Source organism: Corythoichthys intestinalis, chromosome 3 (genome assembly GCF_030265065.1).
Source record: "Corythoichthys intestinalis isolate RoL2023-P3 chromosome 3, ASM3026506v1, whole genome shotgun sequence".
Classification (NCBI taxonomy): Eukaryota; Metazoa; Chordata; class Actinopteri; order Syngnathiformes; family Syngnathidae; genus Corythoichthys; species Corythoichthys intestinalis.
Window position 1 is genome coordinate 8,620,764 of NC_080397.1, and position 576,716 is coordinate 9,197,479.

The 576,716-nt window shown below is 39.6% G+C and overlaps 10 protein-coding genes and 2 long non-coding RNA genes across 44 annotated transcripts in view; 5 read left to right on the plus strand and 7 right to left on the minus strand.

Annotated features, from left to right (window-relative positions):
* Positions 1–11,083, plus strand: part of si:ch73-29c22.1 (kelch-like protein 20) — a 12,191-nt gene extending 1,108 nt beyond the window's left edge. Inside the window, exons 3-8 of the mRNA XM_057832756.1 lie at positions 1–183; positions 4,929–5,072; positions 5,312–5,445; positions 6,854–7,065; positions 7,169–7,275; positions 9,804–11,083. The exon at positions 1–183 is cut by the window's left edge and continues 1 nt beyond it. Coding sequence (XP_057688739.1) covers positions 1–183; positions 4,929–5,072; positions 5,312–5,445; positions 6,854–7,065; positions 7,169–7,275; positions 9,804–9,861 — 838 coding nt within the window. The 3' untranslated portion in view covers positions 9,862–11,083. The remainder of the gene's footprint in view (positions 184–4,928; positions 5,073–5,311; positions 5,446–6,853; positions 7,066–7,168; positions 7,276–9,803) is intronic.
* A 2,154-nt stretch (positions 11,084–13,237) lies between these two features.
* Positions 13,238–209,379, plus strand: LOC130912782 (potassium channel subfamily T member 1-like). 18 transcript variants are annotated; one of them, XM_057830805.1, is made up of 36 exons: positions 13,239–13,447; positions 29,921–29,969; positions 41,812–41,985; positions 102,741–102,779; positions 119,841–119,920; positions 124,080–124,185; positions 124,398–124,457; positions 128,187–128,235; positions 128,491–128,550; positions 128,629–128,703; positions 128,877–128,960; positions 134,463–134,557; positions 136,539–136,719; positions 136,782–136,946; positions 137,039–137,175; positions 140,547–140,610; positions 140,776–140,884; positions 141,056–141,164; positions 144,660–144,809; positions 146,484–146,719; positions 146,877–146,897; positions 149,656–149,869; positions 164,799–164,904; positions 164,980–165,152; positions 165,240–165,311; positions 168,222–168,356; positions 171,101–171,212; positions 171,289–171,390; positions 171,456–171,539; positions 171,611–171,739; positions 171,876–171,896; positions 179,505–179,805; positions 186,007–186,069; positions 186,232–186,282; positions 202,700–202,784; positions 202,852–209,379. In XM_057830805.1, the coding sequence occupies exons 1-36, from the start codon at positions 13,381–13,383 to the stop codon at positions 202,970–202,972; spliced, it is 3,879 nt and encodes a 1,292-aa protein (XP_057686788.1). In that variant the 5' UTR covers positions 13,239–13,380; the 3' UTR covers positions 202,973–209,379. The 18 variants fall into 18 exon arrangements, with proteins under 18 accessions (XP_057686806.1, XP_057686788.1, XP_057686790.1 ...); XM_057830807.1 differs by having other exon boundaries at positions 41,815–41,985; XM_057830810.1 differs by lacking the exon at positions 13,239–13,447 and adding an exon at positions 21,533–22,105.
* Positions 209,380–216,790: 7,411 nt separating this feature from the next.
* On the plus strand, positions 216,791–221,260 carry LOC130913064 (triple functional domain protein-like). The gene is made up of 9 exons (XM_057831353.1): positions 216,791–217,562; positions 217,839–218,004; positions 218,079–218,145; positions 218,220–218,329; positions 218,573–218,642; positions 218,735–218,824; positions 218,888–218,962; positions 220,843–220,954; positions 221,043–221,260. The coding sequence occupies exons 1-9, from the start codon at positions 217,523–217,525 to the stop codon at positions 221,258–221,260; spliced, it is 948 nt and encodes a 315-aa protein (XP_057687336.1). The 5' UTR covers positions 216,791–217,522.
* A 10,519-nt stretch (positions 221,261–231,779) lies between these two features.
* On the minus strand, positions 231,780–271,541 carry LOC130913585 (calmodulin-regulated spectrin-associated protein 1-B-like). Of its 3 annotated transcripts, none has more exons than XM_057832292.1 (19): positions 271,083–271,541; positions 264,428–264,591; positions 252,286–252,548; positions 251,345–251,506; positions 248,669–248,749; positions 248,446–248,478; positions 244,558–244,699; positions 244,261–244,400; positions 244,097–244,193; positions 243,846–243,969; positions 243,625–243,704; positions 243,481–243,565; positions 241,112–243,374; positions 240,647–240,783; positions 240,366–240,583; positions 240,143–240,245; positions 238,655–238,767; positions 238,459–238,577; positions 231,780–232,995 (listed from the first exon to the last, which is right to left on the minus strand). In XM_057832292.1, exons 2-19 carry the CDS (start codon positions 264,588–264,590, stop codon positions 232,699–232,701), a joined length of 4,620 nt encoding a protein of 1,539 aa, XP_057688275.1. In that variant the 5' UTR covers position 264,591; positions 271,083–271,541; the 3' UTR covers positions 231,780–232,698. The 3 variants fall into 3 exon arrangements, with proteins under 3 accessions (XP_057688275.1, XP_057688274.1, XP_057688276.1); XM_057832291.1 differs by having other exon boundaries at positions 231,782–232,995; positions 243,625–243,707; XM_057832293.1 differs by lacking the exon at positions 248,446–248,478 and having other exon boundaries at positions 231,786–232,995; positions 243,625–243,707; positions 271,083–271,540.
* An 8,970-nt stretch (positions 271,542–280,511) lies between these two features.
* LOC130912789 (uncharacterized) lies at positions 280,512–281,383 on the minus strand. Its single transcript, XR_009062641.1, has 4 exons — positions 281,300–281,383; positions 281,075–281,159; positions 280,859–280,964; positions 280,512–280,739 (listed from the first exon to the last, which is right to left on the minus strand). It is a non-coding gene; the product is annotated as an uncharacterized LOC130912789 (long non-coding RNA).
* A 13,994-nt stretch (positions 281,384–295,377) lies between these two features.
* LOC130912855 (beta-microseminoprotein-like) lies at positions 295,378–296,254 on the minus strand. The gene is made up of 4 exons (XM_057830940.1): positions 296,204–296,254; positions 296,029–296,113; positions 295,817–295,922; positions 295,378–295,721 (listed from the first exon to the last, which is right to left on the minus strand). Exons 1-4 carry the CDS (start codon positions 296,222–296,224, stop codon positions 295,595–295,597), a joined length of 339 nt encoding a protein of 112 aa, XP_057686923.1. The 5' UTR covers positions 296,225–296,254; the 3' UTR covers positions 295,378–295,594.
* A 19,469-nt stretch (positions 296,255–315,723) lies between these two features.
* LOC130913886 (uncharacterized) lies at positions 315,724–317,105 on the minus strand. The gene is made up of 5 exons (XR_009062825.1): positions 317,005–317,105; positions 316,339–316,389; positions 316,179–316,263; positions 316,003–316,108; positions 315,724–315,922 (listed from the first exon to the last, which is right to left on the minus strand). It is a non-coding gene; the product is annotated as an uncharacterized LOC130913886 (long non-coding RNA).
* Positions 317,106–325,131: 8,026 nt separating this feature from the next.
* On the plus strand, positions 325,132–350,349 carry kansl3 (KAT8 regulatory NSL complex subunit 3). 7 transcript variants are annotated; one of them, XM_057833034.1, is made up of 23 exons: positions 325,132–325,352; positions 325,850–325,880; positions 326,588–326,862; positions 327,027–327,197; positions 327,259–327,349; positions 327,540–327,725; positions 327,806–327,934; positions 329,882–329,998; positions 330,081–330,179; positions 330,455–330,526; positions 330,609–330,683; positions 330,812–330,969; positions 331,095–331,158; positions 331,225–331,413; positions 336,521–336,674; positions 336,965–337,042; positions 338,280–338,453; positions 342,204–342,291; positions 342,520–342,647; positions 342,975–343,081; positions 347,639–347,849; positions 348,428–348,541; positions 349,552–350,349. In XM_057833034.1, exons 2-22 carry the CDS (start codon positions 325,875–325,877, stop codon positions 348,538–348,540), a joined length of 2,685 nt encoding a protein of 894 aa, XP_057689017.1. In that variant the 5' UTR covers positions 325,132–325,352; positions 325,850–325,874; the 3' UTR covers position 348,541; positions 349,552–350,349. The 7 variants fall into 7 exon arrangements, with proteins under 7 accessions (XP_057689017.1, XP_057689018.1, XP_057689021.1 ...); XM_057833035.1 differs by lacking the exon at positions 325,850–325,880; XM_057833038.1 differs by lacking the exon at positions 348,428–348,541 and having other exon boundaries at positions 325,132–325,880.
* Positions 350,350–360,698: 10,349 nt separating this feature from the next.
* On the plus strand, positions 360,699–447,398 carry bmp1a (bone morphogenetic protein 1a). Of its 3 annotated transcripts, XM_057833030.1 has the most exons (20): positions 360,700–361,425; positions 391,351–391,464; positions 392,554–392,679; positions 394,501–394,618; positions 401,516–401,694; positions 401,830–401,935; positions 415,390–415,514; positions 418,403–418,518; positions 418,653–418,755; positions 424,737–424,853; positions 425,206–425,351; positions 425,426–425,621; positions 430,568–430,693; positions 434,661–434,821; positions 434,969–435,149; positions 435,224–435,349; positions 439,010–439,137; positions 439,211–439,424; positions 443,158–443,408; positions 446,391–447,398. In XM_057833030.1, exons 1-20 carry the CDS (start codon positions 361,281–361,283, stop codon positions 446,523–446,525), a joined length of 2,913 nt encoding a protein of 970 aa, XP_057689013.1. In that variant the 5' UTR covers positions 360,700–361,280; the 3' UTR covers positions 446,526–447,398. The 3 variants fall into 3 exon arrangements, with proteins under 3 accessions (XP_057689015.1, XP_057689016.1, XP_057689013.1); XM_057833032.1 differs by lacking the exon at positions 430,568–430,693 and having other exon boundaries at positions 360,699–361,425; XM_057833033.1 differs by lacking the exon at positions 392,554–392,679 and having other exon boundaries at positions 360,699–361,425.
* Positions 447,399–474,401: 27,003 nt separating this feature from the next.
* Positions 474,402–525,736, minus strand: disp3 (dispatched RND transporter family member 3). 2 transcript variants are annotated; one of them, XM_057831552.1, is made up of 22 exons: positions 525,529–525,736; positions 513,442–513,551; positions 512,787–513,308; positions 506,489–506,708; positions 506,284–506,420; positions 504,476–504,610; positions 504,241–504,401; positions 504,061–504,188; positions 502,415–502,506; positions 502,202–502,351; positions 501,969–502,130; positions 501,689–501,799; positions 501,485–501,621; positions 493,869–494,038; positions 493,655–493,785; positions 488,625–488,806; positions 488,429–488,555; positions 482,923–483,068; positions 482,698–482,857; positions 482,520–482,633; positions 479,387–479,559; positions 474,402–479,309 (listed from the first exon to the last, which is right to left on the minus strand). In XM_057831552.1, the coding sequence occupies exons 3-22, from the start codon at positions 513,154–513,156 to the stop codon at positions 478,950–478,952; spliced, it is 3,366 nt and encodes a 1,121-aa protein (XP_057687535.1). In that variant the 5' UTR covers positions 513,157–513,308; positions 513,442–513,551; positions 525,529–525,736; the 3' UTR covers positions 474,402–478,949. The 2 variants fall into 2 exon arrangements, with proteins under 2 accessions (XP_057687535.1, XP_057687534.1); XM_057831551.1 differs by having other exon boundaries at positions 512,787–513,555.
* An 11,763-nt stretch (positions 525,737–537,499) lies between these two features.
* On the minus strand, positions 537,500–567,508 carry si:dkey-32e23.4 (dynamin-1-like protein). Of its 5 annotated transcripts, none has more exons than XM_057831555.1 (18): positions 567,352–567,508; positions 566,827–566,952; positions 566,557–566,698; positions 566,354–566,392; positions 565,469–565,515; positions 565,324–565,395; positions 565,147–565,233; positions 564,908–565,070; positions 560,871–560,991; positions 560,459–560,797; positions 558,921–559,041; positions 558,696–558,851; positions 547,394–547,483; positions 547,196–547,294; positions 547,017–547,133; positions 545,911–546,020; positions 540,646–540,805; positions 537,500–540,566 (listed from the first exon to the last, which is right to left on the minus strand). In XM_057831555.1, the coding sequence occupies exons 2-18, from the start codon at positions 566,926–566,928 to the stop codon at positions 540,510–540,512; spliced, it is 2,022 nt and encodes a 673-aa protein (XP_057687538.1). In that variant the 5' UTR covers positions 566,929–566,952; positions 567,352–567,508; the 3' UTR covers positions 537,500–540,509. The 5 variants fall into 5 exon arrangements, with proteins under 5 accessions (XP_057687538.1, XP_057687536.1, XP_057687537.1 ...); XM_057831553.1 differs by having other exon boundaries at positions 566,827–566,957; XM_057831554.1 differs by having other exon boundaries at positions 566,827–566,969.
* A 157-nt stretch (positions 567,509–567,665) lies between these two features.
* ubl4a (ubiquitin like 4A) lies at positions 567,666–572,101 on the minus strand. Its single transcript, XM_057831558.1, has 4 exons — positions 571,920–572,101; positions 571,093–571,198; positions 570,804–571,012; positions 567,666–568,151 (listed from the first exon to the last, which is right to left on the minus strand). The coding sequence occupies exons 1-4, from the start codon at positions 571,965–571,967 to the stop codon at positions 568,044–568,046; spliced, it is 471 nt and encodes a 156-aa protein (XP_057687541.1). The 5' UTR covers positions 571,968–572,101; the 3' UTR covers positions 567,666–568,043.
* Positions 572,102–576,716: the final 4,615 nt, after the last annotated feature.

Consider the following 576,716-nt stretch of genomic DNA (forward strand, 5'->3'; position numbering starts at 1 on the left):
GGGTGGATGGACCAAAGACGACCACTCTTGTCTGGTGGAGCAGTTCTGTCCAGAGTTTAATGAGTGGAAGTCAGCAGCACGCATGGTCAAGCAGCGTGGCGACGTCGCTGTGGGCACCCTAGACAATAAGCTGTACACAGTGGGTGGGGAAGACAACATTCGATGTAGCAGTAATGTTGAGAGGTGAGCTGATACGGATGGGACACTAATCAATGTTGAATTCCACACAGTTGTTAGAATTTATTTATTGTTTAATCATGCTAATCGTAAGAGCGGATTTGGTTTTAGGTAGTTTTTATGCTGTACCATGCATACCCGGAGATAAAGGGGGGGCCGTGGGGACATATCCCTCCTCTGATGTCCGAAAATGTCATTGCATGTAATCTGCCTTCCAATATATGCATTTAAAATTAAGCCTCTGTCGGTAAAATGTTGTCTATAAAAGTTGTAAAGCAATAAAACAAACAACAAAAATAAATGAAATGACCCCCAAAACAAATTTTTATAATGAGTCAAAACAGATCATGTGACTCGCACCTTAGAGACTGTCATTTGTTTTGCTTAGCCCAAAAAAAAAAAAAAAAACACCTGAGACAAAAAAAACGCTCTAAACTTTTTATTATAATAAATGTTCCTGGCTGGAATATTCAGTCAAAAAGGATGCGGCGTGTAATTCTCCACCAGATAACACAGAAAAATGCGCGCGCTCACACACACACCAAACGGCAACCCCCCACCCCCACCCCCACGCACACAGCTGGGATGCCTGTATGTACGAGCATGGGCTAAGCTACTATATGAGTATATATCTTGTAAGTTAATTTTATTGCTGCCACTGCGTTTCAGAGTCATCAACATTTTTACCTCCCCTGCCACAAAAGTCAAACTCTCTTATGGTACCATGTTGCACAAGTATGACAAAAGTTTGCAATTAAAATAAAACTTCAATGGCATTTAACGGAATGCTGTAACCTTCATATAGTTGAATTTTATATTATGATTCATATATTATTTTTCTTGCCAAATTAATTTGAGTAATAAAATTCTTTTTGAGGCATGCACTCATGAGTAGCTTGTGTGTAATCCTGATGATTAATTTTAAAAACGCACATTTTGATAAAAATATGACTTTTTTTATACGTAGATTATTGTCTCTATTTTGATCAAGATGTACTGTATATAACTGTGGCTTTAGAGGTTGTCTATAATTTGAAAATTAGCATCTCAAGCAATGAAGTTAACTCCTTTACTATAATGTATTAACAATTGTTTGCACCTTAATGCGAATCTTGTCAAATATTTAGTGTACATGTGTAAATATTTTACTTGCATGTTTTTTTTTTTTGTATTTCTATTTTAAGGCAAGAAAATGTTTTGTTAATTTATTTCTATTTACCGGTAATCAGAATGTGCATCCACCTTTACCACCTTCGACCTGCCTTGTACTATTACAACCCGTAGCAAAAAGTATGGAATCACCATTCTCGCACGAGCACTCACGCAGACATTTTATTATGTAGAAGAAACTCAGATTAGATCTTTAAAAAAATCATGAATTATTTCAAAAGTGCAACTCCTTGGCATTCAGCAACACTAAAAGAAATGAATAAAACACATTGTGGTGGTCAGTAAATCTTACTTTTATATAGCAAGTGCAGGGAAATAAATATAGAATCACTCCATTTTGAAGAAAAAAATATGGAATCACTCCATTTTGAGTAGAAATACAGACACACCCAGTCAATTTCCTTTCCTAAATTGGGCCCCTGCCTCAGATTAGATCTGCTCGTTAGTCAGCAGTTAAAAACAGTGCAGTTATCACTCCTTAGAGTGCTTTTGGACCAAGTGGATTCACAAGAATCATGGCTCGAACAAAAGAGATGTCTCTTGAGACCAAGGAGAAGATTATCAAACTTTTTCAAGACGGTAACGATACACGTATGGTTGCCAAAGATGTGGGCTGTTCACAGTCAGCTGTATCAAAAATATGGACCAAGTACAAACAGCATGGCAAGGTTGTTAAATTTAAGGGTACTGATAGACTGAGGAAGACATCCAAACGTCATGACAAACAACTAAAGGCCATATGTCTTGAAAACAGAAGATGTACAACAAGAATGATGAAGAAGAAATGGGAGGAAGCTGTAGTCAAGGTATGTGACAGAGCTGTGCAAAATCTTTCAAAGGAAAGTGTTTTTTTATACAGAAAAGCTAAAAGGAAATGATCATTGACACTTAAACAGAAAAGAACAAGACTGCAATGGGCTAGGGAGAGGCAACCATGGACTGTGAATGACTGGTTGAAGGTTATTTTCAGTGATGAGTCAAGAATCTGCATTGGACAAGGTAATGATGCTGGAACTTTTGTTCGGTGCTGTTCCAGTGAGATTTACAAAGATGACTGCCTGAAGAAAACATCAAAATTTCCTCAGTCCTTGATGATATGGGGCTGCATGTCAGGCAAAGGCACTGGGGAGATGGCTGTGGTTAAATCGTCAATAAATGCACAACTTTACATTGACATTTTAGACAGTTTTCATATCCCTTCAATTGAAAATATGTTTGGGGAAATCGTTTTCCAAGATGAAAATGCATCATGCCACAGAGCTAAAACTGTTAAAGCATTCCTTGGAGAAAGACTCATCCAGTCAATGCCATGTCCTGCAAATAGCCCAGATCTTAACCCTATTGAAAACCTGTGGTGGAAATGGAAAGAAATGGTCCACAGCAAGGCTCCAACCTACAAGGATAATCTGCCAACTCCAATTAAAGAGAGTTGGCACCAAATTGATGAAGAATACTGTTTGTCACTCATCAAGTCCATGCCTCAGAGACTGCAAGCTGTCATAAAAGCCAGAAGTGGTGCAACTAAATACTAGAGATGTGTTTTGATTGTTATTCCTTTGTTTGTTTCTCATGATTCCATACAGTATATTTTCCTCAGAATGGAGTGATTCTATATTTATTTCCCTGCACTTGCTCTATAAAAGTAACATTTACTGACCACCACAATTTTATTCATTTCTTTTAGTGTTTCTGAATCCTAAAGAGTTGCACTTTTGAACAAATTTATTGTTTTTTCAAGCTTTTTATCTGAGTACTATGTTCTGTTCTATGTTATAAAATGTCTGAGTGAGTGTCCGAGACTGGTGATTCCATACTTTTTGCTAGCGGTTGTAATAAACTGACCCAAGCTCGTATGAAAAAAATAATTGTGGACCTTCAAGATTTGTATTTGAGGACCCCTGCTGTAAACTGTCTCAGAACAAACGTGGCTGCATGTTTGATAAATGCGTCTCAACACTTGCCCTTCCATTCCAGACACATGTTGCTAGACATGTAAGTGAACAGCAGAGGTCAGCAATAAGTCAGAATATATTTGTGGCCTTGCAGACAATATGAGTCATTTGGGACAACTGCACAAGGACACGCACACATGTACACTATAGGCTTGGCTCCCACACTATCAGATAGCTTGAAGCGGTCGGCTACTCTCCAGATCCCAGAGAGAGGCACTTCCTGACAAAATGAGCCTTAATGATGAGCGTGAGTTGGGAAACATCAACTTTAGTCTGCCATCATCACAGCTACCTGAGTGCATGTAAGCAATCCCCAAGGCTAGTTAGAGTGCTGTTGTGGGATTTTAAAAGGCTTGCAGGTGTCCCTGGCAATCCAGTAACAATTGAGTCAAAGTAATGAAGAAAAAGATCAAATGACAAACTGCTTTCCAGTCACAGGATGAAAGTAAATGAGGCGTTTTCCCACTACATTGTTTGGTACTCCTTACTGAAACTTTTCCATTGACAAAATTAGTTAGGAACTACGCGGCACTATTTTTGGTTCCAGGGGTCACATGGTAACATGTGATAACATTAGTTTGAGGACCTTCTCATATGGTCAACTTTCTGTAGCTAACAGAAAAGTAAACACTACAGACCCTCTTTGCCCTCCATTGTTGTCGTTTTTTTGGGGTTTTTTTTGGTTTTTTTTTTTTTTTTTTTGGCCTATCTTATTCAGACTTATGAATACAACCCGGGCTGGTTTTTGCAGTTTCCCACGAGCATCACATTCAAGGCAGCTGAGCCAAGTCTGAGAGTAGAAATACAGCAAAGGGTCAACTATGTAATCACTACTAAATGTCCTGTTGGAAATCCATGAGGAAGTGTGGAGCCCTTCTGGTGCCAGGATAGAAAAAAATATTTTTCATATATAATCTGTACTCACAATTCTGTAATATGTACAGACAGTTTATTAATCTTTGGGTACAGATTTGTCATCTGTGGGTACAGATGATTGAATTTTGGGGGCAGTTTACTCGTATGTACCCACAGTTTAGTATTCCTCACCCACAGTAAACTGTATCCGCAGTTCCCTCGTTTGTACCAACCGATTACTAATTTGTACACACAAACTACAAAATTGTGGGTACCTGGAGAAGCAATTTAAATAATCATGATTACCTAAGAGAAAATACATTTTTCCTTTACTGGCAGCTCGGTGGCCGACTCACCCAAATTCAGATGGGATAGGCTCCAGCATACAGAGTGACGATAAGCAGTATACAAAATGGATGGTTTTTTACATTGCCAAGTTTATTTATATGATTAAATGTATTTCAATATGCTTTTTGTGGAATAACGTCCATAATGTCTATTTAACTTGCCCATCGGAGCACCATCATCCATTTGTTTTCTATTCAAACAACTAAGTGAACGTGACAAGCATGAATAACCAATTTTTTCATCATACATGATTGATTGTAAACCTAGAATTCCTGCCTAACAACAAGTGTCTGCAAAGATATGACATATGACCAGAAAAAAATGATAACTAATTACGCCCATTCCCGGTTGTGATGTCTCATAAAGTGTTTTTTGTCTGCCTTCACACAACCTATGAAACCCCAACCCGGCTCCCCACAACGACAGGTATGACCCAGACACAGACAGCTGGAGTGCGGATGTAGCACCCTTGAGCAGCCCCCGCAGTGGAGTGTGCGTGGTGACCATGGACGGATACTTGTACGCTATTGGTGGACATGATGGTATTGCAGCCATAAATACTGTAGAGAGGTACTGCGGAATTGTTTCAATATAAAAGCACAATATACTGTATTATTAAACACAGTGGTGAATGCTACTGAATAACAATCCTTTACCCTTTGTGGGTGCACTTGTTAGAATGTTCTTTCTGACGGTCCTTAAAAGCATCTTATGTAACATAGTTAAAGACGTGGAGAAAAAAAGACATTCTGATGACTAACAAAGTAGGTGTTAGATAGGTGTTGTTATTGTTTGTTTGGATGCTGCAGGTACGATCAAAAGATGAACGCGTGGAGCAAGCAAACGCCCATGCTGACAAGACGCAGCAGAGCTGTGGCTGCTGTGCTGGGAGACCACTTGTATGTGATCGGAGGCAATGATGGAGTCCGGACGTTGAATTCAGGTACTGTACAACATCTGATGCACAAGTTAAGTTATCCCCCCATTATGCATAAGCAGGTATCAAAGAAGCTTTTTTCCCCCTCAATTTAAAAAAAAAAAAATGACGTCACTCATTTGTTTTTACAATTGAACGACTGTCAAGCAATTTATATGATACTGTCCCTGGGAATTTTTTTTTCTCAATATACAGAAACAAAACGTCCACAATATACATTGATTTTGGGTTTTTTTTTTTTTTTTTTTTTTTTCTTTACAAAACATACATTAATATTTGCAAAACATACATAAATACATGATATTTACAAAACAGAAACAATGATATTGACAAAAATAGAAAAAACAACTTTCATGACTGCTACAAGTTTTCGAAAGAATCTTCAAATATTTTGAAGTGTCTCAAATGTGGCACATTTGACATGGATTTCTAATAAGAAAATCTTACTTTATCTGGAACACTACTTTGATTGGGGATACTGCACCTGCCTGCTAGCCTAGCATCAACACAGCCCATCTGGGGCCGGACTCAGCCTTGTTTATTTTCTAGGATGGCACTGCAAGGGATCTCGAAGTACATTGCACTTTTCTAAGCACTAGTCAAATGTCGCGAACACCCGATAGCCTCTGGTCCAGGTTCTGGAAAATCGCTCTGGGTTTGCTGCACAAATCTCACCCAGACTCATCGAAGTGCATCCTCTTTTGGAAATTCAAATGTGGAGAACATTAAATTTTAATTTGCAACACTCTTATATCCACTAACAATGTAATAGTTTTGTCATTTTGTGGTGGAAAGCTCAACCTGTGATGCACAACGTTGACCATCTTTCTACATCTGGTCCCGCTTGTGACGTAATCTCCGAAAACTGCCGAGAATACTTGATCGCGACATTTGAATTTTCATTTGTTACTGATGACTTGTGGTACTGATCAAAAATGCCTTTAAAAACACTGTGCCACTGTATTATTTCAAAACAGGTTTGGATTATGGAAGAGTTCATTGTATATTTTTAAAATCTTGGCATTCATTTTGTGTGAAATTTAATACTATGGGTCTGCATATTTTTATGTCGATCAGACATCACTACTAATGCATGCTCACATAGCCTCTCCTAACCACAAACACGGACAAATGCAGTCTGACCTTATCAAAAGATAAACATCAGTTATGTCGTGCTGCCACCCGTTTTGACTATTTCTGTCTATGAGAAGTTCATGCTTGTGAAATTCCCACAAACTATTTTGGTCAACTTCAAGTGCAGTCTTTTTCCTTTTTCATTTTACAGTAACTACTAAAATAATTAGGCTTGTGGGACATTTTAGTTAGCTCCATTATTGTTTGTTTTTTTTGTTGAAGCTTTTATGTGCAACCATTGTACTAGACAGTAAATAAACATATTCTAAACATTTCACAGTGGAGAAATACAACCCTGAAGACGGCACCTGGTCAGTATGTGCCCACATGTCCACTCCTAGGGAGAATGCGGGCTGCGCCGTGTACCTGGGACACATCTATGTGGCCGGGGGGAGAGACGACCTCGGCTTGAGCCTGTGCTCGGCGGAGCGCCTTGACCCGGACACCACCAGGTGGACTCCTGTCAAACGCATGAGAAGCAAGCGGGATAATGTGAGTAGACACGTGTGGGAGTAGAGGCCGGGCCCTGGGAAATGTTACCATCAACTTCTTTAAAACAGGTGACATCGTGAATGAAATGATGTTTCTGTTTCAGGTGTCTCTTGTGGTGTTCAACGCTGCTTTACTGGCCGCGGGGGGCACTGATGGAGTGTCAGATTTGAAAACAATAGAAGTTTATAATAGTGAGAGCAACTCATGGAGGTAGGATGAGAATCTGCGCATCCCTCCCAGTTTTGTTTGACCTGTAGTAAAATTGTCTTTTCATTGGTAATGTTCCACATTCATTTCCAACAATGTGACTGGAAGAAATCTGGAGTCATAAAAGATTAAGTTAGCATACTCAATTACCGTAATCAATCAAATGTTAATGTACTCTTGTGTATGGTATGCAATCTAAAATTAACCCTCAAAATACTTCATATCTGTGAGCCAATTCACTAGTATTTATGATAAAGAAATAAATAAGAATTAAATACAATTTTATGTTTATGATATTATGCAATTTTCACTTATATTTTTCAAATAAGTAATATATGCATTCATTTATCTTCCATACCATTTATTTGAGTGTCACCGGGGTGCTGGAGCCTATTTCAGCTAACTAAAGTGGTATGAAAAAGTATCTGAACCTTTTGGAATTTCTCGCATTTCTGCATAAAACATCCACCAAATGTGATCTGATCTTTGTCAAAATCACACAGATGAAAGTACAGTGTCTGCTTTAACTATAACCACCAAAACATTTATAGGTATTCATAATTTAATGAGGATAGCATGCAAACAGCGACAGAAGGGGTAAAAATAAGTAAGTGAACCCTCTACCTAAGGAGACTTAAAGAACAATTAAAATCAATTTTTAGTTTTAAGTCAGGTCTGTGCCCAATCACTGATGAGTGGTTTAAAGCTACCCAGCCCACTATAAAACACACACCTGGTAAGAAATGTCTTGATGAAAAGCATTGTCTGATGTGCATCATGGCTCGGTCACAAGAGCTGTCTGAAGACCTGCGATCAAGGATTGTTGGATTTGTATAAAACTGGGAAAGGATACAAAACATCTAACATCAAATATACATCTCTAAAAGTCTTTATGTTCATCAATCGACAGTCAGAGAAGTTGTCTACAAATGGAGAGAGTTTGGCACTGTTGCTTCTCTCCCAATGAGTGGCCGTCCACCAATGATGACGCCAAGAGTTCAGCGCAGAATATTAAGCGAGGAGAAAAGAACCCTAGAGTTTCTGCCAAAGACTTACAGAAATCACCGGCACAGTCCAGTATCTCTGTGCACACATCTACTATAATGTAAAACTATGGCCAAAAATGGTGTTCATGGGAGGACTTCACGGAGGAAGCCACTGCTGTCTAAAAAAACATTGTTGGTCGTTTAATGTTCGCAAAAAGGGACTTGGACAGTCCACAGAAATTTTGGCTAAATATTTTGTGGACTGATGAAACCAAAGTTGAATTGTTTGGCAGTAACAGACAGTCATGTGTGGAGGAAAAATGGAACAGCTCACCAGCATCAATACCTCATTCCCACTGTGAAGCATGGTGGAGGGAGCATCATAATTTGGGGCTGTTTTGCTGCCTCAGGGCCTGGACAACTTGCAATCATTAATGGAAGAATAAATTCAAAACTTTATCAGGATGGTTTGCAGGAAAATATGAGGCCGTCTGTCAAACAGTTGAAGCTAAAAAGAGGATGGATGCGGCAACAAGACAATGATCCAAAACAGAGAATTAAATCAACTTCAGAATGTTTTCAGAAGAACAAAATACATGTTCTGGAGTGGCCAAGTCAAAGTCCAGACTTCAACCCCATTCAGATGCTGTGGCATAAGGGTTTAAATAAATCAGCGATTCATGCCAGACATCCCAGGAGTCGGACGGAACTACAGCAGTTTTGTAGAGAACAATGGGCCAAGATTAGTCCTGATCGATGTGCCAGACTGATTTGCAGCTACAAGAAGCTTCTGGTTGCAGTTATTGCTGCCAAAGGGGGTGCCACAATATTAGATGTGATGGTTCACTTACTTATTTTTCCCCCTTCTGTCATTATTTGCATACTATCCTCGTTAAAAATCGAAAACCTGTTAATGTTTTGGTGGTTTTAGTTAAAGCAGACACTGTTTTTTCATCTGTGTAATTTTGACAAAGATCAAATCACATTTCATGGTGATTTTATGCAGAAATGTGAGAAATTCCAAGAGGGTCAGATACTTTTTCATATCATTGTATGTGCAGAAGACAGGGCACACCCTGAGCTGGTTGATGGCCAGCAATTAAAAAAAAAAAAAAAAATCAGAAAATTGAGTCCTTCACTTTTCAAGCCCATGAGCAGTGTTGCAGATGTGCCACTCTCCCACCAATTTATGCCGATATTTTTTCTTTAGCTGCTCGTTATATTCGAGAAATTTAAAAAAATTTCATTGTGATAGGCAGCGGCAGTTATAGCGTGAGCATTATTAGTGGCATAAATACAGTTGGTGACAACAATGTTAGCAATCGTCTCAGATACATACGTTTATTGAACACATGCACTGTGATGCAAACTTTGTTGTTACTTTCAGAGACACTTAGCTAAAAATGTACAGAGCAAGACTTGCGTCAAAACAGAGTGACTTTGTGATTCATATGCGAGGCTCATACTGTATGTAAGCCCTGAAGCTGCATCACGCATCTGAGGGCCTTTCTGTCTGACCGGTTCCCATCTCTTGTCTGTTTTTAGACACTTTGGAAGTATGAAGAGCAAGCATCCAGGAGGCAGAGTGGCTGTGCTTTACTGAGACCTAACAATGAAGCGTTATTACATGAGCGGGACAGAACTGATAAAGAAACGATAGGCTAATGGATGCCTTTGTCATGCTCCAGGACATGCTGTGATAAGCTTCAAGCTCAGGCAGCATAATGACTGAATAATTGAACAGTTCGCTCAAAAATGAGTTGCATTAGTAAACCACCAGTACAAAACAACTCCACACATTCAATTGAAGCGCATTAGGGGCTAAAAAGGTTACCTAACTGCTATTTTTATGTCAGCTGCTTTCATAGAAAAATGCATCTCTTAGAGATGGTCCATACATGCATTCGTGATTAGTGTTGTTTTGTGGATAACGTAAAATACAAGAGAACCTCTCGGGTATTTTGAAGTGTTGTTTCCCAAAGGAAATAACGGAAGGAGAGTTTAACAAGAGCTTTACAAAGAAGTTAATTCATTTATTATTTTCAGATGTGTATATAAAAAAAGAGCCAGTATAGATATCAGTTTTTTCTAAACTAATAAACTCATTTCACAAAATACAACAACAATCTCGTCAAAAGATTTAAAATGAATTTACAACAGCAGCTCTCTTTGGGTTTAAAAAAAAAAAAAAAACAACAACATTGAAGAGAATTTTTACATCTACTACTGTATTCAGGGGAAAAAGGTTAGTTAAATAGTTGTTTTCATTCTTTTTGTTTTGGCATGGTTTACTCAGTCTAACAAAAGTATGCCACCATGTTTACATTGGAATAACCCCCAGATAAATGTGAGTAAGTAGCTTGAGTCGCTGTAGGAGTAAAGCGTCAGCGGTTTGATTGCTGGCTTTGGCTGCCTACTGTTGACTGTTGATTGTGTACTTCGGCAAGGTACTGAATCCTAATTTTCCCCAAGTGGGTCGGTACCACCTTGCATGGCAGCAGGACCATTGGTTGTATGAATATGTGCTTGAATGTGAACTAATGTAAAGTGCTTTGGGCATGATAAAAAGATGGAAATGAATGTGCTATAGGCCTATACAGTCATGGATGAAATTAATGGCACCCCTGGAATTTTTTCAGAAAATACAGCATTTCTCACAGAAATTAATGCAATTGCAAATATTTTCAGTATGAATGTGTTTATTTCTTGGATGTGCATTGGAAAAACACAAAACAGATGAGGAAAAAAAGTATAAATTGACAAAATTTTAGACAAAACTCAAAAAGTAGGCTGGACAAAATTGTTGGCACCCTAACAACAATATTTGGTTGCACATCATTTGGAAGAAATAACAGAAAGCAATCGCTTCCTATAACCAACAACAAGTTTCGTGTACCTATCAGATGGAATTTTTGACCACTCTTCTTTTGCGAACTGTTCCAGGGCTCTCAGATTGGAAGGGTGCCTTCTTGCAACAGCAATTTTGAGATCTCTCCTCAGTGTTCAATATGATTTATAGTAGATCTGGACTCACCGATGGCCACCTCGGAATTCTCCAGCGCTTTGTCTCCATTTCTTGGTGCTATTTGAGGTATGTTTTGGCTCACTGTCCTGTTGGAACACTCATGACCTCTGACACAGACCCATTTTTGTTGAGACTACACCCTACATTCTGGCCCAAAACATTTTGATAGTCTCCATATTTTATGACTCCTTGCACACTGTCAAGACACCCAGTGCCAGAGGTAGCAAAACAACCCCAAAGCATCAGTGGACCTCCTCCATGTTTGACTATAGGCACCATGTTGTTTTTTCTGGCCCTGGTCTCCAATCATTTCTTGGTGCTATTTGAGGTATGTTTTGGGTCATTGTCCTGTTGGAATACCCATGACCTCTGACTCAGACCCAGTTTTCTGAGACTACACCCTACATTCTGGCCCAAAACATTTTGATTGTCTCCATATTTCATGACTCCTTGCACACTGTCAAGGCACCCAGTGCCGGGGAAAAAATGAGGCCTACAAAGAAAAGAACACAGTGCCTATAGTTAAACATGGTGAACTTAAGGTCTAATGATGTTTTGGGGTAGTTTTGCTTCCTCAGGCACTAAGTGCCTTGTCATTGTGCGGGGAGTCATGAATTCTGAAGACCATCAAAATGTTTTGGGCCACAATGTAGGATGTAGTGTCAGAAAACTGTGTCTGCGTCAGAGGTAGCACCAAGAAATGGTTGGAGACAAAGTGCTGGAGAATTCTGAGGTGGCCATCGATGTGTCCGGATCTAAATCCCATTGAACACTGATGGAGAGATCTCAAAATTGCTGTTGCAAGAAGGCACCCTTCAAATCTTAGAGACCTGGAGTTCACAAAAGAAGAGTGGTCTAAAATTCCATCTGAGAGGTGCACGAAACTTGTTGATGGTTATAGGAAGTGATTGCTTTCTGTTATTTCTTCTAAAGGATGCACAACCAAATATTGAGTTGATGGTGCCAACAATTTTGTCCAGCCCATTTTTTGCATTGTGTAACATTGTGTACATTTTGGCTTTTCTCTTCAGCTTTTTTATGTTTTTCCAATGCAAATCCAAAAAATAAACACACTCATACTGAAAACATTTGAAATTGCGTTTATGTCTGGAAGAAACAGTTAATTTCCTGGAAAAATTCCAGGGGTGCCAATAATTTCGTCCATTACTGTAAGTACCTCCATTTACCATTATCACCAAATTAAACAAACTATTCTGATCCACAATAATAATTGTAATCATCATAATAAAATGATTTAGTGGGACTTATCTTGTTTTACGTGAGGAAGCCTGTGCACCATTAAACTTTGAGAATCACTGGCTTCATCTTTTATGACTCCCTTAGTGGAGATTTTATCAAAATAAGTAAAGGGTTAGTACAGTAAAAACATCCAAATAAAACATTGTGTTAGATCAACACACCTCATGCTTTTGATGGTCATTTCAGGAAGCATCTTATGAATACTTATGACTACCACGCTTAGTATGCCTCTCAATCATCATTAAAATTAGATGAGTGATTATGATTAACGGGGATTTAATGTATTTCTATTACAGTGGTTAAGGCATTTGCATTAAGGCACCTGTATAATATCGTATAATGGTAACAGTTTGACCCTGGAAAGATTATTCCTATAATGAAAAAGAAAATAATGAGAATGAGGGTCTGAGGAGCTGTACAATGTGAATATAGAACAGAGACTGTTATAAAAGTGGTTTATACTATGTACATAAAATAGTATTCCTCGCAATCATACTGCATTATACAGTACGTGTTGCATTGGTGCTTCTCTGGGTTTTTACTACACAATTTGTATCGTGCAATGTCTCACAATGATCAAGTATCAGTCAAATCCAGAGGAAATCAAGCTCCCAGAGTGAGACGAAAGAGTGAGTGAGATGCGGCGGCTGCACGGCACACCATAAGTGGCTGTGTGGGCTTTAAAAACGATGACGCTCCGAGCGCTCTTTCCCCTCGAGGATAATGGGCTGAAGCGCGGTGAGGCTGGCTGAGCACAAGGAATACACACACGGAGCCGCAAACAGCTTTCCTGGAGACGTTGGGCATCCAGCCCCGCTCCCCATCAGCGTGTGCAGAATGAATGTTTTCTTTAACTTGAGGGGGTCCATTGTGAGACAGATGGTTGAAGACAGACAAGCTCCAGGTATGTAGGAAATGGGGAATTTTACCCTGGATGTATTCTATCTTCATAAATTCTCCAGATTGAGTCTGCATGTCCATCATTTTAGAAAGGGTAGGTGATATGTTGGAGCTTTTCAGGGTAGGATTTTAGTGAGAGGCAGGTCAATTATTGAATTTAGAGTCCTCATTGAATCCAGTATGCATGTTTTTTGGGTTGGGAAATTCCCGGAAAAAAACGGTTATAGCATTGGTAGATCAACCAAACTGCAGATAGGAAAGCAGTGATTTGAACTTCAAAACTTAGGCAGACCATTTACATCATGTGTATATTTGCAATGGCAAGTTATTGTTTTATGCACTGAGGAAGGAAAGAATTATGGCTGTCAAGTATTACCCTGAAAGTTTAATTTCAACTTCAGATTCATTGTATTAAGTAGATTTAAGTTTTAAGAAATGCACTGTTTTAAATAAGAAGACAACAGTAAAATGTGAGCTTCCTGATAGAGTGGATATTTTTGACTAATGTTGCATTTAATAAGCACATGCTAAACTGTCACTTACTGTCGCAACATGATTCTGTTAGAAGCTAACTGTAAAATATTACAAATATGATTTTTTTTTTTTAATTCATGTTCGGTGTTCGTATTGATATTTTATTAAAACATAATGAGCACAAAGCGCTGAAAATTACCGAACAAATGAGCAAACTTAATTCCTATTGCTAAAGTGACTTGAAATGTTGTGTTACTATGACATAAAATGTTATTGGGGTTGAAGTTTTTATTTTTGGAACGAAAAAAATAATTTAAAATTCACCAGTAGAGCATAACTGCTGCTAAACTCACATTACTTCAGAATCTTTTTAGCTGCCTGAGGTTGCTTTTGTTTGAAAAAAAAAAAAAAAATCAAACAAACTGGTAAAGATGTGATATTGTATCATTTCCCCTTCAAACAATAACCACCATATTCTTTAACACATTCAGCGCCAATGACAGTGGTAGACATCCAACCAGACCTGGCTGCAGAAAGAAATTACAGGGCGGCATTACATTTTTGTTGGGGGGAGGGGCACATTTCTTCAACGTAAATTTAGCCTGAACAGTGGCATTATTACGTGTACATTACTACATCAGTGCATTGAAATATTTTCTGTCACTGGAGTCACAAGGGGTAGTTAATCATAAAATCTATAAGACAAACTAAAAACAATGGTGCAGTTCTGTGTGCATTTATTCAACTAAAGTGCTTCAGCGTAAACATAACATATGCACTGATAAACATGAGCACTGATGTCAAGATGAGCAGTGAAATCAACACTCATGCTTGAAGAGGTGACTACAGCAGCTAAAGAGCACAAAAAAAAACAGATGTCCATTCCAATGTGATTTAGAAACGGAGGAGCCGCTCAGTTGCCATTTCTGTAACTGAAGCAATCCCTATCCAATCGCAGTACCCAATGGCCAGCAACTCCGCCCGCCCCCCTTATCTGTGATCGCATACCTGTCAACCCGAGGCCGTTGGTAATCTTACAAATAGTGACGTATGCCCTTACAAATTGGTGACTAATCTTACAACATTGTAAATAGCGTGCAATATGAAACAAAAATAAAACTCAATTTTTAAAATAATATTAATTTATTGGTAATACTGTAACATATAACCTGGAGCAATCAAAGAACAATCAATAATTAGAGCTGAAACGAATACTCAAGCAACTCGAGTAACTCGAGTTTACAAACTGATACGAGTAATTTTATTCACCTTGAGGAATCGTTTAATTTTGCCAGCTCTAAGCATCACGTTTTGCCTGGATTACTTTTAATGCGGGACAATGCGCTGATGTCACGTGCGTAGAGGAAGAAGCAATAAAAAAAAAAAACTTTCTGCAGCCGACAGCCGCTACAAACTACGCCGTCGTTGCTAAAAGCTAGCCCGCATGATGCGGTGGTAGCAGGTAGTATCTGATGCGTCTCATAGATATCACATGTATGTTGAACTACATGCGAAATGACAGAGTCAGCGGTGTTAGTAAACAGCCACCATCTTAAAGCAGTCACTTTTTAGTGCTAATAAATAAGGTTAACGTTACTGTCACTCGCTCATGTACATAACGGTAGCCCTGCGAAGGGCTAGGTTTCTATTAAGACCACTGTCGATGCGTGGCTAACGTGTCTTACATACAGGCTTTATTTAATCTGTGCAACATAGCGCTGTAGAGGGATGAGGGTTTAAAATGGAAATATGATGAAGCTAACTGTCAATTTTAGCTCAGTAGTCATTGCTGGATAAAACACCAAGTAGCACTGGCCCCTAATGTGCTCCAATACAGCAGGTATCATACTGTAACGTTGACAAAGAGTCACCCGCTTCGTTAGGTTGCAATTATTTCTTTTTTGGGAACTTGTGGAACGACAACAACAACAGGAAGGCACGTCTCTCGCTCTCTCGCACCACCCTCACCCCCGCACGTCACGCGGTGCATTCAGGAACGCATGCAAATATCCTCACCACATTATAACCTGGTATTTTACAATACATTTACTTTGAACACTGCAAAAACTCAAAATCCTATCAGGACTTACAGTTTAGAATATCTTAAAACTTAACTAGAACTTAAAAATGGCTTGACACAAATGAAAATTCAATTGAAACACGTGGGAATAACACCTAACTTTTAAAGTGCATGTGACACGAAAAAGCATGTTTGTTTCATAATACACGCGGTATTTTATGCCCCTGAATGATATGGGCCGCTTGGATGTGTGTGGAAGCGATCGCTATTTTTATTTAGTTTTTTGAATCCCGCGCCATGAAAATGAGTGACTTCCGGCTTCGGTCTTGCATTGAGGAGGGCGCTGTGACGTGTACGGTAGAAGACGTCCTCTTCACGCTACAGTGTACTGTTGTGTATGAGGACGAAGGATTCGGCTGAATTTGCGGATTAATACGTTTATTTTTCGCATCACGCCAGCCAAACGGCTGCAGAAAAATCATTCTGTATGAGGGAGAGGCGTATGCGCCTTTTTGGAGTTTCAAAAGGTTCCCATTCACCGTGGATATTTACTGTGGGACCATTGGACTTACGAGGAAGTGAGTAAACATCTTGTTTTGTATTATGTCAAATACGAATACAGCGATTACAAAGTAAACACTACAAACTTCCTTTAAATGAAGGACTACTTTAGGGCTGTCCCAAACGACTAATTTCCTCCCGATTAGTCAGCCAACTATTTTTACGATTAGTCGACTAATCTAATAATTTTTTATTTTTTTTTTACTAATTTAATAATGAACTTTTTGTTAAATCTTATTAATTCACAAAAAAAAAAAAAAAACATTTTGGAACACCTAAATTCTTTATTAATGTATAAATAAATAACATAAATATCAATAATAAATCACAAACAATGAGGTCAAATGCTGCTGGGATTGACTGGTTGCAACAAAAATGTAAAGGGAAACTCTGTAGACTTCACCTTTTTAACAGGAGTCAAAACAATTCTTACTCTTTTTGCGGTATGTCATTGTCTATATTGTTCTAAATGTTAAAATGAATTGCAATGTCCCGGACAATCATTTTCAGAATACTTTGTGTGAGTTCAGATGCTCTTTCTGGTGTGCATTCCGCATTTTTGGGGGAAGGAAAAAACTTCAACTTTTGCTTGTTTTAACCTGAAGATAATGCAGAGGGCACACTGAAATATTACCAAAATTATTTTGAATGAAATGCACACATACCCACAGTAACAAAAATTAAGTATATAGTATTAATTTTATAGTATACTACTATTTGTAAATATATAATATATAATGTATATATTATTATATATATAATATATATATAATATTAAATAACTAGTGTAATTAGTGCAGTCATGGATTACAGTAAACAGGCCAGTGGTGTTTACATATATTTTTTTATATTATGTACAGTGGGGAGAACAACTATTTGATACACTGCCAACGGGAAAACCCATTGGCAGTGTATCAAATACTTGTTCTCTCCACTGTATATATAGGATATAAGTATATATTTTCCCTAAGTGGGAGCTTCCATGATCCTAATAAATTTAATGATAATTTTAAAAAAGATATAATTATATTAATTATTTTATTAAATAAAAATGCGCGGTGATACGACGCACATAAAGGCAACTTCCATTTAAAAAATCGTTAGAGAGTTGTATGGACTTACAATCCGCTAGCTTGTTGTTTCTTGTTGTCTTCAAAAACTATACTTGGGTGACGGCGCTTCAAGTGTTCGTTTATAGCCGACGTGCTACCGTGGTATGCCAGCTCATCTTAGCAAAGAATACACACAGTGGCACCCTCCATATTTTCCTTGAAATAATTCCAGGCTCTGGTTATTCTGCTCCGCTTTTTTGGCTTTATGCCGCTTTCACGTGTAACCATCTCTGCCCTTTTTGGAAATTGGCGGTGTTTTCAACTCCTCACCGGTGATTCACTTGGCTCATTGTCGTCGGTTCGTCTGGGTTCGTTCGATTTCCTCCTTGGGAAGGCGGCGGCGTGCATAAAAACACCGAGAGGCGTCGGACGGCTCTTTAAGGATACTTTTATTGACCAAAACAAAAACGTGGGGGATGAAGCCACTCAACTCGGCGCTGGCCGCGCACTTTTCCAACTCGCCGATCTCGCTCCGTCTCTCTCGCTCGCTCACCCACTTTCTTCCTCTTTGCTGCCCACTTTCTTCCTCTTTGTTCAATCTGACAACGCCGATCACATTGAAATAACAGCGGCCCCCTTGGGGGTGCCAGTAACAACCGCTTGTATCGCGAGCGCCTGCCATTCTAAACTTTATCCGCATGTAATTTTTTTTAACCCGTCATTACCCGTCGACGGTATGTTTTGCCCGTCAACGCATTTACGTCATCGATGACGTCAACAACGTCAACTAGTCGGGACAGCTCTAGACTACTTACGTTTGATCATTGATAGGCATGTCAAAAGCTCTCCTAATGCTCATTAGCAGCAGCACGTTAGCTGCACAACAACTCCAGCCACCCTCCTCCGTGGAATGAACTGTAAATTGCTCTCCGCCGGGCGGTTTGCCGATCCGCGAAGACAATCGACAACCGGGTCATCATGTCAAATAATCCAGGCTAGTTATGTGTGATTTTCCGCTTCGAAGACTTTGAAACATCACTCGGTTCGGGTTAGCATGTCGGCTAGCTGTCACGACTTCTGGTTTGTTTACATTCTCCGAAGCCGGGGAAGGGAAATGACATATGTCCGATTTAGGTGTCATAAAATATCGTTCGGGAGGTGCGACAGTAAAGGTGAAGTCGACAGTTTTGACCATTATGGAGTAATTTTAAATGCTTTTTTATTATTTAATATTCCATTCAGCACAAGACTGTTATTTGTCATGACCATGCCATTTATTTAGCAATTGGGGAAAATACTTGGATAAAAAGAATATCATGTAAAAATATTGAAGTAAAGAGACAGAAACAATGACATTTTGCCGCTCTCTTCGTCGCGTTTTCCTCGTTGTGAATAGTTCCCCCTCGACGGGCTGACTGGTCCTCCCTCTCAAGCCATTTATATAGCTATTGGGGAAAATACTTGGATAAAAAGAATATCCTGTAAAAATATTGGAGTAGAGAGACTGAAACAATGACATTTTCCGGCTCTCTTCGTCACGTTTTCCTCGTTCTGAATAATTCCCCCTCAATGGGCTGAATAGTAAAACCGATGAGCCCAGTCTACCGCTGACGTCATCCACCTGTTGGGGACGCTAAAGCCCTATAATAGTAGGCGTGGCTAACTGGCAGATTAAAAGACTAATTTCTCGTCATCTGTGTTTTGCTAAATTGTTGAATATAGTCGAATCGTCTCAAAATATGATTCTAATTCACATAATAATGCCATTTAAGACTTTTTTTCTCGTGTCGTATGCTCTTTAAGTGATGTGTGTTATCAAGCGTAATGGCATTTTTAGGTAAGAAATATAAATATTTTTTATAAGATCTAAAAGTTTTTGGAGTGAAAGCAGGTCTTGGTCTTTTTTTTTATTCTAGTCACATCTGAGAGGCAATTGTTGGCTGTTTTCAACAATGTACATCGAAAATATAGACATTGATTGACTGAAAATGGTTCAATAATGTCTTTTTTTCATGTATATTTATAATTGCTCTTTACCTAAAAAATATGTTTAATCCGATTACTCGATTAATCGATAGGATTTTCAGTCGATTACTCGATTACTAAAATATTCGATAGCTGCAGCCCTAAAATATCTACAGCTACATCATGATTACTAAAATTGAAAGTGACTTTTTTTTTTATAAATGTACCACTTTTGGCAATTTCTATCATGTCTTGATGGCTGCACTTCATGGCACTGCAGCTCGCATTTCAGTTTGACATGAAGGTAGTTCGTTAGTGTGTCCAAATATAAATTAAAAACGTCAATTGATAAAATTAACTCACCGATGCAATCTTTGAGTCAGGGAACATTTCTTTTGCTAATTCTGAGAAGTGATCAGCAATAGTTGCAGGCAAATTGTGTTTGGCAACAAATTCGCAGAATAAAATCTCCGCTTTCGTCACTTTTCATTCTGCAGACTTCATCTTAATGACCAGTGTTGTTAATCTTACTTTTAAAAAGTAATTAATTAGTTACAAATTACTTCTTCCAAAAAGTTATTTAGTTAGTAACTCAGTTACCTGTATGGAAGAGTAATTAGTTACTTGGCAAAGTAACTGGTGTTACCGCTCATGTTTTTTTTTTTTTTTTTTTTAATCCAAAAAATAAAAAATAAAACATAGTAACCTTTGCTATGTTTGGAAGTCATGTATTTACAGTGGGGAAAACAAGTATTTAATACACTGCCAATGGGAAAACCCATTGGCAGTGTATCAAATACCATTGGCAGTGTATCAAATAGTTGTTCTCCCCAGTGTATTATTTCATTTCGACGTGAAAGTTTTAAAACTGTTTCATCATTTAAAGATAGATTCAAGTCAAGATTTTGCCGATTTAGGAGTATTTTAGATAAAAAGTTACGTAGGTTCGCTAGGAATGTTCACAACAACAGAGCCTTTCTGAGAAGTGTACTGCTCTAAAATGGCGGCTGTTTACTATCGCCATCGAGTCCGTCATTTCGCATGTAGTTCTATGTGCATGAGATATCTAGGCGTAGATTCTAGGCTGTCGGCTCGAGTCAAGAAATATTGGCGCCACCTAGCCTAGCAACGCGTTTGCAACAGCGTCAGAACAAACACTTCGCTCTCAGTGTCTCTGACTTTTCTCGCGTCATTCAACCAACGTAGTAACACATAGTAACGCACATTGTCTCGTTGGCGAAACGGTGACAAAACCCGAACGGAGGGAAAAAAATGTAATGCACGAAAAACGTACAGATTTCGAACGTACGGCGTACACATTTAAAAATCAGTGCTCACTTGTACAAATTACGGCGAAACCGTACAACTTGACAGGCATTCGCTGCTCAGATTGGTTGAATTGAATGACGACAGATCAAAATAGGATGAATAGAGGGTTCGTCCTCTCCGTGTGTGTGTGGTTTTTTTTTTTTGTGGAGGATTAAAAAAATAATAATAATACACAGTACAGTCTAATTTAGCAAGGGCGGGCAGAGCAGTCTCTCAGGGTGGGCCCGGCCCCCTAATGCCCGCCCATGTCGCCGGGTCTGCATCCAACCCATTTTAACTAGGATGGCTGGTATTGAATTACCATGTTTCAGTGCCATTGATGGCGATAGACATCCAATCCATTTGGACTGGGCGGGCTAACATCTATCTTCCGATCCAGTCCAAATAGATTGGACGTCTGTCGCCATCAACGGCAGCCAATAAGACTGCATTCCATTTTTTTTGTTTTGTTTTTTTTTGTTTTTTGTTTGTTTGTTGTAGGAATGGCGATACAGTGAGCGATCAAGTGTATTACAGAACTTGGCCGAAATGCCTATTTAATAACTTTTTTATTAAAAAAATCAGCTCCCTGCTCAGTCGGCAGGTGGCGTGGCGCCTATGGGTGCCTCCAGGTTGAGGCAGAGCTTCTCCCCCTCACCCTCCTCCTTTCCCTTATCTGGTGTCCTCCAGAGGAAAAGATGCTGATGCTGACAGCAGTTTATTTTCGCCAGCCTGAGCTTTCCGTGTATGTTTAGCAAGTCGACAACAGGAGGCGCCGCTTATTTGAGAGACAAACGGAGAGGAATTCTTGTGAAATACGGTGGCGAAGCAGGGTTATGTAGTTTGTCAAGTAGCTTACAAAGTTGTTGCTAAGGGACACGCGAGTCACTCCGCATTGGCGCGAAACTGGGTTGGGCTGGCGGATTGATATTCAAATTAACCGTCAGGTGTGCTGTAAATCTTTCTGGAATAGCGTCTCAACCAATCAGAGCTAAAGAAGACGGACTACTTTTTACGGAGGATATCATTGCCTACCTTAGACGCTATATCAACCGAATGATGGCTACAAGCGGGTGCTAGCTTGCCAAGGCGTGCTGCATTCACGTAACGCAAACACCGTCGGAGCTTAGTGACTTCTCGAGTGTCCATGTGTTGTTGTTTTAAAATGATGACACAGCTTTGTCAAGGACGCGGTAGTGGGGCAGACCGGCTGTCTCTCAAGCAACGCCAGAGAGTAAATGTACGCTGATGGGACCGCGGGTGAGGACGGAGACGCAGGCAGGTAAGGAGCAATCTAGGCCACCTCCGTGTTACTGTTTAGCAAATTCTTGTCAAATAATGTCACTATCCGGATGCTAAAAAGTTGAACTGGCCATTCGGTCTATAGTTCTACGTTGTCATTAATTTGTTTTATTTTGAATCCCATAATAAATTATGATTAAACTTGAAGAGGATTAAATCATTGTAGTTGTTGTTCATATTCATTATTTTCCAAACTATGGCTCTGGGTCCTAAAAGGGGTCCCAGCTCATTTTGGTGCATCATAAGAGTTACGCACGTGGCAATAGTTTTCATAATTTTCAAAGTATAATCTATGTCAGGGGTCCCCAACCTTTTTTGCACCACGGACCGGTATTATTTGGGGGTTTTTTTCACGGACCGGTGTTCCGACAAATTTTGCAACCCATCAAAAATTGCATTGATGCGGTTCTGCGCATGCGCGTAATGTTAAACATAGCCGCAAAAGGCGCTTTTGCAGTGATTCCAAAGTAAACACTACAAACTTTCTTGAAAGAAAGGAATATTATCTTACGTTTGATCATGGAAGGACTTGTAGAAAAGTTCTCCTCAGATACATCTTGCCATGTAAGCTGCACACAACAACTGCACACCGCTCACACCATTCACGACTTCGCCTTGTCGTTAAACATTAATTAAGAAGCCCGCTTCACAAAGATACGATGTTGGAAATTGTAGCAAGGTTTTCAATGCTCTTGTAGCGATGTCAGGATATTCCAGAATGACTTGAATCCAGAACCTCGGTAGAGTTGTTGTCTCAAATGTACGTTTAATAAGGTTGCCGTCATTTGCAATCTCTACAAGTTGATCTTCCTGTTTCACAGACATGCTCGAATCACTCGGTTTATTCACAAACGGGTCACGAATCCACTCCTTCGCAGTTCGTGGGTCTTCGAGGTTATAGGCTCGTCAGGTGCCCTTTTCACCGTAAAAATATCTCCAAAGACATCGGTTTTCCAGTCATCTTCGCTCGTGTGGGGGCTAATTATTTCCGGAACAAATGTGCTGCGGCCGCGGCCTAGCAATACGTTATTATCGAGGACAAGTGCACATAGATATATTATATACACAAACAAGATGTACTGCTAGCAGTCCAATCAATGGATTCCTATGACAACATTGTAATCTATCCCGTAGTATTATATCTAGAGTAGACAGGGATATTGGTGTGTTAAGCAGGAGCACAGGGTTTATTCAGCCGCGGCCCGGCAGATGGGGATCCCTGATCTAAGTAATTCCATTAGTTAGAGATGAAATTTGTAGTCATCTTGGGAAAAATGTGATTAATCCGCTTCTGGGTTCTTAAAATTTTAGTCCACCATTAAAAAAAACAAACAAAAAAAAAAACCTTATAGAATATTTACTCAATAAAGTTGAGGTAACAATTTACACTCAGTTTGGTAGTGTAAAGTTTGGCCAATTTTACATAGTAAATATTACCTAAATGCATCAACAATAACATAGTCAAATAATTTAGGTAAGGTTTACTTAACCCTTCAAAACGGATTATATCACTTTATACCTATTAAAATTGAGTATTATTTACTCATGATTGTAGTGTATATGTATTGTAAATTTTACTGAATGTTTTTTTAATACATACTAATTAAAATATCAACTTAATTACTGTTGTAGATAAGGTTTGTTTTACTCTAAAGTCATTGCACACAAGATAAATATTTGATTGTCAACCCTTTTTTTAAATTGACAATTTGCTCATTAAATTAAACCTTTAACAAATTGTCTGCCCAATATGAATTGCATGCAAAGATTTTTTTCCTCATTGTATGAGTTCAAGTACAGCCTTATCTGATGAGTGAAGAACATGAGGGCATCCGTCCAACATAAGTAAAATGCAAACAACATGAGTTTAAGAACAGTGTTAACTGAACAATGAGCAGCACCAGTGCATCAAGCATCTTTCAGTTTGAGATACAAATAAGGCAAAAATGCTGTACCATAGATGTTTGAACCCTACTGGAGTGCTATGTTGTAGCATGTTAAACTATAGTGCAAAATAGTTTCATGAAATTAGTGTGCAAATTGAAATGCATTGTTAGTAGGGGTGTAACAAAACAAAAATCTCGGTTCGGTTGAGGTCGCGGTTCTGTTCATTTTCGGTACAGTAAGAAAACAAAATGCAAAATATAAATCTGCTAGTTGTTTATTACACACCTTTGTGCTTTCAACAATAAGAACATTAGCCTATACAAAGCTAGAATTCTACTCAAAAAGTAGCGGGTATTTAAAGATAATCCAACAACAATTTGCCTTTCAGACCCCGCGTATCGGTCAGCTTTCTTTCTGAAAGTAAGAAGAAAAAAGAAGTCCTGTGCTAAAGAGAAAAGCAATCCCAATGACAAAGATTTTAACATGTATTTTACAAATGAAATGCCTCAATGAATCTTTTTTTTTTCTTATGGTTTTCAAAAGCTTTATTGGTGGATTTTCTCAAGTTAAAGCGCCACACAGAAATTAATAAATTTAATTGTGTAAGCAGGATCTGTATTATTCTTATTATTTAATTACAGGTGTTTGAGGTCATTTCAATTTATTTTATTTAAATGGGCTATTATTTATTTTATTATGTGTTTATATTTTACAAATGTGATGTAGTATTCATTTATATTGTATATTTTATGTTGTATAACTTTAGTTCCTACGTGAATATTAGTTCCTACTTGTATTGTTGTGGTAGGAGGGTTTTGTATTGAACACGGGGCCGTGTTGGTTATTATTATAGCCGAGAAGACAGTGAGCCGCTTCTGGGACGCGTCTAAAGGCCGAGTTATACTTCCGCGTCAGACCTACGCCGTCAAGGAAGAATCGAGTTACGACCCTACGCCGTAGCCTGACGCGCACCTCTCGATTTTTCTAACCTTCGCGTCGCGTAGACGCGTTGACGTAGCGAAAACGGACTGTGATTGGTCCGCTCAGACTGTTGTTTCCTGGCGAAAACACCGCCATTGTAGAATAGAATCAAATATTATTTTCTACACGCAAAAATGCACCAAGCCGACGGGAGTATCATCGAAGAGCAAGTCTCGTCAAGAAATTATTATTGTGACTGCCAAATACCAAGGTCGGCGATCGAAAAAATAAATAAATGGAAGAACCACCGAGACGTGGGTGGTCGGAATCGAGTGGCCACACGAAGCGGTGACACAGTCGGCCAAAAACTGCCAACTTTTTATCACTTTATGTCGTATTTTTGGTTGGTGCACTTCATCATTTACTGTGTACATATGTTTCAAGTATATGAAGAATAAAGCACAGATTTGGTGTCAAAAGAGTTGTTTTGATCTTTAATTTTCAATAACAGACAGTTCACACACACAATACATCATCACTGATTGAGAGTGCCTCGGTGCTTTTTATGATAACCTTAAAATCAAGCCTCCCAACGCAGTTTGGGAAGTTCCCTAGACGCCAGAAATCTGCTATGGATTCCCACTGGCTGGTTGTAGGACACGGCAAACAAATCAGGCTGGAGGGCTTTGCAGACCTTGAACGCAGTGCTCGACGCCAGTTTGAAGCTAGCCGCCACAGCTAGCTCTCTCCACCCGAGTCTAAAACTCTCTGTGCGGCATCAAAAGTCGGCCAGACCGCCTCGAAACCGTCTTCTGCGTCGCCTGCCCGTCAACATTTGTATGTTCAATATTTATTCAGTGTTGATGAGCAGAATATTTACTTTTCAAGAGTTCCGTCTTGCATTGTTTATTTTTTCTCCGACTAGCGGAAGTAGTCAACAATCATGCCCCAAAACCGTACAAACATAATGCCACATCCCTCTAGTGCAGGGGTCCCCAACCTATTCCACTAAGGCACACTGTGGGTGCAGGATTTCATTCTTACCAAACAAGATGACAACACTTTTTCCCCAATCTGGTGTTTTACAAGTGCAATCAGTTGATTGCAGTCAGGTGTGGCTTGTTTTAGCAGAAGCCTCATTGGTTCAACTGTCTCTGCTGGATCGGCTGGAACAAAAACCAGGACCCACAGTGTGCCTTGAGGACTGGGTTGAAAACCCCTGCTCTAGTGGCTTGGCGGTGAATTACAGAGCAACGCGTTCCCTCACCGCAGAACTGTCGAATGACGCCGTAGTCGCTACGCCGTCACCGCAACGCGGGAGTATAACTCAGGCTTAACACGCGGCTGCACTGCGACTGGTGTGCATTGGCTGATTGACTTTAACGCCTACGTTTCACTGCGTTCTTGCGGCGGCCACGTTGTCGCGCCGTTGACGTTTCTGGGTTATACTGTCCTACCGTGTTGGTCCTCATTATAGTAGAGAAGACGGAGTAAATATAATCTACACAAAGAAACTGTAACCCGATCGACTCACAGCCTCGAAAAGTAAGGGTTACATTATGTCAGAAACTCATTCGGTACGCCTCCGTTCCGAACCGAGCACCACGTACCGAAAAGGTTCAATACAAATACATGTACCGTTACACCCTTAATTATTAGCAGAAACGACTTTCTAGAGCAGGGGTCAAGAACTCCAATCCTTAAGGGTACTTATCCAGTTTGTTTTTCACATCTCCCTCCTTCAACACACTTAAATCAAATAATTAGGTTCATAATTAGGCTATTGGATAGCTTGTTGATGAGTTCCTTAATACATATTGACTAATCAGAGTTGTGGTGGCCTCTAGTGGTTGCCGCCATTACTGGGTGTTTGCATGCCTCAGTCGCAGCCCAGCTTCGTTCAGTATAAACAGTAAAGTTAGCTGCTGCTGGCTGTGTGCTGCGGGCGGCACATCTCCGGAAAGGCAGACTGGGTGCTTCCAGTTGGTGACTGGGGGGGAGGGGGGCTGCTACTGAATTATACTGAAAGGCGAAACATTTAACAATACTGTACACCGTAACCTAAAGGTCAATTAGAAAATAAGGTTAATGGTTCAAATTGAGCCACATTATTACCAGCAACTCGTGTTGCTGTGCTCTGAAGAACATTGTTAGCTAGTTATCAAGAATGGCTGTCGCAAGCCAGGAATAAGATATAAAAATATTTTTACTATAGGGGCTTCTTAAATTGACACGCAGGATGCCAGGCTTGTTAATGTTTTTGCTTTGTCAATTTTAAAAGAAACAGTAAGTTCAAACTTACCTTTTACTGTACAATGCTATCCAAGTTGGAGTGTCCTGCGAAATGAAATGGTCCTCCTTTCAGTTTTAAGTAGACGCGTTGGCTCATGTGCAACTTTGAGCACATACCTAATACTGTATTTTTGGGGAGAAATTATGTTGTTTGTTCGAGTGGAAGTTTTTACTGAATAAAATTGGGCAAAGACTTGCTTACCTTGATACTTTTAGTATAATATATACAATTTATATGGATCATAATAACTACTACTTGACTGCTAGATTTTAATAGCTAAGTTAGATGTGTTATAATGTGAGCAAAAGCTTGATTGACCCTCTGCAAAATTATAGAATAGGTCAATGAGTAAAACTACAATAAAATGCAACGCAATGAAGCAAATGTAATTCTAAAGCGCTCAGCAGGTGACAGACCACCCTAATATGTCATCCGTGCACCGATCATCTTGAAGCTTGGTAGTTTGTAGCATCGGACAGTAGCGATAGATTCTCAAAGCCCGATTTGTAAAATATTTTGGTCAGAGCCGATTAAGTAATTGTGGGCTTATTGGTGCCTGTGTTGCCACTAAGTTATGAGTTAACCAATGGAGTGCATACGCGCACAGCCTGTAGTGTGCTGGGGTAAACTTGTGCTTGTTTTTATTCAGTAACTCTTTTAATATTCACAGTGAATGTACATTGTACACGTTAAATGGATGGACGCGATGTTTTTAACATTTGTACCATTGCGTATATTTCCATTTCTTGGCTGGGCATAATCATGATAATGAGCAGCAAGTAAACAGACCTATGTATGTTAGGCATACGACTAGTTAAATAAAAATATTTTCTAGCATCCTACCACCTTTCAATGTATACAAAACCCTCTGTCATAGAATTTGAAAGGTTCAAAAACAGACCAAAGTTTTATAGTGAACTAATTCAGAGGAATGATAATCGGAAAGAAAACAGCTTGGATTTTAATTCACGGCGTACTCGAAATTTCTAGCATCCACCCCTTACGAAACGATGAAAAGGCGGTTTTCCAGACAGAATTTCACCAACTGTGCCTCTTGCAAACAAGTGCACCCGAGAAAATACCAATATCTCAGCCTAGCTAAATTACAGTGTATCACAAAAGTGAGTACACGCCTCGCATTTCTGCAGATATAAGTGTATCTTTTCATGGGACAGCACTGACAGTATGAAACTTTAACACAATAAAAAGTAGTCTGTGTGCAACTTATTTTCCCCTCAAAATAACTAAAAATATAGCCATTAATATCTAAACTCCTGGCAACAAAAGAGTACACCGCATGGGAACTACGTACATCCCTAAATGTCCAAATTGAGTACTGCTTGTCATTTTTCCTCCAAAATGTCATGTGACTCATTACAGGACTGCTGTGAGCATTGCTGCAGAGATTGAAAAGGTGGGGGGTCAGCCTGTTAGTGCTCAGACCATACGCCGCACTCTACATCAAATTGGTGTGCATGGCTGTCACTCCAGGAGGAAGCCTTTTGTGAAGACGGTACACAAGAAAGCCAGCAAACAGTTTGCTAAAGACATGTCAACAAAGCACATGGATTACTGGAACCATGTCCCATGGTCTGATGAAACGGGCGGGCTTTCTTGTGTACAGTCTTCAGAAGAGGCTTCCTCCTGGAGTGACAGCCATGCACACCAATTTAATGTAGAGTGCAGCGTATGGTCTGAGCACTAACAGGCTGACCGCCCACCTCTTCAATCTCTGCAGCAATACTGACAGCACTCCTGTGACTCCACATGACAATTTGGACGGAAAATGACAAGCAGTACCCAATTTGGACATTTAGGGATGTACGTAGTTTTTATGGGGTGAACTCACTTTTGTTGCCAGGGGATTAGATATTAATGGCTATATTTTGAGGTGAAAATAAATTTACTCGATTTTATATAAGCTGCACACAGACTACTTTTCTTTGTGTCAGTGTCATTTTGTCAGTGTTGTCCCATGAGAAGATATACTTAAATATCTGCAGAAATGCAAGGGATGTACTTTTGTGATTCACCGTAGCAACGTTTTTTCTCTCTCTCAGTAATGCCAGAATTTGGGACTCTTTCTAAGGGCGTTTGATTGAAAAATAGCTGTTCAGTAGTGAATAGCATTCATTTTTGTGATGAAGAAAGATATCTAAATATTTAATTTGTTTGTTTGAAATCTGAACTTTTTGCTCCTTCCATTAGCGGTTATTACCACTTGGGCTTCAGCCATTATTATCTTTGAAACTACACAAGGGTCACTGCTGAGTTCACTGGCATGCTTGCAGGGCTCAATCTTGTATTTGTATTCTCCCAAAGGAATAATGCAATTGCCCCATTCCATTCCAGATGTCCACCCATCCCCCGTTCACCTGTCCCCGTGTGCTATTAGGCCCACTCAAAGCTGCCTACACGGTGCTATAGCGACCACTCAGAACACAAGGTTGTAATGCACAGCCCAAACTATTGTTCTGATTTTAGGAGCCTCAGTGAGGAATCCAAACAGGGTGCCCAGATGCATCTGTCACATGGCTGGGCATGTGAAGCCATTTGTAAAATCAAAAAAGCAGGGATTCACTCAAGTAGACAATGAATGAATGAGTCTCATTATATCATCTGTGATTTATTCCTCAATGCAACTCTTGTGTCTCTTTCTTACTCCTGATTCGTCATTCCCAAATGATCCACAAGAGGCAGCCATGAGCCCTCCACGCCGATCTTCAAGTTCCCATGGCGACAGGTAATTTCCCTGCAGCGCTTAATCGCCATTCACCTGATGACAAAAAATACACACTTGATAATCCAAAGCAGTATGTACGTGTCTATTAGTTTAATGACAACAACAACGAAGTGTTGTATTTTATACATATTACATATTTTGTAAAATTAACATTGTGAAAAATTATCAGTGTTGATGCAAATCTATGGTCTATTACTGATGCTTCATGGTTAATTATAGAATATTAATACATCAACAACAAGGGTATTTGAACTATTTCACACAGGGCCGCAGTGGGTGCTGGATTTCATTCTAACAACACAAGACACTTTTTCACCAGTCTGGTATCTTACAAGTGTAATCAGTTTATTGCTCTCAGTTGCTGCTTGTTTTAGCAGAAACTTCATTTTGTAAACAATCTGTGTTCGATTGGTAGGAACAAAACCAGGACCCACAACAGCCCTTCAGGACGAGTGTTCTTGCAAAATATCTACACCAGCGAAACGTCCTACCAAAGTGCGCTTTTATCTTGTTTTTTTTAAACACATATAGGAAGAATGTACTAAAATTGCCTTAAGAAAATACCAAAATGTAACAATATCAAACAAGGGTAGTTTAAATACACTATGTGACTAATGTGGCCAACAGATGAACTCTCTGCTTTAAAGATACGACAAGAAAACACAATGCCCACAAGCTTTCAGAGGAAAACACACACCAAAATTATTTTGAGGTATTGAAAGATGAAAAAGACTTCGCAAAAATGAAAATAATAAGTACTCGCTACGGCGGCATCTATCGATTATTTTTAATAATTGATTAATCAGAAGATTAATTAAACGATTAATTGATTAATCGAATAGATGTCACTTTTTTCAGTTATTCACAATTTAACTTGTAGTTGTTTTAGCCATGTTGTAAGTAACAATGAAGACAAAATGGATGACTATTTCCTTCAAAAATATTTTACTGCAGGTTCCAATCTTAACTGTACTGTAGTCTACAACGGTAATGTTTTAAGTACATAAAACTTAAACTTTTTAATCAAGATTTTGGTTGTAAGACTTAAAAATAATTTTTCAGTACACAAATCGGACAAAAGTCCTGTTCATTCAAATACAAAGAAGTGCTGCTGATTTTTTTTTTTTTTTTCTTGTGGGCAAAGCAATAATATAAATTGTGTCAATGACTCGTTTATTTTCTTTAAACAAACTAAATGGCAAAATCAAATAATGAGGAGGCAGACTGTAATGAATCTGTTTCCTTTATCAAACAGTTGTTCATAAATTCAATCCAAATCCAATTTCCAGGCATGAAAATCTCTCACCTTTTAGCGAAATTCGCTAAGTAAAAAAGGGTGACCTATGTGAATTGTGTAGATCCGAGGAGAACATTTTTAAAGGGGGGATTGGGGTTCAGGAGATTTTTTTTTTTTTTTTTATGTTGAACGGTTGGTATGCAAGTGGGGAAAGAGGCACAAAGCCAAAAGAGCGCACCAGAGTGGCCAAAACATTGACTTATTTCAACGAAACAAAGTGGGGTACACTGTTGTGTCCTGTCTCTTCAATGCAAAATTTGGCTGCAGGTCGGCCATGAATAAACACCAGAAGCGCCGTCACCCAGTTGTAATTTTGGAATACGACAGGAGACAATTACAAGCTGGCAGATGTCCATCTAGCTAAGTAACGATACGTTTTATTCAAGTTGCTAAGCCTGTCGGGATATGCAATGAGTCCATTTATTGCACGGTAAATAAAAATGAGGACGGTAATTTTCACGGCTGCGTTTTATCGTGTGTGCATACATTTGTACGTGTGTGTACACGTGTGCGTTGATGGCATATGAGACTCCAGTGGCCTATACTACGAACAGAGTTCAACCTCCCCAGAAGTAATCCAGTTTACCATCGGGTAACCGGAGTTGACAAAACCTGGTTGTCTAGTTTGTGGTCAATCGGTACTACGACGCTGATTATGAGGTTGATTAGTCGAACCTGTGTCAACCCAGTCAGAGTTACTGCGCGTTCACATAAAAGGGGGCGGTGACCAGAGTCAAACACTACTTGTGACGATGGCACGGGCACCTTACTTCACGGAGGAGGAATGCGCGATGATCATGCGGAATTATGAGGAATTAAAATCCACCCTCACCGCGAAATCCAACACCGCTTCGGCGAGTAGAGCGCAACGGGTCTGTTGACAGCGAATTTACAGATCGTGTGATTTGTGAATGCGTCAATATGCCAGTTTACTTATGTCCATGAAAAGAAATAAAGCCTGCTGTCAGGACAATAAAATAAGATTTGGTACATTAACAGTAAGAAATAATTGTCACGCATCACCACACGAAACAGGATGATTGTATGTTTAGTCCCCTTGACTGTATACGTATGTTCTTTTTTTTAGTTTGGGGTCCGATCAATAAACTTGATTTGCAGGCCCGAGCCCGACAACCCCCCAAAAAAAAAAAAGTTATATTTGTGAGGACTCAGGAGAAGAAGGAAATGCGGGGATGCCATGCGTTGTTGCGTAAATAAAAGCCCGTCTTTTGTAACGATTTTTCACAGTTAAACAAGACTGTAAGATGCATATTCAATAAACATTTATATCTTTTATATTTGTGCGTCTGTCCTATCAGTGGATTTGACATTTAATCTCCTCCAGTTGGCAGAAAAAAACGCAAGTTTTCTCAATGTTTAAATAGTCTACATATTTCTATGATTATTATAAATGCATCAATTTGAAGCGTTTCCATACCCCACTCCGAATCACACGGCATACAGTGTTCTTACGCAGATATTCAGCATCACCGATGGAATACATATATTGTCCCTGGCGAAAGAGCGCACGGACAGGCACACACAATCTGCGCGGTTGTGAGGGCCTGACTCGGCGGGTTACATTAGTGACGTCTGCCTAGATAAGTTGGCACAGGTAAAGAATTCCCTCAGCTGAAAATCTATATCTTTCATGGAGAACATCTTCCGGGTACGCCAGCGGATTCTGGCGGTCCCGAAATATCCGTGCCCTCCGGAGAGAGCCCCTCACAATCCGCGCGCCAATGTCGTATGGGTCGTCCAAGTACGCTGTCATTGTCAGGAGGACACGTCCGCGGAGGAGTGCTGTTTAAATAGAGCGTGGTTAATTGGAATCCTGATGTTAAGCAAGATCTAACTCTGACACGACCAGGTTTGGCGTGTGGCGTGTGTTGCCATGGCAACACTTCTCGGTTCCAACATATCCACCTTTCGTAGTCTCGCATAGCCGCGAATTTACGTCGCACGTGATAAAGTTACTCTCGAAGTTACCCTGCTAAGCCAGAAAACCGGCTTCGTAGTATAGGCCACAGTTCTTTTCACAGATGTTTATTGGTCATCAGCACGCCGTAGAATTAAAGTTCAGACATACAAAATACGGAACCGTATCTATACTAAACACTGTAAACGTTAGCATTGCTACATTGAGGCTGAATCTGTTTAAATTCCATTCTTTTGCACTAGTTAATGCTATAAGCATTTGACCTAATTGTTTGTTTGCGATTTATTGTTGTTATTTACGTGTTTATTTGTAATTTAATAAAGAATTTAAGTGTTCCAAAATGTTTTTGTGAATTAATAAGCGTCATCAAAAATGTCATTGCTAAAGTAGTAAAAAACAAAAAAGGGGGAAAGAATTATTAGATTATCGACTAATCGTAAAAATAGTCTGCTGACTAATCGGGGGGAAATTAGTCGTTTGGGACAGCCCTCGTTGTACAGTGTATCGTAACATACTTGTGGAACAGTGGAGCTCGTACACGGACTGATTTGGCTCATTCGTGGAAGCTAGTGATATAGCAGAAGAGAAAGCAGTGCCCACGTTTTTTGAGCGTTATTGGGCCAAAGACTTTCAATTTACTGAGAAATTTCTTTTAACCTGATAAAACCGGCAGTAAAACGTACAGGGAGATCGTGGAAACTCTAAATGCACATTTTTCACCCAAACCCCTTGTAATCGCAGAGAGATTACGATTTCACAGGAGAAATCGGAGGGAGGAGGGGGGGAATCTCACTACGTTTGTACCGGGGTTGCGGAAGCTTGCTGAACATTGTGAGTTTGGTGATGTCTTGGAAGACACATTAAGAGACAGATTGGTTTGTGGACTTAGAAATGAAGCAACACAAAAGTTACTATCAGAAAGCTGACTGACATTAAAGAAAGCCTTTAAAGGGGGCTATGGAAATTGCTTCAAAGGAGGCTCAACAACTGAGCATGACAAGCAGAATACACCAAGTGGCAAGTACCCAAAGCAATTTTGCGGTTTCCTGTTTTAGGTGAAGTAAAGCGGTGCATCTTGCCTCCACCTGTTGGTGCAAAGAAACAAACAGTCGTAATTGTGGAAAGAAGGGTCATGTTGAGTGTGCCTGTCGGAATAAAAAAAAACACAAAGAAAAGATAATGGATGACAATAAGAAAAGAAAACATGTAAAAGCAGTAGAGTGCCTCTACTTCCAAAGATGACAGTGACGTGCACACCGTGCATGTAATGGGCGTGGACAGAAACTTGAGTGTTACTAGGTCACACCAAAGTTAGAGGGTCGCCCAGTCAAAATGCAAATAGACACTGGGTGAAAGGCATCGCCTTTGTCTTATCAAGTCTATAAACAGCGTTTGAGACACCTTCCATTAAGGCCATCAGAGACAGTGTTCAAAGTGTACACTGGACATAAAGTCCACGTGAAAGGAATGACTGACATTACTGTGCAATCCAAAGAGCAAACTGCCAAACTTCTAGTGTATGTCACAAAAGGGAATTTTGCTTCCATCATGGGACGACTGTCGATTAATACACTTCGTTTAAATTGGCTAGAAGTTTGGCGACTGTCAGATGGTTATTCACAACTTCTAGGACAAGGATGAAGAGGTTTTCCGTGAGGAATTGAGCAGCATGAAGGACATTACAGTGAAATTGCACATAAAACCAGGAAGCAAACCTGTGTTTATGAAGGCTTGAACAGTGCCTTATGAAATTAGGGACAAAGTTGAGGCCGCCCTAGATTCGTTGGTCAAAAGTATTTTGGAACCAGTCACCACCAGCGCATGGGCGACACCAATTGTGCCGGTTCTGAAAAAGAATAGCAGAATTCGCACATGTGGAGATTTTAAGTGACTTTGTGTCCGGTGCTTTGCGCGGAGCAGTATCCGCTTCCATTGATCGATGATTTGTTTGCAGGTTTGAGTGGGGGTCAAAAATTCTGCAAAATTGACTTCAACTAAGCTTATCTGCAGATGCACGTGGACAAAAACTCACAGGAGTGTTAACACACACAAGGGACTTTTCAGATATTGCAGATTACCTTTTGGCATCACGTCTGCTCCTGCTCTGTTTCAACGCGTTATGGAACACATTTTGAGTGGATTGCCAGGAGTACAATGTTACTTGGATGACATTCTCTGCACCGGTGCCAACCAATTCAACCAAACAATTTTTGCTTCGCAAGTGAGACGTGCAACTCTGAACGACCCCAAACTGTGAATCGTCACGGACTTCGTAATTAAAGGACAAACTAAGTGTGATAACACCGCTCTCAAACCTTTTTTAGATAAGAGGTGGGAACTTCAATCAGGTTGTTTGCTGTGGGATAGGAGAGTGATTGTGCCACAGTCTCTGAGTGCTAAAATGCTTGTGCAACTGCATACCGGTCACAGTGGTATTTTTAAAATGAAAGAAATGGCGAGAAGTTATTTTTGGTGGTCAGGATTAGATGAACAGAAGAGACGGGGAAAAAATTGTTCGTCTTGCCAGAAGATTTGCAAAAAATCCACCTGCAGCCCCACTTCATCCTTGGGATTTTCGTCAGGAACCTCGGTACTGCATTCATATTGACTTTACGGGCCCTTTCAAAAAATGGAATGTTGCTGGTTGCTCTAGATGCCCATGGTAAGTGGCCAGCGGTAGCTATCATGAAAACAACGGCATCGGAAAAGACAATTGAGAAGTTAGGAGAGATGTTTAGCTGTTTCGGAGCCCCCGCACAACTTGGGTCACATAATGGACCCCAATTTGTGTCAAATGGTTAAATTCCTGCAAGCCAATGGTGTACTACCTACCAAGGTATTGCCAGCGGTCCTAATGTTTTCTCGAGAGTTACGTACTGTCATGAACCTGCTGAAACCACCAACTTTGAGAGACATTGTTCAAATAGATCAACGGAAGCAAGTCAAGTACAGAGACCTGCATTCCAAGAACAGAGTTTTTGCACCTGGTGACTCTGTTATGGCCCGGAGTTATCAGAGTTGGGAAAAGTGGGCCCCTGCCACCATCATTGCTCAAAATGGGCCTGTTTCCTGCACAGTTCAGACAGCTGATGGTTTTTGGTGTCGCCATGTGGACCAATTGTTGGAAACACCAGGCACTACTCCAGGACTGTCTAGTGCAGGGGTGGCCATCCCTGGTCCTTGAGAGCCGCAATCCAGCTTGTTTTCCATGTCTCCCTGCTTTAACAAACCTGAATCAAATGATCAGCTTATCTGCAAGCTCTGCAGTTGCCTGATAAAAATCCTGATAATTTGATTCAGGTGTGTTAAAGGAGGGAGACATGGAAAACAAGTTGGATTGCGGCTCTCAAGGACCAGGGTTGGCCACCCCTGGTCTAGTGATTGGGATATTTATAACAGTGTAATTGTACCAGAAATGTCTAGCTTACTGGATGTGTCAAAACCAAACAATCCTGCTATAATTGTGTCTAATTCAAATAATGCGCAAATAGAACCTGCAACGGTACGGAACCTGCTTCCACAAGTGAAAATTCTGCAGTGACTGTTGAATGTCGTTAACCTGCATGTGACAGGCGACTGCCTGCTAGATTGGATTTATAAGTAATAAATAAGATGGGGAAAGCAGGTTCTTTTGTGCTTATTTCTGGGAAATGTTTTGTAAGGGGGAATGAGATGTAACATATTTATGTCACACTGCTGTTACCATAGTTGTGCACTCCCTGTGGGTGTGGTATGCACTACCTGTGGGTGTGGTATTACGTAGAAAGACTTCAAAGACAAAGTGATGAATCGTGTGTACATACAGACTCAAGTCTCGTCCTTAAACGTACTTAGATTAGGGAAGTACGTAACAATAAAGTCTTAAACGGATTGTTTCTTAAATCTTGTCAAATAATTTTCTCATTCTTGTTTTGAGTGTTAAAGACTAGTTAACAGATTAATGCGTCAGATTATTCCATTTAAAGTAAATATGACTATTTCTTCTTATTAAGCCCATACATCTAAAAGTTTTTCCACCTAAATCAAGAAAAAAATTGCTGTCAAATAATGTTTAGAACAATATCTCTTCCTGAATTACTTTTCTACAAGTTTTTTTTTTTTTTTTTTTTTAGATATACTAATTTACTGCTTAAAATAAGTATGTTAAATTTATTTTCAGCTAGCTATTTTTCTTATTTCCACAAATCTGTGTAAAATTTACCTGAAGCACTGGCAGATAAGTTCACTTATTTCAAGTTGATTTACACTGAAAACAAGGGGAATTTGACTAGTTTTAAGGGGGGGTGTTTTTGCAGTGCACGCAGGCGTCCCCAAGTCGATCTGTCCCAAACCTTCAAGATCATACAGTTTATGTTTGTTGTTATAGCAAGCGGCAGGCTAGAGCCAGCCTCTTTATGTAAAACAGTGGAAAAACACTAGAGTGAAGAAAATGTGCACACCAGGCAAAGGAAGAACTCACTGTACATTAGTATCAGTAACCTTGGCCATGTAAGCAAAATGGTACTTGTCCACAGTGTTCTCAAAGTAGACAAAACACAGAGCTATGGGGACATTAAATGATTATTTGGGACAATGTGAAATGAACAGATCTCTCCAAGCCTTAGTACTCGCTGCTTTAAACCGATGTGCACAAGTGCACTGGGCATTGGTAGCACGTTTCGCCTTGTAGGATATTTTGGCAGAACACCAGTTTGGACACCCAATCTACAATGTTCACGTGCCCACCTGATATCATAAAAAATGACAAAGTATTAGTATATAATTGCATTATTGTGAATGTGGATTTTTTTTTTTTTTTTCCAAAGTTGTTCTTATTTTCACCGTGGTGTTCTCAGAAGAGGTTCAATCAAGCTGAAGTTTAATTTAGTTGAAAGGGGAAATGCATTTTCAACATGATTACGCAAGGTTAAAAAAGCCATAGCCAGAAGGCTTTATTTTACCTGTATTCCTCTCGCTGTGATGTAAAAAAAAGCAGTAAAATACTTCTACAAGAACATTGTCAGAGACTTAAGAGGCATTAGTTTAACTAATACGTAAACGATTATGAGACTCGTCAAACACTTGCATTACATTAAGACAAAATAAGACTTTATATGGCATACAGTATAATTTGAATCTACATCACAGCAGCTTTTTTTTTTTTTTTTTTATTGACTGGCCATCGTACAAAGCAATTTTGGGGAGGACAATTTTGTTGCTGAAACATTTCAGGTGTTTGATAGAAAACTTAGCAAAACAAAATACTAAAAGATCAATGTTTTGTTTCTATTGATTCATTTGAGCTATACACCTACAAAGTGGACAATGTTACATTTTTTAAATAAAACATCTATAATTGTTAAATATTTACAATTATATTAGCATATTTATCACAATATACTGGAGGAGTGTGACAAAATATTAAAATGGTGATATATCATGATACTTTGCATCCCAATAGGTTATCGATACGCTCATGCCAAGAATCGAGACCGTAACGGGAACCAACAAGTTGCTACCAAAATCTTCCACCATAATAGTGTCTCAGTTAACTCTATGGCTGCCATTGACGGTGCTCGACGTCTAATCCATTAAGATTGGGAAGGAAACCAGAGCATTCACAGTCACTCCGATTTTTGGGGCATTTACAGGTCACTTTATGTACATTTGAGGGCATTTAAAGTCACTTCCTGTTGAGCTTAAATCACTGCCTATTCATTTGGGAGATTTCCCGGTTCACTACATGTTCTGTAACCCAAAATCAACAGGAAGTGACTGAAAATCAACAGGTAATGAATAAAGGCGTGTCAAATTACCGATTCTTAGATTATTCGCGATTAGGCCGCTGAAGATTCGAGAACGATTCACAAAAATCCATATTCTGATCATTTAAATATGCTAAGTAAAAGGAACTAAAACACAGTCAGTGCGGTCTTCGGGACGCATTAAGGAACGAACAGAGAGTAAATCCATCCACCACAACTCATGCCGCTAGATAAAAACCACCGACAGCCACGACAAACAACGGCTAGTTGCTACAAACTACGCCCACGTAATGCTGCAGTATGTATCACATGTACAGTGCCTTGCAAAAGTATTCGGCCCCCTTGAATCTTGCAACCTTTCGCCACATTTCAGGCTTCAAACATAAAGTCAAGAATCAACAACAAGTGGGACATAATCGTGAAGTGGAACAACATTTATTGGATAATTTAAACTTTTTTAACAAATAAAAAACTGAAAAGTGGGGCGTGCATTATTATTCGGCCCCTTTACTTTCAGTGCAGCAAACTCACTCCAGAAGTTCAGTGAGGATCTCTGAATGATCCAATGTTGTCCTAAATGACCGATGATGATAAATAGAATCCACCTGTGTGTAATCAAGTCTCCGTATAAATGCACCTGCTCTGTGATAGTCTCAGGGTTCTGTTTAAAGTGCAGAGAGCATTATGAAAACCAAGGAACACACCAGGCAGGTCCGAGATACTGTTGTGGAGAAGTTTAAAGCCGAATTTGGATACAAAAAGATTTCCCAAGCTTTAAACATCTCAAGGAGCACTGTGCAAGCCATCATATTGAAATGGAAGGAGCATCAGACCACTGCAAATCTACCAAGACCCGGCCGTCCTTCCATACTTTCTTCTCAAACAAGGAGAAAACTGATCAGAGATGCAGCCAAGAGGCCCATGATCACTCTGGATGAACTGCAGAGATCTACAGCAGAGGTGGGAGAGTCTGTCCATAGGTCAACAATCAGTCGTACACTGCACAAATCTGGCCTTTATGGAAGAGTGGCAAGAAGAAAGCCATTTCTCAAAGATATCCATAAAAAGTCTCGTTTAAAGTTTGCCACAAGCCACCTGGGAGACACACCAAACATGTGGAAGAAGGTGCTCTGGTCAGATGAAACCAAAATTGAACTTTTTGGCCACAATGCAAAACGATATGTTTGGCGTAAAAGCAACACAGCTCATCACCCTGAACACACCATCCCCACTGTCAAACATGGTGGTGGCAGCATCATGGTTTGGGCCTGCTTTTCTTCAACAGGGACAGGGAAGATGGTTAAAATTGACGGGAAGATGGATGCAGCCAAATACAGGAACATTCTGGAAGAAAACCTGTTGGTATCTGCACAAGACCTGAGACTGGGACGGAGATTTATCAGGACAATGATCCAAAACATAAAGCCAAATCTACAATGGAATGGTTCAAAAATAAACGTATCCAGGTGTTAGAATGGCCAAGTCAAAGTCCAGACCTGAATCCAATCGAGAATCTGTGGAAAGAGCTGAAGACTGCTGTTCACAAACACTCTCCATCCAACCTCACTGAGCTCGAGCTGTTTTGCAAGGAAGAATGGGCAAGAATGACAGTCTCTCGATGTGCAAAACTGATAGAAACATACCCCAAGCGACTTGCAGCTGTAATTGGAGCAAAAGGTGGCGCTACAAAGTATTAACGCAAGGAGGCCGAATAATATTGCACGCCCCACTTTTCAGTTTTTTGTTAAAAAAGTTTAAATTATCCAATAAATTTTGTTCCACTTCACGATTGTGTCCCACTTGTTGTTGATTCTTGACAAAAAATTAAAATTTTATATCTTTATGTTTGAAGCCTGAAATGTGGCGAAAGGTTGCAAGGTTCAAGGGGGCCGAATACTTTTGCAAGGCACTGTATATAGAACTACATGCGAAATGACAGACTGGGCCGCGTTAGCACATGTGTAGAGAACTAGATGCGAAATGACAGGCTCCCCGGTGTTAGTAAACAGCCACCATCTTTAAGCAGTGGACTTCTCAAGAAGATTCTGTTGTAGCGAACCTAATTAAGTTTTTATCTAAAATACTCCTATATCGGCAAAATCTTGACTTGGATCTATCTTTAAATGATGAAACCATTTTAAAACTTTCACATGTTGAACGTAGAGAGAAGGGAAATTATGGAATAACGGGCGCATCAGTAATCGATAGTAGTCTCTGAAGCGTAATTCCAATTGTGAGGTGCCCCAAGATTCCCACCTCTAATATTGAATAACATGAAATGGCCCAAAATTACCTCGTTGCCCGGCAATGGCTGCCACTGACGGCCTTAGAAGTGGGAGGGTCCCATTTGAAGTGGGAGGGGTTCATTCGCTGCCACCCTCCTAGTTCAAATGGATTGGACGTCTACTAGTGATAAACTTCTGTTCATTAGTTTTGTAAAATGATTTAATGACCAATGTATCTATAAACGTTGTATCACTATATCATAAGATTATCGTTACCGTGAACTTTTATCGTATTGTGAAGTGCCAAGAGGTTCCCACCCCTAATATACTGTAGTTCAGCAAATATTTGCCTCGAGCTCCTTCCAGTCAAAATTAATTGGATATTCATCGCCGTCAATGACATTCGAATGAGTAAAGCGAGTTATGCATGGTGGTGAATGGTTGTTTTGCAAAATTAATTACGTTCGTAACCACTATGCATCCATTCAGTAACCATGTAATAGCCTCCAGATTACCCATAATGTAACATTATTCTACTAGTATTTGTTTGCCGTTAAGCATTCCCTGCCACGTCATAATGTTGAGACATATTTTTCCGCAGCACACGAGCATACTGATGAGTCTCTCCTTTCGTCAGCAGCAGGCCATCTACTGAGACCATGCAGAGGAACAACAGCAGTAATTCTGGCGTTATCTTGGACATCTCTGCTCTCAAAATGGCTGAAGTGGAGACTGAGGTGCCTCCTCTTCCACCTCGCTACCGCTTCAGGGACCTCTTGTTGGGGGACCAGACTTTTCAGAATGATGACAGGTAGCGTAAATGCTCTTATAATAGACGCTGGTTGGAGAAGGAACTTTATATATGTGTCTATGCGTTTTCATGAATACATTTACCATCCCTTGCTGAGGCCCTTGCCCGTGCTTTCAGTGGCCTGAGCTTTTGGGAGTCTCCTAACAGTTGAATTATTGCTATGGTTTGAGAGGACTTCTAGCAGATGCTGTAAGAGGCCCGGGAGGGCAAAGAACTAGCCGAGCGTCTTAGGCGCTCTCCGTGGTGCTGAATTAAAGCTTCCAGGATCATTTCAGTGCTGCCGCAGAGCAAATGGACCGTGAGCTTTCTACTGCTTTTGCCAGGGGCATTACAAAACAAAGCCACCATGAGGCTAATTATCACAACTTTTAAACTTTTTGAACAACATACGCACTCTTTTTAATCAGATGTATTTCATTTATGTTCATTATATTTTGTCTTCAGCCTGTTGCCTAAGTGTTGATTCATAACATTTTTTTAACCAGTGTGCCGAGGCAGAATTTTGTGCCATGAAATATTGTCAGGTGTGCCGCAATACATTTTTCACATAATTGTTGATTTATTCAAATAATATTTTCATCTGTCTTTGCCAGTAGTTTATAGAAGAAATGGTTCCATTTAAACTCTGAGGGCTAACAGTGGATGATCATCTTTCCGTGCCATTTGGATGTAGAGCTGGGCAATTTTAAGACTTAAAAAATTTAAGGTCAATCTGGATGTTCAGCTGTAACAGATTTCATATGCATTGCAGGCGGGACTGACTAGTTATGTTTTGAAAACTTCAAAATAAATCAAATATTGATGGGTTTTAAACTGTTTATTACTCCAGATGAAGTCAACTGTGAAGCTAAACACACATACTAAAGAAAATTACACATATTGAGCTCTAAAATACATTATGTACTTTGGTTTTTCGCCCGCTAGCTTTATGCTAATATACAATGGAAGCCACCATTCAAGCGCTGACGGAAATTAGCATCGCTTTGCAATTAATAACATACAAATGCTTGAGTCACATTCATAGACAAGAAATGCAGTAACACTCAGACATATGCTGTTTTTACTCTCCCAAAAAAAGGTGTAGAATATTGTCTAAGACTTTTTTTTTTTTTTTTTTTTTTTTTTTTTTTTTTTAGTGCTGCAAACAACAGCCATAACAAAACTTAACAAAACAACATTCTAAAAGATCAATGTTTTGTTTCTATTGATTCAATTTGAGCTATAAACCTACAAAGTGGACAATGTTACTTTTTTTTACATTAAACTTCTATAATTGTTAAATATTTATCATGGCCGGCGTCTTCTACCTAAAGTTGTTTTGTCGTCCCTGGTATTCATTTAAAAACAAGAGAACGAAACAATACAGCTAAATAATACAATACAAATAAATACAAATAAAATGATAGAAAGACAATAAAATACAAAATATTTTATCCCTGATTTGATTTTTAGTTTTTTTAAGTGCCATAGTTAGTTTTTTTATATTCCCTGAATATAATATTTTTTTGATATTTATTGTTATGGACCTTGTATGCTTTTAATTTTGGGTCTACTGTTTCAAATATTGACTGTGAAATGTAATCTATCATTCAGTGCTGCTAATTTTGTTAATATTCTTACTTCATATGCGATATTTATCCAGTAGTTCTTTGTTTTGATTGATTTTTTTTTTGTTCGTGCAGTTATAAGAGAAATACAACAAAAGAAGTAAAACAAAAATAGTAGTAATGATAACAAATTATTAATACAGGTAGTCCCCGGTTTACGAACAAATTCCATTCCAGCGCTTGCGATGTAACCCGAATTTCCACGTAAGTCTGAAGTAACCCTTTAAGTACCTAAAAACACTCTTTAAAAAGAAAAACTATCCAAAAACATGTATTATACGTCATTGTACTGTCCAGATGTTGGAGCTAAGTCTTAGCTAGCTGGTGAGCTCAGCTCCGAAATGACGATGCCAGACTTCCGTGTGGTTTGCTGACTTTATTCAGCTGCTCATGACATCAACATTTGCAGAATGAAACTAAAATCAGGCATGAAAATCACTCACCTTTCGGCGAAATTCGCCGTTTTGAAGTCAAAAAGGGTGACCCACGTGAATTTTGTAGATCTGAGGATAAAACTTTTAGGGGTGGGGGTTCGCAAGTCCATCTAACTAACGACATGTTTTATTGAAGCAGCTAAGCCTGTCGCGATATGCAATGAGTCCATTTATCGCAAGGTAAATGAAAATGAGGGTGGTAATTTTCACGGCTGCGTTTTATCACTGTGTGCGTGCATACATTTGTGCATGCGTGTAGAGGACATGAGACTCCAGTTGCTGTGTCCAGATGTTTATTGGTCAACAACACGCCGTAGAATTACAGTTCACACCAGAGGTTGCGCTAGACTTTTTCGTTGTCTGTCATTTTGACTGACAGGGTCATAAAAATCCGGTCATACTCTGTTTTTACCCGTCACTTAAATTTTTAAAATGATGATAATGACATTGTGGTGACCCTTTGTTTGGCATAATTCACCTTCCGTACTTGTGTGTCCATTTGGCCGAGCGCGTTACCGGTGTAGGTTCAAGCGCCTACACCGGCTACGACAGTCACGTGACAGAGACACTTAAGAGCCACTCGCTCTCGCTATATGATTGGCCGAAGAGTCGAAATGCTCTTCCGTGAAATGCCTGTTTAAGAATGTTCCCGTTGTTACTTCTTGCGTTCGCTTATAAGTGCCCATTTAAAAAGGAAAAGCGATGGATGATACTACACACAGAGCGTATTATTAACAAATGTTAAAGTTGTATAATCATATAGCGGGAATAAGAATCGTCACTGACAAGCGCAGGCCCCCGCAAGTGGATAGTGAGGGGAATAGGATAGTGCCCCTACAGCTAACAAGACTCTTAACATTGCATACCGCTTCAACATATTCAACAGTATTTAGTTTTCATTCATTTTAAATTAATATTCTGTCCGAACAAGCTTAACAGAGAATCCACACCGTGCCATCACACATCAAGCAGATGAATATGTAACTTTTTCTCCGCAGTGACAAAAACAGCTGACAGTGGTCCCCATTAGGTAGGTAGCCTACCATATGTAGCATATGGAACAATGAAATAAACAGTTCACCTGCTGTGGCCTGAACGTAGTCTCACACTTTCCTCCTGGTGCGCATGGACTTGAATTGCGTGCCCGCTTGTGCAGTCCCTGTTTTTTCACCTCTTTTATCAACACCATCGTCGTTTTGGGGCTTTTTGAAGAAACTTCGGACACTCAGTTGCCTTGACATTTTTTCAGAGTAAGGCCAACGACGTCATGCATCAAGAGAGACAATAGCTAATTAATAAGCTCACTCGCCACCCTGTGGTCTGGGGTGTGAATTGCAACCGGTCAAAATGACGGACGGACTTCAGTTTTTTCCGTCACCGTTTTAAAAAATCTGTCAACGACGGAAAATATTCGGTTAACGCGACCCCTGGTTCACACATACAATATAAGGAAACACATCTATATTAAACACTGTAAATGTTAGCATTGCTACACTGAGACTAATGGGAAAAAAAGACAACTTACTTTAGCCTGCTATAAAACATTGGCAGTCTTTTCCAAAACGCAAACTTCCAGTTAAAAGGTGACACTTCAAACATGAAAATCGCTGGTTAACACCATTTGCAAACAAAAAAAAAAAAAAATATATATATATATATATATATATATATATAATATTAGTGACACCACTAGCAAAGACAAAAAGTGATTTTTGCGGAGTGTAAAGTTGTTAGCGGTTTAGCGAACGTACTCCCGGTGAACATTTCAAAATAAAAGCACGTTACGTTTGTTATATAAATAACAATTTCTTGAGTTAATCCCACATACTTCAGACTTAATACGATAATTTGTGAATACTAAAATACTACAGAATTCAGATTTTACACTGAGATTAACTTTAAAATGACACCCTTTTTAACAAATATGATTGGCAATTAATATTATAATTATTATAATACTATTATATATAGCAGTATAATACAATAATAATACTAGACGTTTTTTTTTTTTTTTTTTTAATAAGAATTGTTCTGAATAATGTCGGAAAGGCGAAGTCAGTGTTCTGAATCTGTTTACATTCCATTCATTTGCACTAGTAAATGCTATCAGGTAAGCCTGCACAATATATCGTTTGAACATCGCCATCGCAATGTGCGCATGCACAATAGTCACATCGCAGGACGTGCAACTTTTGTTTTACTTCATGAACGCAGCAAGTGTGCAGATCCTGGATTAAACTGAGTTATAAAAATTAGGGCCGATGGCGCCATTTTTCAGAGCATCGGAATTTAAAAACAACATACATTCATGTTTTTCTGCTTCATGCTCATACAGCACCACAGTGTCTTACTCTCCCTGCTGCTAGGCAGCACGACCAAACTGTTTTTCTTCGCCAACAGTGCAGCTATCACGAACGGAGCTATTAAAGTTATATGGTGAAAATTTTCTCGTTTTAATATTGCAATATATTTTTTCCAAAATCGTTCAGGCCTACTATCAGCATTTGACCTCAGTGTTCATGTGTGATTAATTATCATTATTTACGTGTTTATTTACACTTTAATAAAGAATTTAAGTGTTCCAAAATGTTTTTGTGAATTAATTAGTGTCAACAAAAATTTCATTGCTAAATTAGTAAAAAAAAAAAAAAAAAATTATTAGGCGACTAATTGTAAAAATAGTCGGCTAACTAATCGGGAGAAATTTTGTCGTTTGGGACCCTACCCTACCGGAACATATTTCCTCCACACCCTCCTCACCTTTTCTACCCCTGACCCATTTTCATGCCTGTAAAATAAAATGAAATTAAATCTCATTTTTAACAACAGCAATTCAAATCTGCGTTTACAAGTAGCTGCTTATACAGCAGTAACAAACGATTAGCATGTATCAAGTGGCGTCCGCACATCATCAAAAACAAAATCACATAAATGTGCACCAAGTATTCGACCACAATTGAAAACTCTCAATAAACAGTACAAAAGGGGTTATACACAGCCATCGCCTCTGGATGCTTCACAAGCAACAAATGTACGCCATGCTGCCATCTCTGTCACTCGGCTCAGTTGGCTGCTCTGTTTGTGCATGTATAGACCCTACTCACGTGACGTCACAGCCACGCCCCCGCGCCATGTTGTCCGTCTACTCGTCATGTTAATGCATTAGCGCTTCGTAAATTCCTCCTATTATGGCGTGTTTTTCTGCTCGTTAACATTAATAATCAAAATGGTGAAGTCGTGTGTGGCGGTCGGTTGCAATAACAGAGAAGATAGACGGAGAGACTTGAAGTTTTACCGTATTCCGAGAGACCCGGAGAGGAGAGCGAGATGGACTGCTGCAGTTCGACGAGAAAACTGGGCTCCAAACGACTACCACAGATTATGTAGTAGTCATTTTATATCTGGTAAGATGCATTTAATATATATTTAGAGGGTTTTGGGCTGACAACCACAATTAAGATCATTGCTAGGCTAATCGCTGACAACATACACTCAGACGTTGTGAATGAACTACCTGAAAATATATAATTATAAGGGGATAATAAGACAGTTGTCATTCAATTAATTTACAATTTCACTATTGAGGTCAAAAGCCGAAAAATAAATTCAACTAGGGACAATCTGGAGTAGTGCTATCGCACTTCATATTTATTACATATTATATATGGATGTAGTGACAGTGCTATCGCTAAACCATATAAACATTAAAAGCCCTAGCTCCATTGACAAATGACATGAAATACATTAGACTTGACAGTGGATGTTAGCAAGAACAAAAGATTTTGAATTGAAAATTTCGTAACTCACCTTGCCGAGCACAAGATAGATTCCTGCCGAATTTTCGTGGACGAGGACCTGTTTCACCCAACCAGCAACGAAGTATTTATAAGCCTCCAAGCTCTTAAAGTTTTTCAAACTTTCGTGAGAATAGGCTGATTTTGTGTGGACAAGATAGTTGTAAATATCAGGGTAGCAGATGTCAGGCAAAGACGGCGAAGACAGCGGGTCGAAAAACATTGATTTAGGCATCAAATATGGATCTGGCGAATGGATAAACGGAAGCTTTTCCACATAACGCCTTTTATGCAACGCATCTAGTGAGTTTACGGCATCCGAAAGCACCGGGTCTTCCATGAAATGCATTATAAATTGCTCGATCAATTGAGACCATTGATAATACAGACACAAAATGACGGACAAGGGGGTGGAACAATACAGCGATCACGTGATTTTGTGACGTCGGTGGGTAGGGTCTATATATGTTTGCGTTACCAATACGTTCTGTTAGGAAATAGGTTGTGCTATGGACCCTCTTGGACCGGTGAGTCATGTTAGTTCATTGTCGTCAGATGGCTTGGTTCGTCAGATTACCTCCTGAGGAAGACGGCGGCGTACATTTAAACACAGAGAGTCGATAGATGGCGTTTTGTGAATACTTTTGTTAACAAAATAAAAACATGTGGGGAAACAGCACTCTGGCCTGCGCTAACTGCGCACTTTCTCTACTCTCTCGCTCCCTCTCTCGCTCGACCACTTTCTTCCTCACTGCTCAGTCTGAAAATGCTGGTCACATTGAAAATAACAGCGGCCCCCTTGGCGGGTGCCGGTAACACCTGCGTCCACTCCACTTGCTTGTGTCTGCCCTGAGCTCTCAATATACTTCAAACGGCGCCATTGTAGTTTGTTCGCGGCAATGCTTGAGAGGGTCGTTCCGCGCATGTGTTAATTGCGTTTAATATTTTAACGTGATTAATTTGAAAAATTAATTACCGCCCGTTAACGCGTTAATTTTGACAGCCCTAATTTATTTATATAGGTACATATTGATGTATTGAAGACATTACTCTTTTGGTTCCATATCAAAGGTGGCATGGCTGTTAGATACAAAGCTGGAATGGTCTGACGGATGCCGGATAATGGCAAGACAGTCACAGGGTTTGAGTTGGAGTCTGCAATTTCTGATGATGAGGACCCAGACTTTAGTCCAGGTGGCAAAGGGAGTTGTCCACCTGGAAATCCAACTGAACAGGATCAATCTGACTCTGAAGAAGAAAGTTTCTAAATCATGGCCAATCGATGAGTTGGTAGGGCTCTTACTGGAGCAAGTTACCTACTACCCAGGGCTGAACACAGAGCCACAATATCTTCAGAAGTCTGTCAGGGCCTACACAAAGGCTTAGCACCAATCTCTCACAAAAAAATACATGCTTGCAGAGATCACTAATGATCTAATACAAGAGGAGATGACGTCTATTGCTGTTCTTTTAATTTTCTTTTTCAAAAATGTTAAAAAGTGAAGAAGATAATTTAAACATGAACTAATTATTTTGTGGTCCTCAATATAATACTAAATATTATACAAAACATGGATTTGAGTATGGGTCATTTTTTACCCATTTATGCAATAGTGTAGGGTTTAGTCACTTGTGCATCTAAGGGTTAATGGCATTGAAAGGTAATGCCACACATAAGAGCATCAGTGTTGAATCACTGCACCTTTCAATAGAAACCTAGTCGATTTATAATTGAATCACTATACCCAACGGGCAGTGCATTACCTATGTTATCTTCCCCACCTCAGGCCTCTGGTTGCTAGTAGTTGAAGAAATATATCAGTCATAAATCAATACCATTGTGTGAACGGTTTTTGTGCTTTGCAATTAGTTTATTGATCCAGTGCAAGTGTGAGCGTGAAGATTATTGTGACTGTAAATAAGATCCTCTGTTTCACCGCAGAATGGGGAAAAAATATCTATAAATCCATTTGTGCATATCTATTTTCTACTTTAATTGCAGCGGTCTGGATAAAAAAAAAAGTCTCATGAATAAAAGAAAGCTTTGCAGTCAAATACATCTTTGGGCTCCCAGGGAAAATGCAGCAAATAGGGTGGTTTGGGAGCAAAATACTGGAGTACATCTTCAAAAGCTATTTGTAAATTAAAGAATCTCCCTTGATTTTAATCTCAGTGGCAAGTAGGCCTGAACGATTTTGGGAAAAACTATTGCTGCGATTTTTTTTTGGGAGGGTTTGCGATATATTGCGATATTATATTGCGATATTAAAAAAAATTTATATATATTTTTTTCAAGATATTTTCACAAGATGACTTAAATAGCTGTTTGGAAAGACTTTAGATCACCACAGTGTACAGTCATCCCTTGTTTTTCGCGGTTAATTGGGACCAGAACCCGCCGCGATAAGTGAAAAACCGCAAAGTAGCCCACCCCCCCATTAAAAAAAATTTTTTTGTGTGTGTGTTTTTTGTGCCCAATGTATTTATTCAGATTTAGCATTGGAAAGAGATACATACAGGTTGACCCAAAAAAAAGTTTACACTCAGTTGACTGCTTGTTTAAAAGCCATTGAAACATATCTAAATAGCTTGTCATGCTTAAGTGATTCATTAAGGTCACTCAATGCAGCTGGTAATCTCTCGTCTCTACAATTCCTGTGCTTCTGCTGAAAATGAAGAAAACTTTAGCTGTACCTGAATTGCTGCGTGCCGGTCTGACACCTTCTGAGATTGCAGCAAATCTGAGAATATCCAAATGTGCAGTCTACAAAGTTAAAAAGAACCTGAAAGATACTGGAACAGCCTCACGAAAACCTGGGTCTGGAAGTGCCGATCTGTGCGGACCAAAAAGTTGATTGACAAGGTGATATGTGGCCACCCCAGAGTCCAGATCTCAATCCCCTGGATTATAGCATATGGGCAACTGTGGAGGACAGTGCCTGTAAGAAGCCACAAACTTCTGTGGCAGCCTTGGAGAGGTCCATTGTTAGATCTTGGGAAAAGATGACAGCATCCTACATAAAGAAGCGTTCCGCAGGCGCCTGGAGGCTGTTGTGACACTTAAGGGAGGACACATTGAAAAATAGCGTGTACTGTACATGTTCTTTAGAATAATGTATAATTTGTGATTCAATTCTAATTCTAAGCTGAATAAACATGGCATTTAAGTTGTATTATGGCAGTGTAAACTTTTTTTTGGGTCACCGTGTATAAGACATGTTTCCCCCCCCCCCCAACTCCCCCCCCAAAGTGATTTAAAAAATGTATATAAATAAATGGTTTTTAAGCACTTCAAATTTCATAATTATGATAAGTTTTAAACATAACTGTCCAACCAAATCATTTTTGAACAAGAATAAAGTACTGTAGCAGATAAATGCTTGGCTTTATTAAATGCTTCTGTTTATCTGCTTTAGCTGTGACCGTTGAAGTGACATGTAGAAATTTCAAACTCCTCATGATCACTTCTGGCATTTAAATGTCTCCAACGTCCCCACAGTACACACATTCATTCCAGCGCGGCTTCCTTGCAACTGTTTAACAAGTTAAACGATGATTGACAGATGCCTGTGTGAAGTCTGCTTCTTTGGCTAGATCAAAGCCATTGTTGTGCCGCAGTGACTGAGAGGATCAAAAGGCTGGGAGAGGGAGGGTAGGAGGCTGTGCGCAGACCAGGAAGTGAGGCGTATGTGGATCAAAAAAAAGAAAAACTATCGCACATGCTTGCGATGGGACTATTGCGCACACGCACATCGCGATGGCGATGTTTAAACGATATATCGTTCAGGCTCAGTGGCAAGTGATCAGTAGGAAGCTTCCAAAACAGGTCGCTAATATAGACAAGTTTCCTGACAAAAATATGGGCGGCGCCAGCTTGGAAAATGTCTGCTCCGAACTTCCGGTTTAGAGAGAACAACATGAATTGCGGTTAAAGTAAGCAGTGTGTTGACAATTTAAAACTGCAAAATCAAGCCAGAGGAACCTACGGAATCTCCAAAAATAGATTCAGCACGACGTAGATGAGATTGTATGATTGTTGTTATCACTTCGTTGATCATTCGTGGATAAAATTATAACAACCTGTCAGCCTGTGTTGACGTGAGGTATAGATTGATACGCCAGCCACTTGAGTGACCAAAATGAGGTGAAGTTACAAATTATATTACATTTGCTGAATGCAAATGAAGGACTGACACAGCTTTTGTTGTTACAAGGAAATGCTACAAGGTATGTACACATAAACAAAAATTGTATGTCTTTTTTTTTTTTTTTTTTTTTTTTTTTGGCAGATATTTTGGAGGGGGGGCAAATATTGATCACAATAAAACATTTGGACAACATGACATTGACTGGATGACCTTGGACAAGGGGTCAAGAGTCAAGAATCTGCATTGGAGAAGGTGATGGTGCTGGAACCTTTGTTTGGTGCTGTTCCAGTGAGATTTACAAAGATGACTGCCTGAAGAAAACATCGAAATTCCCTCAGTCCTTGATGATATGGGCTGCATGTCAGGCAAAGGCACTGGGGAGATGGCTGTGGTTAAATCATCAATAAATGCACAAGTTTACATTGAATTTTAGACCTCTTTCTTCCCTTCAATTGAAAATGTTTGTCATTTTCCAGGATGACAATTCATCATGCCACAGAGCTAAAACTGTTAAAGCATTCCTTGGAGAACGACTCATCCAGTCAATGTCAGGGCCTGCAAATAGCCCAGATCTCAACTCTTTTGAAAACCTGTGGTGGAAATTGAAAAAAAGGGTCCACAGCAATGCTCAGACCTGCAAAGATGATCTGGCAACTGCAATCAGAGAGTTGGTACCAAATTGATGAAGAATACTCATCAAGTCCATGCCTCAGAGACTGCAAGCTGTCATAAAAGCCAGAGGTGGTGCTACTAAATACTAGAGATGTGTTTTGATTGTTATGTCTTTGTTTCTCATGATTCCATATTTATTTTCCTCAGAATGGAGTGATTCCATATTTATTTCTCTGCACTTGCTCTATAAAAGTAACATTTACTAAACACCCCAATGTTTTTTTATTCATTTCTTTTAGTGTTTCTGAATGCTAAAGAGTTGCACTTTTGAACCAATTCATTATTTTTTCAAGCTTTTTATCTGAGTTTGTACTACATGATAAAATGTCTGAGAATGCTAGTCTGAGACTGGTGATTCCATACTTTTTGCTAGGGGTTGTATTTTCAATCATCATCGTAATAACTATATCAAAGGCAACAAGTCGTTTAATGCGCAAGATTTTAGCTTTAGTATTTTTGAGCACCGGAGGCATGAAAATGCAGGGATAGGAAGAACATACCTTCCATAACAGAGCGTAAACATGGCTACAAAAACACATCGTCTTTGTGGTAGCGCGAGCTTGGGTCCACATCTGCCATGATGAACATGTTGTCCTCCCCTGTCAAGATGATGGCAGATGGATGCGGTATTTCCAAATGGCCTTGTTTAAGGGATTTTGATGAGTAATGTTACTTCAGCTCCACTTCTGTTTTGGATGGAGAAATTCTAAAACGGAAGTTGCTTGCAAATTAAGGAAGTTAAGCGGAAATACCTTGAAAATTTGTCTATAAATTGAAAAAATAGAGGTGAGTCAAAATGAAACATCGAATGACTGTGGTATGCGAAAATGGACGTTGTACACATTGCATGTTTGTTTGATTCTCTGTAATAATTGTTCCAGAAGTCTAGCCAATTTTTTTCCCCCATTCATTCACAAAGTCTAACTAGGAATGTCTCTAACATTTGCTTGTGTTTACAGTTCAGTAGGTTTGTACAATAATCTGTATCCATACACATGGCAGCTGTTGAGTGTGCAAGACAAATAACAGCTTTAATGCACAAACATTCTCTCCCTTTGCACCTGATGAAAGTAAAGATGCTGAAGTAGTGGAATACACAGCTATTGATGGTGCTTTCTGGCACTGTCCTGTAATTGCTAGTTTTGCAAGCTACAGAGTCAAAGCAAATGATGTCACTGGGCTTCAGGGACCCGCCATTAGTGTATCTGCCGCATCCTCATGCTTTGTGATGTTGATTATTTCCAATGCAGAAGGCTCATCGAGTGAAAAGCCTGAAAACAAATTAGCCCCCAGAGGGGGATGTAAAACCTCCCCCTCGCTGTCTTGATGGCCTTTGGCGTCGGCTTTCTTACATTTGTCATACAGCGGGCTGTAACAATCAACCACCGTGGACTGAAGTATTGAAGCAGTAAAGATAATTTATTGACTAAGAGGCCATTTTCGTTATGCAACACAGTTTGTTACATGTTCAGCAGAAGGTTATGTCATGAAAATGTCGAGGACGGCTCTTTGTAAGAAATGCATGTTTCCTGGTGGTTTGCATGTCTGCCTCAAAGTGAGATCCATGGTTTTGAATATTTCTATGTGGTGTTTACTCATTCTCTCAACAACCAGCTTATCTTTCCTTTTAATTAAGGAAATATATGTAGTTGTTTTTTTTTTTTTTTTCAAAATTTTTGTTAATGTGAGCAAAATTTAAAAACAAATGCTTGAAAATAGTATATTTAATCAAATATATACTCTTCAGTTTTTTAAAAAAATGCGCTTTCAACTATACTCTCATTTACCTACTGATTACACCGCATCAGGAGCAATGTGAGGTTAAGTATCTTGCTCAAGGATACTTGTGACTTCTTCAGACTGGCAGCCAAAATCCGATTTTTAGCCCAATCAGATTGAAACTGGATGACTCGTTTATAGTCTGAACAGTCACAAAGCAGAGAAAAATGATTTTTGCGAGACTGACTGAAACCACATACGGGAGGTAGTTTCATATCAGATATGGCCAACATGCTTCCCATTCTGAACATCTTCGCATTGACCGTCCGTGACATCACTCTATGCTGGATGACACCTTCGTTGCCACAGCAACCTGTCAGGTGTGTCAATAATGTAGCCCAGTCTGAACAGGCAGGCCCAGATCTGATTTGGACACTGGCTAAAATTAGTTTGAACAGTCGACATTAAAAATCTGATTTGAGGAGGTATCCGATTGGAATCAGATATGTCTGCAGTCTGAATGGCTTAGACAAGGTCACCAGGGGATGGAATCGAACCCGCAACCTCTGGGTTGGGTTGACAACTACTTTACTTTACTGAGCCACGCCACCCCATAATGGTATATGAATAGCCCTATTAATAGTCGCTTTATCGCTGCTGTCTTATTGGTAACAAAAAAATTCTTGCCATATCTCAACATTTTGAAATGTGAAAAAAATTGTAATTTAGTATTTTAGCAAGAAACATGAAGTTAATTCGCATATTTTTCAGGCCACATAAAACAATGTGATGGATCAGATTTGGCCCTCTGAGAGCGAGTTTCAGTTTATTCGCACATCAAAATACAGTACATGATCATATATATGCTAGCAGTTCACATGTTAAGATGGGCGAATAGGGCACTCCAAAGAAGCTATTCAAAGCTTTTAGCAGGGGCCCAGTTGGACAACACATACACACATTTGCACACACACATACAATTTTCAAAATTCTGGTTACATTGGATTTGATATGAGACATCAGTTGTGTTATTCAAAGAATCAGCATATTACTAGTATATATACATTGCTAGGAGATGTTTTGAGTTTTTTCCTTAAAGATGGAGATGGAGTGTGACATTTTAAGTGTTTCGTCCAATTCATTCCAAATCTGTGGTCCTTTGCACACAATGCTAAAGCTTGTACACTTTAGCCTTCATTTTTTTCCCTGTGATTTGATATTTTCTTCTGGTAGAATATGTGTGCTGTGGAGTGCAGATTGGGATGAGGTCACCTAATTTATGGTTTAGTCTACGGATAATCTGATACATTACACACATTACCATACAAGCGTTTTGGTAAATAGTTGTGGTCTTTAAGCCTCAGAAGGTGGTGGCGATGAAAAACTATTTTAGTTGGAGCATTAAACTCAGACCTTGTTAGGGCATGTATAACTTTTTTCTGTAGTATTTCAAGCTTTTTTTTTTTTTTTTTAAAGTTGGATTTATGTTGCACCATATGATATTACAATATTGTAAGTGTGGGTCAAATAAAGATTTATACAAAATGAGAAGTGCAGAGAGTGGGAGGTAATGTTTTAGTTTAAAAAAAACAAACAAACAAACAAACAAAAAAACAAGAACAGCATATTTTGACAGTTTATTTGTAAAATCATAAATATGTTTCTAAAATTAAGGCACTCATCAATATGGACCCCCAGGAATTTTGTAGAGCCGACTCAATGTTTTCTCAGGTTATGTTTAGGCAGATTTGTTTAGTGGCTTGTTTTTTATGGGAGCGAAACACAATGTAATTATTTGTGATATTTAGAGATAGTTTATTACGTTTTAACCATGTGTCTATTTTCTCTAATTCACTATTTATCATTTGCTCAAGTGCAGTTGGATTTTTATGGGGAAAAAACAAATTTGTACCACTAGCAAGTGTTACTTTATGTAAAACAGACGAGGAATTAACAAAATAATTAATGTACAGGTTGAAGAGGAGTGGCCCTAAGATGGAGCCCTGGGGGAATCCATGTTTGAGTTTGTATGATGATTTAGAATTATTTATGTTGACATACTGATGTTGTCCAGACAGACAACTACGGAACCAGTCTAGTGCTAGGCCACTAATCCCATAATGCTGCAGTTTATTGATGAGTATTTCAATGTCAAATGCTTTGGATAGATCTAAAACAAATGCCAACTCCAAAGTCACCTTTGTCGATTGCTCCATAGACTTTTTCCATCAAGTCAAGTATTGCCATATATGTAATATTTTCTTTTCTGAACCCATATTGTGATGAGACAATGATGTTTAGTTTGTCTAGATAGTTTTTGAGTTGGAGAGGGTAGGCAGAATTGATATTGGTCGGTAATTGCTCAGATCATGTTTATTCCCAGACATAAGGATTGGTGTGATTCGTGCAATTTTTGCGATTTGGGGCACCACTCCAGAAAGTAGAGACTGATTGATGCAGTGGGTTAGAGGTGCAGTAATAATGTTGGAGATGCTTTTCAGAATTTTATTGGATATTCCATCTGTTCCAGCTGAATTTGAATTCTTCATATTTATGATTATTTTATGTACTTCACCACAGTTAGTTTGACACTTATGGTTTCAAGGGACAGACAGACCAACCTTGAGAAATATAGATAGAAGCATAATTGAATAAACTTGCAATCTGACTATGATTAGCCTTACAAATCATCACGGTTTCATTTGCCAACGCCACACCAGCTATCGAAAAGGATCGAAAGAGGGAGGACAGGAAAGACTTGGGCCATGGTGAGCATGGCAGGAGTGATGGGGAGAATGAAAACCCTTATGAAGACCAAGCACCTGTGAGCATTAGTAATCTACAGACAATTGCACAGGTCACTATGATCTGAGTCACAAGCAAATCCCGAGTCTTACCTGTTGTCGGCGAGTCAAGTCGAGACACGAGGTTAGTCAAGGCCTTCACCCTTTTTTCCCAGCCCATGCACAAAGCACCCAGGTTTATCTTTGATGGAAACCCTACTGTCGATGTTAAATTAAAAAAAAAAAAAAAAAAAAAAAAAAGGGCAGTATAGACCAGTTTCCGAGGTACTTTCCACTTTCCACATTCTCTCACCAAAACAACAATGGAGCTGGAGTGGCATCACTCATCAAAATCCCTCAAAAAAGACAATTTGGAAATAGCGCATTCATCTGCCATCATCACGACATGGGAGGATAACACGTTCATGAAGGCAGATGTGGACCCAAGCCCGTGCCACCACAAAGACCGGGTGTTTATGTAGCCATGTTCCCGCTCTGTTATGGAAGGTATGTTCTTCCTATCCCTGCATTTTCATGTGTCCAGTGCTCCAAAAATACTTAAGCTTGCATGAAACGACTTCTTTGATATTGTTATTATGATGATGATTGTAATTATGATATTTAATATTTACTACAACTACTGTACTGCTGTGGCTTCAACATATGCGATCTGCTGCTAGCCTGTTGTTAACCAGTACGTATAGGATGGCACGATTATGGTCAATTTAACTAAAATTCTGTGTTTTGCTTCACAGTTGAGACATTATTAGCTTTGCTAAATCTAGTTATACAAAGATAAAAAAATGGGAAAAACACTCATCTACTACAAGTCTTACATGGGCTTCTTACTCTAAATGCATAAATGCATGTGTTTCAAGTTTTTGTTCATTTGTTTACAGGTGGAAAACACTTAGGCAAAGGAAGACCACTTGATGTGCCTCACCACAACACTTACTGTACGTTGATGGACAAATCAAGACTACGTGCATTCTACTTTGATGATGGAAGGCTCGACTTATGCTCCTTCATAAATATTTTTCTAATTTATAGATTTTGTTTTGCACATGCACCAATCATTTAAAAAAAAAAACAACAACAACAAATTGAATCATGGAATCATGCCCAAAAATTTTATTGTGATCAGTATCTGTAATAAAAAAGAATGACATACTATTTTTGTTGATATGTACATGTGTGAGGAGCTCATAATACCATAACTACTAGTATAATCCAACCAGATGAAAAATGCGTTGTAGATTTTCTTTGTAACAACAAAATCTGTGTCAGCCCTTTTGCATTCGGCAAAAAGCTCGTAGTTGGATCTCCGGAGCGAGCTCACGGTCCGTCGCGAGGCGAGCCACTGTCTGTCCCAGCCCCTGCCTCTCGGTCGCCGCCCCTGGGGGTTGAGCCTTTCATCATCAAAGTAGAACGCATGTAGTCTCGATATATGTCCATCAACATACAAGTCAAGTTGTCTTCCCTTACCTAACAGCGTTTTCCAGCTGTAAACAAACGAACAAAAAACTTGTAACACTTGCATTTAGCGTTGACATAATTGTGCCATCTACTGCACACGTACTGATTAGCAGGCTAGCAGCAGATACAGTAGTTGTAGTAAATAATATTAACGATCATCATAATTACAATCATCATCGTAATAACAATATCAAAGGCAACAAGTAGTTTCATGCGCAAGATTTTAGCTTTAGTATTTTTTGAGCACAGGACATGAAAATGCAGGGATAGGAAGAACATACCTTCCATGACACCAGTGGCAACATAGCTACAAAGATGCCCAGTCTTTGTGGTGGCACGAGCTTGGTTCCACATCTGCCTTCATGAACATGCTGTCCTCCCCTGTTGCGATGATGGCGAATGGATGCGGTATTTCCAAATTGTCTTTTTAGAGATTTTGATTAGTAATGTTACTCCAGCTCCACTGTTGTTTTGAATGGAGAAATTCTAAAACGGAAGTTGCTGGGAGACGTAAGGAAGTAAAGCGGAAGTACCTCAGAAACTTGTCTATATTATTTGTAATTTTGGCTCATTTTGGTCACTCAAGTGGCCGGCGTATCAATCTACACTTCATGTTAACACAGGCTGCGAACGAAGTGATAAGTAAAACGCACAACACAAAAAGTCATGGAACGTCATCCACGTCGTGCTGAATCCATTTTTGGAGATTCCGTGGGTTCCTCTGGTTTGATTTTGCATTTTTAACTTCGTCTAAACACTGCTTACTTCAACTGCACTTCTTTTTGCTCTGTGTGAACCAGATGTCCGTAGCAGAAAATGACAAAGATGGCGCCGCCCGTGCTTCGCTCAGGAAACTTGTCTATCGTCTGCAGGGAATTCCTACCAGTTCACTGGCAGTTGGGCCCCAATCTACGATTTTCAAAGTTTTTCTAGTAGGGCTGGGCGAAATGGCCTTAAGTACGTATCACGGTAAATTGAGCAGATTTACCTTGATAACGATAAATGACGATAAATTTGCCCAAGCGGACTGTTATATAATTTAAAAATCTGAATCAATGCCTGAAATACAAATTAGCTGTTTCTCGTTGATTTATTTACCAGATTTCAATTTAACATATGTAAACAATTGTACATGCAGTCTAGACATTAAGTATATAAACATTTCTTGTAAACCATAAGAATTCAAGTATGAACATTTATAACAGCTTGTATGACTTGAGCAATGTACATTATTAAAATCAATACGACTACTGTGCAAACATGTCATTGTAACACAAGTGATTTACAGTTTGAACAAAACACTTCAAACAGACAACTTATTGTTAATTGCTGCTGTGACATAATTACTTCCCCAGAGCATTTTTAAATATATGCATGCACACATATACCCCCCCCCCCCCCCCCACAAACACACACATTAAAGCTATATTGCTCTTTTGCCAACGAAACATTTAAGATTTTATCATGGCAGTAATGACACAGAATGAAGTAAGCACATACAGAAAAATAAAAATAGCTGTTGCCGTTAATGGTCATATTATAGGCTTCTGTTGCATTATAATTTATGCTAAATGCTTTACCAAAGAAATCACACACACACACACAGATACAAAATAATGCAACATACTAATTGCTAGATGCAGTCCGTGCCCAATCCACTAATTAAGTTCAGCCGTTTTGACAAGGTTAGAGCCGCTATCAGAGTCCATCACGTTCATTTTGTAGCCTTAGCCTGTGGCCTGGCCACCAGTAGAAAGCACCCTCTCCACCAGGGAGGAAAGCGGGTGAAAGCCCGTTTGGAGGCTGCCAAGAGTCTACTTAATGTCGGGTGAAAGTTTGGCGAAGCTCCCTTAAGCCTGACTCCATCACGTTTGCTTGTAGTGATAGCCGCTAGCATTAGCCGCTAGCGGCTATGAACATAGCCGAACAACACAGAGTCAAAGCTGGATGAAAAGGCTATATTTTCTTGTTTTGTTAAATTACCAAATTTACCGACATAGTCAAAATTACATTGGTCATCGTGAAAAATTTCGGTAACGGTAAATTTTTGGTATACCGCCTGGTTCTATTTTCTAGTCTGCCAGTCAGTCTCGAGTTATTGCCTCATGAGTCGAGTCCAATTGTCTGGCAATTTGACATCCTAACTTACACTGTGTCATCATTAGAAATAAAACCAATTTTTGATGTGTTGTGAATGCTAAGCAAGCAAAGGATTCCTCGGAATTGAATTACTGTGAACTAGTTCTCAAAATGAAGCAGTTTTTTTCTTCCATGCTTAGTGATGAGGCTCTGATTTGTTCCAGCTTTCAAATCATGTGCACTTTCGTGAAAGGTTAATGGTTGTTACTTCAATTATAAGCTTTAAAAGTCAATGGAGAAAGGTGTCTTTTTTTGTGTGCTTACATATCCTTACAAAGAAACTCAATTCATCAAATATTCATTTGAAATATCAGCAAGATGTAATTATAAGGTTGACGTATGGAAAAAGAAAAGTGTCAGACCGCTCTTTTTAAAAGTAAAAGTCTGCTTGTCACTGATGTCTTTACAGTTGTCGGCTTCATGCCAAGCACACCCACGAAACACAACCTTTCAGCATTTGCTTAATCACAGGGAGGAGGGGGGGGGTTCTCCTGTGATGAGTGTGGGGGTTTAATGAAGTAGGTGCTAAAATAGCAACCAGGAGATGAACTGTAAGGCCAGAGAATGACGGATTTTGTAAATATGAATCAAGTGGAGTTCCAGAATCCAAGTGTAGTGATGTAATTGAGCATAATTGTGTGTGTTTCAAGTTGGGAAACCCTTGTTTCAACCACTCTTACGAAGTGGAAGGAAGCGTTAATGTGTGTTATGTAGTGGGCGCAGAGGTTGATAAGGGGAGTCTCCGTCCACTGATGTCATTATCTAGAGAGTCTAGTGTTTGAGGGCTGTAATAACTGCGAGCAGCAAACAAGTGATTTTTGTGCGTTTTTCCTGGTTGGTGAATGTGCACCTGGTGTGGTTCTGATTATACCTTGCAAAGTGTGTGGGTTTACTTCTCAGTATGTCAGCCAGCAAAAGGGGGCTTGTCTCAGCCATCGTCAGAAATAGAAGCGAGTCTCTTATACATCCACAGAGGCAAAAAAAAAAAAAAAAAAAGAACCGCAGGCGGAAAATTGGTTCCATCAATCTTTTCCTCTCTGTGTATAATCTTGCCGGATTGCTTTTTTCTCAATATGATTGAGAAGGAATACAGAAGGGAGGGATGAGTGGTGTTAATTGGCCACTAAGTCACCTCTTAACACCTTCCTGTGAGTCAAAAAGGCATGTGCAGATTGTAATGTGAAATTTATCTGAGAACTTCAAAAGTCAAAGCTAATTATTGCAGGGCTTTAATGGCGCGCTCTCATATACGTAGGTAGCACTTACTCTATGCTAGGGTTCACCAACTTTTAAACCAAGAGCTACTTCATGGTTACAGAGTCATGTGAAGGGCTATCTGCTTGACACACTCCTCTAAAAAAATTCTAATCTAATAATATACAGTGGGGCAAATAAGTATTTAGTCAACCATTAATTGTGCAAGTTCTCCCACTTGAAAATATTAGAGGCCTGTAATTGTCAACATGGGTAACCCTCAACCATGAGAGACAGAATGTGGGAAAAAAAACAAAAAAACAGAAAATCACATCGTTTGATTTTTAAACAATTTATTTGCAAATCATGGTGGAAAATAAGTATTTGGTCCATACCAAAAGTTCATCTCAATACTTTGTTATTTACCCTTTGTTGCCAATAACGGAGGCCAAACGTTTTCTGTAACTCTTCACAAGCTTTTCACACACTGTTGCTGGTATTTTGGCCCATTCCTCCATGCAGATCTCCTCTAGAGCAGTGATGTTTTGGGGCTGTCGTTGGGCACCACGGACTTTCAACTCCCTCCACAGATTTTTCATGGGGTTGAGATCTGGAGACTGGCTAGGCCACTCCAGGACCTTGAAATGCTTCTTACAAAGCCACTACTTTGTTGCCCTGGCTGTGTGTTTGGGATCATTGTCATGCTGAAAGACCCATCCACGTCTCATCTTCAATGCCCTTGCTGATGGAAGGAGATTTTCACTCAAAATCTCTCGATACATGGCCCCATTCATTCTTTCCTTTACACAGATCAGTCGTCCTGGTCTCTGCAGAAAAACAGCCCCAAAGCATGATGTTTTCACCCCAGGCTTCACAGTGCGTATGGTGTTCTTCGGATGCAATTCAGTATTCTTTCTCCTCCAAACACGAGAACCTGTGTTTCTACCAAAAAGTTCTATTTTGATTTCATCTGACCATAACACATTCTCCAGTCCTCTTCTGGATCATCCAAATGCTCTCTAGCAAATCGCAGACGGGCCTGGACGTGTAATGGCTTCAGCAGGGGGACACGTCTGGCAGTGCAGGATTTGAGTCCCTGGCAGCGCATTGTGTTACTGATAGTAGCCTTTGTTACTGTGGTCCCAGCTCTCTGTAGGTCATTCACTAGGTCCACCCGTGTGGTCCTAGGATTTTTGCTCACCGTTCTTGTTATCATTTTGATGCCACGAGGTGAGATCTTGCATGGAGCCCCAGATCTAGGGAGATTATCAGTGGTCTTGTATGTCTTCCATTTTCTAATAATTGATCCCACAGTTGATTTCTTTTACACCTAGCGTTTTACCTATTGCAGATTCAGTCTTCCCAGCCTGGTGCAGGTCTACAATTTTGTCTCTGGTGTCCTTCGACAGCTCTTTGGTCTTGGCCATAGTGGAGTTTGGATCGTGACTGACTGAGGTTGTGGACAGGTGTTTTTTATACCGATAATGAGTTAAAACAGGTGCCATTAATACAGGTAAAAAGTGGAGCCTCGTTAGACCTCGGTAGACCTCGTTAGAAGTTAGACCTCTTTGACAGCCAGAAATCTTGCTTATTTTTAGGTGACCAAATGCTTATTTTCCACTCCAATTTGGAAATAGTCTTTAAAAATCAAACAATGTGATTTTCAGGTTGTTTTTTTTTTCCACATTCTGTCTCTTGTGGTTGAGGTTTACCCATGTTGACAATTACAGGCCTCTCTAATCTTTTCAAGTAGGATAACTTGCACAATTGGTGGTTGACTAAATACTACAGTGGGGCAAATAAGTATTTGAACACTGTGATTTTGCAAGGTCTCCCTCTTAGAAATAATGGGTAGGTTTGAAATTTTCATGGTAGGTGATTGTCCAGAGTAAGAGACACTAAAGAAGAAAAATCTAGAAAACACAGTGTATGATTTTTTAACTATTTATAATATACTGCTGCAAGTAAGTAACACCTGTCTATTAGCTAGAAATGTGAGCCTTCAAGACCTGTTAGTCGCTTTTAAAAAGTCCAACGAATAGGTGGAGTGGACCTAGACTTTTTGAGTCTGACTTTTTGACCTGTTTGAGGCGGTTAGCTGCATATAAACACCGGTCCAACCCGTACAATCAGGAAGACTCCAATTACATGGTCAAGACATAAGAGCTATCCAGAGACACAATTACCTGTTACTCTCTTCAAACAAACTAAACAAAATCAAATAAGGAGGAGGCAGACTGTAATGAATCAGTTTGCTTTATTAAACAGTTGTTCATAAATGCAGTCCAATTTCAAAGTACTCTCTCTTGGATGACAATTTACAGATTGAATGGGAGTTTGTTTTAAAAGGAGACTCGAGTTGTGCTATTTTTACAACAGGATTTTGGCCGACTCGTGGTCCTTGGGGGTGTCTTGGTGCCTGTATGCCCAGTGTTGGTGACCCCTGATCTACACCATTATAGTGCCAGATTAGATTAGATTTTCTGGATTTAATCTCACAAACATCAGATTCTACACTTAGGAAAGCTTTGAAATGATAGCCATAATGAAAAATCTGATTGGCAATGAATAATTTGGCTTCAAATTTGCTAACATGCGCACATTGCAGGACAAGATGACAGTCATTTTGGATCAAATAACCACTTTTAATGGGCTCTAATTGGCAGAGAACAAAAATGGCATTGGGTTTCTCATCTATTTCATATTCTACACTTGGCTTGCTTTCAAATGACTTTTGCATTGTGTATATTATTTTTAATATAGATTGTTGGGTTTCCGCTGCATGTAAAAGATTGTGGTGCACCGCAACACCAAATTAAAGGCTGACATGCCTTGCAAAAGGATGTTTTTTTATGATTAAACGACATTCTAATTTATCATTTGTATAATTCAACAATATATCGAGATGAATATATATGTAGCTTATTATTTACGCACTATTTGCCAGAAGTCGTCTGAAATACACGTCAAATACAAATTGTTCCTTTTCCTGCTTTATTTTGAAAATCACATCATGGGGTCTGGCCGGGCACAGCCCGAAAAGTCAACATGAGTTCCCCTTCCCATGGGCTCACCACCTGTAGGAGGGGCCAAAGGGGTCTGGTGCTCAGAGAGTTGGGCGGCAGCCAAAGGCGGGGGCCTTGGCGGTCCAACCCCCAGCTGCAGAAGCTAACTCTTGGGACATGGAATGTCACCTCTCTGGCAGGGAAGGAGCCTGAGCTGGTGGGTGAGGCAGAGAAATTCCGACGAGATATAGTCGGACTCTCCTCCACACACAGCTTGGGTTCTGGTACCAATCCTCTCGAGAGGGGTTGGACTCTGTTCCACTCTGGAGTTGCCCATGGTGAGAGGCGCCGAGCAGGTGTGGGCATACTTATTGCCCCCCGGCTTGGTGCCTGTACGTTGGGGTTTACCCCGGTGGACGAGAGGGTAGCCTCCCTCCGCCTTCGGGTAGGGGGACGGGTTCTAACTGTGGGACTTCAACGCTCACGTGGGCATTGACAGTGAGACCTGGAAGGGCGCGATTGGGAGGAACACCACCCCCCCCCCCCCCCCGATCAGAACCCGAGTGGTGTTCTGTTATTGGACTTCTGTGCTTGTCACGGTTTGTCCATAACGAACACCATGTTCAAACATAGGGGCGTCCATATGTGCACTTGGCACCAGGACACCCTAGGCCGCAGTTCAATGATCGACTTTGTAATCGTGTCATCGGACTTGCGGCCACGTGTTTTGGACACTCGGGTGAAGAGAGGGGCTGAGCTGTCAACTGATCACCACCTGGTGGTGTGTTGGCTCCGATGGCGGGGAAGTTGCTGGCCAGACCTGGCAGGCCCAAACGTATTGTGAGGGTCTGCTGGGAACGTCTGGCGGAATCCCCTGTCAGAAAGAGTTTCAACACCCACCTCCGGCAGAACTTCTCCCTTGTCCCGGGGGAGGTGGGGGACATTGAGTCCGAGTGGGCCATGTTCCGCACCTCCATTGTTGAGGCAGCCGATCGGAGCTGTGGCCGTAAGGTGGTTGGTGCCTGTCGTGGCAGCAATCCCCGAACCCGCTGGTGGACACCAGCGGTAAGGGATGCCGTCAAGCTGAAGAAGGAGGCCTATCGGGCCTTTTTGGCCTGTGGGACTGCGGAGGCAGCTGACAAGTACCGGCTGGCCAAGCGGACTGCGGCTTCGGCGGTCGCCGAGGCAAAAACTCTGACATGGGAGGAGTTCGGCGAGGCCATGGAAAACGACTTCCGGACGGCTTCGAGGAAATTCTGGTCCACCATCCGGCGTCTGAGGAGAGGAAAGCAGTGCACCATTAACACTGTGTATAGTGAAGATAGTGTACTGCTGACCTCGACTCGGGACGTCGTGAGTCGGTGGGGAGAATACTTCGAAGCCCTCCTCAATTCCACCGACACGCCTTCCGTTGAGGAAGCAGAGTCTGGGGACTCTGAGGTGGGCTCTTCGATCTCTGGGGTTGCAGTCACTGAGGCGGTTGGTAAACTCCTCGGTGCCAAGGCCCCGGGGGTAGATGAGATCCGCCCGGAGTTCCTAAAGGCTCTGGATGTTGTAGGGCTGTCATGGCTGACACACATCTACAACATCGCGTGGACATCGGGGACAGTGCCTCTGGATTGGCAGACCGGGGTGGTGGTCCCCCTTTTTAAAAAGGGGGACCGGAGGGTGTGTTCCAATTATAGAGTGATCACACTCCTCAGCCTCCCCGGTGAAGTCTATTCAGAGGTGCTGGAGAGGAGGATCCGTTGGGAAGTCGAATCTCTGATTCAGGAGGAGCAGTGTGGTTTTCGTCCCGGCCGTGGAACAGTGGACCAGCTCTACATCCTCGGCAGGGTCCTCGAGGGTGCATGGGAGTTCGCTCAACCAGTCCACATGTGTTTTGTGGATTTGGAGAAGGCGTTAGACCGTGTGCCTAGGGGAGTCCTGCGGAAGGTACTCCGGGAGTAAGGGCTACCGAGCCCCTTGGTAAGGGCTGTTCGGTCCCTGTACGACCGGTGACAGAGATCGGAGATCAGAGACTGGTCCGCATTGCCGTCAGTAAGTCGAATTCGTTCGCAGTGAGGATTGGACTCCGCCAAGGCTGCCCTTTGTCACCGATTCTGTTCATAATTTTTATGGACAGAATTTCTAGGCGCAGCCCCAAGTGGAGGAGTTCAAGTATCTTGGGGTCTTGTTTACGAGTGAGGGTAGGAGGGAGCGGGAGATTGACAGGCGGATCGGTGCAGCGTCTGCAGTGATGCGGACTCTGCACCGGTCCGTTGTGGTGAAGAAGGAGCTGAGCCAAAAGGCAAAGCTCTCGATTTACCGGTCGATCTACATTCCTACCCTCACCTAGGGTCACGAGCTGTGGGTCGTGACCGAAAGAACAAGATCCCGGATACAAGCGGCCGAAATGAGTTTCCTCCGCAGGGTGTCCGGGCTCTCCCTTAGAGATAGGGTGAACGCTCGGTCATCCGGGAGGGGCTTGTGGTCGAGCCGCTACTCCTCCGCGTTGAGAGAAGCCAGTTGAGGTGGCTCGGGCATCTGGTTTGGATGCCTCCTGGACGCCTCCCTGGAGAGGTGTTCTGGGCATGTCCCACCGGCGGGTGGCCCCGGGGTCGACCCAGGACACGCTGGAGAGACTATGCCGCTCGGCTGGCCTGGGAACGCCTTGGAATCCTGCCGGAGGAGATGGCTGAAGTGGCTGGGGAGAGGGAAGTCTGGGCTTCCCTGCTAAAGCTGCTGCCCCCGCGACCCGACCCCGGACTAAGCAGAAGATAATGGATGGATGGATGGATGGAATCACATCAGTCCTCCTTTTGCAAGCTTGTGCCTGACTACGTTGGCGTGGAGTTGGAAATCAGGAGAAAAATCAACAGAATGGTATTTCAAGTTAATTAACTTAATTATGGTTTAAGTCTGTGAATACGACCTTAATACTGACATTGACATTACGTTTAAGTTCTTTATGGTGGGTGTTAGATCCGAATCGATGCATCCTAGCATAGCATTTGTTAGTTTTTGATGTCACTGGTGGAAATTTTAGATGTTTTTAGAAAAGATTTAAGTTGTTAACGGATGAGGGTCTTTTAACACAAGAACTATTGTTGTTGTGTTAATGTAGTACGTATTAGGGCCAAATAAAGAAAAGAACAAAAAAAGGACTACGAGATGTAAGTCCTACTATTGCTACGGTAAAAAGTCCTATTATTATGTAGGGGTACTGTAGTTGTAATCAGCTACGCATTTTACGTACATGTACCACAGCTGAGAGCTACGACATTAGCCTGGCCAATGAAATACTTCAAATGGATCTTTGTTATGGTTCTTCCATAAATAGAAAATAAATGTGGGGAAAAAATTCTCATTCGTCATGATATGAAGCAATTTCGCCGTGGCATGACATGGTGGGACTGTCAAACTCCGATGGAGCCCACCACCACCGCAGCTTCAAAAAATCCTAGGGGAAACTCTGGATTGTTTTATTTAAGAATAACAATTTATTGCATTTTAATGGATGATATATTAGTACAGATTGTCACTACATTATTGGTTGAATTGTAAAAAAAAAAAAATTGACAATATTGCATATCGGCAATATTTTATGAGACAATATATTCCCTACTAAAATTTATCTTGACAGGCCTAGGCTTATACTCTGAAAATTACTATGTATTTATATATATATATATATATATATATATATATATATATATATATATATATATATATATATATATATATATATATATATATATACTGTATATATTCACTTGCTTCATCAGGTTTGTGGGCTTCTGAGTAAACTAAACATGAAATAAGGTGCGTGAACTTAACCCAATGCTTTTGAAAGAGCATCTTGGCAACTGGGTAGTCAGCCTGAGTTTTAGGGTTAGTCCAGTTTACTTTGAATGTTGAGTTTACAACTTTATTTTAACTCATCAAAACTTGAAAATTCAATTGAAATTAGTTGATTTAAAATTTGGCCAACCTTTTTTTCTTTTGACTGAATATTCCCAGACTGGATACTTTTGTGGGTAAAGTTATGCAAAAATTGTTGTTATTTAACATAATAATAAGAATTACACTGCAGTAAGATAGTGGGTTCTTCTGTTTTTTGCCGGCTCATTGCAACAGAGATATTATGGGGTTTTGTCATCAAGACTGCTGCACCTGAGTGAGTTCGTGAAACTGAAAATATGGCCTAATAAACAGAAACAAGCAAGTACAAGGATAAAGCCAACAGAATCATCATCATTTCTTCAGAATGAACATTTACTTGGATGACACATTTGCTCATCTCATGTTGATACAGTTTCTTAAAATCTTGGTCTGACGTGTTTGACAGACCGAGTGTTGTTATCGGGGACACGCACAGTTCCGCTTAACCGAGTTTGCACTTTGCACCGCTGATGGCATTAGTCACCAGCATCAGCACCAAGTGGGTGGGCGACACTTGGGGGCCACTCAACTTGAGAGAGGCTGTTTGTCTGTGATGTGCTCGCAGCTTGATGATTATTGTTATTGCCATGGCGAAGTGCCGGCGCCAAACACTTTCACTGTGTTTTCGCATTCCATGGGGCTACATGTAATCACAAAATGTCGGAATATACTGAAAGGAGAACAGAATATTACAACGGGGATCAATCCGCTGCTTAAATCAGTTGCTCGCAACCCAACAGCTTTTGTGCAGCACTTTTATTGCTAGAAATTATCAAGAACATTATTGTGACTCAGCAAGCAGGACTCAAACAAGGCAGACAATTAAAAACAAGCTACAGAGAGGTCGATTAGATGGATGCTCTGAGGAAAATCATTTTCTTTTGCACTATTACATCTTTGCTCGGAGAACCCCTCCTGCGTTTATTCTTAAGCCTCCGCACTTTGTCTCGTCTGCCTAATTAGCATCGGGGGTGTTGGCTTCTTAAATTTTGATAAGCAGGCTGTAATGGTGCAGTCATTTCAATGAGACCATGGGGCTTGTGTGTGTGTGTGGGGGGGGGGGGTTTGAGGTATGTAGCGTCACTTGGAGGATTATGGGGGAGTAACAATATGCAGGGATGAACTCCCTGACATAAAGGTTGCCTCGCAGCGTCAATTTAATTATATTTAATATGTTCTTATCATTTTTTATATATTTTTTTTTTTTCAAACCTCCTAAAACCATTGAAATGCAAAGAAAACTGCTTTTGGCATTGTTATACCTATTACACAAACACACACAAAAACTGATTTTACACATGCATTAGGCTACTGCATTACACATACTGTCACAAGGCACACATGAGAAACTGATTTTCATTCAAAATTACGTACGCCGACCTCCATCTTCCCGTATTTTTACTTTCTCTAATTTCCTCGTATCTGAATGCAAAACATAGATTTTAAGTCCCCAAGAACATTCAGTGGTATGAAAAAGTATCTGAACCTTTTGGAATTTCACACATTTCTGCATAAAATCACTCTAAAATGTGAGCTGGTCTTTGTCAAAATCACTCAGATGAAAAAAGAGTATGCTTTAACTAAAACCACCCAAACATTTATAGGTTTTCATATTTTAATGAGGATAGTATGTAAACAATGACATAAAGGGGAAAAATAAGTAAGTGAACCATCACATTTAATATTTTGTGGCCCCCGCTTTGGCAGCAATAACTTCAACCAGACGCTTCCTGTGGCTGCAGATCAGTCTGGCACATCGAGCAGGGCTAATCTTGGCCTATTCTTCTCTACAAAGCTGCTGTAGTTCAGTCAGATTCCTGGGATTTTTGGCTTGAATCGCTGTCTTTAGATCATGCCACAGCATCTCTCTCTCTTTCAATTTTTTTTTTTTTTTCATGTATATAGACAAACAGGAATTTACAAACAAGATAATAACACAAGACAAACCCACCCCACCCACAACCCCAAATGTCCTGAATAACTATAGTATTTAGGCAAACAAATACTTACCAATGATGAGTTATAAGCAGTGCATCACACATAGTAAAAGCTGTTGCATTTACAGTGTATCACAAAAGTGAGTACACCCCTCGTATTTTGGGTAGATATTTAATTATATCTTTTCATGGGACAACACTGACAAAATGACACGTTGACACAATGAAAAGTAGTCTGTGTGCAGCTTATATAATTGAGTTAATTTATTTTCCCTCAAAATAACTCAAAGTATAGCCGTTAATATCTAAACCCCTGGCAACAAAAGTGAGTAAAGAGCATGGGAACTACATATATCCCTAAATGTCCAAATTGAGTACTGCTTGTCATTTTCCCTCCAAAATGTCATGTGAGTCGTTACAGAGTGCTGTCGGCATTGCTCCTTTCCCAGCTTTGTACAAATCAACAATCCTTGATCGCAGGTCTTTAGACAGCTCTTTTGACTAAACCATGATGCACATCAGACAATGCTTTTCATCAAGACAATTCTTACCAGGTTTGTGTTCACTTACTCATTTCCCCCCTTCTGTCATCGTTTGCATGCTATCCTCATTAAAATATGAAAACCTATAAATGTTTGAGTGGTTTTAGTTCAAGCAGACAGTTTTTCATCTGTGTGATTTTGACAAGGATCAGATCACATTTGGTGGTTTTTATGCAGAAATGTGAGAAATTCCAAAAGACTGATACTTATTCATACGACTGTAGGATGTAGATGTACATTAAAATTGAAGATAATGTAAACATTTACAGATTTTTTTTAAAAATCATAAAGATACAAGTAAGATACTGTACATTAACAAACATGTGTACAAATGTATGGACTCACAGGAGTGCCAAAATTAAAAATAAATAAATAAATATAAAGAAATAAAGAAATAAATATATAAAGAAATAAATGAATAGGTAAATAAATGAACGAATAAATAAATATAAAGAGAAATAAATATATGTATAAAAAAAATATAACGGTATACTTTGTCATTGACATTTACTTTTAGTCATTAACAACCACAAACGGAAAAAACAATGACAATATTTTTCATTGACTTTTACTTTGTCATTGAACACCACAAACGGAAAAAACAGTGACAATTATATTTTTTGCCTTTGTAAATAAATGAATGAATAAATAAATATAAAGAGAAATAAATATAGAAATATATAAATATGTAGGTAAATAAATGAACGAATATATAAATATAAAGAGAAATAAATATATAAATAAATAAAAATAAAACGGTATACTTTGTCATTGACATTTACTTTTGGTCATTCACAACCACAAACGGAAAAAACAATGACAATATTTTTCATTGACTTTTACTTTCTGTCATTGAACACCACAAACGAAAAAAACAATGACAATTATATTTTTTGCCTTTGCCTTTTCTGTTTGGCTTTCACATTGTCATTGTCACTTGTCGATCGCCTTTCCTCTTTGGGAATGTAAATGGCAAATGCGCAGAGAAACGGTCTGTCAATCAAATGACGTTGGGAGGGGCTTTCCAACCAGGAATAGTAGTCGATAACTGATTATTCCTGGTTTAACTTTCCGCACATGCGCCGGACGGCTACTCAAGCGTGACCGCGGCTGTTTTGTGTGACTGCACTACGCCACTTCCTCCAATGTCGTCATGATTATAAACGCGAAGATTCGGACATAGAAAATAATTATTCTTTGAATGGTCTGGCATGTGTGTCGAATAATATATTTTATAATATATTTTTTTACCGGTCTAGAAAAATGTATTTCTATCGTTGAATCTATCACGTAAAAAGTCTATCCATATCCATATCTATCCAGTCTATCCTATCCATAAAAACCGCACGTGCAACTCGATAACCGACGTCACTTTCCTTCAGGTAAACTAGGAATAACCAGTTATCGACTACTATTCCTGGTTGGAAAGCCCCCCCCCAACGTCATTTGATTGACTGACCGTTTCCTCCGCGCATTCGCCATTTACATTCCCGAAGAGGAAAGGCGATCGACAAATGACAATGACAATGTAAAAGCCAAACAGAAAAGGCAAAGGCAAAAAATACAATTGTCATTGTTTTTTCCGTTTGTGGTGTTCAATGACAGAATGTAAAAGTCAATGAAAAATATTGTCATTGTTTTTTACGTTCGTGGTTGTTAATGACCAAAAGTAAATGTCAATGACAAAGTATACCGTTTTATTTTTATTTATTTATATATTTATTTCTCTTTATATTTATATATTCGTTCATTTATTTACCTACATATTTATATATTTCTATATTTATTTCTCTTTATATTTATTTATTTATTCATTTATTTATTTTTAATTTTGGCACTCATTTGACTCCATACAAATGACTTACATTATGTACAGTGAAATGGATTCTATTTTATAGATCGCGCAAACATTGACTTTTTTTTAATCATAAGGAAAGCCTAACATAAATGAACAAAAATAAGTCCAAAGTGCACATTCACTTGGAAGATGTTCTGAACTTCCCCATCAGAACAAATACATTAAAATAAACCTCCATCCTTTCTCTTAAAGATCTGATCAATGTTCTGTTGTCCTTTTTTATTGCATTAATTCAACAAGCTTGTTCTTTTTTTCTTTTTTGCTGCTCCAGAAAGCATGCATTTGAACCAAAGAGCGCTAGCTATCCATGCTGATCACATGTCAGTCTGTCAGCCAATTGAATAAACAACTGAGTTCAGAGTGGTTTGCTGTGCGCATATGCACGTAGACTCGACTCGTCAGACTCTGATAAACTGCTGTAGCTTGGAGAGCTAGGTGGAATAAATAAATGATAAATATCGGTGGAAACGAATTACACTAAACAGGCACTTTATTATGCTTATTGGTAATATTTGTGGATGTAAATCTGACTTTGGTAGATTGTTTTCTTCTTGGAGATTAGGTATGTGTGGCAGCCTGGCTGTTTCATTTTAACATGGGCTCATGACGATTGCCGTCATATTTTCGGGATCAAAGCACCGTTCCGCCTTGTTCCGGCCCCGAATCCCCGACCCCCCTGGTGGCTGTAAAGTGTCATTGCATGTAATTGACTTTCCTATATATATAAAAGTTGCATAGCAATAAAACTGCAACAAAAATGAATGAAATGAACAAAAAAAACTATATTTATTAGGGTTGTCAAACGATTAAAATTTTTAATCGAGTTAATTACAGCTTAAAAATTAATTAATCGTAATGAATTGCAATTAATCGCAATTCAAACCATCTCTAAAATATGCCATATTTTTCTGTAAATTATTGTTGGAATGGAAAGATAAGACACAAGACGGATATATACATACAACATACTGCACATAAGTGCTGTATTTGTTCATTATAACAATAAATTCACAAATGGCAATATTAACATTCTTTCTGTTTAAGTGATCCACGGATAGTCAGACTTGTATTTCATAAAAGATAAATGTTATAGTAATTTTATATTAAAACCCCTCTTCATATTTTCGTTTTAATAAAATTTGTACAATTTTCAATCAAAAGTAGAGTTAATATAATAATAAGAAGAATAAAAATAACAATAATAAGAATTGAGTGACCAAACTCTGAGTAATGCCAGTTCACTTTGCATTGTTGTTTAGCTGTGTGAGAATAGGGTCTCATTACTACAGACTGAAGTGCTTTTCTTTCTGTGAACATTATTTTTTTTTTGAGCGATAGCAATATTATTTTTGTTGTGCTTTCACTAAATGATACTTCTGTTTGTTGTGAACGAGTTGCAGAAGCTTATGCCAATAAACGGCGCAGCCCAAAGAACGCTTGTGTCCACTCAACTTTATACCAGATATATCTCTGTGCATATCTTACCCAAAATACAACAAGAGACACATAATTGCCACTAAAAGAAAGCAAACTTACCGAAATATGTGTGGGGCACAAAGCAACAGCATAAACGTCTCGCAACTAGGCATGTGCCGGTATGAGATTTTGACGGTACGATAACCGTGAGCAAAAATACCGCGGTTTCACGGTATTGCAATTATAGCTACAAAATGTGTTATTTTGAGATGTATGGGTTAAAAAAAATAACTTTTTTCCATTGAACAGGATTTTTTTTTGTTTTTCAGAACATAGTTGCAAATTGGAACATGAATATATTGTTAAAAGAAATACATTATCAATAAAAAAACAACAACATTTTAAATAAAATTAAAATATAACTAATAGACTATACCCACAGCCACAGCTCAAGTTGCTTAAGATTAGAGCAAGAACAAAATAATTTCTGTAAAAAAGTAAAAACACTTCTGAATAAATTTTTAAAAAATGTATACTGCATGACTTTTTTTTTTTTTTTTTTTTTTGAGGGTGGAAAAGCTCAAGTGAAGTTTTGCCATTTTCAGCCACTGTGTCAAATCTGGTCATGCCTTTGTGTTAAAAAGAACATAAAGAATTCATAAGTTAATAAGTTAGTTAAAAATGTACAAGTTAGTATAAGTTAGTTAAAAATGTAAAAGTTAGTTAAAATGTAAATATTGTTGTGGAAAGGTTTCATCTAAAAAAAAAAAAAACATTGGGAGTGAGACCTCTTCTTGAGCTAACAAACGTGGATTTGTGCTTAGGGCAAGATCATCTTTCGTCAATTAACGATCTTTGATGCTATGCCTTTTTCCCCCCTTCATTCAAGCAAATCAAGCTTGTTTTCTCACTCTGCGGCTGTAACACTCGACGAAGTTGCTCTTCCAGCTAAGCCTAGGCTAACATTCATCTTTGTAAGCTTTTAGTTAGTGCGTATATCGAATTTGAAAGGAAAATGTGTGTTTTGTTTTTAGCGAACTTTTCCATGGTGCTAATCTGTTGAAGCTACTCACGTCTCACACATGGCAAAATACAATTGTACAACGTTTTAAATGTATTTATTTTTGTATATTACACTTACCACGATTTGAGAGCTCAATAAATTGAAGAAAAGAACGACTTATGATTGGAGTATTTGTTTTTGGGTTTGCTTGCTGTTTAGCGTCACTTTCACACAGAAACAAACGGGATGGGGTGAGCGCTGCCGCGCCACGCCACTTCTGGCAGCATTTTTGACACATGAAACATGTCGAATACCGTACTACGGTCTGACGGAAAATTTTAGTGGTTTTGAAACCGCAACGTTTTCACACCGGGGTAAACCGTGAAACCGGTAACCGGCACATGCCTACTCACAACTACTAATTCTCCCACTATTAGAAGGAATAACATTAGTATGGAACGGCGCTGCGCTGCCCCCAAGCGGCCGGTGGCATTCTCTTCACTCTTAATGTCCATAAACAGCGTCATTGAAATCTGTTTGAGGCAATGCGAGAACGGCTCATTCAGTGCATGCGTTAATTGCGTCAAATATTTTAACGTGATTAATTTAAAAAATTAATTAACGCCCGTTAACGCGATAATTTTGACAACCCTAATATTTATATATATTATATTTTTATAATGGGTCAAAATTATTTTTCGAGCACCTTAGACCGTCATTTGCTTTTCATATAATTAAAAATATATATATTTAAAAATATACATATATTTTTTTTTATTGAAAATATATTTTTTTTGATTCAAGCAACTTTTTTGCGGATGAAAGATTTAGACACAAATATCCAAATCATAATATGGCACAAACACAAAAAGGATTGCTTCAATCAAAGAAAACTTTTTCAATTTTATAAACCCTAAATATTTTTTCGCATTCAAAAAATGATTTTTCTTTTCTTGATTGAAGTGATTTTTCTTAAAAATCTATACTTTTTTAAAGCAACTTATTTTTGATTCAATAATAAACACAAAAATGTCTTAGCAAAAATGGGGCCCAAACACAACTCAACATTGCTTCAATTGAAAAAAAAAAAACTTCCCAATCCCATAATCCCCCCCCAAAAAATCAAAGACTTTCATATGCATTTTTTTTAGTTTTTCGAGCTTCAAATTTATTTTTGCATTCAAACACATTTTTTTTCATTGAAGCGACTTTTTTTTGGGGTTGAAAATACATATTTTGATTGAAGCAACTTTTTTTTGGATTGAATAATAAAGAAACAAATCTACCTCCATATGGCTCCGCCCAGGGGGATACAATTTTGACTGGGGTAACTACATTGGCACGACACCAATGTTAATTTTATTGCTGACACTGCATTTCGGGGTCATCAACATGTTGTGCCCCCCCTGCCCCAAAAATCAAACTCCGTCTATGGACTAAAGATGAAGACTAGCTGTATTGTGGCAGTGTGTGTAAAATCTGCCGTAACCTTCTTCCATACACTGTGAGATGATTTATCTGTTTGGCTTTTACCAAGAAGAAGCAATCATGAAAATGGTCCAGAATTAATAAATCCTCATTTGTTCATTACACATGAATGCATTTTTATTTAGAAAAGGGCGAGAGAGAGAAACATGGTGCAACAGTGAGCCTCTCCTCTGGGGACATATTTTATCTTGAGCATTATGTAATTTTAACAACAATTTAGAAAGCCATAGCCGATAATTATTTTACATATAACTCATTCGCTGCCGTCGATGACGATGGACATCCAATTAATTTTGACTTGAAGGACTGTCTGCCCCTGCCAGTTATACATCTATCACCCTCAATGGCAGCCAATTACTGGTTCAATAACTAATGAAAACATGTTACAAAGCTTGCAATAATGCTGATTTAAACAAAACAAAACATAACACATTTTTCAGACTATAAAGCATACCGGATGCCGAAAGCCGAGCAGCGAGTGCACACCAGTTGCAGATCGGGCATTTCGGACGCGTCTCAGAAGCGGTTAAACGCATTGCATTCGAGTGAGTTTCAGATTTGTCGTTTCAGTCAATCAAGGTAGGATTGGGCAGACAGAAGTAACTCGTGTAAAAATACGGTGGCTCCAGTTGATTTTCAAACTAATATGCAATTAATTTTATTAATTTCTGTGTGGCACTTTATTGATGATTTTTTTTTTATCAAGTTAAAGCTTTTTAAAACCTTTCTGCTGTTGGGGTTACTACTTGTGTAACTTCGATGACTCCCTCTGAAGGGTTGAAAAAAGCCGAGGCCTGCAAAAACAATCAATAGAAATGAAATAGCACATAGAACTTCATAAATTCAATCAAACACCTCCAAATCGATTATACTACAACAAGCCAAGAGTTTCCTTCTAGCGGCTGGTCGTGGCGTGGGTAAAGTTTATTCCGTGGTCGGCAGTGTTAAATAAAATTTTTGGGCAAAGTAAAATTCATTTTTAACATCAAACAGGCTGATCAAAAAACTTTGAAGGGGAAGACAGTGTGAGTACCTATAGTCTGGACAACATAGTACCGTAATTTTTTGACTATAAGGCGCACCCACAGAATTTGAAACGAAAACAGTATTTGTTCCTTGATAAGCAGCACTGGAATATAAGCCGCAGCTGTCCTCACTGTATTATAGGATATTTACACCAAAATATATTAACTGGTAACACTTTATTTGACAGCAGCATCATAAGACTGTCATTAGACCAAATGAACCACTATGCTTGGACCAAATGGCTGCAAAGCTTCTTCATTGCTTAATTTGGCCGTCACTGCTCCCTTGGGGGAGACAGTCAACCTCTGCCGCCACCTGCTGTCTACATTGTTGTCGTCCAACATGCCTCTTAGCATGCATTGTGGCGCTACAGATGTAAAAACAATCAAAATTCATTTTCTGTGCTAATTATTTCTTCAGTTACTGTTCCAGTTGGTTCATTAATTGCTAGCTCTGGTATTCTTTAACACTTTATTTGACAGTGGTGCCATACAACTGTCATAGGACAGTCATAAATATGACATGCCACTGCCATGAGCATTAATGAATGCTTATGACAGATGTTATTTTGGGTCATCCGGCAAATTATCTCACTTTTGAATAGATGTAAAAGATCCGAGGTGGACATAAATGGAGTTAGTGATATAATTTGCCAGATGATAATGAATAACATCCGTCATAAGGCTTCAATAATGCCCATAATAGTGTTATGTCACAATTATGACGGTCTCACAGCAGTGTTAGGATGCCGCTGTCCAATAAAGTGTTACTTATTAACCCAAATAAGTCAATAAATAAGCTGCACAGGACTATACCGCAGGTTTCAAAATGAGGGGGGAAAAGTAGAGGTTTATAATCCGCAAATTTATGGAACCGTTGTAAAGGTTTTTCTATTCACATCTACCTAAATCGCTCCACTTGTCAGTTCAACTCCCTTAAAGTCAGATAATCATTCCCACTCACATTCACATCTATGGAGAAAAAAATACACCTGTAGTGAACATTCCTTCTAGCATTTTTCATTTCAGAAGAACATAAGGTTACAACCAATAAATGGCTACTAGGACCATTTTCTGAGAAGAAAGGCTAATGGTAAAACCGCAGTGGAGTCTCATGTGTGCTGTGTTTGTGTGTCTGTATCGTGTACAAGCTGTAGCCAGTGGCACTGGCGCGACTTCTGCTGCTCGCCCACAGCAGCGCCAGCTTGTTGCCTTAATATGTTTTGACAGTGGAGGCATCATCGCAGCTCTCATTACCCATCTGCTGCATGGCGCATGTAGCTTCTGCATGAATATGGAGCTTTGTGGGGTGTACTGATTGTGATTAGATTATTTGCCCCGTCACAAGTTTATCAAGGGAGATGTGGTGCTTCCAAACAAAACTGCAGACGTCATTGCACTTCCAGGTCTTGACATGAAGAAGAGGACGTTTTTTTCAGGGACCTACCTACCCACACATGCGAAGGGTGGCCATATACAAACGTGTTTGTTTTCCTACCTTCAAACTAGGCTTCAGACCTTAATTTTGAGATGGGTTCAGAATGGGTTGCACGCAATCTAAAAAGCATTTTTATTTGGCACTTCATTAACTAAATCCATTTTCTCTAGTGGTCTATGTGAGGCAAAACAGAGGCTCTACTGCCACCTGTGTCATTAGCTGTAGAATGCATTTAGCCTTTAGTGTGTTGAACATTGTCTTTTTAATCAGATGCTCCTAAATGCTTCTCAATCTGCAGTTCTCCCTCACGCCACTAAATGTCTCTCTGCTCCAATCAGTGCATCTGTCTATTGTTTTTGCTCTACCCACTTGTAATAGTAAATTGCATGCAGGTCACATTCTTTAAAATGCAGCATTGTTCTTTGTATCTTTGTTTCTAATAGTAAATTGCATGCAGGTCACATTCTTTAAAATGCAGCATTGTTCTTTGTATCTTTGTTTCTGTCTGTCTCTGTTTCTTTCTTATTTATGCTTCATTTTGCTCACGCTTCCTTTTTCTTCCCACATTGGCAATTAGTGCAACTACTGGAAACCATTTCTAACATGTTCATGTTTATCCAATTAACTCAACTTCTCTATCCTGGTGTCTTGTGGTACAAAACCTCTAAAATTATATGAAAGCTGGACACAGAGACACAGATGTCGGGGAAATTCTGCCTTTCAAATGATCCGCTCACTTTTGATTGACAGTGCAAAGCTCGCTGGATCTGGCTCCAGCTCACTGCTGACCCTAATTAGGTTATACAGAATTAAAAGTAAATAGGTGGCTTTATTACTGTAATTTTTAGTGGGGAAGAACTTCAGTTTTGCATGTTCTCTCCGTGACTGTGTGTCTTCTCCAGATACTCTGCTTTCCTTACACGTTTCAAATGCATGCATTGCAGGTTTATTTGGAGACTCTAAATTGCGGGTTGGTGTGCGTGTGATTTGTTGTTCATGCATCTTCTGAACCATTCATCATCACTAGGGCCGCAGGGGTGCTGGAGCCTATCCCAGCTAACAACAGGCAGGAGGCAGTGTACGCCTTGAACTAGTTGCCAGCCAGTCGCAGGGCACATACAACCAACCATTCATGCAGACGCTTACACCTACAGACAATTTGGTGTGTCCAATCAACCTACCATGCATGTTTTTGGGATGTGGGAGGAAGCCGGAATATCTGGGAGAAAACCCAGGCAAGCATGGTGGGGAAATGCAATCTCCACACTAGGAGTGGGAACCTCTTGGTACCTCACGATATGATACAATTTGCGATACAAAGCTCACGATAACGATGACCTGACGATATGGCGATACGACGATTATCAATACATTGGTCTAGGATTTTCTACAAACAACTAATAAACAGAAAAACAAGTGTCTGCTGTGAATTGGAATGAGTTTATCACTAGTAGACATCCAATCCATTTGAACTCCCTCTTCAAACGGATTGAACGTTTTGCCGTCAGTGGCAGCCAATGCGGGAATGAGGTAATTTTGGGCTATTTAAGGTCATTCACCTGTTGATTTTCAGTTACTTCCTGTTGATTTGGGGGTATTTTATGGGTCACTTCCTTTTTATTTTGAGTTACAGAACAGGAAGCGACCTGGGAATCACCCAAATGACTAGGCAGTGACTCAAACTCAACAGGAAATGACCTGTAAATGCCCTAAAATGAACAGCAAGTGACCTGTAAATGCCCCGAAAGTCGGACCGAATGACTGTGAATGAACGAACGTTCTCAGTCTAAGTGGATTGGGCGTCGAGCACCGTCAATGGCAGCATTAGCTAACACTGATAATAACTGATAATAACTGAGACACGATTATAGTGGAAAATTTTGGTAGCAACTTGATGGTTCCTTTTTTTTTTCTTAACATTGACACCTTTTTAAAACGATATTTCGATTCTTGACAGGAGCATACCGATAACCTTTTGGGATACAAAGTATCACGATATATCGCCATTTCGTTATTTTGTCACACCCCTACTCCACATGGGGAGGCCAGGATTGCATGGTTGAATGGATGTTTGTCTCTTTATTTAGTACCTACAATCGGCCCCTGAGATAGGTATTCAGTTACTGAGTAACTTGTGATTTACAGTATTGTAATTTTTCAGAAATCGCATCAATGAAAAATAAACAAAATACAGCGGTACCTCAACATACTGTACGATCGCTTTGACACAGGATCTTTTCGACATCCGAAGTAAAATATGACTCGCCATTTGTTTCTACATCACGACATGCTCGAAATACGATTATTTATGAAAGTGCTGCAGTTTCTGTGTTTTCCTGCAAGACGGACACACTGCAGATTTTCATGTGAGAGAAATCAACATGGATTCCATGAAGGTTTGTGCAGGTAAAAAAGGAAAAAGGCGATGCTTACCATTGAAACGAAGATGGAAAATACGAGCATGGTGTGCACGTTCGTGAAATGGCTCGACAATACGGCTGTAGAATGTCTAGCATCTCGACGGTCCTCCTCCGTTCGCCAGTCTTTATAAGTTAAGGTGTCAATTATTATTGTGGTATTTATTAAGGATTTGGTGTAAGTTTTCAGACTGTGGAATGAATTATTTGGAATTATAATGTATTCTTATGGGAAAATCCTGCTCAACATAAGACCATTTCGACTTCCAAACAAGGTCCTGGAATGAATTAACACTAGAAGTCCCAGAGAATTGCTGTACTCCTAATAGTCCCAAGCAATGGCCGATTTGGCCTCTACCCCGGAAAAACCCAGAGCTGGCCAAAATGACCCAAGTGCTTGTGAATTGGCAAGTCGTTGTCTGACAGACAAGAGCCGTTCATATGGAAGTGCAACCACTCGACATATATTGTGTTGGTACGCAGCCCAAACGGATGAACTATTCATGTGAGTTTGTGTCAGTTCAAGTCAAGCTACATTAATGGGGTTTTGCACATTTTTATTATTATGTGTTGTTTTACAATTTTACTGTTGGAAAAAATATTTCTGACAGTATCTATGCAGCGTGTATATGCCAGCATATTTGTTATAACGGTATGTTTGTGATGCCTGTAGAAAATACAACACCGAATCAGGATCAAATGTAAAACTGAAGTAAGCGTCTGACAGAGTTTATGTTTGTCTTTTCTTCCTGGTAGTTATTGATGCACAGGATTCAAACAAGAGTTATCACAGCAAATTAAAACTATCAAATCAAAGCTATGAGTGCTATACAAAACACACACAAATGTACCTCTAATACACCCTCTGTCCTCTATATTGCACTCGTTGGAAGGATATCAAGTCTTTTTTTTTAATTTTTTTTAGTTTTCCTGGGACTATGCGATATACATATGAATGATTGACCAGAGCCTTTTTGCCATCACATTCCAAGATGACGACTGACGGCAATCAACCTCCTTTGTTGAATAAACTGCTCGACCTGAGGGATTAGCTGACGACGGCAGGCTATAATGTGCCTAGCTCCTTTGTTTAAATTTCTCTTATTGTCCACACAACCACAGGAAAAAATGGCTCAAATTTGTACATTGTTTTGAAAAAAAAAGTGTTTTAGAACTGCAATTTGAGTGTAGGGCAGGAATTGTGTCTGTTGTTTAGATGTACTGAATCAGGGGCATGCAGCATGAATTGTGGCCACTGTGTCTGAACTACCAGAAAATGTGTGCAAATTTTTGAGAAAAACAGTAACCGACCGAATTTGTATCCTGAGGAGGGGGAAGGGAACTAACTGTTCGGTGTCCTGAGGAGGGGGAAGGGATCTGTCATGGAGGTGAAGCTCACCAGGTTGGTGTCATACTACCTTCAACTACATTTTAGAAATAGAAACAAATTTCTAAAAAATGCAAGGCAAGTCCAGAAATTGTGTGAAAACTTTTGAGAAAAACAGTAACAGACTGAATTTGCGTTATGACAAAATAAACACTTGGTCACTTTACCACCTTAGGAAAGGATCACCATATTTTTCTTACTTTCTTATAGGCATGTGCCGGTATGAGATTTTGACGGTACGATAACCGTGAGCAAAAATACCGCGGTTTCACGGTATCACGGTATTGCAATTATAGCTACAAAATGTGTTATTTTGAGATGTATGGGTTAAAAAAAAAAACTTTTTTCCATTGAACAGGATTTTTTTTTGTTTTTCAGAACATAGTTGCAAATTGGAACATGAATATATTGTTAAAAGAAATACATTATCAATAAAAAAACAACAACATTTTAAATAAAATTAAAATATAACTAATAGACTATACCCACAGCCACAGTTCAAGTTGCTTAAGATTAGAGCAAGAACAAAATAATTTCTGTAAAAAAGTAAAAACACTTCTGAATAAATTTTTAAAAAATGTATACTGCATGACTTTTTTTTTTTTAATTTTTATTTTTTTTAATTGAGGGTGGAAAAGCTCAAGTGAAGTTTTGCCATTTTCAGCCACTGTGTCAAATCTGGTCATGCCTTTGTGTTAAAAAGAACATAAAGAATTCATAAGTTAATAAGTTAGTTAAAAATGTACAAGTTAGTATAAGTTAGTTAAAAATGTAAAAGTTAGTTAAAATGTAAATATTGTTGTGGAAAGGTTTCATCTAAAAAAAAAAAAAAAAAACATTGGGAGTGAGACCTCTTCTTGAGCTAACAAACGTGGATTTGTGCTTAGGGCAAGATCATCTTTCGGCAATTAACGATCTTTGATGCTATACCCCCCCCCCCCCCCCCCCCTTCATTCAAGCAAATCAAGCTTGTTTTCTCACTCTGCGGCTGTAACACTCGACGAAGTTGCTCTTCCAGCTAAGCCTAGGCTAACATTCATCTTTGTAAGCTTTTAGTTAGTGCGTATATCGAATTTAAAAGGAAAATGTGTGTTTTGTTTTTAGCGAACTTTTCCATGGTGCTAATCTGTTGAAGCTACTCATGTCTCACACATGGCAAAATACAATTGTACAACGTTTTAAATGTATTTATTTTGTATATTACACTTACCACGATTTGAGAGCTCAATAAATTGAAGAAAAGAACGACTTATGATTGGAGTATTTGTTTTTGGGTTTGCTTGCTGTTTAGCGTCACTTTCACACAGAAACAAACGGGAGGGGGTGAGCGCTGCCGCGCCACGCCACTTCTGGCAGCATTTTTGACACATGAAAAATGGCGAATACCGTACTACGGTCTGACAGAAAATTTTAGTGGTTTTGAAACCGCAACGTTTTCACACCGCGGTAAACCGTGAAACCGGTAACCGGCACATGCCTACTTTCTTAGTGAGACTTACTGTTTTGCCAGTCCAGGAATCGAAATATATATTTGAGGAAGAGGAAGGGACCAGCCCTGAGCAGTTGCTTTGAACACACTGAAACAATGACTGAATGTTGAATTATCAGTCCTACTAATTATGAAGATGGTATGTCCAGGAAGTGACCTAATATTAACAAGACAGGTCCCAAAAATGTCCCCAAATCAACAGGAAGTGACCGGATATCAACAGGAAGTGTCCAAAAAATGTCCCCAAATCAACAGGTCACTGATAGATCTGTATCTGGCACAGCAAAGCCCCATAGTAATTTCTCCAGAAACGTCAGTTTCTATTGATCAAAATTGCCCTAAAATTTTCTTGAATGATGTATCCATGAACCTTGTATGTTATTTTTTTAATCAAAACAACTAGCGCAAAGACAGGAGAGGTAGGAGATTCAAAGCCTCACCTGCATATTGAAAAATATATCTATATAAATTAGGGGTGTGACAACACATAGTTCATGGTTCAGTGCGGTTTCAGTACAACCTGAAAAACAAAAAGTTTTTTTTTCTCACAGCTTTTGAAAGTTAAAGTTGTATACCGTTAACCCTTAAGTAGGTGAATTTTAAAAAAATGTAAAACATCTGAACTAGGTTTTTGTTGAGGGAGGGGTGAAAAAAATCAGTTCCATCAGTTAACATTAACATTGTTGATGTGAAAGATGTTCCAGAAGATATAATGTAAAAATGTATATTACATGAAAAGTAACATCAGTTCCTTTACTGAACAACTAAATACTCTTACAATGAGATAACCGAGTTACTTCTCCCAAAAACTAATTGAGTTTGTAACTAACTACTTTTTGAAGTAAGATTAACAACACTGTACAGCACATACCACCTTCATAATAATTACGACTATTAGGACATTCAGTCATTGTTTCAGTGCATTCAAAGCAACTTTAGGGGCCGGTCCTTTCCCCCTTTTCACATCATAAATTCAGTCTGTGACTTTTTTTCTCAAAAGTTTTCACACATTTTCTTGTAGGAACTTGCATTTAAAAAAAAAAAGTGTATCTATTTTAACAATCCATTGTGCACATAATTATTATACTAAAATAAGGCTAATGTATGTTAGTGACGATAAATGTATTTACGCATCCCAGTTTTAGGGGACAGTTGGATGGATGGATATTTTTTATTTTATTTTATTTTTTTGAAAACTCATGCTGATTGTTCTTTTATTTATTTATTTTTAACTATTTTCAATTCCAATTGGTGTTTTTCGGGGGGGATTAATGCACTGTGAAAACACAACTTCCTTTTAGTCATGCTAAGTGGCAATGAGCAATCAGCAGGGTGTTTATAAATTATTTACCGTAATTTTCAGACTATAAAACGCTCCTGACTATAAGCCGCCACACATCAAATTTGACATGAAAACAACATTTGTTCATAGACAAGCTGCATAAGCCGCAGCTGTCCTCACTGTATCATGGGATATTTGAACCAAAAGATATCAACTGGTAACCATTTATTTGACAGCAGCATCACAAGACTGTCATAAGACCAAATGAACCACCATGATAACCATCATTGCTTCAAGGAGCTTCATTTGACCATCACTGCTCTCTTGGGGGAGACAGTCAACCTCTGATCTCACCTGTTGTTAACACTGTTGTCGCCCAACATGCCTCCTAGCATTCATTGCGGCGCTACAGTTGTAAATAACAATCAAAATTCATGTTCTGTGCTAATTATTTCTTCAGTTACTGTTCCAGTTGTTTCATTAATTGCTAGTTATCTTATTTGGTAACACTTTATTTGACAGTGGCGCCATAAAACTGTCATAAGACCATCATAACCATGACATGACAATGTCATGAGCATTAATGAATGTTCATAACAGATGTCATTTAGCGTCATCCGGCAAATGATCTCACTTTTGAATATGTGTAAAACATCTGAGCTGGCCATAAATGGAGTGTTAGTGATAAGGGTGTCAACAATAATCGATGCGGCGATGCATCCCGATGCGGGGCAGGGACGATTTGATTCGATGCGGGCAACACGCTGAATCGATTCAGCGCATTTTAAAATATATAAGTACGTTCAAAAATCTTCCCTGCGCAATTCCGGTGATGCAATGGATTTGGTTTCCCCATTTGTATTGTTATTCTCATGTTTACCTGTAGAGAGAGCTACTTTACATTCAAAGCAAGCCCGTAGAGGTTAGATCGGGCCTAAAAAATTCCAGCCCAACCCGACACGGCCCGTTGGTATTGAAGCCCGACTGGCCAGATCAATTAACTATAGATTTGCATGCCTGAGCCGAGTGATGCGGAAAAAAAAAAACGCAGCAGCAGCAGCAATTTATTTTCATTTCTTCAGGTTTTCTCACTGTTTAAATAGTCTACATATTTTTATAAGAGTTATAAAAGCCTTTACACAACGAAATAACGCTGGGAAAGTTTAATATAAAAAAAAACACGGTTTTGCAGACACACAGAGGAGAAGATTCGAAAGGATCACATTTGCCTTTGTGTGCATAAATAAAAGTGTCTTTCCTAACAAATACTCAGTTGGCAGACAAAAAACGCAAGTTTACTCAATATTTAAATAGTCTACATATTTTTATGAAATTTATAGAAGCATATACACAACGAAATAACGCTGGGAAAGTTTGATTTTAAAAAAAAAACAAAAAAAAAACACGGTTTTACAGACACACAGAAGAGAAGATTCAAAAGGATCACATTTGCATTTGTGTGCGTAAATAAAAGTGTCTTTCGTAACGAATTCTCAGTTGGCAGGAAAAAAACGCAAGTTTACTCAATATTTAAATAGTCTACATATTTTTATGAAATTTATAGAAGCATTTACACAACGAAATAACGCTGGGAAAGTTTGATTTAAAAAAACGGTTTTACAGACACACAGAGGAGAAGATTCAAAAGGATCACATTTGCCTTTGTGTGCGTAAATAAAAGTGTCTTTCGTAACGAATTCTCAGTTGGCAGGAAAAAAACGCAAGTTTACTCAATATTTAAATAGTCTACATATATTTATGAGAATTATAAAAGCATTCACACAACGAAATAACGGGAGGAGAAGAAGAAAAAGAGGGCTGCGCCACAGCCCTCTGCGCATTTATTTATTTATTTTTTTTAAATACTGTATTAGTCCGGCGCGGCGGCCCGACCCGACCCACCGAAACGTGAATGCTTAACATTTCAGGTCGGGTCGGGTTCGGGCACAAGATCTAACCTCTACGCAGGGGGGACGAGGAACCCAAATCCGCTTCCTTACCGGAGTAACGTCACAGACAAGCGCAGTTCTAATTGAGAGAGCAGAGAGATAGGACATAACATAACAATGGCTGAAACGGAGAAAGAGGGAGCGAGAAATATTATAGATATAAGATTGGCTAGGCCTACATTTTACTTTTGTTCTACATTGCAATTTAGTTGATGTTTTGTTTGCAACTGAACTGATCCCTGGATTGATATTGCGATAAAGATGCTGCTGCACTACAATATTTTCTTTGTCGTTTTCTTTAATATTTACTTGAATATTTTTATTGATGGGTCGTTGTGACTAAAATACAGTGACTGTTATTACTGATTTTGCACAGGAGTTCAGATGTTGCACTGTGTGAAAGGCTGCTACTGTGTGTAAAAATTATAAGCACTAATTAAATGCTGTGATCTGATTTTTTTTTTTTTTTAAAGATATATATGAAAGTATACTATTTTCATTTGACTTCAACCAGGAGTGACACAAGAGCCAATAAAAAGTTGTTTAATGTCTGTCCGCTTGTGTTGGCTCATGATTCACAAAAAATATGCTTTGCTTTAGAATTTTAATGCATCCCAGGCTTTAATGCATCGCAATGCATTGCCGAATCGAACCGAATCGAATTGTGACCCTCTGAATCGAATCGAATCGAATCGAATCGTGGCCTTCCGAATCGTAATCGAATCGAATCGTGAGGGCGGTGTCGATGCACACCTCTAGTTAGTGACATAATTTGCCGGATGACACTTAATGACTGTCTGTCATAAGCATTCAGTAATGCCCATGATAGTGTCATGTCATTGTTATGGCGGTCTTACGACAGTCTTATGACACCACTGTCAAATAAAGTGTTACCTATTAACCAAAATAAATCAACAAATAAGCTGCACTGGACAATAAGCTGCAGGATTCAAAATGAGGGGGGAAAATTAGTGGGGTATAGTCCCAATATTACGGTAATTTTAAAAAAAATTTTAGATGAATGCATTAACTTATGTTTTTTTTTTTTTTTTTTAGTTTTCCATCATAACCTGATTATTCACGTAAACTTGCCATTATACCTATTCAACTAGAGTGTAGGTTTGCATAGGGACAGTAGGGGCATAACACTAGCAACTTTTCAGGATGGTGAAATTGTCCCCACCATCTTTTAAGCAACCTTATTTGAATTATATAATGATTATAATTGATGATAATTATTAATAATAATATTTTTTGTCTTCCCATATGTTGTAAGAATAGAATTGACCCTTCCATTATTACAGTAAGTGAATTAGTGTATTTTCAATATGTTCTGACTTATATTTACCCTTTTTCACTTGCTGAATGTGCCGGTATATTTTTTTCCCCCGCAATGCACGTTTGATTGGCTGATGACTAGAACAAACACATGCACACTCACACAACCCCTACAGAAATATACAGTGCCCTCCATAATTATTGGCACCCCTGGTTAAGATGTGTTTTTTTAGCTTCTAAAAAAAATTTTTTTTTAATTCAAATAATATGTGACCTTAATGGAAAAAAAGAGAAAAATCCAACCTTCAATACAAGTGCAATTATTCAGTGAGGAAAAAAATCCCACATAAAGAAATAATTATTTGACATCAAATAATGTGTGTCACAATTATTAGCACCCCTGGTGTTGTGTTAATACTTTCTACAACCCCATTTTGCCAACAAAACAGCAACTAATCTCCTATAATGTTTCACAAGCTTGATTTTGTGTGTGGTGAACCATTTCTGTGTAGATTTGGCCATATGTTTATGTCCTGGTATTTCAAAGCATTCATGATGCCATGCACGCTAACAAGGTTCCCAGGGCCTTTGGAAGCGAACAGCCCCACAGCATCACTGACCCACCCCCATACTTCACAGTGGGTATGAGGTGCTTTTCAGCATGCTCATCTTTCGTGGCACGCCAGACCCACTTAGAGTGTTTGTTGCCAAAAAGCTCAATCTTGGTCTCATCTTCAACACGGTCCCAGTTGAAGCCTGGGACCGTGTGCTTTGGTCATATGAGACCAAGATTAAGCTTTTTGGCAACAAACACTCTAAGTGGGTCTGGCGTGCCACGAAAGATGCACATGCTGAAAAGCACCTCAGCACGAAAGCTGAAGATGGGTTGTCACTGGGTCTTTCAGCAAGACAATGACCCTAAACATATGGCGAAATCTACACAGAAATGGTTCACCAGACACAAAATCAAGCTTGTGAAACATTATAGGAGAAGATTAGGTGCTGTTTTGTTGGCAAAAGGGGGTTGTACAAAGTATTAACACCAGGGGTGCTAATAATTGAGACACACATTATTTGATGTCAAATAATTATTTCTTTATGTGGGATTTTTTTCCCCACTGAATAAATGGACTTGTATTGAAGGTTGGATTTTTCTCTTTTTTTCCATTAAGGTCCCATATTATTTGAATTTAAAAAAAGATGATTAGAAGCTAAAAAACACATCTTAACCAGGGGTGCCAATAATTATGGAGGGCACTGTATATGTCAAGATGACGCCTCCTCAAACCCCTTTAAAGACGAGGGATATTAGATTTTTTTTTTTTTTTTTTTTTGGCCAGCAGCAGCCATTGTAGACGTCAATGTTGTGGAGGTGGGGAACACGCCAGTAATTATGCTACTGAAAGTCCGACCTGCATCACAGCTAGCATAACATTAATCGTGTGAATTTGCCAACCTGCAGCTTACATTCCTCCTCTACTGTATGTGGTTTCTACCATTAACATTAATTCAACTGTGCATTTATTCATTAATTAAAATATATTTTCTCCATTATTCATTTAATTTTTTTTTTTTTTTTTTTTGCAGCCTACGCAGACATTTCTTTAACCCCCAGAAGAAAAAAAAACACAAAAACACAACCACTGTAAATTTCCTTTATATAAAGAAAGGGGGATTTCCTCCATTTTCTCCCTTGAAAATAAGTTTGAACGTTTTTTCATTTTTACTCACATCAGCAAATTTGTGAGAAATGTATATAGCCCTGACCCCAGACACGTCGCAGGGGTCCCCGGGCGCCCCAGGCAACAAGCAACATGGGGCCCTTCTGAGTCACGTGACACACATACATACTTGCGCAATATAATGAACACAAAGGTGAGGGGGTGCGAGTACGCGCTGCGTGCACGTGTGGTCATCTTGGCCATGAAAGTGGGGAAAACTAAGCACTTTACTCTGACTCATATGGATTTACTTATTTGTTCATGGACGCACACATTTTAACAGGTGGCCGTCCTCTGCTTAAAATGCGCGCCTTACGCCTATTCTCGCTCCCAGAATACGCAGCACTTGTGACGTAGGACAATAACAGGACTGGTTGCTATGGGAACGTACGCATACCCAAGGAACCTTGCTAAAAGGAGTATTAAAATTGCTAATAAAATCGTTTATGATCATTTTAGATGCTTATATGTTATATTTTTCATATAGCGTATTTGACGAGGAATACGATAGACCCATTAATAGACTTTTTTGAAAAATCACCATTTCTTTAAGTAGTCACATGAATAATGAACTTGCCTGTGAAAATCAACATAAAACAACTTGGCAAGGACTTTTCAGAGAGTACTTGGTGAGTCACTCTTTAAACAATCATGTGGAATTAATAGCTGATTGGACTTTCTTAATCATGTATAATCTATGTGACATGGTTAGTGATGATTGGGATTGATAACAAATTCGTGAGATGATCTACCAAATAATTCCATGGTATTGAAACACTCCCTACACTTGTCGCACTGACAGTCCTGTAACGCTGCGTGTGCTAAATCTGTTGGCCCTCTGGTGGCCCCTGCTGGTTGGGGGCCCTAGGCAATTGCCTGGTTTGCCTAATGCAGTGCTTCTCAATTATTTTCTGTCACGCCCCCCCAAGGAAGACGTAAATGTTTCGCGCCCCCCCAAACTCTCTGCCGCCACTGTAAATAGTATCATTTGTCTATAAAATTACTATTATAAATACGCATCTGCCGAACATTGTGTCCTTTTTTTCTAATAAAGAAAAAAAGTAACATAGATCAACTTATAATAAAGTATAACTTTATTATAAACATTGTTTTGTTTGTAACAGAGAAGACTTGATGTGCATCAATTTGCCTGAATTAAAAAAAAAAATTCACATCCAAACTAAAAAATACACTCAAGGTACATTTTTGACCATTTGATACAGAAAAATAAAATGTAATAAAATCAGTAAATAATACCAAATTAAAATTGATTAGAAACATTCACTCATGAGGACAATGTGCCAAAAAATTTGACCGAAAAAACAAATCTGAATAAAAGGGGGGGGGGGGGGGGGTAGTGTCCTTGGACAGGACAGTTTTTATTTTTGCTGCTGACAGTATTTACCTCTTTTGCAATGATGTGGAGTTATTTTTCAATTAACATGCTAACAATGCTCACTGGCTTACTGATATAACACTGACAAAGCAGGACGATTGTTGGCAATATTCGGCACGTTTTCACTGAAAAAATCAAGCGGCTTAACAATGAGATTGGGGTCTAATGTCTTTAAGTGGCGTCTTAATTGATTTGGCTTCTTGCTGTCTGCTATAATTATTTTTAGACACAGTAAACAGTGGTCTTTCATCATCACCCACTGTATTAAAAGTCAAAGCTAAAAGGCAAACGGCACGAAAAAAGCGCATTCACGGCGGCCGAGGTAGAACCATAGGTGAGGGCAGTCGTCGTGACGATCCCAAGCCGAAAATGGCACTTCTCGGGCGGCGACGTTAGAACCGGACAAGACAGTGGGTCGCTGTGTGAGTGAGTCCGGTCGGAAAACGGCTTTCGAAAACGGCGGTGGCACACTGCTCTTCATATCTGTTGTCTGTGTGTGCTGAGTGCTCTTCCTTAGTTCAAAAATACTGCGCGCATTCTGAAAATGAGAGCGCCACTGCCACCTACTGAGTGGATGTGCAAGTACACTTTATTCCAGTACGGCAAAAAAAAACAAAAAAAACACATAAAACATGTTCCCCGAGGTCACATGCGCCCCCCCTGGCATTGCTTTGCGCCCCCCCCCAGGGGGGCGCGCCCCACTATTTGAGAAGTACTGGCCTAATGGGACGCGACGCCTCTGCCCGACCCCCGTTCACCCAATCTGTTTGGTCTAATTAATGTCCCGCCCCCAGCAAAAAGTGTATATGCTGTTATAGCGTCCCTACCAATTTTGAGACCAAACCTACGCCCTTGCTATTCAACAAGGGTCTATTTTGTGATGATGATGATTAACGTTATTTTTATTTTTTCATTTTATTTAATTTTTTTTTTTTTTTTTTTTTGTAGATATGGATTTTTGGGAGGAAAATGTTTTAACATTTGAGCAGAGTTGCAATCCTGGGTCGTGCATTAGTGAACCAACCTGCTTTCATAGGTTGCCATGTAAACATGTGGCCATGCACCTGCTCATTTTCCTATGGTTTGCGTTTCAAGCCGTCTGTCACGACAAAAGTTCTTTGCGTGTCTAAATAATCAAGATTGATGTGGATGCTGCGCGTGTGGACCTAAACTTCTCACTGTGCTGTTTGCTACGCTTCGATCACAATGAATACGAAGACGTGAAAAGGATTCCAAGTTACGTAAGCTGGAGAGACTGGTTGGCTACGTTACGTTGTGACGACGCAGGGAGACTGCGCTCCTCTCCACTGAACCAGGGATGGAGAAGCTCTCGACGAGCAGGAGGCGAGCTGGAGCTCCTCGCAGTCTCTCCCCGAAGAACATCCGCCTTTGCGACAAGGAAGTGAGACGAAGATGCGCTGACTGAATCGAGGAAGCCAATGTTGTGCATGTGAGGAGGGGGGCGTTTAGAACGAGAACCATGGCGGGCGCCAAGCTGACACCGTCGCCCTCGGAGATCGACCCAGACGTGAAGACCGAAGTGCGCAAAACCCCCGAGCCCACCTGGGTCCACTCATCCAACCCTCTGAGGAGCGTGGACTCGTTTGGGAGCGATGTCGGCCAAAGGTATAGAGCTGCAGCAGTTTATGAGGCACATAGGTAGAAACGCACGGTTTACCTCGCAAATATAATAGCGTAACTTGAACAGCCGATCGATATTCAGTTAATAATACGTTCCCCGTAAGCGTGACGGTTGCGCACGGACGCTCCTCAAAACGTCCCAACGTCTCTGTGAGGCAATTTCATGGCAGCTTGCAGAGGAACCTGCTGTCATTCCTTTTTTTCGCCCTCTTTTTACACCTCCCAACATCATATAAAGCATGTCTTCAGTGATTACATAATTTCATAGGTGATGCATTCCCATTATTAATGAATCTCCACGTGAAAGGCTTTTTCTTATCTTTAGAGTGTCAAATGCAAACCATGGGTGATTATGCTGTTGAAAAGCTGATAGCATAAGATTGAAAGCGGAGGCAACCCAAGTTGGTGCAATCATTTTTGCACTTGCAAAATAAATAAATAAAATGTAGTGCTTTATTTTGGGGTTGGCTGTGTTTCAGAGAGCACTGCACAACTCTAGTGCTGCAGCATCACGGAGCATTTATTGTTTAACAGCCTTCAATTCAAGGCTGTTTTCTCATTGCATATGCAGGCATATGTCCTGCAGAGATTCACTGCATTAAGTGTGATATTATTAATACATTAGTTCATCCAACGAGTTATCTATTTTCTGTAGTGCTTGTTTTCAATAGAATCATGGATTGGCTGAAGTCACCAACTAACCAGTGAATGGTAATGTTTCAATGCCATTGACGGTGATGGGTTGATTTTCACAAAATCTTAAAATGAATTGGACAGTTGTTGTAAAAAAAATGGTTACGTACATTTAGGGCAGAATACTGGCAACCGGGGATTATCTGTATTCTGGCAATTGTTATTGCCAGAATACAGGTAATCCCCGGGTTACGAAAGAGTTCCGTTCCTACGATGGCGACGTGACCCGAATTTCCGCCTAAGTCGAAAGGAGCCCTTTAAGTACCCTTGAATTTAGGGCTGTCCCAAACGACTAATTTTCTCCCGATTAGTCAGCGGACTATTTTTACGATTAGTCGACTAATCTTATAATTTTTTAAAAATTAAAAAAAAATTTTTTTTTTTACTAATTTAGCAATGAAATTTTTGTTGACGCTTATCAATTCACAAAAACATTTTGGAACACTTAAATTCTTTATTGAAGTACAAATAATCAGATAAATAACAATAGTAAATCACAAATAAACAATGACTTCAAATGCTGATAGAATTAACTTGTGCAAAAGAATGGAATGTAAACAGATTCAGAACACTGACTTCTTCTTTCCAACATGATTCAAAACAATTCTTAAAAAAATACCTATAGCATTAATATTATAGTATACTGTAGTACTATATATAATAGTATTATAATAATTATTCATTGCCAATCAGACTTTTCATAAAGTGTGTCATTTTAAAGGTATTCTTAGTGTAGAATCTAAAGTATGTGGGATTAACTCCGGAAATCGTTATTTATATGACGAGAATGACATGCTTTTATTTTGAAATGCTCACCAGAAGTACGTTCGCTAAACCGCTAATTTAAGCTTTACACTTCGCAAAAAAGCACATTTTGTGATTGCATGTGGTGTCAGCAATAGATTTTTTTCCTTTTGCAAATGCTGTTAAGCAGCAATTTTTCATGTTTGAAGTGTCACCTTTTAACTGCAAGTTTTGGAGAAGGCTGCCTGTTTTGTAGCCGGCTAAAGTAGGTCGTCTTTTTTCCCCATTCACCTCAATGTAGCAATGCTAACATATATAGTGTTTAATGTAGATGTGTTTTCTTATTTTGTATGTCTGAACTTTAATTCTACAGCGTGTTGATGAGAGAAAAGAACTGGAGTCTCATATGCCACCAGCACGCACGCACAAATGGACACACGCACGCGCAGCGATGAAACGCAGCCGTGAAAATGACCACCCTCATTTTTATTTATCATGCGATAAATGGACTCATTGCATATCGCCACAGGCTTCGCAACTTTAATAATACATGTCATTAGTTAGTTAGATGGACTTACAATCTCCTGTCGTTATCATTCACGGCCGACGTGCAGCCAACCTTGGCATTGAGGAGACAGAACACAACAGTGTACCCTCCTTTGTTTCTTTAAAAATAAGTAAATGTTTTGGACTCTCTGGTGCGCTTTTTTTTGGCTTTGTGCCGCTTTCCCCGCTTGCATACCAAGCGTCCGACATTCTGAACTTTCCACGCATATATATATATATATTTTTTAACCCTTCATTAACCGTCGACGGGATGTTGTGCTCGTCGACGGATTTACGTCATCGATGACGTCGACTATGTCGACTAGTCAGGACAGCTCTACTTGAATTCCCCCCAAATCTCAAAATAACTATGCAAAAACATGTATTATACGTTGTTGTACTGTCCTTGCCAAGATGTAGATAAGTCCTAGCTAGACAGCAAGCTAAGCTCCGAAATGACGATGTTAGACGTCCGTGTGGTTTGCTGACTTAATTCAGCTACTCATGACATCAATACTTACAGAATGAAATTAAAAATGAAATTTAATCAGTTTAATCTTCAATAACAGCAATTCAAATTTGCGTTTATAACTAGCTGCTGATACAGCAATAAGAATCCACACAAAAGATTAGCATGTATCAGTTAGCGTCCGCTCATCATCAAAAATAATCACATAAACTCGGTCCAAGTTTTTGACCGCAATTGAAAACGCACAATAAACAGTAAAAAAGGTATATACAGTTGTGCTGTCAAATGTATCGCGTTAACGGGCGGTAATTTAATTTTTTATATTAATCATGTTAAAATATTTGACGCATTTAACGCATACGCGGAATGACCCGCTCAAGCATTGCTTCCAAAAGATTACAATGATGCCGTTTTTTGAACATTGAGAGCTAAGAGGCACAGAAAGGCGAGTGGACACAGGCATTCATTGGACCTCGCCGTTTATCGGCATAAGCTTCGCCAACTCTTTCACAACAAACATAAGTATCATTTAGTGAAAGCACAGCAAAAATAATATTCCTATCTCTCAAAAAAATAATGTTCACAAAAAGAAAAGCGCTTCTATCTGTATTAATGAGGCTCAGACTTTGGACAAACCATTCAAACATTTCGTTTAGCTGTCGTTTCGCTCGACAAATACACTGGATGGCAATATTTAGTCACAATATACAAACTGTCAGTGGTCTCCTACGTTGTGAAGCCAGCACTCAAATGGACCAATAAACAGGGAACTACGGCGTCAGTCGAGGGACAAAACACACTCATTGGCTTGATTTCTAACTAATTTAAAACTCTTCATTGACACCTTGTAGTGTATTTTAATCACTACCTTACGTAGTTAGACACTGTGGAAAAACGGCAGGGAGCCCATGTGACGTCACCGCTCGGCGACGTCAACAATGGCGAGCTACTAGTTTATTTTTGATTAAAAATTTTAGAAATTTTATTAAAAACGAAAACATTGAGAGGGGTTTTAATATAGAATTTCTATAACTTGTACTAACATTTATCTTTTAAGAACTACAAGTCTTTCTATCCGTAGATCCTTTTAACAGAAAGAATGTTAATAATGTTAATGCCATAATGTGGATTCATTGTTATAATAAACAAATACAGTACTTATGTACAGTATGTTGAATGTATATATGTCTTTCCATTCCAACAATAATTTACGGAAAAATATGGCATATTTTAGAGATGGTTTGAATCGCAATTAATTATGATTAATTAATTTTTAAGCTGTGATTAACTCGATTTAAAAATTTAAATCGTTTGTCAGCCCTAATATACAGGTGTTGCATCTATGGATGTTTTACAAGCAACAAATGTGCACGCGGGCTTGCAGCTGTAATCTATTCCCTCTTTCTCACTGGGCTGCGCGACTTCTTCGTAGGAGCAAATGCGCTCTTCCTCATTTGTGCCTCCCTGTGCGCAAATAGGGTCCCCTTCGAGTGTGCATGCGGTTTTCCTCGCGTGTGGAAGTACTACTTGATCTCTGCTTCCTGTGCCAAAATAAAAGCATGCATCACAAAACAAAAGTCAACATCATTAAATAAACAAAAAAAAAAACGACTGGAGACAAAATGGCAGACCAGACTTCAGTGTTGTAAAGTCGAAATCACCCAAGTCAGATATGCCGTAACCCAGGTACTACCTGTATTATTGTAAAAACACTATAGTGCTTCAGTAAGTGTACATTTTGTACCAAGATAAAAAAATAATTATTTCATAATTATCCTGTATCGTGATCCATATGCAAGGGTCTTTGTGATGGTGACGTCACTGTGTTCCTTCTTTTTCTGCATTTCTTAATTTCTACTGTTTTATTAAATTGTATCGATTTGTGGGGAAAATATGAAATTTGATGCAAATTAGTTTTGTGATATGACTGCCATGTATGTGAGATAATTCAAGGAATTTTAGCGTCATTCCATCACAAGATATGATGTGCCTATAATAAAAAAAAGAGTAAATTGAGATTCTTACATCTTGTATAGTGAATATAGTTGAGATTTGTAATCTCCCTTCCTATTCAGTAATTGAAAACTAACAAATGTTATTTGTGTAGTGTGAATCACTGCTCTTAAATGTGCTAAAATTGTGTTTCAGACAAATTTCTTTGCCCTAATAAAAATCCGATGGGTCACCTATGACCTGACGAAATTTACAGAAAATAACTGGGTGGCTGATAGATGAAGCCAGTTTCATTTATACAATTGTCATTAAATAATATTTCCCCTCCATACACTTTAATGCAACATTTTCCGAATATGAAACAAAGCTCCAGAATTATGGCAAATCAAGTTTCTCTCAGTGAAGGTCTTTTCATTTGAAAGTCCAATTGACATGATTCAGGGAAGGAAGATCAATACACTGATCTTAAGATGAAGCAATATTGAATGGAATTCTTTTTTTTCCTTGCAAATTATTCACCCTGTTTGTGTAAGGCAGATAGTATAATTTTTGCCAAACGAATTCAGTATTTTTAATGCTATCTGAATCTTGGAGGATCTTAAAATCAGCATGTGATTTATCTTGCTTATCGCCTCACAGCAGTCTTTAGCTAGTAAAAGATTTGAATTTGAATGATCAGTCTGCATATTCCGCAGACTGATTGGAACGCTTTGCTGAACAGTCAGCCAGCAGCACAAAAGCAATCTGATAAAGAGCAAAGCTGATGATTGACAGAAAAGCCTCCCTCTCATCAGCTGATCTTTCCGCAGAGCAGCACTGGCTGCCACTTTGAAATACTTTTGCTATTTATCAACTTAGATTTCTTGGTGCTTTATTTGTTTTCAATTCTCTGGCTACACGATAATGATAAACTGTTATCATTCTGCCATTAGTGATGGATTGATTCAGTCATGTATCATGCGAGAAGGAGAAATTAAGAAAACTCAGTTATTGCCTCTTTGGAAATGTGTTTTCGCACTGTGAAGTCACAGATCATATTTCATCTGTGTTAATGGTCATTTGTGCCACCACAAAAAAAATACTTTCATTTTGGTTTTGTCCCACAGGTACTAATTATCTGTTGTTGTCTTCTGTTTGGGGTCCCGTAGATTTTTACCGTTAATGAAGCCAGCATGAAATAATCCTCTGTTTACCGTGCCTTAAAATCAAGAAGAAAAAAAAGTAATGAGAAAATGAATCTCCAAATACACATGTGACAATGAGCTTTGCAAGTCTCAAATCTTTGTGTCTAACCTGTTATTGCTTGGCAACTATAAACCTCGCTTGCACTCTTGAGATCAATATTTTACATGGATTTATTAAGACTGGAAGAAAGGGAGGATTATTTCAGTGAATTTTTTTAATTTCATTTTAGCTTTGACTCATGCAGAATTCAAGGAAGAAGAAAATTTAATTAGAAACGATAAAGGATGTGCTTTTGAGTGGGCAGTCTTGCATGAAGTTTAGTTAGTCATCTACTGCCAAATTTGAGTGACTTACCAGTCAACAAAAATGAACTAAAAGTTCATTTTCTACCATTAACAGAATGAATCACAATTCCATGTTTCCTACACTTTAAACAAATTAATTACGTTACAGTAATAATTTCAAACGTAAAACAATTTCCTTGCTATTGACATCTGTCTGTAATTCATTTTCCAATCATCCGTGTTTGTTACAAGTATGATAGAAGATAGATGATGAAAACTCACTGTCCCCTCGTAACTCATTGCCTTCCAGTGACGATGGTCTGATTTACAGTGGTATGAAAAAGTCTGAGATCCTTTTGGAATCTCTCACATTCCTGCATAAAATCACAATGAAATGTGAGCTGATCTTTGTCAAAATCACACAGATGAAAGAACTGTCTGCTTGAACTAAAACCACTCCAACTTTTACAGGTGTTTATATTTTAATGACGATAGTATGCAAACAATGACAGAAGGGGGAAAAATAAGTACGTGAACCATCACATTTAATATTTTGTGCATGGTGGTGGGAACATCATGATTTGGGGCTGTTTTGCTTCCTCAGGGCCTGGACAATTTGCAATCATTAATGGAATAATGAATTCAGAAGTATATCAGGATTTTTTGCAGGAAAACCTGAGGCCGTCTGTCAGACAGTTGAAGCTAAAAAGAGGATGGATGCTGCAACAAGACAATGATCCAAAACACAGAAGTAAATAAACCTCAGAATGGTTTCAGAAGAACCAAATACACTTTCTGGAGTGGCCAAGTCAAAGTCCAGACTTGAACCCCATTGAGATGCTGCGGCATGACCTGAAGACAGCGATTCATACCAGACATCCCAGGAATCTGACTGAACTACAGTAGTTTTGTAGAGAAGAATGGGTCAAGATAAGTCCTGATCAGCGTGCCAGACTGATCTGCAGTTACAGGAAGCGTCTGTTTGAAATTATTGCTGCCAAAGGGAGGGAGGGAGCAGGGGGGCACTAAATATTAAATGTATATATTAAATATTATGTTTCACCCTTCTGTCATTGTTTGCATAGTATCCTCATTAAAATATGAAAAGCTATAAATATTTGGGTGGTTTTAGTTAAAGCAGACAGTTTTTTATCTGTGTGATTTTGACAAAAAATAGATCATATTTGATGGTGATTTTATGCAGAAATTCTAAAAGGTTGAGATACTTTTTCATATCACTGTATTTAAATAGGGAGGGCTGGCTATGAATGCTCATCTTTCAGTGGCATTGTATTTGACAGTGCTAGACGTCTAATCGCTGCCAGCCTCTCCCAGTGGCAACCAAGGGTTCAAGTGTTAACCTTTAACTTTTTTTTTTTTTTTAATTGACACAAAACATGACGGCCTCCATATATGGTCCAAATTTAGCATGAAATCCCCAGATCCCAAAAGTCGGCGTGACACGCAACTTTAAAAGGCAATAACGCAAAAACCGTTTAAGCTAGGGGGCTCAAGCGTCAGATTCTGTCTTTTGACATCATAAGGCACTATAGCATAAAAACTGAAAAGCTGTCACTAGGGACGGTCTGTTAGATTTGACGAGGAGTGACCCAGTACTATATTAATGCAACTTCCTACCTATTTCTTGAATACGCATTATTCTGTCTTGACAGCTCAAATATTCTTGCACCAGTGGCATACTTACTTCCCTTACAAATCCCATTTGCCCTTGAAATTGCTGCAGAGATAATGTGCAAGGCCCTCCCTTTTCAGACCCGTCAGTCCTTTGCTGGGAATGTAGTCGAAAGCATGCTGCTAAAGTGCTGCTTTCCACTTGTTGTCTTACTAGCTCAGCTCAAGCTTGGGATTTTACATCTTGTGCATAGAGGTACGCTTGACTAAATGATATCTGAAAAAGATGCCGATTGCATGAATCTGGATTTTGTTTAAAGTGTATGCGAGTTTTCAGCCTTTATTGAGTTACAGCTTTTGGATAACAGCATCTTTATTGCTATCAGTAAGCTTACGGATCTTGTTGTTTCTGTGTACTGTATCCCTGACAGCCTGAAAATGAATGATGTTATTGTATCTGCAGTCAGTTATTGGTTTTTTGTTAAACATGTCTCTAAAGAGACTCATTTCAGGTCATACTGAAAGGAAGAATTGAAGCTGCTTATTTTAATCTCAAACAAACGCTGTTAAACGCAGCTGTTGGTAACTAGTTGCCAGAATTGTGTATTTTATTGAATCATTAGGATTGAGTAAATGAGTCAGGCGTATTGTTGATATGACGAGATATTTCACTTTAACGGGATGTGCAGGTCCTCTCTTGTGACCTAGCTCCTTCCTGGGTTTAATGGACGGTCCATTAGCCTATTTAGCAAGGCGTAAATGTGATGACTCCTTGTCAGAAACGTTGAAACCATGAAGGCTTTATTGCTAAACGATTTGCCTTTCACCATAGTGGCCTCCATGTAAATCGATATCTGATTTCACTTCTGATTTGTCAATGTGTCCTAAGAGCTTCTGCTGTATGGTCTCCCATGGTTTGCATTCAGTGCTTTTTTCCTTCCTCAAGTACACAATATTTTTTGCTACATTACGAAAGCCAAACAACGTGATCTGCGGTGGAATCCTTTTCTTTCTATTCCCTCACGCCCTTCCCTTGGCCTCGCTTTCCTAACCGGTGCATATCTGTGTCCACGTGTGCTGCATCCAGGTATCAGGAGGAGTACAGTATGGACTCAACCAATGCCCAGTAAGTCTCTGGCAGCATTATGCTTGCATGGCATGGATTGTTTTACGGCACAAAGGACTGAATAGGGTACCGGACAGCGGCACACCTCACAATGTTTACTTTAGTGCACCGTTTGTTCAAACATCACATATTGACCATGTACGGTGGTTCTGAGATAAGTGCCTGATATTAGTGTACAATGCTGACAACAACCCTGTCAATTATGGCTACCTTTTCAACAGCTGTTGTGGCGACAAAACCTACAAGAAAATGAATGAAACAACATTGATTTGCTTTTTATTTTTCAATCATACCACAATTATGGTGAAAAGGCAGCTTACATGTCAAAAAATGTAACTCCTTTTGAGTTGTCTGTCCAATGGATCTTAACATCACTTGTCAAAATGACATAGCATTGATAAGTATGATAGTTGTGTGCACTTTGCATGTTTTGAAAGAAAAGCTGTTGTCAGTATTTAGTTGCGTTTGGGAACGATTGTCTTTGTGCCGATCCATGTTTTCCATTTATTGTGTTTAGTGTTGTACTGATACCATTTCTTTAGCTCCCGATACTGATTCGAGACTGTACCGATACGATATTTTTTGGCGAAAAAATATACAACATTATTTTGTTCTAATACTAATTTCTGCATATTCACTTGAATCATGTAAAGCTAATCTATCATGGCTTGGTCAGACACTGCATAACTCATTGGCTGTCATTACCATGAACTTTCGTTCATTCGCTGTCAGCTCTCCCACTTCAAATGGTTTGGACATCTATTAGTGATGAACTCATTTAAATTCACATTGGAGGGATGATTGTACGCCACACGATTGGACATCTATCATCATCTTGTTAAGGGCGGCAAGCACTCCTTTTTCTACAGTGGCATGCCTAGCTGTCGGCCATCTTGGCTATTGCAACCGGCGGTTGAAAATCGGAGTTCAAAGAGCATAAATTGCGCAACACCAGCACATTTTGTCTTAGTACAACCCCTAGCAAAAAGTATGGAATGACCAGTCTCTGATGAGCACTCACTCAGACAATTCATTATGTAGAACAAACTCGGATAAAAACCTTTAAAAAATAATGAATTTGTTCAAAAGTGCTTTACTCTTTGCATTCAGAAACACTAAAAGAAATGAATACAAAACATTGTGGTGGTCAGGAAATGTTACTTTTTTGAGCAAGTGATGGGAAATAAATATAGAATCACTCCATTCTGAGGAAAAATATATGGAATCATGAGAAACAAACAAAGAAATAACAATCAAAACACATCTCTAGTATTTAATTGCACCGCCTCTGGCTTTTATGACAGCTTGCAGTCTCTGAGGCATGGACTTGATGAGTAACAAACAGTATTCTTCATCAATTTGGTGCCAACTATCTTTGATTGCAGTTGCCAGATTATCCTTGCAAGTCAAAACCTTGCTGTGGACCTTTTTTTACCCCCCCAATTTCCACCGCAGGTTTTCAATAGGGTTGATATCTGAGCTATTTGCAGGCCATGACATTGACTTGATAAGACTTTCTTTAAGGAATGCTTTAATGGTATTAGATCTGTGGCATGATGCATTGTCATCATGGAAAATGATTTAATTATCCCCAAACATATTTTCAATTGAAGGGATAAGAAAGCTGTCTATAAGTTCAATGTAAACTTGTGCATTTATTGAAGATTTAACCACAGACATCTCCCCAGCGCCTTTGCTTGACATGCACCTTGATATCATCAAGGACTGAGGGAATTTTGATGTTTTCTTCAGGCAATCATCTTTGTAAATCTCAATGGAACGGCACCAAACAAAAGTTCCAGCATCATCACCTTGTCCAATGCCGATTCTTGACTCATTACTGAAAATAACTTTCATCCAGTCATTCACAGTCCATGATTGCCTCTCCTTAGCCCATTGCAGTTTGTTCTTTTCTGTTTAAGTGTCAATGATGGTTTCCTTTTAGCTTTGCTGTATGAAAATCCCATTTCCTTTAGGCGATTTTGCACAGTTCTGTCACATACCTTGACTCCAGCTTCCTCCCATTTCATCTTCATTTGTCTTTTTGTACATCTTGTTGTACATTTTGTACGTTTGGGTGTCTTCCTCGGTCTACCAGTATGCTTAACTTTAACAACCTTGCCAAGCTGTTTGTACTTGGTCTAGGTTTTTGATCCAGCTGGCTGTGAGCAGCCCACATCTTTGGAAACCATACGTGTAGTGTTACCTTCTTCAAGAAATTTGATAATCCTTTCCTTGGTCTCAAGAGACATCTCTCTTGTTGGAGCAATGATTCTTGTGAATCCACTTGGTCCAGCAGCCCTCCAAGGTGTGATAACTGCACTGTTTTTAACTGCTGACTAACGAGCAGATCTAATCTGAGGCAGGGGCCTAATTAACGAAAGGAAATTGACTTGGTGTGTCTGTATTTTCTATTCAAAATGGAGTGATTCCATATTTTTTTCTTCAGAATGGAGTGATTCTATATTGATTTCCATGAACTTGCTCTATAAAAGTAACATTTACTGACCACCACAATGTTTATTCATTTCTTTTAGTGTTTCTGAATGCCAAGGAGTTGCACTTTTCAACTAATTCATTATTTGTTCTATTTTTGCAAATTTTATTTAATTTTTTTTTAAATTTTTTTTTTTTTGAACCTGTCCTGTTCAGCTGTTTGACACGGAGAATGGAAGTCTAAGTGCCAGGATAGTCTGAACAGTTTTAATGTTTCACATTGAGAGTCTGACATTCTCCCATTATGATCATTCAACATACCTCGTTTATTATAACAAAGCAGCAAACAGGACGGGGTTATGGGGGAACAGAAGAAAAGAAACATAAGAAACACAAACAACAACAAGAAATACATTGAACGCCTAACTAAACTACTAATATGTTGGTGCTATCGTCAGCTAAATGTATTTCCGGTTGACACCATGTGGGGGGCCTGTTGACCAGGGAAAGAGGGAGAAGGAGGTGGGGGAGTCTATAAGCTAAGTGATAGAAAGGGGTAGAATGTACACAAATCATCTCTGTAATCTAGAACCTAGTAATCGTGTGAATCCCTTGTGAGTGTAAGCCCGTTGGCGACCGACCCGACGCTGCCCCATCGCCAATCCTGGCACCGGGACCCCCCCGCCCGAGCGCACCCAATCAAATCCAACCGCACACGAGCCCCACCGGGCATGCAAAAGCCAGGCAGACGAGCAGAGACGCCACGTGGGCGCCGACACAGGGCCACGGCCCCCACCCAGCCAGCCCGGGGAGGGAGGGAGGGAGGGGGCGGGGGGGGGGGCAGCGCAGCCCATCCTTCCTCCCGCTGCCCCCGGGCCACCCGCACGCCCATCTACCGCCCTTCAGGGATGGCAAGAGGGGATGCCCCCCAGCCGGCACGGCACGCCACGGGGCCCCCAGTGGCCCACCAAGCCCAGGGCAGGGCAGGGTCCCCCGCCGTAGCAGGCAACATCCAGTCGATACACCACCGCCCAGCCAGCGATCCGTGGTGGAGCACAGGGCAGATACCCAGTTAGAGAAGAGAGGGGTTTGCGGAGGCAGGAGAACGCCGAGGAGCCCCGACCTCCCCCCACTCCCGCGACCGGCAGCTCAGGCAGAGAGGAGGCCACGCCTCGGGAGCCATGCCATAGGAAAAAAAAGTGTGGGACCCACCTACCACCCAATTACTGTGGCTGCCAGGTTCCCGGCTGGCAGCCATAACCCAGCAACGTGATGGGATTGTGAGGGGAGCGTAGTGCAATGTATGCATTAAAATAGGAGAGCTTGGCTTGGGGCAGTGGGACCGCAGCATGGAAATTCAGCCCAGCTGCCCGTCCCACCGCCCTTTGCCAGAGCTCTCCTCTTTATTATTTTTTCAAGCTTTTTATCTGACTTTCTTCTACATAATAAAATGTCTGGGTGAGTGCTCGTCTGAGACTGGTGATTCCATACTTTTTGCAAGGGGTTGTAATCCCCAATTTCGATGACGTCATTTTAGTGCCGTATATCGGTGCTACAGTAATTGCGTTCACTATCCAGCACTACTGTAGGAAAATTGATTTTGATCAAGTGGGACATACTAAGTGGTGAACCGTAAGCATGTTGACATGCACACTTTACCCTGATATCTGGCCTCTAGGCGCCAGTCCAGTCTAATGGCTGAAAAACATTGACTGAAAGGAAAAATATGAATAAACCTCATGAATAGTTAAACATTGCTGCAGTCAGTATTTTCTTGTTACAAGAGCACCGTCAAACACCTAATAGCACTACCTGTCAATTGGGATCGCCAATATATCATCGCAATAAATTGTTGCATTGTCAGCTGCTAGCTATTCAGTTGGTATGAATATGCTTGTGCAGCATTTTATACTCCACTACTACACGCTAATAGTTTACAGTGAAGCCTTTCAAGTTGATGTCCGAGGACTTACAAGCTGAAATTGAATAAAAGTTTTCAGGAAGGAAACAAGACGTGACTCAATATGTCATCGTACACAAAAATAATATACAGTCATATTAAAAAAATAGGATACCCCATGAAATATCTCTGGAAAATGAAGTGATTTAATTTCAGTTAAGCAACAAAAAATAGCATTTTATTCATTAAACCAATACATTTCAACAAAAATGCATATTCTAACTGAGAAAAAGGACACCCTACCACCTAATAATGTTACCCCCTTTGGCTGAAATAATTTCAGTGAGACGTTTTTTTTGGTCGTCGGTCTGAAGAAAGTTTGCCTCACTCCTCAACGCAGAATACTTTCAGCTGTGAGGGGTTTCTTGCATGTAAAGCCCGTTTCAAGTCATCCCAAAGCATCTCAATGGGATTAAGATCTGGGCTTTGACTCGGCCATTCCAAGACTCTCTTCTTTTTCCAGCCAGTCCTTGGTGGATTTGTTATGTTTTGGGTCATTGTCATGTTGCAAGGTCCAGTTTTGCTTCAGCTTGAATTTTTCCACAGATAATCTCACATGTTCCTCAAGCACCCTCTGATACACGATAGAATTCATGGTGGATTCTATGATGGTGAGCTGGCCAGGTCCTGCTTTAGCAACGCATCCGCAAACCATCACACTTCCACCTCCATGCTTCACAGTTGGTATGAGGTTATTTTCCTGGAATGCTGTCCTCTGTTCCGGTGTCCAAATAATTCAATTATAGATGCATCTGTCCAAAGACCATTATTCCAGAGGTCCTGGTCTTTGTCTTCACTCTTCTTGGAGAGCAAAGGTTTTCTTCCTTGCACACCTCCCATGAAAGTTAAACTTGTGAAGCCTCTTTCTGATTGTAGAGGCATGCACATCAACAGTAGCAAGCCTTCTGTAGGTCCAGTGATGACATTTTATGGTTTTTTGAGACTTGCTGTCTGCTCTTGGGGTGAACTTCCTTGGACGGCCAGACCTGGGCATGTTGGCAGTTGTTTTGAATGTCCTCCACTTGGAGACTATTTTCCGGACAGTGGAAAGCTGATTTTATATTATTTTGAGATCTTTTGAAATCCCTTACCGGACTCATAAGCGTCTACAATCTTCTTTCTGAAGGCCTCAGACAGCTCTTTTGATCTCACAATGGTCTTCGTTCTAATTTCAACAATCAGTCACTGTTGAAAGTATTCTGCGTTGAGGAGTGGGGCAAACTTTCTTCAGACTGATGTGCAAGACTGGTAGATGGATACAAAAAGCATCTCACTGAAGTTATTTCAGCCAAAGGGAGTAATACTAGCTATTAGTTGGTAAGACATCCTAACTCTTTCCTCAGAATATGCATTTTTGTTAATATATTTAGTTTAATGAGTAAAACAATGTTAATTTTTGTTTACCTGCAATTAAATCGCTTTCTTTTCCAGAGATAAAGAAAAACAAGATCAGACAATAATATATGAACATTTCCTAATAAAGAACTGAATATTTCTTGGGGTGTCCTAATTTTTTTCACATGACTATATACAGTGAAGTATGGTCGTGGTAGCATTATGCTTTGGGTTGGGTTTTAGCTGGAACGTTAGCCCTAGTAAAAGTTGAGTGTATTATCAGCGGGTTCAAATAGTAAGCAGCCTTGGCACCAAATCTTCAGGCTTATGCTACAAAGCACAAAAATTAAAAAGTCGGGGGAGGAAGCATTGAAATTACAACCAGAACATTTAAACCAATTTGGCTTTAATTTAAAAAAAAAATTACCCTTGTTAGGGCAAATGATTATTTTTGATAATTAAAACAAATTTAACCCCATAAAGACCTGACATCCACATATGTAGACGTCCCATTTTGGGTCATGTTGGCCACAATATTAACAATTGGTACAAGTGTTGCCTACATGACTCAAAATATGATGTCTACATCATATGTGGACAAGTCTTAATTATCATTGCACTATTATTATTATTATTATTATTATATATTTCATTATTAGTCATTATTGCATTTTTTTTACATTATTTATGTATACATTTTCTTTGAATAAATACAAATATAACTCAATAAAATTTTATTAAAAACAAAAAAAATAAAAACATAAAATGAATAAAACAGAAATTCACTGTGATTATGGTCCCTAATGGCACAAAGTTGATTTTTAATTGTTATTTATTTTTAAATTATTAGTATTTAAATGGCTGGTATGGTGTGTGCTGAATCCCAGTGAATAGGTGATTGAATGTGATTAATTCTGAACACACCGATATGAAAAGAGGGTGTGCACATTTGTGCAAACACATTTAATCAATCGTTTATAATTTTCTTCTTGAAAAGATTTTTGAAAATTAAGTTTGTACGTACAGATTGTGTGTATGTAGAAAAGGCTTAGGTTGTCGGGGATTACATCACAAAACCATGGAATTGTAACAGATGTCTGGACTTGTAATATCTATTGTAGTGTTAAACACCTTTGTTATTTTTCTTTAAGTTAGGACATTAATAACTATTATTCTTACACTTTTACATCTGGATAAATAAGAAATTAATCAGCATACTGCAAATGCATGTCTTTAGCCCAAGAAGTTCCACTGGTAGTTTTCACTTTTCTGATACAGACGTTGTATTAAAATTGGCTTCTCAAAATCCTGACATTTTTAAGCAGGGTTTCGCTATGTCAGCAAATTTGATTCCGGACCACATGACAGATCTTAGCAGACTCTTTGAAATGCACAGTCCCACTGAAAAGACTTTTACATGAAATTTCTGCTGCTCTGTCCAAGTGTTGTATGAAATTTCAGGTTCGCGGTGAATCAGTAACGGCCACACTTTTGCTCAATAGACAATGTTTATGACAATTGCAGAATATATGTGATTTATTGATTACAATCCCACAAGAGCAAGCAAACAGGTATCAAAAACAAGCAAACAAATGGTAACGTGACGCTAGATTTGAGTTTGTCAATCTCGAATACCCGCGTTACGTTACAGCACAACTAGTTGTCCCTTAGAAATGAAAATCGCTTACCCTGACAAACGAGTGGGAAGCCAACAACACTCCAGTAAAGCGGCAAAGGGACAAAAGCCAGGCGATCCGTACGTGACCCGCTGGTAGACCTCTTTGGTCGCCCGGAAATGTTCGGCTTTTGTACGGACGCACCCTCCCGGAGGCGGAGAGGCCAACTTCCGCCCCCGAGCGGCGCGGCCCCGTCCAATCACAAACATTTAAGCTACTTTTGGTTCAGCCCCCTTGAAAAAGGGCTTTTCACATGGGACAAATGAGCTGTGTTGCAACAGATGCCAACAAGTGGTAAATATTATGGGTGCAAAACAAGTTATCTCTATGGGACCCAGGCAGGTAACTATGGTACCCAGGCGTGTCCAAACAAGTTATCTCGTGAGATTCTCAAGCGCGTCTCCTAACTATGGGAACAAGGGAAAAAAAACAATAGAAGTTGTTACAGTCTATGTCACAGAAGCAATCATACATCACAAAAGCATAATGTAATATTTTCCCCTATCACCAAGTGTTTGTTCATATTAGTCCTTGTAACATCTCCACTGCTCCCTTGTGTTTGTATATTGTATCTTGTAGCAGGTAATGATGACTCAGGGGACCAAAAGTGACTGATGTGTGCACTTTCCTCTCGTTCTTTTAAGGCGGCTGGCCAACAAGGTTCTATTTTGGTGATTCTACCAAACTTATGTATACTCCCATTTAAATATTCTAGACTTTAAGCCAGTTCCATAATATCTTCTCCTAAGACAAAGAACGAGGATATGAGACAAGACAAAAAAGCCTTTTGAATATTTAGGACAGTGAGGCATATTTTTAGCGCGGCTGCAGAATGGTGGTTGGGGAACAAATTATTAATAAAACACTTTTCAAGCTATGAAGGAAAAAGATTGATTCTGTGCGGCTTCCAAACTGCTGACAAGACAAATTGAATAAGAGTGAATGTCACTACACCACTGGAAACTGTCGTGAGTTGCGACACCAGGCTGTGGGATTATGGTTGCTAACAGTAGAAGAGCTGTTCTTATCGTCTCTTTAATGGGAATTAATGCACTGCTGATTTTTTGTCAGTTATTGTTTATGCGGCGCCACTTGTGCAACATAAAGGTAATGAAGATGTTTTGTTCACACACTCAGCAATAACAATTTGTTCCAGTAGCTTTACGGGCTGATGGAATAGAAGCATACTTAGGAGTATCTTCATTAACTCAACCAAGGACCGAGTTTAGTACGGGTTTGTAAAACAAAGTGTTAAAATCGATGAATTCATTGTCATCTGATTAATTTTGGAAGCAAAGGCTGCCATTGACATTGATAGACTGATTTAAGGTGAGGTACTAACGTACAGATTTCTAACATCTCAAACAATGTTTATATGTATGGAGCCCCTAATGGGAAGTGGAAGAAGAAAAAAAAAGGGGGGGGGGGCGCCCTCGAAAAAAAATGACACGGAAGTAAAAAAAAAAAAAAAAAAAAAAAGTTGAGGTCCAAGCAAAAAAAAAAGTTTTTTTTTTTATATTGAAGCAAAAAAAAAAAAAAAAAAGTTCAGGTTACAGCAAAATTTTTTTAAAAAACCCATAATTCCACTATTTTAAATGTGCGTTGTGCAGCTCAATTTCCAGGTAAACAGTGGCAACAATGGAGCGTGTTCACCCGTGGGGAAGGTTAATTGAGTTTTACTTCGAAATACGCCTAAAATATGATGACATAATATCAATTCTTCATATTATGCATGGTTTCCAAATAAGCAGAAGACATTTTAAGTGGGTCTTAAACTCAACCGGACATTTTCGTCGGAAAACGTTCTGTGATTTGGCCGTCCTTGTTGACTTCATTAACAAACAATTGTTGTACTCTGGACAGCTACATGGTTACAGATGAATGTCCAGCAAATGCAGAGAACATGGGCTCTGTGTAAGAAAAGAGGACGTTTGTTTGGTTATTATCGTCCAAGTTTTGTTTTTTTTCTTCGAAGCAAAAAAAAAAAAAAAAAAAAAAAAAAAAGCATAATCTGAAGAAAAATATTTTGTCTCGTGAAAAATTTTTTTGGCTTCGACCTCTTTTTTTTCCCTTCCGTTTTTTGTTGTTGTTGTTTGCAATGAGTTGTCCATTATTTTTCTAATCATTGCACACCAAATACAAAATATCTCAATCGTACATTTCAATTCTGACCAGGGGTCGCGTTAACCGAATATTTTCCGTCGTTGACCGGTTTTTTAAAACGATGACGGAAAAAACTGAAGTCCATCCGTCATTTTGACAGGTTGCAATTCACACCCACAGGGTGGCAAGTGAGCATATTAATTAGCTATTGTCTCTCTTGATGCATGACGTCGTTTGCCTTACTCGGAAAAATGTTAAGGCAACTGAGTGTTTGCCTTGCACGGCCAGACTGTTCTCCCTGTATTTTTCAAACACTGAGAGAAAAGTCTGGGACACAGCCTCTCGAGAAGGTACAAAATCAATCGACAAATCAGATTTGTTTATTTGCGTGACGTGTTCTTCACGAGCAACGTCACTCTTGCACGCCGAAAGTCGTCTCTAGAACAACACGGATGGCGAACGGGAGGGCCGAGAATATGTTCCAATCCGCGGTAAATTCAGTTTTAAATAAGCTAAAACACAACGAGTCATTGACAAGTCTGTCTCTCGCTAGCCATGTTGAATAAACTCCGTTCTCCTCCTATGTTTACTTCCGCGCGCAAGTCCCTCGTCCTGCCCTTGTCGCTTTGCTAGCGGCACGTCTGCCCGTCGCTGATTGGTGAACTCCGCTGTCTGTTTGCCTCTTGTTAAGTGTAGCAAAGGCTACAAAGTTATGTGATTGTTTGCTTAAGATGTTCACAGTTGCTCCTTCAATGCCTTCAGCATCATTTGATTCCCACATTTGGCTGACGTAAATAGGTGAAAAGTTGGATTGGGCATGCACCGTACCAGAATGCGGATGTCAATAGTAAGAAAGTCACGGCTGGATGCACGACATGAGCGTGCGTCTAATTGTGTGTTTGTTCATTGCTGTGCGTAAATGCAAAGTGAGTATCACAAGCAGCATTCATATTTACGTAGACAATTTGTTATGATTACCTTTTGCTGTTGTTATGATAGTTCGTCCGATTGTTTTGCGTGGTAGTCCGTTAGCGTGTTGCTATGCTGCGATTCTAAAACAGCGACAAGTTGCGGCATAGCGCACCGGAAGTAGAGTGAATCCGCCTTCACAATAAGTACCCGAAACCGAAAGTGCTTAGCTGGAGCGTAGAAAATAGTTCAAGCTTAACTTCGAATATTCCATCTACATGTTTAAATGTAATTAAGTTGAATTTAAGCAATGTATGTTTATTTATTGTTTCTTTTCATGTCTTTTGTACAGATAAACCACACACACAGATACACACATATATACCCACAAACACCTACTCAAGAATATAACCATTTCCACATCTACATGGACAGTTGGGATGAATGGACTGTATAAAGTTGATTTAAGAGGATTTGCATTAAAGAAAAAGGAGAAATCCAGCCACCTGTCCAAGTGCCGTGATTGCCTCTACTTTGAGTGGGCCTTAAGTGGTGTTTGGCCAACACACTGACGTGAACACAGCTAAAATCAACCTGAATCAGCGAGAATCCAGTTTTCTCCACTACATTAAGCTTATTCGGACAGAATATTAATTAAAAATGAATGCAAACTAAATACTATAGAATATGTCATTATCATTTTAAAAATGTAAGTGACTGGTAAAAATAGATTATGACCGGATTTTTATGACACTGTCAGTCAAAATGACAGACAACGAAAAAGTCTAGCGCAACCTCTGATTCTGACAGACACGTGAGAGACAGCATGTGACATCCAAACTGCAAAATGCAAAGAATAGTAAGAGAAATAGAAGAGGCTAGGCTAGCACTGCAGTTGCAAACCCCTCCTCGCATTTAGTTTGCACACAATCATGAATCCATGCTATATAAATGACCGTATCCTACAAGAATTTATATTTGAGACTCTTGTGATTGTTATATAGTATAAGAAAAAGAAATAGCAGAAGTAAGGCTAACCATTAGGTTATCAAGTACTTGCGATTCAGTTGCAAAACCTCTCCTTGGATTTGCGTACAATAATGGACCCATGTTACATGAATGACTATTCAAAAAGAGCTTATACCTGAGATTATGATTGTTATGCGATTGTTATTGTGCTAGTTAAAAGAATACAGAGTGCATGCACTGTTTACAGTAGTATGAAAACGTATCTGATCCTTTTGGAATTTCTCACATTTCTGCATAAAATCTCCATCAAATGTGATCTGATTTTTGTCAAAATCACACAGATGAAAAATGTGTCTAACTAAAACCACCCAAATATTCATAGGTTTTCACATTTTAATGAGGATAGTATGCAAACAATGACATAAGGAAAAATAAGTAAGTGAACCATCACATTTAATATTTTGTGCCTCTCCTTTGGCAGCAATAACTTCAACCAGACGCTTCCTGTAGATGCAGATCAGTCTGGCACATCGATCAGGACTAATCTTGGCCCATGACTGACAGACGGCCTCAGGTTTTCCTGCAAAAAATCCTGTTAAACGTCTGAAATAATTATTCCATTAATGATTGCAAGTTGTCCAGGCCCTGAGGAAGCAAAACAGCCCCAAATCATGATGCTCCCTCCACCATCCTTCACGGTGGGGATGAGGTGTTGATGTTGGTGAGCTGTTGTGTGTTACTCCCAAACAATTCAACTTGGTTTTATCAGTACACAAAATATTTTGCCAAAACTTTTGTGGAGTGTCCTAGTGCCTTTTTGCGAACATTAAATGAGCAACAACGTTTTTTTTAGACAACAGTGACTTCCTCCATGGAGTCCTCCCATGAACACCATTCTTGGTCATAGTTTTACATATAGTTGAAGTGTGCACAGAGATACTGGACTGGGCCAGTGATTTCTGTAAGTCTTTCTAGGGTTCTTTTTTTACCTCTGAGTATTCTGCGCTTCACTCTTGTTGTCATCTTTGGTGGACGGCCACTCCTTGGGAGAGAAGCAACAGTGCCAAACTCTCTCCATTTGTAGACAACTTGTCTGACTGTAGATTGATGAACATCCAGACTTTTAGAGATGGTTTGCATTCTTTTCCATCTTTACATAAATCAACAATCCTTGATCACAGGTGTTTAGACAGCTCTTTTGACCGAGCCATGATGCACATCAGACAATGCTTCTCATCAAGACACTTCTTACAAGGTTTTTTTTTTTTTATAATGGGCAGAGCAGCTTTAAACCACTCATAAGTGATTGGGCACACACCTGACTTAAATTGTTTGTTAAAAATTGGTTTCAATTGCTCCATAAGTGTACTACTTATTTTCCCCCTCTTTCATTGTTTGCATGCTATCATCAAAACATGAAAACCTATAGATGTTTGGGTCGTTTTAGTTAAAGCAGACACTGTTTTTACATCCGTTAGATTTTGAACATCAGATCACATTTGATGGGGATTTTATGCAGAAATGTGACAAATTCCAAAAGGTTCAGATACTTCTTCATACCACTGTAAATCATTCATCCACTGGTTTGTTTGCTATTATCCTCAATGCAAGGCAGTTCCCTAGCCAAAACAACATTGAAAAATGGATGGATCCATCCCTGTATGTCCTTCCTTTTTGAAACATAACACAGTAAGCACTTTTTTTTCCTAGCCACGGCATTATGCTACTACTCTCGTCTCACCCACCCACGCAGCGATGCAGACAAACACAAGGCACGATGTTCAAGCCAGTTCAAACAAAAGAGAGACATCACAGCAATTATTATTAGATGCCAGTTTATTTTGGAGTCAGATTTCAAGCATGGGTGAGTTTTTGTGTGTAACTGCAATGATCTTCACACTGCAAAACAAGGTAAACATTCAGCCTTTGTCGCTTCGCTGCGGCATATAGCTGACCTAACAGCTGTTTTCATTAGAGACCTCACAAATTATTGATTATCTAATTCGCTGCCAAATCATGACATGACACATAATCATGCTATCAAGTCCATCCAGGTGATTTTTAGCCACCAATATGTCTGTTGGGTAGGATGATGTCTGGGAGACAGGAGCGGCTGTAGGTGTCATGTCAGTTTGCGGTTAATTCTTCACTCTGAGAGCACATGGACACGTGAGTCTTTCCTGCCCTGGAAGCTGTATCCATGGCGACAAAGCCAATTGGTTGCGATGGGGGAATTAGCGTGTGGAACGCTGTATTTCTTAGTATCATCCTCCTACTCCTTACTCTTTTGTGCCCTTTTTTCATTTTGTCAGCTCCATGTTCCTTTAATAACTCCCTCTGTGTTCATTAGCAACAATGAGCCCGGCTGCGTTAGAGAACCTGCATTTATCGGAACGATCCTCAACATCATCATCAAAGCTTAAGTGGTCATTTGCCCCGCCAGGCCTTTTAAATTATGTTGTATCACTTATGGCATATGGCATATGGTGTTATACTCATATACTTCCCTTCAGTCTATTGTTAATGACTGAAAACAGTGAAATAAGATGCAGATTTTCCTTGAAAATATGGAAACGATGAAAAATTGTCCAGGGTTGTACATCATGATACATGTATTGATTGTTAAATTGGTGTCAATTTTTATTTTTGTGTGTTGATTAATCATGTCTTGAAGCATTTGAGTGCACTTCCCGGCTGCATTCAGTAAAGTGGTTGTTGGTTCACTCCCAGTTATAAGTTTGGGATTTAAAAAGAGAATATGACATCATCTTTGGTAATTTGAGCTCGCACTTAATGATGCAACTCCTACAAGAAGCTATATTGTGCTCAATACAACACTTGCATTAAAAGCAAAGTTCAGAATATTTTTGTCCCATTGGAAAATGAGAATTGTTGCATTAATTTTGCTTGTTGTGGATCAAAATGTCAAATGCCCAAAAATGTATTCAGACAAGGTATACCCAACAAATATGAGTAACTATGTGACACAGGGAAATGAAATTGTCTGGGCTTCAATTTAAAAAAGAAGATATGTATTTGTCACAAATCTGGCCCATTTCTCTGCCAAACTGAGGCATTTGTGGTCTCACAGGAAACCACCTGTTTTAGTGTCGGGCTGTTTTAAAGGGGGCAGGATGCAATCATGCTTGTAGTGTCTTTTCAAACAGCAAAGTTGAGTTCCAAGCAAACCAAACTATAATGGGCTCTTTGCATGACAACCAGTGTGCCTCCAAAAAGTCATTCGGTCTTCTCCGGTCTAAACGGACACGGCGTTATTCCTCACGTCGTGTTTCCAGCACTTGCCCATACTAAGCACCCAAGACGTGCAATGGTCTTTGTACAGCTAACAACAAATTAGAGATGGTTTTTAAGATCTTTATTGTCCTCATACATACTTGAATATTAAAATATAGTGCATAAGCAATATTTGCACAGTTACAGCATTTTTGCACTGTTATATCAATATATATGCACATTTTTTTCCCATTAATGTTGTGTGCTCTCTTCATCACTCTAATGCAATGGGCATGTACTCAGCCAAAACAAACTGGCTCAGGGATCGTTTCTTGCAAGAGATGTCACTATTCAACTGAAGTTTGCGCTGAACTGTCACTGCACTGCTAATGCCATAACATGGTCACATGCATCTTACCAGGTTATATGTTCTTAGACATCCGTCTCAATATGGGTACTGCGTATGCAAGATTTGCAGAGCTACATTATAGCATTTTTGCACTGTTACATCAATATCTATGCACGACCTGTCATTGTCATATCCATAACTATAATATTCAGTCAGCCATCTGCTTCCGAGTCTGAGTACTGTAAAATGTCATATATGGGGATGGGAATCGAAATCCGATTCCAATTCTGAACCGGTTCCTAGTGTTTCGAGGCCTCCACATCACAATGAAAAAGCCTTAACGATCCCTTTCACGATTCCTAAAGATGCGTATTGCGTCGTCTCGTGACGTGACGTGTCTTGTTGTCCAGACGCATCAAGCTAGCATGAAGAACCACTCGCTCAACCAGGAAAGTGGGTGAAAATGAAAGGTTACGATGGTTCAGCACGAGCATTGTAGCAGTAAACATAACAATGACTGCACGTAGGTTCAAACGCTCGAAAGTGTGTCTTCACGAGGAAAAATTACAACAAAGCGACTTGCAGTCATTGCAAGGTGGAGATAACTGCATCAGGAGGGAATACGACTGTACTGTCCTCACCGAGACGCAAAGGCTCAGTCCTGGCTATAAAGCGAGCTTAATACCCAAATTAATTTTATTCAGCCTACGTTATGGCACCATCATCACTTGAAGAACGAGATTAAAAATAGAAATAGTCAGCCACTACACAACTGGATTTAAGTGTCCAATCGCGAGTGGAAACACACAACAACAACACAAAAGATAATACATACAGGCGTTGTCTCTGTAGATATTTTACAAACATGATTATCCGCCAAGCCGTTTTTGGGCGCCGATATTTGGAAATTTGACACATATCGGTATCGGACTTTTTTTTTTTTTTTTAAATGCGCCAGGCCGATATGTAAAAATCAATTTAAAACTGGGTTATTTCTGCTCAGATGCAGCCACGCCGCTCTCTTCTGCCTGCTGTCACCTGCACTAGTATTTACCTCGTCCTCCAATTGGTTCACTGGTAAATGGAGTTATAATGCGCCTTTCCACCTTTTTAAGGCCCTCAAAGCGCTTCACTCTATATCCTCATCTACTTACTGGTAATGCAGCACCAGGAGCAACGTGGGATTTAGTATCTTGCTCAAGAATACTTAAACGAGGTCAGCAGGCCGGAGAATCAAACCCACAACCTTTGGGTTGGGGAACGACTACTCTACCACAGAACCACACCACCCACTATTATTAGCTTTTATATTTTTATTTGTGTTATTCAATAAACAGGCTTCAGGGATTTCAGTGAATTTCAGTGTTTTGATGATTCAATTATTTTACACCATTTTTTACACTTTTACTGCAAATTAGTATCGGCTCCAAAAATTAGGTATCGGCCTTTCTTACTACTGGCTATCTGTATCGGTCCTGAAAAACCCATATCAGTCGATTTCTAGTTTGGAAACCCCTGGTCTACACTGCAACTTTTTTTTTTTTTTTTTTTAATATTATTAGTATCCTAATTGTACTTTTGTTCTATGTGGTGCACTTTATTGCAAATCTTTAAAACTCATTTTACTCCGTACAATGAAATGGTAAATGGCGTTATACTTATATAGCGCTTTTCCACCTTTCAAGGCGCTCAAAATAGAGGCTTTCTATTCTATTGTAGCTGGTTTCGATGTAGGTTGTAAATATGCTCAACATCAATACATCAATCCAGCTTAGTGGTCGAATATGCATACGTTTTTTTTTTTTTTTTTTTGTACTGTTACTAAGAACAAGAGACCAGGTTATCATCATCATAAGGTCTTATTGAAAAAAAGCTTGACAAAACATCACCGTGAATTAAATGCATGGCGTTTTTACATGATCATAGTAATTCCCAATTTTTACAAACTTAGTGCACAGCTAAATCATTAGCAAATGTGACATGCAAAGAGCCCATTGTTTTTTGTAGAATTGTGCATTTGACTTTGCACTTGGATAATAATCTTGTTAAAGTGAACATGTAAAAAAGGATGTGAATGTTCTCCCACACAGGGTGCAGGTTGAGTTCTACGTCAATGAAAACACCTTCAAGGAGAGGCTGAAGCTTTTCTTCATCAAAAACCAAAGGTCAAGTAAGTAATATCCCACTAATAATGTTGTGTATTGTGGATGAAAGCAGACTCACTGATGATGCATCCAATCTCAATCTCACTTGGGGTTTGGATAATTACATCAGACCACTTATCAGGCCTCATATTGAAGTCTGTGACTCTTTTATTGCGAGGATGGACAGCTGATTGTTCTAATGAGGAAACAAACAAGGACAATGAAAACATCACCAAAAGAAACACTGCTGTCTGTTTTTTCAGGCTATAAGTCATGACAGAAATAAAAAGTACGTCGGATTATAACTCTCATTTTTGGAGGGGAAATATATTTGTTCCACAAGTAATTATACGCAGTCACTTGTAGTACTTTGAAATAATTGAATAGTTCCATTACCTGACTCCAAAACCCTCTGTACGTCGAGCAGCGCACTAATGCTAACATAAGGTCATATAGACTTGCAAGCTACAGCGTTGTAAACCACAACAGCCACTTTGTCAGCGGTCTTTCAACTTTTGTATTATATACACAGCCGTTTACTCAGTTTTGAGTAATAGTCCACTCACCAAGTGTCTAGGGTGACCGCTTCCATAAGGTCAAAATGGGGAACATATTTAAAATAATAGTAATAAATAATACATTAGACTTGCGGTGTATTTTCATCAACAATAAAGTTTTGCACGGTTGATAGATCGTATTTTTCAAATTGCAACGTTCCCAAGAACAAATCTTATTTTGAAACTATTCTGCCAAAATATCCGACACAGCGAAATGTCCTACCAATGCCTATTGCGCTTGTGCAAGCATGCGCACATCAGTTAAAAGCAGTGAGTACTCATTATTTTTGTTTTTGAGTCTTTTTTTCTTTCCATTGCCTCAAAATACTTTTGGCGTCTGTTTTCCTCTAATAGCCTTTAAGCATTGTTTTATTATAGTATCTTTAAAGCAGTGTTTATCTGTTGACCACATGAGTCACATAGGGTATTTAAACCACCCTTATTCAATATTATTACATTTAATTATTTTCCTAAAGCATTTTTTGGTACGTTTTTCCTGTATGCATCTAAACAAAACAAGCTGAAAGCGCACAGTAGTATAGTGCAATGAAAAATATCTGAACCTTTTGGAATTTCTCACATTTCTGCATAAAATCACCATCAAATGTGATCTGATCTTTGTTAAAATCACACGGAGGAAAAAAACAGTGTCTGCTTTAACTAAAACCACCTAAACATTTATAGTTTTTCATATTTTAATGAGGATAGTATGCAAGCAATGACTAAAGTGGGAAAAATAAGTGAAGCATCACATTTAATATTTTGTGCCCCCCATACCCCTTTGGCAGCAATAACTTCAACCAGACACTTCCTGTAGCTGCAGATCAGTCTAGCACATCGATCAGGATTAATCTTGGCCCATTCCTCTCTACAAAACTGCTGTAGTTCAGTCAGATTCCTGGGATGTCTGGCATGATATTGGACTGTGCCAGTGATTTCTGTAAGTCTATAGCAGACACTCCAGGGTTCTTTTTTACCTATCTGAGTATTCTGCGCTGAACTCTTGGCGTCATCTTTGGTCGACGACCACTTCTTGGGAGAGAAGCAACAGTGCCAAACTCTATTTGTAGACAACTTCTCTTACTGTCGATTGATGACCATCCAGACTTTTATAGATGGTTTTGTATCCTTTCCCAGCTTTATACAAATTAAAGATCCTTGATCGCAGGTCTTCAGAGAGCTCTTTTGAACGAGCCATGATGCACATCAGACAATGCTTCTCATCAAAACATATCTTACCAGGTGTGTGTTTTATAGTGGGCAGGGCAGCTTTAACAACTCATCAGTGATTGGGCACACATCTGACTTAAAGAGCAATTGAAACGAATTAATACCAAACATTTTAAGTCTCCTTAGGCAGAGGGTTCACTTATTTTTCCCCATCTGTCATTGTTTGCATGCTATCCTCATTAAAATATGAAAACCTACAAATGTTTGGGTGGTTTTAGTTAAAGCAGACTCAGTATTTTCATCTGTGTGATTTTGACAAAGATCAGCTAACATTTGATGGGGATGTTATGCAGAAATGTGAGAAATTCCAAAAGGTTCAGTTACTTTTTCATATCACTGTACTTAGGGTGTCATATTCGCCATTGGTAGACATTTCGCTGGTGTAGGATATTTTTGCAGAACAAAAATATTAACAAGGAACTTTTGTAACATACAAAATTCTTAAGAACAATAATTTTTTGTGTAAAAACAATGTGACCATTGAACTGCTCAAAAAAGGTGAACCCTTTATAAGAGGAATAACTTTACAAACTTAAGCTGCAGTTCACATCCTACTATCAGTAACACAATGCGCCGCCAGGGACTCAAATCCTTCACTGCCAGACGTGTCCCTCTGCTGTAGCCAGTACACGTCGAGGCCCGTCTGCAGTCCGCTAGAGAGCATTTGGATGATCCAGAAGAGGACTATGAGGACTAAGAGGAGAATGTGTTATGGTCAGATGAAACCAAAATAGAACTTTTTGGTAGAAACACAGGTTCTCGTGTTTGAAGGAGAAAGAATACTGAATTGCATCCGAAGAACACCATACCCACTGTGAAGCATGGGTGTGGAAACATCATGCTTTGGGGCTGTTTTTCTGTGAAGGGACCAGGACGACTGATCTGTGTAAAGGAAAGAATGAATGGGGCCATGTATCGAGAGATTTTGAGTGAAAATCTCCTTCCATCAGCAAGGGCATTGAAGATGAGACGTGGCTGGGTCTTTCAGCATGACAGTGATCCCAAACACATTGCCAGGGCAACAAAAGAGTGGAATTGTAAGAAGCATTTCAAGGTCCCGGAGTGGCCCAGCCAGTCTCCAGATCTCAACCCCATAGAAAATCTGTGGAGGGAGTTGAAAGTCCGTGTTGCCCAACGGCAGCCCCAAAATATCACTGCTCTAGAGGAGCTCTGCATGGAAGAATGGGCCAAAATACCAGCTACAGTGTGTGAAAAGCTTGTGAAGAGTTACAGAAAACATTTGGCCTCTGTTATTGCCAACAAAGGGTACATAACAAAGTATTGAGACAAACTTTTGGTATTGACCAAATACTTATTTTCCACCATGATTTGCAAATAAATTCTTTGAAAATCAAACAATATGATTTTCTGGGGGGGGGTCTCCACATTCTGTCTCTCATGATTGAGGTTTACCCATGTTGACAATTACAGGCCTCTCTAATATTTTCAAGTGGGAGAACTTGCACAATTAGTGGTTGACTAAATATTTATTTGCCCCACTGTACATGTGTATCTTTAAAAACAAATAATGACAAATACTCTGATGGGTTGGGGGGGGGGAGCCAAGGCTTTCAGACATGATGAATGGAAATGAAAATGCACTCAGAACTTAATAAATAGAATGAAAAAAAATCTCCAAATAGATTATCCTTTCTTATCGTTATTACACTAGTTTGATCAATATCTTAAATATATGATATATATAATATGTTCCAAGCTCACTCTTTCTTGGTGCTTCATAATCAAAAGTCAAGACATGTGTCAAAGTCATGGGTAATATTTACATTTAAGTCACAGGCCCAGCCAAATCCAGAAAGTATGGTGCAAATTTTTATTTTTTGGGGTGGTTAATTCTTTCCCAATTTAGTAGCAGTGACACTGTTCGTTCACTACTTCTTAACATCTTAATTTTCATTTACTCTCATTTTTAAACCCACAAGTGTTAGGAGGTGAACGCTTGGAATCTACTGTCCTTAAACCCATCAGCATTGCACCATCAATACAGCCGATCTACAAAAGGCAGTCGAATTTAATGAAAAGTTCAGCATTGGCTGCAGGGACACATAGCAACAGATCGATGCACAGCTGGAACCAAATCATTTTAACATTGAAGAGGCACAGTTAGCACCTCCATCTGGTCAGCCACAGCCACTGCATCATCAATCACTGGAAGTGCCTAACCGTGGCAACTCGGGAGTTATTTTGTGTTTTCTTTTCGGGATTTTGAGAACTACTCTTCTGGGGGAAATTAGTAGTGACAGCGAAAGCAGCACGGAGCTCCATTATTCATGCATCGTGATAAAATAACAAAGTGCGCTCTGAGCCTGAAAGCCCGGAAATCCATCTGACACATTGCGACAAACATTGAGCACAGTCAAGCGTTTTTGTTGTTTTACAGGCTTAAGGATTCGCCTGTTCAACTTCTCCTTGAAGATCCTCACCTGCGTCCTTTACATAGTAAGAGTCAGCCTTCATGACCCCATGCAGACCAATGTTAACCCATGGTGAGAGTCACTTAATCAAACTTTCCATTAATCAAAAAGGGATATTTACATTAAAAAGCATCTTAACTCCTACAGTGCCTTTGAGAGTGATAATTTTGACTGACTGAATCTGGCAACCAATGATCACTGCCAGATCCTGCCAGTCAAAATGTATTGCATATCTATAGCTGTAAATGCCACACAATGTATTTTCTCTTTTATTATTATTACAGTGCAATCATCCGGAATTCCAGCTGGCCAAATTCAGCAGCAGAATCACCAGAAATCAACTGGTATGTTGAGAAGTCATATCTCCAACAACCAATACAGTACTTGCTTGACTTTTGCTTGGTTTTTCGGACTATAAAGTGCACTGGATTATCAGGCACACCACCGATGAACAAGTTCTCTTCATACAGAAGGTGGATAATTGCATCAATGTATTGCATTTGTCATTTGTTCTTTATCTTTTGATATTGTATTTTTTTAATTTATTAATTTATTATGTGCAGCGATGGTAATAATACTTAGTTCATTTTTCTATGTAACATGTTGCTATATTTTCAAACCAGTAGTTAGATTCAATTATGTATAACCCACCAAGTGCATTGCTTTATTTCTCATTCAGCCCGAGGACCACTAACAAGTAATACATGTAAACCATAGACTATAAAAAAGAACTTACCTAAACAGACCTGAAGCAGCTTTGACAAAAACATAGACATAGAGCAACGACAACAATGAATGGAGGAGTTGATATCCGTAATTTCAACATAGAAATAAAGCCACTATTTTCACTCTGAGTCATTCAAAGATAACAATACTATAGCGTCTGAAAGAACAATGCCATACTTCCGTGGTGGTTTTATTGAGCGATAGTAGTAACACACTCCAGAACACAAAAAAACAAATGAGTTAACACACTATGTCATGTGCTGCGCCACGTGTTTAGGGGCAACGCAGAAAATTCAGCGTTCAACAAATGCGCCCAGGAAACCGTAAAATGCATGCAACCAGATTAGTTGCAGTGTAAGGCTTCACTGCACACAAAAAGAAAGAAACATTTAGAATCCGAGCATGCTAACAGCTAAAAAGCTAACAAAATAAGTCCAACGATGTATTGTTAAGTGTAATTAAATGGGCGTTGGAAAATGGTTCTCATTTATATGTTGATCCTACTGATGTGTATGTAATTTACAAAGTAATTTGTAATCTTATTTAGTTACTTTTAATCTGTGACCAATGTTCAGATTACCAATTAAAAGTAACTGTGGCAACAATGATTATTTGTTTTATTTATGGGTATGATGAATGTGTATCTTGAGTACTTTACTGGAGCTCGATAATATTTAGCAGTTATGCTCTGACAAAATAGTTTCGAGGTCATTAAGCACAATCAGAATTCATTAATGAGGCACACTGGATTATAAGGCGTTCTGTCAATTTGGGGGGAAGAAAAAAAATGAAGGATTTTAAGTTTACTGCATAGTTTCATCCTGTACTGCATGACACAATATCATTTATTTCATGAGCATAACCTATTTTAATATGCTTTGGACTTAGGATGACCACTTCCTTAAGGTCAAAATGAAGGACATATTTATATATAAAAAAAAAAAATTATATCAGACCTGCGGTGTATTTTAATCAACAGTAAAGTTTTGCACGTTTTATAGGCAGGGGTGAAAGTGGGCCACAACGGTCAGGAACACAGTTCCGGTATAAGATTCAGGGCCGGAACGCAGTTACGGTATAAGATTCAGGGCCAGAATGCTGTTCTTGTACACGGTGCTTTGATTCCAAAAATACGACGGCAACTGTCAAAATGCAATGTAAAAAAAAAAAAAAAAAAAAAAAAAAGATAAGCTGCGACACATGCATTTTATTTCCAAGAAGAAAACAATCTACCAACATCAGATTTACATATACAAGTGTTAACAACAAGCATAATGAAGTGCTTGTGTCATGTAATCTGTTTCCACCAATATTTATTATTTACTTTATTCCACGGACGGCATGGACGTTTCCCCAGCTGCAGCAATTATCTGAGTCTGACGATGATGAGTCACGTCAATGTGCGAATGCACGCAGCAAAACAAAACGCCTGGACTTATTTATCCGTTTAACTGGCTGGCATACTGACATGTGATCAGCAGAGATGGTTAGCGCTGATTGGTTCAAATGTGCATGTTCTCTGGAACAGCAAAAAAAAAAAAAAAAAAAGGTTGTTGAATTGATGCGACAAAAAAGGGCAATGCAACATAAAATGGATCAAATCTTTAAGAGCAAGGAAAGAGTTGAGGACGCTTACTTTTCATATTTAGTTTTATTTGCTCTGATGGGGAGGTTCAGGACATCTTAGCTGTCAATGTGCACTTTGGACTTATATTTGTTCATTTATGTTAGGCTACTTATACATTTCCTTATGATTTAAAAAAGTAAACGTTTACACGATCTTCAAAATATATTCCATTTCACTCTGCATAATATAAGTCATTTGGACTTATTTTTCTGAATGTATGGTACAAATTTGTTTATTATTTAAACAAAAGAAAGCAAAAGTAAATGTTTACATTAACTTCAATTTTAATATACATCCTATGTTCTTAAGTTAAAATTAAGATTTGGCATTTAGTATGTGAGGAAATGAGGGAAAATAAATATTAGGAGATGGAGGTTGGGGTTATTGCTGTTTTTGTTAACTTTTATTTTGCAAAACATTGAAAAAATACCATTTTGAATGAAAATCAGTTTTTGTATGTGTTATAGAAATAACTGTGCCAAAACAGTTTTCTTTGCATTTCAGTTGTTTTAGGAGGTCTGACCCACAAAATGAAAATAAATAAATAAACAAAATTTCTGGCTCCGTGGCGACCTTCACGTCGGGGAGTTCCGGCAAAAAATTCTAGCCACTTTCACCCCTGTTTATAAGTCATATTTGTTTGACTAAATAGTAAAAAATATCAATTAAACTTCAAACTTTTTTTGACAATTCATTTAGGGCCCTAAGAACAAATCTTAATTTTAAATGGTGTTCTGCCAAAATATCCTACATTGCGAAATGTCCCTACCACTGCCCATTGTGCTTGCGTATGCGTGCGCACATCAGTTGAAAGCAACGAGTAATTTTTTACCTTTCCATTGCCTCAAATTCTTTTGGCGTGTGTTTTCCTCTGATAGCTTTTAAACATTGTGTTAGCTTATTGTTTATCTGTTGACCACCTAAGCCATATAGTGTATTTAAACCACCCTTTTTGATATCATAACATTTAAGTATTTTCTTAAGGCATTTTTTAGTACGTTCTTCCCATCTGCATCTAAACAAAACAAGCTGAAAGCGCACGGTAGTACTTAGGGTGTCATATTCACCATTGGTAGACGTTTCGCCGGTGTAGGATATTTTGGCTGAACAATAGTATTAACAAGGAACATTTGTAACGAACAAAATTCTTAAGAAAACGACTTTTTTGTGTAAAAACAATGTGAGCATTGAACTGCTCAAAAGAAATGAACTCTTGATAAGAGGAACAACTTTACAAAGTTCAGCTGCAGTTATTTTGTTATCCAGAGGGAATGATGGTTCTCGAAAAAATGTTTTCAGAGACCGTGGAACGTGTCTCAACTGCTTTAGGGGAGGAAATAGTGCTCATTCGTACATTCATCGCTAAAAGCGTTTTGGCACGTTTGCTAGCACTTTTGTAAAATCACGGCGAGGAAATGATGTCGTCAGATAGCCAAACGTTAAGCTTTGTTTACATTTTATTGAACTGATGCATAGGACGTTTTTAACTGAAGCCACTCTTGGCCAATCACAGACGATTTGTGACAACCGTGGGGTTGAGTTCCGTCAAATAAACTGAGCCCATTTTCTTCAAAGGCTGGATAAATTGCGTCCGCCGAATGGGTTGTGCCTGACGCCGGACACATCACTGATAAGACTGAGTGTCCGTCCTAAAAGCAGACAGGTGGTCACCCTACTTGTACTGATTCTAATCATCTTGTTTTTGTTGTTTTTTTTAAAGGAAGTTAATTTTCTGGGTTACCAGACCAGATCCTTTATGGGGTATACAGGTGAGTGTTTTGATAGAATTTGGCAAATACGAATTTTAAATCACATTGAATGTTTAAATTCTGTTTTATTGTGTTGCATGGCCTACACACAAAGTCATATCTTAATCCACAAGTGGATTCCACACCAATCTCACCTTCGGCAAATAAACAATAAAGCAAGTTGTGTTGCATAACCTCGGGCAAACGAACATTGCTGCTCAGTCAAGGATGAACGAGACAAGCTTTTTTCATTAAACTCTTATTTTTCTACTTTAGGTTACTGTGGCTTTAATCAGTTTTTGGGAAACCATGTTAATCACATATCTCAGCTACAAGGTGAAAACTCTTTTGAATTTCAGTTGTTTAGTGACCGCCAGCATTTGTATGTTCAAATTTCATCAATTTGCTCTGCAGGGGAACATATGGGAGCAGATATTCCAGATATCCTTCATATTGGAGATGATAAATACGGTGCCATTTATTATCACAGTAAGTAATTAGCATGGGCCGCTTCCTTTCTCCTCTAAAACAATTTAGTATCTAATTTTTCTGTGCAATCAGCAGATGAATACCCCCCATGATTTACTGATTTACCTCATACATATTCCTGTTGATTCCGATCAATGCTTGTGACCATTACGACCTTTCTGCTCTTCCTGTAGATTTTCTGGGCTCCTTTACGAAACATATTTGTTCCCGTTTTTCTTAATTGCTGGCTAGCCAAAGGAGCCCTGGAAAACATGATTGTAAGTATCAGTTTGAGACATTAAGACACATCTGTTATCTGATGCTGCCAGTAAATGAGTCTGTTTCTTGCAGCCATTTCCATTTGTTTGGGTTAGCCATGTTAAGCCTCATTTGGAATCGGGATTTGAAGGCCCGGCGACAGAGACAGGATGTGTGTTTACGTCCGTCTTGCACGTTAAAAGACTGTCTCTGACATTTACAAAAAAACTTTGTGTTCGTACTGGTGCAGGTTTTTTCGTTGTCTTTAACCGAGGTTTAGTCGCTCATCCCGTTTCATATTGTTTGAGTCATATTTGGCCTGTTTTTACATTGTCGTAAAATTCTCACAAAAACCGAGATATTGTACTGGTCTTTGAAAGGTCAAAAGAAAAATCGTAAAACTGTGAAACAAAAAAACAGCATGAGAATGATTCCAAACAATAAAGAACTGAAGTCAGCGGATGGTGATTGCCTTGACGCTGGCAAAAGCTACACCTACAAATACACTGTCATGCAATGTAACAAATAACACGCTTTACCTTTCTCTGAAGCGTTGGCCATGTTTAAATGCATTCAATAACCCTTTTATAGCAGTGTTACCACCAGTTACCACTTATGCAAGGCCATGGTAACAAATTCAAAATATGCTCATAACCCAGTGACTTCATCAAGGTCACTGGTGGACAGTGGTGGATGAAGTATTCACTTTTTTTACCTAAGTAAAAAAGGTGAGGTGCAAAAAAATTAAGTAAAACTGCAATTATCTAAGAAAACATTTACTCAAGTAAAAATCCAAAAGTGCTTGCTTTAAAATGTACTTAACAGGTAAAAGTATTTTCTCCTGATGCAATAATGTAATAGACGTATATAATATATGTATATGGCGGAAAACACAGACAAGACTGAAAAAGCAGTTTCTGCTCTTGCAACCCCTCTATAAAATAAACTGCTGTATCTTAAGCCACAATAACTGTTGTGTTCGATAGAACAATATGTCTATATGCTGCCATAGCAGATTCATGGCCCATTAAGCCCCCGAACTATTTTTAATTTGTTCCTTTTACCCTGGAAACCCCCTTTTGCAGACGTCGCGCAACCGCTTTTGTTTTAACCCAGCCATAAAAAGAAGGCAATTATATTTATTATTCAAAATATCCGTCATTTTTAGCCTAGAATCATTATTCAATGTCCAATATTTCGTTTAAAAAAAAAAAACACTTTAAAAAACTATTCACTCGCATATTTTAAACTTTTAAACAAATTACGTCAGAATGAAAAAATTGGTGTCTGTAAAAAAGTCTCAGATATCTGCCTCATAACTATCGCTCAGTTGTATTGTTTTAGTTACTTTCACATTTTCCCCGATATGTTAGATGATAAATAATGGATCCAAACAAAGAAAAAATGGAGGAAAAAAAAACGTTTAAAAGGGTAAATATATGAAAAAGAACATCTCAACCACTCCTTGATGTCTGCGATTTCTGCGTCGCAACCCATGTTATATTACCATGTTTCACCCATAAAATTCCCAAACAATCCAGCTGTGGCCATTCACAGCTGTGTCTTGACACTCAGTGATACATGCTAAATGGAGTTTTTGGATACGCGATAATAATTCGTTAAAGTCATGGCGTCTGTAATTGTGCTCTCGTGTGCTCTCACCTGGTTTTGCTGTTTAAAAAACTCCCCCCCCCCCCAAAAAAAAATTTTTCTTCCCCCAGAAAATTGAGATTTTAAGCTTTCCAATGATGTATCACACATGCATATAGGACAAAACACAGACAAAACTGAAAAAGCAGTTTCTGCTCTTGCCCTCCTCTTTAAAAGAAACGGCTGTATTTTAAGCTAAAACAACTGTTTCATGGTGCATGAAGCCCCCAAACTATTTTTAATTTGTCTGTTTTACCCTGAAAACACCCGTTTACAGACGTCGCGCAACGGCTTTTGTTTCAACCCAGCCATAAAAACGAAGGTAATTAATTATATTTATTATTCCAAATGTCTATCGTTTTTAGCTTAAGATCATTAATTGATGTCTTCTATTTCGTTATAAAAAAAAAAAAGACTATAAAAAATTATTCACTCGCCGATTTTAAACTTTTAAACAAATTACGTCACAATGAAAAAAAATGGCATCTGTAAAAAAGTCGCGGATATCTACCTCATAACTATCGCTTAATTGTATTTTTTTTTGTTTTTTTTTTTGTTACCGTCGCATTTTCTCCGATATGTTAGATGATAAATAATCGATCCAAACAAAAAAAGTTGAAAAAAACGTTTAAAAGGGTAAATATATGAAAAAGAACATCTCGACCACTCCTTGATGTCTGCGATTTCTGCATCGCAACCCTTATTATATTACCATGTTTCACCCATAAAATCCCCAAATAATCCAGCTGTGACCATTCACAGCTGTGTCTTGACACTCAGTGATACATGCTACATGGAGTTTTTGGATCGAAACAAAGTAAGTACGCGATAATATCTCGTTAAAATCATGGCGTCTTTAATTCTGTTCTTGCTTGCTCTCACCTCCAGATAGGGTTTTGCTGTTTAAAATACATTTCTTTTTTAAATGCCCTCCTGTTCAAATGTTTTCTTCCCCCAGAAAATTGAGATTTTAAACTTTCCAATAATGTATCACACATGCATATTGGACAATTTTGAAAGTTGGCTAAATTGGGGGTCTCACAGCGGAACTTCAAGTCACCTGAGTGTTTTCCGCCATATACATATATATATATAATATATATATATATAATATATATATATATATATATATATATATATATATATATATATATATATATATATATATATATATATATGGCGAATAATAAATACGATTATTTACCTTCTTTTTATGGCTAGGTTTAAACAAAAGCGGTTGCGTGAGGTCTGTAAACGGGGGTTTCCAGGGTAAAAGGGACAAATTAAAAATAGTTTGGGGGCTTAATGTGCCATGAATCTGCTATGGCAGCATATAGACATATTGTTCTATCAAACACAACTGTTCTTTAGGCTTAAAATACAGTTTATTTTAAAGAGGGGTGCAAGAGCAGTAACTGCTTTTTCAGCCTATTCTGAGTGTTCTGCCATGATGGATGGATGGATGGATACATATATATGTATATGCAATAATGTATTAGAAGTATATAATATATAATAGACGTACCTGCCTAATCTTGCTTGTACTCGTGATGCTGCCTCTAGTGCTCAGTTACGGAGTAGTTGCACGGGTTTATCGATTGCGCCGGAGCTATGAAAACAAAACTATCGATTCACAATGAGAGAAAAAGAAAACAAACGCAGGCGAGAATTTGAAAAGTAGTGGAGTAAAAAGTACAGATACTGTACCTGGTGTAAAATATAGTTAAGTAAATAGTACCACTTCATATTTGTACTCAAAGTACAGATACACAATATGTACTTAAGTACCATAACAAAGTACTTTTACTTACATTCCACCACTGCTGGTGTCAAACTAAAGGCCCCATACGCGGCCCACCACATCATTTTGTGTTGCCCGCAAAACCAAATATTTTGCATCAAACTCATGTTTCTTGCAAAAATACCAAAATTGTCGTCACTTTTAAGAACTGAAGTATCGCAAACATTTGTTATTGATCCTCAATTTCAAATGAATTCTATGCTTTTTTTTTTTTTTTTTTTTGCTTTTTTTTTTTTTTTAAACATTTTTTACCTACTTCTGTTTTCATGAACAGGTATTTAATATGTTGTCTATAATAATTCATTTAAGGTGCCAGAGATATTTTAACACTTAAAACACTAGATTACAGCTCTGCTCATCATTTTATCTTCAGGCATGAAAATTTCACCTTTCGGCGAAATTCGCCGTTTTGAAGTCAAAAAGGGTGACCGTCGTGAGTTGTGTAGATCCGAGGAGAAATTTTTTTTAGGGCATGGGGGGATTTTTTTTTTTTTTTTTTTTTTTTTGTCGGACGGCTGCGTTTCATCGTCGCGTGTGTGCATACATTTGTGGATGTGTGTGTTTTGATGGGATATGAGACTCAAGTTCCTTTCATAGAAGTTTATTGGTCATCAAAACGCCGCAGAATTAAAGTTCAAACATAAAAAATAGGAAACACATGTATATTAAACACTGAGAACGTTAGCATTGCTGCATTGAGGCTAATGGGGAAAAAAGACAGCCTACTTTAGCCTGCTATAAAACATTGGCAGTCTTCTCCAAAACGGAAACTTGCGTTTAAAAGGTGACACTTCAACCATGAAAAATCGCTGGTTAACAGCATTTGCAAACGAAAAAAATTGATTACTGACACCACATGCAATGACGAAAAGAGGTTGTTTTTTTTTTTTTTTTGCGGAGTGTAAAGCTAACTGTTCGTGGTTTAGCGAACAGACTTCCGGTAAACATTTCAAAATAAAAGCACGTCATGTTCGTCATATAAATGACTATTTCTGGAGTTAATCCCACATACTTCAGAATTCAGATTTTACACTAATAGCTTCAAAATGACACCCTATATAAAAAATCTTGATTGGCAATCATTATAATACTGTTATATACAGTATAGTAGTTTATAATATTAATGCTAGATATTTTTGTTAAGAATTGTTTTGAATCATGTTGGAAAGGCGAAGTCAGTGTTCTGAATCTGTTTGCATTCCATTTTTTTGCACTAGTTAATGCTATCAGCATTTGACCTCGTTGTTTATTTGTGATTTATTGTTGTTATTTACGTGTTTATTGGTACTTTAATAAAGAATTTAAGTGTTCCAAAATGTTTGTGTGAATTAACAAGTGTCATCAAAATTTTAATTGCTAAATTAGTTTTTAAAAAAAAAGTGGGGGGGGGGTTATTCGATTAGTCAACTAATCGTAAAAATAGTCGGCTGACTAATCGGGAGAAAATTAGTTGTTTGGGACAGCTCTAGTTGTAAAGTGTACCCACACATATTTTCTCCACACCCTTCTCACCTTTTTTTACCCCTGACCTATTTTCATGCCTGACGTTTCTGTTAGACCCGCTTCTCGCCCAATCACACCCACTTTACACCCAGGGTCCGGGGTGCGGTCAAACCCCCCGCCCCCCCAAGATCCGCATCTGCTCTTGTAGCATATATCAAAATTGAATTTTAGACAGCAAACCAGTTGACACTGAATCAACTGCAACCAAGTATTGCACTTCAGTTATCCTCAGTTGCTTCAAGGCATGATTGATAAAACTCAACACTTTCAATAGAATTTTTAACACTGAGTTAATTGATTATCATGCCCTCACCAAATATATTTATTTGTTAACAATGCAACATCAACCTTGAAAAAATGTGTTTTTGGGCATATTAGCAGAGTTAGAAAGTGGTGCTTCAAATAGGCGGCCAGATGGTGCCATCTGCTGCCAAGCAAACCGGCAGTCGGACCAGGACAGGTGGTAACATGCGGAGCGTGCTTACACGGAACAACTGTTCACAATCATTCATGGTAACGGGAGAATAAAAAAGCACATGTACACTAACTACTTCTGTCATGTTCTCAGAATGACTTTCACCGTGCCATTCAGAGAACGCACTCGGCCATGTTCAACCAGGTGGTCATCCTCATCTGCACTTTACTGTGTCTGGTTTTCACTGGGTAAGAGCACATTGTGTGCAATTTTAATTCACATGTCATCTATCGCTGTCAATAGCAGCCATTGAGTTTTACCCAGTCACAGACTTTATAATGTATTGACTGGACACGGAGTGCGGGGACGATTAATAGGGGGCCTATCTCCGTGAAAGCTGACCGAGTGGAAACGGACAAAGAGCTTTTTACGTTGAAAATTTTTGTTAAAAAATGCTCAAATCACTGAATTCTTTATACTGTATATATGGACGTAAAACAGTCTCGATTCTTGGTTAAAAGCAAATAAAATGGGCAGTTAGCATTTAATTTGCATAAATATGTCGAATGTGCTGCTAGTCTTTAAGCCACTGTGGCGCCACCTTATCACAACAAAGAGCTTTTTACGTTGAAATTTTTGTGAATAAATGCTTAAATCCCTGAATTCTTTATAGATATGGACGTAAAACAGTCTCAATTCTTGGTAAAAGCAAAAATAAAAACGGGCAATTAGCATTTATTTTACGTAAATATGTCGAATGTGCTGCTAGTGTTCAAGCCACTTGGCGCCGCCTTATCACACAAAGAGCTTTTTACGTTGAAATTTGTGGGAATAAATGCTTAAATCCCTGAATTCTTTATAGATATTGATGTAAAACAGTCTCGATTCTTGGTTAAAAGCAAAAAAAAATTTATGAAAAAAAAAATGGGCAGTGAGCTTTCATTTTACGTAAATATTGCAAATTATGACGCCAACACCGTAGCGGTTAATGTCTTCCGTTGTTTTTTTTTTTTTTTAACAACGTTTCAAAATGCATGCATGGTACGAAAAATATATTATTTACATTGAAGCCTCGAACAAATCACTCCTGATACAATCCTTCCGAATGTTTGTATGCAGTACAGCTTTCGTACTTTTTCAACCCAAATCCAGTGTTGGAGAATAACTGTGACCGACTGTAGCGAAGTGAAGGACAGCCCTTTATTTGAAGGCGTGGCGCAGTGCCTGATGAATGTGACTCAATATGATGTCAATATCATTTATGAAGTCTATGACCCAGTGTTATTTTTGGCAGTCCTTTTAAAATTTGTCTTAATCTTTTGGACGAAAATAATTATTAGTTTTAGTCATATTTTAGCCATTTGAAAATGTGTTCGTCTTCGTCTAGTTTTAGTCGACGAAATCTCATACAAATTTTGTCTAGTTTTACTCGACAGTTACTCAAAATGTTTTCGTCTGTAAAATTCAAAAGTTTTAGTTAAAAAATAAATGAAGGTTTCCAAATATTTCAAATGAACATAGACGGACGAGCACATATTGTAGCATTTACAAGGACATCGCCAGCTTTGTGATAATAGTAAACACTCATTATTTTCAATTAAACCCACCTAGAAGCCACAAACTGTATGTAAAAATACCCTCGCGTTTAAGAGGATGCGCACCATGCTAAAGTTGATGCTAATGTGAATGCTATACTAATGCAACTAGTTAGATTTAGTATGTGATGATCACTCAGCACAGACCTTAAAAGGCTATGGCAATATTGCATATTCTCTCTTGCCAAGATAAGAAAACAAATCTCACCATGTGTTCCAAACAAGCAAGATGGAGTGCAGCCTAGCTTGAAACACATCCTAAACTCTGGTGAGCAGAGTGAGGGAGCGGCGCAGCACATCTTACATGAGTGACACGACCCAAACACTGCTACTTTGCAAGCTGATGCACCCCACGTAAATTATGAAAATGTCACACTGACTCACACATTGTGAACACATGACAGAAATGATGTTGCATTTTCGTCTCATCAGACAAAAACTGGCATTCGTCTCGTTATATTGTAGCCTCCCAAGCCACGTTTTTAGCTCATCATCCTCACGTCATCATCATGAAAAAATTGATCGTCGAGGAAATGTTTTCGTTTTTGTCATTGTTCATGAAAACACCACTGGTTTTACCTTTACTGTCTTTGGTGCATTTTTATTGACTGAAGCAGTTCATTTTTTCCTGCAGAGCTTGTGGCATCCAGCATCTAGAGAGAGCTGGAAAGAACCTCAGCCTCTTTGACTCTTTTTACTTCTGCATTGTGACCTTCTCAACCGTGGGCTACGGAGACGTGACGCCCCAGATCTGGCCCTCACAGCTACTGGTGGTCATCCTCATCTGTGTCGCTCTGGTGGTGCTCCCGCTGCAGGTAGTTGAAAGTGAATGGACAGTTTCTGTTCTCTGTGCGCTTCAATTGCTTTTCAATCGCAGTTCGAAGAGCTTGCATATCTGTGGATGGAGAGACAGAAACTCGGCGGAAACTACAGTCGCCACCGAGCACAGACTGAGAAGCATGTAGTGTTGTGTGTCAGTTCACTGAAGATAGATCTTCTGATGGATTTTCTGAATGAGTTCTATGCGCACCCCAGGTTACAGGTAGGGTATAGTCGAGAGATACAGTAAGTCCAAAATGCTCAATTATGGTTAGGCAAAACAAACAGTTGAATTGTCACTTTCCTCCCTTGAAGGATTATTACGTGGTGATCCTGTGCCCAACGGATATAGATATTCAGGTTCGCCGCATCCTCCAGATACCCTTATGGTCCCAGAGGGTCATCTACCTTCAGGGGTCCGCACTCAAAGACCAGGACCTGATGAGGGCCAAGTGAGTGACAGCCTTCTTACAAGGGTGCCATTTTTTGCAACTTTAGTTCATTTTAGGTGAAATCACACATATGCATCATATGTTGTTGTAATGTAACAGTCTGTAATCGTAAAGCATTTTTGTCATCGGAAGAAAATTGAAAATATTTTTACATTTCAAATACATGAATTGGATTTTCTTTGAATGATTTATTTTTGTTTTTTGTTTTGTTTTGTTTTTTTGTTTACATTTTCAGCCTGCCACAATGAATCAATTTATTGACAACTAATCCGAATTAGATAAGTGTTCACGACTATTTTCATGGTCGTAAATGTAGTAAAAATATATAGTAAGTATTCTCTTAAAAGACTGATCATCTTTGTAATAAAAATATGATATAAAACAGCATGTATACAGTGATCCCTCATTTTTCGCGGTTAATGGGGACCAGAACCTGCCGCAAAAAGTAAAAAAACGCAACGTTTTTTTTTTTTTTTTTTTTTTATGTATTTATTCAGATTTATTATTGGAAAGAAATACATATGTCATGAATTTTCCCCAAAGTATAATTAAAAACAACTTGGTTTTTAAACACTTTAAATGTAATAATTATGATGTTTTAAACATGTTACTGTCCCACAGAATTCTTTTTAAACAAGGAAAAAAGTAGACCGCAATCCATTTAAAAAAAAAATAAAAGGAAACAAAAAAAGGCTTGTCTTTATTAAATGCTTCATTGAGTGAGCCACTCAAATCTGTTCCACCAGGTCACTTACACACAATGAGTTGCCACAGCAACTGTTTAACAAGTTAAACGGTGATTGACGCATGCAGCGCTTTGAAGTTCGAGTTTCTGGCAAGATCAAAGCTTAACCGTCTGTCAATCATCGTTTACTATAATAAGCAACTCTCGTTCATTCCCTGACAAAAAAGCAGGGGGAGGGAGGGAGAGTGAGACTTAGCGATGGGCTCAGGACAGTTCATCTGTATTTATTTATTTATTTTTTTAATTGGGAAAAAAATCCGCGATGGAGTGAGGGTGCGAAGTTTGAAGCGCGAAGTAGCAAGGGATCAATTTAATACAATGTTATATACACAGTTAACACAAATAATTTTACTTGAAACAAAAAAAAACAATTTTTATTTTTTTTACTTTTATAGCTGATACATTTCAGACATTTGAATGAAAACCTTTACATCTTAAAATGTTAAACCCCTGATTACAGTCATTTTTGCACTATAGGGCGTGCCTGACTATAAGCCGCCACCCACCAAATTTGACAAGAAAACAGCATTAGTTCATAGATAAGCCGCACTGGACTATAAGCCGCAGCTGTCCTCACTGTATGGGATATTTACACCAAAATATATATTGGTAACACTTTATTTGACAGCAGCATCATACGACTGTCATAAGACCAAATAAACCACCATGAAGCTTTGAACCAATTGGCTGCAAAGCTTCAATAAGCTTCATTTGGCTATCACGGCTCCCTTGGGGGAGACAGTCAACCTCTGCTGCCACCTGCTGTCAATGATGTTGTTGTCCAACATGCCTCCTAGCATGCATTGCAGCACTACAGATGTAAAAAACAATCAAAATTCATGTTTTGTGCTAATTATTTCTTCAGTTACTATTGCAGTTGTTTCATTAATTGCTAGTTATGGTATTTGGTAACACTTTATTTGACAGTGGTGTCAAAAGACTGCCATTAGACAATCATAATAATGACATGAGGCTGTCATGAGCATTAATGAATGCTTGTAACAGATGTCATTTTGTGTTATCCGGCAAATTATCTCACTTTTGAATGGATGTTAAAAATCCGAGCTGGCCATAAATGGAGTTAGTGAAATAATTTGCCGGATGACACTTAATGACATCTGACATAAGCATTCAGTAATGCCCATGATAGTGTCATGTCATAATTATGACGGTCTTTTGACAGTCTTATGACGCCGCTGTAAAATAAAGTGTTACCTATTAAGCCAAAAAAAAAAAAAAAAAAAAAATCAACAAATAAGCGGCAGGATTTAAAATAAAGAAAAAATAGCGGCTTATACAACCCCTAGCAAAAAGTATGGAATTGCCAGTCTCGGACGAGCACCCACTTAGACATTTTATCATGTAGAACAAACTCTGATAAAAAGCTGGAAAAAATAATGAATTAGTTCAAAGGTGCAACTCCTTAGCATTCAGACACACTAAAAGAAATGAATACAAAACATTGTGGTGGTCAGTAAATGTTACTTTTATAGAGTAAGTGCAGGGAAATATATATGAAATCACGCCATTCTGAGGAAAAAAAATATGGAATCATGAGAAACAAACAAAGAAATGACAATCAAAACACCTCTATAATATTTAGTAGCACCACCTCTGGCTTTAATGACAGCTTGCAGTCTCTGAGGCATGGACTTTATGAGTATTCTTTATAAATTTGCTGCCAGTTCTCTTTGATTGCAGTTGCCAGATCATCCTTGCAGGTCGGAGCTTTGCTGTGGACCATTTTTTTCAATTTTCACCACAGGTTTTAATAGGGTTGAGATCTGGGCTATTTGCAGGCCATGACATTGACTGGATGAGTCTTTCTCTAAAGAATGCTTTAACAGTTTTAGCTCTGTGGCATGATGCATTGTCATCTTGGAAAATGACAAATATATTTTCAAATGAAGGGATAAGAAACCTGTCTAAAATTTCAATGTTAACTTTTGCATTTATTGAAGATTTAACCACAGCCATCTCCCCAGTGCCTTTGCCTGATATGCAGCCCCATATTATCAAGGATTGAGGGAATTTTTATTTTTTTCAGGCAGTCATCTTTGTAAATCTCACTAGAACAGCACCAAACAAAAGTTCCAGCATCACCAACTTGTCCATTGCGACTCTTGACAAGGTGATGATGCTGGAACCTTGGTTATATTATATTTCCCTGCACTTGCGCTATTAAAAAGTAACATTTACTGACCATTACAATGTTTTTTATTCATTTCTTTTAGTGTGTCTGAATGCTAGAGTTGCACCTTTGAACTAATTCATTATTTTTTCAAGCTTTTTATCCGAGTTTGTTCTAGATGATAAAATGTCTGAGTCAGTGCTCGTCCGAGACTGGTGATTCCATACTTTTAGCTAGGGTTTGTCCGAAACTTACGGTGTATGACTGTAACAAAAAAAGGAACAGTGATTAGTCAGCTTTCAAAATAATAATTATCCCAGCATTTGCCACCTGCATCATCATTGTTTAAACTGTAGTTTCAAAGATGCTAAAATGCAGAACATTTATATTATAATATCTATATCTATATTCATAATAGGTCTCATAATACTGAGGTTTGAGTGATTTTAATCAACCAACCATTTCATACTACCGACTTGTCTTCATCTGTTTCAGAATGGACGATGCCGAGGCATGTTTTATCCTCAGCAGTAGGAATGAGGGCGACAGAACTGCTGCAGTAAGTCACACCGCCATTTGTCAGACTCAACTGAGCGCTTTTTACATCACGCTACATTTAATCCAATGTTGTGACTGTATAAAAGGAAGCAGTTGTCGGGGTGCAGTTACAGCGTTGTTTATCGCAGTTTAGATCTCTAATGTGTCTAAAATACTCCTTTGACAGGATCATCAGACTATTTTGAGGGCTTGGGCCGCAAAGGACTTTGCTCCTAACTGTCCACTTTATGTACAGATTCTTAAACCGGAGAACAAATTTCATGTTAAATTTGCTGGTAAGTATCTGCAGAAGTACTATACTTTTTAACTCATTGGCTGCCATTGAGCAATTCATGTTAAATGGGAGAGGCTGGCAGCGAATAATCGCTGCTAGCCCTCCCATTCAAATAAATTGGACGTCTATCGCAGTCAATGATAGTGAATGAGTTCATACTTTTTTTTCTCAGATCACGTCGTATGTGAAGAGGAGTTCAAGTACGCCATGCTCGCATTGAACTGTGTGTGTCCAGCCATGTCTACCTTAGTTACTCTCCTTGTTCACACTTCTAGAGGACAGTAAGTGAGCATTCTCTAACAGCATCCATCCGTTTTGTAGTCCTTGTCCTCATTTGGGCTGCGGGTGACTAACTCATCTTTGCTGTGGGTCATATTGAAGTAGTTGTGGTTTCCTTCAGAGGACCATTATGACATTAATAATTGACTAATAGACAGATAATCCATTGGCAAATGAAAGGATAAATGATTTCACTGAAGAATCGTTTAGAAATTTTGGACTTAAAATGTTTTATATTAAAATGTTAAGTATATATACATATACTGTATATATATATATTTATTTATTTATTTATTAGGGCTGCAGCTGTCGAATATTTTAATAATCGACTGAAAATTCTATCGATTAATCGAGAAATTGGACAAAACATTTTTTTTAGGTAAAGAGCAATTATACATATAGATGAGAAAACAAGACATTTCATGTAATATTGAACCATTTTCACTCAATCAATGTCTTTATTTTCGATGTACATTGTCGAAATTCACTGCTTTCACTCCAAAAACGTATAGATCTTATAAAATATATACATATATATATATATATATATATATATATATATATATATATATATATATATAAATAAATGTCATTACACTTGATAACACACATGACTAAAAAGTTAAGTGTTTTTCCTATGTGTTTCAATTGAATTTCCATTTGTGTCAAGCTATAAGGTCTAGTTAAGTTTTAAATTAGTCTAAACTGTAAGTCCTGATAGGATTTTGAGTTTTTGCAGTGTTCAAAGTAAATGCTGTGCTGTATTGGAGCACATTAGGCACCAGTGCTACTTGGTGTTTTATCCAGCAATGACTACCGAGCTAAAATTGACAGTTAGCATTATTATGTTTTTATTTTACACCCCAATCACTCTACAGCACTGTTTTCACAGATTAAATAAAGCCTGTATGCCTGTACGCATCGACAGTGGTTATAATGAATAGAAACCTAGCCCTCCGCAGGGATAAAGTTACGTGAGCGAGTGAAAGTAACGTTAATCCTATTTCTCTTGGAGCGTATTTATGAGCGCTGAGAAGTGTACTGCTTTAATATGGCGGCTGTTTTGTTAACGCCGCCGAGTCGGTCATTTTGCATCTAGTTCTACATACATGTGATATCTATGACACGCATCAGACGCTACCTGCTAGGCTGCTACCACCGTAGCAACATGGGGGCGTAGTTTTTAGCAACGTCGGCGCAGTTTGTAATGGCTGTCGGCTGCAGTAAGGTAATTTTTTATTGCTTCTTCCTCTACACACGTGACGTCGGCGCGTTGTCCCGCATGAAAAGTAGTCCGGGCAAAACGTGATGCTTAGCGCTGGCAAAATTAAACGATTCCTGAGGTGAATAAAATTACTCGGATCAGTTTTTAAACTCAAGTTACTCGAGTTGCTCGAGTATTCGTTTCAGCTCTAATATATATATTATTTATATAATTAACCACAAGGAGCTTTTTACATTGAAAATTAATAATGAGCGATTAATTTCTCCAATGATGTTTTTCACAACGTTTCAAAATGCATGCAATAATAATTACCTTGAATCCTCGAACAAATCACTCCTGAGACAATCCTTCCTGTTTGTATGCGGTACAGCTTTCATACTTTTTCTACCTAAACCCGCCGTTGGATCGCTGCATGTGTTTGAGAATAACTGCGACCGACTGAAAAGGTGTGGTCTTGTTTTGTTGAAGTAAAATACTGCACCCACTGCGTCCTTATGTGGAATAGTATGGAAACCACTGCTGCAGTTCCTTCATAGTTACTATTATGAAATTAAGAGGATCATATCTCCGGTTTTCCGTGGTCAATCGGTGCCAAATAAAACTGGGAGAGCGGTTTAAATACGCGCAAGGGCAGCATTCTATGTCAAATACTTTAAAGATGCATGATTGAACAGGCTTGTGTGATCATAAAACGCAAACTTGCGTCTGATTGGTGTAATGGAGTCATGTGATTATTGTTGCGACGTCTCATTGGTGAAATTAGTAGCGCTGCTCTTGGCAATAGCTCGCTACCAAAATAAATACATAAATATGTAGAATAAAGAGGAAAAATGTAACGACTCTTGTGTAGCCCAAAATAGCGGTGTAAGAGTAGCGTTTTTTTCTTCACAAATCTACTCAGATAAAAGTAAAAAAGAAATACACTTTTCCCAAAAAGTTACTCAAGTAAATGTACCGGAGTACATGTAACACGTTACTGCTCACCTCTCGCCACACTATATGTCTAAGTTCATACTACAGGTCTTAATGCACGAATCCGATTTTTTCGTGTTTTTCCGACTCGAGTCAGGCATTAACTTGACGGTCTGAACGGGACAAGTCGCATAGAAGTGGACCATTTCAAATCCGATCTGAGTCACATTCGTATGTGGTTCAAATCCGATCTGGGGCACATCTTTTCAGAACGTGACTGGCGGTCTGAACTGTCAACACTCCCAAATCAGAATTCATGCAGCAATTGCGTCCGCAAAGAGCAAGAGGCAAGGAGGACGGCAGCCATGTAGGCATTAGCACCTAGCTTGAACTCTGCTTTTAAGGACGAAGTGGGCTTGACCACAGTCATAAAAAAATAAAATGAAGAAAACAATAAGCCTTACAATTTTCGATTTTCATTCTGTGCACCGAATGAGCAATATTTCATTATTGCACACATGGCCGAGTCAGGGATAACTGACGCACCCACGTCATTTCACGCACACACGTCAAGGCTCGTGTGTGCGTGTATGCGTTCTATCAGTCCATTTAAACTTTGAATATAAGACTAAACAGGGATTATTAATGTCTTTTATTTGTGTCCTCTTTTTGGAAATCAAAATATGATCAGCCTGGAATGACAGGTAAGCATGTGTAATCTGTTTTGATGCTTCTGCGCATGCGGGTCTCTTTGCGGAGCGCATCTCGGACTGCGAATTAGTGCACATGCTTGATACTTGAACTGTCTCAATGGACAAAGGCAGTCTGAACGGGCACGCCAAAAAAACAAATATGGCAAAAAATCGGATTTGTGCATTAAGACCTGTAGTATGAACCTAGCCTATGTGTTGACGGGCCATATCTGGCCCCCAGGCCTTGAATTTGACACCTGTGGTGTAGTGTATTCAAATGTGTACTGTTATAGCTGAGTCAAGTTCCCAGTGTTTGATTGCTTGTTTCACTACACACATTCGTTACAACGCAGTGACACTCATTGGAGATCAATGAATGCTATTCTTTACTGCATTAGAATACTTGTGCATGATTCAAGTTATTGTCTTCACTTAGTCGATTTCTTATTAGCATCTTATCACTGCAAATCTTGCAATGTTCAAGCAGGGTTGCTGCTAGAGTTGGGCTATTTATCAAATCTGTCATCCATCTACAAAAAAGAGATCAATTTAACTCGCCCTAGCTTGGCGATGACACTTCATTTCACATTTTTGCACCTTCAACGCAGTTCACTAATCACTCGTCTGTTAATATGACACTGGATTCATTCTTCTGTTAATACTTACAGGGAGGGACAGTTGTCACCCGAGCAGTGGCAAAGGATGTACGGACGTTGCTCCGGTAATGAAGTCTACCACATTCGATTGTGTGACAGCAAGTTTTTCGGGGAGTATGATGGAAAGAGCTTCACTTACGCCTCCTTTCATGCTCATAAGAAGTAAGCACAACCTTATAAGAATGTTTTTAATTATTTACACAAGTAAGTTTATCTCCTTGGTCAGCAGTAGAGGCTAGCTAAAAGCTAGATTCCATTTCCGGGAACAAGCTAACTAGTACAGTTTTGCAACACTGTTATGTGTATAATCAGAATAACACAATTTCTTTTTTAAATGTTCTTTATTTTCACAAAGGTTTATCTTCTTTGTCAGCAGTAAAAGCAAACTAAAGAGTGAGCCTCTACTCCTGAGAAAACTAACATTAGTTTGCAAACCTAATTCTGTGATTATATACTAGTATATGATATTTATGATACAAAATGTTACTATTGCCTATTATTTATGAATATGTGGAAAAGAAAATCAGTAAAAAGAAGACATATTTTTTAAGAATGTTGAAACCAAATTGTGCTCCAAGCTAGAAAACATCCTTTTCGTTATTTTATACCTTTTCAATTGTGATTACGATTGCCGTGCAGGGGCGGAATTTAGGGGGGTGCTGGGGGTGCGAGAGATTTTAAGATAAAAATTTTACAGCACTGCACTGTTAACAAATATCATTTGGTGGGAGCATGATAATCAGTTACTCAGTGTTAAAAATTCTATTGAATTTGTCAAATTGCGTTTTTATCAATCATGCCTTGAAGCAATTGAGGCCAAATGAAGTGCAATACTTCGTTGCAGTTACCATCTAAAAATTTTGATATATGCTACAAGAGCGGGGGCGAAACTTATGGGGGGTGCGACTCCACCTGAGCCTCATAAAGTTGGCGAGGTTGGGCGAGGGGAGGGTCAAACAGAAAGTTAAGATGATGTGCGAAGCTATAATACAGTGAGCCCTCATTTTTTGCGGTTAATGGGGACCAGAACACGCTGCGTGAAAAACTGCGAAGTAGCGCCGCTCCCCCGCCCCCCAATTTTTTTTTTGTCCTTTTTGTGTGTTGCAATTATTTATTCAGATTTAGACGTAAGACATGTTTTGAAAAAAAATCCCAAAGTATAATTTAAAAAAATGTATGCATACAGTATATACATTCTAATAAATGGTTTTCAAGCACTTCAAATGTAATAATTAGGACGTTTTAAACATGTTACTATCCCACCGAATTAATTGTAAAAAAGAAAAGAAAAAAATGCCTGGTTTTATTAAATGCTTCATTGAGTGAGTCCAATCAAATCTGCTCAAGCTGCGCACTTACAACGAGTTGCCACAGCAACTGTTTAACAAGTTAAACGATGATTGACACATGCAGCACTTTGATCTTGCCAGAGAAGTGAACTTCAAACATTAAATGTCTGTCAATCCTCGTTTACATGAATAAGCACTCACTGCCTGACCAACAAAGAAGGAGGAAGAGAAAGAGGGAGAGTGAGTCTACGTGATCGGCTCGCGACAGCTCATCCTCGTCATCTTTTTTTTTTTTTTTTTTTTTTTTTAATTAAAAAAATGCGCAATGTACTGAGGGCGCCAAGTTTGAGGCGCGAAGTAGTGAGGGATCACTGTATAGTGTTTTAAGTATTAAAATATCTGTACCATTTCCCACTACTCCCATATTGGCCAGTCGTCTAGAGGGGCTGGCAAAAAAAATTCTAAAAGCACTACACACACACACATACACACATATCGGACGATGGTACGTTTGCCTGGTTCATATTTTTTCCGCAACTCTTGCCAGGTATGGCGTGTGCCTGATTGGCGTCAAGCGGGAAGACAACAAAAGCATCCTATTGAACCCCGGGCCGCGTCACATCATGGCTGCCACTGACACTTGCTACTACATCAACATTACCAAGGAGGAGAACTCAGCCTTCATCTTCAAACAGGAAGAGAAGCATAACAAGACTCTGTCCGTTTCTGGTCTTTACGACGCCCCCTCCAGGCTGCCCGTGCATAGCATCATTGCCAGCATGGGTGAGTGAGATTGCATGATCCGTTGAAGCTTGAATGAATGGCGGCTGCAAGTGGTGATGCTTTTATACAGTTGTGCATGATTTTTTTCGTTACTGCTTTTTTACTTTCCTGGCTGACTTCACTGTGTTGTGCTTTTTTTTTCTGTGACCTGTAAAAGTTGATCAGGCCACTTCGTATGGTAAGTTTGTGCATGACCTTCTAGCTGTCACGCCATTCGCTGTCCATACGTGTGTTCGTTTTATTTTTTAATTACATGGTAGTTACTGTCAATTTTATTTACAAAGCCCTGAACTTATTGACTACCCCTGACGGTGATGGACGTCCAAACTGTTTAGACTTGGAGAGATGGCAGCGAATGTTCTCCAAGTTCAAAATTGATTGGACATTTATCGCCCTCAGTGGCAGCCAAGGTTGAAATAGTTTTAGTTTGCGATATAGTTTAGTTTGATTATTATTTGTTGTATAATTAGTAGTATTATAGTCCTCTCAGTTTTAGTTTAGATTTAATTAGTTTTAGTATTTTAGTTTTTCATACTTTGAGTTATTTCTCTGAAGAAGGATTAAAGATTTTTTTTTAATTGTCATTTTGAATTTTGTTATTTTTATTTTTAAGTTTTTCTTTGATGTATTTTCTTCAGTTAACAACTATTCGAGTTTTCATCATTTTGTTTTCGTTTTAACAATAATAACCTTGATAGTAGGAAGTCATCAAAAAGATCCTGTTGAAATATTAAATAATAATCATATTAATTGAATTAATAACCGTAAAAGAGTAATACAGGTACTCCCCAGGTTACAAACGAGTTCCGTTCCTCCGCTGGCAATTTCTGCGGAAGGTGAAATTAGCCCTTTAAGTGCCCATAAATACCCTCTAAATCTCAAAATAACTATCTAAAAACATGCATTATACATTATATTAATAAAATATAGTAACAAAAAAAAAGATACTGTGGGGTTGTGTTAAATGCCGTTAGATTAAATGACTATTCGGGCTTTACTCAGACTGAGTCGCCTTGCCGAGAGAAAAAAGGCGCTGTAGGAAGACTAGAGAGGCGAGAGAGAGGGGATATCATGATCGCTCGGATCGCCACCGATGCCTCTCTCAACGCAAGCCCGCCGTCCGAACTCAAAAAGCTGGATCAGGACTCGTAAGAGGAGTCGGCGCTATAAGAATAAGGAAGCGGCAGATCTCCCGGCTGAAAGAAACTGCAGGACGTAACCCGTGGGACTCCCTGTAATTGTAAAATCTTAAAATAAACGCAGAATTAGGATTATAATTGCAAATGCACTACTATTACAAAAATGCTTAACAAGAAAAATATTTTCACCGAATGCTTTTTTACTTGTACTTAAGTAATTTTTTTGGACGAGTACTTTTACTTGAGTAATACAGTGGTTCCTCGTTTTTCGCGGTTAATGGGGAACAGAACCCGCCGCGATAAGTGAAAAACCGCAAATTTTTTTGTGTGTTAAATGTATTTATCCAGATTGACCGACATTGGAAAGAGATACATACAAGACATGTTTTTTCACTTTTTTTTCCCCAAAGTAGAATTAAAAAAAAAAAAAAAAAAAAATGTATATATACTGTATTTATATTTTAAAACATGGTTTTTAAGCACTTCAAATGTAATAATTATGATAAAATTTAAACATGTTACTGTGCCAACAAATTATTGTTAAACAAGAATAAAGTACTGTACTGTAGTACAAAAATGCTTGGCTTTATTAAATGCTTCTGTTACCTCCTACCTTTACCTACCATTTATTGCCACGAACAAAACACACCCGGTTCCCTCGAAGGCTGCCACACACGCATGCATGTTCATTCCATCGCGCGCTTCCTTACCCATCACCCCCCCACCCGTGCAATGCGCACACAGAGCCTGTCTGTTCCAAGGAAGCACTTCATTGAAATCCTCTCACTTACACACAATGAGTTGCCATAGCAACTGTTTAATAAGTTAAACGATGATTGATACATGCGGTGCTTCAAAAGCCCTTGACTCTGGCAAGATCAAACACAAACATCTTTATCAACATCGTTAACTTTAATAAGCAACTCCAGTGCACGTGCACTGCTTGCCTGGGGAACAAAGAAGAAAAATCCGCCATGGACTGAGGGCGTAAAGTCTGAAGCGCGAAGTAGCGATGGATCACTGTATTATGTTTTAAGTAACGCTACACTTATTTGAGTACAATTTTTGGCTACCCCACCCACAACTGTATGTGATGTAAGGGTTTGATATTAGGGATGTCCCGATTGCATTTTTTCGTCCGAGTCACCTGATTTTGAGAAGCTGCCAATACAGAGTCCCGATCCGATACTGAAAAAAAAGTGTTGTTCCAAAAAAAAAAAATAATAATAATAATATAGGCTTGTCTTTATTAAATGCTTCATTGAGTGAGTCCACTCAAATCCACTCATGCTGTTGAGAACAGCCTCTCATTTATACAATGAGTGTTTAACAAGCTAAACGATGATTTACACATTTGGGCCTTTGGTGGTAGAGCTACCAAGCTTCTCTGGCAAGATCAAAGCTACAAACATCTCAATCATCGTTAACTTTAAATCGCTAACCCCAGGGCACTGCTGACCAAGAAAAGCAGCAGGAGGGGGATATTGAGACATTGTACAAGCATGACTCAGAAAAACATATTTTTCAGATTAAAAACACGATCCTTTTCTCCTGATGCTCTGAAAAATGGCGCGATCGGCCCGATTTCTGATCACATGATCGGATCGGGACATCCCTATTGGATTTATATCGTTCGTTATTCTATATTATGGCTTTGCTATGCTGTAAAGAGTACTACAAGTATAGAAGTGACTTATGTGTTGACAAAAGCTAGTCTGTGACGATTTGACAGTCAGTCATTTTGTCAATAAATGTTTTATGTGACTAAGTCATTTCCACTATGTGTGTTGCATCCAGGCACAGTGGCCTTCGACCTCCAGAACCCGGATCCTCCCGAAGAAACCAGCAAGCTCACCTTACCGACAGAAAACGGCGCAGGAAGCCGCAGGCCGAGCATCGCGCCGGTCCTGGAGATCGCCGACTCTTCTGCCATTCTGCCGTGCGATCTCCTCAGCGACCAGTCGGAGGATGAGACCAACCAATCGGACGAAGAAGGCTCCGTCGGATCAGAGTAAGTGAAGCGCTCAGTAATAAATTTTGCTGCTGTAATTCAAAGCCACTACATCCGCCCGTTAGGTCCCAACGGCCCTCACCCTAACATAATAGACACTCTAAAGGATGAATGTCTCCCACCTCTCCGACTGTCAGGGGGGCTGGAAGGTGAGATAGATGATCTTTGCGTGTAATCAGTGTGTCATGATGATGAAGGGTGCCAACTTGAAAATGATGAACACGCGTGCCATGGAGGGGGAAGTCAGCACTTTCTGCCATGTTTGTGGCCCGTTCAAAGGCTGACCAAACACCGTACACTTTCCTTCTCGGTGGTCGTTTATCAGCCGAGCAAACACTTATTTAGATGCCAACAGAGTTCAGTAGGTTACAAAGACCACTACTCTCCATGCTAATCATTGCTTGGATCAGTAGGTTGCCTTGTTTTAAAGGGACCCTCCAGCCAATATGCTTCCTTTTTCAGAGATTGAAGTAGGAATTATTAGAGCTGTGCTCTAGCAGTGCAACAGTTTGCGGTTCAAAGCCGAACCCTACGGTTCGCCCTGTACGGTTCAGTACGCCTTTATGAACCGCACCTTTTCGGTTTTGCAATTAATTTATTGCGAACGCTTGTGGAATGAATTGGTCGAGCTCTGTGTGACTGTGCGTGACGTGAAGCACAGCTGTGGAGAAATTCCCGCCCCGCAAGTAAATGTCCGATCGCTGTCAAGCAGCTGTGTAATAGAAGCCAAGTAACACCCTCTCTCGCTTACGAGCGAAGTGAAAGTGAAACAAGAAAGAAAACAAAAAGCTATGGCAAGCGGAGGAGTGGAGAGACCGAATTTTGAGGAAGCATCGGCTTCTTTCAAATCTACGGTGTGGCAACATTTCGGTTTCCCCATGGACTACAATGCGGAGGGAGAGAAAATATTGAAAAAAAAAATTAAAACAATGTGCAAGCATTGCTCAGCGCTTGTTCCCTATGCTAATGGCAACACTTATAACATGACTCCGGCCCCCCTAAGCCGGCATCACCCACAGATATCACTTTCTCAGAGCAGGACAACCCCGAAGATGACACCAGTGAAAACACACGGTGGGCTTCGTTAATTTATTTGTAACGCTTGACCCGCATCACATTGTTCCCTCGCGGGCATATTTCTCCAACAACGTAATCCCCGACATTTATTAAATGGCACGCAAAGCCATCGAAGATGATTTCGCTAAAGCACATAGTTTCGCCCTGACCACTGATAGTTGGACGTCACGTGCTACAGAGTGCTACTACCTAACTGCGACGTTCCACTATAACGTTTCGACAACGAGACAATGTGCGTTAGAGAAAAGTCAGAGACACGGAGAGGGAAGAGTGTTTGTTGTGACGCTGTAGCAAACGCGATGCTAGGCTAGGTGGCTCCAATATTTCCTGACTGTAGCCGACGGCCTACAATCTACGCCTAGATATCTCATGCATATAGAACTACATGCGAAATGACACTCAGTAGCGTTAGTAAACAGCCGCCATTTTAGAGCAGTAAACTTCTCAGAAAGGCTCTTTTGTAGTGAACCTTCCTAGCAAACCGAAGTAACTTTTTATCTAAAATACTCCTAAATCGGCAAAATCTTGACTTGAGTCTATCTTTGAAGCAGTGCTTCTCAATTATTTTCTGTTACGCCCCCCCAAGGAAGATGTAAATGTTTCGCGCCCCCAAACTCTGCCGCCACTGTAAATAGTATCATTTGTCTATAATATTACTATTATAAGTACGCCTCTGCCTCACATTGTGTCCTTCTATTAGAGAAAATAAGAGATCAACTTAAAAAGTATAACTTTAATACCATTGTTTTGTTTGTAACAGAAAAGACTTATCGCGCATCAATTTGCCTGAATTTAAAAAAAAAAAGTCACATCCAAACTGTAAAAATAAACTCAAGGTACATTTTTGACCATTTGATACTGAAAAATAAAATCAGTAAATAATAACAAATTCAAATTGATTAGAAACATTAACTCATGAGGACAATATGACAAAAAATTTGACCGAAAAACAAAACTGAATAGAGGGGGGGGGGGGGGGGTGTCTTTGGACAGAAGGACAGTTTTTATTTTCGCTGCTCGCTGCTCACAGTATCACCTCCAGTTTGCAGTGGTGTGGGGTTATTTTGCACGGAGCATACCAACAGTGCTCACTGGTTTACTGATATAACACTGACAAAGCGGGACGATTGTTGGCAATATTCGGCACGTTTTCGCTGAAAAACAACCAGGCGGCTTATCAATGAGATTGGGGTCTAATGTCTTTAAGAGGCGTCTTAATTGATTTGGCTTCTGGCTGTCCGCTATAATCATTTTTAGACACTGTAAACGGTGGTATTTCCTCATCTACCAAAAAGCTCGGCGGCCGAGGGAGATCCATAGGTGAGGGCGGTCGTCGTGACGATCCCAAGCCAAAAATGGCACTTCTCGGGCGGACGCGTGAGAACCGGAGAAGACAGTGGGTCGCTGCGTGAGTCTGGTGTAGGCGCACTATCCTATTCCCCTCACTATCCACTCGCGGGGGCCTGCGCTTGACACAGCTCTTCATATCTCTCTTCTGTGTGCATCGCTCTGCACCGCCCTCGGGGGGGGGCATGCCCCACTATTTGAAAAGTACTGTTGTAACTTCATGCTGTCCGGCTACGCTGTCCGGAAAAAATAGACTTCTGCGTCAAGCCTACGATTACCTGTGGCACGTCGTAGACGATTCCGCAGGCGGTGGAAATTGTCATATTGATTAGTATGCTTGCGAATACCTTGGACGTCGTGAACGCAGCCAATCTTGTCACAGCCGCAGGCAGTGTGAATTACCCTTTACACTTTTAATATATAGACATGCACACACACACACACACACACAGATGTATATCATACACACACAGTATATAGTTAGATAATTTTAAGGTAGTCGTATGCAGTAGCTCACAAGGCAAAACAAAAGTGTGACCACCCCTAGGCTAAACGATGAAGAACATGGATGAATAACAATGTCAGACTGTTAACATTTTAAAAGATTTGCAATTCATAATTTGAGGCAGACAATCTTTATGATAAACCTCTTGGCCTGGTTCAAAATTGACCTATGATATATGTGCACATGGAAAATAAAGAGCATCTACCGGGAAGTAAGGGTTGATGTAATATAACTAATAGGGTCATTGAATCTAAACCTATTCATTTAGTTGGCCATACATCCCAATAAATGTTCCACGGAGAATATAAAAGTCCCAATGCCTCATTACATAGATTATTCTAAGTATAATAAAATGATTTCCTTTGTTGTTTATTTGCTTGGTGCTGAGGTAGTTATTCACAGTTATGAGTTCTTGGCGTAGGCACTTGCCAGAAAGTACCACAGTGCCATCGTGTGTTGATAAGGGATTGATGCATTATGTATTAACGCTTCACTACTACTACTAGTATTATACTACAGTTGTACCTCTACATACGAATTTAATTAGCTCCAGGGCCTGGTTTGTAAGTCGACATGGTCGTATGTTGAGCAGAATTTTACCATAAGAATACATTATAATTAGATTAATTCGTTTCACAGCCCAAAAACCTACACTAAATCCTTAATAAATACTGCAGGTACAGTTACTAATAGCAATTACACATAGCAAAACAAATGAATTATGAATACAAATTGGAATAATAATAATGATGATAATAATAATAATAATAATGGTATTTGAAAAAATAAAAAAGTTTTTATTGTCAACTTACAGAGACTGGCGAACAGAGGTGGGATGAGACGGCGGGTGAATGTGGATATGGTGAGCCGTGTTCTGTCTAATTTAGCAAATGCATTCAATAAGACATGAGTAAAACAACTAAATTAGGAAAAAATAAGGCGTCAATAAAAACGCTTATGTTATTCCTTAACTTACTTGCGAATGGAGGGAGGAGACAGCAGGTGTGTAGGTACAGTCATGTGAAAAAATTAGGACACCCCATGAAATATTCAGTTCTTTATTAAGAAATTTTCATATATCAATGTTGTTGTTCTTTATCTCTGGAAAAGAAAGTGATTTAATTGCAGACAAACAACAAAAAAATAACATTGTTTTACTCATTAAACCAAATATATCAACAACAAAAAGATAGGACACTGTACCACCTAATAGCTAGTGTTACCCCCTTTGGCTGAAATAACTTCAGTGAGACACTTTTTTAGCCATCTACCAGTCTTTGACATCGGTCTGAAGAAAGTTTGCCCCACTACTCAACGCAGAATACTGATGTATGAGGGGTTTCTTGCATGCACAGCCCGTTTCAAGTCACCCCACAGTATCTCAATGGGATTAAGATCTGGGCTTTGACTTATACCATTCCAGGACTCCATTTCTTCCTTTTCAGCCAGTGCTTTGTGGATTTACTGGTATGTTTGGGGTCATTGTCATGTTGCAGGGTTCAGTTTCGCTTCAGCTTTATTTTTTTCACAGATGATCTCACTTGCTCCTCAAGCACCCTCTGATACACGATAGAATTCATGGTGTATTCCATAATTGTGAGCTTGCCAGTACCTGTTGTAGCAAAGCATCCCCAAACCATGACACTTCCACCTCCATGCTTCACAGTTGGTATGTGGTTCTTTTCCTGGAATGCTGTATTGGATTTAAACCAAACATGTCCTTTGTTCTGGTGTTCAAATAATTCAATTTTAGATTATTATGTCCAAAGAACATTATTCCAGAAGTCCTGGTCTTTGTCTACATTCACTCTGGCAAACTTCCGTCTGGCCTTCATGTTCTTCTTGGAAAGCAAAGGTTTCCTCCTTGCACACCTCCCATGAAGGTTAAACTTGGGAAGTCTCTTTCTGATTGTAGAGGCATGCACTTTCACATCAACAGTAGCAAGCCTTCTGTAGGTCATGTGATGACACTTTAGGGTTTTTGGAGACTTCTTTTAGCGTCTTGCGGTCTGCTCTCGGGGTGAACTTACTTGGACGGCCAGACCTGGGCATGTTGGCAGTTGTTTTGAATGTCCTCCCCTTGTAGACTATTTTCCAGAGAGTGAAATGGCTGATTTTATATTCTTTTGAGATCTTTTGAAATCCCTTACCAGACTCATAAGCGTCTACAATCTTCTTTCTGAAGGCCTCAGACAGCTCCTTTGATCTCATCATGGTGTTTTCTCTCACTTCAAAAGTCGTCGGCACACCAAACTATATGTGATATTTAAATAAGGCAAGACTCTTTCAAAACACTGGGTAATGATGTTCTAATCACGTGCACCTGTTGTGACACCAGCCCAATGTATGTTATTGTAGCCATTTTAAGTGGGATTGAATGTGAGGCTGTCCTAATTAATTCAACAGAAAATGCATTTATTTAAAATTACATTTTAGAGTTATTAGGGCCCGAGCACTAAGCGTGCGAAGGCCCTATTGTTTTGCAAAGGATTATTTTTTTTTTTTTTTTTTTTTTTTTTTTTTCAGGGCAAATGAAAACGGCCAATTTGGAGGCCTGAACATGCACGAAAAGTCACCAAAATTTGCACATACGTCCGGAAAATTGTAAATTTCGATAATTTTGCAACGTTGCAAAAAAATATAACAAAATGGCTCAGTGGCGCCCCCTTGAAATTTTAAAATTGGCCTATAACATTAGGGTCTGTCAACGTAGAGCAATGAAATTTGGGGGGTCTATACCTTGTCCAAAACCGCTCCAAAAAAGCATTTACACGCATATTCCAAACCCAACAGGAAATCGGTTATTTTGGATCAAATATGAAATTTTTATCGATTTACAGGGTGCACATTTGAGACCTTTTCGCCGAGGGAGTTAGTTGGATCATCTTCAAAATTGGTGAGACTGTTCAGGAGACATATGAAATCTTAAGTTTTGAAAATGGTGCGTTTTCATTCACGGGTCTGACCTGGGCGTGGTGCCAAAGTTGACCATTTTTTCGGCAAAATGACAAATTCAGTAAATGACTTATAGTTCCTTGACACAACGTTCAATCTTTTTCATATTTGGCATGTATGTGTGGTATCCCACCCTTAACACGAGTGCATTGAAATATTACCCATTAGGTCTAGCGCCCCCTAGTGAGAACAGGAAATGCCTTTTTTTACGAGAGAGGTTCCTCCTCCAAGGGAAAAAAATCTGTTGACCTCAAACCTGCATCAGGGGAGCCTTAAGACCTGTGTTCAGGTGCCTTATGAAAAATATTGAGGTTTCGTTGAGGCGGAGGGGTCCAAACAGGAAAGTGAAAATGAACGTCAACAATTTGTCACGCAAAAAACTTTGAACAGTCATAACTCGGCAGATATACAACATATCTGCGCCAAACTTCCCGTGTTTGTTGAGAGTCATACCCTGAAGGTTCTTGTAGGGGTCATTTGCATCAACTCTACAGTGCCAACTAGTGGCGACAGAAAGAAGTTTTAAAAAAGGCCTTTCCTATTGGGTTTTTTCAACATAGAGCGAGGAAATTTGGGGAGTAGATACCTTATGCAAAACTGCTCCAAAAAGTCTCTTGCACCCATATTCCAAATCCAACAGGAAATCGGGTATTTTGGATCGAATGTGAAATTTTCATGGGTTCACAGTAGGAGTTTACATTTGGAGGCTTGAATATGCACAAAAACTCGTAAAAATTTGCACATACATGCGGCTTTAGATAACGTTCGATAATCTTGCAATGTTACGAAAAAATGTAGCAAAATGCCTCAGTGGCGCCCCCTTGAATTTTTCAAAAATGCGTTTCCTATTAGGTTTTTTTAACAGAGAGTGATGACATTTGGGGAGTCGATACCTTGTGCAAAACTGCTCCAAAAAGTTTCTTGCACCCGTATTCCAAATCCAACAGGAAATCGGGTATTTTGGATCGAATGTGAAATTTTTATCGGTTCACAGTAGGAGTTTACATTTGGAGGCTTGAACATGCACGAAAACTCACAAAAATTTGGACATACATGTGGCTTTGCATAACGTTCAATAATCTTGCAACGTTACGAAAACATGTAACAAAATGGCTCAGTGGCGCCCCCTTGAAATTTTCAAAAAGGCCTCTCCATTTAGGTTTTTTCAACGTAGAGGGATGAAATTCGGAGAGTCGATACCTTGTACAAAACTACTCCAAAAAGTCTCTTGCATGCATATTCCAAACCCAACAGGAAATCGGGTATTTTGGATTGAATGTGAATTTTTTATCGATTTACAGTGTGCACATTTTACACCTTGGCACCTAGGGAATTAGTTTGATCATTCTCAAAATTGGCGAGACTGTTCATGAGGCATATGAAATCTTAAGTTATCAAAATGGTGTGTTTTCATTCACGGGCCTGACCTGGGCGGGGTGCCAAAGTCGGCCATTTTTTCGGCAAAATGACAAATTCAGTAAATGACTAATAGTTCCTTCACACAACGTTCAATCTTTTTCATATCTGGCATGTATGTGCGACATCCCACCCTTAACACGAGTGCATTGAAATATTACCCATTAGGCCTAGCGCCCCCTAGTGAGAACAGGAAATGCCTTTTTTTACGAGACAGGTTCCTCCTCCAAGGAAAAAAAATCTGTTGACCTCAAACCTGCATAAGGGAAGGCTTAAGACCTGTCTTCAGGTGTCTGATGAAAAATATTGAAGTTTCGTTGAAGCGGAGGGGTCCAAACAGGAAAGTGAAAATGACTGTCAACAATTTTTCTCTCCAAAAACTTTGAACAGTCATAACACGGCAGATATACAACATATCTGCGCCAAACTTCCCGTGCTTGTTGAGAGTCATACCCTGAAGGGCCTTGTAGAGATCATTTGCATCAACCCTACAGCGCCAACTAGTGGCAATAGAAAGTCACTCGTTTTTCCAATACATGTCCAGTTCTTTTCAGGTTGGTCATTGTAATTTGAAGACCTATTGTAATACTTATTTACGGCCCATGTCCACGTGTCTCTGTCTGTTGCCATGACGACCCTTTATTCGCCATTTAAAGGAAATATTTTTTTTCAAAGACTCAGGCAGCTTATATAGCCACAATATTTGGCACACTTCGTCGAATTGGCCCAGTTAGAAGATTAATTTTGGTTTTGAATAAGGGCTTGACTGCACAGCTCAGTAGTGGCTCCTTTTTTGTAGTACTCTCTCCAATAGGGGTTTTTATCTCTTGGGTGTGGGAATGTAAATAGGCGACTTTCGAGCATGTTATGTTCTAATGAGATGATTAGAGAGGAGCATCTGCCACCACCCTGACCTGCACACAGTCCGAGTTGCGTGACGTCCGAGTTGCGCTAGATTGCGAGGGCCCGTTCAGTCCTGCTTGCAGGCCTAGTTTCTTTTTTTTTTTTTTCAGTTTTCATTGTTTAGTTCAATTACTTAAATCTCTCAAGATTGTTAAAATTGATATCAAATATCCATATGACCAAAAATGTTAGAAAACACACAGGCTTCCGTAGGGTGTCTAATTTTTGGCGTACCGCAAGCAACACGTCACTTCCGTTCATTAATATTCATGACATTAGCTACTGTTGCTAAGTAAGGACAAGCCACCGTTTGTCCCTAATAGGAAATGAATGGAAATCGTGTACGAAGATGTTTACAGAGCTAAACCTACCAATTCTCTCCTAAAATGATGTGCCTGGTGCCAAATTCACTGGCAAAGATGTGGAAGAACATAAAAATGTTCAGTTAAAGAGATGGCTTGAGTGTCGAAGCCTGAAAAAGACGAGAAAAAAAACGAACCGACCTAAGCATAGCCTTAGCTTTTTTATCGACGCGACTGACAATGACATTCTCCTGTTTCAACAAGCTATCCTTTACCATCAGCCCTGTCTTTCTTATATATCCTCTGGTTGTCCTACGTCTCTGACCGTTCTTGGGGGTAATTTAGTTAGCTTTGTGTAGCGATCGCAAATGCTACTCAGTGACAGCCAACGAACACTTTTAATTTTTTTCATTGATAACAAATCTTAATTCTATAATTTATTTACACTTCCCCCTTACTAAAGTTGTTTTATATATACAGTATTTATATACAGAAACGTTAACAGTGCCAGTCAGATACCATTGTAATTCTTTTCAGGTCATTCATTGTCAGACAGAAGCAGTACGGCACAACGTTACGCTAAAAAAATAAGTTAAAAATATAAAAATGGCTTACCTCTTTGTCCTCTGAAAGACCATGCCAACCCAACAAAACGTTTACTGCATATGAAATGTGAATGGATTCACCGAGCTGGTGTTAAAGTCCGCGCAAGTTGATTCGGTCCTCACATTTTTTCCTCCCGAGTTTTTGGTTTCCGGAAATGTATGAAGAAAACATCCTTCATGTGTCGTAATGTCTTGAGTCGTTTCTACAAGTTCCAAAAAAGCAATGTGTCATAGGCATGTTCGTTGTTGAAAGATTACCGGCGATAAGTAGCACAAATTACGTTGTTTCTATGCGAGGGCGGGTCTATAATGTCCCACTTCGGCTTTACTTCCGCTTTACAATGTAACGTCACGGTCTAAAAATAGCATGCGTGCGGTACGCCATTGATATGCCAAATGCTCAATGCAAAAAAAAAATCTAGATTGATTAATACTAACTTTCACGTGTATTGGTTTAGGTGACACACCGTTCGATTCAAACCTTTGTTTTCAAAAGCTACTAATGAAATATTTTGAAAACTTCCATTTTATTAGCAAATTTATATTACAATATTTGAACATAACTTAAATTACATTAACATACACAATAAATACAAACTTGTAAATAATCTCTTAACTATCCAGGAATGCAAAGTATAAACATTTGCCCTAAGACCATTCAACATTGTCTGTCTAAATAAAGAAATTAAAAATATCTGAAAAAACTCCTTAGTCAGGGTATAACAATAAAATAAATAAAAATGGAAAACGTTTTACCTCGATTATGATTCATGTAGGATTATCTGAAAAAGGAAATGTCTGCATAGTCTGCAAATAAAAATCTTTTTAAATAAATATAGTAGAAAATCAATAAATTTTAAATAAATCCAAGTCATCAGACAATCCTGTTTGAGGGGGAAAATGGACCGGCCCATTCAGCAAGTGAAAAGGGGTAAGGGAAAATGTAAGTCTGAGCATAATGAAATCAAGTCATTTAATAATGGTAGGTACAATTATATCCTTACAACTTATAGGAAGACAATCTAATTCAAATCAATTCAATTTTATTTGTATTGCCCTATATCATAACAAGGTTATCTCAAAGGGCTTTGCAGAGGCAATATGATAGACAGTCAAAAACAGTAGATGAATTAAATAAAGTTCTAGTCCAAGTCCTGGGCATCCCTCATCCTTAGACCCTCCATGTCGGCAAGGAAAAACTGCAAAAACTCTTTTGGGGGGGGGAGAAACCTTGGTGAGAACCACAATCAGGAGAGATCCACTCCCAGGACGGATAGACAAGATGCATTACCTATATAACAATTGCCTATATAACAGAACTCATTATATAATGCAAATACGGTTGCTTAAAAGAGGGTGGGGACAATTTGAGAATCCTGAAAAGTTGGTAGTGATATGCCCCTACCGTCCCTATGCAAACCTACGCCCTTGACATAATGGTAACGTTCATGAGACAAAAATATGATGCTTTCAGTTCATGTTCGCCCAAAATATGAACGTGTTCATGAAAGATCGTTCATTGATCATGTTCGCGCAGAGGCGTAGCGTCCCATTAGGCATACGCAGCCAATTGCCTAGGGCCCCCAGCCAGCAGGGGCCCCCAGAGGGCTAACAGATTTGGCACACAAAGATTTGGCGCACTCAGCTTCACCCCACTTTCGTAGCTACAAGCATTAGGAAAGATTCAAAACTATGGAATCATTTAGCAGAAATTCTAACTATTCTGGTATCAACTTTGATTGACAGACATGTTTAAACAAATCCAAATAGTCCTATCACTGCAAGCACGTGCGAAGAGTGATTCTATACCTTGGAATCATTTGTCAGAATAACTACATTTTTACTGTCAATTCCTGTTAGCATACAAGATTTAGCAGATTCTGATAAAGTTGTCACTGCATGTATGCGCATAGAGCAGTGCTTCTCAATTATTTTCTGTTACGCCCCCCCAAGGAAGACGTAAATGTTTCGCGCCCCCTCAAACTCTGCTGCCACTGTAAATAGTATCATTTGTCTATAAAATTACTATTATAAACACACCATCTGCCTAACATTGTATCCTTTTTTTCTAATAAAGAAAAAAAAAGTAACATAGATCAACTTATAATAAAGTTATACTTTATTAACATTGTTTTGTTTGTAACAGAAGACTTGACGCGCATCAACTTGCCTGAATTTAAAAATAAGTCACATCCAAAATGTAAAAACACACTCAACATACATTTTTGACCATTTGATACAGAAAAATAAAATGTAGTAAAATCAGTAAATAATAACAAATTCAAATTCATGAGAAAACGTTCACTCATGAGGACAATATGCCCAAAAAATTGACCGAAAAAACAAAACTAAATAAAAGGGGAAAAAAGTGTCCTTGGACAGAAGGACAGTTTTTATTTTTGCTGCTCACACCTCCTTTGCAATGAGCATGCTAAAAATGCTAACTGGTTTACTGATATAACACTAACAAAGCAGGACGATTGTTGGCAATATTCGGCACGTTTTCGCTGAAAAACAATCAAGCGGCTTATCAATGAGATTGGGGTCTAATGTCTTTAAGTGGCGTCTTAATTGATTTGGCTTCTGGCTGTCCACCATAAATATTTTTAGACACAGTAAACAGTGGTCTTTCCTCATCACGCACTGTATTAAAAGTCAAAGCTAAAAGGCAAACGGCACGAAAAAAGCGCATTCTCGGCGGTTAAAAGGCAAACGGCACGAAAAAAGCGCATTCTCGGCGGTAGGTGAGGGCGGTCGTCGTGACGATCCCAAGCCGAAAATGGCACTTCTCGGACGGCGACGTGAGAACCGGCCAAGACACTGCGTCGTCACAAGTCGCTGCGTGAGTGAGTCCAGTCGGAAAACGGCTTTCGAAAAACAGCGGCGGCGCACTGCTCTTCATATCTGTTTACTGTGTGCCGAGTGCTCTTCCTTAGTCCAAAAATACTTTGCGCATTCTGAAAATGAGAGTGCCACTGCCACCCACTGAGTGGATGTGTAAGTACACTTTATTCCAGTACGGCAAAAAAAAAAAAAAAAAAAAAAAAAGCATGTTCCCTGAGGTCACATGCGCCCCCCCTGGCATCGCTCTGCGCCCCCCCAGGGGGGCGCGCCCCACTATTTGAGAAGTACTGGCATAGAGTGATTTACCTATTTTTTTGTACAAATCCTTGCCGCCGTACCGTATGCTGATTTTCACAGGCCACCTCACTATTCATGTGACCATTTAAAGAAATGGTGATTTTTTTTTTCCAAGAAAGTCTATTAATGGGTCTATCGTATTCCTCGTTGAATACTCTATAAGAAAAATATAACATATATGCATCTAAAATAATCCTAAACGATTTGATTAGCAATTTTAATACTCCTTTTAGCATGGTTACTTGGGTATGTGGTATGCCGCTGCGTACGTTCCCATAGCAACCAGTCCTGTTATTGTTCTACGTCAAAAGCGCTGCATATTCTGAGAACGAGAATAGGCGTAAGCGTAAGGTGCGCATTTTGAGCAGAGGACGGCCACCCCACCTGTTAGGATTAATCTGTGCGTCCATGAACGAATGTAAGTATTTCCTCTTCATGCCATAAAGTTCTTATGATAAGTTAGAGCCGTTATCAGCGCGACCGTTTCGTGTTTTTCCTGTTACGTCGGCTGGTTGATCCCACTCGTTCTCGCTGCGTCGAGGAGAGCGTTCTTTACTTTATATTCGCATTGCACATTTGCTTTAAGATGGAAGGTGTTAGTTTAGCATCTTAAAATGATGTTGTACATCCATATGAGTGTAAAGTGCTTAGTTTTCGCCACTTTTATGGCCAAGATGACCTGACGCAGCGCACACTCGAACCCCCCGCCCCCACCTTCGTGTTCATTTTACTGCACGAATATGTATGTGTGTCACGTGACTCAGAGTGAGTGGGCGGCGATCGGGCCCTTTTTTAATTGGCAAAATGAAAAGTTATCCGTCTGGAAATATAAAAAGAAAGAAAAAAAAAAAGCAGAAGAGGAGAAAAGGAAGCAAGACAGCTGTGAGTGTACTATGTTACTGTAGTTTTATGTCCTAATGTAGTTGAAGCACTGCAGACTAGTAGTAGTAGTAGTAGTATTTTTATGTCCTGAACCAATTAACTGCCTTAACTTGTTGTAACTACCTTGTTAGCGTTTGCTAACAGCATTGCAGCATGCTAGCGTTTCTTCATACATAAAGATGTTACCTAGAACATTAAATCAGTGTTTAGAATCACCATACACACTGATCAGCCAGACTGATAAGATGTTACATGATTCACTTCTGTGCCAGAATTTTATCCTTATTAAGTAAAAGCAATATAACTTACCAGCTAGTCAGTAGAATACGGTATGTGTAAAGGTATGTGTACTAAGCACAATAATAATAATAATAATCTGAAGTACATTTTGTTTATTAAGGCAAATGTGTGTAAATAATTAAGGATAGTGTGAAGTGAATGAATAATGCAATTTGTGGGGGGGCACTTTGAGTGTCCAAAAAAGTGCTCTATGAGAGCGAGGCGTTATTAGACTTTTATTAAATATGCTATTGCTACAAGTCCAACTGTCCCCCTTACTTGCACATGCTCAAAGGGCCCCATGTTGCCTGTTGCCTGGGGGCCCTGGGGATGCTTGCTACGCCTCTGTGTTCATGCACAACACTGCATGGGACCCATGTTGATTTCTCACAAGAAAATCCGCTGTGCATCCGCCTTGCAGGACAACAATGAACTTGCGATGCTGTCATAAATCGTATTTCGAGCATGTCCTCATACGTGGGGACAAATGACGAGTCCAATTTTACGTCGTATGTCGATGCGATCGTATGTCGAGATACCACTGTATTTTCTTAACCCTATGAACTAGGAGTGGGAACCCCTTGGTACCTCACGATACGATACGATTTGCGATACAAAGCTCACGATAACGATGATATAACCATACAACGATTAGCGATACATTGGTCAGGAAATCATTCTATGATATTCTACAAACAACTAAAAAACACAAAAACAAGCTTCTGCTGTGAATTGGAATGAGTTTATCACTAGTAGACATCCAATCCATTTGAACTGGAAGGGTGTCAACGAATGAACATTCGCTGCAATCCCTCCCACTTCAAACGTATTGAACGTCTATGGCCGTCAGTGGCAGCCAATGCCTTGCAATGAGCAATTTCGGGCCATTGAAGGTCATTTACCTGTTGATTTTGGGGTATTTTATGGGTCACTTCCTGTTTATTTTGAGTTACATAACAGGAAGTGACCTGGGAGTCACCCAAATAAATAGGCAGTGACTCAAACGCAACAGGAAATGACCTGTAAATGCCCTAAAATGAACAGCAAGTGACCTGTAAATGCCCTGAAAATCGGACAGAATGACTGTGAATGCTCTGGTTTTGAATGAACGAACGTTTCTCATCTAAATGGATTGGGCGTCGAGCACCGTCAATGTAGCCTTAGAGTTAACCGAGACACTATTATGGTGGAAAATTTTGGTAGCAACATGTTGGTTCCTTTCTATTCATTTATTTTTTTCGACATTGACACCTTTTTAAAACGATATCTTGATTCTTGGCAGAAGCATATCGATAACCTTTGGGGATACAAAGTATCACGATAGATCATCATTTCGATATTTTGTCACACCCCTACTATGAACTATAAAATCTTTTAACACATTGTCTACCATTGATGGTGATAGATGTACAATCCATTTGAACTGGGAGAGTTGCCAGCCTTCCTGGTTCAAATGGATTGGACATCTATCGCCATCAATAGCAGATGAGGTAATCATCTATTTGTCTCCATGGCAGCTTTGTGAAGGGCTACCCTCCCAACTCTCCCTACATTGGCAGCTCTCCGACACTGTGCCATCTCCTTCCACAGAAAGCTCCATTTTGTTGCCTGCGCCTTGACAAGGTGAGTGACATCTCACACAAACACACAAGATGGAGTGCGTAAAACATGCCCTTCCTTCATAATGATCCCTCACAGGGCTGCACACACAACAGCTTCGAAGACGCCAAAGCCTACGGTTTCAAGAATAAGCTGATTATAGTGTCTGCTGAGACGGCAGGAAACGGTTTGTACAATTTCATCGTCCCCCTGCGAGCGTACTATAGACCGAGGAAGGAGCTCAATCCTATTGTGCTTCTTCTGGACTATCCGTAAGTTGTGTGATCCACAAGTACAATATTACAGTAAGTTACTTCCATTATCTCTCACTGGGTTAGTCCATTTATTTATCCCCACAGGCCAGATAACCACTTCTTAGAGGCCATATGCTGCTTCCCGATGGTGTACTTCATGGCCGGCACCATTGATAAGTATGTAAGGGGGTCACACTCATCCATCCTTTTATAAATTCACAAAGAGCTGGGCAATTTTAATATGGACAAAAATTTTGAGTTATTACACATACTGAGCATTAAAATTCAAAGTATGGTCAATTTTGTTTTCCGAACATGCTCGCTAGGACGTCTATTACCGTCAATGGCAGCCAATAAATTAACAAGGAAGTGACCCAAAAATGCCCCAAAACAAACAGGAAGTGACACCAAATCTACAAGAAGCAGCCATAAAATCAACAGGAAATGATGGAAAATGTATAGGAAGTGACTGGTGATATTAAAATGACATGAAGTGACACAAAATTAACTCATCGCCTGCCATTGACAACAATAGACGTCCAATTCACTTTTACTGGAAGGACTTGCTGTAAATGCTCATCTTCCAGTGCCATTGTCGTCCAATCCATTTTGACTGGAAGGGGCAAATGAACGCCAGTAAGTTAATTTATTTGGCTGAAAATTAGAGATGTCCCGATCCGATATTTGGATCGGATCGGACGCCAATATGGGTAAAAAAATGTGCATCGCTATCGGATCGGAACACGGAAAAATTCCGATCCAGACTTCCGAGCCAGTTTTTTTTCTAAACCCGGTCCGGGTTTTCCAGCACACCAATTGACCTAATCCATTCCAGTTTTTGCTTCGGTTTACATTACCGTCTCCCAATTTACCGAGAGACTTTATCGGTAAAAATGTGAGCTGTGTGGGATCATTTCACCTTAAAGGACGACAAAGACGAAGAGGCAGAGTGCAACATATGCCACAATAAAGTCAAGCGTAGTGGTAAAGCTGTAAGAAGTTTTAATCCAACCAACCTAATCAAGCATTTAGCGAAATGCCACCACAAACAATATAAGGAGTATGTTAAGAAAACCGAAGACAAAAAGAAAGGTCCTACGCAACTAACACTGGCAGAAACTTTTGCTATGCGTGACAAACTGGCACTCGACAGTCCCAAAGCCCAGGGAATAACAAGAGTCATTGCCGAAGAATTGATTCTGGATGACGAGCCATTATCTCTCGTGAGTAAAGACGCACCATCCAACACTTATGCTGCATTCCAGAGAAGTGGGAAGTCGGATTTATCCCACTCAGATGGTACCAGTTCCGACCTCAAAGTGTTCCAATCAAATGTAAACAACAACGATGGCTGATCGCGACGAGGTGTTTTTTATTTTGGCCATCCAAAGACATTTTGACCTCCAGCGAACCTGCCTTCCTATAAGCGATCAAATAGTAGAGGAAAAACGACGGCTGCGTTATAGCCCACACTGTAAACTGCCTGTTTTTAGTTACATCCTTTGCTGATCGTCAATATAAAAACATAGCACAACAAAGATAACTCACTGTATGAGGAAAAAAATACATGGCCTCTCAAATAAACTTGATTTACTTCATTATTGTGTTATCATTCAATACATTTTCATTAGCGCCATTTTGTCCAGTGACGTCAGATTGAAACAACTTGGAAGTCGGGGTAGTTATTTTTTTTCTCCGACTTCGCGACTTGGACCTCCCAGTTCGAGTGGCGTTCCAATGATATTTTCCTAGTCGGAGGTCGGAAAAGTCCGACATCCCACTTTTCTGGAACGCAGCAATAGACCTGGGTAATGCCAATATTCAACTCACGGCTTTAGCTCAACTCATGCCGCTGGATAAAAAACACAAGAATACCTGACTACTGCTGACAGCCGCTACAAACTACGTCAACGTCGTTTTACTGGAGATAATAGATATAATATGTATATAGAACTAGACAGACTCGAGTGCGTTAGCAACATTGAAGTATTGAAAACCAGATGCGTTAGTAAACAGCCGCCATCTTAAAGCAGAAGACTTCCCTAGAGGGCTGTTGTGAACCTTCCAACCGAACCTAATTAACTTTTTATCTAAACTACCCCTAAATCGGCAAAATCTTGACTTGAATCTATCTTCAAAACAGTTTTAAAACTTTCACATGTTGAAAGTAGACAGAAGGGAAATTATGGAATAACCGGAGCAATTTTAACAACTTTTAACAGTTGATTCGCAAAATTAAATCATTTGAATGTAGCTTAAAGCTGCTGATACAGAATGGGGACTTGAGTGTTTTATTTACTGTTTTAAAATGTTAACTTGATACTGAAATAGTCGTTTATTTAAACCTGAGAGGCTTTTTATTCAATTTTTGTAACTAACGCACGAAACATTGAAAGCATTTAATAGCTTGGGGGATTTGGGGGATTTTCCACTGAGGTTGTTGGTGTGTTTTGCTTTTTTAAGACAGTTTACAATATTATTTGCATGTTTTACTGACTGACTATGCCATTTCTGTTTGTTATTTATAATGTTTTGTGTTTGTCACTGAATAAACAGGTCAGTTTCTTGTTACCAACTGTTGTGTGTTATTCAAACTCACCTAATTCAGCTGGCTAGATGTTATCAAGAGTACTAAAACCTTTTTCAACATGAGTCTGACAACTAAGTAAGGAGGCTAAATAACTTTTTAAGCTTTAACACATGCTCAGATAGGTCGGTATTGGTACCGGCCAGTATCGGTATCGGATCGGAAGTGCAAAACAATATCGGGATCGGATCGGAAGAGCAAAAACCTGTATCGGGACATCCCTACTGAAAATAATACATTCCCATAAATCTCAAAAACTCATTTTGGTCCACGAGCCAAAATGAGTTTGACACCCTTGGTATAGACAAGTTTCCGAGGTACTTCCGCTTGACTTTCCTATGTCTGCAAGCAACATCCGTTTTAGAATTTCTCCATCCAAAACAACAGTAGAGCTGGAGTAAGATTACTCATCAAAATCCCTACATCAAAACCATCAAAAAATATGTATTTGACTTTGTTTGAAGTAAAATTCTATGTTTCTCTGTTCCTAAATGGCTCAGCTTGGACAACCTGCTACAGTGTGGAATCATCTATGCCGACAATTTAGTAGTTGTGGACAAGGAGAGCACCATGAGTGCAGAAGAAGACTACATGGCCGACGCCAAAACCATCGTCAACGTCCAGACTATGTTCAGGTAGTGGGAGAAAAGAGGTTTAAAAGAGAAAAGAGACTTAAATGTAACTGGTCACAGGAGTGGATACCCGTTAGGCAGTTTAAGTTCAGTGTCTGAAATACACAAATAAATAGACAGTGGAAGCGTGTTGCCTTTGCAAGAACCATCCAATAATCATGTCTTTATTAACATCCCAAAACTGTATTTTTTTTTTTAATCTCCATTGTATTTACTATGTTCATCTTTTTGTCTTTTCAGCGATTAAAACATTAAAAAATATTTTGTCATCGAAACAAAGTCACATTCCATAACACATTTCAAACATAACCAATATTATCTTTACATCTCTGTACTACTCATACTATTATAGTATACATCATGTTGCAGTAACTGCCTTATTGTAGTGGCACAGCCGATGTGTTAACTATGGCTAGCAAACAGACATTAACATAGGCATTACAACATATAATAATTATAATAACAACATTTAACTAAATAATATTAACCACGATATTTACACTACACAATGTACTTCATCATTGAGTCCACTCACGATTTGACGCTTACGCTGCAGAAAACAGCCTCTCACATACACAGTGAGTTGCCACAGTTTTGCAAGTAACGATGATTGAACAGATTTGTGCCTTTGAACGTAGAGCTACAAAGCTGCTATGGCAAGATCAAAGCTACAAACCTGTCAATCATCGTTAACTTTTAGTACCAAACTCAAACTGGACAGTTTGGCTGCACTGCTTAGGTGAGAGGAAGTGGCGCTGTACGAGCATGAAGCAGAAAATCATAAATATATTTTTTAAAATTAAAAACCCAATTCCTTTTCAGCCGATTCCGATCCTCTGAGAAATGGCGCGATGTCCTATCACGTGATCGGATCAGGACACCCCTAGAATACACAATTGAAGCGTGTTGCCGTTGCAAGAACCATCCAATAATGGCGTCTTACCGGATGTCACCGCTTCATCAGATCAAATGTGTTTTACACAGAAGGCGACACGCTAATATTTCCCCCTACTGTCCTGACTGGCCATTGCACCCAACATTCATATCACAGTATAATGTCCATCTGAAATATACAGTGGGGCAAATAAGGATTTAGTCAACCACCAATTGTGCAAGTTCTCCTACTTGAAAAGATTAGAGAGGCCTGTAATTGTCAACATGGGTGAACCTCGACCATGAGAAACAGAATGCGGAAAAAAAACAGAAAATCACGTTCTTTGATTTGAAAGAATTTATTTCCAAATTAGAGTGAAAAATAGGTATTTGGTCACCTACAAACAAGCGAGATTTCTGGCTGTCAAAGAGGTCTAACTTCTTCTAACGAGGTCTAACGAGGCTCCACTCGTTACCTGTATTAATGGCACCTGTTTTAACTCATTATCGGTATAAAAGACACCTGTCCACAAGCTCAGTCAGTCACACTCCAAATTCCACTATGGCCAAGACCAAAGAGCTGTTGAAGGACACCAGAGACAAAATTGTAGACCTGCACCAGGCTGGGAAGACTGAATCTGCAATGTTGGTGTAAAGAAATCAACTGTGGGAGCAATTATTAGAAAATGGAAGACATACAAGATCACTGATAATCTCCCTCGATCTGGGGCTCCATGCAAGATCTCACCCCGTGGCGTCAAAATGATAACAAGAACGGTGAGCAAAAATCCCAGAACCACACGGGGGGACCTATTGAATGACCTACATGAGTTGGGACCACAGTAACAAAGGCAACTATCAGTAACACAATGCTCTGTTAGGGACTCAAATCCTGCACTGCCAGACGTGTCTCCCTGCTGAAGCCAGTACACATCCAGGCCCGTCTGCGGTTCGCTAGAGAGCATTTGGATGATCCAGAAGAGGATTGGGAGAATGTGTTACGGTCAGATGAAACCAAAATAGAACTTTTTGGTAGATACACAGGTTCTCGTGTTTGGAGGAGAAAGAATACTGAATTGCATCCGAAGAACACCATACCCACTGTGAAGCATGGGGGTGGAAACATCATGCTTTGGGGCTGTTTTTCTGCAAAGGGACCAGGACGACTGATCTGTAAAGGAAAGAATGAATGGGGCCATGTATCGAGGGATTTTGTGTAAAACTCTCCTTCCATCAGCAAGGGCATTGAAGATGAGACATGGCTGGGTCTTTCAGCATGACAATGATCCCAAACACACGGCCAGGGCAACAAAGGAGTGGCTTCGCAAGAAGCATTTCAAGGTCTTTGAGTGGCCTAGCCAGTTTCCAGATCTCAACCCCATAGAAAATCTGTGGAGGGAGTTAAAAGTCCATGTTGCCCAATGACAGCCCCAAAATATCACTGCTCTAGAGGAGCTCTGCATGGAGGAATGGGCCAAAATACCAGCAACAGTGTGTATAAAGCTTGTGAAGAGTTACAGAAAACGTTCGGCCTCCGTTATTGCCAACAAAGGGTACATAACAAAGTATTGAGATGAACTTTTGGTATTGACCAAATTCTTATTTTCCACCATGATTTGCAAATAATTTTTTTAAAAATCAAAAAATGTGATTTTCTGTTTTTTTCCACATTCTGTCTCTCATGGTTGAGGTTTACCCATGTTGACAATTACAGGCCTAATTTTTCAAGTGGGAGAACTTGCACAATGAATGGTTGACTAAATACTTATTTGCCCCACTGTAAATATATATCAAACACCTGAACTAACACACATATACTAAATTATATTTTTGTGGGTGTCCCATTTTCATTCATCTCTGTGATTGGTTATCAGACTGTTCCCGAGCCTTAGCATCATCACTGAGCTCACGCATCCATCCAACATGAGGTTCATGCAGTTCAGAGCCAAGGACTGCTACTCGCTCGCTCTTTCCAAACTGGAAAAGGTGAACTAGCTGAACGTTAACAGAACCACTCAAGATCCAGACACACCTTAATGTAACATGATCTTGTTTATTCCAGATAGAACGAGATAAGGGTTCCAATCTGGCGTTTATGTTTCGGTTGCCATTTGCAGCTGGCCGGGTGTTCAGTATCAGCATGCTGGATACACTGCTCTACCAGGTGATACAACAATACACTCCCAAAGACCAGCAGATATTCTATTTCCTTTCTTTTTACTTTGATAGTCTTTCGTAAAGGACTACATGATAGCCATAGCAAGGCTTCTTCTCGGTCTGGACACGACACCGGGATCCGGCTATTTGTGCGTTGTGAGTACAACAATCAAAAGAAGATGCTTTCCAGGTTCCTTGCTTTGACGAGTCTCTGCAAATTCCCTCAGATGAAGATAACAGAGGAGGACCTTTGGATCAGAACATACGGCAGACTGTTCCAAAAACTATGTTCCTCCAGTGCCGAGATCCCCATTGGGATCTACCGCACAGAGTCGCATATGTTCTCCACGTCCGAGGCAAGTTTGGCTAAAGTTTGACAGCTCGCGTTCGCTTTGGCTGTCTTTTTATTTTGATTTTAATGATTTTGCTTGGCTTTGTATGCACCCATTCTTTCTTTTGTTTGGATGTGTGTTTGTCCTTCTCTTGTTCCAGTGCAAGGACAGTTATGTTCAGGTAAGACTGGCCTGTTTCAGCTCTCCTACCCCTCTCACAGTGTATGGAAGAACAGGGTTCTTTATCATTTTTGTCATTTCATGACTTATTTCCCATCAAAACATTTTAGAATAGTCATACATTTTTGACAGTCAAGCTTAATATCTTGGGTTTGACATCTTATTCACATTTCATCCTATGGGTTATTTTTATTATATTTAGACGATGTACACAACTAAGCTGCTACTGGAAAACAATTTCATTTTTGCTGAATTCATGCAAAATCCAAATAAGACCTTAAGTTTTTTTCTCTGCAGACTACCGTAATTTTCGGACTACAATATACAGTATGGCGCACCTGACTATAAGCCGCCACCCACCAAATTTGACACAAAAAGTTTGTTCATAGATAAGCCGCACCGGACTATAAGCCGCAGCTGTCCAAACTGTATTATGGGATATTTACACCACAAGATATTAACCGGTACCACTTTCTTTGACATACGTCATAATACTGTCATAATTATGACATTGTCATGAGCATCAATGAATGCTTACGACAGATGTCATACCTGTATAATGTCATCCGGCTAATGATCTCACTTTTGAATAGATCTAAAAGATCCAAGCTGGACATGAATGTAGTTGGTGACTAAATTTGCTGGATGAAACGTAATGATATCTGTCATAAGCATTCATTATAGCCCATGACTGTCATGTCATAATTATTACTGTCTTATGACACCGCTGTCAAATAGAGTGGTAACTATTAACCCTAATAAATCAACAAATAAGAATGACTATACACCGCAGAATTCAAAATGAGGGGGAAAAAAGTAGCGGCTTATAGTCTAGTCTGAAAATTAGTTTTTTTGCAAATAAAGCTTTTTTTTTTTTTTTTTGCCCAGTATACAGTATAATTATTGCACTGTAATATTTTTAACAAAAGTCACTTTATAGCTGGCATATATAAAAAGTACTGCAAAAGTAACAATATACAGCAAAATGGTCAGGTCTTCAGACCAAAATTTTTTACTAGGAACATAGTGGCCCCTAACTTAAAATTTTAGGGACGCAAGCAGAAAATTCGGGCGCACACTGTAAATCAACACTATTAATACAGTATATACTACTATTACTTCGACATTCATTCTCGTAGTAATAGTTCGACTTTTTTTCTCATATTATTACAAGAATAAAATGTATATTATTACGTGGGGCTAATATAGCTGAATAAGCAGCTTGTGTTTTGAATCTTTTTCAAATAAGGAAATCCTTATTATTTTGCCTTATCTACATCAAATTATTATCCATAGAATGATTTATACTAATGCTTCGTCGTAGCTCCCAGCTAAGGTACATGTACGCAAAGTGTGTAGCGGCTTACCCCTAAGTAATAATACGACTTTTTTCTCATGGTCATAGTAGGACTTTAAAGAGCATACGACACCAGAAAAAAAGTCTTAAATGGCATTATTATGTGAATTAGAATCATATTTTGAGACGATTCGACCATATACAACAATTTAGCAAAGCGCAGATGACGAGAAATTAGTCTTTTAATCTGCCGGTTAGCCACGCCTACAATTATAGGGCTTTAGCGTCCCCAACAGGTGGATGACGTCAGCGGTAGACTAGGCTCATCGGTTTTACTATTCAGCCCATTGAGGGGGAATTGTTCAGAACGAGGAAAACGAGACGAAGAGAGCTGCAAAATGTCATTGTTTCAGTCTCTCTACTCCCAATATTTTTACAGGATATTCTTTTTATCCAAGTATTTTCCCCAATAGCTATATAAATGGCTTGAGAAGGACCAGTCAGCCCGTCGAGGGGGAACTATTCACAATGAGGAAAACGCGACGAAGAGAGCGGCAAAATGTCATTGTTTCTGTCTCTTTACTTCAATATTTTTACAGGATATTCTTTTTATCCAAGTATTTTTCCCCAATAGCTATATAAATGGCTTGAGAAGGACCAGTCAGCCCGTCGAGGGGGAACTATTCACAATGAGGAAAACGCGACGAAGAGAGCGGCAAAATGTCATTGTTTCTGTCTCTTTACTTCAATATTTTTACAGGATATTCTTTTTACCCAAGTACTTTCCCCAATTGCTAAATAAATGGCATGGTCATGACAAATAACTTGTGCTAAATGGAATATAAAATCATAAAAATCCATTTATTCAAGACGACATGGCAAAATTACTCCATAATGGTCAAAACAGTCGACTTTACCTTTACTGTCACACCTGCCGAACGATATTTTATGACACCTAAATCGGACATATGTCATTTCCCTTCCCCGGCTTCGGAGAATGTAAACAGACCAGAAGGAGTGACAGCTAGCCGACATGCTAACCCGAACCGAGGGATGTTTCAAAGTCTTCGAAGTGGAAAATCACACATAACTAGCCTGGATTATTTGACATGACGACCCGGTTGTCGAGTTTCTTTGCGGATCGGCAAACCGCCCGGCGGAGAGCAATTTACAGTTCGTTCCCTGGAGGAGGGTGGCTGGAATTGTTGTGTAGCTAACGTGCTAACTGCTAATGAGCGTGAGGATAGCTTTTTACATGCCTATCAATGATCAAACGTAAGTAGTCCTTTATTTAAAGGAATTTTATAGTGTTTACTTTGTAATCACTGTATTCGTATTTGACATAATACAAAACAAGATGTTTACTCACTTCCTTGTAAGTCCAATGGTCCCACAGTAAATATCCACGGTGAATGGGAACCTTTTGAAACTCCAAAAAGGCGCATACGCCTCTCCCGCATACAGAATGATTTTTCTGCAGCCGTTTGGCTGGCGTGATGCAAAAAATAAAAGTATTAATCCGCAAAATCAGCTGAATCCTTCGTCCTCATACACAACAGTACACTGTAGCGTGAAGAGGACGTCTTCTACCGTACACGTCACAGCGCCCTCCTCCTCAATGCGAGACCGAAGCCGGAAGTCACTCATTTTCCTGGCGCGGGATTCAAAAAACTAAATAAATATAGCAATCGCTTCCACACACATCCAAGCGGTCCATATCATTCAGGAGCATAAAATACCGCGTGTATTATGAAATAAACATGCTTTTTCGTGTCACAAGCACTTTAATCTCGTAGTCCTTTTTATTTATTTTTTTATTTGGCCTTAATACTCCATCGTAAATGTAGACTGTCACGTTCTGAAATACTTAATTAGCCTTCATTTGAACATCATAAGAAGCAATTTTGCTGCAGCACGATATGGTGGGTGTCAGGAAATAAAAATACAACCAAAAGTCTTCTATTCTAAAGACAGTCACAAAAGGAGAAGGAAATCTCAAATCCGTATCAGCGGGGTTTAACGTGCACACGGGGTTCGGCAGATGCGAGGCCCAGCGTCGCAAGAGTCTCCCCACCTGTCGAACCCCGCGACGCTTTTTTATCTGTCAAAGTCAGGTCAGAAACATGTCATAATAGTGGGTGTGTGATGCGCTATGATTGGCTAGTTTAGAGTGAGTCAGCTCTAACTGCTTCTCCCTATTTGGGGTTTCTCAAAACTGGATGCTTACTGCGAAACAGAAGTGAAACTTATTACAGCTCATCTTGGAATTTTCCACAGAAAAGCATTGTGACTTACGACCTTGAGAACCTGGCCGTGGCTGGCACCAAAGGGAGGGAAAATTTGATAAGACAGTCAACAGAACCTCTTTGCATTATGTTCAAAGAAATACAACACACGAACCTGGATGAATAGTCTAACAAATGAATATAGTATCACACCAGTTATGTGTTTTATAAGAATGAATGAAATATATTCTTTCACAATGGGGCTGTCTGACTCTGATGGCGCCATTACCACCACAGCTTAAAAAAATCCTAAGGGAAACCCTGTTATCCGATATCATTTTTAAATGCTTTTATCAGCTGCCCAATAATATTGTACAACTCCAGTGTTTATGCTTCCCAGATTCCGATTCTTTTAATAGGCCGGGGGGGATTGCATAGTTTATATTAATTTATTAACTTCTCGATGATTTATTGAATTATAACTTTCAATTAGCTCTGTGAGAAATTCATCGCAAAGTTATTTTTAACTTGTATATAAATATCAGTCCTTGAACTTGAATATGATGAAGTTTCTTTCCACAGGAGTGTACTTTCACAAAGATGTTTATTTTTCAAAAGGTCACGGAGAAAACATTTACACATAATCTTTTGCCTGTGTTTTAGAGTGTCTTATGGTGCAGGCATTTTTACATGTTATGGAGCTCCCGCTAATAGGGTAACCTGGTGCAGAATAGCAAGGTGTAAAACCCAGTCGAGATTAGCAGCTGGTACAGTATAAAATCAGAAACAGTTTTTGTTGAGGAAATATCATATCTGCCTTCTCAGGCAGCAAGCGTGAGCGTTCTAGACAGATCGTGTCTCCTGCAGTGGAGAACACACGTTCACTGGGCGTTTATGAAACTTGAACGCATAACAGCTGGTGGCTGGTGCTCACAGCAGAGTAGATTAATAAACGTCACATATCACTAGCATGTGGAAAAAAAAAACCTAATGGTGCACATTGATACCATGGAGTATTGGGGCAAAATTAATCACTTTTAAAAAAACGACTATGAGAAAGTCGCAAATATTACGTAAGGGTAAGGTAGCTATGAGCCACTACGCACTTTACATACATGTACCTTAGTTGCATTAGTATAAATTCTTCTGATTGATTATAATTTGATCTCTTAATACTGTTGATTGTAACGGAGGCAGCAACGAGCTAAGCAAAGTACGTAGCTGCTTGTATAGCTACATTAGCCAGATGTAATAATACAATTTATTCTCGTACTATTCCATCCATCATCTACTGCTTAATCCGGGGTCGGGTCGGGGGGCAGCAGAAAACAAACGCGATTTATTGTTTTACTTGCCTGCTTCTGACTGGTTAGAGGTCTGGCACAGCGAGTCAAATACGCGGCAGTCAGCTATGCACTACTCGGCTCTTGTATTTCATGAAGCCGGAGGTCTTTAATCATATTAATCTTGGAGCCACCTTTGCATGATATAGCTGTGTTGCAAATGTTGCACTGAACTGACTTGTCAGTTTTCTTTGTGAAGTTGAGCCAAACTTTTTAGCGCTGCCGCACAGTGACTACGATTGAAATCAAGTTGCAATGCACAAACACTTCATGTAGCTTCTATTTCGTGGTGTTCGGCAGCTATTTTTTCCAGTCGGCGGTCAGGGCATCGAAACTTGGAATTGAAATTTTATAAATTCGGACGGTTCCGGGAGAACCGGAGTGTTAGTCCTGAATCCCATCGATGCTTGATGCGCAACCCTACTTCTCAGTTATCTTCAGCCCTAGAATCGCTCTTTTTTTTCCTGGTAACTACTTTAGTTGCTAATTTTAGGGCTGAAGGTAAAACCCATCGGCTGCTAGTGTTCTTCTCCTAGCGCTCCTCCATGCATGCATGGCTTTCCTGAGCCTTATGTTCTCACTGGAACAGAAGTTATTAATTAAAAATTATTAATTATTATAATAAATTATATTATTATTATATTATTATAATTAAAAATAGACATTGTTTAACGCTTACAATTTCTGTGCATTTGGACATGGGCATTAAATTAGCTTCAAGTGGCATCAAGAGATTTGCTAATACCTGTAGAAACACTGTTTTTTGTGACTATCAGCTCCAACTTGTGATTGTGGTTGAAAGCTAAAGGCTAACAAGCAACTAGCTAGCTAGAGAATGTGAACCAAAAGTCATCCTCATCAGTTTCATCCTCATACGTTTTAATTGTAACTAGTGCTGCAACAATTAATCGATTAACTCGAGTATTCGTTTAGAAAAAATATTCGAATGAAACTTTATTGCTTCGAGTATTCGTTTCATTAAAGTGGCATTGTAATGGTTTGTTTTGAAAGTGTTTGCATTTAGTTTTATTGATTAGGGTGGATACACTGCCCTCTGGTCTGCTTATTTCACATGGCTGAATCCAACTGTTCCCTGTTAAGACCAACGTAAGCTGTTTTTGTTTGAGTTAATGTTTTTTAATTTATTCGTAATTGTTGTTAATAGTTTTTTGATATATAGCCATTTTTTGTGGGAATATGTGTCTGAACCATTTGTTAAGAGCATTGTAAAAAAAAAAAATTTTTTTTAAGTTAGCATTTTATAGCATTTAAGCTAGCGGACTTTTACTATGTAAGTTAGCCAATTGTTCATTTGTTGTACATAGATCCTCAATTTTTTCTATTATTTTTTTTTTTTACACCGTTTGGGGCTCAGCTCAGGTATTTTAATTTTTCATGTTCATTATCCGATTATTCGAACTAACTAGTTCATCGATTAATCGACTACGAAAATAATCGATAGCTGCAGCCCTAATTGTAACACTTTCATCACTAGTAACCCTAATGCGTAAAAGCCCATAAAAAGAATAGTATACTGAAGACCTTCAAATTTGGAATTAGACCTTAAATAAAAGTAATTGCCTCTCACCTTAAAGCATTACTTCTCAAATAGTGGGGCGCCCCCCCCCCCCCCCAGGGGGCGCAGAGTGATGCTGGGGGTGGCGCATGTGACCTTGGTGAACATACTTTTTTGCCATACTAGAATAGAGTGTAATTGCATATCCACTCAGTGGGTGGCAGTGCCGATCTCATTTTCAGCGTATGTGCAATATTTTTTAACCAAACATGAGCACACAGCAAACAGCACTGGAGATATGAAAAGCTAAGACAAGGAAATATGAAGAAGCGTATGTAGCATTTGGCTTTGACTTTTAGTACAGTGGGAGAGGGGAAAGACCACTCTGTTTACTTTGTTTAAAAATGTTCGCAGTGGACAGCAGGAATAATTTCTTTCAGCGAAAACGTGCCGAGTATTGCCAACAATCTTCCTGCTTTGTCAGTGTTACATCAGTAACCAAGCGAGCACTGTCAGCATCATTAAAGGTGGCATACCAAGTTGCTCAGTGCAAAATAACCCCACACCGTAAGAAAGGAGCCGTTACTGCCTGCAGCAAAAACAAAAACTGTCCCTCTGTCCAATAACATTGTCGTTTTTGTTCTATTCATTTTTCTTTTTTCGGTTTGTTTTGCATATTGTCCTCGTGAGTTAATGTTGCTAATCAATTTGAATTTATTATTGTGTATTGATTTTATTCAATTTAATATTTCAGTATCAAACTGTAAAAAAAATGTATCGAGTGTAATTTTACAGTATGGATGTGTTATTTTTTCTTTACAACTTATTGTAAGTTGATCTATATTACTTTTTTCTTTAACATTAAAAAGAAAACAATGTTATGCAGAGGTGGACTTATAATAATAAGAATTTTGTATACAAATGATACTACAGTATATTTACAGCGGCGGCAGAGAGTTGGGGAGGGGTGGAACGTTTACGTCTTCCTGGGGGGGGCATAACAGAAAATAATTGAGAAGCACTGCCTTAAAGTGATGTGTCATTCAAAGGTAAAGACAACTTACTAGTACATTATTTTTATTAAAACACTCATATTTCGCAACACTGCTCTCTGGTGGTGGAGTTATTGCAAATGTGACAACAAACCCCTGTTCTCCCCAACAATAAATGCATCATAGCCTTCATCTGGCTCCCACATGATGTTCTAACTGGTTCTCTACCATCTCAGTCTCAGGTGTCCATCAATGTGGAGCAAGGCGAGGAACAGCGTGACCGCAAAGAGTCGTGGAAGGAGAAGACGGCGCACCGGAATTCCAGCGCCAGTGAGCAGTCGGAGCACCCGCTGCTTAGGAAGAAGAGCATGCAGTGGGCACGACGGCTAAGCAGGAAGAGCACCAACAAGCCCTCCAGCCGCGCGGAGCGCATCTCGCAGCAGCGCCTCAACCTGTACCGCCGATCTGAACGCCAGGAGCTCTCCGAGCTGGTCAAAAACCGCATGAAACACTTGGGCCTGCCCACTGTTGGATACGGTCAGTAAAACTAACACTTGATAGGAATACTTCATGCTGTACAATTTTTTTTACTGCATGTTGATGATTTTCTTTACGAGTTATTCACCCTGACATCATCATTTTCATTCAGGTAAAAATATAGATTGTCTAAACAGATTGGAGTTTCAGTTAAGGGCAAAGCCCCGCCCCCTTGTAAAACTGACAAACCAAGGCTCTCAGAATTCTCTAAGTGACAGTGACTGAGTGAATGAACGATTTATGGATGATGGCGGGAGTTCAAATTTCTGAATTTGCACTACCACAGCTGGCAATAGACCTGTTCTTTAAAAATGATTTTCTAATTTTTTTAATGAATTTCGTCTAGAAGCAGACAGAGAGGGTTGCAGTATGCAGTGGAGCAGTTTCTTTATGGTATTAAAATTTACAGAGAGGAGACAGTTATTATAATCGAGGCGGAATGCTACCACTCGCAACTCAAAAACGAGGAACCCCACAGGCTGAATAGCTATCTAGCTATAACGTTAGCTAATTAGTAACGTTATGTCATGTGTTATGTCAGATTTTTCTCCCGAAGCTTTTGTGACGATGAATAAGCAATCTTTTACATTCAGTTGGATTCTCAATATTTTCCAGATGTGCTAAATAAACAACTTACATCATAAACATACATGTTCAACATGAATACGACGTAGATAAATAATGTTGAGAGAGCCGTCCATTCGTGTTGACCGCAATCACATGCTAGGTGTGTCTGTGAGAACTTTACTTCATGTGCGTCCGTGACCATACATCTTCCTTGAGATGACGAGAAAATAGTCTCTTACTCCACCGTTTAGCCACGCCTACCATTACAGGGCTCCAGCGTCCCCAACAGAAGGATGACGTTGGCAGGGTCATGGTTTTCTTCTGATTTAGAATTCAGCCCATTGAGGGGGAACTTTTCAGAATGAGGAAAATGCGACAAAGAGAGCCGCAAAATGTCATTGTTTCAGTCCCTCTACTCCAACTCTATTATCAAAGTATTTTTCCCCAATAGCTGGATAAATGTTATGGTCATGACAAATAACAGTCTTGTGCTAAATGGAATATGAAATAATAAAAATGCATTTATTCAGTACGACATGGCAAAATTACTCCATAATGGTCAAAACTGTCGACTTCACCTTTACTATCGCACCTCCCGAACAATATTTTATGCCACCATAGTTAGTCAGGCTTTTGTAATTTTCCTGCCCGGGCTTCGGAGAATTTAAACAAACCAAGAGGCGTGACAGCTAGCCGACATGCTTACCCGAACCAAGTGATGTTTCAAAGTCTTCGAAGCAAAAAAAATCACACAAAACTAGCCCGGATCATTTCACACGGCGGCAGGGTTGTTGATTGTCTTCGCCAATCGGGGGGTGCAAACAAGCCGCCGGTTGTCGGCCGAGTGGCATTCTGGACAAGCAGCCACAAAATGCAAGCCACCTCCGTATTAAAACGTGAGCCATGATCCCAGTATTTGACATAATGCAAAATAGGATGTTTACTCATTTCCTCATAAGTCCAATAGTCCCACAATAGTAGGGCTTGTTTTGGCCAATATCCGCGGTGAACGGGATCCTTTTAAAACCCAAAAAGGCTCACACGCCTCTCCCTGGTGCAGCTACAAAAGCCTGCAGCCGTTTGGCTGGCGTGATGCGAAAAATAAACAAATTAATCCGCAAAATCAGCTGAATCCGCAGTTCATCTGCATGCTATAAAGCAATGGTGTATTGTGAGACGCTGACACGGGTAACGTCACATTCGCATTCATCCTAAACCCGAGACTGAAGCTGGAAGTCACTCATTTTCGTGGTGCGGGATTCAAATATTGAAAAATAAATCGATCGCTTCCACACACATCCAAGCAGTCCATTTCATTCAGGAGCATAAAACACCGCGTGAAATATGAAATAAACATGCTTTTTGCTGTCATACGCACTTAGTTAAGTCTACGTTTTGACTACATGCTATCATACAGTGCCTTGCAAAAGTATTCGGCCCCCTTGAATCTTGCAACCTTTCGCCACATTTCAGGCTTCAAACATAAAGATATGAAATTTAATTTTTTTGTCAAGAATCAACAACAAGTGGGACACAATCGTGAAGTGGAACAACATTTATTGGATAATTTAAACTTTTTTAACAAATAAAAAACTGAAAAGTGGGGCATGCAATATTATTCGGCCCCTTTACTTTCAGTGCAGCAAACTCACTCCAGAAGTTCAGTGAGGATCTCTGAATGATCCAATGTTGTCCTAAATGACCGATGATGATAAATAGAATCCACCGGTGTGTAATCAAGTCTCCGTATAAATGCACCTGCTCTGTGATAGTCTCAGGGTTCTGTTTAAAGTGCAGAGAGCATTATGAAAACCAAGGAACACACCAGGCAGGTCCGAGATACTGTTGTGGAGAAGTTTAAAGCCGGATTTGGATACAAAAATATTTCCCAAGCTTTAAACATCTCAAGGAGCACCGTGCAAGCCATCATATTGAAATGGAAGGAGCATCAGACCACTGCAAATCTACCAAGACCTGGCCGTCCTTCCAAACTTTCTTCTCAAACAAGGAGAAAACTGATCAGAGATGCAGCCAAGAGGCCCATGATCACTCTGGATGAACTGCAGAGATCTACAGCTGAGGTGGGAGAGTTTGTCCATAGGACAACAATCAGTCATACACTGCACAAATCTGGCCTTTACAGAAGAGTGGCAAGAAGAAAGCCATTTCTCAAAGATATCCATAAAAAGTCACGTTTAAAGTTTGCCACAAGCCACCTGGGAGACACACCAAACATGTGGAAGAAGGTGCTCTGGTCAGATGAAACCAAAATTGAACTTTTTGGCCACAATGCAAAACGATATGTTTGGCGTAAAAGCAACACAGCTCATCACCCTGAACACACCATCCCCACTGTCAAACATGGTGGTGGCAGCATCATGGTTTGGGCCTGCTTTTCTTCAGCAGGGACAGGGAAGATGGTTAAAATTGACGGGAAGATGGATGCAGCCAAATACAGGAACATTCTGGAAGAAAACCTGTTGGTATCTGCACAAGACCTGAGACTGGGATGGAGATTTATCTTCCAACAGGACAATGATCCAAAACATAAAGCCAAATCTACAATGGAATGGTTCAAAAATAAACGTATCCAGGTGTTAGAATGGCCAAGTCAAAGTCCAGACCTGAATCCAATCGAGAATCTGTGGAAAGAGCTGAAGACTGCTGTTCACAAACACTCTCCATCCAACCTCACTGAGCTCGAGCTGTTTTGCAAGGAAGAATGGGCAAGAATGTCAGTCTCTCGATGTGCAAAACTGATAGAAACATACCCCAAGCGACTTGCAGCTGTAATTTGAGCAAAAGGTGGCGCTACAAAGTATTAACGCAAGGGGGCCGAATAATATTGCACGCCCCACTTTTCAGTTTTTTATTTGTTTAAAAAGTTTAAATTATCCAATAAATTTTGTTCCACTTCACGATTGTGTCCCACTTGTTGTTGACTCTTGACAAAAAATTAAAATTTTATATCTTTATGTTTGAAGCCTGAAATGTGGCGAAAAGTTGCAAGGTTCAAGGGGGCCGAATACTTTTGCAAGGCACTGTATATATATACTGTTTTTTTTTTTTTTAACAAACCGATCATTAACTTACCTTTTAAGTAAGCATAAGTATCCTTGGGTGACTGTTTTGACATTCATTTGTTTATGTAGTCGACAACAGAGCCTTATCCATAGCATGCATTTGGCAACCCTTCTTTTAGGCTTTGAAAAAGGCACAAAAAAATTATTCGTCCCCCCAATCTTTCAGGGTACCTGGTGTAAGAATTAAAGTTACCCTACACACATTGTTAAGCCATCGGGTTGTTGCTATTTTAAAGTTAGAAAAAAGATGTCTTAAGTCATGACCACACAGCATTCCTATGCAACTCTATGGCTTGGTGTCCAACTTTTGTGATTTGGGGGCGTGGTTTTGCCGTAGGTCCATTGACGTTGATAGACATCCAATTGATTTGAACTGGGAGGCCTCCTCCAAATGTAAACGGACAGGACGTCAATTATGTTGAAACAGCAGCATTCACTGCCAGACCTTTCAATTCAAATGAACTGGACGCCAAGTGTGTATTCTGGCTGAACTCCAATCTGTGTTTGTCGTCCGGCTCACCTCATGTTGACTGATCTGACTTCATTATATGCAACATGAACTCTCAACTCCATGCAGTTTCACATCAACCTCCATTTACTGCAACCAGAGTATGCAGTCAAATGCCATACAATTAAAATCATGCCCACTCAGGGTTTCCACAGGTCCATCAAGAATCAAACAGGCTCATAAACTGAAATGAAAAATGTATGAGGGTTTGGAACCTAATACTGTATAAGAAATATTACCAAAAAATTGCAATTCAACTGTATAACAATGTGAAAAAGATTTTATATTTTAAAATGAATAAATAAATATACTAATATATTATATATATTTGTATTTCAGATTTTAATTGCTGTTCAATGAAAAATATTAGTCAATGTTTGTTAGTTGTACAAAAAAACAAAAAATTGGTGGGTTTTATATACGTGTTTTTCATTGGACAGCAATTTGACTGTTGACCTTCTCCGATATATAGATATTGCATTTGAGCCTAAAAACTGTGTTGAAGTGAGAGAAGGTGCTTCATTTAGTTAATTGTTGACTTGCATTACATGCTACGCCAATACTGTACATTTTTCTGAAAATTCAGAGCAGACATTTATGAATTGGAGGAACAAAACTAGAAGTCGACAGATAAGGCCTATATATGGACTTTTTTCCAACATCGTCCATCGGCTGATTAACAAAAAGAAATCAGCTGTTTAAAATGGATTTTGATCAGGCATCTGTGTGGGCAACTGTGGCCACTGCTGACTTGATGATAGGACCCCGGGAAAAGTTTCAGGCTTGCCTGTTTTGTAAATATTGTAAGATTTTTATTTTTCTAATCAATGTTGCTTTAGCCTTTTAAGCTGTTTACTGAGTGATCCTTTCACTCTAAATGTAACTTGTAGTGTTAGCATAGCATTCACATTAGCATTAGCTTTAGCACGGCAAGCGTCCTCTTAAACTCTCACTTGTTTACATCTCGTCGTGACGTCCTGGTGGGTTTAATTTTTTGAAAGTAATGTACTGTTCTTGCTGAGTGTATAATCATAAAAAAAACTGCTACGTTGGTTGGTTTGGTAGCACTACAGTGAATTAACTCTTTAAGTCATCATTGTAAATTTGAAGCAGTTGAAGCCATTTTTTAAAAATGCCTTTATAATCTACATGCGCTTAAAAAAAATGTATCGTGTGAAATTTTTTTTAGATATTGCCATTTGAAAACACAATCTCGGTCCACCTCTAAGCAAAACCTGCGCAAACAAATTGTGCACTAAAAAATCATTTAAAAATACTGTGTATGTATGTGTGTGTATATATATATATATTTATATATATATATACACAATAGATATATATATATATACACAATAGAAGCCAATATAAAGCTAATTTGATTTCATAAACACATAAAATTTAATATAAATCTAATTTTAAAAAACAAAATGTATATACTTTCTAGTTATAGTGACTTTTAGGCAGGTCTAATTTTCACAGGTGTCATAATCTTAAAAATTAACTCCTCCATATTAATTTAACAATTAACATTTTTATTTCAAACATATAAATGTGACTATGAACACACAAAAAATCATGAGTGTTTAAAAAAACATACAGTACCTGCAGAAACCCTGCAACATTTTAATGCACGTTTGCTTTGCCTTTGCATCCGCTTTGATTGTCACTTGTCAAGCTTCCAAAACAGAGGTATAACAAAAAAAACAAAAACAAAAACTGCAGAATCAAGGTCCAGATGTGTTGCGCTTGCTGATCCTTTTGTACTGTGTCGATCACGCTGCTTCCAGGGAGAAGCCCAAACGCTCCAGACCTTCTGAGTGAGCATCCACGACAGATGAATCATTTGGAAGTGATTCTGTGCACACTAACGCATGGCTTCTTTTCTTCCTTTCATGTTTTCTTTTTTTTGCATCTTCTCAACCTTTTCAAAATTTCTTTTGGTCAAAGTGCAAATGCATTCGCTGCCTGCCTGATTTTTTTTTCTCTTTCCTCCTTTTTTCTCTCTCTTTCTCTGATTCTTTCTTTCCCCCCTTTGGCTTGTAGAGGATGTTTCTAATCTCACTGCGAGCGATGTCATGAATCGAGTAAATCTAGGATATTTGCAAGGTAACGTGCGCGTGCGTTTGTTCTACTAGTGTGTGAGTGGTGAGGTGGCGAGTGAGTGGGCGAAAGGATCTCATCCTTTCACCAGCATCCTCTTTTCTATTAGGTGTGTGTGCGTCATGTTGACGCTGTATGCTCAAGTTAACCGTGAATACCGTTGCTCAGAGTTGCAGGACATATCAGAGCAGCCGTATACAGACGGGACCCGGCCGTCAGGTTAGCCGGTCCATCCAATCTATTTTACTGCATGTGTGAGGGTGTGTGTGGTTGGCGGGTATGCGTGCGTCAGGTCAGGACGAATGTAAGTAAAATGAGGGGCTGTCGGAGGACATCATTCAGGATTATCTTTCTTGCACACTACGAACAGTTTTTTGTTGTTTTTATAACCAGTACACTACTGAAATGTTGTTTTCTTTGTTTACATACTCCCACTTCCAAAAAAGTTACATACACCACTAAAATGCTGTCACTTTTGAAACACATGACTGAAATGCCTTCATGCCCATACAAAACACACTTTCACACATGACTAAAAAAGGTTACGTGCATGGGCGTCACCAGACATATCTCACTGAGCACGTACCCCAGTATAAATTTGACCGGTAAAAATAAATAAATAAATAATACTTGCTTTAAGTTTTAAGTCTACATAGCATAGTCTAAAGAATGCACCTATTTAATACTGTCATATTACTCTATTTACTCCATATAGACAATCTGCGCATGGCTCCTTAATATGCTAATTTATGCACGTAACTGGTTGTGATAGGCGTATGAGTTGACACTTCATACTCTGCCTTCATGTGTAGCGGGAGATCTGAGTTCCCAAATTGGAATGTCGTTCTGATGTGTTGTAAAGTCATAATGTGGGATAAAAACATAGTTGCTACAAAGAAGAGTAGCCCATTGTTGCTCCAACGATACCTCACAAGTTGAGTGGCTGCTTGGAGCTTTTTATGTACTGTACTGTATGCAATAGAGAATTATTTTTTTCCAACAACATGCATGTGCCAATCACACAGTCAACGGTGCAAATGACATCTTCCCTAGTGTGAGATAAACTGCCCATCCTTGTTCGTTTTTACCTTTGTGTTGATTTTTGGTCGTCTATTCCCATGAATTGTGAATTTAAATGGTTCAACTTTGCTCTACATATAAGGCAGTTAACAAAACTAACTAACTGACTAAACTGCTCGCAAATTGAAGTAGCAGATTAGCTGCCGTCTTTTAGCTAACTGGCCATGAATTAGGGCTGTCCCAAATGATTATTTTTCTCCTGATTAGTCTGCAGACTTTTTTAACAATTAGTTGACAAGTCTAATCATTTTTGTACGAACTTACTTTTTTTCTTAACATCTTTCAATGAAATTTTTGTTGACCATTATTAATTCACAAAAACATTTTTAAACATTATTAAAGTACAAATACACAAATACCAATAAATCACAAAATGCTGATGGCATTAACTAGTACAAAAGAATGAACAGTTTCAGAACACTGTGACTTCACTTTTCCAACAGGATTCGAAACAATTCTTACTTTCTCTTTTTGTGGTATATTGTTCTCAGCATTAGAGTGAGCACCAGCAGAGTAGATACAGTGGGGCAAATAAGTATTCAGTCAACCACTAATTGTGCAAGTTCTCCTACTTGAAAAGATTAGAGAGGCCTGTAATTGTCAACATAGGTAAACCTCAACCATGAGAGACAGAATGTGAAAAAAAAAATAGAAAATCGCATTGTTTGATTTTTAAAGAATTTATTTCCAAATTAGATTGGAAAATAAGTATTTGGTCACTTACAAACAAGCAAGATTTCTGACTGTCAAAGAGGTCTAACTTCGTCTAACAAGACTCCACTCGTTACCTGTATTAATGGCACCTGTTTTAATTCATTATCGGTATAAAAGACAGCTGTCCACAACTTCAGTCAGTCACACTCCAAACTCCACTAAGGCCAAGACCAAAGAGCTGTCGAAGGACACCCGAGACAAAATTGTAGACCTGCACCAGGCCGGGAAGACTGAATCTTCAATAGGTAAAACGCTTGGTGTAAAGAAATCAACTGTGGGAGCAATTATTAGAAAATGGAAGACATACAAGACCACTGATAATCTCCCTTGATCTGGGGCTCCATGCAAGATCTCACCCCGTGGCATCAAAATGATAACAAGAACGGTGAGCAAAAATCCCAGAACCACACGGGGGGACCTAGTGAATGACCTACAGAGAGCTGGGACCACAGTAACAAAGGCTACTATCAGTAACACAATGCTCTGTTAGGGACTCAAATCCTGCACTGCCAGACGTGTCCCCCTGCTGAAGAAAGTACACGTCCAGCCCCGTCTGCGATTCGCTAGAGAGCATTTGGATGATCCGGAAGAGGACTGGGAGAATGTGTTATGGTCAGATGAAACCAAAATAGACCTTTTTGGTAGAAACACAGGTTTTCGTGTTTGGAGGAGAAAGAATACTGAATTGCATCCGAAGAACACCATACCCACTGTACGCATGGGGGAGGAAACATCATGCTTTGGGGCTGTTTTTCTGCAAAGGGACCAGGGCGACTGATCTGTGTAAAGCAGACATGTCCAAAGTCCGGCCCGGGGGCCAAATGCGGCCCGTGGTCAAATTTCATCCGGCCCCCAGCCTCTGTCATAAAATCAATAACGTCTGGCCCGCACATAGACTTAATAAATTGGTCAGCAGTACTGCTACCACCACGTGAAGTAGCTTACACACTTAAATGCTGCCCCTCATTTACCCACTAAAAGGCAGCAGCACTCTAAGCAACAGTACCCCGTGTGACCCGTTACTCCCAATTTTCTAAAATGTCGACAATCAACAATAAAAAAGTTGACTGCGACGGCCGACGCTTAAAGGATAGGTAGAAATTGGAAGATTTCTTCACTAAAATACGCAACAACTGTGTCTGCCTCATTTGCAAAGAGACAGTCGCTGTTTTTAAAGAGTTCAATGTAAGGCGATATTACCAAACAAGACACTTTGACATGTAAGACAAGATTACAGGGAAGGTACGTAGCGAGAAATTGAAGCTAGTTTAATTTTACAGCACCAGTATTTCACAAGAGCCCGACAGTCGAAACAGAATGCCACAAAGGCTAGTTGCAAAATTGTTGAAATTATTAATTTTAAAAAAATACCATATTGGCCCGAATATAAGACAGTGTTTTTTTTTTTGCATTGAAATAAGACTGAAAAAGAGGGGGTCATCTTATATTCGCGGTCTAGACATTATACCCATTCACCATGCTAGATGGCGCCAGATATCATTGAAGCGATGTTCTGTCATGATAGATCTCAGCTCCTCTCAAGTTTAACCAGTTTGCATTATTTTATTGCAATGTTTTTTTTATTCAGATTTGTTTCAAAACTACAGTTACAGTTAGACTTCACTTTGATGGTTAATGCAGTTATTGCTATTTTGTTGTTTTATCACAATAGATTGGTTTATTTACATTTCAAAAACCAGAAGCCATTCCTTTACGAATGTGATTGCACTTAAATTTACATATTTAAATGTTCAGATATTAAGATTTGAATGAAGCAAAATAACATGCTTTTTCTCTCAAATATATTGTTATAATCATTCGTTTGGGATGTACTGTAATTATTTTTTGTATAAAAATTAATTTGGTGTTCAAAAAGTATTTTTTCAAACTTGAGTCTTGAAAAAGAGGGGGTCGTCTTATAATCAGGGCCGTCTTATATTCGGGCCAATACGGTAATAAAGCAAATGTGACACACAGAATGGCTTGCTAAAATTTGCTTAAATATATTGTTCTACGTAAATGACGTCAGCTAAGGTCGGCCCCTCACATTTTTACCACACCAAATCTGGCCCCCTTTGCAAAAAGTTTGGACACCCCTGGTGTAAAGGAAAGAATGAATGGGGCCATGTCTCGAGAGATTTTGAGTGATAATCTCCTTCCATCAGCGAGGGCATTGAAGATGAGACGTGGCTGGGTCTTTCAGCATGCCAATGATCCCAAACACACAGCTAAAGCAACTAAGGAGTGGCTTCGTAAGAAGCATTTCAAGGTCCTGGAGTGGCCTAGCCAGTCTCCAGATCTCAATCCCATAGAAAATCTGTGGACGGAGTTGAAAGTCCATGTTGCCCAATGACAGCCCTGAGACATCAGTGCTCTAGAGGAGATCTGCATGGAGGAATGGGCCAAAATACCGTTTGGCCTCCGTTATTGCCAACAAAGGGTACATTCAAAGTATTGAGATGAACTTTTGGTATTGACTTATTTTCCACCATGATTTGCAAATAAATTCTTTAAAAATCAAACAATATCATTTTCTGTTTTTTTTTCCACATTCTGTCTCTCATGGTTGAGGTTTACCCATGTTGACAATTACAGGCCTCTCTAATTTTTCAAGTGGGAGAACTTGCACAATTATTGGTTGACTAAATACGTATTTGCCCCACTGTAAATAAATGTCGCATATCACTGGAGTGAAGTACAGTGGTATGAAAAAGTATCTAAAGCTTTTAGAATTTCTCACATCTCTGCATAAAATTACCATCAAATGTGATCTGATCTTTGTCAAAATCACACAGATGTAAAAACAGTGTCTGCTTTAACTAAAACCACCCAAACATTTATAGGTTTTCATATTTTAATGAGGATAGTATGCAAACAATGACAGAAGGGGGAAAAATAAGTAAGTGAACTCTCTGCCTAAGGAGACTTAAGGAGGAATTGAAACCAATTTTTACCAAACAATTTAAGTCAGGTGTGTGCCAAATCACTGATCAGTGGTTTAACGCTGCCCTGCCGACTATAAAACACACACCGAGTAAGAACTGTCTCCCAAGGAGTGGCTGTCCACCAAAGATGACACCAAGAGTTCAGCGCAGAATACTCAGAGTTAAAAAAAAAAAAAAGAACCCTAGAGCAGGGGTCAACAATCCTGGTCCTCGAGTGCCACTATGCAGCTTGTTTTCCATGTCTCCCTCCTTTAACACACCTGAATTAATTGATCAGCTCATCAAGCTCTGCAGGAGCCTGATAACAGTCATGATTATTTGAGTCAGGTGTGTTAAAGGAGGGAGACATGGAAAGCAAGCTGGATAGTGGCACTCGAGGACCAGGGTTGCTGACCTCTGCCCTAGAGTGTCTGCTTAATACTTACAGAAATCATTGGCACAGTCCAATATCTCTGTGCACACATCAACTATATGTAAAACTATAAATGGTGTTCATGAGAGGACTCCACGGAGGAAGCCACTGCTGTCTAAAAAAAACCCATTGTTACTCGTTTAATGTTTGCAAAATGGCACTCGGACACTCCACGGAAGTTTTGGTAAAATATTTTGTGGAGTGATGAAACCAAAGTTGAATTGTTTGGGAGTAACACACAATCTTGTGTGTGGAGGAAAAATGAAACCGCTCACCAACATCAACACCTCATCCCCACCGTGAAGCATGGTGGAGGGAGCATCATGATTTGGGGCTGTTTTACTACCTCCGGGCCTGGACAACTTGCAATCATTAATGGAAGAATGAATTCAAAAGTTTATCAGGATGTTTTGCAGGAAAAGCTGATGCCGTCTGTCAGACAGTTGAAGCTAAAAAGAGGATGGATGCTGCAACAAGACAATGATCCAAATCAAAGAAGTAAATCAACTTCAGAATGGTTTCAGGAGAACAAAATACATGTTCTGGAGTGGCCAAGTCAAAGTCCAGCCTTGAACCCCATTCAGATGCTATGGCATGACCTAAAGACAGCGATTCATGCCAGACATCCTAGGAATCTGAACTACAGCAGTTTTGTAGAGAAGAATGGGCCAAGATTAGTCCTGATCGATGTGCCAGACTGATCTGCATCTACGGGAAGCGTCTGGTTGAAGTTATTGCTGCCGGGGGGGGGGCACAAAATATTAAATGTGACTGTTCACTTATTTATTTTCCCCCTTCTGTTATTGTTTGCGTACGATCTTCATTAAAATATGAAAACTTATAATTGTTTGGGTGGTTTTAGTTAAAGCAGATACTGTTTTTGCATCTGTGTGATTTTGACAAAGATCCGATCATTTGATCATTTTATGTGAGAAATTCCAAAAGGTTGATACTTTTGGAAAAAAAAATTAATGATGCACGTTGATACGACGCTACGATGGAGTATCATGGGCAAGTAAATGAATAAATAAGATTAAAGTCTTAATATTGCTACGAGAAACAAAAGTCTTATTACGTAGTTTACATTAGTACTATCTAGTGTAAACAAATGCGGCACAGGAGAATACATCCTGTATTTTTGCTCGTATATAAAGAGATCTCATTATCTACTAATACTTTTTAGAGTGCTGTATACTACGTCTGTGTGGTCATACGTATCAGATTTGATACATAGATTTTGAACCAAGTGATATTTTTACCCCCAGTGAAAATACCTAACATATGATATAAATATGATCAAAACTAAGAAAAATTGTATTTGAAATGTTTGAGTTTGTACCAAGTGACCGTTTAAGGCTCAAAGTTTGAAGATGTTTCATTTTTTAATCCCCATTTTATATTTTTGAGGTTCTCAATAACAAGCTTATGTTTATATATATATATATATATATATATATATATATATATATATATATATATATATATATATATACACATTAGGGCTGTCAAAATTATCGCATTAAAGGGCGGTAATTACTTTTTTAAAATTAATCACGTTAAAATATTTGACGCAATTAACGCACATGCCCCGCTCAAACAGATTAAAATGACAGTGTCATGTCCATTTGTTACTTGTGTTTTTTTACAAACATTTTGTTTGTTACTGCAGTCCCTGTAATCTGTAACAATATGTATTATTTATTTCTATTTTACTTGAACAGCATTACTTTTGCAAATGGATATTAGAAAGTTATTTGCTCGCAGCAAGGAGGAATGACAGAGGTAAGATAGGTAACCTACCTAGGCAACATAAACCAATTTTAGGTCACAACCTACCACTTCAGATTAATTAACATTAATTGCATAACAGTTACAGTGATAGCAGAGTGTAGAAAGAGGTGAAGGAGACATGGAAGTTGATGAGCATGAGCAGAGGTGAATTGACTGTCAACAAATTTTGATTTTGAATACTGATGGATTAAAAACAAAAAAAGGTCACAGAAACATGCATTTTGGTTTGATTCCATGTAGTTTAAAGCGCAATTTCTGACTTTTTATGATAGATAAGTGCTAAAAAATTTTTTTTTTTTTTTTTTTTTTAATGGGCCCACTCGCCAGTGCCCCTCTCTGCCCCAGTATTGTATTAGGTCTAGTGACGCCCCTGTTGACGTGTATTATGAAAATCCTCTCAGAAACTTCTGAAACACACACGCTACTAAAATGCTCTCACACTCCTGAAAATCTCTCCATACATGAATGAGACTTTTCCACCAGGGCCCCACTAAAAAAATATGAATATGAAAATTTCTCATAAACATTTCTCACATGCAGAAAACAACTGAAACACTTGTGTACTACTGAAAGATTATTTCACTATCATACACCTGAAATGCTATTTCACACACACTACTGAAACTGAAATGCACCAATTAAAACCGGCAATGACATTCTTTTCTCTGGAACAATAATATAAAAATGTTATCAACACCTGAAATGCTCTCACATGTACTACCACAATGTTCATTTATATACTACTGTGCTGATTTTTTGGGGGTAACACTTTAAAGTCAGGGTCCATTAATATTAGTTAATCCATTTTTAGAAAGTAACTAATGTTTAAGTAACATCATAATTCATATAGTCCCTTATCTAACATAATTAATATATTAACATTAGTGTGCATAACCAGACAGTAGCTAAACTAATGGTTAAGTACCATTTTTTTTTTTTTTTTTTTTTTTTTTTAAATGAGTTGCGCAACACTTGACGTTAGGCCTGCACAATATATCGTTTCAACATCGCCATCGCGATATGCGCATGCACAATGTCCCATCACCGGACGTGCGTTTTTTTTTTGTTGTTGTTTTTTTTAAACATGTAAACTTCTGTTGTGCTTCATAAACGCAACAAGTACGAGACATGACATGGCCTCCTGGGTCGCTCTTTATGTACAGCAATCTTCATCATTCAGAGATAAAACCCCCTTAGCCTGGATGAAATGGTATTACATCAATAAAATCATATATTGCGGTTTTGCAATTCTATGCACTTTGTATTTATATATATATATTTTTTTTAATGCAATTAATGTACATTGTAGTACCTTAAATCTATAATGCATAAAAAATTTTAAACTAAGGCTACGTTACGTCTACACTAGGACAGATAATGGCCTTAAACGTGTAATTAGTTGGACTATACGGCATGTCAGCTAGCATGCCTGTTATCCGGATTAGTTGTTAGACAGATAATGTAGGCGGGTAATGTTACCCGACACTTACACGCCGCCTAATATAGACTGCTGTCTCCATACAACATTTGGATACTCAGGAAGGGACGTCATGTCGTCGCTGTTTTTAGTGCGGCATGACAGCATCGTAAACAATGGAGGCGGACGATCACGACGTGCTCCTCTTTTTTTTCCCCACACATTTTTCTTGAACCTTCTAATTACGTCTCAATACTATGCTTCAATTCAGTGCCCATTTGGGGTCCTCCCATAAAGGATGAGGTGGAGATGAGCGTTTTTTACAGAGCTCGTCTCCCAAGTTGTCTCCGATCAGCCAGCTGGCCCCTCCCAACTCAATGCCGACCGAACATGAGCACTGTATATAAAAATGCGTAGAGGAAAATTAAAACCCAAAAAGTGACCTGCGTGGTACCCCAGTCAAAGAGGCGCGCGATCAGTTTTTTTTTCCCAAGACATTTCTGCCTGTCAAAACTGTCACCACTTCCAGGATCGCCACTTTTATGCATAAGCAGTCCTGGTTGCAGCTTCCAGGAAATATACGCAGCGCCACACCATATGCTTCTATTTATTATTTTCCAAGTAGTGAGAGCGCAACTGAGCGTCGATTGTAACATCCCAATTAATGATGTCAGGCTTTCGTTGTTTTATAAAGATTTATTTCAATCACAACTCGGCGCCTGCTCATAAAAGCCGAGCGTGCTGTCCCTTCACTCTCGCTCCTGCGTGATGCATTCAATTGCAATCACGAAAAAAAACAGTGATCACGAAATAATGACCGTCTAGATAGAAGGTGTAGTAATTTCGAAATTAGGCAAGTAATGAGTTTCCGGTTTCAATGGTAAACCGCGCGGCCGATGACGTAACACATGAGGCTTCTCCTTTCTACGCATGCGTAGTTTGCGCAAATGCAGGCGTACCTTGCAGAAGCGCACCTTAAATGAAGTGTGGACAGGTATAAAAATAGTCGGCAAAATACCCTCATGAAAATTATTTGTCCTAGTGTAGATGTAGCCTAAGATAACATTTTTATAATCAAGAATATGATAAATTACTCAAAGAATATATCACACAACTTTTTTTTTTTGCTTTGCACACACTCTACTAAAACACTTGCACTTTCCGAGGTGACAAAATTATTCACATGCACTGCCAAAACGCTCTCACTCATACAGGTGAAATGCAATGCAATTCATACAGTACATCATAAATGCTCTCATGATGATGTTTGAAAGCCAATCCCAAATGATGTCCCCGAGTGCCTCTCACAGTCAGATCAACAGCCAGTCTCTTGCTCTCCTGTCATTCTCTCATTTTCTCTTACTGGTCTTCTTGCATTGTGCATACGTGAGTGAGGTGACACCCCCCCTCAAAAAAAAAGAAAAAAAAGAAAGCTGGAGTACTTCAGGGCGTCCGTTTGGCCTCTTAACAGGAGCAGAACGCATGATTGTCTGTGAATGGAGGCATCCATCTTCCGATATACACCACACGTAGACAAACCAGTACTGGTACGCGTTTTGACTAATAATCATAGCCAGATATCTTGAGTAAATTTTTGAGAGAAATGTACATCTTAGAGTAGTTTTACCACACAATACTTTTTACTTGAGTAGTTTGTGAAGTAGAAACACTACTCGCACTAAGCTACTTTCGGCTACTCTAGAGTCATTACATTTTTCCTCTTTATTCTACATATTGACTATTTTTTATTTATTTTTAGTTTTCCAGAGATGCCGACAGTACTTGTCTGTTAGACCAATGAAACGTCGTAACAGTATACACATAACTCCATTATACCATTCGGAGGTAACAATGTTTTTCCTCCATTAGCGAGCACTCATGCTCTTTAGACAGGTATTGCATACCTGTCAACCTGAGGCCGTATGCCCTTACAAATTGGTGACTTATCTTACAAAGTTGTATATAGCGTGCAATATGAAACAAAAATAAAACTATATTTTTTTAATAATATGAATTTATTGGTAATAAAAGTAACATATAACCCGGTGCAATCAAAGAACAACTTCATGTAGCTTCAGCTAAATCATGATTACTAAAATTTAACAGTGACTTTTGTTATAATTGTACAGTGGGGTAATTAAGTATTTAGTCAACCTCTAATTGTGCAAGCTCTCCCACTTGAAAATATTAGAGTGGCCTGTAATTGTCAACATGTATAAACCTCGACCATGAGAGACAGAATGTGGGGGGGGGGGGGGGGGGGGGGGGGGGACAGAAAATCACATTGTTTCATTTTTAAAGAATTTATTTGCAAATCATGGTGGAAAATAAGTATTTGGTCAATACCAAAAGTTCATCTCAATACTTTATGTACCCTTTGTTGGCAATAACGGAGCCAAACGTTTTCTGTAACTCTTTACAAGGTTTTCACACACTGTTGCTGGTATTTTGGCCCATTCCTCCATGCAGATCTCCTCTAGAGCGGTGATGTTTTGGGGCTGTCGTTGGGCAACACTGACTTTCAACTCCTATCTCACCCCGTGGCGTCAAAATGATAACAAGAACTGTGAGCAAAAATCCAAGAACCACATGGGGGGACCTAGTGAATGACCTACAGAGAGCTGGGACCACAGTAACAAAGGCTACTATCAGTAACACAATGCGCCGCCAGGGACTCAAATCCTGCACTGCCAGACGTGTCCACCTGCTGAAGAAAGTACACGTCCAGGCCCGTCTGCGGTTCGCTAGAGAGCATTTGGATGATCCAGAAGAGGACTGGAAGAATGTGTTATGGTCAGATGAAACCAAAAAAGAACTTTTTGAGAGAAAGGTTCTCATATTTGGAGGGAAATGAATACTGAATTGCACCATACCCACTGTGAAGCATGGGGGTGGAAACATCATGCTTTGGGGTTGTTTTTCTGCATAGGGACCAGGACGACTGATCTTTCTAAAGGAAACAATGAATGGGGCCATGTATCCAGAGATTTTGAGTGAAAATCTCCTTCCATCAGCAAGGGCATTGAAGATGAGACGTGGCTGGATCTTTCAGCATGACAATGGTCCCAAACACACTACCAGGGCAACAAAGGAGTGGCTTCATATGAAACATTTCAAGGTCATGGAGTGGCCTAGCCAGTCTCCAGATCTCAACCCCATAGAAAATCTGTGGAGGGAGTTGAAAGTCTGTGCTGCCCAATGACAGCCCCAAAACATCACTGCTCTATAGGAGATCTGCATGGAGGAATGGGTCAAAATACCAGCAACAGTGTGTGAAAAGCTTGTGAAGAGTTACGGAAAACGTTTGGGCTCCTTTATTGCCAACAAAGGGTACATAACAAAGAACTGAGATGAACTTTTGGTATTGACCAAATACTTATTTTCCACCATGATTTGTAAATAAATTCTTTAAAAATCAAGCAATGTGATTTTATGGGGGGGGGGTTTCCACATTCCGTCTCTCATGGTTGAGGTTTACCCATGTTGACAATTACAGGCCTCTCTAATATTTTCAAGTGGGAGAACTTGCACAATTAGTGGTTGACTAAATACTTATTTGCCCCACTGTATGTAGCACTTTTGGCAGTTTCTATCATGTCTTGATAGCTGCACTTCAGCTCGCAATTCAGTTTGACTTGAAGGTAGTTAATTAGTGTGTCCAATTATAAATTAAAAAGGTCAATTGATAACATTGACTTACTGATGCAATCTTTGAGTCAGGGAACATTTTGGGAACATGCTAATTCTGAGAAGTGATCAGCAATAGTTGCAGGCAATTGTGTTCGGCAACAAAGTGGCAGAATAAAATCTCCTCTTTCGTCACTTTTCATTCTGCAGACTTCATCTTTATGACCAGTGTTGTTAATCTTACTTTTAAAAAGTAATTAGTTACAGTTACAGATTACTTCTCCCAAAAAGTAATTGAGTTAGTAACTCAGTTACCTGAATGTAAGAGTAATTAGTTACTTGGCAAAATAACTGGTGTTACCTTTCATGTTTTTTTTTTTTTTTTTTCATTTAAAAAAAGAAATACAACAAAAAACATAGTAACCTTTGCTATGTTTGGAAATTGTTTAATGTTGTGAATCAACTGTTAAAGTTGTTAAAATTGCTACCATTTTTGCATTAGTTCCTTTATGTCTACTTTCGACATGTTAAAGTTTTAAAACTTTTTCATCATTTAAAGATAGATTTAAGTCAGGATTTTGCTGATTTAGGAGTATTTTAGATAAAAAGTTACTGTAAGTTCGCTTGGAAGGTTCACTAGAACAGAGCCTTTCTGAGAAGTCTACTGCTTCAAAATAGCGGCTGTTTATTAATGCCTGTCTGTCATTTCGCATGTAGTTCTATAAGCATGTGATATCTAGGCAGAGACTGTAGGCTGTCGGCTACGGTCAGGAAATATTCGAGCCACCTAGCCTAGCATCGTGTTTGCTACAGTGTCACAACAAACTCTTGTCTTTCAGTGTCTCTGACTTTTCTCGTGTCATTCAACCAGCGTAGTAACACATTGTAACGCACATTGTCTTGTTGCCGAAACGATGATAAAATCCAAACGGAGAAAAAAAAAACGTAATCTACGAAAAACGTACAGATTTTGAACGTACAGCATACACATTTAAAAATCAGTGCTCACTTGTTCAAATTACGCCGAAACCGTACAACTTGACAGGTATGGTACTGGGTCATAGTGTTCTGCTCTAAATTTGATGATTTTTGTGTCATCTTTTTGGCATAATACTGTCATGTAATAGGCTCAGGGATTTCCAACCATCGGGTCGGGAACCGGTAAATAATTGTCACTGCCCAATTGTGACGGGCTACCGGATCGCCCACAGTAAATAGTATCTTTTGTCTATAAAGTTATTTTAACTACACCTCTGTATAACATTGTTGCCTTTTTAATATCAAAGGGGGGAAAAAGGTCATCTTAAATCATCTTACAAAAAAGTATAACTTTATTAACATTGTTTTGTTTGTAACAGAAAAGCGCATCAATATGCCTGAATTTAAAAAAAAAAAAAAAAAAGTCACATCCAAACTGTAAATTACACTGAGGGTACATTTTTTGACCATTTGACTGAAAAATAAAATTTAATACAATCAATAAATAAAATACATTCAAATTGATTAGCAACATTAACTCACGAGGACAATGTGCCAAACACTTTAACAGAAAAAACAAAAATTATTGGACGGAAGGACAGTTTTTATTTTTGCTGCAGTCAGTATCACCTCCTTTGCTATGGTGTGGGGCATAGACTTCATAATGGTCTTGACGGGTCAGACCGGTCATGCACTGCACCCCGCCTTCAAGTAGGGGGCTGCCCACATCAAGAGGAGCTTTTCACAAACACGCACGTAGCGATCTAACGCGGGATTTCTGTTAAAACAGTGAGAAAGCTGTACCACATACAGACAGGAAGGATTGTCTCAGGAGTGATTTGTTCGAGGATTCAAGGTAATTATTATATTTTTTCGTTCCATTCATGCACTTTATAACGTTGTGAAAAAAATCGGAGAAATTAGCCGCTACTGCATTGGCATCATAGTTGGCAATATGTACGTAAAATAAATGATAACTGCACAGTTTTTTGCTTTGAACCAAGAATCAAAAGATTGTTTTACGTTCATCTCTATAAAGAATTTGGGGATTTAAGAATTTATTCACAAGAATTTTCACCGGAAATTCTCTGTTTACATATGGCGGCAGGTAGCTACATTTACTAACAGACTAGCATTGTACTTCGACATATTTACATAAAATTAATGCTAACTGCACGGGTTTTTTGCTTCTAACCAAGGACCGAGACTGTTTTACGTCCATATTTATAAAGAATTCAGGGAATTTAAGCATTTATTCACAATAATTTTCACTGAAAAAGCTCTGTTTACATAGGGCAGCCGCTAGCTATATTTACTAACAGACTAGCATTGTACTTCGACATATTTACGTAAAAGTAATGCTAACTGCATGGATTTTTTGCTTTTAACCAAGAATCGAGTCTGTTTTACGTCCATATCTATAAAGAATTCAGAGATTTAAGCATTTATTCACAAGAATTTTCAACCAAAAAAGCTCTTTGTCCGTGATTCCACTCGGTCAGCTTTTACGGCCTCGCTAACAATGCAGGCCCCCTATTTAATGGCCCCGCGCCCTGTGTCCCGTCAATACATTATGAAGTCTATGTGTGGGGTTATTTTGCACTGAGCAAGTTGGTATGCCACCTTATATGATGCTAACAGTGCTCGCTGGTTTACTGATCTAACACTTTGGCAGTATTCGTCACGTTTTTGCTGGAAAAAAAAGAGTCAAGGTGCTTATCAATGTGATTAGGGTCTAATGTCCTTGAGTGACGTCTTAATTGATTTGGCTTTCTGCTGTCCGCTGCAAACAATTTTAGACACTGGAAACAGACTGGTCTTTCCTCGGCTCTCACTGTATTAAAAGTCAATGCCAAACTCTATATATGCTTCGCCATATTTCCTCGTCTTAGCTCTTCATATCTCCACTGGTCTTCTCTCTGTGCTCTCGTTTGGTTAAAAAAATACTGTGCACATGCTGAAAATACGAGCGCCACTGGATGTAGATGTCCATTTACACTTTATTCACATACAGCAAAAAAAATTTTGTTCCCCGAGGTCACATGGCGGTCTCCAAAAACCCGTCCCCTCCGAAGAGAGCCCCTCACAATCCGCTCGCCAATGTCGTACGGGTCGACAAGGTAAGCTTTCATTGTCAAGAGGACACATCCGCGGAGGAGTGCTGTTTGAATAGGGCATGGTTAATCGGAATCCTGGTGTTAAGCAAGATCTAACTCTGAGACGACCAGGTTTGACGTGTGGCGTGTGTTGCCATGGCAACACTCCCCGGTTCCAACATATCCACCTTTTGTAGTCCCGGTTAGCCGGTAAGATAGGTGGCACGTGATGAAGTTACTCTCGACGTTACCCTGCTAAGCCAGAAAACCGGCTTCGTAGTATAGGCCACAGTACTATATGAATGGGATACCATACGCGGTGCCCAGACTGCCGTTAGTAGTACATCCAGTTTTCTTTGGGTGGGCTGAGCATGTCCGTGGGTGGGCACTGCCCACCCCTGCCTCCCCCGGTAACGCCCCTGACCAGCAGTATTTATTAAGGTCTTGGTCTAGGTTTTCAGGGAGTGGAACAAATTCATGGAATTACAATGTATTCTCATGGGAAAATCCTGCTCGACATATGACCATTTTGACTTACAAACTAGGTCCTGGAACGAATTAACTTCGTATGAAGAGGTACCACTGTATTTCAATTTTCATAGAGGTTTGAAGGTATGAGTGTTCTGAGAGAAGAAGGTTTTCAAATAATGACTGCTATCTCGAGACACAGTTGTTGTCATGTACACCTGCAGTCAAAAGTTTTGAGGCACTTTCTCATCCCACTGAACGATGAAGAGTCTCAAAGCATTTGACCAAGGGTGTGCAGTGTCACCCACTCTTTGGAATCGACACAGGATTTATGGGTCAAAACTTTCCTTTTGCCTCAAATATAGCATTCGGCATGTTTTACAACATTGTGGCGTGTTCCGCTCTCGCACACAAGATGCGTTCTGCTCCACTCCCTTGTCGCTTAAGCCGCTCTTTACGTTTGGTTCAGTCTTGATGGATGCTGGAGCATGTCTTCTACATGTGCGCGGGTGTGTGTCGTCTGCCGGCATGGCAACGTGCCTCACCAGCTGGAATCTAACCTGGAGTGGAATGCCGTGAAAATGATGATAATGTGCGGCTCCAGATGCTATCTGCATGTTTGAAGCTGCGCATGCGCCCCCAGGCACCGGTGCCCGTCAGTAACGCTTGGCCCTTTTTTTGTCTCCCGCAACCCCCCAAACCCCTCTCCCTTTGTCTGAAGAGTTTCAAACAGGTGGGTTGTCATGGCGACACGCTTGTCAAAGTGGCAAATCAGTCATATGTACTGTACAATCGTAGAACTGTATAAGAAATTCAACACAAAATACACAAATACAATAAACCTATTACCAGTAATCGAATCGTAAGAGTAATCTTACATATTAATGGAAGTGTTTAAAAATACAAGGAATACTTCAAACAAGTATGAAATTTTTTGTTATATTGATGATTGGTAATGTTTACCATTCCCGAGTTATAGTATCAGATGGCTTATCGTTGGCGCGTGTCATGTGATTGGGGGCAAATGAATAGTACCGTTGTCATGAGGAGGAAAGGGCACGCAAAGGCCCCCCCCTCCAGAGCCGCCCTGAAACCTCTCTCTTCGCAGATGAGATGAACGACCACCAGAACACGCTCTCCTACGTCCTCATCAACCCTCCTCCGGACACCATGTTGGAGCTCAACGACATTGTGTAAGAAAGCAGGAAGTACACATATTTTGGTCGAGAGCGGGTGAAAGAAATAAACATTGTCTTCCAGGTACATTATTCGGTCTGATCCGCTAGCGCACATGCCTGAAGAATCCCAAGTGGGTCAAAGTCGGAGCACCCGCAACCAGACACGTTATGTCGCGGAAACGAGAGACGAGACGCACCTATGAGACACGCGAGAAGAGTGCCTCATCGTTGTCACGCAACAAGTAAAACCTCAGAGGAACTCTTGTGGAAAGCCCCCCCCCCACCCCCCCCAAAAGAACTGAGACTAATATACCCTGCTCAAAAAACGTATGGGGTGGTCAGCTTTTGGGTCAAATTTCGTGGTAAACCAAAAATGTGAAATGGCATAACAGAAAAAGTCAAACTTTTAGAAATGTATATTTCCTCAAATGATCTCAAAATATTTCCTAATCACTCATTTCCTAATCGCTTTCGTTAATGTCCATAAACGGAATCCCCAACTAACCATTCAATAATTACAAGGTAATAGAGGGATCAATTTACGATGATTAAAATTTTTTTTAGCTTGTTTCCATCTGAAAATTCCGGCCTCTGACTGGTCTGTTTCGGCCAACTGCCAAACATACCGTTTCCCATAATATCCACACGTGGAATCCACAACTAAAATTTTGCTAATTTTGTATATTCTTACACATTTTAATAGTTGTACAGTACATCGTTATGAGTTCACATTTTAGAAATTTGCATTTCCCTATTAAGCAACCTAAGTGTTCAAAAATAGTGTTTTGTAAATCCACCAAGATGTAAAAAATATTACATAACAATTCCTCATTTCCTGACTGTTTTTTGTGATATCCACAGACAAAATCCCCAAATAACCTTTTGCTAACTTTCTAAGTATTTTAATGATTCTAGATTATTATGACTTAAAAGTAGGCATTGATTTTATACGATAAAAAACATTAGTTTCTTTAATTGAAGATACCAGATTCTTATTGGTCTATTTCGGTCAACTGACCAATATGCCGGCCACTGATTGATCTATTATTAGGCGACAGTGAAATTGAACTATCGCAAACTCCACCTCTTAAACGGCCATCGACCAATCATAGGTCACCAAGACTCATTGTTTTTTGCTCCAATATCTCCTTTTCATGGAGGGGAGTGTTAAAAAAATATGAATATTTATTTTTAATGCACATAATTAATTATGTTGTGTGTTTTTGATGCCGTGAACTATCCACGCTAGCGTTGTGATCGACGTAATGGCCACCCCTGGTCGAATTGATTGATTTGGTGGTTTTGGCATCGCCAACTGCCATAAAAATACGAAAAGAATCAACAAGTTGTGGACGTCTAAAGTGGTAAAGCGATATCCCTATGGAAAATATAAATTGGACACAAGGTACCCCAGGAGAATATCAGTATGAATGTGGTTCTTTCCCTGCTGAAAAAGCTGAAAAAACAACTGGATTCCAACAGATTAAAACGGTGGTCTCCAAACTAATCCACATAGGGGCCGCAGTGGGTGCTGGGTTTCACGCCAATCAAAGGAGATGAATACCTTTTCACCAATGTGGTGTCTTAAAGGTAGGGATGGGAATTGATAAGATTTTTACGATTCTGATTCCATTATCGATATTGCTTAACGATTCGATTCTTTATCGATTCTAATTTGGACTAATGGACTGTATGAGGTTCTGGGTTCAATATGTTTTATGTTTCATTCGCCTCGGGGTGTCGGTTAGAACACAAGGAGCGGAGAGTGGAGTTGGACTTTGGCACTTTTATACAACTTGGCAACAGGCACAACTATGTATAGGCAATGGCACTTGATATGAGAATCACTCAACGAGCAGGTGGGAGCAAGCGAGATGTTGATGTATTTGTATGTGTGTGACAGACTGGAATGTGTGGATATATGTGTGGTTCTGAAAGGAAAGAAAATTAGTGCTGATGCAATAAACAATGCAAACTGACTGTAAACTAGTCAATAATACACATACATGACTCGCAGTGTAATGAACACAAAGGGAGGGTGCGAGTGAGCGCGCACATCAGGGAAGCACGCTGCGTGCACGTGCGGTCATCTTGGCCATAAAACTGGCGAAAACTAAGATCTGTACACTCATATGGATGTACAACATTCTCATAAGATGCTAAACTAACACATTCCCTTTTACACAAATATGCGACGCAAGTAATATACTGGTGGGGGTGCAAGTGCGCACGCACAACCTGCAAGCACGCTGCATGCACGTGCAGTCATCTTGGCCATAAAAGTGGCGAAAACTAAGCACTGTACACTCATGGATGTACAACATTCTCTTAAGATGCTAACACATTCCCTCTTAACACAAATGTGCAACGCGAATGTAATGTAAACAACACTCTCCTCGACGAGCGGAGCAACCAGCCGACAGTAAAAACATGAAACGGTCACGCTGATAACGGCTCTAATTTATCATAAGAACTTTATGGCATGAAGAGGAAATACTTATTCGTTCATGGACGCACAAAAATTAATACTTCCTCTAACAGGTGGCCATCCTCTGCTCGAAATGGGCACCTAACGTGGTCCCAGAATACGCAGCGCGCATGATGTAGATAAATAACAGGAAATGGACTGGTTGTTATGGGAACGAACCCATACCCATGAAATCTTTCTAACAGGAGTATAAAAATTGCTCATAAAATCGTTTAGGATTATTTTAGATGCATGTATGTTATATTTTTCTAATAGAGTATTCGACAAGAATATGATAGACCCATTAATAGACTTTTTGGGAAAAATCACTATTTCTTTAAGTAGTCTCATGAATAATGACTTAGCCTGTAAATACACCTACATTATCACTAGGCGGCCACACCTCATGGTACACTTGATGGGTGGTTATATTGTGAGCATTCAGGTTGTGATACTTGCTTACTTGTCGGTGTGTATCTTGCGAAACGTCCGTAACGTTGATTGTACTGTTAGGAATCTATAAGAGAATTGTCAGATAATCTGCCAAACGATTCCACAGAATTGATACACGCTGAACCGAACCGGTTCTCGATTCCCATCCCTACTTACAGGTGTAATCAGTTGATTGTAGTCAGGGTTTGCTTCTTTTAGCAGGAACCTCATTGGTGAAATTGTCTGTGCTGATCGGTATCAACAAAAACTAGGACCCACAGCAGTCCATGAGGACCGGTTTGGTGACCCTGGAATGAAATATTCAGGACGTACGGCGTCATTCTCAGCTAAATTTCTCCTAAATAAACAAGTATACATATGTATTCTCTTAAGGTAAGCGTAAGCTAACGTCAAAGGCTAACTAGCGAGGAGTCTTGCCTAACTTGCACGTAAGGGCAAGAACATTCATAAAACTGGATATCACCGTTGTACCGACTGTTATTGAGTATTATATCTTACTAGGATGTAGCCTTCAACTGTTTCATTAGCTAAAGTTGGTTAACATGTCTTTGGCGCAATCCGTTCTACGAGTATGCTAACATTAAAAGTGATGCTTCCGCTCTTTAAACATAGCATGCCATGTTTCAAAAACGGTTTTAGTCGCCCTCGCTCACTTGCCCTCGGGGAATCCTCGCCACCATCTTAAGGGCTGTTCTATTTCTCTAAACAGCTGAAGCGAACTTGGTGAGATCAACCCTTGAGGGCTTAGTGATCGAGTCAACAACGATGGTCATTCGCTCACTTGCCCTCGGAGAATCCCCACCGCCATCTTAAGGGCTGTTCCATTTCTCTACACAGCTGAAGTGAACTTTGTTAGATCGACCCTTGAGGGCTTAGTGATCGAATCAACAATGATGATCACTTCAGATATATCAAATTCATCCCACAATGTATTTCAGTGGTACACGAAAAAATAAGTCTGAATGAAGCTCAAACCCCTTGGCTGCTGTCTATTTACCACCAAAGAAGAAGAAAATGAATTAAGGAGCCAGCACGGTGTTTGAATGTTATACCAAATTGCCTTTCGAATTGTAAAATTTGTAATTGTTGTTAAAAATAGAATAAAATAGGAAATTAGAGTGTCTGTGGCCGTTATGGCAGAAAGTATGGGATTACGGGAGTGCCAAAATTAAAAAATAAATGAATAAATAAAAGATAAAAGTACATTTTGTCATTGTGATTTTTAAAGTTTTAAGACTTTTAAAGTAAAAGTCGGGAAAAAAAACGGAAAAATCTGACAATTTGTCTTTTTTACTTTTTGTCATTGAAAAACTAAAACGGAAAAAATGGCAATATTTTTTTCTTTGCCTTTTCTATTTCGCTTGTCATTGTCTCTGCCTTTCTCTTTCTCAATTGCACTTTGCTTTTACTAATGTCAACTAAACTTTGTTTAAATTTATTTAAGCAAAAAATCTGTCGACAAATTATAAGGTAAAGACAAATAATGAATTGCGCGCATAAAATTTGATACAAAATTAAAAATTCTGATAATTACCAGGTACCAACCTATTGAAATCAAGTGTAGAATACATCTCCGTCTTAATTTGGAATAGGCAGTATAACGCCACCTCAACAACATTCATGACTGTCTGGCCTGTGAGTGAACGAGGGCAAGTGTTACCTCTTTCACTCCCCGTCCGCCCTTCAAGTGGCCTCAGTGTGACGTCATAGCAAGGGCTGAGGGCAAGTGAGCAAAGGCCACTCAAACTGTTTTTGAAACGCAGCCCTGATATTGCCCCGGTATACGTCTGCCATCAATGACTTGTACCGTTGGAGTCACGAAGCGTCAGCTTAGCAACCGTAACTAAGGGGAGGCGGCGCTTTTGCGAAAGGTCAAATGCAGGATACTGGGTCCATAAGACGGACTAATTTAAAAGCTGGGGCGGCACGGTGCTAGAGTGGTTAGCATGTCCGCCTCACAGATTGGAGATCAAGGGTTCAATCCTGTCCTTCTGTGTGGAGTTTGCATGTTCTCCCCGTGCTTCCGTGGGTTTTCTCCTGGTACTCCGGTCCCCAATACCAAAAACATGCATGGTAGGCTAATGGAACTCGCAATTATCCCTAGGTATTATGTGTGCGCGAATGTTGTTCATCTCCTTGTGCCCTGCAATTGGTTGTCAACCGATTCAGGGTGGACCCAGCCTATTGTCCACAGAGTTAGCTGGGAATGGCTCCAGCACCCTCGTGAGGATAAGCGGCTCAGAAAATGAATTCATAATTTACAAGCTTGTATTTCAGATGCTGCTACAAAAATGTGATAGTGGACTGAACCAGTCCTGTTATTTCCATTTTGCGTTCAACTTGAAATTTCCCCAAAAGCCAAAACCCCTAAACATGTGAGTCATGTATAATAGATTGACTTTAGACTGCACACATGTACACTTTGTGCCTTGTGTTTGTGGGGCAGCCGACATGCCACTGGATATCAACTCTACTGTGTTTTCGACTAATCCTTCTTTCTGAACTGCTACTTTTCCTTTGCTTGGTAGTAAACACTCGATCTAGGAGCACAAGCGTCCGACTGAAGGACTGCGGCAGAACGCTGTCGGATAACTGGAAATGTTTACGGAACTCTCAGCGCCCACTGCTGGCTACGAGCACGCACACGTTTTGAGAGAAAGACATTGACTAAGTGGCGTTTATCAGCCATGTTGTGTGAGAATTTTTGGAAGTGTTTCTAAAACGGTTTCATTTTTTGCTCTGCTGACAAAAACAGTATTATTTATTCAAAGTGTCCTCAAATGATCTGCTGTTTGTGCCATTATTTATTTGTAAATACTTTTTTGTACACTATGTGCCATTTTCATCTTGTTTCCCCTAGCTGCAAATTGTTTGTATTTTAGAATTATGTATAATCATTTTTCAGTAGGACGTCAAATCCATTGACGGTGATAGACTTTGGGAGGGCTGCCAGTCAAAATGGACTGGACGTCTATTACCGTGAATGGCAGCTAATGTGTTAACATGAATGCCAAATGTTTGTCCTGTCTGTCAAGCAGTGTTGTAAATCCAGGCCAGGCTTTTACTTTTTTTCTTCAATTTAAACTGAGGACAGGAAGTTTGTTGAATTTTTCCTCCAACCAGACGTGAAAGACGACTATTTTTGCACTGATGGAATATTTACAGAACGACCCTTTAATCTCATCAACGTTGTTCTTCGGGCGACATTTTGCATTAGGTTTTCACCGCAGGCAAATGTGAACAAAAACACACAGGAGGGTGCATGTGTGACTTTTTATTTTTGTATTTTAAAAGGCCCGACTTAATCCCCGGGCGTATTTTAACATAGATTTTGGGACCCAAGGAGTTGAAAATGCTCCCAACATTCCACACTGATCCACATCACGTGTGCTTTTCTTCACATTCTAAGGGCATGTTAAAGGTATTTTAAACAAACAGCATGATTTTTGATATACAAGCTTGCCAAGAACAAATAAGTAAGCGTTAGTGAATGTTGGGGCCGCCATTTGATACGCCGTCTTTCTTCAGTGAAACAAAACATGCATGTTGTTTACGTGTCAGCAGCCTGCGTGTCATGTTCGCCACTTCTGTGTTCGACCACATCCGTTTTGTACTATTTTTCTTATTATGGGAAGGTCAACTTCGAAGGTCATGAACAAATAAAAGCTGCATGCAGCCGTGCCAGGTCAATGTGGAGTTATTTCCCAGTAGCGCAACCTGTCAATGCGAAATTTAGACACGTTAACATTGTATGACAGTTCGAACTACAGGCAGGGGTGAAAGTGGCTAGAATTTCTTGCCGAAACTCTCTGACATGTAAGCCACCATGGAGCCAGATTTTTTTTATTTATTACTATTTAAATAACTGATACCTCCACCCTTCCCCTCCAAAATAGATCAATTAATTTTGTTTAAAAGTTATTTATGGCTCATTGCAAAACACATGCAGGGAAAACTAATACTAAAATTGGATGTCAAATGGGGGCTGCAAAATATTGTCCCGTGGCCGTATTTGGCTGCTGGGCTGCAAATTTGTGACCTCTGTCCTATATGAATATAATGAAACATTTGAGAGAAAATCATAATTCTTGCATGAACGGGTTAAAGGGAAAGACAACACCTTTATCACATGCATAACAGCAGAAAATAGTGTTTAATAAATTGAACTATACACATATATATATATATATGGCGGAAAACACACAAGGCTGAAAAAAGCGGTTTCTGCTCTTGCACCCCTCTTTAAAATAAACTACTGTATTTAAGCCAAAACAACTGTTGCGTATGTCTCTATGCTGCCATAGCAGTTTCATGGCGTATTAGGCCCCGAACTATTTTTGTCCGTTTTACCCTGGAGAACCCCATTTACAGACAGCACGCAACCCAGTTTCAAACCAGCCATAAAAGGTAAGTCATTATATTTATTATTGGAAATGTCTCATTTTTAGCTTAGAATCATCAATTGATGTCTAATATTTAGTTTAAAAAAAAAAAATAAACTTTATAAAATTCACTTGCATATTTTAAACAAATTACATCACAGTGAAAAAAATTGTGTCTATAAATAGGTCACGGATAACTATCGCTTAATTGTATTTTTTGGTTACTGTCGTATTTTCCCTAATATTTTAGATAATCGATCCAAACAAAGAAAAATTGGAAAAAAAAACATTAAAATATAAATAAATATTTGAGAAAGAAAATCTCGACCATTCCTTGATTTCTGCATTGCGACCCTGGTTATATTACCGTGTTTGACCCATAAAATCCCCAAAAAGTCCGGCTGTGACACTGTGAGACTTGCTACACGGAGTTTTGGGATCAAAAAAAGGCAAGTATGCAATAATCAGGCATGAAAATCTCTCACCTTTCGGCGAAATTCGCCGTTTTGAAGTCAAAAAGGGCGACCTACGTGAATTGCGTAGATCCGAGGAGAAATTCTTTTGGGGAGGGGGGGGGGTCGGGAGGTTTTATTTAATTATTATTATTATTATCATCATGTGATTAACTTAGTACGTAAACTGAGCACTTAAGAAATCGGTTCTTTAAAAAAGGGACACTTGGACAGTCAGCAAATCCTTCTAGATGCTTCGCTGACGAGAACCAATCATCGGCCCAAGCTGCGTTCCATTATTCCAAACGCGCGCACTCCTTACGTTAACATGGAGTGCTCGGAGAGCCTTTGGTTGCATTGCAAAGCTGCGAAAACAAAAAGCAGGCCTTATCCACACCGGGGCAGACCAGAGCGCAGCATACACACTTGCCTGTATTTGCCTGCAGATTGAATTTGGTGAGTAATGGTTTCAATCGTTTTCACATTTTGCGATATAAAAAAGTTACTGCCATTCGTTGCAGCTTGCGTTGAACACTGCCAGAGCTAGCCAAATCTCCCATGAGAAAAAAAATAGCTCCCGTTAAATTGGCGTCAAGATTGTGTATTTAGCGGTAATATAAACGAAGAAACACACTGTTGAGTCAAATTAAGCGGCATGCTCTCGGATGGAGGACTGCGGTGAAGTGAGCCGCTTGACTGGGGCGCCTCGTATCGCTCCCGTCGTCCACCTGAGACGCGTTATTTTCGGCTGGGACTTGAGCTGACGGCCGGTGTCGGCACAACACCGGCCCGACAGTGGTGGGAATGACTCTTCGTTTTTCGCGGTTAATGGGGACCAGAACCCGCCACAATAAGTGAAAACCGCGAAGAAGCGCACCCCCCCCCCCCCATTTTTTTGTGCGTGTTCAATGTATTTATTCAGATTTTACATTGGAAAAAAGATACATATATATAAGACATGTTTTTTTCACTTTTTTCACCAAAATATCATTTATAAATGGTTTTCAAGCACTTCAAAATGTAAGAATTATGATCAGTTTTAAACATGTTACTGCCCCACCGAATTATTTTTTTTAAACAAGAATAAAGTAGTAAGAAAATGCTTGGCTTTATTTAATGCTTCATAGTGAGTCTACTCAAACCCTCTCAGGCTTTGTTAAACGGTGATTGACACATGTGCAAAGTTTTTCTTTTTATTTATATTTTTTTTGTTTGACGCAACTTATTTGATTGAATAATAAAGACACAAATGTCCTAGCCAAAATGTGGCCCAAACGCAAAACAACATTACTTCAATGGAAAAATTTGTTTCAATCAAGAAAAATAGTTTTCAAATGCTTTTTTTGTCTCAATTTTATTTTTGCAATCAAAAACCTTTTTTTTTTTTTATTGAAGTGACTTTTTTGGGATTAAAAGTATATACTGTATTTTGATTGAAGCAACTTTGTTTTTGATAGAAGTAACTTTGTTTTTTGATTGAATAATAAAAACACAAATCTACCTCCATCATTATTGAGAGAGAAAGAAATTAAGAAAGCTTTAAAGCTAAAAGCCACCGGGGAGTCTGTTTTTTTGTTTTTTTAAATATTTATATTTCATTACATAGACATGCCTCGTAGGGAAAGGAGATTGAGGGATAAAAAAAGGAGTTGGATGAGGCTGCTAAAGGCAGTGGATACCTCATCAGCTGGGTGAAAAGCAGACCTGGTAAGAACAAGTTTGCAAGGATAGTCGGGTATTAAATACAATTATAAACACAATTGCAATGTTATTTTACTATAAGATTTTATGTCATTGCTTTATTAATCATTAGGTGCTAGAGTTGTTAAGTATAGATGATAATGAAATAATAGTTTTGAGAAAACTGCTGTTGGTGGCTCAGTGACCATCTGATGTGGTTTCTTCTCAGATGAACAAGTTGAGGAAGGAAGTTTTGATGCAGAGGTTGAAGGAAGAAAAGAGGCAGACTGACTGAGTCACAGCCAGAAAGTGTTGATGACAGTTTTGATTTCTATCCACTGTTGCCACCTCCCAATTAAAGTATGTCACAGTCGCAGCCAATTATTATCTAAAGCTGGTTAAAATTGAAGTTATGTTGTTTTAAGGTGTATTAAATACTTGTTCATGTGCTTCTTTTGATCTACAAGCACCCGCCCCTCCACCGGTCTCTGCACGGCCCTGCTGAAACACAGTGTGGGTCGACAGAGCTCAATATTTTGTTGGGGTGTACAGTGTACTGGAACATATTTCCTCCACACCCTTCTCACCTTTTTAACCCCTGACCCATTTTCATGCCTGAATAATATCTCGTTAAAATCATGGTGTCTTTAACTATGCTCTTGCATGCTCTCACCTCCAGTTAGGCTTTTGCTGTTTAATTTTTTTTTTCTTTTTTTTTCCAAAATGCCCTCCTGTTCAAAATTTTTCTTCCCCCAGAAAATGGAGATTTTAAGCTTTCCAATGATGTATCACATGTGCATATCGGACAATTTTGAAATTTGGCCAAATTGGGGGTCTCAGAGCGGAACTTCAAGTCACTTGTGTGTTTTCCGCCATATATGTCATAATGTCAGTGAGAGAGAGAGACGGTTCTGCTCCCTCGTGTCGCTTTTGAGTATTAAAATAGTAAAAAATGTAATAAATACTGAAATTTCGGACACCCTCCACTAGATGGCAGCCGATTTATCCTATGCCGATGGCCGGGCATGGCGCTAAATACTGAAATCGTGATCAAAGAGCGTGACGCTCAAAGATCTCGCTTGATGTCACCAAAGAACGATCTTTGACCTTTGATGTCAAATCAAAGTATAAAACAAAATCCGTGAGTGACATTCCATCAGATGCTGCAGTGGAGTCAAGTGCACAAGACTGAACTGACGACACTATCTGGACGAAAGCCTTCAACCATGGAACATCTTGCATACATCGAAAGGCTGGTAGGTAAATTAATTATTCATCTTCCATGCCGCTTATTCCTCACGAGGGTCGCGGAGGTGCCGGAGCCTATCCCAGCTAACTACGGGCAGTAGGCAGGGGACACCCTGAACTGGTTGCCAACCAATCGCAGGGCACAAGGAGACATACAACCATTCACGCACACACTCATACCTACGGACAATTTAGAGTGTTCAATCAGCCGACCGTGCATGTTTTTGGGATGTGGGAGGCAACCGGAGTTCCCAGAGGAAACCCACGCAGGCACGGGGAGAACATGCAAACTCCACACAGGAAGGCCGAAGCCCGGGATTGAACCCTTGATCTCAGAACTGTGAGGCAGACGTGCTAACCACTCAGCCACCGTGCCGCCGTAAATTAGTCTAAGTTAAACATGTATTATTCGTTTAAAAACTTTAATTGCAGAACTTTGTTTTTGCATGTCATGTTCGTTTGCGTCGTGTTGGGGCTGTTAATAAATATGACTACAGCGTTTTATTCGTGACAGTGTTTGATACAGAATAGCACGATTTGCAGCCCGTTTTCAAAACGATTCAAAAATAATTTTAACATTTAACCGACTTGTTGTCGAGTCGAAAACAACATATGGTATATCGTGTTATGCTAAACGCATCGCAGGTAATGGCTAAAATTCAAACTCTAGGAGCTAAAATGTGAAAAGTCAAGTATTTATGACTACAGCGTTTTATTAATGACGTTGTTTGACACAGAATATCAGGACTTGCAGCACGTTTTCAAAATTATTTCCACTTTACGACAATAGGGAATGGGACGTACTACATCATTGTTTGGACGCGCCTCCATGCTGATAATATGCTTTACTTCCGGTCCGCCAAACTCAACAGGGATTGTAACGTGTGGTAGTGCTAAGCTAATTCCTTCGGTGTATTAGAAAGAAATTATGGGTGTGTATTGTTGTGTTAACGGGTGCAACAGCTTCTCCTACGACAAAAAAAAGGGCGAGGGAAAACTGGACTCACTTTTCACCGTTTTCCTGCATGGAGGACCAAATATCAGATCACGAAGGTACGACGGATGGCTGGATTGCAGCGGTTCGTCGGAAAAGCATTTCTTATGATCATATTTCTGCTGGAATGAGAGTGTGTTCCTGTCATCTCTACTCTTGTAAGTTGAACGATTTATCCACTTTTGGTTTTAATACGTTTTTGTATTTTTTACACCGTTGTGTAAATCTGCCTCGGTAGCAATGCTCGCCTACTACGACTCACCTACCTGTTGTGTTCCTTGGTAAACCTGCTGACAACACATCCCGATTGGTCACAATCTCTCTTCTTGGATCATTTGACAGAGAAAATTTGTTCAAAGGAGTGGTTCCATTTGTCCTGTGTCGGACTCAAACAAGCCCCTGCAGCAGACGCCATCTGGGTCTGCCCTTCTTGACGATAAACTGCGGGCTTTTAACTTGTGAAAATGCAAGAACTTTAATGCACATATTTATTCTGCCTGGCTATTTAACTAAGGCCAGTGAAGTGGGTTTTTTTTAACCACTTTGACAAAGACACGTTTCATTGTAATGTTGAATTTATATATTCTATTATTATTTTTAATTTATAATATTCTTGTTTGCACTAATGTAGACTTTAGACTGTCAATTAAAATAGTGTTGGAAAAGTTGCAATACCTAAAATAGAAATGCAAGAACTGTAAAGTACATATTTATACACCTTTATTTACCTAAGGCCACTGGATGTTTTTTAACCGCTTTGAAAAATACAGGTTTTGTTGTGATCTTGTATTTATATAGTATATAGCTTTTTATAATGTATTATATTATGTATTATAATATTTGCTGCCCCCTGCCAGAGTGTGGGCCATTTTGTACTAAAAGGATTTTAAACTGTCAGTTCAAATACTGTGTTGGAGACGAGTACTTGCAATACTTAAAATGGAAATGCAAGAACTTTAAAGCACATATTTATTCTGTCTGGCAATTTACCCAAGGCCAGTAAATAGTGTTTTAAACTGCTTTGACAAAGACACGTTTATTGTAATCTTGTATTTGTGTATTACTTATAATTTATTATATAATATTTGCTGCCACCGTCAGAGGGTGGGCCTTGTTTGCACTAATTTAAAGATTTTAAACTGTCAATTCAAATATCGTATTGGAGAAATTGCATTACTTGAAGTTGCAATAGATTTATCTATCAGTCCCAGTTCTTGTCTACAACACTGTCCAAAAATTGTCAATGCATATTCCAAATAGAATAACAAAATTAAGTCACTTGACTTTGTAATGATTACACCTGTTTATTATGAAGACCTGAAGTAAACAACAAGCAGTTAGTTTGTCAAGAAGTTGTTCAAGTCATGTTTTGGTATTCATATTTTATTGACTTTTCACAACAACACTTGGGCTCGTGTTTGTAAGAGCACAGCAAACAGAAGTTTCAGTGTGCACTTATCGCCTTTCCAACCTCTCATAACGCTCCGATGTGGTGCGCTTGACCTCAGAATAACCCAAGAAGAGATATGGTGACCAATCGGGATGTGTTGTCAGCATTTCATATGCAGGTTTTCCTAGGAACACAACAGGTAGGTGAGGAGGAGTAGTAGGTTAGCATTGCTACCGAGGCAGATTTACACAATGGTAAAAAACAAGCAAAAAAAAAACGTATTGAAACCAAAACGGATAAATCGTTCAACGTACAAGAGTAGAGATGACGGGAACACACTCTCATTCCAGCAGAAATATAATCAAGAGAAATGCTTTTCCGACGAACCGCTGCGCCCCAGCCATCCGTCGTGTCTTCGTGATCTGATATTTGGTCCTCCATGCAGGAAAACGGTGAAAAGTGAGTCCAGTTTTCCTCGCCCTTTTTTTTTTTTTTTTGTCGTAGGAGAAGCTGTTGCACCCGGTAAGTGCGGTAACACAACAGTACACACCCATAATTTCTTTCTAATACACCGAAGGAATTAGCTTGGCACTACCACACGTTACAATCCCCGTTGAGTTTGGCGGACCGGAAGTAAAGCATATTATCAGCATGGAGGCGCGTCCAAACAATGACGTAGTACGTCCCATTCCCTATTTCAACATTTAACCGACCTATGTTTGAGTCAAAAACAACGTTTGGGTTATCGCGTTATTCTAAACTCATCGCAGGTGTAACGGCTAACATTCAAACTTTAGGAGCTAAAATATGAAAAGTCAAGAAATGTTGGGAGAAATATTTTGTATTCATAAATGTGTCCTCAGTTGATGTTGAAATAATGTTAAATAATGCTTGTTATTATTGACATATTATCTTTTCGCCACAAGATGGCAGGATGGGACTTAATTGTCTGAAGTGCTACTTTTATTACTTCTTTGTGTTTGACTTTGATTTGTGGGATTGCCTGTGAAGACAGCAATGAGAGTGGATGTATCTGCATGTCGATGGAAATTAAACCCGCCAAGTTTTGGCTAAAAGACAATTTATTCTCCGTCAATCCTTCTTACGAATGCAACGTTGAGCTGCAACCACCTCAACAAGTATTTATGACTACAGCGTTTTATTCATGACGTTGTTTGACACAGAATGTCAGGATTTGCAGCCCGTTTTAATATATATATATATATATATTCAAAATTATTTCCACCTAACGACAATTCTAACATTTAACTGACTTTTGTTCGTCGAGTGAAAACGACATTTGGAATATCGCGTTATGCTAAACGCATCGCAGGTAACGGCTAAAATTCAAACTTTAGTAGCTGAAACGTGAAAAGTCATCCATGTTAATAATAAACTCATTATCCACATGTAACGTGCACAATGCAAGGAGTATGAAAATGCTCATCCTTGATGCCAAAGTTTTATTGTGATTGTAAAATACAATCGTCAGCAGAGTGTAAGGAAATGTTAATGTGGCTGCAAGTGGACCAAGGTTTTGTTTTTTAACTCTAAATGTAATCGACGTTAATACTAACGGCCAAAAACATGTCATCGAGGTGGGTATCTCGATCGGCTCCCGAGGAAAAGAAACTGACCGGAGGTATGGCGAGTAACATGGTCAGTTTTGGAGCTGAATTCGAGGACGATGCACAATGGAGCAGGTTGTTATGCTGCAACTCAACCAGGTAGGACTTATCATTTTGTGGCCGAAAATTTGGTTGTTTAGCCTGTCTAAACACTCTTCAGGCCTATATAGATGGATGAATTAAAAAAAAAAAAAAAACATAAAAATAAAAAAAATAATTAAAAACTTGATTTTTTTAGATGAAAGTGGATGATTTTCTGCAACACACACGATAATATCTGATGGCACAGCGGTTGGGAATCACTTGTCTATCAAACAATTTCATGCAGCCATCAATGTTTCCTCATTCATTATTTGTTTTGCTTCTTTTCTGCAGAGCACTTAATGGAGCACCCTCTGGGTTTAACAGATTTGGATATGGTGAGCGACGGTTCCAAGATAACAGTACCCACCACGCTGGAGGTCCAAATGGGCATCTTTCCACCCACATCAGACATCCTCAAGGTCAACAAGGAGAGAACAAAGTCTGCAAGCAGGGAAACGTAAGTGACTGTTATACCATTTGCTAATTCCTAATTTTAAAATACTAACTTGTGCCTATTTTGCCTTCATTTAGGTTCATTTTGGCTGAGCTGATTGAAACGGAAAAGGCTTACGTGCGAGACCTGCGTGAGGGCATTGATGTGAGTTTCCTTTCTGCTTATGTGCAGTTCTTGTCAGACAAACTTTAAGCTAATCTTTGTGTTTGATCTTGCAGACTTGCATGAGGGAGATGTTGACCCAAGAGAAGAAGATTCCTGCAGGACTAAACAACATGGAGCACGTCATCTTCGAGAACTTGCTGGAGCTGTATGAGTTCCATCATAAGTAAGCATAAGTGACTTTTCTCAAAAATGACTGACATTTTGACACCGAGTGGACCAAGCTTAACAAATAGGCTACTCTTGGTCATTTCTCATACTTAAAACATCACCTTAAATTACAGACATTGCCACAAGTTTGTTTCTATGCACATTTTCATGTAATCAAATGAGATGTACTTATGCGAAGCTTTGACACCACAACTCACTTTTTGGAATGAATGAAATTTTTTCCTTGTTCTATCTTCAGGATCTTTCTTAAGAACCTGGAAAAGCATGCAAATGTCCCTGAAGATGTCAGGCATTGCTTTGTCAAATGGGTATTTATCACTGTGTCACTACCGTTATCATAATTATACAGATAATTGACCCATCAAGAATTCTGAGGATGTTGTCTGTTTTGTTTTTATAGGCTGAAAAGTTCCAGTTATATGTGGACTACTGCAAGAACAGTGACAAATCCACCCGGCTCTTCATGGAGCATACTGTCATCTATTCTAATGTAAGTTAAATGTCAAGGTTATCAACGTAAGATTACAGGTTATAATGCTTCACTGTCTTTCAGCAGAAGGACGGACTGGCATTCTCGTTACAATCTTTCCTAATACAGAGAATGACAAAATATCCGCTCCTGTTAAAGGTAAGCCCAAATATTCAAGTTCGTTGTTCAGAAAACCAACATAAAATACAGAAGATACATTAATAAAAATAGGAAAAATCTGCCACATAGAGAAAGCAGATAAAAGATTAAAAAAAACGCACATATACGTGTATATATATACAGTGGGGCAAATAAGTATTTAGTCAACCACTAATTGTGCAAGTTCTCCCGCTTGAAAATATTAGAGGCCTGCAATTGTAAACATGGGTAAATCTCAACCATGAGAGACAGAATGTGGAACCCCCCCCAGAAAACCACAGTTTGTTTTTTAAAGAATTTATTTGCAAATCATGGTGGAAAATAAGTATTTGGTCAGTACCAAAAGTTCATCTCAATACTTTGTTATGTACCCTTTGTTGGCAATAACGGAGGCCAAACATTTTCTGTAACTCTTCACAAACTTTCACACACTGTTGCTGGTATTTTGGCCCATTCCTCCATGCAGATCTCCTCTAGACCAGTGATGTTTTGGGGCTGTCGTTGGGCAATACGGACTTTCAACTCCCTCCTCACCTCGTGGCATCAAAATGATAACAAGAACGGGGAGCAAAAATCCCAGAAGCACATGGGGGTCCTTTTGAATGACCTACAGAGAGCTGGTACAACAGTAACAAAGGCTACTATCAGTAACACAATGCGCCGCCAGGGACTCAAATCCTGCACTGCCAGACGTGTCCCCCTGCTGAAGAATGTACACATCCAGGCCCGTCTGCGGTTCGCTAGAGAGTATTTGGATGATCCAGAAGAGGACTGAGAGAATGAATGGTCAGATGAAACCAAAATAGAACTTTTTGGTAGAAACACAGGTTCTCCTGTTTGGAGGAGAAAGAATACTGAATTGCATCCGAAGAACACCATACCCACTGTGAAGCATGGTGGTGGAAACATCATGCTTTGGGGCTGTTTTTCTGCAAAGAGACCAGGACGAATGATCTGTGTAAAGGAAAGAATGACTGGGGCCATGTATCGAGAGATTTTGAGTGAAAGTCTCCTTCCATCAGCAAGGGCATTGAAGATGAGACGTGGCTGGGTCTTTCAGCATGACAATGATCCCAAACACACAGCCAGTGCAACAAAGGAGTGGCTTCGTAAGAAGCATTTCAAGGTCCTGGAGTAGCCTAGCCAGTCTCCAGATCTCAACCCCATAGAAAATGTGTGGAGGGAGTTGAAAGTCAGTGTTGCCCAACGACAGCCCCAAAACATCACTGCTCTAGAGGAGATCTGCATGGAGGAATGGGACAAAATACCAGCAGCAGTGTGTGAAAAGCTTGTGAAGAGTTATAGAAAACATTTGGCCTCCGTTATTGCCAGCAAAGGGTACATAACAAAGTATTGAGATGAACTTTTGGTATTGACCAAATACTTATCTTCCACCATGATTTGCAAATAAATTCTTTAAAAATCAAACAATGTGATTTTCTGTACTTTGTTTTTTTCCACATTCTGTCCCTCATGGTTGAAGTTTACCCATGTTGACAATTACAGGCCTCTCTAATATTTTCAAGTGTGAGAACTTGCACAATTAGTGGTTGACTAAATACTTATTTGCCCCACTGTATAGATATAACATTAAACAAACAAAATAATTCAACAATGTTTAGTTAGTTCAAGTAAATCACATAATTTTATTTCATGAAAGTCCCCAAACCTAATGCGAAACAGTACGTTTCCATAAACCTGTCTATGTTAAGATTTTATGGTTATTATAATCCTTTAGACAATTGTTTTAATATTCACATACAACATTGTTTTAATATTCACATACAAACAGAGCATACAACAATATTCACAGGTATATAATCTCTGTCCTGTGGGAACAATGTCTTAATGCATTTTAAATGTATTTTGGCTTATTTTAGAATCTCCTCGAGTGCTGTGAAGAAGGGAAAGGAGTACTCAAGGAAGCCCTGGAGTTGACTCTCAGCATTCCTAAGAGAGCCAATGATGCCATTCATTTCTCCATGCTGGAAGGCAAGTTAACATGGGCAAGATGGCTGAACATGCACTTGCTTTTGAGGCATAATTTTTTTTTTACATGACCTATTCTCTCTTCCGTCAGGTTTTAGTGAGAGCGTTGAATCCCTAGGAGTCATTCAACAGGAGTCATTCAAAATGTGGGATTCAAAATTACCTTTTTACCCTTCTCCTGAAAAAGTCCTTGGTGGTCTGCAAGGAGGTCAAGGATGCCAAAGGCATGACGAAATACATATACAAGAGAAATCTTGGAAAACTTTTTACTTATGCTCAATAAACATACTAATTTCATTTCTTCCTTAGCTAGCTGAGACGCAGCTGACAGAACACCTTAAGGGAGATCCTGGCAAGTTTGTTCTTGGAGTGGGGCGCACCTGGATGTCAAAAAAAAGAACTGTTCTTAAGGTAAGAAATTATTTCCTCAAAACAAAGTGAGATTCCCACACATATTACTAACAGGTTTTTGTAAGCCACTTTGACACAATGCTGAGCATTTGTGTCCACCTTGCGTTATTTTTTTTTTCTCTCCTTCATCTTAATCTGTTGAAATATGTTACTTTTTATGTTTAGCCCTGGCTGTATTTTTTTTCCAATGCGAATAAGACAAATTAGAGATGCCCTGATACGATATTTGGATCAGATCGGACGCCGATATGGGCAAAAAAATGCGCATCTGTATCGGATCGGCCAACACGGAAAAATTCCGATCCAGACTTCCGATCCAGTTTTTTTTTTTTTTTTTTTTTTTTTTTTTTTTTTAGGTCCGGGGGTTTTCCAGCGCACGGATTTACATAATCCATTCCAGTTTTTGCTTCGGTTTCCCTAAAATCCGGTCCGCATTTTACGGCACACCTTCAACACACCACATTTACATTACCGTCTCCCAATATACCGAGAGACTTTATCGGTAAAAATGTCAGCTGTGTGCATTCCACCTTAAAGGACGACAAAGACGAAGAGGCAGAGTGCAACATATGCCACAATAAAGTCAAGCGTGGTGGTAAAGCTGTAAGGAGTTTTAATACAACCAACCTAATCAAACATTTAGCGAAATACCACCACAAACAATATAAGAAGTAGGTTAAGAAAACCGAAGACAAAAAGAAAGGTCCTATGCAACTAACACTGGCAGAAACTTTTGCTATGCGTGACAAACTGGCACTCGACAGTCCCAAAGCTGAGGGAATAACAAGAGTGCCGAAGAATTCATTCTGGATGACGAGCCATTATCTCTCGTGAGTAAAGACGCACCATCCAACACTTAGAACCACGGTACAACATGCCCAGCCGTCATTACATCCTTGAGCGATTCGGCCGTGGAAGATTCGAGAACGATTCACAAACATCCAAATTCCGATTATTGAAATATGTAAACTAAAGCGGAACTAATACACAGCGCGGTCTTCGGGACGCAATGAGAAACTGACCGCATTGCATCCCGAAAGTAAACATCATGCTTGTCATAGACCCGGGTAATGCCAATGCTCAACTCACGGCTTTAGCTCAACTCATGCCGCTGGATAACAAACACAAGAATACCTGACTACTGCTGACAGCCGCTACAAACTACATCAACGTCGTTTTACTGGAGATAATATCATCATCATATCATATGTATATAGAACTAGATGCAAAACGACAGACTCAACTGCATTAGCAAAATTGAAGTATTGAAAACCAGTTGCGTTAGTAAACAGCCGCCATCTTAAAGCAGGAGACTTCCCTAGTAGGCTGTTGTGAACCTTCCAAGCGAACCTAAATAACTTTTTATCTATAATACTCCTAAATCGGCAAAATCATGACTTTAATCTATCTTCAAAACAGTTTTAAAACTTTCACATGTCGAAAGTAGAAGGGAAATTATGGAATAACGGGAGCAATTTTAACAACTTTAACAGATGATTCGCAAAATTAAATGAATGTAGTTTAAAGCTGCTGATACAGAATGGGGACTTGAGTATTTTATTTACTGTTTTAAAATGTTAACTTAATACTGAAATAGTCGTTTATTTAAACCTGAGAGGCTTTTTATACAATTTTTGTAACTAATGCACGAAACATTAAAAGCATCTAATAGCTTGGCGGGTTTGTGGGATTTTCCACTGAGGTTGTTGGTGTGTTTTGCTTTTTTAAGACAGTTTACAATATTATTTGCGCGTTTTACTGACTGACTATGCCATTTCTGTTTGTTATTTATAATGTTTTGTGTTTGTCACTGAATAAACAGGTCAGTTTCTTGTTACCAACTGTTGTGTGTTATTCAAACTCACCTAATTCAGCTGGCTAGTTGTTATCAAGAGTACTAAAACCTTTTTCAACATGAGTCTGACAACTAAGTAAGGAGGCTAAATAACTTTGAACTTTAACACATGCTCAGATAGGCCGGTATCTGGATCGGAAGTGCAAAAACCTGGATCGGGACATCCCTAAGTCAAATGCCAAGTATTGTAGCCAAAGAAAAGAAAATCATATGTTAAAATTCCACCGAATAAGAAATGCTCACGTGGTTTATTCGGACCTGTGGGGAAAGACGAATGAAAATTGTCATAAGTGTTTAAATTCCAAATTGCCTTATAACCTTCGACTTTCCTCTTTCACAATAGGCGTCAACTATTGAAACCAAGCTGGACTGGATCGAGCATATCCAGAAGCTAAAAAAGGAGCACACTCTCCACCTGACAGGATCACTCAAACAGCCTTGTCTTTCTACGGTTCTTTCTTCCCTCGGGCAAATCGGCCACTTTTGAAGAGACTGTTTGGGACTTTGCCAGGCGCATCGTGCCAGACCTAAATATCATCAAATTAAAACGAGAGGAGACCCTGGATAGCATCAAACAATACTACATGTTGTGTAACAGCAAGAAGGAAAAGTGTGTAAAACTTTGTGTAACATCTATGGCGCCATCACGATCGCCCAGGTCTTGATCTTCTGGAATACAAGGAAGACCGCAGGCTGGCTGGCAGGGGAGCTTTCCAAAGAGAACCACTAGGTGACGCTGCTCAGCGGGGAAATGCAAGTAGAGCAGAGGTCTGCCCAGTGCTCTGAATGTCAAAGTGAAGAAATTCAATGAAGCGCGGGTAAACGGCGGGAGTAACTAACAATGCGGCCTACTTTAGATTACAGCACGCCATTGTGACCGGGTGAAAAGTGCTCTATTTTACTTGGCAGTCGATAATAGTCCGAGCCATTTTCACAGTTTACGTTTTAAACTAATACGAAAATTACAAAGAAAATGATGTCGTCGGAATCCTGGGCCCAGGCAGTGGACGAGCAAGAGGCAGCGGCGGAATCTAGTGGCAATCTTCAGATAAAAGAGACTCGCGCAGAAAATGGTACATATGTCCAGTCATTAGAATCTGGGAAAAAAAAAAAAAAGAAGCGCCATAAAACTCGACCGAAGATAAGGCAAACGAGGAGGAGGAAAATGTTGACAAGGCCGCACAGTCCTTGTTAAACAAACTCATAAGAAGCAAGCATTGAACGCTTTAGAGATGAAAGGAGAAGGTCCTTGTAACTACAAATGTTTGTGCCAGAGGAATTGATGTGGAGCAGGTATCTGTGGTGATCAATTTTGACCTGCCAGTAGACCAAGATGGTAACCCGGACAACGAGACGTACCTGCACAGGATCGGTCGCACGGGTTGATTAGGTAAAAGGGGCCATCAACATGGTGGACAGCAGAATGAGCTGAACATCCTCAATAGGATCCAGGAACATTTTAACAAGAAAATAGAGAAACGACACGCACGACCTGGATGAAATGGAGAAAATTGCCAGCTAGAGTGTTACGTGAGCCAACAAATTGGACTTAGCAACTAAACTTGTTGACTGTGCTCCGCAAGGACTACGCTTCTTTGCAACGTCTTTTTAAGTTTGTATTTTGTTTTTAAAATGGAGTGGAAGGGTCACAGGTCAATGGACAAATACTGTACGTTCACACACGGAGACTTAAGTCTGTGAAACATACCCCATTTCACTCTTTTTACTTCATGGAATAAAGTTTGAGTTGTAATTCTGAAAAAGAAAAAAAAATATACAAAGCCCATTTTACTGTTTATATTTTTGGGGTTTTAACGACTATCTTATTGGAAAGTCTGTATAAAGGGTGAAGTTGGGTATGCTGCTGCACGGTTTTGGATGATGGCGATGGTTATATTTTAAGGGTCACAGAGTCTGATTGCCCAGTCGCAATCAGGAACAGGAAAAACGGCTGCCTTTGTCCTCGCCATGATCAGCCATGTCAATCCTGACTACAAGCATCCCCAGTGCCTGTGTTTGTCGCCCACCTACAAACTTGCGCTTCAAACTGGCAAAGTCATTGAACAGATGGGCAAAAACTTCCCGAAGTGAAGTTGGTTTACGCCATCCGGGGAAATGGACTGCAGAGAGGTATAAAACTCCAAGAGCAAATAGTCATCGGCACGCCTGGCACCATGTTGGACTGGTGCGGAAAGTTAAGATTCATTGATCCCGAGAAGATCCGGGTGTTTGTGCTGGACGAGGCTGACGTCATGATTGCAACACAGGGTCACAAAGACCAGAGTATTCGCATCCAAAGGATGCTGCCCAAAAATTGTCAGATGTTGCTCTCCATATCACATTTTGAAATTGTCAATGATACCGATGATGATGACAATAAATATTTCATTCATCATTCATTTTCATTAAAAATATTTCAAAGTATAACGCTAGTGTTCAATCCAATGTGGCAGCCGCCTAGCAAAAGAAAGTGCTTTTCAAGTTGAAAATTCTTGCAAATTAATTTGGAAATCCCTGAATTTTTGATAGATATGAACGTAAAACTGTAGATTAACAGGAAAAAAAAAAACGGGCAGTTATCATTCATTTTTTGTAAATATTACTATAACGCTAGTGTTCATGCAATGTGAATGCAATGTGACGGCAAAGTGCTTTACAAGTTGAACATTCTTGCGAAAAATTTGTAAATCTAAATTTTTGCTAGATATCAACGTAAAACAGTGTAGATTCTTGGATAACAGAAAAAAACGGGCAGTTATTTATTTTTTTGTAAATATTACTAACTATAATCCTAGCATTCAATCCAATGTGACGGCAGCCTATAAGAAAGCTTTTTAAATTGAAACTTCTTGTGAATAACTGTCTAAATCACCTGAATTGTTGATAGATATCAACGTAAAACAGTTCATTCTTGGATAACAGCAAGACAACGGGCAGCTATCATTCATTTTTTGTAAATACTACTAACTATAACGCTAGTGTTCAATGCAATGTGACGGCAAAGAAAGTGCTTTACAAGTTGAAAATTCTTGCGAATAAGTTTGTAAATCTGAATTTTTTTTATAGATATCAACGTGAAACAGTGTACATTCTTGCATTAAAAAAAAAATGGGCAGTTATCATTCATTTCTTGTAAATATTACTAATACTAGCATTCAATCCAATGTGACGGCAAAGAAAGTGCTTCTTAAATTGAAAATTCTTGTGAATAAATGTGTAAATCCCTCAATTTTTGATATCAATGAAAAAACACTACATTCTTGGATAACAGAAAAAAAAAACGGCAGTTATCATTCATTTTTTTGTAAATATTACAAAGTATAATGCTCGCATTCAATCCAATGTGACGGCAGGCTAGAAAAAGAATGATCTTTTTAAATTCAAAATTCTTGTGAATAACTGTCTAAATCCCTGAATTGTTGATGGTTATCAACGTAAAACTGTTTATTCTTGGATAACAGCAAGACAACGGCAGTTAACATTCATTTTGTGTAACTATTTCAAAGTACATAACGCTAGCGTTCAATCCACTGTGACAGCAGCCGAGAAAAAGAAAGTCTTTTAAATTGAAAATTCTTGTGAATAAATGCGTAAATCCCTGAATTTTCGATAGATCTCAAAATAAAACAGTCTGGATTCTTGGATTTCAGCAAGACAATGGGCAGTTAACATTCCTTTTGCGTAAATATTAGAAAGTATCATGCTAGCGTTCAATCCAATGTGACGGCCTCCTAGCAAAAGAAAGTTTTTTAAATTGAAAATTCTTGTGAAAAAATGACTAAATCCCTGAATTTTTTTATAGATATCAACGTAAAACAGTCTAGATTCTTAGATTTCAGCAAAAAAGGCCTGTTATCATTCCCTTTTTTTTTTTTTTTTTTTTTAAATATTACAAAGTATAATGCTAGCATTCAAGCCAATGTGACGGCAGGCTAGAAAAAATGCTTTTTAAATTCAAAATTCTTGTAAATAACTGTCTAAATCCCTGAATTGTTGATAGATATCAACGAAAAACTTTATTCTTGGATAACAGCAAGACAACGGGCAGTTATCATTCATTTTTTTGTAAATATTAATAACTATTAATTCTAGCATTCAATCCAATGTGATGGCAGCCTAGAAAAAGAAAGCTATTTAAATTGAAAAATCTTGTGAACAAAATGTCTAAATCCCTGATTTTTTGATAGATATCAACGTAAAACAGTCTAGATTCTTGAATTTCAGCAAGACCACGGGCAGTTAACATTCATTTTGCATAAATATTGCAAAGTATAATGCTAGTTTTCAATCCAATGTGACGGCCTCCTAGCGAAAGAAAGAGCTTTTTAAATTGAAAATTCTTGTGAAAAAATGTCTAAATCCCTGAATTTTTGATAGAGATCAACGTAAAACAGTCTAGATTCTTGGATTGGATTCTTGGATAACAGCAAGACAACGGGCACTTAATATTCATTTTGCGTAAATATTTCAAAGTACATAATGCTAGCGTTCAATCCACTGTGACAGCAGCCTAGAAAAAGAAAGCTTTTTTTAATTGAAAATTTTTGATACCAACGTAAAACAGTCTAGATTCTTGGATTTCAGCAAAAAAGGCCTGTTATCATTCACTTTTTTTTTTTTTTTTTTTTTAATATTACAAAGTATAATGCTAGCGTTCAATCCAATGTGCGCCCGCCTAGCAAAAGAAGCTTTTTAAATTAAAAATTCTTGTGAATAGATGTGTAAATCCCTCAATTTTTGATCGATGTCAACGTAAAACAGTGTAGATTCTTGGATAACAGAAAAAAAACGGGCCGTTATCAATAATTTTTTTGTAAATATTACAAAGTAAAATGCTAGCATTAAATCCAATGTGATGGCAGGCAGAAAAGAATGAGCTTTTTAATTTGAAAATTCTTGTGAATAAATGCGTAAATCCCTGAATTTTTGATAGATATCAACATAAAACAGTCTAGATTCCTTCTAAATTCTAAATCCCTGAAATGTTGATAGATATCAACGTAAAACAGTCTAGATTGTTGGATTTCAGCAAGACAACGGGCAGTTAACATTCATTTTGCGTAAATATTACAAAGTATAATGCTAGTGTTCAATCCAATGTGACGGCCTCCTAGCGAAAGAAAGCTTTTTAAATTGAAAATTCTTGTGAAAAAATGTCTAAATCCCTGAATTTTTGATAGATATCAACATAAAACAGTCTAGATTCTTGGATTTCAGAAAAAAAAGGCCTGTTATCATTCACCTTCATTTAAATATTACAAAGTATAATGCTAGCATTCAATCCAATGTGCGCCCGCCTAGCAAAAGAGCTTTTTAAATTGAAAATTCTTGTGAATAAATGTGTAAATCCCTGAATTTTTTATAGATATCAATGTAAAACAGTGTAGATTCTAGGATAACAGAAAAAAAACGGGCAGTAATCATTCATTTTTTTGTAAATATTACAAAGTATAATGCTAGCATTTAATCCAATGTGACGGCAGCCTAGAAAAAGAAAGTTTTTTAAATTGAAAATTCTTGTGAATAAAGGTCTAAATCCCTGGTTTTTTGATAGCTATCAACGTAAAACAGTTTATTCTTGGATAACAGCAAGACAACGGGCAGTTAACATTCGTTTTGCATAAATATTTCAAAGTACATAACGCTAGCGTTCAATCCAATGTGACGGCAGCCTAGAAAGCTTTTTAAATGGAAAATTCTTGTAAATAAATGCGTAAATCCCTGAAATTTTGATAGATATCAACGTAAAACAGTCTAGATTCTTGAATTTCAGCAAGACCACGGGCAGTTAACATTCATTTTGCATAAATATTGCAAAGTATAATGCTAGCTTTCAATCCAATGTGACGGCCTCCTAGCGAAAGAAAGAGCTTTTTAAATTGAAAATTCTTGTGAAAAAATGTCTAAATCCCTGAATTTTTGATAGAGATCAACGTAAAACAGTCTAGATTCTTGGATTGGATTCTTGGATAACAGCAAGACAACGGGCACTTAATATTCATTTTGCGTAAATATTTCAAAGTACATAACGCTAGCGTTCAATCCACTGTGACAGCAGCCTAGAAAAAGAAAGCTTTTTTTAATTGAACATTCTTGATACCAACGAAAAACAGTCTAGATTCTTGGATTGGAACTTGGAAAAATAAAACAGGACCCACAGTGGCCCTTGAGGACCGGTTTGGACAACCTACATATAAATGGTATACATTACCAAATCTGTTATGTTGTGCTGCCACCTTATGGTAATAACACATTATTGCACACCAGACGGTGCCTTTTTGGGGGGGCCTAAAGGATTTAAACCTAAGCGTAGACAGGTAGACCGATATGGAATTTTCAAATCCCGGTGTAGATACAGATATCTAAGGAAAAAATTCAGCCAATTGCCAATATCATAAGCCACTATTTGTGGCCGATATACTTTTTTAAAGCGCATAGATTATGAAAGGCAATTTTTGAAAACTGCTTCAACAACTTCAAATTTACAATGAAGACCTGAGACTTAAACGACTAATTCAGTCTCGTGATACTAAAGCAACTAACGCAGTTTTTTTTTTTTTTTTAAGTTTACACACTCAGCAAGAACAGTACAATATTTTCAAACAATTAAACACACCAGGACATCACGAGATTTAAACAAGTGAGAGTTAAAGAGGATGCTTGTCATGTTAATGCGAATGCTATGCTAACACTATGAGCTACATTTAGATTGTAAGGATCGCTCAGTCAACACCTTAAAAGGCTAAAGCAACACTGCACATTCTCTTATGCAAGATAAAAATATATATATATTACAATATTTACAAAACAGGCATGCCTGAAGCTTCCTGTAACAGTTTACCTTCAAGCTGCAGCAGGGTCCTTCCGGGGTCTCACCGTCAGTCAGCAGTGGCCACAGTTGCCCACACAGATGCCTGATCAGAATCCTTTATCGGCTTTTTATTTGTTAATAGGCCAATGGCAGATGTTGGGAAAAAGTCCATATATCGGTCGACCTCTACTTAAGAGTGACCATTTATTTTGAGGAAAAGTATATCAAGTAACATCTAAGTAATGGTCATTTGTCATCTATCACTATCAATGACTGTAGGGCTGCAGCTAGCGATTACTTTAGTAGTCAATTAATCCATCAACTAGTTAGTTAGAATAATCAGATTACGAACATTTAATGCATTGCAGAATACATTTTAGGGATGTAAAACAAAGGCTTGCTAAGACTGCACTTTCAAAATAAAATTCCCAAGTGCTTCTCTAAACGACACAGAATTGCACTTTAATTTAAAAATAAATGAAAATACCTAAGCTTAGCCTCAAATGGTATTTAAAAAAAAAAGAGGATCTGACTACAACAAAAGAACAATGGCGTACCGGAAGCAACACGTCACTTCCGCTTATTAATATTCATGACGTTAGCAACTGTTGCTTGTGGGTGGGCATGCCTCCGTTTGTCCCAAAGAGTAAATGAATGGAAATAGTATACTAAAGAGATGTTCACAGAGCTAAACCTACTAATTCAGTCCGAAAATGTCCCTGGTGCCAAATTCACTAGTAAATATGTGGAAAAACATACAAATGTTCAGTTAAAGAGATGGCTTGAGTGTCAAGGGCTGAAAAAAACAAAAAAGAAATGAGCAGACCTAAGCTTAGCCATTGTCATTGTTAGAAGCAGCACGGCAAAACGCCACGCAAAAAAAAAAAAAAAAAAAAAAAAAAAAGGAAAAAATATCAAAATGGCTTACCTCTTCATCCTCTGAAGGGCCAAGCCCACCAACAAAATGTTTACTGCATATGAAATGTGAATGGCTTCATCTTGCTGGCTTTAAACGTCCGCGCAAGTTGATTCATTCTTCACATTTTCCCCCCCCTCAGAGCTTTTGGTTTTGGGAACCGTATGAAGAAAACATCCTTTTAACGTCGTCGTTTCTACAAGTTCCATATCAGCAGTGCTTGATTGGCATGTTTGTTTTTGAAAGATTACCGGGGAAAACTAGCGGAAACATAACGGTTTGTATGCGAGGGCATGTCCATAATGTCCACTTCCGCTTTGCGATGCAACGTCACGGTCTAAAAATAGCATTCGTGCGGTACATTATTGGCTAACTTGCACAGCAAAATTTTGCTGGATTGAATGCTATATAAAAAAAAAACAAAAAAAAAAACAATGCTCTCAACAAATCGTTCAAACACATATTCCCACAAAAAATGGCTAAATATACCTGTAAACTACATTACGAATGCATTAAAAAAAATTTGCTCAAAAAACTTACCGTATGTTGGTCTTAACAGGGAGCAGCTGGATTCAGCCATGTTAAATGAGTTATGCAATATTCACTGTTGCCACTAGAAGGCAGTGTATCCACACCAAATCAATGAAACTAAAAGCAAACACTTTCAAAACTAACCATTACAACGCCACTCTAATTAAACGAATACTCGAAGCTTTTTTCTAATCGAGTTACTCGATTAGTCGTTGCAGCACTAAATGGCTGAATTATAACCTATGTAACCAAAATAACATCCCTCCGCTGATAATGCAGATGCGTCATCACTTAGTGACAAAAGCAAATGGACAAAACAAGCTGTGAAGATTAACAAAAAATAAAAATGTGACTTTAATTCAACTTCAACGTGCGAGCATTTCAAAATAAATAGATGGCATGAGCTTAAAAGGTTAAAAATGAACAAAGCGGGATGAAAATAAAAGACCAGTGTAACACAAAATGGTGACCCCCCATGCCCGTACAATCCTTTTTTTGATGACGACAAACACTCGCAGTAGTGCGAGACCTCTCGGCCTCTAGTGTTTGATACAAAAGTAAAGTGCTGGTGGTGGTTTGCCGTCGACTGAAAAAGCACTTTTTAAAAGAGACAGAACCAGACCACGTGGCGGTGCGCGTCAAACCTTGGAGGAATGTTCTTTAATGGCGGCGCTCTGTGGTTTTACATTGTGTGCACCTTTTTTGTCTTTGTGTGGCGCGACAACGCAACTACTCTACACATCGGGTCTGTTGTGATGACAACACAGCTCACACGACGCCACTTTGCGAGAGGAAAAAAAATAAAACCGATAACACCTGGGGGGGAAAAAGCGCCATGTCTGCACCAAAGATCAGGAATCTCTCCCTTATTTACACACCCCTGATTAAAAAAAAAAGGGATGGTCAAATAAATAAGTCCTTAAAATAACCGCCGTTAAGGTTTTTCCTTTCCACACGTGCACAATTAGCGGCCATTTTGAAAGGCGGTTTGATGAGAAGTACCATAACGTGTTGAAGGCCAAACAGTTCCCAATATCCTGCTGACAAAACAAAGCATCGGTTGTTTTTTTTAAAGTACTTTCTGGCAGAGGTGCCGCTGTAATTCCATGAACACTCGTTCGCTAACCATGCACACCAGTGAGCATCAAACATGGGAAACAAAGCAAAATGGCGCTAGATGATCAGGTGGATGACATAAAAGGGCTTCTGCGAACCCTTAACTGCTATTTTGCGCTTTTCTTAGACGTCGCACCCCTCTTGGCCTGCCACAGGTGGTTGTGGATGGTCAGTGCGTCCACGCTGACCGACACGGTCTTGGCAGGGATGACTGTGAACTGCTTGCGGTCAGAGCTGTACTTGTACAACTTGTCGATCATCTTTTTGCTGATGCTTTTGGGCCCCGTGCCGGTCAGTTTATGGATTTCCTCCGTGTCCGGGAAGTAGGAGTAGAGCGCACGGAACTGGCAGCCGCCGTCACGGAACAGGATCATCATGTGATTGGACTCACATTTCTCCAGTTCCTGCAGAGGGATGAATTTACATTGTATTTTAACTGACATTTTTCAAGAAAACCACCATCAGTCACTCGTTCTCGCCCTACAAACCCTCTTCTGTCCAGTTGCATTTTCTGAATAAACAACACAATACAAAAACAAACAAACTGAGTACAGGTAGTCCCCGGGTTACGAACGAGTTCTGTTCCTATGCTGGCAACGTAACCCGAATTTCCGCGTATGTCGGAATTAACCCTTTAAGTACCGCTGAATCGCAAAATAGCTATCCAAACAGTTCAAAAGTATTGTATTTTCCTTCATGATGGAGGATACACTGCCCTCTAGTGGCAGTGTTGTGTCTGCATGACTGAGAAGCACACTCAGATGCTGCGCTCTGGTATGGCGCACATAGGCTGTAAGTTGTTTCAGCTAAAATACAGTCATATGATAAAATTAGGACACCCTATGGAAGTCTGTGTGTTTTCTAACATATTTGGTCATATAGATACTTAATATCAGTTAACAATCTGGAGAGATTCAAGTAATAGAACTAAATTAAAACTGAAAAAAAGATTTTACAACTTTCTGTAAAACGTTATTTAAAAAAAAAAAAAAAAAAAGCTATTTCTGTTGAATAAATTAGGGCACCCACACATTCAGTCCCACTTAAAATGGCTAAAATCACACACAAGTGTGCACATGAGTAGAACAAAGGGTATAATAAAGGGCTTTGAAGGAGGCTTAGTTTATTTAAACCTCACATTTAGTTTGGTGTCCCCTGACGGTTGAAGTGAGAGAAAACACCATGTTGAGATCAAAGGAGCTGTCTGATTCTGCCTTCAGAAAGATTATTGTACACGCTTATGAGTCTGGTAAGGGATTTCAAAAGATCTCATAAGAATATAAAATCAGCCATTCCACTGTCTGGAAAATAGTCTGCAAGTGGAGGACATTCAAAACAACTGCCAACATGCCCAGGTCTGGCCATCCAAGCAATTTCACCCTGAGAGCAGACTGCGAGCTGCTAAAAGAAGTCTCAAAAAACCCTCAAATGTCATCACGGGACTAACCTGTGAGAGTGCATGCCTCGACAATCAGAAAGAGACAAGTTTCTTCTCTCTCCAAGAAGAACATGAAGGTCAGACTGAAGTAGGGCTGCAGCTATCGAATATTTTAGTAATCGAGTAATCGACTGAAAATTCTATCGATTAATCGAGTAATCGGATAAAACAAATATATTTTTAGGTGAAGAGCAATTATAAATATACATGAGAAAACAAGACATTTCATCTAATTTTGAACCATTTTCAGTCAATCGATGTCTTTATTTTCGATGTATATTGTTGAAAACAGCCAACAATTGCATCTCAGATGGAACTAGAACTAAAAAAAAAAGAAAAAAAAAGACTAATTCACTGCTTTCACTCAAAAAACTTTAGATCTTATTACAAAAAAAATTATATATATCTTACCTAAAAATGCCGTTATGCTTGATAACACACATCACTTAAAAGTTTGGATTTTTTCCCCACGTCTTTCAATTGAATTTCTCTTTGTGTCAAGCCATTTTTAAGTTCTAGTTAAGTTTTAAGTTAGTCTAAACTGCAAGTCCTGATAGGATTTTGAGTTTTTGCAGTGTTCAAAATAAATGTGTGATACAGGCTGTATTGGAGCACATTAGCACCAGTGCTACTTGGTGTTTTATCCAGCAATGACTACTGAGCTAAAATTGATAGTTAGCATGATTAAGTTTTTTTTTACACCCTCATCACTCCACAATGCTATGTTATGTTAAAGCCTGTATGTAAGACACGTTAGCCAAGCATCGACAGTGGTCATAATTAATAGAAACCTAGCCCTCCACAGGGCTAACGTTACTTCAGAACAGTAACGTTAATCTTATTTATTAGCGCTTAGCGCTCTTTATTAGCGCTTAGCGCTGTACTGCTTTAAGATGGCGGCTGTTCACTAAAGCTGCCCAGACGCGGCCGAGTCTGTCATTTAGCATCTAGTTCAACATACATGTGATCTCTATGAGACGCATGAGACGCTACCTGTACCAACGTAGCATCGTGCGGGCTAGTATTTAGCAACGTCGGCGTCGTTTGTGGCGGCTGTCAGCTGCAGTAAGTTTTTTTTTTTTCCCCCTTCTTCCTCTCCGCACGTGACAGCGCGTTGTCCCGCATTAAAAGTAGTCCGAGCAAAACGTGATGCTTAGAGCTGTCAAAATAAACGATTACTCGAGGTGAATAAAATTACTCGGATCAGTTTTTAAACTCGAGTTACTCGAGTTGCTCGAGTACTCGTTTCAGCTCTAGACTGAAGTTTGCCAGAATGAACGTAGCCAAAGACCAGGACTTCTGGAATAATGTTCTTTGGACAGATGAATCTAAAATTGAATTATTTGGTCACCGGAACAGAGGACATGTTTGGCGTAAACCCAATACAGCTTTCCAGGAAAAGAACCTCGACCAACTGTGAAGCATTAGGTGGAAGTGTCATGGTTTGGGGATGCTTTCCTGGAGCAGGACCTGGCCAGCTTACTATCATAGAATCCACCATGAATTATATCGTGTATCAGAGGGTGCTTGAGGAACTCGTGAGCTCATCCGTGAAAAAATGATTGCTGAAGCGAAACTGGACCCTGCAACATGACAATGACCCAAAACTAGAGGTGTGCAAAATTTCCGATTCTTAGATTATTCGCGATTCGGCCGTGGAAGATTTGAGAACGATTCACAAACATCCAAATTCCGATTATTGAAATATGCCAAGTAAAGCAGAAGTACAACACACTCAGCGCGCCGCGCGGTCTTCGGAATGAGGAACGGAGCAAGAGTAGCTAAACATCATGCTTCTCATTACCCGGCCCCTCGGGTAATGCCAATGCTCAACTCACAGCTCTAGCTCAACTCATGCCACGAGATAAAAAAAACACAACATACCTGACTGCTGCCGAAAAGCTGCTACAAAGTACATCCAGATAATGTTACGGTAGATATCATTTAAATAGGACTAGATGCATGATAGATTCGGTAGCCTTTGCAGCACATCTACAAAAAGCTAGATGTGGGTGTTAGCAAACGGCCGCCATCTTAAAGCAGTACACTTCCCTGCAAGGCTGTTGTAGCGAACCTTCCAAGCAAACCTAATTAACTTTTTATCTAAAATACTTCTAAATTGGTAAAATATTGACTTGAATCTACCTTTAAAATAGTTTTAAAACTTTCACATGTCGAAAGTAGACGAAAGGGAAATTATGGAATAACGGGAGCAATTTTAACAACTTTAACGGTTGATTCACAACATTAATTGAATGAAGTTTAAAGCTGCTAATACAGAATGGGGACTGGAGTTTTTTTATTTACTGTTATTTTTGTATATTTGTTTACTGCTATATGTTAACTTGATACTGAAATAGTAGTTTGGTTTAGACAGAGTATTTTTGAACAGTTTTGGAACTAATGTACAAAACATTAAAAAAAAAAAAAAAGCGGGGGGGCATCAATAATCGTTTTATAATCGAATTGGAGCCTCTGAATCGTAATCGAATCGTTAGGTGCCCAAAGATTCCCAGCTCTACCCAAAACATACCAGTAAATCCACCAAGGACTGGCTGAAAAGGAAAAAATGGAGCGGTATTACTGGTGCACGATAATTATCGGTCCGATAATAAGAATTATGACGTCATCCCGATAAATCCAGTAACATTTTTAATAGGACCGATAATATGATATGAACTGTTCTGGCTTTACATTTTACACATTAGTATGGGAAATCAGTTGACCACCTGCTGGTCACAATAATTCACTGCATCTATTTTTTGTTACAGTAGTTTGGTTCAATCACTTACACATTGCGGTGTCTACCGGTAGCAGTGACAGTCGTGAATGCTTTCTGTTACGTTTCCGCCTCAGAAATATATGTAAGTATTTTATGTTTACTATAACATATGGATGTGCAATATATGTTTACTTCTGTGGTGAAGGGTCATATGTACAGAACTTCATAAGTTGTGTTATAGAAGCCAGCCAATGCTTTAGTAGCTCAAGCTAGTGTGCTATGCTATACATATAATAGTTGTGTATATAAGTGTATTGTGCAGTTTGTTGTATGTTGAGTATTGAATATGTGTATTTTTCTGTTGTACTTTCACAATATTAAGACGAGTGTCTTCCCATAAAAACAAGAAAAGACCAAACCTTGTGGTTTATGGAAGTGCATTCATTCTTAGCTGGCTGTCGGGCAGTGCATAAGTGAAACGCACTGTTTTGTTCATGTCATTATGAAAAATCTGGTGACATCAAAGGCAAATCTATGTTGAATCCACCGCTGTTTTTTTTGTTTGTTTTTTAAACCTCCAGGTGTTCAAAAACATTTATACATTTTAAAAATTATATATTTATTATCGGTTATCGATATCGTTATCGGCTTTGAGGAGCAGGAAGTTATTGATATCGGTTTCAAAAAATGGATATCGTGCACCCCAAAGAGGTATGGAATGAAAGAGTCAAAGCCCAGATCTTAATCCCATTGAGATGCTGTGTGGTGACTTGAAGCGAGCTGTACATGCAAGAAACCACTCAAACATCTCACAGCTGACAGTATTCGTTGAGGAGTAGGGCAAACTTTCTTCAGACCGATGTCAAAGACTGATAGATGGCTACAAAAAGTGTCTCACTGAAGTTATTTCAGCCAAAGGGGGTAACACTAGCTATTAAGTGGTAGAGTGTCCCAAATTTTTTTTGTTGATACATTTGATTTAATGAGTAAAACGTTTTGTTTTGGGTTTTTTTACCTGCAACTAAATCACTTTGTTTTCCCAAAGATAAAGAAAAACTAGATCAGACATTGATATTTGAACATTTCTTGATAAAGAACTGAATACTTCATGGGGTGTCCTAATTTTTTTTACATGACTGTATGTATGTGTATGCATTTGTCATTAAGTTTACAGCTACAGTTTGTGGACTTACATGTGAGCGATTTCCTATAAGAATTGTAAATACATTAGCATTCGTAGCATTTAAGATAGCGGACTTTTGTTAGGCAAATTACAATCATTTCATCTACTAAATTTACATATTAATCAGACTAGACGGATGTATGAACAACGGTTTTATGTAAAGTGCTTTTATTAAAATGTGTGTCATTTTGAACACAAGTGTACATGTGTGTGTTACAGCTTTCCAAATTGTCAAAAGGAAGTAAAAAGCTTCAAAAAGCACAATTACCTTAATTACAATTACCAAAATTTTGGGGGGAGGAAATTCACCAACTCGATACATTTTGACCGCCTACCAAAAAATGAACATAGATACTGAAAACTTAAATCAGTCACAGACTTGACAAACATCGAATTCCTCTTTCAAACTTGAATGAATAAAACATCCAATACCTAAGCTGTTCAATTTCACTGAAGTAACTTCAGTAGATTGTGAGATATTTGCTTTAAATATTACGTGACTCCATATAATACATCAACCCTACCTCAAGGATTTGATTCTTCTGCGGCTCGTTGACTTTTCCGGCCAAACAGCAGTGTGAAATAGCATTGTGGATGATTGGCTTGTTCGATTTGGCACTTGGCTCCTTGAAAAGTTTGGGGCCTGCCAAAAGACATTTGAGAAGTATTATCAATACGATAAAGATGACTTGTAAGAAAGGACGAAAAGAATCAACCAACCTGTGTACTCAGCCAAGGAAGCGATAGAAGACGCAGTGGAGCCGTTGTCCCAGTCTCTTTCTGCGGCCCGACTGTGGTTGCGACTTCCAGGGAAGGACTCCACAGAGTCACAGCTGAACCACAAGACAGAATAAAATTAGGGATGTCCACGATCCGACCACGCTATCGGAAATCGGGCTTGGTCTCGTCATTTTTAGAGGATCAGAATCTGGTAACAAAGATCGTGTTTTTAAAATGCTTTTTTTTTTGTATTAATAAATCGGCTGCGATTGACGGTGAAAGGCATCCAATCCATTTTGACTAGGGGAAAAAAGGCGGGTTTTCCTTATATATATTCAAGATCGTGGCACAGCGCCACACCAAAATAAAAGCCGACACGCCTTGCAAATGAGTTTTTTTTCATAAATATTTGAATATCAATTCTAGTTTATAATTTGTATTATTTAACATGACATCTAAATTGATATGAGCTCATTTTTAAGCACCGTTTGCCAGAAGTCGTTTAAAATAGCACGAGAAATACAAATTGTTCCTTTACACCAGGGGGTACCCAAACTTTTTCCTGTGAGGGCCACATAACTTTTCCCTTCTCTGATGAGGGGCCGGGGTCAGTTTGTAACAGAAAAAGCGTGACGATTGCAGGAGTGCCTTAATGTAAAAATTATTGTTTTTCAGAAAGCCACAATCAAATAACCCTTTCTGGGTTCTTCACGGAACAAAAGTAAATAAAATAAAAATAATATTATCATAATATTAATAAATAATAATAACTATTAATTAAATAGATAACAACCAAATAACCCTTTTTGAGTTTTTCACAGAAAAAGGCCAGGAAATAAATAACACTACTGAGGAAAAAAAAACATTCAAAATGCTCTCTGGTATTGTTCAGGGGGCCAGACCAAATGTGGCCGCGGGCCAGATAGGCCGTAGTTTGGGGACCCCTGCTTTACACGCTTTATTTTGAAAAGCGCATCAGTTAGAGATGCTTGAGTGTCTTCATTTTCTGGATCTCATTTTTTTCACCTGTGTAGGTGAAGACAGACGAGAAACGCGGACCATCTTGCAGTATGCCTCACATTGACTATAAATTGACCACCTGTTGCTGATTTCCCTTTTTTTTGTAGTCCAGGAAAATCAAGTGTTCACAGGCAGGATGCAAACTTTGCATATCTTTGTTATGGTTTAGATAAAAATAAATGTGGTTTAAAAAAAATCTTGAGTCATGATATGAAAAAAAATTCGCCGCGGCTTAACATTATGGGGTTGTCCGACTCAGACGTGGCCCACAATACCACAGCTTCAAAATACCCTAGGGGAAACCCTGAAAGGCATTTAGAAACATTTTTTATCACCACCTTAATACATCCCGAGATATCGGATCGAGATTCCTTATTGGCAGATACTCAAAATCACACCGACTCACACGCAAAAATTTATCTTTGCTGACAAAAAATCGGACAAGGAGCTATGGTGTCAGCGTCGTACCGTTGGGATCCCGCACCCCCGGAGTTAACGCTATCCGCCTCGTTGGTGGCAGCGGAGGCCAGCGACAGACTGGATCCTGATTGGGCTGTGGTCAGGTTGTCAGCTAAAACACAAAAAAACACTTAACTTGGCTTCAGGAGGGACTGGATTTTCCTACGTGCTGTCAGTATGTTTTATATAAAAATGTTCAGCACGACAGAAGGTGAATGCAAATTACTCATACGTGTGGAAGAAGAGCACTTTGAAACAGTGTCGCTGGATGACTCCTCCCTGAGGATGGTCTTGGGTCTGTGTTTCTGTTTGGGTTTGGGTGTCTTGGGCTTGACCAGACCCTGCTCCTCGAAGATCTCCTGCTGCTTCCTCCGTAGGTATTCCTGCTTTATTAGCTCCCGCCGCGTCTTCTCATCCTCCTTGCGCAAGCGATCCTCCTCAGCCTTCCGTCTGGTGTTGATAAGATACCTATGAGCGGCTGTTTCGTGGGCAAGGAATTCTTTGGAATTTTACCTGGCCTCATCACGCTTGAGCTCGGATTCCACTTCAAGCTGCTGCTTGCGGAGACGAGCCTCCTCCGCTTTCTTCTGCTGCTTCAGCAAGAATGCCGCTCTCTTCTTGGCTAGCTCGTCCTCTGCTTTCTGCTCGTCCTGCAACATTGAAACACAATGTTACATCTCCATAATCAACTGCACATCCCGTTGTATTCCAGTAACGCCCAATGTCCCTCAAGGATCAATGCTTAGCCCGTACTAATTTTCTAAATGCTGCTCCATGGACACATCATTAACCATGGTAAGAAAAAAATGTACCATTGGACTTATCTGATAAGTATACATAGAGAGAAGCGTAACTCCTAGGTTACCATTGTGTGATTATGAATACCAGGCTTAGCTGAACTATGGAAAAAATGTGACTCATAGTACAGAAAATACAATACGCGATAGTCATAACATCCCCTCTTGTGTTGGTCAATACCTTGAAGAAAAAGCCCATGACTGACTTCTGCTCTCCATCTCCTTCATCAGTGGTTCCATCAGCACCTTCCTCATCATCCGGGTCCTTCAGCTCTGACATATCGACCTCAATTAGGTGAGCTTTGCTGCGCTGCACTTCCTCCATCAGAAAGTTCTCTTTGCCTGAGCTGTCTGAGGCATTGAGCTGCGAGTCTTTCACGGTGCTGGACAGGCAGTCGTCAAAGGACACTTCTGGCGCAGACACGGCATTCAGGTCCACTCTGGTCGGTAGTCGCATGTTGGCATCATCATGAAGCCTAAAAGCGGAGCTCCGGGCCTGGCTGGAGGTGGTTTTGTTGACAGTCTCTCCAGTGGGAGGGTTTCTGAGACTGTGTGGGTCCAGGTGCTCGTTTCTGGGGGACCTGCCTCCAGATGATTGCTTTGCATGAGTCTCCGGTCCACTCTGGGAGGGCGTCAGGGTCTTGGAAGTGTGCCGGGTTTGCTCCTTGCTCGTCTTTAGCTCTAAGTGTTTTGATCTGGAGCTCCGGCCAGAGCTCAGTTTGGTGGGTTTCCTAGAGGGTGCAGTGCCAGTGGTGGATAGCTGCTCCGAATAATGAGAGTCATGGTTTTTGTCAGTAGTGACAGACTGAGGCATAGCACCGGGAGGAGACAATACATTCTGCTTCATCATCATATCCTGTTGAAGGGACAGTTGCATCATTTGCTGCTGGATACTACTAATGGCTTCATGCAGCAACTCGATAGAGCGGTTGCACTCATTCAGGTCCAACTCTTCTTCTTGGTAAAAACTGCCATTGTTTCCCTTTGTTTCTGCTTCTAAGGCACCTGGGGGAGTGAGTCCCTCCAGCTCTTTGTCCCCTCTCAGGGCATCGACACACATATCGTCTTTCGCGGACGATGTTACTTTCTCACCATTGAGCTCTTCTTTGGAGGGTTCGGCTTTAACTGGATTAGGCAATGTAGCGCCCTTGCCACCACCCTTCTTTACTATATGCAGGAAGGCAGCTTTACCCAGCTTCTGCCTCTGCCTGGCCGACAGTACTTCCATCTTTTTCTTCTGATGTTCGATGGCGCGGCGCTTTTCCTCTAACTGCATGCGCAACTGCACCATTTCCGATGCCAGTATACCATCACCTGTACGATTGCAACCTCCCAAGGGGGATGAGGGACTCTGGTCTCTTTTGAGCCTCCAAGAGGAGGGCAGGGGCCCGCTACTCTCAGATCCATCTGGAGTGGTCCTCTGCGAGCTGGAGGCACTGGATCTTAAGTCATGGTTACTGCCGAAGCGCTGCTGCTGGGCTTTACGCTCTGCAAAAGAGGTCATACGTACACTTCCGCTGGCCACGCTGCTGGCCTGGGAGTAAGCGCTCAGGCAGGGGCTGGAGCGACCGCTGCAGCCGTTAATGTCTTTGTCCTCATGCTCTTTAACATTCATGTCCTCCTGAAGTTTGGCTGATTCCTCTTCATCATCCTCATTAAAGCATTTCCTTGGCCAATCTAGATCTTTTGCAGAAACTGCCTCATCCAAATCTTCATCCTCTTCATCCAGGTCTTCCAGATCAGCATCAAGGCTTGGGCAAGGCTTTGTCTCCTCAGAATCTGAATGCAGGTAAAACCCTACACTTGGCTCTTTTGACGACGTGTCCACACTGCTTGTGGCAATTGGTCTGAAACTTGCCTGAGCTTGAGGAGGCTCATCCATCAAGTCATGCTCCTCACTCGTAGAGGTAAATGTTTTGTTCAGGCTGACGGAAGCTTTCTTATGAACTACAGGAGAAGATCCATCCCCCCTGCGTGGGAAGCCCCTTCCGGAGGACCGGAGCACTTCTCCACTCTCCTCCTCCTTGTTCAGGCATACAGACTTTTCTTTAGCTGGTTTCAGTACAGCAGGCAACAGTGGTTCAAGGTAGAATCCATCAGGTGTAGGTTTAGATTTGGACTCTGGTTGCACCGAGGCAGGCGCTTGGCTTCCATCAAGCTGTTTGGAAACAGAAGCAACATCTGTCCTCGCCACTGCCACTAGAGATTCTTCTTCGTAATCCAGATTGACTTTTCCTAAGAGACTGTGACCATTAACTCTGCGCATCTGTGCTAATGTGGGCTGGTGAAGGGAAGTCTGGTGTTTTGGTGTAACGTTGATGACATTGGACGCCAGACTGTCTTTACTTATTGATCGAGCCAGGCTGACACTATCGCCTGAAGCAACATCTGCGTCACTGTCTGTAGCTGAATGGCACATGAAGGGGCTCAGCGTAGACACTGGCCTGAGGAAACAAAGAAAGACACAATACACTTAGCTAAAGTCAAACTGATGTCTGCAAACTCTCTACATTCAAAAAGGCAGTTTGATCTGGATCTTTTTTTATTTACCTTTGTCTCTTGTCTGGCCAAGCAACAACAGAACCTCGGGCCTGTCTGTCCATCTGTGTCAAGGAGTTGGAGCGGTTCCTTAGACCTTCAAAGAAAATATATTGACTTCAAATGTTACAAAGATTATTCCTGCTTTGCTTTTACCTGCATCATCTCCTTGAGGCTTCTGTTGCCTCTGGCGTAAAGGCAAGAGTGGGTGGGAAGGGCTAAAGGATGGACCTCCTCTACTGAAAAGAAAACTATTTGTGTAAGGAGAGTAGTTTTTCTCAAGGAACATGCTGACAAGGTACATGATGTGCGACTTTTAGTCCAGTGAACATTTTAATCTAGAAAATATGGTACCAGTATAAAAGGGTCTGGTATACCTGCTACAGATTTCAGGGCTGCACTGGTTATCAGTCATTCCAGTACTGGTCAAGAAGCTGCGCTTCGTGGCGTTGGAAATGGGCACTGATGGACGAGACGTCTTTGGCTGAGCAACTGCTCGAGCTACAGGAATGAATTTTAACATATTGGTAGACTTTCATTAGTAAATTTCAAGAATTGATGTTCATTTCAAGTGTCAATACAATCATCATAGAAAACACTTCAACATGCATTAATTGAGGAAGCGTACCATCTTTCGACTCTTGTAGATCCCTGGGCACAACAAATTCTGGCTTGACGGTCTCAAACCACCAAAACAGTTCAGCAATAAAAACCATCATATTTTGCTGCACAGGGAAGTAATGATTAATCTCGGCACAAAGTATTATACGTCAAAACGGCAAGTGATTCTACCTTGAGCACAAGAGGCGAGTAGAGTATGTCTTCTGTTGTCAGATAGAAACTTTTATTCAGGTACTCATTAGCAAACTCTCTGAGCAGCTGAATGTTGTACAGGTTATCAGCCATGGAGGGAATTTCCTTCAAGCAAATATCTGATCAGAAAGGAAGAGACCAGATCAGATAAGGACTCTAAAGCATGGCCCTATTGGCAGTTTGTCACGCTGACGGAAAGTCAGTCGTGCTGTTAAACCCAAATCCTTAAAAGGAACAGATTCAACTCTGCGTTCATAACATGCAAGAAAGCCATACCCTCCAGTTTCATAAGGTCTGGGCAGTAGTAGTGGACAACTGTGAGCAACGCAGCTCCATCGCTGACGTCTCTCATCAGATCTTCCAGCAATGGGAAGAAGGGAAGATGACGACCTGACGCATGCTCCCGACGGTATCGTACCTAAACAAGAAGATTGAACAGAGACGTTTCTAGCAACACAAATACCACTAGTCGCTAAGTGCAAATCATTTGCACTGAGATGAACACCGGAGCTCGTCAAAATTCATTTGACTCAAGGATGTCTGACGTCAATTATAATTCAAAACTTTCTACTCAAACATCCACAACCAAGGTTCTCCCTGTCAGATCACAAGGTTTTAGTTGGATTGAGTTGGACTTGGATTCCAGGGTGTAGTTTAAAGGCCCTGTGAAATCAGTTTAGGGAGAACCCTGAAGAAGATGGACTGATGGTGAGATGGAGGTGTTAGAGCAGTAAGCAATTATGAATTTCCGAAAAAGACTATTCCCCAAAAGATATAATCATCACACCATTGTCTCAGTAGGGAGGAAAAAAAGACAAAACAGTTACACCTGCTACAATTTGCTTGAAAATGGTAGCACATATTTACATTTGTTTGGGTTCCAAATCTAGAGCAATCAAGCCATCAGGGAGTTATTATCAAATTAATTGCATCCCTTGCTGCCACACAGTCAACTCCACTAACACGTAACCTACTATGAAATATAGCAACGTTAAAGGTATGTTAAAAATGATCATTCCAGCACAAGGATTATCAACAATAGAGCTGTCCCGACGAGTCGACTTCATCGACGTCATCGATGACGTAATGTGTCAACAAACACAACAGCCCGTCGATGATTAATTAAGGGTTAAAAAATATATGCGTGCTAAGTTGAGCGTCACAGACGCTCGGTATGCAAGCGGGTAAAGCGGCACAAAGTCAAAAAAGTGCACCAAAGTGGGCAAAACATTGACTTATTTCAACGAAACCAAGGAGGGTACACTGTTTTGTCTTGTCTCTTCAATGCTAAGCTTGGCTGCACGTCACCCAGTTGTAATTTAGCAAGACGACAGGAGACAACAAGCTGGCAGATCATAAGTCCATCTAACTAACTAATGACATTTTTATTGAAGTTGCTAAGCCTGTCGAGATATGCAATAAGTCCATTCATCGCACGGTAAATAAAAATGAGGGTGGTAATTTTCCGGCTGCGTTTTATCGCCGAGTGCGTGCATGTACACGTGCGTGTTGATGGCATATGAAACTTCAGTTCTTTTCACAGATGTTTATTGGTCATCAATACGCCGTAGAATTAAAGTTCAGACATTCGAAATAAGGAAACACCTATATTAAACACTGTAAACGTTAGCATTGCTACATTGAGGCTAATGGGGAAAAAAAGACAACCTACTTTAGCCTGCTATAAAACATTGGCAGTCTTCTCCAAAACACAAACTTGCAGTTAAAAGGTGACACTTCAAACATGAAAAATCTGTGGTTAACAGCATTTGCAAACAAAAAAAATCAATTACTGACACCACATGCAATGACAAAAAGTTTTTTCTTTTCTTTTCTTTTTTCTTTTTGCGGAGTGTAAAGCTTATGGTTAGCGGTTTAGCGAACGTATTTCTGGTGAACATTTCAAAATAAATGCACGTCATGTTGGTCATTTAAAGATTTCTGGAGTTAATCCCACATACTTACGAATTCAGATTCTACACTAAGAATTTTTAAATGACACCATTTATGAAAAATCTGATTGTCAATGAATAATTATTATAATACCATTATATATAGTAAGGGTGTAAGGGTACATGTATTTGTATTAAACCGTTTTGGTACATGGTGCTCGGTTCGGAACGGAGGCATACCGAACAAGTTTCTGACGTAATGTAACCCTTACACTTCGAGGCTGTGAGTCGATCGGTTACAGTTTCTTTGTGTAGATTATATTTACTCCGTCTTCTCTACTATAATGAGGACCAACACGGTAGGACAGTATAATCCAGAAACGTCAACGGCGTGACAACGTGGCCGCCGCGAGAACACAGTGAAACGCGGGCGTTAAAGTCAATCAGCCAATGCAAACCAGTCGCAGTGCGGCCGCGTATTAGACGCGTCCCAGAAGCGGCTCAACACGACGCACGCGAAAAGAACGGCAGAGTTTATTATTTGACGCGAGACGCGACCCTCCAGCATCAATACTACTACCGGTAGCTGGGATTGGGCAGACCGGAAGTCACTCGTGTAAAAATACGGTGGATCCGGTTCATTTTCAAACTAATATGAAATCGTAACCCACTTTTGAGTCCATCAGATCTCTTGAGTGGTAGATCAGGGCACAGTTGACTTGTCTTTGTTGATTTACTGCTGTTTTCTCTGCTATAATAATAACCAACACGGCCCCGTGTTCAATACAAAACCCTCCTACCACAACAAAATAAGTAGGAACTAACATATAGGAACTAAAGTTATACAACATAAAATATACAATATAAATGAATACTACATCATATTTGTAAAATATAAACACATAATAAAATAAATAATAGCCCATTTAATTTAAATAAATTGAAATTAGCTAAAACACCTGTAATTAAATAATAAGAATAATACAGATCCTGCTTACACGATTAAATTTATTAATTTCTGTGTGGCGCTTTAACTTGAGAAAATCCAATAAAGCTTTTGAAAACCGTTCATAAGGGGAAAAAATGATTCATTGAGCCATTTCATTTGTAAAATACATGTTAAAATCTTTGTCATTGGGATTGCTTTTCTCTTTAGCACAGGACTTCTTTTTTTCTTCGTTCTTTCAGAAAGAAAGCTGACCAATACGCAGGGTCTGAAAGGCAAATTGTTCTTGGATTATCTTTAAATACCCGCTACTTGTTGAGCAAAATTCTAGCTTTGTATAGGCTAATGTTCCCGTTGTTGAAAGCACAAAAGGTGTGTAATAAACAACTAGCACATTTATATTTTGCATTTTGTTTTCTCACTGTACCGAAAATGAACCGAACCGTGACCTCAAAACCGAGGTACGTACCGAATTGAGATTTTTGTGTACCGTTACACCCCTAACATATAGTACTATAATATTAATGCTAGATATATATATTTTTTAAGAATTGTTTTGAATCATGTTGGAAAGGCAAAGTCAGTGTTTTGAATCTGTTTAAACGCCATTCTTTTGCACTAGTTAATGCTATCAGCATTTCACCTCATTGTTTATTATGATTTATTATTGCTATTTACGTGTTTATTTGTACTTTAAGAATTGAAGTGTTCCAAAATGTTTTTGTGATAATAAGCGTCAACAAAAATGTCATTGCTAAATTAGTTTAAAAAATATACAGTATATATAGATTAGATTAGATTAGATTAGTCAACTAATTGCAAAAACAGTCAGCCGACTAATCAGGACAAAAATAGTCGTTTGGGACAGCCCTAATCATCAAAACAGTTGAACATACAGTTTATCAATTATACCCTTCCCGAGCAGAAATGTGTCAATATATCTACTACGCTCAAAAGTAAAAATGTGAGCAAAAAAGTGAGATGATTAAAAAGCAGGCCAGTGTGGGGTGGTGTACCGCAAAATAAATTTAGCAATGAGTTTTATCTTATTGTATTGCAGCAAATACAACAACAACAAAAAAACACAAAAGTTAACAGGGTTTGCTTGGGCTTAAGATGAGATAAATCATTGTTCCAAACTCCTTTGAAGTGATGTTGCATAAAAGGAAAACTAAGGTTCCAACAGCCTTGTAACCGCTTAGCTAAAAGCAGCACAGGATGAGCTTGAACAAGCCTCGGTGAGGTGTGCGCACACATCAACACAAAACTATGCGTGCATGGGGGCGAAGGAGGGTGCGTGGAAAGGGGGGCTGACTTCCAACTTACAGGGACAAGTTTCCAATACCATTTGGAGGGAGACTATCCAGTTCGCAAGGATAAGAGAGGGAAAGGAGGTGTAGATGGGGAACAGGAGCAGAGATATTAATAGGTCAAAGGTAGACAAAGGACTCAAAAGCTGCATCCAATTTAAACGGAGAAATCAAAAGGTCAGAAAAACTCAAATGCATCATTAAGGAGAGCAATTGCGAGTCTTTGAGACCTCCTTTACCTTTTGGTGGCTGGGGGATTCCAGAAGGTGGTGCTTGACTTTGTGTTCCTTTTCACTGATTTCCCTCATTTTAGTGTTTACCTGCAAATATAATATATTAGAAGGGATACACTGATCAATTTTCTAGCCGATCACCACTTTTTAACAGATCTGACCAACACATCTTGATTTTTTTCAATCCGGATTTTTTCATAAACAATAAATGCAGATTTAACATTCCAATTAATCTTATTTGATTGTAAAACATTGAACAGTACCTGTGAAACAAGTTTTTTAAAAAAGTTTAAAAACTTTTCTTTCCAAACCAAAGTTTTTCTAATATCCTTTACCAAAAATGAAAACATAGCAGTAGTTTGCTTTGCAAAAACCACACGGGTTAAGGAAATTGATACATTTTCAGGTCTCGAACTCTTATATTTCCACATCCTAACACCTTTTAATGCTGGAACAGTGTAAATGTGAGCTTTCACTAAACAGGTATTGTCCAACTGAATTCACTCACAAAGAGTACCTTAACACACAGTGAATATATACAACGCCGAGACAAATGTCACTCTTTCCTATCTTAACATAACAAAGACACTTTATAATCGTAAACATAAAAAAGACACTTTATGATAGTAAACATTATGTTAGGTTCGCGAAAGTATAAAAATACCAAACAAGTGCACTTACTAGTATATTGCTCATGTTAATGCCCATGAATGTCCAGGACCAATTGCTAGCACGCTAATGCTGCTAAATGACTCTACACGGGATGAGTGGACAAGACCGGCTATATTTTTAGTTACTGATTGACTCCCAAAAACTTATAAAACCAGCCCGATCGATCAGTGCACCTTCATATATTAACCATCAATATTTGTGAGCAAAGCCGCATTGCTTTGGAAGGCTGAGGCAAGATCTGGAATCTACGTTAATCACTACTCATAATAGGAGGAAAATTTTATTCTCACAATGTTCTTTGATTTTTGAAACAACATCAAAGCCATTAAAACAGCCGGGAGCTTGCTGAGGTTTTTACATTGTTTGAGTGTTGTAAGTGATATTGTACCAAAATTACTGTATAGTCAATGTAAAAACTACCATATTTTTCGGACTACAAGTCGCACCTGAGTATAAGTCACACCAGCCATTAAAATCCCAACGAAGAGAAAAAAAACATATAAGTCGCACCGGAGTATAAGTCTCCGGGGGAAGATTTTTTGGGGAAATTTACTTGATAAAATCCAACACATAGAACTACTGGTGCACGATAATTATTGGTACGATAATTATCGATCCGATAATATGAATTATGACGTCATCCCGATAAATCCAATAACATTATTAATAGGACCGATAATATGTATTGTGCTGGCTTAACAGTTTACAGTGACTTTACACACTAGAATAGGAAAGCAGTTGACCATTTGCGGGGCATTGCTCCCACCTGCTGGTCAGAATAATTCGTTGCATCTATTTTTTGTCACAGTAGTTTTGTTCACATTACGAGCTCATTCACATACACATTGCAGTGTCTAGCGGTCGCATTGACAATCGTGAATGCTTTCTGTTACGTTTCCGCCTCGGAAATATGTCTAAGTATTTTATTTTTACTATAACATATGGACGTGCACCATATGTTTACTTCTGTGGTGAAGGGTCATATGTACAGAACTTAACAAGTTGTTGTGTTATAGAAGCCAGCCAATGCTTTAGTAGCTCAAGCTATTGTGCTATGCTATACATATAATAGTTGTGTATATAAGTGTATTGTGCAGTTTGTTGTATACTGAGTATTGAATATGTGTATTTTTATGTTGTACTTTCACATTATTAAGACGAGTGTCTTCCCATAAAAGCAAGAAAAGACCAAGCCTTGTGGTTAGTGCATTCATTTTTAGCTGGCTGTTGGGCAGTGCAGAACTGAAACGCACCGTTTTGTTCATGTCATTATGAAAAATCTGGTGAGCTCAAAGGCAAATCTATGTTAAATCCACCACTAGTTTTTTTTTTTTTTTTTAGAAACCTCCAGGTGTTCAGAAACTCAGGTTATACATTTAAAAAAATATATATTTATTATCGGTTATCGATATCGGTATCGGTTTCAAAAAATGGATATCGTGCACCCCTACATAGAACAGATATGTCATCTTGAAAGGCAATTTAATATAAAAATACAATAGAGAACAACATGCTGAATAAGTGTGGTGTATAGTGCATGAACAACGAAAAGCGAATATACGGTCCTCACCAGGACGGCTAGGTCCTGGCTATACAGCGAGCTAAACTCCAAAATGACGATGCTGGACGTCCGTATAATTTGCTGAATCAATTTCGTCCTTGATACCAAACAGATTCGCATCAACGCAAAAAAAATGATAATTAGGTGCTATTACAGCAATGACACAAACGGTTAGAATGTGTTCGCTAGCATTAGCACATCGTTCAAACAATCACACAACTGGCTCTGAGTGTCTGGTGGAAACACACAACAACAACAGAAAAGATACACAGAGTCTGCTACCTATAGTCCTTAAAATACGGTATTCACTTTCAGAGAAACTCTGGTTCATACATCAATGTCAATGGCAGCCAATGTGTCAATTTGTTCACAGAAGAGGCGTTTAAGCCATTGCATATGGTCCAAATGGTCCGACATAATTAACGTATACTGTAAAGATTTGTTTATACCTTGTTGATCCAGAAAACCATGGCATCCTCCAAGTCAAAGGGAAGTTCTTTGGAGGGATTAAAGGTCGAAAAGCGCTCCACAGAAGCTACCACTTTCTCAATGCTGATCATCTCCACTGTGTATGCCATCATCAGGGCATCAATCATGGGGATGTGAGCACTCTGGAACAGGAAGAGAGGAGCGCATGGAAATTCAGTGGTATTGGACACATTGTCCTGTGTTATTTTTCACTCAAACACACAAAGTGAAGCCAAGCAGATGCTAACGCGTATCTGCTGCCGCTCACTTTGTCTTTCGAGCTTCTATGAACACACTTAGTCAAGTCAGCTCAATGGGAGCGGCTCTGAAGCGGACATGGGACAAGCGCTGTCCTGCACAGGATTTTTCCATGCCCTCGCTGGTCTTTGCATCTGGCTGTGTGGATTACTGTGTCATGCCACAAGCAGGATAATCAGACCCACAATCCCTGTCTGGCAAGTCTGAAGCGGAGGCCTGCAACAGCAGCAAGGCTGGTCTCCATGGTAACAAACAGGAAGAAGAACTAGACAAAACAACTGATCTGGTGGTAAATGTTCATTTTGTTTAATCTGGAATTTCACTTGGTTATGAAAATATCATATCTGCAAAACCGGACAATATCTCTACCACTAGTTGAGTCCTAACTTACTGTAAATTTTACTCATTTTTAAAAACAAACACCCAAAAGTAACTCATGTTGACTTCATTTGTTTAAGGCACAAGCTACTGCTGAGTAGAAGACCTTTAACTATGCAGTCAATTTCAAATAGAACTTAATACTTTGTTAAAACAAGAAAGAAACAAGTTAAGCAACTATAATACAACACTCCATAAATAATGGAGCAGAAAGTGCCTGGGAAGTTTGTTAGGAAGCTCTTAAATGCGATTTCATGGCGTGCACACATCGACACCCTTAACTCACCATTTTAATGGGCATACCAGCCAGATCCTCTTCAGTAACAGCCGTGTCATCACTCTCCACCACATAAATGCCCTTCCTGTCCAGAGACTGGATGACAGAGTGGTGTGATTGGAGGGATGCGGCCTGCTCAGTCTTGAGGATGAGGGCGCAGACACGACAGTAAAGCTCGCAGGACAGCAGCAGGCGGATGACGGGGGGCTTGATGTGTTCCTGGTCATACTGGTCTGTGTAGAACGGGTCCCTTAGGTCCTCTGGTATATGGTCTGAAATTAACAAAAAAATGGCAGTCAATATCAGCTAGATAAAATCTGAGTTATTCAAAGCAGTTACATTAACTGCGCACATGAGGGGGAAAAAAAAGAACAGATATGACTTCACAAGAGATTGTGTTTCTGTGAATGTGAATGAAGTCACCCAAAATCCAAACATCGCAGCCTTATAAGGAGCTGGAACGAAACACTGGACTTCGGTATGCTAAAACTAAATGGATAAGCTAAACAGGGAGACTCAAAATAGGTCTGGAAAAACTCCAGAGAAAAATCACACTGACAAGGTACAAAATCATGTTTTCCAAAAGAATAGTGAGGCGAGAAATGATGTTTTTCCCACTAAATCTGCTTTTGCACCAAGTGTGAGAGTCAGAAGAGAAACATTAGTGAAGTGTGTGTGACATTTTCTGTACTGAAGGGAAGCCAGCAGTCAGCAGTCTCACATTTACAAAAACAGACCGGCAGCTTCTTCCTGCATGTCCCTGAAAGCACTTTGGTTCAGAGATGTGATACAGAAGGATGAAAAATTATAAAAACTATCCCCTAAAAGAAAAACATCATGCTCAAGTCCTAGTATTTTTTTTTTAACTGCATTTGCTTGGAATGAACGTTTGAAAAATGCAGAGTTCTGAAGTCGAGCATCACGCTCCTTTGCTAATGCACTGAGGGATCAATAAAGAGCCTCTGCGTGGAAGTGCTCCATCTCCCTCTTCACAGTGTATCAAGTATTCACCCTTGGTCAAAAGTTTTGAGACTTCTCATTCAACTGAATGGTGAAAACTCTCAAAACTTGTGACCGAGGGTGTAGAGTGAAAGGATTGAATGCAACTTTCATTTCTTCTGTATGCTGTACAATTATGCTGTACAATTATGTGCTCATCTTTCAATGTTCATTTGAAATTTTTGGAGACCTTTTATCCATTTATTTATTCATAAACTAGACTTTTAAGTTTATAGACAAAAATATTTTCAGAATTGTCGACTAAAACTAGACGAAGACGAACACATTTGGAAATAACTCAAGTAAGACTAATAATTATTTTCCTCCAAAAGACTGAGATGAAAATTTAAAGGGCTGCCAAAAACAACACTGCAGTCAATATTAAGCAAGATTATGTTAAACTTTTTAACTAGGAGTGCGCCGATAAAAATTTTGTGACCAATCACCGATTTTTTTTGACAAGGCTGACCTGCCGCTCTGAATTTCTTTCCTCATAAACAACAGCACCTTTAATAATTTAATATTCCAATCAATCTTATATTATTGGAACGCATTAAACATTGCCTGTGAACCATGACTGTTTAACTGCACATGCAGTACTCTGAAAAAGTATTAATCATTAAAAACCTTTCTTTTCGAACAGCTCAAAGTATTTTTTCACATCCCAATCCTTATGAATGCTGGAGCAGTCTGAATGTGAGCATTCATTAAACAACAGTTATAATCGAATTGAATTCACAGAAAGAGTAATGAGACCACCTAGTGGGGATAAAACAATTACCTTACTCACCTAGTGGTGACAAAACAATTACCATACAGTGACTACCGTATTTTTCGGACTATAAGTCGCACCTGAGTATAAGTCGCACCAGCCCAAAAATGTGCAATGAAGAGGGAAAAAACAAGTCGCACCGGAGTATACGTCGCATTGGGGGGGGGGTTTACTTGATAAAAATCAAACACATACAACAGATGTCATCTTGAAAGGCAATTTAAAATAAAAATACAATAGAGAATAACATGCTGAATAAGTGTACAGTATGATAATGTTACATGATGCCTTAACAACGAAATTCGAAGGTGGCCGATATGTTCACGTAACTTTGCTATTAAGAGTTATTCAGATAACTATAGACCCTACTCACATGACGTCACAACCACGCCTCCGCGCCATATTGTCCGTCTACTCGTCGTGTTGATGCATTACCGCTACGTAAATTCCTCCTATTATGGCGTGTTTTTCTGCTCGTTAACATTAATAATCAAAATGGTGAAAGCGTGTGTGGCGGTTGGTTGCAATTACAGAGAAGATAGACGGAGAGACTTGAAGTTATACCGTATTCCGAGAGACCGGGAGAGGAGAGCGAGATGGACTGCTGCAATTCGACGAGAAAACTGGGCTCCAAACGATTACCACGGATTATGTAGTAGTCATTTTATATCTGGTAAGATGCATTTAATATATAGTTAGAGGGTTTTGGGCTGACAACCACAATTAAGATCATTGCGAGGCTAATCGCCGACAACATACAGTTTCAAATTCAAAATGCTTATTTCTTCCACCATCATTACATTTTGAATAATACAGTGCCTTGCAAAAGTATTCGGCCCCCTTGAATCTTGCAACCTTTCGCCACATTTCAGGCTTCAAACATAAAGATATGAAATTTAATTTTTTTGTCAAGAATCAACAACAAGTGGGACACAATCGTGAAGTGGAACAACATTTATTGGATAATTTAAAATTTTTTAACAAATAAAAAACTGAAAAGTGGGGCGTGCAATATTATTCGGCCCCTTTACTTTCAGTGCAGCAAACTCACTCCAGAAGTTCAGTGAGGATCTCTGAATGATCCAATGTTGTCCTAAATGACCGATGATGATAAATAGAATCCAAATGTGTGTAATCAAGTCTCCGTATAAATGCACCTGCTCTGTGATAGTCTCAGGGTTCTGTTTAAAGTGCAGAGAGCATTATGAAACCCAAGGAACACACCAGGCAGGTCCGAGATACTGTTGTGGAGAAGTTTAAAGCCGGATTTGGATACAAAAAGATTTCCCGAGCTTTAAACATCTCAAGGAGCACTGTGCAAGCCATCATATTGAAATGGAAGGAGCATCAGACCACAGCAAATCTACCAAGACCCTGCCGTCCTTCAAAACTTTCTTCTCAAACAAGGAGAAAACTGATCAGAGATGCAGCCAGGAGGCCCATGATCACTCTGGATGAACTGCAGAGATCTACAGCTGAGGTGGGAGAGTCTGTCCATAGGACAACAATCAGTCGTACACAGCACAAATCTGGCCTTTATGGAAGAGTGGCAAAAGAAAGCCATTTCTCAAAGATATCCATAAAAAGTCTCGTTTAAAGTTTGCCACAAGCCACCTGGGAGACACACCACACAGTTGAAAGAAGGTGCTCTGGTCAGATGAAACCAAAATTGAACTTTTTGGCCACAATGCAAAACGATATGTTTGGCGTAAAAGCAACACAGCTCATCACCCTGAACACACCATCCCCACTGTCAAACATGGTGGTGGCAGCATCATGGTTTGGGCCTGCTTTTCTTCAGCAGGGACAGGGAAGATGGTTAAAATTGACAGGAAGATGGATGCAGCCAAATACAGGAACATTCTGGAAGAAAACCTGTTGGTATCTGCACAAGACCTGAGACTGGGACGGAGATTTATCTTCCAACAGGACAATGATCCAAAACATAAAGCCAAATCTACAATGGAATGGTTCAAAAATAACCATATCCAGGTGTTAGAATGGCCAAGTCAAAGTCCAGACCTGAATCCAATGGAGAATCTGTGGAAAGAGCTGAAGACTGCTGTTCACAAACACTCTCCATCCAACCTCACTGAGCTTGAGCTGTTTTGCAAGGAAGAATGGGCAAGAATGTCAGTCTCTCGATGTGCAAAACTGATAGAAACATACCCCAAGCGACTTGCAGCTGTAATTGGAGCAAAAGGTGGCGCTACAAAGTATTAACGCAAGGGGGCCGAATAATATTGCACGCCCCACTTTTCAGTTTTTTATTTGTTAAAAAAGTTTAAACTATCCAATTAATTTTGTTCCACTTCACAATTGTGTCCCACTTGTTGTTGATTCTTGACAAAAAATTAAAATTTTATATCTTTATGTTTGAAGCCTGAAGTGTGGCGTAAGGTTGCAAGGTTCAAGGGGGCCGAATACTTTTGCAAGGCACTGTATTTAGCTGGTACCAAGTGAAAGAAGCTGGTCTCGTCTACGGATCATCAGTTAAACAGGTGTGTCCAAACCTTTTGCAAAGGGTCCAGATTTGGTGTGGTAAAAATGCAGGGGGCTACCTTGGCTGATTTACATAGAACAATATATTTATACAAATTTTAGCAAGCCCTTCTATGTGTCACATTTGCTTTATTATTTTTTTAATTCATAATTTCAACAGTCTCGTCTTTGTGGCTTTCTCTTTCGACACTCGGACTCTTGCGAAATACTGCTGCTGTGAAAAAATAAACTAGCTTCAAGTTGCTATAATATCTCGCTGCTTATCTTCCCTGTAATGTTGTCGTACATGTCAGCGTGTCTTGTTTAGTAATATTGCGTCACATCGAACTCTTTGAAAACAGCGACTGTCTCTTTGCAAATGAGGCAGACAGTTGTTGCGTGTTTTATTGAAGAAATAGTCCAATATCCACCTATCCTTGAAGCGTCGGCCATCGCAGTCAACTTTTTTTTTTTTTTTTTTTTTGATTGTCGCCATTTTAGAAATCACACAGGGTAATGTTGCTTAGAGTGCTGCTCCTAAAGTTTTTCAAACTTTCGTGAGAATAGGCTGATTTTGTGTGGACAAGATAATTGTAGATATCAGGGTAGCAGATGTCAGGAAGAGGGCGAAGACAGCGGGTCGAAAAATATCGATTTAGGCATCAAATATGGATCTGGCGAATGGCTAGACTGAAGCATTTCCACATAACGCCTTTTATGCAACGCATCCAATGGGTTTACAGCGTCTGAAAGCACCGGGGCTTCCATGAATTGCTCTATAAACTGAACGACTAATTGAAACCATTGAGAATAGGGCTAAACAGAGACAGACAATATGGCGGCCGGATACAGCGACACGTCATCCTGTGACGTTGGTGAGTAAGGTCTATAGCATAAAGATCATTTTAACAAGTTTACCAAACCATCAGTGTCACTCCAAAACACCAAAATGACATGTGAAATCATATAATGTGTTAATAATTTCCCACATAAGTCACTCAAGAGTAGGGCTGCAGCTATCGAATATTTTAGTAATCGAGTAATCGACTGAGAATTCTATCGATTAATCGAGTAATCGGATAAAACATTTTTTTTAGGTAAAAAGCAATTAGAAATATAGATGAGAAAACAAAACATTTAATCTAATATTGAACCATTTTCAGTCAATCAATGTCTTTATTTTCGATGTACATTGTTGAAAACAGCCAACAATTGCATCTCAAATGTGACAAAAAAAAAAAACTAATTCACTGCTTTCACTCCAAAAACATTTAGATCTTATAAAAAAATTTCTTACCTAAAAATGTCATTATGCTTGATAAAACATAACTTAAAAGTGTTTTTCCCACGTGTTTCAATTGAATTTCCACTTGTGGCGAGCTATAAGTCCTAGTTAAGTTTTAAGTTAGTCTAAACTGTAAGTCCTGATAGGATTTTGAGTTTTTGCAGTGTTCAAAATAAATGCTGTGCTGTATTGGCGCACATTAGGCAACAGTGCTACTTGGTGTTTTATCCAGCAATGACAACTGAGCTAAAATTGACAGTTAGCATTAGTTTTTATTTTACACCCTAATCACTCTACAGCGCATTTTTCACAGATTAAATAAAGCCTGTATGTAAGAGTTAGCCACGCATCGACAGTGGTCATAATGAATAGAAACCTAGCCCTCCACAGGGATAACGTTTTGTGAGCGAGTGACAGTAATGTTAATCTTATTTATGAGCGCTGAGAAGTGTACTGCTTTAAGATGACGGCTGTTTTATTAACGCCGCCAAGTTGGTCATTTCACATCTAGTTCTACGTACATGTGATATCTATCACACGCATCAGACGCTACCTGCTACCATGTTGCTACCACCGTAGCAACATGCGGGCGTAGTTTTTAGCAACGTCGGCGCAGTTTGTAACGGCTGTCGGCTGCAGTAAGGTATTTAGTTTTATTGCATCTCCCTCTACGCACATGACGTCAGCGCGTTGTCCCGCATGAAAAGTAGTCCGGGCAAAACGTGATGTTTAGAGCTGGCAAAATAAAATGATTCCTCGAGGTGAATAAAATTACTCGGATCAGTTTTTAAACTCGAGTTACTCGAGTTGCTCGAGTATTCGTTTCAGCTCTACAAGTCATCGACTGGCAGGAAAACTGGGTGTTTTTAATTACCAAAAACTTGCCCTATAAAGACCTAACTTTAATATTTTATACTGTAGGTGTATTTGAGCGACATAGATAAACAAATGTACATAATAAGGCTGCAACAACCAATTGATTAAATTTATTCAAATCAATCGATAAATTAGTTACCAACTAATTTGATAATCGATTTTCAGTGTTTGTGTCCCTGTTTGTGTGTAATGTGAGGCTGCGGGCTCGCCAGTGTTTATTGCAAAAGAGAGAGAGTTCACTGCTGCAACTGCAGCTGTTGGATTGCTGAATCAATAATATGATGTGTCAAGAGTTAGATTGTCTTTTATAGGGCTGCAGCTATCGATTATTTTAGTAGTCGAGTAATCGATGAACCATTAGTTCGAATAATCGAGTAATCGGATAAGGAACATGAAAAATTAAATTACCTGAGCTGAGAGCCTCAAACGGTATAAAAAAAATAAAGGAGGATCCATGTGCAAAGAAAGAACAATTGGCTAACTTACATAGCAAAAGTTTTGTAGTTCGAATGCTATAAAATGCTAACTTTTTAACAATGCTCTTAACAAATGGTTCAGACACATATTCCCACAAAAATAGGCAAAATATACCAACAAACTAAATTACAAATGCATTGAAAAGAAAGATTAGCTCAAACAAAAACTTAGCTTATGTTAGTCTTAACAGGGAGCACCTGGATTCAGCAATGTGAAATGAGGCAGATTAGAAGGCAGTGTATCCACCCAAATCAATAAAACTAAATGCAAACACTTTCAAAATAAACCATTACAACGCCACTTTAATTAAACGAATACTCGAAGCAGCAAAATTTAATTCGAATCTTTTTTTCTAATCGAATACTCGAGTTAATCGTTTAAAAGTTGCAGCACTACTCCAGAGTATAAGTCGCACCCTCAGGCAAACTATGAAAATAAAAAACAACTTATAGTCCAAAAAATACCGTATATAGAACGCTAAAACAAGTTCCACTCCTTCCCACGTTAACGTAGCAAAGAGCGGCACACGTTACAATTATAAATATTATGTTGGGGTCGTGAAAGTGAAAATACCCAATAAGTGCATTTCAAGCTTTTATAAATAACAACGAAGATCAGCAACCAAATGCTAGCGGCTAATCTAACAGACACTAAATGCTTTCGGCAGACAAGCTTAATTATATTTTTAGTAATCAACCAATCACCGATTCCCCAAAATTCATGAATTCAGTTGATGCACTTTTACTTTTTACAGCGCCCCCATAATGTAGCAGAAGCGAAATACCTCAGCCATGTAACGTACACTTCTATTCTTGTTCATGGAATGTTTACATTCAGATAGCGCCAAAGTGCTATTACTAACGCAGAAGAGCCTTGCTGCTTCCCTGTTGAACACAGTATACCCAAACCACACAGTTAAGATTCCTAGAGAGTTTGTATGCATACAAACACTGGAAGAGTGTGAATGTTTAAGTGATTACAAAGGAGTCTAGACAGTAAATTATGTTCACGTTTCAGTTAATTCCTCAGACAATGACACTGCATGGCAGCTGCACCCTCGTCTTTCTGATCCTATTAGGAAGGTGCTGTGTTGAAAGTGTAGCACTAACTGGACTAGGGCGGCGCACGAGTTGAGCTACATGACAATACACTAACCATATTAAAGCGCACGAGTAGGCTACATGCAACGTGGCCTTAACTATGACAGGTGCACACTGTGCTTGACACTGTCTGGTTGTCTGCCAACTCAGGCTGGGACCAGCTGTGGCAGCCTGAGGGGCAGACAGGCAGCATGACTACATAAACACCCAAATAGTGGTGACACATTGTTAGTTCTTGAAGTGCAACTGACTTGCAGCTTATAAGACACAATAGTCTACAAATGAGAACATTTTTGTTTGTTTTTGTTGTGCCAAGAAAATAACGGCATGTCATGTTAAATAACTAATTCCATTAAAAACGCCACATGCACCATCGAGTGAAAAGTAAATGAGCCTTGTAAATTCAGTTCCCAAAAGGGACCAGGAATCATATGTACACCTGAGACCAGCATCCCAGTGGACCACTAAAGCGTCAATGGGTATTGAAGGCTTTGGCACTGTATCTGAGCAGAAGGCCTATCTGCATTTTTAGCTACGGCCAACACCAAAAAGGTAAGCTAATTAATGTGTATACAGAGAGACAGAAGGATATTTTACTCACCTATAGTCTGCTATCGATGGTACACAAGGTCCAACATTGCTTTATATTTGTAGCTAAAATCTTTTTCATCCTTCTTTGTTTGCCTTATCAGTCAATCAGAAAATCCTGCAGGATTTGTTGATATGTAAAGCAGTCAATGATATGAATTACCATGAGACTAAGGGTGTCAACGATGTACAGTGGTATGAAAAAGTATCTGAACCTTTTGGAATTTCTCACATTTCTGCATAAATTCACCATGAAACGCGAGCTCAAAATCACACAGGTGTAAAAACAGTGTCTGCTTTAGCGCCTTGAAAGGTGGAAAAGCGCTATATAAGTATAACACTAACACCAACTAAAACCACTGAAACATTTATCTGGATGTTCATCAATCAACAGTCAGAGAAGTTGTCAACAAATGGAGAGAGTTTGGCACTGTTGCTTCTCTCCCAAGGAGTGGCCGTCCACCAAAGATGACGCCAAGAGTTCAGCGCAGAATACTCAAGAGAGGTAAAAAAAAAAAAAAGAACCCTAGAGTGTCTGCTAAAGACTTACAGAAATCACTGGCACAGTCCAATATCTCTGTGCACACATCAACTATATGTTAAACTATGGCCAAGAATGGTGTTCATGGGAGGACTCTACGAAGGAAACCACTGCTGTCTATAAAAAACATTGTCGCTCATTTAATGTTGGCAAAAAGGCACTTGGACACTCCACAGAAGTTTTGGCAAAATATTTTGTGGACTGATGAAACCAAAATTTAATTGTTTAGGAGTAACACACAACGTCATGTGTGGAGGAAAAATGGAAGAGCTCACCGACATCAACACCTCATCCCCACCGTGATGCATGGTGGAGGGAGCAACATGATTTGGGACTGTTTTGAAACCGCAGGGCCTGGACAACTTGCGATCATTAATGGAAAAATGAATTCAAAAGTTTATCAGTTTGCAGTAAAACTTGAGGCCGTCTGTCAAATAGTTGAAGCTAAAAAGAGGATGGATTCTGCAACAAGACAATGATCCATAAAACACCAGTAAATCAACAGAATGGTTTATAAAGAACAAAATACATGTTCTGGAGTGGCAAAGTCAAAGTCCAGACTTGAACGCCATTGACCGTGGCATGACCTAAAGCAGGGGTGGGCAAACTATTCCACAAAGGGCCGCAGTGGGTGCGGGCTTTTGTTGCAACCCATTAAGACGACACATTTTCACCAATCTGCTGTTTTACACGTGCAATCAGTCGATTGCAGTCAGGTGCTTCTCGTTTCTGCTGAAACCTCATTGGTTATACTATCCGTGCTGGGTCAGTTGGAACAAAGACCAGGACCCACTGCGGCCCTCGAGGACCGGTTTGCCCACCCCTGACCTAAAGACAGCAATTCATGCCAGACATCCCAGGAGTCTCACTGAACTGAAGCAATTTTGTAGAAAAGAATGGGCAAAGATTAGTCCTGATCAATGTGCCAGACTGATCTGCAGCTATAGGAAGTGTCTGGTTGAAGTTCTTGCTGGTAAAAGGGGGGGGGGGGGGGGGGCACAAAATATTAAATGTTACTGTTCACTTATTTATTTGCCCCCCTCCTGTTATTGTTTGCATACTATCCTCATTAAAATATGAAAACCTATTAATGTTTGGGTGGTTTTAGTTAAAGCAAGCCGTTTTTTCATTTGTGTGATTTTGACAAAGATCATATCACATTTGATGCTGATTTTATGGAGAAATGTGAGAAATTCCAAAAGGTTCAGATACTTTATTATACCGCTGTAGGGATTTGAAAATTTATCGACATGGAGATAGATCTCCTACTACTTTATAAAAGCCTGGGCGATATGGGGAAAAAAATAAGAAAAAAAATTCTTATCAGTCGATATCAATTATGACAATTTTTTTTTTTCTTTCAAACGTGAAGTCTAAATTTTGCCTTTGAGATAAGTTGACAAAACCAGATGCTGCTTTAACCGATCTTTAATGTCAGAACACATAAACATACAGTAGAGGTCCCTCTTAGCCAAATGGATGCCAGAAAGATGCTAGGCAATAGCCAATGGCAGAGCAGCTATAAGTATGTTATGTTCAGTAAACTCTGGGAGCTGAGAATAGCAGCCCATATTGTATTTTTGCCTTTCGTTATACTGAAATTTCTTTTGTACCAAGAGGCAATATTTTCTCGTTGAGGCGTGTCTTAATTTTAACCTTAAAAACTCCTTTTGTGGAGACGTTTGTGAGAAGAGGTACCACTGTATAGTTTTAAAAAGTGGCGCCGTTTAATAAAGGAACCAACAAGTTGATACTGACGTTTTCCACTGAAAATGTGTCTGTTCTGATTCATTTGTGCACAGGAATGTTGCAATAATGTAGTGTTTCATACACTGTTTCATACTGTTGTATAATTCGCACTGAAATATTCCCATTGACGTGAGGAAGACAGTTTTTGACAGATGTCCTCAAAGTGCAAGAGAATAACATTATTTATCTTTCCTTTTAGAAATAGCTTTTGTTTTAAAATTTGTATCGTAGAATATTGTTGATTGAATTCCTGACCTATGTATCGACAATCGTAGTGACGCCATGTCATGAGATAATGGTTATCCTGAGCCTTTTATCGCAAATTGTATTGTATCAAGCGATACCCAGAGGTTACCACCCCTACTACGATGAGGAACACACCAAGTGAGACAAAAGGGAAGGTGTTCCTGGAGTGGAACAATAACTATACACAGTATGTCATGACTACATAGCTGGACGTTAATCCTTCTAATTTTGTAGTCTGCTGTTGACGGAGAAATCTGCCTTAGTTGCAGTCAAGAAAAAAGTTAGTTAATGAGTGGCTATGTTATGTCAACAATGACTCTGAAAAAGACCAATTCATTCTTACAATAGGTTTATTTTTCAAAATCATAACAAAGCAGATGATTAAAAATTAACAAGCCAGCTGCTAAGAATATGTCGCCTTTCCACTCTGTAAAAAGACACATTGTTCAGGCAATGACTGCATTGTATTGACATTTTGTGTTAATGGGACAGCCAGGATAGTAGGGCAGCAGATTTTGCACATGGATTTTTTTTTTTTTTTCAATTTAATTAACTTGTACAAAAGTCCAACTGTTACCTAATCCTTAACCCGATCTGATTGAAATTCCACTGGCCAACTTACAAGTTTTAATGGGTCAATGTAAGCAATAAAAGAGAATATTTAAGAAAGAAATAGCATTGGCTTGAGTGCACGACTACTTCTTTTCCTTGGATTCTTGCTGCCAATGTTTCAATAACATATTCTGCTGACTGCGAGAGTCTTAAGAAGAGCATTCCAATTGGTCCAATGGTAGCACACGGGCATAAAAAATGTATGACTTTAAACTAAACAGCTGTCATACCGTATATTCTCAAACTAAAGTGACGCTACTCCAGCAATAATAGTGAAAGTCATTTCTGTCATTCAGTCTATTAAAATGGAATTGAAAGCCTGTGAGGAAAGAATGATGATTCACCGACTAGAAATGTAGCCAAGTAACAACACAATCCACATGCCAATTACAGTATGTTGCACGGATGTATATTTAATCACTCACCAATGCCATATGCCTTAGCAAATAGCCACCGCAGGTTGGCCGCTATTTTAGCTCTTGCAGAGTCATACATCTCCAAGGGTATAACATCCATGGTGCCTTCTGCAGACCCGGTCAGGTCCACTTTCCTCCTCGTGCTGTCCCCCGCACACAAATCGACATCCATCCTTTTCGAAAAAGAGGACAAAGTATTACAATTATTTCAAAGTGGAAGAAAACATGCTTGTGAATTGCTATGTGTAATTCATCAAAACACATCCATTAACTATCATATTGAACCCTCATTTAACTCTGGCTGTGAATGATCACTTCCAGCCCTCAAAGTCAAAATGAATTGGATGTCTAGCGCTGTCAATGGCACTGAAACTTGTACATTCACAGCCAGTCCTCGAAATTTAAATGAATTGGACATCCATTGTCCTCAATGGCAGGTAATGAGTTAAAGAGGTGTGACATGAAAATGTTTACACTTTTTACCTTTTAATCATGTTATATGGTCATTCCCCGGTTAAAAACTAATTCTGAGTGGTTTTCTGAACCATGGCATTCACTTATGTTTCAGAAATTGTCGAATATCTCCCTGGTCATACCTACCTAGCACCCCTTCATCTACTCTGACGGGTGAACTGTTCGTCTCCTAATCCCGGAAGCACAGCTTTCACAAATCAACTCATGGTAAAATTGTTACTTGAATGCAAGTTAGTATAATAGTACAGTGGGGCAAATAAGTATTTAGTCGAACACCAACTGTGCAAGTTCTCCTACTTGAAAAGCTTAGAGAGGCCTGTAATTGTCAACATGGGTAAACGTCAACCGTGAGAGACAGAATGTGGGGAAAAAAAACAGGAAATCACATTGTTTGATTTTTAAAGATTTCCAAATTAGAGTGGAAAATAAGTATTTGGTCACCTACAAACAAGCAAGATTTCTGGCTGTCAAAGAGGTATAACTTCTTCTAACGAGGTCTAACGAGGCTCCACTCGTTACCTGTATTAATGGCACCTGTTTTAACTCATTATCGGTATAAAACACTGTCACACCTGTCCACAACTTCAGTCAGTCACACTCCAAACTCCACTATGGCCAAGACCAAAGAGCTGTCGAAGGACACCAGAGACAAAATTGTAAACCTGCACCAGGCTGGGAAGACTGAATCTGTAATAAGTAAAACGCTTGGTGTAAAGAAATCAACTGTGGGAGTAATTATTAGAAAATGGAAGACATACAAGACCACTGATAATCTCCCTCGATCTAGGGCTCCATGCAAGATCTCAACCCGTGGCGTCAAAATGACAACAAGAACAGTGAGCAAAAATCCCAGAACCACACGGGGGGACCTAGTGAATGACCTACAGAGAGCTGGGACCACAGTAACAAAGGCTACTATCAGTAACACAATGCGCCGCCAGGGACTCAAATCCTGCACTGCCAGACGTGTTCCCCTGCTGAAGAAAGTACACGTCCAGGCCCGTCTGCTGTTCGCTAGATAGCATTTGGATGGTCCACAAGAGGACTGGGAGAATGTGTTATGGTCAGATGAAACCAAAATAGAACTTTTTGGTAGAAACACAGGTTCTCGTGTTTGGAGGAGGAGAAAGAATACTGAATTGCATCCGAAGAACACCATACCCACTGTGAAGCATGGGGGTGGAAACATCATGCTTTGGGGCTGTTTTCCTGCAAAGGGACCAGGACGACTGATCTGTGTAAAGGAAAGAATGAATGGGGCCATGTATCGAGAGATTTTGAGTGAAAATCTCCTTCCATCAGCAAGGGCACTGAGATGAGACGTGGATGGGTCTTTCAGCATGACAATGATCCCAAACACACAGCCAGGGCAACAAAGGTGTGGCTTCGTAAGAAGCATTTCAAGGTCCTGGAGTGGCCTAGCCAGTCTCCAGATCTCAACCCCATAGAAAATCTGTGGAGGGAGTTGAAAGTCCGTGTTGCCCAACGACAGCCCCAAAACATCACTGCTTTAGAGGAGGGCTGCATCGAGGAATGGGCCAAAATACCAGCAACAGGGTGTGAAAAGCTTGTGAAGAGTTACAAAAAACGTTTGGCCTCTGTTATTGCCAACAAAGGGTACATAACAAAGTATTGAGATGAACTTTTGGTATTGACCAAATACTTATTTTCCACCATGATTTGCAAATAAATTCTTTAAAAATCAAACGATGTGATTTTCTGTTTTTTTTTCCATATTCTGTCTCATGGTTGAGGTTTACCCATGTTGACTATGACAGGCCTCTCTAATATTTTCAAGTGGGAGAACTTGCACAATTAGAGGTTGACTAAATACTTATTTGCCCCACTGTATATGGCTGAAAAATATGTGACACGCACCCTTTAAATACTATGAAATATATTTTTTTAATCAACTTGACAGTGTTGTACTTCAGTTTTACTCCTTTTAAATGGTAAATGGACAGTTCTTATATAGCGTCTTATCTACATGGTGGTGGGGGAAAATATATGTGATGCCTTAACATTAGCACATTATGCCTTAATGATGAATGATTGCCTCTGTGACCTAGATTGTAACAACTTCTCCTTGTTTACTCTGCAACTTCGACGCCTGTTATTGTTTTTCACCTTCGGTTCCATAGTTAGGAGGGAATCTCACGAGATAACTTGTTTTGCAATTTGCACCATAGTATTGTTTTTTTACACACTTGGGTTCCATAGTTGGGAGGGAATCTCACAAGATAACTTGTTTTGCACCCATAATATTTACCGCGAGGACAGAACATCTGTTACCAGGATGGCACAACTTGTTGACCATGTGAGAAGCCCTTTTTCAAGGGGCCGAAACAAAAGTAGCTTTAATATTTGTCATTGGGCAAGGTGTGCGCCGCCTGGGGGCGGGGGTTGGCCGTCCCCGCCCCCACGGGGCGTGTTCCTACAAGAACCGGACATTTCCGGGTGACCTGTGAAGTCCGCTGGAGGATCACGTACGGATCGTTCGGCTTTGTTCCTTCGCCGCTTTACCGGAGCGTTGGCTCCCCGCTCATTTGTCACGGTAAGCGATTTTCATTGCTAAGGAACATCTTGTTGTGCTGTAACGGTAGCGCGGGGATTCTGGGATTGACAACTAGATCTAACGTCATCGTTACCACTTGTTATGCTTGTTTTGATATTTGTTTGCTTGCTCTTCTGGGATTGTAATCAATAAATCTCATTTATTCTGCATTTTCTAATCAATAAACATCGTATATTTCGCAAAAGTGTGCCTGTTGCCGACTCACTGCGAACTCAGAAATTTCGAAAAACACATGGTTACCATGCCCAAAGCGCTTTACATTAACACACATTTACCCTTTCACGCACACACATTCACACACCAAAGGTGCTGCTGCCATGCAAGGTGCTGCCAACCCATTGGAGGCAAATTTGGGTTAAGTGCCTTGCCCAAGGGCACTTCGACAGTGGGCAGTCGTCCTTTTAATTTAATTAATTTTGATTTTATTAATCTTTTTTATAATTTAGCATTTTAATTATTCATTAATTATATACAGTGGTACCTCCACATACGACGTTAATTCGTTCCGGGACCTTGTTTGTAAGTCGAAATGGTCGTATGTCGAGCAGGATTTTCCCATTAGAATACATTATAATTCTGTTAATTCGTTCCACAGCCCGAAAACCTACACTAGATCCTTAATGAATACTGCTGCTATTACAAATGGGAATTACACAGAGCAAAACAAATAAATTATTAATAAAAACCAGAATAATACAATAATAATAATAATTCCTGTAATAATTTAACGAATCAGGTTCTAATGTGGCGGACGTGTTTTGCGTGCTGTACATGAACACGTGGCTGACGTGACAGAGAGAAAGGTGCTGAAGATTTTACTTTCTCTTTTAATGTTTTCTGGTTGCAATCAACTGCGTCGGACAGTAGGCATATTGTGTTGCACAAGTCCTGAAATAAATGATAAAAAACTGACGAAGCTGGCGATTTCTTTGGCGAAGTTACCACAATAATTGTCTTGTCTATAATTGACCTTACTTATAACGACTGGCGAACGGAGGTCAGTGGAGGACCGTCCAGATCGGAGACCTTCTACAGCCGTATTGTTGAGCCAGTTCACGGATGCGCACCCAATGCTCACATTTTTCTATCATTTCCATCTTCATTTCAATGGTAAACATTTTTTTCTTTTTTTCACCACCTGTACTAACCTTCTTGGAACCTTTGTCGATTTCTCTCACAAGAAAATCTGCAGTGTGTCTGTCTGCGACGCTGTCATGTCGTATATCGAGCATGTCGTCGAATGTAAAAACAAATGGTGAGTCAAATTTCACGTCGGCTGTCGAAAAGATGTGTGTCGAAGCCATCGTATGTCGAAGTACCACTGTATATACTGTATACTGTATATATAATAATTAAGACATGATGTCCACTTTTCATTTGTTCTATAAAGCAGTTATCACAAACCACCGGGCCGTGGATCGGTACCGGTCTGTGGCGCATTTGCTACAGAGCCGCAGAGAAATAATAAATTAGGGCTGCAGCTTTCGAATATTTTAGTAATCAAGTATTCGACTGAAAATTCTATGAATAAATCGAGTAATTGGATGAAACATTTTTTTTAGGTAAAGGGCAATTATAAATATACATGAGAAAACAATACATATCATCTATTATTGAACCATTTTCAGTCAATCAATGTCTTTATTTTCAATGTACCAGTTCATTGTTGAAAACTGCCAACAATTGCATCACCGATGTGACTAGGAAAAAAAAAAAAAAACTAATTTACTGCTTTCACTCAAAAAACTTCTAGATCTTATTAAAAAAAAAAAATTATTTCGTACCTAAAAATGTCATTACGCGTGATAGGACCCATCACTTAAAAGTAAAGTGTTTTATCCACGTGTTTCAATTGAATTTTCATTTGTGTCAATTTATTTTGAAGTTCTAGTTAAGTTTTAATTTAGTCTAAACTGTAAGTCCTGATAAAAGGATTTTGAGTTTTGAGTGTTCAAAATAAATCTATGATACCTGCTGAATAAAGCCTGTATGTAAGACACGTTAGCCACGCATCGACAGGCTATTTACTAACGCCGCCGAGTCTGTCATTTCGCATCTAGTTCTATATACGTGTGTTACAGTATCTATGAGATGCATCAGATGCTACCTGCTATCACCATAGCATCATGCGGGCGTAGGTTTTAGCAACGTCGGCATTGTTTGTAGCGGCTGTAGGCTGCAGTCAGGTATTCTTGCTTCTTCCTCTCCGCACGTGACGTCAGCGTGTTGTCCCGCATTAAAAGTAGTCTGAACAAAATGTGATTCTTAGAGCTGGCAAAATTAAATGATTCCTCGAGGTCAATAATACTACTCGCATCAGTTTTTAAACTCTAGTTACTCGAGTATTCGTTTCAGCTCTATAATGAATAATTTGTTAACAACCATAATCTGGCCTGAGATTTGTGTACGTCACCCTCTAGTAGTTGATCTCCATTACTGGGGAGTTCGCACACCTATTGACTACTCCGAGGAGAGATTTGTGTATGCCGCCCTCTAGCGGTTGGCTGCCATTACTGGGGTGTTTGCACACCTATAGCAGCCCAGCGTCAGTCAATGTAAACAGTAACGTTAGCTGCTGTTGGGTGTGTGCTGCGGGCGGTGAGGTCTTTGGACTGCTTTTTAAGGGGAAAAGGCCGCTTGCTGAGCCACAAGAGGAGCCTACAACCAAGACCATTCTGCATAATATGCTAAAAGCTAGCAAACAAGGCAACAAATGCAAATGCCCTGAGTATCATACCTCGCGGCAAAGCGTACTGTTTTGCTAAAGCCAAGAAACCTTCCAAGATTAGTGAAGAATTCATTATGCCTGCGACCAAGTTTTAGGAGAGGCCGCTGTTAAAAAAGGTTAATTCAGCGTATGGCGAGTTACATTTTCTCTGCCCCTTTCGTTCGTTTTTAGCCCCGTCGTGTTATTTTATATTTACTCTCATTTTCTACCACACATTGTCGGTCCGTGATAAAAGTCCCATGTCACACCGGTCCGTGGTGCAAAAAAGGTTGAAGACCACTGCTATAAAGGGTTAATTAGACTCCAATATACTTTGTATACTTTGATTTTAATCACTCCTGCGCTTTCATATAGCTCATGGTAGTGGTACTTGGCGACCCAAGCATTATTTTAGTTAGTACTGAGTGTAAAAACTTTGAAAACCACTGCAACAGAGCCCAGAGTTCATTGATCTACTAGCGAGTAGTTACTACTGCCGATTTGAAACAACGTGATACCGTGAAGGTTTTTTTTTTTTTTTTTAATTGAATAAGTGCAAAGGCCCCATTCTAAGGTAGGTAATATTACCATCATAGCAATTTCCAAAAGTTGTCCTTAACCATTTTCCATTACCTGAAATGTTTAATTCAACCCGACTAATGGCTACTATTATCGGCCCAGTGTTAGCTTAACCAGTCATTGCTACCGAACCAATACAGTTATACCTACTTGCGTCTGATAACACAAGAATTGTGAAAATCGGGTGTGGATCGTCAAATGACGACGTACAGTAATTAGCTAAACATAATTAGCTGAACAGGTAAGCAAATGCGCCGAAAGCTAACCCAGCAAACCAGAACACTGGCTCCTTAGCGTGTACCCCACTCCAAAATGTAGGCTGAATTTACCTGATAACGTGTAGATCCAAGTCACCCTTTGGTCCAACAGGAGTAAATAATCAACCGAGAAGCATTATCTCTTTCCAGTGGGCCGCTGCGTTGAAAATACCCCGCCGCCTGCCGCACATCTTAGCCGCCAGCTAATGCTGCTAGCGGGGGAGGCGAGTTCGAACGGTCTCCCAGCAACAACACCCCATTCGCGGCCTTATTGACAACGACTCCGCGGTTTAAAAAAGAAAATGTCCAACAAGAGCGAAAAATCGCAAAGCAGAAAAAAAAAAACTGAGGCACGACTTAGAAGGATTTCTGAGTGTTGGAAATATTAATCAATTTAAGTAAAGAATGCCGCATGCTAGTCAATTTGCAATCATCTAACTTGAAGACTGGTGTAAAGCAACGGAGAAACGCAAGCAGGCTGAAATGAAGCAGCAGGGCGTTCGCGCTCTGCTACCGAAAAAAAAAAAATTGTTATAATTGGAACTACTGCGCATGCGCGATTACTTCACTGACTGACGCGTTTGATTCCGCATACATGCGCTCGTGCTCTTGTTGTTTACCATTTTCCATGTAGTCAGTTTTTTTCACGCAAGCATATTGATATTAGACCAGAAAAAAAATGTTGCATAACAAAATCCTCGATACAAACGTCATACATTTCACGTTTTGATGTGATAATTTGACATCCGCACTCGTTAAAACGGGCGTCAGCAACCCGTGGCTCTAGAGCCGCATTCGGCTCTTCAGCATTGCCCTAGTGGCTCCCTAGAGCTTTTTAAAAAATGTTTGAAAATGGAAAAAGATAGGGGGGAATATATGTAGGAGGAACAACGTGACACAAACATTCTTCTAATTCATTAATATTGTAATGAAGTTCAACTTGAGACGGCATCATACAACAGCGTAGTCACGTGGTGCGTCATTCTCTATAGAATTTACTGCAGAAAATAAACATGCTACATGGAGTTTTTGGATCGAAACAAGGTAAGTACGCGATAATATCTTGTTAAAGTCATGACGTCTGTAATTCTGCTCCCGGGTGCTCTCACTTCCAGATAGGATTTTGCTGTTTAGATTTTTTTTTTTTTTTTTTTTTTTTAAATGCCCTCCCGTTCAAAAATTTTCTTCCCCCAGAAAATTGAGATTTTAAGCTTTCCAATGATGTATCACACATGCATATCAGTTTCAGTTTATTCGCACATCATCAAATACAATACATGATCATACGCTAGCAGTTCACATGTTAAGATGGTCGAATAGGACACTCCAAAGAAGCTATTCAAAGCTTTTAGCAGGGGCCCAGTTAGATAACACACACATACACACACACGCACACACACACACACACACACATACAATAAACTGTGGACAATTTCAAAATTTTGGTTACATTGGATTTGATAAGAGACACGAGTAGTGTTATTCAAAGAATCAGCATACTACACATACATTGCCAGGAGATGAGTTTTGAGTTTTTTCTTAAAGATGGAGATGGAGTGTGACATTTTAAGTGTTTCATCCAGTTCATTCCGAATCTGTGGTCCTTTGCACACAATGCTAAAGCTTGTACACTTTAGCCTTCGTTTTTTCCCTGTGATTTGATGTTTTCTTCTGGTAGTATATGTGTGTTGAGGAGTACAGACTGGGATGAAGTCACCTAATTTATAGTTTAGTCTATAGATAATCTGATACATTACACAAGCATTTTGGTAATAGTTGTGGTCTTTAAGCCTCAGGAGGTGGTGGCGGTGAAAAATTATTTTAGTTGGAGCATTAAACTCTGACCATGTTAGGGCACGTACAACTTTTTTCTGTAGTATTTCAAGCTTTTTCAAATAAATTGGATATGTGTTGCACCATATGACATTACAGTATTGTAGGTGTGGTTCAAATAAAGATTTATGCAAAATGAGAAGTGCAGAGAGTGGTCTCAGTTTAAAGAAAAGAGCAGCATATTTTGACAGTGTATTTGTAAGATCATCAATATGTTTTCTAAAATTGAGGAACTCATCAATATGGACTCCCAAAAATTTTGTGGAGTCTACCCTTTCAATGTTTTCGCCGTTTATTTTTAGGCAGATTTGTTTAGTGGTTTGTTTTTTATGGGAGCGAAACACAATGTAATTTGTTTTATTGATATTTAGAGATAGTTTATTACATTTTAACCATGTGTCTATTTTCACTATTCACTATTTATGATTTGCTCAAGTGCAGTTGGATTTTTATGGGAAAAAACAAATTTGTATCATCAGCAAATATTACCTTATGTAAAACGGACGTGGAATTAACAAAATCATTAATGTACAGGTTGAAGAGGAGCAGCCCTAAGATGGAGCCCTGGGGGACTCCATGTTTGATGAGTTTGTGTGATGATTTAGAATTGTTAATGTTGACATACTGATGTCGTCCAGACAGATAACTACGGAACCAGTCTAGTGCTAGGCCTCTAATCCCATAATGCTGCAGTTTGTTGATGAGTATGTCAGTGTTAATGGTGTCAAATGCTTTGGATAGGTCTAAAAAAATGCCAACTCCAAAGTCACCTTTGTCGATTGCATCATAGACTTTTTCTGTTAAGTCAAGTACTGCCATATATGTAGTATTTTCTTTTCTGAATCCATATTGTGATGGGACAATGATGTAAACATCATTTTTTGTTTGTCTAGATAGTTATTGAGTTTGTTATGGACTACTCTTTCTAGAACCTTGGAGAGAGTAGGCAGAATTGATATTGGCCGGTAATTGCTCAGATCATTTTTATTCCCAGATTTAAAGATTGGTATGATTTGTGCAATTTTTGCGATTTGGGGCACAACTCCAGAGAGCAGAGATAGATTGATGCAGTGGGTTAGACAATCTGACAATTGTGAAATTTGGCCAAATTGGGGGTCTCTGAGCGGAACTTCAAGTCACCTGAGTGTTTTCCGGCATACATATTAGCTATATTAGCCTACTATCAAAATGACTAAATTAGGTAAAAATACAGCCTTCATGATTACCGAATTTTCTGCACTATAAGGCGCATCGGAGTATCAATGAATGGCCTATTTTAAAACTGTTTTCATGTATAGAGCGCACTGCATTACAAGGCGCAGTAGTCGTAGTAGTAGTGGTAGGCGTTGCGTGATGCATCCACAAGATGGAGCTGAGCTAGACGAATGTCATGCCATGATTAATATTGATCTAAATATAAGGCACAACGGATTATAAGTCGCACTGTTGGCTTTTGAGAAAGAAAGAGTTCAGGTGCGCGTTATAGTACAGAAAATATGATAATCATGAAGGCTGTATTTGTACCTAATTTAGTCATTTTGATAGTAGGCTAATATAACTAATATATATAATATACATACGGCATGTGTTGCCTTATATAAGGCTTTAAATTTTTTGCTTCTCCAGACATATTTGTTTTTTTACTCCAATTTGGCACTTTCAACATTTTGGGTTGGCGACCCCTGCGCTAAAAGAAGTAAAATTACTTCCAGGTAAGGCCAGTGGCTGTGGTCATAGTGAGTCCAACCAAAGTCTTCCCAAACAGAGCTATTCAAGTTATCTGGTGAAAATTCTTCTAGTTTTAATATCGCAATATATATCACAATATATCACAAACCCACAAAAAGTCGCAATGTCAGTTTTTTCCAATATTGTTCAGCCCTAAATTAAATAAAACATTTTTTCCTTCAATGCATTCATTTTTTTAAATTTAAAATTATATATAAATGTTTTATTTTTTTATTCTTTATTTTGTTTCTTGTTTTTGCCTGTCGCAAAATACATGTGGTTAACACTAATACAACAATTGTGTTAAATGGAGACCGCAAAATATTGTCCCGTGGGCCATAAGTTTGAGACCCCTGTCCTATATGAATGTATTTAACAGATTTAAGATAAAAACTAGTCATAATTCGTGCATGAAAGGGGTTACAACACTTTATTTTTTTCAGTATTTTGGAAGGGTTAAGGGTTATTTAGATTAAAAAACTAAACAAGGATGCTAATTAGTTTTTTTCCCCCATTGCAAAAGTGAAACTTATCACATCAGAATGTGAAACGTGGAGATAATGTGAAGAGATTAAAAAAATAAATAAAAACATGCAGTAACAAGTAAACAGGAAAGTGTTTGCAGAAAGCAATATGACCATCTCGTTTCAATTTGCAGGACAGGTAGGCGACAGATAGAATTAAACAACCTAGCCAACAAAGGCCATGAAGTCCATTCCACTGACCCCAAATTGCCTCAAAATCACCAGGAAATGACCTCATATGCCAACCATCACAGCAAAGCTACCGTCACAATTTTTCAACAAATGTTTTGTGGTTGGCTCCACTTCAGCCAAGGGCGTAGGTTTGCATAGGGATGGTAAGGACATAACACTACCAACTTTTCAGGATGCTCAAATTGTCCCCACCAACTTTTAAGCAACCTTATGTGCATTATATAATGAGTTCTGTAATATAGGTAATTTAGATTATCTTCCCATATATTGTTAAGATAGAATTGACCCTACCGTTATTAAGTGAATTATTTTCAGACCTACATTTACCCCTTTTCACTTGCTTAATGTCCCCCTTAAATGCACGTTTGAATGGCTGATGATCCCCCCACCCATCTCACACACACACACACCCAAACACAACCTTGACAGAAATACATGTCAACATGCCGTTTCCTCCGCCCCCTTCGAAGAGGGGGAATATCTTTTTTTCCGCTAGCAGCAGTAGACACTGTAAGTGATGTAAAAACACATCAATGTCGTGGAAATGGTGAACACGCCCTTAATTTTGCTGCTGAATGTCCGACCTGCATTAGCATTAGCATAACATTAAACTGTGTGAACTTGTTAACCTTCAAAACTCAAATAATAAGCTGCTTCGAGGGAAGTGTCCTTCTTTTATATTTATTCTACTCTTAACGTTAATTAAACTGTGTGAAATGAAATGAACTCTGCTCGAAACTATAGAACCAGCAAAACGTGAGCAAGAAGCTACTGAGAGAGAATGGTACCATTCTATGTTTCATAGGAAAGTTTTGACAGTTGAAGGATATAGTACCTTTTCTCGTAGGCATTGTCTAACTGTTTGCATTACTCTAACACACTTAATATAATTAATCAGGGAATAGTATCGTTTCTCGTTTTTACTGTTTTACTGTCTTACTGTAACACACCCAATATAAAATAAATAGCACTTATACCATAGTTTAAGGAAAACAAGCAGAATATAGGTCATAAAAGATACACGACACCTTCTAATCACGGAAGCCCAATGTGTGCATCATGAGCAAGATTGATTGAACTCTCGCAATCAGTTCTCCCGGACAGTCCAGAAAAAATGGCGGGACACTCTTTCTCAACACAAGGAGAACCACAGAAAGTCCGATATCCAACTGATAACACAACTGACAAGACTCCAAGAGTTCCTTTGATGCTGAGGTGGCAAAATCCACAACTCTCGTTGCCCGGATAAAAGTAACTTCCGAATCCTCCTGTCCAATCCACAAACAGACAACAATTCCAAACACACCCTTCTTCCTGCCCACGGCCCGCCCAGCGAGAGCCTTCAAAAGACTTAATGTTTAACCAAGCGTTGTCATCTTTTGTCAGGAACATTTTATTGACGTGTAATACGGTGACCTTGCCTCCCCGCCTGAGTGTTTCTAGTTCGCCTTGCCGTTTTGATCGCTGTCGACCTTAATAAATTGCCAACTTGTTTTCGGTGAGCCTACTTTAAACCTTTCAAAATTGAGTCAGTACAAAGGGTTAAGACAAAGGTGAACGCGCGGAGTTTGGCCTTCTGGCCGGATTGTGGGATTCCCGCCGGGCAGGGTCCGGCAGTTCGGCTGGCGCGATTCCGGCGGTCTGGCTAAAAGGTCAAATTCCTTCACAGTCAAAAAAAAAATACAAATGCTGCAGCTTTTCTTCTTGTAAACGGTCTGGTTTAGAAGGAAAGAAGGGTAGAGCATGATGTGACTTTACACTTTTGAAACCAAATACCTATTGGTGCATTTATACATTAATTAGAAGGTATTGATTTATTTTCTAAATTATTTATGTTAAAAAAATATTTACAGCCCAGGCAGTTTTTCAGATAGTCATATCTTAATTGTAATCAAGGTAAAAAGTTTAATTAATCACGATTTCGATTTTTTTCAATAATTGCTCAACGCACTGATGCACTTTAGAGATGAAAATAAGGGAGAAGATAAACGAGACATCCAATTAAAGCCAATGTATTACTCTTGTGGTGAAGGACAATGTAGGCTAACATGTAGCTCCATGAATAGGTGAATTAGTATCCCCCCACCCACCCCCACACAAAAAAACACAAAAAACAATCACTGTAAACTTCCTTTATATGAAACAAGGAGGAACGTCCCCATTTTGAAAAATGACTTTCTCCCATGAAAATATATATATTTTTCCTTTTTTACAAAGGTCCCCATTTTGAAAAATGACTTTCTCCCATGAAAATATATATATTTTTCCTTTTTTACAAAGGAAATACATCTGCATACACGTGAGAAATGTAGCCCTGACCCCTGTTCGCCCTATCTGTTTGGTTTTATTGACGTCCCGCAAAAAGTGTACAAAACTACGCCCTTGACTTCAGCTGTGACCTTGTTTTAGTAAAATATTGTAGTAAATGGATGGTTATAATTAGGGGTGTGACAAAATATTGAGATGGTGATATATCGTGATACTTTGTATCCCAAAAGGTTATCGATATGCTCCTGCCAAGAATCGAGATATTGTTTTAAAAAGGTGTAAATGTTTAAAAAAAAAAAAAAAAAAAAAAGTCCGATTTTCAGGGCATTTACAGGTCACTTGCTGTTCATTTACAGGTCATTTCCTGTTGAGTTTCAGTCACTGTCTATTCATTCGGGTGATTCCCAGGTCACTTTCTGTTCTGTAATTCAAAATAATCAGGAAGTGACCCATAAAATACCCCAAAATCTGCAGGAAGTAACTGAAAATCAAGAGGTAAATGACCTTAAATGGCCCAAAATTCATAGGCGGAGTTTGATTTTTGGGGCAGGGGGGGCACAACATGTTCATGACCTCTAAACTCAGTGTCAGCAAAAAAATTAACTTACAAGAATATTTATAATAATAGGTTAAAAATGAGTGTTTTTTGATTCGTATCATTCTTGAGGGGAATTCCTAATCAGGCTGCTTAGACTATACTTTTCGCCATTGAATATGGTATGGCGCCGGTGTCGTGCCAATGTAGTTACCCCAGTCAAAAATTGTTTTCCCTGGGCGGAGCCACTGCGCTGCACTGATTTGCTTGATTTCCATGTTTTGGTGATGTAGTTATCTACGAGGTTTTAAAACATGGCACATTCATAAAATAAACTTTTTTTCCTGTCGTATAACATAACATACATACTGAATGTAAAAAAGGCCATGTTTCACAGTTTTACTCGTAGGATGACCTATAACTGTTATTACTGTCATTCAAGTCCTGTATGGAGTTTCTCCAGTTTAATAAACGTCGATGTACAAAATATATAACTGTGGTTCTTGTCTGGCTTCAATTCATTGTTTAAGTCGACTAAACTCTTAACTAATGTGTGTGTGTGCGCTCCTGCAGCCAGGGGACACAATTTTTGACGGGGGTAACTACATTGGCAAGACACCGGTGGTGGCTCTGTTGTATAATCAGCGTCTTTAGTGGGGCAATTTGAAACTCCGCTCACCATTTTGTCGGTGGTCTCTAGTGTTTCTTGGTCCACATTTTCAATCCTTGGTTCTTGCTCAGTAGTTGTCGCTTTTGAAAGCTTAGGTTTGAAAAAAATTACGTATATCCATCTTGCCTCTTCGGTCCTCGGGTGGTTTTGGCTAAGCAAAGCAAATGACCGTCAAAAGTGCTACTCACATGATCTGTTCGAAAAATAATTTTGACCCATTATAAAAAAATTTTTTTTTGTTCATTTCATTCATTTTTGTTGTATGTTTTATTGCTTTACAACTTTTCTAGACTATATTTTACCGGAAAATTTTAATTTTAAAATCATATACTGTATGGACCCTACCCACGTGACGTCACTACTCCGCTCTCCTGAATGGTACCGCCCAATTGTCCGTCAAAACATAGTGTTAACCTGTTACGGCTACGTACATTCCTCCTATTTATGGCGTGTTTTTCTGCTCCTTAACATTAATAATCAAAATGGTGAAGGCGTGTGTGGCTGTTGGTTGCACTAGAGAAGATGGAAGGAGAGACTTGAAGTTTTACCGTATTCCGAGGGATCCAAAGAGGAGAGCGAAATGGACGGCTGCAATTCGACGTGAAAACTGGGCACCAAAAAATCACCACAGACTATGTAGTAGTCATTTTATATCCGGTAAGATGCATTTAAGATATACTTAGAGGGTTTTGGGCTGACAAATAACCACAATTAAGATCATTGCTAGGCTAATCGCCGACAACATACACGTATGTATGTAGTGAGAGTGCTATCGCTAAACCATATAAACATTAAAAGCCTTAACTCCATTGACAAACGACATGAAATACATTAGACTTGACAGTGGATGTTAGCAATAACAAAAGATTTTGAATTGAAAATTTCGTAACTCACCTTTCCAAGCACAAGATAGATTCCTGCCGAATTTTCGTGGACGAGGACCTGTTTCACCCAACCAGCAACGAAGTATTTATAAGCCTCCAAGCTCTTGAAGTTTTTCAAATTTTCGTGAGAATAGGCTGATTTTGTGTGGACAAGATAATTGTAAATATCAGCGCAGCAGATGTCAGGCAGACAGGGTGAAGACAGTGGGTCGAAAAACATCGATTTGGGCATCAAATATGGATCTGGCGACTGTATAGAACGAAGCTTTTCCACATAACGCCTTTTATGCAACACATCCAGTGAGTTTACGGCATCAGAAAGCACCGGGTCTTCCATGAAATGCATTTTAAATTCCTCGATCAATTGAAACCAATGCTAATACAGAGACAAAATGACGGACAAGTAGGCGGAACCATACAGCGAGCACGTGGTTTTGTGACGTCGGTGGGTAGGGTCTATAGGGAAGTCAATTACATGCAATGACACTTTTCGGACACCAGGGGGGGCTGGCCCCTCTGAAAATCCGCTTATGCCAAAATTACCTCATTGCCTGGCATTGGCTGCCATTGACCGCTCAGTCGTTCATTCGCTGCCATCCCTCCCACTTCAAAAGGATTGAACATCTACTAGTGATAAACTCATTCCAATTCACAGCAAAAGCTTGTTTTTCTGTTTATTAGTTGTTTGTAGAATATCCTAGAATGATTTCCTGACCAATGTATCGATAATTGTTGTATCGCCATATCGTCAGATCATCGTTATCGCGAGCTTTGTATCGGAAATCGTATCATATCATGAGGTAACAAGAGGTTCCCACTCCTAGTTACAATATAATGAAAAATAAAGTGCAAGTCAATAAAGGAGACTTTTGTTTTATTCACATTTTATTTCACTTTTGACTTTATGTGCAAATTCATATTGTAAAATGTATCGTAAGTGGTATATGCCATTGCTGAGTCCCACATCACTTTCCTACCATGCCAGTAATTGGGCATTCAATAGATGGGTCATACCACTTGTGCACTCTATATACACATGCTTGTTTGTCCAATACTGACACGCAGTCATCAGGGACTCCGCGGGGAGTGCCATACCTACATTAGAAATAAAAAGCTGTCAACAACTACATAGCCTAGATTTAAAAAAACAACAACAACAACAAAAGAAGGGGGGAAAAATAAGAGATTAAAAAGTGTGATCTTTCACAACTTACGCAATGCAGCAGCGGGTGCAGGTACAATCCATGCAAACACTATTTCTCCACTTTGATCCCACCGCATGCCATGTGTTATCAATTTCATCCTGACAATGTGTTGCGTCTACAACATGATTAGTATATATTTTTTAATTGTAATAAGGCATATGAAAACTGTATTGAAAATATAAATAGAAAATATATGGGTATATAGTAAGCAATTTTTTTCTTTACCTGGGTCTAACAATTTAGCAGAGCATTGACCATTTGCCACTGACAGCACTGCACAAAGCAGCACAGCCAGACACAGGTATGTTCTCTAAGGGCATCACAAAATAGTTTGCGTTAATATACAGTACATTCAAAAGAATTTAATTGAACATTATGTAATTGTAAACATGTTTCGTGACCAAACGTGAATTTTTTTCACATTCAAGAAAAAAACATAAATAAACTTACCATTGTTGCAAGTGCTATCAGCTGAAAAAAAGTCTTGCTTGAGTCACAAAGTGAAGCACAGTAGAGTTAACCACTGGGATTAAATATGCCACTGTCAGGGGCGTATTCCTGGTGGTCACCCCCACATTGGACAATTTATTTCACAGGGAAAAAAATCGCCACAGAGTGCAATCGCAACAACTGCAAATATAACAGAGGTTAAAAAGCCTGGAAAAAGTCTGATTCTCCAAGCCGCAACGGGCAACAACCTCTGCAAGAACAATCAATGCATTCACTGAATTAAAGATATATTTCTAATCCAAACTACAAATTTATGGCTCACAATATTTTAGTATAATATACAGTGTATCACAAAAGTGAGTACACCCCTCCCATTTCTGCAGATATTTAAGTATATCTTTTCATGGGTCAACACTGACAAAATGACACTTTGACACAATGTAGTAGTCTGTGTGCAGTTTATATATTAGAGTTCACTTATTTTCCCCTCAAAATAACTCAAAATATAGCCATTAATATCTAAACCCATGGCAACAAAAGTGAGTACACCCCTTAGAAACGACGTACATCCCTAAATCCCTACAACCAGGAACTGAAAAATGCTAGACAATCATATTTTTCAGAGATCATTAGTAGAAACACCAACAATACTCGCACACTATTTTCTGTTGTTGACAAACTGACAAACCCACAAGCATCAATACCTCAGGAATTGGCATCTGAGGTGTCCTGTAATAATTTCGCAGCATTCTTTACACACAAAGTACTAAAGATTAGACAGACTGTGTGCAACTCCGGATTAACAAATGTTACACTAAACGCCTCCCAAAATGTCCCCCACGTCAATCTTAGACAGTTTAGCCTCTTGGACTATGCCACTTTAACAGAAATTGTGTCGAAATTAAAGCCCACAACATGCTGCCTTGACATCCTTCCTTCAAACTTTTTCAAAACTGTTTTTCATTGCATAGCCCCAGACATACTTCAGATTATAAATACTTCCCTCCAAACAGGAGAGTTTCCTCAGACTTTAAAAACTGCAGTAATAAAACCTCTCCTAAAAAAACCTAATCTGGATGCCTCAACCATTAGTAATTACAGGCCAATATCAAATCTGACATTCCTGGGGAAAATTATCGAAAGGGTTGTGTTTGAACAGATCCAGACTTTTATGATGCAAAACAATCTTTTTAACTCATTTCAGTCTGGATTTCGGCCACAACACAGCACCGAGACCGTGCTTATCAAAGTCCTAAATGATATTCGTCGGAATACCGATGCAGGCAAATCATCTGTTCTGCTACTATTGGATCTCAGCGCTGCATTTGACACGGTTGATCACAACATACTACTCAGCAGATTGGAACAGTGGGTAGGGCTTACTGACACTATTCTTCAGTGGTTCACATCCTATTTACATGATAGGGATTTCTTTGTGTCAATTGGAAACTATCAGTCAGAACGAACCAAATTCACGTGTGGAGTCCCTCAAGGGTCAATTCTTGGACCACTCTTATTTAACATCTATATGCTTCCGTTAGCTCAGATAATGGAACAGTATGACATCTCCTATCACGCCTATGCAGATGACACACAACTGTACATTTCTGTGTCCCCACATGATTATAGTCCCTTAGTCTCCCTGAGTAAATGCATTCATCAAATCAATGAATGGATGTGCCAGAATTTTCTCCAGTTAAATGTGGAGAAGACAGAGGTGATCATTTTTGGGCCAAAAAAGGAAAGGTCAAAGATAAGCAGCCAACTTAGCACAATGTCACTTACAGCTACAAATCAAGTCAGAAACCTTGGCATACAGTGCTGCTCAAAAGTTTGTGAACCCCCTCAACATTTTGGAATTTTCTATTATTTCAACCTGATTTCCTAATCAATCAATTCAGTAGTTTTTTTTTGTTTTTTTAACAGTTGTGTTGTCGAGACTAAATTAAAAAGAGTTTTCATCAGCTGATGTAGGTGCAAAATTGAACTGTTTGGTCACAACCAAAACCGCCATGTCTGGCGAAAAGTCAACACTGCATACCACCAAAAGAACCTTCTCCCAACAGTGAAGCATGGAGGTGGGAATGTCAAGATCTGGGCTTGCTTTTCATCCTCAGGACCTGGACAACTCCACATAGTCCAGGGAATCATGAATTCTGAGGAATATTGTCAAATCCTAGAACATAACCTGACGCCATCTGTTTTGAAGTTAAAGCTTGGCAGAAGGTGGATCATGCAACATGATAATGATCCAAAGCATTCCAGCAATACAACCAAGGAATGGCTGAAAAAGAAGAAGATTCGTGTTCTGGACTGGCCCAGTCAAAGTCCTGACCTAAATCCCATTGAAATGCTGTGGCGGGACCTGAAGCGAGCAGTTCATGCCAGACGCCCATCAAACCTCTCTCAACTGACTGCGTTCTGCAAGGAAGAATGGGCAAAAATCCCCCAAAGTAGATGTGAGAGGCTGATTAGTCACTACAGAAACCGTTTGGTTGAGGTAATCTCTGCAAAAGGAGGCGCAATATCCTATTAACTGAAGGGGTTCACATACTTTTGCACACATGATATCTGAGTTTTTCTTAAATCAACCACTTTTGTTAAATAAAGAATGACAATATAACTATTTCTTTTGTTTCAGTCCATTATTTGGAATGTCAGTATTGTGGATTTGGGTATAACTTAACATTTAATAAGGTTATTTTAGTTTTTTTTACAAAAAATCTGACCATCGCTGTGGGGTTCACAAACTTTCGAGCAGCACTGTAATTATTGACTCAGACCTAAAATTTGATAGCCATCCAAAGTCCGTCACTAAATCCGCTTATTACCACCTAAAAGATATAACCAGAATTAAGGGGCTTCTGACTCAACAAGACATGGAAAAACTTATGCATGCATTCATTTTCAGCAGATTGGACTACTGCAACGGTATGTTTACAGGTCTTGATAAAAAATCAGTCAGGAAGCTGCAGCTAGTACAGAATGCTGCAGCCAGAGTCCTCACAAATACAAGGAAGCTGGACCACATTACACCGGTTTTGAAATCGCTACACTGGCTTCCAGTGAGTCAAAGGATAGACTATAAAATACTACTGCTCGTCTACAAAACACTTAATGGCCTTGGACCAAAATACATGCTTGACTTGTTAGATTCCTATGAGACATCTAGACCCCTAAGGTCGTCTGGAACGGGTCTTCTGCATGTTCCAAGAACAAGAACCAAGCAGGGTGAGGCAGCATTTAGTTATTATGCTCCTCACCTCTGGAACAAGTTACCCGAACGTCTGAAGTATGCTCAAACTGTTAGCTCCTTTAAATCAGGGCTAAAAACGCTTTTGTTTGGCACTGCATATCCATAACTGTCTATATATTTCAACCTACCTGCCTTCTATTCCTCTTGTGCTTATCTCCATTGCTGATTTCAATGATTATTAGTAGTAGTAGTTTTTGCTTTATTTTTATTTTTGTTTTATTTTTATTTATTTATTTTTATTCTGTGATGAAATGCGATCTTTTGTCTTGGTTTTTACGTTGTGTTGATTTAAATGTGATTTTTATGGTCTTCATGTGATGTAAAGCACTTTGAATTGCCTTGTGTTGAATTGTGCTATATAAATAAATTTGCCTTGCCTTGCCTTGCCTTGCCTAAATGTCCAAATTGAGTACTGCTTGTCATTTTCCCTTCAAAATGTCATGTGACTCGTTACAGGAGTCCTGTCAGCATTGCTGCAGAAATAGAAGAGGTGGGGGGTCAGCCTGTTAGTGCTCAGACCTAACGTCGTACTCTACATCAAATTGGTGTGCATGGCTGTCACCCCAGGAGGAAGCCTCTTCTGAAGACGGTACACAAGAAAGCCCGCAAACAGTTTGCTGAAGACATGTCAACAAAGCACAAGGATTACTAGAACCATGTCCTATGGTCTGATGAGACAAAGATTAATTTGTTTGGTTCCGATGGTCTCAAGCATGTGTGGTGATGACCAGGTGAGGAGTACAAAGATAGGTTTATCATGCCTACAGTCAAGCATGGTGGTGGGAATGACCCCCCCCCCCCCCCCCCCCCCACCTCTTCAATCTCTGCAGCAATGCTGACAGCACTCCAGTATCGAGTCACATGACATTTTGGAGGGGAAATGACAAGCAGTACTCAATTTGGACATTTAGGGGTGTAGTTTCTAAGGGGTGTACTCACTTTTGTTGCCAGGGGTTTAGATATTAATGGCTATATTTTGAGTTATTTTGAGGGGAAAATAAATGAACTCTATTATATAAGCTGCACACAGACTACTGAAAAGATATACTTAAACATCTGCAGAAATGCGAGGGGTGTACTCACTTTTGTGATCCACTGTACATATTACATATCCATATTACATAATTTTTTTTAAAAATCATCTTTTTTGAATTTTTTATAGTCATAATTCCTAACCACTGTGTCAGGACACAAAGTGTGCCCCAATTGATCAACTCATTTAGTCATCAATGAATAAAAAATATTCATACAGTGCTGGTCAAAATTATTGGCACCCCTGCAATTCTGTCATAGATTGCTCAATTTCTCCCATAAAATGATTGCAAATACAAATGTTTTGGTAGTAATATCTTCATTTATTTTGCTTGCAATGAAAAAACACAAAAGAGAATGAAAAAATTAAATCATTGTCATTTTACACAAAACTCTGAAAATGGGCCGGACAAAAGTATCGGCACCCTCAGCCTAACACTTGGTAGCAAAACCTTTAGACAAAATAACTGCGAACAACTCCTTCCGGTATCCATCAATGAGTTTCTTACAATGCTCTGCTGGAATTTTTGGCCATTCTTCTTTGGCCAACTGCTCCAGGTCTCTGAGATTTGAAGGGTGCCCTCTCCAAACTGCCATTTTCAGATCTCTTCACAGGTGATCTATGGGATTCAGGTCTGGACTCATTGCTGGCCAGTTCCGAGGTTAGGGTTAGGGTCTGCAGTGCTTTCCCTCAAACCATTTTCTGGTGCATTTTGAAGTGTGTTTTGGGTCATTGTCCAGCTGGAAGACCCATGACCTCTAAGGGAGACCAAGGTTTGTCACACTGGGCCCTATATTATGCTGCAAAATTTGTTGAAGTCTTCAGACTTCGTAATGCTATGCACATGGTCAAGCAGTCCAGTGCCAGAGGCAGAAAAGCAACCCCAAAAGATCAAGGAACCTCCGCCATGTTTGACTGTGGGGACCGTGTTCTTTTCTTTGAAGGCCTCATTTTTTTTTTGCTGTAAACTCTATGTTGATGCCTTTTCCCAAGAAGCTCTACTTTTGTCTCAAAGAACATTCTTCCAAAACGTTTCTGGCTTTCTCAGGTAAGTTTTGGCACACTCCAGCCTGGCCTTTTTATGTCTCTGGGTCAGAAGTGGGGTCTTCCTGGATATCCAACCATAGAGTCCCTTTCCGTTTAGACGCCGATGGGTAGTACGGGTTGACACTGTTGTACCCTCGGACTGCAGGAGAGCTTGAACTTGTTTGGATGTTAGTCGAGGTTCTTTATCCACCATCCGCACAATCTTTCGTTGAAATCTCTCGTCAATTTTTCTTTTCCGTCCACATCTGAGGAGGTTAGCCACAGTGCCATGGGCTTTACACTTATTGATGACACTGCGCACAGTAGACACAGGAATATTCAGGTCTTTGGACTTGTAGCCTTGAGATTCCCCATGTTTCCTCACAATTTTGCTTCTTAAGTCCTCAAACAGTTCTTTGGTCTTCTTTCTTTTCTACATGCTCAATGCGGTTCACACAAGGACACAGGACTGAGGTTGAGTCAACTTTAATCTATTTTAACTGGCTGTTAGTGTGATTTGTTATTGCCACCACCTGTTATGTGCCACAGGTAAGTAACAGGGGCTGTTACTTACACGAATTAGAGAAGCATCACATGATTTTTCAAAGGGTGCCTATAGACCCTACTCACCTACGTCACAAAATGGGCGTGTCGCTGTTTCCGGCCGCCATATTGTACCTCTTTTTCAGACCTATTCTCATTGTTTTCAATTAGTCGAGCAAGTTATAGAGCAATTCATGGAAGCCCCGGTGTTATCTGACGCTGTAAACTCATTGGATCCGTTGCATAAAGGCGTTACGTGGAAAAGCTTCAGTTTATCCATTCGCCAGATCCGTATTTGATGTCTAAATCGATGTTTTTCGATCCGCTGGCTTCGCCTGACATCTGATACCCACACAAAATCAGCCTATTCTCACGAAAGTTTGAACAACTTTAAGAGCTTGGAGGCTTATAAATGCTACGTTGCTGGTTAGGTGAAACACGTCCTCGTACACGAAAATTCGGCAGGAATCTTGTGCTCGGAAGGTGAGTTACGAAATTTTCAATTCAAAATCTTTTGTTCTTGCTAACATCCACTGTCAAGTCTAATGTATTTCATGTCATTTGTCAATGGAGCTAGGGCTTTTAATGTTTATATGGTTTAGCGATAGCACTAACTACATACATACGTGTATGTTGTCGGCGATTAGCCTAGCAATGATCTTAATTGTGGTTGTCAGCCCAAAACCCTCTAAATATATATTAAATGCATCTTACCAGATATAAAATGACTACTACATAATCTGTGGTAGTCGTTTGGAGCCCAGTTTTCTCGTCGAATTGCAGCAGTCAATCGCGGCCTCCTCTTCGTGTCTCTCGGAATACGGTAAAAATTCAAGTCTCTCCGTCTATCTTCTCTGTTTTTGCAACCGACCGCCACACACGACTTCACCATTTTGAGTATTAATGTTGACGAGCAGTAAAACGTGCAATAATAGGAAGAATTTACGAAGCGCTAATGCATTTCTATGGCGAGTATGCGGACATCATGGCGCGGGGGCGTGGCTGTGACGTCACGTGAGTAGGGTCTATACCTTTGTCCGGCCCGGTTTTGGAGTTATGTGTAAAATGATAATGATTAATTTTTTCCCCCATTCTCTATTGTGTTTTTTTTGTTATTGCAAGCAAAACAAATGAAGATATTACTACCAAAGCATTTGTAATTGCAATCATTTTCTGGGAGAAATTCAGCATTATTTGACAGAATTGCAGGGGTGCCAATAGTTTCGGCCAGCACTGTATATTATTTTGGATCAAAATGACCACGCACAAAAAGAAATAACTTGAATAAAGTTAAAATCTGAGATTTGTGTTATTTTTCTTACTAGGTTTCTTGTCATAAAAAAGATTGCAGAGACAAAACTATTTTGCATGTTTTATGCATTTCCACTTTTGCTCTTTATTCTGTTCGATACATCACGTTTTCCCCTTTCATTAAGTATGCATAAATTCCTCCCTGCATTGCAAATACAGGTAGTCCCCAGGTTATGAACGAGATCCGTTCCTATGCTGGCGATGTAACCCGAATTTCAGCGTATATCGGAATTATCCCTTTAAATACCCCTAAATCTCAAAATAACTATCCAAAAAGTCCAAAAGTATTGTATTTTTTTAAATGATAGAGGATACACTGCCCTCTGGTGGCAGCGTTGGGTGTGGCTGGACTGTCGCCTTATGACTGAGGAGCAGACTCTCGTCTGACATGGATAAGGACAGTTGGGCTCTGGTTTAGCCCAAATCAGGCTGTAAGTATTTTCTGCTAATATATGTTTGTGTATGCATTTATAATAAAGTTTACAGCTACAGTTTGTGGAATTTTGCGTGAGCGATTTGCTATGAGAATTGTGGATACGTTAGCATTTGTAGCATTTAAAACTAACAGACTTTTGTCACGCAAATTACCGTATTTTTCGGACTATAAGTCGCAGTTTTTTCATAGTTTGGCAGAGGGTGCGTCTTATACTCTGGAGCGACTTATGTGTGATTATTTACTGTCGGGTCGGGCCGACTTCTCTCTCGCTAACTTTAAAAAAAATATATATATATATATATATATATATATATATTCATATATTTATACGAAAGCGATGTATAGATGTTAAATAAAATAAATAATTTGGATAAAACAGAAAAGGTGCTGTGCATGCCTGCGCATGTGAACGCAGTGGCTCCGCTCTCTTTTCAATCTTCCCCTACAGTCCTGGCGCCCTCCGCGAGCATCCTGGTATTTCCCTTGCGATATGGAGCAGCATAGGACTGAAAAACAAACTAAAGACATTGGAATTGAAAAGCAAACAACTGCGGTAGGAGTGGGACATGGAAAGGATTCAAATTGATTGTTGAAGATACGGAAACCTGTGTTGGCTTCGCTGAATATAAATGAATGTGGCGCTTTGGTCTCATACATGAAATATATTTAACAAACTTTTCCAGCGTTATTTCGTTGTGTAAATGCATTTATAATGATCATAAAAATATGTAGACTATTTAAACATTGAGAAAACTTTTTTTCTGCCAACTCGAGATTAAAATAAATGTCAAATCCACTGATAGAACAAACACACAAATATAAAAGATATAAATGTGTATTGAATACGCATCTTACAGTCTTGTATAACTGTTAATTTGTTATCAATATCCATATATGCACCGGCATCGTCACAAACCCCGCATTTCCTTTTTCTCCTGAGTCCTCACAAATAAAACATAAAACTTCGGGTTTTTTCGGGCTCGGGCGAGCAAACCAAGTTAATTGATCGGGCTCGGGCCACGCAAGGCTTTAATACCCGAGGGCCGGTCGGGTCGGGCTGGAATTTTTAGGCCCGATCTAATTTCTAGCCTCATGTAATGTAAGCATACCGTACACCTATTCGGCCTGTTGTTCTCTATTGTATTTTAAATTGCCTTTCAAGATGACATGTCTGTTCATGGTGCTGGATTCTATCAAATAAATATTCCCCCAAAAATGCGATTTATACTCAGGTGCGACTTATAGTCCGAAAAATACGGTAGTCTAATTTAATCTACTAAATTTACATATTGTTCAGATCAGATGGGCGTTTGAGCACCAATTGTTTTGTGTCAAGTGTTTTATTGCTTAAATTTGTTTCGTTTTGAACACAAGTGTACATATGTGTGTTACACCTTAACAAATTGTCAAAAGTGAAGGAAGTCAAAAGCTTCAAAAACAACATTTGCCTTGTTTGCTGTCTGTCAAGCTGAACAAGTTCACGTTTAGTAAGGTCAGAACGCGTCATATTAAGAAAGTAAAGTAAAATGCTAGCTACTGTAGGGTACAATAAGGTACTGTTTACAAATGGAGACGAATGGCGGACAAGACTCCGAGGTTGTAAAGTCGAAATCATGTTAAGTGGACTCGAGTGCATGGTAACCTGGGTACTACCTGTATACAACTATAGAATAAAGTATGTCTTTTTTTCCACATACAGTCAACAACTGAGTTCATTGATCCATTGCTCCCAAAAAGTGTATTACAGTATATTATGTTGTTCTATTTATGAAATGCAGAAAGTAAAAATGGGCATTCAGTTGATGGGTCATCCTTCTTGTGCACTTTGTATTTACATGCCACTTTGTCAAGCACAGATATACAGTCATCAGGAAATCCGATTGGAATGCTGTACCTGCATATTAAGGGCAAAACACACTGTCAACAACTGCATATTTTCCAGAGATGAAAAAAAAATCTTCAACTTACAAGGAGCAACATCTGGTGCAGGTACAACTCATGCAGTCACTATTTATCCAAGATGATCCAACAGGGTGCCATTCACCATCCACCCGATCATAGCACTCTGTTGCACCTTCACATGTTCAAAAAATGATGACAATATACAGATGTGAAAATTATGGATGTGACTTTTTGAACATAAACGACAAATACTGTATGAATTGTTAATTTTACCGTCTTTGAACACCTTAAAATTGCAAAATGCATTTGACATTGACAGCAGGGCAACCAGCAGCAAAGTCAGAGAAAGGTATATTCTCTAAGGGCAACAACAACAACAACAAAAATCCAGTATCATTATTTAATATGAACAATGTTCTCTAAGCAAATATTGACATCTTACCATTTCAATTTAGTTAAATTATATTCAACTGCTGGGTTGTTGTTTTATTTAATGTAATAACAACCCAATGACAAAATAAAAACCAAGATGTCAATTCAACTTACCATTGTTGCAACAAGTTTCATTGCCTCAAAAAAGACGCTTGTGTCACAAATGATAAAGGTGAAGGACAGTGAATGCTGGAATTTAATATGCCAATGTCAGAGGTGTTTACAGACAAGAATCAAAGTTCTTCCCATAATTAATCCTGAACTGTCAATATTTGCGTTCTGGCTGTAGAACATTAACACACAAGGTCTATCGGAAAAGTTCTTGAACTCAAATTGGCTGGGATCGGCTCCAGCACACCTGCGACCCTCTTTTTTCCAGGTTGATGCGGTGAAATTTGGAAGAATAGCTGACATATTTATTCACACAAAACCCTGTACAGCATCAGCAAAAGCAGGTACAGTGGAGCAAATAAGTATTTAGTCAACCACTAATTGTGCAAGTCCTCACTTGACAATATTAGAGAGGCCTGTAATTGTCAACATTGGTAAACCTCAACAATGAGAGACAGAATGTGGAAAAAAAAAAAAAAACAGAAAATCACATTGTTTGATTTTTAAAGAATTTATTTGCAAATCATGGTGGAAAATAAGTATTTGGTCAATACCAAAAGTTCATCTCAATAATTTGTTATGTACCCTTTGTTGGCAATAACGGAGGCCAAACGTTTTCTGTAACTCTTCACAAGCTTTTCACATACTGTTGCTGGTATTTTGGCCCATTCCTCCATGCAGATCTCCTCTAGAGCAGTGATGTTTTGGGGCTGTCGTTGTGCAACATGGACTTTCAACTCCCTCCACATATTTTCTATGGAGTTGAGATCTGGAGACTGGCTATGCTACTCCAGGACCTTGAAATGCTTCTTACGAAGCCACTCCTTTGTTGCCCTGGCTGTGTGTTTGGGATCATTGTCATACTGAAAGACCCAGCCACGTCTCATCTTCAATGCCCTTGCTGATGGAAGGAGGTTTTTACTCAAAATCCCTCGATACATGGCCCCATTCATCCTTTCCTTTACACAGATCAGTCGTCCTGGTCCCTTTGCAGAAAAACAGCCCCAAAGCATGATGTTTCCACCCCCATGCTTCACAATGCGTATGGTGTTCTTCGGATGCAATTCAGTATTCTTTCTCCTCCAAACACGAGAACCTGTGTTTTTACCAAAAGTTCTATTTTGGTTTCATCTGACCATAACATATTCTCCCAGTCCTCTTCTGGATCATCCAAATGCTCTCTAGCGAACCGCAGACGGGCCTGGACGTGTACTTTCTTCAGCAGGGGGACACATCTGGCAGTGCAGGATTTGAGTCGCTGGCGGCGCATTGTGTTACTGATAGTAGCCTTTGTTACTGTGGTCCCAGCTCTCTGTAGGTCATTCACTAGGTCCTCCCGTGTGGTTCTGGGATTTTTGCTCCCCGTTCTTGTTATCATTTTGAGGAGGGAGTTGAAAGTCCGTGTTGCCCAACAACAGCCCTAAAACATCACTGCTCTAGAAGAGATCTGCATGGAAGAATGGGCCAAAATACCAGCAACAGTGTGTGAAAAGCATGTGAAGAGTTACAGAAAATGTTTGGCCTCCGTTATTGCCAAAAAAGGGTACATAACAAAGTACTGAGATGAACCTTTGGTATAGACCAAATACTTATTTTCCACCATGATTTGCAAATAATTTCTTTAAAAATCAAACAATGTGATTTTCTGTTTTTTTTTTTTTTTTTTTTTTTTCCAAATTCTGTCTCTCATGGTTGAGGTTTGCCAATGTTGACAATTACAGGCATCTCTAATATTTTCAAGTGGGAGAACTTGCACAATTATTGGTTGACTAAATACTTATTTGCCCCACTATACTGCTTTTGTCCAAGAGCAGAGCGAAACTCAACAAAAATGAAAACTTTTAACCTTGATTATGATTAATGTATAATTATCTGAAAAAGGTCTGCATAGGCTTCAAATGAAAAATATTTCTCAGTAAATAATGTTGAAAATATATCAATACATTTAAATATATGCAAGTCAATCAAACGTGCATTTGAGGGGGAAAAAATGGACCGGCACATTTACCAAGTGAAAAGGGGTAAATGTAAGTATGATGAAAATAGTTCCATTTAAAACATAGGGTCAGCTCTATCCAGACAACATATGGGAAGACAATCTAAATTACCTATATCTGAAGCATGGACTTCATAACCTATTGACATGACACGGGAAACAGGGCCGATTCGTAAGGGGCCTATCTTCAAAAATTTTAATTCAAATATTTTCAAAACCAAAGCTGCTACCATCCTAAAACCAAAGATGGGGCACCTACCTTAGCTATATATGAGTCTCCATGAGCAGCGGCATCAAAAAATTCTAAGTTGTGCCCACATAAAATCCTGATTAATTATTTTTTATATAAGTACAACACAACTTAAAATGGCTATAAAAGTCTCAAATTTTACACTAGATGCACAAAAATCACCAAATGCAGAGATAATCACCTATATTTTCAGAGTCAATAGCAATATTTAACAAATATAAGTTTTTGACCAAAATAGCAACTTAATTTTTTTTTAATTTACTGCAAGTTTTCAACAGCTAATAAATCACTCACTTTAACATCAGAAACTTAATACTTGAGGAAAACATGCAGAATAAAGCAAGCTTAAATCCAACATGAGAGTGTGCCATCTTCGGCTATGACTAAATGAAGCTCGGCCCGCTCTGATTAGGCATTATGCAAAGAATGATGAAGTGCCACGTCAATAGTAATGAAGTCTATGTCTGAAGTAATGCAAATAAGGTTGCTTGAAAGTTGGTGGGGACAATTCGAACATCCTTGTTGAGTTAATTATCGAGGGTTGATTGAATATTTGCTTGATTGATTGAATATTTGCCTGTGCTCATATATACCTAATACATACATAATACATATTGCTATATTTTTTCTTATTTGATATAACCAGTAAATGATTATTGCTTGCTATACTAGGCTGTAGTATAATGTTTAAGTGTTACTAAGTGTTAAAAAGGGTCGGGGTGACAACTGCCTTGCTTCATGGCCGCAACATTGCGTAACTAGACCTTCTAGGACATCTTCAGCATCTTACGTCTGGACTTTCGTCTAGACTTTCGAGGACAATCTTCCATTCGAGGACATCTTCCATGGCCGCAGCGTTGCATAACTGAAGTGTCTGGGTCATTTTGACCACTTTACCTAAGTGCCCTTGCTTACACACGTGTATTTAGTTAGTTCCACCTACATGCTCACACATAGCCAACCAAAATCACATGGGTGTCTCCAGCTTGCTTTCCCCCTCCCTTTAGGGCGGCACCCTTCTCTGTTAGGACAAACCCCTAATAAAAGAAAGAGCAAGGAGGGGTTTTTTTAGATCAATTTTGGTGACTATACAGCGTAATCTAGCATTTCTCTGTCTAGTCCCTCCTTGCTCTCCTTGGCCAAGAAAACTGAGTGTCTTCTCTCCTTATTTTTGGGTAATTTTACAAATGTCTACCTAAGGGTCTATTTTTGAACTTGACAATCCTGAAAAATTGGTAGTGTTATGTCCCTATGTAAACCTACGCCTTTGGAGAGAAGTAATTTCTAACTAGCTAATTACTTTTTTAAAGTAACAGTGACAACACTGATGATTACTGTGTTAAAATAGCTATATGACCATGTGCAGCATCTGACTGTCTCTGTTCTTCAATTGGAACCACTGAGCTTTGGATTTTCAGGAGTACAGAAATTACTTTTCCAGTGTTATAGGAGCAGGTCTGGCTAATCTGTACAATATGAATGAATTAAATATTAATTACATGCAAATACTATCATGTAATTCTAACACAATGCCCAGTGAAGTTTTATGTTCCACCTCCAAAACTATTCCCATGTACAGTAGATAAATTTACTGACTGTAGACACATATACAGTATTATCATTCCCAAGGGTCATGAAAATACTGTATACCAAATACCTTTGTATATTAAAAGCACAACTACTGTATGATTGATGATATTATCACCAAAATTAAACTTGAGTACAAAGATGAGAATTTTTTTTTATTTTTCACATTCATGTTTATTATTTAAAGAAAATGAATGCTAAGTGACAAAAATTTTGCATGTTTTATTCATTTTCTCTTTCGACCTTTAACCTGTATAATACATCACATTTTGCTCTTTCAAAGTTTATATACAGTTAATTGCCTACTGCATTGCAAATGTACAACTATAGTATGCAGTAAATCATTTTGATTTTTTTTTTTTTTTTTTTTTGGTAACAAAAGGTCAGCAAAGGACGTCACTGCTCCACCACTTTAAAATACAGAAGCAAAAATTGGACATTCAGTAGATGGGTCATCTATCTTGTGCACTTTGTATTTACATGCCACTTTGTCAAACACAGATACGCAATCATCAGGAAACCGTTTGGGAATACTAAACCTGCAAAAAGCAAAAAAAAAAAAAAAAAACACTGTCAACAACTTCATATTTTACAAAGATAAAAACGCTTGGGGAAAAAAAATTCTTCAACTTACACAGAGCAGCATGTGGTGCAGGTACAATTCATGCAGTCACTGTTTATCCAATATGATCCAACAGGGTGCCATTTATTATCCACCTCATCAAGGCAGTCTGTTGCACCTGCTCAGGTAAAAAGAATAATGATAACAGTTGATATTTTTTCTCAGTCTGGATATAGCATGTAAAACTTATTGATGTAACAACAAGTATGCATTGTAGTTTTTACCGTCTTCGAGCCTCTTATATTCGCAAAATGCATTTGACAGCGGCAGCAGGGTGCATAGCAGCACAGCCAGAGACAGGTATGTTCTCTAATGCGGTGATAGGAAATAAGTGACATTTTATTTAATAATGAACATGTTCTGTAAGCAAATACTCTTAAAAAAGTCAAGTAAACTTACCATTGTTGCAACAAGGTTCATCAGCTCAAAAAGAGCTTGAGTCACCAAAGATTAAAGCAAGATCATTGGCGTTAACCTTTGAAATTACACTATATATGCCAGTGTCAGGGGTGTTTTCCTGGTGGTCACCACCCCTTTGTACAGTATTTTTGACAGCGAAATCATTACACTGAAAACAAGAATCGTCCCAAAACTTCAACTTCCCAAAAAGAACCCCGCACTGTCAATATTTAAATTCTGGTTGCAAAACAGTAACGTACAAGGTCTGTCACAAAGGTTACAGGACTCACGAGATATACTGTATACATTTCAAATCCAAGCTACAAATGTATGGCTAACAAGTACAATATAATTCTGTGTTTACTTTGCCTGTACTTGGTAACAAGGGCATAGGGTTGGTCTCCACATTGGTAGCGACAATATAGCAGCAAAACCTGCATGTGCACTTTTTTGGGGAGACGGGACATTAAAAAGACCAAACAGATTGGGTGAATAGGGGCTACATTTCTCATGAATATGTACCAAATTAACTGATAGGCTAAACGATCAATGCAAAATAAATCAACTGACTTATACTTTCTTGTGTATTGGTTCAGGTGAACAACTCTTCACCATCGTCAAACACCTCCTCAAACCTCAAACTACAGCACACCACAACCAGACAGCCTCACAGTGCAACAAATTCATGGACTTCTTCACTTCCAAAATACACAATATTCACGCGTCTTTTTCCCACACTTCCATTTCTGTCACATTATGTGACATTGCACCATGCAGTCACCTTCAAAATCCCTCTCCCTGCCCCCCTCACCAAACCATGTCGTCATATATCCTTCAGGAATTTCAAGAACATCGACTCAACATCCTTCAGTCAGCACTTGCAGCTCCTTTCTCCTCCTCCAAACACATAAATCACTGGATTCATGGATTACTACAACCACAATCTCCTGTCTATCCTTGACACTCATGCGCCCCCCCCCCCCCCCCCCCAAAAAAAAAAAAAAAAAACAGACAGTCATGTTCACCCGTTCCGCTCCCTGGTTCACAGAGGAGCTGAGATCACTAAAAAGGACTGGCCGATCCCTGGAGCGGGCCTATGTTACATCAGGGCTGTTGGTGCATACCTAAGTTGGCCTACCGGGAACATCAACGGAAATATGCCAAAGAACTCTCCAAGGCCAGGTTAGCACACTACTCAACATTATTAACAACGTTAATAATAATGTTAAATATGTTAATAATGTTTTACTTCTCTCCTTATCCTTCTTGACCTCTCTGCAGCAATTTATACTGTTGATCATCACATCCTCCTTCACCGCCTCCAACACGATATAGGTATCTCTGGCACTGCCCTTCAGTGGTTTAATTCATACCTCACGGGAAAGACCGAGTTTGTAGCCTTGAGGGATGCTAAATCCCGCCCTAACACCGATATCTGTGGAGTCCCCCTGGGCTCTGTGCTCGGTCCAACCCTCTTCACCATTTACATGCTACCCCTCGGTCGTGTCGTCAGCAGGCATGGAATACAATTCCATTGTTATGCTGACGACACACAACTATATTTCAAGGTCACTGTGTCCTTCACCCCCTCCTCCTCTGCTTCTTGACTCCTGCCTGGAGGAGATAAAGGATTGGATGAGTGAAAACATCTTGCAGCTGAACAGCTTCAAAACAGAAGCTATTCACATTGGTACTCCTTCACCAGCTCTGCCCCCCCTCCCCCCATTTCCTCAGTCTCCCATTTCGGCCACAAATTTTCCTTCTCCGCTTCTGTGACTAATTTGGAAGTCAGGTTTGACCCCCATCTTAGCTTTAACAACACATCAATTATAAGTGCAAAACCTCCTTCTTTCACCTCCGCAATATTGCCAAACTCCGGCCATCTCTCTCCCGTCCTGTTGGAGAGAGACTCGTCCATGCCTTTGTCTCCTCCAGGTTGGACTATTGTAACGCACTCCTCATGGGGATCCCTGGCAAGAGCCTACAAAGGCTCCAGTATGTCCAAGACAGCGCTGCCATGGTCCTGATGAGGGTGCGTAAACATGAGCACATTACCACATTATTATTATTACATTAAACATGACCATCCTTCACACCCTACACTGGCTCCCTGTTCACCTCCGTATTGGATTCAAAATCCTCCTTCACACCCATCACTGTCTACACGCTGTAGACCCCACCTACTTCACCGAACTCCTCACACCAAATACTTCAGCCAGAACCCGGTCAGGCCAACTGCACTGTCTACTCCCGCCCAGGACTCGGCTCAAGACTATGGGCAACAGGTCCTTTGCTACTGCTGCCCTGCAGACAGTGGATGCATTTAAAAAAAGGACTAAAAACTTACCTTTTTCAAAAAGCTTACTCTGGTTAATTTTATTTTTATCTGATTTATATCTGATTTAATCTGTGTTTCTGTTTTTGCTTTTAGACTTTTATTCTTAGTCTTTTTATTTTTTTACATGATACTGTGCACTTTGGCATTTCTTTTTCAAATGTAAAGTGCGTTATAAATAAGACGTATTATTATTATTATTATTATTATTATTATTATTATAGGTGATGCACCGTTCGATTCAAACCATTGTTTTCAAAAACTACTAAAGAAACATTTTGACAACTTCCAGTATAAATGTCTGGATTTTATTTGCAAATTTAAATAGCAATATTTGAACATAATTTAAGTTTTATAACATACACAATGAATACAAACTTGTTAATAATCTCTTAACTATCCAGAAATGCACAAAACAAACAGTTGCCACTCAACATTGTCTAAATAAAAAAAATTAAATATAACTGAAAAAACGTGGAGCCTTCTTTCAGATAAAACACTACTGCCTTTGTGCCAAACTCAACAAAAAAATAAAAGCTAAAGTGGCTGCTGCTGGCCGAAAAAAACTTCTAATATCCCTCCCCTTTGAAGGTGGCGGAGGAGGCGGCATGATATCGACATGTATTTCTGTTGGGACTGTGAGTGCATGTGCATGTGTATGTGGTGGTGGGGGTGGGGGGTGGGTTCAAGTCATCAAGCCAATCAAAAGTGCATTGGAGGAAAACAAATGGACTGTCACATTCAACAAGTGAAAAGGGATTAATGTAAATTCTGAAGTTCTGTACATAATGAAAATAGTTCACTTAATTATGGTTGGGTCAATTCTATCCTTACATTATATAATGCAAATAAGGATGCTTAAAAGTTGGTGGGGACAATTTGAGCATCCTGAAAAGTTGGTAGTATTATATCCCTAACGTCAGTGGCGGACTTGGCAATTTTGGGGCCTAAGGCGAACATATCCAGGGGCCCTCTTCATGGGTCAGGGGTTAAAAAGGTGAGAAGGGTGTGGAGGTAATATGTTCTGGTACACAATGGCTGTCCTAAACAACAAATTTTCTTCTGATTAGTCAGCCGACTAGTTTTACGATTAATTGACTAATCTAATAATTTTTTTTTTTTTTACTAATTTAGCAATGAATTTTTTGTTGACGCTTATTAATTCACAAAACTATTTTGGAACACTTAAATTTTTTATTAAAGTACAAATAATCATGTACATAATAATTAATCACAAACAATGAGGTTAAATGCTGATAGCATTTACTAGTGCAAAAGATTGGAAAGTAAACACTTTCAGAACACTGACTTTGCCTTTCCAACATTATTCAAAACAATTTAAAAAAAAAAAAAATCCAGCAATATTATTATAGTATACTACTATAAACAGGGGTGCACATAAGTGGTCCGCATGCGCGCATGCGTACTGGACGTAGACAAACGCGCTGGCCCTCAACGGCTTCCATACGCTTTTGCGTACCGAAGGCTGACCACTGTATTTGCGGCGGACAGGAGAAAATCACTTCTCAAAATGTCAAAGAGGCAGGCCCCGCCGAGTAATTATTTCTGTGTTCCCCTAGCCAGGTACTCCAGACTCACCGCTGTTCCAGCTATTGAGTCTGGCCACCATTAAGCGGATAAAATTTCCAGGGCGGAGCAAGCCACAGCAAACAGACAACGGAGTGGCCCAATCAGCGACGGACGGGACGAGGGACTTGCGCGCGGAAGTAAACATACGAGGAGAGCGGAGTTTATTCAACATGGCTAGCGTGAGACAGACTGTTGTCAATGACTTGTGTCGATGTGTTTTTGGTAATTTAAAACTGATTTTACCGTGGATTGGAACATATTCTCGGCTCTCCTGTTTGCCATCTGTGTTATGGTGGAGGCGACTTCCGACGCGGAAGAGTGAAGTTGCTCGTTAAGAACACGTCAAATAAACGAATCTGATTTGTCGATTGATTTTGTACTTGCTCGAGAAGCCGTTAATGGGCTGGCAGACTATACTCTCAGTGTTTGGAAAAACACAGGGAGAACAGTCTGGCCGTGCCAGGCAAGTGTTCCCCCACCCTCGACAAAAGACAGACGACAGAAACGTCACCGGAGCTACCGAAAAAAAAGGACTTTTGCTGAAAAGTGGCTGCCGGATGTACCATGGCTAGAAGCAAATGATGCTCGCACGGAAATGTGGTACAAAATTTGCCGTGAGAATCCCGAGTGTCGCTGATAAAAGCAGCGCATTTTATGTAGAGTTAAAGAATTTCAGCCATCCAAACTTTGAAAAGCACGAAAAAACCAGCATGTGGCAATTAAGCAAACTATCGATGTCAGACAGCACCCCACTCGCCCTATGGACAAGTGGCGGAATAAAGTTAATGAAGACCAGCGCCATGCACTGACAAACGTGTTTTTGCTCTCATTTCACAAAGCTAAACATGCGCGTTCAATGAGCTCTTATGAGGAGGACATCCCACTTTTACAAGGGCTTGGAGTTAATGTGGGAGCCGCGTAATGCCCTTTATTTTGAAATAGTGCTTTTATGTTTATTTCTTTACATTTCACTTCAAAGTAATGGCAATTTTGTTGTGCCAGTTGATGATAATCAAGCATTAATTGTTAATATAATTAATTAAAGGTAATTGGTTCTAAGTAAAGCTTGTCATAATTTTAGCGGATCAAGCAGGTCGGCTCTCAAGCTCAATGAGGACCAAGTCACTTCTCCAGGTCCTCCTCTGAGAACCTAGGCAAAAAAAATATGTGCACCCCTGACTATAAATAATAGTAGTATAATAATTATAATTATTCATTGCCAATTATATTTGTCACGATGAGTGTCATTTGAAAGCTATTCTTAGTGTAGAATCTGTATTATGTAGTATTTACTCAACATATTATAATATTAATTCTGAAGTATGTGGGATTAACTCCAGATATCATTATTTATATGACGAACATGATCTGCTTTTGTTGTTAACCAGCTGTTGAGTGTTATTGTATGACTGATTGGAACTGTACTACATTGTTTCGCCACAGGGTGTGCTGTCGTGTATTTTATGTTCAGTGTGAAGAAGAAGAAGAAAGTTAAGGCATTAGCCTGTTCTCAACTTCTCACTCACTGCAGTGGGGTAAATGAGGGGAGAAGCTAGAAATTACCTATCAACTATTTAAGCCGTCGTAAATATCACATTTGTCAACTCTCTGCCTGCATCTCATCCACCCAACTAAATAGTGATTTTACGAGGCGTGCGAAGAGGAAAAGGCAACTTTTAAACACTATTATAGACCCACACATCATCATATGTTATTTTGAGAACCAACCCTCGCCCGCTCATGCCCTTTTAACATCCGGTTGTCAGGCATAAAGGGGGCACGAGCCAGAATACTCTATATTTATACATACAGTATTTAGAGTCTACACCAGAGGTGGGTTGTAACGCTAGAGTTTCCCCTTGGATTTTTTTAAAACTGTGATGGTGGGCTGCATGGGAGTCTGACAGCCTCACCATGTTGTGCCACGGCGAATTTTTACTGCGGTGAACTGAGCCGCGTTCTGTTCAAGCCAGCCGCACTTTCTTTTCTGTTGCGTTTCTCTTTCAGGTTTTACCGCACAGTGACAGATGGCGTAGGTGTGGTGCATTTAGTCTATATAGAACAACAACATGCCTGTGACGTCATGTGCTAGAATGGCCTAGTGGTGAAGTTATTCGTGGCTTATACGTGACAACGCGGGTTCGTATCCCGCTTAAGAACTGTGTTTCTTTGTATTTTTCTATGGCTGCCTGACTAATTAAAAACTGTTAAAATAAAAAAATTTAAATCAAGCACGCATTTTGTCTCAAGTATATTGACAGATCGTAATCAATATGTGCTAGGATTTACAGAAACATGGAAAATGTGTAGCTGTCTTAATTATAATTTTTTTTTTTTTAATCCACAAACAGAGAGGACAGCACTACGAATGTAGACTGATAATTAACAAAAGGTGACATCACAGCTATTAAAATTTGAATCAAGTCAGTCAATCAAAAAATTATGAAAAATTTATAAATGTATAAATTGGAAAACTAAGAGGTGTGCCCTGATCTCCAAGTAAAGTACTTCAACCCAGCACTGGTTTGGGGTCAAAAGGTCAAATGGGCTAGGAGCTATTGAAGTTTGAAATTTGTCGGTCAATTAAAAAAATCATTAAAAATTTATAAATGTATAAATTGGAAAACTAAGAGATGTGCCCTGATCTCTAAGTAAAGTACTTCAACCCTGCACTGGTTTGGGGTCAAAAGGTCAAATGGACTAGGAGCTATTGAAGTTGGAAGCAAGTCAGTCAATTTAAAAAATCATGAAATATTTTTAAAGAGATAAATTGGAAAACTAAAAGGTGTGCCCTGATCTCCAAGTAAAGTACTTCAACCCTGCACTGGTTTGGGGTCAAAAGGTCAAATGGGCTAGGAGCTATTGAAGTTGGAAGCTAGTCAAAAAATAAAAAAATCATTAAAAATTTATAAAGAGATAAATTGGAAAACTAAGAGGTGTGCCCTGATCTCCAAGTAAAGTACTTCAACCCTGCACTGGTTTGGGGTCAAAAGGTCAAATGGGCTAGGAGCTATTAAAGTTGGAAGCTAGTCAGTCAATTTTAAAAAATCATTAAAAATTTATAAATATATAAATTGGAAAACTAAGAGGTGTGCCCTGATCTCAAAGTAAATTACTTCAACCCTGCACTGGTTTGGGGTCAAAAGGTCTAATGGGCTAGGAGCTATTGAAGTTGGAAGCTAGTCAAAAAATTAAAAAATCATTAAAAATTTATAAAGAGATAAATTGGAAAACTAAGAGGTGTGCCCTGATCTCCAAGTAAAGTACTTCAACCCGACACTGGTTTGGGGTCAAAAGGTCAAATGGGCTATGAGCTATTGAAGTTGGAAGCTAGTCAAAAAATAAAAAAATCATTAAAAATTTATAAAGAGATAAATTGGAAAACTAAGAGGTGTGCCCTGATCTCCAAGTAAAGTACTTCAACCCTGCACTGGTTTGGGGTCAAAAGGTCAAATGGGCTAGGAGCTATTGAAGTTGGAAGCTAGTCAGTCAATTAAAAAAATCATTAAAATTTTTTAAAGAGATAAATTGGAAAACTAAGAGGTGTGCCCTGATCTCCAAGTAAATTACTTCAACCCTGCACTGGTTTGGGGTCAAAAGGTCTAATGGGCTAGGAGCTATTGAAGTTGGAAGCTAGTCAAAAAATTAAAAAATCATTAAAAATTTATAAAGAGATAAATTGGAAAACTAAGAGGTGTGCCCTGATCTCCAAGTAAAGTACTTCAACCCTGCACTGGTTTGGGGTCAAAAGGTCAAATGGGCTAGGAGCTATTGAAGTTGGAAGCTAGTCAAAAAATAAAAAAATCATTAAAAATTTATAAAGAGATAAATTGGAAAACTAAGAGGTGTGCCCTGATCTCCAAGTAAAGTACTTCAACCCTGCACTGGTTTGGGGTCAAAAGGTCAAATGGGCTAGGAGCTATTGAAGTTGGAAGCTAGTCAGTCAATTAAAAAAATCATTAAAATTTTTTAAAGAGATAAATTGGAAAACTAAGAGGTGTGCCCTGATCTCCAAGTAAAGTACTTCAACCCTGCACTGGTTTGGGGTCCAAAGGTCAAATGGGCTAGGAGCTATTGAAGTTGGAAGCTAGTCAGTCAATTAAAAAAAATCATTAAAAATTTATAAATATATAAATTGGAAAACTAAGAGGTGTGCCCTGATCTCAAAGTAAATTACTTCAACCCTGCACTGGTTTGGGGTCAAAAGGTCAAATGGGCTAGGAGCTATTGAAGTTGGAAGCTAGTCAAAAAATAAAAAAATCATTAAAAATTTATAAAGAGATAAATTGGAAAACTAAGAGGTGTGCCCTGATCTCCAAGTAAAGTACTTCAACCCTACACTGGTTTGGGGTCAAAAGGTCAAATGGGCTAGGAGCTATTGAAGTTGGAAGCTAGTCAAAAAATAAAAAAATCATTAAAAATTTATAAAGAGATAAATTGGAAAACTAAGAGGTGTGCCCTGATCTCCAAGTAAAGTACTTCAACCCTGCACTGGTTTGGGGTCAAAAGGTCAAATGGGCTAGGAGCTATTGAAGTTGGAAGCTAGTCAAAAAATAAAAAAATCATTAAAAATTTATAAAGAGATAAATTGGAAAACTAAGAGGTGTGCCCTGATCTCCAAGTAAAGTACTTCAACCCTGCACTGGTTTGGGGTCAAAAGGTCAAATGGGCTAGGAGCTATTAAAGTTGGAAGCTAGTCAGTCAATTTTAAAAAATCATTAAAAATTTATAAATATATAAATTGGAAAACTAAGAGGTGTGCCCTGATCTCAAAGTAAATTACTTCAACCCTGCACTGGTTTGGGGTCAAAAGGTCTAATGGGCTAGGAGCTATTGAAGTTGGAAGCTAGTCAAAAAATTAAAAAATCATTAAAAATTTATAAAGAGATAAATTGGAAAACTAAGAGGTGTGCCCTGATCTCCAAGTAAAGTACTTCAACCCGACACTGGTTTGGGGTCAAAAGGTCAAATGGGCTATGAGCTATTGAAGTTGGAAGCTAGTCAAAAAATAAAAAAATCATTAAAAATTTATAAAGAGATAAATTGGAAAACTAAGAGGTGTGCCCTGATCTCCAAGTAAAGTACTTCAACCCTGCACTGGTTTGGGGTCAAAAGGTCAAATGGGCTAGGAGCTATTGAAGTTGGAAGCTAGTCAGTCAATTAAAAAAATCATTAAAATTTTTTAAAGAGATAAATTGGAAAACTAAGAGGTGTGCCCTGATCTCCAAGTAAATTACTTCAACCCTGCACTGGTTTGGGGTCAAAAGGTCTAATGGGCTAGGAGCTATTGAAGTTGGAAGCTAGTCAAAAAATTAAAAAATCATTAAAAATTTATAAAGAGATAAATTGGAAAACTAAGAGGTGTGCCCTGATCTCCAAGTAAAGTACTTCAACCCTGCACTGGTTTGGGGTCAAAAGGTCAAATGGGCTAGGAGCTATTGAAGTTGGAAGCTAGTCAAAAAATAAAAAAATCATTAAAAATTTATAAAGAGATAAATTGGAAAACTAAGAGGTGTGCCCTGATCTCCAAGTAAAGGACTTCAACCCTGCACTGGTTTCGGGTCAAAAGGTCAAATGGGCTAGGAGCTATTGAAGTTTGAAATTTGTCAGTCAATTAAAAAAAAATCATTAAACATTTATAAAGAGATAAATTGGAAAACTAAGAGGTGTGCCCTGATCTCCAAGTAAACTACTTCAACCCTGCACTGGTTTGGGGTCAAAAGGTCAAATGGGATAGGAGCTATTGAAGTTGGAAGCTAGTAAAAAAATTTAAAAAATCATTAAAATATTGTAAAGAGATGAATTGGAAAACTAAGAGGTGTGCCCTGATCTCCAAGTAAAGTACTTCAACCCTGCACTGGTTTGGGGTCAAAAGGTCAAATGGGCTAGGAGCTATTGAAGTTTGAAATTTGTCAGTCAATTTAAAAAATCATTAAAAATTTATAAATGTATAAATTGGAAAACTAAGAGGTGTGCCCTGATCTCCAAGTAAAGTACTTCAACCCTGCACTGGTTTGGGGTCAAAAGGTCAAATGGGCTAGGAGCTATTGAAGTTGGAAGCTAGTCAAAAAAATTTAAAAATCATTAAAAATTTATAAAGAGATAAATTGGAAAACTAAGAGGTGTGCCCTGATCTCCAAGTAAAGTACTTCAACCCTGCACTGGTTTGGGGTCCAAAGGTCAAATGGGCTAGGAGCTATTGAAGTTGGAAGCTAGTCAGTCAATTAAAAAAATCATTAAAAATTTATAAATATATAAATTGGAAAACTAAGAGGTGTGCCCTGATCTCCAAGTAAAGTACTTCAACCCTGCACTGGTTTGGGGTCAAAAGGTCAAATGGGATAGGAGCTATTGAAGTTGGAAGCTAGTCAGTCAATTAAAAAAATCATTAAAAATTTTTAAAGAGATAAATTGGAAAACTAAGAGGTGTGCCCTGATCTCCAAGTAAAGTACTTCAACCCTGCACTGGTTTGGGGTCAAAAGGTCAAATGGGCTAGGAGCTATTGAAGTTGGAAGCTAGTCAGTCTATTAAAAAAATCTGTATATGTGAGCATATACAGGCTCAACAAGTATACTGTAAGAAGTATTTTATATGTCCAACATTAAAATTGTAAAACAACACACTAATAAAATGTGCAAAACCCCATAAATAAACCTGAACTGACACAAAATATCAAATGAATAGTTCAACCATGGTGTGTTCTCCTCAGTTTTGGCCGCATTCCAACGCAATGCATGTCTACTGTAGTGGTTGCATTTATATATGAAGAGCTGTTGTCTGTTGACCAAGGACTTGCTCATTCAAAAGTACTTGGGTAATTCTGGCCACCTCTCAGGGTTTTTACCGGGGAGAAGAAAAATCAGCCTTTGCTTGGGACCTGTAGGAGTACCAGAATTCTCTGGTACTTGTAGTGTTAAGGTGTAACCCAGCTACTGCCTAAAGTTTACTGAGATAGGCTACAGCACCCCCGTGATCCTAGTCAGGAGAACCGGTACAGGATGAAAGAATATATATCCTTTAAAGGTATTGAAAATAAAAAAATTAATTGTTTCTGAAGTGGAGTATTTGTTGTATAAAAAATAATGAAATTACTTATTTATTGATAGGCAGTCTAAATAAAGTATTTTGAAATCAAATTTAAGTTTTTACTTAGTTATGTACATATCCATAAACATCTATGTGGTATCTACATTGTAATTTTTTCAAAAAATTTTTCTTCCAAAAATAGCCAGGGTTTGTTCATGTTGGTTTACAATAAAAAAATGGATGGATATAAATAAATTGTCGTTAAATTTGAGTAAAACCAAAGCTATGATGTTTGGTAGCGTTAAAACTAATTCTGATTTGCATATAATTATTGACGGTTTCCAAATTGAAAACGCAGATGTGAATACATTTTTAGGTGTCAAAATTGATAGTAAACTGACATGGAAACCCACATCAGACATATAAAAACAAAAATTTCCAAGAGTCTCTCAATTATAAATAAAGCTAAACAATTTCTTGACGAGAACGCACTCCGCACTTTATACTGCTCCTTGGTTCTTCCATACTTCTCATATTGTGTTGAAGTCTGGGGAAACACCTATCAAAGCATGATAAATCCTTTAGTCACCTTACAGAAACGGGCTGTGCGAATCATCCATAAGGTCGGGTTTCTGGAGCACACACATAATTTGTTTATTTACTCAAAGCTGCTAAAATTTAACGATCTTGTAAAGTATAATACCTCAATAATCCTCTATAAAGCATTTAATAAATTATTACCAATTAAATTGTAAAACCTTTTTACAATGAAAGAGAGACTTCAAAATACCAAAAATTCGAACAACTCGTAAAAGTTTTTGTGTGTCTGTGTGTGGAGTAATCTGGGAATGCAACACAAGCAATGCCAAACTATCTACAGATTTAAACGGTTATACAAATTTATGGTCTGGTCACAGTATACTGATATAAGGTCTTAATTACATCAATAAGTTGTCTTGGTATGAGTGCTGGTTGTTTCTTACCATTGCTGGTATATTGCCCGGTACCATTGTTGGTATAGTTATTGTTGCCATTTATAATTTGTTTGCCCTGTGTGAGTGGCCTTTACCATAGTTGGTATGGTTTAACTTTCATTACCATGTTGGTATGAAATTGTTTTTGGGTTTGGGTGTTACCTGTGGTAACTTCATGTCAAGGGACAACATTTGTTACAAAAATGAAATTGTACATAACTGTTTGAACTGATTTTTTGGTTGCCTACATTTTTGGAAGGAAGTAGCAAGATTTTTTTTGTTCCTAATTAGATGAGAATAGGGGTGGGATTAAATAAGTTTTCTTCTTCCCACTCCTTTTCAGGCATGTAGTTGATGTTGCTATGTTAGTTTTGCTGCTCTTTTGTGTTATATGTTTATAAGAGCTGTATATGTTTGCTGTCTTGACAAGGAAAATTACGGCCTGAAATAAACAAATGAAATGAAATGAAATGATAAAGTGAACACACCCTTTACAATTCACAGCTCTTTCTTTTAAAAAAAAAAAAAAAAAAAAAAGATTAAATGACAAGTAATCATCTATCAAACTAATGACTTGATTATTATTACAATGTCTACAGGCTGGGAGGATTCTTCCGTTATTTGAAAGTTGCACCTAGTAGAATTTGACATGTTTGGGTTTTGCTTACGTCTTGGAACAAAAAAATAATTGAGAAGATTCCAATACCTTGACAGTTACTATTGAAATGTTATAATTGTATTTTTAATTACGTGTTGCACATTATGGTTTTCCAATGTAATTGGATGCCTTTGTGGATTTCATTTTAGTGTACATTATTACATGCAAGACTCCATTATGTTCTAACTGTAATGTTGAAACGAAATGAATTATTGAATGAATTAATAAAGTAAATAATTTTTTAATTAAGTAAAATAGGAATTACCCAAATGATTGGAGTGGGTGGTATCTTTTACTTTTATTACTTTAATCTAGATTTTGAAGCAAGTACAGTACATTAGTGAAGTAGTAAAGTAGTAGTTTACAGTAGTAAAGTAAGGCTGTCATTGGGATTCATCAATCAAAAAAAAAAATTATATAGTTACTTGTAATAATCCAATGCCTTTAAATATGAAAAGGAACACAGTACAACTTGCTCATGTTTATTATATACATTATAAATCTGAATGGGTTAATCGGACTCAAAACAAAAAATAAAATATATAAATAAAATATGGAATGCCAAATAAAATTTGAAAAAAAACCCCAGGCAATTAATCTATGTCAAAAGTGTTCATTAACACAATGTTCTTTAATAAATCATGTCATTAGCGAGCGAGCTGTAGGCCTATAGGTAATAGGTTAATGCATATAAGCCCATGAAGTCAAAATGTGTTTTCCACATTTGAGTTGCGCAAAAATTATGATGCATCATTCATATGTTCTGCTATTTTCACCCTATAAATCGAGGATATAAGTGGGTTTAAATTCAAAATTGTATTTATTTGCATGCACTGTAGTGGGGGATGGGTCTGATATATCGATATCGTGGGTCTGCTTTAAGGAAAAGGCCTTGTCCTTGCTTGTCTCTGGACTGTAACATTCTCCGTAATACATGCAAGACACCATTTAGATAACCTTAACTTTTAACTTATTGATCTGGCCACGGCAATAATATAAAGTTTGTTCTGTACTAGCTTCCAACTTCAATAGCTCCTAGCCCATTTGACCTTTTGACCCCAAACCAGTGCAGGGTTGAAGTACTTTACTTGGAGATCAGGGCACACCTCTTAGTTTTCCAATTTATCTCTTTAAAAATATTTCATGATTTTTTAAATTGACTGACTTGCTTCCAACTTCAATAGCTCCTAGCCCATTTGACCTTTTGACCCGAAACCAGTGCAGGGTTGAAGTCCTTTACTTGGAGATCAGGGCACACCTCTTAGTTTTCCAATTTATCTCTTTATAAATTTTTAATGATTTTTTTATTTTTTGACTAGCTTCCAACTTCAATAGCTCCTAGCCCATTTGACCTTTTGACCCCAAACCAGTGCAGGGTTGAAGTACTTTACTTGGAGATCAGGGCACACCTCTTAGTTTTCCAATTTATACATTTATAAATTTTTAATGATTTTTTAAATTGACTGACAAATTTCAAACTTCAATAGCTCCTAGCCCATTTGACCTTTTGACCCCAAACCAGTACAGGGTTGAAGTACTTTACTAGGAGATCAGGGCACACCTCTTAGTTTTCCAATTCATCTCTTTACAATATTTTAATGATTTTTTAATTTTTTGACTAGCTTCCAACTTCAATAGCTCCTAGCCCATTTGACCTTTTGACCCCAAACCAGTGCAGGGTTGAAGTAATTTACTTTGAGATCAGGGCACACCTCTTAGTTTTCCAATTTATATATTTATAAATTTTTAATGATTTTTTTAATTGACTGACTAGCTTCCAACTTCAATAGCTCCTAGCCCATTTGACCTTTGGACCCCAAACCAGTGCAGGGTTGAAGTACTTTACTTGGAGATCAGAGCACACCTCTTAGTTTTCCAATTTATCTCTTTAAAAATATTTCATGATTTTTTAAATTGACTGACAAATTTCAAACTTCAATAGCTCCTAGCCCATTTGACCTTTTGACCCGAAACCAGTGCAGGGTTGAAGTCCTTTACTTGGAGATCAGGGCACACCTCTTAGTTTTCCAATTTATCTCTTTATAAATTTTTAATGATTTTTTTATTTTTTGACTAGCTTCCAACTTCAATAGCTCCTAGCCCATTTGACCTTTTGACCCCAAACCAGTGCAGGGTTGAAGTACTTTACTTGGAGATCAGGGCACACCTCTTAGTTTTCCAATTTATACATTTATAAATTTTTAATGATTTTTTAAATTGACTGACAAATTTCAAACGTCAATAGCTCCTAGCCCATTTGACCTTTTGACCCCAAACCAGTACAGGGTTGAAGTACTTTACTTGGAGATCAGGGCACACCTCTTAGTTTTCCAATTCATCTCTTTACAATATTTTAATGATTTTTTAATTTTTTGACTAGCTTCCAACTTCAATAGCTCCTAGCCCATTTGACCTTTTGACCCCAAACCAGTGCAGGGTTGAAGTAATTTACTTTGAGATCAGGGCACACCTCTTAGTTTTCCAATTTATATATTTATAAATTTTTAATGATTTTTTTAATTGACTGACTAGCTTCCAACTTCAATAGCTCCTAGCCCATTTGACCTTTGGACCCCAAACCAGTGCAGGGTTGAAGTACTTTACTTGGAGATCAGGGCACACCTCTTAGTTTTCCAATTTATCTCTTTAAAAATATTTCATGATTTTTTAAATTGACTGACAAATTTCAAACTTCAATAGCTCCTAGCCCATTTGACCTTTTGACCCGAAACCAGTGCAAGGTTGAAGTCCTTTACTTGGAGATCAGGGCACACCTCTTAGTTTTCCAATTTATCTCTTTATAAATTTTTTATGATTTTTTTATTTTTTGACTAGCTTCCAACTTCAATAGCTCCTAGCCCATTTGACCTTTTGACCCCAAACCAGTGCAGGGTTGAAGTACTTTACTTGGAGATCAGGGCACACCTCTTAGTTTTCCAATTTATACATTTATAAATTTTTAATGATTTTTTAATTTTTTGACTAGCTTCCAACTTCAATAGCTCCTAGCCCATTTGACCTTTTGACCCCAAACCAGTGCAGGGTTGAAGTACTTTACTTGGTGTTCGAGGCACACCTCTTAGTTTTCCAATTTATGCCTCCAAATTTTTTTTATGATTTTTTAATTTATTGACTAGCTTCAAACTTCAATAGCTCCTAGGCCATTTGACCTTTTGACCCCAAACCAGTGTAGGGTTGAAGTACTTTACTTGGAGATCAGGGCACACCTCTTAGTTTTCCAAAATATCTCTTTATAAATTTTGCATGATTTTTTTAATTGACTGACTAGCTTCCAACTTCAATAGCTCCTAGCCCATTTGACCTTTTGAACCCAAACCAGTGCAGGGTTGAAGTACTTTACTTGGAGATCAGGGCACACCTCTTAGTTTTCCAATTTATCCCTCCAAAAATTTTTTAATGATTTTTTAAATTATTGACTAGCTTCAAACTTCAATAGCTCCTAGGCCATTTGACCTTTTGACCCCAAACCAGTGCAGGGTTGAAATACTTTACTTGGAGTTCAAGGCACACCTCTTAGTTTTCCAATTTATCTCTCCATAATTTTTAAATGATTTTTTAAATCGATAGACTAGCTTCAAACTTCAATAGCTCCTAGGCCATTTGACCTTTTGACCTCAAACCAGTGCAAGGTTGAAGTACTTTACTTGGTGTTCAAGGCACACCTCTTAGTTTTCCAATTTATGCCTCCAAATTTTTTTAATGATTTTTTAAATTATTGACTAGCTTCAAACTTCAATAGCTCCTAGGCCATTTGACCTTTTGACCCCAAACCAGTGCAGGGTTGACATACTTTACTTGGTGTTCAAGGCACACCTCTTAGTTTTCCAATTTATGCCTCCAAATTTTTTTAAATGATTTTTTAATTTATTGACTAGCTTCAAACTTCAATAGCTCCTAGGCCATTTGACCTTTTGACCCCAAACCGGTGCAGGGTTGACATACTTTACTTGAAGTTCAAGGCACACCTCTTAGTTTTCCAATTTATGCCTCCAAATTTTTTTTATGATTTTTTAAATTATTGACTAGCTTCAAACTTCAATAGCTCCTAGGCCATTTGACCTTTTGACCTCAAACCAGTGCAGGGTTTACATACTTTACTTGGAGTTCAAGGCACACCTCTTAGTTTTCCAATTTATCCCTCCAAAAAATTTTTTATGATTTTTTAAATTATTGACTAGCTTCAAACTTCAATAGCTCCTAGGCCATTTGACCTTTTGACCTCAAACCAGTGCAAGGTTGAAGTACTTTACTTGGAGATCAGGGCACACCTCTTAGTTTTCCAAAATATCTCTTTATAAATTTTGCATGATTTTTTTAATTGACTGACTAGCTTCCAACTTCAATAGCTCCTAGCCCATTTGACCTTTTGAACCCAAACCAGTGCAGGGTTGAAGTACTTTACTTGGAGATCAGGGCACACCTCTTAGTTTTCCAATTTATCCCTCCAAAAATTTTTTAATGATTTTTTAAATTATTGACTAGCTTCAAACTTCAATAGCTCCTAGGCCATTTGACCTTTTGACTTCAAACCAGTGCAAGGTTGACGTACTTTACTTGGTGTTCAAGGCACACCTCTTAGTTTTCCAATTTATGCCTCCAAATTTTTTTTAATGATTTTTTAATTTATTGATTAGCTTCAAACTTCAATAGCTCCTAGGCCATTTGACCTTTTGACCCCAAACCAGTGCAGGGTTTACATACTTTACTTGGAGTTCAAGGCACACCTCTTAGTTTTCCAATTTATCCCTCCAAAAAAATTTTTATGATTTTTTAAATTATTGACTAGCTTCAAACTTCAATAGCTCCTAGGCCATTTGACCTTTTGACCCCAAACCAGTGCAGGGTTGACATACTTTACTTGGTGTTCAAGGCACACCTCTTAGTTTTCCAATTTATGCCTCCAAATTTTTTTTATGATTTTTTAAATTATTGACTAGCTTCAAACTTCAATAGCTCCTAGGCCATTTGACCTTTTTCCTCAAACCAGTGCAAGGTTGAAGTACTTTACTTGGTGTTCAAGGCACACCTCTTAGTTTTCCAATTTATCCCTCCAAAAAAAATTTTATGATTTTTTAAATTATTGACTAGCTTCAAACTTCAATAGCTCCTAGGCCATTTGACCTTTTGACCCCAAACCAGTGCAGGGTTGACATACTTTACTTGTTGTTCAAGGCACACCTCTTAGTTTTCCAATTTATGCCTCCAAATTTTTTTTATGATTTTTTAAATTATTGACTAGCTTCAAACTTCAATAGCTCCTAGGCCATTTGACCTTTTGACCTCAAACCAGTGCGAGGTTGAAGTACTTTACTTGGTGTTCAAGGCACACCTCTTAGTTTTCCCTTTTTTTATGTATAGGTTGTTAATAAATGTACTTGATTAAAACTTAAGTAGCTGTGAGGTCATTTGACCTTTTTGTTCATTATCAGTGTACATTTGTAGTCCTGTTCTTGCTGTTTCTGAATTTTTCTTTTTTTTCATTCAGACAGCTACACATTTTCCATCTGTTTCGTTAAATCCTACCACAAATTGAATACGATCTGTCAATATACTTGATACAAGTACAGAAAAAGCATGCTTGATTTTAAACTTTTTATTTTAACAGTGTTTTTATTTATCAGGCAGCCATCATTCTTTTTTTTTATTGAGCCATCATTCTTTTTTTTATTGAGAAAAAAAAAAAAATAATTCAAAGACCTCAAGCGGGATTCGATCCCGCATTCTCAGGTGCGACAGACAACCGATTCTGTTATCGAGCTATTCTTCCATGTGACGTCACAACAATGTTTTCTGCTTCTAGAAGAATGTTTCGGCACGTACGCCATCTGTCACTGTGCGGTAAAACCTGAAAGAGAAACGCAACAGAAAAGAAAGTGCGGCTGGCTTGAACAGAACGCGGCTCAGTTCACCGCAGTGAATTTTTTTCATGTTTTCCTCCCAAGAGGAACCATAACAAAGATATTTGAAATATTTCATTAGCCGGGCTAATGTCATGCTCTCAGCTGTGTAATTATTTTACGGTAAGCGTACGTAAAATGCATAGCTGATTAAAGCTACGTTACCCTACATAATACTTTTCTCGTAGCAATAGTACGACTTTTATCTTGTAGTGACCCAGGGGTTGGCAACCCAAAATGTTGAGCCATATTTGACCCCCCAAAAAAAATCTGGAGCCACGAAAAATTAAAGCCTTGTATAAGCTTTATAATGAAAGCAACACCGGATGTACAGTATGAATCAATATTAGCCTACTATCAATGACCAAGTTGGCTAAATACATAATTAGCCTTCATGATTATTTTCCCTGCAGTGGATCCCATCCTAGAGATTGATCCACGTGACTAACATTGTACAATGCAAATTTCATTTTATAAATTGAAAGTGTCTCATGGTTGTCCTACAGAAACCATATTTAAAAACAAAATATACATTTCCCCTCCATCTTTTTCCATTTTGAAATTTTTTTGAAAAAAGCGCCAGGGAGCCACTAGGGCAGCGCAAAAAAAAAAAAAAAAAAATCCCTATTATAAACCATTTTTCTACTAGAGAGCACTTATGCCCGTTCGACATACGATGCTTCATTTTTTGGGGGGGCATTTCTTTGGCTTAATGCAGTTATGTGCTGGGTTATAGTCTTAAAAGTATAGTTCTCTTTGTGCTGGGGGGTGGAGAAGAAAAAAAAAAAAAAAAAAAAAAAAAAGTTTAACACTGTAAGAACATATACACACACACACACACACACACACACACACACACACACACACACACAGTTTCCCCTTCCTCTAGTAAAAATTTTTGCCATTTTACACTATTAACACATTGGAATCTGTAAAAGCATATGCTAAAATTGTACTTTTACAAAAACCTGAAGTTACGACTGTAGTATTTGATTTTTTACAATTACAAAAAAATGAATGCAAGGGAGCATTTTTTATTATTGTTCTTTTCCACTTTCAACAGTCAACAAGGGATGTCACTGCTGCATCACTTTCCTGTGGCACCAAAAATTGGGCACTCAATAGAAGGATCATCCTTCTTGTGCACTTTGTATTCACATGCTGCTTTGTCCAACACTGATACGCAGTCATCGGGAAATTGTGTGGGAATGCTATACCTGCAAATAAGGACAGAACAGTCAACTGCCGCCCATTTTACACAGTAATGCTTGAAAGGATACGAATATAATCAACTTACACAGCGCAGCATCCGACGCAGGAACAATTCATGCAGTCACCGTTTATCCAAGTTGATCCAACTGGGTACCATTTATTATCCGCCTCGTCGAAGCACCGAGTTTCACCTTCAGGCATTAAAGAATGCTTACAGTATATCAAATGTTACTTTATGAACAAAATCAAATATACATCTACCTTGTTTGGGCACCCTAGCAGTGCAAAATCCATACGACACTGGCAGCAGGGCACACACCACGAAAGCCAAAGATAGGTATCTTCCCTAAGGGAAACATAAAAACTGATGATTCAACACATTTTTAAACAACTCCTTATTGGGACAAACAATTAACCTTACCATTACTGCAGTTAGTCAACAAAAAGTGGGGTCTTGTCTTATAAAGTATTACTGAAGGACACAGAAGAACCATTAAAATTACAGTAAACATTGTGAAATCAGGGGCATAAACCTCTGTCATCAGTAAATATCACATTTTAGTATACAACATTGACAATACATATCACACTTCAAAAAAGAAAAATTTAATGTCCTTCTAGGGTCAGTTACGAAGAAGCTGGCTTCCTTTTAAAATGAACTAAAGGCGGGGACTGCATTTGATGGAATTTGAGAAAGCTGGTTTCCAAAGTTACTCCTCACATTTTCTGCAAGAATTTAATTTCCTTCAAATTTCATCCATTCAAATGTATTCAGTCAGCAGTCATCTCATTGAATAAACCAATTGATAATATGCATTAGGAAGATTTTAGAAATGATCATTTACTATATCGGCATTGATGAAAAATGTTGGAATAATCTCATTGATCCCTGCCAGGGTTCAGAGGCAAGTTGAACCCAAATGCAGGAACACCGAGGCAAAGCCAGATTATTTGGTGGAGAACTCAAAAACACTGTAATAAAGAACTCAAATGAAGTATACAAATAAAGGTCCAGGAAAGAAAAGCACAAACAAAACTTAGGAGGTGAACAAAAATATACAAAGGACTAGGTTTCAAAACTACTTACAGAGATGCAGGAAGATACAGGCCTGGATGTAGAATGAGAAGGACAGCACAAGGGGAGCTTAATATACAGACATGGCGTAACAAGACAACGAGGCACAGGTGGGTGACATGAGAGGAAGCTGACTGGTACATACACAAGGAGCAGGCAACAACAGGTGAAATCAATGGGTAATCAGAAGGCCAAGGCACACTCGGGCAAAAACTTGACAGAACCTAACTTAAACCATGACCGATCCCAAACTTGTGTTGTTTTCACATGCTCTGAAAAAGATGATTCTTACCACTTGGTAGTTGATAATTACGAGCAGAGGTGGGTAAAGTAGCCAAAAATTATACTCAATTAAGAGTAGCGTTACTTCAAAATAATATTACTCAAGAAAAAGTAAAAGTAGTCTTCCAAAAAATGTACCGCAGCACATGTAAAAAAGTATTTGGTGACAAAAACTACTCAAGTAATGAGTAAGGGCCCAAATACACCATATGCATGATCGTTGCGGTTGCGGTCCGACTCTGGTAAAAAATAGCGCCGGAGCCAATCCGTTCCCATTATATCCTATTGTTCAACGTATACCGGCCGCGTCAGTGCTCCAGATTGCCTGCGGACTATCTCCGGCGTGCTGTAGCCCGTTGGATGGTATAGGCTATTTTCTATTTTTGCCGGACACGCATCCGACAAAATGGGCGGAGCTGGGCCAGGACGTAACAGCCCAGTTGCTTATTCACGGTTTAAACACCAGCAAACATGGACGAAGAACGTTTCATCATGGAGGTGGAAAGTCACAAAGTGATATACGATGCAGCAGATCGTTATTATAAGGACAGCATTAAAAGAGAAGCTGCAAGGTGTTCTATTATGTGTGTTTTTCTGGCAATGATATCAAACACACGACGTGCTGACAACTTTGAGCGGGAAAAAAAAAAAGCAGCGTATCTTAAAGTGGCTCCACTGCAGAAATTCTCATGCCCGGCGCAAACACAATGTCGGTTTGTATACAGAGTAGAAGGGGAAAAGTACGTAAGAGAATAAAGAGTCACCCACAAGTTTTGACCTGGTGGTCTATTCAAGACGTTTCTCTTTCTTTCCTACATTTTACTTGACTTTTCATAGAAAACCCAACAGTTTGCGCTGGGCACACGAATCTGCAGTGTTGAGACACCAATTCCAAGTACGCAGTTTTTTAGTTCATGTAGTATATAATTCGCTATCCATTTCATAAATATTATAGATTATTTAACAGTTGTTTATAATAGCTTTATCAGATGTTATGTGCCATAAATTCTAAATGTGCACAAAGATATAAACCCACCGACACAACCAAGGGCAAAATAGGGCCCCGCCCCCCTACCCCCCACACACGGAGCCCTGATCTCAACATGATGCAGTCAATCTGGAATTAAGAGACATAACTAAAATATCAATATGCAAATTAAAAAAAAATGTGCTCTCTCTCTGCTTCTCTGATGAGTATAGACTCCATGTGTTTTTCGTTGTTTTAAATGGCACATTATAGCGTGCGATCACGCGAGCGCTCAAGAGGGAACGGAGTTGGCGGACTGCAACCGTGCGCAGCCGGTATGATTTGCCTGTTTTTGACGTACTGCGTGGCACGCAGTCAACACTGAGCCGGAACGGAACCGGAACGATCATGCATCTGGTTTATTTGGGCCCTAACAATGTGAGTATCTGCATATGTTTTTGTTTTTTAAACAATGGTATTTTTTCTCAGCACAAAGTTATCTGTGAACTGTTATTATTATACTGTACTATAACATATTACATAACCCATTAAGCCAAATAAATACAAAAAAAAAAAAAAAAAAGAGAAAGACGGAAAAAAATTAACAGAACTGAAGCATCATTTGTCTAAAGAGCATGAGTGCCCTCTAGTGTAGAAAATAGTTCTTAGTTTGAATATTTTAATAGTGAATAGTTCCTATTATGAAATTAAAAGGTGCAAAATAAAAACTGTAAGAGAGGTTAAAATCTGCGCTTTCGAGCTGGGTTGATGGCAGCGCTCTATGTCATGTACTTCATTTTTTACGGTGCTTTACGCCACGTGATTGAACGGGCTAGCATAATCATAGAACAGCAAGCTCGAGTGTGATTGGTATAATGGAATAATGTGATTATTGTTGCCACATCTCATTGGTGAAACTGGTAACGCTACAAAATTAAAAATCTAAAATGAAGAATAAAGAAGAAAGAAAAAAGTAACATCTAGCGTAGCCCTAAGTAGCGGAGTAAGAGTAGCATTTCTTCTTCACAAATCTACTCAAGTAAAAAGTATGGCTTAGTAAAACTACCTTTCAAAGTACTTTTTTCCCCCAAAAAAGTTACTCAAGTAAATGTAACGGAGTAAATGTAGCGCGTTACTACCCACCTCCGCTCCTTATGTCCATCCACCGGTTGGTTTGTTTATATTCAACGTAACTCAAGAACAAATAAAGGGATTATTGTCAAACTTGCAAGAGATGTTTGCAATATGAAAATGAAGAGGTGATTAAATTTGGGGGTAATGAGGTCAAAGGTGACAATGGTGTTTTAAATTTGGCTGCTTTGGCAAAGTCTGCTCTCTCAGAGGGCTCCTCTATTTATAAATGTGTGCGGCAAGTGCCTAGGTTTGATCTCAACACTCTTAGCGACGATATAACAGCATAACTTGCATGTTCACTTTTTGCTGGGGACGGGAGATTAATAAGACCAAACAGATTGGGTGTACAGGGGTCAGGGCTACATTTCTCACTATTATGAACCTAACTGATTAATAAAGTAAATGATCAATGCAAAATATATCTGTATTGACTGAGTTTCATGTGATACACTGTTCAATGCAAACCTTTGTTTTCAAAAACTACTTAAGAAACATTTGGAAACCTTCCACAATAAATTGTCAGCAAATAAACTGCAATAATTGAACATAACTTAAATTATATTGACAAACACAACATATGCAAACTTGTTAATAATCTCTTAACTATCCAGGAATGCAAAAAATAAACATTTGTCTTCCAAAATACCATTAACTGAAAAACCTTCTTAGTCGGGGAATAACAAAAATAAATGAAAATGGAGCCTTCCTTCAGGTAGAACACTACTGCTTTTGTCCACAAGCACAGCCAGACTCAACCAAAACTGAAAGCTCCTTTTGGGCTGCTTTAAGACCACAAACAAATTAATTAATTAAATTAAAATGAAAATTGGGGAGAAGGGGTATACCTCGGTTCACTACATTTCTCACAATTTATTTAATATTAACAATAGAAAACACATCCAAGAGGACACTTCTCTCTATGCAGCTTCCTACTCGATTTTTGCCAGTTAGCAAGTTCAGAGTTTAATGTTATGATTACTCCGATGCAGTTCGGACTTTAAATAGCAAAATTAGCGTTGTGTTCCCCACCACCACAACATTGACATCTTTTACTGTTTAGATTACTTACAGTGGCTGCTGCTGGCCAATAAAAAAATTCTAATATACCTCCTCTTCAAAGGGGGCAAAAGAGGCGGCATGTTGTCGACTTGTTGTCTTTGTTGGGGCTGTATGTGTGCGTGTGTGTGTGTGTGTGTGTGGGGGGGGGGGGGGGGTCAAGTAATCAGCCAATCAAAGTTCATATAAGAGGGGAAAAATGGACTGGCACATTCAGCAAGTGAAAAGGGGTAAATGTAAGTCTGAACATAATGAAAATAATTCACTTAATAATCGTAGGTCAATTCTATTCTTACAACATATGGGAACTAAATTACCTATATACTCATTGTACAATGTAAATAAGGTTGCTAAAAGTTGGTGGGGACAATTTGAGTTTCCTGAAAAGTTGGTCGTGTTATGTCCCTACCGTCCCTATGCAAACCCACGCCCTTGGTGTGCGGTATACATCACGTTATCTCCTTCCTAAAAAGCTCCCTGCATTGCAAATGTATTACAACTAAAATATTTAATTGAAGTGTTTGTTTGTTTGTTTGTTTGTTTGTTTGTTTGTTTGTTTGTTTGTTTGTTTGTTTGTATGGAGGGGCAAGTACAGTACTGTACTCCACTGTACATCCAGGCTGCATCTAAATTTCACAAGTACTACTTAAAATTATTTTATATTTTTATTATTTTTTGTTTATTGTTGTTTTGTTTGTTGTTGTAATACAAAGCGTCAGTAAATGATTGCATATTTAATCCATTTGCAACATATGACTAAACGCTTTGAATATTACCCACTTCTAGCTGCCATAAAATTGTGTGCAAGCTAACTAAATCCATCCATCCATCCATCCATCCATCCATCCATCCATCCATCCATCCATCCATCCATCCATCCATCCATCCATCCATCCATCCATCCATCCATCCATCCATCCATCCATCCATCCATCATCTTCCGCTTAGTCCGGGGTTGGGTTGCGGGGCCAGCAGCTTTAGCTTTAGCAGGGAATCCCAGACTTCCCTCTCCCCAGCCACTTCAACCAGCTCCTCTGGTGGGATTCCAAGGCGTTCCCAGGCCAGCCGAGCGACATAGTCTCTCCAGCGTGTCCTGGGTCGACCCCGGGGCCTCCCGCTGGTGGGACATGCCCGGAACACCTCTCCAGGGAGGCGTCCAGGAGGCATCCGAACCAGATGCCCGAGCCACCTCAACTGGCTCCTCTCAACGCGGAGGAGTAGCGGCTCGACACCAAGCCCCTCCCGGATGACCGAGCTTCTCAATCTATTTCTAAGGGAGAGCCCGGACACCCTACGGCGGAAACTCATTTTGGCCCCTTTTATCCGGGATCTTTCGGTCACGACCCACAGCTTGTGACCATAGGTGAGGGTAGGAACGTAGATCGACTGGTAAATCGAGAGCTTCGCCTTTTGGCTCAGCTCCTTCTTCACTACAACGGACCGGTGCAGAGTCTGCATCACTGCAGACGCTGCACCGGTCCGCAGTGATGCAGACTCTGCACCGATCTGCCTGTCAATCTCCCGCTCCCTCCTACTCTCACTTATGAACAAGACCCCAAGATACTTGAACTCCTCCACTTGGGGCAAGATCTCATCCGCGACCCAGAGAGGGCATGCCACCCTTTTCCGGCTGAAGACCATGGTCTGGGATTTGGAGGTGCTGATCTTCATCCCAACCGCTTCACACTCGGCTGCGAACCGGCCCAGTGAGAGTTGGAGGTCACGGCTTGATGAAGTCAACAGCACCACATCATCTTCAAAAAGTAGAGATGCAATGCTGAGGTCACCAAACCGGACACCCTCAACTCTTCGGCTGCGCCTAGAAATTCTGCCCATAAAAATTATGAACAGAATCGGTGACAAAGGGCAGCCTTGGCGGAGTCCAATCCTCACCGGGAACGAATTCGACTTACTGCCGACAATGCGGACCAGACTCTGACACTGGTCGTACAGGGACCGAACAGCCCTTACCAAGGGGCTCGGTACCCCGTACTCCCGGAGCACCCTCCACAGAACTCGCCTAGGCACACGGTCGAACGCCTTCTCCAAATCCACAAAACACATGTGGACTGGTTGAGCGAACTCCCATGCCCCCTCCAGGATCCTGCCAAGGGTGTAGAGCTGGTCCACTGTTCCACGGCCCGGACGAAAACCACACTGCTCCTCCTGAATCCGAGATTCGACTTCCTGACGGACCCTCCTCTTCAGCACCCCTGAATAGACTTTACCGGGGAGGCTGACGAGTGTGATCCCTCTATAATTGGAACACACCCTCCGGTCCCCCTTCTTAAAAAGGAGGACCACCACCCTGGTCTGCCAATCCAGAGGCACTGTCCCCAATGTCCACTCAATGTTGTAGAGGCGTGTCAGCCACGACAGCCCCACAACATCCAGAGCCTTTAGGAACTCCGGGCGGATCTCATCGACCCCCGGGGCCTTGCCTCCGAGGAGCTTTCCAACCACCTCAGGGACTTCAACCCCAGAGATCGGAGAGCCCACCTCGGAGTCCCCAGACCCTGCTTCCTCAAAGGAAGGCGTGTCGGTGGAATTGAGGTCTTCGAAGTATTCTCCCCACCGACTCACGACGTCCCGAGTCGAGGTCAGCAGTACCCCATCTTCATTATATACAGTGTTAATGGTGCACTGCTTTCCTCTCCGCAGACAACGGATGGTGGACCAGAATTTCCTCGAAGCCGTTCAGAAGTCATTTTCCATAGCCTCGCCAAACTCCTCCCATGTCCGAGTTTTTGCCTCAGCAACCGCCATAGCTGCAGTCCGCTTGGCCAGCCGGTACCTGTCAGCTGCCTCCGGAGTCCCACAGGCCAAAAAGGCCCGGTGGGCCTCCTTCTTCAGCTTGACGGCATCCCTTACCGCTGGTGTCCACCAGCGGGTTCGGGGATTGCCGCCACGACAGGCACCAACCACCTTACGGCCACAGCTCCAATCAGCCGCCTCAACAATGGAGGTGCGGAACATGGTCCACTCGGACTCAATGTCCCCCACCTCCCTGGGACAAGGGAGAAGTTCTGCCGGAGGTGGGTGTTGAAGCTCTTTCTGACAGGGGGATTCTGCCAGACGTTCCCAGCAGACCCTCATAATACATTTAGGCCTGCCAGGTCTGACCAGCATCTTCCCCCGCCATCGGAGCCAACACACTACCAGGTGGTGATCAGTTGACACCTCCACCCCTCTCTTCAGCCGAGTGTCCAAACATGCGGCCGCAAGTCCGATGACACGATTACAAAGTCGATCATCGAACTGCGGCCTAGGGTGTCCTGGTGGCACGTGCACATATGGACACCCTTATGTTTGAACATGGTGTTTGTTATGGACAATCCATGACGAGCACAGAAGTCTGACGACAGAACACCCCTCGGGTTCTGATCGGGGGGGCCGTTTCTCCCAATCACGCCCCTCCAAGTCTCACTGTCATTACCCACATGAGCGTTGAAGTCCCCCAGCAGAACGAGGGAGTCTCCAGAGGGGGTGCTCTCCAGCACACCCTCCAAGGACTCCAAAAAGGGTGGGTACTCCGAACTGCTGTTTGGTGCATAAGCACAAACAACAGTCAGGACCCGTCCTCCCACCCGAAGGCGGAGGGAGGCTACCCTCTCATCTACTGGGGTAAACCCCAGCGTACAGGCGCCAAGCCGGGGGGCAATAAGTATGCCCACACCTGCTCGGCGCCTCTCACCGTGAGCAACTCCAGAGTGGAAGAGGTTCCAACCCCTCTAAAGAGGACTGGTACCAGAACCCAAACTGTGAGTGGAGGAGAGTCCAACTTTATCTAGTTGGAACTTCTCTGCCTCACACACCAGCTCGGGCTCCTTCCCCGCCAGAGAGGTGACATTCCATGTCCCAAGAGTTAGCTTCTGTAGCCGGGGGTCGGACCGCCAAGGCCCCCGCCTTTGGCTGCCGCCCAAGTCGCTACGCACCCGACCCCTTTGGCCCTTCCCACAGGTGGTGAGGCTATGGGAAGGCGGACCCACATTGCCTTTTTAGGCTGTGCCCAGCCGAACCCCATGGGAAAAGGCCCGGCCACCAGACGCTCGCCTTCGAGCCCCACCCCCAGGCCTGGCTCCAGAGGGGGGCCCCGGTAACCCGCGTCCGGGCAAGGGAAACTTGAATCCTGTAATGTTTTGCATCATAAGGGGTCTTGTGAGCCATGCTTTGTCTGGCCCCTCACCTAGGACCTGTTTGCCATGGGTGACCCTGCCAGGGGCTTTAAGCCCCCAGACAACATCGCTCCTAGGATCATTGGGACACGCAAACCCCTCCACCACGATGAGGTGATGACTCCAGGAGGAGATTGCAAATGTATTACAACTAAAATGTTTAATTGAAGTGATTGTTTGTTTGTTTGTTTGTTTGTTTGTTTGTTTGTTTGTATGGAGGGGCAAGTACAGTACTGTACTCCACTGTACATCCAGGCTGCATCTAAATTTCACAAGTACTACTTAAAATTATTTTATATTTTTATTATTATTTTGTTTATTGTTGCTTTGTTTGTTGTTGTAATACAAAGCGTCAGTAAATGATTGCATATTTAATCCATTTGCAACATATGACTAAACGCTTTGAATATTACCCACTTCTAGCTGCCATAAAATGGTGTGCAAGCTAACTAAATCCACTCCAACTAAAATCCGTTCCTAGTTTTGCGATAGCCCTTACGCGCCATAAACATGGTTGCCAGTTCCGTCGTGAAACCAACGTGGCTTTCGTACAAAGTCTAAACGCGAATTGTGCTAGCCTATCTGGCAACGCCCCACACACCAAAAGAAAGCAAGCTTCCGCGATTGTCTTTGTCGTTTATGTAACGTATGTTTATTACGAATAAATATGTACATGTGTATATGAGTTGGGCGCGCAAGAGGACATTGAACCTTTGCAAGAATAAAATGGATCGGTAGAGCCAAAGGTGAGCGACGGGAACTGGTTCGTTTAGCTTTTAGCCTGCTGTGCTAACATTAGCATGCTAGTTCAGCCCACCTCAACAGTCACTCACTTTTCAAAGGGTTCCCTTTTTTGGCGAATGTTTACTGATTTAGAAACACATACCAACCATCTAATTGATTAAAGCCTCGTGATATATATTTTTTCATCGCAACGCGTACGGAGTTCACTTAACCTAATTTTAGTGGCACCGTGTTGTATTGATTATAGAGTCATGGGTGGTGCTTATTGAAGAAGACACACCACCTGCAACGCTTCTAAAGATATAGTTAGATGATGATAGCTCAGAAACGTGAAAGAGTTCTTCATATAGATCATAAACCGAACGTAAAGGCGGTGTTAAGTCCGTTTCGAACGTGACCAGATGTATAATAAGATATAATTGTGTGGAGCAGCCTTAAACATAAGTATTGTGGTAGTCCTGTCTATTAACAGTAAGGTATTTACTGTATGTATGCACAGACAACGGCGTCACGTTCACAGATAAATGATGGTAAGTACTGAAATTATTATCAATTCCTTCCTCTGTCCCAATATTAATGATGCAAATACAGAAATGTCCATTGTAATATGTTTTACAGGATTATATTTTAGTAAATTAGCAGAAATATTACGAGGGTGGAGTTGCCAGGTTAGTCATGGCAGACGAACAAGAAAGTGGAAAGATTTAAGGGAAGAAGATGCAGAAGATTGGCTTAGTTGGAAAACCACACTGTGCCTACCCTATTTGGGGCAAGGCAAAAGATAAATCAGCGCTTAGAAAACCGTGAGGTCATGTGCTCATCTCTAAACGGTTACCTCACTTATGTTTTAAAAAGTGGGGATAAAGCTATGGTAGAGACATGCTAACTGTTCCATTTTGTCAGTACTTTGTTCAGAATAGTAGCCTAGTGTTCTGCGGTTGCATCGAGGTAAATTTGGTGCAAAAGTGAAATAACTAGTAATTTTAAAGGAAAGACACTTTTATTTGTGCTAAGCAAATCTTCAGTTGAAGCAAAAACAAGGAAATCATTTTCTATTATACTTAAATATGATACGTAGGGAATCCATGTTATTACCCTGAATCCACAGACATTTGTCATGATTTACATGGAAAGTTTAATAATAAAAACAAAAACGGTTAATTGCTTTGCATTTGTAATCTCAAAATATTGTAGGTTGGCAACCAAGTTTTTTTTATGCTTTGTCACTGTCCTGTAGCTGTGTGTAAAGCCAAAGAGGTGGTGGAGGCCTTCCCAAGGTCCATTTGGGGCCAGGAAAAGAATGCACCGCGGCATGGATAAGGACTACCAGATCTCCGCACGGAAGATGGGAACGTCCTTGCTCTTCCAGCTGTCTGCTCACGATAGGGAGCTGGACTTGGTGTGTCTGGATCACAGCTATGCCAAACCGTGGAATGCTCACCCGGATGCTAGCAGCGCGCGGCCTACAAGAACACTGTTTGTCACTCCTCGACGCCAGCCTGAAGTCTCACAGTGAGTTAGATTATTTTTATTGGGCTGGAATGACTGGTTGAATCATTCCATTACTAAAGAGTCGGGCAACATCTTTGCCTGGGAACTTCATTGTTCGGGATTCTGTGTGTCTACCATAATATGTCTGATAGAACCTCCCCCTTCATTCAGTTTTTCTTTTGCAGAGAATCAGAGTCTTTAATCGATGTGGAAACAGTCACACCCACACCAGTTCCCCTGTATGACAACCACAAAGCTCAGAGTGTGATGAAGGAATGCGAGCGGCATGTCCTGTTTGCTCGCACTGTTGCAGACAGTCCCCCTACTCCTGATGATTGGGAGGAACATATAAACAAGTGAGCCAACATATAAAAGTCTGTCCGTCACTGTGTGTTTACAACCGTATTGTTCTTTCAGGACTATGTGGTCCAGCGCGCAGACTAAACTCTTCAACAAAGTCCTGAAAGCACTTCAGGCGGAAAGATTAGCCCGCTTGGCCAATGAAAATGTAAGCTTTGCTTCTTCCATGTGTTTATTTCTATCATGTCTGTCAAGCCAGAACCCTTATACACAAGTGTATTTTTTTAGTCTAGTAACCAATGTTGTGGCCTTTTGCCGTGTTGCCTTTGATTATATTTTGTATTTCTGACCCTTTACTAATTTTTGTTATGTACTTTGTGTGATGGAATTTCTCCTAGACATCGAATGAGCCAATATTGCGCAGGATTGCAGTAGACAAATGTGCCAGAAAGGTGCGGCACGCCTTAGCTAGTGTGAACTGGGAAACCAAGCTGACGCAGTGGTTGCACACTACTCTGATTGAATCGCTGAGTCTTGCCATGCTTGCTGCCTACTTGGATGTTTTGCAGACTCTTAAAAGCAAGGTTGGTGTATGCCACATGATCCCAATACTCTGTTTTTTGATTTTTTTGATGATGTACTGATTTTCTTTTTCTCTGAGAAGTTGCCATCGCTGATCGACAGGATGTTGCTTCCTGCAGCGAAGACAGGTTCTCCAAGTGCTGAGGCCCTCTCGCTGCTTCTGAAGCGACCGTGGGACCCAGCTGTTGGAGTTCTGTCACAAAACAAACCGGTACAATTGGACATTTTGTTTAACTTATCTTGAAGTGCAGGGGTGTCCAATCTGGTCGTTGTGAGTGCAGGTTTTGTTCCAACTGATCCAGCACAGACCATTTAACCAATGAAGTTTCTGCCAAGACAAGCAGCATTAGATTAGAGCTGTACCGACTAGTCGAAATCATTGATGAGGTAAATGGGTCGACGAGCACACCATCCCGTCGACGGTTAATAAAGGGTTAAAAAAATATATATATGCGTGGAAAGTTGAGAATGGCGGATGCTCGGGATTCAAGCAGGGAAAGCGGCACAAAGCCAAAAAGGCGCACCAGGCTGACCAAAGCATACACTTATTTCAATGAAACAAACGAGGGCACACTGTTGTGTGCAGTCTCTACAATGCCAAGGTTGCATAGCACGGCGGCCGTAAATGAACACCTAAAGTCCCATCAGCCAGGTATGAATTTGTAAGACAACAGGAGACAACAAGCTGGCGGATCGTAAGTCCATATAACGGCATATTTTTATTGAAGTTGCCTCTATGATGGTCTTATGACAGTCTATTAGACGCTAATGTCTGACTAATGTAGCTGAATAAGCAGCAACATACTTTACGTAGCGTGTTGCCGCCTCCTTTAAAATCAACAATATTGGAAACATACATTGTGTTTTAGAATCGGTTTTACAAATAAAGATTTCCTTATTATTTTGCTTCATCTACATCAAAGCTAAGGTGCTTGTATGTAAAGTGTGTAGCGGCTCACAGCTACATTACCCCTACATAATAATGCGACTTTTCTTTTTTCTCGTAACAGTATTACGTCTTTAATCTCGTTCTTTATTTATTTGGGCCTAATACACCGTCGTAGCTTATCAATGTGCATCATAAGGTATTTTTTTCCAGTACTTCACTCCAGTGATGAGTGACATTTATTTATCTACTCTGCTGGTGCTTACTCTAATGTTGAGAACAATATAGACATACGCAATTGTTTTGAATCCTGTAGGAAAAGTAAAACCACAGTGTTCTAAATCTGTTTGCATTCCATTCTTTTGCACTAGTTAATGCAATCAGCATTTGACCTCATTGTTTATTTGTGATTTATTTTTGTCATTTATGTGTTTATTTGTACTATAATTAAGAATTTATGTTCCGAAATGTTTTGTGAATTAATAATTGTCAACAAAAATTTAATTGCAAGATTAGTTTAAAAAAAAAAAAAAAAAAAAGTTCATTTAAAAAATGATTAGTCGACTAATTGTTAAAGAAGTCTGCAAAGTAATGGGGAGAAAAATAATCTTTGGGACATCCCTACATCGATGAGATTGCAAACAAAATGTGAAAAGGTGTTTTCTTGATCAGATGGAATGAAAACCTGAACCCACTGCATCCCTTTGTGGAATAGTTTGGACACTTTAGCCCTAAAAGCTAGGCCTGGACGATTTTTAAGTAATTTTTGGTGAACATCTGTGACAATTAATAATACTAGATTGTTGGATGGCAAACAGCCAAGTGTGAATGGTTTTCAAGCTGTTTATTACTCTGCAGCGCAGTCAAACTGAGAAACTATAGCTAAATAATAAAATGACTCATATTACTCATACAGTGTACTTAAAATGAAAAAATACAAAGTTTTGGACCCTAAAATCTGTTAGCGTTGTGCGAATATACATTCAAATCTGTCATTCACGTGCAATTAAAAATGATCCCCGCATTGTGATATTTAATCAAAGGTAATTTTCATTTACTAACTCATTTGGAACATTCATAGACAAGAAATATTGCTGCATAAACAACTTATATCTACACAGCGTTATTCTTCAACTTCTCTCTTCTGCTTCAATTTCTGTTATTGTCAGTGGTTATCTTTAAACACCACACTGCCTCCTATTTATTCTTTGATCGCCCAGGCTTACTTGCATTTTAAAAAATTAAAAATTTGCATGGTCCTCATTGCTTCAGAGCAAGCTTCCTGGATCGCCTCTCATCCTAATAGCACCATCAAGCCCGACGAATCCAGCCATGTCGACATCACGAAGGATGAGATTCTGGCAGTCGCAGCTCTCCTGTTTCGGCAAGGTGTCGCATGCATAAAGTAAACTCAAGATACTAGAAACACTGAATTTCCAAAAAGTGCTGATGAAACCTGTGTTTCTGTCAGGTCATCCCAATACACACTCATATCAGCAGTGGCGCCAATATCGGAATAACACAGTGTCTGGAGCACATGCTGGGAACAGTTCGAGCAAAGGTCATTGAGGTACAGGACTTTGTTTATGTGTTCATAGTTTCTGTTTTTCAACTGGTGCAGCTGTAAGTATATATATATTTTTTAGATTATCGTGTAGCATTTTTCTAAACAGTTTTCAAAGCATTATTTTTTGTTTTCTGTTAATGACTCTTGATGAATAAGGTGCACCTGAAAATTGAATTCTGTTAAAAGAAATAAACCTCCTTTGGATTTATTACTAATCTATGTAAGGATTTTATTTTTAATCATTTTGATTATAGCTTGCGCTTCTCAAATTCATTTAGGTTCACAGGCACTTCCCTCGGAAACCCATCATCTTGGTTGGTTGGAATACTGGCGCTCTCATAGTTTGTCATGTAAGCTTCCCCCCTATTACACCGGTGCTTCTTTTATGCCTTACTGGCATTGGCAGCTGATTACATGCTGACTACTTGACAGGTTTCCTTAATGGAGTACCTGACGGCTGTCGTTTGTCTGGGCTTCCCTTTACTTACAATCAATGGTCCAAGAGGGGTGAGACTTCAATGAATTTATTTGCTGATTTTCATTTTTAGACTGCTGCTGAAGTTGCAATTTGGCCCTAAAGGCTTCTTGAGCACTGCTGTCCATAGGCGTCAACATGATATGTCTGTGACTCGCAGGATGTTGATGACCCGCTGCTAGACATGAAGACCCCAGTATTGTTCGTTGTTGGTCAGAATGCGCTGCAGTGTAGTATTGAAGGAATGGAAGAATTCCGAGAGAAACTGAGAACTGATAATAGCATGGTGGTGGTGGGCGGAGCTGACGATAACATCAGGTGAGTCGTTGTGGCGGGCACGTCATTTGCATTGGTACAATAAATATTCTCTTGACAGAATCAATTCTGCAAAAATGAAGTCAGACACGTCATTTGCATTGGCACAATAAATATTCTCTTGACAGAATCAATTCTGCAAAAATGAAGTCAGAGGGACTGACACAGACGATGGTTGACCGTTGCATTCAGGTAGGTACTTGAAAATGAATTTTTACGTGGGCATGTAAACTCATTTGTTTCTCCACTGATTGGCAGGATGAGATTGCTGACTTCTTGTCTGGTGTCCTCACACGGGCCGATAGCCACAGCCATGGTTCAGGAGAGACAAGGGACATAGACACAGAGAAGAAAAGGAGGCCGCGACGGGAGCTCCCCTTTGACATGGAACGAGGACGGCCTTCCTCTCCTGCACTTAGACACCCCATCTCACCATCAGGCTCAGAGGTCTGTTAACCCTTTATAGGGCACTCATTTAAATACTATGAGTTAAAAAAAATATCAACTTTAGAGCATTGTTTGGGGCCATAGCCAGAGTGTATTTCTGTTATTCAATAAAATTATTTTATTAATATTGACATTTTATTATTTGTATTCATTAAATAAATATACATATACAATATAAATATACATTATATATATATATATATATATATATATATATATATATATATATATATATACTGTATATATATATACTGTATATACAGTGGGGAAAACAAGTATTTGATACACTGCCAATGGGTTTTCCCATTGGCAGTGTATCAAATACTTGTTCTCCCCACTGTATATATATATATATATATATATTAGGGCTGTCAACATTATCGCGTTAACGGGCGTTAATTAATTTTTTTAATTAATCATGTTAAAATATTTGATGCAATTAACGCACTAGGCCCGCTCAGACAGATTTAAGTGTCAGTACAGTGAAAGGCCAACTTGTTAATTGTGTTTTATGGAGTTTTTCCGCCCTCTGCTGGCGCTTGGGTGTGACTTGCATATGTTATGTGGCATAATGTCGCCCTCTGCTGGTGATCCAGTGCAGCTGATTATTTGGGTTTCGGCGCGCTTTTCTGACGTGATTATATGTCGACGCGAACTCACACGAATAGACAGTGCTATTCAGACCAGCTAACGTCCGCATCCAGTATTCAGTGGCACTTCTCATAGCCCCATCACACTGTTTGTGTCTAATACATGCATCGCTTGTGAGTAATATTCCTCCTTTGTTTATATTCATGAGCATTAGATAGTTATTGATGATGTGTATTTGAATTTGTTCACATATATGGTGAAATGCAGTTACATTGTTAGATGCTTGTGAGCTAATTGGCTAGTGCTACTGCTCAAATGGACAAGTGTGTGTACATTTTATGTTATTTTGTGATTTATGCAAGTTATTGACACATTGCCTTGTTATTTTCAGTTTTACAAAAATACAAGAAACGTGCTCCTGTCAAAAAGAGATGACTTCAGTAAAGCCCATGCAACTTTGCCACACCGTCTGATTTCTTTTTGGAACTTATGTTCGCTATCCGTCAATTTGTGTGCTCACACACATTGAGGACAGGGCTACTAGTTTATTTTTTGATTGAAAATTTTACAAATTTTATTAAAACGAAAACATTAAGAGGCGTTTTAATATAACATTTCTATAACTTGTACTAATATTCATCTTTTAAGAACTACAAGTCTTCCTATCCATGGATCGCTTTAACAGAATGTTAATAATGTTAATGCCATCTTGTTGATTTATTGTTATAATAAACAAATACAGTCCTTATGTACCGTATGTTGAATGTATATATCCATCTTATCTTATCTTTCCATTCCAACAATAATTTACAGAAAAATATGGCATATTTTATAGATGGTTTGAATTGCGATTAATTGCGATTAATTACGATTAATTAATTTTTAAGCTGTAATTAACTCGATTAAAAATTTTAATCGTTTGACAGCCCTAATATATATATATATATATATATATATATATATATATATATATATATATATATATATATACTGTACATACTAGGTGACTTGAAGTTCCGCTCTGAGACCCCCAATTTGGCTAAATTTCAAAATTGTTCTATATGCATGTGTGATACATTTGGGAAGCTTAAAATCTCTATTTTCTGGGGGAAGAAAAAATTTGAAAAGGAGGGCATTTAAAAAAAAATTTTTTTTTTTTTTAAACAGCAAAACCCTAACTGGAGGCGAGAGCACACGAGAGCAGAGTTACAGACGCCATGATTTTAACGAGATATTATCGCTTACTCTCCTTGTTTTGATTCAAAAACTCCATGCAGCATGTATCATCAAGTGTCAAGACAGAGATGTTAATGCCCACAGCCAGATTTTGGGGGGATTTTATGGGTGAAACATGGTAATATAACGAGGGTCGCGATGCAGTAATTGCAGACATCAAGGAGTGTTTGAGATGTTCTTTTTCATATATTTACCCTTTTAAACGTTTTTTTTTAGGAATTTGTCTTTGTTTGGATCAATGACCATCTAACATATCAGGGAAAATCCGACAGTAACAAAAAAAATACAATAAAGCGATAGTTATGAGGTACATATCCGTGACCCAATTTCAGACACTATTTTTTTCCATCCTGACGTAATTTGTTTAAAAGTTTAAAATATGTGAGTGAATAATTTTTTAAAGTCGTTTTTTTTTTTTTTGTTTAACAAAATATTAGACATCAATAAATGATTCTAAGCTAAAAATGACATTTTGAAAAGGAAATATAATTACTTCTTTTAATGGCTGGGTTGAAACAAAAGCGGTTGCGCGACGTCTGTAAACGGGGGTTTCCAGGGTAAAACGGACAAATTAAAAATAGTTCGGGGGCTTAATACGCCATGAATCTGCTATGCTAGCATATAGACATATTGTTCTATCAAAAACAACAGTTCTTTTGGCTTAAAATACAGCAGTTCATTTTAAAGAGCAGTGCAAGAGCAGAAACTGCTTTTTCAGTCTTGTCTGTGTTTTCCGCCATATATGTTATATATAATATTGGAAAAAAATACAATCATAATTGATACTTTAAAAAAAAAAAAAAAAAACTATATTGGGAAAAACCTGACATTGAGACTTTTGGGGGGTTTGCGATATATCGTATTGACCCGAATATAAGACGGTGTTTTTGCATTGAAATAAGACTGAAAAAGTGGCGGTCGTCTTATATTCGGGGTCCAGAAATTATACCCATTCACGACGCTAGATGGCGCCAGATATCATTGAAGCGGATGCTGAACCCAAAGCGAACCCCTTATGGTTAATGCAGTTATTGCAATTTTGTTGTTTTATCACAGTAGATTGGGTTATATACATTTCAAAACCAGAAGCCATTCATTTACGAATGATTGCACTTTAGTTTATATATTTTAATGTTCAGATATTAAGATTTGAATGAGGCAAAATAACATGCTTTTTCTCTCAAATATATATACTTTCAGATGTACTGTAATTACTTTTTTGTATAAAAATTAATTTCGTGTTCAAAAAATCTTTTTTCAAACTTGAGTCTTGAAAATGAGGGGGCCGTCTTATATTCGGGCCAATATGGTATATTGCGATATTAAAACTAGAAGAATTTTCATCAGATGGCTTGAATAGCTCGTATTGGGAAGACTGCAGGACCACTATGACCACATTGTATTCATTAATGATGTCCCGATCCGATCACATGATTGGAAATCGCGCCATTTTTCAGAGGATCGTAATTTGGTGAAAAGGATCGGGTTTTTAATTAAAGAAATATATATTTATGTTTTTCTGCTTCATGCTCGTACAGCAACACAGCCTCTCACCTTCCCTCCTGCTAAACAGTGCAGCCACACTGTCCAACTTGCGTTCGGTACTTAAAATTAATGATGATTGACAGGTTAGTAGCTTCGATAGCTCTACAATCAAAGGGACAAATGTGTTAACCATCAAGTCTGTTCTCGGCAGCGTGATCGTCAAAGAAAAAACAAAACAAACCTTTTTTACAGTATCGGTAGCTTCTCAAAACCAGGTGACACGGACTTGGGTGCAAAAATATGCGTTTGGGACATCCCTAGTATTCATGTAATAATATTTAACAGATCTTTATTAGGCTAAATAATAATAGTTTACTAGTTAATAACAGCTTGTGGTGTTCATGCAAGGGTTAATTGTGGAATTTGGAGAAAAGCTTGACTCGTTTCTTGTCATAAGTTTTTTTTTAAGTTGATTGAAGGATCGAATAATTCGATTACACAAGCAGACAAAAAAGAATCTATGCCTCCTAGCTTGATTATTATTATTATTTTTTTTATATACAAGTTCCATTAAAAAAACATAAATATTCAGTTTGCATTTTAACTGTTACAAGGACTGAGGGTAGAGAAGCCCACTGCCAGCCCAACACGTGTTGTGTAAAAGTAAAATCATTAGGCTGACAGGAATATGGAATTATGACTATTTTGTGTTCGTATTAGTAATTTATTATTATTAACCCTGTATTAACAACACTTGAAATCCGGTTTAAAAACAAACAAACAAACAAACAAACAATCAGATAAGTGCAATCACAAGAGCAGCTACAGGTTTTTAAATATATTGACTAGAGTTCGACCGATATGGGTTTTTCAGGACCGATACCGATTATTAGTAGTCAAAGGGGCCGATAACCGATTTTTCGAGCCAATAATCATTTGCACTAAAAGTATAAAAATATTAAAATTGAATAATGCAAACACTGAACTTCATTTTAATGTCGAAAGCATGGATATTGAATCTCACAAATAGAATAGCTCCAGAAGTGCCTGAATTTCCTAAACTTAGATACATCTCCTATAAAGTTGAATAAAAGGTTGAATAAATAGCTCTCTAAAAATTTTTCCTCAGAAAAAAAAGCCTGATGACCTCGTCCAACTATCCTTGAGAAAGCACCTCACGTTGCTCCTGATGCGGGTCACTGGTACTGTAGGTAGATGAGGATATAGTGTGAAGCGCTTTGAGGGCCTTAAAAAGTGTAAAGGCGAAATACAAGTAACATGCAACATTTACCATTACCAATCACAGGACGGGGTGAATGCTAGTGCAGGGGACAATAGGCAGGAGAGAGAGGCGCGGCTGCATCTGAGTTGAAACAACCCCGTTTAAAATGATTTTTTCATATGGGCCGGTCGGATTTAAAAGGCCGATACGGGTTTATATCAAATATTGGTGCCGATAATTGATCTATCTCTTATATCGACCTCAAGATCCCGCCATTGCGCTTTCAACCGCATCACTAGACGTGGTTAAAACATATATGCTTTTTCTACTTTTTTATACTAGTATGTCATTGTAATAACCTGTTGGGTGTGGCAAGAGAAGCCTAGCTACCCGCCAGGCTTGTAAAGCACTTAGGGAAACAAAACCCTATGCTATCATGGTTAAAATCAAAGGAAGAATTCAAGAATGTGCTCAGTTTTACCCGATAACCCTCACTATTTTTGATCTTTTTTATTATTACATCATCAATATTGGCTCACATTCACGCCATGTCTTCTAACTTGTTTTCTATAGGATTTGTCCAGTGTCTGCAGTAGCCCCACTTCAAGTCCTAAACCCAAGACGGGTCTGTCTCCAGCGCAGAAGTCCAGTCTGATTACAGCCACACAACTCTTAAAGACCCACATGCAACGCTCCGGCACAGTGCTTTCACACAAGCAGGCGCAAGGTAAGAACAGAAACTGCAGTCAAAAAATCCTTTAACGCATGTGCAGAAATTTTGCTCTCGCATGAACTCAGTTTCCTTATATGAAGCACAATTTAGGATGAACATCTCAATAAATTACATATGACATAGCTGAGGAAATAAGGTGACGTTAAAATAGGAGCAAAAGGAGAAATATTCCTCCCGTCACAACATCTTGATGGGGCAAGATGGAACGTGACTGAAATACTCTTGTTTCTCCTTTTCTACAATCTTCCTCTGGTCTTCTTTTCCTATTCCCAATTCATTCACAGCTCAGTTCGCAGCTTTTATGAAACAAAACATGCTTGTGAGGAAAAACCTTCCTCCTGGTACTCCTCCATGTATTTTTGGTAAGTGGCTATCCCTCCTTTCTCTGTCCTCGTCTCTTTTTTTCCCCCCGCCGCCTCCTCTCTTTGGCCTCCGTTGCCCTCACAGGGCCCCACTCTTCCCACACTGACAAGATTATGTTTAGAAAATCTATGCAGTTCATGGAATCAATTTTGTCATGGTGTAATCTTTTTATAGTGCACTGGTTTGACTCATTGGCTGCCACTGACAGTGCAAGACGTCCAATCCATTTTGACTCGGAGAGGCTGACAGCGAATGATTGCTGCCAACCCTCTCTGCCAAAATGGATTGGATGTGTAGTTGTGTCAGTGGCACTGAAAGACTAGCATTTTCACCCAGTCTTTAAATTAATTGGCCGTCTATCTACAGTATATGAATCATAATGTAAATTTAAAAATATAGTTTTAAATTAAATTTTAACAGTAAATAAACATTTTGTGTTTATTTTTTGTTTAACATTTTTTTTTCCAGAAATGAAAGAAATGAAGACTATAGGATGTATTTGTATATATGGAGTAGAACATGCAAAATCTTCACTGTATTTTTTTCCTTGTTTTTTATTTTTGATATTTTTATTAAATGAAAGCACTTGTAACAAAATATATATATTTTTGTTGTTGTTGTTGTTTTTATTATTAAATAATAAATTTGGAGGGGAAACAAACTATAAATAGGAGAGTATTTATTGTTAACGCTTTAGTTGCAAATAACAGCGATAGACTTCCAATCCATTTAGACTGGGAGGGCTTGGCAGTGTGTGATCCATCAATCAGCCAGCCATTGAGTTCATGGATGTCTATCGTTGTCAATGGCAGGCAATGAGTTAAATGATATGAAGTTTAAAAAAAAAAAATCTAGCATGTTATTGGAGGCCATAACCAGAGTGTATTTTTGTTTCTATTCAGTTTCATTCGATTATTTAAAAAAAAATTAATGATTTATACATTTTACCCATTAAATAAAATACTAATATAAGTGAGATGTGTGAACATCACATTTAGGGTAATGTTGGCCACACTGGTACGATACCAAATGTTAATAGGTATTGTGGCCAACATTACCCAAAAGGTGAAATCCACATATGTGGATGCCAGGTCTTTGTTTTTATTTAAAAAAAATTTCTTACTAAATATCCCCAACTACCTTGAATTTTTTTTTAGTTTTTGTTTGCTCCTGCTCTGATTCATTCATATACATTCTGTTGACTTAACGTTGAAATGTATATTTACTGTTCCACAGTAACAAGTGATCAGATGGAGTCCTTGGACAGAGATGAACTGAGGGCTCGTGGCAAGAGGCGGCTAACCCCAAGTCCCACCCCAGGAAAAGCCTCAAAACGGGCCAAGATCAAGGTCACAATTGTTTCCCAAAATGAGTCAACGGGGGCTGCCATCAACCCAGCTGCACACCAGGGTAACTGAATTTTGTTAAATGCATTATGACAAAAAAAAATTACATTATACAATGGTATGAATCTGAATTTTTTTCAATGTTGCTATTTTTCCTCTTTTCAATCTCTCCTATCTCCAGAACTTAAATACAATTTCACAAATTCTGAGTGGTTGCAGACTTATCTTTAATAATGTCTTTGGTAATTCACACGATTAACATAGATTTTGCCAATCAAAGTCTTAATTTTTCTTCAGTAAGTTATTTAGACTCTTCTGAACTAATTTTATCAATTCATTATTGTGAACTTGATTAAATGAGGCAATTCAACTTACAATCAAGTTTGTGAGCCATGCCTTAATGTCTGAGTAAACTGAGTGAACTGAACTTGAAATGATAAATTGTATGAACTCAACCTTAGCCTCACCGCTGATGCCTTCAAAAGAGCACGCTGGCAACTGGATCACCAGCCTGGGTGTTAAACTCTGTTGTCCGTATAAAGAACTAGATGCGAAATGACAGACTCGGTGGCTTTAGCAAACAGTCGCCATTTTAAAGCAGTAGACTTTTCTGGAAGGCTGTTGTAGCGAACCTTCAGAGCGAACCTAATTAACTTTTTATCTAAAATACTCCTAAATCGGCAAATCTTGTCTTGAATCTATCTTTAAATGATGAACCAGTTTTAAAACTTTCACATGTCCAAAGTAGACAGAAGGGAAATTATGGAATAAAGGGAGATATTTTAACAACTTTAACATTTGATTCACAACATTAAATTAGATGAATGCAGTTTAAAGCTGCTGTTACAGAATTGGGACTTAAGTATTTTATTTACTGTTTTGAACTGTTAACTTAATACTGAAATAGTAGTTTATTTAAACCTGAGAGGATTTTTGTACAATTTTTGTAACTAATGTACTTGGCAGTGTATCAAATACTTGTTCTCCCCACTGTATGAAACATTAAAACCAGCTAGTAGCTGGGCAGTGGCATCAATATTCAATTTATACCCGAATTTTAGCCTCTGAATCGTAATCGAATCGGTAGGTGCCCCAAGATTCCCACCTCTACCTAATAATAAGGGTATGAAAATGTATCGAAATTGGGACTTGAAATGTCCCAAAATTAACTACCATATTTTTCGGACTGTAAGTCGCACCTGAGTTTAAGTCGCACCAGCCATAAAATGCCCAATGAAGAGAGAAAAAACATATATAAGTCGCACTGGAGTATAAGTCGCATTTTTGGGGGAAATTTACTTGATAAAACACATAGAACTGATGTCATCTTGAAAGGCAATTTTAAATAAAAATACAATAGAGAACAACATGCTGAATAAGTGTACAGTATGATAATTAGGCCTGTCGCGATAACAAATTTTAGTGTGCGATAATATATATATAGATAATATATCTCATAAATTATTGCGATATGCGATATTGCACTCCCCTATTTTTTTTTTTAAACCAATTTACAATAACAGTGAGGATACAGTATATATTAATAGATCAACAACACCATTTAAACGCGATAAATGTACTCTTAAATGATAAATGTACTCTTAAATTCAAAAATACTTTTGAAGAAATCACAACTAAAAACAATAGACCATGCCTCTTAAGTCAAAGACAATATTAATACCGCACAGAAACACAGAATAAATAAAATGTGTTTTTCAAGAAAAAATACAATTGCAGTTAATAACGTAAGCATTTAGGCAAATGAAAACTTTCCCACTCATAGCTTCTGCAGTGGTGTTCCATAGGGATGCAACGATACAGTTAAGTCACGGTTCGGTACAATTTTCGATACGGGGGACACGATTTTCGATCCGATTTTTTTTTTTTTTTTTTTTGCAAACGAGCAAAAATTGCCATCATATAAACATGCATTTTAGTGCATAATATCTATGTGCTTACTTCTTACTGATCTGAAGAAATTTAGTATAAAAGTTCTGAGAACAATCTTTACTGTTTGTAAAGTGAGGTGGGGCACACTGTTGATTGCTACAGCTCTCTTAGCAGCTAGGTTTACTACATGAGCAAGACATCCTATTTGTGGTCTGAATCCATCTGTGTCACGTACTGAATTAACAATATTTTCAGCATTATCTATAGTCACTGGTGTGGATTGATTTGGCCTGCTTAACTTCCATTCAGTCATGGCGGTTTATAATTCATCGATGTAGTATATGGACTACGTGTCCCATAATCACTCTGGGCTCACGTAGCCAATGGCATGGGATGTAGCACATCTAGTTAGCTATTTCATGATATCTAGTGTGTGCGCGCATTAAAAAAGTTAGCATTAGCAAACGCCACAAAAGTCACGTCTGCTCATTACTGCACAACACCAGCATATGACAATCGACTTTCATAAACAGGACGAGTTTCAAGCACAGCGCTCTTAATTTGCCACTCAATGTTTATCGTGTCTATTCAGCTGTGTGTTGTCAAAGCGAGGTTGTTCGTAGCAGCCAAGTCGGTAACAATGTTTTGGCGGACTTTGTTGTAAATATCCGGAAGCGCACGCAACAGTGATATGATGATCTGCTGCATCATAAATCACTTTGTGACTTTCCACCTCCATGATGAAACGTTCTTCGTCCATGTTCGCTGGTGTTTAAATCGTTAATAAGACACTGGGCTGTTGACTCCAGGCCTGGATCCGCCCATTTTGACGGATACGTCTCAAGCAAAAATAGAAAATCGCCTTAACCATTCGGCGGGCTTCCGCACGCCGGAGATATTCCGCAGTCAATCCAAGCACTGACGCGGCCGGTATAGGTTGAAAAATAGGATATAATGGGAACGGATTGGCTCCGGCGCTATTTTTTGCCGGAACTGGAACGAAGATGCATTTTGCGTAGTTGGTAACAAGGAATTGGAACATTTAACAGCACGTCTGCCACACGCGCACATGCACACGAGGCAATAAATCGCAACGGAAAAATTACTGCCTTTATTTTTATTTATCGTGCGATAAATGGAACTATTGCATATTGCGACAGGCTTAATGATAATGTTGCATGATGCATGAACAACGAAATGCGAACATGGCCAGTATGTTAACATAACATAGCTGTTAAGAGTTATTCAGATAACTATAGCATAAAGAACATGCTAACAAGTTTACCAAACCATCAGTGTCACTCCAAAACACCAAGATAGCATGTGAAATGATATAATAATGTGTTAATAATTTCACACATAAATTGCTCCATAGTATAAGTCACACCCCCAGCCAAACTATGAAAAAAAACCTGCGGTATAGTAACTACGGTAATTGGCTTCCATTGATGGCCATAGATGTGGCCATAGATGTCCAATACATTTGAAGTGGGAGGGATGGCAGTGAATGTACAAAATTCCAATCGATTGAACGTCTACCAGTGATACTCGTTTCAATTCACGGCAGAAGGATAAAAAGGGCTTTTACTGTTGATTGCAGAAAATCTTAGAATGATTTCCTGACCAATGTATCAGTAATTGTTGTATCGCCATGTCATGAGATTATCGTTTTCCTGAGCCTTGTATCACAAATCGTATCATATTGTGAGGTACTCAGAGGTACCCACCCCTAATGCATAAATCAATCACCACGAGCTAATTCCTTCCGTGTAGTAGCATAACATTGCATGTCCCACACATAGATAAAGATATATTATTTTAGGAAATAAATATTTTTTTGGTCTCTTGTGGCATACGATCACTGGGTTTTATACATTTTCAACCAAACAGACTCAATTTGACTCGTAATGCTGTCTTTGTGCAGTGGGTGTTTCTGGAAAGCCTTTGGCAGTAACAATGGGACAGACTGTGGCCGGGGCCATGGAGCTCTCCGGACTTCTCACAGGCCAGCGGTAAGTGAGTGCCTTCATCTGCCCATGGCCAAAATAACCAGTATAGCACTGAACCACTAACCACACACATGCCCCATTCCTACTTAGTTGGCCACAAAAAAAAAAAAAAAAAAGAACAACTGGTGCAGAAGTACTGCGCAGTGTAAAAAGAGAGCTCAGATTTTTGACCACAGAGCACTTTCTGAGGTGGCTCTTGCGTAGACTGGTGGTTATTGTGTGTCACTGCAGGTCTGGTAGTCTCTCAGAGGTGTCTGGTGCCCTGTCCCCAGGCTCCAGCTCCTTCAGCAACGTGCAGCCTTGCATGGTGTCAGGGTCGTCCGCACCAATCCAGGTGCAAGCGCCGGCTACTGCCCAAGGTATATTTGCCCTGCCCCGCACGCTTGACAGTAAAATGTGCTGTTATAGCCTTCATCACGCAGTGCTATAGCCTCACTACCGCAAAGAGCCTCTGTCCATTTTCGGAGTGACGCTGAGTTGTATGTGAGAGAGCGCATTGAAGCAACTGTCATCGATCACCTCTTATACCATCACTGTTCATCACTTGTCCTGAATTTTACCCCCTTTGGACATGTGTGTGTTGTGTGACCGCCCAGTTTGAGGTCGCCAAGGTCGCATGAGTTGGAATGGGGACAGTTTTTAAAAACACAAAAAAAGACCAATTATTATTGTGTTTGTGTGTACAGCTCCTTCCGCCAGCAGTCTTTTACAAGGCCTAAGTTTCAGTCTTCAGGAGATCGGCACCAAGGCACCTAGCTTGCCCTCAGCGGAAGCCTCCTCTGGAAGCCCACAGGTATGATAGTATTTAAGCAGAACAGGTGGACAGAGTTAGGCCTGGGACTCTAGTATGGCCCGTTCTTTAATTTTCTTTAATTTTGCCAACCGAACCTCAACACGTCAGGAATTCTTAGGGGCAAAACACACGGGAGGGGATGGCGAAATGCGAAAGTCATCGCCGTTGAGCTGCCAACATACGGGGCTCGATGCGACTGCAGCAGCGAGTCCTGTGCCTGTGCGTCGTCGCTCGTCTCTGAGTGGCTATGAATTTCGAGTGCATTTTAAAGCCAACAACTTTCTAGCTGTTTTTTTTGTTGTTTTTTTTATGTCCCGGAAATCATGCCGAGAGGTATCTTAAAATATGTGCTCTTCGCACAGTGCTAAAATGATACACTCCTCCATGTTGACAGTATTTTTCTTCTTTTTTTCTGTTTAGACGAGGTAAAAAATCCTGTTTATTCAGTGATGGAGTTCACATTATGAAAAAAAAGAAAATGTACAACATAATGCCATCCAAACAATAAGTCATGACATCAATGAGAACAAAAGCAACATTTGGAATCATTTTCGCATTGTTTTTGGTCTTGCGCATATAAATATTCATCAGAATAGCTACCATTAACGGTGCTGCCTGAATAGAATAATAAATAAAACCTGAAAAATTGTACGGGTTGAGGTAAAAAAAAAAAAATGACACCGAACATTTTGTATTCAAAGTCAAAATTAATGTTGACAAAGTTTTTATTTTATTTTTTTAAATCAAACCTACACTTAAGCCTGAGTTATGCTGCTGCTTTGCGGTGACAGCGAAGTGACTACGGCGTCAATGAGCATTCGATAGTTCTGCAGTGAGGGAACGCGTTGCTCTGTAATTCATCGCCAAGCCACTAGAGGGGTGTGGTGTTATGTTTGTACGGTTTTGGGGCATGCTTGTTGACTTCCGCTAGTCTAGTTTAATGGAGAAAAAATAAACAATGCAAGATGGAACGCTTGAATGTAAATCTTCATGGAACGCTTGAATGTAAATCTTCATCATACAAATGTTGAGGCGTAGGCGACGCAGAAGACTGTTTCGAGGCGGCCTGGCCTTTTGATGCCGTAGAGAGAGTTCTAGACTCGGGTGGCGACCAGCGAGCTGTGGCGGCTAGCTTCAAACTGGCGTCGAGTCCTCCTCCAATTAGTTTGCCGTGTCCTACAACCAGCCAGTGGGAATCCATAGCAGATTTATGGCGGCTATGGAACTTCCCAAACTGCATTTGAAGCCTTGATGTTAAAGTTATCATAAAAGCACTGAGGCACTCTCAATCAGTGATGATGTATCGAGTGTTAACTGTCTGTTGTGGAAAATTAAACAACAAAACAACTTTGACACCAAACCTGTACTTTATTCTTTATATATTTGAAGCGTGACACGTAAATAAGTCAGACTCACAGCAAACATACAGTGGGGCAAAAAAGTATTTAGTCAGCCACCAAATGTGCCAGTTCTCCTACTTAAAAAGATGACAGAGGCCTATAATTTTCTTCATAGGTGTACCTCAATGATGACAGAATGAGAAAAAAAATCCAGAAAATCACTTTGTCTGATTTTTAAAGAATTTATTTGCAAATTATGGTGGAAAGGAAGTATTTGGTCACTTACAAACAAGCAACATTTCTGGCTCTTACAGAGCTGTAACTTCTTTAAGAGGCTCCTCTGTCCTTCACTTGTTACCTCTATTAATGGCACGTGTTTGAAGTCATTCTCAGTACAAAAAACAACTGTCCACAAGCTCAAACAGTCACACTCCAAACTCCACTATGGCTAAGACCAAAGAGCTGTCAAAGGACATACCACAAACAAAATTCTAGACCTGAATCTTGCTGTTAAGACTTAATCTGCAATAGGTAAGCAATTTGGTGCGAAAAAAATCAACTGTGGGAGCAATTATTAGAAAATGGAAAACATGCAAAACCACTGATCATTTGCCTTGATCTGGCGCTCCCCGCAAGATGTCACCCAGTGGGGTCAAAATGATCCCAAGAACAGTGAGCAAAAATCACAGAATCACATGGGGGGAGCTCGTGAATGACCTGGGGAGAGCTGGGACCAAAGTAATAAAGGCTACTATCAATACCACACTCCGCCACTAGGAACTCAAATCCTGCAGTGCCAGATGTGTCCCCCTGCTTAAGCCAGTACACGTGAAGATTGCTAGAGAGCATTTGGATGATCCAGAAGAGGACTGGGAGAATGTTATATAATCAGATGAAACAAAAAAATTGGAACTTTTTGGTAGAAACACAACTTCTCGTGTTTAACCCTTTAACACCGAACGTGTCGGATGCGACACGTTTACGCATATCATCTTTGAAGCCTCATAACGCTGTAATTACGTCAGTCACGTGCCCCTGGTTGCTCTCGTTTGAAAGTACGGAAGTTGATGTCCACACCAGTTTTTATTTGAAGTCAATCGACCAAGTAAAACAGGAGATATGTCATTTGAGTTTTATAGTTTTATTGTACTCATAAATATGCATTAAAACGCCGCATGGACCATGTGTCTATCTCCATATTTCCATCATTTCTTGTCCCTTTTTCAAAACCGAAAGCAGCACAAAAGACTACATATCCTAAGAGCCGTTGTGATGTCAAGAAGGACGAACCTAATGTGAACATTTTTAAGGGTGAAAGAATGCCGAATTGTATCCATACCTACTGTGAAGCATGAGGGTGGAAACATCATGCTTTACCACATTTTTTCTGCAAAGGGACCAGGACTCCCTGGTTCGTGTAAAGGAAAGGATGAATGGGGCCATGTATTGTGAGACTTTGAGTGAAAACCTCCTTCCATCAGCAAGGGCATTGAAGACAAAACGTGGCTGAGTCTTTCAGCATGACAAAGATCCCAAACATATTGCCCGGGAAACAAAGCGTAGCATCGTAAGAAGCATTTCAAGGTCCTGGAGTGGCCTAGACTGTCTCCAGATCTCAACCATATATGAAATCCTTGGAGGAAGTTGAAAGTCCGTGTTGCCCAACGACAGACCTAAAACATCCCTGCTCTCGAGGAAATCTGCATGGAGGAATGGACCAAAATAACGGCAACAGTGTGTGAAAACCTTTGAAGACCTACAGAAAACGTTTTGACCTCTGTCATTATCAGTTAAGGGAATATTACAAAGTATTGAGATGAACTTTTGTTCTTGACCAAATACATACAATGGGGAGAACAAGTATTTGATACACAGCCAAAGGGTTTTCCCATTGACTGTGTATCAAATACTTGTTCTCCCCACTGTATTTTCGATCATAATTTGTAAATACTTTAAAAGCAAGACAAAGTAATTTTCTGGATTTTTTTCCCTCATTCTGTCTCTACACCTATGAAGAAAATTACAGGCCTCTGTCATCTTTTTAAGTGGGAGAACTGCCACAATTGGTGGCTGACTAAATACTTTTTTGCCCCACTGTATGTACACAATAAATGATGAAGTGCACCGACACAAAATACGACATAAAGTGATAAAAAGCCGACAGTTTTTGGCCGACTGGGTCACCGCTTCGTGTGGCCATTTGATTCCGAACACACACATACTGTACTTGTCTCGGTGGTTCTTCATTTTTTTTATTCAATCGCTGGCTGACCTCCAGCCCCGTATTTTCAGCAATCTCCTCCCACGAATTGCTTGCCATTTGGAAATCTTCATAATGTCTTGACGAGACATTGTAGAAGTTGCCGTAACTTGCCCTTCATTGATACTCTCGTCGGCCTGGTCTATTTTTGCATGTAGAAAAATAATGTTAGAGAATAGCGGTGATTTCGCGCTGAATCGGAAACGACAGTCTGAGCGGACCAATCATAGTCCATTTCCACCACGTCACACGCGTTGACGCGAAGTCAGGAAGAAAAAGAAGGACCCAGAGAGGCTACGGCGCAGGGTCGTAAATGAGATCTTCCTTGACGGCGCAGGTTTGACGCGGAAACATAACTCGGCCTTTATAGATGCAAACAAAAACAGGCTCATGACAGTATTTTATGAAAGAAACTATAATGTTGACAAAGTGTGGCATGTGGAAGTCAATTGTACTTGTTGTCTAGTGTACTCTCAGGTGATTTGTCGATCAATAAATCCATTGCTGGTTGGTTGTAGTGCCACGGGACAGTTGCTGGGGTTTTAGCAACTCGATGTGTTTTTGGTCATTTAAAACTGAATTTACTGCGGATTGGAACATAGTCTCTGCTCTTCCGTCCGCCATCTGTGTTGTTGTGGAGACGACTTCCGATGCGCAAGAGTGACGTTGCCCCTTAAGAACATGTCACACAAATAAACAAATCTGATTGCACGGATGATTTCGTTCTGGCCCGAGAGGCCAATGAGGAGCTGGGTCCCAGACTGTTCTCCAGTGTAGGAAAAATACAGGGAGAACAGTCTGGACGTGCCAGACAATCGCTTCGCTGCCAGAGGGTTTGGCAATTTTTGCCTTGTCGCGCTTGTTCCATAGAAAATGTATTGAACGGGAGCGACATTGCCTTCAATTTTTATGTGTACATAAGCACAATAGGCTGATATTGTCTTTTTTGTTTTCAAGGCATTCTGCGGCAAGCCGCAGGGTCAAGTCCTGAGCGCGGTCTCCAGCACTAGCAGCAGCAGCAACAGTACTCTGCTTCGCGCATTGCCTGTGGTCACTGCGGGGGGTGTGGCCAAGACAAACGCTATCCACCAGCTGCTCACAAATGGCGGACTGGCCAAACTCGCCAGCAGTTTGCCAGGCTTGGCCCACATCACCAACCAGACCGCCGGTATGTCTCGAACTGCCAAAGGGCGACGGCCACGCTGACGGCAGCGGCGTACGTTGCACGCTAGCCGAGCGTGGGTCTTTGTGTAAAAAGGCAGCTCTGACGACCGGGACAGACAAATTCATTTGTACTGTGGTTGGAAAAAAAACATCTTCATGTTGATAGTATAAATATACAACATTGTATAATAGAGATGACATGTTACTTAGCTATTTTGTCTCTTGAAGACAGCATTTGTTGTCAGTGTTGAAGCTGTCATTTTTTATTTGACTCATGCCATTTGTTTTGTAAACGCTCCATTCGGTCATCTGCATGTAATGTCCACAACAAATGCTGACATGTATTGACATGACACAACGTCTGTCCATTTTGCAATAAAAACTGGAATCATACTGGCTGTTAAGTGCTTGTCCCCCCCCCCCCCCCCTTTTGTCTTCAGTTTGCATTCACCATCTCCTTAAACTGAAAACTACACAATTCCTTTCTTTTTTTGCTAAGTAACCACTTTGCCTTTCATAATTTATAGTGATAATTGTATTGCATTTAGTACTGAGCATTTTCATTGTGTGTGTTACCATTAGGGCAGAAAGCCCCCACATCCATAACAGTGATGCTTCGGGGAGCGCAGCCTGCAAGCAGAGCGGCATCACTTAGCCAAACTGGCGATGTGACGCCAGCTCAGAACACTGAGTAAGGTGCGTTTCACTGCTGGATGTCAGACATATACCAGATGTAAATGTATTAATTCAAGGCTCATCTCATTACAAACCAATTTAAAATGAGACTCCAAAGTACAAAATGGGAATGGAATATGTGTGCTTTAGAACATCCATATGAGTGGTAATGTCAGCAGTTTTCTTTGTGTGCAATTATGATGTGTGTGGGTGGTGAGGGGGACGGGGTGTTATGATAAGTGAAATAATGGCTTCAGCTAGATCTTAGCTGATTTTTTCTGTATTGGAGGCTGTAAGCTGTATTTCAGTGTGAAAAAAATTTACTGTCTATACATTTTTTATTGGCCTACATGACCCAAAATGTGATGTCCATATACATATGTAGATGCTACGGTTAAATTATTATAGTGTTTTTTTTTTTTTAAATTTATGAATAAATAAATGCATAGTTTATATACAATTTTAAAAATGTAATTAATGAAAACACAAATACACCCTGGTTAAGGACCCCAACATCTAAAGTAAATAATACATAACATTAATAAATGGCATTTATAAAAGTTGCCTTTTTTTAAAATTGCTCTTCATTTTTAATTTATGCTATTTAGATAAGAAAATTTACTCTGGGATTTTCTCCATCTTTTTAATTTAAAAATATATAAAGACAATATTTACTAACTTTAACTCACAGGTTTATTGCTTGCCATTGACACCGTTAAACGTCATTGTGAATGCTCATTTCATCGATCATTCACTGCCGACCTGTCCCATTCAAAATTGTTTGGACGTCTAGCACCGTCAATGAGTTAAACAAGTAACCTGTAAAGGGTTGTTCTATACCACAAAGCATCATGGATAGAGAATGTTGAATTTGTGTGTGACCTTTCAAATTGTAACACAAATGTACCCTCAGAAGAACTTTTGAAAAGCTAAAATATATGTATAGTGTGTTCAGAATTCAGTAAAAGTCTCTTCAGTCGTTGTTAGTCTTGTCTTGCACTAATGATGTTTTTTTTTTCCCCCTCTGGTAGAAATTGGCCGAAACGGTCCGTGCTCCCCACGGTGACCCCGGTCCCCCACATGGAACCCGCACGCATATGTGAGAGAGCCCTGCAGCTCAGCTATCACGTGCATATGGTTTACTCTACTAGCTTCACTTGTGCTTCCAGTAACATGACTTTACAAGTGGACATTTGCGCTGTTGGAGACCTTAATCTACACTAGAATTTAGTGTTAGGTTAACTGTAATGTTGGTTGAGTACACCTCATGTTCTTGTTTATTCATTTACCTATATCCATTCCACATTCCAGATAATTAAATTCGGTATTGCACATTTTGGGTTAACCCTTTAAAGAAAAGATGTAGAGACAGATTTCCTGAGCGAAATATGGGCGGCGCCAACTTGGAAAATTTCTGCTCCGAACTTCGGTTTAAAAAAAACCTCGTAAGTTGAGGTTGAAGTTAGCAGTGTGTTGCCGAAGTTAAAACTGCTAAATCAAGCCAGAGGAACCCACAGAATCACCAAAAATGGATTCAGCACGACGTAGAGGAGACGTAGATGAAATTGTATGATTGTTCTTATCACTTCGTTGATCATTCGTGGACAAAAATATAACAACCTGTCAGCCTGTGTTGACTTGAGGTATAGATTGATACGCCGGCCACTTGAGTGACCAAAATGAGGTAAAACTAAAAATTATATTACATTTTCCAAATGCAGAAGGGCTGACACGGATTTTGTTGTTACAAGGAAATACTACAAGGTATGTACATATAAACAAAAATACTATGTCATTCTTTTTTATTGCAGATATTAATCGCAATAAAACATTTGGACAACATGATTCCATTTCTTGCTTTATTTAAAATGATTGGTGCATGTGCGAAACAGGTCAATAAATCACAATTTATTAAATTATTAGAAAAATAACATACGAGAATGTGATATCAGTCAACAGCGCTTGGAAGCGACTTGAGAGCCTCGCCAAACTTTGACTCGACATTACACAGACTCGGCGGCCCACGGATGATCTTTCTCCCTCCGTCCTCGGTAATTCTAGCTTTAATAGCGTATCTTAAATTTGCTGCAGTTATAAAAGCTCGTAGTTGGATCTCGGGATCGATCTGACAGACAGCTGTGACAGTTTGTCCCAGCCTCTTGGCTGCCCTAGGTAGAACGCGGTCTCGATATATGTCCATAAACGTACAGTAAGTGTTGATGTGAGGCACATCAACTTGTCTTCCCTTGCTTAACAGCTTTTTCCACCTCTAAACAAACAAACAAAAAACTTGTAAAACTTGCATTTATGCGTTGACATAACTGTGCCATGCTACACATACTGATTTGCAACAGGCTAGCAGCACCAGACACATGAAAATGCAGGGATAGGAAGAACATACCTTCCATAATACAGCGGCAACATGGCTACAAAAAGACCCGGTCTTTGTGGTGGCACGAGCTTAGTTCCACATCTGCCTTCATGAACATGTTGTCCTCCCCTGTCGCGATGATGGCAGATGGATGCGGTATTTCAAAATTGTCTTTTTAAAGAGATTTTGGTTAGTAATCTTACTCCAGCTCCACTGTTGTTTTGGATGGAGAAATTCTAATACGGAAGATGCTTGCAGACATAAGGAAGTAAAGCGGAAGTACCTTGGAAACTACAAAAATTAAACTACTAAAGTCCATATATGGTGGTTGTACTCTATGCATATATTTTAAAATAATATATGTCCCATAATGACTGCATTTTTATTTCCGTTGTCATATAAAATCGATTTTTTTCCCTTCTTAACCAATCTACAACCACCATCCTTTTTTTCCCCCCTGAAGCTCCTCCAAATCCTGATCTAATGCTGGAGTGGCGTGTTTACAGCAGCCCACTCATCTGAACAGACATCCTGTCTTAAATTCTGCACGCAGATAAGAGGAGAAAGGTTGTGTGCCTTCCCTCTTATATAAGGCACGCTTTGTTAGACGCTGCCAGTAAACCTGCTGGTAGTTGCATCTGAAGCCTCCATGCCTGAGAGCCTCATTGTTTTCTGTTGTAGTTGAACCTCCAGAGGCCGCGACATAACAAAATGCAGATTATGATGGATGAGCAGATGGCTAAAGTATGCAAAGGTGAGAGTGCATTAGCAAAAAAAATTTGAATAAATTGTTATTAATTTACGTAGTATATGTGACAAACATGACATCAGTAAACTATGTATGCATAAACACATGCAGTTGAATATGAAAAAATGCCTGAAATTTCTTTTCGCAACATTTCTCAAACTTTTCTAGAACTGTGACATGCGGCATCACATAAATTCTGTGTGGAATTTATTTCCTTAAAAACTTGGGTGATTAAGCTCTTTTGAATGATAGTAGTTTCAAGCAACGGGTTTTAAACTTGGAGGTAGCAGAAGTACATCTGGAAGGAATTGCTTTGTTACCTTTGACCCTGGGGCGAAATGTAAGGGTGCGACCGCGGTTTGCGGGCATAAAGTGGGCATGGCTGGGCGAGGGGATGGTCTAACAGAAAGGTAATATGATGCACGAATCTGTAATATAGTGTTTTAAATGTTAAAATATCTTTTCCAGCCCCCCCAAAACCCCCGTCAGACGATCTACTCGGGTGTATTCTCATTGTATCCGGGCCTTGTGAACATGTGTTCCGCCACTGCTTTGACCCCATTAATCCAAAATTCAATCACCTTACTGTATGTTACCAACATACCCTGCAAGTTTGATAGTAATGCATTTATTAGTTCTTGAGTTATATACAGTGCCTTGCAAAAGTATTCGGCCCCCTTGAATCTTGCAACCTTTCGCCACATTTCCGGCTTCAAACATAAAGATATGAAATTTAATTTTTTTGTCAAGAATCAACAACAAGTGGGACACAATCGTGAAGTGGAACAACATTTATTGGATAATTTAAACTTTTTTAACAAATAAAAAACTGAAAAGTGGGGCGTGCAATATTATTCGGCCCCTTTACTTTCAGTGCAGCAAACTCACTCCAGAAGTTCAGTGAGGATCTCTGAATGATCCAATGTTGTCCTAAATGACCGATGATGATAAATAGAATCCACCTGTGTGTAATCAAGTCTCCGTATAAATGCACCTGCTCTGTGATAGTCTCAGGGTTCTGTTTAAAGTGCAGAGAGCATTATGAAAACCAAGGAACACACCAGGCAGGTCCGAGATACTGTTGTGGAGAAGTTTAAAGCCGGATTTGGATAAAAAAAGATTTCCCAAGCTTTAAACATCTCAAGGAGCACTGTGCAAGCCATCATATTGAAATGGAAGGAGCATCAGACCACTGCAAATCTACCACGACCCGGCCGTCCTTCCAAACTTTCTTCTCAAACAAGGAGAAAACTGATCAGAGATGCAGCCAAGAGGCCCATGATCACTCTGGATGAACTGCAGAGATCTACAGCTGAGGTGGGAGAGTCTGTCCATAGGACAACAATCAGTCGTACACTGCACAAATCTGCCCTTTATGGAAGAGTGGCAAGAAGAAAGCCATTTCTCAAAGATAGCCATAAAAAGTCTCGTTTAATGTTTGCCACAAGCCACCTGGGAGACACACCAAACATGTGGAAGAAGGTGCTCTGGTCAGATGAAACCAAAATTGAACTTTTTGGCCACAATGCAAAACGATATGTTTGGCGTAAAAGCAACACAGCTCATCACCCTGAACACACCATCCCCACTGTCAAACATGGTGGTGGCAGCATCATGGTTTGGGCCTGCTTTTCTTCAGCAGGGACAGGGAAGATGGTTAAAATTGACGGGACGATGGATGCAGCCAAATACAGGAACATTCTGGAAGAAAACCTGTTGGTATCTGCACAAGACCTGAGACTGGGACGGAGATTTATCTTCCAACAGGACAATGATCCAAAACATAAAGCCAAATCTACAATGGAATGGTTCAAAAATAAACGTATCCAGGTGTTAGAATGGCCAAGTCAAAGTCCAGACCTGAATCCAATCGAGAATCTGTGGAAAGAGCTGAAGACTGCTGTTCACAAACACTCTCCATCCAACCTCACTGAGCTCGAGCTGTTTTGCAAGGAAGAATGGGCAAGAATGTCAGTCTCTCGATGTGCAAAACTGATAGAAACATACCCCAAGCGACTTGCAGCTGTAATTGGAGCAAAAGGTGGCGCTACAAAGTATTAACGCAAGGGGGCCGAATAATATTGCACGCCCCACTTTTCAGTTTTTTATTTGTTAAAAAAGTTTAAATTATCCAATAAATTTTGTTCCACTTCACGATTGTGTCCCACTTGTTGATTCTTGACAAAAAATTAAAATTTTAGTTTAGTTCGAAGCCTGAAATGTGGCGAAAGGTTGCAAGGTTCAAGGGGGGCCAAATACTTTTGCAAGGCACTGTAAATACTAATAATATATTTCATTTCAAGCACCTTTCAAAACACTCAAGGACACTGGACAAGAGATGGATTAAAATGAACAAACACTGATTAAAAACTGGATAAAAGTAATAGAAAATTAAGAGGTCGAGAAAAATCAAATCCAAACATACAGACAAACAAACAGACCTACGGAACTGAATATACAGTGAGGGGCAGAGGTATTTACACCCCTTGTAATTTTGTAAGTTCACCCCCTTAGAAAATAGGTGGAGGTCTGAAATTGCAATCATAGATGCATTTCCACTCAGAGACTTAACCAAAAAAAGAAATCCAGAACTCACATTGTATGATTTTTCAATGATTTATTTGTAATTTCCTGGGGTTCATAAGTATTTGTACCCCTGAGAATCAGCAATAATTATGACACTCAAAGAGTTGTCTGTCTACCAAGGCCGGCCCAGCCTATACGCAGACTATGCAGCTGCTTAGGGCCCCTGACCACCAGGGGGCCCCAAATCTGGCAACCTCATTTTATACGTTGTTAATAGCGCATCGTGAATTATGTGGCACACATTGCCGTTATCTATGCAAACATCCATTTTCTTGTCATTACAATCTGGCAACCTGGGGAGTGACGTTGAACCTGCTTCGCGATGATTGGTGCTCAAACTTTCTTGGAAAATAGATGCACAAATATGTCAAAGAGAATTTATCCTTCTGGAGCAGAGAAACAAAAAATCTGATGAATATACAAAATATGGACGTATGGGTTGGATTGCATGTATGGGTTTCACAGTACACTGTGACGAAATGTTGGGCCAAAAATATGGGCCCCTTGGCATTATTTTGCTTAGGGCCCCCAAATGGCCCTGGGTCAGCCCTGCCGTCTACCTTAAGTAACCACCCACCCACCACCCATTTGACCTCATAATTGTCACCTGTGCCCCCCACAGTCAGTCATAATCCAACTGCTACCATGGGCAAGACCAAAGAGTTTTCGAAAGACACCAGAGGGAAAAAAAAATTGTTGAGCTCCACAAAGCTGGAAAAGGCTATGGGACAATTTGAAAGCAGCTTGGAGAAAATAAATCAACAGTTGCAGCAATTGTTAGAAAATGGAAAAGGCTAAACTTGACTAAAAATCTACCTCGTACTGGGGCTCCATGTAAAAGCTCTGCTCGTGGTGCATCACTCATGATGAAAAAAGTGAGGGCTCAGCCTAGAACTAAATGGCAGGAGCTGGTCAATGACCTGAAGAGAGCTGGAAGCACAATTTCAAAGGGTTCTATCAGTAAAACACTATGGTACAATGGTTTAAAATCATGCATTGCTCAGAAGGTTCCCCTGTTGAAGGCCCGTCTGAAGTTTGCCAAGGACCATCTGAATGATACAGAGGGGTCATGCGATAAAGTCATTTGGTCAAATGAGACCCAAGTAGAACTTTTTGTTGCACACTTGCCTATTTGATGGATGGATGGATGGATGGATGGATGGATGGATGGATGGATGGATGGATGGATGGATAGAACAACATGTATGTTTGCCACTTTTCCACTAAAATTACTGCGGCTTTCTAGTGGCCGGTTCGCGCCCGCGCAAAGGAGTCTAACAAAACGTTTTTTTTGTTTGTTTTTTATAAATAATTAAAGATTTGTCTGCGAGCCAGATGTAGCCGTCAAAAGAGCCAAAAGAGCCACATCTGGCAAGCCGTAGGTTCCCAAACCCTGGTTTAGATAGTATCTGTGGGTACAGATTAATAAACTATGGGTACAGATTAGCTTGAAAAATATTTTTTTCTACCCTGGCACCCAGGGGGCTCCGTGGGTTATTGATCTGTTTCATTAGTTATAGTGTTGTAATTAAGGCCAAATTTAAAGGAGCAATATGTAAGATTTGAACTTCAATTCATTAAATGTCTCTAACATTTTAATATCCCTAAAGAAACACGTTTTTCGAAAATACTTCTAACAATGATTGAACCGAGATTTGCCCATTTTAAAAGCCGCTATCAGCCCGTAAAAATTGTTATTGTTTTGATTGTTTACAACGGATGACCCACCATTCACAAATCAGTCAATTACGAGATAAGTTCTTTGTCTTCGTCCAATACGTCACACGCTTGTATTACAAGTGCTTTTACTTATACTCAGAGGTCGGTAGAGTAGCCAAAATGTTTACTTGCGTAAGAGTAGTGTTACTTCAAAATATTATTACTCAAGTAAAAGTATAAGTACTCATCCAAAAAATGTACTCAAGTACAGGTAAAAAAAGTACTTGGTGAAAAGAATACTCAAGTAATGAGTAACATTGTGAGTAACTGCTTACATTTGTTAGATTTTTTTTTAAACAATAGTATTTTTTCTCAGTACAAAGTGATCTATATGAACTGTTATAATGATACTGTACAATGACCCATTACATAGAAACGTTAAGCCAAAGAAATTAAAAAAAAAAAAAAAAAAGTGATCTATATGAACTGTTATAATGATACTGTACAATGACCCATTACATAGAAACGTTAAGCCAAAGAAATTAAAAAAAAAAAAAAAAGAACCATTATTCGTCCAAAGAGCATGAGTGCCCTCTAGTGGAGAAAATAGTTCCTAGTTTGAATAGTGAATAGTTCATTCATAATTGTTATTATGAAATTAAAAGGATCATATCTCCAGTTTTCCGTGGTCAATTGGTGCCGAATAAAAACGGGGAGAGAGGTTAAAATCCACAATTTCGAGTCATGTTGAGGGCGGCGCTCTATATCAAATGCTTCATTTTTTACAGTGCTTTAATAACGCCACGTGAATGAACAAGCTGGCATGATCATAGAACGGCAAGCTTGCATCTGATTGGAATAATGGAGTCATGTGATTATTGTTGTTGAAATTGGTAGAGCTACTCTTGGGATCTCTGGCAAAAAAATAAATAGATAAATAGATCTAATATGTAGAATAAAAAGGAAAAAATGTAACGACTCTTATGCAGCCTAAAGTAGCGGAGTAAGAGTCACTTTTTTTCTTCACAATCTACTCAAGTAAAAGTAAAAAGTATGGCTTAATAAAACTACTCTTTTAAGTACATTTTTCTCAAAATGTTACCCAAGTAAACACGCAATTGATTCTCCATTGTGAATAGTTCCATTTGGAATGTTGTGCGCTCATATTGCTTTTAATTTATTGCTTAAATTGCAATACAGTGGTACCTCGACATACGATCGCTTCCACGCACGATCTTTTCGATATCAGACCTTAAATTTGTCTCGCCATTTGTTTCTACATCCGACGACACGATCCAAATACGATGATTTATTACAGCGCGGCAGTTTCTTTGTTTTGCTGGAAGACGGACGCACAGCAGATTTTCTTGTGAGAGAAAACCCAGGTTCCAAAGTTAGTGCAGGTGTTGAAAAGGTGACACTTACCATTGAAATGAAAATGGAAATGATAGAAGCGTGGTGTGCACCAGGGCCGTTCCTGACCAATTTGGTGCCCTCGGCAACATATTTGTTGGCGCCCCCCTATTTTTACCACATATATTTAAACACTCACCCTGAAAAAGCACGTTATCTCTTTGTAATTAATTATATAAAAAAAGAAAATGAACAGGTGCAGAAATGAAAAGAAAAATGCTCTAATAACTATTCAAAAGCACCAATAAAAAACACTTCAAAAACAAATGCATTAAATAAATTACAATTGTTATTACAATATGATTAACACTCACCAACACAAACCTATATAAAGACACACAGAACACTTTAAAATGCGACTTTTTTTTCACCTTGACCTATAACCTTACTCACCTTGTCTTCACTGATGCAAAAGCATATATTGCACTTTTATATGACAGTTGTTTTGGAACATGCACTTCTTTCCTGGACTTGGTGGGCTTGGACTTGGTGCTTATGTGGATAAGTTCGCTGTAAAAGATGGCCCAGGATGTACAGAGGTAGAAGGAAAATATTTCAGAAGAGCATCTGCAAAGAGAAGAAAGTGGAATGTTACATTATATTAGTCAAATAGCTGCTGATTGTGAAACCAGCATGACATAACCATAGTCGCGCCTAAATTCTTGCAGCCTACTGTACCAGTCTATTGGATCCGGTCACTATCTTTGATGGGCGTAGTTGAAAGAAAATAAATTCTTGAAGCAATGCAACTACACAGGACTATCCAATAATAATGAATTAAATAATATTATGATAGCAAAAATAAATAAATAAATAGAATATTTTTTTTACATGAACGTGATTGCCATTTTAATGAATTAATGACACATTTAAAAACAAAAGTTTGCATTTAAATCCATGGCATTTTTAGTCCCCCATACCACAGAACTTTTAAATTATTAATTGCATATTTAATGGCGTATTTATTTAATTAACCTTGGCACTTTTAGGCAAGGCAAATTTATTTGAAAAGCACAATTTAACACAAGGTAAAAGTGGTTCACATCACATGAAAGTAAGCAAGACAATTCTACTACACCATAGACTTTGTCCAAATTTCTCAAAAATGGGAGGGGGAGTAAATTTAACTGAAACTAATCAACAGCTGGCTGAATACTGAAAATATTTCTAAAACCACAGCCTGGCTAATAATACAGTATAATTTTGCTTTAGCACTGTCATATAAACTCTATGTAAATAACCGCTAGCTTGCAGTTGCGCTAAGTCTACGTGCTTATCCTGTTGAAAAAAATCATCACAACAAATCTCTGTTTTTCTTCACGTTTATGGTCTCTTCTTTCTTTTTCTTCCGACCCAGAGGGCTTTTGTCTTTTCATGAAGTTGACTTGTCACCGTAACGTCGCTCAATTGCGGAGGCTAAAAATAGCACCTTCAGGTAGCTGGCTCGTCTGCAGAGTGGTGAGGGAGACTAGGGTCTGTGGTGAAATTATCGCATCACAGGAAAAAGTGAAACGGGCAGAAGGCAGACTAGAAAAATGATTTCATTATTATTTAAAGACTTATTATTAACGGTTTTGTTGTTCTTTTGTTTTATTGTTTTGTTTAATTTTTTGAATACTGCTATCATCAAATATTATTTGAATATTTTTCTTGACGCCCTTAGGACGTTGCTGCGCCCTTAGCCAGATGCCTAAATCGCCATATGGGCGGCACGGGTCTGGTGTGCGCATCCGTGAACTGGTTCGACAATACGGCCGTAGAATGTCTACGATCTCGACAGTCCTCCTTCGACCTCCGTTCGCCAGTCTTTATAAGTTAAGGTGACAATTATTATGATTGCAACCGCCCAAAAAATCCCCAGCTTCGTCAGCTTTCTAATCATTTATTCCATCAACATGTGCAACAAAACACGCCGCAGTTGATGCCAGCAACAAAACATTAAAAGAGAAAGTAAAATCTCTACCGCACTCCCTATCTCACTGTCATGTCAGACACGCGGTGCACTCAGGTACAGCACGCAAAACTTCTGCCACATTTGAACCCGATATGTTACATTATTACAGGAAGTATTATTATTATAATATTATTCCGATTTGTATTTATAATTTATTTGTTTTGCTATGTGTAATTGCCAGTGTTGTTAATAACGGCGTTAGAGTACAACGGCGTTACTAACGGCGTTATTTTTTCAGTTGTTAGTAATCTAATTAAAAACTTTTCCCATCTTGGCAACGCCGTTACCGTTACTGAGGATGTAAAGGCGTGCGTTACTACGCGTGACTACGTTGGTTGAATGACGCGAGAAAAGTCAGAGACACGGACTCACGGAGACGAGAGAGCAGAGCAGGAGTGTGGAGGAGGCGATGCTAGGTTACTCCAGTCATACCTGACCGGACAAACTACGCCTACATGATCCTACGGTAGATAGATAGATATGCTAGATATCAAATGTATATAGAACTAGATGCGAAATGACAGACATGGCGGTGTTAGCACATGTATAGAGACCTAGATGCGAAATGATAGACTTGCCGGCGTGAGTAAACAGCCGCCATCTTAAAGCAGTAGACTTCTCAGGAAGGCTCTGTTGTACAGAACCTTGCTAGCGGACCTAAGTAACTTTTTATCTAAAATACTCCTAAATCTGCAAAATCTTGACTTGAATCTATCTTCAAATGAAAAAAACAGTTTTAAAACTTTCACATGTCGAAAGTAGACAGAAGGGAACTAATGCAATAACAGGAGCAATTTTAACAACTTTAACAGTTCATTCACAACATTAAATGAATTTCAAACATAGCAAAGGTTACTATGTTTTTGGGGTTTTTTTTAATGAAAAAACAAAAAACATGAAAGGTAACAAGTTACTTTTCCAAGTAACTAATTACTCTTACATTCAGGTAAACGAGTTACTAACGGAATTACTTTTTGGGAGAAGTAATTTGTAACTGTAATTAATTACTTTTTTAAAGTAAGATTAGCAACACTGATAATTGCCGTTTGTAATGGTACCAGCAGTATTTATTAAGGATTCAGTGTAGGTTTTCGGGCTGCGGAACGAATCAATTGAATTATATTGCATCCTTATGGGAAAATCCTGCTCGACATACGACCGTTTCGACTTACAAACAAGGTCCTGGAACAAATTAACTTCGTACGTAGACGTACCACTGTACTGTACTAGTATTTCGATCCTGTTTGCAGTACCATTTTTGGCCACCAATCTTACATATTGCTCATTGAGGTCAATGTAACAGGGTTAGGTCCGTCAAATGCAGCCAATGAGTTAATTTCGCCGACAGGTGGCAGTAGCGACTCTTCACTTTTAGCAGTGGAATTTGTTTGTTGTTGTCTGCTTGTGTGTTTGTACACGTGCATGTAAGCGTTCCACGCGTGTCTCGTATTCTTTCAGTAAAATGAAGAAAAAGCGGGGTAAAGAATCAAGCGTCATTATTCAAGCGTGTTTCCTAAAATCAACTTTGAATGAAACCACGAATTGTATGTTACTAATACATTCTAGGTGCTAACTAAAGTGCTAACATTTTAATCAAGCTAGCTATGACAATGGTTCCAGGTGGGGAGTCATTTGTTTAAATAATTCACTTTAAGATCCCTCGCTTACAGTTATTCCATCATAAAAAATGCCCTCAGGTTTAAAAAATAAAAAAATAAGTGAAGGTGGGCTTTGTTTTCGCTGCCCCCGAAGAGCCTCTGCCATATCAAAGTTTCTCAAGCAGTTCTCAGCAGTAGCCTGGAGCTCCAGCTGGAGGACAGCAATCACACTTGAATCACCCCTCCACCCCCCAGAGCCGAGAAGACACCGGAGAGAGGTTGGATTTTAAACCCGCCCTCCGGAGGGATCTCGTTTCCCCCAAAACCTCCCATTTCTCCCTCTCTCTCTTTTCCTCTCTGCCTCTCTCTCTCTGTCCCCTCTCTTCCTTTACCTATATCTCTCGCATTTGACCGTCTCCCCCACCACAATCATGGATCTCGCGGCGAGATGTTTGCTTCTCCTAACCTGTCTCGGCGTGATACTGGCCATCGATTTGGAAGCGATCGACCCGAGCTACTTCGTGGAGCCCGCTGCCACATCAGATGTGCTCGACTACAAGGATCCCTGCAAAGCTGGTGAGTGAGATTTTCACGATTTTTTTTTGTCTGTTGAAATTTGCCTCATTGCTCTGGATGTGCCACGATTGGGCTTGTTGGTTTGTTTGGGGGAGATCCGAGATGACAGTGCTGGAAGGAGTTGTGAAAAAGGCTCCAAGGGACATCATGTGCATTTGTTTAGTTTTGAGGGACGTAGTTTAGAACATTTCAGTAGGTAAACGAGAAACTGAATTTCACCCAAAAAGTTTCTACTGGTTAAAAAGTTACAGCTAACAAATTTGGGTCAGTTTTTTTTCCTCATGACAAGCATATGAATGATGGGGAAACTTTATTAGATATGTCTGCTCCATTTTCTGGATGTGTCAGTGTACCAAAAAAATAATTTTTGGGCTTTTCATAATAGGCCGGCTTAGACTCTAAAAGGCAAATCTGTATTGTCATGATATTGTTTTTCCTGCACTCTGAACTCCTTCGAATTACCAAATCACTTTGGGTATTTTTTTCTCCCCATTTGCTAAAAGTATTCCCATTACACTGACCTCCAAAGTCCTCAAAGTGCATACTTATTATGTCAATTCCGATGTGGCAGCTGGCTGGAAAGCCCAACTTTGATCAAACCACCAATCTGATGTATTCATCTCCGACCCCCATCACTCCACACAGGCAAGAAAAGGGGTGTATTGTAGCTTTGGATAAGCACAAGCAAGGTTGGCTGCAGATGTCCGCTGCCGGTGAAGAGGCTACTTCCTGTTATTGCTTCACACTTTTTTTTTTTTTTTAAACATGTGATTACGCACAAATTTGGATTTTCGGTACATGATTCTGGTACATGATGTCCTGTTCTGGGAGTCAGTGATGCTGCATTTGTGTGACGTCAGAGTATGACTGCTGGGAGGATGTTATCGTAATGGGTAATTTGTCTGACAGCTCCTAAGAGGTCAAAGACGGTCATGACACCCACCTACTTGAAAAACTTCCTCGTTATTTGACTTCTGTATTGCTGCGCTTATGTCCTTTAACCTCCTCAAATGGATCTTAACTAATAGGAAGTCAGTCATTTGTTCCTTAATTCAGTTTATGTTTAAATGTTTCAGCTCTATGACTAAGAAATCAATTGACAGGTTTTATTGAGACACGTGTTAATGATTGTTTTTTAGGCCTGCCACAAACCGAGCGACGTGGCCGAAAGACAACAAAAATTTATAAGCCAAAGTAAGCAATGATCATCTGATTTTTGTCGGAGCAGACCGCTTAGAATCCCTTCACAGCCCCAAGCACCCAAAAAAAAAAAAAAAAAGTTCACTGTGGTCACGTCAACAAGGCCACAGCGTTCAACTTAGGGCAAGAGTGCAATTTTCCTTTTGATCGAATATAAATAGACATCTTGGCTTCCTGATTTAAGAAAAAAAAAAAATCAAGACTAAATCATGAGCTAGTTTTAAAATTCGTCCTTATTCTGGTATTTTGCGCCATAAATAAATATCAGCAAAGATGTTGATAGTATTTCTAAAATAATTAAATACTCAGTTTAGTCCTTTACACAGAAAAAAAACCAAGTGATTTAATCTTTTTGATTAAGAAAAAAAAATAGCATACAGCATTTTGCTATCCGTGTCTAATTAAATAAAAAGTCACATTACTTCATATTTAGGTTTTCGTCAACTGCATTTTCAAAAATAGTTCCAGTGTGGCTGTTTAAATAGGCACTACTCGACCCAAGTAGTGCAAAAAATCAAAATAACATTATCTCTTTGGGATGCCAAACTGTGGAAGTCAACATGGCAAGATCCAGGTGATACGAAAACTTCATTCAAAGTTCACTTCTTTATTTCAAAATGAAAACTAGATGAAAACCAGTTTTGCTTGGTGTTAATGAAAGCATTTGTGGTGGTTTTTCCATGCCAAACTCAAACCTTGTTCGCCAATAGATGTCCAATTTTATTGAAAACAAGTTCAAGGGAACTACAACCGCCCGGCTATATAAAAGTATCATCAGCCCTGAGACATAAACACACCGAAGTGTGCGTAGGTCTTCTACTGGTAATCTCTAAACCTACAGGCAACAATAAGCGCTCAATTAATTAATCAGCCCAGAGACAAAAATTGGCCCCTGAGGATCGATGTGTATACATCCGTCGATTGTTCCTACCAAATTTCATTTCATAGGAGTAGCCATTTTAGTAGGTGTCCTCACCAAGAAGACAACAATGAACAAAGCAAGTGAGATTTTTAGCCTTCCTTCTGGGCTGTCAAAAATAGATTGATGTCTATGGCCGCCAGTGACATTGAGCGAGTTTCTTATAGTGCCATACCGATGACCTGAGTGTGTTTAGGTTTGTCTTTTATGGCCCATGGTTGGCTAAGGAGGGTAAACCAGAATGCACAAGACAATAACCATTCAATTAATGCAATCTTACAAAAACTGTTTAACTCATTGGCTACCATTTATGGCGATATATGCTGCCAGCCCTCCAAGTTTAAATGGATTGGACGCATAGGCGAAGTTTGACGTTGATGACTCCGAAACACAGTGTCAGCAATTAAATTAACTTCCTATATATATTGATGCATGTATATGGCGGAAAACACTTAGGTGACTTGAAGTTCCGCTCTGAGACCCCCAATTTGGCCAAATTTCAATATTGTTCTTGATGCATGTGTGAAAAAAAAATCTCAATTTTCTGGGCGAAGAAAAATTTTGAACAGGAGGGCATTAAAAAAAAAAAAAAAAATTAAACCCCTAAACCCTAACTCGAGGTGAGAGCATGAGAGAGTATAATTAAAGACACGATAATTTTAACGAGATGTTACCGCGTACTTACCTAGTTCAATCCAAAAACTCAGTGTAGCATGTCTCACCGAGTGTCAAGACACAGCTGTGAATGGGCACTGCCGGACTTTTGGGGGATTTTATGGGTGAAATACGGTAGTATAACAAGAGTCGCAATGCAGAAATTGCAGACATCAAGGAGTGGTCGAGATTTTCATTTTTAAAATTTTACCCTTCTATATGTTTTTGTTTCATTTTTTCTTTGTTTGGATCGATTATTTATCATGTAAAATATCAGGGAAAATGCGACAGTAACAAAAAATACAATTAAGGGATAGTTATGAGGTAGATATTCGTGACTTATTTTCAGACACGATTTTTTTTTTATTGTGATGTAATTTGTTTAAAAGTTTAAAATATGTGAGTGAAATTTTTTTATTAAGTCGTTTTTTTTTTTTTTTTTTAACCTAAATATTAGACATCAATTAATGATTCTAAGCTAAAAATGACAGACATTTCGAACAATAAATACAATTACTTACGTTTGTTTTGGGCTGCGTTGAAACAAAAGCGTTTGTGCAGTGTCTATAAATGGGGGGTCTCCAGGTTAAAACGGACAAATTTAAAATAGTGCGGTGGCTTAATGCGCCATTTAACTCCTATGGCAGCATATAGACAAATTGGTATCTCAAACGCAACAGTTCTTTTGGCTTAAAATACAGCAGTTTATTTTAAAGAGGGGTGCAAGAGTACGAACTGCTTTTTCAGCCTTGTCTGTGTTTTCCACCATATACATCTTGACACTGTTCGATCTTCGGTTCAAGCTCAGTTGTTGTTGAAGCTTTTGAAAGCTTGGATTTAAAGAAATTCTAAATATACATCTTGTCTCTAAGGTGCTAGTCACATGATATGTTCGAAAAATAATTTTGACCCATTATGAAATACTTTGTAGGATTCTTGTTCATTTCATTCATTTTTGTTGTTTGTTTGATTGCTTTACAACTTTTATAAATAACATTTTAATGGCTAGGTCTTTATTCTAAAGGTGAAGTTCAGAATTTTTGACATTAGGCTTAATCTTCGAGTTAGCGGGTGTTTCATCGCGAGGAGTTAATTTCAACAAATTCTGTGCAGTTTGTCAGTTATTTGTTAGTTTCAGGGTCGCGGAGTGGCTAAGCTAGCGCGAGTGAATGGTGCCTCCTTAGAGTGCCAATAAAAAAACGATATTAACAGATTTACCCAGGTCAAATAAATTTAAAATGCAGATCATTGTTTGAAATACCCACGCGGCCAAAACAATGTACGCCAAACTGCTGTAATTCATTTCATTCTGCGGAACTATTTTTTTAGATGCCTAATGCGACCACAATAGAAAGGAGTGCGTTAGCCACTTTTGCTCAGTCTGCTGGGGAGTCCCTTTCGTTCCCACCCAAAAAATCAGCCATAAAAAACAAAAAACAAAAAAAAAACCCTATGTAATATCACTCCGCCCTGCTTGCCTTGACAGCCTGTTCCCTGCAGAGTTGCTGGATTACAAATGCTGCTGTTCATACTACAATTATTGAAATGCAACGGTAAGTTTTGATAACTTTATCCTAAAAACATAGCCAACACTATTGATTGCATGGGTAATCGGTGATTCTCATGCGTGCACATGTTGTTTTTTTATTGGCATGCTAAGCAGGCACCATTGACTCACGCTAGCTTAGCCAGTCCGGAGCCCTGAAACTAACAAATAACTAATAAACTGTGCATAATTTGTTGAAATCAACTCTACCGACTAATTAAACCTCCGCTAACTCGAAGATGTAAAAATTCTGATCTTCCCCTTTAAATTCATTCATAGGAAAGTCAATTACATGCAATGACAATTTTCGGCCACCCGGGCGGGCACTGCACCCCATCAATCTCCGCCAATGATTGGACGTCTGTCGCTGTCAATGGCATTGGACAACCTAATTGTTTTTTATATTTCATGAGTGCTGCACTTGTATTGTTAGTATTTTATGAGACTCTTAAAGGTGCTATGAAATGCTACCACCAGTGAGGAAAAAAAGTGACAGAAAAGGATTAAAAATGGAATTGAATCCTAATTAGTCTTCCTCTAAAAAAAACAAAAAACAAAAAAAACTAAAAAAATCTCCAAACCGAAGATATCACACCCAGACTGCACTTCACATTTTTGCAGTCTGCTAGCATGCTATCCATATCCTCTTGCCATGTGACCGTTCTGTCATTCTGTCAACATGTACAAGTTAGTGCAGCACCAGAAAGCTAGATATAATCATTAATTCTAACTGTGAGATCACAACCAGTATTGTTGCTGAGAAAAAGTTCCCTAACACATTTTTGGGGGTGGAATAACTATGAAATGGTTAAAAAAAGCGAGATTTGAGTTTGAAATTGATCTTCTATGTCATTTTCATTGTTGACATGGTCACCATTTCATAGCACCTTTTAATCTTGGTTGCAGCCAAACTAATACGGAGCCTCCCTTCTCTTTTTCCTCTTTTATAAAATTTGGTTTTTGCTCTTTCCCGAGCCCCCCACAAGTCCTTCCTCCTCCTCCTCCTACCGGACAAACCTGCGCTGACTGTAGGTCATTCACCTTGTGCCAAAGGAAAGCAGGGCTGGAAGGTGCAGGCCAGACAAACAGTGACTTATGTCATTCCTCTTGCGGTCAGCCCTCGGCCTGGTTCGGTCTTTTTCAAATACAACAGCTGTATTTTTTCCCTTTGGGGTGTATTAAAAACAAAAAAAACTGTTAAAGTCACAAGATGTTTAAATGTTTCCCATTAAAAACTTCCTCTGAGTGATTCCATAAACTTTTCTCCCTTATTATATCATGTCTAGCTCAGTGACATCATACAGTGCCATATGTGCCATACCAGCTTGAGTGCATATATTTTTCCACACAGGCGGACGTAAACAATAATCAAAATGTTTTTACCAACACCAGTATCTTGTATACCGCCCCTGCGGTATTTTGTTTCACTAAGTTTAAGTACAAGTGCAAGTGAGTTTAGTGAGATATTACAGTATTCAGAAACAAGATTTTCTTAAGCATCTAGCACAGGTTACACTCCAATCATAAACAACTGCATGTTTTTCCTGACAGTTTTACCTCAAATCTATACTTGTATATAAATGGAACTTTGTCTGTGTGTGTGTTTGTTCCCTATGGACTCTGAAACGGCTGGGCGGAGTTTTGACAAAATTTTACACAGTTGTACTTTATGTGTCTGGGAGTGTTATTAGATGGGTTTGATCTCTGTAGGCCTCCATTTAGTGAGGAAAATTGATCTGAAACTTCAAAAATTAGCATGGAAAATGCAATTTGATTCTGGATGCCACAGCGCTATCTTCTGGGCTTTCAAAACCTATCTGGCTTTCAAACTTTACGGTTTCATGTACAAATTTAAATGTGCTCTGATGATACATTGTGGCTTTGAGTAATTCACAACAAGACACTTGATTTAAAAAATGCATAATTTTCGGAATATTACTGAGGTATTAATTTTGGCTGCATATTTATTTACTCTAGCGACTGTTATTTATTGTGTTACTCTCACAATGGTTCATGGGTAGCTGAGGCAACCATGACTGAGAGTGGTGGTTGCCGTTGTTACGTTCTGGTGTTTTCTGTTCAATCAAGGCGCTTTCTCTGGGGCCGTGTGGTGTATGGGGGAGAAGAGCAGCAAGTGTAAAAGATAAAAACTGTCTCATTCTTCTCCACTACGCTTGCCACAATATTGTACACAGTGATAGAAAAGCGTTTGCGTGTTGACTCCTTTATGGTGTACTTTTACTATTACTACATTCCAGCTGCATCTCTAAGGAAAGTATGTTTTATATGCCCATAAAACTTCATAATGTATTGACGGGGCGCGGTACCGATTCATGGGGGGCCCATCTCTGTAAAAGTTGACCAAGTGGAAACGCAGACAAAGAGCTTTTTACGTTGAAAATTCTTGTGAATAAATGCTTAAATCCTTGAATTCTTTATAGATGTGGACGTAAAACAGTCTTGATTCTTGGTTAAAAGCAAAAAGCAGGGCAGTTAGCATTTATTTTACGTAAATATGTCGGATGTGCTGCTAGTCTTTAGGCCACTGTTGTGCTGCCTAATTACCACAAAGAGCTTTTTACGTTGAAAATTCTTGTGAATAAATGCTTAAATCCCTGAAATCTTTATAGATGTGGACGTAAAACAGTCTTGATTCTTGGTTAAAAGCAAAAAACGGGGCAGTTAGCATTTATTTTACGTAAATACAGTATGTCGAACGTGCTGCTAGTCTTTAAGCGACTGTGGTGCGACCTTATCACAACAAAGAGCTTTTTACCTTCACATTCTTGTGAATAAATGCTTAAATCCCTGAATTCTTTATAGCTATGGGTGTAAAACAGTCTCAATTCTTGGTTAAAAGCAAAAAAACGGGCAGTTAGCATTAATTTTACGTAAATATTGCAAAGCATTACGCCAATGCTGTAGCGGCTAATTTCCACAATGGATTTTTTTCACAACGTTACAAAATGCATGCATTGTACGAAAAATATAATAATTACCTTGAATTCTCGAACATATCACTCCTGAGACAATCCTTCCTGTTTGTATGTGGTACAGCTTTTGTACTTTTTTAACCTAAATCCGGTGTTGGGTCGCTGCATGTGTTTGAGAAGAACTAAGACCGACTGCGAATAACTGGAGCGGCGTGTGGGACGGCCCCCTACGAAAAGGCGTGTCAGAATGTCTGGGGAATCTGTCTCGTCATTATAATTATGAAGTTTATGATCTGCCATTTAGTTGTCTTGCATTCACATTACACAAACCCGAGAAACGCCGGGCCATACTGCTAGATAAATCCATCCAGCATACATACATAAAAAATCATGGGGAAGCCCTGATTTCGAGGTTTCTTATATGTCGACTTAACCAACCAGGCCATACTGCTAGTTTCTTTTAAATTTAGCCACAAGGCATTACATTTAAAGGTGCACCACAGGTTTTGTTTTTTCCCCCATTATATTTCATAATCTTTATTGTGTTTTATTTCCGCATGACAATTTGCATTGCAAAGGCCCAGAATGTCATTTTCAAGCTATCTTAGTTCGTCCTTTTTCAGCAAAACTGTGTGGCTGACTGGATTCAATTTGAAATTTCAACTCTTTGCTCACATTGGCCATCGGTGGAATGGGTGTATTCGTAGCAAGCTCGTGAGCATAATTTGAAGAGTACTTTGAGTCTTTTGTGCCACTTTTGCCATAGGAACGTATGGTCCGTAGCCACTAAGACAAAGCCACAGGGGAGTCACTTGGACTGTCATGTTCTAGGAGGCTAAAGGTCATAGGTCTTGATTTAAAAAAAAAAGACACAAAAAACTCCAAGTACTCATTGGAACATTTTCTCTGAGAACACGTAACGAACTACAGTACCAGCACTGTTACTGCTTACAGTGATGTACTCTTGGAACCGCTAACATTTCTCAAGTTGCTGTGTCTTGTAAATGGATGTCAAGCGCTTAAAGATGTTATGATTCAGGATTTTAAAAAACAAAGTTGCCCTCTATATCTGGATATACTTAATTTGCATGTGTGGAAAGAAGGCAGCTTTTCAAACAGACAACAATACAGCTTCATTCCTCTGTGTTGCTCTTGAAACATGATTGGGCTGTCTGCTGGACTTCATGATGGGGCCTTCGAGCAACACTTAGCAGATGCTTTTTCTTTTATCATGGAACACAGGCCCTATAGAGGTAAGCACACACTGGGAGGTTTTTTTACATGACGGGACCCCTGCCAGTTCTCTCTCGGCAGGGTCCACGTGATTAGGGGCCCCATCTATTGGCATGATCTCGGTGCATTAGTTGGAACAATATGTTTGTCGTCAGCGCTTTAAGTAATAACTGACCTTAAATCACATTAGCACTGAGTCCAAATGCGGAGCCTAAGCAACAAATGCTTCGGATTGTTGAGGTAGTGGTGGGGGTCATTCAAATGACAGTCATTTCTTCATTAGTTACTCTTGATTACTTTCCAACTCTTTGGTGATGCTGTAATGAGAGCTGCCACAAATTATTACATTGTTAACTAAAAAATAGTATCTAAAAAATCAACCATCAAAGTAGTTGTCAAATAGTTAATAAACAATGGCAGCACCTTTTTTTTTTTTTCCAATTCTAGCTTTCAAGCAATATGAACTGGCAAATCCATCATATCATCCAAGATGTTTTCACAAATCAAAATATAAAATTCCAGCAATCCATCTTCGTCATCTTCACTTTGTTGATGTTAAAAGTTAAAATCCCCAAATAAACAGCTGGTAAGTCATTAATGAGGGTCGCTCGGGCTCTGAGGTATATCAGTAATCAGTGGCGTGGATGAGCTGTGAAATCCAATCTGCTAATGGGCTCGATGCAGTGTGAAATGTTGGAGGGAACGTAGCCGCTTGCTGCTTGGCCTTTGCCGTTTCACTCGCTCTCACTTTAGTCATTAAGCTGGAAGCTGTGGTGCACTGACAGCCTTCATCTCAGCTGTGGCGAATGAGACATCAGGCTTTTACCAAGATAATTACTTGAATCTCCGACTGTGGCAAATGACACTCCAGCGCCACAGCTTTATAATTATACCTTGTGTACCTTTCTCAAATTGCCTTGTTAGGAAATGTCAGGCAATGCAATTTATGAGAAAATCTGCAGTGGATGGTCATGTTTCAATGCCTTTGACAGTGATAGACGTACAATCCATTTGAACTGGGAAAGTGATTAATTCCTCCCTTTCAAATTGATTGGACATCTATTGCCGCCAATGGTAGTCAATGAATTAAAAAAGAACAGTGTGGTAGGGCTGGTCAGTCTAAACATGGGACCCGCAACAGAAGTCGCTTTCAGACATATTCGTAATATACTGCGACATGGAGCTAAATTTAATTTTCCACGCTGTTCTGAGCCATCAATTTGGAAGAAACCTGACTGGACAACAACATGTTCTCAATCACAAGCTTAATTTAAAAAATATAAAGAAAATAAGTTATAAACACTCCGACTTTGCTCAGTCGCACTGTCTCATTCAAAAGTTAAGTCTCTTCCTAAGCATTACGTTTGCCAATAGTGTCAGATTTAACTTTGTCCTATATACATGTAATGAAATGTAGCAGATAATATGATAGGTATGTGCAGAGATGTGTAATAACGTGTTACATTTACTCCGTTACATTTACTTGAGTAACTTTTCGTTTTATCACGCTATACTCCTACCTTTACTTAAGTAGATTTGTGAAGAAACGCTTACTCTTACTCCGGTACTTTGGGCTACACTTGAGTCTCTACGTTTTTCCTCTTTATTTTACATATTAGATTAGACTTTTACCACAGTTTCATCAATGACACGTCGCAACAATTATCACATGACTCCTACAGATGTAACAACACACTCACATGACCATACATACACAATCTTGCAGTAAGAAGTCCTATGATCACGCCGGCATGTTCAAGCATGTGGCATGTTTAAATCACAGTAAAAAATAAACTATTTCACATAGAGCGCTGCCATCAACATTAGAGCGGATTTTGACTTGTCTTCCAGTTTTTCTTTGGCTCGGGTAGACCACGGAAAACCAAAGATATGATTGTTTTAATTTCGTGGAAGAAAAAATGTTTTCTCTACTCTTTGGACGGGAGATGATTCATTTCCGTAGATTTTTATAGTTGGGATCCAATGGTTTTTTGTCTGTCTGACCTAATATGGTCATGAAATAGGTTGTTGTGCAGTGTAATAATAACAGTTCATATCAGTGACGTGCGGTCAGGGGAGGCAGGTGAGGCAGAGCCTCACCTGTCATCATGACAAAAAAAAAAATTATAGCATCAAATTTATATTAATATTTGTCCATTGCTATTTATGTATGACTCATTTCAAACATTTTTTATAGTCAAAATCGCTGAATTTGCCTATTTCCTGTTCAAATAAAGAAATGAAACGAGAGGTGCGGCAGCAATAAGTAAAGCCTCACCTCTGATTGCGCAATCCATAACAAACTGGGTTGCTATATGGAATTGGAGCGTGCTGGTTGCCGTACATCTGCATGTCGCCATTATAATGTTTCCAGATACGTTTATTTGACCTGATTTTCCACAGTCTGGCTAATGTCTTTAACCCTTAAAATTTAATGTTTGTTAGCGACATATTTAGTTTTGCTGATGGGAAATAAAACCGCAGTGAAAAAGCGCAGGTTGCGGCAGATAGTACTCTGCCGCACTGAAAGGGGGCGTACGTGAAACGGGACTTTCCGTCAAAAGTGGACGCGATTAACTCAACACCGGAGCTAAAAGGTTTGCTTCAAACTACGGGACAGAAGATAACTCGCGCTTTTCAAACAGACTGGTACACCCGAAAAGACTGGCTATGTGGCTGTCCTTCGAAAAATCGGCTTTGCTGCTTTCCCTGCCTTTTCTTCTCAACTTGTGCCAATGTCTGGACTAACACGAGATATTGTGACATTAAAAAACTACCACGAAGCCTCAGCAAACATGAGAGCTCGACCACTCACATTCAAAGCCTGATTGCTTTAAAAACTTTTGGAAGCTCAAGGATCGATTTGGCTTTGACGAACAGCGGAAGCTCAACGGTAGCACCCATCACGCTAAGGTAAGGGAAATCCGAAAGAGTTTGAAAGACCTCATTAATGCAACCTGCATCCTAGCTAAACAGGAGTTAACATTTCGTGGTAACGATGAGCGTGTAAGCTCTTCTAAACGTGGCATATATGTAGAACGATTACATGGTTTTGCTGAGAAAGATGAAAGGTTAGCTAGACATTTGGACACATCCACTGGGTTTTCTGGCTTGTCAAATAGAACACAGAACGATCTAATTGAAGCAATCCTCTCCATTGAGGCAGAGAGATTTTTTTAATGTAAAGGAAAATAAGGAGGACTTTTACAAAAAGGGCGTAGGTTTGCATAGGGACGGTAGGGACATAACACTACCAACTTTTCAGGATGCTAAAATTGTCCCCACCAACGTTTAAGCAACCTTACCTTTTTTGCATGATATAATGTTCAGTTACATAGAGAATTTAGATCTTTCAATAGTTCCATATGTTGTAAGGATAGAATTGACCCTACCATTATTAAGTGAATTATTTTCATTATGTTTATGTTTGCTAATAAAAACCAGACATTTATTCAGGAAGTTTTCAAAATGTTTCTTTAGTATTTTTTTTGAAAACGAAAGGTTTGAATCGAACAGTGTATCATCTGAACCAATGCACGTAAAAGTTATTATCAATAGATAAGTATTTATTTTGCATTGATCATTTTGCCTTTTAATTAATTAGGTTCATATACATGAGAAATGTGGCCCTTTGCCCCCTCCATCCAATCTGTTTGGTCTTATTAATGTCCCGTCCCCAGCAAAAAGTGTACCTACATGCAGGTTATGCCGTTATATCGTCCCTACGAATGTTGAGACCAAACCTATGCCCTTTCAAAGTAACGGCGGTTTTTGTGGTGAAGGACAGAAGCAAGACCAAAAAAAGTTTTCATTTCAATCTTACAAAAAAAAAAAAAAAAAAAAAAAAGAGCTAAGACTAAGAAACATACAATAGAATATTTAAAAACTAAATTTTGGCCTTAAATAAAATATTCTTTGTTTTTCTTTTCACACTTTTTGTTTAGCAATCTGTAAGAAATTGATTAAAGTATCAGAATTACAAGTTTTAAAAGCAACTGAATATTTCACTAAAGGTCAGAATTGAATTCTGTGGTTTTGTACACTACTCTTTACTCTCATTTATGTTGCATGAACTATAGAATTGCGACGGCCAACACATTGAGGGTGTAGAGCAAATGCATGTTATTTTCTTACTTTTACGTATCGATGATATGTACCGTGTGTGCGTGTTTTGTGAAGAATGCTGATGAGATATGAAATAACCAGTAGCCAATTGAATAAGGTACCCTTTTTGGTTTATATATTTGGAAATCTAACAATAAAGGAGTCAGTGCCTCACCAACCATGAACCTCACCGCACGTCACTGGTTCATATAGATATGTAGTGCTGAGAAAAGAAATGCCAGACATTGTAAGCAGTTACTCACAATGTTACTTATTACTTGAGTATTCTTCTCAGCAAATACTTTTTTTTTTTACTTGTAATTGAGTTACTCACAATGTTACTTATTACTTGAGTATTCTTCTCAGCAAATACCTTTTTTTTTTAACTTGTAATTGAGTAAGTTTTTTTTATTGATTACTTTTACTTTTGCTTGAGTAGTATTATTTTGAAGTAGCACCACTCTTACTTAAGTAAATTTTTTGTCTACTCTACCCACCTGTGGTTACGTGATCAATCTCTACACATAACATTACCTGCTCCATTCCGACATAGCAAGCTTGTAATGAACCGTACTTGTGATTAGGTCGCGAGCCAGTAAAATTCCAGCTAATGTCCGAGTCAACTGACATTGCGTTCACACATGAGCGCCTACCGGGTAAATAGCAATGTAGGTACACAAACAGTTTGGGTGCACTAACTGTTTGGTTGGGGGGGTGGTGATGATTGGCTGAGGAGTTGTATTGCACTCATGTGCTGGACTTCAGAGCATGTCTGAAAGTGCCTTAAAAAGCTCTAGCTAAGCTTCTGCTTGCCCCTTAGTACCTCCAAAAGCAGCTGGTCAGATGACCTGAGGCACTACTGGGCGGGCGCGTCGGGATGTTGCAGCCCAGAGAGGTAAGGTGGGGCAAGACCATTTGGAGATTTAAAAACAAATAGCGGTTAAAATCTTAATATGAAATCTTAATTGCACTGGAAACCAGAATAGAATAGAATTACCAATTTGCTCTCTCTTAAGCCTTCCAGTTAAGAAGATGGTGGAAGCAGTGGAAATCTGAAGTGTGTTTGGTGACATTAGTTTCACTTTCCAGGACTGCTACAGAATAAAACCTAAAAAGGTGATACTGTCATCAAATGGTAATCACCTTAACGCAATACACAGCTGGCTTCTATTGGGATTCAAATGCAGCGTTTGTTACCAAACACGGGCTGTGAAAGGCGGTGCCAGGGTATTGTGATGCATTCCTGGCTTACATATTGCCCAGGGTTTCTCATCCTTCATCAGCGGGTCTTGCATTCGCAATGGCTCCAAGTAAGAGCGCGGAGCAATTTAACAGTCCTTCTAAATATAGGCTGCTGCTAGTGTCAGTGGAGGCTTACTATTGATGTTTGTGCAGGTTTTAGTGGCAGATGTCACGGTCTGGTATTCAAGGAAGGGGATTTATTTGGAATCCTGCTGTGTTTGACACTGCAGAGGTCGTGGCTTGGGCATTACATGAATCAATGGGATTAATTTGATTGAGATCTGGCGTATAATCTGACTGAATATGATGAGATCTGAGCGAGGGAGGGGGCTCAGAGGAGAAGGATTATGACGGTTTAGATTAACGGAAAAAAATCACGGAGAGACATGAAACTGGCATTTTCCGAAATCATTGCCTTTGTTTGAATAAAATGGCGTCAAAATACATGCATGTTTATACCTAAAATGCTCGTGGCAACAAATAACTCCCAACCATAATGTCAATAGGTATAAATATTAGTATTATAACTACAGATGTTGTCATTTAAGTAATGAGTAATGTTTTTGAAGCCATCTGTGCAGGATTTTAATCTACACTGTCACATATGACTCTTGTACTGTGTTTACACTTATCATCATTAGGCTTTGTATCGAGATGGATTTATCACCCTTCTCCATAGCTTGTCCTCAATCCCAGCCCAGAGATGTGTACACAAAATTCCCAAAATCATTTGTCTGCGGATAATTAAAGCGAGGAGACAAGGAGATTAATTTACAATCCCCGCGAGTCTTTCCATAAACCTGCAACTGCGTCTCCAGGACGACTACCGTGCCCGGGGGAATGAGTTGTAATGCCGCCCGTCCGTTCATTTGCTCACTTCAATTTCCACTGTTGTCTGAGAACAATGACACTACGGATTAGGGAGCCCGTCCCCGGCAGAGTGCGTGGCCCGATTTGAACCTCATGCACTTGGGTGCCCGCCCCGTGCAAATTGACCCGACACGTGACAGGATGTGTCCTCCAGTTGTGGTTTATCTTCAGTCAGTACAGTGATAAAAACGCAAGCAGATTTTTCTGCATTTTCTTGGTTTTATTTGGACTCTTCAAAACGGATGCTTATTTTTAGCACTCAGTTCTAAGAATTGAATGAAAATTAAGATAAATCTATTGCATGCCTATCCCTGTCATACGGTAGCTCCCTCTTTTCATTGTCAATGGTAGTTACTATTAGTGCTAATTGTGAGCGGTATATATATTTTTTAAGCGCAAGCTGAATTGGGAGGATCCTTTCTGACCTCTATGGAATTCAAGCCTGTCCTGTGCATGCCCTGTCATGTCATCAGCCTCTACACCTCTGCTTATTGCTGTCATTAACCTCTCATCCAAATCCCTGTCATTCAGCCACGTGCATCCTCTACGGCCTGCAGCGTGGACAACTTGCTTGTATTTACTCTTGACTCTTTAAAAGTATTATCATCAGCCCCCCTGGCTACCACTGTTTCTTGTCTGCTCCCTACTGGTTCCAGTCATGTACTATAAGACTTTTAGGGCGCTTTCACACTAGCACTGTTTGGTCTGTTTTAAACGGACCAGAGTTCTCTTTCTCAGATCGTCCGCTTCGTTTTGTAAATGTGAACTCTCATCCGAACTTGAGTTTGTACCAAACAAACAAATTCTGGTCCGCTCAAAAATTGTGGGTCTCTGTCTGCTTTAAGAGCACCCTGCTTGGCTTGTGAATGTAACCGGAGCTGGGTGTGCTTTTGCTACTAATGTGCATCGTCATGTGTGATGCTCCAGGTTGTGACAATTCACGCCAGGCATCCTTGGAAGCAGAAGTACAGCAAGCACGCTAGTCAAATCAACAATGGCAAGATGACAGATTTGATTAACCAGGGCCAAATGTTGTTGTGCTGCATTAAGCAGTTGCATTTAATACACAGATTCGGGTTCTAATGTGCAGTGTTGTCACAGATTACTTGAAATAGTATTTTAATTACAGATTACTCCTCAAAAAAGTAATCTAGTGACTTTGTTGATTACTTTATTATCAAAGTAACTGAATTACTAAATTACTTTAAAAGTAATTTATCAGTTACTTTCATCATTTTTTCTCCTTTTGCTCCTGCAACATAAGAATGACAACAGAAAAATGTTGTTGCATGTAATTGAATTTTTCACATAAGGCTTAATCTTCCAGTTAGTGGGGGTTTAATTAGTCGATGGAGTTGATTTAAACCACCAATGTCTCAAGCTAGCTTAGCAACTCAGAAGCCCTGAAATTAACAAATAACTGACAAACTGCACGGAATTTGTTCAAATCAACTCCAACGACTAATTAAACCCCTGATAACTTGGAAGATTAATTAATTGATTGATTGATTGATTAAAAACCTAACCATTAAAATGTTGTCTATAACAGTTGTAAAGCAATAAAACAAACAACAAAAATGAACGAAATGAACAAGAATCCTTCAAAGTATTTCATAATGGGTCCGAACTATTTTTTGAACAGATCTTGTAACTACCTTAGAGACAGTCCTTTGCTTTGGTTAGCCAAAACTACAGCTGATGAGGCAAGATGGATATTTAGAATTTCTTTAAACCTAAGCTTTCATAAGCTTCAACAACAACTGAGCTTGAACACGAAGAGTGTCAAGATGTATACAGTGGGGAAAATAAGTATTTATTCAACCACCAATTGTGCAAGTTCTCCTACTTGAAAAGATTAAAGAGGCCTGTAATTGTCAACATGGGTAAACCTCAACCATGAGAGACAGAATGTGGGGGGGAAAAAATCACATTGTTTGATTTTTAAATAATTTATTTCCAAATTAGAGTGGAAAATAAGTATTTGGTCACCTACAAACAAGCAAGATTTCTGGCTGTCAAAGAGGTCTAACTTCTTCTAACGAGGTCCAATGAGGCTCAACTCGTTACCTGTATTAATGGCACCTGTTTTAACTCATTATCGGTATAAAAGACACCTGTCCACAACTTCAGTCAGTCACACTCCAAACTCCACTATGGCTAAGACCAAAGAGCTGTCGAAGGACACCAGAGACAAAATTGTAGACCTGCACCAGGCTGGGAAGACTAATCTGCAATAGGTAAAACGCTTGGTGTAAAGAAATCAGCTGTGGGAGCAATTATTAGAAAATGGAAGACATACAAGACCACTGATAAATCTCCCTCGATCTGGGGCTTAATGCAAGATCTCACCCCGTGGCGTCAAAATGATAACAAGAATGGTGAGCAAAAATCCCAGAACCACACAGGGGGACCTAGTGAATGACCTACAGAGAGCTGGGACCACAGTAACAAAGGCTACTATCAGTAACACAATGCGCCGCCAGGGACTCAAATCCTGCACTGCCAGACGTGCCCCCCCCTGCTGAAGCCACTACAGGTCCAGGCCAGTCTGCGGTTCGCTAGAGAGCATTTTGATGATCCAGAAGAGGACTGGGAGAATGTGTTATGGTCAGATGAAACCAAAATAGAACTTTTTGGTAGAAACACATGTTCTCGTGTTCTCGAGGAGAAAGAATACTGAATTGCATCCGAAGAACACCATACCCACTGTGAAACATGGGGGTGGAAACATCATGCTTTGGGGCTGTCTTTCTGCAAAGGGACCAGGACGACTGATCTGTGTAAAGGAAAGAATGAATGGGGCCATGTATCGAGAGATTTTGAGTGAAAATCTCCTTCCATCAGCAAGGGCATTGAAGATGAGATGTGGCTGGGCCTTTCAGCATGACAATGATCCCAAACACACAGCCAGGGTAACAAAGGAGTGTCTTCGTAAGAAGCATTTAAAGGTCCTGGAGTGGCCTAGCCCATCTCCAGATCTCAACCCCATAAAAAAATCTCTGGAGGGAGTTGAAAGTCCGTGTTGCCCAACGACAGCCCCAAAACATCACTGCTCTAGAGGAGATCTGCATGGAGGAATGGGCCAAAATACCAGCAACAGTGTATGAAAAGCTTGTGAAGAGTTACAGAAAACGTTTGGCCTCCGTTATTGCCAACAAAGGGTACATAACAAAGTACTGAGATGAACTTGGTATTGACCAAATACTGTTTTTCCACCATGATTGGCAAATAAATTCTTTAAAAATCAAACAATGTGATTTTCTGTTTTTTTCCCCCACATTCCGTTTCTCATGGTTGAGGTTTACCCATGTTGACAATTACAGGCCTCTCTAATATTTTCAAGTGGGAGAACTTGCACAATTAGTGGTTGACTAAATACTTATTTACCCCACTGTATATATATATATATATATATGTATATATATATATATATATATATATAGGCCAAAAGTTTGGACACACCTCATTCAATGCTATACAAATGATGGCCCCCTGTCAGGGCGGCCGTGGCATGAGTGTCATGCTTCTGGAAGTTGCGCCAATTTGACAGTCCAAAAAGTCATGAAAATGAAAGCGCAAGCGCCTGTGTGAATTGGGGTACCACACTGTTCCTTTTCGTGGGTTAGTTTTCCCTATTCATTTTTTTTAATATACTCCAGTTTACTGGCCAAGCGACAACTTAATTTATGCTACATTACGTGCAGCATTTTCAACAAGTCAATTGCAAGTGTTGTTGCAAGGTCGCTCTCTAACCGGAACCTGGTCCTCTTTTGAAAGCGCCCTTAGACACAGGCGTCAAACTTGTGACCCGGTCATTTTTGTTTGTTTGTTTGTTTGTGTTTGTGGGCCGCAAATGTAAATCATGTGCACAGATTTTAGGTTTTTCATTAAAGTCGAATTAACAAAAACATTTTTTAGCCCTTGATGAAAGATGACGATTCTAAAAATCAGAGAATATTTTCAGATGTATTTTTTTTTTTACATTTGAATTAAATTAACATTGTTTTTAAATGTAAGAAAATAAAAACAAGAATATTTACGTTATATTAAATCATTTAATTAAAAAAATAAAATGTGTTTACTGTTTTTAGAAAGTATGAATAGAATAAAAAAGTAAAATGGTCAACAAAATATTTGCTATTAAGATGCTCTAAAAACAGGATTTGTACAATTTTGATGCCATCAATGTCACAGAACAATTTATTATTTATGATCAAAATACAGTAGTTGGCGGTTCATTTGATAATCAAATAGGTGTTTATTAGACGTTTATCCGTGGCAGCCTTAGTTTCACTTGGTGTTTTTCTGATGCCACTATTTTGCTTCTGATTCTGATACACGTTTGTGTGGTATAAGATGATTTCAATGCTGTGCCGGTACAATGTTATTTAAAAAAAAAAAAAAACATATTAGTTTCTATTCGGTGTAGTCACCCTGGAAAATAGTACGCACCTGGCCCCACTTTTCGGTACGAAATTCTACATGCCAGCAGAAGTCTTCTTTTTTCCCCCCCTGTGGTTCTATGGCAGTTGGAAACAATATCTGGAAGAGTACATATGGCATCAGCATTTCAGTGATGTATCCATGCTTTTTCCGATACTAGTATCAGTATCTGTACAGCACTAGTTCACCTCCATGATGGCACTAGATGTCCAATACATTTTGACTGGAAGGCTTGGCACTAGAGTTGTCCGATAATGACTTTTTAACCAATATTTTGATATTGTCCATCCCCAAAACTCCGATACCGAAATATGCGGTCGTGAACTAGGCCTGCACAATAGACAAACTTGACTGGGGGTCTCGGGTGCAATTCTAGCCTTCCTGTGTGGAGTTTGCATGTTCTTCCCATGCCTGAGTGAGTTTTCTATTACTTCTATTACATCCCAAAAAAACGCACATGGTATGCTGATTAAACACTCCAAATTGTCCTTAGGTGTGAGTGTGTGCGTGAATAGTTGTGTTTCTTTATGTGCGCTGCGACTGGCTGGCATCCTGTTCAGGGTGCACCCAACTTTCTGCCTGGGGTTAGCTGTGATAAGCTCGAGCACCCTTGCAACCCTCGTGAGGATAAGCGGTTCAGAGATGTAGACATTATATGAATGTTATGGAGAGTGATTAAAAGTACAGCGTTAAAGGAGATGCAATAAAAAATGTGGGTGTGCCTACATTTTGTGAAGATGCACCTTAAGAAAAAAGTTAGGTGCAACCAGTGCAACCAAAGCACAAATTAATTGTGGAGCCTTGGCAATATACTGTATATCACAATGTTAATTTTTTCTCATATCGTTTAGGGCTATTCCAGAGATATGCAATTATCTGATGAAAATTCTTCTAGTTTTAATATCGCAATATAATATCCAGATATATCGCAACACCCCCCAAATCGCATTGATAGCTTTTCCCCCAATGTCGTTCAGGCCTATCGTGGAATTGACATATTATGGCTAATTGTATTGTGGTGCCCCACTGGATGCTTTAATGATGATCATGCTCACATACAAAATCCCAAGCATCTTAGTTTGGAAACATCTAAAGGCCAAATTATACTGGATCCGTCTTCGGTACGAATCCGCCAATCTCCTTGTTACTGGCTGCGCACAACTGAGGTCTGGCAGCTCCATGCCATCGTGAGGTCTTGAGTGATCGCGCGCATTAAAGTGGCATTAAAAATAATGACAAACACACGGACTTGATTTGATTAAACATTTTTTCCCAATTTTTTTTTTTTTGCTTTTACCGTGGGTTTTTGACATTTATTTATTCATTTATTTATTTATTTTTAACCTGTCTTGTTCAGCTTCTTGGAACAGAGAATGGAAATCTGAGTGTCCGATGCTTCTGAACAGTTTTAATGGATCAGATGGGAGTATGACATACTCCTTTTGTGATCATTCAACGTGCATCGTTAGGGTTTTTGACACTATGTAATTACTGTTTTAAATTACATAACTTGCATAAAAACTCACCGTCCATTCTCATAACTTCTGCTATAGCGTTCCATGCAGCTTCCTTTTTAATGTTGTCCTTATAAAAAGGATCTGGTGCATCTGGTCACTTTGTGACTTTCCACCTACATGATGAAGCCTTCTTTGTCCATTTTTGCTGCTGTTTAAACCGTGAATAAGCACCTGGCCCGTTGACTCCAGGCCTGGCTTCGGCCATCGCGACGGATGCGTCTCCGGCCAAAATAGAAAATAGCTCAAACCATTCGGCGGGCTCCAGCGCGTCAGAGATGGTCCGCAGTTAATTCGTAGCGCTGACGCGGCCGGTATAATTTGGACAATAGGACAGAATGGAAATGGATTGAGTCCAGCGCTATAACTTGCCGGAACCGGACCGAAAACGCATTTGGTATAATTTGGCTTTAATAAGCATAACTGCTGTGCTAAGCTGTGACGAGCTCTTGTACACAGGCAGAAGGCTTTTACATTCACTCTGAAGGCAACATGCATGTTGGCCCTAAACCGATAATGAAAAACCATCGGACAACTCTTGTTGGCATCAATCATTTGTTGCCAGCCTCTCCCAGTCAAAATGATTTGGATGTCTTTCGCCCTCAATGCTGGCAAATTACTTAAATATTTTTTCGGCCCATAATGTGGAACGTGACAAAGATGAGTTTAGGGCTGCAGCTATCGAATATTTTAGTAATCGAGTAATCGACTGAAAATTCTATCGATTAATCGAGTAATCGAATAAAACAAATATATTTTTAGGTGAAGAGCAATTATAGATATACATGAGAAAACAAGACATTTTATCATTTTCAGTCAATCAATGTCTTTATTTTTGATGTATATTGTTGAAAACAGCCAACAATTGCATCTCAGATGTAACTAGAATTTTAAAAAATGACTAATTCACTGCTTTCACTCAAAAAACCTTTAGATCTTATTTAAAAAAAAAATATATATATATATAGTATATATATATATAGTATATATAAACACACCTAAAAATGCCTTTACGCTTGATAACACACATCACTTAAAAGTTAGGATTTTTTCCCACGTTTTTCAATTAAATTTCTATTTGTGTCAAGCCATTTTTAAGTTCTAGTTAAGTTTTAAGTTAGTCTAAACTGTAAGTCCTGATAGGATTTTGAGTTTTGCACTGTTCAAAATAAATGTATGATACAGGCTGTATTGGAGCACATTAGGGACTAGTGCTACTTGGTGTTTTATCCAGCAATGACTACTTAGCTAAAATTGATAGTTAGCATTATTGAGTTTTTATTTGACACCCTCATCACTCCACAACGCTATGTTATGTTAAAGCCTGTATGTAAGACACGTTAGCCACGCATCGAAAGCGGTCTTAATTAATTGAAACCTAGCCCTCCGCAGTGCTAACGTAAGGTGAGCTAGTAGTGACAGTAACGTTAATCTTATATATTAGCGCTTAGCGCTCTTTATTAGCATTTAGCGCTCTACTGCTTTAAGATGGCGGCTGTTTTCTAACGCTGCCCAGACGCGGCCTAGTCTGTCACTGCCCATCTAGTTCAACATAAATGATCTCTATGAGACTCATTGGACGCTAGCTGCCACTAACGTAGCATGAGCGGGCTAGTATTTAGCAACGTCGGCGTCGTTTGTAGCGGTTGTCGGCTGCAGTGTTTGTTTGTTTTTTTGCCTCTTCCTCTACGCACGTGACATCAGCGCGTTGTCCCGCATTAAAAGTAGTCCGAGCAAAACGTGATGCTTAGAGCTGTCAAAATAAACGATTACTCGAGGTGAATAAAATTACTCGGATCAGTTTTTAAACTCGAGTTACTCGAGTATTCGTTTCAGCTCTAGATGAGTTAGACACCCCTGCTTTAGCAGTTGTTTTATAAGAAAATGAAATCCAATCAGTTGCCACTGGCGTCTGGTGTCTGTTTCAATGATCAACTGATGATTACATCTTGTGGACATCACACTCCCCGCAACAAAGTCCAAGCTGTTCTTTTTCTTGGCAATAGAAAATAGAGAAGCGTGCCCTTTTTTTTTTTTTTTTTTTTTTTTTTTTTTTTTAACTTTACATCCCTTCTCTATCTGTGCCATATAGAAACCACATTTATCTACAGATCCGCTGCTTCAGGCTTACATCTCAGTAAATATAGTTTTCACACTGAATTACACTTTTAAGTTAAAAATACAGCCTCCAAAAAATTACTGGTACTTTGTTCTTGATTTAATGGCTTTCTGGTCTACCTACCAATTCTGCAAACACACATAAAAAGGGCTGTCATTTCCTTTATGCTCCACATCTGCCTTCGCTAGTCATGGCAGAAATGGGGGTACCGTGCCATCTTTCTTGCCTTCCATCATAGATTTCCTACTACTTTGCTGTCTCACCTCCTCTTGTTCAACCCGAAAACCCCATGCCACACAACATCCCCCCACCGGTGCCTGCATACAAGCCAGGCAATAAATTGTGGAAACGTGCTGGTGTTAAAAGCTTGTTAAAGTGAGCGCCTTGTCTCAGTGGAGAGAACCCTGGGCCCTTCCTGCATAGAAATGGGGCATTTAGTAAGGAATCCCATAAAGCACATTCCTTGTAAAGTAGGACCGTTTGGTTATTTTTCCTCTCTCCTTGGCCTCATTAAAAAGCTAATACATGTTCAAGGTGCCCTATATTACTTCATGGAGGCAGTGTCAATGTGTCATATCACATTTGCTGGTTCTCATTAACTATCCAAGTGCACGGTATGTACGGTCTAATACAGTGATGATTGTCTTTTGAGGGCCGTTCTGTCTGGCAACTAAGGCTGCTGCGATGATTCGGATTTGGTCTCCGGGCCGCGAGTTTGAGACTTGTGGTTTAGAGAGATTGTTGGCCTCAAATTGTCTAATTTCTCTTTTTAGAGCTTCTTAATAGCAAATATATATACAGTGGGGCAAATAAGTATTTAGTCAACCACCAATTGTGCAAGTTCTCCTACTTGAAAAGATTAGAGAGGCCTGTAATTGTCAACATGGGTAAACCTCAACCATGAGAGACAGAATGTGCAAAAAAAAAAAAAAACAGAAAATCACATTGTTTGATTTTTAAAGAATTTATTTCCAAATTAGAGTGGAAAATAAGTATTTGGTCACCTACAAACAAGCAGGATTTCTGGCTGTCAAAGAGGTCTAACTTCTTCTAATGAGGTCTAACGAGGCTCCACTCGTTACCTGTATTAATGGCACCCGTTTTAACTCATTATCAGTATAAAAGACACCTGTCCACAACTTTAGTCAGTCACACTCCAAACTCCACTATGGCCAAGACCAAAGAGCTGTCGAAGGACACCGGAGACAAAATTGTAGACCTGCATCAGGCTGGGAAGACTGAATCTGCAATAGGTAAAACGCTTGGTGTAAATAAATCAACTGTGGGAGCATTTATTAGAAAATGGAAAACATGACATACAAAACCACTGATAATCTCCCTCGATCTGGGGCTCCATGCAAGATCTCATCCCGTGGCGTCAAAATGATAACAAGAACGGTGAGCAAAAATCCCAGAACCACACGGGGGGACCTAGTGAATGACCTACAGAGAGCTGGGACCAAAGTAACATAGGCTACTATCAGTAACACAATGCGCCGCCAGGGACTCAAATCCTGCACTGCCAGACGTGCCCCCCTGCTGAAGCCAGTACAGGTCCAGGCCCGTCTCCGGTTCGCTAGAGAGCATTTGGATGATCCAGAAGAGGACTGGGAGAATCTGTTATGGTCAGATGAAACCAAAATAGAACTTTTTGGTAGAAACAGATGTTCTCGTGTTCTCGAGGAGAAAGAATACTGAATTGCATCCGAAGAACACCATCCCCACTGTGAAGCATGGGGGTGGAAACATCATGCTTTGGGGCTGTTTTTCTGCAAAGGGACCAGGACGACTGATCTGTGTAAAGGAAAGAATGAATGGGGCCATGTATCAAGAGATTTTGAGTGAAAATCAAGGCCCTGTCGGGCCTAGCCTGTCTCCAGATCTCAACCCCATAGAAAATCTGTGGAGGGAGTTGAAAGTCCGTGTTGCCCAACGACAGCCCCAAAACATCACTGCTCTAGAGGAGATCTGCATGGAGGAATGGGCCAAAATACCAGCAACAGTGTGTGAAAAGCTTGTGAAGAGTTACAGAAAATGTTTGGCCTCCGTTATTGCCAACAAAGGGTACATAACAAAGTAATGAGATGAACTTGGTATTGACCAAATACTGTTTTTCCACCATGATTGGCAAATAAATTCTTGAAAAATCAAACAATTTGATTTTCTGGGTTTTTTCCACATTCTGTCTCTCCTGGTTGAGGTTTACCCATGTTAACAGTTATAGGACTCTCTAATATTTTCAAGTGGGAGAACTTGCACAATAAGTGGTTGACTAAATACTTATTTGCCCCACTGTATATATACATTTTTTTCAATTGTATTATTTCATTTTTTTTTTTTCTCTAAAAGGTGGAAAAATAGGAAAGCTTATCTTTAATCGATTTGTATTTATTTTTCTTTTCAAATTAAAAAGTAAATAAAAACAGTAAATATTCTCTTTTTAATCTAAAAGGGAAAAAGGTAAATGTTCTTTATATTTAATTTATTTTATCCTATTTTTCGTACTATAAGTCGCACTTCAGTCTAAGTAGCACCAGTTGACAAATGTGCAATGAAGAGGAAAAAAAACGTAAGTCGCATTTTTTGGGTAAATTTATTTGATAAAATCAAACACTGTTAACAGACATGTCATCTTGAAAAGCAATTTAAAATAAAAATACAATAGAGAACAACAAGCTGAATAAGTTTACAGCATGCTAACTAGAGATAGTCGATATCTGGAAATTTGACATATATCGATATCGGCCTTTTGTTTTTTTTGTCAGACCGGCTGATATGAAAAAGTCCATTTAAAACTGGGTTATTTCTGCTCGTATGCAGTTGCGCCTCTCTCTCCTGGCTGCTGTCTCCTGCAATAGTATTCACCTTGCCCTCTGATTGGTTAAATGGTAATGGTAAATGGAGTTACATTTGTATTGCGCCTTTCCACCTTTTTAAGGCCCTCAAAGCACTTCACACTCTAGATAAGTTTCCTGAGTGAAACATGGGCGGCACCATCTTTGACATTTTCTGCTATGGACTTATGGCTTCGATAGAACAACATGAAGGGCAGTTGAAGTAAGCCGTGTGTTGACAAAGTTAAAATTGCAAAATCAAACCAGAGCAACCCACTGAATCTCCAAAAATGGATTCAGCACGACGTAGATGAGGCTCCGCAACTTTCTGTGCTGTGCGTGGTTGTGTGAACTCCTGGAAGCGCCTATATGTATAGTTGGAAGTGGAATGTTTTGACCAGCTACACTCATGGCTCGCTGCTTTAAAGCTAAAGGATCAACCTAAAAGACTATATGTTTGTTCTTATCACTTCGTTGATCGTTCGTGGACAAAATTCTAACAATCTGTGCAGCCTGTGTTAACATGAGGTGTAGATTGACATGCCGGCCACTTGAGTGACCAAAATGAGGCGAAATTACAAATAATATTACAGTTGCCGAATGCAGAAGGGCTGACACGGATTTTGATGTTACAAGGAAATACTACAAGGTATTTTTCACCTGTTTAGATTATAGTTATGGTACTTTGAGCTCCTCACACATGTACATATAAACACAAATCGTATGTAATTCTATTTTTATTGCAGATATTGATCGCAACAAAACTTCTGGACACCATGATTCAATTTCTTTATTTATAACAAGTAGTGCATATGCAAAACAGGTCAATAAATAACAATTTATAAATTTATTAGAAAAATATTAACGAAGGTGGAGCATAAATCGAGCCTTCCATCAGCAAGGTAGAATGCACGTGGTCTCGGTATATGTCCATCAACATAAGTGTTGTTGTGAAGCACATCAAGCTGTCTTCCCTTGCCTAAAAGCAAACGGACAAAAAATGTGTAACACTTGCATTTACCGTTATGACTTGTAGTAGATGAGTGCTTGTTTTCAATTTCTCTGTCGCTGTATAGCTACATTTAGCAAAGCTAAATGATGTCTCAGCTGTGACGCAACACACAGAATTGTAGTCAAATTGAACATAATTGTATCTCTTATTGCTTTGTGGGGGCAGTGTCTGGGTTCCACATCTGCATTCATGAACACAAAATTCCTGTATTCATGCATTAGGACATGATCAACTTTGTTGATGTGCAGGCACTGGATGCCCTTTGCGTTTCCATCCACTGCCAAAAAATATTTTGGATGTGGCGACTCCTATTTCCTCATGTTGTCCTCCCATGTCGTGATGATGCCAGATCGATGCAGTATTTGCAAATTTTTTTTTTTTTTGAGGGATTTTGATGAGTAATGCCACTCCAGCTCCATTGTTGTTTTGTTTAGAGAACGTGTAAAATGGAAGTCGCAAGCAGAAATGCGGAAGTAGAGCGGAAGTACCTCGGAATCTTGTCTATATCCTCATCTACCTACTGGTGACGTAGCACCAGGAGCAATGTGGGGTTTAGTATCTTCCTCAAAGATACTGAGATGAGGTCATCAGGGCGGATAATTCAGGGAAAAATTCAGGGAGCTATTATCAATTTTTTTATGTAACTTTACAAGAGGTGCTGCTGAGCCTGTATTTTTGTTGTATTGCATTTTGTGTGGAAAATGTTCAAAGAGCTATTTATTTAACCTTTTATTCAACTTTATAAGGGGTGTTTATGAGTCTAGGAAATTCAAGCCGTTCTGGAACTGTTATATTTGTGTGATTCAGTAAAATACTTTAGGCATTTCAATGAAGATTAGTGTTTGCGTTATTTAAAAAAAAAAATTTATTTAATTTTTACACTTTTACTGCAAATGAATATTTGCTCCAAAAACCGGTTATCGGCCTCTCTAACTACCAATAATCGGTATCGGCCTTGAAAAACCCATATCTGTTTATCTCTAATCTCTAACGTTACACAACGCAAAAACAACTGGCTGAGCACGTGCTCGGTATGTTAACGTAGCATAGCTATTAAGAGTTGTTCAGATAACTATAACATTAAAAAAAATGTGAAATTATTAACACATTATGTGAAATTATGAACACATTATTATATAATTTCACATTAATTTTAATGTTATAGTTATCTATTGTATTAGTATAGGTCGACCCGGAGTAGAACTGTGGGGGAAAAAAAACTTTGATTTATAATCCGAAAAACACGTTAATTATTTAAATTTTTTTAAAAAAATGTTTAATTATGTATTTATCTATTGTACTTAAAGTGCGTACGACAGGATAAATAAAGTCTTAAATAGCATTATTATGTGAATTAAAATCATATTTTGAGACGATTCGACTACATACAACAATTTGGCAAAGCGCAGATGATGAGAAATTAGTCTTTTAATCCGCCTTTTAGCCACGCCTGCCATTATAGGGCTCTAGGGTCCCCAACAGGAGGATGACATCGGCAGGGAAATGGTTTCATCTGATTTAGAATACAGCTCATTGAGGGGGAATTATTCAGAATGAGGAAAATGTGACGAAGATAGCCGCAAAATGTCATTCTTTCAGTCTCTCTACTCCAATATTTTTAATGGATATTCTTTTTATCGAAGTATTTTTCCCCAGTAGCTAAATAAATGATATCGTCATGACAAATAACAGTCTTATGCCAAATGGAATATGAAATAATAAAAATGTATTTATTAAGTACGACATGGCAAAATTACTCCATAATGTTCAAAACTGTCGACTTCAGCTTTACTGTCGCACCTCCCGAACGATATTTATCCCACCGTAGTTAGTCGGGCTTTTGCAAATGCAAGCCACCGATCTCGGGGTGAACGGAAACCCAAAAAGCCTCATATGCCTCTCCCTGGTGCAGCTACAAAAGCCTGCAGCCGTTTGGCTGGCGTGATGCAAAAAAGAAACAAATTAATCTGCAAAATCAGCTGAATTCGGAGTCCATATGCATGCTATAAAGCAATGCTGTATTGTGAGATGCTGACCCGGGTGACGTCACATTCGCATTCGTCCTAAACCCGAGACTGAACCCGGAAGTCACTTATTTTCATGGCGCGGGATTCAAAAATTGAATATATAAAACGATCGCTTCCACACATATCGAAGCGGTCCATTTCATTCAGGAGCATAAAACACCCTATGAAATATGAAATAAACATGGTTTTTGGCGTCATACGCACTTAGAAAAAAAATTAAGTACTGTAAATATTTTCTGATTAAATCAGCAAAACATAGAATGAATGCACATGATCTATGTTCACAGGACAAGCAAATTGATTTTATGGGCCACATCTTGCCCCGAGTTCTCAAATTTAATTTGTGGTCTAGTAAAAGAGGTCCAAGCTTGTCTAAATTACTCTATTTTCGTACCATACTGTAAGTCACGGTTTTTTTTGTTTGTTTTTTTCATAGTTTGGCCAGGGGTGCGACTTATACTCTGGAGTGACTTATGTGTGAAATTATTATAAACACTTTTTACCAACGGAATCGGCTGAGTTGGTTAAAAATTATACTGAGGATGAAGGTTTAATTGGATTTACTGATTTGGAGTGACACTGATGGTTTGGTAAACTTGTTAGCATCTTCTTTATGCAATAGTTATCGGAATAACTCTTAATAGCTATGTTACGTTAACATACGGTGCACATTCTCAGTTCATTGTTTATGCGTCATGTAACGTTAGCAATAGCATACCGTACACTTATTCAGGCTGTTCTGTATTCTATGTTCATTTTAAATTGCATGTCTGTTCTTGGTGTTGGATTTTATCAAATAAATTTCCCTCTAAAAATGTGATTTATACCCTTATGCGACTTGTACATGTTTTTTCCTCTTAATTGCGCATTTTATGGCTGGTGCGACTTATACTCAGGTGCGACTTTCAGTACACAAAATACGGTAATTGTGTGGCAAATCACATTTGCTGTAGCCAAAGTATTTTATTTTACTTCATGAAGCTGTTCACCCTCACCCATAACTGCAATATGATGCTTACTTTTCAATCCTATAATTTGGAGCCCAGACAAGACGGCTTTCCTGCAAACATTCACGTCTCTATTTCTGTGTTACGTTAAGTAAGGAGTCAATGAAGTTTTTTTTCTATTTTTATATGTTGACAAGCCATCCATGCAGCCCACTCGGTCTCAGTCTGAGCGGCAGGAAAAGCCTCAGGCGTATGGTGCTTCACAATGTGGACTTCTACTTTCGAGTCCTCTGACCTGTGCCATTTTTTTCCTTTTTGTCTGTTTCAGCTGCCTTTCTGGGAGACATAGCTCTGGATGAGGAGGATTTAAGATCATTTAAAGTGGATAGAATCATAGATTTGGCCAGCAGAACAGTCCAGACTGTTAACCGCACAAACTCAGGTAAAAATAACACAAATCTAGACGGAATTTCAAGACAATTGCTCTGTCGTAATGTGTGCTATTAATACTTGAGATAGATTAAAAATAGCAACTAGGCTTTAGTTTCTTCGGTGATTTACTGTCGGTTTTGCAGTTTTAAACCCACAAACACTATTACAGATAACCATGTGCAGCAGTAATTGCTGGGTTTTGGAAGGTAAATAGTGCTCCAAATAGAAAACTGGTGTTTAAGCAACTGCTGGGAGATTTACAATTCTATAAACTATAGTAGTGCATGTCCTAACAAGTATGTGCATGTTGTGGGCTGCATTGAAGTGTTGGTTTTGTTTTTTTGTTTTGTTTTGTTTTTGGGTTTAGGGTTTTTTATTTTAATACTGGAATTGGTTGAATTTGAGCCAAATGTGGACTTTCACGAAACAGGTAATATCCAACTGAATTCACTTACAAAGGAAAGAAAGAGTAATAAGGCTATCAAGCAGCCGCAAACACCATTAAAACATTGCGACTATGGAATGCCAACACAAATGTCAGTCATACCTACATTAACGTAGCAAAGAGTGGCAGATGTTACAATTGTAAACATTACTTTGGGGGTAGAAAGTATGAAAATACCCAACAAACACACATAAGTGCTCAAATGTGGTTGACTGACTATCCCTTGTATTCTGTTTGGATCAAAATTGACCAGTTTTCAAGTTTAGGCCTGCCAAAATGGTACTTTTTCACATACCCAAACATGAAAATGACCCAAAAACTGTATACTGCAAAGGTTTAGTATTTTTAGAATGCGTTAAATCACAGAATGAATTTGATCTGCTAGTAAAAATGTGGGCAGATCTCTAACACAAGGGCTAGCTAGACACAATCGATGAAGAACGATCGATGGGTTGTACTTTAAATAAATAATCGACCGATCACCGAATTCCCAACATTTATGAAATCGGCCAACCAATCAATTGGTACCCCTTTAATACAAACACAAGAGATACAGATTTTGGGCTTCATTAATTCTAAACATTCTTTCCAATCATATTATGAACGTTTCTGTAATGGAATAATCTGTTCAAATTCATCTGACATTTTTCTCAGGCTCAAGCAATCAAAATAGCCCAAACAGACAAGTCTCTCGCCGTAGGAAACGGGCTGCCACGTCCAGACCAGAGCGTGTTTGGCCTGAAGGCGTTATTCCATATGTCATCAGTGGTAATTTTAGTGGTAAGTGAATCTTTCTTACCAAAATAATCCAACATACCTTTAACATGTGGTACCATTTTTTGTATTATGAGTCATTTTTCTATTATATAGAAAATCTACTTTAACCCTTCCTAATGCACTCATTGAAATCAGTGGCTGCCATTGACGGTGGGACATGTCCAATCCATTTTGAGTGAGAGAGGCAGGCAGTGTCCAAATCCTCATTTTTAGCGCCTCTTAACTCATTTGTTGCCATTGACGGTGTGTACAGGTCGCCGTGCGTGAGCCATCCAATTTATTTTTACTGGGAGGGGCCAATTTATTCACCCCTCCCAGTCAAAATGGATTGGACGTCTCGTGTCGTCAATGGCACTGAAAGATGAATCATCACAGCCAGTCCCGGATTGGTCGTCTATCATTGTCAGTGGTAGGCAATGAGTTAAATATGATGGAATTAAAATAAAAAAATAAATCAACTTTAGAATGTTAAATGGAGACCATAACCAAAGTGTATTTAGTTTTTACTCATTTTAATTTGATAGATTTTATATTTAGATGAGGCTTTTCAAGGCAAAGGCCCAGATAGTAAAATTCCTTTTTTTTTTTTTTTTTTTTAAATTTTGAATGGCGTTTTCTTCGGCACGCCGCAGAGCCCAAACTGTTTGACCGACCAGCACCGTTCAAATATCGTAATGAACGGAATTTTGCGTGACGCAGGGAATTTTTTTAATGACCCCTCCCAAATTTTCCGTTCACCCATAGACGCGGGTTTTTTTTGAAAAAAAAAAAAAAAAAATTTTTTTAAATTAAAATGTATCTAATCCTCCAATTTTTTAACTAAATCGCATAATTTATACATAAAAAATTCCAGAACGGTAAAATAAAAGATATACACAGAATTTGCCAAAAACCTACGGTTCCCCCAAAATTCGCCAAGAACTGTCCCATTCATTTCTAATGGGATGCCATTGACAAGAATTCACGCCCAAATTTCCCATTCATTTTCAATGGCAGGAAAACATAGGTCCTTGTGATTTTTGACCATTTACCATGACAGCCCATTGACATCTAACTGGCGCTCAAGTAATTCGAGGCCATTGACTGCCATGCACATCTATGCCATTGGTGGCCATGTACGTCCAAATTTCCCATTCATTTTCAATTTTTGAGCAAAAACCTACCATTACAGCCCATTGACATTTAACCCAAGTAAGTCGATGCCATTGACAGCCATGCAACAGGACGTGTCCCTGAAATATCCCCAAATAAATAGGAACGTGACCTGATATCAACAGGACATGTGCCTAAAATGTCCCCAAATCAACAGAAAGTGACCTGATATCAACAGGAAATGTCCCCGAAACGTCCCTAAATCAACTGGGCACGTCTTAGATCTGTATATACCACAGCAACGCGCCATCGTAATTTCTCCTGAAATTGTAGTTAGTAGTTTATTAACATTTTATTAATTTCTGACTGTATTTATTCATCATTTTTAAAAATACTTATATAAAAAAATAATTAATAATTTGAAAAAAATGTTATTAGAATTTAGAACAGATATGTTTACTAAATGTAAAATAATGACTGACATGTTCCAAGATGTGATGTTCACCAAAGTGGACGTCAGGTCTTATACTAAAAAAACAAACAAAAAAAACCCACATGCCCTTTAAAGAGTTAGAATTTAAAATGTGAAGCTATGTTGTGTACATTCATTAATAATTAAATTTACATAACTATATCTAGCCAAACTGCTGAAGAATTAATGACTACACATGCTGCATTTTTTATCTGTGTGTCCAACTTGCATGATCTCACCCGCTATCTGGTCCTATTCAGGCAGCCAGCGAGCTATATTCCGCCAAGCCATGCGGCACTGGGAGAAGCACACCTGCGTGACCTTTATCGAGAGGACACAGGAGGAGAGCTACATTGTCTTCACCTACCGACCATGTGGGTGAGTCAGTGGGGTTCGTGGCTCTGCAAAACTCAGCTCCGGCTAATGATTTAACGCCTATGTGCTTTTCCCCGCTCCTTGCTCGGCAGCCTTTTCACCATTGTTCCTGTGTTTCCAGTCTCTGTGTGAGCTGTTATTTCAGACTCCTACCAGTCCTCAGAGAGACGGCTCATTCGGTGGCCAGGAATGCTTCCTGTATCTCTTCATCACAGTGCATCAGTCACTGAGCTCTTGTGTCATGCATGTTGCACACCACTGCATCCAGCAGGGAAACTTCCGCTGCCTCTGCTCAGCCCTGTTTAGTCCATTTTATGGATGTACACAGTGTCCACTCGGCGTTTCCCTTTTAAACACGACGGGAACGTTTGTTGTTGCTAAGAGACAATTCACAAGCTTATTGGACCTGGCCTTTTATTTTAGGACTACAGCGGTACCTTGACTCATGGGTTTTTCGAGTTACGGGATATCGCTTGGTTGGTGGTTTGTTTTTGTTGCAGGCCAAAATTTGAGGCACAAAAAGCTTTAAATACGGCGTGTTGAAAAAAAAATGGAAGCTCACTTCACTAATTACCCAACCCTTTAAACAAAAAGAGGCTAAAATTTTGCTCGACTTACGACCATTTCGACTTACAAACAAGGTCCTGGAACGAATTAACTTTCTATGTAGAGGTACCACTGTAATATACATCATATTAATAAAATAAAGTAAAAACAAAAATAAGATAATGTACTTTCCACCAATGCTTAGAGGTGGCTGGACGAGACACTATCCCCTTTCAGACGTATGCTGAACTCCGGTTAAGCCCCGGGATTTAAACGTAAACGCCCATATGTCTGAAATCAATATCCCGGCTTGACTGAGACAGTTATTAGTCGCATCCTAGTATAATGTCCAGGACTCAAACGGGATGCGGCATGTAGCCGGTTAATTCCCGAGTCACAGCGCGAAGGCTGATGACAAGGTTATAAAATTCTGTCCCCCGCAAACAGAGTGCTGAGCCGCCAATAGGGCACAAGTTTGGAAGTGTTCATCCCGGGTAATTCCCGGTACATCTCCTCATGTCTGAAAGCCATGACATGGGTAAATCCGCATCACATTACATTACATGGCGTAACACAGGGACTTCATCTCTTTTAAAACAAAAGTGCCTATAGACCCTACTCACCTACGTCACAAAATGACGTGTCGCTGTATCCAGCCGCCATATTGTCCGTCATTTTTTAGCCCTATTCTCAATGGTATCAATTAGTCGTGCAATTTATAGAGCAATTCATGGAAGCCCCGGTGTTATCTGACGCTATAAACTCATTGGATGCGTTGCATAAAAGGCGTTATGTGGAAAAGCTTCAGTTTATCCATTCGCCAGATCCATATTTGATGCCTAAATCAATGTTTTTCGACCCGCTGTCTTCGCCGTCTCTGCCTGACATCTGCTACCCTGATATTTACAACTATCTTGTCCACACAAAATCAGCCTATTCTCACGAAATTTTGAAAAACTTTAAGAGCTTGGAGGCTTATAATACTTCGTTGCTGGTTGGGTGAAACAGGTCCTCGTCCACAAAAATTCGGCAGGAATCTATCTTGTGCTCGGGAAGGTGAGTTATGAAATTTTCAATTCAAAATCTTGTTCTTGCTAACATCCACTGTCAAGTCTAATGTATTTCATGTCATTTGTCAATGGAGCTAGGGCTTTTAATGTTTATATGGTTTAGCAATAGCACTCTCATTACATACATATATACAGTGCCTTGCAAAAGTATTTGGCCCCCTTGAACCTTTCGCCACATTTCAGGCTTCAAACATAAAGATATAAAATTTTAATTTTTTGTCAAGAATCAACAACAAGTGGGACACAATCGTGAAGTGGAACAAAATTTATTGGATAATTTAAACTTTTTTAACAAATAAAAACTGAAAAGTGGGGCGTGCAATATTATTCGGCCCCCTTGCGTTAATACTTTGTAGCGCCACCTTTTGCTCCAATTACAGCTGCAAGTCGCTTGGGGTATGCAGAGGTTGCGCTAGACTTTTTCGTTGTCTGTCATTTTGACTGACAGGGTCATAAAAATCCGGTCATAATCTATTTTTACCAGTCACTTAAATTTTTTAAATGATGATAATGACATCGTGGTGACCCTTTGTTTGGCATAATTCACCTTCCGTAATTGTATCCACTTGGCCGAGCGCGTTACCGGCTACGACACAGTCACATGACAGAGACATTTAAGAGCCGCGCGCGTTCCGGTGTGAATAGAGTTCACAGAGAGCAGCAGAGCTACAGCGGTTGGACACAGCAATTCGAGCTAACAAGACTCTTAACATTGCATACTGCTTCAACAGTATTTAGTAGTGATGGCCAAATGAAGCCTCATGAAGCAATGAAGCTTCGCAGCCAATCGGTTTGCACATGTAGCAAAGCTTCATTGTATTTCATTTACTCTATGGCGCCATCAAGTGGTCTACATTACAAGCCCAAGTGGTCAACATTGTTAAGAATTCAATGGTTATTTGATTATGACAAAGATATGAATGTGCTTATGTTAGTAATTTAGTATGTGAACAAAATACAACAAGTGCTAAGGATAATTTGTTATTCATTTTTGTTGAGAAATAATAGCTTTCCCCACAGTGGCTGGCTTTAAACGGTTTCTTTTTTTGGACAATATTTCACCAGCTTTAGAAAATATTCTTTCACAAGGCACAGATGAAGCTGGGGTGCAGATAAATGTGAGTGCCAGTTTATATAAATTTGGGTAGGTATTCTTTTGTGCCTCCCAGTACACTAATGGATTGTTCATTCTGTTGATGTTTGGTTCAGATAGGTACATACACTCACATTTATATTAATGTAGTTCTTTTCCCTTACCTTATTGAAAGCAATCAAATGAAAATGTTCCCATACAGGGGAGGGTCACTTTTTTTGTGCAGTTTCCATCACAAGCAAAGGACAAGGCTCGAAAAAAGATTGCACTGTTGCACACAGATCATGTAACAAGTAGCCTACAGGAGCCTGAAATGCACAAAATGTGAGATAACAGGCGATCGCCATTGCGTTTTGCAACCAATGTATACCGCAGTCTGTAGCCTACTGTGTTTGCAATGCGCGCCGAACGTCGGATCACTTCCGAAGCGTTTATCAGATTCAGCCGGCCGGCGAGGCTTCTCACGACATCAATTCCGGGTTCTGCCGAAATGACGCGCGCCTCGCTACAAGCTTTGTGGAAACACCCCTCCCATTACTTGACACAAGCTAAGGAACCTCGGCCCATTTCGTCCCATCACTAGTATTTAGTTTTCATTCAAATTAATATTCTGTCCGAACAAGCTTAACAGAGAATCCACACCGTGCCATCACACATCAAGCAGATGAATATGTAACTTTTTATCCGCAGTGACAAAAACAGCTGACTGTGGCCCAGGTAGGTATGGAACAATGAAATCAATAGTTCACCTGCTGTGGCCTGAACGCAGTCTTCCTCCTGGTGCGCATGGACTTGAATTGCGTGCCCGCTTGTGCAGTCCGTTTTTTCACCTCTTTTATCAACACCATCGTCGTTTTGGGGCTTTTTGAAGAAACTTCGGACACTCAGTTGCCTTGACATTTTTCAGAGTAAAGCCAACGACGTCATGCATCAAGAGAGACAATAGCTAATTAATATGCCCACTCGCCACCCTGTGGTCTGGGGTGTGAATTGCAACCTGTCAAAATGACGGATGGACTTCAGTTTTTTCCGTCACCGTTTGAAAAAATCGGTCAACGACGGAAAATATTCGGTTAACGCGACCCCTGGGGGTATGTTTCTATCAGTTTTGCACATCGAGAGACTGACATTCTTGCCCATTCTTCCTTGCAAAACAGCTCGAGCTCAGTGAGGTTGGATGGAGAGTGTTTGTGAACAGCAGTCTTCAGCTCTTTCCACAGATTCTCGATTGAATTCAGGTCTGGACTTTGACTTGGCCATTCTAACACCTGGATACGTTTATTTTTGAACCATTCCATTGTAGATTTGGCTTTATGTTTTGGATCATTGTCCTGTTGGAAGATAAATCTCCATCCCAGTCTCAGGTCTTGTGCAGATACCAACAGGTTTTCTTCCAGAATGTTCCTGTATTTGGCTGCATCCATCTTCCCGTCAATTTTAATCATCTTCCCTTTCCCTGCTGAAGAAAAGCAGGCCCAAACCATGATGCTGCCACCACCATGTTTGACAGTGGGGATGGTGTGTTCAGGGTGATGAGCTGTGTTGCTTTTACGCCAAACATATCGTTTTGCATTGTGGCCAAAAAGTTCAATTTTGGTTTCATTTGACCAGAGCACCTTCTTCCACATGTTTGGTGTGTCTCCCAGGTGGCTTGTGGCAAACTTTAAACGAGACTTTTTATGGATATCTTTGAGAAATGGCTTTCTTCTTGCCACTCTTCCATAAAGGCCAGATTTGTGCAGTGTACGACTGATTGTTGTCCTATGGACAGACTCTCCCACCTCAGCTGTAGATCTCTGCAGTTCATCCAGAGTGATCATGGGCCTCTTGGCTGCATCTCTGATCAGTTTTCTCCTTGTTTGAGAAGAAAGTTTGGAAGGACGGCCGGGTCTTGGTAGATTTGCAGTGGTTTGATGCTCCTTCCATTTCAGTATGATGGCTTTCACAGTGCTCCTTGAGATGTTTAAAGCTTGGGAAATCTTTTTGTATCCAAATCCGGCTTTAAACTTCTCCACAACAGTATCTCGGACCTGCCTGGTGTGTTCCTTGGTTTTCATAATGCTCTCTGCACTTTAAACAGAACCCTGAGACTATCACAGAGCAGGTGCATTTATACGGAGACTTGATTACACACAGGTGGATTCTATTTATCATCATCGGTCATTTAGGACAACATTGGATCATTCAGAGATCCTCACTGAACTTCTGGAGTGAGTTTGCTGCACTGAAAGTAAAGGGGCCGAATAATATTGCACGCCCCACTTTTCAGTTTTTTATTTGTTAAATTATCCAATAAATGTTGTTCCACTTCACGATTGTGTCCCACTTGTTGTTGATTCTTGACAAAAAAATTAAATTTCCTATCTTTATGTTTGAAGCCTGAAATGTGGTGAAAGGTTGCAAGATTCAAGGGGGCCGAATACTTTTGCAAGGCACTGTAATATGTTATAAATATGAAGTGCGATAGCACTACTCCAGATTGTCCCTAGTTGAATTTATTTTTTGGCTTTTGACCTCAATAGTGAAATTGTAAATTAATTGTATGACAACTGTCTTATAATCCCCTTATAATTATATATTTTCAGGTAGTTCGTTCACAACGTCTGAGTGTATGTTGTCGGCGATTAGCCTAGCAATGATCTTAATTGTGGTTGTCAGCCCAAAACCCTCTAAATATATATTAAATGCATCTTACCAGATATAAAATGACTACTACATAATCTGTGGTAATCGTTTGGAGCCCAGTTTTCTCGTCGAATTGCAGCAGCCCATCTCGCTCTCCTCTCCGGGTCTCTCAGAATCCGATAGAACTTCAAGTCTCTCCGTCTATCTTCTCTGTTATTGCAACCGACCGCCACACACGCCTTCACCATTTTGATTATTAATGTTAACGAGCAGAAAAACACGCCATAATAGGAGGAATTTACGTAGCGGTAATGCATCAACAGTGACGAGTTGACGGATAATATGGCGCGGGGGCGTGGTTGTGACGTCATGTGAGTAGGGTCTTTACCGACTACTTCCTATTTTTGGACCTCTATGTGCTTAAAGGGCCATTGATATATACATGGCACATAATTGCATAATTGCACAGGTTTAATACTGTCTTACTACACCAATTCAAGAAAAAACTCTGCCAAGTACTGCCAAGTGCCTATGAGTAGCGTGACAAACGGTTTCCAAGTTGCACAAGACGAGAGATTTTAGAAACGTGCATCATTTAATTGTTTTGATGTTTGGCTAACCCAATAAATGCCTATTAACTGTTAACAGTTGACCAATGTGTACTGTCCGATAACAAGATCTTATTTATTTTTTTCACTGCATACACACAGTGTGTTTTGAGCCAATATGGCATATGTTTCTCATTGGGATGGAGGCACATGACAATCGTGATATACAGTCGCACCCATGAAATTTGACAAGAAAGCTACTTGTTCATGTATAAGCCAGACTGGCCTCTAAGCCGCAGGGTTCTAAGCAGTGTGGGGGAAGTAGCGACTTGTAGTCCGAAAATTATGGTATTTGTGCAAAGTGATGATAAACGCAAATTGACTTCTTCGCCAATTCATGATAGCAGCTAATGACTTTTGCTGTGGCTACTCACAGTGCACGAATGAGCCGCTAAACTACCATATATATGATCATATATGCTGATGCTGTGTACATCAGTAAACGGAAAGGTAACTTGGTTCATTAGAGCAAACTTTTCCCTGTCAACTGTTGCTATCCAAATTTAGACTGGTAACTGACCCCGGGCGCAACAGGGATGGCATTATCCACGCGGGCGGCAGCGGTTAGCAGCGGGAATGCCTGACTCTGACGCATATTGAGCAGAACCCCCTCTGTCCTTTGCAAAGTTCAAGGCGTGTCTCAGGAGAGCCTGGCTGGGCTTGTGGTAATTAGAGAGCGGCGTCTGGCTCGCAGGGCCGCGATGTGTGCATCCTCACCGAACCTTTTAATGTCACACTGAGAGGAAGCGCTGTGCTTGCCGCATTTGCAGCGGCAGACCGATGAAATAGTGAATGCCACTGCTCTATAGGTCGACTATCCTCATATGGCTTCCATATCAAGTAGAGGAGAGGTTATTAGGGTCATACATTACAGATCCAGAACCTCAATTCTCTTTTTTTCTATTACAATCTTATTATCCTGTTGACACTTCGTCTGTGTCTGTCTCTTGATTGGCAGGTGCTGCTCTTACGTGGGCCGCCGTGGAGGAGGCCCCCAAGCTATTTCCATCGGGAAGAACTGTGACAAATTTGGCATTGTGGTGCATGAGCTGGGTCACGTGATCGGGTTTTGGCACGAACACACACGGCCCGATCGAGACGAACATGTCAGCATCATCAGGGACAACATTCAGCCAGGTAGATGTAACGTTTAGCTGATTAGTTGAGGGGAATTTTTTATCATGTAGCTAAATAGCAAGCTACAAGGACAGTAATTAAGATAGTGTTGGCAGAAAATGCACATTACAATAAAGTGTTTTTGCCCATTCACAGGACAAGAGTACAACTTTTTAAAAATGGAACCCGGGGAAGTGGATTCTTTGGGTGAAATCTACGATTTTGACAGTATCATGCACTACGCCCGCAATACATTCTCCAGGTACGATCTAAACCCAGTTGAGCTTTCTTCCACCTCTGATTAAATCTTTGGTCAAGTCATGCGGTGCCATCTTCAACCCTTCAACCAGTCATTTTATTTTCCGTGATTGCACATCCTGTTTTATGTCTGTATACACTAACTTGTAAGCGCGTTAGTGTCGACTGAATTGTACGTGGCAATATTGAAAGAAGCTTTCAAAAAAATTCAGCCTGAAGGTATTAAATTCCTGCTTTCTTGTCCACCTCACACATAGTATTTTCTTTGTGTTTTAGAATTTGCATAGAATTTAGTGTAAGCTTCTTTGTAAATATTTTAGAATAGTTGGGGTTCCCCTTTGCTTTTATAGTTTTCTTTTCTTTTCAGGCTCACTGCACTTAATTCATTTGCAGCTATGGTTGCCAACTCACTGAACAAAAGGGACACCTCAATGCAAGGGCGTAGGTTTGGTCTCAACATTGGTAGGGACAGTATAACAGCATAACCTCCATGTACACTTTTTGCTGGGGAAGGGGCATTAATAAAACCAAACAGATTCGGTGAAAGGGGGTCAGGGCCACGTTTCTCACAAATATAAACCTAATTAATTGATAGGCTAAATGATCAATGCAAAATAAATCTATTGACATATACTTTCTTGTGTATTGGTTCAGGTGATACACCGTTGATCCAATACTTTGTTTTAAAAAATCTACTACAACTGCAAGAAACATTTTGAAAACTTAGAGAATAAATGTCTGGATATTTGAACAAAATGAAAAAATTATTTTAACATAAACAATAAATACAATGTGTTAACAATCTTTTAACCATCCAGGAATGCAAAACATAAACATTTGTCTTAAAGGGCAGGTAAAGAGCTTTTCGGATTTTGGTATAATTTTACAAATATAAACTTTAAACGAGTTCGTTGAAATAACCATGTTATTTCAAACGTGTAACTTCGAGGATAATTTGCGTTGTTTTTTAGCTCTCCGTCAATACTGCAATCCCAAACCCAGAAGTGTGACATAAATTCCCAAACTCAACAGAAAACTATCCACAGCGAGCATAGCAGCAGCAACGATATCAGTGATATTTCCGCCGAAAGTGAACATTTAGGACCGCTCTTTCGTGACGCTAACGATGGCAAAGGCTCCCAGGAAAGATTATCTACAATTAATCCCTACATGTTTGAACCTGAGGCGTCAGATGACGACGATTTACTCGGCACAGCAGACGTTGATGATGACGCCCGTTTGCAGCTCGACACTTTACGAAAGGAAGAGTGGTAGGCCTATGTCTAGCATCGTGATTTCTATCTGAACCTTTCTTTCCCCAATGATTCTGTGATATGATTATCAGTAATTACAAAAACAGACGAGTAGTTATATAGATCTCGTAGTAAATGTATCAAATTGACATGATTAGACAACCCGTCAGCTGTCTAATGACAGGCAAGCAAAAACAACAAAAAAACAGTTTCGATCAAGTAATGTATCAAATTGACATGAATAGACAACCTGTCAGCTGTCTAATGACAGGCAAGCAACAAAATGAAAAGAAAACAGGTCGCACTTCACCAAACAGGCAGTTAGTTTTGCCTTCCTATATCAACAGAATTGCATCAAATTTTAGAATTACAAAAGCCAGTAAGGGTCTACTTATGTCGAAAAACCGAGGTTGTATGCTCCTAAGCTTTCAAAGCTGTCGTCGCTGAATTGTTGAAAACAAAGATTCAATCGAGGAGCCCGGGAGAAGTTCTTCCGCTTGACTCTTACAAAAGATGTCTAAATCCTTGCAGAAGAAGTTATTTTGGGCCACTCAAAAAGTCTCAAGCCTTCGTGTGAGCATTTTATCACTACAAATCGAGATGGCATGATGAATCTCGTGAGGAAATGCCCAGAAAATGTTTGCAATATATGGCGAGGATAGCGTGGTGCAATACTTTCGTATTAGAGTACTGGCGAAGTCTTCGGGAATTGACGTCGTCAGATAGCAGCCAGCTGCAAGGCGCGTCCCTCTTTGCTAAGGTGTTGCCAATGGCAGTAACACAAAACTACGCGGTCAATTCAAAAAATGTTTTTGTAATGTGAGTTTTGAGACAGTGAATGATGCATTCAATACAATTTCACAGAGTAAAACGCTCATGAATTGAAATCTTCACCTGCCCTTTAACACCAATCAGTTTAAATTGCCATTATCATCGGAGAAAATGTTTCAAAATGGGGGAAATCCCCGTTGCTTCATATGAAAGTCATGCACCTCAAAACTATATACAATCGTGTTGTAGTACCCCACCAATGGGAGCGTCTCGTTGCTGTATGAAACGCACCAATAGGAGTGTCGCGCTGACACATCACTACGGCGTCGACAGTAGTCCTAGTTACACAACAATACATTTCTGTTAAATTATTTTTTAATTTTACAATTTTGTGCGCTGCATAGATTTTGTTGTATGCTGAGTACCGTATGTGCAAGCAGTGTATGATTTGCGCAACATTGATTGCATCCAGGTCAAGAAATTTCATATTCATACACAAACCCCTTTGGAACATTATTGGCAAGAAATATAACCCCCAAAAAATACGTTTGGAAAATATATCTTAGAGAAGATGGGGAAAAAAAGAAAAGATTCTTCACCCCCCCTCCCCCCCAAAAAAAAAAAAAAAAAAAATTCTTATTGCTAATGTTTCATGGAAGAAGCCATTGACTCGTGTACAAAAATGAACCCTGGTCCTGGTTAAAAAAAATGGATTGAAATGAATAGAAAACCAAATTAGAAAAAAGAAATCATGAAAATATAGAGATCTAACGATATGAAAAGATAAGAAAAATGGCTTTTTAAATTTTTTTTTTGAACTGAATGATCATGTTTTAGTGCAATGATGGCAATAAACATCTAAACCATTTTGACTGAGGGGGAACAATCACTGTTGGCCTCTCCCAGTCAAAATGGATTAGACGTTTATCACAGTTAATGGCAGTGAATAAGTTAACTTACAGTACATCATTCATTCATTCATACAATACATTATCATTATTAGAAGACATTCTTATTTGAAAAATTTTTTTAAAAAAATTAATCGTTTCAATAGACATATTACTCTCCAGCAGTCAGTCTAGCAGCGCGAGCAGTTGTAGCACATTGTTATTTTTGTGCTACATGGGGTACAGAATGTTTTGAAAACGAGAGCAGTAAAGAGCTTGACATTTTGAAAAACAGCCAGCAAAATGTCCTCGAGCCAACAGACCATTGTCAGTGAAACCATGTGGAGCTCTTGAGTGAAGTCAACTTTGACAACAATCAAACATTTTCATACACTGGCCAAATTATGGAATTAAAAAGCTGCATGAACGTTTCTTTTCATGTAAAAGCCAAGTTTTCATAGCTATATATTAGGTATCTGGGATGTACAAGCCACTTCCCACAGCTTGTTCAAATTAAATCTGCTCTACGCTTTACTGCAGACCTCGTAAAGCAGCATCAACCCCACGCAGCAACAGTGCCTCTGCTTTATCATGGCAAAATGACTGTGCGCCACTTTCAGGGCTACGTGCAATCGCTCGTAAAAGTTTTTCTTCTACCTCGTTATTCCGTGAAAAGTCTTTTTGAAGATATTTTAATGATCTGTAACAAGATGCTGAAGCTTTAGCTTTGGACTCAATTTCAAGGTGTTTTAACACCTTAACCGATCCTGTTAAAATGATGGCAAATGTAAAACTGATAATTATGTTTGAACCAGTGGCTCTTTGAGCTTTTTACGCCACCTGAGCAAGTGGGCCATTTCAAATTATAAAGAGTTTATCAGTGGGTAAACTTACATGGACGAAATGTTCTTAATCAGATCAGTATTTGGATTAAAATATGATCGGATGCAGTTTTCATGGACACTAAAAATATTTGGACTTGCGTGTTCCTGCATTTGAATGTCAGTAGGAATCGGCATGAACCACCCCTCTCGTTCGGAATAGAATGTTCATCGGAATGGGTTAGATCGGGTTAGAATTTCCGAATGGGGTGTGTACATGAAGCATTTTTATTTCGGTCAGGTTTTTAATCTGAATAAAAGTGCCCAAGTAAATGTACCCACAGTCTGTGTGCGTGGGTATAACTATTTTCACAAAATGCCTGTAATCATAAGTGGTCTCATTTTGTTGTTATACAATACATTCATTCATTTTCCATGCCGCTTATTCCTCACGAGGGTCACGGAGGTGCTGGAGCCTATCCCAGCTAACTTCGGGCAGTAGGCAGGGGACACCCTGAATTGGTTGCCAGCCAATCGCAGGGCACAGGGAGACACACAACCATTCACGCACACACTCACACCTACGGACAATTTAGAGTGTTCAATCAGCCTACCATGCATGTTTTTGGGATGTGGGAGGAAACCGGAGTTCCCGGAGGAAACCCACGCAGGCACGGGGAGAACATGCAAACTCCACACAGGAAGGCCGAAGCCCGGGATTGAACCCTTGATCTCAGAACTGTGAGGCAGACGTGCTAACCACTCAGCCACCGTGCCGCCGTTATACAATACATGACCAGATTATTTATGATAGGTGTTAAAGGTCCCTCTAATTTGTGTAATTGCAATGACTTGATTTTAGTGAGGTTGGTACACAGAATGATTGATCCATGAATGCAACTGTGTTAAAAATTCTGTGATAACAAACACTGTTCAGGATATGCAGTGGTATGAAAAAGTATCTGGACCTTTTGGAATTTCCCACATTTCTGCATAAAATCACCATCAAATGTGATCTGATCTTTGTCAAAATCACACAGATGAAAAAATTGTCTGCTTTAACTAAAATCACCCAAACATTTATAGGTTTTCATATTTTAATGAGAATAGTATGCAAACAATGACAGAAGGGGGAAAATAAGTCCCTTAGGGGGCTTCAAAAGCAATTGAAACCGGTTTTTACCAAACAATTTAAGTCAGGTGTGTGCCCAATCACTGATGAGTGGTTTAAAGCTGCCCTGTCCACTATAAAAAACACACCTGTTAAGAATTGTCTAGATGAGAAGCATTGTCTTATGTGCATCATGGCGCGGTCAAAAGAGCTGTCTGAAGACCTGCGATCAAAGATTGTTGATTTGTATAAAGCTGGGGAAGGATACGAAACCATCTCTAAAGGTCTGGATGTTCATCAATCGACGGTCAGAGAAGCTGTCTACAAATGTACAACTATTGCTTCTCTACCAAGGAGTGGCCGTCCACCAAAGATGAGGCCAAGAGTACAGCGCAGAATATTTAGAGAGGTCAAAAAGAACCCCAGAGTGTCTGCTAAAGACTTACAGAAATCACTGGCACAGTCCAATATTTCTGTGCACACATCAACTACATGTAAAACTATGGCCAATAATGGTGTTCATGGGAGGACTCCAAAGAGGAAGCAACTGCTGTCTAGAAAATAAAACATTGTTGCTCGTTTATATTCGCATAGTTGAATTATATGGGTGTAACACACAACATCAAGTGTGGAGGAAAAATGGAACAGCTCACCAACATCAACACCTCATCCCTACTGTGAAGCATGGTGGAGGGAGCACCATGATTTGGGGCCGTTTTGCTGCCTCAGGGCCTGTACAACTTGTCATTAACGGAAGAATGAATTCCAAAGTTTATCAGGATGTTTTGCAGAAAAACCTGAGGCCATTTGTCAGACAGTTGAAGCTAATCAGATGATTGAGGCTGCATCAAGACAATGATCCTAAACACAGAAGTAAATCAACTTCCGAATGTTTTCCGAGAACAAAATACATGTCCAGAACCCCATCGAGATGCTGTGGCATGACCTATAGACAGCAATGCATGTCAGACATCCTAGGAATCTGTCGAAAATACAGCAGTTTTGTAGAGAAGAATGGGCCAAGATTAGTCCTGATCGATGTGTCAGACTGATCTGCAGCTACAGGAAGCTTATTTCTGTCAAAAGGGGGGCCACAAAATATTAAATGTGATGGTTCACTTACTTATTTTTCTCCCTTCTGTCATTGTTTGCATACTATCCTCATTAAAATATGAAAACCTATAAATGTATGGGTGGTTTTAGTTAAAGCAGACACGTTTTTTTCATCTGTGTGATTTTGAAAGATTAAATCACATTTGATGGTAATTTTATGCAGAAATGTGAGAAATTCCAAAAGGTTCAGATACTTTTTCATACCAATGTATAAGTAAATCTAGTGAAATAAAAAACAATTGTTGAGCATTTTCCTCCCCCCTCCTGATCGACTGTCACAAGTTGAAAAAACCATGTAGGAAGGAAATGTGTCAGATCGTTCTTTTTAGTCATCAAGTTGCATTTCGAAAAGCCATTGTCATTGTTTTGTAAGAGTTGTGACTAATTCCATCGTTCGCTGTAGTGTGCAGAAAGCAGTTCCAGTGTGAAAATTCTATGAAACAGCTGAACTTCATTTTGAGTGAATCAAAGGCTCTTTCAACTGCGTAAGATACAGCATGTGCTGACATTCCCAATTACAGTATAAGAGGGTAAGCAATCATGTTTCAGTGCCATTGACAGCAAGCAAGGGATGTCCATTGCTGTCAATGTCAGTGATTGACATTAAAACAACACTGACGAACTGACCTCTTGCCTGTGTCATATAGATAAACAGAGGAAATGGGGCTACAGCTGCAGTCAACAATCCTTCCAAACGATGCGGGTTCCTACCTTAAATAAAATGAGTTTGACATGGTGCAGCTAGAGTGGGTGTAATTTGATATCTGGTCACACACAACTCAAAATAACAAAATGAGTGAGCCTGGACTATGGACTATCATCACTACCCAAGTCTGATATGAGAACCAGCTGTTAGCCGCTCTTTTGTTCTCCAAGTACCACAATGTCTTTCCAGTGCCTTGCGTTAGCCTCCCGGTGTACGCGTCCCCTCCCAGATCAGCTGCTCTGCTCTTTGCAAGCAAAGAGATTCCAGGAAGCAGAGAGAGAATCTTTGTCCAAACACACTCTGTGGCTGGGTCGAAGCCAATGTACAGAGCTTCCTGCCATGTGTATAGGTCAGGAATGTGCTTCACTTAGTATAGAGGTGAAATTCGCTTTTGTTTGTTTACACTTTCTACTCTTAAAGGAAAATAATGTAAAGCATAGAAGAGTATTTACCATGGGCTTAAAACTGTGTTTTCTACACTTTGATTCATTAAATAACTTTTTCAAATGTGACAGTTGCATAATATCGCTTAAGAAATGAATATTCCAAGTGGGTATGATGGACGTGAAATAGCAATGTTGGCTCTTGGCCCCACTGTGGCATCTTGTCTGTCTATCAGATCCACTACACACTCTCATCTCTAGCTTCTCCGCAAAGTATGACAGCCAAAATATCCTACTCGCAGCGCGCCTGTGCCACACAGCAGCTAATGAATTAAACAGCGAGACCTCAGCTGAAGTTCAAGCAGTCCAAATTGGGAAGTTATGTTAGCATATCATAGCCATGGCCCTCCTTGATACATCATTACAATATAGGCAATATTAAAATAAAATCTGGAGTGCAGGGGAAGTGAACCTAGAATAGGAAGAATATGCTCCCTCTTAAGTGTTCTAAGTGCCTTTCACAAACATATCCCGGTAAATTCCCGTGTAAGGTGATGCGGAATTTACTCGCGTCATTGCTTTCATGCATGTAGAGAAGCCCCGAGAATGACACGGTTTGGACGCTTTCACAGACTTGTCCTGTGTTGCCCACTGGCGCTCTTTGTGTGGGGAGCGCTGCTGGTGCGATTTTATAACCCGGACATTTCGTCATTTATGCTCGGCATCGGCTGTCACAATGTTGGTCAAATCGTGTTTTGTTACAGAACCGGTTGTGGGAGTGTTTCCGGCGTCGTAACTGCAGCCAATTCAAGCTCATCAAGACTGTATCATAGGCTTCATAATGATATTGATGGGACACGGGCCGATTAATAGGGGGCCTATCTCCGTCAAAGCTGACTGAGTGGAAACACAATGAGCTTTTTATGTTGAAAATTCTTGTGACTAAATGCTTAAATCCCTGAATTCTTTATAGATATGGACGTAAAGCAGTCTCGATTCTTAGTTAGAAGTAAAAAAAAAGAACGTGCAGTTAGCATTTATTTTACGTAAATATGTTGAATGTGCTGCTAGGCTCATTGTGGCGCCGCCTTGTCACCACAAAGAGATTTTTACGTTGAAAATTCTTGTGAATAAATGCTTAAATCCCTGAATTCCAAATACATATGGACGTAAAACAGTCTTGATTCTTTGTAAAAGAGCAAAGACCGGGCAGTTAGCATTTATTTTGCGTAAATATGTCAAAAGTGATGCAAGTCTGTTAGCCAATGTGGCGGCCCCCTTAGTACAACAAATTCCGGCGTCGTAACTGCAGTCAATTCAAGCTCATCAAGACTGTATCATAGGCTTCATAATGATATTGATGGGACACGGGGCCGATTAATAGGGGGCCTATCTCCGTCAAAGCTGACTGAGTGGAAACACAGACAATGAGCTTTTTGCGTTGAAAATTCTTGTGAATAAATCCTTAAATCCCTGAATTCTTTATAGATATGAACGTAAAACAGTCTGGATTCTTGGTTAAAAGCAAAAAAAACAAAAACAAAAAAAACGGGCAGTTAGCATTTATTTTACGTAAATATGTCGAATGTACTGCTAGTCTTAAAGTCATTGTGGCGCCACCTTGTCACCACAAAGAGCTTTTTACATTGAAATTCTTGTGAATAAGTGCTTAAATACCTGAAGTCTTCATAGATATGGATGTAAAAAAAAGTCAATTCTTGGTTAAAAGCAACAAAAATACAAATAATGGGCAGTTAACATTTATTTTACGTAAATATGTCGAATGTGCTGCTTGTCTTTAAGTCACTTTGGCGCCGCCTCGTCACCACAAAGAGCTTTTTTTTTACATTTGAAATTCTTGTGAAGAAATGCTTAAATCCCTGAATTCTTTATAGATATGGACGTAAAACAGTCTCGATTCTTGGTTAAAAGCAAAAAAAAAAAAAAAAAAAAAAAAAAAAAGACGGTTAGCATTTCTTTTACGTAAATATGTCAAAAGTGATGCAAGTCTGTTAGCCAATGTGGCAGCCCCTTTGGTACAACAAATAGCTTTACACAAATCAGCAATGTGAGGTGTAGAACCCAGTATTATGTGAATCACTTGTAAATAGATATGTTGACATCCTATTCTATGCTGCCTGATCGCTAATCCTGGCACCGATAGCTTCTCTACTTGAATGTGTCTAATTGCAACCAGTCATGCTTGAATCCCATCAGATGTGTGATAGTCCTGCAGGCGATAGGAAATGCTACATGGAGGCCGCCCCAGGGTCACGGCCCCTCCCCTTACGATTCTGTGGACAACAACATAATATTTTCAGATATTCCAAAGTCTTCCACGATTCGATTCTATCCAATACAAGGGCCTTTGATCGATGTATTGATCCAGATCCATGTATCTTTACACCCCTACTAACAAAAAATCCAAAATCCCCCCCAAAAAATCCACTTAGGCAATGCGGAACCATTTGATGACCCTGAGAAAACCCTCTGCAGCTGATGTGTTAGTACGACTTTAGTCAGAAAAGTTGATCCTCCAGTGGTCTGCAGTTTTTTTAGTCACTCTGGGTCAAGATTTGGATTTAACCTCATGATCTCCAAAGTTCTGTGGCAACTATCTACACAATGGGCCAGCTTTAAAGTATGTTAGGCTGATAATCTCCCTTGGTCTGTTTTCACTTCAGCGCTGGTTCTGTCTCAATTTGTGGATTTGTGTTGATCAGTTAAAGACATGAATGGAATTGCTGCCACTGCTAAGGAATGTTTCACACAGCTCTATTTGAAGACTGTTAGCTTTTCACAAGTCATTCCGAGCACATTTTCCTATGTTCTGATTGGTCAATACACCGATGTCAGTGTCCATCTATGTCCATTATTAGCTTGCGTCTTTGCTGTCTGTTGTACAGTAAATCACCGTGGGAAGCCACGACATTCACTATGGGTATTGTTTGGACAATTTCATGGTTCTTCGTAATGTTTTGCCATCTTCTACGGACAAGCGTGGCTCGACGCCATGGTTTTGTCTTGTGTTACGTTAGTCCAAGATGGAGTCCTTTACTCCAAAATGTTTTTTTTCAATCAGTCGGTGGAGCGCGGCCAACTCAAATAGAGACCTGCCAGTGTGCTCTTTGTCTCCACTGACACTGGCAAGAGTGGAGTTTTTAACAGAGAACCAGCACACGGACTTGTGGAGGCTCAAAGAGAGACAAGCAAGCAGGAAGAGTCTAAACTGTTAGTTCAGGCTGCAGTGTTTGCACATGCCTGGCATTGATAGGCATGTCACCATGGGAACGACCAGGGAACCAGGCCGCTGCTCGCCACTACTCGGAGAAAAATGGAGATGAGAAACTAGCAAAGTGTCAAGAGAGAGACGGCAGTGTGAAAAGAGTCTTTCAGGACTCGCTGTTCTCTCTGGGTCTTTTGTAGAACTGTATATGCTACACCTGACCTTTTGGTAAAAGCTGCCTCCTCCACATAACAATATGAAAATGATAAGCAGGTTGGTCATGTGTATTGTACAATTCATTTTTTATACAGTGGCATAAAAAAGTATCTGAACCTTTTGGAATTTCTCACATTTCTACATAAAATCACCATTAAATGTGAGCTGATGTTTGTCAAAATCACACAGATGTAAAAACAGTGTCTGCTTTAACTAAAGCCACCCAAACATTTATAGTTTTTTATACTTTAATGAGTATAGTATGCAAACAATGATGGAAGGGGAAAAGTAACTGAACCATCACATTTAATATTTTGTGGCCCCCACTTTGGCAGCAATAACTTCAACCAGATGCTTCCTATAGCTGCAAATCAGTCTGGCACATCGATCAGGACTTGTTTTGGCCCATTCTTCTCTGCAAAACTGCTATAGTTCAGTCAGATTCCTGGGATGTCTGGCATGAATCTCTGTCTTTAGGTTATGCCAGCATCTGAATGAGGTTCAAGTCTGGACTTTGACTTGGCCACTCTAGAACGTGTATTTTGTTCTTCTGAGACCATTCTGAAGTTGATTTACTTCAGTTTTGGATCATTATCTTGTTGCAGCATCCATCCTCTTTTTACCTTCAACTGTTTGACAGACGGCCTCAGGTTTTTCTGCAAAACATTCTGATAAAGTTTTGAATCCATTCTTTAATGAATGTTGTTGAATGCAAGTTGTCCAGGCCCTGAGGTAGCAAAACCGCCCCAAATCATGATGCTCCCTCCACCATGCTTCACGGTGGGGATGAGGTGTTGATGTTGGTGAGCTGTTCCGTTTTTCCTCCACACATGACGTTGTGTGTTACTCCCAAACAATTCAACTTTAGTTTCATCAGTCCGCAAAATATTTAGCAAAACTTCTGTGAAGTGTCCAAGTGCCTTTTTGCGAATATTAAACGAGCAACAATGTTTTTGTTAGACAGCAGTGGCTTCCTCTGTGGAGTCTTCCCATGAACACCATTCTTGGCCATAGTTTTACAAATAGTTGATGTGTGCACAGAGATATTGGACTGTGCCAGTGATTTCTGTAAGTCTTTAGCAGACACTCTAGGGTTCTTTTTTTCCTCTCTGAGTATTCTGTGCTGAACTCTTGGCATCGTCTTTGCTGGACGGCCACTCCTTGGGAGAGAAGCAGCAGTGCCAAACTCTCCGTTTGTAGACAACTTCTCTGACTGTCGATTGATGAACATCCAGACTTTTAAAGATGGTTTTGTATCCTTTCCCAGCATTATACAAATCAACAATCCTTTATCGCAGGTCTTCAGAAAGCTCTTTTGACCGAGCCATGATGCACATTAGACAATGCTTCTCATCAAGACAATTCTTACCAGGTGTGTGTTTTATAGTGGGCAGGGCATCTGTAAACCACTCATCAGGGATTGGGCACACACCTGACTTAAATTGTTTGGTAAAAATTGGTTTCAATTGCTCTTTAAGTTTCCTTAGGCAGAGGGTTCACTTACTTATTTTTCCCCCTTCTGCCATTTTTTTCATGCTATCCTCATTAAAATATAAAAACATATAAATGTTTGGGTGGTTTTAGTTAACCAAGACACTGTTTTTAAATCTGTGTGATTTTGACAGACATAAGATCACATTTGATGGTGATTTTATGCAGAAATGTGAGAAATTATAAAAGGTTCAGATACTTTTTCATACCACTGTATGTGGAATGTTTGCCTACAGTTCCCTATTTGGCACGCTTTAGATTTATGTAATTATTGGTGATTCTTTAGGTGTGGCTGTGCGTGTTGATTCAGGTGAATAATGAGTTATGATGAGTAAGCCAGGAATGTGATGAGTGGCCATTATTTAGGAATAAATGAATGAGCGCAGAATAATGGTGTATCTTTTGGTTTTGAAACCGTTTCTTGCACAAGTGTAGATTTTATGGCGTTTGTGTTGAACTCATTGCCTGCCATTGATGGTGATAGACAAACCAGTTTTGCTCTAAAAATGAGCAGTTTTTACATTCACTACATAGTAACTTTGGCAAATTACCACTCACCAAACTGAAACTAAGCAAGCAAACATATCGACAAGGTTCCTACTGTTTTATTAGCTGTAATGTCATTCCATAAATTGACTGGCATGACGGCGATAGTAGTCCAATCCAATCAATTAATGTCTCCCAGCCCCCTCCCAGTAAAAATGAATTGGACATCTATCGCTGTCAGTGGCACTGAAACATCATCATTCAATATCACCCATCCCAGTTCAAATGGATTTGACATCTATCACTGTCAGTGGCAGTAAAAAGTTGATTTTCAAATAAATATTTGCGATATGCCCGTTCTTGGTGGCAGTGAACTTAACGCAGTTTTGTTTTGGACACTAAAACCAAATAACAGCAACAAATGTAGTGAAAAATATAATACTTAGTCACACTTCTTTTTTAGCTACTTTACTGAGTCTCTTAAAATAGTTGTGTCATCGCTGTCCATTAAAAAGCAGTCATCTCTTTAAATTTTCAATGTTATTTTGGACAGTCTAAAATATAGCCTAAAAGTTCTGTTTAAAAAAAAAAAGGGGGGGGGGGGGGGGTCACGGAATGTGGAGATACCTGCAAAAGTCCAAGGTGTTCAAATGGAAACAAAAACTCAAACGCATCAAAAACCGAATGAAAGTAATAAGCAGTACAAGAAAATCCATGCAGTTTTTTTTTAACAGTGGTTTAAAGGCACGGGTAGTTATTGCTGTGGGGTCAACGGGTTCGCACAACAATTTCGTAGTCGCTAAGCGCTCTGAAGTTCAAACTGGATTAAAATGCAGCCTGACTATTACTGAGCAGGCTTTTTGCTTATTTTGTACAGTACATATTGTTTTCATTCATTCTTAAATTCCGTACACTGTGCTACTTTTCACCCCAAATCCTTTGGGCTCTCAGGGGTCATGTGGCACTCATGTCTTTCTCCCTTTCTGCATGACAGGGGCATCTTCCTGGACACTATCCTGCCGCGCTACGATGTGAACGGCGTGCGACCACCCATTGGCCAGAGAACTAGACTTAGCAAAGGGGATATCGCACAGGCTCGCAAACTCTACAAATGCTCCAGTAAGACCAAAACGGCAGATCCTGTCTGCTGTGGACTTTTTTTTCTTTTTCCCTCTGTCTATTTTTGCACATGTGTGAGAGATCTGCAGTTGTCCCGCTTTCTCTCGATGCATCTCCTACTGGGTGGGAATAGCCAATCCACTACTTATTGATGTGGTGTGGTTTCTTGGCTACAACATCCCAGACTCCCAAGTGGAGATGAGTGTAAACACTACCCGGCAACAGGAAGTCATCGCAGATAGACGCTGGTCATGAGAGGACAATGACTAACAAAGTGGAGCGTTCCACTGCGAGGAGTTGCATAAGCATGTTGCTTTTGCGAAACACTTTGTTTACACTGCGAGATGTAAACAGGCTTGATGTTTCGTTAACTTTCGTGCATTAGGAACAGACCTCTGCTGAATAGATTTGATGTCATGCAGTTAATTATAGGTCAGGCTAGGATAGCTGAACTGTCAAAGTCAAACCAGCTGCTGAGGCTTTACAGTCAAGGCTCGAGTTGGCGCTTTTCAACCTTAAATGGACCTATATAGAGATTACTGTATATACAGTACATCTGTGTTTGCGCTACGTCATCTTACTCAATGACAGTCTTGGAAGAAGAAGCTCACATGTGATGTGGCAGCAGTCATGTGTTCCTGGAAACCAACAAAAACCTTCCCGGCTATGGAACTCCCATTCATGTCACATTCCTGGAAATTCTTGTCATCCCCTAAGTGTGCCCCCCCCCCAAGTGCTTTTAAATGGTTTTGCATTATGGCCCTTAACTTGTTCCTTCCTTGTTAACATAAACATTTGGGAAGGTGTTTTCATTTCTCCTGCTAAATGAAATGGGGTTAAAACAACAAGGGGCCACAATGAAGGGGCCTCACTTCGCAAGATACAAATCAGCTGTTTCACCTAATTTAACAGACAAGACTTTTATTATGTGAATAACACAAAATTTATTTTTCGAATCTGGAAAAATGGAGAAAAGCGTCAATAAAAAAATGTATTCATAGGGAGTGGTCATTTGACATGGGTGGACAGACATTTTATCAATGCTGCTATTATTTTAACCAATCCAATGCGAATATTCCAGATTGCCTGCCCTTCCTTGTGATGCCATTAATATCCATTGTTACATGCACCTGCTCTGTTAAAAAAAACAAAAAAGGTAAAACTTTATTTGACAGCAAGGTCAGCGTCACTAGACTTAATACAATAGCGGGGCCCTAGTGAGTAAGCAAATATATATATATTTTTTAGCACTTATCAATAAAAAAAAAGTAAGAAATAGTGCTTTAAACTATATACATTGTATCACAAAAGTGAGTACACCCCTCGCAATTCTGCAGATATTTAAGTATATCTTTTCATGGGACAACACTGACAAAATGACACTTTGGCACAGTGAAAAGTAGTCTGTGTGCAACTTATATAATAGTTAATTTATTTTCCCCTCAAAATAACTCTAAATGTAGCCATTAATATCTAAACTCCTGGCAACAAAAGTGACTACACCCCTTTGAAAAAACGTACATGCCTAAATGTCCAAATTGAGTACTGCTTGTCATTTTCCCTACAAAATGTCATGTTACTCATGTTACTCATGTTACTTGAAGACGGTACACAAGAAAGCCCGCAAACAGTTTGCTGAAGACATGTCAACAAAGCACATGGATTTCTGGAACCATGTCGTATGGTCTCATGAGACGGGCGGGCTTTCTTGTGTACCGTCTTCAGAAGAGGCTTCCTCCTGAGGTGACAGCCATGCACACCGATTTAATGTAGAGTGCGGCGTATGGTCTGAGCACAAACAGGCTGACCTCCCACCTCTTCAATCTCTGCAGCAATGCTGACAACACTCCTGTAACGAGTCACATGAAATTTTGGAGGGAAAATTACAAGTTGTACTCAATTTGGACATTTAGGGATGTACGTTTTTTCAAAGGGGTGTACTCACTTTTGTTGCCAGGGGTTTGGATATTAATGGCTATATTTTGAGTTATTTTGAGGGGAAAATAAGTGAACTCTATTATATAAGCTGCACAAAGACTACTTTTTATTGTGTCAAAGTGTCATTTTGTTAGTGTTGTCACATGAAAAGATATAATTAAATATCTGCAGAAATGTTAGGGGTGTACTCACTTTTGTGATACACTATTAGACTAACAGGTATTTGTGTCCAAAAGACTAAGACAAAACTTAAAAGGGCTTCCAAAAACAACACTGCTAACGTCACAAAATGGCTGCGCTCGTAAGTAATGTCATTTTTGTGGTTGTTTTTTAAACAATTTTTTTCTCCTTTATCGGAGGTCTATAATTCAGTTGGCTTACTTACATTCTTTAAGCAACCGTCTTTCACATTAAGCTCATTTACATTATACCAGGTGTCGCTTCAAATACATGTTGTGCCTCCCCTTTTTTGCCTCTTAGTACCTGCATTAATATCAAGTGTTTGCACACTTCATTTTTCCAGTTAAGTAAGGGCATCGTGTACATAATGTATCACATCCTCCTGGGATCTGGGTTATTTATAGAAGGTTTATTTTCAGATATGTTTTCAGAGCATCAGAAATTGGTGTGCTTCTTTATGGGCTCATAATTTGATAGGGAAATCAAAATATGTTGATTAGAAAAAAAGTTTTTTTTATTTGGTCAGTGGGGTCATGAGGTCATGGGATTCAGGGCCTTGTGTTAGATTGCGCAATCCCTCACTAATTGAGTTGAGGAGGGTTGTAAAATATTTTCTCAGATATTGTTAACTCATTGACGACGATCAACGTCCAATCCATTAGTGAAATGGATTGGACTTCTATTGCTTTTAATGGCACTGAAATATCATCATTGTTTTTCAGCCTTGGGCTTTTACACGTGTGTCCTTGTGTTTTTGTCTCTGCGGACAGGATGTGGGGACAGTTTACAGGATAGCAGTGGGAATTTTTCCTCTCCAGGTTTTCCCAATGGCTACTCAGCTTACATGCACTGCATCTGGAGAATATCAGTCACACCAGGCGAAAAGGTGAGTTGATGGAAAACGCTAAATCAGCCGCGTGACTAAAACAAACACTGCTCTCTGTCCATTTTCTGCTTTTATCGCAGCAGGACCTTTGTCCTGTTTTGTGTCAATAATCACCACTTTCTTGTTTTGTAAAGATCATTCTGAACTTCACCTCTATGGATCTATACAGAAGTCACCTGTGTTGGTATGACCATGTGGAAATCAGGGATGGATATTGGAGGAAGGCGCCCCTTAAAGGTCATTTTTATTTTTTCAGCTGTTTTAATTTCTTACATCTTCATCTTACATCGGTCCCACAACATGCAACCATGTTATATTTTTTAATAACCGTAGAAAAGGAAGAATGCATCGACTCATATGTTACGCTCGATTTTACATAATCAGACAGTTTTTAATTGGCTGGAGCTAATTTACAGTATATCCTTTCATTCAATCATTCATCTTATTCCACCCGGGGGTCAAGGATGTGCTGGAACCTGTCCTAGGTACAGTAATTTTCGGACTATAAGGCACACCGGAATATAAGCCGCCACCCATCAAATTTGACACGAGAACGACATTTTCATTAGGGGTGCACGATATCCATTTTTTGAAACAGATATCGATAACTTCCTGCTCCTCAAAGCCGATATCGATAACCAATAATAAATATATAATTTTAAAAACGTATAACCTGAGTTTTTGAACACCTGGAGGTTTAAAAAAAAAAAACTAGTGGTGGATTCAACATAGATTTGCATTTGATCTCACCAGATTTTTTATAATGACATGAACAAAACAGTGCATTTCACTTCTGCACTGCCTGACAGCCAGCTAAGAATGAATGCGCTTCCATAAACCACAAGGCTTGGTCTTTTCTTGCTTTTATGGGAAGACACTCGTCTTAATATTGTGATAGTACAACAGAAAAATACACATATTCAATACTCAATATACAACAAACTGCAAAATACACTTATATGCACAACTATTATATGTATAGCATTGCACACTAGCTTGAGCTACTAAAGCATTGGCTGGCTTCTTTAACACAACTTATGAAGTTCTGTACATATGACCCTTCACCACAGAAGTAAACATATATTGCACATCCATATGTTATAGTAAACATAAAATACTTACATATATTTCCGAGGCGGAAACGTAACAGAAAGCATTCACGACTGTCAATGCTACCGCTAGATACCGCAATGTATAAGTGATTGAACCAAACTACTGTAACAAAAAATAGATGCAGTGAATTATTCTGACCAGCAGGTGGGAGCAATGCCCCGCAAATGGTCAACTGATTTCCCGTACAAGTATGTAAACTGTAAAGCCAGAACAGTACATATTATCAGTCCTATTATAAATGTTATTGGAATTATCGGGATGACGTCATAATTCCTATTATCGGACCGATAATTATCGGACCAATAATTATCGTGCACCAGTAATTTTCATAGATAAGCCACACCGTAGTATAAGCCACAGTTGTCCTCACTGTATTATGGTTTATTTACACCAAAATATATTAACCAGTAACACGATATTTGACAGCAGCATCATAAGATTGTCATAAAACCAAATGAACCACCATGAAGCTTTGAACCAATTGGTTGCAAAGCTTCATTGCTTCAAGAAGCTTCATTTGGCCGTCACTGCTCCCTTGAGGGAGACAGTCAACCTCTGCTGCCTCCTGCTGTCAGCAATGTTGTCGTCCAACATGCCTTCTAACATGCATTGCAGCGCTATAGATGTAAATAACAATCGAAATTCGTGTTCTGTGCTTATTATTTCTTCAGTTACTGTTCCAGTTGTTTCATTATTTGCTAGTTATGGTATTTGGTAACACTTTATTTGACAGTGGCCCCATAAGCCTGTCATGAGACTATTATAATTATGACATGACACTGCCATGAGCATTAATAAATGCTTATGACGGATGGCATTTTGTGGCATCCTGCAAATGATCTCACTTTTGAATGGATGTAAAGATCCAAGCTGAACAAAGTGACATAATTCAAAATGTCATTAAAGCCCATGATAGTGTCATGTCATAATTATGATGGTCTAATGGCAGTCTTGTGACGCCACTGTCAAAGAAAGTGTTACCTATTAACCCAGATAAAGCAACAAATAAGCGGCACTGGACTATAAACCCCAGGATTAAAAATGAGGGAAAAAAGTAGTGGCCTATAGTTTGAAAATTACGGTAACTCTGGGCAGAAGGCGAGGTATGGCCTGAACTGTTTGCCAGCTAATCACAGTTGTCTTTTTAAAAAAATGTTTATAGTAAGATAGTAGCCGTGATTGAATATCTCACTCTACCTCGTGCAATCCTGTTATGCATATGACCAGAATAAAACAATTATTTTTAAAATTTCTTTTCTCGACTTATTCATATTTGTTCTCTTGATCAACAAAACCGATAGCTAAACAGCTAGCATCTACTCCTGAGAAAAAGATAACATTTGCAACAATTTGCATTTGATAAGAAGTTTTGTTCTTTTGGTGAGAAATACTGCTGAGAAATCTACTGAGAAATAGCTACCTTTAGTGCTTATTTGCAACTCTGATACTGTGATTATGTCAAGTATTGTACAATATACATGTATGTGTATAAATCAAAATTGAACAATTAATATGTATTCTAAGCTTGTAATTAAAGCCTTTGAGAGTTTATTACTAGGGGTGTAACAGTACACACAAGCAGTGTTGTTAATCCTAACTTTAAAAAATAACTAGGTAGTTACAAATTACTTCTACCAAAAAGTAAAGGATGTTTATATAAACTGATTAAATAGATTTTTTTTTAATTCACAAAAAAAAAAAAAAAAGTCAAACTTTTCAAATATTTTTTTAAATTTCACCTATATGGGAGTGTAATGGTATACAAACTTTAACTTTGTAGTGCTTTGTGAAAAAAAGGCTTTTTGTTTTTCGTGTTGTACCCGCACCAAACCGTGACCCCCGTACCGAGATACGTACTGAACCGTGACTTGTGTGTATCGTCACACCCCTCATATATAATGATATATTTTTCAATATGCAGGAGAGGCTCTGAATCTCCTTTCTTTGCTCTATTTGTTTTAATTTAAAAAAAACATCATGCACGGTTCATGGATACGTCATTCAAGAAAAGTTTATAGAAGTGACTGTTTTTGGTAATTTAAAAAATATATATATATATATAGTTGGCTCTACAAGGACAACGCCAACGTGGTGATGATAATGCACACACCGCAGGAAAATAATACATGATTTTAAATTAATTATACCTACTTGGATGCCACGAACTGTATGTAAAAAAAAAAAAAAAAAATTTTTTTAAATGACGCTTGCCACGCGAAATGCTAATGTTAACGAGAACGCAAACGCTATGCTAACGCTCCGAGCCATTTAGCCAATCATCATCACGTATGCAACAACTGCACCACCCTCTTCCCTCCTCCCCCCTCCTGTACTGTTCTCTCCCAGGAAGCTGTAACAAAATCAGACAACTCACGGTTCATTTAACCGAATTGTAGTAACGCGCCCTTTTCACATCATCGGTAATGGTAACGGCGTTGCAAAGATGGGAAAAGTCATTAATTAGATTATTCACCACTGAAAAATGTAACGCCGTTAGAAACCCCGTTATTCGGTACGTACCTCGGTACGGGGTCACCATTCGGTACGGGTTTGGTACAACAGGAAAAACCTGGGGGTTTTTTGTGTTTTTTTTTTTTTAATTACAGCATTTGAAAGTTAATTCTATTGGCTAATACAAAGAACAGCTCTTATTAAAGTGCAAAATAAATAGAAGAAAACATAAAACGGCTGAATTTGTGTTTTTACTGTTCTAACATTCTTTAATGCAGAGTTTATGTACAAATAGACAGCACACCCTTTATATTGGGATTGACTGAGGTGACAGTTAAGGTGAGGTAGCACTTGCAAGCTTGCAACTTTTTCCAATAAAAATAAGATACTACCATTTTGAATGTTGGATTACACACAGTTAACAGTAAATCATTACCAATGAACATACACTCCCAATTAAGATATATTTTAAACGGCTAAAATAAAATGTGCAAATAGTTCCAAAACTGAAAAAGCATTTCTTGAAATGGTGCAAAAATAAATGCCGTATTTTTCAGACTATGAGTCGCACCTGTGTATACAGTGCCCTCCATAATTATTGGCACCCCTGTTTAAGATGTGTTTTTTAGCTTCTAATATATATATATATATTTTTTCTAAATAATATGGGACCTTAATGGAAAAAAAGAGAAAAATTCAACCTTCAATACAAGTGCATTTATTCAGTGGGGGGAAAAATCCCACATAAAGAAATAATTATTTGACATCAAATAATGTGTGTCACAATTATTAGCACCCCTGGTGTTAATACTTTGTACAACCCCCTTTTGCCAACAAAACAGCACCTAATCTTCTCCTATAATGTTTCACAAGATGGGAAAAGACAGAAAGAGGGATCTTCAGCCATTCCTCTTTGCAGAATCTCTCTAAATTATCCAGAGATCTGGGTCCTCTCCTCTGTACTCTCCTCTTCAGCTCACCCCACAGGTTTTCAATGGGGTTGAGGTCTGGGGACTGAGATGGCCATGGGAGGAGCTTGATTTTGTGTCTGGTGAACCATTTCTGTGTAGATTTGGCCATATGTTTAGGGTCATTGTCTTGCTGAAAGACCCAGGGACGACCCATCTTCAGCTTTCGGGCAGAGGGCAACAGATTTTGATTTAAAATGTCCTGGTATTTCAAAGCATTTATGATGCCATGCATCCTAACAAGGTTCCCGGGGCCTTTGGAAGCAAAGCAGCCCCACAGCATCACTGACTCACCCCCCATACTTCAAAGTGGGTATGGGGTGCTTTTCAGCATGTGCATCTTTCGTGGCACGCCAGACCCACTTAAGAGTGTTGCCAAAAAGCTCAATTTTGGTCTCAAAAGTCCCAGTTGAAGCCCCAATACCGCTTGGCGAACTCCAGATGTTTGTGTTTATGATTGTGAGTGAGGAAAGGTTTTTTCCGTGCATGCCTCCCAAACAGCTTGTTGGCGTGTAGACAGACACATATTATTTAGAAAAAAAAAACATTGATTAGAAACTAAAAAACACATCTTAACTAGGGTGCCAATAATTATGGAGGGCACTGTAAGTCGCACCAGCCCAAAAATGAAGACGAAAAAAAAAATATATAAGTCGCACCGGAGTTTAAGTCGCATTTTTGGGGGAAATTTACTTGATAAAATCCAACACATAGACAGATATGTCATCTTGAAAGGCAATTTAAAATAAAAATACAATAGAGAACCACATTGTGAATAAGTGTACAGTATGATAATGTTATATGATGCATGAACAACGAATTGCGAACGTGGCCGGTATGTTTACGTAACATAGCTATTAAGAGTTATTCAGATACTGTAACTACAGTATAGCATAAAGAACATGCTAACAAGTTTACCAAACCATCAGTGTCACTCCAAAGCACCAAAATAACATGTGAAATGATAATAATGTGTTAATAATTTCACATATAAGTCGCACCGCCAGCCAAACTATGAAAAAAAACCTGCGACTTGTAGTCGGAAAAATACTGTACTTACTCAGTGTTTCATTGACTTTAGTAGCGCAAACTAAACATTTTCTGATTTGAAAATATGGAATAAATACACTTCACAAAAGTTTTAGTAATACTGCATTTGATAGTTCTCACTTTGTACATTCGCCATAATTTTCCTAGTTTGGATCAATGATAACTTTTTCTTCGTCTGTTTTGGTTTGTCTTCTTTTTCCCGTAATGTTGGTTGTTGGTTTAGGCACAAATCCTCTATCGCCCCCTGCAGTAAATGAGGACTAACTCTGACATGTTTTTATTTATTTTTACTCAAACGTATTCGCCGTCTGACTGCACCGAACCGTGATACCCGTGTCATACCGTACGGGACGAATACAAATACCGTTAAACACTTATTTGTTACATATTATTCATGAATATGTAGCAGAAACTCAGACAATTGAGACTTATTTTTCAAGATGTTTATTTAAAACTATTCGTTGAGTATCTCTTCACAACCAAATTTATCTCCAATGAAAGACAGAAGTAATAGTAGTAGTTAACGCACAGACTACCACTCCCAGTCAAAATGGATTGGACGTCCAGCGCCGTCAATGGCACCGAAACATTGATCATTCACTTTTTCAAAAAAATCTTGTGTTTTTGCCCTTTCAGGACGATTTTGCGGCGACAAACTCCCGGAGCCAATCATCTCCACCGACAGCCGTCTGTGGATCGAGTTCCGCAGCAGCAGCAACTGGGTGGGAAAAGGTTTCTCTGCCGTTTATGAGGGTAAGCGCCTATTCTCAACCCCGGCGTCGGTGATGTCGCTCAGCTGAGTGAACTCACACATTCGCCTCCAAGCTACAGTAATATCCTCCTTTTTTGGCATCCGTACTGCTGATGTGTCAGCCACTTTATGCTGCATTAATCAGATTTTGGCCGGGCCCTCAGAATCGACTCTATTGTTTCCAGGCCACGCACTAGCTTGTGTGTGTGTGTTTCTTACTCAGCGTGTCTGAAGCTTTTCAGTTAATCCACATTGCGAAAATCCGATCCGTGTGCACGTTTTATTTTCTTAAGGCACGCGTGAAACATTTTACTATAAAGCGACTTTTTATTCCTTTCTTCCTGTCACGTGCAGCCATCTGCGGTGGGGAGGTGAAGAAGGACAGTGGCCAGATTCAGTCCCCTAACTATCCCGATGACTACAGGCCTAACAAAGCGTGTGTTTGGAAGGTCACTGTAGCTCAGGGCTACCATGTGGGCCTCACCTTCCAGTCCTTTGAAGTAAGAGCCTGCTATGGCGAGAACCTCGCAAGGTTTCTCCAAGAGTTCCCTAAAATAAACCTTATGTCACGCAGATTGAGAGACACGACAGTTGTGCTTACGACTACCTGGAGGTGCGTGACGGAAACTCTGAAAACAGCCCCCTTCTAGGACGATTCTGCGGCTATGACAAACCAGATGACATCAAAACCAGCTCCAACCAGCTGTGGATGAAATTTGTTTCAGATGGTTCCGTCAACAAGGCCGGATTTGCAGCTAACTTCTTCAAAGGTCAGAGTTGAAAGGTTGTGCACAGTAGGGGAAATTTCAGCATGTGGCTTGAACTCAATCTGCTGAGAAAGTCAGTCAAAATGAAGTGGACGGCTATTACTGTCAATGGCAGTGAAAAACAAAAAATAAGAATCTTTGTTTTCGTTATAACTGCTGCCAGAGATACATAATACAATAGAAGCATATAGCATTTTTTGGACTGCAGAACGCATTAGTGCCAATGAATTGCATTTATCATTTGTTTGTTTTTTTACCTTTTAACGTTATTCATTTATTTATTATTTCATTTATTTCATTTATGTTCTACTTAATGAATAAGTTTAAATTAAACAATAAACTAAACTACTTTTAGCAACTTAAATGACTACTATTTTACTACAGCTACTACATTAAACCACTGTACTTTAATTGTGAATTGAAAACAAAATCAGGATCTCTGATCTAGATTAAAAATTAAGCACAACCAGATTCATACATAAAGTGTACTGGATTTATACAGTGCTGGCCAAAAGTATGCAATTCTGTCAGATAATGTTCCATTTCTCCCAGAAAATGATTGCAATTACAAATGCCTTGGTAGTAATATCTTCATTTATTCTGCTTGCAATGAAAAAAACACAAAAGAGAATGGGAAAAAAATTAAATCATTATCATTTTACACAAAACTCCAAAAAGGGGCGGACAAAAGTATTGGCACCCTTTGAAAAATCATGTGATGCTTCTCTAATTTGTGTAATTAACAGCACCCTGTTACTTACCTGTAGCACATAACAGGTGGTGGCAATAACTACATCACACTTGCAGCTAGTTAAAATGGATTAACGTTGACTTAACCTCTGTCCTGTGTCCTTGTGTGTATCACATTGAGCATGGAGAAAAGGAAAGAAGACCAAAGAACTGTCTGAGGACTTGAGAAGCAAAATTGTGAGGAAGCATGGGCAATCTCAAGACTACAAGTCCATCTCCAAAGACCTGAATGTTCCTGAGTCTACCTTGCGCGGTGTCATCAATAAGTGTAAAGCCCATGGCACTGTGGCTAACCTCCCTAGATGTGGACGGAAAAGAAAAATCGACGAGAGATTTCAACGAAAGATTAAGCGGATGGTGGATAAAGAACCTCGACTAACATCCAAACAAGTTCAAGCCGTCCTGCAGTCCGAGGGTAAAACAGTGCCAACCCGTACTATCCGTCGGCGTCTGAATAAAAAGGGACTCTATGGCAGGATACCCAGGAAGACCCCACTTCTGATCCAGACATTAAAAAGCCAGGCTGGAGTTTGCCTAAACTAACTAGAGAAAGCCAAAAACATTTTGGAAGAATATTCTCTGGTTAGATGAGACAAAAGTAGAGCTTTTGGGGAAAAGGCATCAACATAGAGTTTACAAGGAAAAAAACGAGGCCTTCAAAGAAAAGAACACGCCTCCCACAGTCAAACATTGAGGAGGTTCCCTGATGTTTTGGGGTTGCTTTGCTGCCTCTGGCATTGGACTGCTTGACCGTGTGCATGGCTTTATGAAGTCTGAAGACTACCAACAAATTTTGCAGCATTATGTAGGGCCCAGTGTGAGAAAGCTGGGTCTCCCTCAGAGGTCATGGGTCTTTCAGCAGGACAATGACCCAAAACACACTTCAAAAAGCACAAAAAAATTGTTTGAGAGAAAGCACTGGAGACTTTTAAAGTGGCCAGCAATGAGTCCAGACCTGAATCCCATAGAAACCTGTGGAGAGATCTGACAATGGCAGTTTGGAGAAGGCACCCCTCAAATCTCAGAGACCTGGAGCAGTTGGCCAAAGAAAAATGGTCTAAAATTCCAGCAGAGCATTGTAAGAAACTCATTGATAAATACTGGAAGCAGTTGTTCGCAGTTATTTTGTCTAAAGGTTGTGCTGTATTAGTATTAGTATTAGGCTGATGGTGCCAATACTTTTGTCCGGCCCATTTTTGGAGTTTTGTGTAAAATGATAATAATTTAATTTATTTTCCATTCTCTTTTGTGTTTTTTCATTGCCAGCAAAATAAATGAAGATATTACTACCAAAGCATTTGTAATTGCAATCATTTTCTTGGACAAATTGAGCATTATCTGACAGAATTGCAGGGGTGCCAATACTTTTAGCCAACACAGTAAATAGAGTTGGGCATCGATGGATTCCGGGACTAACACTGCGGTTCTCACTGAACCGTTCGATTTTTTAAAAATTTCGATTTCAAGTTTTGATACCCTGACCGCCGACCGGGAAAAATGGCTGCCGAACACCACGAAGAAGCCACATGAAGACTAGCTCTGTCATGAGCAAATCATATACAGTAAAGTGGCTAACTTAGTTTAGCACAAAAACGTGTTGCTTCGCTTCACATAAACGACAACAAAGTAACAGAATAAACAAACCGAAATGATATCAGACCCTCTGTTAAAACATGCAAACTTACACATTTTGTTTTATCAAGGGTTCCCATTGATGTGTAGTGCAGTGGAGGTTTGTAGCGTCTGTACACCTCAAGGATTCTTTTCCAACCAAAGTCATTTCTTTTTGCCTGCTGCTTCTAGTAAGTCACCACTAGGGGAAGCCAAGCGCACATCGCAAAACCAAAGAAAAACTGTAGAGTCCGGAGTTTCAATAGTGACATCTTGTGGATAGATGAACAATACAGTATATCAGTTTAGAAAGGAATCAAAAAGTAGTCAACTGAGGATCAGGGGACAAAACACTCCCCGCCTGACATCTTCAAGAACTTGTAGAAATACCACCTAAAACAAACGATGCAATACAATCAATGCCTGCAGCATGAGGCACTTTAAAACATCGGCAAAAGAATATGTGTAAATGTTTTCTCCGTGAGGTTTTGAAAATTAAACATCTTTGTGAAAGTGTACTCATGTGGAAAGACTGATATTTATATACAAGTTAAAATAGCCCTGTGAGAAATTCATGGTTAATTGAAAGTTCATATAATTTAAAAAATAATCGAGAAGTTAAGAAATTAATATAAACTACGCATTTTTTTTACCCTGCCTATTAAAAGAATCGGAATCGAGAAACGTGGAATTGGAATCGGAACCATTCAAATTCAAACGATGCCCAACCCTAAATATAAATCACACTGTCAATTTTTGGGGAGGGGGATATAGAATTTTAAGTCTACGTGTAGTCCAAAAAATACAGTAATTCAATATTTTGTGTTTTTTGGACTATAAATTGCACCAGAATTGGACCATTGTGATGAAAAAACATACAATTTAAATTAAGTGTAATATTTTATTTTTTTGAAGGAATTTTATTTTATCATAGACATTGAAAAAACATTATAATAATAATAAAATAGAGATCAATAGGCTAAATTAACGTCTATTAGCATTAGGGCTTCAGCTATAGAATATTTTAGTAATCAAGTATTCTCCTGAAAATTCCATCGATTAATCGAGTAATCGGAGCAAACTTTTTTTTTTTTTAGGTGAAAAGCAATTATAAATATACATGAGAAAACAAGACAATTCAACTAATATTGAAGCATTTGTAGATGATCAATCACTTTATTTTAGATTTGCATTGTTGAAAACAGCCAACAATTGCATCTCAGTGGTAACTAGAAAAATAAAACAACAAATTCACTGCTTTCATTCAAAAAAACATAAGCTCTTCTAAAAATGAAAAAAAAAATCTTATTTCTTACCTAAAAATTTCATTACGCTTAATGACGCACATCACTTAAAATTTAGGTGTCTTTCCCATGTGTTTCAATTGAACTTCCTTTTTTGTCAAGCTATTTTTAAGTTCCTGTTAAGTTTTAAATTAGTCCAAATTGTAAGTCCTGATAGGATTTTGAATTTTTGCAGTGTTCAAAATAAATGTATGATACCTGGGAGTGCATTAAGCACCAGTGCTACTTGGTGTTTTATCCAGCAATGACTACGGAGCAAAAATTGTCACTTAGCTTTATATGTTTTTATGTTACACCCTCATCACTCCACAGCACTGTGTTTTTAAATAAAGCCTGTATGTTGGACACGTTAGCCACGCATTGACAGTAGTCATAATTAATAGAAACCTAGCCCTCCGCAGGGCTAATGTTAATCTTATTAATTAGCGCTGAGAAGTCTACTGCTTTAAAATGGCGGCTGTTTATGAACGCCGGCGAGTCTGTCATTATACATCTAGTTCTATATACATGTGGTATCTATGAGACGCATCAGATACTACCACCAAAGCATCATGCTGGCGTAGTTTTTAGAAGCTGTCGGCTGCTGTCAGGTATTATTTCTTCTTCCTCTACGCACGTGACGTCAGCGTGTTGTGCCGCATTAAACGTTATTAAAAATTAAACAATTCCTCGAGGCGGAGAAAATGCCTCGATCAATTTTTATAATAGTGTTACCTCGAATTATTCGAGTAATCGTTTCAGCTCTAGTTAGTATAATATATTAGCAGTTATTTGGAAAGTTATGAGTAGCCCAAATAACACAACATAACAATTTGTTAACCAAACTTTCGATCTCACTCCAAATCTCAATCAAATCCATTAGTTTTCATCTTCAGCATCAATTCTGGACAACTCAGCCAACACTGGAGGTAGAGGGCATGCCTAGATCGCCTGGCAGTGTAAAAGAACAACAAAACAAAACATAAGTTCACCTGAGTACACATCGCATGACTATACAAATTACTAAAAAGAACATTTTGATTTATAGTACTGAAAAATACATTTCATGCTACATGACTATAAGTACCATTACAAGGCAGTCATGACTTTATTAACCTATGGGAAATTGTGTATAAATGAATAACACTCTTTGGAGCAATGACTTAACAAACTGTATATTATGTACTCCGATTGCGCCATCGGGTTCTGTGTGAACCTCCTTGTTTTGAGGAGGTCTCTCTCGTAGAGCCCCCATGGAAGCAGGGGGCCCCGCTAAAAGGGTCCCAACGTATCTTTGTGTTTCAGAGATGGATGAGTGCTCCAAGCCGGACAACGGTCGCTGTGAGCAACGCTGTCTCAACACGCTGGGCAGTTACAAGTGTGCCTGTGACCCGGGCTATGAGCTGGCTGCTGACAAGCGCAGCTGTGAGGGTATGTTGGATGGGGTTTTCTTAAGACGGAACTATTACATTTTCACCTTTGCTTTGCTGCCAAACTCATGCATCACCCTGAAGAACATACTCACTTTGACAGTTATGTACGTGTCTAAGCATGGAGTCGGGTTTAAATCTTCCTCTGATCCTAAAGCTGACCTTATTTGGTTCAATGTTTTCCCTTTTATTTACTCAGTGAGCAGTGTTTTGTAGCAAAATTCAATTTTAGGTTTAGAGTCTTTTCTCGATTAGATACGGTGGTGTCACAACAGAGAATCAAAATAAACTGTTTATGTTACTACTATTTACCACTTCAGTTAATGTTTAAAAATGAGTTTCTATGTGAAAAATTTGAGATGATAAGAAATTGATTTTGATCCATTATTATTTTTGGAGCAATTGTTGTTTATGTAAAAAGAACAATCAATACTAATGCTGACTATGAACTCACTGGGTGCCGTTAACGGCAATAGACGTCCAATCTATTTGAACTGGGAAGGATAGCAGTGAATAAACGTTTGACGCACATTTGGTCATTTGCTGCCAACCCTCCCAGTTCAAATGGATTGGACATCTGCTAGTGATACTTTTTAGCATAAAATAAAATTAAAAAAAAAAACGAAAAAACGAAAAAAAAATATAATAATTAAATAATTTGCTATTTTTTTCCTTTCAAAACTTCATATTTTTTCAAGAACTACATTTTAATTTTCTATGTGTTATATTTTTTATGGTTTATTTTTGGTCATAAGAGCAGCCATGAACAGATTTTTCATTCATAACATTGAAAAAAAGAGTTGAACTACTTTTTACTTACAACTAACTTAACAGTACACATTCTTTAAATTTGAGTCAAAATGCTACATAAATAACAAGTTAAAAATATGGTTATAATAATTGAAAGCAGACAATATGAAAAAAAGGTCACTTTTAATTTTAAGACAAAAATAGCATAACGCAACACTCTGCTACTATACAAAACACTAGATGAATAATACAAAAAAAAATGTGGTGCCTTAAAATTAAAGTGTACACAAAATAGCTACATGTCTCTTTCCCATGTTTACCTTGAAAGTCGCTGCTGAGCATTCAGTTGAACTAAGAATAGCCAAGTTAGGGCGTTGCTCTTGTTGTTAGCAGTATCTTACATTACATAATTCATCCCAAACATTCCTTAAACCACCCTTGGCGGGCCAGACAGTCATTTTTTTGGGGATGCAGAATGGAGATTTTGCCTCTTTGCTGTGTTTATTGTATGTGGCAATTCACAGTATTAAGAAGGCCTTTTGTGTCACTGACTACATATGTATACAGTACGTTAAACAGGAAACACATGGGGTCGTTGTATTGACCCTAAGGCACTGTGTGAGTCTGTGCACATGACATTTTAAAGTAGGGCTAACATATACATTTAGTACATAAATAGAACGGCCCTATTGGGAATCAATGATCAGATGTTAATACAAAAATCAATAGTCAATAAATGTGGGAAAAGTACGTTTCTAGCCTTTCCAATGTGGTAATCATTTCTCAATATTACTAGATCACTTCAAGAGCACCTTTCTAGTGACAGTTGCCACCAATTAAATTAGAGATTTTTTTAAGACAGTTGCGATATACAACACAATGTTTTAAATAGCACCAAACCTCTAGTATAAATAATTACCATTAGAAACCAGACAATTGCATGAGTCACAAGTCCTGAGTCTTACCTGTTGTGGGCAAGTCGAGTCGAGTCTCAAGGTAAGATCAATGGAGTCACAAGGGTAGGTCGAGTCGAGTCTGTTCATTAGGTTAGGTCGAGTCGAGTCTGTTCATGAGGTTAGGTTGTGTCGAGTCACGTGGTTAGGTCGCGTCAAATCAGGAGGTTAGGTTGAGTCAGAGGTTAGGTCGAGTCGAGTCAGGAGGTTAGGTCGTGTCGAGTAAGGAGGTTAGGTCGAGTCGAGTCACGAGGTTAGGTCAAGTCGAGGTTAGATTGAGTCGAGTCAGGAGGTTAGGTCGATTCAAGCAGAGTCGAGTCACAAGGTTATGTCGAGTCAAGCCGAGTCCTGTGGTTGTAAAGACGAGTCGTGTCAAAGGTCAAAAGGTTGTCATGTCACAGACAGCGTTGTTAATAACAGCGTTTCTAACGGCGTTACATTTTTTCAGTAGTGTGTAATCTAATCATTACTTTTCCCAACTTTGCACCGCCGTTACCATTACTGAGGATGTGAAGGGGCGCGTTACTAGAATTTGGTTGAATGAAGAGCGAGTTGTCTGATTTTGTCACAGCTGTCTGGGAATGAGCAGAGCGGGAAGGGGAAGGATGGAAGGTGGTGGTGACGCCTTTGCAAACCTGATGATGATTGGCTAGGTGGTTTGGAGGGTTAGCATAACATTCGCATTCTCGTTAGCATTAGCGTTTAGTGTGGCGAGCATTATCTTAAACTATCTGGCAACCTTTTTTTTTTTTTTTTTTTTTTTTTTTTTTTTTATACATACAGTTCGTGGCGTACAGGTGGGTACAATTAATTGAAAATAATGTACTATTTTCAGGCGGAGTGTGCATTATCAATAATTGAAAATAATGTACTATTTTCAGGCGGAGTGCGCATTATCATTACCAAGTTGGTGTTGTCCTTGAAGACGCCACCATATAATTAGAATATATGTACGTATATACAGTATATTATTACCAAAAATAGTCACTTGACCTAAACTTTTTTTAATGACGTATCCATGAACCTTTTGTGATGTTTTTTAATCAAAACAACTAGAACAAAGACAGGATAGGCAGGAGATTCAGAACCTTATCTGCATATTGAAAAATATATTTACAGTATATATACAGTATTAGGAGTCACGGTTCAGTACGTACTTCGGTACGGGGACACGGTTCGGTGTGGGTACGGTACAACAGGAAAAACAAAAAGGCTTATTTTCTCACAGCATTTGAAAGTTAAAAAGTTTGTATACCGTTACACTCTTATATAGGTGGAACTCAAAAAAAGTGTAAAAGGTGAGACCTATGCATTTTTTGGAGGGTTCATGAAAAAAATCGGTTCAATTCAATCAGTTAATATAAACATTATGTGAAAGATGTCATAGAATGTGTAATGTAATAATTAGTAGAACATGAAACGTAACGCCAGTTGCTTTGCTGAGTAACTAGCTATCCTTAAAATGAGTTAACTGAGTTACTTACTCAATTACTTTTGGGGAGAAGTAATTTGTAAGTGTAACTAATTACTTTTTAAAGTAAGATTAACAACACTGGTCACAGGTTAGGCAAGGCCTTCTCCATTGTTCCCGAGCTCACCCACAAAGCACGCAGGTTAATCTTTGAGGGAAACTTTACTGTCATTGTAAGTCAATGTAAAAAAAAGTATGCAGAATAGTCTGCAGGGAATTTGATTGATTTTTGATTGCCATGATGTTACTTGAGCGGCCAAGGAACTCAAGCGGATCACTGGTAGGTGGGAACCAATCTTCGATTCAAGTTTTTTGAGTCAGCTTGTCGAGTCTCGAGTAAATTGTCTCTCAAGTCGAGTCGAGTCTCGGACCCTCCCAGCTCAAGCGAGTCAAGTATGAGTCTGCGTTTTTTTGAATGAATGAATGAATTAATTTATTGTCATTGTCATCATCATCAGAATCATTGACAGTTACAGAGTGTGGGATAGTTTGGCCAGAAAGGAGAAACATTGACACAGACTATGGAATAATTTGCCCGAAAAAGACGATGACAGACAAAGGAAGACGGGGAAAAAAGCAGATGCTTATCGATACCCGTCCCCCGTCCTGCAAGTCCAAGTCGAGCTGCAAGTCATCAGATTTGCAACTTCAGTCGACTGGAGTCTGAGTCACTGTGACTTGAGTTTAATTTTCTGCTAGTAACTAATTATTACTTCTATTACACAAATAGATTCTTCTCCAATAATTAAATGCTACAAAATACACCCTATTAAAAAAATATGTCTGTTGTTCAGCTGCCTGCGGAGGCTTCATCACCAAGTTGAACGGCTCCATCACCAGCCCCGGTTGGCCCAGAGAGTACCCCCCCAACAAGAACTGCATCTGGCAGCTGGTGGCCCCCACACAGTACCGCATCACTCTGCTCTTTGACGTCTTCGAGACTGAGGGCAATGACGTGAGCACTGGGGTTATTTTCTATCGGCGTTGGGTGGGTTTGTTCAGTTCTGCTTATTGTCCCTGCTTGCATCTTGCTGTGATCCCTTGCCCCTTTTGTTTCATCACTCACGACAAAGACTTTAACTAGCGTTGCGTCCGTGCTCAGGTTTGCAAGTACGACTACGTTGAGGTGCGCAGCGGACTGTCAGCAGACTCCAGGCTACACGGGAAGTTCTGTGGCGCCGAGAAACCCGAAGCCATCACTTCTCAGTACAACAACATGCGCATCGAGTTCAAGTCTGACAACACGGTCTCCAAAAAGGGCTTTAAAGCGCAGTTTTTCTCTGGTGAGTGCCTCAGAATCTGTTAAACCTCGGCGCAACGTCGGTCGTCATCGTCCCTTGTCTGCCCATGTCCTCAGACAAAGACGAGTGCTCCAAGGAGAACGGCGGCTGTCAGCACGAATGCGTCAACACGTTCGGAAGCTACAGCTGCCAGTGCAGGAGTGGTTTTGTGCTGCACGAGAACAAGCATGACTGCAAAGAGGGTACGTAGACAAAAATGTGTTGAGCTGGTGCTGAAACTCGGTTTTAATACCTTAAGCCTGTGGTTCTTAACCTGGTTTCGGTGAGTAAGCCTAAGGCAGGGGTTCCCAAACTATTCCACATCAGGCCGCTGTGGGTGCTGGATTTCTTTCCAACAAAACAGGACGACACATGTGTACCAATCTGGTGTTTTACAAGTGTAAACAGTTGATTGTAGTCAGGTGCTGCTTGTTTTAGCAGAAACCTCATTGGTTAAATGGTCGTTGCTCGGTCGGTAGTAACAAAAACAAGGACCCACAGGGGTCCTTGAGGACCGGTTTGGGAACCACTGGCCTAAGGGGTCCTTTGGCAAAGGACCCGCAGGGCCCTATTGTCATACGCTGACTAAATCTAAGCAAAGTGGTGTGTTAGATTAGGTTTTTGACTGGTTTGCCCCCAATTTACAGGCTTTATTCTATTTCTTTCAACTGCTAGTCCTCTATCTGATGGAAGGAGAAACTGTTTTGCTCAGTGGAAGCTTGACTCGCACATAATATGAAGAAGTATAGCAGACTGCTTACGTTTTGACCTGTTTAAAAACATGCTGTCAAAATGAGAAGAAAGTTGAACGGGAATCCGTTTGAATATTTTTTCAGATATATTGGTTTTGAATTTGATTTAATTATTTGATTTTTTTTATTATTCCAAAGGGTTCCATGAATGCATATGTGAAACTCGTGGGGTTCGGAAACTTTAGCAAGGTTAAGAACCACTGCCCTAAGCCTATTTTGAAGCCGTCAAATACACTGCTGGCCAAAAGTGTAGCAATTCTGTCAGATAATGCTCAATTTGTCCCAGAAAATGATTGCAATTACAAATGCTTTGGTAGTAATATCTTCGTTTATTTTGCTTGCAAAGAAAAAACACAAAAGAGAATGGGGGAAAAAAATGTAATATCATTTTACACAAAGCTCCAAAAATGGGATGGACAAAAGTATTGGCACCCTTTGAAAAATCATGTGATGTTTCTCTAATTTGTGTAATTAACAGCACCTGTTACTTACCTGTGGCACATAACAGGTGGTGGCAATTACTAAAACACACTTCCAGTCAGTTAAAATGGATTAAAGTTGACTTAACCTCTGTCCTGTATCATTGTGTGTGCCACATTGAGCATGGAGAAAAGAAGACCAAAGAATTGTTTGAGGACTTGAGAAGCAAAATTGTGAGGAAGCATGGGCAATCTCAAGGCTACAAGTCCATCTCCAAAGACCTGAATGTTCCTGTGTCTAGCGTGCGCAGTGTCATCAATAAGTGTAAAGCCCATGTGGCTAACCTCCCTAGTTGTGGGCGGAAAAGAAAAATTGACGAGAGATTCGAACGAATGATTGTGCGGATGATGGATAAAGTTAAAGGATAAAGTTGTGCTGCAGTCCGAGGGTACAACAGGGTCAACCCGTACTATCCGTCGGCGTCTGAATGAAAATGGATTCTATGGTAGGATACCCAGGAAAATCCCGTTTCTGACCCAGAGACACAAAAAAGCCAGGCTGGAGTTTGCCAAAACTTACTTGGCACTGGACTGCTTGACTGTGTGCATGGCATTATAAAGTCTGAAGACTACTAACAAATTTTGCAGCATAATGTAGGGCCGAGGGTGAGAAAGCTGGGTCTCCCTCAGAGGTCATGGGTCTTCCAGCAGGACAATGACCTAAAACGCACTTCAAAAAACACTAGAAAATGGTTTGAGAGAAAGCACTGGAGACTAAAATGGTCAGCAATGAGTCCAGACCTAAATCCCATATAGAACACCTGTGAAGAGCAGTTTTTTTGTGTGAAGGTTGTGCTACCAAGTATTAGGCTGAGGGTGCCAATACTTTTGTACGGCCCATTTTTGGAGTTTTGTGTGAAATGATAATGATTTAATTATTTTTCATTCGCTTTTGTGTTTTTTCATTGCAAGCAATTACTCCCAAAGCAGTTGTATTTGCAATCATTTTCTGGGAGAAATTGAGCATTATCTGACAGAATTGCAGGGGTGCCAATACGTTTGGCCAGCAGTGTAAAAGGCCCGGATCGAAACTCCAACTTCAAATTCTAACCCCAGTTTGAAATCCTAATTTGGAACCCTAACCCTGGTTTTAGACCTTAATTTAAAACCCTAACACTAGTTTGAAACTTAATTCGGAACACCAACCACAATTTGGATAACAGTTGTCCCGATGACAAATTTTTGCACCCGAGTTTGATTCAGAGTCACCTGATTTTGACGATATGCCAATAACGAGTAGCAATCCAATACCTCGGCAAATTATTGCAAAACATAATTTTTTGGTGTCTTTTGACAATATCCTCTTCCATTCGTATGAACAATTCTATCGGACAATTTGAGACTCTCCGCTCCGACACCCCAATTTGGCAAAATTTCAAAATATTCCGATATGCATGTGTGTTACATCATTGGAAAGCTTAAAATCTCAATTTTCTGGGGGAAGAAACATTTTGAACAGGAGGGCATTTAAAAAAATAAAATAAAAATTTAAACAGCAAAACCCTATCTGGGGGTGAGAGCACGCGAGAGCAGAATTACAGACGCCATGACTTTAACGAGACATTATCGCGTACTTACCTTGTTTCGATCCAAAAGCTCTATGTAGCACGTATCACTGAGTGTCAAGACACAGTTGTGAATGACCACAGCTGGATTTTTGGGGGATTTTATGGGTGAAACATGGTGATATAATAAGGGTCGCGATGCAGAAATTGCAGACATCAAGGAGTGGTCGAGATTGTCTTTTTTATATATTTACCCTTTTAAACATATTTTTCAATTTTTCTTTGTTTGGTTCGATTATTTATCATCTAACATATCGGAGAAAATGTGACAATAACAAAAAAAAAAATACAATTAAGCGATAGTTATGAGGCAGATATCTGTGACTTTTTTACAGACACCATTTTTTTCAGTGTGACGTAATTTTAAAATATGCGAGTGAATAATTTTTTAAAGTCGTTTTCCTTTTTTAAACAAAATATTAGACATCAATTAATGATTCTAAGCTAAAAATGATAGACATTTTTAATAATATAATTAATTACCTTCGTTTACTGGCTGGGTTGAAACAAAAGCGGTTGCGCGATGTCTGTAAACGGGGTTTTCAGGGTAAAACGGACAAAACGGGGGCTTAATGCTCTATGAATCTGCTATCACAGCATGTAGACATATTGTTCTATCAAACACAACAGTTGTTTTGGCTTAAAATACAGCAGTTTTCCATATGGCGGAAAACACAGACAAGACTGAAAAAGAAATTGCTGTTGTATTTTAAGCCAAAACAACTGTACACTGCCAATTGGCAGTGTATCAAATACTTGTTCTCCCCACTGTATATATGGTGTATATAATACAGTATATACTGTATAATACATTTTTGCATTGGGAGGAAATACTTTTACTTTTTACTTGTAAATTCTAAAGCAATTACTTTTGTACTTGACAAAATTTTTTTCATTCTTTTCCTTAAGTACTTTTTTGCATTTGAATCTGTACTTATGTAAAAAAAAAAAAAAAAAAAAAAAAAAAAAAAAAAAAGGAAAAGCTGTACCCACCACTGTTCTATAAAAAGAGTTTTTGTGTTCATAGTTCACCTTTTTGTGTCTTTTTTTTCCCCACCCAATTGTAGCTGGCTGTGATCACACAGTGACCAGTGTGAGCGGTACCATCACAAGTCCCAACTGGCCGGATAAATATCCAAGCAAAAAGGCCTGCACCTGGTCACTTACCACCACGCCAGGCCACCGCATTAAAATAGTACGTTGCAATTCGTCTGACTTACTGGTTTCCCGTCACAGTTTTAAGTAACTTTCGTCTTCTTCCGTCGTAGGCTTTCAATGAAATCGACATGGAGGCTCACCTGGAATGCGCTTACGACCACATCGAGATCTACGACGGCAAAGACGGCAAAGCGCAAACACTCGGTCGCTTCTGCGGCACCAAGAAGCCGCAGCCCATCACGTCTAGCGGCAATAAGCTCTTCATCCGCTTTTTCTCCGACAGCTCCGTGCAGAAGAAAGGCTTTGAGGCCTCCCACACGGCAGGTACAAATGTTTAGGAGTTTGTTTTCATTGGATTGAAGGAAATGATCAAGTAAATATTTTAAGCTTTTTTTATGCATATCTAATTCCGCCTATAACAATAAAAAACGCATTTAATTTAATAGAGGAATTTAGAAATACATGTATTAACTTGACAGCAATGGACGTCCAAACTCCTGGGTTTAAAAGTTTGTTTTTTGTAGTATTTAACTAGACATCCAATTGATTTAACGCTTTAAAGACAGTGGACAACTATTCAAAAGTTGACAAGACCCTTAACCCTTTATAGCGCAAATGACTATTTTTGGTCATTTAAAAAAATAATAATATTTGCAATTTTTCAGAAATTATTATTGTATTGAAATTGTTAATAATACTTGTTTTTTTTGTAATGTAATTTATAAATTAATACAATGTTAATTAATAATAAATTACTGAAATTAATATGGATAACGATAGAAATACACCCTGGTTAAAGTCCCAAGTAACCCTTTAAAGTAGATTTAGGGGCAATTTTCATTGTGACTCTGCGACACCAAAACTCATCGATCGTGTAGTAGAATGCCCTCGCCTTTACATGGTGATGGCAAAGACGCAAACTTTTGATTCCGGCCTCCAAAGATTCCAAAGAGGAACGATTGCGGGGCTTGCTCCCCAACCATATAAAATGGAACGCTCTTGCTCCGATGACATCAGCACTGGCACACGTCCCTTTGGGCATGCGCAGTTGTTGCTACTAAACATTCAGAACAGCAAACATGGCGAAACGTCGGCTTGAATTGATTGTTTATATTTTTAATTGAAATGTAATTAATGTTCGCATTTTTGTGCCTTTTGGAGAAAAAGAAAAACCCCGTGGATGCCCTTGCTTAGAGTGGGAAGGTACTGGACTGTCTCAGAAAATTAGAATACACAATATTCTAATTTTCTGAGACAGTCCTGTATATTGTTCTATGTAAAGGACGTCAGCCAAGGTCGGCCCCCCACATTTTTACCACGCCAAATCTGGTCCCCTTTGCAAAAAGTTTGGACACCCCTGCTTTAAATGGTGGATTAATGTACAGGACTGTCTCAGAAAATTAGAATATTGTGTATTCTAATTTTCTGAGACAGTCCAGTACAGTATGTTGTCTTCCGGGCTGAGGAGGTTGGAGGAAGCGCATCATTGGCTGTCGCCTAGTAAAACTGCACTGCCCCCTAGGGCCTGGCATGAATACTAAATCATTTTCACATGGAATTGCGACATTGTTTGATTGGATGGAACCATGGACAGTGGTACCTTGACATACGATCGCTTTGACACACAGTTTTTTCAACATGCGACGTAAAATTAGACTCGCCATTTGTTTCTACATCCGACCACATGCTCGAAATACAACGATATATGACGGCTGCAGTTTCTTTGTCTTACCACGAGATGGACGCACGGCAGATTTGCTTGTGAGAGAAATCAACACAGGTTCCAAGAAGGTTAGTGCAGGTGGTGAAAAAAAAGGAAAAAGGTGACACTTACCATTTAAGTAAAGATGGAAATGATAGAAAAATAGTGATCGTGGTGTGCGCATCCGTGAACTTGCTCGACAATACGGCCGTAGAATGTCTACGATCTCACCGGTCCTACTCCAACTTCCGTTCACCCGTCTCTATAAGTTAAGCCGGTGACAATTATTATTGTGGTAAAATTGTCAAAGAAATCCACAGCTTCGTCAGGTTTTTAGTCATTTATTTCAGAACTTCTGCAACACAGCATGCCTACTGTCTGCCGCAGTTGAAGCAAAAACAAAACATTAAAAGAGAAAGTAAAATCTCTACCCCAGCTTTCTAACTCTGTCACATCATCAACGCGGTGCGTTCAGTTACAGCACGCAAAACACGTCTGCCACATTAGAACCTGATTCCTTACATTATTACAGGAATTATTATTATTATTATTCCAATTTTTATTCATAATTTATTTGTTATAATATCTTTAAATGCCATTTGTAATCGTACCAGCAGTATTTATTAAGAATTTAGTGTAGGTTTTTGAACTGTGGAACGAATTAATGGAATTATAATGTACTCTTATGGGAAAATCCTGCTCGACATAAGACCATTTCAACTTACAAACAAGGTCCTGGAACGAATTAACTTTGTATGTAGAGGTACCACTGTAAATGCAAACATGAAATGTGTTGTAGTCTCGGAGCATCACCATGTAAATGGCCCTTCAATTTTTTCATAGGATTGAACTCTTGCATTCCATTGAAGTTCTAGATGTCAATTAATTGGACATCTTATGTATCCAGCCAGGGAGTTAAATGAGGGGGGGGGGAAGCCTAATTTGGGTGGGAAAGTGTTAAACTGGGAGGACTGGCTGTGAATGCTCATCTTTCAGTGCCACTGACAGCACTAAACGTCCAATCCATCTTGACTGGTAGGGCTGGCTGGGATCATTCGCTGTCAAAGGCAGTCAATGAGTGCCCTATAGAGGGGTTAAAAAAATAGAATGAACAGAAATATTTGATGGTTTAGAAAAAAAAAAAGTTCTTGTACAAAATGTTAGGTTGTGCGATGGGAGGGGATCCAAATGCAGACTTTGACCAACAATGTTTTATTGTTGCGAGATGCCGGAGTATTCAGGCAGGATGCTGACAAGGATCAGGGAATATTCAAGCTTGAGGTTGAGGAAATACAAGCAAGACGTGATACAACTGACAGCAGAACTAGATGAGTTGATCTGGCGACTAAGTGAGGTGTCCACTGGCTTCTAAAGGTGGCTGATGGTGATAGCCTGCAGCTGTGGCCGCTCCACCCGTCTGACAGCCAACCTGTAAATTAGATGAAAGATGTACACCTGCCAGAGGTGGCCCAGGTCTCATGAGGAAGGGGCCAAGGCCCTAACACAGAATGATGGTACAGTGGTACCTCTACTTAAGAACGTCTCTACATACAGAATTTTCAGGTTAAGACACACCTCAACGGCAAAATATTGCTTCTTGTTAGGAAAGGATACGAAAGACAAAAATACATTATGCCTGGTACTCGTACTTCCCGGAGTTTACCGAACGTAACATACTTATAGCTGCTCTGCCATTGGCTATTGCCTAGTATTCCTGGCATCTAATTGGCTAAGAGGGACCTTTACTGTATGCGTATGTGTGTATCCCAGTGTCCTCTTCATTTGCCCCTCGTGTTCCGACAGCTTTACATTGGTATATTACTATTACTATTATTATTATAACTTTTATTCTTTCCTCTATTCTTGTTTTTTTTTTACATTATGCACAATAATGTAATTATAATATGTATTAGGTCCAGGTTTTGATGCATTTTTATGCATTATAAAACATTTATGTCTGAATTTTGGGGGGCTTGCAACCTAATAGGGCCTATACATGGAAAATGCGTCTGTACTTTTTTGTTTTTTGTTACAAACTACAATGTAATGGTCAGTCTCTTCCTCTCAGCTCTCACTTGGTTAGAAAAAGTATATTTGGCAAAAAACACAGCCCAAAAAATGGAAAGTGTGAGCACAAAACCCAACGGACACTGAGGTAACCGTGCAAATTGATGTTGGCCAGATGTGAATTTAATTGTCGCCATCTAGTGACACTGAGTCAAACGTTCGCTCATGGCTAATACTGCAAAAATATGGAGGTGCAGTACTAAAGGTGCTTCCAAATGAGACTACAAAACTTCTAAAAACTTGCTTCTCTACTCAGTAATGAAGTTGAAGTTCCCTTTTTGTCCACAGAGTGCGGCGGTCGCCTGAAGGCTGAAGTCAAGACCAAGGATCTGTTCTCCCACGCCCAGTTCGGGGACAACAACTACCCCGGCGCGTCCGACTGCCAGTGGGTAATCTCTGCCGAGAAGGGCTACGGCGTGGAACTCATCTTCCAAACCTTCGAGATCGAAGAGGAGGCAGACTGCGGCTACGACTACATGGAGCTCTTTGACGGAGCCGACACCAAGTCTCCGCGCCTCGGACGTTACTGTGGTTCAGGGGTGAGGAGGACTATTCTTTTCTACAATATTTACTCAGTTTGATATATAAAGGAAAAATCATTATGAATTTTTTTGCTCTATTAAGTGCGATTTTATTTTCCCGCTATTGCACTAAAAACTAACTACAGGAGCACTCAGAGAGTACACCGCCCGCCGCCTAAGCAGACAAATTTAAAGCATTGCCATATTTCTGACCTCTGTGACTTTTGACCTTTGCCCTTATTACACTAAAGTTTAATCACCTGTTCAGTTTCATATTACAAACAAATATTCTGTAAATTTGTTAATACAGTGGTACCTCTACCGTTGGTTGGCCGCCATTGCTGGGGTGTTTGCACACCACAAGCAGCCCTGCGTCAGTCAATGTAAACAGTAACGTTAGCTGCTGTTGGAGGGCTGCACACTTCAGCAATGGCGGACATGGTACTTCCGATCGTTTTGCTCGCATTAGCTGTATATGTGCACTTGTGCTCATTAATGACGTAAGTGCATCAGTTTTGTTCCTGGAAATAATAACCCCACACGTTAGCAAAGATGACTAAAAAACAGACATCTCTGGACAGCTTTTTTACTGGGAAAAGCTGCTGAGCCAGACGAGTAGCCTACAACCAAGTCTATTCTGCATAATACGTATTTCCAGTGGGGCAAATAAGTATTTAGTCAACCACTAATTGTGCAAGTTCTCCCACTTGAAAATATTAGAGAGACCTGTGATTGTCAACATGGGTAAACCTCAACCATGAGAGACAGAATGTGGGGAAAAAAACAGAAAATAACATTGTTTGATTTTTAAAGAATTTATTTGCAACTCATGGTGGAAAATAAGTATTTGGTCCATACCAAAAGTCCATCTCAATACTTTGTTATGTACCATTTGTTGGCAATAACGGAGGCCCAACGTTTTCTGTAACTCTTCACAAACTTTTCACACACTGTTGCTGGTATTTTGGCCCATTCCTCCATGCAGATCTCCTCTAGAGCAGTGATGTTTTGGGGCTGTCGTTGGGCAACACGGACTTTCAACTCCCTCCACAGATTTTCATGGGGTTGAGATCTGGAGACCGGCTATGCCACTCCAGGACCTTGAAATGCTTCTTAGGAAGCCACTCCTTTGTTGCCCTGGCTGTGTGTTTGGGATCATTGTCATGCTGAAAGACCCAGCCACGTCTCATCTTCAATGCCATTGCTGATGGAAGGAGATTTTCACTCAAAATCTCTCGATACATGACCCCATTCATTCTTTCCTTTACACAGATCAGTCGTCCTGGTCCCTTTGCAGAAAAACAGCCCCAAAGCATGATGTTTCCACCCCCATGCTTCACAGTGGGTATGGTGTTCTTCGGATGCAATTCAGTATTCGATCTCCTCCAAATACGAGAACCTGTGTTTCTATCAAAAAGTTCTATTTTGGTTTCATCTGACCACAACACGTTCTCCCAGTCCTCTTCTGGATCATCCAAATGCTCTCTAGCGAACCGCAGACGGGCCTGGACGTGTACTTTCTTCAGCAGGGGGACACGTCTGGCAGTGCAGGATTTGAGTCTCTGGCGGCGCATTGTGTTACTGATAGTAGCCTTTGTTACTGTGGTCCCAGCTCTCTGTAGGTCATTCACGAGGTCCCCCCGTGTGGTTCTGGGATTTTTTGCTCACCGTTCTTGTTATCGTTTTGACGCCAGGGGGTGATATCTTGCATGGAGCCCCAGATTGAGGGAGATTATCAGTGGTCTTGTATGTCTTCCATTTTCTAATAATTGCTCCCACAGTTGATTTCTTTACACCAAGCGTTTTACCTATTGCAGATTCAGTCTTCCCAGCCTGGTGCAGGTCTACAATTTTGTCTCTGGTGTCCTTCGACAGCTCGTTGGTCTTAGCCATAGTGGAGTTTGGAGTGTGACTGACTGAGTTTGTGGACAGGTGTCTTTATACCGATAATGAGTTAAAACAGGTGCCATTAATACAGGTAATGAGTGGAGCCTCGTTAGACCTCGTTAGAAGAAGTTAGACCTCTTTGACAGCCAGAAATCTTGCTTGTTTGTAGGTGACCAAATACTTATTTTCCACTCTAATTTGGAAATAAATTCTTTAAAAATCAAACAATATGATTTTCTGTTGTTTTTTTTTTCCACATTCTGTCCCTCATGGTTGAGGTTTACCCATGTTGACAATTACAGGCCTCGTTAATCTTTTCATGTAGGAAAACTTGCACAATTGGTGGTTGACTAAATACTTATTTTGCCCCACCGTATGTACACGCAGGCTTGCAGCAGTAATCTTTCCCCTCTCTCACTTGGTTGCGCGACTTCTTCGTGGGAGCAGATGCGCACTTCCTCGTGTGTGCGCTCTTCTTCGTGTGCACAAATATGTTCGTCGTGTGAAAATGCACTATTACTTGCGTGTGGAACTAACACCTGCTCTACGCTTCCTGCGCTACAATAAAAGCATTGCATCACAAAACAAAAGTCAACATTATTTAAAAAAAACAAAAAACAAAAACGACTGGAAACAAAATGGCGCACAAGACTCCATAGTCGTAAAGTTGAATCACGCAAGTTAGGTACGTCGTAACCTGGGGACACTTTTTTTTTTTTATCCGAGCAGGAGTCTGTATCGGCAAATTCCCAAAATCAGGTGACTCGGACACGAGTGTGAAAATATGCAATCGGGACATAGTATTTATTATTGCCTGTAGGTTCAAAGTCTGATGCAATGTTTAGGGAATGAGACCTTTTTTTTGTTTGTTTGTTTGTTTGGTGTGGAAGCGATGCAGTACGACAGTATTGGTTGTCGTTGGCAACGATGGACGTCCAATTCATTCAAACTCTGAAGATTAGCTGTAAATGCTCATGTTTGGGTGCCATTGACATTGTGCATTGTGTGCCCTCCTGGTCAAAATAAATTGGACATTTAGTGCTGTTAATGGCAACCAATGAGTGAAATGATATTTAAAGAGCCCCTAATTGAGTGTGTTTTCTCCCCCCAAAGCCCCCTGAGGAGATCTACTCCGCCGGCGACTCCGTGGTGATCAAATTCCGCTCTGACGACACCATCAACAAGAAAGGATTCCACGTGCGCTACACCAGCACCAAATTCCAGGACACTCTGCACTCGCGCAAGTGACGAGCGGGGGCCGCAAGGGGCCGCGCGGGGCAGAGGGCCACCCGGAGGGGCCCCAAAGGGAGGCTCCCGCCTAACGCTCGGAAACCTTCGGCCACCAACGCTAATCAAACGCGACACAACAGCCGCAAGACCGCCAGGGGCTCCGGCACCCCCCGCAGACTGTGAGGAGTAAAGCCATTCTGCAGTACACCTTCTTTTTACCTTTTTACGCTTAGGATTGGGCTTTGGCGGACGGCGGCAAGGGGGCGGGGTTTATTGAACCGAACCCTCCTCCCATTTCCGTTTTTTTTTTTTTTTTTTTTTTTTTAAAAGGTGCCTCCTGTCATGGCACAACAAGGAAACCAGTGGATTCTCAGGACCTGTAGAAGAAGGACATTACCAGAGACGTCGCGGGAGAGAGGAAAAAGTGTAGACGGAGGACAACAGCAGCATTTTTTGTAGCGTGCGACGCGACGGCCACTCTCACTGTTCGCATTAACAAAAGGAACATAAGGAAGCAGTTATCTTATTAAAGGACTAATCAATGAAATGTGCTCCATGGTCTTCTGGTTGGTCATTACTGTACCTCCATCTTGTGTAAAATGTGTGTATGCGTGCGCGCCAGTGTGTGAGATCTTTCAAAAGGGAACATGTGCTTTTTATTTTCCTCAGCTCGAAACCAGTTAGCACTTTACAGTGAATTGTTCCAAAATCATTGAGCTTCTATGAATTTTTGTGAAAATGCAAATGCCAGTTCACTTCTTTTTAAAATGCATTTTATCTCTCTTATTCAAAAATGTTTTTTTTTTTCACTTGCTCCATTTTAGTTCCTCAGGCATACTTGAACATTGTGTGTGCCCTGTGACGTGGGGTAATAAAGATATGACTTATGTGTCCTGTGTTTTACACTTTTTCAGTGGCGGGAATGAAAAATAAGTTCTTTTATTGTTTTTAAATATTTGTCAGGAAGCAAATGAGCCTGCTTATTTATTGTCATTGTAACTTTGTAAATAATTTCGAGTGAACACACACGAAATACAATAATACTCTATTGCTCACGTTTTTCCCTCTTCTCCATTAATTTACATAACTAAAGTTGCATGCAAAAACTACATTCAAATGTAGGTTCATTTAAGTACCGTATTTTCTGCACTATATGGCGCATCGGAAAATAAGGCGCATGGTCATTTAACGGCTTATATTAAAACTGTTTTCATACACATAGACTTCATATTACACAGAATTGCCAGTCTCGGAACAGCACTCACTCAGACATGTTATGTAAAACAAACTAAAAAGATAAAAATCTTGAAAAAAAATAATGCATTAGTTCAAAAGTGCAACTCTTTAGCATTCAGAAACACTAAAAGAAATGAATAAAAAACATTGAAGTAGTCAGTAAATGTTAATTTTATTGAGCAAGTGCAGGGAAATATATATGGACTCACTCCATTCAAGCATCATCACCTTGTCCAATGCAGATTTTGACTCTTGACAAGGTGATTATGCTGGAACTTTGGTTTGGTGTTGTTGCAGTGAGATTTACAAAGATGAGTGCCTGAAGAAGACATCAACATTCCCTCTGTTCTTGATGATATGGGGCTGCATGTCAGGCAAAGGCACTGGGGAGATGGCTGTGGTTAAATCTTCAATAAATGCATAAGTTTACATTGAAATTTTGGACAGCTTTCTTATCCCTTCAATTGAAAATTATTTATTACTTAGTTATTTTCCAAGATGACAATGCATCATGCCTAGAGCTAAAACTGTTAAAGCATTCCTTGGAGAAAGACTCATCCAGTCAATGTCATGGCCTGCAAATAGCCCAGATCTTAACCCTATTCAAAACCTGAGGTGGAAATGGGAAAAAATGGTCCACAGCAAGGCTCCGGCCTGCAAGGATGGATCTGGCAACTGCAACCAAAGAGAGTTGGCACCATATTGATGAAGAATACTCATCAAGTCCATGCCTCAGAGACTGCAAGCTGTCATGAAAGCCAGAGGTTGTGCAACTAAATACTAGAGATGTGTTTTGATTGTTATTTCTTTGTTTCTCATGATTCCGTAATTTTTCCCTCAGAATGGAGTGATTCCATATATATTTCCCTGCGCTTGCTCTATAAAATTAACATTTACTGACCACCTCAATGTTTTTATTCATTTCTTTCAGTGTTTCTGAATGCTAAAGAGTTGCACTTTTGAACTAATACATTATCTTACCAAGTTTTTATCGGAGTTTGTTCTACATGATAAAATGTCTGAGTGAGTGCTCGTCCGAGACAGGTGATTCCATACTTTTTGCTAGGGGTTGTATATTGACGGGGCGCGGGGCCGATTAATAGGGGGCCTATCTCCGTCAAAACTGATCGAGGGGAAACACAGACAAAGAGCTTTTTACGTTAAAAATTATTGTGAAGCAATGCTTAAATCCGAGATTTTTTATAGATATGGATGTAAAACAGTTTTGATTTTTGGTTAAAAGCTAAATAAAACGGGCAGTTAGCATTTATTTTACGCAAATATGTCAAATGTGCAGCTAGTCTTTAAGCCACTCTGGCGCCGCCTTGTCACCACAAAGAGCTTTTTACGTGAAAATTCTTGTGACTAGATGCTTAAATCCCTGAATTCTTTAAAGATATGGATGTAAAACAGTCTCGACTCGGGTTAAAAGCAGAAAAAACGGGCAGTTAGCATTTATTTTGCGTAAATATTGCGAATTGTGACGCTAATGCCGTAGTGGTTAGTTTCTCCCCTTGATTTTTTTTCACGTTTCAAAATGCATGCAAGCTATGAAAAATATAATAATTACCTTGAATCCTTGAACAAATCACTCCTGAGACAATCCTTCCTGTTTGCATGCGACACACATTTTAACAAAACATTTAACACAAAACAATTGGTGTTCAAACGTCTATTTAGTCTGATCAATATGTTAATTAAGTTGATTAGATTAGCCTAATTTGCCCAACAAAGGTCCGCTATTTTAAATGTTATGAATGCTAACATATTTGCAATTCTCATAGCAAATGGCTTACTCGTAACTCCACAAACTCTTGCTGTAAACTTAATTACAAATGCATACACAAACATATATCAGCTGAAACTACTTACAGCCTTATGTGGGCCAAACCCGAGCGCAGCTGTCCTTTATCTATGTCTGACGAGCGTCTGCTCCTCAGTCATAAGGCGACATTTCAGCCAGACTTAACTCTGCCACCAGAGGGCTGTGAACAGTGATCCTCCATCATTAAATAAAATACAGAAAAAACTTCTAGATAGTTATTTTGGGGTACATAAAGGGCTAATTCCGACTTACAAATTCGGTTTACATCCCCAGAGTAGGAACGGAACTCGTTCGTTACCTGGGGACTAACTTGTACAAGGCTCAGTAATAGTAGTTGTTGGGGTTGCGTTATGCATCCACTAGTTAAAGGAAATTTCATGCCATAATTAACTAATATTGATCTATATATAAGGCGCACTTAACGGCTTTTGAGAAAATTGAAGGCTTTTAGGTGTGCCTTTTACAGCGGAAAATAAGGTAGTTCCATTCAAAAAGCAAAGCTCAATTCCTACCATTGTGTAATATTTTAAATGTCTTTTATTCACATGAGTGTTGATTCAAATTTTTGAATTAGTCTATGGAACTAAATTACTTTTTTTTTTTTTTTTTTTTGTAAGATAATCAAATGTGTGGTTATAACGGGCGGAACTGAGGGAGTGTCCTAGGGGTGCGAATGCACCTGAGCCTAGGCCTTTAAGGGGCCCGGTGTTCTGGAATTCCTTCCTACCCCACGAGACGTGCTACTACCCAGATAGCAGAACGACATTGAAAAAACATTGATTTTTCATTAAAATCATCAGTAAGGTTGACATTGAAATTTTTGACAATAAAAATTGTTGAATCAATGTTGCAAATACCGATGACACATAGCAGTGACGTGAAACAAAGTGTTCTAAGGTATGTGATGGTGGGGTTAACGTTGTTGATGAACTAATGTTGACAAATTATGGATGAGTGGGAGTTTTGGTCGAAAAATAGTTGTGTTCTTGGTTGACCGGGGAGACAGCGACTCACCTCGAACAAACTCCACTGGAAACGCCTCATTCAAGGATAGCTATATATGAAGGTAAGCCTGCTGCGCTTTTTCAGAGCCTTTAAAAGCAATCATACTACTACTATTACTTGTATATAAAACCGTTTGCCTGACACATTGTGACAAAATTGCCAAAATTGTAAGAAACTGCATTTGCAGTGCTGGGCATTTAAGCGATCGTATTTTTCGGATTATAAGTCGCATCTGGGTATGAGTCGCACCAGCCATAAAATGCCCAACGAAGAGGAAAAAAACGTATATAAGTCACACCGGAGTATAAATCACATTTTTGGGGGAAATTTACTTGATAAAATCCAACACATAGAACAGATATGTCATCTTGAAAGGCAATTTAAAATGAAAATACAATAGAAAACAACATTCTGAATAAGTGTACAGTATGATAATTAAAGATGCACCGATACCGATTCTAGTATCGGCAGGGGGCGCCGATCAGGCCCAAAATGGTGGTATCGGTATCGGCGAGTACCAACAAAGACAGCGCCGATACCATTTACCGGTCCATTATTATAACATTTGACCGCAGCCTTTTTTTTTGTCCTCCTGGCACTCACTTCACTCTGTCTCTGTGTTGTGTGATGACACGTGAACACCAAGCAGCTATCGCTATTGGCCTGCTCCAGACCATTGAGAACGGGCCAATAGCCACTCCTGACCGCTTGGCGGCGATCGGGAAATATTTCAAAATAGAAATCCCGCCAATTAAAATCAATGGCTGCATGCAAGATTTGCGGCCTGAAAGTTTCGAGATGTGGAGTTAAATCAGCCAGTTTCAATACCTCGAACCTGATAAAACATTTGAAGACGAAATGTCAACGAACACAACGAGTTTGAGCCTGCAAGAGCAGGACTCCTCTCCAGAGGAAGGGCGCTGGACCGGAGCAACAATCTCTGGTCAGTTCACAACGTCTACTTTACTTTTACTTACTTACTTACTTTTACTTTTTTGTCCTTTACTGAAAGAAATGCTGCATTAATTTGGGAACTGTTTCCAAAGTAGGGTTGCCACCTTTCAGAAATACAAATAAGGGACCCCCCCCCCCGCCGAAAAAAGGAGGCTAATAGAGAGACGGGATGTTGTGGTCAATTATTATTATTTATAATTGTTAGCGTCCGCAAATGCGGAAACAAGGTTGGACCTCGAAGTGTACAACAAGCGGGGGATACGTACAAGGGTTTAATGATTGCAAATAAAAAAATAACACGCGATCGCGGGATAGTAGAATTAACAAAAGGAGTCCGTGACAGCAGGCCGACGAAGCTCAATACTACAAACTCGAAGGTTAACTAAGACGATAGGCAGCGAGCCAAAAAGCCAAAATAAAAACACTCAAATACCTGCACAGGGTAGAGGTTACAAACGAGTGCAGCACACTAACAGAAAAAAACCCAATGCAGGGGCGTAACAAGCAAATGTAGCGAGACTATAGACCCTACCCACCGACGTCACAAAATCACGTGCTCGCTGTATGGTTCCGCCCCCTTGTCCGTCATTTTGTGTCTGTATTATCAATGGTCTCAATTGATCGAGCAATTTATAATGCGTTTCATGGAAGACCCGGTGCTTTCGGATGCCGTAAACTCACTTGATGCATTGCATAAAAGGCGTTATGTGGAAAATCTTGAGTTTATCCATTCGCCAGATCCATATTTGATGCCTAAATCGATGTTTTTCGACCCGCTGTCTCCGCCGTATTTGCCTGACATCTGCTAGCTACCCTGATATTTACAACTATCTTGTCCACACAAAATCAGCCTATTCTCACGAAAGTTTGAAAAACTTTAAGAGCTTGGAGACTTATAAATACTTTGTTGCTGGTTGGGTGAAACAGGTCCTCGTCCACGAAAATTCGGCAGGAATCTATCTTGTGCTTGGAAAGGTGAGTTACGAAATTTTCAATTCAAAATCTTTTGTTATTGCTAACATCCACTGTCAAGGCTAATGTAGTTCATGTCGTTTGTCAATGGAGTTAGGGCTTTTAATGTTTATATGGTTTAGCGATAGCACTCTCACTACATACATACGTGTATGTTGTCGGCGATTAGCCTAGCAATGATCTTAATTGTGGTTGTCAGCCCAAAACCCTCTAAATATATATGAAATGCATCTTACCAGATATAAAATGACTACTACATAATATGTGGTAATCGTTTGGAGCCCAGTTTTCTCGTCGAATTGCAGCAGTCCATCTCGCTCTCTTCTCTCCGGGTCTTTCGGAATCCGGTAGAACTTTAAGTCTCTCCGTCTTCTCCGTCTATCTTCTCTGTTATTGCAACCGACCGCCACACACGCCTTTACCATTTTGATTATTAATGTTAACAAGCAGAAAAACACGTCGTAAATAGGAGGAATGTACGTAGCCGTAACAGGTAAACATGATGTGTTGACGGACAAATGGGCGGCACCAGTCAGGAGGAAGGAGTTGTGACGTCACGTGGGTAGTGTCTATAGTGCGAGATGTCAAATGGCGATCAGCAAATCAAATATCTCGGCAGCCTTCTCTGAGCTCACCCGTGCTTAAATGCTGCGTTGATGAGCCTGCATTGGATTCAGGTGCGACGTCAGGAACGCCCCCACTAACAGCCCAGCAACAAAACACAATCTAACCAGCAGCAGAATGTGACAATAATTTCATGAAAGTTGCACTGTTTGGCCTTTGAGAGGTTTAAAAAAGTTTACTCAGTTCATTCAGAGTTTATTATTATGAACTTATTTTTACTTTCTTACTGTTGGGCTAGTATTATACTTTGTACTAGTCTTTTTCCTATTTTGCAAAGGTAAGCAACAGCCTGACAAAGCCTTGAAAGCAGTGATTTCACATCCAATTATGTAGCTCTTTGGGGAAAAAAAAAAATATATATATATATATATATATATATATATATATATATAAACGGGGTGGTATCGGTATGGTATCGGTATCGGCCGATACTGCACAGCCAGGTATCGGTATCGGGGCCAAAAAAATGGTATCGGTGCAACACTAATGATAATGTTACATGATGCATGAACAACCAAATGCGAACGTGGCCAGTATGTTAACGTAACATAGCTATTAATAGTTATTCAGATAACTATAGCATAAAGAACATGCCAACAAGTTTACCAAACCATCAGTGTCACTCCAAAACACCTAACATATGAAATGATATAATAATGTACACACATAAGTCGCTCCAGAGTATAAGTCACACCCCCAGCCAAACTATGAAAAAAAACGGAGACTTATAGTCCGAAAAATACAGTACTTAGCTTGGATGTTAGCTAAGTAAATGTTCAGTTAAACTAAATTCCTTCTCCAATTCAAGTGCTAAAATCGCTAGATATTACACAATCGAGCCTAGTCTAAATAATTTTATTGAACACCAAGACAGTGAGGGCATTTTTCCATCATTGCTAGCTCTGTTCCCACATGTAGCCCTAATTTGGTTTGAAATTGGTTGAGAAACACAGTTCACCACAAAATACTGAAGTATGGTAAAGTAACCCAAGATATCTGCTTGAATTCTATGATTTGAATTAACTGTGAATGCTGTTTTATATAACATCATCGTTAAAAATGAAGGAAAGCATAACATTGATTAAGCGTTTTTCCAATATTATTAATAATCGAAATGACGCTTAGGTTTTGTAAGGATTTCATTGTTAAAACAACATTAGGCTAACTGAGTGTGCAAAAGTGATGACAAATCAACGACAGTTTAATGTTAATCCAATATCTTTTCAACGTCCGTCTGCAATCTAGATAATGTCCAGTGTGCTTGCGTAGGCATGCGCACATCGGTTAAAACCTGCGAGTACTTGGCATTTTCATTTTTTTTGAGTCATATTTTACCTTTTCATTGCCTCAAAAACATTTTTAGTGTGTGTTTAAGGATTGTGTTTCGTCGCGGTAGATTTAAAGTGGAGTATTGATCCGTTGAACGCCTTAATCACGTCGTGTACAGGTAGTCCCCGGGTTACGACCAGTGTGGATTTTGGCAGCGACTGTCTTTGTCTAGTTTTAGTTGATGTTTATGCAATATTTTCACTCCCAAAATAAATAGATAAATAAAGGTTTTCAACTATTTCTTTGACAGACGAGCACATGTTGTAGCATCTACAAATCTATCGTGTGATAACACACATTCAGCATGAAAGAGGTCATTAATTTATATCAGTTATACCCACCTGGACGCCACGAACTATATGTAAAAAAGTCCATGAGTTGAAGAGGACGCTCGCCGTTAGCAATAATCTAATGCTGACGCCAATGTTAATGCCACGAGTTACATTTAGTGTGTGATGATCACGCAGCACAGACCTTTAAAGGGTAAAGTAACATTACATTTTCTCTCTTGCTAATATTAGAAAAGACAAACCTTACCGTGTGTGTCTCAAAATATGTAATGGGGACACTAGAATGGACACTAGTGGGTGAGTTGGGGGGGGGGGGGCGCAGCATGTCACATGAGTGACACAACCGCACACTGCTACAATGAAGGCGAAGTGCATATATGGTAAGAAAGATGTCAAACGTTGTGAACATGTGACGGAAATGATGGTCTTGTTATCGTCTTGTCATCGTCATGAAAAAAATTGTTCGTCCAAGAAAATTTTTCATTACTTTCATCGTTGACGAAAGCCACTGGATACATCGTACACGACTTATGTGATTTCGACTTTACGCCCCCGGAGTCTCGTCCAGCTAGCAAGGGTCAATGGTGGTTGAAATCAACTCCATCGACTAATTAAGCCCCCGCTAACTTGAAGATTAAGCCCTATTTGAAAAATTCAATTACATGTGATGACATTTTTCATTTCATTTTTCATTCTTATGTTGAAGCAGCAAAGGGAGAAAATTTGGTAAAAAGTAACTGATAAATTACTTTTAATGTAACTTACTTTGATAATGAAGTAATATGTAAAGTAACTACGTTACTTTTTGAGGCAAAATCAGTAATTAAATTACTTTTTCAAGTAATCTGTGACGACACTGCCCATCGCACCAGGGCCCTGTTCACATTTGTTTTTTAATAATATTTCAGTTTTTTTTTTTTCGTCAAAAAAGCCAACATGACACATTCTGGTTATATGACTCGAACAGTAGATGACAGCCAGTCTTTTTTTTTCCCTGCGCTGGCCGCCCTGCTTTCTCTTGTTACATAACAAATTTAAAAAATAGAACCCTTGTCGCCTGTGCGCGTCACCTGATGTCCGCCTCGCATTGAAGGTGTTGCTGTAACCAAGCCCTATAAATGACGCAAGAAAGGTCAGCAACTGTGCAAACTGAAAACATGTGCTTCAACATTTACAACAGTGTTGAACCCAAAAACTCAACATTTTTTTTAGGATCAGTTTTAATCCAGTCGCAATAAGGATATCAATATGTCAATAGAAAAGCCATATAACCTCATTGGCCACGATACACTTCTAATTCATTTTGAACTGGGAGTCGACGAAAGACTCAAGAAAACACACATGGTAACATCATTATCAAGACATAAATGCGATTTAAAGGTTTACTTTAATGTGAAATACAAAAAAAAAAATCATAAAAATATAGTGCAGCAGTAGTAGTTTGCTTGTTAGATTCAATTGTCATTAATTTTGCATGCTGATGTTCTGTTTAAATACATCTACAGTCAATGCATGGCTTAATTAACGCCTCAATGCCTGAATTTACATAAGTACTGTACATAAAAATAGTAATAATATAAAAAGAATATACTGTATAGAAAAATAAATTCAATATAACCAAAAATTGAAAAATCCCAAATTAACTAAAATAAATAGAAAAGAAAATAAAATTAAAAAATTAAAAAGTTTAATGTATTAATTTATTCATCTTCTGAAGCGCTTACCCTTACGAGCGTGGCAGGGGTGCCAAAGCCTATCCCAGCGAACAAGTGGCAGGAGCCAGGGCAGTTTATTAATGTTATATGTATGTGGATTAGTAAATGATTAAATTCCTTTGCATTGTTATAGAACCCTCCTCCCACCCCCCAAAAAATAATGTTCACTCGCGCCTCTCAATGGGAGATAATGAGTTAAAAAAAAAAAAAAAATTAAACTTTAAAATACATTTTCCAAATTTTCTTTTTTCAATTTTTTTTATTTTTAGTGGCTTTAGGATTTTCGAATTTTTAGCTCCATCTTTCATTCAAATGTTTTATATTTAGCATTTTTTGTGCTAATCAAAGGTTTGCATAGGTACGTTAGGGGCATAACACCACCACCTTTTCAGGATGCTCAAATTATTCCCACCAACTTTTAAGCAACCTTATATGTATTTTATAATGACTTCAGTTATACAAGTAATTAAGATTGCCTTCCCATACGTTGTAAGAATAGAATAGACCCTACCATTATTAAGTTAATTATATTCATTATGTTCGGAATTACATTTACCCCTTTTCACTTTTTTCAATGTGCCAGTCCATTTTTGTCCCCCTCAAACGCACATTTGGTTGGCTGATGATTCCACCCCCTTTCAAAGAAGAGTGTTTTCGGCCAGCAGCAGCAGCCACTGTAAATAATGTAAAAAGATGCCAGTGTTGTGGAGGTGAAGGACACACCACTACTTTTGCTACTCAATGGCCGACATGCATCAGAGTTAGCATAACATAAAACTGTGTGAACTTGCTAACCTGCAAAACTACTGCGGTCAGGCCGGCCTCCACAAAAAACAACGAAGTCAAGCTAGCCGTCCCTCATATGGATCACTGTTAGCATTATGTGTATTATAGTAGTGCAACACACAAACGGGGAGCTATCCAAGATCGGGTCCACTTCAGGGGGACACTGACATAGGCATGAACTGACATGACAAAAAAAATATTGATATGAAATCACACATCAGAATTCCATGAGTGTACTTTTTGGTCCGAGCCTTGGGGTAGTCTCGTCAGCCTCAGATGTAGATCGTATGTCTCAGATTTTTTTTCATTTATTTATTATTTATTTTTACCGAAACACTTTTATATTATACACTTTAGTTTGAATTTATTGTCCCCCAGAAGTGGACTCATTCTTTAATTGCTCCCCATTATTTTACTGTTTTTTCTCAATTGGTTTGGTAAGTTTCTCAGATCAACTCTCTAAACTACTTGTTCAATCCTCACAACATCGCATCACTAGTGCACATCAAAAAAGCAGTTTCTCATTCCTTTGAGCAAGTTACGGATGTTTTTGTGCATCCATGCAAATGATTTTGTACAATTCTTTGCTGGTTTCTACATTATCAGTTCCATCTGCCATGATGGTCAAAATGGATTATCATGGGTGTGTATTGAATAGTCTCACCACCCACAACATCTAGTCATCTACTTCATTGCATAAGCCTTTCCATGCAAAATAAATGAACATGTTGTTAGAATATGTCAACATGTGTGTGCTTATTTCTGGGCATTGTCATTACTTATTTTACGTAACTTATTTTTACCTAACCTGCCAAAATTTGTAATAGTTTGGGACAATGTGAATTTCTACCATGCCAACATACTCGGGGAATGGTTTGCAACCCAAAACAGAATGGTAATGAAGTTCCTACCACTATACTCCCCATTCCTACATCCCATTGAAGAACTTTTTTTCTAAATGGAGATGGCAAGTGTATGATCGCCAGCCTCTCAATCAGATGACTCTCCTGGATGCCATGAATGCAGCATGCAGTGACATCACAGCAGATGCCTGCAGACGCTGGGTAGTTGTGCTGATTGTCTTATGTTCACATTTCTAATTTTGCTTTTATGTTATATTTCTTTGTGATACTCAGTGCTGTCTTTTGCTTTCTGTGTTACAATGACATGGTCTGTAAAGGTTGTAAAAACAGTAAAAGTGTAAACTCAATCTTGTCCAGTCTCTTGAAATCGATCTCCCACACACAAAAATGTAACTTGCAATTTTCATCAAAATGTACGTACACCATCTTCAGCATCAGAGCCTTCCACCAGGGTAATTTTTCAATTGAGAGCATGACTAAGACATTTGACTGTCTTGTCTATAACGGGTCAAACACGGCCTTATCATTCTGACAGCACTGACATGTTCATGGACAAAGAAATTTAATTTGGAGCGATAGATGAAGTATAATCCATGTTGTTTTGCTACTTGTGCAACATGTTGTGAGGATTAAACAAGTAGTTCCGAGAATTTCAATTCTGATCTGAGAAACGCATCAAAGCAGTTGAGAAAAACTGTAATATAGGTGCTTGCACTTCAAAATGTTTCTTTAGTAGTTTTTGAAAACAGAGGTTTGAATTGAACGTTGTATCACCTGAACACACACACACATAAAATTTAGTATAAGTCAACACAGATTTATTTTGCATCAATCATTTAGCCTATCAAATAGTTAGGTTCATATTGGTGAGAAATGTAGCCTTGACCCCCGTTCACCCAATCTGTTTGGTCTTATTAATGTCCCGTCCCCAGCAAAAAGTACATGCAGGTTATGCTGCGATATCGTCCCTTAAAGGTGTCAACAATAATCGATGCGGCGATGCATCCCGATGCGGGGCAGGGACGATTCGATTCGATGCGGGCAACACGCTGAATCGATTCAGCGCATTTTAAAATGTATAAGTACGTTCAAAAATCTTCCCTGCGCAATTCCGGTGATGCAATGGATTTGGTTTCCCCATTTGTATTGTTATTCTCATGTTTACCTATAGAGAGAGCTACTTTACATTCAAAGCAAGCTCGTAGAGGTTAGATCGGGCCTAAAAAATTCCAGCCCAACCCAACACGGCCCGCTGGTATTGAAGCCTGACCGGCCAGATCAAATAACTAGATTTGCATTCCCGAGCCGAGTGATGCGGGAAAAAAAACGCAGCAGCAGCAATTTATTTTCATTTCTTCAAGTTTTCTTACTGTTTAAATAGTCTACATATTTGGTTGCACTCTGGGGCTGGGAACTTCCGGGTCGCGAATGGAATAGACGTGGATTTTGCGAGCTCCCATCCACCGCTACACATTTTCGCTTTTTCAAGCCTCATATACCCTTTTTTTGTTTGTTTGTTCTTTATGAACTTGATGACTGCATGACTGTTTGCTGATTTCAGCCTAAAGGATTTTAAACATGGCAACAAAAGCAACCAGAAAGAAGGGAGACACGCCGGCCCAAGCCTTACACGAGGATGGCATGGAAGCTCTTACGAAGCTACTCGAAGAGCATAAGACTGCACTTTCTGCAGAATTTAAATCGGCCATCGCACCGCTGGAGGCAAAACTGGACGTCGTGCAGACGACTATTATTGATCACGGGCACCGCATCTCCTCACTCGAGGCGAATGCCCACGAGCTAAGCGACAAAATGGTGGCGCTTGAAGCCAAATGCGCGGCTATGGAAGACGGCTACAACAAGCTAAGAACCAGAACCATCGACCTTGAGTCACGTAGCCGCCGTAACAATTTAAGAATAGTAGGCCTCCCAGAGTCGATTGAAGGCACTCAGCCCACAGTGTTTTTTTCCGAACTACTGAAGGAAATCATCGGCGAAGAGACTCTCTTGGATGCCCCGGAGCTCGATCGGGCTCATAGACTTCTTGTAGCTAAGCCAGCGCCAGGATCCAAGCCCAGAACGGTGATAGCACGCGTCCACCACTACCAGACCAAGGCACTGATTATACGGGAAGCCCGAAATAGGAGAGGCAAGCTTTTCTACCGTGGAACACCGGTTGCCATCTACGATGACTATTGCCCTGAAGTGGTGGAACAACGCCGGGCTTACCGGGAAGTGATGTCGAGGCTGTATCAACAAGGCTACAAACCAGCGCTCCTATATCCAGCCAGGCTGCGGATCTCGACCAAGGACGGGAGGAAAAAGTTCTTCACTTCTGTGGGTGAGGCCACAACATTCTCGAAAGCTCACCGTGACAATGCGGCAGGAGCCTCGGCTGGAGAGTAGTGGTAAACGCTATTATTTCAGTTGATCTTCGTGTTGACTTTTGACTGCCTCCTGATGTTGCGTTAGCATATCGAGCTAACGGTGTCAGCCACAGTGTCTACTTCGGTCACTTTTTTTTTTTCTTTTTTTTTTCAATTTTTATTATTATTATTCATTTCTATTTTTTTTCCTTTCGGAACAATTGGCTGACACGCCGATCCCTGATTTATTCTAGTTATGGCGTTCCTCTGTTTGCATTTACTACTTGAAGGACGGCTCTTATGCCAACAATTCAGCCCGGCTGATGCTTTTATTGTTATTACTAGTATAATTTATCTTCCCTACAGCTTTTCATGCTGGGCAGAATAATTAGTTATGTGGGGACTTCTAATTTAGGGGCACTGTTGCATATATGGGAGTGGGAATGAGGTTAAATGAATAGGAAGTTCATGTATAGTATAGGTGAAGTTAGGAAGAGCTTGCAACTCACTGTTGCTATCCGTATAGGGAGTTTTTGGAAGTTTTTTTTCCCTTTTTCTGTGTTTTCTTTCCTTAAATGGGTTGGGGAATTGGGAGGGAGGAGCAGTTTTTCATGCTCTAAATTAGGCACTTTAAGGGCTTCTATTTTTTTTTAAATTATGTGGCAGTGCTATCGCAGGTTGTCTACACTATATTATGTCAGTACCTATATACTCTGCAGATATGAACGGTGATCTTAATGTTGTAAGCTGGAATGTCAAGGGCCTAAATCATCCAATTAAAAGAAAGAAGGTATTTAATCATCTAAAGCAGTTTAAACCAGACATTGTCTTCTTACAGGAGACACACGTACGGGCGTCCGAGCACCTCAGGCTTATGGCGGGGTGGGCAGGGCAGCACTTTCACTCTACATTTGAGGCCAAGGCAAGGGGGGTCTCTATATTGGTTGCCAAACATATACACTTTGAACCAGACAACATCACAGCCGACCCAAATGGGAGATACATAATCGTTTCCGGGAAACTATTTAATACAAAAATTGTCCTAGCTAATGTTTACGCACCAAATACGGATGATGTCTGCTTCTTTGACAACTTTTTCCCCCTACTTAATGGATTAGATACACATTATTTAGTGCTGGGGGGGGACTTTAATTGCTGGCTGGACCGGAGTCTTGACCGCTCCTCTAGCAGAACAGGAGTAGCCAGTAGATCTGCATCATGCATTCAGTCATTCCTTACTGAATTTGGGATGTCAGATATATGGCGGTTTCTTAACCCTAAAGAAAAACAGTTCTCCTTTTTTTCCAGTGTTCACCACACTTACACTAGAATTGACTATTTTTTTATTGATAGCAGACTTATCCCTATGGTCAACTCCTGCACATACCAAGCCATTGTCATATCCGACCACGCCCCTATTGTGATGTCGATGTCATTTCCCGACATTCCCCGGCCTCTGAGGCACTGGCGTTTCAACCCTGTTTTACTTTCAAACCCCCAGTTTGTCAATTACATAAAAGAACACATTACCCTCTTCTTTGAAATTAATTGTACAGCTGGTATATCCCCACTTCTGGTTTGGGACACATTTAAGGCATATATAAGAGGGCAAATTATTTCATTTACTGCAAGTCTGAGGAAGCAATCGCAAAAGGACCAATTAGATTTGATATCAAAAATTCAGGAGATTGATCATCAGTATGCTCGTGATCAAACCCCAGAGCTACTTAACCAACGTGTAGAATTGAAAACAAAGCTGGACCTCCTCACCACGTACCAAACAGAAAACCTCCTTTTAAAAAATAAAAGCGTGTACTATGAGAACAGTGAAAAGACTGGGAAATTGCTAGCTAACCAATTAAAAGGCCAAAAAGCAAAACAATTTATAACACGTATTCAAACAGACAATGGCGATATTACTCTCAATCCTACTGAAATAAATGACACCTTTAAAAGTTTTTTCTCCCGGCTTTATACCTCGCAATTTGACAAGAACGCTGGTGATGATGATGATGCAACTATTGCGGCCTTTCTTGATCCTTTACCCATCCCAAACATTCCACCAACATTACTGGGGAAAATGGAGGGTCCGGTGTCCCAGGTGGAGATAACCCGGGCTATTGCATCCATGCAATCTGCAAAGACCCCGGGTCCTGATGGCCTATCGTCAGACTTCTTTAAGACATTCTCAGCACTACTCTCGCCGCACCTTGTCGCGGTCTTCTCTGAGTCTCTCAGGCTTGGCTCACTCCCCCAGTCTATGTATGAGGCTCGTATAACTCTCATTGCTAAAAAGGGAAAGGATCCCACACTCTGTGCTTCATATAGACCAATCTCTTTGTTGAATACAGATGCAAAAATTTTTGCCAAGGCAATGGCACACCGGTTAGAGGAAGTTGCCCCCTTAGTCATAGCGCAGGATCAGACTGGTTTCATTAAAAATCGACACTCCTTCTTTAATACCCGCCGGCTATTTAACATTTTATACTCAAGCCCGAGTAATATTCCTGAATGTGTAGTCTCACTTGATGCTGAAAAGGCGTTTGATCGGGTCGAGTGGAAGTACCTGTTTAAGGTCCTGGCAAGAGTTCAAACAAATAATATAAGCTCTCAGCCCTTTCCATTGGGTCGTGGAACCCGCCAGGGCTGTCCACTAAGTCCCATCCTTTTTGACCTGGCAATTGAACCGCTCGCAATTGCACTTCGGAACAACCAGGATATTTCTGGTATTTGGAGAGGGGGTACTGAGCATAAGGTATCTCTGTGCGCAGATAATTGGGGGAGGCTACCATGCTGTGACGTCGTTACTCTCGCGAGACTCCGTAGACGCATGACGCAATCAACTGGCTAGGCTAGCAAGTAACTTTGCTCAAGTAGACTTCCAACTAATTTTTACCTCAGATTTTTCACAATCGTGATTCACCTTTTTTCTCCGACTCCGCCACACATCAAGAAAACACCATGGCAACATCTAGCCAACGCAGTGATCTCCCGGCGAAGCGTAAAAAGGCAGATTCTATTGATTCGGCTACATCGACCGATGATTTATTGTTAGCAAGCCCGCCCGAATACACAAAGTCAATTAGCGAGGGAATTGGATCAATCGATAAGAAAATATCGATTGCATTAGAAATCCTTCAAGCCGAGATTAAAGATTTAAAAGAAAGCCTCGTGTTTACACAGCACGAGGTAACGTATCTCAAATCGCAAAACGCTATACTGAGAGACGCCTTCGAGTCGACGACCGGAGCATTAGAATCTATTAAAAAAGAGAACAAAATAATGAAGGAGTCAATGTTAGACATCCAATCAAGGAGCATGAGGGACAATTTAATTTTCTCTGGCATCGAAGAAAACACAGTAGACAAACCAGAAGCCCTCGTCAAGTCATTTATGGCAACATCTCTCAAGCTGCCCAAGGAAATTGTGGATTCGATCAAATTTACGAGGGTACACCGTCTTGGGAAGCCAAGAGGAATCGGTCCGCGTCCAATAATCGCCAAGTTCGAGCTCTACCAGCAGAAAGTACTGGTGAAATCCAAAGGAAGAGAATTACAAGGAACAAGATTCGGTATGAATGATCATTTCCCGCGCGAGATCAACGACAGACGGAAAATCCTCTATCCAATTCTGAAGCGGTCCAGAGCAGAGGGCAAACGTGCAGTTATCGCAGTCGACAAACTTTATGTGGATGGTCAACTATACCGAGACCAAGTGCTCACCCCATGGCTATTCTGACCGATAAGTAATGCCTAAATATTTCTATTATGCATACAATGCTGAACGTAGCTGTCTTGATTTAAGTAAGACAAATGTATAGATTAGGGATGCTTAATACTTAGTTTGCTATTCCTAAACACTTCCAGTATGCATATAATGCTGAATTAAATTGTTTTGGTTTGAGTAAGGCACATATGTAGATTAGGGCTGCATGATAACTATTTTGTCTGTACCTTCGAAACACTTCCAGTTCATATACAATGCTGAATTAAGTTGTTTTTTGTTTGAGCAAGGCACATGTGTAGATTAGGATTGCATGATAATCACTTTGTCAGTATTTCCTAAACACTTCCAATATGTACACAATGCCGTATTAAGTAGATTTGATTTCAACAATGCACACGTACAGATCAGGGTTGCATGATAATCACTTAGTCTAGAAGAGTCACGCATGTCTCACACTACACATTTCTATACTGGCGCTCATATCTTTTCTTCTTTTTCTGGGTTATTTGTCTCACCTTTTCCACACCGCTGTTTTCAAACACACACTAAGTACACGCTTTAAAATTGTAATGTTTTGTGTTGATGCTACCCATGTATTTAATCCTTCTAACAACGTCTTAATGTTGTGTGAATTATGCCAAGAGGTTTACAAAAAATTGCATTCAGTTTTATTAGAACTTGATTTATTACATACTCGTATGGCTTCTAATGAATGTGAATGGTCGTTGACATTCAGGACCGAATATTATAACTCACATCCTGAGATCATTACTTTCCTTAAGATAGTTATAAATATCTGCATATGACGTATATAAATTTTGTTTCATTTAATGTGAATGGCTTCCGATCGCAGGCAAAGAGAACTAAAATTATGGAATACATCACCAAATTAAAGGCAGACCTCTTCTTTATGCAAGAGTCACATCTAGCCAAATCCGAAGAGAAATATTTTAAACACTCAAATTTTAACTTGATGTATTCAGCCAGCTACAACAGCAGACAAAGAGGAGTATCAATATTAATAAATAAAAGAATCTCGTTCACATTAAATAGTGCAATTGCAGACCCGGAAGGTAGATTCATAATAGTACAAGCCACCATAAGTAATAAACTGTTCACATTAGTGAACATATATGCCCCAAACAACGAGGACACACAGTTCTTCCACAATATATTTGGTAAACTGAGTGACATGTCAGTGAACTCAACAATTATTATAGGAGGGGACTTTAACACAACACTTGATCCAAGTATAGATAGCTCCAATTTTAAACTCACTAAACAGTCACAAACTGCAAGAACCATTAGGAAATATATGGACGATTTTGGCTTAAGTGACGTCTGGAGAGCAAAACATTTAACAAAAAGGGAATATACCTTTCAATCCCTAGCCCATGGTTCGTGTTCAAGAATCGATTTTTTTCTAGCGAATAATTCCGCTATTAATAATATTTCGCCAAGAATACATCCAATAATCATCAGTGATCATGCACCAATTTCTTTAGCCCTTAAAATTGACTCCCGCACAATACCCCCTGCAACCTGGCGCTGTAATGATTCCTTATTAGATGACCCAGCATTTGATACATTCGTTAAGAAAGAATGGAAAGACTTCATGGAACTTAACGATTCCCCAAACATCTCACCATCGCTGCTTTGGGAAACAGGAAAATGCGTAATTCGAGGCAAGATTATCTCATATTCATCATATAAAAAAAAACAAGAACAGAAGTTGGAAAACGAGTTAGAAATAAAAATCAAACAACTGACAGAGGAATTCGCCAATAATCCCACGGACAATACCACAAAAGAACTTTTCAGCGCCAAAGAACAACTCAATAGTATTCTGTCTAAAAAAACTCAGTTTCTGTTACAACAACTACGATATACCAACTTTGAGCATAATAACAAATCCGGGAAATATTTAGCAAACCAACTCGAACGTAACAAAGAAAAAACATTAATTACAACAATACAAGATTCAGCCGGCATAATAACACAATCACCAGAAAAAATTAACGAAACTTTCTACAGCTACTACAAAAACTTATACTCGGTGACAAACGATCATAATGAAGACATTGACCTATTCATTAATAATCTTGACATCCCCCAAATAACTTTAGAAAGCCAACAATTGCTAGATACCCCACTTACCCTCGCTGAATTATGGAATGCCGTAAAGGACATGCCAACAGGTCGCGCACCGGGGCCCGATGGGTTCTCGACATCATATTTTAAACACTTTTGGAATATGCTGGCACCACTTTTCTATAGAATGGTTCAAGAAATCAGTGCCAAGGGTCAAATTAGAGACAATATGAACACTGCAGTAATCAAACTACTGCCAAAAGAAGGGAAAGACCTAACCCAACCAGCAAACTATAGACCAATATCCTTAATGAATACAGATATTAAAATTATTGCAAAGGCTTTAGCTACTAGATTAGAACAAACTCTTCCCACTATAATTCATAAAGACCAGACCGGCTTTATTAAAGGACGTAACTCTACAAACAATATAAGACGCTTGTTAAATCTTATTAATATTGCACAGAATTATAAACAGAAAGCAATTATCCTCTCTTTGGACGCAGAAAAAGCATTTGACAAAGTCAACTGGATTTTTCTCTTCAAAGTTTTGGGAAAATTTGGCTTCGGTGAGCCATTTATCCGCTGGATAAAAATATTCTACAACGCCCCAAAAGCCACTGTAAACACAAACGGGGTCATTTCACAAAGTTTCTGTCTTCAAAGGGGAACTCGACAAGGCTGTCCACTCTCACCCCTATTATTCGCTCTATTTATTGAACCATTAGCAATTGCAATAAGACAAAACGCTAATATCAAAGGGATTTGCTCGCGCACATCAGAACACAAAATTAACTTATACGCAGACGATATACTATTATATCTAGAAAAACCAGAATCCTCCCTACATGAGACTTTTGAACTAATAAAGACATTTTCACAAATATCAGATTATGCTATAAATTGGTCGAAATCAATTATAATGCCCTTATCAACAAACTCATGGAATCCTGCAAATCAAAATCACAATATTCCAATAGGGAATATAAAGTATCTTGGAATCAACATTTCACCAAAACTTACAGAATTAACTAAACTAAACCATACACCTCTCTTAGCAAAAATATGTGAAGATTTGACACACTGGAATAATCTACCCATCTCACTTTTGGGCCGGATAGCAACAGTCAAAATGAAAGTATTACCACAAATAAACTATTTGTTCTCAATGATCCCCTTTAAACCCACTCAAAAATGGTTTCAAGACCTAGACTCAGCCGTCACAAAATTCTACTTTAAAAACAAGAAAAACAGAATTAGCCTTGCCAAATTGCAAAGAAATAAACCAGAGGGGGGTCTAGAGGCCCCTAATTTCCAACACTATTATATAGCAAATCAAATACAATATCTTATTAGGTGGTTATATCTTAACACTGAACAACAGTCATGGCTAGAATTAGAGCAAACAGACTGCAACCAAATACAATTGGCAAACCTCCCCTTTATTAGCTCTAGTATTAAGCACCATAGCTGCTTCAAAAATCCAATGATAGCATGTACCTTGAAAGCCTGGTGGAGAGGTATGGAAATTACGCAATCACAACAAGCCCCGTGTAAATTCTCACCAATCTGGCACAACCCAGACTTTGGAGTTAATAAAATTCCTATTTATTTCAGCGCATGGGATGATACGGGAATAAACCAGTTACAGCATTTGTTTAAAGATAATACATTCATGTCATATGAAAAAATAATGCAAGATTTCCAGATCAAAGGGGTCAATTTCCTGCAATACAATAAAATCAGGGCAGCCATCAGAAGCAAATTTCCATCACTAACGGGTACGTTAGACCCACCACCTTTCGTAAATAAAATAATAAATATACATCCTCAACAAAAAAAAATACTTTCAAAAGTATATAAAGCCCTCTCATGTAACAACTCTACTTGCCTACCAATCGAAAAATGGAATAACGAACTTTCGGTAACATTAGATAATAACTATTGGTCCAACATCTGTAAAAATACATTTATAATGACAAAGAATAAGAACCTTCAGCTTATACAGTTTAAAATACTGCACAGATGGCATATTACTCAATCTAAAATGCACAAAATGGGGTTCTCCCAATCCGATAAATGTACAAACTGCAACGAAGATACTTCAGATACATACATTCATGCTCTTTGGCAATGTAAACCAATACAAGATTTCTGGGCACAGGTAACGAAGAAACTCTCTTTCCTATTGAACTGCAGGATTCCATTGTCTCCAACTCTTTGTCTGCTTGGCGATCTGAATACAGTGAATATCTCTATCCATCAAACCCGTCCACTACTAGCAAGTCTAACGATAGCCAAAAAAACAATATTGTTGAATTGGAAAAACAAACAAAACATTAACATTAACCAATGGCTAAATCTAATCATTGAATATATAACATTAGAGAAAATATCTGCCAAACAGACAAATAAAATGGACAAATACGAACAACAGTGGGAAACGGTCGCAAGAATGATGAACATAGAATAAGGATTCTCTCTCACCTGCGAAGGAATGCCACAAAAATAATAAAAATGTACACATAAATTGATGTATGCGGGGTGTCCAGGGAAGTTGTATGCATCCTTCTGCAGCTGGAAACAGGACATGTTTAAATCCAAACTGTTTTGTACACTCCCAACAGCATGTAATAAATACACTTTCTTCCTTCACAGTTTAGTCTGTCAATGGGCTTATTTTACAAGGATACTCATAGACAATTTGGTTTCCAGCTGCTGGGGAACATATGCAACTTTTTTTTGGAACACCCTATATATTATCAGACTTGGAACAATTAAGGAACTATGCGTAAATAATACACTTCACCGGTCCTTGGCATACATCTAATGGTGTTTGATAAACCTCTTCTTCTGTCAGCTTTGCAGGTGGAGTTTGTTGGCGTCCTGCCCTGGGCCGTCCCGTCGCCGGTCTTGGCCCCCGGGATTTTCGGCCGGGGCTTGTCTGGTTGCGTCTGGCTGTGCGGGGGTCCCGTTGGGCGCGCGCTGGTGTCGTGGGCTGGTGGGGGGGCCGAGCGGGTGCCGGTCCGGGGCCGCGGCCCTTCCCCGGCCGGCCGGGCCGGGGTGGGGTGGGGTGGAGTTGGGGTGGGGGCCGGGGGGTACATGCGGCAGCCATGGTTCCCTCCCAGGTCCGCCCGGCCGGAGCCGCGTCTCCCTGTACCGGGTGCCGGGGAGGTGCCCTCTGGTGTCATGCCGCGCGCCCCTCCTGGCCCGGGGGTGGGTTGTGGGGGGCGCGCTTCCGTCCCCTTGGTCTGCTTCCGGCCCTGTCCGCCTCCCTGGGCCGCGGCGGCCGCTGCTGCCCCCCGGCCGGCGGAGTCGTTGGCGGGGCCTCTTGGGGCCCGCGGGGCCTTGGGTGAGGCTTGCTGTCCCTTGCCGGTGGGGTGGACGTCCCCTGGTCGCCGGCGCTTGGTGTGGCGCCTGCTCGGGGTGCGGGGTGGGTGCTCGGTGGTGGGGGGGGGGGGCGATCGCGGAGGCGCCGTGGGTGGTCTGGGGCGGGGATTGATCGGGGCCCTGACGCCTCTTCTGCCCTGCGGCCGGTGGTTCTGGTGGACGGGGCCACGCCCGCGGGAGCCTGCCTCTTAACTCACGCACTTCTCACTTCGGCACTGTAAATATTTTTCACCTTGGCACTTACATGCTCATACATTTCTCCGGGGAGAGTTGGGACGGGGCTTTACAGTCCCGGCCCGGCTCCCCCCTGTTTTTAATGCACCACACACCAAGGTTGTGGGATGGTTGGGACCTGTTGGGGGTGGGGGTACCTCACGGCTGCCTCCTCACCACAGGCCCCGCCATCTCTGCACCTTTTTTAAATGCACCACACATCATACTCCACAGGAGAGCTCTGGCAAAGGGCGGTGGGACGGGCGGCTGGGCAGAAGCTCCATGCTGCGGTCCCACTGCCCCAAGCCAAGCTCTCCTATTTTAATGCATACATTGCACTACCCTCCCCTCACACCCCCATCACGGTGCTGGGTGATGGCTGCCAGTCGGGAACCTGGCAGCCACAGTAATAGGGTGGTAGGTGGGTCCCACACTTTTTTATATGGCGTGGCTCCTGGGGTGTGGCCTCCCCTCTGCCTCGGCTGCCGGCCGCGGGAGTAGGTTGGGGGGTCGGGTCCCCGATCTTGCATCGCCCCGTGGCAGTTCCTGGGCGTTCTCCTGCCTCCGCCTTCCCCTCTCTTCTCTGGCTGGGCATCCGCCCTGCGCTCCGTCGCGGGTCGCTGACTGGGCGCCGGTGTATCAGCGGGGTGTCGCCTGCACCGGCGGGGGACCCTGCCTTGCCTGGGGCTTGGTGGGCCGCTGGGGGTCCCGTGGCGTGCCGTGCCGGTTGGGGGGCTGTGGCTCGTGGCCCGGGTGGGCGGGCGGGAGTGGGTGTAGGCGTGGGGTTGGTGGTGCGTCCCCTCCTGCCATCCCTGAAGGCCGGTTGATGGGTGCGCGGGTGGCCCGGGGGACCACCCTGGGTCCCGGGGGGGGGACGATGGCTCCTTTGCTGGGCTGCGGGAGGAGGGATGGGCTGCGCATGGCCCCCCGCCCCCGCGCCCGCCCTCCCTCCCTCCCCGGGCTGGCTGGGTGGGGGCTGTGGCCCTGGGTTGGCGCCCGCGCGGCTTCTCCGCCCGTCTGCGTGGCTGTCGCGCGCCCGGTGGGGCCTGCGTGCTGCTGGATGTGGTAGGGCATTCTCGGGTCGGGGGTCCCGGTGCCGGGATTGGCGATGCGGCGGCGTAGGGTTGGTCGCCAACGGGCTTACTCGTAAGAGATTCACACGATTACTGGGTTCTAGATCACAGAACTGATTTGTGCACACTCTACCCCTTTCAATCACTTAGCTTATAGGCTTATAGACACCCCCACCCCCATTCTCCTCTTTCACTGGCCAATAGGCCCCCACATGGTGTAAACCGGAAATACATCTCGCTGACGATAGCACCAGCATATTAGTAACTAGTTTAGATGTTCAATGTATATCTAGTTGTTGTTTGTGTATGTGTTTCTTTTCCTTCTTCTCTTGTATTTCTTTTCTTCTGTCCCCCCATAATCCCTTCCTGTTCGCTGCTTTGTCATAATAAAAAGGTATTTTGAATGATCACAATGGGAGTATGTCAGACTCTCAATGTGAAACATTAAAACTGTTCAGAATCTGGGCACTTAGACTTCCATTCTCTGTGTCAAACAGCTGAACAGGACAGGTTTAAAAAAAAAAAAAAAAAAAAAAAAAAAAAAAAAAAAAATCGACACTCCTTCTTTAATACCCGCCGGCTATTTAACATTTTATACTCAAGCCCGAGTAATATTCCTGAATGTGTAGTCTCACTTGATGCTGAAAAGGCGTTTGATCGGGTCGAGTGGAAGTACCTGTTTAAGGTCCTGGCAAGAGTTCAAACAAATAATATAAGCTCTCAGCCCTTTCCATTGGGTCGTGGAACCCGCCAGGGCTGTCCACTAAGTCCCATCCTTTTTGACCTGGCAATTGAACCGCTCGCAATTGCACTTCGGAACAACCAGGATATTTCTGGTATTTGGAGAGGGGGTACTGAGCATAAGGTATCTCTGTGCGCAGATGACCTCCTCCTGTATGTGTCAGATCCCGATACCTCTCTTCCAGCTGCTCTCTCATTGCTTGAGCAATTTAGCTCAGTGTCCGGATACAAGATCAATATATCTAAGAGTCAAATACTTCCAGTTAATAGAGAAGCGTCGGATTTGGACCATAGCAGCACCCCGTTCATAATTGAAGAGAGACAGTTTACATATCTGGGAGTGGTTGTTACACGGAAATTCAAAAATCTACTAAAAGATAACTTTACTGTTCTTTTAGATCAGGTTAGAACAACATTATCACAGTGGTCTCCCTTAACATTAACGCTTGCCGGACGTATAAACTCAATAAAAATGAACATACTTCCGAAATTTACGTATTTATTCCAGAATGTTCCAGTACTTGTTCCAAAATCCTTTTTTGCTTCTTTAGATGCCATTGTTTCCTCTTACATATGGCAAGGCAAAAGGCCTCGGGTCAGTAAAGTTATACTACAGAGACCCAAGAAGGACGGCGGTATGGGGCTCCCGGACTTTTGCCACTACTATTGGGCGGCCAATATTCGTTGCATCGCTTCCTGGACTCACTTTTTCCTTCAACTGGATGGCCCGGGCTGGACGTCTTTGGAGCTAGACTCCTGTGAGAACATCTCCCTTCCCGCACTTCTTGCGGCACCACTCGACTGTCATATTACAAACTCATTAAATCCAGTGGTACGCCATACCCTTCGGATATGGATCCAGTTTAGGAGATTCTTTAACTACACACTATTCTCTCTCCTGAGTCCGATTGCCGCCAACCACCTTTTCATTCCCTCTTCCTCTGATTATAACTTTAGGATATGGCATGATAAGGGTATCAAGTCGTTTGCCGACATGTTTCAAGAGGGACAGTTTGTTTCATTTGCCCAACTGACTGAGAAATATAACCTGCCCAAGACCCACTTTTTTCGTTATCTGCAAGTCAGGCATTATGTCAGCTCCAATGTGCCCAATTTCCCTTTACTACCCAGCGCCAATCCTATCGACTGTTTTCTTTCCTTTGATCCACTTCCTAAAGGTGCGCTGTTGAAGCTCTATAAATATATATCCTTGTCAGTGGGTATAGCGACTGAGAAGGTAAGAGTGGCTTGGGAACAGGATTTGGGGCACATCCCTGATAATCTGTGGGATTCCATACTGTCTTCTATACATAAATCATCAATCTGTGCTAGGCACTGCCTTCTCCAGTTTAAGGTGGTGCATAGAGCTCACATGTCCAAAGCTAAGCTTTCCAGTTTTTATCCGAACATAACATCTGCCTGTGATAAATGCAAATTGGGGGAAGCTACATTGATACCCATGTACTGGCTGTGCCCCAAATTGCAGAAATTCTGGTACGATGTTTTCCAAACTCTGTCCACAATAATAAAGAAGAATATTGGCATCAATCCTATCCTTGCTCTGTTTGGTATGTTTGGTGAAGATAATGGTCACTTGTCCCTCAAAGAACACCGCTTGGTCACTTTTGCCCTGCTTTTGGCCAGACGCACAATTTTATTAAGATGGAAGGGTACTGCCCTGCCAACGCTTGACCAATGGCTTCGTGACGTGATGTCTTGCCTCAAATTAGAAATGCTGCGCCTCTCCATGGCTAAGTCAAGGAGAAGTTTTCATATGACGTGGGACCCTTTTCTGGATTATTTCCACAACACTCAAACAAAGTCTAAATCTACGCCTAGATCTATGGTATGAGCTATGCCTAGATGTGCGGAGATGGCCCTCGAGTCGCTGTAAAGGCCAAGATATTTACATATACATACAGGTACATTAATACAACAGCCTTGATTTGTGATGCACTGCGAGTATCCCACTATTGCTATGTATGGTTTGCCTAAATAATATAACTACACAGGACAGTTGGGGTTGTGGGTGGGTGGTTGGTTTTGTGTTTCGTTAATTTTATATTTTGTTGTACATTTCCATGACTATTTTGTTTGTAATTTTCCATTTGTCTATATACATTTGAATAAAAATATTTGAAAGAAAAAAAAATAGTCTACATATTTTTATAAGAGTTATAAAAGCATTTACACAACGAAATAACGCTGGGAAAGTTTAATATTAAAAAAAACACGGTTTTGCAGACACACAGAGGAGAAGATTTGAAAGGATCACATTTGCCTTTGTGTGCATAAATAAAAGTGTCTTTCCTAACAAATTCTCAGTTGGCAGACAAAAAAAACGCAAGTTTACTCAATATTTAAATAGTCTACATATTTTTAAGAGATTTATAAAAGCATTCACACAACAAAATAACGCTGGGAAAGTTTAATATTGAAAAAAAAACACGGTTTTACAGACACACAGAGGAGAAGATTCGAAAGGATCACATTTGCCTTTGTGTGCATAAATAAAAGTGTCTTTCGTAACGAATTCTCAGTTGGCAGGAAAAAAACGCAAGTTTACTCAATATTTAAATAGTCTACATATTTTTATGAGAATTATAAAAGCATTCACACAACGAAATAACGGGAGGAGAGGAAGAAAAAGAGGGCTGCGCCACAGCCCTCTGCGCATTTTTTTTTTTTTAAATAATTTATTAGTCCGGCGCGGCCCACGACCCACCCAAACGTGAATGCTTAACATTTCGGGTCGGGTCGGGTTCGGACACAAGATCTAACCTCTATGCAGGGGGGATGAGGAACCCAAATCCGCTTCCTCACCGGAGTAACGTCACAGACAAGTGCAGTTGTAATCGAGAGAGCAGAGAGATAGAACATAACAATGGCTGAAACGGAGAAAGAGGGAGCGAGAAATATTATAGATATAAGATAGGCTAAGCCTACATTTTACTTTTGTTCTACATTGCAATTTAGTTGATGTTTTGCTTGCAACTGAACTGATCCCTGGATTGATATTGCGATATAGATGCTGCTGCACTACAATATTTTCTTTGTCGTTTTCTGTAATATTTACTTGAATATTTTTATTGATGGGTCGTTGTGACTAAAATACAGTGACTGTTATTTTGCACAGGAGTTCAGATGTTGCACTGTGTGAAAGGCTGCTACTGTGTGTAAAAAAAAGAAAAAGAAAGCCCTGGTCTCATTCAAAGCACTAATTAAATGCTGTGATCTGATTTTTTTCAAAATATATATGAAAGTATACTATTTTCATTTGACTTCAACCAGGAGTGACACAAGAGCCAATAAAAAGTTGTTTAATGTCTGTCCGCTTGTGTTGGCTCATGATTGACGAAAAATATGCTTTGCTTTAGAATTTTAATGCATCCCAGGCTTTAATGCATCGCAATGCATTGCCGAATCGAACCGAATGGAATCGTGACCCTCTGAATCGAATCAAATCAAATCGAATCGAATCGTGGCCCTCCGAATCGTAATCGAATCGAATCGTGAGGGCAGTGCCGATGCACACCTCTATTGTCCCTACCAATGTTGAGACCAAACCTAGGCCCTTGAGTACTATTGCTATTTTTATAATAATACATTTTATTTGTAGAGTTCTTTTACAGATGCTCAAAGATGCTGTTAAACCAAAGAAACAAGGCGAACAGTATGAGAATAATAAAATAATAGATAGAAAAACAGAATTGTAATTTAAAAGCCAGTTCAAAAAGGTACGTTTTTAGCTGTTTTTTGAATGTAGGAAGGTGTGTAAAGGCTCGGATGGGTTTTGGGAGTGAGTTCCATAAGGAGGGGGCAGCAACGAGGGCAGATGAACGGCGGTGACAAAGACGTATATATACCTACTGTACTGCCTCCAGTGTTTTACAAATATTTGTTATATGTAAATTTAGCCATCATGGGGTTAAATGCAAATGTACTAATAAAAGAATAAAAAAGGGTTTATGATGCATAGAGCTGCAGGGGTGGCTGCTTTTTAATGAAATCAAATTAACAGTGCAATTCAATTAAAATGTTAATTAAATGACATTTCATCTATTATGTATGTTGCAATAAGCAACATTGTTAAACCTGCAATTAACTTAAAGTTATCTGAGCAAGAGACCACAGTAATTTTATCTTGAAATAACAGCTCCATTAATTATAGAGGATAGAATCTGTTGTTACCATGGCAACCTAAGACCTCGTCTGCCTAAGGCAGCAGAAAGAAATCATCAATGCATCTGTCGGCGTTTTTCATTCTCATTTGACGGATTTGTCTCAAAATAGGTTTGTGAAAAAAATCTTATTAAAAGTATGTTTCACAAATTGTTTTGAATGACATTTTTTAAAATATCAATTAACATCTAAAAAATGTATTCCACCAAATAATACATCATCAAGTACAATAGTGTAGTACAGTGGTCTCAAAGCTGTGGCTCAGGGGCCAATGGAAGCCCCCGAGAAAACATTTTGTGGCCCCTTATTTGACATCAAATTACAGTATTAGTGTGACCCATGCATATTTTTAGTGGCCAATGAAAAAGTGTACGAATAGTTTTAAAATAAAATGAATTTACAACAAATACAATTACAAATACAATTACAACTGGACCTGCAAGCAGGACTGAATGGGCCCTCGCAGTTTGGCGCAACTTGGACGTCACACAACTCGGATGGCACGCAGCTCAGGATGGTGGCAGATCGCCCCCCTCTCATCATCTCATGAGAAACTAACCCGTGCAGGAAACTCAGCTATTTTTTTTTAATGGCATGGCTGACAGAGATGTTTTTGTATATCCTGAGATGAGTATTACATTCACACACCTAGGTGAAAAAACCTCTATTGAAGAGGGTCCTACAAAAAAGGAGGCGCTACTGAGTTGTGCAGCCTTATTCAAAACCGAAATAAATTTTCTAATTGGGCCCATTTGACAAAGCATGCCAAATTTCGTGGCTCTATAAGCTGTTGCCTTCGTCCCTGGAAAAAAATCGTCCTTTTAATTGTGAACAAAGGGTCGTCATGGAGACAGAGCCATGTGGCCCTAAAATGTAGTATTACAAAAGGTCTTGTAACTACTCTGACTATCTTGAGGGGAATTGGGCATTGTACAAAAAACTGACTTTCTGTGGCCAGTAGTTGCCACTGTATGGTTGATACAAATGACCCCTACACAACCCTTTCAGGGTACGACTCTTATCAAGCACAGGAAGTTTGTATGTTGTATATCTGCCAAGTTATGACTGTTCAAAATTTGCGGTGAGACAAAATACCGACAATCGTTTTACCTTCCTGGTTGAACCCCTCTGCTTAAACGAAACCTCAATATATTTCATCAAGCACCTGAACACATGTCTTAAGGCTCCCCTGATGCAGGTTTGAAGTCAATAGACTTGCCTTGGAGGAGGAGCCTGTGTAGTAAAAAGGACTATTCCATCACCCTGTAAATCTACAAAAATTGCATATTTTTTCAATATTCAATCCAAAATACCCGATTTCCTGTTGGGTTCAGGACCAGAGACTTTTTGGTGCAGTTTTGAACAAGGTATCGACTTCCCAATTTTCATAACTCTACGTTGAAAAAAACTTCACAGGAGAGGTGTTTTTTGAAAAGTTCAAGGGGGCGATGTTGAGAAATTTTGTTACGGTTTTTCTCAAGGTCGAGAAATTATGGAAATTTACGCAAATTTGGGTGACTTTTTGAGCATGTTAAGGCCTGTATTTTCTCTGAAGAAAGAAAAATAATGATAAACCATTGCATTACAATAGGTCTCTCACACCCCTCGGTGCTCGGGTAATGATAATAATAATCCTTTGCATTACAATAGGGCTCTCACACCACTCAGTTAATTACAAAAATAAATAAAACTTTTTTTATTTTTAAGTGTGGCTGGCGTCTAATTTTTTTCAATTTTTTTTTTTTTTTTAAACATCTGGATAACATAGTTCCACTTAGCGATAACTTTTGGTGGTGTTTTTCCCAACTAGTTAGCCAAACATGAATTAGCAACATTAATCTTTTTTTAATCCTTGGTGCAGACTTAATTTCTAGCAGCCCACAATAAATTGAATTTGAGATCCGTGGTGTACATCTTCTAAAAAAAGTTTGTTTTTTTTGTTCTTGACAATCTTATTCAATACTCTAAGCCACATTTAAACATACAGGTAGTCCCCAGGTTACGACGTACTCGACTGACGCAATTTTGAATTTACAACGCCGGAGTCTCGTCCGCTATTTTCATTCGCCACAGTCGCTTTTTTTTTTTTTTTCAGTCAGTACCTTGTTGTACCTCACGGTATATCTTTTTATAATTTACTTTATTAATATGACTTGTTCTGTCCTCACTAAATGTGAAATTGTTCAACTCTACAGTCATCAAACAAGGCAGCTCTGCTTTTTGAACCTTTTTTAATTCCTTCACTTTTGACAATGTGTAAAGCTGTAACAAACATGTACACTTATTTTCAAAAAGAAAGCATTTTAACAATAAAACACTTTACACAAAACAATTGTTCCATCAAGTCTGATCAGTTTGTAAATTTAGTCAATTAGCCTAATGTTCCTAAAAAAAATGTCCGCTAGCTTAAATGCTACGAATGCTAACGCATTTACAATGCTCATAGCAAATCGCTCACACTTAACTCCACAAACTGTAGCTGTAAACTTATGAAGCAGAAGCATACACAAACATATATTAGCTGAAACAACTTACAGCCTTATATGGGCAAAACCAGAGTGCAGCTGTCCTTTATCCATGTCAGACAAGTGTCTGCTCCTCAGTCACAAGGTAACAGTCCAGACAGACCCAACGCTGCCACCAGAGGGCAGTGTATCCTCCATCATTAAACAAAATACAATACCTTTGGACATTTTGGATAGTTATTTTGGGGTACTTGAAGGGTTAATTCCGACTTCCACGGAAATTCGGTTTACGTCTCCAAAGTAGGAACGGAACTCGTTCGTAACCCGGGGACTACCTGTACAGTAAACACTGTATTAAACAATGCAAAACTGCATTTCATGCCCGCCATTGACAATGATAGATGTAAAATCTATATGAACTGTAAAGCCCTCCCAGTTCAAATGGATTGAACGTCTAGTAGTGACCAACTCTATTAAATCCAAAGCAGAAGGATGAAACGAGCCACAATTAGACGTCTATCCTCGTCAATGGCACTGAAAGAGTTAAATACAAACTAAATTAAACGTTTCAAAAAACCTCTATGACATCATTAAGTCTATACGCCGCCAGAGAGCCAGGCCGCCGTCAACCCGGCGCGGCCCCCCGCCCACCACGCGACTCCCCCGACAGCGGCCATCGCCAGCACGGCCACAGCGGCCTTAAGAACCTCACTGGGCGTCCGGTTGAAGTCGACGGGCCCTGCGCTGGCCAACGCCGCCACGGTGACGGTCAGGGTAAGTACAATGGAAACAATGGTGTTAATGGCCACGATCTGGCCGAACTTGGCGAAAGGCACGATGACGCAGAAGAAGAGGGGGACGGTGGAGATCGCCGTGGTAACGGCGCTGGACACGATGGCGACGCCCACGCGCTCGACCGCCTCCACGCTGCGTCTCTGCCTAATGGTCGCTGCTTCCTATCGGTACAGGAAAGAAACAGTGTAAAATATCTACAGGAAGCAGAATTGGGGCCACGATTCGGTGATGGGCTTACTGCGTTAAGTCCTCCGGTGAATTGTGGTGCCTCCTCAGCTAGTGTGTATCCTTCCACCAGGTGCAGACAGTAATCCACGGAAGATCCTACAAGGATAGACAAAGAAATGGCTTCCACTGCTCCCAGTTCCCAGCCCAACCAGTACATGATGGCTCCCACCAAGCAGATCACACCTGTAAAAAAAAAATAAGACACAGTGTTAGGTTTTTTCGTTTATCCTATCTCTATATGAAGATTGTAAACAGTCTTTACTTTTGCGGTGGTTGCCCCCAAGTTAGCAAAGTTAGAATAGCCTGCCCCCTGAGTCTGATATCCGTACCATCACTAATCTAGGCTTTTTAAAATCTAGGTTAAAGACCCACTTTTTACTCTAGCATTTTCTTCTACAGAGCCCCAAAGGGACAATCCAGACCCATGCTGCCCATTAGGCGAGCTAAGCAAATGCCTAAGGGCGCAGCAGTGTCCAAAAAGGCTTCAAGAAAAATATTCAAATGATATTTGATGATAATAGTATTAAAAAATTATACAATAAAAACAAAAGAACAACAAATCCATTTGTAATAAGTCTTTAAATAATAATGAAATCCTTTTTCTAGTGTGCCTTCTGCCCGTTTCACTTTTTCCTGTGATGCGATAATTTCATCACAGACCCTAGTCTCACCACCATGCAGACCAGCGAGCTACCTGAAGGTGCTATTTTTAGCCTCTGCAATTGAGCGACTTTACGGTGACAAGTCAACTTCATGAAAAGACAAAAGCCCTCTGGGTCAGAAGAAAAACAAAGAAGAGAGCATAAACATGAAGAAGAAAAAAAGAGGTTTGTTGTGATGATTTTTTTCAACAGCATAGGCACGTATACTGCAATCTAGTGGTTATTTACATGTTTATATGACTAAATTATACTGTATCGAATTATACTGTATCATTATCCAGGCTGTTGTTTTGGAAATATTTTCAGTATTCAGCCAGCTGTGGATTAGTTTAAGTTAAATTTACTCCCCCTCCCATTTTAGAGAAATTTGGACAAAGTGTATGGGGGACTAAAATTGTCTTGCTTATTTTCATGTGATGTGAACCACTTTTACCTTGTGTTAAACTGTGCTTTTCAAATAAATTTGCCTTGCCTAAAAGTGCCAAGATTAATTAAATAAAAACACCATTAAATATGCAATTAATAATTTGAAAGTTCTGTGGTATGGGGGACTAAATGTGCCACGGATTTAAATGCAAAGAGTTGTTAAAAATGTGCCATTACTTCATTAAAATGGCGATCACGTTAATTTAAAAAAAATATATATTTTTTTGCTATCATATATTATTTAATTCATTATTGTTGGATAGTCCTGTGTAGTTGCAGTGCTTCAAGAATTTATTTTCTTTTAACTATGCCCATCATAGTTGTCGGATCCAATTGACAGGTACAGTAGGCTGCAGAATTTAGGCGCTATTATGGTTATGTCATGCTGGTTTCACAATCAACAGCTATTTGACTAATATAATGTAACATTCCACTTTCTTCTCTTTGTAGATGCTCTTCTGAAATATTTTCCTTCTACCTCTGTACATCCTGGGCCATCTTTTATAGCAAACCTATCCACATCAGCACCAAGTCCTAGCCCACCAAGTCCAGGAAAGAAGTGCACCTTCCAAAACAACTGTCAAATGAAAGTGCAATAGATGCTTTTGCATCAGTGAAGACAAGGTGAGTAAGTTTATAGGTCAAGGGGGGGGGGGGAAGTTGCATTTTAAAGTGCTCTGTGTGTCTTTATATAAGTTTGTGTGGGTGGATGTTAATCATATTGTAATAACAATTGTAATTTATTTTATTAATTTGTTTTTGAAGTGTTTTTTATTGGTGCTTTTGAATAGTTATTAGAGCATTTTCCTTTTAATTTCTGCACTTGTTCCTTGTTGTCTTTTATATATAATAAATTATAAAGAGATAATGTGCTTTTTCAGTATGAGTGTTTGATTATTTGTGGTAAAAGGTAAAAATGGGGGGGGGGGGGGGGGGGGGGGGCAACAAATATGTTGCCTCGGGTACCAAATTGCAAATTGGTCAGGAACGGCCTTGGGGACATCAACAGTAATAAAATCAATTGAAACAATCTGGTGCGCACCAGATTGTTTCTAATGCGCACCAGAAACAATCTGGTAAACATTAGCATTACATAGCATTTAAGCTAGTGGACGTTTGATTCCAAGTTTGACGTAAAATTCAACTAAATAGCTAAATAATAATAATAAGTAAATGATTTTTAGCACGCCGAAACTGCTGGTGTCCGATGCGTGCCTGAGTTTAGCCTCAAAAGATACATTATTTAACAAAAAAAAAAAAAAAAAAAAGAGAATCTTACAAAAGAATAATTGGCTAACTTGCATAGCAAAAGTCTGCAAGCTTAACTACTAAATCATGCAAATGTTTACCAGCTGGTTTAAATTCATTTTATTTCTGTTGATATCCCTTTAGGGGCTCCATATTCTCCTGACTAGAGTAGCCTGGTTTTATGGGTTTTTATGAGTTCGTATTTTATCGCTTTTATGTTTTTTCATTTACCGCGATGCTTTTTTTTTTTTTTTTTATTGTATAACACTTTCCAACGCTTTATTTATTGTGTACTAAATTTTTTTGGTAAACTTTTTGTAAAAGGCTATATTAGGAAATGTTGGGTGTAACGAGCGATGTTAGACTATCTAAAATACTCGCATTTGAATGGCTAAGACACTTCTGGCATTAAAAAATGGCTGATCAAAGCACTTTTAGCTTACTTCCTGGAATTATTGGCTTTTATTGACGTTTTTCTGTGCTATTATAAAGCAGAAAAATGAAATTGTTATTTTTCAAATTCTTAAGCACAATTTTTTTCTGCTGGCCTCGATATAAACAAACACCAAAAAATGGCAGCCATTTTGTGACGTCAGTTAAAACCAGTTTTAAAGATATCATGAAGAAGTGCGGGCAATCCGGGATACTCGCATTTGATTGGCTAAAATTGTATCAGCGTTGACAAAATGTCTGCTCCTGAGTCAGGCAGGCCATTTTGTAGATATAGTGATTTTGTATAATTTTTCTCCACTATGACACAGCAGAAAATTGAAGTGATGTGTTTAGTTTCCAGTTTTGAAAGGTTACCCAGGATGGTCAGCAGGACAGGAAGCAGAAGGAAAAGATGCGCTGTGAAAACAGACACAGCCGCCACACAGATCCCCAATGACAGAAGAAGACTCCAGAGGGCGCTCTCCACTCCTACATCACATTTCAGTGAGAGCCTCATCTCACACACAAACAAACGCAAACGAGAATTTGGTACCTATGATCTCCATGAAGATCTGCTTCCAGTGCTCACAAGTTTGAAAGCCTCGCCTCAAAGTGGAAGATTGCGGGAGAGCGGAGAGTTGCTCCTGGATGAACGTCTCCCAGCGGACGAAGTCGGAATACGTCCGGAAGGACGATTTGCCCTTGTATGTAGTCTGGGAGGAGACCAGGTGGCTAGTGAATCGATTTGAAAAGTTGCAAAACGTTAAAAGAAACTCACAGATTCAAAGGCCATGGAAATCCACTGGACCTTCCCTGCTCGCGTTCCCACTGCACCATGGGAAATCTGGCCTGGAAGCAAGTTGGGTTCCGGGAGAGCGTGGCATTCTGGATGCAGCAGCGGTACAATAGACGACAGCTTATTACCTGTGAACAAAAACGCACTGTTTCAGGTCCATTGACGACAAGAGACGTCCAATCCGATTCAACTGAAAAAATTTTTTTTTTTCTTCATTCATTGGTGGAAACACACAAAAAAAGTTTTATTTATGGTCATCAACAGGAAGTGACCCAGAGATGCCCCAAAATAAATAGGAAATGACATGATATCAACAGGAAGTGACCCAGAAATGCCCCAAAATCAATCTGAAGTACTCCAACATCAAAAGGAAATGACCCAGAAATGGCCTAAAATCAACAAGAAGTGACCCCAAAATGCCCCAAAATCAACAGTGTAAGATTTGTAGACAGAGCATTGATGAAGGAGGTTTTGTCCAAAGAAACTCGGCTCATATCAGAAGTAGAAAAAAAATCTGTATTGTGACATCTTTAAAGCTTGATGCGTTAGGTGTCTAGCAGTGAAACCCTAACTGGAAGTGAGAGCATGAGAGCGCAGAATTAAAGACGCCAAGATTTTAATGAGATATTATCGTGTACTTACCTCGTTTCGATCCAAAAACTCAATGTAGCATGTATCAACGAGTGTCAAGACACAGCTGTGAATGGCCACAGCCGTATTGTTGGGAGATTTTATGGGTGAAATATGGTAATATAACTTAGGGTCGCGAGGCAGAAATCGCAGACAACAAGTAGTGGTCGAGATTTTCTTTTTCATATATCTACCCTTTTAAACGTAATTTTTCAATTTTTCTTTGTTTGGATCGATTATTTATCATCTAACATATCGGGGGAAATGCGACAGTAACAAAAAAAAAAATACAGCTAAGCGATAGTTAAGAGGTAGATAGCCGTGACTTATTTACGCCAATTTTTAAATAGTGACGTCATTTGTTTAAAAGTTTAAAATATGCGAGTGAATTTTTTTTAAACTAAATATCAGACATCAATTAATGATTCGAAGCTAAAAATGACAGACATTTCGAATACCATATTGGCCCAAATATAAGACGGCCCTGATTATAAAACGACCCCCTCTTTTTCAAGACTCAAGTTTTAAAAAAGACTTTTTGAACACCAAATTCATTTTTATACAGAAAATAATTACAGTACATCCGAAACAAATGATTGTAACAATATATTTGAGAGAGAAAGCATGTTATTTTGCCTCATTAAAATCTTAAGATCTGAACTTTTAGATATGTAAACTAAAGTGCAATCACATTCGTAAATGAATGGCTTCTGGTTCTTGAAATGTAAATAAACCAATCTATTGTGATAAAACAACAAAATTGCAATAACTTCATTAACCATCAAAGTGAAGTCTAACACATAACTGTAGTCTTGAAACAAATCTGAATAAGGAAAAACATTGCAATAAAATCATGCAAACTGGTTAAACTAGTAGCTGAGATCGGTCATGACAGAACATCGCTTCCATGATATCTGGCATCATCTAGCATCGTGAATGGGTATAATGTATAGACCGCGAATATAAGACGACCCCCTTTTTTTCAATCTTATTTCAATGCAAAAAACACCGTCTTACATTCGGGCCAATATGGTAATAAATGTAATTACTTACCTTCTTTTTATGGCTAGGTTGAAACAAAAGCGGTTGCTGTAACGTCTGTTAACAGGGGTTTACAGGGTAAAACAGACAAATTAAAAATAGTTTGGGGGCTTAATGTGCCATGAATCTGCTATGGCAGCATATAAACATATTGTTCTATCAAACACAACAGTTCTTTTGGCTTAAAATACAGCAGTTTATTTTAAAGAGGGGTACAAGAGCAGAAACTGCTTTTTCAGCCTTGTCTGTGTTTTCCGCCATATATTTTTCTTTATATCAAAAGGTGTAGGTTTGCATTGGGACAATCGGGACATAACAATCCGATTAAAGGCAACCTTACGTCTATGCAGTCAGCTGTTGCTCTCTGTGGGGCCTAAACACACCTCTTCTGCTCCCGCGTGAACACATGCAACTTGACTACTGCTGCTGAAATATTGTCAGTATCTCAGTACCCACCAAACATTATACCACAAGACGACATGGGTCTGAAAACCCCAGCACCCGGTCAAGCACCAGGGGAAAAAAGACCACTCAAGATACAGAAAGTCACCGGAGGAGATGAGGGAAAGCGAAATCCAATATGAAAAGAAAAGGGAAAGAACGTTTCAGCCCCAGTGGCGAGACCGTTGGAATTGGTTCAGCTAGCTTGAGACAAAAAAACGAGGTCTACTGTGAGGTGTGCAGATCAATGCCCACACATTCAGACAAGCAGTGTTTTCACTAACGCATTTCTAAGTAACAAATTACTGTAATCTGATTACTTTCTTTGAGTAATGAGTAATCTAACGTGTTCATTTTCCAAACTCGCAATCTGATTGAAGTTAGTTTCCTTAATGTCTGTGCATTACTATTTTGTTATTGCCTTATAATGTGTGTAGAATGAAGAATATTGTAGTCATGTACGAAGAGCATTTTGAATAGAAAATGTTAGGAAGGTTCCAGCTACATGTTTGTTTCATGGTAACCGCTCATAGTTCGTCCTGTTTTGGTTTCGCATCACACGCGCTGTGTGTTTTGGAACTGAAAAAGACGTGAGGAACTCGGTGCACATTCGAGCTGAGTGCAGCCACCTGTTGGGATGTGCGAGGGAATCTTGATCTGTGGGCGCCCATGAATGAACGTGAGTATTTTCCCTTCATTCTGAAAGGTTCCAGCGATAGGTTGGAGCCGCGTGGCCGTTTCGTAGCTATGCCATTGTAACGACAAGTAGTCGGCGACCGTTGTTTACATCATATTCATATTGCACATTTATGCCGTGAGGGGACGTGCTTGTTTTGCATCTTTGGGATGTGTTGGTAGTCTGATTGAGTATAAAGTGCTTAGTTGCTGCCACGTTTTGTTGCCAAATTGACCATGTGTGTGTACGGCGTAAAGTGATCTCTCACTACATTGTGCTTCAAACTTTGCGGCTCAGTCCATCAGGGATTTTTTTCTCAATCAAATTAAAAATAAATAAATATGATGAGCTGTTCCAGTTGATAGCGCAGTCTCACGCTCGCTCCCTCCCTCCCTCTCCCTGCTCTTTGTTCGTCAGAGAGTGAACTGGAGTTGCTTATTAAAGTGAACGATGATTGACAGACAGTTGAGCTTTGATCTTGCCAGAGACTCGACCTTCAAAGCACCTAATGTGTCAATCATCGTTTAAATTGTTGAATAGTTGTTGTGGCAACTCATTGTGTGCAAGTGAGCAGCTGGAGCGGATTTGAGTGGGCACTCAATGAAGCATTTAATAATGACAAGCATTTTTTTTTTACTCTTTTTACATGGGCGTCTACTCTGTGGGACAGTAACATGTTTAAAACTTATCATAGTTATTACTTTTAAAGTGCTTAAAAACCATTTATTAAAAAATATATATACATTGGTATGAAAAAGTATCGGAACCTTTTGGAATTTCTCACATTTCTGCATAAAATCACCATCAAATGTGATCTGGTCTTTGTCAATATCGCACAGATGTTCATATTTTAATGAGGATAGCATGCAAACAATGACAGAAGGGGAAAAAATAAGTAAGTGAACCCCCTGCCTAAGGAGACTTGAAGAGCAATTGAAGCCAATTTTTACCAAACAATTTAAGTCAGGTGTGTGCCCAATCCCTGATGAGTGGTTTAAAGCTGCCCTGCCCACTATAAAACACACACCCGGTAAGAATTTTCTTGATGAGAGGCATTGTCTGATATGCATCATAGGTTTGTCAAAAGAGCTGTCAAAAGAGCTGTCTGAAGACCTGCAATCAAGGAGTGTTGATTTGTCTAAAGCTGGGTAAGGATACAAAACTATTTATAAAAGTCTGGATGTTCATCAATCGACATTCAGAGAAGTTGTCTACAAATGGAGAGAGTTTGGCTCTGTTGCTTCTTTCCCAAGGAGTGGCCATCCACCAAAGATGATGCCAAGAGTTCAGCGCAGAGTAATAACAGAGGTAAAAAAGAACTCTAAAGTGTCTGCTAATGACTTACAGAAATCACTGGCACAGTCCAGTATCTCTGTGCACACATCAACTATAAGTAAAACTATATCCAATAATGGTGTTTATGGGAGGGATCCACGGAGGAAGCCACTGCTGTCTAAAAAAACATTGTTGCTCGTTTAATGTTCGTAAAAAGGCACTCCACAGATGTTTTGCAAAGTATTTTGTGGACTGATGAAACCAAATTTAAATTGTTTGGGAGTAACACACAACGTCATGTGTGAAGGAAAAATGGAACAACTTACCAACATCAACACCTCATCCCCACCGTGAAGCATGGTGGAGGGAGCATCATGATTTGGGGCTGTTTTGATGCCTCAGGGCCTGGGCAACTTGCAATCATTAATGGAAGTATGAATTCAAAACTTTATCAGGATGTTTTGAAGGAAAACCTGAGGCCATCTGTCAGACAGTTGAAGCTAAAAAGAGGATGGATGCTTCAACAGGACAACGATCCAAAAAAACAGAAGTAAATCAACATCAGAATGGTTTCAGAAGAACAAAACACACGTTCTGGAGTGGCCAGACTTGTGAGAAATTTGTAAAGGTTCATATACTTTTTCATACCACTGTATACTGTAATTGCCTTAGTCATCTCTTTGACTTCTAAATTGTTGCCGTGACAACCGAGCCGGGGGAGACCTCTAGAGGGTGTTAAAGGGAAGACAGGAAAGCTTCACACAGGCACGGGGCTCTCAAGCTCCCAAGAAAAAAAATGTTTTTGTTTTTTTTTGTGTGTGTGTGTGAGTTTGTTTTCCGAAAACATTAAAATATGTGTAAGTAGTCAGGGGAATCGATTTGCGTTTATTCATGTTTCTGGTTGGGTTATTTATATTCTGGGTTGGTACAACCTGTAAAGTTGATAACAGGTCAATCCTGACGCCACACGCCGGTTTGTCACACATCGACGTTTCACAAAAATTGATGGGCTAGCTGGGCATCAGGGCGCACAAATCAGCCAACTGAGCTGGAGATCAAAGAAGAACTGGCTAATATAGAATGATTATGGATGTGATTATGGAACTGGAATAGGATTATTTGCACTACATTCATGTATTTACATCGTTTTGCTGCACTTTTCAATAAATCTGCCTAAAAAACAAAAATGTTATTAAAGCAAATTGTTCTTTTTCGTGGTTATTAGGATCAATAACTAACGTGTTGACCTGGGCCAGTGGTTTTGAAAGTGGGGCCAGTGAACTTCAAAAGCCACTGGCAGAGGGCCAGTGGCTAGTTTCCCTGCAAAAACAACATGCATACTGCACTATATATATAAAACATGCAATTTAGCCAGGAAATGCATTTTCTAGTAATACATGAGCAATTTCTTGTCAGAACAGTTACCTGAAGGTAGGCACTGTGCTCCTCCAGGCTTCACCAGTTGCGTATTTGCACTAACAGCTTTGCAAATCTTGCAAAGATATCCAATTTCTTTGAAAATATCAAAGTCGGGATCCAGTATCACACTGCCCTGTCAGGGAAAATGAAGATATACCTCATAGAATTCAGTTGATACGCAACAAAAACTCAGGTGTCTCACAATTTCTCCGATAACATGATTATCTGGGGGCTCCGTTCGATTGACTCCCAAGATGCCGAAGACCAGAAAGACCATGGCGCCCGTGTCAACCAGAGGGCGCACGGCGGGCCGTCCACAGACGCCGCCCGCGCACGGGTTAAAGCCGGACATTTTGGGTGGTATTGGTGCGTCGGAGGTGGAATCTTAGGAAGGGGAAAAAAACAGAAGTAAACACAAAAACAAGATTGCGTGTACACAGCATGACCTTTTTCTACCACGAACTTCTGCTGAATTTAGGATTTTCATTAGTTGTCACTTAGAGTCATTAAATAAAACATGTCTTTGTGTAATGAATGAATAGAATACAGAACTTTCACTTTTTCAATTGAATTATTGAAATAAATTAACTTTTTCATGATATTCGTTTTTTTTTTTGTTTTTACCAGCTGTAATGCTGCTATAAACACATTTTTTTGACAGTCAATGAATCAAGTTATTTTTGTGATTAGTTGATCAGTCATGTTATTTACTGTTTTATTGTGCTGACCTTTTACATTTTAGCTGTAAATTATGTGCCCAGTAGAGTTGGACTTTGAATATTACAGAACTATGTTTCCAAATGTCCTTTTTGGATTAATTACAAATAAAATCATCTGCTTTCAGGTGACTACAAATATCAGCCCCAATATTTACTGTTTTATTTACCTTTTTTTTAATGAATGAATACATGATTTTTTTAAGACAGTACTTAGGCCTGCGGTTTTTATTTATTTATTTTTTTTCAAAATTAAAAACAAATAAAATAAAAAAAAAACAAAATAAAAAAAATTAAAGTCAAATCTACAGTTTTTTGCTGTTTCAGGGTTCTTGCACCATTTTAAAAGTCAAATGTAATGCTTTTTAAGACAATTTTAAGACCTTAACCCCTTCACACACACATTTTTTCTGCTGGGGAAAAAAAAAAAGAAATCTGCGCTGATTTTTAGTCTATTCAAACAACAGACCAAAGAACAATTTTTTGGTCGAGGATATTTCATGCTTTTATTAGTTATTTAGAATTTAATTTATTTAATTTATTTAATTGATAATTTAACAATAATTTAATTTAATTTTAATGGGAAATGAGCACTTTACGTAATCCTTTTTGAAGTTGTGTTTGGTCAGCCATTTTCAAAGAGCCCATCCATCCATCCATCCATCCATCCATCCATCCATCCATCCATCCATCCATCCATCCATCCATCCATCCATCCATCCATCCATCCATCCATCCATCCATCCATCCATCCATCCATCATCTTCCGCTTGCTCCAGGGTAGGGACTCTGGGGCAGCAGCTTTATCAGGGAAGCCCAGACTTCCTTCTCCCCAGCCACTTCAACCAGCTACTCCGGCGGGATCCCAAGGCGATCCCAGGCCAGCCAGAGACACAGTCTCTCCAGAGTGTCCTAGGTCGTCCCCGGGGCCTCCCGCCGATGGGACATGCCCGGAACACCTCTCCAGGGAGGCGTCCTGGAGGCATCTGAACCAGATGCCTGAGCCACCTCAGCTGGCTTCTCTCAACGCGGAGGAGTAGCGGCATGACGCCAAGTCTCTCTCGGATGACCGAGCTTCTCACCCTCTCTAAAGCCTGAGTTATTCTTCTGCGTGGCAGTGACGCCGTGGCGACTATGGCATCAATGAGCATTCGATAGTTCTGTGGTAAGTGAACGCATTGCTCTGTAATTCACCGCCAAGCCACTAGTGGGGTGTGGCATTGTGTTTGTACGGTTTGGGGGGACTCTTGTCAACTTACACAGCAACGCCAACGGAGATGGAACGATTGAATGTGGATCTTCAGCTCATCAACAACATGTTGATCATACTGTAATGTCCGTAACTAAGCGCGGGTCCTTTAAGAGGGGATCAGACTGGGGAGCGGTGACATAGCAGGAAGCGAGTGGAAAGAACAGGAGAAAGCGAACGTTATCGGTTGCATGTTGCGGCAGCCCGCTATTATTTTGTTATTTATTTTATTGTTGCCACAATAAAGTGGTTGAAAGCCATCATCGAATCCTCTCCTAAACCCGCTCCACCGACCCCCCACATCCGAGGCTATTACAATACAAATGTTGAGGTGCAGGCGATGCAAAAGACGGTTGCGGTAGAAGCCAGCAAGCTGCGTTGTCCAGCGTTTTGTCCGATTTCTTTGCCATGTCCTACTTCCCAAACTGCGTTGAAAGCCTCGATGGGAAACACGTTATCATAAAAGCACCGAGGCACTCTCAATCAGTGATGATGTATCAAGTCTGTGAACTGTCTTGTTGAAAATTAAACATCAAAACAACTCTTTGACTCCAAACCTGTGCTTTTTTCTTCATGCACTTGAAGTGCGACATGTAAATAAGTCTCAGAATCACAGGAAACATATGTACGCAATAAATAATGAAGCACACCAACCAAAAATATGAAAAAGTGATAAAAAGCTGGCAGTTTATTGCCACCTGGGCCACCGCTTCGGGTGGCCATTCTCTTCCGAACACACACATACTTGTCTTGGTGGTTCTTCCATTTTTTTATGCAATCGCTGACCTTGCCATTTGGCAATCTTTATAATGTCTTGACGAGACTTGCTCTTTGATTATACTCCTGTCGGCTTGGTCCATTTTTTGCGTGTAGCAGAACACTGTTTGAAAATGGCAGTTATTTTGCGCTGAACCGGAAACAACAGTCTGAGCGGACCAATCACAGTCCATTCCACCACGTGATATGCGTCGACGTGACTCGAAGTAAAAAAATTCTGGAGGTGCACGTCAACCTACAGCGGAGGGTCATCACTGACGTGAGCATTGGTGAGGGTAGGATCGTAGATCGACTGGTAAATCGAGAGCTTCGCGTTTTGGCTCTGCTCCTTTTTCACCACTATGGACCGGTGCAGAGTCCGCATGACTGCAGACGCTGCACCGATCCGCCTGTCGATCTCCCGCTCCCTCCTACCCTCACTCGTGAATAAGACTCCAAGATACTTGAACTCCTCCACTTGGGGCAGGATCTCATCGCCATCCTCATCTTCAAAGAGCCAAAACTTGCAAAGAGGGCGTACCAAACCTTATGATTTGATTTCGAAGGGCAAAGTTTCATCCAATAAACTCCCAGAAGTGGCAATAGCAACTAAATTCAGTGTATTTATTGGTTTAGCGACGCGAATACGTCATGTCCTTCAGCAGCATGCTCAGGTCTGAAGGGGTTAAAAATACAATTTAAGACAAAACATGAAATAATTTTTGATGAAGAAAAAACATTTTAATTCACTGTAACTTTTTTTTCTCCTCTCATATGCGACTCGGTGGCTTTGACCCCCATTGTCTCTAATGAAACAGTCTTTTTGCACTAGGGGTGGGGCTGGGAACCTCTGGATACATGACGATACGATTTGTGATACAATGCTCACTATAATGGTCCCACGATATGGCTATGCAACAATTATCAATACATAGGTCAGGAAATAATTCTACAAAATAACTAATAAACAGAAAAACAAGCTCTTTCCATCCTTCTGCTGTGAATTGGAATGAGTTCATCACTAGTAGACATCCAATCCATTTGATATGGTCAGGGTGGCAGCCATTCGTTCCACTTCTAACGGATTAGATGTCTATGGCCGTCAGTGGCAGCCAATGCCAGGCAACGACTTAATTTGGGGCATTTGACGTCATTTCCTGTAGATTTTCGGTACGTTCCTTTTCTTGATGAGGCGTTTACAGGTCACTTTTTGTTCATTTTGGTGTGTTTACAGGTCACTTCCTGTTGATTTTGGGTTACTAAGAAGGAAGTGACTTACGAATGTCCCTAAATGAATAAGCAGTGTGTTGGGATCAACACGAAGTCACTTATGAATGCCCTAAAATGAACAGGAAGTGGCCTGCATATGCACAAATTCTGACTGAATGCTCTACTTTCAATGTCATTAACGGCGCGAGATGTCCAATCCAGTCAAAATGAATTGGATGTCTAGGGCCGTCAATGGCAGCCAGTGAGCTAACACTATTCAAATGTAAGATTTCAGCAGCAACCGTGGAATTAAACGCATCTTCTGGATATTTAATGCCTACTACAATTATCAATTAAATTTAAGACAATTTAAGACCTTGATTATTCGAATTTTAAATGTAAGACATTTAAAGACCTTTTAAGGAGCCACGGGAAACCTGTTTTTAAGTGTTTTTATTTAAACTATATTTTAATGAGTTAATAAATAAATACACAAAAAAAGAGAATATATGGGCTTGCTTTTTTTCTTTTACTTTTTTTTTTAACTTAAAATTAAATATCATAGTATTTTTTTCCTTTTAGTTTATTGATTTTATTTTGGAAAAATAAAAGAAAGTTACAATTTATTTTTTAAAGATATTTAAAAAAACTTACTTTCAATTTAAAATTAATTAACAAAAAATGTTAAAAAATTAAAAAATTATTATTATTATATGTTTATTATATATATTATTAATTAAGAAATATATACAAATAAGAAGTCAAAAATCTGATCATCGATCATCCATTTTTAAAATAAAAATTGAATACGTTTTGAAAATATATTTGGTGTTTGTTTTCTTTTAATTGTGTTTTATTCAAAATATGTTTTTTAAATAAACGTCAAAAAAAAAAAAACAATAATACAATAATTATTTTTAACTTAAAACACTTAGTATAAAAAAGATTTTTTTTCTTTTGTTTTATTTGGACAGTAAAATTTCTAAAATTAATTTTAAAACAGAATATTTTACATTTCCTTTTTTATTAAAAACATTTGAAATTAAAAAATAAAAAAAAGGAGGATTTGAACCATTTTTAAATCCACAGAGTTGTAAAACAATTCATTAACTATCAAAAGAATTTAAGATTAATTTGATCATATACTGCATATATTTTATTTGTTTTAATTATAAAATAAATAAGTAAATAAGACACTATTAGGATGCTCCAAAAGCTCATTTGGACCATTTACTGTACAGACTGCAAAGTCTCAAATCAATGAATCGACTTACAAAATTGTTTCTTTCTCGTCTCACTCACCCCACGGAAGAGGTGTATAAAAAGTTCCTCGCGCGGGACCGTCGGGCCCGGTGCTGATGCCGCAGCCGGGCGGACTCACACAAACTCGAGTGGAATGCGGCCTCAGTTTGTGCTGGGCAAAATGGACTTTCCTGAGTTGGTGGGGAAACAAACACTTCATTCAGTTATACTGAAATGTATTGTACTACATGAAAAGGTTCATTCTATGTTTTACCTGCTGTGTTGCTGTTCAGAATCTGCTACGTAAAAAGAAAATTCAGGCGTCCAGCTGTGACGACCGTCGCACGAACCAGACGTGATCATCCAGCTGGGATACGGGTAGTAGTCATGGGAGACGCACACCCTCATTCGTTGGGTGTAGTTACGCCACGGCTGATTAAAGGCCTGTCAAAAATGCAATTGGGCATTCATTGAACTGGTTACGACGCGGTTTATTTTTCATTCATTTGCAAAGCTTCACAGTCCTAGTGGACGCTGTGCGTCTCCAGATTGGAGCATGAATCGGGAGTGGATTTTCCCTCCCTTTCCCGCCCGCTCTCAGAGAAAAATTCCCATTGCATCGGGGCTGAGTCAAAAAGTAAGGCCCAACCTGTCCCACTCCTGTAGAATGACTCCCAACCCCGCACAGTTCCCAGTCAAAATCACCCTCATTCCCATCTCACTTTTTTTTTTTAATTTAAAACACGTTTAAGGTTGGTCATTAGGAAAGTCAATGGATTGTTATTTTTAGTTGACTGATTTTAGATTACCATTGTCCCCGAGTCACTACAGTACTTTGCTAGTCTTGTGCATTTTTTACACGCCAAGTATTTTGCAGTGGCACCGTCGCCTTCCACTCTCAAGTTTTCTAATAACTTCCCAGATAGCAAAATATAACTGGAGCGGACATGAGACAGATGTACTGCAAATTTCGGCCCAACATCGTAAAACAGATCTGCCCCTGGATCTATTTGAACACTGGGGCAAACTCAGTAAGGAGTCACTTGTCAGATCAGCAACCAGTTTTGGGCCAGAACTGGTCCAAAGTAGCAGACACGACATTAATGTATGGCCTAGATAAGGCACACGTTACCCAATCTGGGCCAGATTTATATCAAAGCCATTTTCAGGATTAAATTTGGGGTCCATCTTGTTCAATGTATCACACTGTAACGTGTTTTTATTGCAAATTAAATTTGTCTATTAAAAGCAGTATGACAAGTTTTTTTCATGCCATTTATTAATGCTAACATTAATGCAACATAACAATACATTGTTTTTCACAAAATATTTCAATTGAGAAAAGCAACTCCACATTAAAGATGACCCATTTTTAGACTGTAAACAACATATTGGATTTGTTAAGGTTCTGGGGCAACGGGGGACCTAATTCATTGACGATGAGAGGGAGTTCTAGATAGTGTCCTAAGAATCCGGTGGGCAGTTTAGTGATAGAAGAGGTGAACGGGCAGGCAGGTGTTTTGACAGGCAAGCAGTACAGGATCTGGGGGTGAAACACAATAATGAGCTCAGTATCAGGATTACAAGAGTCTTTGTTAACTGAAAGTCACATACCTGTAGGTGAGTTGTTGATTGAGGCTAAGAAATGGTTTAAGTAAGCTGCTGACGATGATCATCGGCACCTGGTCCTAGGCTCGCCCATCTGTGCAATCAAGGCGACAATTAAGGCAAAGTGACACAAATACACAAACACAAGGAGGAGGGGCTCAGTTTCAATAATAGTATTCAAACATATGACACATTTACAGCAACACAGAGTAAATGCTTTCTCTCTCCCTTTGTTGTTATGCAACAAATTTTGAATTACTTAACTTGCAGACATGACAGATCACTTGAATACACCGGCCATTTTTTAAACGCTCGATTGAATAACTTGTTTAACAGTCAAGCAGTGACTTCAAAACGCGATTATGACTTTGAATAAAGCACTTACCATACAAATTTGCCGTCCGCTGATGTGTCATGACTCCGGCGTGCTCTTCTGACGCGCTGACAGTGACGTCACATGTCAAGCGTTAAATTTCAAAGTTTGAGTGTGTCCAGTCTGCACGGTCCGCCTCGGAACAGTGCATAACCTATCATTTGGACTGTCATTGTGTTGATCCGGGCCACATCTGGCGCACTGACGTTAAGCGGGAGTTTGAGCGCGTCTGGTCTGCACAGTCCACCCCGGAACAGTGCGTAACCTATCATTTGGACTGTCATTGTGTTGATCCAGGCCGCATCTGGCGCACTGACGTTAAGCGGGAGTTTGAGCTCGTCCGGTCTGCATGGTTCGTCCCGGAACCTATCGTTTGGACCGTCATATTGCTGATCCGGGCCACATCTACCACACTGACGTTAAGCGGGTGTGATTACTATGCGGATCTGGCGAGCTGAGGCCAGATCCGACCTTCCTCCTACAAGCTCCTCCAGTTTAACCGATGGTTCATTATTTCTAGAGACCCATGCTAATCCATTTCGACCTAGAAGATTTTTTATCCACATGGAGATGGCAGGTGTATGATCGTCAGCCTCACTCTCAGATGACTCTCCTGGATGCCATGAAAGCAGCATGAAGTGACATCACAACAGATGCCTGCAGAGGCTGGATAAGGCATTCCAGAAGATTCTTTCCACACTTTAGAGAAAGAGAGGACATCTGTTGTAACGTGGATGAAAATTTGTGGCCCAACAGAGAGGAACGTCAAGATGTGTGAAAAAGGAATGGGGAAAAAATCCCGACAGCACTCGAAGTTTAGTTGTGCCGATTGTCTTATGTTCAGATTTCTTAATTTTGCATTTATGTTTTTTTTTTCTTTGTAATACCCAGTGCTATCTTTTGCTCTCTATCGCAATGAAATGGTCTGTCAAGACATTAAAAGTACAGTAAAAGTGTAAACTGAATCTTGACCAGTCCCTTGCAATCAATTCTCCACACACAAAGGTGTAACTTGCAATTTTCATCAAAACCTAGGTAAACCATCTTCAGCATCAGAGCCTTCCACCAGAGTGACTGTTATATTGAGAAAGCATGAGAAAGCATTTTGACTGTCTTGTCTGCACACAATGAAACAAGGACTTGTCATTCTGATAGCACTGACATGTTCATTGACACAGAAATTTAATTTTGAAGACTAAGAATTTTGCACAAAAAACGTGCCTTTGCAGGTAATCCATATTGTTTTGCTACTTATACAACGAGTTTTGAGAAATGCATACCGTATTTTTTGGACTATAAGTCACACCTGAGTATAAGTCGCACCAGCCAAAAAATGCCCAACGAAGAGGGAAAAAACCATATAAGTCGCACCGGAGTATAAGTCGCATTTTTGGGGGAAGTTTACTTAAAATCCAACACATAGAACAGATATGTCACCTGAAAAGACAATTTAATATAAAAATACAATAGAGAACAACATGCTGAATAAGTGTAAAGTATGATGTTACATGATGCATGAACAATGAAATTTGAATATACTGTCCTCACCAGGACACTACGGCTTGGTCCTGGCTATACAGCGAGCTAAACTTCCAAATGATACAGCGAGCTAAACTTCCAAATGACGATGCTGGACGTCCATATAATTTGCTGAATCAGTTTTGTCCTCGATACCAAACAAGTTCGCATCAACGTAAATAAATGATAATTAGGTGCCATTACAGCAGACATGTCCAAAGTGCGGCCCGGGGGCCAAATGCGGCCTGTGGTCGAATTCCATCCGGCCCCCAGCCTGTGTCATAAGATCAATAACATCTGGCCCACACACAGGCTCAATAAATTGGTCAGCAGTACTGCTACCAGCATATGAATTAGCTTACAAGCTAAATGCTGCTCCTCATTTACCCACTAAAAAGCAGCAGCACTCTAAGCAACATTACCCCGTGTGACCATTGACTTCCAATTTTTTTAAAATGGCGACAATCAACAACAAAAAAAGAAAGTTGACTGCGACAGCTGACGCTTCAAGGATAGGTGGAAATTGGACTATTGCTTCACTAAAATACGCAACAACTGTGTCTGCCTCATTTGCAAAGAGACAGTCACTGTTTTTGAAGAGTTCAATGTGAGGCGATATTACCAAACAAGACACGCTGACATGTACGACAAGATTACAGGGAAGATACGCAGCGAGAAATTGAAGCAACTTGAAGCTAGTTTAAATTCACAGCAGCAGTATTTCACAAGAGCACGAGAGTCGAAAGAGAACGCCACAAAAGCTAGTTGTGAGATTGTTGAAATTATTAATTTAAAAAAAAATAATAAAGCAAATGTGACACACAGAATGGCTTGCTAAAATTTGCTTAAATATATTGTTCTACGTAAAGGACGTCAGCCAGGGTCGGCCCCCCCAAATTTTTACAACACCAAATCTGGCCCCCTTCACAGAAAGTTTGGACACCCCTGCATTACAGCAATGACACAAAAAGTTACCATGCGTTCGCTAGCATTAGCACATCATTCAAACAACTACACAACTGGCTCTAAGTGTCCGATCGGCATAAACAACGAATGTAGGTCCGCAGCCATGTCTCTCTCTCTCTCTCTCTCTCTCTCTCTCTCTCTCTCTCTCTCTCTCTCTCTCTCTCTCTCTCTCTCTCTCTCTCTCTCTCTCTCTCTCTCTCTCTCTCTTACCCACTCGCTCAGAGACGCTGCGGAGCTGTCTGTCTTCTTCTGGCGTGTGAGCACTCTTCTTCGCATGAACAAGTGCGAGTGTGCCCCCACTTAGGCGTGAAAGCGCCACAAACTCAAAGCATGCATTTCAATATAAAAAAGTCAATAATACAATTAAACAGACATTGCCAAAGGCATAGCTATTAAGAGTTATTCAGATAACTATAGCATAAAGAACATGCTAACAAGTTTACCAAACCATCGGTGTCACGCCAAAACACCAAAATAACACGTGAAATGATATCATAATGTGTTATTAATTTTACACATAAGTCGCTGCTGAGTATAAGTCGCACCCCCAGCCATACTATTAAAAAAACTGCCACTTATAGTCCAACAAAAATACGGTAAACTGTTTTGAGAATTTCAATTCTGATCTGAGAAATGTACGAAAGCAATTGAGAAAACCTGTAACATCCACAGGCGGCATTTTTCAATTTTCATTCCGTTGTTCTGAGTTGAACCAGAGACTTTCGTAATCATCCTAGTGAAAATTGTTATGTTACAAACGACTAGGGAAAATTGAGCCACTGTTTCTGGTGGGGTTTTTTTTGTTTTTTTTTACATTTTTTTGTGTTTGGATCTGCTTGTGTTTGGAGACTTGACTTCTGGCACTCTCGTTTATTTCCCTACTGAGCAACAGCTGCCGCTGAGCCCCTCAACCATCACAAAGTACTTACAGGCATTGTTGTTAATTTTACTTTAAAAAAGTAATTAATTACAGTTACAATTACTTCTCCCAAAAAGTAATTGAGTTAGTAACTCAGTTACCTGGATGTACAGTGCCTTGCAAAAGTATTCGGCCCCCTTGAATCTTGCAACCATTCGCCACATTTCAGGCTTCAAACATAAAGATATGAAATTTAAATTTTTTTGTCAAGAATCAACAACAAGTGGGACACAATCGTGAAGTGGAACAACATTTATTGGATAATTTAAACTTTTTTAACAAATAAAAAACTGAAAAGTGGGGCGTGCAATATTATTCGGCCCCTTTACTTTCAGTGCAGCAAACTCACTCCAGAAGTTCAGTGAGGATCTCTGAATGATCCAATGTTGTCCTAAATGACCGATGATGATAAATAGAATCCACCTGTGTGTAATCAAGTCTCCGTATAAATGCACCTGCTCTGTGATAGTCTCAGGGTTCTGTTTAAAGTGCAGAGAGCATTATGAAAATCAAGGAACACACCAGGCAGGTCCGAGATACTGTTGCGGAGAAGTTTAAAGCCGGATTTGGATACAAAAAGATTTCCCAAGCTTTAAACATCTCAAGGAGCACTGTGCAAGCCATCATATTGGAATGGAAGGAGCATCAGACCACTGCAAATCTACCAAGACCCGGCCGTCCTTCCAAACTTTCTTCTCAGACAAGGAGAAAACTGATCAGAGATGCAGCCAAGAGGCCCATGATCACTCTGGATGAACTGCATAGATCTACAGCTGAGGTGGGAGAGTCTGTCCATAGGACAACAATCAGTCGTACACTGCACAAATCTGGCCTTTATGGAAGAGTGGCAAGAAGAAAGCCATTTCTCAAAGATATCCATAAAAAGTCTCGTTTAAAGTTTGCCACAAGCCACCTGGGAGACACACCAAACATGTGGAAGAAGGTGCTCTGGTCAGATGAAACCAAAATTGAACTTTTTGGCCACAATGCAAAACGATATGTTTAACGTAAAAGCAACACAGCTCATCACCCTGAACACACCATCCCCACTGTCAAACATGGTGGTGGCAGCATCATGGTTTGGGCCTGCTTTTCTTCAGCAGGGACAGGGAAGATGGTTAAAATTGACGGGAAGATGGATGCAGCCAAATACAGGAACATTCTGGAAGAAAACCTGTTGGTATCTGCACAAGACCTGAGACTGGGACGGAGATTTATCTTCCAACAGGACAATGATCCAAAACATAAAGCCAAATCTACAATGGAATGGTTCAAAAATAAACGTATCCAGGTGTTAGAATGGCCAAGTCAAAGTCCAGACCTGAATCCAATAGAGAATCTGTGGAAAGAGCTGAAGACTGCTGTTAACAAACACTCTCCATCCAACCTCACTGAGCTCGAGCTGTTTTGCAAGGAAGAATGGGCAAGAATGTCAGTCTCTCGATGTGCAAAACTGATAGAAACATACCCCAAGCGACTTGCAGCTGTAATTGGAGCAAAAGGTGGCGCTACAAAGTATTAACGCAAGGGGGCCGAATAATATTGCACGCCCCACTTTTCAGTTTTTTATTTGTTAAAAAAGTTTAAATTATCCAATAAATGTTGTTCCACTTCACGATTGTGTCCCACTTGTTGTTGATTCTTGACAAAAAATTGAAATTTTATATCTTTATGTTTGAAGCCTGAAATGTGGCGAAAGGTTGCAAGGTTCAAGGGGGCCGAATACTTTTGCAAGGCATTTCATTCCAAAAAAAAAAACATAGTAACCTTCGCTATGTTTAGAAGTCATTTAATGTTGAGAATCACCAGTTAAAGTTGTTAAAATTGCTCCCATTTTCTGTCCACTTTCGATATGTGAAAGTTTCATCATTTAAAGTCAAGTCAAGTATTTGCCGATCATTTGCCGAGTATTTTAGATAAAAAGTTACTTAGGTTCGCTAGGAAGTTTCTCTACAACAGAGCCTTCCTGCGAAGTCTACTGCTTTAAAATGGCGGCTGTTTACTAACGCTGGCGAGTCTATCATTACGTATCTTTAGTTCTCTATACATGTGCTCACGCCGCCGTGTCTGTCATTTCGCATCTAGTTCTATATAAATGTGGTATCTACCGTAGCATCATGTGGGCGTAGTTTGTAGGCTATCGGCTACAGTCAGGTGTTATTGGAGCCACCTAGCATCGCGTTTGCAACGGCGTCAAAACTCCCTTCCCTCCTCCTCACTTCCTTTCTGCTCTGTCGTCTTCGTGAGTCCGTGTCCCTCAGATTTTTCTCGCATCATTCAACCAACGTAGTAACGCATAGTAACGCACGCCTTTACGGTAACGCCGTTGCCAAGATGAGAAAAGTAATTAATTAGATTACTCACTTCTGAAAAAAATAACGCCATTAGTGACGCCGTTATACTCTAACGCCGTTATTAACAACACTGCTCACAGGTGGACACACTTTGAGCTTCCCCTCATTGACAGACCAGCATCTGCCACTGCATGGGGTGTATGTGTGCTGACCTGAAATGAAGACACCTGCTCACGATGTGAACTGCACGGTGTCCATGGAGAAGGAGTACTGGCGTTCAGGGAGAAACGGTAAACTCTGGTTGAGCTTCTCAGCTCCACTTTTGATATGAATACAGTCAGCAAAAAGCCTGCAAAAACAAAAAGAGCTTTCACACAAGCTGTCTACCCCTATCTACACTTACAACATTAATTTACCTGTCTGGTTGATGCTCAAATTCTGTTTTGTATTTTGAGGAGCGGCGGTAGTTGCTGACACCCTCGATACCGCGTGACCGTACAAAGAACGCGGCTTTTCCATGAACACACCTGAAGTGTGGAAAATAGCATTTGACACAAAATATAATCGTAAATTCTTGTAAAAAAAAAAAAAAAAACACAAAATTTTAGTGCCCACGAAACATTCTTATCCACAAGAAGATGTACTTCTGTGCTCAAAATATGCTCTGTAGCACAAATTCCATAGTTATGGCCTCACCTGAGCACATGGGGCAGGAGATCCCTTGACCGCTAAGGTTGCTCCTAAGTGCCAGAAGAGTCTGGAGGTTTGTGTCCTGGCGGAAAAGTAAGGGGGCATGGGAAGCAGGCCTTAGCAGACAGCAACAACCCATGCATACCAGCAACCCAACAAGGAAAACACCTGAAAGGGTGAAAGAGAGTTTCCCTTTTGTTCACTGATTTTGGAGCTTATTTCATCATTTATTTCCTTACCAAGAATGCTTTTCCTCCTGGCCACAACTGGAAGAACTACAACATTTTTGAGGCCCCACTGAAGCTTTGCGCTGACCACACCTTGGTGCTGATGCGCAGCAGGGTTTAACGCCGTCTCCACCGACAGGGACAGAATGCCTGCATCTCCGTCTGTCTCGAGTTACAACAGGCACGAATGGAATTTTCCAAGCTTGTTGCGGTTAATAATCTCACCTGGCTCCATTTCCACCGACAGCAGGGCCACGTCGTCATCCTCATCCGACAGAGGGCCAAGGCTCCGTGACAGGCTCCCAAAAGACTTGCGGCTTGTGAGGGAAGAGGAGGTTTACAAAGTAAGACAGCCGAGGGGATTAGAGCTCCTGCTCGGTGTGGAGAAGCGTGTGAAAAATTCTAATGCTACCTTGAGCTATGAGTGACTCAATTTACAAGGTTGTTTTTTTTAGATACCCACGAGTGCGCGATGTATTTTTTTTTGTCGTGTTTTTTATGAACCAAAACCTGATATTTGAACATACAGAATAATTGAAGACATAAATTCTTTATCCTCTGCAAAAAAAATGACTATCATTATTGCAGTATAATTGTTTTGTCATGTTTTTCACCATCAAATCTACATGTACTACATACAGAAAACATGGATTATACTACACCCTGGTGGCCAACGAGTATACAAGCGAGAACAACAAAATGACCATTAATTTTGTTTGCTAATGACAGCGATAGGTGTTGAATCCATTTGGATTGGGAGGGTTGCCATTGAACATTCGATTGCTGCCAACCCTCCCAGTCCTAATGGATCTGACATCTAATGCCGTCATTGGCTCAGAAAGAAAATAATCATTATTATTTATTTATTTGTTTGTTTATTTATAAACAAATAAATAAATAAATACAAATTATTGACTGCAAGCCCTCCTAGGTCAAATGGATTGGATGTCTATCAACTCATAAATCATAATTACAAAAAAAAAAAAAAACATTTCTTTTTGTCATTAATCAATCGTCAATCATTATTAATTTAAAAAAAAAAATGTTTGTAATTTTTCATTTGATTCATTATTTTTGCTATTTTATTTAATTTAAAAAAAAGAAAGAAAGAAAGACAAAAAAAACCCATGATAATTCATTGCGAGCCCTCCCACTCCTAATGGATTTGATATCTATTACAGTCATTGAATCACAGAGATAATTGTTATTTCTTTATTTACTTATTTATTTTATTTATCCGTTAGTTTATTTATAAACAAATAAATAAATAAAAATTATTGACTGCAAGCCCTCCTAGGTCAAATGGATTGGATGTCTATCAACTCATAAATCTCAATTTTTAAAAAATTAATCATTTTTTTGTCATTAATCAATCATTAATATGTTTTTCATGTTTTTGTAGTTTTTGATTTGATTCATTATTTTGCTGTTTTATTTAATTTAAAAAAAGAAAGAAAAAAAACCCCTTGATAATTCACCGCAAGCCTTTCCAGTCCAAATGGATTTGACATCTAATGCTGTCATTGGCTCAGAAAAAAAAAATCATTATTATTATAATTTTTTCAATGATTTATTTATATATATATATATATATATATATATATATATATATATATATATATATATTAAACAAAAACAAATAAACAAATAAAAAATATTGACTGTATTTATTTTAGTTATTTTTTTTTTATTCATTTTTTTACCCCCGTTATTTTTATTTATTTATTTTTTTTTTTCAAAAAAGAAAGAAACCTGATAATTCACTGCAAACCCTCCCAGTTTAAATAGACTGGCTGTCTAATTATATGATTTAAGAAAAAGAAAAATGAGAATAATATTTTGGGGGGGGTTTGCAAGAGCAGTTCTCTCACCAGCAAAAACCGGTGCTCTGGCTGGGCGTCCAGATACACAAGGCGGCCGGCATCAGCACACAAACCCAAAGCCAGCAGCAGCTGACAATGAGGGCCATGAATAGTCCAAAGTCATGCACGGCTGGGATCTGCCGAAAGAAAATTTCAGTTTGCAGCAGACAATCGGTGCACTGTGATTACCTCAGAGAATGCATTGGCAGCGTAAGCGGCCGCGGTGGTGAACGAGGTGAGAAAAGTGGCTCGTCCGGCCGTCTTGACGGTGTAGACCATCCGCTGCTGAGGGTGGCACAGATGAGCCGCCTGTCTGAAGGTGCTGATGAACACAAACACATCATCCACCCCTGAGCGAAGAAGCAAACAAAATTATAGGCTAGCGTTTCCCACCACCCAATGTGAATTGCTTTGTTTTCCGTACCGATTCCGATGATGACAAAAGCCGCCACTCCGTTGAGAATGCCCAGGTAGCGAACTCCGAACACCACGTGGTAAAAGAAAAGAGCCATCAGGCAACTCAAAGCGATGCTCGCCAGCCCGAAGAATGTCAGGAACGCTACACACAAGAGAAGAAAACAAATGATCACACACCAGTCACATCCATCCATCCATCCATCCATCCATCCATCCATCCATCCATCCATCCATCCATCCATCCATCCATCCATCCATCTATCTATCTATCTATCTATCTATCTATCTATCTATCTATCTATCTATCTATCTATCTATCTATCTATCTATCTATCTATCTATCTATCTATCTATCTATCTATCTATCTATCTATCTATCTATCTATCTATCTATCTATCTATCTATCTATCTATCTATCTATCTATCGCATCTGTCTGTCTGTCTGTCTATCTATCAGTCTAAAGAGCAAAAGAGCTGTCAGAAGACCTGCGATCAAGGATAGTTGATTTGTATAAAGCTGGGAAAGGACACAAAACCATCTCTAAAAGTCTGGATGTTCATCAATCGACAGTCAGAGAAGTTGTCTACAAATGGAGAAAGTTTGGCACTGTTACTTCTCTCCCAACGAGTGGCCATCCACTGAAAATGACGCCAAGAGTTAAGCGCAGAATACTCTGAGAGGTAAAAAAAAAAAAAAGAACCTTAGAGTGTCTGCTAAAGACTAACAGAAATCACTGGCACAGTCCAGTATCTCTGTGCACACACTAACTATACGTAAAACTATGGCCAAGAACGGTGTTCATGAGAGGACTCCACAGAGGAAGCCAATGCTGTCTAAAAAAAACATTGATGCTCATTAAATCTTCGCAAAAAGGCACTTGGACACTCCACAGAAGTTTTGGCAGAATATTTTGTGGACCAAAGTTGAAATTTTTAGGAGTAACACACGACCTCATGTGTGGAGGAAAAATGAAACAGCTCACCAACATCAACTCCCCAACGTGAAGCATGGTGGAGGGAGCATCATGATTTGGGGCTGTTTTGCTGCCTCAGTGCCTGGACAACTTACAATTATTAATGGAAGAATTAATTCAAAAGTTTATCAGGATGTGTTGCAGGAAAACCTGAGGCCGTCTGTCAGGCAGTTGAAGCTAAAAAGAGGATGGATGCTGCAACAAGACAATGATCCAAAACACAGAAGTAAATCAGCTTCACAATGTTTCAGAAGAACAAAATACATGTTCTGGAGTGGCCAAGTCAAAGTCCAGACTTGAACCCTATTAAGATGCTGTAGCATGACCTAAAGACAGCGATTCATGCCAGACATCCCAGGAATCTGACTGAACTACAGCAGTTTTGTAGAGAAGAATGGGCCAAGATTAGACCTGATCGATATGCCAGATTTATCCGCAGCTACGGGAAGCGTCTGGTGGAAGTTATTGCTGCCAAAGGGGGAGCCACAAAATATTAAATGTGATGGTTCACTTACTTATTTTTCCACATTCTGTCATTGTCTGCATACTATCCTCATTAAAATATGAAAACCTATAAATGATTGGGTGGTTTTAGTTAAAGCAGACACTGTTTTTTCATCTGTGTGGTTTTGACAAAGATCAGATCACATTTGATGGTGATTTTACGTAGAAATGTGAGAAATTCCAAAAGGTTCAGATACTTTTTCCTACCACTGTATCTATCGTTCGATCGATAGATTTATCGATCGCCCTCTCCCAGTGAAAATGTATTGGACGTTTAGCGACGTCAATGGCAGCTAAGTAAAAAATCTAGACACTGACTGCAGTTACAAATCATACCTGAGAAGGAAGTGAGAACGTAGACCAGCACAGTAATGCAGACTCCACTGATAACTGCCAACATCATGTCGTTTCTGAAGGTGTCTCTCACTTCCTGGTCAAACAGCTCCGTCCCCCCATAAAGAACCTTCACCTGCCTGACACAAAACAAGACACGATGCATGAGAGGAAGAACCATCAGCACAATTCCGAAACTTCTCCTGACCTGGTGGACTGTTTGGCCAGGATTTCCGCATATTCCACCACAAAGTTCTTGAAGCGCCTCCTCTGTTCGTGAGCTCGGTCCTGCACGGAGTAGAACGAAGGGAGAGGCACGCCGAAGTGGATTTCGCTCCGCAGGATTGAGGAGGACAGATTTTCTGGAGAGAGACTTTCATCCACGTACCAGTAGAACTGAGGGTGTGTGATTGCTAGACTTAAAGAACCTGCAGAAATGGGGTTTAATTTGGGGGTTTTGCGGTTGAATGTTATAGAGAATTTGGGGTTCTTACACTGTTAAAAAAAAATACACTCACGCGGGTCATAAATTCACCAACAATGTAAAGTCAAGTTTTTGTGTCTGTGAATGGCGGAAAGACTTCTGCGAGTGCCAGGATAAATTGTTTGCGGCTACGGAGCCACATGTTGCCAACCCCTGGTGTCGTGTTTCGGTAACCGTAAATTTTATGGTGGGGAGCTGTACTTTTTTTTTTTTTTTTACTGAAAATCATTTTGTGCTCCACAGTAGTAAAAGGTATTCAGTCCTTGTGAATGTTGTCTTTTTGATGAGTAAATATTGCCTCTGGGGATTAGTTAGTTAGTTATATTTTTTAATCAGTTATTTTTCTTAATTATCTCAGCTAGTGAAAATGTTTTTTTCCATTCTAGTGTTGCTCATTTAGCTCATTTTCGTTAATGATAATACCTTGTTCTACACCAAGTCCTTATTTTCCATAATCAGAAGTAAAAAGAAAATGTATTCAATCCTTGTGAAATTTGTCTTTTTGATGAGTAAACATTGCATCTTGGGGATACATTAGTTAATAGTTAGTTATCATGTTTTCTTATGAGTTTTTTTTTTAATTAATTTTTTATTTCAGATACCGAAAATGTTTTTTCGTTCTCAATACACCTGTACTAAGAGGTCACTGTGAGCTGATGCCTATAGCCACGGGACCAGACACCACCAAGGATTGACCGTTTTAAGTGGTAGTAAATTGTTTTATAGAGTCTTTAACAGGAGTCCTGAGGTGGACTTGCAAATTTTGTCCATCACTGTTTAAACAGTTCATCAGTTGCTAAATTTTTTCCACCACTTGCTATGGCTAAGTTCTAAGGCCCCATCCATGTTTTTACGATCCCCTATCGGGGCTCGTGAGGGGAAATGAAGGGAATAGTTACCTGTCTCGCACACATCATATAACTGTTTGCATTCCTCTTACACACTTAATATAATCAATCAGGGAATAGTATCGTTTCTCATATGTACTGTAGGACTGTTTGTACATAACACACCTAATATAAAATAAATAGCACTTACAACATAGTAATGAAAAGACGCATAAAAGATGCACAACGCCATCTTATCACAGAAGCCCACCGTGCGTCATGAGCAAGATTGATGCACCAACTCTCGCAATCAGTTCTCCCAGGCACTCCTGGACAAAGAGCAGGGCGTTCTGTTCTAAAACAAGTTACATCGGAGAACGCCCGATATTCAACTGATAACAACTGACAAGACTCCAAGAGCCCCCTTTGACGCTGAGGGGGCAGAATCCACATCCCCGTTGCCCGGACAACAGTAACTCCCAAATCCAATCAACAAAAGACAATAATCCCACACACACCCTTCTTCTTCCTTCTTCACACCCTTCTTCCACGGCCCGCAAGAGCTTTAAAAACATTGGACATTTAGATAACAACGGTTGATGCTCGGGAACATTGTCTATGTAGCCTTGTTTTTGCATCCAGCATTGTTTCTCCGTCGTTTGTTTTGCCTTGTTTTTTGACCACTGTCAACGAATAAATTGTCAACTTGTTTTCGGTGAACCTTCTTCAGACTTTTGGATCATGGAGTCAGTACAAAGGGTTAACACAGAAGGGGAACGCGCGGAATTTTGGATCCTCCCGGTTGACTCACGGAGCGGTCTCAGCGGAGCACCGTTTCTGTGCGGCTTGGCCGGGAGGCTGAGTTCCTTCAAGGTGTAGTTGATTTCAACAAATTCCGTGCAATTTGTGATTTATTTTTTTATTTCCGGGCTCCGGAGTGGCTAAACTAGCGGGAGTTAATGGGCCTGCTTAGCATACCAGTTATGCACACATGAAGTTTTTCAAGATAAAGTTATTAAAACTTAAACCTTAAAAATCTTAAAACGCGTTTTGAATTTATTTAACTATGTTAGATCTGTTCATATTGTTTTTTTTTTTTTTTTAATAGAATATTAAAAAATAGATCATGTGACTAGCACCTTAGAGGGATATTTAGAATTTCTTTAAACCTAAGCTTTCAAAAGCTTCAACGACAACTGGGCTTGTACCGAGTATTGAACACGAACAGTGTCAAGCTTTACTTAAATATAAATAGTTTCCCACAAGTTTTTCTCAATTGCTTTAGTACGTTTCTCTGCTCAGACTTGAAATTATGAAAACTGCTTGTTCAATCCTCACAACATTGTATCAATATTGCACATCAAAAAAGCAGTTTCTCATTTCTTTTAACAAGTTGCAGATGTTTTTGTACATCCATGCAAATAATTTGTACAATTCTCTGCAGTTTCCTGCATCATCAACTGCATCTGCCAAGATGGTTGAAATGGATTATCATGGGCCTCTATTGAATAGTCTCACACACAACATTTAGTCATTAGTTCATTGCAAGGGCATAGGTTTGCATAGGGACGGTATGGATATAACACTAGCAACTTTTCAGGATACTCAAATTATCCCCACCAACTTTTAAGCAACCTCATTTGCATTTTATAATGAATTCAATTATATAGGTACTTTAGATTGCCTTCCCATATGTTGTAAGGATACAACTGACCCTACCATTATTAAGCGAATTATTTTCATTATGTTCAGACTAGGGCTGTCAAACGATTAAAAATTTTAATCGAGTTAATTACAGCTTAAAAATTAATTAATCGTAATTAATCACAATTCAAACCATCTATAAAATATGCCATATTTTTCTGTAAATTATTGTTGGAATGGAAAGATAAGACACAAGACAGATATATACATTCAACATACGGTACATAAGTACTGCATTTGTTTATTATAACAATAAATCAACCAGATTAACATTATTAACATTCTGTTAAAGCGATCCATGGATAGAAAGAGTTGTAGTTCTAAAAGACAAATGTTAGTACAAGTTATAGAAATTTTATATTAAAACCCCTCTTAATGTTTTCGTTTTAATAAAATTTGTAACATTTTCAATCCAAAAAAAAAAACTAGTAGCTCGCCATTGTTGATGTCAATAATTACACAATGCTCATATAGTGCTGAAACCCATAAAATCAGTCAAGTCCAAGCGCCAGCAGAGGGCGACAAAACACCCCCAAAAAAAATCAAGTAACAAGTGGACATTACACTGTGCTGTCATTTCAATCTGTTTGAGCGGGGCGTGTGCGTTAAATGGGTCAAATATTTTAACGTGATTAATTTAAAAAATTAATTACCGCCCGTTAACGCGATAATTTTGACAGCCCTAGTTCAGACTTATATTTACCCCTTTTTTCATTATACAATATTAGAAGTTTATTTCAGCCAGCAGCAGCAGCCAGTGTAAGCAATGTAAAAGGACGTCAATGTTATGGAGTTGGGGAACACATCACTAATTTTGTTACTGAAATTTTGGTACAACCTGCATCAGAGTTTGCATAACATTAAACTGTGTGAATTTGCTAACCTGCAAAACTTGAGTAGGAAGCTGCTTAGAGAGAAGTGTCCTCCACTTTTGTATTTTCTGCTGTTATCATTAATTAAACTCTGAGAAATGTAGTGAACCGAGGTTTACCCCCTTCTACCCAATTTTCGTTTTTGTTTTGTTATGTGGTCTTAAAGCAACACTTTGTAACTTTTCAGCTTGGGTTATATTTAGCGACGCTGGTGGACAAAAGGGGTAGTTTTTTAAAGACTGCGTTTCCCATGAGGACCAGCGCATGAGCGCGTAGTGTCTTCCTATGAGGGGCGAAACAGAAAATAATTGAGAAGCACTGGTTGAGCCCAAACCTACCTTCATTGCATAAGTCTTTACATGCAAAATGGATTAACATGTTGTCAGAATATATCAACATGTGTGTCCTTTTTTATATGCATCTTCGTTACTTATTTTACGAAACTTATTTTAACCTGCCAAAATTTGTAATAGTTTGGGACAATGTGAGTTTCCACCACGCCAAAATAATCTGGGAATGTCTTGGAACCCACAACAGAATGGTAATAGAATTCCTTCCTCCATACTTCCCATTTCTCAATCCCATAGAAGAATTTTTCTCACATGGAGATGGCAAGTGTATGATCGCCAGCCTCACACTCAGATCTCCTTGTTGCCGTGAATGCAGCATGCAGTGACATCACAGCAGATACCTGCAGAGGCTGGATAAGGCATTCAAGAAGATTCTTTCTATGCTGTATAGCAAGCGAGGACATCCATTGTGACGTGGATGAAAATTTGTGGCCCAACAGAGAGGAAAGTCAAGATGTGAAGAAAGAACGGGGAAAATATCCCAACAGCACTCAAAGTTTAGTTGTGTCAATTGTCTTAGGTTCACATTTCTAATTTTGCTTGTATGTTTTTTTCTGCTGTTTTTCTCTCTGCATCGCAATGACATGGTCTGTCAAGGCATTGTAAAAAAAAAAACAAAAAAAAACCATAAAGGTGTAAACTGAATCTTGACCAATCTCCCACACGCAGGTGTAACTTGCAAAAAAACTGGCTTTGGCAGGAAATCCGTGTTGTTTTGTTACTTGTGTGACGCGTTTTGAGAAATGCACAAACTGTTTTGAGAATTTCAATTCTGATCTGAGAAACGTGCTAAAGCAATTGAGAAAAACTGTAATTTTTTTTGCTGACACTGCTGACTTGTTTTGCCCCCCCTCCCCCACAAAAGTCAAACTCCGCCTATGTATAGAAGAATGGTTTTATAACTTGTTATTGATTGTTGAAACACAGTGATCATAAAACCTCGAGGCTACAAATTTTACTTTGGAAGGCAAAAAAATATTTTTGGAACCTACAACCCCAAGCAAAGAGTATGGACTCACCAGTCTCGGACGAGCACTCACTCAGACATTTTATCATGTAGAAGAAACTCAGATAAAAAGCTTGAAATAATAATGAATTAGTTCAAAAGTGCAACTTTTTCAGAAACACTGAAAGAAATGGATAAAAACATTGTAGTGGTCAGTAAATGTTACTTTTACACAGAAATTGCAGGGAAATATAAATGGAATCACTCCATTCTGAGGAAAAAATATGGAATCATGAGAAACAAACAAAGAAATAAGAATCAAAACACATCTCTAGTATTTAGTAGCACCACCTCTGGCTTTTATGACAGCTTGCAGTCTCTGAGGCATGGACTTGATGAGTATTCTTCATCAATTTTGCGACAACTCCCTTTGATTGCATTTGCCAGATCATCCTTGCAGGTCGGAGCCTTGCTGTGGACTATTTTTTTCAATTTCCACCACAGGTTTTCAATAGTGTTGAGATTTCAGCCATGACATTGGCTGGATGAGTCTTTCTCCAAGGAATGCTTTAACAGTTTTAGCTCTGTGGCATGATGCATTGTCATCTTGGAAAATGACAAACATATTTTCAATTGAAGGGATAAGAAAGCTGTCTAAAATTTCAATATAAACGTCTGCATTTATTGAAGATTTAACCACAGCCATCTCCCCAGTTCCTTTGCCTCTCATGGAGCCCCATAACATCAAGGACTTAGGGAATTTTGATCTTTTCTTCAGGCAGTCATCTTTGTATATCTCACTGGAACAGCACCAAACCAAAGTTCCAGCACCATCACCTTCTCAAGAGTCAAGAATCTGCATTGGACAAGTTTGTTCTACATGGTAAAATGTCTGAGGGGTTGTAAATGTGCTTAGCTCTCAAGCCATGTGTCTTCCTTCTTTGCAGGTTGAGTGAAATTTATTGATTTTATTTATTCCAGTTAAGTAAAATGTATTTTCATATCTGGTTTTAATTCTTTTGTTCATTTCCGTTAATAAACTTGATGGGCATTTGAGTGTGTTGACTACTGCAGACCAGTTGGAGCAAGTGGTGTGCGTGTAGAAAGACTTCTTTTTTTTAACTGAGAATTTAAAAGAGCTTGCTAAGTGCTTAAACTAGTTTGTGCTGTTAGCTCAACAGTCAGCACCCTCAACTGCCACAAGTGACAGTACAGATTTGGTTTGGTTAGAGAAAGAGGAAGAATGAGAAAGGGAGCGCAGTGATGTCACCACAATTTGATCGTAGTTTGTTGTGACTGCAAATTTAACGGGTGTATACTTACCTTGAATGTCTGCCAGATCTGAACCCATGCCGTCGTAGTAAATCTTCCCCCCTCGCTCGCTGGGGTAGAGATAGGACAGTAACGAACTAGGTGGTGAGCAGTATGACGGACCGAGAGGGAGGTCTCTCAGCAGCTCCATGGGTTTCCAGCAGAACTGCTCGAAACGCGGGTGCTGCATGATAAGACGCTCCACGTGGTGGATGGTGCTTAGGCGCTCAGGAGTGAAGATGTTGCATTCACCATCACCTTGAGCCACAAATACCAGCTCCATCCTCCATTGGGCTTGACTCTGGAGGTAGTAGTCACCAGTTGAGCGGCGTTCCCGAACTAATGATCCATGGGGCGTCCGGTTGAGGGCCACCTTTTCCATCAGAAGCTCCAGCAAGGTTTCACCGTGATCCGAGTCTCTCCTCCCTCTGTCCCAGGAGCTCAACTGGGTCTTCACTGCTAATGTGAGTGCGTCGAAACGCTCGGCGGAAAAGTGACTGTGGACCTCGAAGGCACTGTAGGAGAGGTCTATGTCTAGAGGTGGGTAGTAGAGGAGCATGAAGGCAAACAGGGCGCAAGGGAAGAGGATGAACACCCCAAGAACAACCCCGCTGGCCCAGGGCTGTGTGTAGACCCAGGCGACGACCCTCCAGGGCCCACAGACCACCTTGTATTTTTGACTGCCATCCGTCAACACCTCTACGTCGTCTTCCTCCTCGTCATTTCCCACCGAACTCGAATCAAACAACAGCGGCTCATCCTCAACATCCATTCTTGCTATCTGGCAGAAGCACAAACAATGTAGGGAAGAACGTGGTTGGTTGTCACATGGGTTGGTTGACACACTTGCAACAGCTCGATGGCCAGAGAGTGATGTCGCATAATGTTGAAATGAAATTGTATTGAAATGATCATAAAATACCGTATTGACCCAAATATAAGACGGTGTTTTTTGCATTGAAATAAGACTGAAAAAGTGGGGGTCGTCTTTACATTATACCCATTCACAACGCTAGATGGCACCAGATATTATTGAAGCGATGTTCTGTCATGACAGATCTCAGCTACTCTCAAGTTTCACCAGTTTGCATGATTTTATTGCAATGTTTTTCCTTATTCAGATTTGTTTCAAGACTACAGTTACAGTTAGGCTTCACTTTGATGGTTAATGCAGTAATTGCAATTTTGTTGTTTTAATACAAAACAAGTGAGTGAGACTAGGGTCTGAATATTTGAATATTTTTCTTGACGCCTTTTTGGACGCTGGTGTTCCCTTAGGCCACAGGTGTCAAACCGATTCCAGAAAGGGCCAAGTGGGTGCTGGATTTTGTTCCAACCGATACCGCGCAGAGAGTTTAACCAATGAACTTCCTACTGAAACAAGCAGCACCTGACAAAGTTTAACTGATTACACATGTAAAAGATCTGATTGGTGAAAAGATGTCCTCTTCATTGGTTGGAAAGCAAACCCGCACCCACTTCGCCCTTTCTGGAATCGCTTTGACACCTGTGCCTTAGGCGATTGCTTAAATCGCCTTATGGGCGGCACGGGTCTGCATGACGCATAAATAACGAACTGAGAACGTATGTTAACATAACATAGCTATTAAGAGTTATTCAGAATACTATAACATTAAAAACATGTGAAATTATATAATAATGTGTGAATAATTTCACACAAAAATTGCTCCAGATTATAAATCGCACCCCCGGCCAAACTACGAAACAAACTGCGACTTATAGTCCGAAAATACAACAAGTGTGGCCTTTGTGCATTTTGCATTGGTAATTTTTGTTTCGTTTTGGGACCTCATATAATTTAAAAATCGACAACATTAGACGTCCAATCCATTTTAATTAAAAGGGGTAGGAAGCGCTGGGACAATGTGTTGTGTTTTGTAAACCTGTTATCATTTAATGGTGACGTTATATAGTTGCTGCTAGACTCCCAATCAAAATAGATTGGACGTCTTTTGGACCAAACATCTGTTTTGCGCTTAATGCACCATGTTCTCCCGAGTCCTGATTTAGTATGCGAATCACGCAATGTCATTTAATTCTCCCTCTCTCTCACGACTCGTACAAAACATTATCACCTGCATGGAGAGTTTCAACAGCGCACTGACACATTTAGTCATCTCACTTGCCTAGTTATTGACAAAAAGAAGCAATGTGGCTGGCGGAGAGAGATGTTTTGGGGGGGGTTCTCCTCTACTGGTGACTAATTAGAGTGATTGCTGCCATTTTTATGTTGCCTCTTTTGAACACAAGGCAGTTTTGTATTCTAAGTGGCAACGAGACCAGAGAGAACCTATTGATTCAATCTTTGAGGTCCATGTAATTGAAACCATTTAAGCTTGGGATTCAAGGTACTCTAATTGTGGTGGATAGTGGAAGCTTAAACTATTATACGGCCATTAAATGCAAAATGAAAAAAAGACTAATGATAAAAGAATCCATATGAGGTAAATCATCGTTGCTCAAGGGCACCTGAGCTCTAATAGTCATGCAAGGGGACTAGAACGTGGGTGGTACCAAATTTTTGGATTTAAAATTCATATATATATATATATATATATATATATATATATATATATATTTTTTTTTTTTAAATTATTAAACATATTAGGATCATGGAAGCTTCCACTTGGGGAAAATATATACATATAGTATATCCTGTATATACATAATATAATAAAAATATACAGTACTGTGCAAAAGTTTTGGGCAGGACACCTGCCTAAAACTTTTGCACAGTACTGTATATATAGACAGTGCCTTGCAAAAGTATTCGGCCCCCTTGAATCTTGCAACCTTTCGCCACATTTCAGGGTTCAAACATAAAGATATGAAATTTAATTTTTTTGTCAAGAATCAACAACAAGTGGGACACAATCGTGAAGTGGAACAACATTTTTGGATAATTTAAACTTTTTTAACAAATAAAAAACTGAAAAGTGGGGCATGCAATATTATTTGGCCCCTTTACTTTCAGTGCCGCAAACTCACTCCAGAAGTTCAGTGAGGATCTCTGAATGATCCAATGTTGTCCTAAATGACCGATGATGATAAATAGAATGCACCCGTGTGTAATCAAGTCTCTGTATAAATGCACCTGCTCTGTGATAGTCTCAGGGTTCTCTTTAAAGTGCAGAGAGCATTATGAAAACCAAGGAACACACCTGGCAGGTCCGAGATACTGTTGTGGAGAAGTTTAAAGCCGGATTTGGATACAAAAAGATTTCCCAAGCTTTAAACATCTCAAGGAGCACTGTGCAAGCCATCATATTGAAATGAAAGGAGCATCAGACCACTGCAAATCTACCAAGACCCGGCCGTCCCTCCAAACTTTCTTCTCAAACAAGGAGAAAACTGATCAGAGATGCAGCCAAGAGGCCCATGATCACTTTGGATGAACTGCAGAGATCTACAGCTGAGGTGGGAGAGTCTGTCCATAGGACAACAATCAGTCGTACACTGCACAAATCTGGCCTTTATGGAAGAGTGGCAAGAAGAAAGCCATTTCTCAAAGATATCCATAAAAAGTCTCGTTTAAAGTTTGCCACAAGCCACCTGGGAGACACATCAAACATGTGGAAGAAGGTGCTCTGGTCAGATGAAACCAAAATTGAACTTTTTGGCCACAATGCAAAACGATATGTTTGGCGTAAAAGCAACACAGCTCATCACTCTGAACACACCATCCCCACTGTCAAACATGGTGGTGGCAGCATCATGGTTTGGGCCTGCTTTTCTTCAGCAGGGACAGGGAAGATGGTTAAAATTGACGGGAAGATGGATGCAGCCAAATACAGGAACATTCTGGAAGAAAACCTGTTGGTATCTGCACAAGACCTGAGACTGGGACGGAGATTTATCTTCCAACAGGACAATGATCCAAAACATAAAGCCAAATCTACAATGGAATGGTTCAAAAATAAACGTATCCAGGTGTTAGAATGGCCAAGTCAAAGTCCAGACCTGAATCCAATCGAGAATCTGTGGAAAGAGCTGAAGACTGCTGTTCACAAACACTCTCCATCCAACCTCACTGAGCTCGAGCTGTTTTGCAAGGAAGAATGGGCAAGAATGTCAGTCTCTCGATGTGCAAAACTGATAGAAACATACCCCAAGCGACTTGCAGCTATAATTGGAGCAAAAGGTGGCGCTACAAAGTATCAACGCAAGGGGGCCGAATAATATTGTACGCCCCACTTTTCAGTTTTTTATTTGTTAAAAAAGTTTAAATTATCCAATAAATTTTGTTCCACTTCACGATTGTGTCCCACTTGTTGTTGATTCTTGACAAAAAATTAAAATTTTATATCTTTATGTTTGAAGCCTGAAATGTGACAAAAGGTTGCAAGGTACCCTGCTTATAAGGCGCTGCCTGGGCAGCAAGCAGGTGCCAGATGATTCCGTCAGTGAACATTGGACACCCACACTCCAAGCCCTCGCAGCCACAGCCGCAGCCACAGCCGCAGCCACAGCCACAGCCACAGCCACAGCCATTGTTTAATAAAAACCCTTCACTCCACTTCCGTTTCCTGGTCGCACATTGGTCCGCATCGACTTTTCCAAGTTTGCCCTAACATAATCATCTGGCCAACAGAATGGACCAAGCGACCTCCAACTGCTTCCAAGAGGCCCTCGGACACCAAGGACACATGCTAGGTAATCATGAGCAAATGCTGCGCAGCTTGGAAGAGACGCTAAAAGCAGTTTCTATGGACTTGAAGCAGGTGAGGACACAGCTCTCACAATCCCTCACTTCCAGGGCCGGACCTAATTTGCCCGTGAGTAGTCCTACTGGTGGGCCATCATCCCCACTTCGGCCGGGCGTGTTTATACCAACTCCTGAGTGTTATTCTGGGGAGTTGGGCTCATGTAGTCGTTTTTTGCTTAATTGCAACCTTGTTTTTAATATGCAGCCTTCCAGTTATGCCTCTGACGTGGCTAAGGTTGCTTTTTGTGTGAACCTCTTGAGGAGAAAGGCTGGTCAGTGGGCAACCGCACTTTGGGAGAGGAATTCCCCGGTGCTGTGCTCTTTTGACGCTTTTTCTGGAGAGCTACGCAAAGTATTTGACCACCCTGTTCGTGGGAGAGAGGCCAGAAGCCGTCTGTTTTCTCTCCAGCAAGGTTCCCAATCAGTGGCGGACTTCTCAATTTCTTTTCGTATCTTGGCTGCAGAAAGTGGCTGGGGTGAGCAAGCTTTAATCTCTGTATTTTCCCGTAATTTGGCAGATGACTTAAAGGATGAACTAGCAATACGGGATGAGCCTTCCACCCTGGAGGAGCTAATTTCCCTAGCAATAAAGCTTGACAATCGCATCAGAGAACGCAAGAGGGAGAAAGCCATCAAGTCACGTCTGTTTCTGCCACTCATGTCACCCTCTGCCGATATCATCAAACCATCCCCCAGTGACACACAGCGACCAAAACCCCCTCTCTGCCCTGCACAGCCAAAAGACTGGTCTCACCAGATAAAAGGGAGCACCATGGTGAGCCAAACCTCCTCAGATTCCTGCTCTCAGTCACGACTCATACTCCCAGCTAGTGTTTCCCATGGTTTAGACGCCATGCCACTTCATGTATTCATCGATTCTGGCGCTGACGACAGTTTTATGGACGAAGGTTTTGCGAAACAAGCTGAAATCCCTCTCGAACCCCTTAAGGCCCCCAAAGTGGTGGAAGCAGTGGATGGTAGAAAACTGTTTTCAGTAACTCATCGCACCGTCCCTCTCATGCTCAAGGTCTCTGGTAATCATCATGAATCAATACAATTGTTTATTATCTCCTCTCCAGTGGCACCTGTCATCCTTGGTCTCCCCTGGCTCAAACTTCACAACCCAAACATCAACTGGACGGTTGGGAAGATTGTGGGGTGGAGCAGTCACTGCCATCTGGAGTGTCTTGGCTCAGCACATACCCCTGGCAAATCGGTCAAAGAGCCAGCCCATCCTCCAGAGCCTCCTGACCTCTCCAACGTACCCGCCGAATACCATGACTTGGCGACAGTGTTCAGCAAGGACCTCGCCCATGCTCTACCTCCCCATCGCCCCTATGATTGTGCCATTGATCTCCTGCCGGGGGCACCCCTTCCAACAAGCAGACTCTACAACATATCCGGTCCTGAAAGAGAAGCTATGGAAGACTACATCAGAGACTCCTTGGCTTCTGGTATCATCCGTCCCTCCTCCTCCCCGGTCGGCGCAGGCTTCTTCTTCGTGGGCAAGAAGGATGGCGGCCTGCGGCCCTGCATTGATTACCACAGTCTAAACCAGATAACAATAAAAGATAAGTACCCTTTGCCCCTAATTGACCCTTCTTTTGAGCCCTTCAGTCACGCCAGGTTGTTCACCAAGCTGGATCTCCGTACAGCATATCATCTCGTCCGAATCCGTGAGGGGGATGAGTGGAAGACGGCATTCAATACTCCCCTTGGTCATTTTGAATATTTAGTAATGCCCTTTGGGCTAACAAATGCCCCCGCTGTCTTTCAGAGACTCATGAACGACCTGTTCAGAGACGTTCTGAATCGCTTTGTGTTTATTTACCTTGATGATATACTTGTGTTTTCCCGTTCCCTAGAGGACCATTGACATCACGTCAGGATGGTCCTGCAGCGACTTTTGGAGAACCGCCTTTTCGTTAAACCGGTGAAGTGCGAGTTCCACGTGTCATCAGTGAGCTTTTTGGGCTACATCATCACCCAGGGCCAACTCAAACCAGACCCCATAAAGATAAAGGCAGTCGTTGACTGGCCTACTCCCAGTACCCGCAAAGAACTACAGAGATTCTTGGGTTTTGCCAATTTCTATCGTCGCTTCATTAGGGACTACAGCAACTCACTTCCACCAAACACCCCTTTACCTGGTCTGAAGCCGCAGGTAACGCGTTTTCACGTTTGAAGTCCCTCTTCACCTCTGCCCCTATCCTCAAACACCCTGACACCTCACGCCAATTTGTGGTGGAAGTGGATGCATCCGACGCTGGAGTAGGGGCCATTTTGTCCCAGCGGGATCCCACTACCCAGAAATTGCATCCATGTGCCTTTTAGCCCGGCGGCTGAGCCCTGCCGAGAGAAATTATGATGTGGGCAACCAGGAATTGCTGGCGGTTGTTTTGGCCCTGCAGGAATGGCGTCACTGGCTGGAAGGTGCTAAGATCCCATTCCTTATCTGGACAGATCACAAAAACCTCTCCTACATCCAATCTGCACAACGTCTTAACCCCCGACAAGCCCGCTGGTCACTGTTCCTTTCCAGGTTTAATTTTTCGTTGTCGTATCGCCCAGGTTCACGCAATGGCAAGGCTGATGCACTGTCACGGCTCCATTCACCATGTCCAAGCTCTGTAGACCCTGGAACTATTCTTCCCTCGGCCTGCGTGGTCGGTGCAGCCAGATGGGAAATTACATCAATGGTCAGGGAAGCTCAAAAAACTGATCCAGACCCGGGAAACGGTCCCCCGAATCGCCTATTTGTCCCATCTGTTGCACGCTCTCAAGTCCTGGAATGGAGTCACTCGTCCAAACTAACATGTCACCCTGGTATACATAGGACCCTCGGTTTCCTCCGCCAATCATTCTGGTGGCCAGGCATGGCCAAAGATGCCCGTAACTTCGTCAAAGCCTGCGCAATCTGTGCTCGAGGGAAGGCCTCCCATCAGCCTCCTGCTGGTTTGCTATGTCCCCTTCCGATTCCCAGTCGACCTTGGTCACACATTGCAGTTGATTTCATAACCGGTCTGCCTCCCTCTGAAGGTAACACAGTTATCCTTACAGCCATCGATCGTTTTTCAAAGTCTGTTCACTATGTTCCCCTTCCCAAACTGCCATCTGCTCTTGAGACCGCCAACCTCTTAGTCAAGCACGTGTTCCGGCTTCACGGCCTCCCCCTAGATATTGTTTCAGACCGTGGTCCTCAGTTCTCTTCATTGGTGTGGAAAGAGTTCTGCAAGGTGGTGGGAGCGGCTGCCAGTCTCTCCTCGGGATACCATCCTCAGACCAACGGCCAGACCGAGAGGGCCAACCAAGACCTGGAGGCCGCCCTGCGCTGTGTCACCGCCCGTCATCCAGTCTCCTGGAGCACTTTCCTTCCCTGCGTGGAATATGCTCATAACTCACTCATCTGCTCGGCCACCGGTATGTCACATTTCATGGCCTGTAATGGTTTTCAACCTCCTTTGTTCCCAGAGCAGGAAAAGGAAGTTGCTGTCCCTGCTGTGAAGGACCACGTCAGCAGGATTAGGAACATCTGGAGGACTGTAAGGGCTGCCCTCACTCGTACCGCCGAGAAAAACAAGAAGCTAGCTGATCTCCACCGTTTGCCAGCCCCTGAATACAAGGTGGGACAGGAGGTCTGGTTGTCTGCCCGGGACCTTCCCCTGCAGGTAGAGTCGCACAAATTAGCCCCCCGGTTCGTGGGCCCTTACAAGACCACGAAAATCATTAACCCTTCCGCTGTTCGGTTGGACCTCCCGGCATCCATGAACGTGCACCCCACCTTTCATGTTTCCCTGCTCAAGCCTGTTTCTTCCAGTGACCTCTCCCCTCCGGCTGTTGCCCCTCCCCCACCCCTTCTCATCGACGGCCATCCCGCGTTTGCGGTCTCGAAGATCCTGGATGTTCGGCCTCGTGGCCGTGGGTTCCAGTTTCTGGTGGACTGGGTGGGCTATGGGCCCGAGGAGAGGTCGTGGATCTCCCGTGGTCTCATTTTGGACCCGTCCCTCTTGAGGGACTTCTATGCTGCTAACCCTGGGAAACCGGGCAGGCCGCCCGGTGGCGTCCGTTGAGGGGGGGGTACTGTGGTGGTCCTAGCCCACACTCCCCTCTACTGGCTTTTATTGTTGTTACACTTCCTGTTATGTGGCATGAGTTCAACCTTGGCAGGCTGGGTGTGGCAGACCTGGGAGTGCACCTGCAGCTCATCGCAATTAACCCTGCTTATAAGGCACTGCCTGGGCAGCAAGCAGGTGCCAGATGATTCCGTCAGTGACCATTGGACACCCACACTCCAAGCCTTCGCAGCCACAGCCGCAGCCACAGCCACAGCCGCAGCCACAGCCACAGCCACAGCCACAGCCATTGTTTAATAAAAACCCTTCACTCCACTTCCGTTTCCTGGTCGCACTTTGGTCCGCATCGACTTTTCCAAGTTTGCCCTAACAGGTGCAACTCTATTTGTCACGTTATTCGTGAAATTGAGAAATGCCATAGTTAAGGCATCTGTCAATTGAATAGAATATGTATCGGATAGTACAGGTATATGTCATGAGTGTGAAAGGAGTTCACAAAATGAGCAATATTTAATTATCTTGTTTTATGAAAATATATGTGTTTGGGATTTGCAAAGTGTGTGATCACGGTGCATGATATGCAAGAAGATAAAAATAAAGAGAAGACTGATGATCTCGCACACATAGATGAGCATCACTGCACCATCTGTGCAAAGAAATGATGTCATCTGCTTTTCAAGTGACAGGCTTTCCTGTTCTTTGGTTGTGTGTTAAGATATTACCAAGTAAAGAAGACCTAACCCAATGTGGACAGAGTGATGATGCTGTTGATCTGCAAAATAACATGCTGCCTTGAGTAAATTGTGTTTCTCGGCTGCCAATATTGTTCAACTCTTCAATTTTTCAGCGCACATTGGTGACATAAAGTCTATTTGTAGGTTTGTGCAGGTTTAGATGAGAAACTCATTTGTGCTCTGATACTTTAGTTAACATGTTGGGAAGATGTGGTCGTTAAAAAAATGCAGGATTATTCAAAAAGAATAAAACAATTTCTTTACACAATGTTTTGATAAGAGTAAGACTACGCAACTTTTATTACCCATTGATAAAAAAACTGAGCAATTAACACATTAGCTACTATTGACGGCAATAGATAACTACCGTAATTTTCGGACTATAAGCCGCTATTTTCTTCCCTCATTCTGAATCCTGCGACCTATAGTCCAGTGCAGTTTATTTGTTGATTTATTGGGTTAATAGGTAACACTTTATTTGACAGCTGTGTCATAAGACGGCCGTAAGACCGTAGTAATTATGATATGAAACTATCATGCGTATTAATGAATGCATATGGCAGAAAACACTCAGGTGACTTGAAGTTCCGCTCTGCAAAATTGTCCTAAATGCATGTGTGATACATCATTGGAAAGCTTAAAATCTCAATCTTCTGGGGAAAGAAACATTTTTAACAGGAGGGAATTTGAAAAAAAAAAAAACTTTTTTGAAACCCCTAAACCCTAACTGGAGGTGAGAGCACGCGAGAGCAGAATTAAAGACGCCATGATTTTAACGACATATTATCGCGTACTTACCTCTTTCGATCCAAAAACTCCATGTAGCATGTATCACCGAGTGTCAAGACACAGCTGTCAATGGGGATTTTATGGATGAAACACGGTAAAATAACAAGGGTCGCAGTGTAGAAATAGCAGACATCAAGGAGTGGTTGAGATTTTCTTTTTCAAATATTTACCTTTTAAATGTTATTGTTCAATTTTTCTTTGTTTGGATCGATTATTTATCATCTTAAATATTGGGGAAAATGCGACAGTAACAAAAAAAATACAATTAAGCGATAGTTATGAGATAGATATCCGTGACCTGTTTAAAGACACTATTTTTTTCATTGTGACGTAATTTGTTTAAAAGTTTAAAATATGCGAGTGAATAATTTTATAGTCGTTTTTTTCCAGCAAAATATTAGACATCAATTAATGATTGTAAGCTAAAAATGATAGACATTTAGAATGTTAAATATAATTACTTACCTTATTTTTACAACATAAACAACATAAATAGTGTGAAATATCAACAAATCTTAGCTGCCACTTACATTCCTGACCATAAAAAGGGGACAAATTCTGCAGCAGGATGGTGCGCCATCGCATACTTCAATCTCTACCTCAAAGTTCTTCAAGGCAAAGAAGATCAACATCCTCCAGGACTGGCCAGCCCATTCACCAGACATGAACATCATTGAGCATGTCTGGGGTAGGATGAAAGAGGAAGCATGGAAGACGAAACCCAAGAATGTTGATGAACTCTGGGAGGCATGCAAGACTGCTTTCTTTGATGTTCCTGATGACTTCATCAATAAATTGTATGAATCCTTGCCGAACCGCATGGATGCAGTCCTTCAAGCCCATGGAAGTCATACAAAATATTAAATTTGGATCTCACAGCACCACTACTTAATTCGCTTGTCTTATGTAACATATTTTTGTATTTGAAGTACCTTTTTTGTTAAATTTTCACACAACTTTCTGTAGGCGACAAAACTTTTGTCTTGCCAAAATTTGACCTTTATGTCTTCATTAAATGATAAATCTTTTTTCAGTGAAACAAATATATTTTTGTACATTCACCATCATTTGGGGGGGGTCTTAGCTTTCATATGAGCCATTTCTGAAACCAATTGAATAATTAAAAATCATGTTATTAGCAATTGTTTCTACAAAATGGATAAGCGACAAGACTTTTTAAGGGACTGTATACATATTGTTCTATAAAAGACAAACGCTCTTTTGACTTAAAATACAGCAGTTTATTTTAAAGAAGGGTGCAAGAGCAGGAACTGCTTTTTCAGCCTTGTCTGTAATTTCCACCATACGACAGATGTCATTAAGTGTCATCCAGCAATTTATGTCAATAACTCTATTTATGTCCAGCTCGGATCTTTTACATCCCTTCAAAAGTGAGATAATTTGCCAGATGACACTTAATGACATCCGTCATAAGCATTGATTAATGCTCTTAGCAGTGTCATGTCATACTTATCATGGTCTTATGAGAGTCTCATGGCGCCACTGTCAAATGAAGTGTCACCAAATACCATAACTAGCAATTAATGAAACAACTGGAACAGCAACTGAAGAAATAATTAGCACAGAACAGGAATTCTGGTTGTCATTTACATCTGTGGTGCTACAATGAGGTCTAGGAGACATGTTTGACGACAACAGTGTTGACAGCAGGTGGCAGCAGAGGTCGACTGTCTCCCTCAAGGGAGCAGTGATGGTTAAATGAAGCTTCTTGAAGCAATGATGCTTATGATGCCGCTGTCAAATAAAGTGTTACCAGTTAATATCTTTTGGTGTAAATACCCCATAATACAGTGAGGGCAGCTGCGCCTTATAGTCCAGTGCGGCTTATCAATGAACAAACGCCGTTTTCGTGTCAAGTTTGGTGGGTGGCGGCTTATAATCAGGTGCGCCTTATAGTACGAAAATTACGGTAATCCATTTTGACTGAGAAAGGGGGCCTCAAAGTGAATGACAGCTGAAATGGATTTCACTTTCCACTCTAGTTAAACAGTTCATCTTGAGGAATCTCCTTTCCGATTATTATGGGGTTTATTACTTTAAATAGAACAGTAAAATGAGGCGTTTTACCATAGCATATTCTGTCCATAAGAATGTACAAGAAAAATATAACAATGTATTAATGAACTCACTGAATGTCATTGACGGCAATGGACATCCAATCCATTTTGACTGGAAGAGGCTGAAAACGAATAATTGTAAAAGTGAGATCTCCCACTGAGCGCTTTCATCAACAATCCTGACCTTTACCTCTCTTCACTCACACGCATTTGCGCTCATCTCCACTTCAATTTTCTGCCGACAACCACTCAAGGCAACTCATTTTCACATAACGAGCTTCTTTAAAAGGGCTCAACCTTTTCGTGTCACATCACTTCTTCCCTGCTACAAAAAAACGACTTTGAAGTACATACCTGAGATTGATGAGAGCCGGGTCTCAGGTGCGGGTACAATCAGGCCTTTTTTGCCCTCTTGCAATGTGTGCTTTGTGGTATCATCCCCCTTGTGCTGGATAAATCAAACACGAAATTCAACCTGTAAAAACAGACATTTGTATTTTCTGTGCTGCTCTCTTCTCCTCGCCGCCGGTCGTCCAGGCGACAGAGTCGGTGAGACATTGCTTGCCTCCTCTCTCTCTTTCTCGTGGCTTTGTTCTGAGTGGTAGGCAGGCAAGGAGCATACCAAGGCATTTTCTGTATAAATTCAAAGTGGAGAGCAAACAGAGGGATGACGGGATGGAAAAACAAAGCCCATTGACATTGTTTCACACTCATTTTCAGGAATTACGCAGTGTGGAGGTGCATGTTTTATGGGGATGCAGCAGAAGAGAGCAATCCCCAGTAGGCTGAGTTGGTACAACCCGGTCCACTCACGGTCGCTTTAAAAGGGTGATCAGAATGATTGGCTATAATGGGACACAAAGTGTGAGAAAATTAGGGGTAACAATATGAATATGAGTTGATTCGCGAGATGCTTATTTTATTTATTTTGTGTGCTGCAAATACGGACACCTTATTGATGGTCTGCTTTTTCCCTGCAGCGTTTATCTAATATTAATGACTAAACTGAAGGGCGTAGGTTTGCATAGGGACGGTAGGGACATAACACTAGCAACTTTTCAGGATGCTCAAACGGTCCCTACCAACTTTGAAGCAACCTTATTTGTGTTATATAATGACTTCAGTTATATAGGGCATGTAGATTGTCATCATTAAGTGAATTATTTTCATTATCTTCAGACTTAATTTGCTGAATTTGCCAGTCCATTTTTTCCCCTCCTAAATTCACATTTGATTGGCAGATGACTTCACCCCCCCCCCCCCACACACACACACACACAGACATTAGATTAGATATTAGGAATATTAGAAGTTATTTTTCAGCCAGCAGCAGCCACGGTGAGAAACGTAAAAAGACGCCAATGTTGTGGAAGTGGGGAACACACCACTAATTTTGCTACTGAAAGTTTGACCTGCATCAGCGTTAGCATAACATTAAACTGTGTGAACTTGCTAACCTGCAAAACTCCACTAAATAGCTGCTCAGAGTGCTTTATGTTTTTTCAACTGTTAACGTTATTATCAGGGGTGCACATAAGTGGTCCGCATGCGCGCATGCGTAATGGACGTAGACAAACGCGCTGGCCCTCAACGGTTTCCATACGCTTTTGCGTACCGATGGCTGACCACTGTATTTGCGGCGGACACGAGAAAATAACTTCTCAAAATGTCGAAGAGGCAGGCCACACTGAGTAATTACTTCCGTGTTCCCCCACTCCCGTCAAAAGACAGACAGACGACAGAGACGTCACCGGAGCTACCGAAAAAAGGACTTTAGCTGAAAAGTTGCTGCAGGAGGTACAATGGCTAGAAGTAAATGATGCTCGCACGGAAATGCGGTACAAAATGTGCTGTGAGAATCCCAATGTCGCCGATAAGAGCAGCGCATTTTATGTAGGGTCAAAGAATTTCAGCCATCCAAACTTTGAAAAGCACGAAAAAAAACAGAGAGCATGTGGCAATTAAGCAAACTATCAATGTCAGACAGCACCGTACTTGGAGTTAATGTGGGAACCGCATAATGCCCTTTATTTTGAATTGGTGCGTTTATGTTTATTTCTTTACATTTCACTTCAAAGTAATGGCAATTTTGTTGTGCCAGTTGATGTTAATCAGGCATTAATTGTTAATATAATTCATTAAAGTTAATTGGCTCTAAGTAAAGCTTGTCATAAATTTATCGCATTAGGTGGGTCGGCTCTCAAGCTCAGTGAGGACCAAGTCACATCTCCAGGTCCTCCTCTGAGAACCTGGGCAAAAAAATTATGTGCACCCCTGGTTATTATTATATTACTATTTTTATTTAACGGTGAGAAATGTAGTGAGCCGAGGTTTACCCCCTTCTCCCCAATTTTAGTTTTTATTTTTATTTATGTGGTCTCAAAGCAGCCCACTGGAGCTTTCATTTTTTGTTGAGTTTGGCTGTGCTTGTTGACAAAAGCTGTAGTGTTTTACCTGAAGGACAGCTCTATATTTATTTATTTATTTTTTTATATTGCCTGACAAAGACGTTTTTTCACTTATATTTAATATCTTATTTAGACCTTGTTGAGTGGTCTTAAGACAAGTGTTTTTTTTTTTTTTCCTTTCCTGTATAATTATGGGATGATTAACAAGCTTGTATTTATTGTGTATGTTAAAATAATTTATGTTCAAATAATGCAATATAAAATTGCTCATATAATGCGGATTTTTTGCCTGGAAGTTTTCAAAATGCTTCTTTAGTAATTTTTGAACAAAGGTTTGAATTGAACAGTGTAGGCTGAACCAATACACATAAAAGCTGGTATAAATCAATACAGATTTATTTGGTATTGCTCATTAAGAATGCTCTGTCCCCAGCAAAGTGTACATGCAGGTTATGCCATATCGTCCCTACCAATGTTGAGACCAAACCTACGCCGTTGATCTAGACTAGAAAATGCCATTTCTAGAGAAATTGTAGTGGTAGCCATAGACTTCATGATTTTGACGAGTCACATTCCCCAGACACTGCGCCACGCCTTCAAGTAGGGGGCCGTCCTACAATCCGAAGTCAGTCGCAGTCAACACACGCAGCGATCCAATGCTGGGTTTAGGTTTAAAAAGTACGTAAGCTATACCGCATACAAACAGGAAGGATTGTCTTAGGAGTCATTTGTTCGAGGATTCAAGATATTATATTTCATACCATGCACGTATTTTGAGTAATTGTGAAAAAAATATATAGTAGAAATTAACCGCTACGGCACTGGCGTCATAATGCGCAATATTTACGTAAAATAAATGCAAACTGTCCGTTTTATTTTTTTTTTTTGTCTGTTTTTTTTTTTTTTTGCTTTACCAAGAATCGAGGCTATTTTACGTCGATATCTATAAAGAATTCAGGGATTTAAGCATTTATTCACAAGAATTTTCAACGTAAGAAGCTCTTTGTCTGTGTTTCCACTCGAGGACGGAGATAGGTCCCCTATTAATCGGCCCCACACCCTGTGTCCAGTCAATATATTATGAAGTCTATGTGGTAGCACAGGTGTGATGGTGGTCTATCGGTCACTTCCTGTTGATTTTAAAGCATTTCAGGGTCATTTCCTGTTGATTTGTGAGCATTTCGGGGTCACTTGGGTTGGAAATCAAGAGAAATCAATGTTTTTTCTTTTCTAGTTTCTGTTTCATCCTATATTTTCTTATGTAGTACATTTTTCTGTTGGTTTGTGTGCTATGGACACCCTGTGTGATTTCTGAATAAATATCATAAAAACAATAGGGGTGAATTTTTAGGCTATGGACAAGTTTCCGAGGTATTTCCACATGTCTGCTCACAACATCCGTTTTAGAATTTCTACATCCAAAACAACAGTGGAGCTTAAAAAACACAATTTGGAAATACCGCATCTATCTGCTATCATCACGACAGCGGAGCACAACATGTTCATGAAGGCATGAACTAAGCTCGTGCCACCACAAAGACCGGGTGTTTTTGTAGCCATGTTGCCGGCCGCTGGTGTTATGGAAGGTAAAATACTGTATGTTCTACCTATCCCTGCATTTTCATGTGTCCGGTGCTCAAAAAATACCAAAGCTAAAAGCACATGAAATGACTTGTTACCTTTGATATTGTTATTATGATGATGATTGTAAATATGATGATCGTTAATATTTTTTTGTACAACAACTGTATCTGCTGCTAGCCTGTTGCTAATCAGTACGCGTTGGATGGCACAATTATGTCAATTCATAAATGCAAGTGTTACAAGTTTTTTGTTCGTTTGTTTACAGCTGCAAAACATTGTTAGGCAAGGGAATATAAATTGATGTGCCTCACAGCAACACTTACTGTATGTTGATGGACATATATCAGATTTAGATTCGGATTCAGAATATTTATTGTCATTGTTACAAATGCACAACGAAACTTTGTTTGGAGCATCCATACACCTAAGTTGATAAAGTGCAAAACCCATATAATAAACAAATACGCTTAAGTACCAAGTGTAAATATTGACACCGTATTGGACATAAGTGCAACAAAGATTCAACAGCAGCATAAAGTCATGTCAGTGCTAAAGTGCAGAGCAAACTATACCTGATACTAACAGTTATAAATCTGTGCAAAAACCAGATCAGTCAATCAAGTATACTGGTCATCAACCAATGAGGAAGGATCAGGGAGGAGGAAGTAGTGAGTAGTGCAGTATGCCACTACTCGCACCTGGGGCTTGGAGACGGTGGCTCACCTCGCGAAGGCACCACCAGCTCGCCAACTACGAACTTTTTAACTGCATCATTTAGGATACGCTATTGGAGCTGGAATTACCAAGGACAGCAGGAAAAAAGCCCCAGCCGAGGGTCTCCGTAATGTCAGGGGAAAGTTTGGCTGTCTGATATCAATTTGTCGTATGCTATTTTTCTAATAATTTTATAAATTGTGATTTATTGACCTGTTTTGCACATGCACCAATCGTTTTGAATAAAACAAGTAATGGAATCATGTTGTCCAAATGTTTTATTGCAATTAATATCTGCAATAAAAGAAAAATGACATACTATTTTTGTTTATATATACAGTACCTTGTAGTATTTTCTTGTAACAACAAAATCTGTGTCAGTCCTTCTGCATTTGGCAACTGTAACATAATTTGTAATTTCACCTCATTTTGGTCACTCAAGTGGCCAGCGTATCAATCTATACCTCACGTCAACACAGGCTGACAGGTTGTTATAATTTTTTCCATGAATGATCAGCAAAGTGATAAGAACAATCATACAGTTTTTTAGGTATATCCTCAGGTTTAAATCACATCCTTAACTTGTCTGCAGCTGGGTTGAATTTAAAGAGCATATGACACGAGAAAAAAAGGCTTAAATGGCATTATTATGTGAATTAGAATCATATTTTGAGACGATTCGACTATATACAACAATTTAGAAAAGCACAGATGACGAGAAATTAGTCTTTTAATCTGCTGGTTAGCCACGCCTACCATTATAGGGCTTTAGCGTCCCCAACAGGTGGATGACGTCAGCGGTAGACTGGGCTCATCGGTTTTACTATTCAGCCCATTGAGGGGGAATTATTCAGAACGAGGAAAACGCGACGAAGAGAGCCGCAAAATGTCATTGTTTCAGTCTCTCTACTCCAATATTTTTTACAGGATATTCTTTTTATCCAAGATTTTCCCCCAATAGCTATATAAATGGCTTGAGAAGGACCAGTCAGCCCGTCGAGGGGGAACTATTCACAACGAGGAAAACGCAACGAAGAGAGCGGCAAAATGTCATTGTTTCTGTCTCTTTACTTCAATATTTTTACAGGATATTCTTTTTATCCAAGTATTTTCCCCAATAGCTATATAAATGGCTTGAGAAGGATCAGTCAGCCCGTCGAGGGGGAACTATTCACAACGAGGAAAACGCAACGAAGAGAGCGGCAAAATGTCATTGTTTCTGTCTCTTTACTTCAATATTTTTACAGGATATTCTTTTTATCCAAGTATTTTCCTCAATTGCTAAATAAATGGCATGTTCATGACAAATAACAGTCTTGTGCTGAATGGAATATGAAATAATAAAAATGCATTTATTCAGGACGACATGGCAAAATTACTCCATAATGGTCAAAAATGTCGACTTCACCTTTACTGTCGCACCTCCCGAACGATATTTTATGACACCTAAATCGGACATATGTCATTTCCCTTCCCCGGCTTCGGAGAATGTAAACAAACCAGAAGCCATGACAGCTAGCCGACATGCTAACCCGAACCGAGTGATGTTTCAAAGTCTTCGAAGTGGAAAATCACACATAACTATCCTGGATTATTTGACATGACGACCCGGTTGTCGATTGTTTTAGTGGATCGGCAAACCGCCCGGCGGAGAGCAATTTACAGTTCGTTCCCCGGAGGAGGGTGGCTGGATTTGTTGTGCAGCTAACGTGCTGCTGCTAATGAGCATTAGGAGAGCTTTTTACATGCCTATCAATGATCAAACGTAAGTAGTCCTTCATTTAAAGGAAGTTTGTAGTGTTTACTTTGTAATCGCTGTATTCGTATTTGACATAATACAAAACAAGATGTTTACTCACTTCCTCGTAAGTCCAATGGTCCCACAGTAAATATCCACAGTGAATGGGAAGCATATGAAACTCCAAAAAGGCACATACGCCTCTCCCTCATACAGAATTATTTTTCTGCAGCCGTTTGGCTGGCGTGATGCGAAAAATAAACGTATTAATCCGCAAAATCAGCTGAATCCTTCGTCCTCATACACAACAGTACACTGTAGCGTGAAGAGGACGTCTTCTACCGTGCACGTCACAGCGCCCTCCTCCTCAATGCAAGACCGAAGCCGGAAGTCACTCATTTTCATGGCGCGGGATTCAAAAAACTAAATAAAAATAGCGATCGCTTCCACACACATCCAAGCGGCCCATATCATTCAGGGGCATAAAATACCGCGTGTATTATGAAATAAACATGGTTTTTCGTGTCACAGGCACTTTAAGGCATATGCCGATTTGAAGCTGGAGGCTGTTCAAAACATTCCACTTCAAACCATACATATAGGCACTTCCAGGAGTTGACGCACAGCAAAGAAAGTCTCAGAGTGTCTTCTACGTCGTGCTGAATCCATTTTTGGAGATTCCGTGGGTTCCTATGGTTTGATTTTGCAGTTTTATCTTTGTCAACGCACTGCTTACTTCAACCGCAATTCATGTTGTTTTTTTTTTTTTTTTTAAACCGGAAGTCCGGAGCAGAAAATTTCCAAGATGGCGCCGTCCTTATTTCGCTCAGGAAACTTGTCTATTGAGTTTTGTGTCCTTTAGCGTACTGAAATTTTTTATGTATAAATGAATATATACTGCATATAATTTTTTTCTTTTCAAAAACCCCGCATTTTTGGTCGAACAGTCATTTTTGGTGTGTGTTAGAAATTAAATGTTTAAAGGCAGCAGGACCCAGTGGGGGTCAAGGTAGAACATTATTAATTATCTTTATTATCTATTATGTATCTTAGTCATATTCGTTTACCTGAGAGCTGAAATGTACTCATGATTCAATAATAGTTTAAAGAAGAGACTCACAGACCTGAAGTTGCAATTCGAGTTTATTGATTCCAGAGATATAGCAAACGTCAAATTAAGAATTCTGGCGGACAGTTCCCTTCCCCAGAGTGTGCCCCAGCCAGTGCGCCTCCTAGTATACTACAGAGGTGTAAACAAATTAGCAAATAATCGCATGAGAAGATGAGGTTATGTCATGATGAGACGATCTCTTGTGCTCCTGGAAATGTCGGTGCCGTCACAGGTTCCTCTTCTTGGCACTGTCGTGACCTGTTGATCTGTAAGTTTACCGAGCTAAGCAATTTATTGTACCTCAACTATGGGTGATAAGTGCCAGATGCATTCAGAGGAAAGCAAAACCTTTAAGAGTTTATTCTGAGCAAAATAGGATGTCATGTCAAGAGGACAACGTCTGTCAGACATCGTGCATGTGACTTACTGGTCCGTTCTGCTGAGTGGACGTCAACTAAAAATGTGATCATGCAGTTAATGCTGGTTAATAAAATTATTGAGTACATTTTAATCAGTGTTATCATCATACGATTAAGGTTATACATGCTAATTATGTAATTAATTAACTCTAACAGGTGTCTAATTCTGGTTGTTTTGGTGTACATACTTTGTCGGTGGATCAAAAAGTTTTGGCTGAGCAGCGCGCTGAAAAAACGCCATTGAAGAAAAAAAGAACAGGAATATTTATGTCCTGATCCGATCACGTGATCGAAAATCGGGTCGATTGCGCCATTTTTCAGAGGCATTCTGGCATTGTGGGTATATCCCGGCTCCTACCTTCCTCTGTGGACATGCATGTTATTCCAGTGCCTGCGTGGGTTTTCTCAGGGTCCCTGCCACTTCCCAACAAACATGTATGGCATGCAGATTTAATACTCCAACTTGTCTGCAGGTGTGAAGATGAATGAATGAATTATATGAATATTAAGGAGAGTGATTGAAATATGGCATTAAAGGTGGTGCAATGTAATGACAGAAAAAAGTTAGACGCACCAGTGCAACCAATTCAAAAGCAAGTGTGGAGCCTTGGCAATGCTACCCTAAACCCTACCCTACCCTAAACACAATAGGTCATTAGATATGGGGTCATGAGGTCAAAGTTGACAGAGGTTAAAAAACGAATTTCACAAAAACTTTATCAAGGTTTAGCTTATTTCAATTTGCAGGGTAGGTGATATAGAACAGAAAGTGTCAAAGGTCATGTAAGTCAAAAGTATGGCGATGCTTTGAATTTAGGTGCTTAAGTGGAATTCTGTTCTCTCTGAGTGCTCCTCTAGTTTGAGTTAAAATGTAACTGGTTGTGTTAAATGGTGTTATAAAGTCATGATATAGGTAATTTACCTTTACACCCCTGCTTAAAATACCTCTTGCAAACAACACTTTTCACAGTCAATATTAGAACAGGGTTTCAACATGTATCAGCAATTCTCATTTTATGCCACTTTTAATAAACACATTTAATGCCCATGCCCACCTGCAGATAGTTTGACACACACAAATTGTAAGTACAGTTGTCTGACAATGACTTTTTAACCGATAACCAATATTGTCCAACTCCAAAAATTCGATACCGATATCAAACCCATACGGATATCAAACTAATACCTATATATGCGTTCATGGACTTAACATATTATGGCTAATTGTATTGTGATGCCCTACTGGATATTTAAATAATGGTAAATGTAACAACTTCAAGGTTTTCCAATTAACATTCTGTGAAAAATATAGGAACAACTTCAACGGAGGTTATGGAAAAAGTGCCTATATTACACAACTTTACAGGTACTCCCCGGGTTATGACGTACCGTCTTACGTGACTTTTGACTTTTTTTTTTTTTTGACATCACAGTCTCCTCCTCAATTTTCTCCAGTCGTTTTTTTTTTTTTTTTTTAATCGTGTAAACAATACCTAGTTCCCGCTGCCGTTCTTCATGTCAGGATCCCCTCCTCCCCTAACAGTGTCGCCGCCGTCCTGCAGTTCCTTTCAGCTAGGATGTCGGTTCCTTGTTTTCATGCTGCTGCTGCTTCTCCCCCGGCGCCGACTCCTCTTACCTGATGTTTTTTTGCCATGGTATGGCACTTTTCAGATGGCGGACTTGTGTTGAGAGACGCGGCGCTGGCAAACTGAGCGGCCATGATATCCCCCGTCTTGTCTTCCTACTCTTAATACAGTGCCCTTTTCTCTCCACAAGGCAACTCACTTGCAAGTAAAGCCCAAACAGTCATTGAATATAACGGCATTTAACACAACAGACCTCACAGTATCTTATTTTTTACTACATTGTATCACAAAAGTGAGTACACTCCTCGCATTTCTGCAGATATTTAAGTGTATCTTTTCATGGGACAACACTGACAAAATGACACTTTGAACCAATGAAAAGTCGTCTGTGTGCAGCTTATATAATAGAGTTAATTTATTTTCCCGTTAAAATAACTAAAAATATAGCCATTAATATCTAAACCCCTGGCAACAAAAGTGAGTACACCCCTTAGAAGCTACATCCCTAAATTTCCAAATTGAGTACTGCTTGTCATTTTCCCTCCAAAATGTCATGTGACTCGTTAGTGTTACTAGGTCCAGGTGTGCATAGGGAGCAGGTGTATTGAAATTTGTAGTGCAGCTCTCACACTCTCTCATACTGGTCACTGAAAGTTCCAACATGGCACCACATGGCAAAGAACTCTCTGAGGATCTTAAAAGACGTATTTTGTTGCGCTACATGAAGATGGCCAAGGCTACAAGAAGATTGCCAACACCCTGAAACTGAGCTGCAGCAGAGTGGCTAAGATCATACAGCTTTTTAAAAGAGAAGGGTCCACTCAGAACAGGCCTCGGGTTGGTCGTCCAAAGAAGCTGAGCGTACGCGCTGAGCCTCACATCCAAATGCTTTCTTTGAAAGATCGTCACAGGAGTGCTGTCAGCATTGCTGCTGAGATTGAAGAGGTGGGGGGTCAGCCTGTTAGTGCTCGGACCATATGCCGCACTCTACATCAAATTGGTGTGCATGGCTGTCACCCCACAAGGCAGCCTCTTCTGAAGACGTTACACAAGAAAGCCCGCAAACAGTTTGCTGAAGACATGTCAACAAAGCACATAGATTACTGGAACCATGTCCTATGGTCTGATGAGACAAAGATTAATTTGTTTGGTTCCGATGGTCTCAAGCTTGTGTGGCGGCAACCAGGTGAGGAGTACAAAGTGTCATGCCTACAGTCAAGCATGGTGGTAGGAATGTCATGGTCTGGGGCTGCATGAGTGCTGCAGGTTGGAGAGCTACATTCCATTGAGGGAAATATGAACTCCAACATGTACTGTGAAATACTGCAGCAGAGCATGATCCCCTCCCTCCAGAAACTGGGTCGCAGGGCAGTGTTCCAGCATGACAATGACCCCAAACACACCTCCAAGATGACCACTGCTTTACTGAAGAGGCTGAGGGTAAACGTGATGTGCTGGCCAAGCATGTCTCCAGACTTGAACCCAATAGAACATCTTTGGGGGATCCTCAAGCGGAAGGTGGAGGTGCGCAAAGTCTCAAATATCCGGCAGCTCCGCAACGTCGTCATGGAGTGGAAGAGCATTCCAGTGGCAACCTGTGAAGCTCTGGTCAACTCCATGTTCAGGAGAGCATGCTCAGGAGAGCAGTTCTGGATAATAGTGGTGGCCACACAAAATATTGACAATTGACATGTTGTACGTAAGTTAATATTGACAACTTTCACTAAGGGGTTTACTCACTTTTGTTACTAAAGGGTTAGATATTAATGGCTATTTTTTGTAATTATTTTGAGGGGAAAATAAACTATTATATAAGTTGCACACAGACTACTTTTCATTGTGTCTAAGTGTCATTTTGTCAGTGTTGTCCCATGAAAAGAAATACTTAAATATTTGCGGAAATGCGAGGGGTGTACTCACTTTTGTGATACACTGTATATTTTATTAATATGGTGTATAATACATGTTTTTGGATAGTTATTCTGAGATTTAGGTGGCATTTAGGGGTACTTAAAGGGTTAATTGCAATTTACGCTGAAATACGGCTTACGTAACGGAACTGGTTCGTAACCCGGGTACTACCTATATTTATTGTTGAAATATAAAAAAGTGCATACATCAGATTTTTGGATCAAGTGCAAGTGCCTATAAGCCAATACCAATATTTAGAAAATTTGAATTAAAAGTCCTATATGTGTACTTAGATCAGGTTATAGTTAATTGTATCAGTGACCTGTTTGCTTTAAAATCACTTCACTGTTGTAATTATTTTACTTTAGGCTAATTAAGGGCTTGGATTATTTTTAAATGGAGTTTTTTTCATCAAGGTACAGGTACAGGTAGGTAGGTAGGTACAGGTGTTGCCGGCTGGATGGCTTCCAACACTGTCTATTAAGTCGGCCGCTCTTTCAATGACTACCATGCCACTCCACCCACTGTCCACCCCTGAAGGCAACATGCATATTGGCCCAAAACCGATAATGAATTACAGAAATCAATGTAATCAGATATAATTTTTAAAATGATTTTACAACAAAAATGATTTGACGACTAATTATGTAAAAACATGATTCTTTAATCGTCAAGTTTACATCATTTTTAATGCCTCGAATATTTAGTTTAAGGCCTGAATTTTGATAAAATCCATTTAAAGACTTTTAATTCTTTTTAATGACCCGCATAAACCATGCAGAAACAGCAAACCCATTAATATGAAATCAAGAAACAGCAGGCAAGTGAAAAACGAGCCAGAAATTGTCCTTCATTGAAGTTTAATGGCCTCCAAGAGTAAAACATTTATCACAAATATTGGCAGGCAAGAACTCAGAGGCAGTCGACAAAATTGTGAATAATTTACACTTAAATAATACAAAATATACACTCGTTCATTCCAGCTCCACAGAGGCATACTCAGTGCATGCAAAACATAAATATTGTTCACAATGTCCCTGATTTGAAAGAGAAGGATGCTCTTGAGAAGTATTGGGGAAAAAATATGCTACCATGACAAAGTCAAAGTGGAAATATTAGGTGGAAACCAGCAACCAGTCTAGCTCTAATACTACTTTGCAGTGTTAGCCATGAAAAGAGATATATGAGATATATTAGCCACATCATTCAGGAGAGGAATTATCCTTAACAGTGGTTTTGGTTAACAAATCAAGCAACATTTACATATAGTAGTCAAGGAAACTTGGTTGGTCTGGTTGTTTTTTTCAGTTTCACTAATAGTTCTTCTCAGAGTAAAGGCAAAAGAGGGAACAGTATTACATGGATATCCAATCTATTTGAACTGAGAGAGCTACTAGTTGTGAATGATGATTTTTAAGTACATCGTTGGAAATAGATGTTATAATGGATAATTAATGATGATGGATACTCAACAAGCAAAAAAAAACAAAAAACAAAAATAAAATACACCTGCCATCATAACTCCTACATTGGAGGAGACAAGTGTGTGGTCCCAGTGAGCCATGACATGATCGGATCGATGAAAGTCCAGGAATCTTGTTTCACCCTTTATAGGACGTGTGACAATTTTTGGTAATTCAAAAAAAAAAAAAAAAAAAAAAAGGAAAGGTAACCCCATTAAGACCTGGCGTCCACATCTAATAAAATTGATCGAAACACAAATTCACGATTACAATGTTGTCATAGTTTTCATTCAAATATCTGAAATATTTTAACAAAAGTGTCCAAAAAATGCTGTGTACTTTTTTTTTTAATTGATTTAAATGAAATGTAACTTATTGCATTAGTGTTGTTTTTAGTGTTTGAAAATATTTCATCGACAAACATTTTTTTTCATGATGATGACGAGCTAAAAATGTGGCTTGGAAGACTAGAACATAACGAGACGAATGCCAGTTTTTGTCTGACGGGACGAAAATGTGACATAATTTCTGTTATATATTCTCAATGCGTGACATTTTCATATTGTATGTGGAATATGTCAGCTTGCGTCGTAGCAGTGTTTGGGTCATGTCTTTCGTGTAAAATGTGCTGCGCCTCTCGCTGACTCTCCTCACTGGAGTTTAAGATGTGTGTTAAGCTAGGCTGTGCTCCATCTTGCTTGTTTGGAAACACGGTAAGATTTGTTTTCTTTTCTTCAAGAAAGAATACGCTATGCTGTTGAGTGATCATTAGTAAATGTAACTCGTCGCATTAGTGTAGCATTCGCGTTCACGCTAGCATTCGCTTCAGAATGGCGGGCGTCTTCTTAAAACGCAGGCCCCTCAAGAAGATTGTCCGGTGTATGTGTGCTTGTGTGAGGTGCAAGTGAAAACTAGCCAAGCGGCTGCCAGAGATATTATTGGTCCGCACATCATCTTACCTTTCAGTTTGACCCTCCTCTCGCCCAATCACGCCTACAAACCGGCCCCCTTAGAGGCCCAGGCACGGTTGCACCCCCAGCACCCAAAGTTCCACCACTGCTCCACGTATTAGGATGCCAAGTCTTTGTTTTTTGTCTTTTTCAAAACTCCAGGTCTTAATTATTATTGTATTTTTAATTTGTAATTCTCTTTTTATGAAAAAAATAAAAATAAAATTATAAATGAATGACAAATAGAAAAAGAAATACACTCTGGTTATGGTCCCCAACAATACTCTAAAGTTTTTGTTTTTAGTATTTACCACATTGGCCACCATTGACAATGATATATCCAATTCCTTTAAACTGGGAAGGCTTTTTTCAGTGCCCTTGATGGCAGTAGCCGCCCAATCCATTTTGACTGGGACATGCTCTCCCTCTCCCAGTCAAAATTTATTGGATGTCTAACCCCGTCAATGGCAGTCAATAAGTTAAATGAGTGCACTATAAAGGGTGACAACTGTACCAAAATCAACAGGGTTCTCGGGAAGAAAATGGCATCCACCCACCAAAATTGTTACATCCATACATCTACCTCAGCTGCTTCTCAGAACAAATGGCACAAAATAAATTAACCATTTAAATCTAATTTTTCAACAGGGTTCAACCCTCACATACTTCAATAATTCTGTAAACCTGGACAATCAGTTCTTAAAAATTGCACAATTTACACCTGTGAAAATGAACATGTATCAAGTGATGATATAGATATTGTACAAAATTGAGTAAATCTAAAGATAAGTTGAAAATATCAACAGCCCTACTAAGGTGTATTTATTCCTAAACTACATCAAACAAGATGGAATAATGATCCAGTTTAGGTTTTTAACCCGACTAGAGCTCAACAGGAAACACATCTAATCTGACATCACTAAGATTGAATATGGTACAAAATCTTTCCTTGTGGTTATCAAGAAGCTATCCAGCCTTTTAAACTTGAGTGCAATCTACAGATTCAGCACCAGCTAAACGGGACACCCGTTTTTTTTGTTTTTTGTTTTTTTGTGTGTGTGTGTGGGGGGGGGGGGCATTTTAGGACTTACAAAACCGAAAATATCACACGGACACAAACATTGCATGACAACAAAGGGAGCTTGTTCACATTGAAGTGGCCTGAGTGAGGAGCCCTAGTCTTTCCTGCTTGATTGTTCATTGGTCCACGAGAAATCATACTCTCAGAAGTACACACACATACACACCACTGTTTAAATTTCAGTTTTTTTGTCACAAAAAAAGAAAAAGATATTTTTCCTTCATTGACAGCGATTGATGTACAATCTGTCTACCGGATATATTCTAAAATGATTCTTCTATTTGTCTTCATGTGAAAAGAAAAAAAAAAAGATTTAAACAGGAGTGTGTTGCCTTTTATCCCCAATAATTGAGGAGTGTGTTTCTTTTAGCTACCACAGATGTGTCTCTCTGATCTCAGAGATGATGTTATTGGCCTTCTTTAGCGCCTGGGAGGAAGACAAAAATAACACAGTTCAATAACTGCCTTTCAGACAGAGGGGAAAAAAACAAGTCTGCCAGATTTACCTGAAGCATTTGAGCCACCTCCGTCCTCTGCTGCGCAGTGTCCTGCGATTCGATGAGCAAATCCTGTAGTAGCGTCTGCTTATACAGTTGACCCACTAACTCGCTCTGCAGATGCTCTTTGACGAAGTTGACTAGGAAGTGCATGACAGTCTTGGGGACACTGCAAACACACAATAGAAGTTAGTTAGAAATGCTAGACAGATGGTCCAAAAACACAGTTGTCAAACTCAAAGACCTGGCCGCCACATCAATTTGCGTGGCCCGTGAAAGTAGCGACATACGCAGTGACATCATGTTCCCGCTAAAATAAAATTCAAATAACATTTCTGCAGTTCTCGATGGAATTAGAAAATATTTACATTTTTCTTTTTGATAAATCTTGATAAACAAACATTTCTTAAAAATTAAAAACAACATTTTACTTTTTACCTAACAATAGAATATATTAGAGCTGGGAATCTTTGGGCACCTAACGATTCGATTACGATTCAGAGGCTCCGATTCGATTATAAAACGATTACTGATGCACCCCACTCCATTTATTTTTTTATTTTTTTTAATTTTATTTATTTATTGTTTTTTAATTTGTTTTGACATTAGTTCCAAAATTGTTCAAAAATACTCTCAGGCTAAACCAAACTACTATTTCAGTATCAAGTTAACATATAGCAGTAAACAAATATACAAAAATAACAGTAAATAAAAAACTCCAGTCCCCATTCTATATCAGCAGCTTTAAACTACTTTCAATTAATTTAATGTTGTGAATCAACCGTTAAAGTTGTTAAAATTGCTCCTGTTATTCCATAATTTCTCTTTTGTCTACTTTCAACATGTGAAAGTTTTAAAACTATTTTAAAGATAGATTCAAGTCAATATTTTACCGATTTAGGAGTATTTTAGATAAAAAGTTAATTAGGTTCGCTTGGAAGGTTCGCAACAACAGCCTTGCAGGGAAGTGTACTGCTTTAAGATGGCGGCCGTTACTAACGCCCGCATCTAGTTTTTTGTAGATGTGCTGGTAACGATACCGAAGCTATAATGCATCTAGTCCTATATAAATGATATCTACCGTAACATAATGTGGCTTGTAGCAGCTTTTCGGCAGCAGTCAGGTACGTTGTTGTTGTTTTTTTTTTTTATCTCGTGGCATGAGTTGAGCTAGAGCTGTGAGTTGAGCATTGGCGTTACCCAAGGGGCCGGGTAATGAGAAGCATGATGTTTAGCTACTCTCGCTCCGTCCCTAATTGCGTACCGAAGACCGCGCGGCGCGCTGAGTGTGTCGTACTTCTGCTTTACTTGGCATATTTCAATAATCGGAATTTGGATGTTTGTGAATCGTTCTCGAATCTTCCACGGCCGAATCGCGAATAATCTAAGAATCGGAAATTTTGCACACCTCTAGAATATATATATATATAGCGGAAAACACAGACAAGACTGAAAAAGCAGTTTCTGCTCTTGCACTGCTCTTTAAAATAAACTGCTGTAAGCCAAAAGAACTGTTGTGTTCGCTAGAACAATATGTCTATATGCTGCCATGCCATGGCGCATTAAGCCCCCAAACTATTTTTACCCTGGAAACCTCCGTTTACAGACGTCGCGCAACCGCGTTTGTTTCAACCCAGCCATAAAAAGAAGGTACGTAATTTTATTTATTATTCAAAATGTCTGTTATTTTTAGCCTGGAACCATTAATTGAGGTCTAATATTTCATTAAAAAAAAAACGACTTTAAAAAATTATTCACTTGCATATTTTAAACTTTTAAACAAATTACGTCACAATGAAAAAAATGGTGTCTGTAAATAAGTCACGGATATCTACCTCATAACTATTGCTTAAAGAGCATACGACACCAGAAAAAAAGTCTTAAATGGCATTATTATGTGAATTAGAATCATATTTTGAGACGATTCGACCATATACAACAATTTAGCAAAGCGCAGATGACGAGAAATTAGTCTTTTAATCTGCCGGTTAGCCACGCCTACAATTATAGGGCTTTAGCGTCCCCAACAGGTGGATGACGTCAGCGGTAGACTAGGCTCATCGGTTTTACTATTCAGCCCACTGAGGGGGAATTGTTCAGGACGAGGAAAACGAGACGAAGAGAGCTGCAAAATGTCATTGTTTCAGTCTCTCTACTCCCAATATTTTTACAGGATATTCTTTTTATCCAAGTATTTTCCCCAATAGCTATATAAATGGCTTGAGAAGGACCAGTCAGCCCGTCGAGGGGGAACTATTCACAATGAGGAAAACGCGACGAAGAGAGCGGCAAAATGTCATTGTTTCTGTCTCTTTACTTCAATATTTTTACAGGATATTCTTTTTATCCAAGTATTTTTCCCCAATAGCTATATAAATGGCTTGAGAAGGACCAGTCAGCCCGTCGAGGGGGAACTATTCACAATGAGGAAAACGCGACGAAGAGAGCGGCAAAATGTCATTGTTTCTGTCTCTTTACTTCAATATTTTTACAGGATATTCTTTTTACCCAAGTACTTTCCCCAATTGCTAAATAAATGGCATGGTCATGACAAATAACTTGTGCTAAATGGAATATAAAATAATAAAAATCCATTTATTCAAGACGACATGGCAAAATTACTCCATAATGGTCAAAACAGTCGACTTTACCTTTACTGTCACACCTGCCGAACGATATTTTATGACACCTAAATCGGACATATGTCATTTCCCTTCCCCGGCTTCGGAGAATGTAAACAGACCAGAAGGAGTGACAGCTAGCCGACATGCTAACCCGAACCGAGGGATGTTTCTAAGTCTTCGAAGTGGAAAATCACACATAACTAGCCTGGATTATTTGACATGACGACCCGGTTGTCGAGTTTCTTTGCGGATCGGCAAACCGCCCGGCGGAGAGCAATTTACAGTTCGTTCCCTGGAGGAGGGTGGCTGGAATTGTTGTGTAGCTAACGTGCTAACAGCTAACTGCTAATGAGCGTAAGGATAGCTTTTTACATGCCTATCAATGATCAAACGTAAGTAGTCCTTTATTTAAAGGAATTTTATAGTGTTTACTTTGTAATCACTGTATTCGTATTTGACATAATACAAAACAAGATGTTTACTCACTTCCTTGTAAGTCCAATGGTCCCACAGTAAATATCCACGGTGAATGGGAACCTTTTGAAACTCCAAAAAGGCGCATACGCCTCTCCCGCATACAGAATGATTTTTCTGCAGCCGTTTGGCTGGCGTGATGCAAAAAATAAAAGTATTAATCCCCCAAATCAGCTGAATCCTTCGTCCTCATACACAACAGTACACTGTAGCGTGAAGAGGACGTCTTCTACCGTACACGTCACAGCGCCCTCCTCCTCAATGCGAGACCGAAGCCGGAAGTCACTCATTTTCCTGGCGCGGGATTCAAAAAACTAAATAAATATAGCGATCGCTTCCACACACATCCAAGCGGTCCATATCATTCAGGAGCATAAAATACCGCGTGTATTATGAAATAAACATGCTTTTTCGTGTCACAAGCACTTTAACTGTATATTTGTTTTGTTACTGTTGCATTCTCCCCAATATGTAAGATGAAAAATATTGAAACAAAGAAAAATTGGGAAGAAAAAACGTTTAAAAGGGTAAATATACGAAAAAGAACATATCGAACACTCCTTGATGTCTGCGATTTAGTACGCGATAATATCTCGTTAAAATCACGGCGTCTTTAATCGTGCTCTCTCATGCTCTCACCTCCAGTTAGGGTTTTGCTGTTTTTAAAAAAAAAATGTTTTTTTTTTTAAATGCTCTCCTGTTCAAAAATTTTCTTCCCCCTTTTAAGCTTTGCAATGATGTATTAAACGTGCATATTGGACAAATTTGAAATTTGGCCAAATTGGACAAATTTTAAGTTTTTTTCATTAAAAATGTGAATTTATTTGCCATTATGAGGCTCAGAAAAGAGGATTTGGACAGTTATCAGGTCAACAATGCCTCTTAGGCCTGATTTATGCTTCTGCGTTCTGTTGACGGCAAACCAACGGCGCAGACCAGGGGTATCAAACTAGTCCTCAAAGGGCCGCAGTGGATGCTGTATTTGATTCTAACCAAACGAGATGAGTACCGTAGTTGTGCTGAACCGGAAACAACCAATGGTGGAATGTAACTTTGTTACTCAAGTACATTTTTTAAGTATCTGTACTTTACTTTAAGAGGCAGCAACACGAGTACACGCACGATTAGGCAGGTAAACAAGATATTGACAAATGAAAAACAACAGTGAAAGCAGCGCACCTTTAGATGGGTGCTGTACAATCTTGTACAGTAGGTTGGGATAGGCACCTGATAGTTATTGTGTTAAGGTAAGTTTTGCATTTTTTTTTAGCTTGTTAAGATTCTGTTTACAGTGCAGTCAATTTTAGAGCTTGTTTTTTTCCCCATTCTGCACAGTTTTGAATAAAATTGAGCAAGCAATGAATTTTCAGGTTCTTCGAATATTGGCTCAGACACACAATATAGTATATATAAATACTTTTAGTTGTTACTAGTAGAGTAAGTTAAAGCAAGTACTTCAGTACCTTTTACTTGAGTATTTTTTTTCTTAGATACTTGTACTTAAGTCATTTTTGCCCCTTTATCGGTATTTTTACTTACGAAAAAAAAAAAAGTGAGTACTTCATCCACCACTGGAAACACAGTTCTGAGCGATCAATCTGACCAATCACAGTCCTTTGGTGTTCACGTCACGACACGTTGACATGACAAGTAGTCATGATTTTTTGGAGGGGCACTTTAGGCTAGGTCGAAATCGGTGTCTGCTTTAACGGCGTAGGTTTGCCGTTACTGCAACGCAGAAGAATAGATCAAGCCTTAAGTCAGAGGCAGGGCTAGTGGACAGGCAAGCCAGGCAGTTGCTTGGGGCCCTGGCCAATAAAGGGGCCCCAGAGGGGACCCAAAATGTACTCCAAAGAAACAACAAGAATTGGCCAAGTATTTGATACACTGGCAATGTGTTTTCCCATTGGCAGTGTATCAAATACTTGTTCTCCCAACTGTATGTGTGCAAAAACCAAGATTTTACAGCGTGCACGGATATAGTGGGGCCCTGGGGATATCTTGCTTGGAGCCCCAAGCGACCCTAGCAATGCCACTGCTCTAAATCGGAATAGCTGTTGATTCATTTACTAATCGATTGATGGTTGATCAGTGGAACAATTGTGGCAAAAATAATGGCCTTCCGACGCAACCATGACTACGATGTAGCCTGTGATAAAGACGCCCCTAGTCTAACCTGTCTTGGATGGTCTTGCGGACGATGAGGAAGTAAGACTTGATGAGGCGCTGGATGACCTCGCAGTCCCTTTGCTCTTTGGAAGTCAGCTTGCGAGACACAGGCACCCCCTTGAAGTGAAAATAGCATACATTTTTGAGAGGGGAGTCTTTGATTAGTTGTTTTTTGCAGCTTGGCAAAGCAGTACTTCTTCCAAGGCTCACGATAACCATTTTTTTCTCATGATATGGCGATGAAACCATCATCGATACATGGGTCAAGAAATCATTCTACGATACACCTAACAAACAGAAAAACAAGCTCTTTTCATCCTTCTGCTGTGAAATGAAATGGGTTTGAAGTGTGAGGGAGTTATCCTCTGCGGATGAAACCCGCTTTTAATTTTGAGGCATTTCAGGTCACTTCCTGTTGATTTTGGGGCATTTCTAGGGTCACCTTCCTTTTCAATTTGGGTGACTGAACAGGAGGTGACATGGGAATGTCACAAAATTAATATGAAGTGACATAAAATGAACAAGAAGTGACCTGTAAATGCCCTAAAATGAACAGGTAGATAACTGCAAATGCCCCCAACACCAGGAGGACTGGATGCGAATGCTGATTTCAGTGCCATTGACGGTGCTAGACTGAATTCCATGTCGAAATGAATTGGACGTCAGGCCCCGTCAATAGCAGCCAATGAGTTAACGTAGTTAACATGAGTTAACATAAAATTTTGCCAGCACCCTGTTGGTTTCTTCTTTTTTTCCTCTAACAGTGACAATTTTTTAAAACGACATTTCGATTCTTGGCAGAAGCATATCAATAATCCATTGGGATAGAAGGTGTAGCGATATACAGTATATCATCAGCATTTCAATATATTATCTCACCCCTACTGTGCACTAAATGCTACCTCAAAATGTTATCACTGTAATTGCCCAATTTGATTATTTCACCACTAACATGCTTGATGCATAAGTTTAAATTACATTACCTTTACAAACATCACATTTTCTTGTTTTAAAGTGCAGCATTAATCGTCAACATGAGTGTGGAGGTAGGCATATTTGTCCACTCCTCCATCGAGTTTTGCTGTGGGAAATGGTAAGTTTACCGTCACTCACAGTGTCCAGAAGGTTAATGGGTTGCCCTTTGCTGGGACTGCTAAATCCCACAGCTGGGGCTTTTTCCTCGGCGACTTTCTCATTCTTCCAGCGCTTGCTAGCATCCACGGCTTCTGCCTGATAGACACAGGAAGTCAGGCGGAACTTTCTCATCAATATTAGAGCATACATTTAACTACCTGCTGACTGTTGACGGATGCCGAGACTTGCGCCGCGTCCGTGAAGTCCGGATGCTTCGTATTGATGTAAGCTAGCTCAATTGCTACTAAATTATGCACCTGGAAAAAGAGCATAAGTGGAAGTTGGAAAAAGAGCATAAGTGGAAGTGATGCTGAAGGCGTAGTGATTGATTTTTGTCAAAACAAAAAGTGAATTACCATTTCATTGGCGATTGGCAAACGTTTTCGCAGTAGTCCAGTCACTACTTCTACAATGGAATCATGCAGTTTGGGAAATCTTAGAAGTTCCTGGCAAACATAAAAAAACAAAAAACATGTTTACGTGATGCTATCATGTACAGTTGTGGTCAAAAGTTTACATACACTTGTGAAGAACATAATGTCATGGCTCTCTTGAGTTTCCATTTATTTCTACAACTCAGATTTTTCTCCGATAGAGTGATTGGAACAGATACTTCTTTGTCACAAAAAATATTCATGAAGTTTGGTTCTTTTATGACTTTATTATGGGTTAACAGAAAAAGTGATCAAATCTGCTGGGTCAAAAATATACATACAGCAACACGAATTAGCAATTTCTTGTGAGTGATTATTGACTTGAACAATCATTGACTTGAACAAGTCAGGAAAGTCACTTGGAGCCATTTCAAAACAGCTGCAGGTCCCAAGAGCAACAGTGCAAACAATTGTTTGTAAGAATAAAGTGCATGGCACTGTTTTGTCACTGCCACGATCAGGAAGAAAACGCAAGCAAAATTGGTCAGGAGGGTGAAGATTCAACCGAGAATCACCAAAAAGCAGATCTGCCAAGAATTAGAAGCTGCTGGAACACAGGTGTCAGTGTCCACAGTCAAGCGTGTTTTGCATCTCCATGGACTGAGAGGCTGCCGTGCAAGGAAGCCCTTGCTCCAAAAGCGGCACCTTAAGGCTCGACTGCTGATCACATGGACAAAGATAAGACCTTCTGGAGGAAAGTTCTGTGGTCAGACGAAACAAAAATCGAGCTGTTTGGCCACAATGCCCAGCAATATGTTTGGAGGAGAAAAGGTGAGGCCTTTAACCCCAAGTACACCATGCCTACCGTCAAGCACGGTGGTGGTAGTATTATGCTGTGGGGCTGTTTTGCTGCCAATGGAACTGGTGCTTTACAGAGAGTAAATGGGATAATTAAGAAGGAGGATTACCTTCAAATTCTTCAAGATAACCTAACGTCATAAGCCCGAAGATTGGGTCTTGGGCGCAGTTGGGTGTTCCAACAGGACAATGACCCCAAACACACATCAAAAGTGGTAATGGAATGGCTAAATCAGGCTAGAATTAAGGTTTTCGAATGGCCTTCTCAAAGTCCTGACTTAAACTTGTGGACAATGCTGAAGAAACAAGTCCATGTTAGAAAGCCATCAAATTTAACTGACCTGCACCAATTCTGTCAAGAGGAGTGGTCAAAGATTCACCCAGAAGCTTGCCAGAAGCTTGTGGATGTCTACCAAAAGCGTCTAATTGAAGTGAAAATGGCCAAGGGACATGTTACCAAATATTAGCGCTGCTGTATGTATATTTTTGACCCAGCAGATTTGATCACTTTTTTCTGTTCACCCATAATAAAGTCATAAAAGAACCAAACTTCATGAATGTTTTTTGTGACAAAGAAGTATCTGTTCCAATCACTCTATCGGAGAAAAATCAGAGTTGTAGAAATAACTGGAAACTCAAGAGAGCCATGACATTACGTTCTTCACAAGTGTATGTAAACTTTTGACCACAACTGTACGTTAAGTTTGACACGGTTTCTGCTCTTTTTGACGAAAATAAATTTGGAGAGTCGCATTTGTTGTTGAAGATATCGTGATCTGGACTACCCAGATTAAGAGGTAGATAACACCATGTAACACATATTTTGTACCCAGGTTCTAAGTGGCATTTCCTTGTTTGTTTTGTCGTATTGACATGTTAAAAACACACCCAAAAAACTTGAAAATTCTGATTTCCACTTTTCTTTACTGTTGTACTTAAGCCTGTCGCAATATGCAATAAATCAAATTATCACACGGTAAATAAAAAAATAGGACGGTAATTTTCCCAGCGTGCGTGCGTTTGCTTGTGCTGCGTGCACTTGCCACACGTGCGTGTTGAATGCATATGAGACTCCAGTTCCTTTCACAGATGTTCATTGGCCATCAATAAACCGTAGAATTAAAGTTCAGACATACAAAATAAGGAAACACATCCATGTTAAACATTGTAAAACCTTAGCATTGCTACATTGAGGCTAATTGACAATGTACTAACCATTTTAGCCTTCTATAAAACATTGCCAGTCTTCTCCGCAACGCACAATTGCGGTTAAAAGGTGACACTCCAAAAATGAAAAGTCGCTGGATTACAGCATTTGCAAACGGTGCGAACCAATGAAAAAAATCTATTACTGACCACATGAAAGTGAAGTGCACTTTTTTTTTGTTTTTTTACTGAGTGTAAAGCTTACGGTTAGCGGCTTCGCAAACGTATTTCCGGTGAACATTTCAAAATAAAAGCATGTCATGTTCAGCTTTCTGGAGGTGATCTCACATACTTCAGATTTGACGCTAATAATAGATTTAAAATTACACTCATTATGAAAAACCTGATTGGCAATGACAATATGATATAATAAATGATAATACCATATTTGCCCGAATATAAGGCGGCCCTGATTATAAGACGGCCAAGATTCAAGTTTGAAAAAAAGACTTTTTGAACACCAAATTAATTTTTATACAGAAAATATTTACAGTACATCCGAAACAAATGATTTGAGAGAAAAAGCATGTTATTTTGCCTCATTCAAATCTTAATATCTGAACAATATGTAAACTAAAAGTGCAATCACATTCGTAAATAAATGGCTTCTGGTTTTTTAAATGTAAATAAACCAATCCATTGTGATAAAACAACAAAATTGCAATAACTGCATTAACCATCAAAGTGAAGTCTAACTGTAAATGTAGTCTTGAAACAAATCTGAATAAGGAAAAACATTGCAATAATGCAAACTGGTTCAACTTCAGAGTAGCTGAGATCTGTCATGACAGACCATCGCTTCAATATCTGGCGCCATCTAGCATCGTGAATGGGGAGAGTAGCTGAGATCTGTCATGACAGAACATCGCTTCAATGATATCTGGTGCCATCTAGCGTCATGAATGGTATAATGTCTAGACCGCGAATATAAGACGACGCCCCCTTTTCAGTCTTTTTTCGGGCCAATACGGTAATTTGGCTTCAAATTGGTTGTATGCGCACTTTGCAGGACAAGATGCCAGTCATTCTGGATCAAATAAACACTTTTAATGGGCTCTGAATGGCAGACAACAAAATGGCATTGGGTTTCTCACCTATTTCAAATCCTGCACCTAACTACAGTGCCTTGCAAAAGTATTCGGCCCCCTTGAATCTTGCAACCTTTCGCCACATTTCAGGTTTCAAACATAAAGATATGAAATTTAATTTTTTTGTCAAGAATCAACAACAAGTGGGACACAATCGTGAAGTGGAACAACATTTATTGGATAATTTTAACTTTTTTAACAAATAAAAAACTGAAAAGTGGGGCGTGCAATATTATTCGGCCCCTTTACTTTCAGTGCAGCAAACTCACTCCAGAAGTTCAGTGAGGATCTCTGAATGATCCAATGCTGTCCTAAATGACCGATGATGATAAATAGAATCCACCTGTGTGTAATCAAGTCTCCGTATAAATGCACCTGCTCTGTGATAGTCTCAGGGTTCTGTTTAAAGTGCAGAGAGCATTATGAAAACCAAGGAACACACCAGGCAGGTCCGAGATACTGTTGTGGAGAAGTTTAAAGCCGGATTTGGATACAAAAAGATTTCCCAAGCTTTAAACATCTCAAGGAGCACTGTGCAAGCCATCATATTGAAATGGAAGGGGCATCAGACCACTGCAAATCTACCAAGACCCGGCCGTCCTTCCAAACTTTCTTCTCAAACAAGGAGAAAACTGATCAGAGATGCAGCCAAGAGGCCCATGATCACTCTGGATGAACTGCAGAGATCGACAGCTGAGGTGGGAGAGTCTGTCCATAGGACAACAATCAGTCGTACACTGCACAAATCTGGCCTTTATGGAAGAGTGGCAAGAAGAAAGCCATTTCTCAAAGATATCCATAAAAAGTCTCGTTTAAAGTTTGCCACAAGCCACCTGGGAGACACACCAAACATGTGGAAGAAGGTGCTCTGGTCAGATGAAACCAAAATTGAACTTTTTGGCCACAATGCAAAACGATATGTTTGGCGTAAAAGCAACACAGCTCATCACCCTGAACACACCATCCCCACTGTCAAACATGGTGGTGGCAGCATCATGGTTTGGGCCTGCTTTTCTTCAGCAGGGACAGGGAAGATGGTTAAAATTGACGGGAAGATGGATGCAGCCAAATACAGGAACATTCTGGAAGAAAACCTGTTGGTATCTGCACAAGACCTGAGACTGGGACGGAGATTTATCTTCCAACAGGACAATGATCCAAAACATAAAGCCAAATCTACAATGGAATGGTTCAAAAATAAACGTATCCAGGTGTTAGAATGGCCAAGTCAAAGTCCAGACCTGAATCCAATGGAGAATCTGTGGAAAGAGCTGAAGACTGCTTTCACAAACACTCTCCATCCAACCTCACTGAGCTCGAGCTGTTTTGCAAGGAAGAATGGGCAAGAATGTCAGTCTCTCGATGTGCAAAACTGATAGAAACATACTCCAAGTGACTTGCAGCTGTAATTGGAGCAAAAGGTGGCGCTACAAAGTATTAACGCAAGGGGGACGAATAATATTGCACGCCCCACTTTTCAGTTTTTTATTTGTTAAAAAAGTTTAAATTATCCAATAAATTTTGTTCCACTTCACGATTGTGTCCCACTTGTTGTTGATTCTTGACAAAAAATTAAAATTTTATATCTTTATGTTTGAAGCCTGAAATGTGGCGAAAGGTTCAAGGGGGCCGAATACTTTTGCAAGGCACTGTAGCTAAATACTGGCTTAAAGGTTCCGAAAAGAGTATGGTTGGAAATGGAGGTGAGGTCATCCAAACCTGCGACACTATCTTCCTTGGCTCACTCTTCTATTGAAAACCCTTTTGCATCATTTACACGAAATACATATTTTCGAGCGACGTTAAGGATTTGGAACCAGTTCAGACGACACTTTGAGCTTCAGGCTGTTTCATTCTCTGCCCCAATAGCGGCTAACCCGGCTTTTTAAACATCCATATACGATGATGCCTTCATTTCCTGGGCCAATAGAGGTATTTGCAGGCTTAGGGACCTTTACAGAGATAGCACATTTGCGACATTTGAACAACATGTTTGGTATACCTCGGATTTTTTTTTTTTTTTTTTTTTTAGATTTTTGCAAGTGCGCAGTTTTGTTAGGAGCTTGCTTCCCTGCTTTGCCAGAAGAGAATGCTTAGATGCCTTTCTAACGCCTCTGCCTTCACTTAAGGCAGTGCTTCTCAATTATTTTCTGTTACGCCCCCCCAAGGAAGACGTAAATGTTTCGCGCCCCCCCCCCAACTCTCTGCCGCCACTGTAAATAGTATCATTCGTCTATATTACAAGTACGCCTCAGCCTAACATTGTGTCCTTTTTTTTCTATTAAAGAAAAAAAGTAACATAGATCAACTTATAATAAAGTATAACTTTTTTAACATTGTGTTGCTTGTAACAGAAAAGACTTAATGCGCATCAATTTGCCTGAAGTTAAAAAAAAAAAAAAAAAAAAAAAAAGTCACATCCAAACTGTAAAAATACACTCAAGGTACATTTTTGACCATTTGATACTGAAAAATAAAATGTAATAAAATCAGTAAATAATAACAAATTCAAATTGATTAGAAACATTTACTCTTCAGGACAACATGCCAAAAAATTTGACCGAAAAAAAACAAAACTGAATAGAAGGGGGGAAAAAGGTCTCTGGACAGAAGGAAAGTTTTTATTTTCGCTGATTCACCACAGTGCTCACTGGTTTACTGATATAACACTGACAAAGCGGGACGATTGTGACAATTGGCAATATTCGGCACATTTTCGCTGAAAAACAATCAAGCGGCTTGTCAATGAGATTGAGGTCTAATGTCTTTAAGTGGCGTCTTAACTGATTTGGCTTCTCCGCTATAATCAATTTTAGACTCAGTAAACAGTGGTCTTTCCTCATTTCCCACTATATTAAAAGTCAAAGGCAAACGGCCCGAAAAAAGCGCATTCTCGGCGGCCGAGGGAGAACCGTAGGTGAGGGCGGTGGTCGTGACGATCCCAAGCCGAAAACGGCACTTCTCGGCCGGACACGTGAGAAAGACAGTGGGTCGCTGCCTGAGTCCAGCTCTGCATGAGTCTCTTCCGTGACTGTGCTCTTGCTTACTTCAAAAATACTGCACGCACTTTGAAAATGAGAGCGCCACTGCCACCCACGGAGTGGATGTGCAAGTACACTTTATTCTAGTACGGCATAAAAAAAATAAAATAAAAAAAAAGCATGTTCCCCGAGGTCACTCGCGCCCCCCCTGGCATCGCTCTGCGCCCCCCTGGGGGGGCGCGCCCCACCATTTGAGAAGTACTGACTTAAGGGCAGTCTGTCGACTGTTTACGGCCAAATTTGTAGCTTACAAAATGTCTGATTGGCACCAATTAAAGCACTGTGGGAACAGGGACTGGGGGTGATAATTTCGGAGGAAGTATGGGAGGCTGCACTGAAAATAATTCAGTGCAAAATTATTCATAGAGCACACTAGACTAAGGACAGGTTGTCCAGGATTTATAAAGATGTTGCCCCTACCTGTGCACGATGTAACCGTTCACCAGCTAATCATACCCACATGTTCTGGTTTTGCCCGTCTTTAGCTGGAGGTATTTAACACAATTTCAGGGAATATGCAGCATACGAATAAGTCCAGACCCCAGCATAGCTCTGTTTGGAACATCCTCGTCTGTGTTAGAATTGTCCAACATGGACCAGGATAGAATTGCCTTTGTCACCCTTGCGGCAAGATGACTGATTCTACTTGCATGGAAATCTCCCAGCTCACCCTCTCACACGCTTTGGATAAAATCAATCTTGAGTTGTGTCCATCTAGAGAAAATTCGGTGTACGCTCGGCGGCTATGAAAACAAATTTTACGTAAGGCAGACCACTTTTCTGGTGTATGCTAGAGCCTTGAATTTCCCTCAGATTCTGGAATAACGTTTGTTGTTTTTGTGCGTTACTTATTTATTTATTTATTTATTTATTTATTTTACAAATTTTTCCCTTTCTGTTAGTGACGTACGGTATGAGGCCGCTCCTTCCCCTGGACCCAAAGGTCCATTTCTATATATACATATATATATATATTTATATATATATTATTATTATTATTATATATTTTCATATATATATATATATATATATATATATATATATATATATATATATATATATATATATTTCTATGTATACATCGCAGGATGCTGATTTTTGGGGAGAACTGTGAGAGGGGCTATTTGCTGCTGCTGAACTACGGACACAGGATCCTAATATACAGTATATCTTTAGGACCGTTGAGGTACTGTTCGTGTGTATGATTTTTGGTGTTTTGCATGTATGGGTTTTTTTCCGTTTGTATTTTCTGTCTTGGGGGTATTGTCCTTTTATATATTGTCACATAGTTCGCAAGTTTGATTCCACTGCTCAGGACTGGATGCTCAACTTAACATGTGACTGGAAAACGATAAAAAAAAACAATTGAAGGAATAAATATTTATAATTTTTAATATCGTTTCTGTTTTAACTAAGAATATAAATTCATTGCATTTGAATGGTTTATTTATTAGGATTTTTTGTCACTACATTCGTGGTTGAATTGGTTTTAAAATATTGACAATAATATCGCATATCGGCAATAATTTATTAGTCAATATCTGCTACTAAAATTTGTTATCAGGACAGGCCTACTTTGCTGTGCAGTGATCCCTCACTACTTTGTTACTTTGATCTGAAAGTTTTTGGAGTGAAAGCAGTGATTTTTTTTTTCTAGTCACATCTGAGATGCAATTGTTGGCTGTTTACAACAATGTACATCGAAAATAAAGACATTGATTGACTGAAAATGGTTCAATATTGGATTAAATGTCTTTTTTTCGTCATGTATATCTATAATTGCTGTTTACCTAAAAAACAAAATGTTTTGTCCGATTACTCGATTAATCAATAGAATTTTCAGTCGATTACTAAAATATTTGATAGCTGCAGCCCGAGTGGCAACTCGTGTGTAAGTGAGCAGCTGGAGCAGATTTGAGTGGACACTCAATGAAGCATTTAATAAAAACAAGTTTCTTTTCTTTTTTTTTTTTTTTAATCAATTTTTAAAAAAAACTTTTTTAAATGGATTGGGCGACTACTTGTTTTCTTGTTTAAAAATAATTATGTGGGACTGTAACACGTTTAAAACTTATCATAATTATTACATTTAAAGTGCTTAAAAACATTAAAATATATATATACATACACAAATGAAAGTTATACTTTGGGGAAAAAGGTGAACAAAAAAAATGTCTTGTATCTCTTTCCAATGATAGATCTGAATGAATGCATTTACAAAAAAAAGTAATAATTTTTTTTGGGGGGGGGGCGCTACTTCGCTGTTTTTCCACTTATCGTGGCGGGTTTTGGTCCCCATTATCCACGAAAAACTAGGGATTCACTGTATATTGTTTTCGGGTCAAGTTTGGGTATGTCAAAAGTACCATTGATTTTTGCATACAAAAAATTGAAAACGGGTCGATTCTGACCCCAACACCATAAGAGGGTAAAGAGCAATCAGAACAGAATTTAATGACATTTCCAATCAGTAACTCCCAGAATGCCAGAAAATGTTTACGGGTACTTTAGCGCTTGGACATTTCTCAAAACACAATTTCTGACAATACAGTACCGGAATCTTAAACTTACCATTTAAAATTCAATGCTTTATGAAGACATTGTGTCAAAAGTAGAGCCTAGTTCGGGCCTAAAAAATCCAGCCCGACCCGACACGGCCCGCTGGTATTAAGGCCCGACCCGGCCCGAACCCGATCAAATAACTAGATTTGCAGGCCCGAGCCCGAAAAAACCCGCTTTTTTTTTTTTTTAATTTGTTGGAGTGACGTGGAAAAAAAAAAAACGCAGCAATTTATTTTCATTTCTTCGAGTTGGCAGAAAAAAACGCAAGTTTTCTTAATGTTTAAATAGTCTACATATTTTTATATCATTATAAAAACTTTTACACAACGAAATAACGCTGGGAAAGTTTAATATTACAAAAAAATGCGGTTTTGCAGACACACAGAGGAGAAGATTCAAAAGGATCACATTTGTGTTGCCTTTGTGTGCATAAATAATTGTCTTTCGTAACGAATTCACAGTTGTCAGAAATAAAATGCAAGTTTACTCAATATCTAAATAGGCTACATATTTTTATGAGAAGTATAAAAGCATTTACACAACGAAATAACACTGGGAAAGTTTGTTAAATATATTTCTGAGTGTGTGGGATATAGTCAGGGGTGCACATAAGTGGTACGCATGCGCGCATGCGTACTAGAGGTAGACAAATGCGCTGGGCCTCAACGGTTTCCATACGCTTTTGCGTATCGATGGCTGACCACTGTATTTGCGGCGGACACGAGAAAATCACTTCTCGAAATGTCAAAGAGGCAGGCCCCATGAGTAATTACTTCCGTGTTTCCCCACCCCCGTCAAAAGACAGACGGACGACAGAGACGTCACCGGAGCTACCGGAAAAAAGGACTTTTGCTGAAAAGTGGCGGCAGGAGGTACCATGGCTAGAAGCAAATGCTGCTCGCATGGAAATGTGGTGCAACATTTGCCGTGAGAATCCCAATGTCGTTAATAAGAGCAGCGCATTTTATGTAGGGTCAAAGAATTTTAGCCATCCAAACTTTGAAAAGCACGAAAAAAACAGCATGTGGCAATTAAGAAAACTATCGATGTCAAGACAGGACCCCACTCGCCCTATGGACAAGTGGCGGAAAAAAGTCATTGAAGAAAAGCGCCATAAGCTGACAAATGTGTTTTTGCTCGCATTTCACAAAGCTAAACATGCACGTTCAATGAGCTCTTATGAGGAGGACATCCCACTTTTACAAAGGCTTGGAGTTAATGTGGGAGTCGCATATGAATGCCTTTTATTTTGAATGAGTGCTTTTATGTTTATTCCTTTACTTTCACTTCAAAGTAATGGCAATTTTGTTGTGCCAGTTGATGTTAATCAAGCGTTAATTGTTTATATAATGAATTAAAGGTAATTGGCTCTAAGTAAAGCTTGTCATAATTTTTTCGCATCAGGCGGGTCGGCTCTCAAGCTCAATGAGGACCAAGTCACATCGCCAGGTCCTCCTCTGAGAACCTGGGCAAAAAAAATATGTGCACCCCTGGATATAGTTCTCACATGGACGCGCCTTTCTGACAAGGAGAGGGAACAGCAACAAAACAAAAACAAAAAAAAAAATACAAATGCTTTGAAATAACATTCTTTATTGTAATGACAACGATACCAAAAATAAATTATAAAAAAAAATACAAATGAAATAAAAGCTTTTAAACTGCGGGCTGGCCTTGACTGCAGTCTGCAACTTGCGGCCTCATGTCCTGCTCTTTTTTCCTGTGAAATAAGGGAAATAACTAGACCGGCTCGGACTAAAAATGGCGATTTGAACAGCAGGATATTATGGCTTACTTACAGTGTTTATATTTTTTGGGTCGTCGTCGTGCAGGAATAAGATTGCGTCCACTGGCAGGTTTCAGTGACGTTCTCCGCTGATCTATTGTGCGGCCTACAGCGCTGAAAACTCTTGCAGCTGCTGCTGCTGCTGCTTGCAGGGATGCGCAACACTTTTTCTTGCCAACTTGGAAAGTTTTGGGTATATATTTGTTGCATTCGACGAAGCCGACACAGTTTTTTGTTGCATCTTTCACGATCAATTGAAATTCTTTCCACACCTCACTCCTACCGGTGCATTCTTGCCTCTTCCATTCCCCCGTCTTCAGTTTGTTTTTAACTTCTCCCTGCTCCATATTGAAAAAGAAGTACCACGAGGATGAGGAGTTGTGGAGTTGTGTACACGCGCAAGGCGCCACAACAGGAGAAAATGAAAAAGAGGGCGGTGCCTCAGCCGTGCGCAAGTGCTACAGCGGGAGGACAAGAAGAAAAGGCGGGCGGCGCCACGGCGTTCATGTGCATGCGTGCACAAGCAAAAGCGCAATACAGAGAGCCTGCTCTCATTTTTTTTTTTTAAATATATAATTTATTAGTCCGGCACGGCGGCCCGACCCGACCCGAACGTGAATGCTTAACATTTTGGGCCCCGGGTCGGGTCGGGTCGGGTTCGGGCACAAGATCTAACCTCTAGTCAAAAGGGAACGCTGGAAAGAGCCATATACGACTCTGGAACCGACTGCTGTTCTTATTACCTGTGTGCTAAACGACGAGCAGTGCTGTATAATCCTCTGCATCTCTTCGTGAACCAACTCCACGCAGCGCAAACTGGGCTCCTCCAAACGCTTGATTTGACGCTTCACCAGCAATTCGAAGGAGACCTCTGGGACAAAAAGTGCAGGTCGTGGACCCTGGAGGGCAAAACGCACACAAGACTCATTATAAATGGCCTATATTTGATGAAAAATGAGGGAACGTACGGTAGCATTGCGAATGGCAGTGAGGATATCGAGTTCTGACAGTCCTCCTAGAGGGTCGATGGACTGTAGAGTGCGGCCGAAGGTTTCGTGGAAGATGTAACAGATGCGAGCGCCTCCACAGCTGCAAGGGAAATTATTAATTCATCGTTTACAGTTTACGCCAATACATAGACTTCATAATTGTATTGATGGGTTACATCCGTCAGCCACTGCGCTTTAGTTATTCGCAGTTACTTGCAGTTAGTCAACATATTCAGCGATCCCACGCTGGATTTAGGTTGAAAAAGTACGAAAGCTGTACAGCATACAAACAGGAAGGATTGTCTCAGGAGTGATTTGTTTGAGGATTCAAGGTAATTATTATATTTTTCATACCATCCATGCATTTTGAAACATTGTGAAAAAAATCAATGGGACAAATTAAATGCTACAGACTAGCATCATTCTTTGACATATTTACATATCATCGGCTTCACACTCGTGCCCGAGTATTAGTTTCAGTCGTTTGTTAGCCTATTTTCGTGGTGGGTGTTTATGTCTCATATGACTTGAGAGGCATTGTCTATGGTGGAATAATCGCTGGCATTGTGTACAAGGGCGGGTCAGTGGAGGACGGGGTTGTTGCTGTCTCTCTTGTCTTCTCCTCCGTTTTGACTCTTCGTTTTTGACACCCGATTACTGAACTGCCCATAGGCAGTGTGGGCTGCCCGGATTCTATTTTCAACACCCTTTTTACATGTGGGAGTCGAAGTAAGGATCCTGTCTAGGTATTGATATTGGTCCACTTCCTCTAGATGTCCATCAATTGTGGTGTTTGTGTTTGGGAGTGCCCGGCCGGGTGGATTTTGAATCATTTTTTTGGTCTTGTCAGTGTTAACTTGCATGCCAAAACGTTCGTATGCGGTATTGTATGCATTTGCTGTTAATTGAGGATTCAAGGTAATTATTATATTTTTCATACCATGCATGCATTTTGAAACATTGTGAAAACAATCAATTGGACAAATTAGCCGCTATGGACTAGCATCATTCTTTGACATATTTACATAAAATAAATGCACGTTTTTTCTTTTTTTTGCTTTTAACCAAGAATCAAGACTGTTTTACGTCCATATCTATAAAGAATTCAGGGATTTAAGCCTTTATTCACATAAATTTTCAGCAGAAAAGATCTCTTTACATACGGCGGCTGCCACGTTGACTAACAGACTAGCATCGTACTATGACATATTTACGTAAAATAAATGCTAACTGCACGTTTTTTTGCTCTTAACCAAGAATCGAGACTATCTATAAAGAAGTCAGGGATTTAAGCATTTATTCATAAGACTTTTCAACGAAAAAAGCTCTTTGTGATTCCACTCGTTCTGCTTTGACGGCCACGCCAACAATGCAGGCCCCCTATTAATCGACCCCGCGTCCCGTGAATATCATTATGAAGTCTATGGCCAATAGATGCCAAATCCAATTTGGCTAGGAGAGGCTGCCATGCTATCAGTCAAAATGGATTGGATGTCTATAGTTGTTCTCACACTCACAGCTCTGAAGTTTGAATGTAGCGTGCAGTTCCCTCGATGGTGTTGCAGTAATCGCTGGCGAACTTGGTGACGATCTGCAGCAAAGTGGCGCTGTGGTCCTCCACAGGCTGGCCGTAGCTGTTGAGGCGCGTCTGGTACTGAGCGCTGAGCACAGTCACGCGCGTCTTGAGGTCAGGTAGGCATTCACGGATGTGGTGCATAAGCAGTCTGCTGAGCGTTTTAGCAAGGTAGCGCGAGCCGGCGCGAGAGGCCAGGGATGGGTATTGGCGCTGCAAGAAGGCCTGCTCATCCTTCATGCAGTCACCCAGGCTCTTCTGAGTGTTGATGTCATGCTGGCTCCTAGAAGTATCCAATAACCAATCAATAGAGGATCAAGAAATAGGGAAATAATAGACCCATTGTTCCTACGAACCTGTTTACTACCCCGATGATGCCGAGCCTGATTGGAATGACTCGACCCAGAAGGACCTCGAGAGCATCTGTTCCGGCGTCCATCAGATCTAGCTTGCTGACCACCAGCAGGGTTCGGCGACCTGATGGGCACAAAAACAGCGTGTAAGGAATACAAACAGAAGTCCTAATTCCTTAGGTGGAAAAGGGAAAACGAGAATGGATAAGGGAAATAAATAACTGGAAAAATAAAATGACAGTGACACACACACTGTATAAGGGCACACAGGGCAGAGAGCCAGTCTGGGTATACTACCAGTTAGCACCTCGATTTCTAAGGTGGAAAAGGGAAAACGAGTTTGGATGAGTGCGGAATAAATAACTCAGTGTGGAATTTGGAAAGACGACTCGGCACATAAAACAACAGTGAAGAATACTGGGGGACATAGGAATGGGAGCCTGCTGGGGTACGCCATCAGTCAGCGCCGCGATTCCTTAAAGGGGAAGTTCAGAATTTTTTACATTAGGCTTAATCTGCAAGTTAGGGGGGAGGGGGGAGTTTAATTAGTCGGTGGAGTTGATTTCAACAAATTCCGTGCAGTTAGTTAGTTTTTTATTAGTTTCAGGGCTCCGGAATGGCTAAGCTACCGAAAGTCGATGAGCTCGTCCTAGCATGCCAATAAATAACAACAAATGCACGCATGAAAATCACCGATGACCCATGCAATCAATACTGTTGGCTATGTTTTCAGGATGAAGTTATTAAAACTTACCACTGCATGTCAATAACTGCAGTATGAACAGCAACATTTGTAATCCAGCAGCTCTGTAGGTAACGAGCTGCAGAGCGGAGTGATATTTTTTCCACCGATGTTTTTATGTCGCAGCCAGCAGCAACTATCCACATTTTGTATAGTCCCTTGTTCTTCATAGAGAATTTGTGGAAACTCATTTGCCCATTTCTTCTGTCTGTTTCCACAGCCTCTAAATGCACGTTTCACTATGTTGCCGTTCTTCAGTCAAGACTAACTGATGCTGCATATTCAACACATTCAACCTCCGACCAGGATAAATATCATTGGGGGGCCCTAGTTGCGAAGTCAGAAAAAAAAAAGTACCGCGACTTCACGAGTTGCTTCAATCAGACGTCACTCGACAAATTGCGCTGCCCGTTGCAAAGGTGACCATCAATAGTAAAACTAAGGAAGTTTACAGTTTACAGTGTGGTCTATTTACCTTAGCCGTCGTTTTTCCTCCGCTATTTGATCGTGTATGAGAAGCCATTTTTGTTGGAGGTCAACGTGTCTTTTGATGGTCAAAATAAAAAACGCTTGGAACGCTTTGAGGTCACCACTGGTACCATCCGAGTGGGATAAGTCCAACTTCCCACCTTCCTCGAATGCAGCATGGGCATGAGTGGCCGAAGCACTCCTCTCTATTGTGGTCGCATTACGCAGCTAAAAAAAAAAAAAAGTCCTGCAGAAATAAATGAATTACGGCAGTTTAGTGTCACATTGTTTTGGCCGAATGGGTATTTTGAACAAAGATCTGCATTTTTAATTTATTTGACTATGTTAGATATGTTAGTATCGTTTTTTATTGGCATGCTAGGAAGGGACCATTGAGTCGCGCTAGCTAAGCCACTTTGGAGCCCAGAAATTAAAAAAAAAATAACTAAAGAACTGCACGGAATTTGTTGAAATCAACTCCATCAACTAATTTAACCCTTGCTCACTCGAAGGTTAATGTCAAAAATTCTGAACTTGCGCTTTAAGTGGAAAAGAGAAATCAAGACAGTGGTTCAGGGGGAAAATACAAAAAACCCAATGTGAAAATTGGGAAAAATACCTTAGCACATAAAACAACAGTGACAAATACAGTGCCTTGCAAAAGTATTCGGCCCCCTTGAACCTTGCAACCTTTCGCCACATTTCAGGCTTCAAACATAAAGATATAAAATTTTAATTTTTTGTCAAGAATCAACAACAAGTGGGACACAATCGTGAAGTGGAACAAAATTTATTGGATAATTTAAACTTTTTTAACAAATAAAAAACTGAAAAGTGGGGCGTGCAATATTATTCAGCCCCCTTGCGTTAATACTTTGTAGCGCCACCTTTTGCTCCAATTACAGCTGCAAGTCGCTTGGGGTATGTTTCTATCAGTTTTGCACATCGAGAGACTGACATTCTTGCCCATTCTTCCTTGCAAAACAGCTTGAGCTCAGTGAGGTTGGATGGAGAGTGTTTGTGAACAGCAGTCTTCAGCTCTTTCCACAGATTCTCGATTGGATTCAGGTCTGGACTTTGACTTGGCCATTCTAACACCTGGATACGTTTATTTTTGAACCATTCCATTGTAGATTTGGCTTTATGTTTTGGATCATTGTCCTGATGGAAGATAAATCTCCGTCCCAGTCTCAGGTCTTGTGCAGATACCAACAGTTTTTCTTCCAGAATGTTCCTGTATTTGGCTGCATCCATTTTCCCGTCAATTTTAACCATCTTCCCTGTCCCTGCTGAAGAAAAGCAGGCCCAAACCATGATGCTGCCACCACCATGTTTGACAGTGGGGACGGTGTGTTCAGGGTGATGAGCTGTGTTGCTTTTACGCCAAACATATCGTTTTGCATTGTGGCCCAAAAGTTCAATTTTGGTTTCATCTGACCAGAGCACCTTCTTCCACATGTTTGATGTGTCTCCCAGGTGGCTTGTGGCAAACTTTAAACGAGACTTTTTATTGATATCTTTGAGAAATGGCTTTCTTCATGCCACTCTTCCATAAAGGCCAGATTTGTGCAGTGTACGACTGATTGTTGTCCTATGGACAGACTCTCCCACCTCAGTTGTAGATCTCTGCAGTTCATCCAGAGTGATCATGGGCCTCTTGGCTGCATCTCTGATCAGTTTTCTCCTTGTTTGAGAAGAAAGTTTGGAAGGACGGCCGGGTCTTGGTAGATTTGCAGTGGTCTGATGCTCCTTCCATTTCAATATGATGGCTTGCACAGTGCTCCTTGAGATGTTTAAAGCTTGGGAAATCTTTTTGTATCCAAATCCGGCTTTAAACTTCTCCACAACAGTATCTCGGACCTGCCTGGTGTGTTCCTTGGTTTTCATAATGCTCTCTGCACTTTAAACAGAACCCTGAGACTATCATAGAGCAGGTGCATTTATACGGAGACTTGATTACACACAGGTGGATTCTATTTATCATCATCGGTCATTTAGGACAACATTGGATCATTCAGAGATCCTCACTGAACTTCTGGAGTGAGTTTGCTGCACTGAAAGTAAAGGGGCCGAATAATATTGCACGCCCCACTTTTCAGTTTTTTATTTGTTATAAAAGTTTAAATGATCCAATAAATGTTGTTCCACTTCACGATTGTGTCCTACTTGTTGTTGATTCTTGACAAAAAAATTAAATTTCATATCTTTATGTTTGAAGCCTGAAATGTGGCGAAAGGTTGCAAGATTCAAGGGGGCCAAATACTTTTGCAAGGCACTGTACATGGGCCCTGCCTGGGTACGCCCTCCATCAGTACCCTGATACTATAGTTGGAGGGTTTGGGTTTAGGGTTAAACATGATGGCACATGAAGTGGTAAAAAATTCAGTATGGAATTGAAAAACAAAAAAAACCTCAGTGCATAGAAATGACAGTGAGAAATACAGGGGAAGACGTAGCGGAGAGCCTATAAGGGTATGCCATCAGTGGGTGCAATAATTCTTTAGGTGGAAAAGGGAAAACACGAAAATGCATGAGTAAAATAACCATTTCAGTTAAAATTTGGGTGGAGAAAAAAACATCAGTTTGTAAACCAACATTGACACATAAGGGGGAACCGATTCCCAAAAACTAATCTGAAGGATTAATCGAATTTTTCTGATTGGATCTGCAAATGATCATTTATTCACTACGATCATGTGGTCCCAAGAGAACATTTGTGCTTATGAGAAGATGAAAAGACCAGTGGGTCTAATCACCCGCAGTTGTTATGTATCACAATAACTAACGAAAGAGAGATGTGAGCAGATGCACAGTCTTTGACATTTCTCACCATCTGGGTCGACCTCACGAGCTAGTTTCAGAGCATCTGAGGTGGCCAAATCGGAGTTGGCGGCAGACACAGCGAGGATGAGCGAATTTGGATTGGAGATGAACGACAAGATCATCTCCTGTACTTGAGACTCGATATCTTCGGGCTGGTCACCGACCGGTACCTGAACCACAGTGAGCAGCCTGTATTAATCATGTCGGGTTGATTAGCAATGCTTGCGTTTGATCACATGACTTTACCTTGGTGATGCCAGGTAAATCGACCAGGGTCAGATTGAGGACTTTGGGGGAGAAAATCTTTAGGTGTATGGGCTCAGGAGTAATTCCCTGGTGGAGTGTTAAAAAAAAGTATACTGTATGTATAACAATGCTGCTAGTTCAAAGTTCTGCATGAATACAATTAAGTTGAAGCTTTACCTTGTTGTTGCCAGATGAACGTTCCGTTTCTGCTTCGATTTCTTGACGAATTTCCCCAAAGTCTGTGAAAACCTTTAAAAAAACAACAACAGCATATTAACATATAAATAATAGAAACCAGCAAGTCATTTTATGGTCAGTATACCTGATTCTTGCAGTGCAGAAAGGTGCCCCATTCTTCAGCTTTGACACCTACCCAGACAAATTTTGTTACATTTAAGTCATTCAATAATTCCAAAGTGAAACTCATCTTACACATTAATTGAAACAACAAAAACGTATTTTTCAAGCCAATGTTAAGTCATTTTGACTTAAATATTTTGTGTTTCTCATGTAAATTTCTGAAGACATTTTTAATTTTAAATTTGTATTAAAGAAATAGGGGTGCACGATATCCATTTTTTGAAACCGATACCGATAACTTCCTGTTCCTCAGGGCCGATACCGATACGATAACCGATAATTATTTATATAATTTTTAAATGTATATTCACCTGAGCTTTTGAACACCTGTAGGTTAAAAATACCAGTGGTGGATTTGAATATTGTGCTTTGTCAGCAGATAAAACATTTGGTGCAACAGGAGAGACTTTTATGGTCTTGGTCCATGAAACAACTTTCTTAACCCCGCAATTATAGGACAGCAAAGCTATCTATAACACTGTAAAATGCAAACATTTGCTAATTGCCATTGTAAAGTTTATCACTTATTGTTGGAAAAATACGGCCTCTAGAACAGTAACAAACCTTTGCATACTGGCAAAACAGGAGTGGAAACAAACCCACACATTCCAATCCACCAACACCGTGCCAAAAATATTATATATTATCGGGGCTATTTATCAGATTTATTGGGATGACATCATAATTCCTAATATCGGACCGATGAATATCGTGCACCTCTATAAAGAAATTACATTTTCTACAATATTCAAATTCACGGATATAGCCTAGTGCACTGTACACTTGCACTAAATGCAGAAGTAACAGAAAAGAGAAACAACACATGCATAGAGGAATTAGCAGAGACCTGGATAGCTGTTTTGTGCAGTTTGCTTAACCCCATTTCCTGGAAAGCGTAATGTTAAAAAAAAAAAAAAAAAAAAAGAGTGGAAAAAGAGCATGTTAGTTAGGACGCTTAAAAAGAAGCAACAATGACGTGACACCATAAAAATACACCAAACAGCACAGAAAAAACAGTTACGTAATTGCTGTATGGTTAGTAATTGAGACCATTTTCCGTCTTGAGTCGCTCCTCCGGAGACGCGACGTTGATGAGCTGCAGCACCAGCGGTCGTCTGGTGACGATCCCGGAGCCTCGGGGCAGGAAATCACGCCCGACCAGGCTTTCCAACACCGAACTCTTGCCGCTACTCTGATAGGACAAAAGTCAACATACCATAGTGACACTTCACCAGCACCACCCACTGAGTCATGAATTCACATTATAGTATTTGTATGTCACACATTAACAGGCTAATACGCGAGTATGAAGCATCAAACCTGGGATCCAACCACGACGATTTGAGGCAGATGAATGATCTCCGCACCCACTGTGAGGAAAACCTCTTGCAAACGGTTGATGGTGGGAATCAGAGTCTCCATCCTGCTTCCAGCACACTGGGCTTACTGTGCTGGGGGACAAACTGGAGTCAGAAAGCAAGCAAAACGCGCACCTGTAAGCATTTTAAAAACACAGTGCGGTTGAAGTGAAGACAACGATTTGATGGGACGATAAGGAGGACAAGTGGTGCTGATGAGAGGCTCTAACGCCCTGCCCACAATCTGACCTAACACAGGGGAATATAAGAAACGCTACACGTTCATATTTTAAATTAAAAGAATTTCAGGCAGTGTCAGCAATCCGGAAACTCACCCAACGTCAATATGACATAGCTATTAGTTGATCAAATGTGATGGTAAAAGGGCCTACGAATGGTAGCTAGCTGCGGCTGAATACAGGAAGTGTGAGGAAATGCTAGCATTGTGGTTAGCCGCGGTAATAAAATCAGCTTGTCATTGACATACCGGCGCACAACGTCAATTTCCCCTTCTCATCCGACGTGTTTATCCGTCATACTTCGTAGGTAAGCACACAGAGAGTAAATATATTCGTATGAAGTTCCGAAACGTCATCCAAAGTCAGCTACCGAGCGGTAAAACAGTTGGCCACTAATGGGCGTATTCCTACGTGCCCCAGTTAATCTGATTGGGTGTCAAATATGAAATACAAGCACAGGGACACCGTGATTTGCTGGCGCGTCATGGAAGCCACGCCTCTGAACATGCGTTCGTGATTTACCTCTACACAAATTCAGCTTTGTAAATACACAAGACAGAAACAAGTTTTATCTCATTTTTAATATCCCAATATAAACAGAATATTTACAATTCAATCAATACGCATTAACTATCAACAAAGAGAAAATGTACTGCCTTGTCTCTGAACAACACTCATCACCCAAACACTGCAAATAAATATTGTCTAAGACAAGTTGTGTTCCCCAGGAGCTGTAAAACATGAGACAAACATCATGAATGATTCCTCTGTCTTCAAATATTGTGTGATTTTGTCCCGTGACATTATACAAGCGTTAATGACACAGATTAGAGCCACTTTCCGAGGATAAAAGTCTTCAACTCGCTTGTCGATTAGTCACACTCGGCGCTCTCCGCATCGTATTTGAAGCATGTCCAAGCGTTCATATTAGCTTTTCCCTTTAGTCCATGTACGATGTGTCCATGCCGTCCACCTCCGGGTGAAGCAGTCTGCCCGCCAAGCGCTCGATGTCGTCCAAGCTGAGTTGTCGTAGTGAACGTTCATAATCCTTCAAGAAAGGAAAAAGAAATACTTTATTTTGCACTCTATAAATCGTAGTTTCATTTTCATACTTTGGTCGGGGGTGCGAGTGCGACTAATGGGGACTCATACAGAATCAACATGCTATTTTAGTCTTCTTTATCTTAATGTTAGTAACTCATCTAGAGCTGAAACGAATACTTGAGCAACTCGAGTTTAAAAACTGATCCGAGTAATTTTATTCGCCTCAAGGAATCGTTTAATTTTGCCGGCTCTAAGGATCACGTTTTGCCTGGACTACTTTTAATGCGGAACAACGCACTGACATCACGTGCGTAGAGGAAAAAGCAGTAATACTTGACTGCAGCCGACAGCCCATACAAACTACGCCCGCATGATGCTACGGTGGTAGCAGGTAGCGTCTGATGCATCTCATAGATAGCACACGTCTATAGACCTAGATGGCACAAACTGACAGACTCAGCGGCGTTAGTAAACAGCCGCCATTTTAAAGCAGTGGACTTCTTCACGCTAATAAATAAGATTAACGTTACTGTCCCTTGCTCACATAACATTAGCCCTGGTTTCGGTTTCTATTAATTATGACTACTGTCGATGCATGGCTAACGTGTCTTACATACATACAGGTTATATTTAATCTGTAAAAACATAGCGCTGTAGCGTGATAAGGGTGTAAAATAAAAACATAATGAAGCTAACTGTCAGTTTTAGCTCAGTAGTCATTGCTGGATAAAACACCAAGTAGCACTGGTCTCTAATGTGCTCCAATAAAGCAGGCAATTTAGGAGTGGGAACCTCTTGGTATCTCACGATACGATTTGCGATACAATGCTCACGATAACGATGATCTGACGATATGGCGATACAACGATTAGCGATAGATTGGTCAGGAAATCATTCTAGGATATTCTACAAACAACTAACAAACAGAAAAATAAGCTTCTGCTGTGAATTGGAAAGAGTTTATCGATAGTAGACGTCCATTCCATTTGAACTGGGAGGGTGGCAGCGAATGAACGAATCCCACTTCAAGCGGCTTGAACGTCTATGGCCGTCAGTGGCAGCCAATGCCAGGCAATTATTAATTATAGCAATTTGGGGCCATTTAAGGTCATTTAACTGTTGATTTTCAGTTACTTCCTGTTGATTTTGGGGTATTTTATGGGTCACGTCCTGTTTATTTTTACGTTACAGAACAGGAAGTGACCTGGGAATCACCCAAATGAATAGGCAGTGACTCAAACTCAACAGAAAATGACCTGTAAATGCCTTACAATGAACAGCAAGTGACCTGTAAATGCCCTGAAAATCGGACATAATGACTGGGAATGCTCTGGTTTCAAATGAACGAACGTGCCCAGTCTAAATGGATTGGGTGTCGAGCACCGTTAAGAGAGTTTAGAGTTAACAGACACAATTATGGTATAAGACTTTGGTAGCTACTTGTTGGTTCCTTATTATTATTATTTTTTATTATGTTTATTTTAATTTTTTTTTTAGACATGGACACCTTTTTAAAACGATATCTCGATTCTTGGCAGAAGCATAACGATAAGCTTTTGGGATACAAAGTATCACGATATATCACCATTTCGATATCTTGTCGCCCACACATGTGAACATCACATTTTGGATTATGTAGACCACAATTGTTCACCATATTGTGGCCCATATGACCCAAAATAAGATGTATGTATGTGTGATGCCAGGTTTTTTGTAGGTTCAAAAAAAGTTAGTTGCTTGCGTTAATAAGGGTTAAATGCTCTTCTTGTATGGTTTGTAATGTTAAATACAATACTTTTCCTGTGCAATATTACAGCGTAACCTGAATTTTTACGGATAATCAAATTACCGTAATTTTCGGACGATAAACCGCTTTTTTCCTTCATTTTGAAACATGCTTTTTATCCTCCAGTGTGGCTTTTTTGTTGATGTATTTGGGTTAACAGGTAATACTTTATTTGACAGCGGCGTCACAAGACAATCATAAGACCGTCATAATAATGACATTACACTATCATGGGCATTACTGAATGCTTATGACATTAAGTGTCATCCGGCAAATTACGTCACCAACTTCATTTATGTCCATCTTGGATCTTTTACATCCATTCAAAAGTGAGAATATTTGCCGGATAACACTAAATGACATGTGTTACAAGCATTCATTAATACTCAGGACAGTCTCGTGTCATAATTATGATTGTCTATTGACAGTCTTATGGCACCACTGTCAATTATAGAGTTACCAAATGCGAAATCTAGTAATTAATGAAACAACTGGAACAGTAACTGAAGAAATAATTAGCAGAGAACATGACTTTTGATTGTTATTTACATCTGTAGCGCTGCAATGCATGCTAGGAGGCATAATGGACAACAACAGTGTTAACAGCAGGTGGCAGCAGAGGTTGACTGTCTCCCCCAAGGGAGCAATGATGGCCAATTGCAGCCAATTGGTTCACAGCTTCATGGTGGTTCATTCGGGCAAATGACAGTCGTATGATGCTGCTGTCAAATTAACGGTTAATATCTTTTTGTGTAAATGTCCCATAATACAGAGAGGAAAGCTGCGGCTTATAGAACAGTGCGGCTTATCTATGAAGAAATCGTCATTTTATTACAGAGCTCCTGAATGTCATTAACCAAATATATCTACCTTGATCAGCTGTTCGTGGACTTTAGCAGCATCCGCAGGACTGAAGTGTTTTGCAAGAATCGTGGATACGGTCTGCCACACTCCCCCTCGTGCTGTGCTGCCGCTACTGCTAGCCGTCGCTGAAGCTCCGGTCCTCTCTCCCACAGGTCGGATCACCAGATTTAGTTTGGCTTCTGGCCCAATGGAGTAGTCACTCAGTCTGTGTTCATCTAAAAGGAGGGATGATGATCATGATTGCGTGCAATCTGGATTAAAGGAAGACGCAACAAGGTTAACAACAAAACGATACCTGCTAGCGCTTTGCCTTTATAAAGCAACCGCTGTTGATTGGCCGGGATGTTGAGTCGTTCAGACACGAGCTCTTTCACTGTGGAAACTTTCTCATCTTCAGTCACCTAGATTACATGAATTATGGTCAAACTACAAAAGGTTGAGCACATTTTAAGCCGTTTGTGGGATGATCTCATATTCATTCACCTAGATTACATGCATTATTGTCAAACTACAAAAGGTTGAGTACATTTTAAGCAGTTTGCGGGAAGAAACAAGGCATAAATGCATTGTTAGTGTGGTAACTGAAATGCTTTTTATTTAATGTATCGGTACTAATATTATATTATTGAATACTTTTCATGTATTTTCCCCAACTCGTTGACGGCAATGGTAGTCGATTCTTTTTTACTGCGAATCATCGCACTCTGCCCCTGCCAGTTAAAAATCGACTGGGCGTCTATCGCCGTCAATGGCCCTCGAACATTGGCGTTCATTGCTAGGTTTCCCCACATATGCACAGAACAACGACATTACTTTGTGCTATGCAGGAACGTATTTCAATGTCCCGACTTGATTATATGTTAAGATGCGTCTTTGGGTTTGTTGCACTTTACAATGCACTATCGTGCGTAAACGAGTCACAAACGTGACTTTGATTACTAATGCGAACCAACTAAATCGCCACTACTTAAATTTTCGGTAATTTTTTCAAAAAGCGACTTAACACGTGAAAGTGTTCTTGCCAAACGATTAGCAGCTAGGCGGCTAAACCGGTAGGCGTTAGCCGCCTTTAGCTTTACTAAGCTCGGCACGTCAGCAGTAGCCTAATATGTCCTTACTTACTTGTACACTGCATTCCTTTCCCTGCAACGGCTTCACAGTAAGAATCATTTTAAAAGGAGATATGACAAATAAATTACGCTTTCGGAGGAAATTGTGCAACAAATTCTCCCAGCTAGTCTATGCTAAGGAAGACCAGGGTTTCTTCTTTGTTAGCAGCAAATGCGCTGTTGATTCCGTCGAGCGCCCCCGTTTGGCTAGGGTTTGTTAGGACAGTTTCTCCAACTTTCAGCTGTGTTTTTGGGAAGGGTCTACTCAAGGGCGTAGCTTTGGTCTCAACATTGGTAGGGACGAGATAACAGCATAACCTGAATGTACACTTTTTGCTGGGGATGGGACATTAATAAGACCAAACAGATTGGGTGAACGGGGGTCAGGGCTACATTCCTCACAAATATGAACCTAATTAATTGCTAGGCTAAATGATCAATGCTAAATAAATCTGTATTGCCTTATACTAACTTTCATGTGTATTGGTTCAGGTGATGAGCCGTTCGATTCCAACCTTTGTTTTCAAAAACTACCAAAGAAACGTTTTGAAAATTCACAGAATAAATGTCTGGATTGATAAAAATGGAGCCTTCCTTCAGGTAAAACACTACTGCTTGTATTGTAACAGTCACCTCCTTGAGTGGTCTTCCTCCCGACGTCCACCGCGCGGTGGCGCTGCTTTATTTATGTTGTATATGTTCTTCTTCTGTTGTTGCTTACTTGTGTGTTGGAGTTCGTCTGGGAACGCGTGTGTGCGTACCGCTGAGCTCCGAGTGACGAGTGGTTGAGCTGGAGTTATTTTTGTCTATTAAAAGTGCATAGGTGGACGTCTGCTTCCTTTTTTTTTTGCCTTTTATGCGCTCATCCTGCCCTGCCAAGCGTTACAGTATCCACAAGCACAGCCAAACTCAACAAAAAATGGGCTGCTTTAAGACAACATAAATTAAATAAAAATCAAAATTGGTCTAAAGAAGCTAAACCTCAGTTCACTACATTTCTCACAATTTACATAAAGTTTTTTTTCTCTAAGCAGCTTCCTACTTGAGTTTTGCAGGTTAGCAGTTTAATGTTATGCTAATTCTGATGCAGGTCGGACTTTCAGTAGCAAAATTAGTGATGTGTTCCCCAACTCCACAACATTGACATCTTTTTACATTTCTTACCGTGGCTTCTGGCTGAAAAACCTTCCAATATCCCTCCTCTAAGAAACGGGCGGAGGAAGCGTTAGGTTGTCGACAAGTTGCGTTTCTGTCGGGGCTGTGTGTGCGTGTTTAAGTCATCTGCCAATCAAACATGCGTTTGAGGGAGAAAGAAAATGGACCAGAACATTCAGCAAGTGAAAAAGTGTAAATGTAAGTCTGAACATAATAAAAGTAATTCACTTAATAATGGTAGGGTCAATTTTATCCTTACAACATATGAGAAGACTATCTAAATTACCTACATAACTGAAGTCATTATATCATGCAAATAAGGTTGCTTAAAAGTTGGTGGGGACTATTTGAGCCTCCTGAAAAGTTGGTTAAAGAAAGATTCAAGTCAAGATTTTGCCGATTTAGGAGTATTTTAGATAAAAAGTTAATTCGGTTTGCTAGAAAGGTTCGCTACAACAGAGCTGTCCTGAGAAGTCTACTGCTTTAATATGGCGGCTGTTTACTAACGCTGGTGAGTCATGTGTGAGTCTGTGATTTCGCATCCAGTTCTCCATACATGTGCTAACGCCGGCGAGTCTGTCATTTCGCATCTAGTTCTTTATACATGTGATATCTACCGTAGTATTATGTGGGTGTAGTTTGTAGCAATGTGGGCATAGTTTGTAGCAACTGGGCGTTGTTTGTAGCGGCTGTTGGCTGCAGTCAGGTATTACTGGTATTTTGGACAAGAAAATGTCACACCTGTATAATTTATGTGTATTAAAAATGAATTATAACCTATGTATGTTGCACAATATGTAAGAAAAAATATAGGCCTATTTAGAAAAATGTAAAACAAATATATGATATGATTTATTTATATGATTTATCATACGATTTAACTCATTGCCTGTCAGTGACAACGATAGACTTTATATTTATTTAAATTGGGAGGAATGGCTGTGAATGCTCATCTTTCAGCGCCATTGACGGGTATACATGTCCAATCTATTTTGAACTGAAGAGGCTGGAAATCCCCCCCACAAACCCCCACCATTTTCTAACTAAATAAAAGAAACAACAATTATAATGCGCTCTTCTGAATGGAGACGTCGGACATTGTTCCTGGTATCTGTTGGAGCCATGCACCCAGCTTGGGGGTTACTGCCCCTAGTGTCCCTATCACTACTGGCACCACTCTTGCCTTCACTCCCCACATTTTCTCCAACTCTTCCTTTAACCCTTGATATTTCTCCAGCTTTTCATGTTCTTTTTTCCTGATGTTGCTATCGCTCGGGATTGCTACATCTATCACTACTACTGTCTTCTGATGTTTATCCACCACCACTATGTCAGGCTGGTTGGCCATCACCAGTTTGTCTGTCTGGATCTGGAAGTCCCACAGGATCTTGGCTCCGTTGTTCTCGACCACCTGCGGAGGTGTCGCCCACCTTGACTCTGGGGTCTCCAGTCCGTACTCGGCACAGATGTTCCTGTACACTATGCCTGCTACCTGGTTATGTCGTTCCATGTATGCCTTGCCTGCTAGCATCTTACACCCTGCTGTGATTTGCTGGACTGTCTCAGGGGCCTCTTTGCATAGTCTGCACCTGGGGTCCTTTCTGGTGTGATAGACCCCAGCTTCTATTGCTTTTGTGTTAAGGGCCTGTTCTTGTGCTGCCATGATCAGTGCCTCCGTGTTGTCTTTCAGTCCAGCCTTTTCCAGCCACTGGTATGTTTTTCCCATGCCAGCTACCTCCTCAATTTGTCGGTGGTACACACCATGCAGGGGCTTGTCCATCCATGATAGCTCCTCAGGGTCCTCCTCCTTATTTGGCTTCTTTTGCCTGAGGCATTCACCCAGCAGGTCATCACTGGGGGCCATTTTCATGATGTACTCTTGGAGGGATGTAGTTTCCTCCTGGATCGTGGCTCTGATGCTCACTAGTCCTCGGCCTCCCTCTTTCCGGTTTGTGTAGAACCTCAGTATGCTGGACCGTGTATTGTAAGGAGCTTCCTTGTCTTGATGTCGGTAGCCTGCATCTCTTCCAGTGGCCAGGATACGATGCCAGCTGGGTATCTGATTACTGGTAGGGCATAGCTGTTAATGGCCTGGATCTTATTCTTGCCATTCAGCTGACTCTTGAGGACCTGCCTCACCCTCTGTAGGTATTTGGTTGTGGCAGACCTTCTAGTTGCTTCCTCATGGTTTCCATTGGCCTGTGGGATCCCCAGGTACTTGTAGCTGTCCTGCACATCTGTTATGTTGCCTTCAGGTAGTTCAGCCCCTTCAGTTGAGATCACCTTCCCTCTTCTGGATACCATTCGCCCACACTTATCTAGTCCGAATGACATCCCGATGTCATTGCTGTATATTCTCGTGAGGTGGATCAGGGAGTCGATGTCACGCTCGTATATGTATGTATGTATGTATATATATGTATATGTATATATATATATATATAAATATATATATATTTATACACTCACCGGCCACTTTATTAGGTACACCTGTCCAACTGCTCGTTAACACTTAATTTCTAATCATCCAATCACATGGCGGCAACTCAGTGCATTTAGGCATGTAGACATGGTTTAAGACAATCTCCTGCAGTTCAAACCGAGCATCAGTATGGGGAAGAAAGGTTATTTGAGTGACTTTGAACATGGCATGGTTGTTGGTGCCAGAAGGGCTGGTCTGAGTATTTCAGAAACTGCTGATCTACTGGGATTTTCACGCACAACCATCTCTAGGGTTTACAGAGAATGGTCCGAAAAAGAAAAAATATCCAGTGAGCGGCAGTTCTGTGGGCGGAAATGCCTTGTTGATGCCAAAGGTCAGAGGAGAATGGCCAGACTGGTTCGAGCTGATAGAAAGGCAACAGTGACTCAAATAACCACCCATTACAACCAAGGTGGGCAGAAGAACATCTCTGAATGCACAGTACGTCGAACTTTGAGGCAGATGGGCTACAGCAGCAGAAGACCACGCCGGGTGCCACTCCTTTCAGCTAAGAACAGGAAACTCAGGCTACAATTTGCACAAGCTCATCGAAATTGGACAATAGAAGATTGGGAAAATGTTGACTGGTCTGATGAGTCTCGATTTCTGCTGCGACATTTAGATGGTAGGGTCAGAATTTGGCGTCAACAACATGAAAGCATGGATCCATCCTGCCTTGTATCAACGGTTCAGGCTGGTGGTGGTGGTGTAATGATGAAGGCAATATTTTCTTGGCACTCTTTGGGCCCCTTGGTACCAATTGAGCATCGTTGGAACGCCACAGCCTACCTGAGTATTGTTGCTGACCATGTCCATCCCTTTATGACCACAATGTACCCAACTTCTGATGGCTACTTCCAGCAGGATAATGCACCATGTCATAAAGTTGGAGTCATCTCAGACTGGTTTCTTGAACATGACAATGAGTTCACTGTACTCAAATGGCCTCCACAGTCACCAGATCTCAATCCAATAGAGCATCTTTGGGATGTGGTGGAACGGGAGATTCGCATCATGGATGTGCAGCCGACAAATCTGCACCAACTGTGTGATGCCATCATGTCAATATGGACCAAACTCTCTGAGGAATGCTTCCAGCACCTTGTTGAATCTATGCCACCAAGAATTGAGGCAGTTCTGAAGGCAAAAGGGAGTCCAACCCGTTACTAGCAT

Excerpts from the sequence above, each read along its gene's own strand:
- LOC130912782 (XM_057830805.1), top strand. The coding sequence starts at position 13,381 with ATGAATGTTTTCTTTAACTTGAGGGGGTCCATTGTGAGACAGATGGTT. Across the intron at positions 13,448-29,920 it reads TGAAGACAGACAAGCTCCAG|AGGCAGCCATGAGCCCTCCA; the intron begins GTATGTAGGAAA and ends ATGATCCACAAG. Across the intron at positions 140,885-141,055 it reads ATTTCATGTTAAATTTGCTG|ATCACGTCGTATGTGAAGAG; the intron begins GTAAGTATCTGC and ends TTTTTTTCTCAG.
- LOC130913064 (XM_057831353.1), top strand. The coding sequence starts at position 217,523 with ATGCACAATGGAGCAGGTTGTTATGCTGCAACTCAACCAG. Across the intron at positions 218,825-218,887 it reads ATACTGTCATCTATTCTAAT|CAGAAGGACGGACTGGCATT; the intron begins GTAAGTTAAATG and ends ACTGTCTTTCAG. Across the intron at positions 220,955-221,042 it reads TCATTTCTCCATGCTGGAAG|GTTTTAGTGAGAGCGTTGAA; the intron begins GCAAGTTAACAT and ends CTCTTCCGTCAG.
- LOC130913585 (XM_057832291.1), bottom strand. The coding sequence starts at position 264,590 with ATGGATGTCGATTTGTGTGCGGGGGACAGCACGAGGAGGAAAGTGGAC. Across the intron at positions 248,750-251,344 it reads TGGTTTTCTGGATCAACAAG|GTAAACACTAAAATGAGGGA; the intron begins GTATAAACAAAT and ends TTATATTTGCAG. Across the intron at positions 243,566-243,624 it reads GCCTCAAGGAGATGATGCAG|GTCTAAGGAACCGCTCCAAC; the intron begins GTAAAAGCAAAG and ends TTTTCTTTGAAG.
- LOC130912855 (XM_057830940.1), bottom strand. The coding sequence starts at position 296,224 with ATGAACCTTGTTGCAACAATG. Across the intron at positions 296,114-296,203 it reads TGAACCTTGTTGCAACAATG|AGAACATACCTGTCTCTGGC; the intron begins GTAAGTTTACTT and ends TCACCGCATTAG. Across the intron at positions 295,722-295,816 it reads TGCACCACATGCTGCTCTGT|GTTTAGTATTCCCAAACGGT; the intron begins GTAAGTTGAAGA and ends TGCTTTTTGCAG.
- kansl3 (XM_057833034.1), top strand. Across the intron at positions 330,527-330,608 it reads GCGCTCTCATAGTTTGTCAT|GTTTCCTTAATGGAGTACCT; the intron begins GTAAGCTTCCCC and ends ACTACTTGACAG. Across the intron at positions 331,159-331,224 it reads TGGTTGACCGTTGCATTCAG|GATGAGATTGCTGACTTCTT; the intron begins GTAGGTACTTGA and ends ACTGATTGGCAG.
- bmp1a (XM_057833030.1), top strand. The coding sequence starts at position 361,281 with ATGGATCTCGCGGCGAGATGTTTGCTTCTCCTAACCTGTCTCGGCGTG. Across the intron at positions 424,854-425,205 it reads TTTCTCTGCCGTTTATGAGG|CCATCTGCGGTGGGGAGGTG; the intron begins GTAAGCGCCTAT and ends TGTCACGTGCAG. Across the intron at positions 434,822-434,968 it reads TCGAGACTGAGGGCAATGAC|GTTTGCAAGTACGACTACGT; the intron begins GTGAGCACTGGG and ends GTCCGTGCTCAG.
- disp3 (XM_057831551.1), bottom strand. The coding sequence starts at position 513,546 with ATGGATGTTGAGGATGAGCCGCTGTTGTTTGATTCGAGTTCGGTGGGA. Across the intron at positions 482,858-482,922 it reads TTTCCATGGCCTTTGAATCT|ACTACATACAAGGGCAAATC; the intron begins GTGAGTTTCTTT and ends GTCTCCTCCCAG. Across the intron at positions 479,560-482,519 it reads TGTCCTGCTGACCATCCTGG|GTGTGATCTGCTTGGTGGGA; the intron begins GTAACCTTTCAA and ends TTTTTTTTACAG.
- si:dkey-32e23.4 (XM_057831555.1), bottom strand. The coding sequence starts at position 566,928 with ATGGAGACTCTGATTCCCACCATCAACCGTTTGCAAGAGGTTTTCCTC. Across the intron at positions 566,699-566,826 it reads TCGTCGTGGTTGGATCCCAG|AGTAGCGGCAAGAGTTCGGT; the intron begins GTTTGATGCTTC and ends TTGTCCTATCAG. Across the intron at positions 566,393-566,556 it reads GCGACTCAAGACGGAAAATG|GAAATGGGGTTAAGCAAACT; the intron begins GTCTCAATTACT and ends TACGCTTTCCAG.
- ubl4a (XM_057831558.1), bottom strand. The coding sequence starts at position 571,967 with ATGATTCTTACTGTGAAGCCGTTGCAGGGAAAGGAATGCAGTGTACAA. Across the intron at positions 571,199-571,919 it reads GAAAGGAATGCAGTGTACAA|GTGACTGAAGATGAGAAAGT; the intron begins GTAAGTAAGGAC and ends CATGTAATCTAG. Across the intron at positions 568,152-570,803 it reads TCCACGAACAGCTGATCAAG|GATTATGAACGTTCACTACG; the intron begins GTAGATATATTT and ends CCTTTCTTGAAG.